Source organism: Schistocerca serialis, chromosome 5, assembly GCF_023864345.2.
Source record: "Schistocerca serialis cubense isolate TAMUIC-IGC-003099 chromosome 5, iqSchSeri2.2, whole genome shotgun sequence".
Classification (NCBI taxonomy): Eukaryota; Metazoa; Arthropoda; class Insecta; order Orthoptera; family Acrididae; genus Schistocerca; species Schistocerca serialis.
The window spans coordinates 571,985,927-572,562,642 of NC_064642.1; the positions used below are offsets into that span (position 1 = coordinate 571,985,927).

At 39.1% G+C, this 576,716-nt stretch overlaps 1 protein-coding gene across 1 annotated transcript; it reads left to right on the plus strand.

Moving 5' to 3' along the window:
* The first annotated feature begins 2,541 nt into the window (after positions 1 to 2,541).
* On the plus strand, positions 2,542 to 485,374 carry LOC126482097 (dynein axonemal heavy chain 7-like). The gene is made up of 25 exons (XM_050106073.1): positions 2,542 to 2,763; positions 3,132 to 3,326; positions 22,894 to 23,012; positions 56,706 to 56,883; positions 92,280 to 92,508; positions 102,689 to 102,846; positions 111,096 to 111,323; positions 138,264 to 138,480; positions 154,909 to 155,044; positions 182,213 to 182,392; positions 222,334 to 222,551; positions 222,707 to 222,896; positions 255,935 to 256,094; positions 259,881 to 260,086; positions 284,810 to 284,950; positions 300,800 to 300,951; positions 301,087 to 301,238; positions 311,288 to 311,509; positions 336,792 to 336,971; positions 359,681 to 359,959; positions 384,382 to 384,618; positions 408,562 to 408,747; positions 432,944 to 433,258; positions 453,008 to 453,237; positions 485,113 to 485,374. Exons 1-25 carry the CDS (start codon positions 2,542 to 2,544, stop codon positions 485,372 to 485,374), a joined length of 4,992 nt encoding a protein of 1,663 aa, XP_049962030.1.
* The last annotated feature ends 91,342 nt before the right edge of the window (positions 485,375 to 576,716 follow it).

Sequence of the window (576,716 nt, forward strand, 5' to 3'; positions counted from 1 at the left end):
TTGGTTTCAGTGTCTGAGTCAGCAAGTGGATGTGTAGTCTGCACCGGTGAGCAGCACTGACACCGGCGTCATTGGATGTAAGGCTGGTTACAGTGTCGGCATCAGTTGCGATGTATGTGATAGCTGTGTACTCTCCACACCGCATCTTCTTGGTCAAAGTATTCTTGGTGTAACTCTTCTTAGTCTAAAATGTTGAGGTCTACTCTACATTCCTTTGACATTATTACTTTCTTAGGTCTTTTACTGTGTTGCATCCACAACTTTCTTCCATTTGGTTCCATGGTCTCAATCCAATTACTCAAAACAGTTTTCTTATCTTGTTATGTCTGGTTGCTATGGCAACCCAAAATATCTTCCTCCCATTTCCGTCTTAAACTTCCCATTTTCTTCAATTCCTGTTACTTAGGTCACCACATTCTAATGTTTTGATGACACGAGGAGTGGTGCAAAATGGGATTGCATTCACAATTCACACCCCTCTCTCATCAGTTGACTTATGTAACGGGTCTAGCTGATCCTCTTCTCTGGATAATCAGCTACATCGATCTCCCAAAAGCTTCTTCTCCGAAGGCTATTGCTGGTTATAGGAATTTAAAAGACTGTACTTTTGAAATAATTGGGTACTCATAAAAAACTTTCAGTTCAATAATTGTATATTTTCACTTCAACAGGAAACCATTTTACCATTTCTTGTATAAACACTTAAACTCTTAATTATTAACATGTCTTGAATCTAGTGAGTCCCAAACGTGAAGTAAGTGAAAGTCTCTATTCAATTCATGTTCATCTGTCTCTTTAACAATTATCACAGTACCATAAACCATGGAATATTACACAAACACTCCTTGTCCTTTTAATACAGCTTCCAAGGCATGAGCGGCAAACACTTGACGGTGCCACTCATCTGATGCAGCTCCTGTCCTATGACAAACGTCAATCCTGTGCACAGAGACATGTGTTGCACAGTAAATAGGCACTCTCACACTTATCTTTAAAACATCGCATGTTCAAGGTGGCAGATGGTTGAGCGGTTCCAGAATTTACGTGGAAATTCTTGAATCACTACAAGTCCTGGATTCATGTATGCATCAAAATAAAACCAGGATTTAGAAAGCACGTTTCAGAATCAATCACTGTTGTCAAATAGGTATTTTATGAATATTGGTAATTATAACTGTATTACTTCTGCTTGTTATTTATTCTGAAAAGATTGTAACAAATTGTAAATCCAAATTCTGTAACTTGTGCATTTATTCACAGACTTTACAACTTTTAATGATCAGCTTTGTTCCATCTTTGTCATAAATAATTCATCTATAGCAACTAAAGTACACCTTGTATTGAGCTGAACTAGGGACTGCACTGTGCCTTCACATAGAATTTCACCACTACCAATGTGGGGACCATTATCGAAGCTGACTCCTGGCATATTATCATCAACTATCTGATGTTGCTTATGAGAGACTTGTCAGTATCATCACTGGATTTCCAGCTACTGGATTCCAATACAGTGCAGTGACACACAGCATCAAGCTCAAGCAGGTGGCAGAAAGCAAATGCAATGAGACCCTCAAAAATTTTCCAACCACAACATGATCACCATGTGCCTTGGGAGAGGAATCTCTCAATACTGTGGATTATACTCATATGAAAATGACTGATAGCCCATCAGTTTCATGCCATCCTAGGTGTTTATTTCCTGGTCATCTTGCTACAAAGCAGAATGTAACTGTATGCTCAAGGAAGGTATTATCTGCCCTTACAGCAATTTTTGCTAATCATCCCTCCATCTAGTACCAAAGAAATGAACTTGTGGTGCCCACATGATGATTCTCATAGAAGGGCAATTCTGGATAGATATCCATATCCATGTTAAAGAGATTATAACTATGCTGCACATGCTGCAACTTCTGTAAACAGTCGTAATTATCACACTAAATGTATTCAGGTGTCTTCATGATACTTGAGTCATGCAAGGCTGCTTGGACTTGGCAAAGTTTTATTGACTTTGTGTAGCAATGTTTGTAATTCTGTTTTGCACATTCTAAAACCTCTATTCTGTTTAAAACCATAAAAAGTGCCAAATTTTAATTACAGTGTTGTCAGAATGAGATTTTCACTCTGCAGCGGTACTGGCAGAAGTAAAGCAGTGAGTACCGGGTGTGAGTCGTGCTTCGGTAGCTCAGTTGGTAGAGCACTTGCCCGCGAAAGGCAAAGGTCCCGAGTTCGAGTCTTGGTCGGGCACACAGTTTTAATCTGCCAGGAAGTTTCATAACATTGTTGTCAGTTATTCCAAATATTTATGCAGTTGAGAGAGAGAGAGAGAGAGAGAGAGAGAGAGAGAGAGAGAGAGAGAGAGAGAGAGAGGGAGGGGGGGGGGGGGGTGTCAGTGACATGAAGTACAGAGAGAGAGAGAGAGGGGGGGAGGGGGGCGAGGGGGGGGGGGTGTCAGTGATAAGTAGTTTGCACTTACTTGATGTCTTTAATTGTTATAGGTTCTTCTTTGGGTTGATACAATCATTGTAGGATAGTACTTCCTTCATGCTAGAGCTGCAAAGAGGTTTATCCATACATCAAATAAGTAATACTATAGACCAGGAACGTATTTTCTCTTCAAAATTATTTCATTCCCTATTTTGCAATTTTCACAAATTAACACACTTCTTGGCAAGAACTATTAACTTCCAACTGTTTTATGCTAAATTGCAACACATGCTCCAAGTGAACAAGAACAGAGATATAATAGTTTTATTACAAACATATGTGTGTTTGGTTGTATAATCAATATCCTTGACCAAAAAATTGCAGTTCATTAGCATTTCATAAAAGCAAAAAGAAATATAGTTTTATATTGATTTTATCTTTTTGAACAAGTACGGAAAACAGTAAGTATGATTGTAATTCTAAACCTAAATACTTCACTAATGAACACATCTGTCCAGTAAATACAATAATAATTTTATTTCTGATAAAATAGCTAATTTTATGTCAGTATTATGCTTCATCAATTGTCATTACCTCAAAATTCAAAAAATATACAACTTGCAATTTCGATCTCTGTGGAACATGTTCTAAATGGATAAATTCTCTGGTACTTGCCAAAAAACAGCATACTGGTATTCAAATTTCAGATGGTACGCAGTGCAGCACAAGGAGGTATAAGCAGTGTTGAGATCAGTTTGGTTGAAGCTTTCCAGTTTTTTATCAGCCGATGCAAACTGAAACTGCATGTTATGTTGTCTTTTAATCACACATTCAGTGAATATCGTAGGCGTCTACACTCATATACTAACCTAGTAACTTGTTGTGACTGCATATGGTTTGAGGTAAGTCATCTGTGAGTACATATAATGAAAGTTGGCTCCTCTCTCTGTGTTTTACTTCAACAGCTTTAATCTGTAAATTTATAATACATAAAAAGTTTTCTTTACTTTAGTATTTATGCTTTAGCTGCTTGGTAAGTACTGTGGATTAATAGCATTTCCATACTCAGCTTGGCTCCATAAACAGTTTAATGTGTGGTGATTAAGTGTTCTGAAAATAAACTCATTAGATAAGAGTGACAGTAGTTATATGAAAACAGAGTATTAGCAATTTTGAAACAGGAAAATTTATGAAAAGTAAGTCAGTCAGTGAATGCTTGATAAGACGGTACTTATCTTGAGTTCTTTGATTTTCCTTTATGTTCTTCTGTCAGCACTATAATGAACATTATAACTTAACTCCATCCAAACAGGCCATGGAAGGCCCAACGGGACCGACCAGCCGTTGTGTCATCCTCATCCCACAGGCATCACTGCATGTAGATAGGGAGGGGCAGGTGGTCAGCACACCACTCTCTCAGCTGTATGTCAGTTTATGAGAACGATAATGAACATTATGTGAGTAACAAATACTGTAAGATACCTTTGAAAGTGCAGACTTACATTATGATTTAATATACTCTGTGTGGAAGTTCAGAAAATAAGTATAAGTCCAGCAGAAGTGCAGAGAGACATTGATCTCAGCTACTTCTGTTTGAAAATTTCTAATACTCTGTTTCCACTCTTATCTAATGAGTTTATTTTCACAACACCTTTAGTATTAGCAGAATAGCTAAATATGAAACTGACATGTATTTATTGAGATAAAACAAATTCCACTGGCTGATAAGAAATAACTGGCTGCATTTGATCTCAGTGATTTCCATGATGCAAATAAACTCATTAGTAGTTGATAAAAATGGAGAAAAATGCTCTGTTTAACTGCAGTGTATACAAGAGAGGTAATAACGTGAAAAATCTTTATCATTATTTTATCATTGCTAAGGAAACATGTACCATACACAGAAGATGCTATGAAGTTGCTATATAGGTCCATGCTCAGTTACATATTCTGATGGAAATAATGCATAAATTTAATCTGTGCCTTCCTTTAAAAAAATTAAAATAAAATATTCAGTATGATTATGATAGATGAATATCCTTGTTATAACTAGGACCACAAGGAAACATATGGCCATAAAGGATATACAATTTATTGGTTCATGGAATGACATCAACAAGAATACAGTGAGAGTGGTTTACACATCTTGAACACTTTAATCAACTGGGGCTCTGGTTGCCTGCACATGAATTTGTAAAGAAGCTATGCATGTCATGTGCCACTAGTGTAGTGCCACAAGTGAATGGCAGACCTTGTGAGGGAGGTAGGTACTGAGGTGCCCCTGCAACCATCTTGGGTAGTTTTGGGTGCACCGCTTAAATGTCAGCACATGTTATGCTTGCTGTAGGACCAGACTTACTTCTGGTATGGGTGTTATGTGTGGTATTCAGTGAATTACTACATTCCTCCTTCCCTGCAGGGGGAAAAACCAGGCATCACCATCTATGGTGCTGTGACTGAAGAAATGTCCTTGGCATCCATGGCAGTGCTAGAGGCTTCAGCCAAAAGGGCAAGATGTTTCCAATCCACACAGGCCAGCATGTACAGTCAAAAGTAAAGGTTGAATAGCTCTGAGCACTATGGGACTTAATATCTGAGGTCATCAGTTCCCTAGAACTTAGAACTACTTAAACCTAACTAACCTAAGGACATCACACACAGCCATTCCCGAGGCAGAATTTGAACCTGCGACCGTAGCAGTCACACAGTTCCGAACCGAAGCACCTAGAACTGCTCAGCCACCGCGGCCGGCAAAAGTAAGTGGAATGAGGGTATCTCCGCTAGCTGTGGAGCCTGGCTGACTGGTGGACATGATGGTGTCAGGAGGGTGGAATCCATCTGGATGTCAAAGTCCACAACAGGGGGCACTGGTGAGGGCAACATCAATGGCAGACTGGAGAGGAGAGGCTCTGGTGATGGAGACCTGGCTTCTGTCACTGCTGTCCATGGCACCTGCTCAACACAGTGGTATGTGTTGGCACTGGCCACAGTAAGCTAACCCAGTGTGGTGAGCAGGCCTGCTCTCCCTTCAGAGAGCACAGGTCTGCCAAAGGATGAGGCACAGGCCCATAGTGTGAAGAACGGGCCCTGCACCCATCCTGGCATGCAACTGTTTCTTGTGACATGCCACAAGCCATTCTCTCTCTCTCTTGTGGCATGCTGCAAGCCAATCACCAATGAGATCCAAAGGGACTGTGCTGACTGTTGGTGACAGGCTGAAAAAAACCGTGAGAGCACTGTCCAACTGTTCTGGCTCAGACTTGTGTGCTGAGCGTGATTGTCATCAAAACCAGTGCCTCTGGGGATGTCAGCTGGCAACAAGAGTCTGAGCAATATCCACAGCTGAGGTCTGTGCAGGAGCTTGGTATGACTCTTGATCTAAACTGGCATTAGTTGGTAAGAGCCTAAAAAATTGTGAGTGACTCCTCACCCAGGAAACCTTCTATGTCTTTGCACATTTGCATCAGACAAGGTTCAGAAAAGGTATTCTACGTTGCTGTTTGACTGTGGATGGAAGGGAGGCACTGTGTGTATAAAAGTCTTTGAGAGATTGTACCGTGAACTGAGGAACAGAGTCCAAATCCAGGGTGCAAGGCAAGCTTCTATGGAGAATATCTTTGATGTGGCTTGACAGACCTGTCTGCTGTCACAGATGGACAGTCAATGACACTAGAAAAATTCGAAAAAGCATCAACTGCCAGTAACCAGAAACACTCAAAAAGGACCAGCAAAATCAATTGGAGTCTTTCCCAAGGTTGTCTAGGGACCTGCCATTGTGAAAAAAGAGTGCATAGCGCCAACTGATGACCTGAGCTCTTGCAGCAAACCATGTCAATGACTTCCACCTCCCAATCAATGCCCAGCCACAACACACGGTGGCATGCCAACTGTTTTGTGCATGAGATCCCCTAGAATGGTAATGTAATAAGTGAAGGACCTCGTGCCACAGAACTGCTGGAACCATGACTCAGGGAGTAAACCCTTCCATCAACAGGGGAATAAGGCCATCCGAGATGGGGGGACAATGGTGCAATGAATAAAATTCTGAAGTGGGACTGATGCCTGGCCCGACTGTCCGCCGGGCCACCCAAGATGTATCGTACGTATGACCTGCCAGAGCACCACATCCACTGTCACAATTGAGGTAATTAGGGAATTGGTGACAGGGAGACCAGCCACCATGTTTCTTGTCTTTGTATCCAGTTGAAAACAAAGCAGTTCATCCTGGTCAAACAAGGGATCAGGGTCCATGGTAAGTCAGGACAGAGCATCTACAATTGCATGTTGTGATGTGGCATGAAGGTGGATCTCATAATTGTATTCAGTCACCGAGAGAGCCCAATGCTAAAGATAATGAGTGGTGTTGTCTGATAACCACCCTCACCCCATACTGGAACAAACCTGTGTCCAGGACCAGATATTTGCAGGATTAAATGTTGCAAGACTTGGCACAGAGTGAAGACTGTCCTTAAGCTGAATAAAAGCATGCTCACAGGCTACAGACCAAACCAAAGGCTTAATTTCTGATGCAAGGGGCGGGGAATAGCTGCCAACCTGGAAATAAACTTGTGATAGTGTTCCACTTTGCAAAGGCCTGATGTTCCATAATTTCATGCAAGCGAATCATAAGTAAGCAATGAATTAAACTTATAGGTAAACATTTCCAGTTGGTATAAATATAATATAAGTGTTGTTACATTAGTGGAAGTGTTAGTGAAGTGTTAAAGAAGATTAAACAGGGTAAGAAGTTTATTTCCCTTCTCGCACCTATAGCACGGATTTTAGGCTTAATTTTGTGCACACATATCGTAAGTAAACAGTGACTTAAACTTATATGTAATCACCAGTTATTTTATTCAGTACTCTTTCAATTTTTTATATCTCTGCCTGAATAGTTTTTAGGGCCCTTTGTTTATGTTTTAGTCAGTGCTTAAATCAGTTTATACGATTTCTGTTTTTACCATAAGTGAGAAGTGTGTGACATGCCATATGATCATTAGTTCTGGGGTGTGGTGTGATGGGTGCTGTAGTTTCTTTCATTGGGGTGAATGTAGTGGTGTGGGAAATGAAGACATAAATGAGGCTCACCAGTGGTATTGTAGGATCTGCAGTAGAGTGCAACACGTAATAGGGGGAACAGGCAAAGGAGAGCATCAGACAGCTTTGTCATAAATCTTGAAAATAGATTTGACCTGTTGCCTCAGTCAGAATCGGATGAGCCTCATGTAGCTGAAGCTGTAGAAAGGGCACAACAAGCTTTCAAGGACTTGAAAAAGGCAGGGAAACTTGTAAAGAGAAAGAAAGTTCTGTTGTTTGGTAGTTCCCATGGTAGAGGTGTTGGCCAACTACTGCAGGAAAATCTAGGTCCAGAGTACCAGGTCACAAACTTTTTCAAGCCTAGTGCAGATCTGGGTCAGATAACAGAAGATGTAGGTTCTTTATGCAAGGATTTCCCAAAGGAGGATGCCATGGTAATAGTGGGTGGTCCGGGAAATAGCATTGACAGAGACCCTGAATATTCCATAGAGAGTGACCTGGTGGAGGCAGCGTCAGCAACAAAGCATACGGGTGTGGGATTTGTGTCTGTGTTGAGACACCATGATTGGCCTCATTTGAACTCTTCCATTGGGAGGGTGAACTTGGAGTTGGAGTGGCTGCTTAGGACGGATATAGGGTCCCATATAGATTTGATTCCTGCGGATGCTATCGACAGGTGGGACTGCACTAGGTATGGCCTTCACCTCAATAGGAAAGGGATGGGTTGATTGCAGAAAACTTAAGGGGGGACACTGTCACAAGTGGTAAAATACCAGTGGTCACAGGTGTCAGAGGGATGCCTTTTTTAGGATAGGGAAGGGGGAAAGAAAATGAGTTTTAAGAGAGATTGGCAGACACACTCAGTTTGAGAAAACAGATGAACAGGAGACAGATTTTAGCGTACAGCCTCCATTTAAACAATGTTTAACAGAAAGTAATCAGAAACTGTCAGTTCATCTTTGCCAAAGCAGTTATAATCCCATTACTATGCAGTATCAGTTATCTTTATTACACCAGAACATTCCGGGACTCAGAAATAAAGTTGATGAACTACTCATTTGTATTGATGAAATGAATTCATCTAACCAAATTGATATAATCTGCCTCTCTGAACATCAAGTGACCACTGGTATAGATATGATAGACATTTCAGGATTTAAGCTAGCTTCCTACTTCTGCAGAGTAGATATGGATGGAGGAGGAGTTGCTACATTTATTAAAAACTGCCATAAAGTCAAGATCATTGACATTAATAAATTCTGTTTATAGCAGCATCTAGAAGCATGTGCAACAGAAGTAGAGTTCCGTAACAGATCCTATATAATAGTAACTATTTACCAAGCACCTGCAGGAAATTATAATCTCTTCATAAATCATCTAGAAGCTCTTTTGGGTTATTTAACAGGAAGAAACAAAGAAATTTTGATTGCTGGTGACTTTAATACAGATTTTCTAATGCAGTCTTCCAGTAAACATTTACTACAGTTAGTAATGTTGTCTTTCAATCTAACTCTCACTGTAAACTTTCCAACTAGGATCACTAAATCCTCATGGACAGCCATTGATAACATTTTTATAGACAAATCAAGGGAACAAAATCATATCATAAAACCTGTAATAAATGGACTATCAGATCATGACAAGCAGCTCCTTGTTTTGGATGTAAATTCTAAGCAGATTATCAAGACAGCTAAATCTGAGTACAGGAGAGTAGTCAATCAACCAAAACTTGAGTGTTTTAGAAAACTACTCAAAGATCTGAACTAGAAAGATGTTTATGGTGCTCATGGCATGAATGAAAAATATAACACATTCATGAACAATGTCAGTACCATGTTTGAAAGCTGTTTTCCTCTAAAAGTTACTCAAATTAAACAGAAGTCTATAATAAAACCATGGATTACACAAGGAATAAAGATTTCCTGTAAGACAAAAAGGAAAATGTATCTGTCAACCAAGATTAGGTCCAATGCTGATGATTTAGCTAAAAACAAGGAATACTGTAAAATATTAAAAAAAGTAATCAGGCATCTAAACAAATGCACTACGAGAAGAAGATAGCAATGCCAGGGAACAAAATAAAAACAATATGGGATATAGTGAAAGAGGAGACTGGTACAACCAGAAAGGAACAGGAGCAAAAAGCATTAAGGGTAGATGACACATTAGTAATCGATGGGCATAGTGTGGCAAATCTATTTAACAAGTACTTTATATCCGTTACTGATAGAATGGGATTTTCAGGATCAGTAAATAATGCCTTTGAATGTCTGAAACTAGCCTTTACAAATAGCTTCAGGTACATGAATATGTCACTCACTTCACCAAAAGAAGTAACTTCCATAATAAAATCTTTAAAAACAAAGCATTCTAGTGGTTATGATGAAATATCAACAAAGTTAATTAAGGCATGTTCTTGTGAGTTTAGTACAATTCTAAGTTACTTGTGTAACCATTCAATTACAACTGGGATATTTCCTGACTGGCTAAAATATGCAGATGTTAAGCATCTATTCAAGAAAGGGGATAAAGAGATACCATCAAACTACAGACCGATTTCACTTTTGCCAGCATTCTGAAAAATTTTAGAAACAGTAATGTACAGGCAGTTTCTCAACCATCTGACCACAAATAACATATTATCAAGAACACAGTTTGGATTTCTGAAGGGTTCTGATATCGAGAAGGCTATTTACACCTACAGTGAAAATGTACTTTATACATTAAATAACAAATTACAAGCAGCAGGTATTTCCTGTGATTTGTCAAAGGCATTTGATTGTGTGAACCACATCCTTTTAAATAAATTAGAATTCTATGGTGTCATGGGTAGTGCTGCAAAATGGTTCAAGTCATACCTCGCTAACAGGAAACAAAGGGTGTCAGTGCAAGGGACTAGTGAATTAAGTCATCAGTCATCATCAGAATGGGAAGAATTTACATGTGGTGTTCCACAAGGATCCATCTTAGGGCCATTGCTTTTTCTTGTGTACATTAATGATATCTCATCAGTTACACTGCCAGAAGCAGAGTTCATTTTGTTTGCAGATGACACAAGTATTGCAATAAATAATACATCGAGTGTAGTTCTAGGCAGATCTGCTAATGATATTTTCATGGATATTAATAAATGGTTTAAAGCCAACTCAATGACATTAAACTTCAAAAAGACTCACTATATGCAATTCAGAATCTGTAAGAGGTTTCCACCCAGCATATGCATAAAGTATGAAGAAGAGCAGATAGAAGAGGTTGACAGTCTTAAATTCCTGGGATTACAACTTGATAATAAATTCAGTTGGAAGGAGCACACCACAGAACTGCAGAAATGCCTTAACAAATCTGTATTTGCAATTCGAGTGTTAGCTGACATAGGCAACATAAAAATGAAAAAGCTTGCATACTTTGCCTACTTTCATTCCATAATGTCATATGGTATAATATTTTGGGGTAACTCTTCAAGTCAAACAAAAGTTTACAGAGTTTAAAAGCGTGTAATATGTATTATTTGTGGAGTAAATTCACAGACGTCCTGTAGAAACCTCTTCAAAGAACTGGGTACACTAACTACTGCCTCTCAGTATATTTACTCCTTAATGAAATTTGTCCTAAACAATATATCTCTTTTTTCCAACAAACAGCTCCGTTCATACATACAATACCAGTAACAAAAATTATCTGCACAAGGACTTAAAAGCACTTACTTTAGTTCAAAAAGGAGTCCACTACTCAGGAACACTCATCTTCAATAATTTGCCAGCAAACATAAAAAAATTAGTTACAAATAAAAATCAGTTTAAAAGGAGCCTGAATGACTTACAAGTGGCCAACTCCTTCTACTCCATTGACGTATTTTTTAATAGAAACAAATGATTTATTGTGTATATTCATACCATTAGTATTGTTATTTCAGCAAAAAAAAAAAAAACTAAAAAAAGTGAGACTTTGTGAGATTCTATTTGAGGCTTGTGGCCTGCAGAGAGGCTCATGGCCTGTAGATCAGTAAACAAAAAATGGAGATTAAATAGGTGATCCTCCCATGGTAACACCTGTTATGACAATATCATCAGGATAGTTCATGCAGTGTGGGGCATACATTGCAACCTGTTCTAAAAATCAGTGAAAGATGCCAAGTACACTAGTGACAAACATTAGCCAATGTTACTGGTAGAGGCTGAAACATATGTTAGCCACAAGCAACTCATCAAATGTAATATGAAGCCTAATCTGAAGATAACAGCAAACATTGTGAAGAAACAGTATGAACATCGATACCCATTGATTTCTGCAATTACCGCTGGTCGTGTACAAATCGAGATACCACTCCTATGTGATATTTCCATTCAACATTTATGGTAAGAGGCCCACCACTTGGGGTAGGTTGCCCACTCAGACTGCACTAGAAAATCATGGCACAAAGGAGTAGTGTCTGTTCCTGCTGCCAATGACCCTTTTGTTCAGGTCAGCCCAGTTGGCTTGTATTTACTGTGGCCACCTCCTTTTCCACAGCATGTTCAGCTCCAAGAGTGAGAGCTGCACATGGTCAAAAAAACAGAAACAGCACTCCAAGCCTCTAATTAGCAGCTCATGGCAGGGGAGACCTGAAAACACTGTGCATTGTTAAAAACCTCTTCTAATGTACAGTCCTCAAACTGAAAGGCATGTGTGCACCTCCTTGTTTGCAGGCAAACAAATGATTGCATCTCTGATCATGTTGTCCACAAAAGACTTCTGAGACTTAGACATGACAAATGGAAACTTTTGACTGAGGTTGTGAACCTTGCCCACACAGGCTTGATACAATTGCTGTGACTCTTTATGACTTTGGTTGAATTCAGGACGCACAGTGGCCATATGTGTATGCTTTTGGTGGACATCAAATGTCACATATCATTGAAAGAAAGTGATGCTGATTCTAGCAGAGGAGCTGACATGCACATTTAGTGATACAGAAGGGGGTATCTGTCATAGGAAAAGAGCTTTATGAACACACTTAGAATGCCACAAAATGTTGGCAAAGCTGCTGTCTGGGGGTGGGGCGGGGTGGAACAGCAACTGATGGCTGAGCCTGGATCAGCGTAGCCAACAGCGATTTCAACATGCCCATATGCACCTGCTGTAGTTGCAGAAGTAATTGGAGTAAAGCCTCTATGGGTGAGTTAAACTGCAGAAAAATCACAAAATTCCAAACATATAAAAATTTGACCCTCGACATCACCACTTGTGTTCTAACTAGGATCAGAATGTTTCTTATGGCCATAAAAGAGATGAAATTTATTGGGACATGGAGTGACATCAATAAAAATACAATAAAATAGTTTACATATCTCAAACACATTTAACAAATGAGTGCTGGAGGTCCATGTATGCCCTTATGAAGGTGCTATCCACGTCGAATGTCACTGATGTAGAGCTGTATATGCATGGTGGACCTGGTGATGGTAGTCAGTGTTTGGGCTCCCCCTGGCAGCCACCTCAGGCAATTGTGGAGGCCCCATTTGAATGCTGACATATACTATGCTTGCCGTAATGGCCTGACAGTAACCGGTGGGTTCCTGCAGTGCTGTCAGTTGTCTCTAACAGCCCCGGTCTTAGAAAAACAAATAAAATTCAGTATTGATTCAGTGCTATTAGTTGTAGCCAGCTGTGCTCTACAATCTGAGATTACTTCTTGTTAAAGTGATGAGGTATGGAAAACATAATTATTTTTAAATATTCTACTTCTTCATGATCTTGTCTCATTAATGATATATTAATATAATGGAAGGAAACATTCCACGTGGGAAAAATTATATATAAAAACAAAGATGAGGTGACTTACCGAACAAAAGCGCTGGCAGGTCGATAGACACACAAACAAACACAAACATACACACAAAATTCAAGCTTTCACAACAAACTGTTGCCTCATCAGGAAAGAGGAAAGGAGAGGGGAAGACGAAAGGAAGTGGGTTTTAAGGGAGAGGGTAAGGAGTCATTCCAATCCCGGGAGCGGAAAGACTTACCTTAGGGGGAAAAAAGGACAGGTATACACTCGCACACACGCACATATCCATCCACACATACAGACACAAGCAGACATATTTAAAGAGCTTGTCTGTATGTGTGGATGGATATGTGCGTGTGTGCGAGTGTATACCTGTCCTTTTTTCCCCCTAAGGTAAGTCTTTCCGCTCCCGGGATTGGAATGACTCCTTACCCTCTCCCTTAAAACCCACTTCCTTTCGTCTTCCCCTCTCCTTTCCTCTTTCCTGATGAGGCAACAGTTTGTTGCGAAAGCTTGAATTTTGTGTGTATGTTTGTGTTTGTTTGTGTGTCTATCGACCTGCCAGCGCTTTTGTTCGGTAAGTCACCTCATCTTTGTTTTTATATATAATGATATATTAATTTTGCTATTTTCTTTTTATTTAATTTAGACAGGATTTTGCCTTTCCAGAATACTTGGTGGTGTGTAATACAGTGCATGCAGAGATATGAGTTTATATATTTGTTATTAACACCCAGATCAGATGCCCATGAAATTGTTTAAGGCCATTTGCAACTCATAGCCTGAAAATACTAGGTTCACATAGGTTCTTGGCACTTTTTCTTGTGGGAGGGAGATTGGAGGAGTACTTTTTATCTTGTGTCAAAGTTTTCATGTATTAATATTAGATTTTCTACACCTTTTAGCAGTGTTGTCTGTCCTGGTTGCTATACTGCCCACAGATAAACTTTGCCTCTGCATAGCTCTGGGGTATATAATGAACTAATTTGTTCAGAATTTGTATCCAAAATCAGTGCCCTAATATTTTACATACACCTCAATAAAGGACTGAACAAATTATATTCAAAATATACAGTCAGTGCTTAAGCTTTTTATAGTGCTCTCTTTTTTTCAGCTCTGGCAAATAGCTGCAAGTTTCAAATATAATCAATTATGCCAAGCACTTGACTTTACCTACACTGAATGAAAGGTCTGTTTGTACATTAAACTGTCCAACTCTTGAACTGAAGAGCAAAGCAACTCTTAAGCATCACTTTACTTGATGGGTTAGACTCATCCTGTACTTTCTACAAGGTACATTTTGTATCTTCTGTTTGGCAATAACTTATATTATTTCCTCTTACTTCAAGCACAGTTTCAAATGAGCAGAGATTAGTTTTAATTTAGGTAATCTTCCTGAGATTGATCTGGAAACTGATTCTTGATTCTTCACTTACACTCAAATCACCTAAAAGCCACAATTGGAAAATGTTTCTTTCTTTTTGACTATTATGACAAAGCATCAACAGCAGCTACCATGTTAATGTCAACATATTTCTACAATTTTATTCTTCACACATAATGTTCATCTTCAAGCCCTTTATAAATCATTTGTAGACATAACTTTCATATACAGTAACTAGAATAATACAATACATTGATCTTTACATAACCAGATCTCAACATGAACTGATCTTTCTGTTTTTACAATGTACAATAAAAGACATCATATTTTATTCTCACACTTACTCTTTGTTTTTAAAAACCTTGCTTACTAAGCAGGTAAAGTACAATTTTTTTGTATCTTCTCCTTTCATTAGCCTTTGGCTAGTGGACAAATGTTAACTGTGATATCAGGTACTAGCAACATTGCAGCAATAGGTGAAGACTGATGTCAACTATGTGTTACTTGCCACACCATACATGAAACAGAGAAAACCACACTAACAAATATTACTAATCTATCTTATTATAACACCATGCAGTCATCATTTTTTGGTATTCACGGCCTACATTTCTCCCCATGAATCTTCGCTGTGGAAAACTTCAAATATGGTACCTATATGATCACACTACACTATCTAAATGTCAATAGTTCTTGTAAATGTGGTTCATGGGTCATTTTCCCTCATGTACCCCTTCCATGAGTGAACAAGCAAATCAAAATTTGAGACTTTGACAAGCACTTAGCCATTCTATGTGGAATTTACTTTTTAATCCTTATTATAGGTATTGGAAGATTCTCCTTTGACACTTTTTGTGTTGTTTTTCTACATACATTAAAAGAAAAAATTTCAATGCCAAGAAGAAGTTTTACAACTTAAACAAAAGTTGTTATGTGTGTTTATACATATGAAGTATGATGTCTTTCATATGTACTGCCAGTTGCATAAAAGTGGTGCTAGTAGCGCCACTATGAGGATGCAAATCAGGTTTGCTTTAAATACATGATAATGGTCATGTGCATTAGTTACCTTTGAGATTGGGTGTGGTGAGTTACTTACTCCTTGGCACTACAGCCTGTGTAGGGCTGTGGTCTCCAGGACAATGTCCAACCACTCTTCTTTGGTGGCTGCCTTGTCTCTCCAAATTCTTCTGAAGACCTCCTCCAAAATGTCTAGCCATCTGGTCATTGGTCTGCCCCTTATAAATTCTTCACCTGCTTTTCTCTTGAAAACTTTCTTGACTGTGCTGCTTTGCCATTTTTTCTGCATGTCCCAGCCAATGTAGTCTATTACTGTTTATTTCTGTCATGATTTCTGGTTTGCTATACAACTCTTTAATCTCCTTATTATTTCTGGCTCATAGATTTTCCTAGGTATCTTCCTTTCACATCTCTGCAACAACTCCTCATCATTTTGTGTCATTGTTATAGTATAATAAAATAATGGAATAGATGATAATAAAATGCGTGGCTTTTTAAAATGTATTGAATTAATGAGATTAATTTTTCGGCGTGAATGACAAGCACAATAAGCTGAGCTATGCCTGGAAATAAGTCCGTATTAGTTCATATTATTTTGCAGGGCGGAGTAGTTTCTTTCTCCGCTGTAGATTTGTGCTTACCATTCTTTATAATACTACGTTTGGTCGCCGCGTTCATCTTTGAAGTCTTGACCGTGTTCCTATTAAGCTTATCAGATCTTCGTAATTTTCCAAAGTACACAGGTGGGCTTCAGTTATTGTAATTATTGTACTATTTGAAATAACAACTCACACGACCTTTCTGTTAATAAAACAATACTGTATTTTTCTAAACGGTGCACATATGAAATCCACACTCCTCACTTATTCATAGCGACCCCAAAATGGCGGTCTACAATTACTCGCTAAAAAATTGACGTGCTTCTCACTCTTTCACTAGCTGAGCGCGAATCCCTCCTTCCTCCTACCGGTACCAGAAAAAATCCTCTGTTTATTAACAACTGAAAGTCAAAAAATACATGACGGTAGGCATAGGCTCTATGATGGGCTACCGCTTCATCTTGTCTCTTTGCCTTTAAGGAAGATGAAAACATAAAGGAAATGCAAAAGGTTTATCACATTGTCCAAGTCTCCAAACCACACATCACCAGAGGTCTCAGTACTGCATGATACACAGTCAACTACAGATTCCTACTAAGGCTTCTTTCTTTAAGTAGTTTAATCAGTGCAAAGTAACTCCTATTTCCAGCTGCAATCCTTGCGTGTATTTCTTCTCTCATATCATTATTCTCAGGTATCAGTGACACAAGATATTTAAAGCTCTTACAATGTTCATATTCTTTGTCATTTAAAGTCATGCTTTGCTTCTTTTTCCTTCATGATACCTTTGCCTAGTTGTTAACATGTACTTGGTCCTTGTCTGATTAATTGTCAGCTCAATCTCTGCTCCACATCTTTCTAATTTTTCAAGTTTTTCTTCCAGGTCCTGTTTCTTCCTGGATAACAAATCAATTTAATCTGCATATGCAAGATCCTGCATCACTTGGGGTGTATTTTTCCTTCTTTTCCTGCTGTTTATTTTGTAAGATTTGTGGTGTGTCTTATACCAACAATAGTGGGAAGTTGTGTCCCTGGCCAATATAACAGGGCAATATTTTGCCGACACCAATACACCACCAGATGAAAGTAGTATTACCTTTATCCTCTCTTCTCAGAGTAGTTTTTTGGTGTCCTGGATCCTTCCATGTCCCCTCCCTGTTTATCCAGCTGCTGTGAAAGTTCTTGGAATGCTTCCACAAATTCTCTCTATTGCCCTACTAAATAAATAGCCACACTTCTCACAATCAGGGGATATTTTGCCAACATTTTCACTTTACTTTTCACAACACAACTAACAATTGCTACGGTAATACCTCTCTCTTGTACATTCAAACATCCATTGATGTATATTGTAGGACCTAAGAGAAAAACCAGAAAAACAACTACCACTCTTCAATTGTTCATTATGCCCTTGTTGGTGCATCATTTAGTCCATGGCTCCTGGTTTCAGACACTTGGTGCACCATGGCACAAATGGCTCCTGGATGACCAGTGGTTGCAATACCATTTTTACTGGTTTCCTTCTCGTCGGCTCCACCACTGCTCCACATTCACTGCATACAAGAAAGGAAAACACACTGTTTCTCTTTCTCGCTAGATTTATCCTTATTCAGTTTACTCATGAGCATCTCTTGATGACGGCTTTTCAATGGTGTGCTGGGATGTTTACAAATATCCTGAAACACTACACACTCTGTTCAACAATGTTCCCCCAGGATTTCCGCTTTCTGTCTTTCACATTACCCTCTCCAAAATGACATTAAACAGAATATTGGAGAGCACATCACTCTGGCACAGTCCTTGGTTAACTTCAAATACCTTTGATAAAGTGCCCTCTATCTTTACATTGCATACTGTTCTTCTCAAAGCCATTTGAACCAGTCATGTCAGTTTGTTGGGTACTCCTGCCTTTTGAATTGCCTTCCAGAGTTGATCCCTTTTGGTATTATCATAAGCTTGTTTGAAATCAATAAACAGCTAGTAAACATCAATGTTATACTCAAACATTTTTCAAAGATCTATCTAATAATAAAAATCTTATCTGTAATGGATGTTACTTCTGAAACCACACTGGTAGTCTCCTAATACTCTTCTACATATGTTCCGAGTTGCCCAGTCTTGATTTTGGCTAATACCTTATATACTATACAGAGTACTGCAATTCCTCAATAATTTGCACAGTCAGCTTTACTGTCTTTTTTATTTATAGGGCAGAGTATTGTTGTATGCCTTTGTTCTGGGATATTTTCTTTCCACCATATTTCCACTATAATCTGATGCAAAACCGTTATTACTTTTTCTGTACCCAATTTTTCCATTTACGCTGTAATATTGTCTTCTCCTGGAGATTTATTGTTTTTAAAAGTCTTGATACTAGCTTTAACTTCTTCCAACATAGGTTCTTTGATGGATTCCTGGTACTCTTCTTTTCTGTTTACTTCCTGCTCCAACCCTTTTACATACCACCATGACCCGCACCTTCATTTTCCAATTCCGTATTCACTAAAATACTCCACCCATCTGTCTAAAATGTGATCTTTTCCTCCAATCAGATTTCCCTCCTTATCTTTACAGAAAACTGCTCTGGGTTGGAATCACTGTCATATAGAATTTTCTTTTTTTCTCAGCAGTCTTTCACTATTTCAATTCATCAATCCACCATTTTTCAAATTCTCTCTTTTTTCTCCTACATTCCTTATCTGTTCCTTTCTCTTCTCCTGCTGTTCCTCTACAGTTATTCTTGTTCTCCTCTGCAGCATTCTTTTTCTGTGCCTCATTCCTTTCTTATATCGTCTTCCTACGATCTTCATGAAACAAGCCCTGGGTTCTCAGTTGCTTCTTTCTACCCAGTATGGTTTCAGCTGTCTCATGTATTATACCTTTGACCACTTCCCATCGTTCTTCAATCCCCTCTCCTGCCTGATCTTCAGATTCATTAAATCCATTTGTCAAAATAGTTTTACACTGTTGTGCTGTATTTTCATCATTTTTTAACTTGGCATCATCAAACTTTGGCACACCAGGTTTCTTGTTCTGCCTGTAATTGGCTATCCTCTGTTTGTATTTGATTCTTACTAAGTAGTGATCACTGTCTCCATCTGCACCATGACAATGATCCACTTCTAATTTATCTAACGTGTGTCATCTATCTATGAGTAAGGGATCAATCTAATTTTTTTGTGATCCCATGTGGGGAGCATCATGTAACTTTCCTTAGATCCTTCCTTTGCATCCATGTGCTTTTAATAATCATGTTATTGGCAAAGTCAATTAGTGTGGTACCACTATCATTAGAAGATTCATGCTGACTTTCTTTACCAGCTGCTTTCCTGTATGGAATTTCTCTTCGTACTTGAGCATTGACTTGAAGTGGGCTTTCATTCATAGTACAAAGATTCTTTCAGCAACAGGCTTAAAGTTCAATATGGCTGCCTTATGAACATTATCAACCAGTGCCTCCATATCCTCTGCTTCCACCGCTGTAGAACAACTTGTGTGTCCCAGGTGCTAATATTCCACTTACTTTCCATCCGAGCTCTTGTTCTGCCATCATCAACACATTATATTTCTTCATTTCCTTTTTCAGGTTCTGTAGTCCTCCAGTCTTGTTCACTGTACTCACATTCCATCTTGCTAAATACCTATTCATATGCTGTTTCCATTGCCAAGGTTGTTTATCCATTACATCCACTTCCTTTGTCCTGTGGTTCGGTAACAAGCTCCTTTTTCTGGGGTAAGGCTGTTAGCGCCACACCTAACCGTCCTCCTTCATCCAGGCTTGAGACTGGCATTGGGATTTCGGTGGTATCCCCTAGTGGCAGAGATGGATGTGGTAAGTTACTGTTAGTCAAGAATGCTTTTAATACAACAAAGATGCTAATATCAGCACCTCGATGAAGTTGAATGAGATCATGTAATAGGGCTTTGAGAAGCTGGATGTTCTTTCTGTGATATCGCAGAAAGACTTGACAGGAATGTAGGCACTGCACAAGAGTGCTGACAGCAGTGGTCATAGGAACTTATGGTCATAAGATGATTGGGCTCTGTGTGGCCACATGGCGCTACTTGGAGGGAGTATGGAATGTTCAGCATATGGTGCTGGCACATTGTACTGCATCTGCAACATCAATTTGAGCAATAATTGGCACCACAGTGATGCCACGAACTGTTACAAATTGGTAACTTCAAGGACAGCTCAGAGCCAGACACAATGTAGAATGTATTCCTCTGGCCCTAAAACATTGTCATTTGTGACTTCTGTAGCATCAAGTAAGAATTCAGTGTAAGTCAGGATGGAGGTCTGTTATGTTTTCTGATGAAAGCTGGTTCTGCCTCGGTCCCAGTGATGGCCGTGTGTTAGTTAGAAGGAGGCCAGCTGAGGGCCTGATACCAACCTGTCTGTGTGACAACAGACACACTGGTCCCACACCTGGAGTTATGGTCTGTAGTGTGATTTTATAAGAAAGCAGGAGTGCTCTCATGGTTGTCCCATGCACCCTGACTGCAAATATGTACACCAGTCATGTGATTCAACCTGTTGTGCTACCCTCATGAACAGCATTCCAAGAGGTGTTTCCCAACAGGGTAATGCTCACCCACAAACCACTGCTGTAATTCAACATGTAACATTCAGTACAGAATGTCGACATGTTGCCTTGGCCTGCTCGATCACCAGATCTGTCTCCAATTGAGCACATATGTGACATCATTGGATGATGACTCCACCATCATCCACAACCAGCATTAACTGTCCCTGTAGTGACCGACCAAGTGCAACAGGCATAGAACTCCATCACACAAACTGACTTCTGGCACTTGTACAACACAATACATTCACTTTTGCATGCTTTCATTTAACGTTCTGCCACTTATATGTGCACATTATCCCGAAGTCAAAAAGTTCACAAGCATAAGTCATAATTGAACTCGGAAGGATGTTCTCGTAAGACTTACCAACTGTGTAATATCTCTGCAACATTTGAATCACATTAACTTCAGTCCATTTTGTTTGTAAGCCTTTCTCACAGTATTTATGAAAATACAATCAACACATGTGTTATATTACATGTGTACATATTTACATTTTGTTTGTAAGCCTTTCTCACAATATTTATGAAAATACAATAAACACATGTGTTATATTACATGAGTACATATTTACATATTCATACACCTCATCCCCTAGCCTCTTTTCAGAAGCATAGGAATATTAATCACAGTCCCATGTGAGCCCAAGGTGAAAAGTAATTGACTTGTGAAAGAGATGGCACTACTGTCAATGAAATTTTGTTTTGGTGGTTTTAATAGGTATTGCTCAAAATAAATTGTATATAATCTTGATCTACACAATAGCTTTGCTTATGTGACCGTTCAAAATAATTTTGGGATGTATGTTTCATCCAAATGCATAAATTATATAGACAAATATTTCCAAGGATTATCACCAAACTAGCTGACAAACCTGGCATTACCTGAGCATTCCTTTTTACAATTTTCTACTAGAAATGGAAACAAGGAAATGAACTGTGTTTGTAGTGAAGTATCAAAAAAAGTTCATTTCCATCTATTTATGAAAACACTTTTGAAGTTATGAGCAGGTGTACAAAGAGATATGCATAATCTACAAACATATAATTACAGTATACAAGTGAAGAAACATTAATCTGGACAGTTTTCTGTATGCTGGGCACAGTTGCTTCATGTGTCTAAAACATGATTTTGTAATCCCTACGGCAGTGCCTCTCCATAGTTCTACAGATGGCTACTGCTTTTACCTACAGTCATTTGTACTTTGCAGCTGAAAGCTGTCAAAAGAGCTGCCAGGTGTCAGGGATTCCCTTAATTTGACTCAACTGTGTGAGTGTCTTAGTAGTAAATTATATGTGTATTAATACTTCGTGCATGATATGGCAATGTTTATGACATCATATCGCTTGAACTATGTGTCACACATTGATGTATTTGTGTAGGTACATTCAATGGCATATGAGGATACTCTCTGTGTAATATGTCACAAATAGAGATATTAGCACAGGGTTAATAAATTTGAATACCAAGTACCATATGCCAGTTTTTCACACATCTCAGTGTTTATGAAGTCACATGTCCTGATCTGTGTGTCATACAATGATATAATTTTGTAGCTGCATTCAGTTGCATATGTCAATACTGTCTGCAAAATGTGCTGTGAATGGAGTTAATAGAAAAGAAGTAATAAATTTAAATGCCATGCACAATGCGACAGGTTTTCATCCATCTCATTGTTTATGATACCATATCTCTTGAATTGTGTGTGGTACTATGTTATAATTTTGTATGTCCATTTTGTGGCATACATGGATACTGTCTGCATAATTTATTGTGGATACAGTTTGTAGTGCAGAGGTTATACATCTAAACATCATGCATGGTGCAACAGTTTTTCAATGTTGACTAATGAGGCATTTCATCCTTCATTTTCAGCATTTTAGAAATGGGCTACTGAATTCAGACATGGCACTATTTGTTTTGAATGTGGTTCTTATACCCATACACATACACTGAATATGTGGAATTTGTAGTTTGTTCATTAAATGGAACTTTTCATGTACTCTTATCCATATATATTGTATTTTTCATCACATAAACTCTTTGACTAACATCTCATTTTCATCTCTTCATAGCCATGGACTGATGATGCTTTAGAAAAAGTAGCACAACGGTATCTGAGCGATGCACATGTGAGTGATCAAACAAAGACAGCTGCAGTGGATGTATGTAAATATTTTCATCTCACAGCTGGGTATGCCTGAATACTCTATATTGCTACATTTTGCGACTATATTATATTTAGTCATTTACCCATTTTTAATGATTAATATGATGTAACTGTCCACTAAAAATAACTCATAGAATATTAGAAATTAATTTTATCCTTTTAAAGCTATGGAAAAAAGATAATATTTATTGTGTATGTTGGTAGGATCATCTGCATCTACATCTACATGGCTACTCTGCAAGTGACACTTAAATGCCTGACAGAGGTTTCATCAAACCATCTTCACAATAATTCTCTATTATTCCACTCTTGAACATCATATGGAAAAAATGAACAGTTTTCCATTTGAGCTCTTTATATTCATACAAGTGGTTCTCTTTTCTCCAAAGGTCTCTTTAATTTTCCAGTAGGCTTTATGTATCTTACCCCTAGTGGTATATGCCTCTAAATTCTTACATTTGTCCCGGAACCACCCCTGCTTAGACATATTGCACTTCCTGTTGATCTCATTTTTGAGACGTTTGTATTCCTTTTTGCCTACTTCAGTTATTGCATTTTTATATATGCTTCTTTCAAATTCAAAATCACTTCTGTTTCCCAAGAATTTCTACTAGCCCTCATCTTTTTACCTACTTGCTGCCTTCACTATTTCATCTCTCAGAGCTACCCATTCTTCTTCTACTGCATTTCTTTCCCCCATTCTCATCGATTATTCCTTAATGCTCTCTTTGAAACTCTCTACAACCTCTAGTTCTTTCAGTTTATCCTGGTCCCATCTCCTTAAACTCCAACCTTTTTGCAGTTTCTTCAGTTTTAATCTACAGTTCATAAGCAATAGATTGTGGTCAGAGTCCGCATCTGGCCCCGGAAATGTCTTAAAATTTGAAACCTGGCTCCTAAATCTCTGCCTTACTATTACATAATCTATCTGAAACCTTCCAGTGTCTCAAAGCCACTTCCGTGTATACAATCTTCTTTCATGATTCTTAAGCCAAGAGTTAGCTATGATTAAGTTATGTTCTTTCAGAATTCTACCAGGCTGCTTCCTCTTTCATTCCTTACCCCCATTCCATATTCACCTAATACTTTTCCTTCTCTTCTGTTTCCTACTATTGAATTCCAGTCCCCCATGACTATTAAATTTTTGTCTCCCTTCACTATCGGAATAATTTCTTTTATCTCATCATACATTTCTTCAATCTCTTCATCATCTGCAGAACTAGTTGGTGTATACACTTCTACTACCATGGTAGCTGTGGGGTTCGGTCTGTCTTTGCTACAATAATGCATTCACTATGATGTTCTCAGTAGCTTACCCGCACTCCTATTTTTTATTCATTATTAATCCTACTCCTGTATTACCTCTATTTGATTTTGTATTCCTATCCCTGTATTCACCTGACCAGAAGGCATGTTCCTCTTGCCACTGAACTTCACTAATTCCCATTATATCTAGCTGTAACATATCCATTTCCCTTTTTAAATTTTCTAACCTACCTGCCCGATTAAGGGATCTGGCATTCCAGGCTCCGACCCATAAAAAGCTAGTTTTTTTCTCCTGATAACAACATCCTCCTGAGTAGTCCCTGCCTGGTGATCTGAATGGGGGACTATTTTACATCTGGAATAGTTTACCCAAGAGCGCACTATCATCATTTAACCATAAAGTAAAGCTGCATGCTCTCAGGAAAAGTTATGGCCGTAGTTTCCCCTTTCTTTCAGCTGTTTGCAGTACCAGCACAGAAAGGCCATTTTGGTTTATGTCACAAGGCCAGATCAGTCAATTATCTAGACTACTGCCCCTGCAAATACCGAAGAGTCTGTTGCCCCTCTTCAGGAACCACATGTTTGTCTGACCTCTCAATAGGTACCCCTCTGTTGTGGTTGCACCTATGGTAAGGCAATCTGTATCACTGAGGCACACAAGCTTCCCCACCAGTGGCAAGGTCCGTGGTTCATGGGAGGAAACCATAACTCATAAACATCAAAATATTAATTATTAAAACTTTTTATTCAGGAGGAGGAAACACTGTGCAAGCACATGCTTTTGTTCTAGTGTCCCTCACATTGATATGTAATACACTACTGGCCATTAAAATTGCTACACCATGAAGATGACGTGGTACAGACCCAAAATTTAAACAACAGGAAGAAGATGCTGTGATGTGCAAATGATTAGCTTTTCAAAGCATTGACACAAGGTTGGCGCCAGTGGCGACACCTACAACGTGCTGACATGAGGAGCATTTCCAGCTGATTTCTCATACACAAACAGCAGTTGAATGGCATTGCCTGGTGAAAGATTGATGTGATGCCTCGTGTAAGGAGGAGAAATGCATACCATCACGTTTCCGACTTTGATATAGGTTGGATTGTAGCCTATCGTGATTGTGGTTTATCGTATCGTGACATTGCTGCTCGTGTTGGTCAAGATCCAATGAGTGTTATCAGAATATAGAATCTGTGGGTTCAGGAGGGTAATATGGAATGCCATGCTGGATCCCAACGGCCTTGTATCACTAGCAGTCGAGATGACAGGCATCTTATCCGCATGGCTGTAATGGATCATGCAGCCACGTCTCAATCCCTGAGTCAACAGATGGAGACATCTGCAAGACAACAACCATCTGCATGAACAGTTCGACGACATTTGCAGCAGCATGGACTATTAGCTCGAAATCCATGGCTGTGGTTACCCTTGATGCTGCATCAGACAGTAGTGCCTGCGATGGTGTACTCAACGATGAACCTGGGCGCACAAATGTCAAAACGTCATTTTTTCAGATGAATCCAGGTTCTGTTTACAGCATCATGATGGTCGCATCTGTGTTTGGCGACATCACGGCGAACGCACATTGGAAGCATGTATTCGTCATCGCCATACTGGCGTATCACCCAACGTGATGGTATGGGGTGCCATTGGTTACACATCTCAGTCACCTCTTGTTCGCATTGACGTCACTTTGAACAGTGGACATTACATTTCAGATGTGTTACGACCCGTGGCTCTACCCTTCATTTGATCCCTGCGAAACCCTACATTTCAGCAGGATAATGCACGACCCCATGTTGCAGGTCCTGTATGGGCCTTTCTGGATACAGAAAGTGTTTGACTGCTGCCCTGGCCAGCACATTCTCCAGATCTCTCACCAATTGAAAACATCTGGTCAATGGGGGCCGAGCAACTGACTTGTTACAATACGCCAGTCACTACTCTTGATGAACTGTGGTATCGTGTTGAAGCTGCATGGGCAACTGTACCTGTACACACCATCCAAGCTCTGTTTGACTCAATGCCCAGTCGTATCAAGGCCGTTATTACGGCCAGAGGTGGTTGTTTTGGGGACTAATTTCTCAGGATCTATGCACCCAAATTGCGTGAAAATGTAATCACATGTCAGTTCCAGTATAATATATTTGTTCAATGAAAACCTGTTTATCATCTGCATTTTTTCTTGGTGTGGCAATTTTAATGGCCAGTAGTGTATATTTCATATAATGACAAATCAGTGTTTTCAATGTGCAAATTATATGATTGATTATTAATCCATTTATATATGTCCCTACAAGTGATAAACTGATATGCAAATTTTTTTCAGTCAACACCTTTTCTGATCCAACATGTTACATTACTGTAGGGCAACAACTATCCTATAACATAGCTCATCCAAAGTAACCCTCCTTTCTAATTCCCTAAAATGTGTTGCGTAAATAGCATAGATTGTGTCTGTAATACAAGTATATCTTTAACATATCATGCTGAAAGTGTACTTATGATGGTTCGATAGTAGACTTGCAATATAAGCTTACAAGTGCACCAATGAGGCTATGTGCGTTCACCATAACAAATTTGAAAAACCACTGTAGTAAAATACCATAATACACAGCAAAATTCTCCAACCATCGTGGTCGCTGACCATGAACAGTGAACAACACATAAATATAAGAAAGTAGGAGTGAATGTATCTGACAACAACATAGACTAAATGGTTTCACAAACTGCTGGTGACTCACATCAGTCAGAGAATCCTCTAAGTATACTGTTCAGTATATTTTTGCATCAAATATGTGTGTGTACCACAAACACAAATATATCAAGTTTTGTCAAAAAGATATTTTCAATAACATAAGCGGCTATATACATTCAGCTAAATTAAAATCACTTTTTAGTAGTGTGTACAGCATAAACAATATAGAACCTTTCCATGTGGACATATTTGAGACATTTTATTGATAAGCTGTAATGACATCTTCATAATAATCTACTAGACACTCACCAGCTTGATGGATAGGACAACAGTGAAAAGTAGTATTTGTCATATTCATTCAGCACCACTAACTTCCTTATTCCTTTACCAGCAGCATAGAAATCATGTAAAATACCTTATAAAGGCAATATGTATCTATAAGGTAGTTTCAAGTGAAATATGTGTGCATTGGTTTAAAACACTATTCATCTCATTCTTTCTCATCTCAACTGAAGCACAAAATTATCCACAGTATTTTCATGAAGTATGTAACATAAATTTGCAGCAATATTCTCATCATAATAATACAGTACCTTGTAGAAAAGTAATTCTCACACAGTAATTATTTAAACATAGCAGCCCCCTTATCTCTTAATAAAATAAGTTAATATATCTTTCCATATCAACAAACAATGGAAAATCCAGGAGGGAATAATGACAGTATTATGAAAAGAATAGATTGCTACTCACTATGTAGTGGAGATGGTGAGTCACAGACAGGCACAACAAGGTAAGCTTTCAGCTAAAATACCTTCTTCTGAGTTAGACAAAACACACACACACTCACGTTAATGCAGCTCACACACACACGACAATTGTCTCACACATGACCATCAGAATCTGGCCTCAGCAGCCAGAGATATCTTGTTGTGCCTGTCTGCAACACAACATCTCCACTATATGGTGTGTAACAATCTATTCTTTTCATAATACTTCCATATCAACAGTAATTCATGTGATTTTTTCTTAAGATTGCTAGTACAACTGACATGATTTCAAACATAAAATTATGTATGCATAGCTGTGTGTCCATATCAAAACAACCCAGCACAGTTTATTTTTAAACAGTTCACACCTTCAACAAAATCTTCCAATTCCAAGCAAAATATGCCTCAAATAAGTAATATTACTTGTGACATAACTTTCAGTACATAGTTGTATAGCTGACAAACTCACAAAACACAAATAAAACAAACTTAATACTGAAAGCAAATAAAGTGTCAGTTGGCAGATTAAATGTAATTGGACAGATAAATAATGTACTAATGAAGCCACAGTAGGAAAAGACATATATAAAAGGTATTACAGTTTGCAAGCTTTCAGAGCCAGTGGCTCCTTCTGGCAGAAGGGTTGAGGAGGAAGGAAGAAGGATGAAGGATGAAGGAAGAGGACTGGTCAGGTATAGGGAAAGCAGTAGAGTTCCAAAAAGTTGCCCAGAACCTCAGGTCAGTGGAGGCTTACCAAGTAGGGTCTTACCATCCGGTAAGTCTCTGTTGAGCCAGGGTTCTGAGCTTTTTTCTTCCAAATATGCAAAATGACCATAATTTCACAGTGTTAGCAAAATGAAATCTGACACTCACAGGTCAGACATCAGCATCAAGGGTAGAGTAAAAGGATAGTTGAAGTCGTTGATACAGGCCTGCATCCCTAGAGATCATCACACTCTTAATGTGCAAAGAAAACACATTTCCCTTAGGGTATATTGAAATGTTGTAAAATAAAATTCTGTATCACACTTTATGTATTCAGAAAAGATTATGTAATAGATTTTTAACATTTCCAGTCCACATCATACGACAGTTCACTTTCTCTTTCCTTCTCTGTAGGCTTGTACTTGTACCACATTCCTTAACCCAAATATTCTTCGTGTTTTAGGATAAACTAATCTGTAAGCATTTGGATGAGGATTTGGTGTCACTCGAAATGGATCAATGTATATGTCAGAAAGATTTTTGATTCCTTTACTAATATCTCTAAATCTTTCATCAGTCTTCAAAAGAACAGGTTGTGTAACTTTTATTTTTTGGTCACGTGTCAGTTTTCTGAATTTATACTGTTTTTCCATGGTGGTCCTAGCAATTTCTTCCCTTTCCTGAACAGTTCAGCTTTTGCATTCAGGATAATCTATTTACTGAAAATGTTGACAGGGTTTTTGTTGTATATAATTTCATAAGGAGCAAATCCACTATCAGAATGCTGTAAACTGTTTAAAATATCTTCAAAATCCCTCACATAGTCTATCCATCCACAATGATTTTTGCTGCAATATGTTCTAAACAGTCTACCTGTCTTTCTCATGTACCTTTCTGTTGAGCTGCTACCCAGAAAATATGTAGAAGTTAGTATGTGTTTTACGTTTATCATCTCTTAGAAAGTTTTTCCATGCTTTGGAAGTGAATTGGCCCCATTCTCTGACAGTTTGTGTATGGTCAGAGCTGCAGATTTTTGCAGTAAGTTTTGTTACATTATGGAAAGCTGTTATGGAAGCCTGCAGTATAGTATCATAAAGCGACAGATGACTTGTGGCCTGCTGTATGCATCATAGCCACACCTGTCGCTGAAGCAGACCGTGAGAGTGCTCACTGTGGTGCATACTAAAATCACTTATTCACCTCACCTAAGAAACTAAATAACTTTGTTAAATATTATCTGTTTTATTCCAAATTTGGTGCATGACCTTTTGTTATTCATACAAACTTTGTGTCAAAATTTGATACTGCTACCTACAATAGTTTCAGAGTTATAAAAAACCCACAAAAAAGTACTTAAGCAACACTTAAGAAAGTAAATTCAAATAGGAACAATATCAGTATTTCGTTTGTTATTTGAAAACAATAATAGCACTCTCATTGTGCTGATTTATTTTACAAAGGTTTTCGGTTCTAAACTTTTGATAATTTTCTTTTGTAATGAAAACAACAGTTTAAAAGTGAATATTTGTATTTTGTGTTAGGGTGAGAGTAAATGAGAGTGAATGTGAGTGTGTATGTGGGACATAAGTCAAATTTCAATTCTATATTGTATTACACCTTACATAACTACCAAGTGTAATGCCACCAGGGTGTCATGAAAACTGTAAATCCCCCTAATTGGCGGATGACGTATGTCTGTGAGTGTTTGCTTTTTTAATAAGGCAGCCAGAAAGGTAATAAGAGGATAATCATTTCTAAAGTATATTTTAAGCATATTTTTCTCCTAGTTTTCATTTCATTTGGTTTGGTGGATCATTTTGTTAATATTTGCAGCATGAAATGACATAAATGCATCTGTGAATGTTGATTGGAGTAAAACAGTTTAAGTGTGAATATGATCTTAAAAGATTGATCTGATTGGTTGTGTGTTTTGATCAACCAATCAGAGTAAAGTCTTTCCCATGCATTTGAATGAGTTATATGCTCTGAAAGCAACAGCATTCAGACAATCTTGGAGTAGCTGCCGGACGAGAAGGTCATGTTAGACGTGTCTGTAAAAGTTATTTGTAAAATGAAGAAGTAACTGTTATTTTGTGTTCAGTTTATCTCACTGTGCAAGCAGATGCATTTACAGACAGTTCTGTGAAGTTTGGGAGATTTTGGAGTGTTTGTTGTAGAGAAAACCATGTGTGAAACTATCAGCCTTTGTGAATAATTCTGCGTGGCATGTTCTGTATGCATTTACAGAACACTTTTTGCTGCGCATCTTCCTTTGAAGAATCCACTGAAAAGGACTGAGTGTGAAACTCATTTCGTAGCAGAGTACTAACTGTATTAATCTCATAATATTTTGAGTTGGACTTAGTACAATTCTGGCTGTCTAGTGTGTGACATAAGCTGCATGAACTAGTAGTAGATGTGCTATTGACATAAATGTGGGCTTGTTGACACCATAACTAAAAGAGAATAAAAAACATTAGTATCGAGAAGTAGACATTCTCAATGAAGAAAGGAAGCATCCACTTTTGCCTGTTATTACTAGACATTTACAGGTTTATTTCGTTACATGAGTTACATGGGCTATGCAATTGTAAGTATGGATGATGGTTTTCTTCAACGCTGCTTTTACCATTTTCTACATAGTACCTACAAATGTAGAGCAACAGATGGTGAATGAACGCTGTACTGTGGTATGTGTACATTAATTTGCAGCTTGCTTCACTCAGTGCTAGTGAACTTTTTAACACTACTCTGCCGCATATGGCTTTGCATCTCCCTACATTCTGAAAATAGTCTTTACAAATTTTACAGACAACGTTCTTGCTTATAGCTTTTCTTAATAGGTAAAGTGTGAAGAATTTTGAGAACAGATGAACTATCACAAAAATATACTATACCAACTTGTAGATTTTGATAACTTACCAAAGGAATCCACCCACATTATTTCCATTTGTGTTTTTTGTGAAACATTTTCCATATAGCCTTGCATGCCTGATTACTTTCTTTTGTTCTATGACATTTGTTACAAGTTGATAACAGATTTCTAACTCTTCCTGTCATGTTAAAAATTATAAATTTCTGCATACATTTTAGTGCTTTATAATTGACCATAACTTTCATGTACATACCAAATAACTGTGTCAATAAATTCTTCTGGCTCCCATAAATTCCCCTTGTCACTATCTGGGCTATTTCTGAATAATGTGTCCCCTTGAAGGCTTTAAAGTATAATCTCATTTTCTCTTTTCCTTTATACCAATACAGCTTTCTACTAATTTCCAATTTGAATTGTTATTTTGATCTGCTGATATCCTTGTGAATCTCAGTTATCTTCTTCTCATCTCTAATTCCCTCATAAACCATAAAACATAATTTTAAAATTTTTATCACATTGTCCTCTATTACACTCATTCTCACCCCCCACCCCCACCACCACCAGCCCCTCCCTCACCCTCAATGCTAGTCCGAGCAACAAATGAGCTATCACATTTTCTTTATTTTTATGTATCTAATGGTGTAATTTAAGTGTTGCAGAAAAAGTGCTGACCATGTGATCCTGTTGTAGCATAGTTTGCACTACTGTAAGTAGCTCAGTGCTTTATGATCCAAATACACAACGGTTTCATATCCTAAGTTTTGTGTCCTAACGAATAACGCCTGAATCTGAAAAATGCCCACTGAATAGCCAATAGTTCCATTTCCATAACTGTGTAATTTTTTCATGTTTCTGTGAAATTCTACTTGCAAAAACAATTGAACAGTGCTCCTTTTTCCCATCGATGGATTGATCTTGGAATGAGTGAGCGGAATCCCACTAGCACTGCTATCACGAATTATGCAAAAGTCTACAGAAAGATCTGGTCTGTGTAATATTTTCTGTCACAGAGTTGTTCCTTTATCTCCTCAAAGGCTTGGTGAAAATTTCATCCCAAATCCAAATATTGTCTTTCCTATCGAGATATTCAAGCATAGCGTGTCTTTATATATTTTCTACAGATATTAGACTGTTAATACAAAAAATAAGTTTAACTCTTCCTTTATTTCTAGTATGAGGAAATTTTTCTATAACTAAGGTTTTCTCTTCACTTCCCACTTCTTTCGAACTTTTCCCGGATACAAATATATCAGCTACGTATACAGTTAGTTTATTTAACAGTTCCTTCCCCAGCACATAAGCCAAAACCCTAATAAATTCAATTACAGACACATTTAACCCATAAAATACTGTGCAATATTGGATACATCTCCCCTCATATAAAAAGAAATTGTGTGTTTCCTAGAATCAGGTTCAAGAGAAACTTCAGTAAAAACAGAAATAAGGTCAAGATTTGACGTATAGGGTATGTTTCCAAATTTATTTAGAATCTCATCTATGATCTCTGGATGGTCTGTTTTTCTCTGCAAATATTTATTTAAACATCTGGAATCAAGTACAATTCGCAATTCGCAACCCCCCCCCCCCCTCCCCCCTCCACAATACCTCGTCATTTTCTATAGTTTCCTCTCAATGTCAACTCTTTTGAACTTGGAATACAGTATGGCTTTATGAAAACTGTCTCATGAGGTTTCCTCACTCCTGTTGAAGTGACCTTCAGTTTCCTGATCATTGTGTCTGTTGTTTTGTCCCAAATTACAATATTCCCTATTGTCTCTCTCTCTCTCATGCTCTATTCCTTTTTTCTGTTTCTCTGTTTCTATTCCTGTCTGTGTCACTCCATTGATTATCCCTTCTATTTCCTCCAATATGATAGTCATTTCTGAAGTTAGGAGGCCTGTCTAAAAAGTAGCCAATCTTGACCAGAAAAAATATTTGGAATACCTGATTTGGTATGGACCCTAATCCTCTTCAAAGTAGGTCCCTTGTGCTTGCATACACTTAGCCCACCGATCCTTCCACTGCTGGAAACACCTCTGGAAGTCTGGTTTTGGAATGGTGTTCAACTCTGTCATCGTGTTCCACATTATCTCTTCTCTACTCTCAAAACGGGATGCTTTTAGTGGCATCTTCAATTTTGGAAACAACCAGAAGTCACAAGGCGACATGCAAATGGCTGTTTGGCCAAGAAATTTTGGATCAAGTGGGATGAATGTATGGGGGCATTACCGTGATGCAGTTGTCAGTTTTTTGCCGTCCACATGTCTGGTCTCCTGCACCGAAATGCATCACGGAGTCACCAGAGAACGTTTTCATAGTACTCCATTGTCACTTTTTGTCATTCTGGTGCAAATCCATGATGCACAATTCCACATACATCAAAGAAGACAGTCAGCATCACCTTGATTTTGTCACATTGATTTTGCTTTGCACCTACTGCACTTTCTTCAGCCTCGGAGACTCAGGATGCTTCCATTACGACATATGTCTTTTTGTTTCGGGGTCATACCAGTACACCCATGACTCATCTCCAGTTATCATGGTGTTCAGAAACCCAGTATCAGTGTTGGTGGTGTCCAAAATGTCCTGGGCAATGTCAAAACAAAGGTCTATTTGTTCCAGCATCAGTAACTTGGGCACAAATTTCACAGACACTTGGTACATGTTCAAATCATCATGCAAAATTGCACGTGCAGAATCTTTACTCACTCCATCCTCTTGGACAATCTCCTGCATGGTCAAACGATGATCTGCCATCATCAAATTTTGCACCCTCTCAACAACAGCTGCACTCCGAGCAGTTTGGGGCCTGCCAGAATGCTGGTCACTCTCCGCTGATGTGCTGCCATTTTTGAATCAGTTGAACCACTCCTTAATTTGTGTTATATCCATCACATTTTCTCCAAACACTTGCTGAATATTATGAATTGTTTTGCTTTGAGAATCACCAAGCTTTCAACAAAATTTGATGCAGTATCTTTGCTCAACATGCTCAGTCATCTTGAGAGAATCAGTAAACCTCACTCAGCAACTGACAGGCAGTGACTGACAGACTGGAAGGTGGGGACAAAATTCATGCATGCGCATAAAGGTCTCTTCCTTTACTGTGTACAGTGGCACCACACTATCGTCTCTATTTTGCATGGGAAAATCAAAGGTCAGATAATTTTTATACAGACCTCATTACACCACCTCTCCTCACACAGTTATTCTGATTAGTGCTGTGATTCCATCCATTTGCTTTATATCCATTATTCCTACTATGGTTACTGTCTTGATTTTCAATTCGTTTTAAGGCTCTATCAAGTCTGTCTACATATTTTAGGAATTCTGTTAGATATTCATCTGGACCATATGTTAAGTATCCATTGCACTCTACTCAGAAGTCTCCATTTGAAAGTGCCAATCTGAGAAAGTTCATCAAATGATTTGTTTAAATAAATTAATCTTCTAAGCAGTTTTTTACAAAATCTTTCTTGCTTTCTTGCCTCTCTCTATAAATTGTCCCATTTATAAATTCAATCTTTATTCTTACTTACTCTGTTTCTGACCAAAATTTATTTAAAAATTTCGCTCAGATTCATCGTAAGACATTTGAATGCTAATATTTCAGTCTACCTCTGACAGTGCTTCCCCACTGAAGAACTTCTTTACAAATTTGATTTTTAGTTTATCAGCCACTCCATTACAAAGGTGTCTCTACATTGGTGTGAAAAAACCAGAAGGGTGAATTTTAGTGTCACCTGGAAATTGCTTAATTGATATGTTACTCCACAAGCCTGCACTATTATTGCTAAAGCTTTTAGCTACAAAATTTTCCTGCAACTCAGGAAATTTCTTGTTCATATTCATTTCACTACTACATTCATCTGTATCGGTAGTTACAAGTTTTTGTACATTACTGATACTGTGTTGCTATAATGATCTTCTAATTTTTTGAATTTAAATTCTAAGTGTGACTTCCTGCTATTTACTGCATTTTTCAATACGTCACTACTATGTATTATGTTTTCCTGAACAACTCTGAAACTGTTTCGCACAAACAGTTTCTACATTGAGTTCTGTTTTTAGAGTACCAGCTTTGGTTTCCACAGACCCAACTCAAGCATCAATCTGTTTGTAATCTGATTCTACCTCATTTTTAAGCTTTGTGATCTCCTCTTTGGTTTTTGTGATTCTTGTCTTACTATTTCCCAATTGTACTTTGACATCCTTCTAAGTATTGTTTATTTCAGAAATTTGGCCACCTGAGGTATTAGTTATAGTAATATCAGTTTCAGCTAATAATCTTGACAACAGTTATATAACCTCAGTGTTTAAACCTACAAATCTGGTTCTGTGCTGTCTCTACATCTACATCTGCATCCATACTCCACAAGCCACCTGACAGTGTGTGGCAGAGGGTACTTTTAATACCTCTATCGGGTCTCCCTTATATTCCAGTCTCATATTGTTCATGGAAAGAAAGATTGTCGGTATGCCTCTGTGTGGGCTCTAATCTCTCTGATTTTATCCTCATGGTCTCTTTGTGAGATATATACAGGACGGAGCAATATACTGCATGACTCCTTGGTGAAGGTATGTTCTCGAAACTTCAAAGAAAGCCTGTTCCGAGCTATTGAGCATCTCTCCTGCAAAGTCTTCCACTGGAGTTTATCTATCATCTCCGTAACACTTTCGTGATTACTAAATGATCCTGTAACGAAGCCAGCTGCTCTCCATTGGATCTTCTCTATCTCTTCTATCAACCCTATCTGGTATGAATCCCACACTGTTGAGCAATATTCAAGCAGTGGGCGAACAAGTATACTGTAACCTACTTCCTTTGTTTTCGGATTGCATTTCCTTAGGATTCTTCCAATGAATATCAGTCTGGCATCTGCTTTACTGACGGTAAACTTTATATGATCATTGTAAATCACTCCTAAATATTAACAGAATCTTCCGTCGGTTCTTGGTAGAACAACATGATAATAAATGAAAAGCACCAGTTTGCTTTTTTTCTACAATATTACTTTTATTGCTAACATATCAACTAAGCTGGCTGAACATGAACGCAGCTGGAGGTTGCAGAATTCAGACTCTGCATTTGCTGAGCATGTACTGAGTGAGGGTCACAACTACCAACCAGTGTCCCATGTACTTCACTTAGCAAACAAAGGCCATAAACTCAACCTGCTGGAAGCCCTGGAAATTAACAAACATCTTGCTCACAGTCCAGATCTCATCCTAAATGACCAGACGCAACTCAGCACTTCCCCTCTCCTAAACTTCATATAATCATCTTTGTTGTTCATTACTTCCCACACTCTCTCTTCCTACATACTCCCATTTTCCTGTGTTCATTAAGTTGTTTTATTTGTTGCAGTTGTCTTTGTATTCTACATAGGCTGTAGTTTCAATAGTTAAGGGTTTCCTTTTAACTTGTACTTGTATTACTGTCCATAGTTAACTCCCCTTGTAGTTGTCTCACCAAATACTGTTCATATTTTACTTTGCTCATTTATTTAATGAAAACTGGTACACAGCCACTGCTTTGATTATAATGTCAATCTTAAAATGCAGTACCACCACACTCTCAAACTGTAGGTTCCCTCAAACACCTCCATTTTCCTGCATTTATTAATTTCTGTTTATCTTATTGATATTGCTTAAGTTCCTTATGTATTCTGTATTTACATTGAGAACTGTCTCTTCTTTTTTAATTGGTTGTGTATCACTCTCCATGTTTCATACCTCTTGATGCAGCCTTGTCTAGTACTAATTTTATTTTATTTTATTAGTTTTGTTTATTAATAGAAACTGTTATATGGGCATGCTATTCCTATTTTGTGCTAAAGGTTTTCCTGTCAATTCCATTGTCATTTATGTACTGTTCAGTTTTTACTATTTCATTGCAAAGATGTTACTTACTGTATGTTTCTACTTCAATCTAGATGTGTTACTTCTCTTCCAATGTGTCTGCTAACATTTAACTTCTTTGGTGATAATACTCAGTAAATGTCTGAAGATGGCCTTGTAAGCCGAAAACCGGTTAGCAATAAAAGTAATATTGTAGAACAAAAGCAAACTGGTGCTTTTCATTTATCACGCCTAAATAGTTTTAGGGCCACCATTGGGAAGCTGTTTTGTATCTTAGTAAATCAACATCTCACTGTTTACTTTGATTTTGCCTTTTTATTGTTGTTGATGTTGTTGTTTAGCACAAACAGTTACATATATTACCTTTAGTACCATTTACATATCATTCACCAGCCGTGGCTTGACAGACAACATCAAGGTTACGATAATATTACTACAACAAAATTAATAAATATTGCACTTTAAACTACAACTCTAAATTGGCTACTATAAAACATAAATTACAATATACATTACAATAATAATAAAATCATGTAATAAAAAGCACAGACGCTACTGTTTTCACTGGTGCTGAGTTGCAGCTCGGGTAGACAATCTTCTACCAGCAAAGAAGTATTCTATACTGTACAAATGTGGCTCTTGTAGTATACACAATATTTAACTCCAAATTTTTTGATTGGTAATGACTGAATATCCTTATTAGAGCATTAAATAGTTTTAGGGCCACCATTGGGAAGCTGTTTTGTATCTTAGTAAATCGACATCTTGGCCTGTCTACGCTGTTGTTATAAAGACTTCTGTGGTGATGAAGTTCATTTCTCTTTCTGTAGGTCTCATGATTTGTTTTTGTGTGAACAAGCCAATTGGTTATGTATTGGCTGAAAACTGTCAGAACACTTAATCTGGAAATTAATGGTTTGCAATGGTCATTTTTTTTGCTTGAGGTAATGATCCTCATTGCTTTCTTTCGCAAAAAAAGCATGTCCTTGTAGCCTATAGAATGACCTCACAGAAACAGCCCATAGCTGATGTGGCTGTGGAACATTGCATAGTACACTGTGAGCAGGTAGTGTTGTGATACAACACTTTTTAACTTCCTCAAGATGTACAGAAGTCATGAGAGTTTGGAACATTGATGTTTACTGTGCTGTTGCCAGGTTAACTTGATATCAGCAAGAAAGCCCAGTAGCTTAATAGCTGCTGTGTCATCCAGTGCTCCAGTATCACTTACAGTGCATGTTATCCTCCATGTTTTGTCTTCAATGATTTTCGTCCTGTATATAATTAACCAGGCCTTGGTCTCAACAAACAAGACTTCTGCTTGTTCTTTATTTAAAGATGGGGTCCAGTAAGAAATCACAAGTGTGTTAGCCTGAAAATATAAACATAAAGTGTGAAAAATTGTAATATGCAAAAGATTCCATGTCTATTGTGATCCAAAATTTACTGTGTGTAATAGTGTCACTTAAGAAGCGAAAGAAAATGGTCCCTGTGCAGGAAGTGTGTGATGTTTCTCAGAATGAAAATACAGCCATTGGAGGTAAAAATACGCCATGCTGGAAGCTGGAAGCAGTAGGTGTAGCTTAGGTGTAGCTGATATTGAACATCTAAAAGAATGTATCGTAAATATGGAATCAGCAATTAATTCTTTAAAGAGACTTCAAAAGGAAAATACTGAACTTATAAACGAATTTTTTTTCTAAAGATAACTTCACACATTTTGTTAACTGTGTAACCAATGAAAGCTGGACGGATGTGAGATCAGAATCAAGTGCAAATAATGCATATAATACCTTTTCTTCTATATTCATGTCATAATTTGAAATGAGTGTCCCTAAGAAGTTAGTGAGGTCCAAGTCTTCAGAACAAAAAGAACACAAACCTTGGATAACTACAGGCATTAGGATTTCCAGTGTAACCGTGAAAAGACTGAACCAAGAAATTAAAACTTGCTCAGATCCACAGTTTGTAGAATATGTGAAAACATACAGAAAAATATACCAAAAGGCAATAGCACAGGCAAAGTTGCTATATAATGACAATTTAGTCAGTAACTCAGACAGCAAACCACAAACTATATGGGACATTGTGAGGAATGAAACTACTACCTTGGGAGAAGAGGAAGAAATAATACTCAAAAGCAGTGAAATTTGCAATATAGAAAAGAAAGAAATGGCAACCTTTATTAATAACTATTTTTTAAATGTACCACATTACAAAACAAAAAATAATACATGCTCCAAGGGTTGCCTGCAGCATGAATATTCCTTCAACAAATGAACAGGAAATAATTAGAGTGATTAGAAGCTTAAAACGAAAAATGGCAGCAGGTGTTGATAAAGTACCAGTTTCAATCATAAAAAGGACTGCAGTGCAGATTGCAAAACCTTTAGCACATATTGCAAATTTATCCTTTAGTGAAGGTGTGTTCCCTCAGCAACTGAAGATCTGAAAAGTGAGGCCACTGTTAAAAAATGGAGACAGACATAAAATAGAAAACTACCCTCCCATTTCATTTCTTCCTGCTTCTTCCAATATATTAGAGAAACTGATGAAATTGAGAGTCACTAGTTATCTAGACAATAATAAACTGTGGAGTAGTAATCAACATGGTTTTCGTGCAAAACAAAGCACAGAAACTGCAGTCATAGACTACACCCAAGAAATAATTAAAAATTTGGAGAAAAACAAAAGCATAGTAGGAATCAATTTAGATCTGTCTAAAGCTTTCGATATGGTATACCATGAAATCCTCCTTGATAAGCTGGAAGCAGTAGGTATTAGAGGAAGAGTTGAAATGTGGTTTGAGTCATATCTCAAAAACAGATCTCAGATTGTAGAGCTCATCACTGTGAAATAAAATCAAAAAATAAGGTTAGTTTCAGAAGCAAAAGAAGTTATTTTAGGAGTACCCCAGCGCAGCATCATAGGGTCACTACTCCTTCTCATATGTGTCAATGATTTACAGTTACAATATGATACAGCCAAAATTTTACTACATGCAGATGACACAAGTCTGATAGTGAGTGGCTTTAAAAACTCGTTATAGTCAACTACTGATAAAATCCTAAAAAGTATGAGACTTGATTCAGTGTAAATAAACTTACACTCAATGCAAAGAAAACAAATTACATACAATTTGGTAAAATGATTCAGGATGAAAACATTAATCTAGAACTGGATGACAGACTAATAGAGAGAGTGCATTTCACAAAAGTGTTAGGGATGCATATAGATGAAGCTGTGAATTGGAAACACCATGTAAAATTTCTTACACACAGACTTAACTCAGCCTGCTTTGCACTGAGAGTTATTGCAAAAGTTTGCACTCTAGAAGGCATCAGAATGGCGTACTTTGGATACTTTCATTCTGTTGCCTCATTTGGAATAGTGTTCTGGGCCAGCTCAAAATCTAATGAAAGACATTTTTATTTTACAAAAATGGGCTGTTCGAATAATTACCCACAGTCTGACACAAGCTCACTGAAGACCTCTTTTCAAAAAGTTACGAATACTTACTCTGCCATCAGTCTATATACTTAAATGTGTACTCTTAACCAAAGCTAATCTAAGCAATCTCCACACAAATGCCGACTGTCACAACTAAAACACAAGGAACAAGAATGATCTGCACATAGAACAAGTAAGAAGAACACGAACTCAGAAGCATGTAAGTCACATGGGCATTAAGCTCTATAATGCACTGCCTCAGTACATTAAAGATTTAAAGGACAATACAAATTTTAAATTGGAACTTAGAAAATTTTTAAATGATAAATGTTGCTACTCAATAAATGAATATCTTGAAGACCAAGAAAATGACTTTACAAACTAACCTCCAGAATTTTCTATCTTCGTTTGTTTCAGATTTTATTATACTTTACCATCTATAGTACTAGTTATATATTGCTACTGAGAAACAAATTACTATAAACAATTTATGTGGAAAGAAACTGTAAGTTTGCTGTCATTTATTATAGACAATTTCATTTTGTACATTCTATATTTTAATTTCTGTGTATGAAATATCCAATTGTAGACAATTGCATTTTGTGTATTCTACATGGTTAATTTCTAGTCCAATATCATTTGTACAGTGACACAGATGCTACATAAATAAAATAAAATAAAATAAAATAAGTACCTTGAAATACATTCTCCCCTTTTTGAGAACAAAGTTGTGTCATGTGCAAACTGCAATATGTGCCTATAGGAGTCTTGTGTTCTTAGCAAAAAATAAAAAGAACAGGGCTCTATTAACGGTTCCCTGTGGCACACTGTGTCTGACATCATTTCACCTTACTTGGCTCCTTGCGCTGATACAGTCTGTTGTGTGTTATTTAGGTAGCATTCAAGAGTTTGTAGGACAGTTCCCCCAACGCCATATGATTTTAGCTTGATGAGCAGGGCCTTACATGGGATTCAATCAGATGGCTTACTAAGGTCACAGAATACCAGTGCTATAGACTCCTTGTCTTCAGAACCCCGACTTATATTTGTAACTAAGACAATTACTGCCATTCTGATTAATTTGCCCTTCTGAAAGCTATGCTGTGTATCATAAAAGATGTTATTTCCGTCAAAATAATTAAATAACTGATCTTTCATTGTCGACTCCATCCTTTCATTGTCGACTCCATCGCCCTAGCTATCACTGGTATTATAGATATAGGCCTGTAGTTTAACACTTCATGTGGATTACCTTTTCTGTAAACTGTGCATGCTACTTTCAAGAAGTCTGGAAATTCTCTGGCATGGAGGCATTTATTATTGCTACTGACAGTGGTTGAGCAATTTCACAGATTATAGTTTTTAATATATTACAGGACATGTTGTATACACTCTCTTCTACATTACCAGGCTGCATTCATTTCCATATCTAACAGCAGCAACTCCAGGATCTGTTCTGAAATCAGGAATTTCACTTAGTGTGCTTTCCACAATGTTTATAAAATATTCATTAAATTCATTTGGACTGCAATAATTACAGCAAGAGTTGGGTTTTTACCTATTAATCGGATCTCATACTACCTTGCAAGGATTGTGAGCTTCTTCAATAAATCTGGCATTGCTTTCTTCCTTTTCTTTCTCCACTTCAGTATAGTCTATCGTTAATGCCAATATATTCAGTGGGTTCAACTTTATCATTTAATAGTTGTACAATCAATTTTATTTTAGCTGATCTAGAGGTATACCAGCTCTTTAATTTGACATTTTTCTGTGTGTGTTTTGATTTGACATTTGACTACCTCTTGGGTTTTAGTGAAAAATTTTCATGAAATTTGGCTTTAAGACACTGGAATGGGAGCTGAATGAATGTATCATTTGGTGCCAACTCTTTATACATTTGATACCAATTTGTAGAAGACACTGCAGTTTTGAAATCATCTACATTTTTCTTTGTGATGACTCTACTTTTGATGACATAATTTGAATGCCAGCTGGAAATTTGTTGAGTATTTATTGCATTTTTCTGTAACTTCATGATTACTGTACTGTGATCTGCAAGCATAGAGTCAATTACACTTACTTAATAGTTCTATATAAAAACAAAGATGAGGTGACTTACCGAACAGAAGCGCTGGCAGGTCGATAAACACACAAACAAACACAAACATACACACAAAATTCAAGCTTTCGCAACAAACTGTTGCCTCATCAGGAAAGAGGGAAGGAGAGGGGAAGACGAAAGGAAGTGGGTTTTAAGGGAGAGGGTAAGGAGTCATTCCAATCCCGGGAGCGGAAAGACTTACCTTAGGGGGAAAAAAGGACAGGTATACACTCGCACACACGCACATATCCATCCACACATACAGACACAAGCAGACATATTTCAAATATGTCTGCTTGTGTCTGTTTGTGTTTGTTTGTGTGTCTATCGACCTGCCAGCACTTTTGTTCGGTAAGTCACCTCATCTTTGTTTTTATATATAATTTTTCCCACGTGGAATGTTTCCTTCCATTATATTACTTTATAGTTCCATCTATTTAGGTTTGTGACAACTGTATCAAGACAGACATCTGCTCTTTTTGGCAGATAACTTGCCACAAATAGTCCATAGCTACTTACTAAGTTGATGAAAGCTCTCTCTTTGTCACTGTCTTTTCTGGTATGGATGTTGAACTCTCTGCATAAGGCAATTTTTATTCCTACATGCACTAGATGACACAGACAAGTTTCCAGTTTGCCGATGAAATTTTTAAAATTGCCACTTGGGAAATGGTACACAGAAACAACAATTAAGTTAGCATCTGATAGCCCCAAACCAGCCAGTTCTAGCTCCTGTCCAAACAGAAGTTATTTACACCTATGTCCTTGACAATGAGCTCACAATTAGTGTATACAGACACACCACCATGTGTAGAAGTTTCTCCACCCCATGCATTCACCATTTCTGGATATACAGTATGCCTCTTAGTATTATATTTCTGTTTGGGCTACCAAGTATTCTCATATACATAATATATCAGGTCTCACTTCCTCAGCAAACAATGATAATGTATCAAGTTTTGTTCTAAGCACTGCACATTTGCACCAGCTAATGTTCAACAGCAGTAGTACATGAAAACAAATAAGTACTGGTGCAGCTGATACCATCATTTCCTACCACTTCCTTACCTTTTTCCCCTCCAACTTGAGTTTACATAAAATCTAGGACCCTTCCCTGTTTATCAGCAACACAGATTGCACAAAGGGTTAAAAAAAAGTCAGTGTACACAACAAGAACTAAAAATATTTCTGTTATCTAGGAATGATGCTCATGCTCTTAAGTGATGAAAAAGATATAAACCATTAGATCTTGTGTTAGGATGACACTAAGTAATTTAATGAATATATACCATATGTTGTAAATCACTACTTTGTTCTAAAGTCCTCTCCCCACTACCACATCAACAAAAAATTAATAAAACAGTTTAATTTTAGCAGTAACATTTCTTCTTCTGAACTACCAGAGAAGTAAATGCATATCAGTAATTGTTGGGGAGGCAGCACTGTGTGTAAAACTTTTATTGTTGATTGTTGCATAAGGTAAAAGATAATAACAATACTCAGCTGGATTATTCAATGAAATTTGTGTCTCTGCTCATTGTCTATTATATTTTGGGGTATGATCCTTGAAGAGGTCCAGATTTTAAATGTTTTAGAGAAGATATTGATTTGTAGATAGAAACTCATTGTAATTATTTCCCACTTTAATGTATTCAACAATTATTTTTATATGACTATCCTCTCTCCATTGCTCCCTCAACACAATTTACGCTAAACTAAACAAAGATATCTCAGCTCTTTGGTGCTTCATACTAATGACACATTTTCTCTGTAAACTTGAGTTAACATTTATAGATACAAAATAATTACATATTTTTGGACATAATCTTGGAATGGAAATTTGGGGGGGGGGGGGGGGGGCAAATCATGAAATGCTGCATTATCTGTCAACAACATAGGTAAAAACAGATTGCTACTTACCATAAAAAAAGATGCATTAAGTTGCAGATAGGAACAATTAAAAGACACTTACGTAAAGCTTTTGGCCAGAGCCCCTATCAGTAAAAGAGAGAGATAGATCATGTACAGATGACTACCAATTCCAGCGTTTTGGGTCAGAATGGAACTATCATGTGGGGTGCAGGCAGCAACCTGGAGGGGACAGGGAATGGGAAGGAATAGACCACTCTGTGGTGGATGGAAAGACCACCTTGTGGCACAGCAAGCAGATGAACATAACATTCTGTATTTCAATGGCTGCTTAACTGCCCAAGCCATCTGGATCTTTCCATCCACCACCATCTTTTCTGAACTGCACAGATGGGAGTTATCTTTACAACAAATTCTCTGTTCCCATAATTATACCAGCCTCAACCTATGGTAACATGCTGTACCCACTCCTTCTATCCAACAGTTTCCACCCCCTCTGTCCTATCACCTCCTCCCCATTCTTGTCTCCCACCCTGTTTATTTGCCACCCTCTGCCAATGCATCCACCAGTCTTTCCCTGCTCCTCTCCATTGCACACTCCAAGAGACAACATTCATCTCTCTCCACACTACTAGCCCTTCCCTTTCCCTGCCCTCTCCCAATTGTTGTTTGCATCCCATGTGATATTCGCATTGTGGCCCAAGGTGCTGGGTTTGGTGGTCATGTGTACATCAGTTGTACTTGTTTGTGTGTATGAATGGTGTACCTCTCTCTTTTACTGATAAGGGCTGTGGCCGAAACCTTAATGTAAGTGTCTTAATTGTGCCAGTCTGCAACTTACAGTGTCTTCTTTATGACAAGTAGCAATCAGAATAGTGAGAATACTGTAATTCCTTCCCTAGATTGTTGTGCAGATGACAAAATGGTAGATATCAAAATAGATGACAGAGGGATAGAAAAACAATTAAAATCGGTCAAAAGAGGAAAGGCTGGTGGACCTGATGGGATACATACCAGTTCGATTTTACGAGTATGTGAAGGAACTTGCCCCCCTTCTTGCAGCAGTGTACCGTAGGTTTCTAGAAGAGTGTAGTGTTGAAAAAGGTTGGAAAAGGGCACAGGTCATCCCGTTTTCAAGAAGGGACATTGAACAGATGTGCAGAACTATAGCCCTATATCTCTAACGTCGATCAGTTGTAGAATTTTGGAACAAGTATTATGTTCAAGTATAATGACTTTTCTGGAGACTAGAAATCTATTCTGTATGAATCATCATAGGTTTCAAAAAAGATGATCCTGTGAAACCCAGCTCACACTATTCATCCACAAGACTCAGAGGGCCATAAACACAGGTTCCCAGGTAGATGCCAAGTTTCTTGATTTTCGCAACGCATTTGATACAGTTCCCCAAAGTCGTTTAATGAACAAAGTAGGAGAATATGGACTATCAGACCAATTATGAGATTGGATTGAAGAGTTCCTAGATAACAGAACACAGCATGTCATTCTCAATGGAAAGAAGTCTTCCAAAGTAAGAGTGATTTCAGGTGTGCTGCATTTACTTCTCTGGTAGTTCAGAAGAAGAAATGTTACTGCTAAAATTAAACTGTGCTACAGGGGAGTGTCTTAGGACTGTTGATATTCACAATATATATAAATGACCTTGTGAATAACATCGGAAGTTCACTGAGGCTTTTTGCAGATGATGTTGTAGTATATCGAGAGGGTGTAACAATGGAAAAATGTACTGAAATGCAGGAGGAACTGCAATGAATTGACGCATGATGCAGGGAATGACAATTGATTCTCAATGTACACAAGTGTAATGCGCCGCGAATACACAGAAAGAAAGATCCTTTATCATTTAGCTACAATATAGCAGGTCAGAAACTGGAAGCAGTTAATTCCATAAATTATCTGGGAGTAGGCATTAGGAGTGATTTAAAATGGAATGACCATATAAAATTAATCGTCAGTAATGCAGATGCCAGACTGAGACTCATTGGAAGAATCCTAAGGAAATGCAGTCTGAAAACAAAGGAAGTAGGTTGCAGTACACTTGTTCGCCCACTGCTTGAATACTGCTCACCAGTGTGGGATCCGTACCAAATAGGGTTGATAGAAGAGATAGAGAAGATCTAATGGAGAGCAGTGCACTCTGTTACACGATCATTTAGTAATTGTTAAAGCGTTATGGATATGATAGATAAACTCCAGTGGAAGACTCTGCAAGAGAGACGCTCAGTAGCTTGGTACGGGCTTTTGTTGAAGTTTTGAGAACATACCTTCACCAAGGAGTCATGCAGTATATTGCTCCGTCCTGCGTATATCTCACAAAGAGGCCATGAGGATAAAATCAGAGAGATTAGAGCCCACACAGAGGTATACTGACAATCTTTCTTTCCACGAACAATGTTGTTGTTGTTGTTGTTGTTGAGGTCTTCAGACCTGAGACTGGTTTGATGCAGCTCTCCATGCTACTCTAATCTGTGCAAGCTTCTTTATCTCACAGTACCTACTGCAATCTTCATCCTTCTGAATCAGCCTAGTGTATTCATCTCTTGGTCTCCCTCTATGATTTTTACCCTCCACAGTGCCCTCCAATACTAAACTGGTGATCCCCTTTATTCCTCAGAACATGTCCTACCAACCGATCCTTTCTTCTAGTCAAGTTGTGCTACAAACTTCTCTTCTCCCCAATTTTATTCAATACCTCCTCATTAGTTATGTGATCTACCCATCTAATCTTCAGCATTCTTCTGTAGCACCACATTTCGAAAGCTTCTATTCTCTTCTTGTCCAAACTATTTATCGTGCATGCCACTAACAATAAGAGACTGTAATAAAAGGGAGGACCGATAGAGGTACTCAAGGTACCCTCCGCTACACACCATCAGGTGGCTTGTGGTGTATGGATGTAGATGTAGATGTAGAATCTGTCTTTTCCTACATTGTTGATATTCCTACCTGGAGTTTCCATTGTTTAAATTACCTGTCAGTTACAACTGAATGAAATAAATGAAATTCATAGGATAATTAATGCTCTTAAAAGTCAAAAATAAAATAGATCACTAAAATAGTACAGATAATATGAAAAGAGAGTCAAATCCCAAATAAATATTCCCACACAATCTACTGATCCCAAAGACTCCCTTTTTGAACCCATATTTGTAATTTACTGAAACACACAGTCGAAAATCGAGTGAACCATAGATTTCATTAATCAGGATGTGTATTGTAATCTGTTACTGAACAGATGGCCCAGTAGTACAGATTTGTTATAGTGTCCACAGTATGAATACAACATACACTGCACATCAGCTTAGTTCATCATCATTAGCATATTTTTCATTGAGATTAATGTGCAAAATTATGAGAATATATGAAAATACAAATTAGCTATCTAAAACATTGCTTGAAATTCTCAAACTAGCTGAAGGAAGTATATCCACCAGACAGCATTCATCTCTCTCCCCACTACCATCCCTTCCCCTTCCCCACCCTCTCCAGAGAGGGTATTCAGAAATGTCCCTTCTGGAAACTGAGAGATGGAATCACTTGTGAGTAACGGAAAGTTGCATATTTTGGCCTCTTTCATCCACACCTTTCCAACGGCTTACTGCTATGGGAACATCCATAGTAGATCAGTAAAATTCTAAAAATTAAAAAAAAGTAAGCAGAATAATGAGAAAAGTTAAACCGAAGGACTACTGCCATCCTCTCTTTATAAGTCTCCAGGTAGTAATTGTTGTTTATCTTTGCATCTACACAGTCTTGCTTTATCTTAAAAGCAACTTAAATGAGTTCAAAACCAGAGAGACTATACATTCTCACAATACCAGGGGAAAACTGGACCTTGATATACTGAGATACAGACTCACAATGAAGAACAGCACACCAAAAACAGTACAGGTGAATGCACATCATGTAAACAAAACGTCAAACTGGCAAGAGGCATCCACAATGGTTGCGTGTTGGGGAAAGGTGATAATCAAAAAAATAACAGCCACTTTTAATAATCTGGTGTAGGGGAAATACTTCCTGTGATATCAAGCACAGGTCTCCCATGAGGCAGAAAGAGAGTGGGCTTCTGAGGTGTAGGCACTGTCCAAGAGGATAGAAGACATGGATTTGCAGTCATGAATGAAAGGTGCATGGTGGTGAGGGTAGGCAAGGGAAGTGATGAACGGTGCATTGTTACTAGAGGTGTAGGGAGGGAGAGGGGAGAGACGACAAGAGGGGAGTGTGGAGCAGGTATTAACGGTGATTGACAGTGGACAGGACGACACCTTTTATGTACAGGAAATAACGGATATTAACTTTTATGAACACTGGCATGAGTTAATACAGGCATACTCAAAAACTGGAGTAAACCAGCACAGTAACATCAATTTTAAACAGCAGACAAAATAAATAAGGTAACATACTGCATCTGTGATTTGAGTGATTTATGTTGACTCAGCTCCTTGTTGAATTTCAGTGAACAGAATACTCAGAATACGCTCGCCATCCATCTAAGGAATCTGCTATCTGTATAAAAGTGTCACGATGGAAAAATTACTATGCAACAAAACTTTGGTATGAAAACAACTGAGATGTGTAAAAGGATACAGTGACTTAGATCCCACATGAAATAACATTAACTGAACTAATCAAGTAGGGGTAGAGTACATACACAAGACAGTGTAACCTCCCACGGGTTAGTGAGTTGTTAAAAATGGTTTAAATACCTAAGAATATCTTGCCTTCGGTGTCCCTCATCAACTGTATAGATGAGCTAAAACATGCTTGTTCAATAAATACAGGATACCATAATGGATTTCACTACAATGATGTAGGCCACAACTGAAGTAAAGTAAGTACATAGATTTATTAACTTCAAAATGTGTATTTTATGAGCTCATGATCAGTCTTTGGTGTAATAAGCCTTGTTGTTAATACCATGGCTAACCGATGGTAGTACATACTACACTGGTGATATTAAATAGTACAGATGCAGTAATTTGATAGAAATGCATGTTTGAGGACCATTACATTGTTCAACACTAATACTCAACAAAGTACGAAGATAAAGTCACATATCATTCTGCCTTTTGTGATATGTTTAACGCTCCGAAATAATCCATCACTGCACTGTTCTAATATGCTGTTTTAGACTATGTCCAACCCAAGAGTTGCTTTATTGTAAATCCAAACCTGAATCATGCAACAAGAATTTATCTCAACTATATGCACAGATCTGTCCTCTAGTGGGTCCAACACTCATCTGCTTAACAATAGTTGAGGCCAAGTATGTATACTCTTCCTACAATGTACAGCTGGTTATAATAAAGCAAAACATAATTTATAATATGAAATAGTTTAACAACATTATAAAACACTCTAAAATATTCCCTACTTTGCTAGAACCAGTTTAAGACATTTTCTAAACACATAAAAATCACATTAATATTTAAATTGCAGACATAAGCATTCTAACTATACTAAATGAGCAATTATCTAAATTTTGTTAATTATACTCAAGATTTAATTCCTATCATTTACAGGTGATGAGAATGAAATATATTATTCTTTTATCTAAACATTTTCCATATATTAATTTCCTGAACCTGATTTTGATTGTTTATGGTACAAAGGGTATTGCAACTACTATTGTTTGGTATTGCTATTATTCTTCTAAAAGACTTTTTCCTATTATCGAAAAGTAATTGAATTTAATTACAGCTGGAGATATAAGAGAATTGATCTTGTATTACATAATGCCATGGTGGTAACCATAAGCCAGGAATGTTACAATAGAAAAGTTTTATAGAGAAGCTCAGCAGAGAAACAGTCAGTTCAGCAAATAATAAAAATTAGAAATGTCAGTTTGTTGTGTTGGCAGAAGAGCCAACACCGTGTTACTAGAGGAGGCCGAAATACATGCATTTTAGCTCACGCAGGCTGGCCTGAGGAGGGAAGTACTATACTGACGTGAGGTCTGGAACATGGCAAGGAATTAGAATTCAGAAAGCGGACGTAGCCAGTTTGATACTTAATCCACCAATGATGAATGTCGGCCTTGACGGTACATGATTCACAATATCAATATTAACTGAATGTGGTGCCTTGCCAGGTCGTAGCAATTGACGCAGCTGAAGGCCATGCCAAACTGTCGTCTCGGCAAATGAGAGCACATGTAGACAGTGAACCATCACCAGCAAAGTTGGCTGTACAACTGGGGTGAGTGCTAGGGAGTCTCTCTAGACTAGACCTGCCGTGTGGCGGCGCTCAGTCCGCAATCACTGATAGTGGCAACATGCAGGTTCGACGTATAGTAATGGACCACAGCCGATTTAAAGGCTCTCCCGCAAATCAGCAGATGGTTGTGGTATAAGGCCTCTGCGCGCCACGGGAAGGACCCCATGTTGACATATGCGACGAGGTGGGGAGCCTAACAACAGGCAAGGCTATGCCACCTGCACCCTGCCATTCGGACCACGGGGAGCTAGGAAACACCTGAAAACCTGCTCCAAGGTGCATGCCAACATTCGGTGTATGCACCCTTAGAGAGACAGGAGGGGCCGAAGGCTCAACCTCCATCGGGCCTGGGCATCCGATGGGCGAAGACGACATATGGTCTGGAGTGGGCAAGAGTTCCATGTCAAAGGACAACTGGTCTGTATATGTGTGGATGGATATTTGTGTGTGTGCGAGTGTATACCTGTCCCGTTTTCCCCCTAAGGTAAGTCTTTCCGCTCCCGGGATTGGAATGACTCCTTACCCTCTCCCTTAAAACCCACATCCTTTCATCTTTCTCTCTCCTTCCCTCTTTCCTGATGAAGCAACCGTTGGTTGCGAAAGCTTGAATTTTGTGTGTATGTTTGTGTTTGTGTGTCTATCAACCTACCAGCGCTTTTGTTTGGTAAGTCACATCATCTTTGTTTTTAGATATATTTTTCCCACGTGGAATGTTTCCCTCTATTATATTTATATATACTTATGTATATATGCGATACGAAATCACCATAGCTATCGTAAGTATAAATATATTTGCCTATATATATGTGCGATGTAGAAGCATCACAATAAATCACAATGTGTGCATATTTCCCGTTGTACACATACCTTCCACCTACAACACTTGACGGTTCATACCTCTAGACAGGTTTCTAGTTAGTAGTTTCATTGTTTGCATACTCATATATCTTTGTGTGTATGATTATGTGTGTTTGTGCAGCCCCATTCTTTGGCCTTCTTATCTGGAGATAAGTTGTAGGTTATTGGAAATCACAGAGAATATGAAGGACTTCTGCGATAGAAGTAGATGAATATGGAAAGAGGGAAAAAATAGGCAGGTACTCAAAAGAGAAGTAAGAAACGAAAAAGAAAAGAAATGGTTGTTAAGATCAAAGAAGAGAAAGAAGATAGTCCCAAAGACAGGAAACCCTTCCCACCAACCTTCCTCGGGATCCCTACCTCGCCAGTACTTGAGTGAGAAGCCAGAGGAGGTATGGTGTTAAATCGTCTCCTACAGAACAGACATTCCCACCTTCACCCTTGAGGTTCCCGAAGAAAATCTTAGCAATGCCTATGGAACGTCAAATAGTGAAGAATCAGTCACACTTTTATGCATGGGTTGTTTGAAAGGTGTGGTGTGTGTTCTGTGTTATAAATGATTTATATGTTGGTGTGAGTCACGTTTTAATCTACAAAACCCACCCCTTCCAAAATTATAAAAACACTCCGATTTACAGCACATTTCGTAAAAGGTATAAAATATTCTATACCAAATAGAAAATTATACACTACAATAAAATTGTTGTCTAGTTAGTCAATTTAAATTATGTTTTACACACACATAAAATCCTCTATTCAGTTTATGTCATCTTGACATCACTCTGTTTCAACAGTAACATCATATTATACTTTCCACTAATGTAAAATTCTATTTGTTTCATTTCTTGTCTAGAGATCACTGTTCATTCGTGATTCTCTTAAGTTTTCTACTTGACCATCATATCTGGTTTCCTACGTACTAAAATTATAGTATAGTTTAAGATTTTAGGAATAGATTATAGATTAGTTTAAGATTTGGAGAGAATTCGGTGCAGGAAGAAACACCAAAAACAGCTTGGGATCTGACAGTTGTCACTCCGCCCATTAAGTCAAAATGTTAATGTCCCTGATTCTATAGACTGATTTACACTCTCTTTCAAAGTATTCATTTCCTGTCTTACATTATTGTATTTAACATTACACACATTTTCATAAGATTCTAACTTTTCGTTAAGATCGGGTTCTTTATTATTATATCTGACATTGCATTCATTCTCCAAAGTAACTATGCCTTCACATTGATTACTAGATTCTTTGCTTTGAGCATCTATTTTGATGGGCAACAAACCTATACTTGTCTTTTGAATATATAAAGTTTCATTCTGAGCCTTTAATTTAGAATTCATTTAGTTTATTAAGTCTACATTTTTAACATGTCACCCCGAGCATCCAATTTAGAATTTATTGAGTTTACCAAGTCTAGGTCTTTCTTGAATTTATCACCTAATATTTTACTCAAGGTCACGAAGCATTCATCTAAATCTTTCCTAAAAGTATTAAAAAGCTCATTCTGGTCTTTGAATTGAGCATCTGGTTCCTTTCTTAAAGAAGCATTTTGAGCATTTGAATCTGTCCTCTGGTCATCTAATCGAGAATGTACTAAACCTATTTCTTTTCGTAGAGTTTCTGAATCTGCGTTCTGTGCATAAAGTTTTTCACTTAAAGTTGCACTTATTTCATTTCTCAGAGAAGCACCCTGGTCATTTATTTTATCATTTAATTGTAAACTCTGAGCTTCTAGTTTGGCATCTAAATTGCAATTAGTTCCTTTCTTAAAAAAGTATTTTGAGCAATTAGTTCCTTTCTTAAAGCCACTGAATCTGCACTTTGGGCTTTGATTAAATTTACTGCTTCAGACCAGTCAGGCACCTCCTTATTCACTTTCATTGCCATGGCTGGTTCTGAAGTTTCCCCAATTCTCTGTGTACTATCCATATTTCTCCTAATTTTTGATCTAGTAATCATAAAAAAAACTCAACACTGAATATAGTAACTATACTAACAGTATATAATTCGACTATTTCTTTAATTTTATACTCAAACAAATATTGTTTTTCGCTCACCCAGCATAGAGTTCTAGCTGCGTTGGTGAGTGGATGCATTAATCATCGCCGGTGAACAGCACTGTCACTGACGATGTCGAATGTCGGTTTCAGCATTGGCATCGGTGAGTGTATGTGGAATCAGCACCGGTGAACGAGGACTGGTGCCAACATCGTTGGACTTAGGCTGTTTTCCATGTCTGCATCACCGCGATGTGGGTGAGAGCCACTTACTCCCCACACCGGATCATCTTTGATGAATTAATCTCATCATATTTCTTCTTAGTCTAATACATTGGAATCTTCTCTCTCTTCTTTTAACATTATATCTTCCTTATGTCTTCTCTTTTATTTTGTTTATTAACTTTCACCATTTGAACTTTTGAGGCAGAATTCAGTTCCGTGAAACAGTTCTCTTGGCTTGTTATACTTGGTTGCTGTGAGAACACGTCATATCTTCTGTTTCTATTTCCTCTCAAAATTCCCAATTTTTTCAAGTCCTTTCCACCAGTCACCACATTCTAACGATGTGTGACAATTAGATGTGTGGAGTAAATATACAAACTTTATGTTTTCACCAATTAACGATGTATTGGATTATGCAGAATAACATTTTCGCATTTCACATGTAAATATCTCTGTCTTCACGTATTTCACTCATATTTCGATCTTTAGAAACGCATTAAATTTGCATTCATAAGGGAATTGGTTTAAGAACCACTCATAACTTATTAACATGTCTCCACAAATAACAAATTCATTCTTTTTCACATAAGTATTAGAGTACTTGCAAGTCAACTGATTCGTCTAGCATTAGACTCAATTAAATACATTTACAATAGCGTAGTTTTTAAAAAAATGTAATTTATGAACATGCCTTGCTTCTAGCAAGTCCAACACATGAAGTATAATTAACAATGTTTCAACTGTTCTTCTTTTTTCTCATTACAATAGTCAATGATATAAAACACCATAAGATACATAAACACTCCCTCTTCTTCCAATACAGCTTCCGTGGCGCGAGCGGCAAACATTTGTCGATGCCGTTCGACCATCGCATCTGCCTTGTGCTCTTGACTCCTTTCCAGCCTGTGCACACAAACATGTGTCACACAGTATGTATGTTCTCTCACACTTATTTTTAAAAAATTCGTGTGTTCGAGTGGTAGAAGGATGAGTGGTTCTAAGAATTTACACGGAAATTCTCGAAGCACTACAACTGGAGTAGGTGGTGGTGAGTGGATGTATGGAACAGTTCATGCATCTGGGACTATTACAGTGGCATGAGCCATGAGGCTAGGGGTTGGGAGCAGGGGTTGTGTAAGGATGGACGAGTATATTGTGTAGGTTCAGTTTACAGTGGAATACCTTTCTGGGATGGGTGGGAAGGATAGTGGGCAGGACATTTCTCATTTCAGGGCATGAAAGATATAGTCAAAACTCTGGCAGAGAATGTAATTCAGTCGCTCCAGTACAGGATAGTAGTGAGTTACGAGGGGAATGCTCTGTGGCTGGACAGTGGGTCTTTGGAAAGTGGTGGGAGACTGGAGAGAGAATGCACAGGAGATTTGCTTTTGTACAAGGTTGGGAGGATAATTATGGTCTGTGAAGGCTTCAGTGAGACCCTGGGTATATTTCAAGAGAAACCATTCATCACTGCAGACGTGATGACCATGGGTGGCTAGGCTGTAGTTATATTCCATTATGGATTTTCCATTGTTTGATTCTAGTTTGTTTTGTGGTAGTTTTTTTTTTAAATGAGTTTTTTTTTTTATAAATAACAATGGACGTTCACAGTAAATTCTTATGCATTTGTTAATATCTTTCATTCTTTGTGGAGAAATTCCTGTGAGTAATATTTCTCTCGTTTGTAGAAATTGTGTGCCAGACTGGCACTTTAACTTTGAATTCCTGCCTTCTGCAGGCAGAATACTACCAGTTATACTATCCATGCACTCCTTATGAATATCTCCTCAAAAGTTCTTCTCCTTAATTTCTCTTCTTTTCTTGCAGACTTCACCAACTCTCTCAGGTAATGTTAATGGATTAATATTTCTGGGACAAATAATGTAATAGGAAGAAAATTATCTTAAATAAGCAACAAACCTGAGATGTTGTTGATTTAAACTCTCTGCTATTGGATACCTTTCAAGGATGCTAATTTGGCAGTATGGTAGGAGAGCCTCAATGACCGGCAGAAACTTTGAGGTGGTTTTGTGAGGAGTATATGGTTAGTGAAACTGGTGGTGTGCAACCCCTGGAAGGAAGAAGTTGGCTCCAAATTTTGTTTACGGATGTGATATGAAGTATTTTTCTTGCTGCTTTAGATTTTCATTAGTTCTTTTCAAAAAACACTTATAAATCTATAAGATGTGGCAAATGTAAGGTAGTTCAATTTGAACAGGTATTTTATTTAATGATTATGACTGGCAGTAACACCATTGGAACTTAATAATCAGTGGTTCAACTTAAAGTGTTTCTTACTTTTTTATGTGTTTATGTAACCCTTTTCTTAACAGGTCCCATGTTTATGTATGTGATATGAAATATTTTTCTTACTGTCTTAGATTTTCCTTACTTCGTTTCAAATAACACGTATAAATCTGTAAGATGTGGCAAATGTAAGGTAGTTCAGTTTGAACAGGTATTTTCTTTAAATGAATATGATTGACAGTAACATCATTGGCATTGAATAATCAGTTAATTTAATGTATTACTTATTATACACTTAGGATTTGTGTGATGTTGATTACAAAGTAAATTGTATAGTGGATTTCATTACTCTACTGATCTTCAGAAATATAATATTGAAATCATGTTTGCATTAATGAATTTTGCGTGAAATTAGAATTTGGTGATTGTCACACAGTTGTTTAAAGTATTTAATGCTTTTTTCTTGGACTGTTATCCATTTTCAAATTTTATATCTCATGCGTAATGTATTGTAATCTCATATATGCTTAATAACCTTATTTTCCAGACCTGTTCAGGATAATTTCTATAGAGCAGTGGGTCTCCAGACATACATTTCAGTATCAAATTTTGTTTTACTTACAAAGTCATTTACATATACTGTCAATACTAAGAAAGAAGAAACAGAGGAGGTCAGGGACCATTACTTGTCAGGTCTTGGAAAACTCCATTATGCAGATAAGGAGGTCAGTATTATTATGGTCACAGATAATATTATATTCATGTCTCTTCCATAATGCGATTCATGTATGTACTCTGAAAAGAGATGAAATGCGTGCATGTTAAAAATAGAGGAAAAATATAAACTGTCAGTTTGTCACATAAATATATGTAGTAGTTTGCAAAATCTAAATCCTCACACAATTATGCTGGAAACTTTAGTTGTAATTTTCTCGTTCAAATACAGGTACTCACACCTTAGTAAATTTCACTATCAAGTTTCTCAAATAGGTTTAATATTTTGAACATTTAGTTTGTTGTAAATGGTTTGTTTCAATACAGAAAGATATTTGCCCCTCCCTTTCATCTAGTTGCCCAGCCACCTATATACAAAAAAATGCCATTTTTAGAAAATCTTGTTTATACATTTATGCATTTCTCCTTTCTGGCTCACTTTCATTCATTTGTTATAACTGTTAATTTTGACTTAACTTTTAATTTATTTGTCCTTGATCATAATGACTACACTATAATGCACACCATGGTAAATAACATTGCCATAAATATGTATAAATGCTACAAAAGGAAGAAAGCAAGAGAAATTAAAGTTTAAAGTACTACTGAGAAGAAAGTCATTAATGATGGACTAAGTTGTAAGCATAGTGAGATACAAGTAAATTTTTCACATTTTCTCTGTGTCATTAAAATGTTTAGTAACTGGGTAATACTAGCTCTTAACAGTCTGGTATAAAGTTTTTTTTTTACCTAAAACAGACTGCAGCTTCATTAAATTTGTGGGTCCCTGAAGTTTCTGTATGGCTTTGATTCATATTTTAGTTGGTTTTAGTCATACTTCGCAGAAAATGTGCCATAATTTTTATGTGTGCTGTGAGTAATGCCATATGGACATAGGTGGGCAGCTGAATTAAAATGCACTCATCACTGCCATTGATGAATGTATTATTGAAAGCACACACATGCAATATACAGCATGGCACTACTGTCACACTACATTCTTCTTACAGAGATGTTTTTTTCAGGCCATAATCTCACTGCCCCAAAGAAGCAATTACAGAGAAGAGAAGCCTATGCTAGAAACCCTTAGATTCTGAGTGGTCTGGAAATGGCACTGAATTCGAATGATGGTCACCGCATTAAGTAAACCTAATTACAACACTTCCCCCCAGTGGGCATCATAAGAGAATAACTAATCCAGTCCACATTGCAGAAATACATTATTAAACATTAGAACACAAATGAGACAAAATTTAACAGTAGGTAGTCCAGCATCAAGTAATACTTCTTTTAATCCTAACATGTCTCTGAATCTCTCAGTTTTAATACCGCTATGACCTTTAGTTAAAATGTCTGCAGTGTTGTTATTGTTTGATACATAATTAAAGTCTGCCTGAATTTATGATAGAACACACTGAAATTTTTGGTTCTTTCTGATACATCCTTTTTCTTGGTAGTGTCAGTATCACCGGTGTTGTCGGCACTGACCTGCAGGAGAAGTCCACCAAATTCAGAAGAGTTGATCTCATTTGAAAAACTTCAAACCATTCCACTTCCTTGCATGTCTTGAACATTGCAATGCATTCAGCTTTTAGTGTGGAGGTGGCTGCAATGGGTTGCCTTTTACATTTCCAGTTGATTGCTGCTCCACCTAATGATATTGTGTACTCTGTTATAGATTTAATGTCAGATGGGTCATTTGCCCAGTCAGAACCACTGAATGCACTAGGATCAGAACAACTGGCATCGAAACATAAGCTCAAACCTTTAGTTTGATGGAGGAAAGAAACACTCTTTTTACTCTGTCCCAATGAGAAACTCTTGGTTTAGAGTAAATTAATAATAATGTCAGTGTACAGATCACCATGTGGTGATCCTGAAATTTTTAGAAATAAGTTAGAGGCATTGCTCAAAATATTACATCATAAAAAATCAACAATAATTATAAGTGGAGATTTTAATGTCAACTTAATGACTGAAGGTGCATCCAAAGATCAGTTCCTGAATGTTTTACATAGCTTCAATTTGTATCCACATATAACTAACCCTACAAGAATAACAAACTCTTCAAAAAGTCTCATAGATAATATCTTCACATATATAGATGCCATAGATATAGATGTAATAAATGTTGACCTAGGAATATCCTTAAATTTCCCATAGCTCCTGTGACCAAAAATAGCTCATACCAAATGTACAAAAGAACCTTCTCCACAAATAGTTGCAGTCACTTCATAAATACACTGACTAACCAATCATGGGCAGAAGTACTGTTACAAACTAGCACAAACACTGCATATAATGTTTTATCTTCCCTGTTTATGTTGAATTTTGAAATGTGTTTTCCTAAGAAACTTGTCAAAACAAACACATATGGGCATACACATGCTAACTCCTGGTTCACAACAGGTATTAGAAATTCCTCCAGGACCATGAAAATGCTTAACTATAGACTGAAGAAGTTGGGCTGACCCCAAGTTTAAAGAATATGTAACAAATTACAAAAAAATATATAGAAAAGTAATTACAAAAGCAAAATTACTAAGTAATTATAAATTAATAAGAAAATCAGGCGATAAATCAAAAACTATTTGGGAAATTGTGAAAAGGGAAACAGGTAAGGGCCTCAAGGATGAGGAAATAGTACTCAAAAATAGTGAAAATATTGAATTAAAAGATGAAACTCTGGCAAATTACATTAATAATTACTTTTTAAGTGTACCAGTGTCATTAAGTAAAAACTTTACTAAACATGAGAAATTAACAGCCCCAAAAGTAGACAGTAGTATGTTGTTAACTCCCACAAATGATAATGAAATATTAAAAGTGATAAAGAGTCTGAAATCAAAAATGTCTGCAGGTGTGGATGAAGTGCCTGTGTCAATAATAAAAAAAGTTGCCCAACAAATTATAAAGCCCCTGGTACATATTGCCAATTTGTCTTTCAGCGAAGGTGTGTTTCCTGAGAGGTTGAAAATCTCTAAGGTTAGACCTCTGTTTAAAAAAGGAGATCCATACAGGGTAGAAAATTATAGACCAATATCCCTGCTCCAATCATTTTCAAAAATTCTAGAGAAATTAATGAAAATCAGACTCATTAATTACATAGATGCTCACAAACTTCTAAACTGCAATGAACATGGCTTTCGCTCGAGCCACAGCACAGAATCAACTATCCATGCCTGTACCAAAGAGATTGTCAGGAGTCTCAACACTAAAAAATGTGTAGTGGGAATTAACTTAGATTTATCTAAGGCTTTTGATACAGTAAATCACAAAATTCTGTTAAACAAGAGGGAGGAAATAGGTGTAAGGGGAGTTGTGAAGCAGTGGTTTGAACCTTACCTTCAAGATAGAACTCAGGTGGTAGAAATCATCGCAGAACATAAAAATCAGAAAATCAAGTGGGTCTCAGATGCAAAGAAATTGGAAATAGGTGTCCCACAGGGCAGTGTTCTTGGTCCCTTATTATTCTTGCTTTATGTAAATGACATAAAATATCCTAATATTTCTACCAAAATAATGTTGTTCACAGATGACACTAGCATAATTATAAGTGGTGATAAAAAATCATTAACCACCACAACTGATATAGTCATGAAATATATTCAACATTGGTTTAATGCTAATGAGTTAACACTTAAACTAAGTAAAACAAATTATATACAGTATGGCAAAGCAACTCAAGATATGGACCTCCAGTTAAAACTAATGGATAAGAAGATAGAGAGTGTACAATCCACAAAGTTTTCGGGCATGCACATTGATCAAAACTTAAGCTGGAAAAACCATCTCAAGAACTTATCCCACAGACTCAATTCAGCATGTTTTGCATTGAGGATATTATCTAGAGTATGCAGCACAGACTGTACTAGACTAGTGTATTTTGCTTACTTTCAGTCCATCATGTCTTACGGCATAGTGTTCTGGGGTAAAACTAAATCAAGCTTAACAGATATCTTCAAATTTCAGAAAAGAGCTATACGAATCATAACACATAACTCTCCAAGAACTCAATGTAGGCCCCTTTTGAAAGAACTGCAAATATTCACAATACCATCACTGTATATTTTTAAAAGCATTCTGTGTACAAGAGCACATATGAAAAATCTATGTACAAATGAGGACTGCCGTAATTATAATACTAGAACTCATAAGAATTTTTTATGTAGAAAGGGTAAGGACAACACAAACCCAAAAGCATGTAAGTTATTTTGGAATAAAACTCTACAATGTTCTGCCAGTGTACATGAAGGCAATAATAGATGAAGTAAAATTTAAGACTGAGCTTAAAAATTACCTTTTAAGCAAAACTTTCTATGACGTAGATGAGTACTTTGATTGTGTGTAAATTTATTGCCAAAAATTTTAATTTATATGTCTAAATTTGTACTTTTAAAAAATGCCTTGAAAGTGATGTTCCATTATTATGTCTGTAGTACTTGTACTAGTATGATAACTTTGTTGTGAGAATTCCTACATCATGTAAATGATATACAGGAAGATAATGAAATGAAATGAAATAGAATTGAACTGACTCAACCTTCCTGCAGTAAAGGAAATATGAGGTCGAGTACATGTGGATATATACAACAAAGAACCCATTGTATTTTGCTACAATTTTTGCACCATTCTCATCTTCACCAAAATGGTTCTCCTTACATGGAGTATCTATGCCCTTGAAGTTATGCATTTTAAACACTTGCAGTGTCTGCTGAATGACTGTAGATAGTTTGGTTTAATTTCACTTGCCCTTGTGATTGCTCAATCTTAAGTCCTAAAATTAACAACATCTCATCCATTTCTATAACACTTATGTGATATTTCAAAACATTCTAGAATTTTTCAATCCTCTCTTCCTCACCTATTACAACAATGTGCCTCCCAATGATCACTTGATGAGAGAAGAGTATACAAGGATCCTTTCCACATTGTTCCAAACCTAACTTTTTCATCACAAAACAGATAAAAATCGTTCCAGTCCTTTCCTGCATGGTGAAGCCCATACAAACTCTTACTAAATAAACACACTATAATCCTCACACTAAACAATTTTGGTTGCTCCATGAAAATGGTGCCACTTACTGAGATAAGGAGTTTCTACATCAGTGTATTTGGTTTTCCATTGCCCAAGTACTGTATTTGCTATCAGAATCCTCAATCTACATTGTCTCATTACTCGGGTGTAGCTTTCCCAGTAATCAACTCCAAATATTTGGATAAAACCCAAAGCTACTAATCTTACTTCATATTTAGTAATCTCACCTTCTCTGTTTCTCTTTGCAGCAAACACCCAATTACTTCCTCTGACATGATCAGCTTTTGATCTGTCAACAAGTTGCCATATATTGTAAAGTTTTAGGCTACTCATCACCAGCTCCATGGCTGTACACCATTTGTCCCTGTGAATTGAGGCTTGAGTCTCTTCTAATGATGTTTGATCAGATGGTTTCACATTACAAATGGTTTAAATCATTTCTTCAGCTTTGCCAGACTTGAACATGGTCATAATCCTACTTCACTATTTGGATTCAGAATCATATCCATCATCTTCTCCAACCGTGAATTGGTTGCCATCTCCTTGGTCAGCTGTTGACTCAATCACATTGTCTGCTACCATTTCTGCACTCCTTGGCTGTATGTTGTTGCTGTCTGTTGATAGATCAGGAAAGCTCAACTTCACCATATAGACATTGTCTGCTGTCACTTCATTGCTGTGTGGATCAGCTGTTGCCATCTCTTTCATGATTACTTCCTCTGGAAACACATTCTTATGCCCGTTCCCCATGTTTGTCAATGTCAATGTGCTTGTCCAGACTCTGCGGTCAGACACTTTGAGCGTTATAAGGCCAATTTTAATATGTCCTTTCTGCTTCCAGATTTCATACATGATTTTTCCACCAAGGAATCTTGTTGGGCATCTATTCTGTGTGTAGCATGCCAACATCATAGCCTTTCCCCATAAATTGTTATCAAACCACCTTGGAATAATAGACCACCTTGGAATAGTAGACACCACACAATGGATATAAGGGTTTGATTCAGGTGGTCTGTTTCTCCATTGGATGCGGGAGAGTAAACCATGCTTTTCCAATGTAATATGTCCTTTTTCTTGAACAACTGTTCAAATTTTCTGTTGATGCACTCAGTCCCCTTGTACAATAGGAAACTTTGCAGTTTTCTCTCTTTCTCACACAGTGCACATGCTGTAAACTCTAAAAATGAAACAAACACATCACTTTTCAGCTTTAGCAATTTCACTGCTGAATATCTTGAGTGATCATCCAGATAACTAGCATACTAATGTGCTCCATCTAAGGAGGACTGCCTAATATAGCCCACATCCCTATATACCAATTCTAGAACATCTTCAGTAGTAGTATCGCTTGGTTTGAAAGGCTGTCTTTTCAGTTTTCCTTGCGCACATGCTTCACATTTTACTTCATACTTAGTGACTTCTCATACTTTGGGTAATACTTCTCTGTGTCCAAGTCTTTGGTGCCACAAAATTTGTGACCGTCTGGCTGCTGCTTCATTTCCCACTTGTAGATGTGTTTTGTTGTTGTGGGGCATCACCGTACTGTTATTCTCTGTGTAATATTCACCGTGCAGTAAACAGACATAACTGCCTGATGATCTTCCTCTCAACACTTCCTTCTCACCAATACATGCATTAACATCACCATTTTTAATCTAATGTACATTCATTTCTTGTCCATTTGTTTAACAGACAATAAGTTCCCATCCAGTTCTTTCATCAGAGGCACTTCTGTTAGGTGGATTGTTTACCCCAAATGACTATTCTGCTTTCAAGACAACACTTCCCTTTCCATGGAAATGTGGGCATTCCTTGGCAACATGATCTGCTTCACCACAAGAGAAACATCTGTTTCTGCTGGCTGTGTTCTTCTCATCTTTTTGGTTTTGTTTATGATTTTTATAGTGGCTTGAGCCAGACTTGTGTTGGTTATGACCTCCACCATGTACTGCATGTGCTGTGGCTTCTTCTCAGCTCTTAGCAGCCTTCGAGTCTGGTTCCAGCCTCTTCTCTTCTAATTCTAGTCTGTTGATGACAAAGTCTATGGTCAATCTGTCTTCATCTCTTTCTAAACTTCTAATGAGGCCTTTATACTTCTCTAAAAGCAGTTCTAGAAGCATGAAGCATGCAACTGTTTTGTCATCAAAGGTAAAGCTCCTATGCTTCACTAATCTATTGGCAGCCAGTATCATTGTTACATAGTCATCCATAGTCATAATCAACTTCTTTCTTCATATTTGCTAAGTCCCCCATCTTGGATATAGTGTCAAGTAGGCTGTTGTTGCAGGGTATTTTGTCCAGTTTGTCCCATGCTTCCTTCACTAGTTTTAGAGTGCCAGTCATGTCTAGGTAGCAGTCTTCAACTAACATTAGAATGATGGATAAGGCCTTCTCATTTTTGTTCTTTTTCTCCATGTTTAATCGATTTTAACATGTTTAAAATCCAGGTTCTACGGTAACCCATGCCTCACTATGTTGTATCAGTGAAAGAAAATTAATTTACCATGTGAAATAATTATTACTGTGCAGGCAACCAATCTTCACAGATAGTTCCATCATTGTGAATTGTTTCCTTCATCATCAGCTAGGACAGAATGTCAGCCCCATTGTCATCATCAGTTCTTGTACCTCGTGTCTTTGAATTAAAATGCATGCATTGTCACTGTTGGTAAATGTATTACAGAAAACACACACATACAATATACAGAATGGCATTACCATCACACTACATTCTTCTCACAGAGATGTTTTTTTTCATGCCATACTTGCACTGCACCAAAGAAGCGCATACAGAGAAGAGAAGCATACACTAGAAACCTTTTGTTTCTGTGTGCTGTGGAAACGGCACTGAATTCAAGTGATGGTCACCACATTAAGCAAACCTAACTACAAAAAAATGTGTTCTGCATCTGGTTGAAACAGGAAACTGTGGTTATCTAATTTGCATTTTGGCTACTTCAGTTGCACTACATTAAATAACTCATCATGTTACTGCAAATTTTTATTTTGAAATTGCTGCATATGTGCAGTGCCCCACATGGTTTCTTATGATAACCAGAGGGTACTGCTTGCTGTGTCTGTGGCATCTGTTAAGCCACATGTGCCCCTCGGGCTGTGCTAAATGATGAGAACCTCGGTGAGCATTCATTGCTGGGTATGGACATGGAAAACATGGGTTTCCTGAGCTGCAGATTGGGTAGTGCCATCCATACTCTATCTGTAAACTCTGGGGATGCTTCAATGATCACCAGGCAGTTTGGAAATGGAAAGCAGTGTGTGACAGGGCACAAACCTTTATAAAGAAGCTTCATTCTCAAGGTATGCTGTGCACTGATGACATGCATGGCTGCTGAGAGGTGTATCAGTCTGCAGATGGCATCTTCCGGGGAACTTGCCACATTTAAGTTGCATGAGACTTGCTGAGGCAAGCAGGGCTCTGGGTGGATCTATGTGTCTCTAGCTGCTCATGGAAACACCATGGAAAATCAGTTTACTAACTCCATCCCAACATGATTGATGTAGCATCTGGGAGTATTCACTCTAACCCATTAAAATGATTGAATGAGGCTAGTCTTGAAAATTAGATTGTGTTTAGTAACAGAGCTCAAGGAGTCATAAAACAGAATGTGTTCCTAATGAGCAAGAGGATGGAGGGGGCATTTGAAATAGTGTCCCTTTCTACATTCATAGAGGATTGGAAGTGCTTGTTGGTAACTTAAACTCTATTAAATGGTTACAAAATGGCTATTTCCCACTTGTGATTGACAGGGAAAAGCAGGTGGAACAGGTTAGGAAGTCACAAAAACTGGTTTAATGTGACATGATGGTTAGTTGCAGAACTACATCAAATCAAGCTAAGGTGTGGTCACATGTTGTGATTTTATGGAAATAGACACCTCAGAACTCAAACAAGAATGGGCATCATAGGGGATAGTAAATTTGGAACAAAGGATGCAAAGGAATAATAGAGAGATTGAGAAGACTGCTATCTTCATTGTGGCCTTCAATTTCCTGATGCTATCTGAACATATCATGGCAAGGTTTCTCCAACTTAGAGTTAGGCTCTATATACTTAACCAGATAAGGTGTTTCAGATGCCAGCAATTTGACCAAACAATGCTGAGTTGCAGAGGTGAAGTGACTGGTGGGAAATGTGGAAAGGCAGCCATTGACACAGTCACTGACTGTTTATCTCCAGTGATATGCATCAACCACTCTTGGAGTCACCTAGTCTGTAGCTGAGACTGCCCAATTTTTGCTGAGGGATGAAAAATTCAGGAAGTAAATGTGACCAAGCAGATCCCTTACATGGAAATTGAAAAAAAAATAAGGTGATGAAATCCCCTGCCCTTGTTACATTTTTTGCTTCTTTGGTAAATAAACTAGCCAAGAGCTAGATGCTTTAGCACAGACCGCCTTGAGTGAACTGCTATTCGCTACCAGCACCTTTGGTTGCATCTGTACAAGGCAAAACAAAGAGAGTAAAGGTGTAATAATACTGGCAGCAATGATACAGGAGAAAGGCAACACTTCCACGGTGAACTTAGAGAAGGCACCCAAAAATCAGAGTGCCTCTCAACTGTTTCAATCACCATCACCCACTAAGGGGAAAGGGAAGGAAAAGGGTCATGACATTTAGGTCAAATGCTGTTTTGGACACCATCAGACTTCATTCTGACATGTCTGGCTGATAAGGAGGACATCATGGAGTTAGGTTCCTCATCAACAGACCCTGACAGCCCCTCCATTCCCCTTGCTCTACAAGTGCCTCACTGTTGTTGTTGTGGTCTTCAGTCCTGAGACTGGTTTGATGCAGCTCTCCATGCTACTCAATCCTGTGCAAACTTCTTCATTTCCCAGTACCTACTGCAACCTACATCCCTCTGAATCTGCTTGGTGTATTCATCTCTTGGTCTCCCTCTACGATTTTTACCCTCCACACTGCCCTTCAATACTAAATTGGTGATCCCTTGATGCCTCAGAACATGTCCTACCAACCGATCCCTTCTTCTAGTCAAGTTGTGCCACAAACTTCTCTTCTCCCCAGTCCTATCCAACACCTCCTCATTAGTTATGTGATCCCCCCATCTAATCTTCAGCATTCTTCTGTAACACCACATTTTGAAAGATTCTATTCTCTTCTTGTCTAAACTATTTATCGTCCATGTTTCACTTTCATACATGGCTACACTCCATACAAATACTTTCACAAACGACTTCCTGACACTTAAATCTATACTTGATGTTAACAAATTTCTCTTCTTCAGAAATGCTTTCCTTCCCATTTGCAGTCTACATTTTATACCCTCTCTGCTTCGACCATCATCAGTTATTTTGCTCCCCAAATAGCAAAGCTCCTTTACTACTTTAAGTGTCTCATTTCCTAATCTAATAACCTCAGCATCACCCGACTTAATTCGACTACGTTCCATTATCCTCGTTTTGCTTTTGTTGATGTTCATCTTATATCCTCCATTCAAGACACTATCCATTCCATTCAACTGCTCTTCCAAGTCCTTTGCTGTCTCTGACAGAATTACAATGTCATCGGCGAACCTCAATGTTTTTATTTCTTCTCCATCGATTTTAAAAACCTACTCCGAATTTTTCTTTTGTTTCCTTCAGTGCTTGCTCAATATACAGATTGAATAACATTGAGGAGAGGCTACAACCTTGTCCCACTCCTTTCCCAACCACTGCTTCCCTTTCATGCCACTCAACTCCTATAACTGCCATTTGGTTTCTCTACAAATTGTAAATAGCCTTTCGCTCCCTATATTTAACCCCTGCCTCCTTCAGAATTTGAAAGAGAGTATTTCAGTCAACATTGTCAAAAGCCTTCTCTAAGTCTACAAATGCTAGAAACGTAGGTTTGCCTTTCCTTAATCCAGCTTCTATGACAAGTCATAGGGTCAGTATTGCCTCACATGTTCCAATATTTCTACGAAATCCAAACTGATCTTCCCCTAGGTCAGCTTCTACTAGTTTTTCCATTCGTCTGTAAAGAATTTGTATTAGTATTTTGCAGCTGTGACTTATTAAACTGATAGTTCGGTAATTTTCACATCTGTCAACACCTTCTTTCTTTGGGATTCGAATTATTATATTCTTCTTGAAGTCTGAGGCTATTTCGCCTGTTTCATACATCTTGCTAACCAGGTGGTAGAGTTTTGTCAGGACTGGCTCTCCCAAGGCCATCAGTAGATCTAATGGAACGTTGTCTACTCCCAAGGCCTTGTTTCGACTCAGGTCTTTCAGTGCTCTGTCAAACCCTTCACGCAGTATCATATCTCCCATTTCATCTTCATTTACATCCTCTTCCATTTCCATAATATTGTCCCCAAGTACATCACCCTTGTATAGACCCTCTATATACTCCTTCCACCTTTCTGCTTTCCCTTCTTTCCTTAGAACTGGGTTTTGATCTGAGCTCTTAATATTCATACAAGTGGTCCTCTTTTCTCCAAAGGTCTCTTTAATTTTCCAGTAGGCAGTATCTATCTCACCCCTAGTGAGATAAGCCTCTACAATCTTATATTTATCCTCTAGCCATCCCTGCTTAGCCATTTTGCACTTCCTGTCGATCTCATTTTTGAGATGTTTGTATTCCTTTTTGCCGGCTTCATTTACTGCATTTTTATATTTTCTCCTTTCATCCACTAAATTCAGTATTTCTTCTGTTACCCAAGGATTTCTACTAGCCCTCGTCTTTTTACGTACTTGAACCTCTGCTGCCTTCACTACTTCGTCCCTCAAAGCTACCCATTCTTCTTCTACTGTATTTCTTTCCCCCATTCCTGTCAATTGTTGCCTTATGCTCTCCCTGAAACTCTGTACAACCTCTGGTTTAGTCAGTTTATCCAGGTCCCATCTCCTTAAATTCCCACCTTTTTGCAGTTTTTTTCAGTTTTAATCTACAGTTCATAACCAGTAGATTGTGGTCAGAGTCCACATCTGCCCCTGGAAATGTCTTACAATTTAAAACCTGGTTCCTAAATCTCTGTCTTACCATTATATAATCTATCTGAAATCTGTCAGTATCTCCAGGCTTCTTCCATGCATACAACCTTCTTTTATGATTCTTGAACCAAGTGTTAGCTATGATTAAGTTGTGCTCTCTGCAAAATTCTACCAGGCGGCTTCCTCTTTCATTTCTTAGCCCCAATCCATATTCACCTACTACATTTCCTTCTCTTCCTTTTCCTGCTACCGAATTCCAGTCACCCATGACTATTAAATTTTTGTGTCCCTTCACTATCTGAATAATTTCTTTTATTTCGTCATATATTTCTTCAATTTCTTCATCATCTGCAGAGCTAGTTGACATATAAACTTGTACTACTGTAGTAGGTGTGGGTTTTGTGTCTATCTTGGCCACAATAATGTGTTCACTATGCTGTTTGTAGTAGCTTACCCGAATTCCTATTTTTTTATTCATTATTAAACCTACTCCTGCATTACCCCTATTTGACTTTGTATTTATAACCCTGTATTCGCCTGACCAAAAGTCTTGTTCCTCCTGCCACTGAACTTCACTAATTCCCACTATATCTAACTTTAACCTATCCATTTCCCTTTTTAAATTTTCTAACCTACCTGCCCGATTAAGGGATCTGACATTCCACGCTCCGATCCGTAGAACGCCAGTTTTCTTTCTCCTGATAATGACGTCCTCTTGAGTAGTCCCCGCCCGGAGATCCAAATGGGGTTCTATTTTACCTCCGGAATATTTTACCCAAGAGGACGCCATCATCATTAACCATACAGTAAAGCTGCAGGCCCTTGGGAAAAATGACGGCTGTAGTTTCCCCTTGCTTTCAACCGTTCGCAGTACCAGCACAGCAAGGCTGTGTGCCTCACTATCTTGGTGAAAAGATAAGTGTAAATTAAAACTGTCCCTCTAAAATGGCTCCCATAGTCCAGTAGCATATGAATGGATACTGGATGCACATGGAGAAATTTAGAATTCTCTTACAGAGTAGACCTATCTACCCACGTCTTCAAGAGACACATTTTAAAACTACTGATATACCTGTACTTGGATTCTGTCACCTCCACAGGAGAGACTTACTTATAAAAGGGGAAAGGTGGAGTAAGATACATTCCATTCCTCACCTGTGTCCTTAACCACAAGGCTACAAGTGGTTACTTTTGGGATAATGGCCTAAGTTAATGTCACAGTATACTCTGTGTACCTCCTATCCCATGATCCTGTTACAGTGAGATCCCAACACAGCTCATTGCTGAACTGCCCCATACCTTTGTCCTTTTAGGAGTCATTAATGTGCATAATGCACTATGGGGATCCAACACAACTTTCTCCAGGACTCAGATATCTCAGGGACTCTACAGAAGCTGCAGACATTATATTGATGAACATTGTACAAGATACGCATTTCAGCACCCCAGTGAGTTTGTATAGAGCAAGAGACGGCTCATTCCGCATGCTTGCCCTTGCAGACACTGCTCATTGCGAACTGGATGATGATCTTCATGGCAACAACCACTTGCCATCTGGGCCTGTCTGCCAGATGGAGCAGGTCATGAAAGGAAGCAACTGAGATTGGTCATCAGAAACAACAACAAGTATAACAAGTTAGCTGTTTCCAAACATTGTGAAGGCATTCAGGACTGAGTCGATCAAATTACAGTAATGATTCACCAAACTGCTGATGCATCCAACTCCAGATCATCAGCAACACCAAGAAGCAGGTTGTCTCTTGGAGGAATGAATGGTGAGTGTTGTTCTGCAGTCAAGGAAATGAGGGTGGCTTTATGAAGATTAAATCGGTGGCCTTCAGATATGAATCTTGCAACCACTCAAATTATGAAGGAGAAGGTTAGGAAAATAAAACATAAAAGTAAGCAGAGGTCTTTGCATGAGTTCCTGAACTCCATTAATATGTCCAGACCTGCAAGCAAAATATGGTAAATCACTTCAAGGATTTCCAGGCAGAACTCACAACCACCAGCAGCAGCTGTACAATGGCAGGAGTGACTCCTTCCATCACTGAGAGACGTTGCTCAGGCAATGGCTGAATTGTATAACACCATTACAGATGATTCAAGCCAGAATCCGGCTTTGTGACATTATCGGGAGGCACGAGGAGGCTTTGTTTTGATTTCTGTTCTATCAGTATGGAGGCATACAACCTGACTTCCTCACTCAGGAATTGGATTGTGCATTGTCAGTAGCTCATGTTACTGTGCCTGTTCACAATCTGATAATGTGCAGCATGTTGAAACAGTTGAAGGAGGTCATCTCTTTGATGTAATTTGAATGACAGGTGACTTTCCCAACTCATGGAAAGAATCTATTATAATCCTGATTTTAAAACCAGGGAAGGATCAGACTAACACCAGTAGTTATCATGGCATCAGTCTCACAAGCTGGGTAAGAAATACACTGGAGCATGTGATCAACTGGCACATTGTGTGGGCTCTTGAAACTAAGTCACTCCTGGTGTGAGTTCAGGAGGTGTTGCTCCACACTAGATAACCTGATCTGACTCAAAGCAGTGATTCAACAAGCTTTCCTTCATAAGCAATACTTTTTGGTGTATTCTTTGATTTGGAAAAGATCTACAATACTAACTGGAGCCATAACATTTTGTTAAGCTCTACAAGTGTGGTTTCCTTGACTACATTGTTAAGAATTGCCTGTCTGACCAACTTAAGCAGGAGACATGTCATTCAATGGAGTGTTTTAAGTGTAATAGTGTTTGCAACTGTGATCAACAATATTATGTCGATAGGAAGGTGCCCTGTGCAATGTTCCTTGTTCATGGGTGACTTCTCCATCTTCTGTGCCATCTCCAACCTTGCAACAGCTACTCAGCAATTGAACTTGACGATAAGTTTACTGTAGAAATGGTCAAATACTCCAGATTTTAAATTCTGATTGTAGGAAACTGTGTGTCTTGATTTTACTTTACAGTGCACTTGTTTTAAATCTAGGAGATACTGTTCTCAGTTTTAAGAAGATGGTGTAGTATCTGAGTCTCACTTTCAATGAGAGGCTAATGTGGCTGCCCCACCATAAAGAACTGAAGATAAGATGCCTCAAGGCTTTGACCATCAATAAATGCACTAGTTACATATCTCACAAACCCTCAATGCTCATCTGCTCCATCTCTATAATGCTTATGGGTAACCCCAGGTTGAATGTGGATGCCTTCATACTTCAAACTACTGGATGCAGTTCACTATGTGGGTTCATGTGGTCCACAGGGGCTTATCACATGAATACAGTTGGTAGTTATTGTGCTAAGGCTGATGAGCCTCCAATTCCCAATGTGACCCTCTTGCTATTGGTCAGATGTACCCAGAACATCAGGTGGTGCAAGAAGCACAGAATGCTCCTCTTCTTTTGCAAAGTCAGGAAAAGGAAATGACTCTCTGTTTGCTTCCAAGGCTCATAGGGAGACAGGGATATGAAACTGCTGATGCTGGTGCCAAGGAGGCTACCTTTCTTCCAACCCTGCTCAGTGTTCAGTCTCTCTGGAGGCTCGTATCACATACGTGACCCAGAAGACCATGTGTCAGTGGGAGGCTCAGTGGCTGGTAGTGAGGAATAATAAGCTGTGTTCAGTAAAATCTTCAGTGTGACTATGGTTACTTCCTTCTCACCATGATGACCTGAAGGAGTTGCTCTTGTAAGCCATAATTTTATTTGAAGACCTGAGGGCAGATTTGGCTCTCCCACAAGACCTGTTCTCTATTTGATAATGAAGTGAGTGGGTCTTGTGTTTAAGATTTTGTAAGATTTCCATATTTACCTCAAAATATTGGATGTGACAACTAATGTGTCACAGAGGCACTCAGTAACACATCATTTCTAAGTATTCAAGCAGCCACAGTCATCTGTCCCCTTTTTAACTATGTCTGTGCTGGTGTTTTATCTAGTTATTCTACTATGTTCTGTGTGACTTTTATTGAAAGTCTTTTATGAGGATCATCAAAGCAAGGTTACTTTTTCCATTCATGTGTGTGGATACAGCTTGGTTTTCTGATTTTTTGTTAATTCAAACCAATTTTTTACCAAGGTCATTCCCACTCAATTCAAGCCAGGGCACTGATGACCTTGGTGTTAAGTGCCCTGGCCTACAAATCATTATCATTATCATTGTTACAACAGCTATTTGCATAAACCATTGCCTGGAAGAAACAGATATGTATAAAGATACAGTTTATCAATAAATATTAGAAAGAAAAGAATGAGATGAGTCCTGCAGAAATGAGGGGTAGTTGAGGCCTGTAGAAGTATGTAAGTTGAGTATTTCCCCTACATATATTAGCAGATAATGGAGATTCTATAGCTTAAAGAGTTACGTTCCTATAAACATTCTTATACATGGGAAACATCACAGTCCGAATCTTTAAAGCTATGCTTATGGGATTCTTTCTACAAACATTGTTTTGTAGTGGCAGCACCATTTAGGATAGGGAAAGTTAGTTTTGTGTGATATTTGGAGCACGAGTTACAGCCTGGTGCAGGCCAGATTGCAGTAAGATAGACATACCAGCTGCTGCGAAGGCAAATAGAGGCCACGAGGTGTAGAACTGCAGGAGAGCGCGCACACAGCAGTTTCGATGGCACAAGTCACAGGCAGAAGAGGGCCACTGGCCAACCTAAGTGTTATGCATACATGACATGAAGTGGTGCATTAGCAAAACAGGAGCACGCAGTTGAGTATAAATAGATGTTGCTTTCTATCGAGATTCATTCAAGTGTGGCAGCTCTGCTGGACAGGAGCACATGTCACACCACCAAGTTACTCGCAGCAACAGATGGGGCACAAGCATCTCAGTCCACAGTGGGTTGTTGGTTCGACCCTCTGAGGCTGATGCGGGGTTTGCAGCCAGCCAACAGCGAGCCGCTCTTTGGCTCACTACCGCAGGCAGTCGTCTTGGGTCCCGGCACATGACAGAGACTTCTGAGGCGAGGGCCACAGATACGGATGCTGGATAGTGGGCACTTGTTGGTTACCGTGATCTCAGCCACGCCGGCAAGAAGAAGGATGCAGCTGGCCACCTGCACCACGCACCGACCAGTGTTGAGTCAGCAGGGACATAGACCGCTGAGTCAACCGCGGCGAACTGACACTGACGCACTCCACCGGTGTAAAAGGCTGGCTCAACACAGCGCATAGCGCTGGGTTGCTGGGGCAGTGGCCTCAGAATAACAAAACCCTGTGATGCAGACTGAGGCAAACGGAGAATTGTAGTGGAAACAAATAAATCGTTTGAAAAGCTCAGGCAAATTTTAATACGGCACCTCCTGGCACCCAGCCACTACATTTGGTGCCTTCATGCCACATTTGGCGTCTGATACCACAACATTTGGTGTCAGAATAGCAGACATTGTCTGTCCAATACGAGATTCGAGCCCATCACCTGCAGTACAGTCACAAGATGTGGTGCACGCTGACAATTTTTTTTTTCCGAGTATGGATCCTGGCAAGCCAGATTTTAGATGTATTGCGTGGGCATAGTATTTTTTGTTGTCAGAGTATGTGTTAGTGTGTTTGGGGCAGTAAGATTTACTTTCCTTCATGGCATTTGATTACTTTTGTATTGGTTTATGATTATAGAGAGCTGTAGGAAGTTGGATTATTCTTGTCCTTAGTCCCAAAACAAAACGACTAACTGAGAACGAAAGCAACACAATGGCAGAGTCAATGATGCAAGGTGTGTCGGAAGCAGAAGCGTTGCGGATTTTGATGGAAAAGATAGCACAATTGACAGCAGACAATATGGAGTTGAGAAGTGAATTAGCATCTAGAAGTGAGTGGGAAACAACATCTGATCAGAATGAGAATTTCACTCTGCAGCGGAGTGTGCACTGATACGAAACTTCCTGGCAGATTAAAACTGTGTACTGGACTGAGACTCGAACTCGGGACCTTTGCCTTTCGTGGGCAAGTGCTCTACCAACTGAGCTACCCAAGCACAACTCACGCCCCATCCTCACAGCTTTACTTCTGCCAGTACCTCGTCTCCCACCTTCCAAACTTTACAGAAGCTCTCCTGCCAACCATGCAGAACTAGCACTCCTGAAAGAAAGGATATTGCGGAGACATGACTTAGCCACAGCCTGGGGGTGTTTCCAGAATGAGATATTCACTCTGCAGCGGAGTGTGCGCTGATATGAAACTTCCTGGCAGATTAAAACTGTGTACTGGACCGAGACTCGAACTCGGGACCATTACCTTTCGCGGGCAAGTGCTCTACCAACTGAGCTACCCAAGCATGACTCATGCCCCGTCCTCACAGCTTTACTTCTGCCAGTACCTTGTCTCCTACCTTCCAAACTTTACAGAAGCTCTCCTGCCAACCATGCAGAACTAGCACTGCTGAAAGAAAGGATCTCTGCTGTTCGTGATCTATATAAATGACCTGGGTGACAATCTGAACAGTTCTCTTAGGTTGTTTGCAGATGATGCTGTAATATACCGTCTAGTAAGACCAGTATCAGTTGCAAAGTGATTTAGTAAAGATTGCTGTATGGTGTGGCAGCTGGAAGTTGACGCCAAATAACGAAAAGTGTGAGGTGATCCACATGAGTTCCAAAGGAAATCCATTGGAATTCGATTACTCAATAAATAGTACAATTCTCAAGGCTGTTCAATTCAACTAAGTACCTGGGTGTTAAAATTACAAACAACTTCAGTTGGAAAGACCACATAGATAATATAGTGGGGAAGGCAAGCCAAAGGTTGTGTTTCATTGGCAGGATACTTAGAAGATGCAACAAGTCCACTAAAGAGACAGCTTACACTACACTCGCCCATTCTCTGTTAGAATATTGCTGCTCGGTGTGGGATCCTCACCAGGTGGGATTGATGGAGGACATCGAAAGAGTGCAAAAAAGGGCAGCTCATTTTGTATAACCACGTAATAGGGGAGAGAGTGTGGCAGATATGATACACGAGTTGGGATGGAAGTCATTAAAGAAAAGACATTTTTCATCGCGGTGAGATCTGTTTACGAAGTTTCAGTCACCAACTTTCTCTTCCGAATGGAAAATATTTTGTTGAGCCCAACCTACGTAGGTAGGAATGATCATCAAAATAAAATAAGAGAAATCAGAGCTCGAACGGAAAGGTTTAGGTTTTCGTTTTTCCTGCGCGCTGTTTGGGAGTGGAATGGTAGAGAGATAGTATGATTGTGGTTTGATGAACCCTCTGCCAAGCACTTAAATGTGAATTGCAGAGTAATCATGTAGATGTAGATGTAGGAGACGAGCTACTGGCAGAAATAAAGCTGTGAGGACGGGGCGCGAGTTGTGCTTGGGTAGCTCAGTTGGTAGAGCACTTGCCCGCTAAAGGCAAAGGTCCCGAGTTCGAGTCTCAGCCCAGTACACAGTTTTAATCTGCCAGGAAGTTTCATATCAGCGCACACTCCGCTGCAGAATGAAAATCTCATTCTGGAAACATCCCCCAGGCTGTGGCAAAGCCATGTCTCCACAATATCCTTTCTTTCAGGAGTGCTAGTTCTGAATGGTTGGCAGGAGAGCTTCTATAAAGTTTGGAAGGTGGGAGATGATGTACTGGCAGAAGTAAAGCTGCAAGGATGGGGCGTGAGTCATGCTTGGGCTGTAACCCTTCTTTCCATCAGTCCCTGTACCAGTTCCAAACTGAACAATCCATTGCCCTCACCCACCTAATCCTTCACCTACACATCAACTCAGCCAATGAACACACCCATCAACTCCTATCCTTAATAAAAGTCCTGAGTCTTTCCTCTCCCACATCCACACTGGCAGTTCAGAGCATCCCCCTACAGGCCAACCGCAAATTAGAACAGCATACCACCCTCCACCTCAAAAAACTATCCAATCTCCTGGTTTCCCACCTCCGGAAAGGCAACTCACTCACCTTTCACAACCTTTCCAGCAAACCTCAACCTCCTCTCATTGCACACAGACACAGTCTCTCCCATCTACTCAATCTCCCACTTCCAGCTCCACTCCCCCCAAAACCTCAAAATTCCAATCAACACAATCTGGAACCACAACACCCTAATTCAGTAGTTAACCTTTCCTCCAAACCTCTTTCCCAATCTGAAACCTCTGTCCTATCCAAAGGCCTCACCTTCAGCCCCACTCCCAGATTCAACCGAACAGCCCTTGTCAAAGATTTACTGTCCTACACCCGTACTCTCTACTGGAAATATCACTTTGCCATGAAGAAAAATAATCCTAATCCTACTCCTAATGATCCAACACCCCAAGACACTATCCAAATTGAACCCTGCCTGGAACAGTTCCGTCCTCCGTCACAGCTGCAAAACCTTTCACCTGACTCCATCAGCCTCCTGACCTCACCAACAACCTGCACTCCTACCTTCTACCTTCTTCCTAAAATTCACAAACCCAATCATCCCGGCCGTCCCATTGTAGCTGGTTACCAGTCTCCCATCCTTCATCAAAGACACCAACCACTTTCTCGAATGCCATGAATCCTTACCAAATCTGTTACCTCTGGAAACCATCCTTGTAACCATTGATGCCACTTCCTTATACACAAATATTCCGCACGTCCAGGGCCTTGCTGCGATGGAGCATTTCCTTTCACGCCGATCACCTGCCACCCTACCTAAAACCTCTTTCCTCATTACCTTAGCCAGCTTCATCCTGACCCACAACTTCTTCACTTTTGAAGGCCAGACATACCAACAATTAAAGGGAACAGCCATGGGTACCAGGATGGCCCCCTCGTACACCAACCTATTCATGGGTCGCTTAGAGGAATCCTTCTTGGTTACCCAGGCCTGCCAACCCATAGTTTGGTACAGATTTATTGATGACATTTTCATGATCTAGACTCACAGTGAAGAAGAACTCCAGAATTTCCTCTCCAACCTCAACTCCTTTGGTTCCATCAGATTCACCTGGTCCTACTCCAAATCCCATGCCACTTTCCTTGACATTGGCCTCCACCTGTCCAATGGCCAGCTTCACACATCTGTCCACATCAAACCCATCAACAAGCAACAGTACCTCCATTATGACAGCTGCCACCCATTCCACATCAAACGGTCCCTTCCCTACAGCCTAGGTCTCCATGGCAAACGAATCAGCTCCAGTCCAGAATCCCTGAACCATTACACCAACAACCTGAAAACAGCTTTCACATCCCGCAACTACCCTCCCAACCTGGTACAGAAGCAAATAACCAGAGCCACTTCCTCATCTCATCAAACCCAGAACCTCCCACAGAAGAACCACAAAAGTGCCCCACTTGTGACAGGATACTTTCCGGGACTGGATCAGACTCTGAATGTGGCTCTCCAGCAGGGATATGACTTCCTCAAATCCTGCCCTGAAATGAGATCCATCCTTCATGAAATCCTCGCCACTCCACCAAGAGTGTCTTTCCGCCATCCAACTAACCTTCGTAACCTCTTAGTTAATCCCTATGAAATCCCCAAACCACCTTCCCTACCCTCTGGCTCCTACCCTTGTAACTGCCCCCTGTGTTAAACCTGTCCCATGCACCCTCCCGCCACCACCTACTCCAGTCCTGTAACCCGGAAGGTGTACACGATCAAAGGCAGAGCCACATGTGAAAGCACCCACGTGATTTACCAACTGACCTGCCTACACTGTGAAGCTTTCTATGTGGGAATCACCAGCAACAAACTGTCCATTCTCATGAATGGACACAGGCAGACAGTGTTTGTTGGTAATGAGGATCACCCTGTGGCTAAACATGCCTTGGTGCACGGCCAGCACATCTTGGCACAGTGTTACACCGTCCGGGTTATCTGGATACTTCCCACTAACACCAACCTGTCAGAACTCTGGAGATGGGAACTTGCCCTTCAGCATATCCTCTCTTCTTGTTATCCACCAGGCCTCAATCTCCGCTAATTTCTAATTTCAATTTGCTGCCGCTCATACCTCACCTGTCTTTCAACAACATCTTTGCCTCTGTACTTCCGCCTCGACTGACATCTCTGCCCAAACTCTTTACCTTTACAAATGTCTGCTTGTGTCTGTGTATGTGCGGATGGATATGTGTGTGTGTGCGAGTGTATACCTGTCCTTTTTTTCCTCCTAAGGTAAGTCTTTCCGCTCCCAGGATTGGAATGACTCCTTACCCTCCCCCTTTAAACCCACATCCTTTCGTCTTTCCCTCTCCTTCCCTCTTTCCTGACGAAGCAACCGTGGGTTGTGAAAGCTTGAATTTTGTGTGTATGTTTGTGTTTGTTTGTGTGTCTATCGACCTGCCAGCACTTTCGTTTTTATATATTAGGAAGCAGTAGTTAGTATCCCTAGTTCCCTAAACAGGCTTCTGCAGGATGTTCTTGAATTCACACCACATATAACTCTTACTGCACGTTTTTGTGCCCAGAAAACTTTAGCTTGGCTTGATGAATTACCCCAAAAAATAATCCCATATGACATTATGGAATGAAAGTAAGCATAGTATGCCAGCTTTTTGCTTTTTATATCCCCTATGTCTGACAAAATTCGCATTGCAAACAGAGATTTGTTAAGACGCTTCAGCAGTTCTGTGGTGTGCTCCTCCCAGTTGAATTTATCATCAAGCTGTAATCCCAAGAATTTAACACTGTCCACTTCTTCTATCTTCTTGTCATCGTATATACTCATGGGACACCCCTTACAAGTTGTGAACTGCATGTAGTTTGTTTTTTTTTCAAAGTTTAGTGACAAAGAGTTGGCTAGGAACCAGTGATTAATATCCACAAATATTTTATTAGCTGATCTTTCTATGACTACGATTGATTTGCTATTTATTGCAATGTTTGTATCATCGGCAAACAAAACGAACTTGGCATCTGGTAATGTTACTGATGAAAGGTCATTGTTATACACAAGAGGTGGCTCAAGAGGATCGTCCAAAAACTGCTTTCTCTACACCTGGAGGCCATTACCAGTTCATTAGAATACCATTCAGTTTTGAAAACACTCCGGCAACATTTCAGAGGTTGCTAGACAGTGTCTTGAGGGGTCTGAAACAATGGCAGTGTCTTATCTATTTGGATGACATTATAGTGTTTTCAAGTAGTATGGAGCAACATATACAGCGGTTAAGGGAAGTCTATATGAGGTTAAGACCAGCTCATTTGACATTGAGGCTGGAGAAGTGTCATTTCTCATTAGAAGAAGTAAAATATTTTGGTCATATTATCAGTAAGGTTGGAGTGCCAACAGATCTGAGGTTGGTACAGGCTGTAGGGGATTTTCGGGTACCAAAAACAATTAAGGAAGTGCAGTCATTCATTGGACTTTGCAATTTCTGTTGAAAGTTTGTGAAGGGTTTTGCTGATTTATCACAGCCGTTGACGCAATTGTTCTGGATGGGAGTGAGATTTGAGTGGACAGAAGAGTGTCAGAAAGTGTTTGACAAACTGAAAGAAGTTTTAACATCAAGCACGGTTCTTGTGTTTCCAGATTTTGAAAAGGAGTTTATACTAGCATTCCATGCTTCAAATCAAGCATTAGGGTGTGTTCTTAGTCAGGAAATTCATGGGAAAGAGAACATTCTGCAGCCTATGCACCTAGGCAGTTGAATGCAGCGGAGAGGAATTGCTCAACAAAAGAGAGGGAGATGCTTAGCATAATCTATGGAATCACTTATTTTAAATGTTATTTATATGGGAGAAGATTTCAGATCATGAAAGATCATGCTGCGTTGAAGTGGTTGTTGGGTTTGAAGGATCCGTCCACTAGACTTGCTAGATTTGCTGTGAGGCTTATTGAATTTGACTACAAGGTGGTGCACAAGCCTGGGAAGAAGCACGGTAATGCGGATGCACTAAGTAGGAAGGTGGCAAAAGTAGAAGTCATCAGTTATGACCTAGCGGTATGGCAATAATTACAGGATGCTGACAACAGTTGTAAATTGTATCAGACACAGCCACCGTTTAACGTGTACAGTGGTCTTCTGTGCAGGGAAATGAAGCTAGGGCCAAGAGTGGTAGTGCCAGCGAAGTTGAGGGATGAGGTTTTAAACGAAGCACATGATCACATGTTATCTGGTCATGGAGGGTGTAGAGAGACGAATAGGAGAGTGGCAGAGAGGTATTGGTGGAGAGGTAGGAAAGGAGATGTGGATCAGTATGTGAAGAATTGTATACCATGTGCACAGAGAGCAGATTTGAGTTGGAAACAGATACAGCTATAACGATTACCAGAAGCGACATGTTCATTTTCTTTGCTTGCCATACAAATACTGGTTTCTCCATATGAAGTAGTGTATGCAGGAAAAATGCCATCGCTGTTCGATTTAGTGAAGCTACAGAAAGAAAGGACTGGTGAATCTGTACGTCAGAGAACAATTCGGGATGTTTGGAAGTGGGTACAAAAGGTGAATACAAAGGCTTTGGAAAGGCAGGAAGATGCAGTAAAGTGGAAAGGAAGTTTACCACAGTATAAAAGGGGCAATGGGTAATGCTGTCCAGCCCCTATACACAAATATGGAAAATGAATAAGTCCCTCACGAGGTATCAAGGGCCATACCAAGTTGTTGAAACCACATCTCCTGTTAATGTTAAGCTTCACCTGCCAACTAGATCGACAATAATACACATTGGGCGGTTACGGCCATTTGAGGGTTGCCTGGATGTGATACCAGACATGTCAGAGGAAGGAAAGAGGAAGAAAGAGAGAGTGAAGAGAGGTGCTAAGCGGCTAAGCGCAGAGAAAACCAGGAAGATAAGGGTACAGCATGAAGTACCATATGCTTTGCGATCTAGAAAGTAGTAGAGTATTTGTAGCTTTCTTTCTCTTTGTTTTCATGTCACGTATCATTGGGTTAGCATAGAGTAATTGGACATTGTATTTTATATGTGTTTTTGAGTATTGGTAGCCTGCAAGGGGCAGCAGTCATTTTGATGAGGGAGGTAGGGTGATGGTGATCCCTGTCCTCAGGTCACTGAAAAGTGAAGTGTAGCATCTGACGTATGCGGAGTGCTGTTGTAAAAAAAAATTGAACGCAGTTCTGGAGAAATAGATGCATTGGAGTAAATTATATGGCAAAGCCTTAATAAGTGTGTGTTGAACGATGATTCCTGTTTAAATTTTTGGTTATTTTCAGTGCTGGGTCAGGAAAGACATGTTCATTTCACTAGTTCATATAATGTAAATTTAAGGATGAAAGTAGTCACACAATCGGTGTTGAGTTTGGTTCAAAAATAGTTAATGTTGGAGGAAAATCTGTGAAGCTACAAATATTGGACACATGCACTGTGCAGTTATTTTTAGCCAGAGGGGAAAGGAATAGATGTCCAAGGGAAATCGTGGAGCCAAAATTGAGCGTGCAACTGGTCGGGATGCATTGGATCTTCTCCACCTACGAGAATGGTAGTAGTAGCAAGCTGTTTTGAGCAGGGGGTATTTGCAGAAGCGAATTGTATAGAGCTCAAGGTGAGCTAAATTTTAAAAATTGTTCAAATGGCTCTGAGCACTATGGGACTTAACATCTGAGGTCATCAGTCCCCTAGAACTTAGAACTACTTAAACCTAACTAATCTAAGGACATCACACACATCCATGCCCGAGGCAGGATTTGAACCTGCGTCCATAGCGGTCTCGCGGTTCTGGACTGATGCGCCTAGAACCACTTGGCCACACTGGCCGGCAGTGAAATTTTAATCAATGGAACTAAGTGTAACATAATAGGATCAATGTTCCATCAGCCAGCGTCAATTTCAGGAGTCACGCAATTGAATGTTACACAGCTACAGCTGTACTGACCAGAAGCTACTTTAGAGTTTTTGCCAAAGCAGAATCTGACCTTTTTAAATCAAACTCTGGAGCCAGGTCTGTTGAGATCCATAAATCAGTTCATTTTAGAGCAGGAGTGGTGCATATCAGCCAAATAGCTTGTTCAACATGTCGCTCAGAATAGGGAAAGGCAACAGCAAATAATGATCATTTTGAGCACATCTGTCCCAAGTGACATCGCAGCCTTAACTTTGTTATGTGTTGTTTTCTTTCTGATCACGTGGAGAGCCAATTCCCGGAGGGATCTGAGGGTAGTCCAAGTCTCCATGGATTGGATACCAACGGCATGAGATGAGTAGGTAAGGGGTTGATCGAGCAGTGGTCATCCAAAATGGAGTTTTTACGTGCTTTGAAGCACTAGACCACATCTAAATTTTCTAATACTAAGTAAGTGTGTCATAAGTGACATTCAAAACCAGTTTAAGAGTTAGTTAAAGATGACCTGAGGACCGTGTCTATCTGAAGAGGGGAATAATGTAGTGGCACCAGCGTTTAGGATAGGCAAAGTTAGTTTTGTGCGATATTTGGAGCTCAAGTTGAAGCCTTGTGCAGGCTGGATTGCAGTAAATTATGTATACCAGCTGTTGTGAAGAAAAAAGGAGGCCACAGGGCATGGAACTGCCAGAGAGGGGCCACACAGAAGTTTCCACGGCGCAAGTCACAGGCAGAAGAGGGCCACTGCCCAACCTAAGTGTTATGCATACATGACCTGAAGTGGTGCGTTAGCGAAACAGGGGCATGCAGCCGAGTATAAATAGTGTTGTTTTCTAACAAGATTCATTCTAGTGTGGCAGCTCTGGACGGCAGTGCGTGTCACATTGGTTCGACCCTCTGAGGCCAATGCGGGGTGCGCAGCCAGCCAGCGGTGGGTCACTCTTTGGCTCACTACTGCAGGCAGTCGTCTCGGCTCCTGACACATGTGAGAGACTTCTGAGGTGAGGGCTGCAGATACGGACGCCGGATGGTGGGCACTTGTTGGTCACCACATTCTCAGTCGTGCCAGCGAGAAGGAGGATGCAGCTGGCTGCCTTCAGCTCACACCGAGCGGCACTGAGTTGGCAGGGATGCAGACCGCTGAGTCAACCACGGCATCCTGACAACGATGCACTCTGCTGGCATACAAGGCCGGCTCAACACAGCACATTGCATTGGGTCACTGGGGCAGTGGCCTCAGCGTTGCAGGTCCCTGTGACACAGACCGAGGTGAACGGAGCATTGTAGTGGAAACAAATAAATCATTTGTAAAGCTCGGCCGAGTTTTAATACAGCACCTCCTGCATCCATGCACTACATTTGGTGTCTTCATGCCACATTTGGTGTCTGATACCACAACAGTTTGCAGAGCACTGTGCAAGCAAGTGTATTGTGGAAAGTAATTGCCATTGTACTATATGTCAGAAACTTTCTTCCCATTCCAGTTTCATATGAAGCTTGCAAAGAATAACTGCTTAAATACCTTCAGGTACATTTTAATTAGTCTAATTTTGTCTTTACAGTCTCTGTAGGTGCTTTCTTATGTAGGGGACTAATGTATATTCTTCAATTAATAGTGATTATAGGAAAGGAAGATGTGAAAGCTTACAGAGGAATTCTGACATCCTCTCTACAGCACAGTCATTAGAGATGGAGCAGAAGCTCAGATTATGGAAGGATGGAGAGGGAAATTGGCATGCAATTTTTGAAAGTTACCATGTTACCAATTTCCTGGAGTGACTTAGAATTCTGGTTCTTGAAATTTTATAAGTAGCCTTTTGCTGGATACTTGGCATTTGTCTTCTGATGTATGCCAATTCAGGCTTTTTATCATTTCTATAATGCTCTTTCATGATTCAGACAAACATGCTGTCCTTCTTTGAATATGTAAAATAACCCAAGTAGCTCTGTTTGGTGTGGCTCCCACAGACAGCTTGATCAAGGGTTTTGTAAGCTGTCTCTTTTGTAGGCTAACTGCATTTTCCCTGTACTCTTCCAATGAACCAAAATTTTGCACTTGCTTTACCTACATTCAGTCTTTGTGATTGTTATATTTCATTTGCATGCAAATTATTAAACTGAGGTTTTGGGGTTACTATTAACATAAAATGAACACCAAGAGTCCCAGTACAACTCCCTGGGACACTCCTGATGATACTTTGCTCCTGTGGTGACCCTCCAGGCCACAAAAAACAAGCTACATTCTCCTCACCAACAGATTCTGAATTCAGTCATCAATATTGTTCAATATTCAATATGGTCTTACTTTTGTTGATAACTGTTGATGTGGTACCAAGTCAAATACTTTTTTGGAAATCAAGAAATACTGCATCCACCTGAGTGCCTTCATCCCTAATTATCAGGATATAATGTGACAAAATTTGAATTTTGTTTTGCATCACTGATATTTTTGGACTCCAAGTTGGTTGACAGGTAGCAAATCATTCAGTTGGAGTAACTTCACTATGTCTGAATTTAGAACACGTTCTAGGATTCTACAACAATTGAACATCAATGATCCTTTTAAATGACTTTTATGGGACATTGGCAAATTCTTCGAAGTCTGTGATGTGTGTCATGTACAGTAATGATTTTCAACTTCTTTTTTCCATACATTCAATTTCTCATCAACCTTTATTAATTATAGTAGCAATAACACATTACTACATAATCCATAGTGTTTCTTATTGCAGATGTTTAAATCATCACATTTTCATAAGCTGGCTGGTTAACTTAGCAGACAATTAGTGTTACTATTCCACATCTCTTTCCTCAAAAAGATGTTCACTAAATACCTCAAATGTTATTGCTTCTTCATCACACAGAAAAACCATTTTGTCCACGTTTCATGAATAATCTCCAGTACATGTCAAGATAGAAAAACCTCTAAGTATAACTTCATTATCAAATTTTTCAAAATACATATTACTTCTTACAAACAATCCCTAAACTATCATCATTGTTATTTTTGCATCATCAGTATCATTACTATCCTCATTATTCACCAGTAGTCCTGTCAGTATACATCATAATTTCATTTCATAATAATCCTCATTAGATCTTAACAGTTCACTGTGTTTCATCATATTTCTCATATAATTGCTATAGCATAAAAGTAGTATAAATATCCATTACATTATAACTACACCAAAGATGCCACATTTTTCTGCTTTACTGCCAGTTTACCTAACCACATGTTATACCTTTAAAGTATCTGCTCCCATTCTACGCGAAATTTATTTTATTTCTCTGTGGTGACTCTCAACCACAATAACATGAGCTCTGTTGTTTGAATTATATTCTATATGGCCAGTGGTATATGCTTCACTTCCTTTCATGGGTTTTCACATTTTTGTTCGTGATGTTATTGTCTATCATGAATAAATGTGTTCAAGGATTAAGCAGGTGTTGGTGATTTATGACTCCTTCATCACATGTCTAAGGGACTGGAATTGCCGCATTGGTGACCCCAGACTCATTTTATCTCTCAGATTTTTATTTCAGTGACTCTTTACTGCATAGTGCTGCATCTTATGAACAATAAGCCTACTGCCATTGAACTCATCACCTCCAGTATTCTTGCACCACATTCCTCCTTCAGACAGTGAAGCTCAAGTGTTTTACTCTCTACAAACTGCTGGTCAAATGGGACAAGGAGGCTTTCCTCTTCATGTGACACAACTGAGCTCTCTAATCTGACATAAACCCAGTGCTTATCTTCCAGGCTTATGTCACATCACACTGACCTCAGCACCACTCAAGTTCCACAACCTGCTGCTCATGAGTGTTTTAGACAGGGTCTCATTACTCAGTGTGAAACAAGTGTGTTTCATACTTCACCACTGACTTTCAGTGGCTATGAAACAGTGAACTGTTTTACTGAACATACCACACAAGAGACTGTGCATCCTCTGATCATGTATTCTACACATATTCTGCTGTTACCGACTATCACAGTCACAACTGTTCCATCTGTAATGGTCGACTGCACTCCCACACCTCCCACATTGCAGTATCCACCCACCCACCCACCCACCCCACACACACACACACACACACACACACACACACACACACACACACAGCAGCAGCAGCGGCAGCAGCAGCAGCAGCCTCAGCATCACATTACTCAGTGGGTTAACTCCACCCGTACACACTCCTGGTCACATCTGGCAACATTGGTTGTCCCTGCCACACCAGCCAACTGTGTTGATGCATCTAGTGTATTGTGTTCTGCATGTGGTCAACACCTTGCCAGTTCCGCATCGCTCATCATGCAGCTTTCATGCGTTCCAACTTAGCTTTCTCTCAAACAATAGGTGCTGATGGGCTGGTTTCTAAAATTTCTCCCCTGTCAAAATAAACCCTCAAACCTGCTTCACCCTAGCTAACAATATCTGTTCAGCCTTCATGGTATTGTGGATGGTGACTGGTCCTCCATCTGCCTCATCAGCCATCTTCGCGAACAGACAGACTCGATCAGTGATTTTTTTCTGTGACTGTTCACACACCACAAGTACTCTGTTTCAAAAACCACAATCATTGAGTGTTTATCACATTCTGCATCCGAGGTATTATATAACATCATTCATGGAGAGAACTTGGGATCACGGACCCTGACCCACTTCTGGTAACACATAACATGCATTGGTCAATGTAGAATTCATGCTGGACATTGCTCTATGGACTTTATGGCTTGTCAAACTTCTGCACAAGCTACAAATTTCAATTACTATCTCATGCCTCAGATACATTGGAGGATTACCTGTGCCTCACTGACCCAGCTTATGGCATTTTCAGCACTGGCATCCACTCTCCAACATGGGTGCCAATGAGGATGATAGGGTTGATACCAGTGACTGTATTTCAGATGGCAGGCAAAGGCCGTGCAATAATGAGTGCTCAACTTCAAAATGACATGAAGCCATCTGGCAGCAGCCTCTGTACACTACATGCACTGAGCACACAACGCCACTGCCTTTGGATGAAGTTTATTCTGACTGCATAGCAACATCCACTCAAATGCCAACAGATGGCATGCAAGCAGCATGGAATACATCACACCCTGTGTACCATTGTGCTGGTTTCACACCATGTTTGGTGATGCAACAAAAAGCTGCTGACCTCCATGCACATTCCCAAACTCTTCCTGTGGACAGGTTTATGTGCACTGGCCCATGCCCATTCCTTATTGTGCTCCAACAAGCAAGAGTCAGAGTATGCAATGTTTGTGCCACTCAATCATCTACATGTAGCAGACTGCACCTCAGACTGTAAATATCTGATTGATACTGCTGTAGAGGCCAGCATCATTCCTATCGCATTGGCCCCAGTTCCACACATCCCTGACCAACCTGACTTTCCATGCCATGAATGACTCAACCTTCAGGTTGCTACAGACATTCAAATGCATCTCAAGCTTGGTCTCATTTTACATGGACCTTCCACATTGCAGATATTGACAAAGCCATGTTAGACATTGATTTCCTTAAACATTTTGGATTTCTCATAACATTTAGGATGTAGCATTACTACACCATGGTTTTGGCTTCCTGATCCCAGGCCCATTCAGCCCTTCTTGCTCCTCTTCCCCCCTTAAAGTACACCCTCCTCAGCTGTCTTTCTGAACGCTTCTCTCTAATGGCTAAACTTAGCACTGTATTGGTCGAGCTTACACTTAAGTGCTCTGCTTCTCACACTTTATGAGCCCTCAATGACACTCTTCACCAATAGTTCAATTCAGTGTCCCCAAAACTGGCATGTGCTCATTTGACATTACATTAGATGTCCAATGCAGATTCAGTATACACAGATGATGCTTCATCAGCCACTCTCCACGCCTGCAGTGCCACCTTCTGCTCAAGTGTCTCAGGTCAGTGTCATTTTGCCTCCCAATTTTTCTGTATAGCGCAATCTGCCTTTTTGAACAGACAGTGTCGTTAATCAAGTGGACCCATATGACACCCTGGTAGCTAGTACTACTAATGGTACTAGTCACAAGATCAATATTACATTTGACACAAGGCTTGACACCTCAACGCAAAGATCTTCCCCATACTGAGGCTATAGGCAGTGAGCTGTTATATGCAGACATCATTCACCAATTAGATAGTAATTTGTCATTCCCCATTCACTTTGTTCAAAAGAAAGATGGATTATTGCGTGTCTGGCGGGATTACAGAGTCCTCAACACCCACACTATGATTGACAATAATCCAATCCCTCTATTCAACACTACTCTCAACTGCTTATTGGTGCACAAGTGTTTATCATGCTTTATTACTGGAGGGCCTATCAACAAATACCTATGTTCAAAGGTGACATTCCTACCACTGTCATAATCACCCTTTTGGAATGCTTGAATACCATCTCATTTTGTGTGGCCTCGAAAACACTACTCCGACATGTCAATAGTTTATTAATTCAATACTGTTTAACTTCCATTTGCATATGTATACCTGGATGACATTCTAATATTTTCATCCATTGTTCAGGAACCCTAACAGCACCTCACTGAAGTCATTCATGGACACACTTTGTAACAATGTTGTCGAAATCACATGTGGTAAATCCCAGTGCAGTATCAACAGTGTGACTTTCCTTGGCCATACCATATCAGCTGTAGTTATCTGATAAACACCCAGCCTCACTGAATTTATTCATAACCTCCCTCTACCCATGGACTATGATGAGCTGCATAGATTCCTAATCATTATTAACTTCTACTGTTGACATTTGCCCATGCTGCCTCCATATGAAATCCTCTCACCGACACTCTGATTGGAAAAAAAACACCTTTAGTGTGAGAAAAAAGCCATGGATAGATAAAATGCTTCAAGCTTTTGACAACTTTAAGTCTGCACTCACTTGAGCCGTACACTATCTGATCCGATACCCAATGCCCGCATCTCAAAAACCACCAAATGAGAGATACATCCATGGGTGTGGTGCTGCAACAGTAGGTCAGTGACACCACTGAACCTCTGAGATTCTCTTTCTAGAAACTCTCACACACCTAGTGTAAATGATCAATATTCGAATATGAATTCCTTTTTTGTAGGAAGTGGTCAAATACTTCTGTGAGGATATCAAGGCGTGTGAGTTCACCATCTGTACCAATCACAATCTACTTGCTGACACCATTTGCAGTTCTGGCAAGGAAAAACAACCCTACTCCCCATCCCACCCCCCCCCCCCACCCCCCCCCCCCACCCCCCACTCCCTCTTGTGCCACCTGCACCACACGGACCTAATCTGCCAGTATTCAATGAATTCTATATATGTGGCTCTGACAGTGTGGTTGCTGATTATCTGTCCAGGGTGACCATTATGACATCCCCTACCGCCATGGATGAATTGGCAAGCCTACAAACCAATGACACCAAGTTGGCAGACATGCTCAAAGCCATGAATTGCTCATTGACTCTCAAACCTCACCTCCTATCTGTTCCTCCCACTTCTATTGTGTATGACATCTTGACTGGTATCTTTATTCCAGTAGCACCCCCACCTCTTTGACAGGCAGTGTTTGCTTCACTTCACAACCTAGTCCACTGCGGCATCAAAGCCACTACCAAATTGGTCACTGAACAATTCCTCTGTCTGGGGGTCAATAGTGACTGCTGCAAATGGAAGCATGCTTGTTTCCCTTGCAAGCAGAGTAAAGTCAGCATCCATATACTACGCCCCCTAGGAACATTTGCGAATCCAAAAGGATGCCTGCATCAAATACCCATCAATATCATTGGCCCACTGCCTCTCTCTGATGGCTGATGGTATACTTTCACTAGACGACTGAGTTACGAGGTGGGTCAAAGCTAACCAACTAACTGATATCACAGCTAACACAATCACCCATGCTTTTGTCAATGGAGGACCAACTGAAGTAAGAATTCTAGTTGCTCCTCCATTACTACTGACCAGGGCCACCAATTTGAGTCCTCGTTGTTTACCAAACTTTGTGAACTCTATAGTGTTGACAAAATTCCACACCACGGCCTATCACCTACAGAGCATGGCCTCACAGAGCATTGGTGACATGTTACCGACAAATCCAATGCTGTACTAAAATGAGCATACTCAGTTGAAAATGGTCATAATGTCCTGAAATTGGTCATACTTCTTAAAAATATCTATCTTTAATTACAGTCAAGATCAACAATCTTTAAAAGTATAATTGATCATTATAATTTCTAATATTTGTCAATCTAAAACTCACTTGTAAGGCATTTGCAAAAGTCATCTTACTGATGACTCCATGAACAAAAAGTAAAACAAAATTTGCTTATTGTAGCTTATTTTCCAGTTGGACTTTACAGGACAAAACATATTTGGTACTGACCGTAATCTTTAAACATACATTTTTTCTGTTAGCAGGTCATAAATTTTATCTGATCAGAATATTACTCCAAAATAGTAGATAGACTTACACATCTTATTGAGGGAAAATAACTGAATATGTTCACTAGAAACAAAACCAGCCTCCGTTTGTCACCATGTTTTGCATTCAGTGGCTGAATTGCAGACCTATTTCACTAATGTCAATTTACAGTAGGGTTTTGAAACATATTCTGTGTTTGAACATAATGAATTATCTCAAAGAAAATGATTTATTGACTAATAGTCGGCATGGATTTAGGAAAAATTTTTCTTGTGAAGCACAACTAGCTCTCTATTCTCATGATGTAACGAGTGCTATTGACACGGGTTGTCAAATTGATTCCATATTTTCAGATTTCCAGAAGGCTTTTTGACACTGTTCCTCACAAGGGTCTTCTAATCAAACTGTGTGCCTATAGGGTATCATTTCAATTGTGCAACTGTTTTCATGAGTTCTTGATCCATACATCATAGTTCATAGTAATTGACAAAAAGTCATTGAGTAAAATGGAAGTAATATCTGGCATTCCCCAAGGAAGTGTTATAGGCCCTCTGCAGTTCCTGATCTACATAAAAGACATAGGAGACTACATAAAAGACATAGGAGACAATCTGAACAGCCCACTTAGATTGTTTGCAGAGGATGCTGTCATTTACTGTCTTTTAAAGTCATCAAACAGTTAAAACCAAATGCAAAATGATTTAGACAAGAAATCTGTACAGTGCAAAAAGTGACAATTGACCTGAAATAATGTAAAGTGTAAAGTTATCCCCTTGAATACTAAAAGAAATCCGTTAAATTTCAGTTACTTGACAAAGCAAACAAATCTAAAGGTCATAAAAATACAACAAAATACTTGGGGATCACAGTTACAAATAACTTCACTTGGAAAATATTCTGTTGGCTCCTACCTGCATAACGAGAATGGTCATCATGATAAAATAAGAAAAATCAGAGCTTGCATAGAAAGATTTAAGTGCTTGTTTTTCCTGTGCACTGTTTGAGAGTGAAACCACAGAGAAATAGTTCAAAGGTGGTTCAATGAACCCTCTGCCATGCACATAATTGTGAATTGTAGAGTAATCATGTAGATGTAGATGTAAGATTCCTCCACAGACAACTTCATAACTCGATTTATTTCATGATTTGTGAATTGTTTCAGTGATGGAATGTTTATCTCGTCTCATTATTTGACTACTTAAAATTGGTTTTGAATATTATGAAATGTTCAAATATAAATTTGCTTTTAACTTCATAGGTCCAAAAGCTGTTAGATAATCTCATGGACTTGCGTTCACAACTAGCTGACACCACAAAAAAATTGGAACAAACGAAGCTAAACATTATTTATACACAAAAGCAACATGCTGCTCAAACCAAGAAAGTTGAAAAGCAACGAGATATTACTGAGAAACAGAGAGAAGTTACCAAAGGGCTGCAAGATAATTGTGATGAAATAATGAGTGAAGCAACACCATTTCTTGAAGGTATTTTATCATCATGAATGTGATAATACAGTCGCTAAATAAATAAATGAAATAAATAAATAAATCAGATTTCAAATTTTAAAGGATTTATCTCACTTTCATTGCTATTTAATTTTTATTTTGGGTAAATGTTCCAAATGTCCTTTAGCACATGTAGATGCACTCATCTGCAAAGAGTCAAAATATGTTTCTACATGTTTACATCTTTTTCATTTACATTATGTTATTTACATACAAATGTCTTGTATTACATTGATTCACACAGAAAGCTTTTATGATTACACACAAAGATAAAAAGCTATTTAGTGATAAATGTATTTGCAGATTTAATAATTGTAAAACTAAAATATTGCTTAAAGATGTAGCTTGCTTTATCAAGTAAGAAAGAGTAGAATTTTTTGTTGTAAAATATAAACTAAATGTGTGATATAATGTAAGGAATGTTCGAATGAAAGGTACTAAATGTCATAACAACTTAACCAGCTGAAATTTGCATATGCCACTTTGGGATAATATAATGAGACATCTAGTGACACAACTGTAGCATAATCACTTCCCACAAAAAACTTTCCCTCAGCAGGCAAGGTAAACCTCACCAATTTTTTTGTTGTCTGAGATCTGATACTCAACAAATTCCTTGAGCATAGGAAACTCATTAACAGTGAGATGTACTGTGAGACACACTGTAGCCTAGAGTCCATCAAGAGCAAATGGCCTGGGATGCTCATGGAGGGAGTTAGTCTGTTGCACCAAACATGCATCCACATTACTTTAAGGTCACACTTGGCTGCACTGTAACTGAGCTTAGCAGTGTTTTCCGATTCCAGTTGGTTGAAAATATGTACATATAGGCCATACAAATCACATTTCGTAGGATAGCAATGAATTATGTGTAAATCATTTATTCCTGGTAGTTAATTTTAAAAGAAGGTAAAAAACTGCAACTACTTCCACTACTACAAAGCTACACTAAAGCCTCTAACCAATTACCCAGTCTGCAGTAATCTACTACAAACACTATAGAAGTTGTTCTCTCTTTGATCATTTACTTTGGTACATTTAGCCCATAGATGGTTGAATAGTAGAGAGGACTGGAATAGTGGTGAGTTCAGAGCCAGAGTCTACCAGGAAATGTTAGCTGCATGCTGGTCTTGTAAACAGAGCCAGCGACTGCTGATGGCAGACAATGGGACCAAACTCATTTGGCTCACACTGGTTGTTCTGCAATGCACTTTAGCAGCGTTGTGACCTCTGATGCCTAGTGAAGGTTATGGATGATGTTTGGGTATATGGAAGGAGAACGCACATATGTGCGGCTGTGCCAAGGTGTCCATGGAACCAACAGTTGTGTGCAGTCTGTTGGCCACTGTACATACTCTGAGAGGTAGGCAGTGCATGGGGGTTTGTTGTCAGCTGGTTGTGATGTGTCTGGCTGCTAGAGGGCAGTGCCCCTGTTGGCCACTGCCAGCTAAAATTGGATTCATCAACTGAATGTTCAGAATGGTAGCACACGTTGCTGTAGGAGGACTAAGGCATTGCTTTGTGCTCATATACTAGTACTGAGCTCATGTTCTCTGGATATAAAACACTCATGTTCTTTTGTCAAAGAAAACTCAATCAGGTCTGTGGAAGGTTGCATTGAATGTTGCTACGGGGCACTATCCTGTGCAAAATTACTGTTGGGAAGTTGTTTCTAGTGACTGACACTCACTTTTTTGTACTTGAGTGATTTCATAGAGTTTTGTGTACTATTCAATTGTGGGAAATGTGGTCAAAATTGGCAAAATGCCCCAATAGCTTCTGATGCAGTTCAGTATCCATTGTCTCATTGATAAACTGTGTGGTGTGTTTTATGGGACAAACAAACTTGTCAAGGGTCACATGTAGCAGTGAGTACAGATGATACTGAAGTACAGAAGCCATAAATTGTTTATCAGCTGTTCTACACAGATTATAAACATAGCATGAGATACAAAAGTAACAGTGGACTAGACGGCAAAGACTATTCTTTCCAAAGAGGCACACTTGATCGTGTGTGTCAATACTGGTGGTCAGATTATATTAGATTAGATCCTGTTTCTGTTCCATTGACCCAAAAATGAGATGATTCTTGTGGATGTGGAACATGTCAGAAAATATAACATAAAAAACATAAAACACTACCCTGATCATTTGTCAGGAGATTGTCAAAATAGGTGAATACACCACAGTAAGCTGGAACTGCTAATATTTACTGGATAAATACAGTGTCAGAACAAAACATAGTTATGCACTTTTAGTAAATTTATCATACATAAAATACCTAATCTTGACTGTTGTGACCAAGAACTGTCAAAACTGTAATCTAACAGATACTTTTACTTAAGCTGTCTAACAGTCCCTGTTAAGATATTCATCTATAGAGTAGCAGGAGTTGCCTATCCATCTTGAACTCTGTTTAAACCATGCTTTATCAGAAACCAACTTCTTAATGGTTGCTGGAAATTTATTGAAAATGTGTGTTCTTGAATACTGGACCATTTTTTGGACCAAGGTAAATTATTTTAAGTCCTTATGAAGATAGTTCTTTTTCCTAGTGTTGATACTATGTATTGAGCTATTGGTTGGAAACAGAGACACATTACTTGCAAAAATTTCATTAAGGAATAAATATACTGAGAAACAATGTTTAGACTACAAAGTTCCTTGAACAGGTTTCAACAAAATGTTCTTGAATTTATACCCCAAATGATTCTTATTACACCCTTTTGCATGCTAAAAACTTTTGCTTCATTTGATGAGTTATCCCAGAATATGATCCTGTGTGTCATAATAGAACAAAAGTAAGCAAAATATGCAAGTTTTTTAATATTTGTATCTCCTACATATGACATCATTCTCACTGCAAATACAGACTTGTTTAGGTGCTTCAGCAATTCTGTGGTTTACCCTTCCCAGCTGAATTTATTGTCGAGTTGTAATCCCAGAAATTTAACTCTGTCAATCTCTTCGATCTGCATGTCTTCATATGTTATACACATGCTGGAAGGAAATCTCTTACAGGTTCTTAACTGCATATAGTGGGTCTTTTCAAAGTTTACTGACGGTTAATTAGCTTTAAACAATTTATTAATGTCACTGAAAATTTGATTAACAGTCATTTCTAAATCTGTACTTGACTTGCTTATTACTACACTGTTTGCATCATCTGCAAACAAAACAAACTTAGCTTCTGGTGATGTAACAGATGAGAGGTCACTAATGTACACAAGAAAGAGCAATGGACCCAACATGGAACAGAACATTAAGGAACACCACATGTGATTAGCACCACACCCACACGTGATTAACTCCCAGTCAGATGAAGACTGACTCCTTCCCAACCCCCCCCCCCCTTCCCCCCCCCTTCCCCCCCCCCCCCCTCGTGTATTTCGCAACACCCTTTTTTCTGGTTAGTTACGTAGGACTCAAGCCATTTTGCAGCACTGCCACTGACATCATAATTTCACTGAGCTACTTTTCATTACTGTAGAGTTTAGAAGCGTTGGGATGTCTACTTTGTTTACTGAGTACACAAGAGTAAAAATACAAAGTACATGGCAGTAGACAGACAAATATAATAAATAGTCATCTGCTATGATATATCAACAAAAAATATTCATACATTTTGATTTCCATTGCCTTCCAAATTTCATTATGCAGCTGCACACAAAATATTCCATTTTCATACAATTCCATAAACTGTCCAGTATGGCACAAACCTGGTCGTCCATGGCTGTGTGTGGATGAATTATTGTGCCAGAAAACACCCAGAAAGGATGAATATTTTGAATTATTATTTTCTTTTAACATGGGTGCACAGCTACTACAAATCTTTTAAATGATGTCATCTTGCTTTCAGCTGTAAGTGTTTTCTTTTATGATTGCAATTTTTGTGTAAGCCATTTTCAAACCCCCAAAAACAAATTATACAATGTAATGACAATAATGTAAACTGGAATTAATAGTATGAGCAACCAATTCTGTGTTTGTTGACTTCATATACGAGGGTAGGAACTTAAATAGTGGCAACTATTTATTCACAACCAATACAAAAGAGTTACATGTTTGCACCTGTTACTGTCCTTCAAAGTAGTCACCAGCATTGTGTAGAACCCGTTGCCAGGGATGTGGAAGGCATAGTATACCATTAGCAAAGCTTTTTCTGTTGATGGTGCGAATGGAGCCATCTAATGCGTATCGAATCTCTGGAACAGTTCTGAAGGAAATGGCCTGAAGTGGGTCCTTCATCTTTGGAATCAAATCATAGTGACAAGGACTTAAGTCTGGGGAGTATGGTGGATGGTACAGTACTTCCCAGTCCAATCGACTGAACAGAGCACCCACAGCTTGCGCTGTATGCGGCCGTGCATTGTCATGCAAAATGATGGGAGGGTTGTGCAGAAAGTGTCCCTGCTTCTTTCACAAAGCTGGTCGAAGGTGATGTTCCAAAAATGAACAGTAATACTGTGCACTGATGGCCTGCCATGGAGGAATGTAATGTGTTAGGATAATGCCATCACAGTTGTACATGAGAATCACCATAACTTCAGACCGCTACTTTCACACCATCAACATAACAGGCTCTGATAATGGTATACTACACCTTACACATCACTGGCAATGGGTTCTACACAATCTAGGTGACTACTTTGAAGGACAGTAACAGGTGCAAACATGTAACTCTTTTGTAATGGTTGTGAACAAATAGTTGCCACTATTTAAGTTCCAACCCTTGTACTTTCAAGATTTTGAATTATAAGATTATGTTAGGCAGAGATTACAATATAACATGCTCACCAGAGAACGACAAATCAGTGATATTTGTCAATATTCCATTTCATGTACTGCAGTGGATTGGATATATTATGATAGGCTGACACTACAAGTATGCATTTACAGAACATCAGACTTCAAGAAGAATATAATAATTCCAATCCCAAAGAAAGCAGGTGTTGACAGATGTGAAAATTACCGAACAATCAGTTTAATAAGCCACAGCTGCAAAATACTAACACGAATTCTTTACAGACGAATGGAAAAACTAGTAGAAGCCAACCTCGGGGAAGATCAGTTTGGATTCCGTAGAAACACTGGAACACGTGAGGCAATACTGACCTTACGACTTATCTTAGAAGAAAGATTAAGGAAAGGCAAACCTACTTTTCTAGCATTTGTAGACTTAGAGAAAGCTTTTGACAATGTTGACTGGAATACTCTCTTTCAAATTCTGAAGGTGGCAGGGGTAAAATACAGGGAGCGAAAGGCTATTTACAATTTGTACAGAAACCAGATGGCAGTTATAAGAGTCGAGGGACATGAAAGGGAAGCAGTGGTTGGGAAGGGAGTAAGACAGGGTTGTAGCCTCTCCCCGATGTTGTTCAATCTGTATATTGAGCAAGCAGTAAAGGAAACAAAAGAAAAATTCGGGGTAGGTATTAAAATTCATGGAGAAGAAATAAAAACTTTGAGGTTCGCCGATGACATTGTAATTCTGTCAGAGACAGCAAAGGACTTGGAAGAGCAGTTGAATGGAATGGACAGTGTCTTGAAAGGAGGATATAAGATGAACATCAACAAAAGCAAAACAAGGATAATGGAATGTAGTCTAATTAAGTCGGGTGATGCTGAGGGAATTAGATTAGGAAATGAGGCACTTAAAGTAGTAAAGGAGTTTTGCTATTTGGGGAGCAAAATAACTGATGATGGTCGAAGTAGAGAGGATATAAAATGTAGGCTGGCAATGGCAAGGAAAGCGTTTCTGAAGAAGAGAAATTTGTTAACATCCAGTATTGATTTAAGTGTCAGGAAGTCATTTCTGAAAGTATTTGTATGGAGTGTAGCCATGTATGGAAGTGAAACATGGACGATAAATAGTTTGGACAAGAAGAGAATAGAAGCTTTCGAAATGTGGTGCTACAGAAGAATGCTGAAGATTAGATGGGTAGATCACATAACTAAGAGGAAGTATTGAATGGGATTGGGGAGAAGAGAAGTTTGTGGCACAACTTGACCAGAAGAAGGGATCGGTTGGTAGGACATGTTCTGAGGCATCAAGGGATCACCAATTTAGTATTGGAGGGCAGCGTGGAGGGTAAAAATCGTAGAGGGAGACCAAGAGATGAATACACTAAGCAGATTCAGAAGGATGTAGGTTGCAATAGGTACTGGGAGATGAAAAAGCTTGCACAGGATAGAGTAGCATGGAGAGCTGCATCAAACCAGTCTCAGGACTGAAGACCACAACAACAACAACATAGAGTAAGTGTCTAAAACAATCAACAAAATTTTTGTTTTTGAGGTCTATTCATTCATTATGTATTGTGGTTGTTCATTGAAGAAGCTATAAATTTCAATTTCTTCTGGAATCTCCATTAGTCTGCCTTTCCATACTCTATGTAAATGTAAATTCTAGATGCAGCTGGTATTATGATTGCAGTTTCATAGATTTGCACTAAATGAAGATTTGCAGTTCTCATTTATTTTTGTTTGCTGTCTGAACTGGATGGAGAAATCAGTTTGCCCCACATCAAAATTGTCACATTCATCACATTTTTTAATTTATTTTGTTTTTTATTTATTTTTTTTATTTTTAGACTCCTGGTTGTGTAAATGGTTTTGTTTTGTGGGAGATGTGTCTGACTAATACCCCTACTTCATTGTTTATGCGGAACCCGATTTGTACATTAGTTTTACAGAAATTATCAGCTGTTCTGTCTGATATGGCACCATGTTAAGGTAAAGCAATGCATTTCTTTTTTTCTGACTGTATTTCTTTTTTTTCTGATTCTGCTTTTGTTGTTAGTGTTATTTCTTTATCTGTATTGTTACTTTTGTTGTGTCATTTTGTAGCATACATTTTGTCTGCCATAGTAGTATCACATAATGTAACTGGGCAGATAAAATATCTACTCACCAAGCGGCACCTGTTATACCTATTATTTCTTGCTGCATGTTTCAGTATACATAACTGCTTGGTAATTTTGTTTTCTTCTAATGGCTGTTTAATGATTCTATTGGTCATGCCATGAGAAAAGGCTTTCTTATGCATTTCTGAGTGGTAAATAATGCTGTCGCTTATGACATCAGTCCAGGTTCTATTCCAAAGCATTCCAAATTTGTGGCTGTCGTTATCATTTCTTATCACCAAATTTAAAAAATTAATGTTCCATAGTGAAAACAATTTTTGGATGTACATTTTTAAATTGTGAAAGTATGCTTTCGATTTCAGCAACTGTGTTATTAAAGAGAACCACAGTATCATCTACATACCTCTTCTAATATTAAATCTTACTAGTCATATAAACATTTTTTTCGAAGAAATGTTTTTGTATGTGATTTACAAAAAATGAGATCAAGTGCAGCAACTCAACAATTTCATCAGTGTCAGCTATTCCAGTTTTTTGTGTTTGAGGTCATCCTTTTTTAAAGTGTCAATGGTTTCAATTATCAGCACGTTAGGGAATAGAGTGACTAGATCACAGGAGACAAATTTTGTTTCTATAGGTATAGGTACAGCTTTAGTCTGGGTAGCTACATCAGTGGCATTTTTAACTGTGTAGTCTGTTTCAAATCTGTAATATTTTTTTAATTTTTTATTAGACTGTTAAGTTTCTTACTAATTCTCTATTCAGGACTATTAACTATCTCGATGGAGACAAATCTGAGACTGACAGAATGAAACATCACAGGAAATACTCCAGAAATATGTTACATAGGCCAAAGTAGGCCACTCAGTTAACCCAGACCCAATGCTACGTAATGTAGGTAGATGCGTTAGCTACTAATGACATAGCACTCAGCTTGGCATGTGGCAAGCATGTCAGAAGTAGCCAGATGATCAATGAATTAACCTGATGACTATACTGTTTACAAACTGACTGTCTCTTACCACAGACTCATTTATTAGTACTCTCTGAGCTGTACTACAGACTGACTCATACAACTGATGGATAAATATTGGCCTGGACATTGGTTAAGTGGTAGCTTAAATAATTTATGGTGATAAATGCTCCAGTTGACTTAATTAAACACTATTATTATAAAATACATCAGTGTCAGATGATTGCAATAATTTTCTATTTAATTACAATGTTCTAAGCATCCCATCCCTATTCATTCAAGAAACAATCCTATTCACCAGGGAATACCTCTCAAGAACAGGCAAATTAATCCAAAACAATGATATACACGCTCATTATACCAGAGAGCAATCTAATATCCATAAAATTTTTTCAAGGACATCATCATACCAAAAATACATAACTCATCTGGGCATCGTATTACACAATAAAATTCCAGAACAAATAAAAACTGCTCCAGATCCAATATTTAAAAATAAACTAAAGGCATTTCTGACAAAGCACTATTTCTATTCAGTACAAGAATTCCTGGAAATGAAAAATTATAAAGTTCCTTTGTAAATACTGTGACTAGAGTAAAACATTCTGTAGGCAAAATAATAACCTAATTTCTACTATACACAACTATGTTTCAGTTTCACTTCCCCAAATTTTTTAACTCGCTTTTTGAATGTACAAGTACACATTCTATTAGTATTAAAACTTAATTGTCTGTGAAATCTCAATGTTAATTTCATGTTTAATGTAGTTTTTAAATGACATTGTCCTTCTCTTGTGTTTCCAGTTGACATTTTCACTATTCTGTAATCTCAGTGATTATTTGTGTAAATTTAAAGTAGCACTACATTGCCTACATGTTTCTGTTGTGTTTCCAGTTGACATTTTCACTATTTTGTAATCTCAGTGATTATTTGTGTAAATTTAAAGTAGCACTACATTGCCTATATGTTTCTTAGTTCCCCATGTAAATTGTTTGTATTCTCTGTATGTGAAGTTACTATATTCATCAATGAACAATTTTGTGTACATTTTTTTTAAATGGCAGTCCATTGCCTATTTTTTTCTCCAAACTACATATTTGTTAAGAAAAATGACTTGTCCTATATCATGTGTACTTTGTACAATATGTGATCCACAGGATAAATAAATAAATACAAATACAAATACAAATACAAATTTGACATCAGATTTACATTCTACTTAATTACTTCAAAACATCTAGTTTTACAAATTTTTGCTACAAACCATACCAAGACCTTGCAATTTCTATGAAAAACAGGGCAAACAGTATTTCCTGATATCATTCATCATTAATATAATATCAATAATTCTTTTTAATGATTTATGACTAATGAACATCAAAAGACAATTAACCCAACTCATCTACTTTCACAACACATATTAGTGAAGCTGACAAAATTTTCAGTTATGAAATTTGAATTATGCAACTATCATTAAATTATTACTTTTACTCTTAAAATAGATTCATAAAGTTATAATATTCCTATTTAGGGTAATCTCATCAATAACACAAATTTACAAATTAAGAGTATGGTCCTAATATAGTTTCTTTTGGGTTAGTGTTATATTTAATTCCATTCACACACTGTACCCTTAAGAGTTGTTAGATAGTCTTAACAAAACAGCAAACATAAATTTGAGAAGAGTTTATGTAATGTGGGCATAGGTAAGGGAAGATAGGTCCATAAATTTCTACTCAAAGTGTCATAAAAAGAAGAATGGAGAGGGACATATCATGAAAAGAAAACACAAGGTTGGGAACAGCATCCTACTCCACCTCAGAGACCCCTTCTCTGTGAGGAGCTATTGTACAAATAACAGAATATCACACATGCTTATTGCTGTCACAATGTGGAGCAACATAAAGATATTTTGCTCTGATAGAATGACACTCTATAGGGCTAGTATGTCCTGTCTAAATAACTCTTATACAAATAATCTTTACAGCTTTTCAGATAATTCACTTTGTTCTAAAAAAGTGACAATATCTTTTATAATGTATCTAACAAAATACTAACCATTAAATAACCAGAACAGCCAATATAGTGGAGATGAAACTTAATTTGGAAAACAGGTAAGAAATATGTTCTATGATTTCAAACACGCAAATGAACAGAAGTATATTTAATTTTCTAGCTGTCATAATGATGGCAGCATATATATTTTTGGCTACCATATTTTATATGGAAGATATTGCCTGCTGAAGATAATTTTGTGCAACTGCTTCCTTACTTCTATGTATGTTTGTGCAGTTGTTACTAACCCTATATTGTTTCCAGATGCAAATGAAAAATTGAATGCACTAAAACCATCTGACATGACAAATCTGAAAGGAATGAAGCAACCCCCAGATGGAGTAAGAGTGGTCATGACTGCAGTTTGTCTATTGAAAGATGTGAAACCTGACAGAATTACTGATCCAGCTTCTGGAAAGAAAGTATGTCACTGCAAAAATCTATTAAGATTATGACTTTTCTTGCTATTTCTACTTACACTATTATTGTGCACATATTACTCATTGAAACCATAATAATCTGATTTTTATATTTTTAGTAATTAGTTTATCAACAAAAATAAGCAGCTTTTGAAAACATAATGTAATTGGATTAATAAAAAAACCTACTCACCAAGTGGCAGCTGGAGAACACACATATGAAGATATTAAAATTTGTAAGTTTCTGGAGCCAGTGGATTCTTGTTCTGGCAGAAGGTGTGAAGGGAAAGGAAGAGGGGAGAAGGAAAATGACTGGTGAAGTGTAGGAAATGAGGAGAGATGGAAAAGTTGCCCAGAACCTCATGTCACATGAGACTTACCAGACAGGACAAGAAGGAACGACTGATTGTTGGAGACTGCACCATGTGAGATGGAAGATAGGGTAATATGCAAGACAGAGTTTACTGTCAAAATATCATACATGATTTAATAGGAGCAGAAAGCCAAGTGCAATGCATGTGATAGAGGTGGCAGGAGGGGAACTGACAGGTCAAAAATTGAAAGGTATAGAAAACCAGAAGTGAGTGAAGATAGGTATAGTTAATGTGAATAAATGCTGATACTGAAGAAATTAATGTAAATTAAGGCAAGATGAGTGGAAAGAACCAAGGACATGCTGTAATTTAGTTCCATCTGCATAGTTCTGAAAACTGGTGTTTGTGGGAAGAATCCTGATGGCACATGTTGTGAAATAGGCACCAAGATCACAACTGTCATGTTGTAGAGAATGTTCTGAACAGGATATTGCCTGCTGCCACTATGCACCCTCCACCTACGGCCATTCATCCTAATAGATAACTTTTTTGTGTTCATGTGTTTACATAACAGCTATATGTACCATGTATTGTTGCACAGGTGGATCTTCTTTCGACAGTAAATGTTTTGCCTCTTATAGGACTGGTACAGGTGCTGGTAGGACGGTACACAGGGTATATCTTATAGCAGGGACAGTCACAGCAGTAGGAGCCATAGGGTAGGGAAATGGGTGTAAAGATGCACAGGGTCTGAAAACAATAATGCAGAGATTGGGATGGCAACAAGGCTGGTATAGGTGGTGGTAGAAGGGTGCACAGGGTAAATCTTACAGCAGGGACAGTCACAGGGATAGGAGCCATAGGGTAGGGAAATAGGTGTAGAAGGTGCACAGGGTCTGACAACAATAATGCAGAGAGTGAGATAGCAATGACAAGCTATTCTAGGTGTGTTGGGCATAGTGTAGAATAGAGTGGACCTCACTTCAGGGCATGATTTTAGTAAGTCTTAGCCTTGTAACATAGTTTTTATTTATTTGTTATTCTTTCAATGAAATTGCTATTTATTCAGCTCTTTGATGTGTTGTAAAATCATAGAAGTTAGTTTGCTGTTATAACAATTGTTACACATAGGCTTACTGTCATTGTCATGCAGGACTGGTAGTACAATGTGCCACAGTTTTACTGGGTCTCACTATGATTTCCATTTGTTATATTGACTATTTACAGACTGTGTAAAATGATTGCTACTGTTAATTTCAAAATGCAATTATCTTGCTCTGAGGCTGGGGGATTGAGCGTACCCTAAATTCTTATAATAAAAATCTCACAATAGTGAAGAAAGAAGGGTGATATAAGATTCAGGGTTGTTGTAAATGATTAGAATCTAAATAAGAGTTATTGAGATAGAACATGTCTAACCAGTAGATATGAAGGATCTGCTAAACTCTCTGTGGGCCATTACCTCAGCTCCATGGGCGTCATGCCTGGATACTGTCAACCAGAAGTTCACTGAAAATTATGCCTGGACATTTCTGTCTTGTTTGAAGACAAATATTAAAATTACTTTGTACTGCCTCTAGGTACAAATATATCTGTAACTGTGTTTATAAAAGTGTTGATCACAGTACTAAGGAAACAAGTGTTATAAAGTGTTTCACAATATAGGGATATTGCATTAAAGTTCCTTAAAATTTGGAAGTATACTGCCAATTGTTACTCAATGTTTATTCAAACTGCAGAAAAAGGGACACAAATTGATGAAACCTCTATTTGGAGGCAATGAGATTAAATTCCTTGCTCCTTATATTAAATTCATCGAAATCTGTCCAAATACTACTTTTCTGGGGGTGATTAATAAATTATACTGATTCCAGGGTAAAAAGGAGCTGAACTCTTTTATAAGATAGGTGCTTTGAGTATTGTTGCTGTTATGCATGTGCAGCACCATGCTGTTCTCCATGCATCATCATAGTCATGTTTCAGCAAGCCAATGTACCATTTCCAGAGAGGTATAATAATAATAATAATAGTAATAATAATAACCGTACAGTTAAAAGGAAGTCACGCTTGATCAAGGTCTGCATCACTTTCCATTTTTAACCAGACATAATGTCTGAGAAAGGAATGAAATAATAATGATAATAACAACAACAACAACAACACTTGACTTGTGACATAGTTTGTGAGGTGAAGTGTACAACTCCAACTCCATTTTGCTTTATTTTTCTCCTCAGGTTTATAGAAATCTCAATTCTGATATCTTGATTGTACAGAATATTTTAACTGGATAAATAAAAAATAAAAAATAAACTACTCACCAAGTGCTGGCAGGAGAACACACGTATAAACGTACTGAAATCTGCAAGCTTTAAGAGCCACTGGCTCTTCTGGCAGAAGGGTTGAACGATAAGAGAGAGGGATGAAGGAAAAGAACTGGTGAGGAAATGGGAACAGAATCTGAAAATTCTTCCGGAACATCAGGTCAGGGGAGACTTACCAGGTGGGATGAGAAGGAAAGACTAAAAAGACTAATTGTTTAGGAGTTAATGCTTCTGCCAGGAGAAGGAGCCACTGGCTCTCAAAGCTTGCAAATTTCAATATCTTTATATGTGTTTTCTGCTGCCGCCACTTGCTGAGTAGATTTTTTTGTCTATACATTTACATCATATTTTCAAATACTGATTATATTCATTGATTGTATAGAATAATATGATATGCATTGACTAAACTGTATGTATGTATGCTTTATACAATTTGCCATAATTCAAGTTAAAACATTAAGAGAAAATTGCTAACATTGCTTCCAACATTTTGCACTAAGTGATTACTAAAAATATAAGCAAATGATTGCATATTTAGAAATGAATAAGTGCAAGTAAACTATTAAAAACTGAATGAAAGATAATGTATTCTGTTTTTTTTTTCTTTTTTACAATTTTGCAATATTGCAAGTACAGGGCTATTACAAATGATTGAAGCGATTTCATAAATTCACTGTAGCTCCATTCATTGACATATGGTCACGACACACTACAGATACATAGAAAAACTCATAAAGTTTCGTTCGGCTGAAGCCGCACTTCAGGTTTCTGCCGCCAGAGCGCTCGAGAGCGCATGAGACAAAATGGCGACAGGAGCCGAGAAAGCGTATGTCGTGCTTGAAATGCACTCACATCAGTCAGTCATAACAGTGCAACAACACTTCAGGACGAAGTTCAACAGAGATTCACCAACTGCTAACTCCATTCGGCGATGGTATGCACAGTTTAAAGCTTCTGGATGCCTCTGTAAGGGGAAATCAACGGGTCAGCCTGCAGTGAGCGAAGAAACGGTTGAACGCGTGCGGACAAGTTTCACGCATAGCCCGCGGAAGTCGACGAATAAAGCAAGCAGGGAGCTAAACGTACCACAGCCGACGGTTTGGAAAATCTTACGGAAAAGGCTAAAGCAGAAGCCTTACCGTTTGCAATTACTACAAGCCCTAACACCCGATGACAAAGTCAAACGCTTTGAATTTTCGGTGCGGTTGCAACAGCTCATGGAAGAGGATGCGTTCAGTGCGAAACTTGTTTTCAGTGATGAAGCAACATTTTTTCTTAATGGTGAAGTGAACAGACACAATGTACGAATCTGGGCGGTAGAGAATCCTCACGCATTTGTGCAGCAAATTCGCAATTCACCAAAAGTTAATGTGGTTTGTGCAATCTCACGGTTTAAAGTTTACAGCCCCTTTTTCTTCTGTGAAAAAAACGTTACAGGACACGTGTATCTGGACATGCTGGAAAATTGGCTCATGTCACAACTGGAGACCGACAGCGCCGACTTCATCTTTCAACAGGATGGCGCACCACCACACTTCCATCGTGATGTTCGGCATTTCTTAAACAGGAGATTGGAAAACCGATGGATCGGTCGTGGTGGAGATCATGATCAGCAATTCATATAATGGCCTCCACGCTCTCCCGACTTAACCCCATGTGATTTCTTTCTGTGGGGTTATGTGAAAGATTCAGTGTTTACACCTCCTCTACCAAGAAACGTGCCAGAACTGCGAGCTCGCATCAAAGATGCTTTCGAACTCATTGATGGGGACATGCTGCGCCGAGTGTGGGAGGAACTTGATTATCGGCTTGATGTCTGGCGAATCACTAAAGGGGCACATATCAAACATTTGTGAATGCCTAAAAAAACTTCTTGAGTTTTTGTATGTGTGTGCAAAGCATTGTGAAAATATCTCAAATAATAATGTTATTGTAGAGCTGTGAAATCGCTTCAGTCATTTGTAATAACCCTGTATTTGTTGCTAAAGATGCACAACAGCCATGTTTTGTAAATAAGAAAAGAAAAACCCATGTGTGTAATATTCACAGCTATCATTCTGTTACAAAAAAGAAAACATGAAAGTTTACTTCTCTATATGTATAGCAAACAACTCAGAGAAAAAATACAATTATTCTGTATACAGAAGAATAGATATTTTTGCAACAAGGAAAACTGCTTGCTCTTTAAAACTGCTCTGCACATTGTTAGCAAAGTTTTCTAGTGCATTCAAGACACACTGGACTTTTACACAGAAAACAAATATCAGATGTCTTCCTCTTCTTATGAAGTTCACACAAGGAGCAAGTTACCCTCTTTTCAAGCATTTCTTCTACTGTGTAAGCAACCACCTCTTCTGACACCGCCAGTAATCTTTGAATACATGTCCAGAGTTCACAATTTATTTTCATCTCATTGAGTCTTCTTTCTAGTTAAGATATGATGAGAGCTTTGACCAAGTTCTTCATGTAATCAAATCTGTTCATCTGTTGGTTATGTTTGAATGAGAAATATGCTACATAGGAACTGACAGCATTGATGTTCAGGATTTGGTAAAAATTGCCATTGGCCATTGCCTGGCATACTGACCACTATCATATTTGGTGCATTTTTCATGCAGAGAATTTACTCCCCTCTTGGTGAGGTTATCAAATTCTGTCATCACTGCCTTGTTCTTTTTTGCCATATACAAACCAAGAGTCTTATCTTTTGTAAATCCAGATAGACAGGAACCAAATTCTCTGATTTTACTGGGGAGGAATTCACTGGGGATCTCTCTCTTGTTTTTCCCCATTGTTGCAACATAAGTCAGCCCTTTGGCTATCATTATGTTCCTTGTATTATTGTTCCTTGTATAGGTTTCAGTAAGCATATTAAAGATTGTGTTGGTTCTGAGAACTTTTGTTCTTCTTCTGAAAGCATACCCCCATCTGAATTTTTGCCTGCATACATTCAGGAAATATACATTTCTAACACAGAGCATCAGTTTTATGCCATATTTTATGTGTTTCTAAGGCATGTATAATTTGAACTTGCAGCAATCATGGAAGCCTATGAGCTTCTCATCAACACAAGATGAGGTACAAACTATGTATGCAGCTTTGCAGTTATACACTAACTTCAAAAACAATTCTGAAATTGCAGCTGTAGGATCTGTTTTCTTTCTCTTACTTCTGGTAGTAGCAGTTTCAAAGTGTACCATTGAAAGAAGTATATTGATCTGATGTTGCTCATAACACACAAAAATATCTCTACCAGAATGCTCATGATTCTAATTGAATGCTGCAGAATACAATAAAAAACCCAGCAAAGCGCAGAGCTCTGTTATGTCTATGTCATGTATATCAGTATGGAAATTTATATTTTTGTCTTTGAGTTTCCATTTTCATGTCAGTCCAGGCTACTATTTCTTGTAGCATTTCTCCTGGGTGAAAGGGGGGGGGGGTGAAAAGTTCCATACTACCTCAGATTCAGTTGAATGTTCTGGTGTTCATGCTTGATCTTTTATACCAGGTGACTGAAAAACAGTATTGTGTTTTTGTGTCCTGCTTCCTTTAACAAAAGGCACTCAAGACCATGTGAACCTGTTTTTTCTTTTCCTTTTTTTCTTATTTTTCACATACCTCTAGGCAGAAGTTTTCCTCACTTGCATGATGTAGCCACAATTGAATTACAGACTCAAAGTCTGTATCATTTGGATGAATACAGCTTTGCATTGGCTTACCTCCACTTGATGTAATGTAGCTTGTGAGGTGCTTCACACAAATTGCATATGCTAATAATAATACAGCATTCTCTCAGTAACAGCTGGGAATGAACTCAGACATCAGCAATGCTCAAGGACATTAGTGCATTAGATAGACGGACGTGGTGGACAGCAAATGTAAAACAAGGTGCCAAAATAAAATTTTAGAGTTACTAATTGGTAAGGGAGACTGTATCTCACAAATAAAGTGATGATAATAAAAGTAATGTTTTTTTGTAATACTGATGGCATTTGGATGTACATGGGAGCATACTTGTTTCTCTGGTTTCAAACCACAGAACATTTGCATGTAGTACTGTTCATAATTACACATGCAATAAAACAAAAGGAGAATATGAAATGAGGAGATCCAATTTATGTAAGATCATACAGTGTTTGCTATCAAATCATTTGACAAAAGAGAAGTGTAGCTTTTGGCTTCCTATTACATGACAATTAGTAGTACATTTAAATTACACAAGCAGTACATTTACAACTACCCAAGCAGCTGATTACTCTGACGTGCTCCTAAGCTTAATTGGATGAGTGCATCGGACAGTGAAATGATACAGAAAGCTCACTTTTTTTTGTCTCAGATTATGTATTTTTTGTCGTCATTATTCTCTCCATAGGACGTTAACAGAATGTAGTAGACTTACATCTGTCTGTAGATGGGGACCACCAATCAGAAGAAGGCATTGTAATGATAAGGATTCTTAACTGTATTCTGGGAAAAGTTTTCAAATATTGATGTAGACTGTTAATACATTCCTCTATTTGCTGCCACATAAATGGAAGCCATTATTGTAGCCTCATGTTAATGGTCTGTGGTGCTCTAAACATCATCATACTGTTTGTGTTAGTACTTCACTTGCTGCAAAAAAGCTCATTTTCTGACCCAAAATACATTATGTGTTATGCATAGCTGAGTGAACAATATATCTGTCCTCTCATATGCTAGTTGTGTGGGCTACCAAAATCCTGTGTGTGACACTGAATATGGCCCTTTTGAACCTATCAGTTTCATACCCATTTAATAGTCTTGGGATCCTGATAAATGCAAGCAGTTATATCACAGAACAATAAACCACAGCTTCAACAGCTGATGATACTGCTGCTGTTGAATTTTGACATCTGCTGGTAGATATTTATTCTTTTGCAGGCAGTATAACATTGTCTTCTCACAAGTATCCAACATTCAGTTTCAATTTCTGAATGGGAAAACTACTGTATAATCTTTCCTTATATGCAGAATGTAAATGGTGTTGCTCCAAACTACATCATGCAGTTGTGCTAAAATGTCAATGGTTTGCATATCCAAACATGTAGTACACTTCATACCAATTTGTTCTTTGGTTCATGCTGCCTTCACAGTCTTGCTATTTTAATGGCCAGCAGTGTAGTAAATTAATGAAAACAGGTAATAATTCTATGTGGCCACTTCACTAATGCATGTATCAAATGAGCAAATATATTGCCTAGTACTATTTTAAATCTTCAAAACAAAAGAAAACTACAATCAGTATACCCATATACTCTCTTCAGTATTACGATTCCTTGCATAGCAAAAATTCATATAATTAAAAAAGTTCTATTGAATTTTAAGTGAAATACTTCATGTATTATCTTACTTTGTCTTTTTATAAAAATAACAATTTGTTCCTGAATGGAATAAATTAATCTAGAGAAACTTTTTATGTAAATTAACTGTAAGAATGCTGTGACATATACAGAAAAATTAATTTTGAATACTGGTATGGAAAAAGTTAAGAACTTTGTTGAAAAGTGCAGTTAGTCTCATGTTTCCTTTTTTTTAAATATCCGAACATTTCATTATGCAACTTTCACTTTCACTGAATCTTTTTATTTTGCAGTCAAATGACTACTGGGGACCAGCTAAAAAGCTTCTTGCAGATTTTCGCTTTCTGTTCAACCTTAAAACATTTGACAAAGACAACATACCTCCTGCCATTATGAAGAAAGTTCGAGCTGAAATAAAAAAACCAGAGTTTAATGCTCAAGCTATAGGAAAAGCATCAAAGGCTGCTGAAGCAATATGTCTGTGGGTGACTGCAATGGACGTATATGAGCGTGTTTCCAAGGTAATAATTACAATTTTTAATATATCGTAAGAGCTGTTATTGAGCAGTTTATGTTAGGAAAAATATGCATGTAATTTGCTCCATTGTATTATTTCAGTTTATTATTATAGTGCCATATTTCCAGCAACATCAACCACCTGAAAAATAAACAACTTTCATAATTTTGTAAAAGGTTACCTAGGGTTCTGCTATTTGCTGATGTTCATTGCAGATTATTTTTGTGTTCGAGGTATTACACAAGCAGTTTAAAATGCAGCAAAAGGTGATCTTGTTACTCAGCGACAATAATTCTGTACTAAAGGAGAAATAAGGAACGTTTTAGTGACAGTCAAATATTACCCCATTAATGTTTCTCTTTAAATTATATCCACATTTAACCCCTTAACTTAACAATTTTTTTCTTCAAATTATGTTCAAAAATAATATTTTTTATTAAATAAAAGCCTCCTATAATGAATGACATTACATATAGACCTATAAAGATGGCTTATAATGCTGAAAATAATGAGTTACAAAATTTTGAAAATCACCAATAATAAAATCTCAAGTATACTCTTGTACTGGACTTTGACTATAATAACCTGAGACTTGAACTCATTTATTAGTTTTGGTGTAGCTATGAGGTCTAAAAATGTATTTCACAATGGTTTCCTGTGAATATAAATCTTGGAGCAGTTGGCTGGAGCACAGTGGATGTATTAATCTTGTACCACTGGTGAGCACTTGTCACTGAAATGACGAACTACCATCACTTTCAGTCTCCAATGAATGTACATAACATTCTTCTTCACTTTCTGAGCTGCTAAATTCATTATAAAACTCAGGATCACTATCGTAATCCTTTGAAAGCATTGCCTAAACAACAATATAAAAGAGATTTCAGTTTGAAATTAACAGAATGTAGAGTGAATTGACAAACTGTGCAACACCCACTGCCCAAACTCTTTGTCTTTAAATATGTCTGCTTGTGTCTGTATATGTGTGGATGGATATGTGTGTGTGTGCGAGTGTATATCCGTCCTTTTTTCCCCCTAAGGTAAGTCTTTCCGCTCCCGGGATTGGAATGACTCCTTACCCTCTCCCTTAAAACCCACATCCATCCCTCTTTCCTGACGAGGCAACCGTTGGTTGCGAAAGCTAGAATTTTGTGTGTATGTTTGTGTTTGTTTGTGTGTCTATCGACGTGCACTTTCGTTTGGCAAGTCACATCATCTTTGTTTTATATATATATATATATTCATTATGTGTGTAAAAATACTGTGTGAGTATTATAGTCCTACCATGCCTAGACCTGCAGATGATAAGTTTTGATATGTAACAAACATATGATAATAACCAATACTGGTATTAAATCTGTAGTGTTTGGCACCACTAGGCTCAGTATTGACAGTCTCAATGATTTTTTACCTCTAGCCCCTAGGGTTTTGGGGGACAGTAAAGACAGTGACACAACTATGTTATGCCTGCAGCAATTTTTTCCAAGCTTGGCAGACATATCATTATCTACTCGGAGAAATTTAAAAAGGCAGCAAGACACCCCTAGCACACTTATGGCTGGGGATTGAGGTGAAGAGATGTGATATAAAAGCATAACTCAAGAAAACCAGTGATACCTATGGTTGAGGATGGAAAATAAGATCGTTGAGACCAAAATATAACTCAGGACAACCTGAAACAATTTCATCCAAACTCAGTGTATACATGATAAATGATTTGTATAAAAGTACTGTGGGAGTAATACAGATACCCTGCTACTTTTAGGGTCGGAGGTGGGCATGAGAAAGGATGACATGTAAAAATCTTTGAAAGTGATCTGTTGATAATTCTTCCCTGTATTTATTTGACTTGAAATACTGTAAGTATACTGAAGTGAATCTGTTTGTTACTTGTGTCATTTATTGCATCAGCCAGATTATGAAATATTGACTTTATTACAAATGTAAAAAGTTTTTGTTCCATTTTGACACTTAAATAGTTGAACTATTTGTGCCCAGCTGTTTTCATACTTCTTATCCAGGCAAAATTACAGGTTTCCACAGGATTAAGATAAAACAGTGGAAAGTCCTGAAACAATAGACAAGTAATGTCACTACGGAAAAACTATCTCAAGAGAAAGAGAAAATAACAAACCCAAGTTGCAAGTATCTTCAACGACTATTTTATGACTGTAAGTGGAGAATTAATCAGTAAGGTTACTCCAACTTACCAAAATGCAACAGTGCCATCATTTAAGATCAACAGCCTGCCACCTTACTGTGTCTGTATCCAACAACTGCAGAAGAAATCTAGACTGTTATAAAAATCTTAAAAATGAAACAGTCTTTGAGAGTAGATGGTATACATGATAAAGTAATAAAAAGAATAGTGAAATGATTGAAAGCCACTAACACATTTATGCAATAGTTGACTGGCTTCAGGGGCTTTACCTTCTTGTCAAGATATTACAACATTGAAACCAATGTACAAAAAAGGAAATGCAGAAGAAGTTGGCAATGACAGACCAGTAGTCCTATTGTCTGGATTCTCAAAAATTTTAGAGAAGGTCTTCCACGAAAGACTTATAGGCTATATCCAGGCTATATGCAAAAACACCAACTCCTGTCAACAGTACAACATGAGTTTAAAAAGAACCAATCAATCAATACTACTATCTATGAATTCATAATGAAATTTGTGAGAAAATGGACAGTGCTGAATATATTACTGTTTTATGCCATGACTTGTCAAATGCATTCAGTATTATGGATCCTGAGGCACTAGTACATAACTTAAATCGACTTGGCATCAGAGGCACATCTAGTGACCAGATCAGGACATAACTTTGTGGATGTGAACAAACAGTGGAAATACATCACACTGAATGCAACTATATTACAAACCATTCATCAGATTACCAACTGATGAAATATGTGTTCCTCAAGTATCTGTACTGGGACCAGTGCTGCTGCTTCTGTATGTAATTGACATACATTGTCAAAATACTTACAACAAAATTTCTCATCAATTCAAAAATAGAAAACATAACAAAGATAACGGACAGTATAGCAGAGTAATTCACACACAATAAAGCCATTACAAATGATGGAAAAATGAAGCACTCAACTTCCATAATGTCAAGGCAAAGGTCGTATAAACTATAAATATCCAGTTGTCAGACAGAGCTGTAAATGGAGTTGACCTGAAAAAGTTTCTCAGGCTCTCAGCCTGGGATAATGTCAGGTGGATAATGCATATCAACAAACTCATCAAAAAACTGAGTAAATCTTGGTATGTGATGAGGATCCTAGAAAGGTGCTGAAAAAAAGACTGCCTAAAATGTGAGTACTATGCAAATATTCAGTCATAATTATAGAAGGTAATGTCTTCAAGCCACTCTTCAAAAAAATGCAAATCCCTCCACTTCCATGCCTGCATATACACTGATAGGAAAAAAATTTCAGCACCAAAAAGTAATTCATCTAGAGTAATGAAATGTTGGTAATATAGTTGTCTACATAATATATGTAAGTAACAAAAGATCCAAGATGGAATAATGACAGCTGGACCGTAGAGATGCTAAAGACTCTCCCCAACATAATGTTTTTCACTTCAGTGACTTGTTTCAAAGCCTGTGCCACCTGGATCCTTCGTACCAACACCACCTTTTCTGAACTTTGCAGGTGGGAACCCTTCCTGCAATATGTTATACATTCCTGTAACTCTCTTGGCCTCAAGTTTCTCTAGTCACTGTCCTTCAGCCACCTATCCCTTTCCGTGTTTCCACTCCAGTGCTACAGAGCCTTCCGTTCTTCAACGCACCCACAGTCTTTTTATTTCTCTCCTTTTCCATCCCCCACCCCACCCATTTAACCTCCTGACAGTACCTAGCTGCCCTCCCCTTTCCCCACCCCATATCTGTATTCTCCCATAAGGAACACTACTGTCCCTCACCCGTAACCTGCCATCCCTCCCCCTACTTGCCCCAAGCTCCTCCTTACCTTCGTCACCCAGATTACTTCTCCATCACTTACTATTGCTCACAGTCTGGCCTTGGCAGCCAGAGACAGTGGTCCTGTATCTGTGAGTATGCATTTGTATGAATGTGTGTTTATGTTGTGTAATTCAGAAGAAGGCCTTTTGGCTGACAATGTACATGCCTAGCAGTCTTCTTGTTGTGCCTGTGTGCAAATTAGTATCTCCACTATATGGTGAGCAGCAATCTATCCTCTTCATTATATAACATACTTGAGAGATTAACATTGCAAGATCACAGATTAATGTAAGCATGAGATAAGTCATTGAAAATGTGAAATGCTGGTACATTAATAACCAGTGTAAATTGTGTTGTGCAGGTGCCAGATGTCAGTTTGTGGGGTGGAGTTTCATGCCTGTTGCACCAGGTTGGTCAATACAGGGATGGTTAATGCTGTTTGTGAATGATGCTGGAGTTGTCACCTGATGAAGTGCCATTATATACTCTATAGGAGACAGATCTGGTGATTGAGCAGGCCAGGCAATATGTTGACTTTCTGTAGAATGTGTTGGGTTATAACAGCAGTATGTGGGCAAGTATTATCCTCTTGTAAAACACACCCTGGGATGCTGCTTATAAATGGCAGCACAACATGTCAAATCACCAGATTAATATGCAAATTTGAAGTTAGGGTGCTTGGGATAACAACAAGAGTGCTCTTTCTGTTATATGAAATTGCAACTCAGACAATAACTCCAGGTATAGGTACAGTGTGTCTAGCACATGGTAGTAGGGTTACTGGCCTCCAACTGGCCTCCTCATAACCAACACACAGCTATCACTGACACTGACGCAGAACAAGCTGTCGTTAGATATCCCAACAGACTTCCTCTCTGTACTCCTATGAACTTTCACTTGACACCACTGAACTCACAAATGGCAGTGGTTTGGGTCAGTGGTATGCATGCAACTGGGCATCTGGCTTGGAGATGTCCTTGAAGTAACTGATTTTTAACAGTTCTTTTTGCACTGTGGTTTGCTGCTGCAGATGCAGTACAATGTGCCAGAACCATATGCCAAACATGATGATCTTCCCTTTTCTTACTGCCACATGGCCATCCAGAGCCTGGTCTTCTTGTGACCATATATACTCTTGACCACTGTTGCCAACAATCATGAACAGTAGCTACATTCCTGCCAAGTCTTTCTGCAGTATTGCAGAAGAAACATCTATCTTCTCATACTCAGTAAGATCTTGATAATAGCATCATTGTCACCTGAAAGGCAATCATGACTAATATCGACTCACTTCAAAATCTTAATAGCTGTCATACTTCAGGTGTATAAACTCATCTACCAACTTTCATTTATGACACACAACACCTTCTTAGAATTGCAGATTTTTCCTTCACTGTATATGAAACAGTAGTACTGATAAACAAGTATGTGATAGAAAATAACACTCTCTTCCTGAAGAATGAATATGTTCACACCCAAACTACAGGGAAAAAAAGTGGCTTCCATATGCATAAAATGAACACTAGGCTGTGCCAAAATAGAGTTCTTCATCCTGGAAAACGGATATTTAGAAAATTACCAAATAACATAAAGGCAATAAGCAGCATTCTAGGGTTCAAAGCTGCAGTGAAGGCATTTGTAATTGACCATTACTGTGATAGCCTGATAGAGTTCATTGATAAATAATAGTGGACCAGTAATCTCTATTGTAATTGCAAGTAATCAATGATGATGTTTTACAATAAGAGGAACAGCGTTGTGTTAAATTGTGTCCAACATCTTACTGTATCCACAAGTTATCATGTACAAATAAATAGTTATATAAACTGCATAGCAAAATTTGGTGCACATAAAGATGAAACATACATATAATATCTGTGAAAATCTCTCTCTCTCTCTCTCTCTCTCTCTCTCTCTCTCTGTGTGTGTGTGTGTGTGTGTGTGTGTGTGTGTGTGTGTGTGTGTGTGAAGTAAATGTTACATACCCATAAGAGGGCAAACCTGTGGGCAGAAAGCTAGTTTATTTATAAAACTCAAACAACTCATATGATCTATGTTGCTCTCTCATACTGTAACCACACAGTAGTTCTCAGATTCTTTACCATAATTTATATCTATAACCTTAGTATCGCACTGTAAAAATCATATTTATGTAGTCAAATTTCACACAATGCTCAGTTATGGATCAAAGTAAGGGTTGAGACTTGTTTGATTACTAACTTCAGGTTCTCTGCCCAATGTATTTATACTACAGCTTATGACACACATTTGTTCCTGTAGTGAGCACTCCAGGGTGATAGGTACTGTATTTTGTACTACTTTCACACAGTGCCTTGGCAGCACAGATTAGTTTCAGATTTACAAAATACAACATAACTGAATTAGACAACTATAAATAAAACTGATTAGTGGCATTATGGAACCTTGCAACAGCCACACAATATTCATTCACTTACATATCTTTTGTAACATATTAACCCATTAGCGCCAGAATTAATTTTTTCGTGATTTTTTTAAAAAAAATTGCGTTATTATGTCTGTAAAAGGCATAAATTTACACAACAGAGTTGTTTTGACAAAAGTCACTACCTCCATTAGTGAGATATTTGTGTTGCCATATGGCAACGCCAAGCGCTTTCACTACCTAAATTTATATGGATTACAACTTCAACTAAAACAGTAGGTTATTTAAAAATATATTATTACATACACAAGTTTTGTGCAAATTTATTATTCAGTCTTCATCATACAACTGATACTTTATAACACAGTACAATTAATAATCAAAAATCAAACCTTGAGCTCAGCATTAATTTACATGAAATGGAATAAAACAGTAAGTACACAATCCCACATTACACTTTGAACACATTGTTCTCACAATAGATTCACAGTCCTTGTGTGCACACCTTTTCTTCTTCTTTCCTTCTGTGTGCTGGACGAGGTGGTCAATCTTATCAAACCTAAATGAATCTGATATGCGGTTGTCGCAATATGCTCTTGATGCAGATGGTCTCCCTGCTCCTTTTGGTAAAGCTTGGTGTCTTTGCAAGTACACTGTTGCTGCTTCTCTCTTGAAATCAAGCTGAGAAATAGTTTGGTTTCTTGCTTTATTATACAAAATCCAACTGTTTTGTATGGTGACATCTAACATCAATGTAAAGAGACCCCGGTACCATTTCTTGCTTCTTAGTGCAATGCAATAGCATGCTAGATTCTGATCCATCTGATCAGTACCTCACATATATGTATTATATTTGGCTACCAGTTTTGGTCTGGGAATCCTTTGCTTTTTTAGTTGCGAGAATCTCTTGACTTGGCCGACTTCTTGTGTACCACATGAAGAAGTGATCATTGTGACAACTGATTTATCCAGCCACCGCACATACAATAATCCATCATTCTTCTCTATTCGGATCTGGGGGCTCAACAAACACATCACCTTCAATATCATCATTATAAAGAGTCTCCAGTGCCTCAGCAAGCAAGAAACCTGTTCTAAAACAAAAAAGAAAAAATTCGTCCTTTTACTGAGTACAACGACCTAGCATTGCCATATGGCAACATAATGAACGTAATTTATTTCACAGCAACCAGTAACCTCCAAAGAATATATATTTGAGTATTTAAAGCACAACCATACTAAAAAGCCAAATTATGTATTGTAAGTTACTGTATAAAACATACTTACTCGAACTTATACTCCATTTTTCTTCGTCATTCAGCAAACAGTGACTTCCAACACTGCTTATGCCGCAGAATTTAAATGTATTGTTAAAACTGTTGCACTGTAGTAATCTTTACAGTCTTGTGGAATGGAATCCAGTGCTGCCAACACTCTTGCTTCGTTGATGTCGTGGAATCAACGATTTTAAAAAAGTGTTACAAACGTTGCCATATGGCAACGCACGGCGCTAATGGGTAAAGTCTTAGTCAACTATGTATGGATCTATACATTAATATTTGTGTCTCATTTTACATGACATTATTTTTAATTTTAAACTCATCACATAACGTAGCCATATCTATGATAAAATAGTAATGCTTAGGAGTAATCATCAATATGCACTGAGGATAAAGTAAAGTCTTACCTTTTTTTCCTTATAACATGATATGGTGTGTGCTGTGATTAATATTTATAGAACAATATACTTGCCATACAACAGCAGATAATATGTGTAGTCTATAGTCTCCATGAACCATGGACCTTGCCGTTGGTGGGGAGGCTTACGTGCCTCAGCGATACAGATGGCCTTACCGTAGGTGCAACCACAACGGAGGGGTATCTGTTGAGAGGCCAGACAAACGTGTGGTTCCTGAAGAGGGCAGCAGCCTTTTCAGTAGTTGCAGGGGCAACAGTCTGGATGATTGACTGATCTGGCCTTGTAACACTAACCAAAACGGTCTTGCTGTGCTGGTACTGCGAACGGCTAAAAGCAAGGGGAAACTACAGCCGTAATTTTTCCCAAGGGCATGCAGCTTTACTGTATGGATAAATGATGGTGGCATCCTCTTGGGTTAAATATTCTGGAGGTAAAATAGTCCCCCATTCGGGTCTCCGGGCGGGGACTACTCAGGAGGACGTCGTTATCAGGAGAAAGAAAACTTGCACTCTGCGGATCAGTGTGTGGAATGTCAGATCCCTTAATCGGGCTGGTAGGTTAGAAAACGTAAAAAGGGAAATGGATAGGTAAAAGTTAGATATAGTGGGAATTAGTGAAGTTCGGTGGCAGGAGGAACACGACTTTTGGTCAGGTGAATACAGGCTTATAAATTCAAAGTCAAATAGGGGTAATGCAGGAGTAGGTTTAATAATGAATAAAAAAATAGGAGTGCAGGTAAGCTACTACAACAGCATAGTGAACGCATTATTGTGGCCAAGATAGAAATGAAGCCCATGCCTACTACAGTAGTACAAGTTTATATGCCAACTAGCTCTGCAGATGATGAAGAAATTGATGAAATGTTTGATGAGATAAAAGAAATTATTCAGGTAGTGAAGGGAGACGAAAATTTAATAGTGATGGGTGACTGGAATTTGAGAGTAGGAAAAGGGAGAGAAGGAAACATAGTAGGTGAATATGGACTGGGAGAGAGAAATGAAAGAGGAAGCCGTCTGGTAGAATTTTGCACAGAGCATAACTTAATCATAGCTAACACTTGGTTCAGGAGTCATAAAAGAAGGTTGTACACATGGAAGAATCCTGGAATTACTAGAAGGTATCAGATAGATTATATAATGGTAAGGCAGAGATTTAGGAACCAGGTATTAAATTGTAAGACATTTCCAGGGGCAGATGTGGACTCTGACCACAATCTATTGGTTATGAACTGTAGATTAAAACTGAAGAAACTGCAAAAAGGTGGGAATTTAAGGAGATGGGACCTGGATAAACTGACTAAACCAGAGGTTGTACAGAGTTTCAGGGAGAGCATAAGGGAACAATTGACAGGAATGGGGGAAAGAAATACAGTAGAAGATGAATGGGTAGCTCTCAGGGATGAAGTAGTGAAGGCAGCAGAGGCTCAAGTAGGTAAAAAGACGAGGTCTAGTAGAAATCCTTGGGTAACAGAAGAAATATTGAATTTAATTGATGAAAGGAGGAAATATAAAAGTGCAGTAAATGAAGCAGGTAAAAAGGAATACAAACCTCTCAAAAATGTGATTGACAGGAAGTGCAAAATTGCTAATCAGGGATGGCTAGAGGACAAATGTAAGGATGTAGAGGTTTATCTCACTAGGGGCAAGATAGATACTGCCTACAGAAAAATTAAAGAGACCTTTGGAGAAAAGAGAACCACTTGCATGAACATCAAGGGCTCAGATGGAAACCCAGTTCTAAGCAAAGAAGGGAAAGCAGAAAGGTGGAAGGAGTATATTGAGGGTCTATACAAGGGCGATGTACTTGAGGATAATATTCTGGAAATAGAAGAGAATGTAAATGAAGATGAAATGGGAGATACGATACTGCGTGAAGAGTTTGACCAAGCACTGAAAGACCTGAGTCGAAACAAAGCCCCAGGATTAGACAACATTCCATTAGAACTACTGATGGCCTTGGGAGAGCAAGTCCTAACAAAACTCTACCATCTGGTGAGCAAGATGTATGAGACAGGCAAATTACCATCAGACTTCAAGAAGAATATAATAATTCCAATCCCAAACAAAGCAGGTGTTGACAGATGTGAAAATTACCGAACAATCAGTTTAATAAGCCACAGCTGCAAAATACTAACATGAATTCTTTACAGACGAATGGAAAAACTGGTAGAAGCTGACCTCGGGGAAGATCAGTTTGGATTCCGTAGAAATATTGGAACACGTGAGGCAATACTGACCTTACGACTTATCTTAGAAGAGTCCGCCCCAGTAGCTGAGTGGTCAGCGTGACGGATTGCCGTCCTCTGGGCCCGGGTTCGATTCCCGGCTGGGTCGGAGATTTTCTCCGCTCAGGGACTGGGTGTTGTGTTGTGTTCATCATCATTTCATCCCCATCCGGCGTGCAGGTCGCCCAATGTGGCGCCGACTGTAATAAGACCTGCGATATGGCGGCCGGACCTGCCCCGCGAGGGGCCTCCCGGCCAATGACGCCAAACGCTCATTTCCATCTTAGAAGAAAGATCAAGGAAAGACAAACCTACATTTCTAGCATTTGTAGACTTAGAGAAAGCTTTTGACAGTGCAGAGTGGAATACTCTCTTTCAAATTCTAAACGTGGCAGGGGTAAAATACAGGGAGTGAAAGGCTATTTACAATTTGTACAGAAACCAGATGGCAGTTATAAGAGTCGAGGGACATGAGAGGGAAGCAACGGTTGGGAAGGGAGTGAGACAGGGTTGTAGCCTCTCCCCGATGTTATACAATCTGTATATTGAGCAAGCAGTAAAGGAAACAAAAGAAAAATTCGGAGTAGGTATTAAAATCCAGGGAGGAGAAGTAAAAACTTTGAGGTTCTCGATGACATTGTAATTCTGTCAGAGACGGCAAAGGACTTGGAAGAGCAGTTGAACGGAATGGAGAGTGTCTTGAAAGGAGGATATAAGATGAACATCAACAAAAGCAAAACGAGGATAATGGAATGCAGTCGAATTAAGTCGAGTGATGCTGAGGGAATTCGATTAGGAAATGAGACACTTAAAGTAGTAAAGGAGTTTTGCTGTTTGGGGAGCAAAATAACTGATGATGGTCAAAGTAAAGAGGATATAAAATGTAGACTGGCAATAGCAAGGAAAGCGTTTCTGTAGAAGAAAAATTTGTTAACATCGAATTTATATACAAGTGTCAGGAAGTCGTTTCTGAAAGTATTTGTATGGAGTGTAGCCTTGTATGGAAGTGAAAGATGGATGATAAATAGTTTGGACAAGAAGAGAATAGAAGCTTTTGAAATGTTGTGCTACAGAAGAATGCTGAAGATTAGATGGGTAGATCACATAACTTATGAGGAGGTATTGAATAGAATTGGGGAGAAGAGGTGTTTGTGGCACAGCTTGACAAGAAGAAGGGTCCGGTTGATAAGACATGATCTGAGGCATCAAGGGATCACAATTTTAGCATTGGAAGGCAGCGTGGAGGGTAAAAATCATATATGGAGACCAAGAGATGAATACACTAAGCAGATTCAGAAGGATGTAGTTTGCAGTAAATACTTGGAGATGAAGAAGCTTGCATAGGATAGAGTAGCATGGAGAGCTGCATCAAATTTTTTATTTATTTTATTTATTTATTTATTGTTCCGTGGGACCACATTTAGGAGAAGTCTCCATGGTCATGGAACGAGTCAATACATGAAATTATAACACGATTGTAGAAACAGATAAAATGAAATATAAGAAACATATTCAGGCGACAAGTCGTTAGTTTAAATAAAGAAAATCAAAAAATGTACACTGGAATTTGCTTAATTTTGTATCTCTTCCAGGAGCTCCTCGACAGAATAGAAGGAGTGAACCATGAGGAAACTCTTCAGTTTAGACTTAAAAGTGTTTGGGCTACTGCTAAGATTTTTGAGTTCTTGTGGTAGCTTATTGAAAATGGATGCAGCAGAATACTGCACTCCTTTCTGCACAAGAGTCAAGGAAGTGCATTCCACATGCAGATTTGATTTCTGCCGAGTATTAACTGAGTGAAAGCTGCTAACTCTTGGGAATAAGCTAATATTGCTAACAACAAACGACATCAAAGAAAATACATACTGTGAGGGCAATGTCAAAATTCCCAGACTATTGAATAGGGGTCGACAAGAGGTTTTCGAACTTACACCATACATAGCTCGAACAGCCCGTTTTTGAGCCAAAAATACCCTTTTTGAATCAGAAGAATTACCCCAAAAAATAATACCATATGACATAAGCGTATGAAAATATGCGAAGTATACTACTTTTCGTGTTGAAATGTCACTTATTTCAGATACTGTTCTAATGGTAAATAAAGCGGCATTTAGTTTCTGAACAAGATCCTGAACATGGGCTTTCCACAACAGCTTACTATCTATCTGTACGCCTAGGAACTTGAACTGTTCCGTCTCGCTTATAACATGCCCATCCTGTCTGATTAAAATGTCAGTTCTTGTTGAATTGTGGGTTAGAAACTGTAAAAACTGAGTCTTACTGTGATTTAGCATCAAATTATTTTCCACAAGCCACGAACTTATATCATGAACTACATTATTTGATAATGTTTCAATATTACACACAAGATCCTTCACTACCAAGGTGGTGTCATCAGCAAACAGAAATATTTTTGAATCATCTGTAATACTAGAAGGCATATCATTTACATAAATAAGGAACAGCAGTGGCCCCAGCACCGACCCTTGGGGAACGCCCCATTTAACAGTGCCCCATTGGGACTGAACATCATTACCACTCTCAATATTGCGGAGGATTACCTTCTGCTTTCTGTTCTTAAAGTAGGAGGCGAACCAATTGTAAGCTACTCCCCTTACTCCATAATGTTCCAACTTCTGCAGTAATATTTTGTGGTCAACACAGTCAAAAGCCTTCGTTAAATCAAAGAAAACACCTAACGTTCGCAACCTTTTATTTAATCCGTCCAAAACCTCACAGAGAAAAGAGACTATAGCATTTTCAGTTGTTAAACCGTTTCTAAAACCAAACTGTACATTTGACAGCAAATTATGTGAATTTAAATGCTGCAGTAACCTTGTATATACAACCCTCTCAATAACTTTAGCAAACACTGATGGCATAGAAATAGGTCTATAATTGTCAACATTATCCCTGTCTCCCTTTTTATAAAGTGGCTTCACTACCGAGTACTTTAATCGGTCAGGAAACCGACCACTCCTAAAGGAAAAGTTACAGATATGGCTAAGTACTGAGCTAACATACGTGGAACAATACTTCAGTATTCTGCTAGATACCCCGTCATATCCATGAGAGTTCTTGGTCTTTAGTGATTTAATTATTAACTCAATCTCCCTCTTGTCAGTATCATGGAGGAGCATTTCAGGTAACAGTCTCGGAACACTTTTTTCTAAGAGCGCTATATGATTCCCTGTTGGGACTAGGTTTCTATTTAGTTCACCTGCTATATTCAGAAAGTGGTTATTAAGTACTGTACATATATGCGACTTATCAGTAACACGGACATCCCCACTACGCACTGATTCTATATTCTCGACCTGTCTCTGCAGACCAGCCACTTCCTTTACGACTGACCATATGGTTTTAATTTTATCCTGAGACTTAGCTATTCTATCTGCATACCACATACTTTTTGCCTTCCTAATAACTTTTTTAAGCACCTTACAATACTGTTTGTAATGGGCTGCTGCATTTAGATTTTGACTGATTCTAACGTTTTGATATAATTGCCACTTTGTTCTACAAGATATTCTTATCCCTTTAGTCAGCCACCCAGGCTGCCTGTTTGTGCTAGCACCCTGTTTTGAACGTTCTAACGGAAAGCAACTTTCAAAGAGCACGAGAAAGGTCTTGAGGAAAGCATTATATTTATCGTCTACTGTATCAGCACTATAAACATCTTGCCACTCTTGTTCCTTGATAAGGTTTACAAAAGTCTGTACAGCAACTGGATCAGCTTTCCTAAAACGTTGGTAACTATATTTAACATGTGTTGCAGCACAAAAAACTTTTAGACTTAAAATTTGTGCATCATGATCTGAAAGGCCATTCACCTTTTTGCTAACAGAATGCCCTTCTAATAATGACGAATGAACAAAAATATTGTCTATGGTTGTTCTACTGTTCCCTTGCACTCTCGTTGGAAAGAATACGGTTTGCATAAGATTATATGAATTAAGGAGGTCTACCAGCATCCTTTTCCTTGCACAATCACTTATACAATTAATATTGAAGTCACCACATATAACTAACTTTTTGTATTTCCTATAAAGTGAACCAAGAACCTCCTCTAGCTTTAGCAAAAATGTTGTGAAATCGGAGTCTGGGGATCTATAAATAACAACAGTAAGAAGTTTAGCTCCACTAAATTTAACCACACCTGCACAACATTCAAACACCTTTTCAGTGCAGTACTTTGAAACATCAATTGACTCAAATGGGATACCGTTTTTCACATACATGGCTACTCCCCCACACCGCGAAGAGCTCCTAGAAAAGCTGCCAGCCAACCTGTATCCTGGTAAAGGAAGCCTCTGAATTATCTCCTTATTTAAGAAGTGTTCAGATATACCAATAATTTCAGTGTCAACATCTATAAGCATCAGTCTTAGGACTGAAAACAACAACAACAACAACATTGATACAGACCTGAATTATTTTAACTTTTGAGAAAGAAATAGAAAGCTTTTAATAAACTCTCTAAATTCATGTTGTGTAACTCTGTTTTTAAAAAGTAGTCAAAATGAACTTTTGTTCCTTTACACAGTTGTTTATTGAAAGAGTAAGTGTTTATCAGTGGGAGGCCATGCAATAAAGAGAAATATTTTAATGAATATTCTATTAGTAAATATGGATTTGATACAAGAAGATTGCAGAACAAGCACAAAAGCCCGGAAAGTGCAATATGCACATTTATTTATATATAAAAACCGACTTAACAAATTTTCCCTTGTGTGAAACGGTTTTCACAAGATCATGTGTCAAATTAAAGTTCAATATTCACATATTTGACTGTTTGTATTGCTTCTTTTGCATAATTTTTCATTGATTGCATTAGTACTCGTTTGCGTTGTGATATTTTGTGAAATTTTGAAAATTCGCGAGTGCCACAATAAACTGCTAATGTAATCTTCAATTGTAGGCTTAAACTAGAGTGTGCTCTTTTAAGAAATTTAAGTAGAGTAGGACTATCTGCATTCAAAAAATCTTTCTCTAATTTCATTGTACAATTTCATGAGAAATAGGTTAGCTTCAGAATTTTAAGATGCTTACAAAACTATATTTTTGTAAATTAGTGATACAATTGGTTTGGATGTATAATTTAATTTTCAACAAATCAGCATTTTTGGTTCACAGTTCAGCCAAAGTAGAGATCACCCCTCAATTTCATTGTATATCAACCTAATAAACATGTGTTTTTGAGAATTTTCAGAAGCTACCAGTACCATTGTCCTTTGTATAATCTATGATCCGTCTGTAACGAATCATGGTTTGTGATTTAGTGACTGCGTCAGATTTTCTAAATAACATTTTGTGTTACATTTAGTTTTCCCTCAGGCAGAGAAGCCCTATATATTTCTTCATTTATTGTAAATTAATTCAGCTTTTGAGTTTGCTAACAACTATAATTAACATCAAAATGTTTTAGGAAACTAGTAATTTTTAATATAGGTTTTTGTGTTGCCTTAATAGAAATCTATTTTTGTATATCTGCTTCAATTCTTGTAGGGAATTAGCAACTTTTTAGCTCTACAGATTAAAAGATAATCAGCAGGTTTAACTTAAAGTCCTTTGTTGAGTGCCATGTAATACATTTGACCAACCGAAATACTGCCCCACTGTAAATGCTGTTGTCAAACATGAGATGAGTTGGTCAACTTTCATAAGCAGCTGGAAATTGCCATGATTGCTGTCAAATGATTGACAGCTGCTGCGAATTTTTGTGTTGGAAGAGCTCCCAAGAGTGATGTACCTGTGATACCTGTATCAGAGGTATCTCAAGTACTATCCTCTCCTATGGATCCTGTCTCCCTGCAGAAAGTACATGACCTGTCATTATCCATCCACTTGTCTGTGAGTGGTATATCAGTGGTAGATCTAAGCATCCTGTACAGGGTGGACAGGAACAAGGGAGGACTCAGAGTGTTGTACCAATCCCCCTAACCAGCAAGTTTGAGGTGCTGTATTTCACTGAAACTGAAACTGACCCATGGGACACACTTCACCTGGGGACCTGTTTTTTCCAGTATGAGCAGGAGGCAAATGTAAAAGGATAGGGGTCTAGTAATCACCTGCAGTTCAAATATACCCTTAGGGAAATGGCAATAAGAAACAGGAAAAGACACCAAGTGCACTCAGTGTGTATGCCTGGGAGCCTCATTCAACATGTTGAAAAGGCTATTCCAGAAGCCATTGGGGGGACAGGTTGCAACCAACTGCATATTGTGGCACATCTTGGAACAAATGATACCTGTCATCTGAGGGGAGGGGGGTCAGGGGGGGGTTGGGGGGGGGGGGGAATCGGGGGGGGGGGGGAGTCATTCCAGTGAGTGGCACAGAATGTTGATAAGACCAGCCTTGTGTATGGAGTTTCAACAAAGCTCACAATTTGCATCATTGTCTCCAGAACTGATCGTGACTCTTTGGTACTGACTTGAGTGGAAGAACTGAACCAGAGACTTTGAAAGTTCTGTGACAAGCTAAGCTGCAACTTCCTGGGCTTGTGCCAAATTTGGCATCACCCCCAAAGGCCTCACACTTAAAGTTCCCATCTCTGGCTGCAACCCTTCTTTCCATCAGTCCCTATACCAGTTCCAAACCAAACAATCCATTGCCCTCACCCACCTAATCTTTCACCTACACATCCACTCAGCCAATCAACACGCCCATCAACTCCTATCCTTTATAAAAATCCTCAATCTTTCCTCTCCCACATCCACACCTGTTGTTCAGAGCATCCTCCTACAGGCCAACCGCAAATTAGAGCAGCATGCCACCCTCCACCTTAAAAAACTATCCAATCTCCTGGTTTCCCACCTCCGGAAAGGCAACTCACTCACCCTTCACAACCTTTCCAGCAAACCTCAACCTCCTCTCATTGCACACAAACCCAGTCTCTCCCATCTACTCAATCTCCCACTTCCAGCTCCACTCCCTCCAAAACCTCAAAATTCCAATCAACGCAATCTGGAACCACAACACCCCAATTCAGTAGTTAACCTTTCCTCCAAACCTCTCTCCCAATCCGAAACCTCTGTCCTATCCAAAGGCCTCACCTTCAGCCCCACTCCCAGATTTAACCAAACAGCCCTCGTCAAAGATTTACTGTCCTACACCCGTACTCTCTGCTGGAAATATCACTTTGCCACGAAGAAAAATGATCCTAATCCTACTCCTAATGATCCAACTCCCCAAGACACTATCCAAATTGAACCATGCCTGGAACAGTTCCGTCCTCCGTCACAGCGGGACCCACCTCCTCTTCCTCAAAATCACCCTCTCCTAACCTTCCAGGAATTTCTGACTTCCAGCCTTGCCTCTCAATCCTTCTTAAAAAACCTTAATCCTACTCCCAACATCACCACTGCTGAAGCCCAGGCTATCCGTGATCTGAAGGCTGACCGATCCATCGTCATTCTTCCGGCGGACAAGGGTTCCACAACTGTGGTACTTGATCGTCGGGAGTATGTGGCTGAGGGACTGCGTCAGCTTTCAGACAACACTACTTACAAAGTTTGCCAAGGCAATCCCATTCCTGATGTCCAGGCGGAACTTCAAGGAATCCTCAGAACCTTAGGCCCCCTACAAAACCTTTCACCCGACTCCATCAACCTCCTGACCCCACCAACACCCCGCACCCCTACCTTCTACCTTCTTCCCAAAATTCACAAACCCAATCATCCCGGCCGTCCCATTGTAGCTGGTTACCAAGCCCCCACCGAACGCATCTCTGCCTACGTAGATCAACACCTTCAACCCATTACATGCAGTCTCCCATCCTTCATCAAAGACACCAACCACTTTCTCAAACGCCTGGAATCCCTACCCAGTCTGTTACCCCCGGAAACCATCCTTGTAACCATTGATGCCACTTCCTTATACACAAATATTCCGCATGTCCAGGGCCTCGCTGCGATGGAGCACTTCCTTTCACGCCGATCACCTGCCGCCCTACCTAAAACCTCTTTCCTCATTACCTTAGCCAGCTTCATCCTGACCCACAACTTCTTCACTTTTGAAGGCCAGACATACCAACAATTAAAGGGAACAGCCATGGGTACCAGGATGGCCCCCTCGTATGCCAACCTATTCATGGGTCGCTTAGAGGAAGCCTTCCTGGTTACCCAGGCCTGCCAACCCGAAGTTTGGTACAGATTTATTGATGACATTTTCGTGATCTGGACTCACAGTGAAGAAGAACTCCAGAATTTCCTCTCCAACCTCAACTCCTTTGGTTCCATCAGATTCACCTGGTCCTACTCCAAATCCCATGCCACTTTCCTTGACGTTGACCTCCACCTGTCCAATGGCCAGCTTCACACGTCCGTCCACATTAAACCCACCAACAAGCAACAGTACCTCCATTATGACAGCTGCCACCCATTCCACATCAAACGGTCCCTTCCCTACAGCCTAAGTCTTCGTGGCAAACGAATCTGCTCCAGTCCGGAATCCTTGAACCATTACACCAACAACCTGAAAACAGCTTTTGCATCCCGTAACTACCCTCCCGACCTGGTACAGAAGCAAATAACCAGAGCCACATCCTCATCTCCTCAAACCCGGAACCTTCCACAGAAGAACCCCAAAAGTGCCCCACTTGTGACAGGATACTTTCCGGGACTGGATCAGATTCTGAATGTGGCTCTCCAGCAGGGATACGACTTCCTCAAATCCTGCCCTGAAATGAGATCCATCCTTCATGAAATCCTCCCCACTCCACCAAGAGTGTCTTTCCGCCGTCCACCTAACCTTCGCAACCTCTTAGTTCATCCCTATGAAATCCCCAAACCACCTTCCCTACCCTCTGGCTCCTACCCCTGTAACCGCCCCCGGTGTAAAACCTGTCCCATGCACCCTCCCACCACCACCTATTCCAGTCCTGTAACCCGGAAGGTGTACACGATCAAAGGCAGAGCCACGTGTGAAAGCACCCACGTGATTTACCAACTGACCTGCCTACACTGTGAAGCGTTCTATGTGGGAATGACCAGCAACAAACTGTCCATTCGCATGAATGGACACAGGCAGACAGTGTTTGTTGGTAATGAGGATCACCCTGTGGCTAAACATGCCTTGGTGCACGGCCAGCACATCTTGGCACAGTGTTACACCGTCCGGGTTATCTGGATACTTCCCACTAACACCAACCTGTCAGAACTCCGGAGATGGGAACTTGCCCTTCAGCATATCCTTTCTTCTCGCTATCCGCCAGGCCTCAATCTCCGCTAATTTCTAATTTCAATTTGCCGCCGCTCATACCTCACCTGTCTTTCAACTTCATCTTTGCCTCTGTACATCCGCCCCGACTGACATCTCTGCCCAAACTCTTTGCCTTTACAAATGTCTGCTTGTGTCTGTGTATGTGTGGATGGATATGTGTGTGTGTGCGAGTGTATACCTGTCCTTTTTTCCCCCTAAGGTAAGTCTTTCCGCTCCCGGGATTGGAATGACTCCTTACCCTCTCCCTTAAAACCCATATCCTTTTGTCTTTCCTTCTCCTTCCCTCTTTCCTGACGAGGCAACCATTGGTTGCGAAAGCTAGAATTTTGTGTGTATGTTTGTGTTTGTTTGTGTGTCTATCGACCTGCCAGCGCTTTTGTTTGGTAAGTTTCATCATCTTTCTTTTTATATATATATATATATATATATATATATATATATATATATATATATATATATATATATATATATATATATATATATATATATATATATATAATGGAAGGAAACATTCCACGTGGGAAAAATTATATATAAAAAAAATAATATGTCTGCTTGTGTCTGTATGTGTGGATGGATATGTGCGTGTGTGCGAGTGTATACCTGTCCTTTTTTCCCCCTAAGGTAAGTCTTTCCGCTCCCGGGAATGGAATGACTCCTTACCCTCTCCCTTAAAACCCACTTCCTTTCGTCTTCCCCTCTCCTTCCCTCTTTCCTGATGAGGCAACAGTTTGTTGCGAAAGCTTGAATTTTGTGTGTATGTTTGTGTTTGTTTGTGTGTCTGTCGACCTGCCACACTTTCATTTGGTAAGTCACATCAACTTTATGTATATATATATAAAAAACAAGCATATATATATATATATATATATATATATATATATATATATATATATAGAGGGAAACATTCAACGCGGGAAAAATATATTTAAAAACAAAGATGATGTGACTTACCATACGAAAGCGCTGGCAGGTCGATAGAAACACAAACAGACAAATACATACACACAAAATTCAAGCTTTCGCAACAAACTGTTGCCTCATCAGGAAAGAGGGAAGGAGAGGGAAAGACGAAAGGAAGTGGGTTTTAAGGTAGAGGGCAAGGAGTCATTCCAATCCCGGGAGCGGAAAGACTTACCTTAGGGGGAAAAAAGGACGGGTATACACTTGCACACACACACACATCCATCCACACATATACAGACACAAGCAGACATATTTAAAGACAAAGAGTTTGGGCAGAGATGTCAGTCGAGGCAGAAGTGCAGAGGCAAAGATGTTGTTGAATGACAGGTGAGGTATGAGTGGCGGCCACTTGAAATTAGCGGAGATTGAGGCCTGGTGGATAACGGGAAGAGAGGGTATATTGAAGAGCAAGTTCCCATCTCCGGAGTTCGGATAGGTTGGTGTTAGTGGGAAGTATCCAGATAACCCGGACGGTGTAACACTGTGCCAAGATGTGCTGGCCGTGCACCAAGGCATGTTTAGCCACAGGGTGATCCTTATTACCAACAAACACTGTCTGCTTGTGTCCATTCATGCGAATGGACAGTTTGTTGCTGGTCATTCCCACATAGAATGCGTCACAGTGTAGGCAGGTCAGTTGGTAGATCACGTGGGTGCTTTCACACGTGGCTCTGCCTTTGATTGTGTACACCTTCCGGGTTACAGGACTGGAGTAGGTGGTGGTGGGAGGGTGCATGGGAGAGGTTTTACACCGGGGGCGGTTACAAGGATAGGAGCCAGAGGGTAGGGAAGGTGGTTTGGGGATTTCATAGGGATGAACTAAGAGGTTACGGAGGTTAGGTGGACGGCGGAAAGACACTTTTGGTGGAGTGGGGAGGATTTCATGGAGGATGGATCTCATTTCAGGGCAGGATTTGAGGAAGTCGTATCCCTGCTGGAGAGCCACATTCAGAATCTGATCCAGTCCCGGAAAGTATCATGTCACAAGTGGGGAACTTTTGTGGTTCTTCTGTGGGAGGTTCTGGGTTTGAGAGAATGAGGAAGTGGCTCTGGTTATTTGCTTCTGTACCAGGTCGGGAGGGTAGTTGCGGGATGCGAAAGCTGTTGTCAGGTTGTTGGTGTAATGCTTCAGGGATTCCAGATTGGAGCAGATTCGTTTGCCACGAAGACCTAGGCTGTAGGGAAGGGACCGTTTGATGTGGAATGGGTGGCAGATGTCGTAATGGAGGTACTGTTGCTTGTTGGTGGGTTTGATGTGGACGGACATGTGAAGCTGGCCATTGGACAGGTGGAGGTCAACATCAAGGAAAGTGGCATGGGATTTGGAGTAGGACCAGGTGAATCTGATGGAACCAAAGGAGTTGAGGTTGGAGAGGAAGTTCTGGAGTTCTTCTTCACTGTGAGTCCAGATCATGAAGATGTCATCAATAAATCTGTACCAAACTTTGGGTTGGCAGGCCTGGGTAACCAAAAAGGCTTCCTCTAAGTGACCCATGAATAGGTTGGCGTACGAAGGGGCCATCCTGGTACCCATGGCTGTTCCCTTTAATTGTTGGTATGTCTGGCCTTCAAAAGTGAAGAAGTTGTGGGTCAGGATGAAGCTGCCTAAATTAATGAGGAAAGAGGTTTTAGGTAGGGTGGCAGGTGATCGGCGTGAAAGGAAGTGCTCCATTGCAGCGAGGCACTGGACGTGCGGGATATTTGTGTATAAGGAAGTGGCATCAATGGTTACAAGGATGGTTTCTGGGGGTAACGGATTGGGTAAGGATTCCAGGCGTTGTGGTGCCAGATTGTGTTGATTGGCACCACAACACCCTAATTCAGTAGTTAACCTTTCCTCCAAACCTCTCTCCCAATCCGAAACCTCTGTCCTATCCAAAGGCCTCACCTTCAGCCCCACTCCCAGAGTCAACCAAACAGCCCTCGTCAAAGATTTGCTGTCCTACACTCGTACTCTCTGCTGGAAGTATCACTTTGCCACGAAGAAAAATGATCCTAATTCTACCCCTAATGATCCAACTCCCCAAGACACTATCCAAATTAAACCCTGCCTGGAACAGCGGGACCCACCTCCTCTTCCTCAAAATCACCCTCTCCAAACCTTCCAGGAATTTCTGACTTCCAGCCTTGCCTCTCAATCCTTCTTAAAAACCTCAATCCTACTCCCAACATCACCACTGCTGAAGCCCAGGCTATCCGTGATCTGAAGGCTGACCGGTCCATTGTCATTCTTCCGGCGGACAAGGGTTCCACGACCGTGGTACTTGATTGTCGGGAGTATGTGGTGGAGGGACTGCGTCAGGTTTCAGACAACACCACATACAAAGTTTGCCAAGGTAATCCCATTCCTGATGTCCAGGCGGAGCTTCAAGGAATCCTCAGAACCTTAGGCCCCCTACAAAACCTTTCACCTGACTCCATCAACCTCCTGACCCCACCGACACCCCGCACCCCTACCTTCTACCTTCTTCCTAAAATTCACAAACCCAATCATCCCGGCCGGCCCATTGTAGCTGGTTACCAAGCCCCCACAGAACGAATCTCTGCCTACTACCCTCCCGACCCGGTACAGAAGCAAATATCCAGAGCCACTTCCTCATCCTCCCAAACCCAGAACCTCCCACAGAAGAACCACAAAAGTGCCCCACTTGTGACAGGATACTTTCCGGGACTGGATCAGATTCTGAATGTGGCTCTCCAGCAGGGATACGACTTCCTCAAATCCTGCCCTGAAATGAGATCCATCCTTCATGAAATTCTCCCCACTCCACCAAGAGTGTCTTTCCGCCATCCACCTAACCTTCGTACCCTCTTAGTTCATCCCTATGAAATCCCCAAACCACCTTCCCTACCCTCTGGCTCCTATCCTTGTAACCGCCCCCGGTGTAAAACCTCTCCCATGCACCCTCCCACCACCACCTACTCCAGTCCTGTAATCCGGAAGGTGTACACAATCAAAGGCAGAGCCACGTATGAAAGCACCCACGTGATCTACCAACTGACCTGCCTACACTGTGACGCATTCTATGTGGGAATGACCAGCAACAAACTGTCCATTCGCATGAATGGACACAGGCAGACAGTGTTTGTTGGTAATGAGGATCACCCTGTGGCTAAACATGCCTTGGTGCACGGCCAGCACATCTTGGCACAGTGTTACACCGTCCGGGTTATCTGGATACTTCCCACTAACACCAACCTATCCGAACTCCGGAGATGGGAACTTGCTCTTCAATATACCCTCTCTTCCTGTTATCCACCAGGCCTCAATCTCCGCTAATTTCAAGTTGCCGCCACTCATACCTCACCTGTCATTCAACAACATCTTTGCCTCTGCACTTCTGCCTCGACTGACATCTCTGCCCAAACTCTTTGTCTTTAAATATGTCTGCTTGTGTCTGTATATGTGTGGATGGATGTGTGTGTGTGTGCAAGTGTATACCCGTCCTTTTTTCCCCCTAAGGTAAGTCTTTCCGCTCCCGGGATTGGAATGACTCCTTGCCCTCTACCTTAAAACCCACTTCCTTTCGTCTTTCCCTCTCCTTCCCTCTTTCCTGATGAGGCAACAGTTTGTTGCGAAAGCTTGAATTTTGTGTGTATGTTTGTGTTTGTTTGTGTGTCTGTCAACCTGCCAGCACTTTCATTTGGTAAGTCACATCATCTTTGTTTTTAGATATATTTTTCCTACGTGGAATGTGACTTACCATACGAAAGCGCTGGCAGGTCGATAGAAACACAAACAGACACATACATACACACAAAATTCAAGCTTTTGCAACAAACTGTTGCCTCATCAGAAAAGAGTGAAGGAGAGGGAAAGATGAAAGGAAGTGGGTTTTAAGGGAGAGGGCAAGGAGTCATTCCAATCCCGGGAGCGGAAAGACTTACTTTAGGGGGATATATATATATATATATATATATATATATATATATATATATATATATATATATATATATATATATATATATATATATATATATATATAGGCATAAAATCAGTAATGTTGTATCTCAATGAGGAATTTGAGACTTACGGCACAGGTCTCAAGCATGTAGAGTAACTCTGTCTCAAGCTTAAAAGAATAGTTTCCCACTCACTGGATAGATATATACCATGAAGAACAGATCATAAGGGGAGGGAACCTCCATGACATAGAGTCAATGTAAAGAAACTTCTAAAGAAACAGAGATTACTGCACAATAGGTGTAAAACAAGGTGCAGGGTTATAGATTGAGTGATGCTGAATAGAACATGTTTGGCTGTCAAGAGGCGATGCATGATGCCTTCAGTGACTGTCAAAGCAGAATGTTGACAATTGACATTTCACAAAATGCAAAGAAATTCTGGTCATGTGTAAAGGCTGTCAGTGGTACCAAAGTGCCGGCCGAAGTGGCCGCGCGGTTCTGGCGCTGCAGTCTGGAACCGCGAGACCGCTACGGTCGCAGGTTCGAATCCTGCCTCGGGCATGGATGTATGTGATGTCCTTAGGTTAGTTAGGTTTAACTAGTTCTAAGTTCTAGGTGACTAATGACCTCAGTAGTTGAGTCCCATAGTGCTCAGAGCCATTTGAACCATTTGGTACCAAAGTTGGTGTCCAGTCCTTAGTGAATGAGACAGGAATGGAAAGCCGAAATGCTTAACTCCATTTTCAAATGTTGCTTTACAAAGGAAAATCCAGGAGAATAGCCCCAATTTAATCCTCATACCACTGAAGAGGTGAATCAAATAAGTATTATTGTCAGTGGTGTTGAGGTACAGCTGAAATCATTAAAATTGAACAAAGCTCCAGTCCCCAATGGTTTCCTTGTCAGATTCTGTACTGGATTTGTGGCTGAGTTAGCCCTTCTTCTCATTTTAATCTATTTTAGACTATTCAAACAAAAAACTGTGTCCACTTCTTGGAAAAAGTCACTGGTCACACCTGTCTACAAGAAGAGTAGTAGAAGTGATCCTCAATACTACTGTCCCATATCTGTTCAATATCTTTGACTACCGTCCAATATCTTTGACATCAATTGTTGCAGAATTATAGTGCATATTGTGAGTTCAAATATTAACAAGGTATCTTGAACTGGATGGCCTCATCGATGCCAACTAACATGGTTTTCAGAAACATCAATTATGTGAAATCCAACTGCACTTTTCTCACATAATGTACTGAAAGCTTTGGATCAAGGCAACCAGTTAGATGCAGTGTTTCTTGATTTCTGAAAAGCATTTGACTCAGTATCACACTTACACTATTTATCAAAGTACAATCATATGGAGCAACAAGTGAAATTTGCGACTGCATTTAAGACTTTTTGATAGGGAGGACACAGCACATTGTCTTGGATGGAGAGTCATCATCAGATATATAAGTAGCTTTGGATGTGCCCCATGGAAGTGTGTTGAGACCCTTGTTGTTCATGTTGTATATTAATGGCCTTGCAGGCGATATTAATAGCAAAATCATGCTTTTTGCAGGTGATGCCATATCTATAATGAGGTACTATTTGAGAGAAGCTGATAAATATTCAGTCTGATCTTGATAAGATTTCGATATGGTGTAGAGATTGGCAACTTGCTCTAAATGTTCAGAAATGTAAAATTTCACACTTCGCAAAATGAAAAAAACATAATATCCTATGATTATAATATCAGTGAGTCACACTGTTGGAATTAACCAACTCATACAAATACCTGGGTGTAACACTTGTAGAGATATAAAAGGAATGATCACATAGGTTCAGTCATGGGTAGAGCAGGTGGTAGACTTAAGTTTAGTGGTATAATACTGGATATGTGCAATCAGTCTACAAAAGAGAGTGCTTACAAATCACTTGTGTGACCCATCCAAGAATATTGCTCAAGTGTCTTGGACTCATACCAAATAGGAGTAACAGGGATTATTGAACGTATACAGAGAAGAGCAGCACAAATGGTCACAGATTTCTTTAATCCATGGAGAGTGTCACAAAGCTACTGAAGGAACTGAAATTGCAGACTCTTGAAGAAAGGCATAAACTATCCTGAGAAAATCTGTTAACAAAATTGAAGAACCAGCTTTAAACAATTACTCTAGGGGTATACTACAATGCCCTATGTGTCACTCACACAGGTATCATGAGGATAATGTTAGAATAATTACTGCATGCACAGAGGCATTCAAAAGTCATTCTTCCTGTGCTCCATATGTGAATGGAACAAGAAGAAACTCTAATAATTGGTAAAATGCGATGTACCCTCTGCCATGCACCCTACATTGGTTTCCAGAATATGGCTGTAGATATACAAGTAGATGTAAAGTCAGGAAAATAATAGTTTTTATGTTAATCTGAACTAAGATTTTGGATGTTGCTTCTAGATTGTTAGTTTATCGCTGCTTTATATCTGTCCATTAGAAAATGGGACAGGAACCACTGGTCTCTGAACAGATTGAGTTTCACTGTTGATCTTTCATTGTCTGTTTTAGGTATTAGAACCAAAAAAAGTAGTATTAGCGGAAGCTGAAGCAGTCCTACAAGAATTCAGCACTGTTTTATCTAGTGAAGAAGAGAAGCAGAAGGACCTTGAAGCCAAATTATTAGAACTGAACAGAGTGCGTGAGGAAACTGCTGATCATAAAGCTGACCTTGAAGCTAGAGAAGCTGAGGCAGACAGCAAGTGGCAGCGAGCTGACAGACTTATTCGTAAGGATTTATATAAAATTGTACCACTTTAAAGACAAAATTATTTACTAACAGTTAAATGTAACATTATAAAGTCATAGCAAACATAGACCATTACTTTACATCAATGAGAAAACAAGAATTGTGTCAAATATTGCAAAAAGAAATGAAAACATCTACAACTAAGATAGAGGAGAGTTTGATACTCTTTCTTCTCATTCTGGAAAATGAAGTGCTTCCTTTTTTTTGTCACTGTGTCTCCAGTTTTTCTCAAGCCTTCCTTCTTACTTACAGCTTTGTCGCATTCACATTGGTAGGTTTGAAAATTCTAAACACTTGACAGATACATGATAAAGACATAATCATTAAATTTGGTTTCATTTTTTATTGCAAACTGCCGTAATATGCAACCATTACAAGTGGCAAAAAGATATCTGTCATCATAATTAAAGTGATACTCAGTGATGTAAGACACCGAACATCATGTGAATAAATTGGATAATGGGTTTAAGTAATTCCAGGATTAAATAAATTTTCATGGTCGTTTAGATATTAAAAAAAGACAATAACAACAGTAATTGAAGAGAAAGACTCATGGCATGCACCAGTAATTGTATCATATGATTCTACAGTTTTCCTTGTGTATTTTCTGGCAAACAACAGTTGTGCAGCAACAGAATGAGTTTTTATCAACAAGTATGCTGACTGACTAATAACAGAAGTCTCCTTTTATTCCTGCAGACCCTACTTGCCCATCTCCACTATTCCTTCTGCACAACCACCATAGGGCCAGACATTCCATGTTCAATTCATGTTGTGGTGCCATACTTGCCACAGTGTCATTCCATCTAGCTTCTCCAGAGTTACTTTCCATCCTCTTCTTTGACCATTGCTTTATCATTCTCATATTCTGGCTTAGGTCTGGATTTAGGGAGATGGTAACCTGAGTGATCATTAATAAAGTAAAATTTTAATTTCACAGATTCTTTCATGATGGAATCACAGAAGTTGAAGTCTTGTGTCAGTGCCTTCATTTGATCAAAAATCATGGAATGACTTGTTTTCAAGTTGGTTGTTCTAGATATGTGTTCTATTTTGTGTTATTCTGTCAGTTTGACTTGTGGAAGACTGTTCCCATTAGCAAGAGATCTGATACAACCTGAATTTGTGGAGACCTAAATCATCTTTTACACTGCCCAACAGTGTCTTGGTGGAATATGCATCACACCTAATGATTCTTCATAATGAGACAGATCCTCCACAAAAGTGTGCAAGTGTATGAAAGTAAAGCAATCTTAAACATAGCAATGTGGAATGGCTCCACATGCTCTGATATCATACTTAGTATGTATACTTTTGTCTTTTCTATTTTCATTTACTTGCCTCATACGTATACCATATATGCATAAAATATGTAAATTCTTTGTTAAGCTGTTATTTTCCTAAACTTTAGTGTTATGAACATAATTTACATGCAGCCGATGATAACATAAATACATCATGTAGAAATATTTTGTCTAAGGAAATATTCAAAATTGAAGACTAGTAAAACACATGCACTTGAAAGTTTAAGATCACTAACAATTATTAGCTCTATGACTGACATAGCTCATTTGAAATCTCTACGTCTATAACATGTAAAGAAATGTTTCCTTTTTTTCTAAGCTTTGTAATTCAGGAAATAGTACTATTAAATATGTTGTTGCATTATCATTCTAATTTGAAAGTACAACCTTTCAGAATCAATTTCATGAAGTTTTTCTCTATCCAAAGAAGTATAATTTTAGTAGAAATAAATTTCACTTACAGAAATATTTCAGAAATAAAAATTTAGTTTTATGCAAATTCTTTGGTGAACTTTAATGAAGAGAAAAGTATGTGCTAGGAAATCTGTTGTGACTTGCCTATCATTCAAAGTGCCGCCGCTCAATTACGCACGTCCTCTACATGCGACGCTGTCTGCCAGCCATGCAGCAGCTGTGCTACCTAAGCGGCCAGCCAGCCAGTGGCCGCTAGACTTGGACTCAGTGCTCATTCAAATGTTACCGTGTTCACATGTCTTGCTTTGTCAACTTGCTCATTGACTTATATGTGTTGTGTCGTTTCGAAATATACGTGTTCAACTTGACGTTATAACAAAATCCATTCCACGAAGAGTGAACCTAATATTAATGCTTTTTCACAAATATGTAAGCAATAATTAATTGAAATAACTTGATTGTTAGTTGTTTAAGTTCACTGCTTCTGATTCTGGTCTTTTGTGTGTTTTTGAAAAGATAAAAGAAATACAGTAGAAGACAAATGAGTTGATTTGACACATGAACCAATGAAGGTAGTAGAGGATCAGATAGGTAAAAAGACAAGGCCTAGTGGAAATCCTTGGATAATGCAAGAGGTATTGAATTTAATTGATGAAAGGCAGAAATTTAAGAATGTAGTAAATAAAGCAGGTGGAAGGGAATAAAAAGATTTAAAAAATTTATTGACAGAAAATGGAGAATCGCTGAGCAGGAATGGCTGGAGGACAAATTTAATGATATACAAGCTTATTTCACTGGGGGAAGATAAATACTGCCTACAGGAAAACAAGAGGCCTTTGGGGAAAGGACAAGCAGCTGCATGAATATCAAGAGCTCAGATGGTAAATCAGTCCTAAGCAAAGAAGGGAAAGGTGGAAGAAGGAGTATATGTAGAGTGCCTATACAAGGGAGATGAACTTGAATGCAATATTGTAGAAGGGAAAGTGGACATAGGTGAATATGAGATGGGAGATACGATACTGCAGGAAGAATTTCACAAAGCTTATAAAGATCTAAGTCGAAACAAGACCCTTGGAGGTAGATGATATCCCGTAAGAACTACTGGTAGTCTTGGGATAGCCAGAGCCATGAAAAAATCCTTCAATCTTGGATGGGGGATGTACGAGAGAGGTGAAATAACCCTCAGACTTCAAGAGGAATGTAGTAGTTCCAATTCAAAAAAATGTGTTGCAGAAAGGTGTGAAAATTACAAAACTATCAGTTTAATAAGTCATGGTTGCAAAATACCAACACGAATTCCTTACAAATGAATGGAAAACTAGTAGAAGTGGTCCTCATGGAAGATCAGTTTGGACTTGTAATGGTTAATAAAAAAGAAAAAGAGAAGAAAAGAAAAGGTTGAAAATGTGGGAAGAAATGGTGAATAAAAAGGGGGTTTTAAAATCATTAATAGGGAAAGAATGAAATGCAAAACAGACTTCGTATTACAGAAAAGTTATCGGACTTCGTGATTCAGAAAAGCTATTGTTGTGGTGGTCCTTGTGGCGTTTCTGAGCAAAAGTCAAACCAATTTCCACAAAAAAAAAAAAAAAAAAAAAAAAAAAAAAAAACAGAGAATAACAAAACGGGATTAACATGGAGAAATGGCGTAGATAAGAGTTCATCCTTTACCATGTTAACATGTCTTCTTTTGTGCGGCGTCCAGGTCTTCAAAAATCTCCTACTTCGTATCTCGTTTCTGCGTGAAAAGTAGTAGGTGCTCCGAAATCTTGCAATCGTCCAGGAATCACTAATTTATACAAATCAAAATCGTCTTGAGATTAAATGCAATGTATTTTATGTTGCTGCTTCCATCCTCTGAATTTCATACAAATTTCCACAATATGTCTGCACATCAATAAGTTGTTTTTCATCTTAATCAGACCAACACTAGCTAATAAGTTTTTACGTCTGCATTAAGCTTCCGCTCTCGAGAGACAAAAGACGGATAAAAAACAAAAAGGGTTACATTTTTAGTACTTTCCTTTTCTTATATATTTTCTCTGCCGTCGAGCGCTCATACAGCTGCGACGGTATAATTTATATCTGAGGGAACGAGTGTAGTGTGGCGAAATTCAAAGTCCTGCTACAGGCTCCATGGAAGTGTAGGAACACACGAGGCAATAGTGACCCTATGACTTATCTTACATGTTAGTTTAAGGAAAGACAAAACTATTTTTATAGCAGGGGTAAAATACAGGGAACAAATGGCTATTTATAACTTGTAAAGAACCCAGATGGTAGTTATAAGAGTTGAGGTGCATGAAAGGGAGGTGATAGTTGAAAAGGGAGTAAGACAGGGCTGTAGTCTACCCCCAATGTTATCCAATATGTGCACTGAACAAGCAGTAAATGAAACCAAAGAAAAATTTGGAATTCGAATTAAAACTCAGGGAGAAGAAATAAAAATGTTGAGATTTGCTGATGACATTGTAATTCTGTCAGAGACAGCAAAGGACTTAGAAGTGCATTTGAAGAGAATGGGCAGTGTCTTGGAAGGAGGGTATAAGATGAACATCAACAAAAGCAAAACAGGGATAATGGAACACGGTCAAATTAAATCAGGTAGGAAGGGAATCAGATTAGGAAATGAGACACTTAAGGTAGTAGATGAGTTTTGCTATTTGGGCAACAAAATAACTGATGATGGCTGAAGTAGAGAGGACATAAAATATAGACTGGTAATAGCAAGAAATCCATTTCTGAAGAAGAAAAATTTCTTAACTCAAATATATATTTAAGTATTAGGATGTCCTTTCTGAAAGTATTTGTACGGAGTGTAGCCACGTATGGAAGTGAAACAAGGATGATAAACAGGTTAGATAAAATGAGAATAGAAGCTTTTGTAATGTGGTGCTACAGAAGAATCCTGACGATTAGATGGGTCGATCATGTAACTAATGAGGAAGCACTGAATAATACTGAAGTTAGACTCAATGTAGTGTTTAGACTGCTGACACTTTATGTAAAACTAAGAATGAAACTTAGTATCGACAAAATAATCATCATAAATTTGACCAATGTTGATAATTGTGCTTCTCTTAAAAATGTTTCTTATTTTAAATCCTGACATGCCCCCTATACACCAAATCAAATGATTTGAAAATTGTATGTTCTAGATGAATAAATCACATTTCACAATAAATGTGCTTTAATTGGAATCTAATCTCAGCAAAGCTGTCTTTATTATTTAAAATTATTTAAGCAGCTCTCAGTTCATCTGCTAAACAAGAAGTGAAAATGACATTCAAAGCAAAGTAACATCAGTAGTCTTAAGGCTTGCTCATGGCTTTTTGCCTCCTCAAGCCCTGTGTCTTGCACTTGCAAGTACAGATTTGAGTCTGTGATAAATTTCCTGATTGATTTAACAGATGTTACTTAGACGTGTTCCATACACATGATTTCACTGACATGGAAAGAGGGCCAGTCATGGTTACCCCATCTGTTCTGCTCATTATAGTTTCTGTCTGAGAAAAAATAGGCACAAAGACATGTCTAAATAGACCCATTGTCTTGTCAATGAATTTTTCACTGATCAGCTTTAGGTTTCATTTAGGGACACCTTCATAAAGAATGAAATGTCACTGCAGCTGACAAGAATTTGAATTGGCTTTGCCACTGTACAAAGACTCTGTGTGTCAAATGTGGTATTCACATTTGCCAAGACATCTTTCAAAAATTGTGTTTCAGGCACCTAGCAAAATCATATATTGGTGTTCTAGTGTTGCTGACAATGGGAGAAGAAATTTCAGGCAAACTTCATAGCATATGCAAATTCTTTGTTGTCTCTTTCAGAAAGTCACATCCTTGGAGAAGTCATCATCTTCTCATTGAGTTTTTCATAAGATCCCTCTGTAGTCTTCTGTCTACATGGTTGGCCAGGAAGTGTTTCATCTTTTTGATATAGTGTCTTTTGAAAGCAAGTAAGGTGTTTTTTTATTTTATTTATTTATTTTTCGTCTGCTTGCAATATCACACAGTCTTTTCTTAGTTAAGATGTTGCATGGCTGCCTTCTCTTTTCCTGAAGTGTAGTTTTTTGACAGTTGTGTGTACATGTTCTCCAGTCAACATCTTTGACTGATTCCAAGGTTCCACTACACTGATGAGAGTGTAAGTAGGTGCTGCCTTTGGCACTGGAGAAGAGTTAAGATCCTTGTTGGTTAGGTTGATGAGCATCCTGCTTGGTTCTCTCAGCTGTGTAGTGTTCAGAGAACAGGAGAATTTTGGAATTTGTCCCTCTGTGACCTTATTCTTGTTAAATTCTTCTTTGGACCATGTGATGCTATCTTTTCATTTCCAGGTCCTTGGACTGAATCTTTTGACCAACCTGAATGGGCATTGATCATTTCCCTGGAATTTCTGTCATTCTCATTGCAAGTATAATGTATCCTCTCTCTCACCAGTACCTTACACATCCTCAGCTTGTTCCACCCTGCTTCTGCCGTGTCAATGTGGCATGTTGTCTTTGCAATGTGGCATGTTGTCACAAATTGTTCATCAAAGTACCTTACAAGAAAGAATAGGGCACTAAAAGATCATCCTTTCATGAAGTGGGAATTATAAGTTTCCTCACGTTGTGTATGCATCTTCCCTATAGAGATAATTTGAAGCAGGTTTGTTGGCAAATGGAAATACCACTTTCACAACTCTTGGAGCTTTGTACAACTGTTCATTCAGTTCAAAGTATGTGAACCAAAATTCTTCTTGGCTTCAGAATGATTTCATTCAGTCTGTGAAGATGATCAGCTAATACATCAATGGCAAGAGAATGGACTTATTTAGGCTTGTTAACTTCCTTACTGCCACCTACTTTCTCTTTGTTGGAGACTAATTTGAATGAAGGACGGGATAACCAAGTCTAGCTCCCTTTCAAACCTAGAAGTGTTCCCTCTGTCTGAAATAGTGCATTTATGTTCAGACTGTGAACATTATTGATTTCAAATTCTGTACTGCTGCTTCTGGAATATTCAGACAAGCCATGTAGTTATTATTAATATAGACCTCTTCACCACTGCAATTGTTCTTGTGCTGGAATCTGGAAGATTTAATCAATTCTCATATTCTGCTAAAGTATAGAAAATATTCCTTCTGACAGCTCTTATATTATGTCTTTTGTTACAGTTGATGGTATAAGGGAACACCGCATCTACAGTGTATGTTCATACATTCATGCTTAAGTTACTTGAACTCTTACCTGATAGTCCTAAAGACAATTATATAAAAACCTGATAAATAGAACAGAACTGTCATATGTTCTCCAAAATAAGCACCATTGTTAAGGCTCCCTCATTATTCTATGGCGCATCCTGCTTCTCTGATCTGAGACATCATAGCATGGAATAACTGCAAATCCAGCAACTACTGCAATATGTAGCAAAACACCATTATCATGCCAACTTGGAGATATGCAAAAACCATCTAATCCAGTGTACATGCACAAACAATGATGGAACTCCAAATAGTTTGCAATTCTAAACTAATTATATAATTTAAAAAAATACTTTCACTGTGATTATCATCATTCATCAGCTAGGTAGATTTGCCTCATCAAAAGTGATACGTTTTGCAACATACCACTTTCATCAGATGAATGATGTCATTACAACGCCATTAAATAAATAAATATAAAATATTTGTAGTTACAAACACTCTTTAGCATTTTAAGATTACAGCTTGGACAACTCATCTCTTTTTATCTTATTGATTTTAATCTGCAAGAAATGAAAGTAATCAGCATAAAGCCTTTGTACGAAGTACCAGCTTGTGTATACATTGTTTCCATTTTTCTATATGCCTGGACTGACCCTGAAGAGTGCTAGTAAGACAGTTTCACTTCTAGTTTATACTCAAGTTATATCATTATATTGGGATAAACATTCATTGCTTAATGAAATGGCTCTGAGCACTATGGGACTTAACATTCATTGCTTAAACACACCCATTGTGTACAAGTAAATTTCATTTTTTATTATCAGTTTCACACTGACTAACTTCACCCAAAGCTAGTTGTATGAGAACAATAGCTCTGTCAGTATTGTGAAAATAGGTTTAAGTATCTGGATAAGAGAAGGGTTCGACAACGGGTGAAAAGAAGTAAAATAGACAAGGTGGTCCTGGCAGAGAAGAAAGACAGATAAAGAAAGACTAGGAATGTTAGAACTGAAGATGTAAAGATGACAGACCCCCAAAAGACAGATACCCATCCCCCAAACTCCCTACTCCCTGGATCCCTCCCTGAGAGATACATCACTGGTGGCCCAGAGGACGTTGATGTTTGCTAATCCACCAAAACAGACACCACCTGCTTCACATCCACAGTCCCAATAAACTGGTTCTCACAACTTACTATTGGCATCCTATGGTGAGAGTAGCAACACCGATAGTAACCAGTTATTGACTAAAGTACCAAAGAAACTTGTGAGCTCACTTCTTATTTGGTCTACTCTTCATTTAAGTTAGGTAAGGTAGGTAAATGATTATCACGTTCATATTAACTTAAGCCCTAAGCAATCTGTGCAAACCCAACCATGGAACATATTGCATTGCAAATAGTACAAATTCCCCTTGCTCAAAATTCACCCATTCGAGAGGCATACAAAACCTATAAAAAATATACTACAGTACCCTTGCATGACATACATACAAATTGAGTCTTTAGATATACCCAATGTTTTTTTAAATGTTAATCATATTTCTCAACAAACATTTCATGTTTTACCACTGCATATAAATGTATTCTTTGTGGCACTACCATCAAGCAAGATTAGTTGCAAATTTGGAACAAGTAAGAATGTTTTGTTGACATGCATACTATATTTTCTTACTCCATGCTATCTGCATTATGAATAGCACACAAAACTGAGACTCATATCACTATTTTTCCTTTATTAAATCAATATATAAATTATACCACTACAAGTCAGGTAGTACCCCCATGTCACAGCTTTGGAGTAAACCCCAAAACCAACACTACTCAACCTCCATAGAATCTCTCAATGACACCTCCTTCCACAGAAGGCCACCTCCTAACCACCATTAAATTTCCACAGATACACTGATCAGCTAGAAAACTATAATCACCAACCTATTATTGACATAAACCCACTCAAGTGATAGGAGCATCACCTGGCGATGAATGACTGCTAGTCAGACACACACTTGGTGCATGTCATATCAATGAGCATGCTGTTCATGCGTAGAATGGGGTAGGTGCATAATCAATCTGAGTTTGACTGAGAGCAGATTCTGATGGTCCAGAGGCTTGGCACAAGCATTCCAGAAACTGCACAACTTGTCAGCTGTTCAAGGAGTGCTGTGGTGAGTGTCCTCAACATGTGGGAAAACCAAAATGAAATCACATCCAGACAATGTGGGGTTGGGTGGCAACTGCTTATTACAAATATTAGATGTTGTAGGCTGGGCAGACTATTAAGAAGAGACAGGTGGCCAACTGTGGTGAACTAACATTAAACTTTAATGCTGGCAAGAGTACAAGTATGTCTGACCACACAGTGCACCAAACACTCCTAACAATGGGCCTCCACAACTGGCAACCCATGCTTGTACCAACATCATGACATCAGCAAGTGTGACTGAAATGGGCACATGACCACTGGCACTATATGTTGGTGCAGTGGCAGAGCATTGCATGGGTTGATGAATCCTGATACCTTTTTCATCATGCCAATGGGATGGCATGAATCTATCATCTTCCAGGAGAACAGGTTCTTGAACCTGCACTGCTGAATGGGGACAAGCTGCTGGTGGCTCCATTGTGCTTTGGGGAACATTCATATGAGCATCCATGGGTCCATTGGAGCAAGCAACACACCATGATGGCCAAGGAGTAACGTACACTGGTTGCAGCCAGTGTACATCTCTTCATGACAGTCATGTTTCCCAACGGAAGTGGCATTTTTTAACAAGGTAATGTACCATGTTATAAGGCCTGGATTGTGATGGAGTGGTTCAAGTAACACAGTCATGAGCTCCAGCTAATGTGCTGGGCCTCCAACGCACCAGATTTGAACCCAATTGAAAATATCTGGGATGTGACTGGACGTGGTGTCAGAGCTCACTGCCCTCCTCCCTCGAGTTTACGGGAATTAGGTGACTTGTGTATGCAGACGTGGTGCCAAGTCCCTTCAGCAACCTACCAAGGCCCCATTGCTTCTATGCAATGATGCATCACCACCAAAGGTAGACATACAGGCTTTACACAAGAGGTCATAATGTTCTGTCCGATAGTGTATAGTGTAGCTATATCAATCTCAGTTTCATTTCATTCAAGTGTCGGTCCTCCTATCTTTGGTGTGTCTACCCTATTCCTTACACAATTTACGTATAAGGGCAGAGTATCCTGCTTATTATTACTACTCTCTTCTCATATGTTTTGAGGTAAATTACTCCTACTTCATCTAGAATCCTTGCCCAAATTCTGAGCTTCCTCCAGGTGATGTCTCACAAGTATACTACTGCACATTTTATTTGATGTGACCATATGATAATTTTTATTTATTGCAAACATTTTGTGTTCCTCGGCTCTGAATTTCCCTACGTGGATCTCATTGGAATCTTGCTGTGATGTTAGAATGTAATTCAGTTACTTTATAAGTATACCTTTCATCTTTCCATTTTCTTTTCCTTTTCAAAATGACATTGCTAATATCTAGCATCTACAATTCTGGTTCTCAATTAAAGAAATGAATTAAATAAAACAAATAAAATAAAATAAAGTTCTAGATGATGTACCTTTCTCTTGTTTTGTAGTAACCTCAACATTCTATAAGTTTATTATGTAATCTTCTCAGTTAAGCCAGATTGTTACTGTAAGTGCATCTTATAAGTCCTTATACGCATATCATTACTGCCTAGTTCAAAATACACTCTTATTATCATCACATTAGTGTATGCATTACCAGAACACTTACTCATATTCTAATAGATGCAAATATGATAACAAGATAAACACAAAAAAATTCTAATCTGAAAATATTAACTATCTTTGGCAAATTAAAAAGGTGAGCTCTGTATAGAGCAGTATGTTTAGTCATAGAAAGAAACTGGGGAACTGTTCCTCTGTAATCTTACCCTACAATAAGTACAAATTGACCTTCATTGCCATTTCTTATGTTGTATTTGTGTACATAATGGCAAGAAACATCTGAGAGAATCTGTCCAGAGCCTACAATCTTTCTGTTCACATGTTTATTGAAATAAGCATTGTGTCATCTATTTATGCTGCAATTAATTACAAGAACTTCAGTGAGTATTGAATAATTGCTCAGTTGTAAATAACATAATTTTCTCTACAGTTATCTAAATATTACTCAGAAAATATTTATTTGTACATATTACACAAATAAATTCACAGTCAGTATAAAATAGCAACTTGTATTTGTGTACATGTTGTTCATGTAAGTACATTTTCTTTATACAACAACAGACCCAATGTCATTTATTTGAGCATCTTCAAACATACTTCCAAGCTGAGACATAGTAGCTCTGAATAACTGCCAAGCTAGCAGTTGTCACAGTGCATAACACAACTCCTATTGTCATCCCAACTATGAGACACTTGGCAGCCATCCATCTAAGGATACACGCACAGACAACAGTTCGCAGATCTGAGCTAATAAGCTAATAATGAAAAAAAACACTTCCACTTCAGCTATCATCATTTGTCTCATAGGTAGACATTCGGTATGTTACACCACAACCTGTATACAGAACACCACAAAGGAGCTGCCATGATATCTGCTACTTGAAAGCCAACTGTATTCTCTTTCTATGTAGACAACACATTTGTAATTTAGCCACATAAGAAAGACAAACTATAAGAAATCATACAATGTCTAAATTCAGGAGTTTTCTACATACCTTTGTAACGGTAGTGGAAGTGGAATGAGTCTGCTTTTTTGGGATGTACTGGTTAGGAGAAAAGTAGATGACACACTGGGGTATAGTGTTCACTGTAAAACATGTGTTCTGAACATATATCTGCCTTTGGATAGTGATCATCCAAGCAGAGAAATGGTGTTCTGCAGAACACTCATGATGTACCACAGGCTGAAAACTTTAACAGCTGAATTAGAATGTCATATTTACCCCAGTCAGAAAATTCAGATTTATCTTATACTCACAGATTAAACTATTCCTGCTGAGGTCAATATTTTTATGTGGTTTAGAAGGGGATATACAAGTAGTCCTACATTTATAGGGGTAGTCTGACATTTACTGGGGTCTTCTTAGATTTAGAGATGAAATTTTGGCTGTTGAAGTCACATGCAGATTTATTTGAAGAATTTGGAAGGGCAGGCCTCAGCAAATGACATTCACATTCCAAGAGGCTCATGATTTCCCAATAAGCTGAAGCACTCGATACAATATCGACATTGCTCAAACAATCACATGACATTCACTAGTGCAAGAGATACTTGAGAAACTGTGAGCTATACATCACAACAGTCTAGTGCTCTGATTAAAATTCGACAATTTGTGATACACAGGAGGAAATACATTAAATTCTATCATCTTACAAAAATTTGTTGTATTTGAACAGGTTTGCAATACATATTCTCATACATGTATGGATACTGTTTACAAAAGTTAATGCCCCTTCTTAAGTAAAAGTAACATTCAAAAGCAGAAATGTTGTCCTTCAAAACCATTACTTGATTCAGATCACAGGCCAATATTTTATTTGGTTATGAGAGACTGTAATGATTTATAAGTGGATTTCACAAGAGAAATTAGGTCATTGTTCATATGTTAGGGTAAAAACACTACCAGTTGTAGAATATGATGGTGACATTCAGTTGAAACAAGAAGGAAAATTAATACAGAATGCAGTGTCTAACAAAGGAAATAAATTATATTAAACTGTCTGTAATTGCTTTCATGAGACTAAATTATAGCAGCAAGACGTTCATGGAGATAGCACTGACACTTGTCACTAGATCACAGTACAGGCAAAAATTCAAGAATGGGACTGAATCATAATTGCAATCTTTCGTTTATATATTAGCTGGTGTTGTTACATATGACCTACCTGCCAAAAGCTATTGCAGTCTATTTTTAACAGTTGCGCAAGCTCAGCATTATATAATGGTTGGACGGGGAACAGTGACACCAGCTTCGCTGACAGCAATAATGATTGCAGAGATGGCAGCAATGAGCAAACAGCAAATTTCATAATGTTGCCAACCATGGGAATCTATACCGCACACTTTGGCTCTTTATGAACGTCCACCACATTTAAACTGCAGCTCGACTAAATCCATTAGTAGTTGGAATCAAACTGACTTCAATGTTAGACAAATATTCAACAATAGTATTCATTTCTGGAGGAGACAGTAAAAGTCTACAGAATGGCCAGTAGTGCGCTTTCCTGTTTCTTGCTTCAATGTTGTCAGCAGTCACCATGCTGTATGATGAGTATGAAAGGCAGTAGGTCAGCTGATTCTATACAGTGAGTGACGGGTAGGATTCATGTTTGGAAGCAAGAGACATTGTGACAATCACATGTCAGTACAGAAGTTAAATCCAACATGTATTCTCAGGTCCCATCATAATGATAATCTCAGAAATAGCAAAATTTTTGGGAGAAACAGCCAAATATTTGTGATAACGAAGATATAAATTTCAATGTTGTGCTGTTATGAAGATTATGATGACAATGGTTAAAAAAAATAATGATACCACAGACTACAGCATCAGTACGGAAAAAAAGTAGAAAAGAAAATGGCCTAAAAATTAATGTAAACCATTTCTTTTTGTTTATTTTGTTTCTCCTAGTATTATCAAAATGTAGACAATCAATAAATGCCACAAGTTAGAATAAACATAATGTTAACTTTTTGGCAGATACTTTATGTCAATGAAATGGTTTGTAATTTTGATTAATCAGAACAGGTTAAAAACAAATTTTTCTCATCTGAAATTGGTATTCTGCTAAAATGGTTAAACAGTGCAGCAAATTTGTCTTGATCCCAGACACGTTCTTGTGAGAAAACAGAAAGTCAAAGAGGAAATGTTTCCATTCCATATGCTGTCACTCAGTCAATATGGATCTGTCACATTATGAGAAGCATGAAGTGCAACTCATATTCTGCCCCCTACCAAAATTAAATTGCTCTTAGGCAGTATAAAAGATGATTTAGTCCTCCACAAGTGTGGAGTGTACTATTGCCTCTGCCATAGTGATTTGTTGTAAGTGGACGAAAGAGTCAGATCCCTGGATGAATGAATCTCTGAACACCAATATCATATATGTATAGGACAACTGGGGTAGGTCAGTGGTCCCTGAGTACTGCCTAGAAACAGGACACTCCATGAAATTCAACCAAAGCTGCTGAAACAGTCCTCCAACTTCCAGGAATCCACCATAAAATATTCCATTCAAGTTAATATAGCCTGCGACCTTTCACTCTATTTGCTTCAGACTGTGGAGATGTAGCCCAGAGTATGAGAATGAAGAAGCAAATGGGCAGAGTACCATTGTGGATGCCAGATGGGAAGACACTGAGCGAAATAGGGCACTAAGTTGCGAACTGAAAGAGTGGTCTTCCAATGTACTTGTAGAAGGAGTGGGTGGCAACTGTAGGTGTAAAAGGAAGGTACCAGTCATATATTGTACAAGAGTCTTCATTTATTAAAACTCAGTGGGTACAGCCCATGCAGGATACAGTGACTGATGTGAGTGAACAATTTTCATCCAAAGTGCTGGGCGAGTTCAATCATTTGGTCAGAAGGGGAAGCCAACAGTATCTGATACCTTTCAGCCAGTCAGCGATGATAGAATTGACGTACACACCCTACAATCTTTCCCAAACAATTTTATAAAAACTATTCAGTAAAAAAAAAAGTCATTTTTGCTTTACTTATAGCTTTATATTTCAGGTTCATAATGGCATTCCCATCATTTTGTTATTGTTATATTTATGTGGAAGTAAGACACAGTGGGAAATTCAAAAAAGTTTGCAATGAAAAATAGAGGTCACTATGATTTTGTGTTTGGTGCATAATGCATAATATGTTGCAGCATATGAATTTTAGGTAACATATTGAATTTTTCTTTAGACTTGGCTGGAGGTCTATATCTGTCACCAAAGTCAAGAAAACTGATATGATGTAGCATCCTCATTTGTTATCATGCCATACCAACGATATAGCCAGTGTTAAATACCCACATCCTCATATTTCGTAAATGGTTTCTGATATCAAAATGAGATTTTGGCAAATAATAGCATGCAAACAGGAGACCATTTTGTGATACAGTTATAATGCAAAACTTCATTATCCACCATGTTATTCCACTAAATACAGACTTTTTTGATGAAAGAATGCAGTTTTTAAGGGCCACCAATAGCTGGTGAAATGAGAAATGCTATGGTTTTTGGAATAACATAAATGCAGACATTATATGTTTATTTTGTACTGGGAATGTGCTTTTTTGTAAGCTACTGACCTTACTTTTCCTCAGTTCCTCACTTAATAAACTTAATAAACCACTTTTTCAGAATTATTTTGCAACTGCATCTGCACAACACATTAATGATGTAAGACTGTGTAAACTCTGCTGTGTTTTGGTAAAAGAAGCAAATTTTGACATGCAACCAGGAAAATGTGTAGGTTTTACTCAAAATTTGCCTCTCATGATGCTTCTCTGAAAGGTACAAATTGTTAACAAGCCAGCGAAATTGTTTTTAGATACTAATCAAAACAGAGGTGACAGTAGGTGGTTTTCAATGGTCGCCATGCAAGTGTAGGCATGGAGGGTCCCCATTTAATATTTACAGAAATTGTGAGTGTAGGCTTCACTTTAGAATGGCACTTCCCCTCCAGTGCTTAGCATTTCCCCTACAGTGCCTGCCCATATCTCCCACTTCTACTGCTCTCCCCACACGTGCCTTGCCATCTGAGCATCAAGCAGCCACAACATTCTGCATGCACTATACTAAAGGATAACAGAAAGTACAACATATTAAGCTGTGTAGCCCATCCCTGATATGTTTATTTTCAGCAGAGTAGTTTAATGCATGTGATTAGTTCAAAAAGTGACCATACCAGTTTAACCCAATGACGTAGTGACTGAGTATTTCCTAATGATATTTCTTTCCCAAAAAAAGTGACAAAATCAAGTACTGCATCTGAAGTTATAGAGCAGTTTGTTTCTGACAAATGGATACAATGCCTTAATTACATTTAAGTAAAGTGGGACAGAAACTGTATACTGGTTTGCTTCACTAAGATATATTTTTACCAAAAACAGATCTAAGATATTACTTACAGACATTATTGGGAAATTGGAGAGATACCCTGCAAAGTGTTATTGTACAAGCTTCTCATTGAAATATATGTTGTAAAGCCTATCAATTTAAACAGTGTACATGGATACATTCTAAGTGTAGTGCATTAGAAGATATTAATGTAAATTTTCATTAGTCCACAAATTTTCTTTGGCTTTTTTTTTTTTTTTTTTTTTTTTTTTTTTTTTTTTTTTTTTTTTTTTTTTTTTTTTCAAAATGATCCATGTATTCAGCTTTTTCTGGATTTCCAATGTCAACAGTTACTTAAAAAGAGAGCAATACAGATGAAATTTATGTTTTTTCAGAATATAATTATAAACATTGTAATTTTCATTGCTAGGAAGCCTTGAAGGAGAGAGAATTCATTGGACAGAAGCGTCTGACTCATTGCAGCTCGCACTTGATAACCTGCCTGGCAATGTTTTAGTATCTTGTGGAGTTATGGCATACCTTTCACCTTTCACATCAGTGTACAGGTACCAAATGTAAAATTTTAATTGTTTCAAGACAAACACATCAATATGCTAACATTTTGAGAGAGTTGAAATTCCCTAAGACATACACAGGGAAGCTGGCTGGGGTGGCTGAGCGGTTCTAGGCACTACAGTCTGGAACCGCATGACCGCTACGGTTGCAGGTTCGAATCCTGCGTCAGGCATGGATGTGTGTGATGTCCTTAGGTTAGTTAGCTTTAAGTAGTTCTAAGTTCTAGGGGACTGATGACCTTAGAAGTTAAGTCCCATAGTGCTCAGAGCCATTTGAACCATTTGAACATACACAGGGCATGTAGTCACATAGTGGTAACTAGTTTACTTGCATCTATAACTTTGTGGTTTGCTTTCTGCTACGAATTTCTTACATATTAAAGATGGTTCCCTTGGCCTTTCCAAGTCTGGTTTCCTCACATTAAGTGGCAAAAGTTTTGCACATATGAGGCAACACTACACAGTGTTGAACTGAATAGCAGTATGATAATAATACATGTATGTTCTTTAGATATAGTTTTATTCATGTTCTAGCTGGTTAGTTATTTGTTTTGCAGATGCTGCTGGTTAGTTATTTGTTTGTAGGTTTACCATTGTGACAAAGTAGACAACTTTTTAACAGCTGTTGATCACACCTTAGCATGTTAGGCTAATAATAATATATAATACGCTTCCTGGAAAATTTTAAAGAACCAAACTGCACCCGCACACGACATGTGTACCAGCTTAGTGCATCTTGACATGTAGCAGGTATGCATATGTTAAAAAATGACAGAAGGTACATTCTGTCTGTAGAACAACACATTATCATGTAACATATAATGTTGTAAAACCCTTTTGTTCTGATTCTGTGTAATGAGTAGCTTTACTTTTCTCAATCTAAGACCACCATCCTCCAGTACTTCCATGTTTCTACACATATCTGAGAAATACTATTTATAATTACTGTCCTTCATTAGTAATATTCTATAATCTGATGTAGGCTGTAATAAATATATGAATTCTGATATACCTTGTAGTAAACAGGACAAAGTATGTGCTTTGACATTGTCCTCTCCATTAAAATGTACAATTTCAAAATGATATTTCTGTAGATAAATTGTCCAGAGAGACTGTTGAATATACATGGTGAATCACTAACTATTGCCACCAAAAATAACCCCAAAAGTATGACAGAAACTGAAAAGTTTGTCGGACAAAAGTTGTATGAGACAACGTGGGTCATAATATGACATTAGTTTTTTATTGTTAGGTAGGTTTACTTCAGAGATAGAAATGTCAACTTAGCCTTTTTAAAAGGGATGCTATAGTTGGGCACTTATTTTCTGATATCAGCTATCGAGATGAATCCAATGATGTGTAACAGTAAGGTCTTTGAAGGTCAATGAAGGTCACAAAGGTGGCATGAAACCCCATTTACAGAAGGTGTTAGAGTGATGACCATTGGTATCGATGCAGTGCTGCAATCTTCTTATCATGGATTGTGTGGTATTCCTTATCACATCAGCACTTATCGAAGCACATACTCTGACAATTCTCTCTCGCCTATCTTCAGGTGTTGTTGGAACATCTTTATAAACAATGTCTTTTACGCATCCCTACAAGAAAAAATCCAGAGGTGTCAAGTCTGGCGAATGAGCAGCCACAACACATCTCCTCCTTGTCCAATCCAATGATTTGGGAATTGTCTCTGCAATTCATTTCAAATGTGCCAGACACCCATCATGTTGATATCGCATTCCGTTCCTTGTTCCTAAATGTATTTCTTCCAAAACAGACCTAATGTTTCTTGCAGGAATGTGGAGTACTTCCTACCATTAAGATTTTCTTTAATGAAATAGGGACCTATAATACGTTCCTCCAGAATCCCACATGACACATTCACAGACCACAGTTTTTGGTGTGCAACTTGCCACAGCCAACATAGATTTTCAATTGCCCAATAATGCATGCTATGCAAATTAACATTTCCATGGTTCATGAATGCAGCCTCATCAGTAAATAAAATCAAATTAATAAATGTGTCATCCCTCTGAATCTGAAGTTGAGGCAATCGGCAGAATTCAATGTGATGCATACAATCCATACAAGTTATTTCTTGGTGGAGACTCATATGGTAAGGATGATATTTATGGCGATGCAGAAAATGAACAACACTACTCTGGCTCATGCCAGATTCCCTTGCAATTTGATGTGAACTAACACAAGCCTCTCAAACCACAGTGGAAAGAGTACCAATTTCCATTTCCTCATTAGTAACTGTCCTTTGCTGGATATGTTTCTGATGCATTAAAGATCCAGTTGTTCTCAATTTATCATACGCATATTTAAATGTATGATGTGTAGGGTCAGTACTTTGAGGATATCTTTCAATGTATAAGTCTCTAGCTCTCACTGACTTTCGTTGGCATTCTCCATAAATGAGTAGCATATCAACTTGTTGTCTGAAGGAATACATCATTTACATTTGCTTGATTTGACGATACTAGTTTTACTGTTACTATTAGCATTATAATGTGAAACCATTGAATGGTGTTTACATGTCAATGGCACGTTAGATGGATACTCCGTATTCAGTGAATATTTACTATTTTCACAATATGTGAGAGAGAATTGTCAGAGCATGTGCTTTGATAAGTGACGTTGTGATAAGGAATACCACTCAATCCATGATAAGAAGATAGCAACACAGCATTGATACCAATGGTCATCACTTCAAACACCTTCTGTAAATGGATATTCATGCCACTTTTGTGACATTCGTTGACCTTCAAAGACCTTACTGTTACACATCATTGGATTTGTCTTGATAGCAGCTATCAGAAAATAAGCACCAAACTATAGTATCCCATTTTTTAAAAAAAATAAAGGTGACCTTCATATTTTTGGTGAGACCCAACCTAGCAACAAAAACCAATGTCATATTATGGCTCCTATTTTCCCATACAACATTTGTCCTACTAACTTTTCAGTTACTATTGTACCTTTGAAGTTGATGGGAATAGTTAGTGACTCACCTTGTATAAAAACTTACAGGTCAGGATGAAACTTAATACTTGCTGGCTGCAGTAAACTTTCACATGTTTTCCATAACATAACAACACTTTCTGAGCGAGATCTACTGGCAGAACTTATTACCCATATTTCATGTTCGTCTTCCTTTCCATGGATTTGGAAAAGAAACACCCCCAACCCAGAAAATGACTCATACCTTGAAATGTAAAAATCCTTTGTCATTTTGGGAAGATGTAGAATTTCAGAGTGTACAAGTGCATGTTTAATTTCCTCAAAATCTTCCTGACAATCTTGTGTGCAAATGCACTGGGCATTCTTCTTTAACAGATTTAACAGCCTTGCTATTTTGTAGCAGATCTGGCAAGAAATGTCGAAAAGAAAGCATAACCCCAGGAAAGCCTTTAATTATTTTCTTGTCCTAGGAACAGTAAAATTCTTTATGGCACTTACATTCTCTGGGTCTGGAGCTATACCGGTAAATGTAATAATATGATCTAAAAATTTAATCTTTTCTTTGAAAAATTTTGATTTTTGGAACATGGTACGGACACTTCCAGATAGAAATTTCTGTAGTGTCTGCTTTAGTAATTCAATGTGCCCCTACCAAGTAGGGGTAGCTATCAAAATATCAACCACATATACTATCACCTATCTAACAGATCAGCTGCTGATACTGTGTCCAAGGCTGTAATAAAATTAGAGCGCATTTTCAAGGCAACTGACAGTAAGCAAAATTGGTAGCTTCTGCAGCCAAGTATAAATGTAATATATAGCCTTGATTCATGCAGCAGGGGTACTTGCCAGTGTGAACATTCAGCTCAGAGCTCAAAAGAAATTGATTCCATGAAATTTTTGCAACCACTCTTAAAGATTTTCTGTTCTTGTGCATACCAGAACATTATTTGAATAACTATTCTCGCATTTAACGTAAGGCAGATATTTCCACCCAGTTTTGCTACTGCCTCCAATTGACTATACTAAGGAGAAACAGATGTCCTGACAATCTTCCACTCAAACATCCACATTATCTCTTGTTTGACTGCCTCTCCTTTTTGGCCACAGAATGGAGCATGAGTTTCACAACAGATCTCATGTCATTTCAGCACTAGGTGATACTGATAAGTACTAATTACTCCATTTTTTCTATCAAAAACTTGCACATATATTAACAGTAACTTTCTAATTCAGCCTGTTGCAGAGAGCCAATACTTTTTGCTATCGTCAACTCCCTGAGACTTAACGTTGTTTCCCCCTTTTGCATCCACTTAATCCTTTTCACGAATTTTCACATGTATTTCTGTGTATTTTTGCAACCCTAGCCAGATCCCAGTCCCACATACAGTTCCTGTATTGTTGTTTGGCTCATAGAATCCCCCATAATGGCCTTACCATTAAATTACCTATCTCTCGCTGCCACCCCTCCTTCCACAATGATCTCTATCTGTTCAGGTTCTGCCAATTCTTAGCCCTCACCAACATAGTCCTGCAAAACCATGTCAACCAAGCCCAAGCCTCCTTGTGGTACCTTCTCCTGCTACAAAATCCCAAATTCCAGGAACCCATAACACACATTGAAACTCTTGCCCTGCAGGTACTTAAGCAACATGCACAATGCCACCTCAAAAAGCTCTCCTTCCTGCTCACTTCCTACTCCTGCTTGGAGCACCACTGTCCACCAGCTCTACAATAACCTCCAAAACTCCCCCATGTCCCCTCATAACTGAGAAACCTTGTCTCACAGACCTACTTCATTTACTCCATCCTACAAAACTCCCTCCCACCACCACATAGAATCCAAAACCTAAACAGACTTGAAACACAGTCATTAACCTTTCCTTCAGAAGTCTTTGCCCCACAGAGATATCAGTCCTTTCCAAAGGCCTCACCTTTAGCCCCACTCCCAAATTCAATCATGCAGGACTTGTTAAAGACGTTCTCTCTTTCTCCCAGTCCCTACAGTGGAAACCCTTTTTTGCCATGCACCCTACCAATCAGACTCAACCAGAGATCAACATGAACCTTGCCTAACACAGTTAACTCCTCTATCCAACTATGATCCACTCCCACTGCCCCCAAATCACCCCCTGTTAACTTTCCAGAATTTCTTAACCTCAGACCTTGCCTCACCATCATTCGCCAAATCTCTCAACATGCAAACTAACCTTACGTCTGCAGAACGAACTGCAGTCCACTATCTAAAAATTAATCCCAACCTTATAATCCTACCTATTGACAAAGTCTCCACCACTGTTGTTTTGAACCACAAGGATTACCTACCAGAAGAACTCCACCAACTGTCAGATACTCCCACCTACAAACATTGCCCCAGTGACCCCGTTCCAGAAATCCAGCAGGATTTCCAGTCACTACTCAAATCCTTAGGCCTATCCCATAACCTCTCCCCGGACTCCATCTCTCTACTCACCCCTACCATTCCCCACATTCCTACCTTCTAAATCCTTCCTCAAATCCATAAACCTAACCAGCCAGGATGCACCATTGTGGCCAGTACTGTGCCCCCACTGAGAGAATCTCTGCTCTCGTAGACCAGCACCTTCTACCTATTACCCACAACCTACCCTTCTATGTAAAAGATACCAACCATTTCCTCCTCCAACTCTTGACAGTTCATGTCTCTTTACCACATGGTGCCCTGCTCATTACTGTTGATGCCACCTCCTCTACACAAACATTCGTAATGCCCATGACCTTACCGTTATTGAACACAACCTTTCCTGACAACCAACAGATTCCAAACCAACAACCTCCTTCCTAGTCACCATGACCAACTATATCCTCACCCACAAGTACTACTTCTTTGAAGGCATTACCTACAAACAAATCCAGGTTACAGCTGTGGGCCAACCTATTCATGGTCCATATAGAGGAATCGTTTCAAAAAACCCAGAATCCTAAACCCCTCACCTGTTTCAGATTCACTGCTGACATCTTTGCTATCTGGATTGAAGGTGAGGACACCCTATCCACGTTCCTCCCAAACCTCAACTACTTCTCCCCCATATGCTTCACCCGGTCCTACTCAACGCAACAAGCCACCTTACCAGATGTTGTTCTCCACCTCAAAAGATAGCTACATCACTACCTCCATCCATATCAAACATACTAACCAGGAGCAATACCTCCACTTCAACAGCTGCCACCTGTTCCATACCAGGAAGTCCCTTCTGTACAGCCTTGCCACCTGTGGTCGTCACATCTGCAGAGATGAACAGTTCCTCTCAAAACATACTGAGGGTCTCACTGAAGCCTACGCTGACTGTAATTATCCTCCCAACCTTGTACAAAAATAAATCTCCTGTGCCTTATCTTTCCAGTCTCCTACCACCTCCCAAAGTCCCACCGTCCAGCCATAGAGGAGCATTCCCCTCATAACCCAGTACCACCTAGGATTGGAGCAACTGAATTTCATTCTCCGCCAGGGTTTCAATTACCTCTCATCTTGTCCTGAAATGAGAAATGTCCTGCCGACTATCCTTCCCACCCTTCCCACAGTGGTATTCCACTGTCCACCGAACCTACACAATATACTCATCCATCCTTACACAACACCTGCTCCAAACCCCCTACCTCATGGCTCATACCCCTGTAAGAGACCTAGGTGCAAGACAGGTCCCACACATCCTCCCATCACCATCTATTCCAGTCCAGTCACTAACATCACCTATTCCATCAAAGGCAGGGCCATCTGTGAAACCAGCCTTGTGATCTACAAGCTAAGCTGCAACCATTGCACTGCATTCTATGTAGGCATGACAACCAACAAGCTGTCTGTCTGCATGAATGGCCACTGACAAACTGTGGCCAAGAAACAAGTGGGTGGACCACACTGTTGCTGAACACGTGGCCAAACATGATATCCTTCATTTCAATGACTGCTTCACAGCCTGAGCCGTATGGATCCTTCCCACCAACACCAGCTTTTCTGAATTGCACAGGTGGGAACTTTCACTACAATACATCCTAAGTTCCTGTAATCCTCCTAACCTCAATCATCGTTAGTCACTGTCCTCACCAATCCAGCCCCTTCCCTGTTCCCATTCCAGTACTACACAGCCATCATTCCAATTTCACACCCAGTCTTTTTAATTCTCTCCTTTTCCTTTTCCACTACTTCGCTGCCCCCCCCCCCCCCCCCCCCCCACCGCCACCACCACCACCACTCCCCTGCCCACCGTCTAACCCTCCGTCCACCATCCCCCACCATACTATCCCTCCTCCTCCCCATCCCAGCCTCCTCCTTACCCCCCTCCAGTTGCCACTCCCATCATGCACTGGTGCTGCTGCTCGCATTGTAGTTTCAGTTTCCTGGGACTGCAGTCGTGTGTGAGAGTTGCATTTGTGTCAGAGCGTTTGAGAGTCTTTTCGTTGTGCCTATCTGCATCTCAGCATCTCCACTATACGTGACTAGCAACTTTCCTTTTTACAATATTGTTACAAGTGAAGTGAAATAATACAAAATTATGTGAACATTTTATATATAATACCAATACTTATTTCCTATGATCAATTGATTGCAGACAATATTACAACTTTCATTTTACTGGTATAAGTTCAAGTGAATGCTTAAAATAGCAGATTGAATGGACGTACACATTGTTGTCCCAGTGCTGCAAAGAAATAACAAGATTTACATTTTGTCATTATGATTTAAATTAAGATGCACAATTTTTATCTTCCCCACATGAGTAAATTCAAGTGGATATTTAATAGTGTAGAATAAATGGTAGTACATATTTTAACCTATGATATAAATAAATGTACATTTATCACTATAATTTATGTTAGAAGTTAACAGTTTTGTGCTCGTGACATAAGTAAAGATTTTCTTTCCTCTATTTTTACTCAGAAGGATGCGTTATTACTCTAGGAATTCATTTCTTATTATAATTAGTTTGTTCCCTGTGGAATGTTTTTAGTTTCCTTTTGAATACCTACATGTTATCAACTTCCTTTCTTGTGCTGATGGGAAGCTTGTTATATACTTTTATTCCTGGCTCAGTTACTTCCCAATGGACTTTTGTTAGAGATGCAGGGCCTTGGTGAAAATTTTTCTCCTGTTTTGTGTTACACTTGTGAATGTCACAGATTTTCTGGAATAGCTCCTTGTTGCCGGCTACAAACATCATCAGTAGTGCCAAAGAAACTGATAAAATCATTTGTATTCAAATACAGAGATATGTAAACAGGCAGAATGTCACTGCAGTCAGCAATGCCTATAGAAGACAATAAGTGTCTAACACAGTAGTTAGATCAGTTACTGATGCTACAAGGGCAGGTTATCAAGATTTAAGTGAGTTTGAATGTGGTGCTATAATCGGCACACAAGTGATGGGATACAACATATCTGAGGTAGCAATGAAGTGGGGATTTTCCCATATGGCCATTTCATGAGTGAGTGAACTGTGAATATCAGGAATCCGGTAAAACATCAAATCTCTGACATTGCTACGTATGGAAAAAAATCCTGCAAGAATGGGACCAATGATACCTGAAGAAAATTCTTCAGTGTGACAGAAGTGCAACCCTTCTGCAAATTTATGCAGATTTCAGTGTTGGTCCATCAACAAGCATCAGTGTGTGAACCATTCATTGAAATATCACTGATATCAGCTTTCAGAGCCGAAGGCCCACTCATGTACTCTTGATGACTGCACAACACACAGCTTTAGGCCTCACCTGTGCTCACCAACACCAAAATTGGATTGTTGATGACTGAAAACATGTTCCCTGGTTCGACAAATCTTCTTTCAAGTTGTATCAAGCAGATGGACATGTATGAGTATGCAGACAATCTCATGAATCCGAGGACCCTGCATGTCGACAGGGGACTGTTCAAGTTGGTGGAGGCTCTATAATGGGGTGGGAAACGTGCAGTTGGAGTGATATGGGACCCCTGATATGTCTAGATATGACTCTGACAAGTGACATATATGTAAGCATCCTGTCCGATCACCTGCATCCATTCGTGTTCATCGTGCATTCAGATGGACTTGGGCAACACCTCACATGTCCAGAATTGCTACAGACTGGTTCCAGGAACACTCTTCTAAGTTTAAACACTTCCGCTGTCTACCAAACTCCCCAGACGTGAACATTATTGAGCATATCTGGGATGCCTTGCAACATGCTGTTCAGAAGAGATCTCCAGCCTCTTGTACCCTTTTGGATTTATGGACAGCTCTGCAGGATTCACTATGTCAGTTGCCTCCAGTACTACTTCAGACATCAGTCGAGTCCATATCACATCATGTTGTGGCACTTCTGCATGCTCACAGGGGCCTTACACAATATTAGACAGCTGTACAAGTTTCTTTGGCTCTTCAGTGTATACTGATTTGTAACAGTAAATATCCTGAGAGTTTTAAAGAGACCTCTGCAGGTTGTTCTGTTAGAGACCCCACATATCAACTTCACTGCTCGTTTTTGTAGTTTGAAGACTTTTCTGACCCCTGTAGCAATTCCCCAGAAGATAATACCATAGGAGATTACAGAATGGAAAAATATGACAAAAGCAATATTTCTCTGTTAACAAGGTGAGAAGTAGCTCTCTGGGCAAAACATGCTATGCTAAGTTTTCCGACCAGCTGATCAATTTGCTCTGTCCATCTTAGCTTCCTGTCTATCTGGATTCCTAGGAATTTTGTATGTTTTGTTTCATAAATATTTTGGTTTTTTCAGGAACTTGGCCTGTTTTATTTACTGTCTGAAACTGTGTAATGTTAGGTTATGAAAAATTTGGGATTAGGCTATGTGTTGTGAACTATTTGTGTGCTTTATAAGTGACTTTCAAGGCTGTATTCTGCATTTCAGAGTTGGGACCCTTGATCAGAGTACTTGTATCATCCACAAACATGACTATTTTTGCTCTGTCATTCATTGTAACTGGTAGATCATTAATGTAGATTAGGAAAATCAGTGGCCCAATGCTCAAGCCCTGGGGGACTTCTTATTTTAAATTTCTCCAGTCTGAGTTTACTGTTAAACCTGCTCCATTAAGATAACTCTTCGCTTCCTACTGTGTAGATAAAATTGTAGCCACATCAATGATTTACCATAGAGTGGAAGCATTTTTGGCAATGTGTGATGATCTACACAGTCAAAAACTTTAGCAAGGTCACAAAAGATCCCCATTGGATACCTCCTGAGATTTAAATCACCTAGAGTTTCGTCAGTTAGGCTAAATATAGCTCTCTGTATGGGAAATTCCTTATGAAAGCCAACTGTGTAGATGTCAGTACGCCATTTTGTGTCATATGGCCATAAATCCTGTTATAAACTACTCTCTTGAATGCCTTTGAGAACACAGGCAGCAAAGAGATGGGCTGATAATTGGATGGTACATTTATTGCTCCACTTTTGCAGATTGGCATGACTATTGCGTGTATCAGTCTGTTTCAAAATGTCCCAGTTTTAATTGACTGGTTACATAAATAGCATAATATGTGACTGACTAAGTCTGCACATGATTTTAGAATCCTATTTGATGGTCCATCATATCCAGAGGGTCCAGAGCTTTTAGGTAATTTTATGTTTTTTTTCCATTTCTTTGCAAGTTGTGATTTTGAAATGAAGTGCTGTATTTGGCGTGATTTGTATGTGATTTAGTAGCTCTATGGCTTTTGTGGAGTCTGTTTACTATGGTTCCCTGTCTAATCAGCTACAGTGAGACTGCAACTTTTTGATTACTCTTGTCGGATGACTATCAGAGTACTGTGGAGTCCCTGCTTGTTCAGATTTTATGTTCCTATTTGTCTCATTTTTATGATGTTCCATATGGTTCCCACTTTACTGTTTCACCTTCTGATTTTTTATGCATCATGCAGTTGTTTGGCCTTCCTTGTTACACATGTTAGAATTTTACAGGATTTTTTGTAATGTAGTTTCAGTTCTAGGTTTGTACCAGCTCTTTATACTATTCTTTTTAGCATATGATATTTTGATGTCAGCTATTATCTACTCTTTCCTTCCATAACAGATTTATTTCATTTTCATCTTTCTTTGGAGCAAGCAGGCTTCAAAATGTTTGAGAAGTAAGTCCAGGAATGAATTGAATTTATCATTCGTTGTAACTGTCTGGTGCACTTCCTCCCATTGTTCTTGGTGTAAACTGTTTCTAAACAAGCTAGTAAATTCTGTATTTATTATTCTAATATGTTTGACCTGGGTGTGTTCATTTACTGTTTTTCTAATGCTGAGTTTTAAGGATGTCACTTGAGCATTGTAATCAGACAGATCATTTATTAAATGGCCTCTGTTTTTACAATAATGTAATGTGTGGGGTCTAGGAATAGATTATCAATCAAGGTCTTGCTGTGCCCATATTTTCTTGTTGGGCATGAAAACATCAGGAATAGCTTGAAAATTGAGAACAATGATTCTGGTTGTTTATGAAAGAAAATTGATATTAAAATTGTCACACGCTATAATCTGACTGTATTCCTATGAAGTTTTGTAAGAACTAATTCTAGCTGTGAGAGGAACATTTAAATGTTTCCCACAGGTGCCCTGTAAACTGCAGTTAATTATGAGGAACTGAGTTCCTGTTTCCAGTTTGGCAGCACAGCATTCAAAATGTTCAATACAATCTATGTTTTGTGATCTAAGAGTATTGGGCACATAAATTGCCACCACACCTTGCCTTAAATTGGTCCTGCAGTAATGAGAAACAGTTCTATAACTATTTAAATGTATTTGATTGGTTTCTGTAGTTTCCAGGTGATGTTCAGTTAGGCAGAGCACATCACCAACAGTTTCATCAGTGTCAGCTGTTTTTTGAAGGGAAAGCAGTAGTTGCTCTTCTTTATTTAAAAGGCTTCTTATATTTTAGTGAAATATTTTTAAGCTATTCAGGTAATCTGTTGTACTTCTGTCAGGTTAATTGATGTTAGATTTGACATGAGCTAAATTATTGTTAAAGTGTACAACATTTACACTGTAGCTTATCAAAGTAATTTTTTTAGTAACTTTTATTCCAATTTCATTTATGCTTGCAACATGAAAAGAAAAAAACACAGCCTTGTAATAAAGAGCATAAAATAAATCTTCATAGTTAAAATAGGTAATGATATTGAATGAAAGTCCTGTCACAGGTGGCCACTGTAATCTTGTTTTTCCTACCAAAATATTTCTGTTAAGTCCTTTTGAAACTTATGCTCGCTTTAAGCTAAGCTCAAGCAGTAGCAAATCACAGAAGCAAGCAGTGTCAGTTTTTGTATAATTGCATAAATGGGTTTCAGATGTATTTTCCTGATCTAACTATAACACTGGATCTCCAGATTTAGAACTAGATTATTTCTGAAGAAGTAGGCCACAAAATGAGTGATTACAGATTAGAGAATCTGTCCCCACAAGAAAAAAGATCTATAAATTGCAAGATTATTATAGAGAAAAAAGTTACACTTATCAGATATCAGACATCATAGTTAATAAGATTCAAGTATTAAATTAAGAATGCTAAACCACAAATACAGTTTTTAACTACTGACTTACTACAGTGCTTCACCATACCTCTAAATTGCATCAACTGATTACTGGCCAAATCAGTTGTAAATTCTGAATAAATGAAATGACACTTATACTATGCTAAGAAATGAGATGTTAGAGCCAATGAAATTAATTATTATGTGGGAGGTGGGGTACCAGCTGGGTGATAGGAGAATAGAGAGCCAGTGTAGAGATATGATTTCCACATTGTTTATTAGCGAAACATACGCATAACACTTGTGAGTGTTACAGGCATACAGGGCTTACATACTAATGCCAAGCGCCTCACAGGGCAGCGATCCTCATTTACAGAGTCAGAGATGTTATGACACCACAGATTCCCCCCTGCCCCCCTCTCCCTCACCCCTGTAGGGCAGAGCATATGAGGAGAGCTTGAAGTGGGGTGTTGTCTGTTTGAAGTCTGAAGTGATGTAGACGGCTGTGTGAGGGTGGATGCAATGTAATCAGTAAGGTGCACTGGGGGGTGGGGGGTAGGGACACCCAAAGTGCAGCATTATTGGTGCAACTACTAAAGGGTTGCCGCAGGTAGCATTAGTAGATAAGTAGTAGTCTTTGTGGCACCTTCAATTGTTGATGACTCAGTGGTGGCATTTGAAGAAGGATGCATGGTGCAGCATTGTCTTGCATTGTTGCATCCACAGGAGGCATTGCAGGACTCCTAGTGGTATAAGCCAGGGCAGTGATGGTGAGTGTACCATCTGCTGAAAAACAGGAGGTGAGTCTTGCCTTGTCAGCTTGGACAGAAGTGATGTGCACAAACTGTGTGTACCAGTTCTTGCACCTGACCACCTGACCATGTAGGTAGGAGTAATCATGAGGTCAGTAACACATAACATGATGGATATGTCGTCAAGCAGAAAATCATGGAGCTTCACATGCACTTGGAAACTGAGTAGTGGAGTGGGAAGTGTCTTTTGTGACAGGTTCACTAAAGTCCACCGGTTTAAGCCAGTTCACTGACACTGTTGTTTATTTTCCAGAAATTATGGTATCAAAATTGTTTGTATCATGTTTGATGCTCGGTATGGCAGTATGGCCCTGTAAATGGCAGTTGTGGAGCAGGTTTCACTGTGTCTGTATGTAGCATCACATGAGAACTTTTGGCCGCTCTTTATAAATAAAAATTTATTGTGTCATATGATTGGGGGGGGGGGGGGGGGTGGAGGGGTGGCACACAAATGATTTATATATAAGTGTGCTCGTAGGCAACTAATTCTAGTAAGTCCTGCTTTGAGGGATCATTTCATCCACTACAAATTCAGTGCATAAGGGGCTCACCGTATAACATTTCACCAAACATTGCATCTAGGTCATCTTTATGTGACACATGAACATCCAGGAGAACCCATTCAAGGGCAGCCACCCACAACTTTGAGTAACACATGAGGGCAGCTTTCATAGACCAATACCAACATTCCACAAGGCCATTGGATTGCGGATGGTGGGTGGTTTTGTGGAGCTGGTGGCATCCAAATGGGTAGCATAAGTTATTGAATAGTTAGGATTCAAACTGCCCACCCTAGTTTGATGTGAAGGACGCTGAGCAGTCAGATATGGCAATGGAACTGTTAATGAAAGTTTTCTGCTACTGTCTCTGCTGATATGTTGAAAATGAGCATGGCCTCCTCCCGTTGTGTCACGTGATCCATCATTGACAGAATGCAACGGTATCCATGGAACTCAGAGAGTGGCCCTACAATGCCAATGTGGATGTGCTAGAAACACAAATTGGGAATTTACCTACTCATATGGAATGAAAGTCTTGATCCGTGTGCCACAATATTTTTTAATGTTAGGCCAGACAAACTTTTTCAAGATGAGATGTATGGCAGGGCACATGCCCAGATGTGCAAGGTTGTGGCTAACATCAAAAATTGTCCTGCAATATGACTCTGGGATGCCTGATCAGAATCGGCCATCAAAACATCATACCAAACTTGTTTGGTAGTGCCAGGTAGCTTGTACTTTTACAATTGGAGTCTGACATCTGGTTTGTTAAACAAGCTGTGGAGATCAGCAGCTGTCACTCGACGATCTGCATTTCTGTTGTTGGCAACTCTGATGTAATGCACATCAGTAGTGAACTGTGCTATGAAATATAGGTGGTGGAATCTCATAGGTGCAGAATCCACCAATGGATTGCAGAACGTGTCCACCAATAGGCAATGGTCTCCCCTCAACATCATCTTGAAAGTGAAGAGCTGCTTCATACATGGCTAGTAGTTCAAGGTCAAATGTGGACAATTTTTTCTGGGTGTTGGTAAGTTTGCATGAGAAAAACCTGAGCAGCTGAGTGACTCCACCAACCTCTCGCTGTAAAGCAGCCCTCAACATGTTACTGCTAGCATCAGACATGACAATTATTTTGTCAAAGGCTGCCTGCATTTGCAGTTCCCATTTGAGGCCTCATTTAGTAGATCCATTCTTGCTGCTCAGTGCCTGGTGAGTGCTAGCCAAGTCTCAGTAGTGTGTGGCAATTTGTTGCTGTATAAATTTGGGACTGAAAAACCTATGCAGCTCTTGGGAGTTACTGGAAGGTGGGAGGAGACTTATCTGGACAGTTTTCTCTGGACTGAGGTGTACCCCAGATGTGTCAATGTTGTGTCTGACAAAGATCATATGGGGTTGCCAAAGTTGGCACTTGTCACTGTTCATGATGATCCTGTGAAAGGGCAGCTTACCAAGAATAATATGTAGGTGGTCATCATGGTCTTGCTCATTTTGCAAAAAGATTATGAAGTCATCTAGATAGGCATAACAAAAAGCCAAATTGAACAGTACACTATAATTCAATCTTTTCCATGTGTGTGCTATGTTGTTTAGTCTGTAGAGCTTGTGCAGGAACGCAAAGAGACTGATTGATGTGATTATCACAGTTTTGCATATATCTGTGTCTACCATCAGAATTTGCAGGTATATTGGTTTGCAATGACACAGAAAATTTTTGCCCTGGCCAACACATGGGAAAAATCATGCAAGTTCAGAACAGGGTAGCTGTTGATGATTGTACAGGTGTTGCATTAGTGGTACTCGCCGCATAGGCACCAAGTACCATTCTTTTCAGGAACTTGTTTAATTGGGGATGCCCAAGCACTGTCTGATGGCCTGACCATGCCAGCTCACAAAAGTTTGTCCACCACATCTTTAATTGCTTTAACTTTTTGGGGAGCTAGATGATGGGAGCAATGATGGACAGGGGGCATGGTGTGGTTGTAATGTGGTGGACTGTACCATCCCACATGACACAGATTGTATGTTGTCTAACGAGGGAGTGTGGAGCAAGTGCAGGAAGCAGGGCACAATGTGATTCACAGTCGCTGTTAACATCACATGGAATTGTCTCAAGATTATACTTAAGTAAGGGGTTGTGACACTTCACTAATCTGAGAAGTGTCTGTAGTAGCAGAGCCACAGTAGTTATCAGTGTTGAGGTGATGAAGGTCATTGAAATGCTATTGGGCTGCATCTAGTGATGTGGTTGGCATCCATGTTCTGTATTTGTAATTGTTCATTGGTGAGGCATGTGACACCATTGTCATGATTTAATTATGGGTACTTGGCTGCCTTTAAGTGTTACAGGTTGAGAAGTGCTTTGCTTTGTAACCTCACATCAAAAGGTGTGTTGAGCAGCAGCAGTGCAACTGAGGGCATTGCAGTGCAAGAAAGTAGTGTATCACTGACCATACCATGGATCGACTGCTGGCCTACCTGTCGTAATCGGTGGGCACGATTTAAATACACCCATAGTTAGTAGTGCTTGAGGAATTCAGCTCACAGGATATGTTCAGCTGCGTCTGCTGCTAGAAATGCCCGAGGTATTTGTGTATCTATGCCAAGGCCAAGCATGGTGTACACAGTTCCAGCAAGTGCAGCTACACTGTCTTTGGCTGTGAACAGTTGCAGCAGCAATGGCAACATGTAGCAGGCATGAGAGCAAGTGGTAGAGTGCTCACATTGGCTCTGGTATTAGTGAGGAAATATGTGTGCAGGTGCCTGTCAAGGATGAATAGCCAGGGACTACCTGCCCATTAAAACACTGCATCAGTGCTGTTTTGTTGTGATGTGCAGAGGCATCTTGTTAATTAAGAGTGGCCTGGTAAGGGTATGTCAGGTTGCCGTACTACTTTGAATTGGTACAGGGTTGTTTGCAGCACTGTGCATCATGCCCAAATCTGGTGTAAACCAGCAGTAACGTTGCTGTGAGTTGGGTGTGGAAGCAGGCAATGCACTTTGTCAGTCTGGCTTTTGTTCTTACACAGAGCCAGGATGTTGGTCAGCTGGGAGGGTGTCAACCTCAGCTATTGCAGTAGGTGACTGTTGCACTTGGGGTAGTAGAAGCAGAGGGCTGTGGTCCTGGTTCAGGTCAGTCCAGCCCTCATTAGGTGGTCTGCAGGTGCACAGAATGTTGAGGCAGTTTGAATAGAATCATCCAAAGTCAGTTTGCATGCAGGTGTACTGTGCACCAGCTGCAGCAAAGCACTGTTGGTTTTTGATTAGAATGTGGTTTGTAATTGTGCCTGAATTCTGTCAGCAACTCAAAGTTTAAAATCCAGTGGTGCCTCCTCATATGACAGCATCACTGTGAAAGTGTCCATAGCACAAGATCAGGCAAGACCTTTGGTCAATTAGAACTTGCATGTGGTCCCAGATTGAAGACAGCATACTGTTGTCTAAAGTGGTCTTAGCTGATGACGATGAGTCTGTTTTGGTACTGGGTGGTGAATTGGGACCAATTTGATTTAGTTATTTTTTTTCTTACAATTTGTATAAATAATAGTAAACATATTCTCAGAGTCCACAGTCTGTTTTGGTGCTGGGTGCTGAATTGGGGTAACACAATTTAGTTTTTTTTTTTTTTTTTTTCTTCTTACAAGTTGTATAAATGAGGGTAAGTCTTTGAAGATACGTGGGGAGGCCAGCAGACCAAATGGCTGCTGTTGTTATGTTCACCTGTAACACTTTCAATTCTCATTAATGTCTAAAGTTATCACTTCACCTAGTTTCTTCTTAATAGCAGTACTGCTATTGTTCACCTGTTACACTACCAGTTCTCATTAATGTCTTGTGCAGTAATGTCTGTGGAAGTTATTCCTTTACTTCATTTATTCATAACAGCGGCACCTCCAGAATCTTCTTCTGAGGCCTTCCTCTTACTAGATAAATAAATTTCTTTTCCCACATCGCATTGATAAGGCATTGTCTTTGTGATATAAAATTTTGGGGGCAGGAATCATAATGGTTGTAGGTTTTTCCTTCTACTCTAAACTTTAAAATAAACACTATACTAAATAATTTTCGATACAAGTTAACACTTTTTTCTTCACACAAAAGACAGAGCATCTCCACAGAACATCCTACCATGGAAACATCCGTAACAAGAGAGGTGACTAATAAAAGAAAATTGTTAACAAATATTAAAAAGTTGAAATTACTGAGATAAAATCGAGTCATGTAGTATAATTTTGTTAGCCTTATCTTTCTATTAATCTTAGTCTTTAAGGTATCCCATTAGGTACACTACAACTGTCCCCCTACTGTATACTGGCATTGAGGACTGTATACAGTAGTGATGCAACTTTTTTGGTTGTTTAGGATTTCTTTTATTCACTGCTCAGAGCAGACATTACATTACAATTTCTGTATTGGGTCCTTGGCCTAGCGAGGTTCAATAGCCTTCATTGTTTGGCCAGACTTAATAAGTTTTTTATTTATGTATATTGATTATTTAAGTTCAGTCTCCACTCCACATGGTTAGCGCATAACCGTCACACAGTGTTGGAGTAAATTAGTATGTTCACATAGCATCGCGATCTCGTCTGCCTCTCATTCCTACTGGAGCTGCAACTAGGGAGCCATATAAGTTTCCTTTTACTAGTTCATAGAATACAATGAACCCTGCATCACTCCAGAGTTTGAAGAAGCCACTTCACACAATTGACACCACGATGACGGTCCTCATTTTTCTCTGATGTCACAATGAAGGAATCATATCAGTTCACATCTACTTGTTCGTAGACTATGTCAAACCCTACATCACTGCAAAATCCAAAGAAGCCACTTTGTGCAGTTGACACTGCAATGAATGTCTGTTGAGGATAAGGTAAATTTGTTACCTCCATTTCTTTCATCACTTCCATCCTATTGCCATTTTCTGCACTGTTGTGCTGCTATAGAAGGTTTATAATTGTTTTATCCTTGCTATAGGCACGCACTATATTCATGGTAGAAAACTGCACTTATCCCTTTTTGCACTTAACACGGTTCAGGTATGTCTTTCTAATATACATAAAATATTACATAGAATTACAAGGTTATATACAGCAATCATATGTTTTGTATTAGAAGATAACTTCATTCTCCTGAATATACTTGAGCTAACACATGTGAATTATTTGCAGTTTTAAAACAGAGGAAAATTAGCCTTATTTTCATTTGTTGAAATTGTGTGAACAATATATTAAGTGTGAGACAGAGACAAAGTGCATCATGTGGAATATAATAGACCTCTCTGGTGCTATTGTACACTCTGTGTTTTATGTATATAATATAGTTTTTCTATGTTGCTGTGTTTGATATATTTTACCTGAAAGTGTAAATATAGTTACTAGTGTAGCGGCACCACCGTTTAGGATAGGGAAAGTTAGTTTTCTGCGATATTCTGAGCACAAGTTACAGCCAGGTGTGAGCCGGATTGCAGTAAGTTACGCTGACCAGCGGTTGCGAAATGGAATGGAGGCCACAGGGGCCATCAAACCGCTGAAAAGCATAAATGCAGTGGTATGCATGTTGCAAGCTGTAGGCAGAAGGGGCCCACTGGAGCAACCAGGATGTGGGGCGTACATGACTCAGAGCGATGCATTAGTGAAAGAGAGCCACGAAGCCGAGTATAAATAGGTGTGGTTTTATAACGAGATTCATTGAAGTGTGGCAGTTCTCCTGGACAGCAGGGCATGTCACACTACTGGCAACACACGGCAACAGATGGGGCGACAGCGTCCCAGTCCACGGCAGGTCATTGGTTCAACCCTCTGAGGCCGTAGATGGCCAGAGCGGACCAATCTTCGGCTCACTACCAAAGGTAGTTGTCTTGTCTCCCAACATGCGCTGGAGACTTACAGGGCGAGGGCTGCAGGTTCGGACACCGGAATGGGAGCGGTCATTGCCGCCGCATTCCCAGCTACACCAGCCGAGGAAGAAGTAGCAGCTCCCAGTGGAGCAGTGCGGAGTCAATGGGGATGGTGGCCACTGATTCAGCTGCTAGCACAGCCATCCTGTCATAATTGGAACTCTGCAGCTGGCATACAAGGCTGGCCCGACACAGTGCATTGCACAGGCCGCTGGGGTGCTACTCAGCAATGTGGGGCTTTTGACATGGACCGAGGTCAATGAAGCTCTCTAGTGAAAAAAATAAATCATTTGAAAAGCTCGGATGAGTTTTAATACGGCACCTCCTGGCACCCATCCATAATATTTGGTGTCAATACGCTGCATTTGGCATCTGATGCTGCAACACTAGACTAAATGTCTTTTACTCACTATTATTTATTCAACTGTGTCGACGCTAATCGGTTATGGGCCCAGCAATGCATTTGGAATAACTGTATACATAATATAATAGTGAGAAGCTATTGACAAAGTTCCATGTAGCGCACTTGCGTGAAGTATGAGTTATCCTTACAAGATGAACACAACTCTTTTGTATTATTCTTCGGTATTAATCTTTACATCAGGAAATATCAGAGTTACCATTAAAATGAGCAAGGTACAAATTCTGCAGATTGAAGGATTTATGGATCGCAAGAATTATTCAATGTGGAAATTTGCAGCAAAAGTGTATTTACGTTTGGATGACCTATGGGATGTGGTAGATGGAACAATGAAATCCACAAATCAGAATTATTCAAGTAAGGATAGGAAAGCAAAATTATATTTGGTATTACTAGTTGACCCAGTGAATTATGTTCACGTTGAAAAGCTGTAACAGTGAAAGAAGTCTGGGCTAAATTATGATGTACATTTAAGGATGGAAGTCTTACAAGGAAAATAGGATTATTATGTGAGTTAATTACTATTCAGCTGGACAAATGCAAGAGTGTAGACAAATACGTCAACAAAATAATAGCCATGCCAAACCAATTGAGAAACATTGGGTTTGAGATCACTGATGAATGGATAGGGACCCTACTGTTGGCAGGACTTCCCCAAAGGTATGATTATGGGGCTGGAAAGCTCAGAGAGACCAATCACTGGTGACAGTGTTAAAACTAAAATCCTACAGGATGTAAAGAGTACTTCAAGCTGTCATGTATTGGAGAAGGAAACTGCATCTGCTCTTTATTCAAAAAACAAAAGGAAGAAATCAGTGAGGGGCTACAGATCTCAGAGGAAGGGGCATATTGCATCTCAGTGCAGAGAAAAAGCAAACCCAAGGTCAGACATGCAGCAAAAGAGGTGTGTTGCTGATAGCCCAGAGAGAGGGACCAATAAGGTAAGGCACTCTCATGTTTCTATTCTTTTGGAGATGTGGGTAATCGTCAACTAGAATGGATTGTAGACTCAGGTGCATCGGTGCTTATTGTTCTTTATGATGTTAAAGATAAGACTCATATCGGAATATCTACTGTTGATGGCAGCAAGCTCCAGTGTCATTTGGCTGGGAAACCAGACCTATGTAAGTGTAACTGGTGAACCCAACATGGTTAGAGCACATGATGTTCATTATGTAAAAAATGTTGAGACTAACCTACTGTCTGAAGGGGAAATTGTCAAGAAGGGAAATACAGTCATTTTTTATATGCATGGAGCAAGAGTAATGAATAAAAATGGTGAAGTTATAGCTACAGCAAGTAACGAAAGGGTATTTTAAAGTTGGATACAATTGACAGTAAACATAGAAATGTTAGTCATTCAGTATACTCAGCAGAAGGTTTTTTATCACACCGCAGACTTGGACACTTACATAGAGTACGTTTTTAATAAGGGTTATGGCAAGGGAATACAGAATTATAGTGTATCCAAGGACCCTTGTGAGATATGCATAAAAGGAAAACAAGTGAGGCCATGTTTTAAGATTATTAAAAGTAAATCTATAGAGGTGTTAGAGTTAACCCACACAGATGTATGTGGCTTGATGGAGTGCAAATCCATAAGTGGGAGTTGTTATTTTCTTACATTTTTGATCATTATTCACAATATACTCATATTTATTTTCTTAGCTCCAAAGACCAAGTGAGTGACACTTTTGAGGAATATTGTAATGTGGTCGAAAGATAGACACGAAAGAAGATTTAGGTCATCAGGTCTGATAGTGGGAGAGAATATGTTAACCAGAAATTGAAGACGCTTCTGGCTTAATGATGAGCCAGCAACAGCAGAAGAAGCAATGAGTGGCCCGAACTCTCAAAAATGGAAAGAAGCAATGGAGAGGGAATTGAAATCTGTATCTCAGAACGAAACCTTTGAATTGTTAAATATGCTGGCAGATCAGAAACCATTATGGGCAAGATGGGTATTCACTTTGAAGAGCCCTGAAAATTCATCACCAAGATATAAAGCATAACTTAAGGCTAGTTGCCAAAACAAGGGGTAGATTACAAAGAATCTTTTTCAGCTGTACTCAAGTTTGCCTCATTGAGATATCTTTTAGCCTTGGCAGCAAAACAAAATTTAACAATTCATCATATGGATGTAAAAACAGCATATTTAATTGAGAAATTAGAGGAGGAGATATATGTCATTTTACCAAGAGAAGCCATGAAAATCGTATCAGAAAGGGAAAATATTTGGCATTTGCGAAAAGGTATTTATGGGCTTAGAATGGACATTGCTGTAATCAATGTCTACGTAAAACACTAATAAATATGAATATGAAGCAAACTACAGTACCAGTATATGCTACAAAATGGGAAGAGAAGGGATAATAATAATGGCAATATGGGTGAACAACTTCTTTATCCTGACTAAAAACGAAAGCTAAAAGGGAATTTTTAAGAAACAGCTGCAAACCAAGTTTAAGGTGCATGATTTGGGAGAAGTTACACATTATTTTGGTATGCAGATCACAAAGGATGAAGAGAGACAAGAATTGAGTATAAATCGATCATCATATACAGAAAAAATCTTAAAGAAATTTGGCATGAGTGATTGTAAACCCATAACGTCTCCAATGGAAGTAGGAGCAAAGTTAAATATAAATGAGACAGATGTGGAATGTGATAAGAATGTTCCATATTTAGAAGCAGTAGGGAGTCTGTTATATTTGTCTCAAATGTCACAACCTGATATTGCTTTTGCTACCAATTCAGTGAGCAGATATTGCAGAGACCCAAAGGAAAAGCACTGGAAATCCGTGAAACGGATAATCTGATATCTAAGAGGAACTTTGAACCACAAATTAAGATACCCTAGAGAAGGTAATGCAAAACTAGAAGGCTACAGCTATGTGGACTGGGGGAGTGAATTGGAAGATAGGCACTCTAATGCTGGTCCTATCAAAAGCAAAAAACTTGCATTGAGTACCATAGAGGCCGAGTATATGGTGCTGTTACACCACGCAGGAAGTATTGTGGCTAAGAACATTAATACGTAAAATAGAACCCAGTTTAATAATGGAACCTATAATGATATTCTGTGGCAATCAAGGAGCAATTAACCTAACTAAAAATGATGTCGCAGGTGCTAGGACAACAAATATTGATATAAGGCACCATTTTATTTGGAACCACATAGAGTGACAGAACATCGCCATGGACTACCCTTGCACAGAACACATGTTGGCTGACCTCCTGACAAAACCCTTGGACCAAGAGAAGTTTGAAAAGATTGTGGGGCTATTTGGTTTATCTTGTGAAGGCAAGCCCCAAAATACATGTTCAACAGGGGTGTTGGAATTGTGTGAAGAATATATTTCATGTGAGACAGCAACAAAGTGCATCATGTGGAATATAATAGACCTCTCTGGTGCTCTGTCGACTCTAATAGTCTTCAGCTCCTGTACCTTCTTTCCTTGAAGGTATACAGTGCAGTTGTAATGCAGACTGGTTGATCCTCAGAGTAATTGCCACACTTCGAGGAGACAAGCAAATTACTTTGTCACAGCCAACCTTATCTTATTTCCTGCAAGTAGCCTCTCTCTAATATGGTTGAGTAGTGTGACCAAAGTTTTAGTTAATTTATCAGGGATGGTGTGTAAGACCATGCATTTAGCAAACATGTTGTGTGCTCTGGGAGTGCTTTTTTATTAAATGTAACAATAAATAATGCTTTTGTTTCATTAGATGTAAGAACAAATAAGGTTTCGTAAGAGTTCACCATCCACTATTTTCATTATATTTTTGAAGATCAAGTGTACCTTTCTGTACATACTCACATTTTCTATTCCTTCATAGGTATGGCCATGATGTCTCTCCATGACGTGATCCTTTACTAGAGTTCAGAGTGTATTGCTAGGGGGAAGTATATGTCTATGCACAATGTCCTATTTTTCGTACACTTTACAAATTTTTTAGTTCCAGAAATCCTCTCTAGAAACTTCTGGATATAAAAAGATGAAACTTGTTCAAAAGTATCTTCTTGTCTTTTCATGGTTAAAAACATATACTGACAGCAGAATGTGCTCAGTTACTTATTTGTGAAGTATGAATTACAATACTTTTCTCTAGATGTTTAGTGACAAGAGCTCACTTGTTGAGTTGGATCTCCCTGTCCCCAGCTCAGGAACCCTAGGTTTGCCAGACCCTTTTCAAGCCAAATATTGTCCTCCATGAGGTACTTGCTGTTTAACAAAACCCACCACATATATGTAGCTTATCAGATGCCACAAATGTAGTGCAAATTATCACATATTTCATTATTGGTTTTCCCCTAATACTCTCCTGTCATGTGTGTCATCAAGGGTGGCATTTCTCCTGAATTCTTGGTTACCCACATTTTCTCCAACCCTTGTCCACTTTCAGTTTCACAGAAAGAAAGCATTAGTACCATTTTTCATTTCTATTTGTGTATACCTGCTAACATTTGTTGAGTTAAAATCTATTCTCTAATCTGTGTAGCCTGAACCTCATATTACCAAAACAGACACACTATGAGAGTTCAGTAAATATAAGTGTTCCTACTAAGCTGCACATCAGCACTGAAGCACTCGTCAAACTTCTGACTAGATGAAATCTTCTTAACTCTTGATTCAACTACAATGTCTACTAAATTAGTGTGCTGACAACTTGGAAATACAATCAGACTTTATTACATACATCAGACAAGAGATTAGCATGCACCTTTTTGTTAAACTGACATCCAGTTAACATTATGGCATTCAACCAGCTAAAGAAAATTCTGTTACATTTAGATTCAATGTACATATTGACATTATCATTGCACACTATGTTAGAGTCATTGATATTCCTTGGAGCTGTGCATGACGCAACAGTCTTTTTGCTGTATTTGTAATGATGTCAAGCACAGTACTACAGTTCTTGTCACTGCATGAAGTCCATAAGGAATACCTCATGAAAATAAATAGTACAAGCATGATAGAAAGCACTCATTAATAAACCTTCATACACATTATAGTTCTAACTTTCCAAATGACTTTTGTACTCTACTTTACCAAACTGCACAATTATGTATTCTTGCTCATTTATATATCAAATCAGTATAGGATTTTCATATGAATCAAATGGCTCTTTGAAATTCTTACTAATAAAATAGTGGAAAACCTCATACCCCTTCAGAAATACACACACAGATACTGTGTATATATTGCATTCTATTCTCATAGTTACCCTGCCAGACAGGTTCAGAAAACTGTTACCATTTCTGTATCAGCTATCTTAATAAATTGTGCATCACATACAAAACAAAAGAACTTTCCAACATTATACAATGTTACACTGGGGTTAACATACCAATCCACTTCTCTGATATGGGTGTATTATGTTGTGACAACAAATGAAACATGTCCTGCTCAGTGTTCTTGCAACATTACGTACACTGGGTTATCCTCACAATTTATGATAGGTCCTGGCAGAACTAAAATCATTTCTCAGTGCATTTCTTTGCTGTATAATGTGTACAGCATTGTGAAACTTCATTTATGCATGGAACAATGTCTATGGTAGCTTAATGCATTTTGATATACTGTGGTTCCTTTCATCTGGGTGACTAGTTCACCAATTCATTGGATAATTCTGTTCCTGCATATTAACTTCCAGTCACACAAATTAAACATGTATGCATTTTCAATGAAATTACTAATAAATTCTATTTGTGTAAATACATATCAAATAGCATATCATAGTTATTTTCAATCCATCATTAGGTATGGTATAGTTTTCTATGGAAACTCAAATAATGTATCTTGTAAAGTGAAGATGCAGAAGAAAATTGTCACTCACATGCTGCTCTGGTCACCCATTATTTTATAAATTTCATATCCTAACTCTTCCTTCCCAATATGTTTGTGAAAATATAAACTTCATATACAGCAGGAAAAAATTATGTGGAGAATCGTTTTAGCCAATTGAACAATACAAGAAACAAAAAGAATTCACAAATCAATTTCTCACTTCGCAATGGAGTGTATTCTGGTTGAAACTTCCTGACATATTAAAATTGTCTGCTGGGTCAGTACTCAAACCCAGGACCTTTGCCTTTATCGGGCCAGTGCTCTGGAGTATACTGATCCTGATGAGTGATCAGAGACACTTTAAAAGGCTAATTTTTTATTAACAAAACCAAAACTCAGTTATAATGTCCTAGGATGAATATCCACACAGCTACATACAACAGAAATACCTCTCCAGTGACATTGTCTATGAAGTGCCTATACGATGACTCCTGGTTAGTGATAGTAGGCTGGTGTTGCCAGCATGTGAGGGCTGACTTGCTGCTGGCAGAGACGAGGACACAATGGGCCAGGTCTGCTGGCATGGAGTGCTGAGATGAGACTGCTGCTAGTGCCAACTAGTAGCACTGGCCATGAAAGGCTGATGCACCCAGATAGAACAGCTGCTATTGCAGATTTGAGGTGTAGGTTGTAACTGATTTTGCACAGTCTGGCAGTGGCCTAAATAGCTGGGAGCAGATTAATATCTGCATGGTAGTGTGAGGGCATGTGACCTGGTGTAGCAAAATAGCACATTGCCAACAGCACTCTTTGCTGCTACAGACATGCTGCCTGTTGGCAGGGTCATCTAGTATTCAATTTTTTATTGTATATATGTATACAAAAAAACTGTATTATTATTAGAAGACCATTATTAGCATTAGTTGTTCTGTGTTTATGGTGTTGCTGCGCCTGAATCAACTGACCTTAGATTATGCATGTTGTGAGACTAATAGATCACAATTCTTAAAAGGATATAGTTGTAATAGTATTTGCTTCTTTTGTGGTTTATCTGGTGCCATTTGGTTATTAGAAGATTACAATACTTGCTACGCTGTTAGGGGAAGGATTAATGTATAAAATATAAGATATATTACCCATAAATGAGCCAATAACACCAGCTGCCATTGTGTATACCTTCTGCAACTCTTTAATTATGTGTGAAGTTAAGAATTTATAGCTTGCACAATTGTAATTAGTAACAAGCTGTCCTTTTTTTTCATTCTTTATTTTTCCAGGACTAAATGCATTGAAGACTGGCATGCATACATTGTTAGAAGTGGCATCCCAAGTTCAACTGTCTATGATTTTGTTCAAGCCCTAGGGCTCGATCTAAAAACCCGTTCATGGATAATTGCTGGGCTTCCTCGAGACCATTTTACACTTGAAAGTGCAGTTATTGTTGATAATTCGCAAAGGTAAAGCAAAATATAGCAGCAAAACTGTTTGACCCTCTACCCTCATTTATTATTGCTGTTCATAATACAACAAAGCTATATATATTTACCGGTTTGAAAGTTCTCTATTTATTCTTCTCATGAAAACTGAATCATTTGCAATTATACAATCTCCATCATAGATAGTTTATGTACAAGGTACATTTAAATGCCAATTACAATTGTAATAACCATGTCTGTTGCTAAGGATATGTTTAGTATTAATTTCATCCAGATTCAGTGATGCAGCTTTGAAAAAATGAAATCGAGAGCTGGTGTAATACATAACGATTAATGCGCGCACTCTAAATGAAACATTATGTACGAAATGTCTAGGTATCCAGCTGAATTATCAGATAAACATAAACTGTCAAAGAAGATCAGTTAGGCATCTTTTGCCCATAGAAATTCACTTAACTGTACTATCAGTTATGCTAGGTTATTTTGCATAATGGCAATACTGTTCACCTAAGAATTATTTTGGGGGGCAGAGGAAGTAAAATAATGAAAATACTTATTGAGCAAAAGTGGATATAAAGAAAATTGTGTAAATAAGATTTCTCTATGTGTTACAGATGCCTTGTTATATATGTTGCATGCACTTCCTAGCCCATTTTCTCTTGAAGGTTATTTGTTGCTCTATATAAAAATCAATTTCAGGTTAGTTATAATTAAAGAATCATAGTAAAAACAAAAGTTAAATTGTGCAGGAATTCTGTGTTCTGGTGAATTGACCTTCAAGAAATTGCCATTGGACATATTCAAGTTATTTGAGGAGAGTGGAATGTACTGTATCACATTTTTGTTTCTGTAACATGGAAATGGTATATTTATGAACTTGAATCCCTATTCAAAATAAAATTTTTGTCCGTAACACTGTTCTTCAGACTATGCAAAGGGAATTTAGAAACATTCCATATATTCACTAGTGGAAAACAAAATATGGACACAATGAAACAATGGTGTTTCAGGAATGAAGTTTTATGCATGTATTTTACCAGTTAACAGCGTATGTGATCTTAATCACATTATTATACTTTGACTAACATATCTTTTCTTCTTGTTGCAATTGTTCGTGGTAACTTGTAGTACTACAGATAAAACATGACAATTTTTCACCTTGTACAACATGTGGTTTGGGGAGCATACATTTATTGATAACACTGAAAATATTTAGTGAATGTCTTCCTGAGTCAAAATTATTTATTAGGTATTATGTGCAATCAGCAGTGACATAGGATTAACCCTTGGGGCATTAAAATGCAGTACATAATAAGACCATTTTTATTAAAAAAATCTTTAATGATAATTTCACCACAAAAAAAATTCAACTGTGAAAATTATTGAGTTGTGAGACAGAATTACTGGTCATTTTGTACCTTCAGGTGCCCAAAAAATTTAGCACTTTCAATAGCTGCATAAGAAAGTAAAAAATATTAGCCACTATCCTAGCTTTTGGAAATATTAGTTTCTTCCTTGGTGAGGAGAGAGGGAGAGATTGAGGAAGGTTAAAAAGGAACAGAAGGTCACTCACATGGGATGCGAGGGACGCATTTCTTAATCTGACTTTATCTCCCACAGTGTCTTCATCATCTCTGGACTGAAGTTGGCACACTGCTTGTCAATGTACTACCTTTGATCTCCTACTTTTTTCTTTTTTTCCTTTTTGAATCTCCTCCTTCAGCTTGGTATATTCTCCCACACATCACTACTGTGTCCCTCACATCACCAATCTCAATAACCTCACCTTCTTTTTTAACCTTGCTGAACCAACTGCTCTCTCCTCCCCAAGGAATAATTCTAAAAGTAGTATTAAATACATTGTGTCCTGAAGATAAGTACCAGTCAGTAATTCTGTGTAATAAATTAAATGATAATTGGATAAATAAAAATATCAAATAACATTTTATTGTGGCATGTTTATTGGGATATAGTCTGTTGTATGCCTCACTTCAAAAAATTTTAGTGGCTGGGACCAAGAAGAGTTTATTAATTTATTGTACAATATTCTAAGTGGATGCACAGTGTAAGAACCTCCTATTCTTAACAGCCTATATTTTGGTACTCCAAATTTGTATTAGATCTAATAATCTCCCTCCCTCCCCCCCCCCTCTCTCTCTCTCTCTCTGTCTCTCTCTCCCTCATATGCTCTTCCATCTATTCCCTTCGTTCTCTCCCTTCCTCCTTCTCTTTCTCTTTCTAGCACCAATATTGATAATGAAAGGAGAACGTCTTCTTTTTATATATTCCAAAACACCTCACTTCAAGAGAATCACTGTCTATCTTATATGTTAATGTTACTTTACATGGTGCATTACTTAAGATACTTTTCACATTCATGGTTGATGTGTTCCTTGCTTTTAAGTTTAGAAGTGACATGGATACCTAAGGGCTGTAAACGTATTATGTCCCTAATCCTTTGCAGATCCACCAGGATGTCTTATGGTTGATGTCATTGAACTCTATAATAGGTAACCAGCTGAAAGCAGAGTCATAAGATTCTTCTCTTGTCTGTATCAGACCTAAAATGGCTAAATTAGTGCTTAGCAACCAAGGTGCATGGCCTGCATACCATATCACTGGGGGCAGGGTTTTCTGATTAGATTAGATTAGATTAGATTTACTTTCATTCCAATTGATCCGTAGTGAGGAGGTCCTCCAGGATGTGGAACATGTCAGAAAAACAACAATACATGACAAATATTTAAACTAAAACAAATAAGCTAATGTACCATTCCACAGGTCCCAAGTGGAATGATCGTCATTTTTTAATGAACACTAAGAGTCATTTTACAAATACTATTGCACTGAATTTAAAATAAAAAAGTTTTTTATTTATTTATAAGGTAAGAAACATGTAATACAACTACTGTAATACTTATTTACAATGAACACATTACTGCACTGAAATGGTGCAGAAGTTAGATTATACTTACACACACACACACACACACACACACACACACACACACACACACACACAAATTTTCAGTGAACACATTACTGCACTGAAATTGTGCAGAAGATATGTTGTACTTATATACAAATCAGTTGGTTTTCCTCAGAAATTCATCAATGGAGTAGAAGGAGTTGGCCACCAATAAATCCTTTAGGCTTCTCTTAAACTGAATTTCATTGGTTGTTAAGCTTTTTATGGCTGCTGGCAAGTTATTGAAAATGTGTGTTCCTGAATAATGCACACCTTTTTGTACAAGACTAAGTGACTTTAAATCCTTGTGAAGATTATTCTTATTTCTAGTATTGATTCCATGAATTGAGCTATTGGTTTGAAAAAGTGATATATTTTTAATGACAAATTTCATTAAGGAATAAATATATTGGGAAGCTGTAGTTAGTATCCCTAGTTCCCTAAACAGGCTTCTGCAGGATGTTCTTGAGTTCACACCACATATAATTCTTACTGCACGTTTTTGTGCCCAGAAAACTTTAGCTTGGCTTGATGAATTACCCCAGAAAATAATCCCATATGACATTATGGAATGAAAGTAAGCATAGTATGCCAGCTTTTTCATTTTTATATCCCCTATGTCTGACAAAATTCGCATTGCAAACAGAGATTTGTTAAGACGCTTCAGCAGTTCTGTGGTGTGCTCCTCCCAGTTGAATTTATTATCAAGCTGTAATCCCAAGAATTTAACACCGTCCACTTCTTCTATCTTCTTGTCATCATATGTTAGACATATACTCTTGGGACACCCCTTACAAGTTCTGAACTGCATGTAGTGTGTTTTTTCAAAGTTTAGTGACAAAGAATTGGCTAGGAACCAGTGATTAATGTCTACAAATATTTTATTGGCTGATCTTTCAAAGACTACACTTGATTTGCTATTTATTGCAATGTTTGTATCATCAGCAAACAAAACAAACTTGGCATCTGGTAATGTTACTGATGAAAGGTCATTGATATACACAAGAAAAAGTAAGGGCCCCAAAATGGAACCTTGTGGGACCCCACATGTAATTAGTTCCCAGTTGGATGATGCCTGATAGCTTGATACATGTCTCTTTCCTAATAACACCCTTTGTTTCCTGCCAGAGATATAAGATTTGAACCATTTTGCAGCATTTCCTGTTACACTATAATATTCTAGTTTACTTAAAAGGATATTGTGATTTACACAGTCAAATGCCTTTGACAGATCACAAAATATACCAGTTGCCTGCAATTTTTTGTGTAATGAATTAATTACATTTTCACTGTAAGTGTAGATAGCCTTCTCAATATCAGAACCTTTTAGAAATCCAAACTGTGACTTTGACAGTATGTTATTTGAGATAAGATGGTTATAAAGACGACTGTACATTACTTTTTCGAAAATTTTTGAGAATGCTGGCAGCAGTGAAATTGGACGGAAATTTGATGCTATTTCTTTATCTCCCTTCTTAAACAGTGGCTTAACTTCAGCATATTTCAGCCATTCGGGAAATATTCCACTGATAAACGACTGGTTACACAGATAGCTTAATATGTTACTTAGCTCAGAATCACATTCTTTAATTAACTTTGTTGATATTTCATCATACCCACTAGATGTTTTTGATTTTAAAGATTTTATGATGGACATTATTTCTGTTGGGGTAGTGAGGGTCAAATTCATATTATGGAAGTTACTTGAAATGTCTGGTCTAAGGTAATCCATAGCAGCATCTACCGAACCTGACAACCCCATCTTTTCAGTAACAGTTATAAAATGTTTGTTAAAAAGTTCTGCAACACTATACACATCTGTCACCAATGCATCATTTACTCTTAATGCTATTTGTTCCTCTTCATGTCTGGTTCTACCGGTCTCCTCCTTCACTATATCCCATATTGTCTTTATTTTGTTATCTGATATGACTATCTTTTCCTTGTAATATATTTGCTTTGACATCCGTATTACAGTCTTTAATATTTTGCAGTATTTCTTATAATGTGCTATAGCATCAACATTGGAAATGTTTCGGATTGACAGATACAGTTTTCTTTTTGTTTTACAAGATACCCCTATTCCTCGAGTAATCCATGGCTTCTTTGTAGACTTTGCTCTAACCTTGGTAAGTTTTGGGGGAAAGCAGTGTTCAAATAAGGTAAGCACTTTATTAGCAAAAATGTTATATTTTTCATTCATGCCATGAGCACTGTAAACATCAGTCCAGTGAATGTCTCTGAGGAGTGTCCTAAAATAATCAATTTTTGGCTTGCTGATTACCCTCTTGAGCTCAGATTTAACAGATTTTATATCTTGTTCAGTATTAACATTTAACAGAAGGAACTGCATGTCATGGTCTGAGAGGCCATTGACTATTGGTTTTGTAATATAATTTTGTTCATTTGACTTTTCTATAAAGATATTATCAATGGCTGTTTGTGAGCAAGTGGTTATCCTAGTGGGGAACTTTACTGTGGGAATTAAGTTGAATGATAGTGTTACTAACTCAAATAGGTTCTTATTGGGAGAGTCTTTAAGGAAATCTACATTGAAATCACCAGCAACCACTATTTCTTTGTTTTTGGTTGTTAAATGGGCCAGTACAGCTTCAAGGTGGTTTACAAACAGATTAAAGTTACCTGCAGGTGCTCGATATACACTTAATATTATGAAAGATTTTTTGTGAAATTCTAATTCTGTTGCACATGCTTCCATATGCTGTTCTAGGCAAAATTTATGAATGTGTATGTTCTTAAATTTATGACAGTTCCTGATGAATGTGGCAACTCCTCCTTTCTCCATTTCTGATCTACAATAGTGAGATGCTAACCTAAACCCTGTAACACTTAAAAGTTCTATACCAGTGGTCACATGATGTTCAGAGAGGCAGATTATGTCAGCTGGGTTTGAAGACTCTAATTCATCTATGCAGATAGTTAATTCATTAATTTTATTTCTCAGTCCTCGAATATTTTGATGCAATAAAGATAGCTGACATTTCACATTGACTGACTTAAAATTGGATGGAGTTAAAATATCTGCTGACAGTTGAAAATTCTTAACCAATGGCTGTTTATGTTGATGTAATAAGCTGGAATTATGTTTTTTGATTTCTTTCTCAAACTGAAGGTTTGTCTCAGTTCTAACCTCTCTTAAAATTTGTTTTCTTTCTGTCCTCCCTACCCTAAAAAAGGGTCTTTTCTGAATCCTATAACCACTGGTATTTTACCACTCATGACAGTGCCTCCCCCCTTTAACTTTCCTGCTATTTCCCCAGCCAATTTACCCTTCCCCTTCCTGTTGAGGTGAAGGCCATGCCTAGTATAATCCCACCTACTGACAGGAAACATGAACCACACCAATGTGTGACCCCGCACCCGACATGAGCAGCCGTTCCAGCTCCAAATTAACTCTCTTGACAGAAGAGTTCAAATGAGGTCGGTCATGGCGCCCAAGAACAGATACAAACTCAACACTGGTATGCCTCGATGCTGATGCAATCTTCGCCAGGTCACACTCTATGCTGTACCCAGGATCTCTGTCAATACTGTTACCTGCCCCACCCACTATAACCACGGTGTCTTCCTTAGTGAAATCTTTGCAAAGTGATCCTAAATCCTCTGTCACCTGCTCCAGACCAGCACTAGGTTTAAAAAAATTGGTGACCTGGTATTCTGATCCTAGTTCATCCTGCAAGAGTTGGCCAACACCTCTTCCATGGGAACTACCTAACAACAACACTTTCTTTCTCTTTACTGATTTCCCTACATTCTTACTTTTCAATTTGCTGCTGAAAGTTTGTTGTGCCCTGTCTACACCTGTAACTGCTTGAGGCTCACCAGCTTCTAACTGAAGCAACAGGTCAAATCTATTTTCCACATTCACCATAAAGCTGTCAGACAAAGTTCTAGGCCTGTTCCTCCTGTTGCCTGTTGCCACTTCCCACCTCTCTTTACCCTTCTCCCTCCTTAACCTGTCAAGATCTCCCCTGGCCTTGTCTAACTCAGCCTGAAGGGCAGCAATTTTCCACTCCTGTTCCAGTATCTTCCTATCTCTACTACAAATCCTACAAAACCACTGATGAGTCTCATTTACTTCCCCTATTCCCACGCCACTACAGTCACCCACATGGAAAAAACTACAGCACCCATCACACCAAAGCCCCGACCTAACAATTCTACGGCAAGTCAAGCACTTTTCACTCATGATAAACGTAATAATTTATTAAGAATAAGTCAGTTAAATTACAGATAAACACGAAAATATGGTTACACAAATTTGGCCTATACGCAACTGTGTGTAAACAAAAACAAAAGTGCAAAGTTTCTGAAACAACAAGTTAAACTTTACGCTACTTTCCGGAAATGCTAGTTAAATAATGAAGAGGTACGCTAAGTTAAATTGCTGGAGAGAGCAAGGAACAACTAAACGAAATTCTATAGATTTGCTGCAGCAGAACGTAAACAGAAAATACGACTGTACGGTCTTTTCGCGTTTTCTGCTATATTACGTAATGAGAAATGAAACCTTTAATGGTACACTTAAACGGCACACTAATACACTTATTTACCACGTAATCAGTACTAATCTATGTGTTTTATAATCTAAAATAACTTATCTTTACGAGAACACCAAACCTCGCGCTAGTCGCTTGGCTGCAGGGCTGCCAACCTGAAAGGGCAGTAGGTATGAAAGGAAGTCTCAAGGAGATTTTGAGAGTAATGTGCTGAGCAAGAGAATCATAAAACCTATCTCTCACTAATACAGAGATGCTTGTTACTTGTTTTTGGCCTTTACATAGAGTCACTTTTATTATACCAACACAGTGAATGCAAAGAATTTCTAGAACATACTAGGTGAGTCTAAAATGACTTTATCACTTTGGAATGATACAGAAATGTATTGAGATATCTTACAGAGCCAGTAGATGTGTAATTTTATAGCAAATGACCTCATGTTTGATTGATGTAGTGAATCAGTACCCCATTCCACCTCCAGGAGTGCCAGCATAGTGCACAGTTAAGATGGCTACTTTGGCTGGTGCAGAGTGTGCTTGCTGTGTATTTTGGTTTCATGAAACAAACTCTGCAGCAACTACTTAGAGTAAATTTCACACCAAATACACTAAAGAACCCCCAAGCAGGTCTGCAGGTTGTTCACTATGACAAGATAAATCACCAGACTGCCTATGTATTGATGGCTATGTCACACATGTTAGAGATAGCTTTACCCAGTGAAGATAACCAAGAGTGGATGGTTTACTACCACCAAGATAGTGCATCACCTCACTTCCTCACAGAAGTTGCAGGTTTCCTTGATAACTGTTTCACAGGTCAGTGGATTGGCTGTGAAGAGCTAGACACATGGCTGTCTCACACCCCTGACTTGACACCATTGGATTTCTTTCTCTGGGGTTTCATTAAAGACCATGTGTATGTTCCTCCCCTACCAAACAGTTTATCTGACCTTAAAAATTGAATCTACTCTGACATTACACAAGTTAAACCCAGTTAGCTGCAACAAGAGATATAGGTCTATAGTTCTGCACATCTGTTTGCCATCCCTTCTTGAAAACAGGGATGACCTGTGCCCTTTTCACAGTTCAGTCTGCGACAGCTCATCTGAAGATGACTGGCAGGTGCCCAGTTGAAATATCGTGCGAAGTATTGAACGACGACCGGCTGCAAGCCCGAAATTTATTTGAACAACTACAGTGCATGTGAATCTTCAGGTTTTCGCGGCGCAAAGACTGCTCCATTAAATTTCGGGAATGCAGCCGCATAAATTCTGCTTCTTCTTCTAATATTTCGGCTGTATATCTTTCAGCCATCTTTAGAGAGAGCCGTACGACTGACGCTCCAGCGCTCGCTCCATCCTTTTAAACTCGCGGACCGCGCCACTGCGCATGCGGCCACAGATGAACAAGGCGCCAGTGATGTTGATCGGCGGCAAAGACGTAACATATGCATGAGTTACGTCTGTAGCTGCGCATTCGATCCATGCTGGGAGATCGATGTATTACTGGGAGCTGAACTGTAGCGACGTCTTTGTAAGTTCAATATTGAAAGTGCCGGATTCCATGATTTATCTAATGTGAAACCGCTGTCTCTATTAATTAAATTCTTTGCCAAGCGGATTTCAATGGCCTCTTTTACTACGGAGTCCCAGAAAGATGAAACAGAAGTCAGAATTTCGACATTTTCATATACCATAGAGTGACCAGAATCATGGAATCCGGCACTTTCAATATTGAACTTACAAAGACGTCGCTACAGTTCAGCTCCCAGTAATACATCGATCTCCCAGCATGGATCGAATGCGCAGCTACAGACGTAACTCATGCATATGTTACGTCTTTGCTGCCGGTCAACATCACTGGCGCCTTGTTCATCTGTGGCCGCATGCGCAGTGGCGCGGTCCGCGAGTTTAAAAGGATGGAGCGAGCGCTGGAGCATCAGTCGTACGGCTCTCTCTGAAGATGGCTGAAAGATATACAGCCGAAATATTAGAAGAAGAAGCAGAATTTATGCGGCTGCATTCCCGAAATTTAATGGAGCAACTACAGTGCAATCTTCCTCTGTGAAACAGTCTTTTTCCAAAGCTGTGCATTCAGCAGGTAAATGTTAGTTTCTAAGTGAATGACATTTTGTACAGTGCTGAAACTACTAGCATGAGTTTCTCAACAAAGAGCTTTATCTTGCTACCATTTTTGAAGTTGGTGGATTTGAGAATTTTTGCATGTTAGTAAACTGCTTTTAGTTTCCTGACCATCCCCACCCTCTTGTTTCCTATTATTGAACTTAGTGATGTTTGGAGGAAGTTAGTAATTTGGGCAGCTGGTCTTATTTTCACAGCCTTTGCCACACTGAGATAGTGACACACTGCAGTGAGTGACAGGGGCAGTCAAATTTTGATAACCACTTCTGTTAATAATAAAAACACTCATCTTGTTTCTTACTCTTCCTTGTTGTATGCTGATGCCTTGTTGCTCTCTTCCTTTCTGTGGTTCATCTTTCTATAATTGTCTAGAGGATGATCGGGCTACTGCTTCAATAACAATGTGAAATCTGGTGAACTTTCTGCAGAATTACACATATATTTTCAGTCCTTTCACATCATAATACAAATCAATAAAAAACACATGACGCATTCTCCATCCATGCGCTTCTGACTTGTACAATCAACTTTCCAAAAAGAATAGAAATTTCCTTCTTACGACATGTAGCAAAGAAATCACTATCACACATGGATCTATTTATGCAAAATAATCTTTTGGACATACATTTCATAAAAAAATACAATTAATTGACTTTCTTTTTTAAGGAATCCATAATCATCATTGTAATTATATTAAGTATTTATAGACATTGACCGTTAAACATTTTTGCTTATCTTTGGAGTAGTTGATTTTTTATTTTTATGTCTTCACCGCAATATTGTTCACTTCATATGGTCCAACATTGGGTAATACATTTATCTCACTATAACCAGTTTTATTACAGTTTCTATATTTTAGATGTGGATTTATAGCACTTATATGAGCAAGTCTGTAGCGCATCTAGTACTTCAGTGCACAAATGTCACACCACAATACCAAAGGTTACTGATTCGAAACAGGTCGATCCTTCAAATCTTTTCCACATCTGGCAGTGCTCTGGAATTGTGAAAAACGTTGAGTATCAGCAAGGTTTGTTCCCATATTGAACTGTATGTCTCTGTGGCATGAATATGTAGATGTAGATGTAGAATTTAGAGATGTGTATTTTAGTCGTTTTGGAGGAAAAATGTATACACATGGTGTACTACCTAAGTTCCCAAAATTTGTATGACCAGCACTTATAAATAGTAATACAACCAAATTCCACTAGGAGCAGTGTAATATATATTTCATGCGTCAGTATATCTACTGGCTTTAATCTGAGAGGACATATTTATTGTTGGCTGGCAGTTTTCTCTTGCAAAGTTTGCTTGTGTTAGTGATTTTGAGTACAGAGTCCCTGCATCAACTTCTGTTTTAAATTTGGCAAGAAACAGCCACAGAAATACTCAAAATGTTGGGTGCAAGCATTTGTTAATAACGCTTTGGGACAGACACAAACATAGGGCTGATTTAAATGTTTTAAAAATGACCGGATATCTGTTGGTGATGATGAACATTCAGGATTACCATCTGCCTGCATTACACCTGAAAATGTCAGTGTTGTTGGAATTTGGTTGTGATAGCTCTTCGACAGACTATCCACAACATTTGGTGATGCTCTAAAGTGGCTGATGGAGATGTGAAAAGGAAACATTCACAGAAGCGGCACAGGAATAACTGGGCCGTTCATCACAACAATGTGAGGCCACATATAGCTTTCATCACAAGCATTTTTGGTAAAAACACTGTATTCATCCAATATGGCTCTGTAAAATTTCTTTCTATTTCCCAAGTTGCATATGAAGATGAAGGGATGAATATATGACTTGGTAGAGGAGATCCGAGAAGAATGGGCTTGTAATGGAACTGATCTCTGCTCTATCTCTCTCCCTTATTGTAGTGTATGATACTTAAATTTAAAAAAAAAAAAAAAAAAACAGTTGCATACATGTTTGCAATAGTGCTGCAAGTAAGTGGTCAAAAATTACAAGTTCTGGTTTGCCAGTAGGTGTAAAATAAACAGTGTACACAATGTGTAACAGTAGCATTACATATATAGTAGAATCCTGTTAATCCAGACTAACTGAGACCAGACCTTGTTCGGATTAATGATTTGTTCAGATTAGCTCAAATTATGGTGATGAGTTTCTAGAATGAAGTACACCAAGCAGACGAGTAGGTACACCATGGTAACAAATGGGAACAAGTGTGTCACTCCCTGCTCTTGTTGTGCGTTGTTGAGGACTTTGTAGGGTCTGAGGTCAGTACAATGCCAGTTGGTTCACAAAGCACCTGGTTATGTTAGTTATTGATCGCTGGCATGCTTAACAGTTGCATTGTATTCATTCAGGTGTACTGGTGTGTGTATTTTTGACATGAGTTAACGGAAACATACAACATTAACTCTCAAAGAAAAACTGAATGGTTTGAAGCAGATAGACAGTGGTGAGAATGTATCTAAACTGACAATGGAACTGGGTGTTGGAAAAGCAACCATTTGCGCTTGGGAGAAGAACCAAGTGAAACTTGAACTGTCCTTTGGAATGTCTTCGGGAAAACCACTTGAAATTTGGCAGACTTTGAAACAGTACCAGTATGATAAAGTGGATAAAGCTCTTTTCCTTTGGTTTGTGCAGGAAAGAGAAAGGGTAAGTCCTTTGAGTGGAGCACTGGTTCAGGAGAAGGCTGTTTACCTGAACAAGTTAATGAATGGTGATGAGTCTTTTAGTGGGAGTACCGGTTGGCTAGACAGATTCAAAAAATGTAATGGCATCCATCAGGTAACAATTACTGGAGAGAAGCCTTCTTCTGACCGTGATGCAGCAAAGGAATACTTGGATGAGTTTGAAAAAATTATAAGATAGGGGAATTATTCTTCCCAACAAATCTATAATGCTGACGAGACTGACCATAATTTTAGGGCATTTGCCAACAAAAAGCCTGACATCAAAAGCAGAAGACCATGCTCCTGATTTTAAAATGTGCAAAGATCGTGTGACTTTATTAGCGTGCAGCAACACTGCTGGTAATCAAAAGCTGCCTTTAATGCTGATCGGCAAATCTGCTAGGCCCAGAGCTTTTAAAAAATGCAACATGAAGTCCCTGCCCATATATTATTGCAACCAGTGAAAAGCATGGATGGATGGTCCTCTTGATTGATAATGCACCATCTCACCCCAGTACTGAGGAATTATGTGATGGAGAAATTGTGGCGAAGTTTTTGCCTCCAAATGTTACACCACTCCTACAGCCAATGGACCAGGTTGTACTGCAAACATTAAAACTGATTTACAGAAAACAATTTTTAAGAATGCTGATCCAAGATGATAGTGGACAAAATAAAAAGGACCAATGTGGAGGATGTTGCTTATGGCCACAGAGGCATGGCAGAATATTTCAGGAAATACTCTGAGAAAATCCTGGAGAAAACTGTGGACATCTTTTGAATTTCAGGACAACCTAGTTGAAAATGAAGAGGAAAATCTATTACAAATGATACAGACAATCCCTAGATGTGAAGAAGTCAGTGAAGGATATGTAGGTGAGTGGATGGCAGCGGATGGGGCATGTGTGGAGAACCTTACTGACACTGACTTAGTTGCTGCTGTGACACAAGACCAGGAAGAAGTGGGCTGCTGTGACAGAAGTGACAATGAGCCTGAAAGTGACAAAGGAGAGCTGATGCTACACAGTGGCACAGCAGAAGCCTTGACCTCGTGCTACATATATTTGTAGCAACAGCCCACTGCTACACCTGTTGATTTGATGTTTATGAGGTGATGGACCAACTATGTGTCATATAACAGGCTGTCTTCATTATGCAAAAAACAATGGCTGAGGTTTTGTCATCTAAAAAGTAGGGATAAAATGTCTGCTGTATTTTAGTAAGTTTGACAGCTTTTCTTTCATTGTTATGCATTGTTTAAACCTAATGTTTTCTTACCAGTTTTTCTAATACATGTTTACTGTACTGTGTAAATTAAAATAGTGTGTATGTAGAGCAATTTTCTGCACAGTTTTCCATACTTAGAGTAACCATTTTTCATGGTGGATTAACCAAACATTTGGATTACCGGGGTTCAGATTAGCAAGACGCTGCTGTAGGTATGGATGGTGTGACAGTAAAATTAATATTGAATTTGTATTTGAAGTGGAATTTATTAATTAAAAGGCTCAAGAAACCACCTAAAAATTGTATAGTACTGAAAAGAAAGTGATGTACATTGTCTCCACAAGTGAACAAATTTTCTTGTCTTACCTAATTTGTAATGTGGAGTTTGAGTTTTATTGATTGTGATATAGATAAGGTTAGAATATTTATTACACAATGCACTGAAGAGTTTTTCTGAGAAAGAACTATGATTTAATATCATCTTGTCTTGGCACTGATTAGTGATTTTGGACCTTTGGATATTCAATGATTTTCTGTTTTATTTAACTGTACTGTGTAGTTTTCAAATGAGTGGATGTAGTTGGCTATATACAAAGGTTGATACTGTTCTGGAGTAGCCTAATTTGCAGAACTGTGATCATTATTGGAAAGACAGGGAGTTGGTTAGCTTGCTCTGCACTGGCCTGCTGCTGTAAGTTAGTAATAAATGAAACAGTACAAAAATTATTTGCGATGATGCTGGAAGCAGTTATATAGACATGTTTTTCATGAGTAATAATTATTTGAAGTCATTCCACATATATTGTGAAGTATTTGTCAGTCACTGTAGAGCAAAAACTTTATGAGAAATCAGTAGGCTCTTGTTCCAATTTGTGTCAGGGAGTTGATGTAGAAAATAATTATGAAGTTGCTGAAATATAATGATGAAGTGTGAATGCTATGTGACTGTTATGATGTTTCTATAAAATGAGTTTATTTCTGTTGGAGTTTTGTGGTGAACTGTAAGGCAAGGAGAACATGTTGTGAGAAGAGAGGAGTAATGGAAATGTATTAGTGTTTATGATGTCGATGATATGATGATTATAATGGTAATTATTATGTTGATGTACAGCGAAGAAATGTGATTTTGATTGAGCAAGCAATTGAATAAGGACTTTGTGTCATGAATAAATAGGAGCTGTCTTTCGGCATCAATCCTAAATGCATAAGGCTAGAAAATTAAACAGCATGGTCTAGAGGCACTGCATAGCAGGTACATCACGGCAGTTAACTTCAAAAATGGCAACCACAAAAATTTTGAAATGTAAAATTTGGCACACACTTATCCACCTGGTGACAGATCATAGATGGAGTGGAACACATTGCAACCCACCCCACTACATTCCAGGCTTAATCGTGCGATGATTGTTAAAACTTTATTTATTTTCTGTAGTTGTGTTCTGATTAAATTGTTCTAGTGGAGACAGTCTATTAGTCCAGAAAAGACAAAGGATATGAATGGAACTGAGGAGAAGTGAGATATCATATGATGATGCTTCAAATACAAATTTTTGATTGAGTTCGTGAATTAATGGAGTGGAGAAAGGACATGCAAAAATTCATTTGTAGAAAATAAACAATCATCAGCCTTCTTTGTAATGATATGAATATAAATTAAAACTGTGCTTTATATAAGATATATATGATGATTAACAGGATAGAATTTCTCAATACTTTGTTTTACAAACAGATACAGACATTTCAGTTAATTTTTTAAAGCTGTTTCCTATTCTAGTCCAAACATGCTGTGACAAAGCTCCACCCATACTTCTTACAAGTGATACTTTGGGGATGTTTGTAATGGAACATAACCGTACAACATTGAATAAAAGCTATGATTCTGACAATAATATAGTATGTGATACTAGGCTGCAAAGTTTATGCAAATTTATGTCAATGAAAGGGCTTGTATTGTAACATTACTGGCTTACTCTATTGATGAAATTAAGTCGACGTCAGATGTATCAAGACCAGTTAAGATTAACTGCAATGAATTTATAAAGACAATAAAGTACAAATTGTAAATATGCCAAAAGCAATGTAAACGAAAGTCTAATTTATCATTCACAAAATTTGTAGATGCGATAGTCATAGTAATTATGATACAGCTAACTATAAAATCATAGGATTTATGTTATGAACAAAAGCCATTTTTTATTTATAAAACTATTAACAAAAATAATTAAAACATTTTTATGAATACATATTTCACAATGTTGCAATGATCTGTGAAGCCAAATTCCATAACCAGTTTTGTAAAAGAATGGAAATCTTAAATGTAAACTCAGAGACATAAGATTGAAACAGTGGGCAAAACAATTTTGTTTTTGTTGGAAGCAATGGCAATACCTGTGATACAACAGTATTATCACATCATTTTTTGGGTACAAAACCCATGTCAGTCTTTGTCAGTTTGTGATGCAATAAACACATTTTAAAAGATTTTTGATAGTTTTGAATTCATCATTTCTTTGATTTACTTGACACAAAGCGCCTGACATATGTGGATGCAGGTATTATTTCAGTGCAAGAAATACAAAAAATCTGTGTTACACACCTCATTAGAGATTGTTAATAATCAAAGAGTTAAGTAGCCATATAAACTGGTTATGTTTTAGGTTCCATACATGATTCTTCAAATTGTGAGACACCTATCATCATAACTGATTTATAAATTTTGGCAAGATGTCGTTCCCCATTGTCCTGGACATCAACTCTTTGATGAAATTAGCTGGGGTGTAGATATTTGTGCCATATACCATTTCCATAATAGATGCACCAGTGTTAGACTTGTAAGCAATGGAAAAGGCAATGGTAGGCCCTATGTCCAAGTGCCCCACATGACAAATTATAGCGGCCTTCAAGTTCCTGTGCCATGTCTCCACAATTTCTTTGCTTGGTGGGTAATAGCTAATAGTTTTATGGTGCTCCATCCCACACATCTTTGTTAACTGGTGTAATAGAATTTACTCAGATCATCTTCCCCTGTCAGTTGTGACATGTATCAGGCAACCAAAACATGCTACCTATGGCCTCAAAAAGGTCTCTGGTTTCTTTTTGACTGAAATATCAGTGATAGGAATGGCCTCTGCTCAATGTGTAAACTGATAAACAACTGTAAAGAGAAAGCAGAGCTCCTGTGATGGCAGTATTGGCACCACCAAATCAACATGTACATGTGCAAATTCTTCACAACTGTCATGGAATCTTCCCAAATGAAGGTGGATGTAAAACCCCACTTAACGTCTTTGGAAGGCCAAACATTCCCATGCCCATGTTTTGCAATCTTTGATTATAACAAGCCACACAAAACAGTATTCCACTATACGTGCCCTGTTTTTAGTACCCAGATGTGCTAGAGCACAAATACTATGAAATGTCTTCCTGCAGTAGGTCACCGTGATAAGTGTCAGTGTCTTCCTGTAGAGATGTCACACCAAATTTTCCGACTAGAATTAAGAATACATACTTGCACTAGATGCAGGCCAGTCATCTCAGCAGAGAGGAAATCTTGCAACTGCATTTTGTTGCCGTGTACAATAACTTAACTCATTAAAATCAGTGCTTTGTGAATCATTACTTTTGCATGAAAGGAAGTGGGTACCAAAGTTCTCCTCTTCTGATACATGCTGTATGACAGTTCTATTTGTTAGTAATGACTTGGAGAACTGTGCTCACTGCAAACCTTAAAAACAAATGTTAGGAGCTTGTGGATGGTGAATGTAGTGAAATCCTTTGCCCCCAATAACCCCTAAATACACACATTCTCTCTCTCTCTCTCTCTCTCTCTCTCTCTCTCTTTGCAATACAGTTTCCAGTAGGGAAAAAATGCAAGGGGTTGAAATCAGAATTAATGAATTGTTGCAAGACTGTGCCTATTGGTGTGTGATTGATGCATACCACAATAGCTAAAGGTGGTGAGAGAACAGGGTGAGCTAAAAGTGTCACCTGGACTACACTTTTTCTTTCACTGCCTTGAAACACTGTTGCATTTCTGATGACAAAACAGTAACGGGCTTACTTTCGGCATTGATACCTGTGAGTGCTGCTGTGAGAGGTTCTGGTAGTTCTGCTGTCCTGGTAGCTGTTGATGGTAAAAATTTCTGATTCTCAAGAATGGTAATTCTTGGTATGTAATAAGAAGTGACACTTGCTTTATAGCCTGCATGTTTTCTACTAATGGAGGTATTCCTGATGCTGTAAGCAAATATCCCAAAAAGGCTACTTAGTTTTGCCCTAGCAGGGACGTCTCTTAACTGATGGTTGCATGACAGCCACAGTGTCATTGAAAGACCTGTCTCAAATACTCTGCATGTTTGCTTGCCGTTTCAGAAAAAATCAGTATATCATCAGTGTAAGCAAAACATAATTGAAGACTAAAAATTCAGAAGGGGCTAAGTACTATTTTTGTCAAAAACAAGATTTTGCTGTCAATAGGAGGTATGTCTCAAGGTCATTGCCTGACAAGAGGTGCTATGTCCGTATGTGCTCCTGTTAGCTTTCTAGGGCCACTCGTACATGGCATTCAACCTATTCTGCTGTTTGACAGTTAACATTTGTTAGTGCAGAAGGCTGAGGTTATGATGCATTGTGAGTCTGAATACTGTGATGGTCCAAAAGCAGTGAAGAGACAATGTGAAAATGTTAGTAAGAGAGTGGTGGAAAAGAAAAGAAGTATGTCTGGTTTATCATACAAAACAGGAAAAGGGAAAGAAAGACCTCACAAGCAACAGCCAAGCATGCAGGTATAGTATCAGTACATCAAACGGTAATGCAGCACAGGAAGAGTATCTATGTGAGACTCTTATGATTGAAAACAAATAATATAGTTTTCTAATATTATAATGTGTCACAATATTTACATTTAAGTTACCTGTAAATGTGTTATTATTGTCACTCGTTGTCAGAAGAACATATGACAGACTTCTTTGCTACACTCTACCTCCAAGAAGAGCAGACACAACATACATTCTTAATGGGACTCATAGATGTTATCCAGTAGGACATCAGCAAAGTAGAAAGTACACCCATCCAGCATACATCAACTGTGGCAACTCGAGCCAGATTGCATTCTGGAGCTGGCCGTCTTGTGCGCATGAGGTGTGCTTGCTTGTGTGTATGAATGGTGTGTGTTTCTCTTTTGCTGATGAAGGCTGTGACTGAAAGCTTTATGTAAGTGTCTTTTAATTGTGCCTGTCTGCAACTTAACATGTCTTCTTTACAGTTAGTAGCAATCTATTTCTTCCTAGATTGTTGAGTTTATGTTAATTCAGACTGGAACCTGCAAGTGACTTGCACATCACCTAAAGCAGAGAGGTTGGCATTGTTGTGTCAGATGCTAGACTTATTATACGCCAGAGGTATTGTGACGTGGTTTTGTGTGTGATCTCTTCATGATATAATAAATGGAGAATGTGTTCTTCTACTCATCTGGAAACCATTGATTCAATGCTTACTTGCATCTCTCATAATAGTTAGAAGTTGGTGGAGAAACAGTGATATCTTCCATTGTAGATGTAAGGTTTGAACTAGTTAGCTGACTACGTATATAAACTTCGAAGTTGGTGGAGCGACAATGATATCTTTCACCATAGATGTAAGGTAACTGACCACATAGATGCACTTGTTTTATCATGCATTATTCCTCTACACAAAAAATTTGCTTCGACTTCTATGAAAAAAGGTTTTGGGTCCTGTGGCTGAAGTGGTGGTAAGCAGAGTGCCTCTCACCAGATCGAATGTGTGTCTCATCTGCCACTGATATGGACTGTCTCGGGTGAAATTTCGATCAGGGAGATTTATATTACACTGTTTCCTCCTTCCTGTTTCAGTTGTCTGTAAATTCTCATTTTTATTCTCAGCTTAATTTATACGTGTGTACTCTATGTCCATAAAACTGATATAATATTGTGTTCATAAAATCAGTATCACCACTGAAGTTACTGTTTATGTATTGCATTTTGAAGTGTTACATGCCATTTAGGAAAACAACACTTCACACTCTTTGTGTAGCGCAAGGAAAGATGGTCATGACAGAATAATATTAAGTAGGGAGTAAGTCGTAGAACATCAAAGGTGCATGGGTGTTTGTTTTTGTATATGCACACATTAAACGGGACGTGTGGAATATGATAAAACAGCAAAGGGTAGCAACAAATAAATGACTTTACCTGCTGTGGGTGGGGTCTTTCACTTTTTGGCATCATGGCTTGGTGGTGGCTTGATTACCAAAGAGCAACCACTCTCTCCAAAAATGAAAACAAAAGATAAGATGGTTTTGTGACTAACGAAATTTATTGTAATCTTGATGGTCATGTTGAGCCTTTGAGGTGTATGTCTTATAAAAAAGTTGTGTTCCACTCACATTCACAAGTTACTCTAATGATCTGTCCACCCATTCAAGGAAATACATATTTGTAAAAGGAAAGTAGTGGACATGCTTTTTCATTATATGAGTAGAAGTTTTTTTCTTTTGCTCCATCAACAGGTGCAGAATGTGAAGAAGTCAAGCCTTTCCTTGGCTACACAAGGGATTTCAGAGACAATGAAAAGCAGGACCTCTACTTAAAAAGAATCAATTACAGTGACTGGATTAAAATAAAAAGGTAAATTCATCAGATGATACATCAGGTGACAGATCTCATGTAGTGTTCTAACTCAGCTTCAGCTACAAGGAGCAATCCAGGATCTACATAAAACCCTAAACCAACATGAAAAACACTTCAGTTGGCTCCCAGTGTATAGCACACAGAGCATTGGACCAAAAGGAAGAAAATACAGCACTATAAATTTGCAAAATTTGAAATTGAATGAGTGATGAATTATGTTGTTGCAAAGAGTAACAAAGATTAAATGAAAGGGGAAACTATAAGTTAATGGACATAACTATGTTGTCTAAACTCAGTAACAATCTGTTAAGAAGAAATCAAAAGGAAGTATTGGAACAATTCACAAAACCTGGTGACAAATCATACTTACACAACTGTGGTACAAGTATTACGCAAATTCAGTTAAATTTACATGTCAAGTAAACAACATCAACATGCAAAAAAAAGAATGTTTTAACTATGTCAGCGTAATTTCTTGGTGAGTTTGGAGGAGAAGAATTTTTTGGTGGGTTTTGAGAAGAGGATTTCAAACCCTAACATGAGCAGGGATGCAGTAGTAACTGAGAAATGATGCAGGAGTGCTGCTACAACACAGTGAAGTCTACCTAGCACTTTGTTCGAGGCATCGGCTGTGCTGGGTCGTGCAAATCACCATGATAAACTGCCACATACACACAGTTGCATCAGCTACGCAATGAGAGAATGCAGTTCATCAGAAAGGGTGAGTCGTTCAGAAAATACAAAAGTCCTCATAGAAAACTTTTTTTTCGGCTAGACAGTGACACAGTTTTTCAGTGTTTTCACATTTAAGAAAATGGTGCAGTAACAGAGGGTACATAATAGCGAATATTTGCACTATATGCCAGTCATTACTGGAAGAACAGCTGTGGAGGCTCCAGAATGGTTGAAAGATTTTTGCAACAAATGTGTGATGAAATGAATTCCAATTTCAGGGAATTAGCAGACAAAGTAGATTATAATTATAAGGAATTATCTGAAATTTAGATTAAATACTAAGGAATTATATCACAAACTAGATTCTAGTATTAAGGAACTATCTAAAAAAGCAGAGTCTAAAAGTGATGAACAGTCTATCAAGGTGTAAAATACAAAAGAAGAACCAAAATTAGAGATAACAGAACATGTCAAACAGGAAATAGAAGCTAAATTAACTAACATTGCAAGTACTTTGACTTAGTTGCATCAGGAGTTGAAGAATGAGATTAATAACCAATGTGATTTAGTTCACCAGGAAGCAAAAGACCAATTTAAAGAATTAGATGGTAAAATTAACAGAGTAGGTCTGTTTACCATTAGTGGGTTCAACCAGGTTAAACAGCATATCTCAGAGACAAATGAGCATGTAACTGCTTTAGAACAATTCAAATAATTTTGAGAAATGGTTGACACACCTGAAACAATATCAAGTTTGGAGGAACAATTACATGAATTTGTAAACTCTACCATACAAGAGAAAGTAGAATCGCTTAATTTTTTTTTTTTCTAAGGGACAGTGCTGAAGAACACAAAAAAGAATTAACAAGACTATGGGAGGCTACTATGAGTACTAAGCAGGGAATTCATAGGAAGGCAGGTGTAAATAACAGTGGATTATCAAGTAGTTTATTAGAGGAGTTAGAATTGGGAAGTAACATGAATTTATCAAAGCACTTTCTATAATTCAAACTTGATGGAGAAGTTCAACTCCCCCCCAATTAAGTATATTTTCTAGATCTTTACCAAAAACCTGAGAGAACAGAGAAAAGATAGATTTTGCCTTGAGTTATTTGATAGGTGATGCAGCAAAGTGGGGTACTACTCATTCTGATGACTTTTCCTCTTGGGAGGATTTTAAGCAAAAGTTTAAGAGAAAATATTGGTCTACTAATGCACAAGAGAAATTCTATAATAACTCTTGGGGAAGGTTCAAGTAATATATAGAATGGCACTTGACTTGCTCTAAATATTTAGATAAGTCAATAGAGGGGATCCATTTAGTCAAAATATTGTTATGTAGGTTACCGCATTATGTTCAGAAGGAGGTGGGATACAGACGCCGGACAGTGGTCAATGATTTATTAACTTTTGTTGCGGATTAGATTCACTGAACAAAGAAAAATGAACATATGCCAGGGGTTAACAGGGGAAGTAATAGTGTGGATAATAAATTATTGCCAAACAAGTTCATTAAGAAACAAAATACTTATCTTTACCAACTACAAAGAGGAAACAAAAATGGGAATAAACCTATGAGTGGGCAAAACATTTCATACCCCCAGGAGTGTCAAAACAGCAATATACCTTCACTAGTATTTGTGCCTAAAGTATTAGCTAGTAGTGAGAACACAGGGAAATCAAAGAGGAACAGAGCATACAGTGATCGCAAAGCAGTACTGTATAATAGTTACTGAAAGTGGAGAACGTCCTGGAAAAGGTGCCAACATCTAGGATGTAATTGTGCCAACTATCGACCAAGTCACATGTAAGATCTTGGTTTTGCGAAGCTCTTTGCAGCAGTCTGTAGCTGTGCGCGAAAGATTACATACATGGACAGAGAATCACGAATATACACTCCTGGAAATGGAAAAAAGAACACATTGACACCGGTGTGTCAGACCCACCATACTTGCTCCGGACACTGCGAGAGGGCTGTACAAGCAATGATCACACGCACGGCACAGCGGACACACCAGGAACCGCGGTGTTGGCCGTCGAATGGCGCTAGCTGCGCAGCATTTGTGCACCGCCGCCGTCAGTGTCAGCCAGTTTGCCGTGGCATACGGAGCTCCATCGCAGTCTTTAACACTGGTAGCATGCCGCGACAGCGTGGACGTGAACCGTATGTGCAGTTGACGGACTTTGAGCGAGGGCGTATAGTGGGTATGCGGGAGGCCGGGTGGACGTTCCGCCGAATTGCTCAACACGTGGGGCGTGAGGTCTCCACAGTACATCGATGTTGTCGCCAGTGGTCGGCGGAATGTGCACGTGCCCGTCGACCTGGGACCGGACCGCAGCGACGCACGGATGCACGCCAAGACCGTAGGATCCTACGCAGTGCCGTAGGGGACCGCACCGCCACTTCCCAGCAAATTAGGGACACTGTTGCTCCTGGGGTATCGGCGAGGACCATTCGCAACCGTCTCCATGAAGCTGGGCTACGGTCCCGCACACCGTTAGGCCGTCTTCCGCTCACGCCCCAACATCGTGCATCCCGCCTCCAGTGGTGTCGCGACAGGCGTGAATGGAGGGACGAATGGAGACGTGTCGTCTTCAGCGATGAGAGTCGCTTCTGCCTTGGTGCCAATGATGGTCGTATGCGTGTTTGCGCCGTGCAGGTGAGCGCCACAATCAGGACTGCATACGACCGAGGCACACAGGGCCAACACCCGGCATCATGGTGTGGGGAGCGATCTCCTACACTGGCCGTACACCACTGGTGATCGTCGAGGGGACACTGAATAGTGCACGGTACATCCAAACCGTCATCGAACCCATCGTTCTACCATTCCTAGACCGGCAAGGGAACTTGCTGTTCCAACAGGACAATGCACGTCCGCATGTATCCCGTGCCACCCAACGTGCTCTGGAAGGTGTAAGTCAACTACCCTGGCCAGCAAGATCTCCGGATCTGTCCCCCATTGAGCATGTTTGGGACTGGATGAAGCGTCGTCTCACGCGGTCTGCACGTCCAGCACGAACGCTGGTCCAACTGAGGCGCCAGGTGGAAATGGCATGGCAAGCCGTTCCACAGGACTACATCCAGCATCTCTACGATCGTCTCCATGGGAGAATAGCAGCCTGCATTGCTGCGAAAGGTGGATATATACTGCACTAGTGCCGACATTGTGCATGCTCTGTTGCCTGTGTCTATGTGCCTGTGGTTCTGTCAGTGTGATCATGTGATGTATCTGACCCCAGGAATGTGTCAATAAAGTTTCCCCTTCCTGGGACAATGAATTCACGGTGTTCTTATTTCAATTTCCAGGAGTGTATCTACTGTATATGTGTGCTTCTTAATAATAAAATAGTGTTCATTACATGTGATATAATGTGCATCATTGGATTCGGCAGTCCTACAACACTAAAACGCATATAATGAACAGCTATTAGGCCCATGCATAGAAAAGTAGTTTCCTTTACCCATAACATACCAACAAGACAATGGTTATTAGAAGGAGGAGAAACAGAAAAGGGGAGTTTTCAACCAAAACCCATAGTAACTGGGGAATTTATGGAAACTTTGTAGATATTTATATTGATTCAGATAGTAAAGTATCATTAGTTTCACAAGAACTAGGATGTACTATGTAAACCAAATCTGTATTTACAATATTACTGGTTACAGGAGTCTATTTAGTAGGCATTACTGGAATCAAAGGTAAGCCTGTGAAGCATGAACTGAGAATATCTATTACAATAGGAGAACATGAATTTTGGCAAACTTTATTAATAATGTCAAATATAAATTTACCTGTGTTACTCAGCATGAATTGGTTGTTAAGGATAAAGTGGTTGTAACCTTTGACGCCAAGACTTTATTTTGTATTTTCAATTGAAGCAATGATGAAGTACCATTTAAGTTAGATGCTGAGATAAATCAACCCTTATCTTAAACAAGAAAATACATTTAATTTCAACTGCTCAGTTAGGTTTGCAAGATAAAATGGCAAATGATGTACTGACTAGTGAAAGGTTGATATTTAAGAAAGCTGATGAATCGCCCTTGATAACTACATAACAAAAGCAAGAGTTATGTAACATTAAGAAGAAATATATTCACCTTTATGGGTTCAAAATGGTTATTGGCAGATCAAGTTACACAATGACTTTAAAAAATATACGACAGTTTTATTAGATGGAAAATCTTAACCAATTTAGTGTATTACCATCTGGGCTGAATAGTTCAGTGCTGGTTTTCATATGGCTGCTTGATGAAGCATTAAGTAAAGAACTGTTACAAGAACTAATTATTTATGTAGATGCCATTTTGTTAGTGTAAAAACTTGGGAAGACCATTGACATTTACTCATGAAAACTTTGCAGAGATTGAATGAAAAGAGGGATATCTACAAAATTGTCGAAATCACATTTTGGAAAGGAGGAATTAAAATTTTTGGGACATTTAGTTGGGGTTAGGGGCATAACACCAGACCCAGACAGATTAAGAGCTATACAGAATTGTCTGGAACCTCAAAATCTAAAATGACTGCTTTCTTTTTAGGATTAGTGGGATTCTACAATTGACATGTTCAGGGGAGAGTATCGAAAGATCCATGGTTAGTACATCTTTTAAAGCAATGGTCTGTTTGGTCATAGGATGAGGGTGCAGCAGAAGCATTTACAAATATGAAACAGGCACTGGTAGATGCCCCTATTCTCAATCATCCTGTAATGAACGAGCCATTTTAAGCTAGCTGTAGATGCCTCAGAGTATGGAATTACAGCAGAATTATTCCAAGGGAAGTGGAATGCCAAAGTGGGGGAACACAAAATGATAGTCTTTGCTAGTAGAAGTTTAACAAAGCATGAAATGAATACACAGCTACAGAGAAATAACTATAGCAATTGTGTGGAGTATTAAGAAATTCCAGGTCCAACATGGGGATCACTGATTATTATCTATTTGAACTATCAGGTATTGTCATTTTTGATGGAAAACAGGTATTGCATCAAAGACTCATGTGTTCAGATGTGTTTTTAAAAGAATATAATGTACAAATTAACAGTATAAAAGGACCACAGAGTATAGTTCCCAAAGCATTATCATGATTACCAGTAGGTATGAGTGTTATAAAAAAGTATCATTACCTCAGTTAGAAAATTCTGAATGAATGATAAATAGACATGTGATTTTGAACAGCACCATCATATCACTCAAGATAGAGGTGATGTATTCCAGTCGTGTAGAAACAGATCTTATATGGTCAAGATGTGGGCAAACCATGATTTCTATTAAGTGATAATGGCCCAAATATTTGGACAAAGGGCACAACGATTCCACAGGTTAGTGGCAGTACCCCTACAGCGTCTATTCCACATGTTAGTGGCGGCAGATCTATGAAACTCAGAAGTGGATCTCTGAGTTTAACCAGACTGAATTCTCAGTTTCAGCCACAAGCCTAGAACAAATAAATCAACATGGTTACAGCATCTTCAAAGACAAATTACCCCAGTGGGTCAAATCCCACTGTTGAAAAACTGCAAGTGGTCTTTTCAGATTCTGGGGAGATGACAGAAGTGTGCATGGAGTACCGCAAAACCCTGTAATGACAAAATCAAACCAAAATCGAGAATTTGGCTAATGACATTTTATTTAAATTCTCTCTTAAAAATGGCAAAACTAAAAAACATCCTGGACAAATCCAGAGAACATAAAATAGATTTATCTCATTTCAGGAATTATGATATACATATGAAAAGCCTTTTGATTGAGGAGGCTACAGGATATACAAAGGAAAACCTGAAAATGAGCTTTGGCAAATTGTCCACAATTTGGAACTGGATTTGTAGTAGATACATCAATACTTGATTCAGTCACAACTTTCAAATCTTACTTGGGTCAGCTCTCCACAATGACAATAAAATCAACTAATAAGATATACACTCTAATCAATGAACATGCACCAACTAACATCACTAACAAAAACAAAGTAGAAGAATTCTGGAAACAATTAGATAATATTCTCCAAAAAATCCCAAATAACCCATGTCAAAATCCTTATGGGCGATTGCAATGCACAAACTGGTAAAGAAAAGAAATGTTCATACCAGGTAGGTAAATGGTCAGGGCATACACAGGCCAACCGGAATGGCATGCAACTCATTGAAATCTGCAAAAACCATTATCTATTTTTCAAATCAACATTTTTCAAGAAAAGAGGCTTGAAAACCAAAACATGGATCTCACCTAATCCATTACTAGGCAAATATCAGTTGGATCATGTAATTATCTTCCACATAAATACAGTAGAAATCATGAAACTTAAAGTTCTTAATGGACTAGACCTAGATTCTTACCATTACCCAACAAAATTCTCCCTAGATGTCATTCCAGAAAAAAGAAAATTCACTAAGAAAGCTCCACACCGTAAATATGATGTACAGAAGATAAATGGTAATGAACAATTTACAAAAGAACACCAAATTTAAAACCACAAAATTTGCAACAATTGCAAGTAGGACTTTTAAAAGCAGCTGAAACTGTAGCACTGCAAACAAGAACACATATACAACCATGGTGGACAGATGAGTGTGACGAACTGATAAATCTCAGACAATAGGCGTGGCAAAATTGGTTGTGCAACAAGAATCAAAACACCCTGGAAGATCTCAAAGATATCAGGTAAACAGTCACAAAAGCAATATGAACAGTACATAAACAAAATGAAAAGAAAAATTGCAAAACATAGAAAATGATTTCAAGAAAAACAATTCCCAAAATTTCTACAGAGTATTCAAACAAAAATTAACAAACTCTTCTCCATCACTCCATTCAAAAATGAACATGGGGAAATTGCCCAAACCAACACCGAAAACTGTGAAATTCTTGCAACACAGTTTTCTAAATTACTGAATTGTGGAAAGCCTGCAGAAAAATTTGAGTTCCGTCATACACAACAAAACCCAGACTCAAAGCCACCAAGTTTACAGGAGATTAAAGAGATAATTCAGTCACTGAAAAATAACAAAGCATGATGAGAAGACCAAATCATCACAGAATTATGGACAAATGCAGGAGAAAATCTTATTGCAAAACTCAAAGAAATTATACATGAAATCTGGAAAGCTGAAAAAATCCCCACAGATTGGAAGACAGCAATCATATATCATCTGTATAAAAAAGGAATCTCTTTATTGTCAATAACATACAAAATTCTGTCTAAAGCCCTACCAAACCAAGCAGAAGCTCAGCTGGATTCAAAACTAGGCGAATACCAAGGTGGATTCAGAAGATGTTGATCATGTGTAGAACAAATCCTTAACTTGAAAAACTCAATGAAATATCTGCATAGTACTTCAAACAAAAGTTATGTCATCACATTTGTCAACTTTAAAAAACCAAATGACGGTACAGACCGAGATTTCCTTTTTGAAGTGTTAGCAGAATTTGGAATAGATCAAAAGACAACTAACATCATAAAAGAAACACTCACAGAGACCAAATTCAAAGTAAAATTTATGGGAGAATTGAGCACAGACTTTGAAATAGACACAGGAGTGTGACAAGGAGATGGACTGTTCCCAGTGCTCTTCAATTGTGCTCTTGAAAAAGTTGTTTGAGGATGGAGAAAAGCAGGTGCACCATCACACAGACTGGGACCAAAATGCAAGGGCATAGAATTAGCCTGTTTAGCATTTGCTGACTACATGGCACTGATCACCCAAGACATTAGCAATGTACAGAAACAGCTAGAATTATTACAAGAGCAGGCAGCAAAAATAGGATTCCAAATTTCATTTGAAAAAACAAAATTTATGACTGACATCAAAGATGCGCCTTCCGATCTTAAAATTGGTAATAACTACATTTCTCGAGTAAAATAATTTAAATATTTAGGTGAATGGAATGCAGAAAATTGTAATGAAAAGAAATCTGTCAGATCAAGAGTCCATAAAATGGAGATAGCATTTCAGTTAACAAAAAACTTTTACAACAAAAAGAGTCTCTCGTGGAACTGCAAAATATGACACTACACAACAGTAACTAAACCCGAAGCCCTCTATCCATCTGAGACACTAAACCTTCAACACAGAACACTAAAAGGGGGATTAGAAGTGAAAGAACATAAAATAATAAGGAAAATTGTAGGACCAAGAACTAAAGGTGGTGTGCATTATCCAAAACCCAATGCAGAAATATATAAAAATATCTCCAAAATAACAGACACAATGTGCATGAGAAGAATCCAATTAATGGGGCATTTAGAAAGAATGGACTCAAACAGGTTAAGGCATAAAGTCCATATATTTTTAAAGAACAAAACTACAAGACCGAATTAGTACAAACAGACGGAAAAAGACATGAGAGAATTAGGGTCTCCAAATCTACATGACAGAAATGAAATCAGAAAAACCACAAACACACGGGGTTTTGAGGAAGAAGAGAGAAAAACTAACCGACTTATGTGGTCTACCCAACAAAAGCTAGTCCATTTGTTGCTTATGAAGGAATACTGGGCGAAAAGGAAGGCCAGCAAATGTTGATTACACATGGTCCTAAGTGATGCATCTGCAAAGAAGAAGAAGAAGAAGAATGGCCCAAAATTTATTATGAATAACTTTAGGAAATTCTTTGCTTGGGAAGGGCTAAGACGCATAACTATATCCAAGTATAGTCCATAAACTAATACTCGTGAATGTGTCATGAAGGAATTGGATGACTGTGGAAAATGTATTGTTCTATGAGGTATGCTACCTGGACACAATTAGTGTTGGGATTTCAAGTGATCCTTAGTGAACTATGACATATATCAACAGGATTAAATCCTGTAGAAATAATGGATAAAACTTGTATAGGAGAGCCTTTGTTAAATTGTTAACATGGCTAAATTTACTGGTTAGTGACTTGGAAAAGTTGCAAGAGAAGGTACAAGAGAATTTAATTACATAGGCACAAGAAAGAGTCAGAGCATTCAATGATAAAGCTATTATACCAAACTTTCAAATAAATGATTTGGTATTAGTGCATGATTTTCAATATAGCTTGAATGGAAAGAAGGAAATGATCAAATTTTTTCAGCATTACAGTGGACCTTTCAAAATTCAGAATATATTGCATCCAGAAGCAGCATACATAATAGGCCCTTATACAGGGTAAGATAAAGGATTACAAAATATACATATGATTAAAAGATTTAAGGCTCCAGGAGAGTTCACGCCCTTTAGACTTCAGTGTACTGATGATCACCAGCTGTCCAAGTTAAATTGTTTCTATATCTCTATCTTAGTTTTCTTGGTGAGAATTTCTATCTTCTTCAACTGTTCTATTATCTTTTATTAATATTATACCGTCTACTGGCACTTCCAAAAATACATAAACAAATTTGACTGCAACACCTGTATGCTTGGTGTCTAATGTTTATTCAATAATAATAGTACTGGTATGTTTACGAAGATAGCTATGAGCTTCATTAATAAACTTAACTATAGATTAACATTTCAAGGAAAATTTTGAAGACGTACACTGTACATGTAGAACATGAAAAGCCAAGAATAAGAACATTTGTAGCTTTATTATCATAGATAGTAATAGAATGTAGAGGAAGTTACAGCACTGTCACTTGCAGAGAAATGCTTGAACTCACAAGGTCTTTGCATAAACTATGAGGATAATAATAAATTAAATATTCTGGAATCAACAAAAAAAAGAAGCTGTTAGTTTTGAACATTTTTTTAGACATGAAGAATAGAATAGTTGGGTGGGTATTTGAATCTTATTAGGGTAGATTAATCAGGGGTAGTTATATCACCTCTGTCAAGTCTTGACCAATGATAGACTAACCACAGAAACTATACTGACCATTGATGATGGCTTACGTGAATATAGTTGCCTTTTCCATTGCATTGCATAAGATTTCTTAGGATCAGTTTACCGGATGTCTGCAATTGTGAAGTCCATTCTGTAGGGGATGCCAAACAACCTTTTTGTCTGGTTCCACAGTGTGGTACCGTAGCAGATGGGTTCCCTTGGGTGGGACAGTAAGGGAATCCATCTATGGGGTACTTCTTCTTTTCTTCTTCTATCCTAACATATTTGTTTCTCCATTTCATTTTCTTACTTTTCCACTAGGAGTACCAAATGTATCTTCCCTCTGTCCATATGCAAAGTTCCTACCACAACATCTCTTCTTTTTACAGAGTAGATACTAGAATTTACAAGCTGCAACAGTGGGATTGCACTGGCAGCTATTTCATGTATGACGACAACACTAGCCCAACAAGGGCTTTATTTTTATATATATATATATGGTTATAATAGAGGGAAACATTCCACGTAGGAAAAATATATCTAAAAACAAAGATGATGTGACTTACCAAATGAAAGTGCTGGCAGGTCGACAGACACACAAACAAACACAAACATACACACAAAATTCAAGCTTTTGCAACAAACTGTTGCCTCATCAGGAAAGAGGGAAGGAGAGGGAAAGACGAAAGGATGTTGGTTTTAAGGGAGAGGGTAAGGAGTCATTCCAATCCCGGGAGCGGAAAGACTTACCTTAGGGGGAAAAAAGGATGGGTATACACTCGCACACACACACATATCCATCCACACATATACAGACACAAGCAGACATATTTAAAGACAAAGAGTTTGGGCAGAGATGTCAGTCGAGGCAGAAGTGCAGAGGCAAAGATGTTGTTGAATGACAGGTGAGGTATGAGTGGCGGCAACTTGAAATTAGCGGAGATTGAGGCCTGGTGGATAACGGGAAGAGAGGATATATTGAAGAGCAAGTTCCCATCTCCGGAGTTCGGATAGGTTGGTGTTAGAGGGAAGTATCCAGATAACCCGGACGGTGTAACACTGTGCCAAGATGTGCTGGCCGTGCACCAAGGCATGTTTAGCCACAGGGTGATCTTCATTACCAACAAACACTGTCTGCCTGTGTCCATTCATGTGAATGGACAGTTTGTTGCTGGTCATTCCCACATAGAATGCATCACAGTGCAGGCAGGTCAGTTGGTAGATCACGTGGGTGCTTTCACACGTGGCACTGCCTTTGATCGTGTACACCTTCCGGGTTACAGGACTGGAGTAGGTGGTGGTGGGAGGGTGCATGGGACAGGTTTTACACCGGGGGCGGTTACAAGGGTAGGAGCCAGAGGGTAGGGAAGGTGGTTTGGGGATTTCATAGGGATGAACTAAGAGGTTACGGAGGTTAGGTGGACGGTGGAAAGACACTCTTGGTGGAGTGGGGAGGATTTCATGGAGGATGGATCTCATTTCATGGCAGGATTTGAGGAAGTTGTATCCCCGCTGGAGAGCCACATTCAGAATCTGATCCAGTCCCGGAAAGTATCCTGTCACAAGAGGGGCACTTTTGTGGTTCTTCTGTGGGAGGTTCTGGGTTTGAGAGGATGAGGAAGTGGCTCTGGTTATTTGCTTCTGTACCAGGTCGGGAGGGTAGTTGCAGGATGCGAAAGCTGTTGTCAGGTTGTTGGTGTAATGCTTCAGGGATTCCGGACTGGAGCAGATTCGTTTGCCACGAAGACCTAGGCTGTAGGGAAGGGACCGTTTGATGTGGAATGGGTGGCAGCTGTCATAATGGAGGTACTGTTGCTTGTTGGTGGGTTTGATGTGGACGGACGTGTGAAGCTGGCCATTGGACAGGTGGAGGTCAACATCAAGGAAAGTGGCATGGGATTTGGAGTAGGACCAGGTGAATCTGATGGAACCAAAGGAGTTGAGGCTGGAGAGGAAATTCTGGAGTTCTTCTTCACTGTGAGTCCAGATCATGAAGATGTCATCAATAAATCTGTACCAAACTTTGGGTTGGCAGGCCTGGGTAACCAAGAAGGCTTCCTCTAAGCGACCCATGAATAGGTTGGCGTACGAAGGGGCCATCCTGGTACCCATGGCTGTTCCCTTTAATCGTTGGTATGCCTGGCCTTCAAAAGTGAAGAAGTTGTGGGTCAGGATGAAACTGGCTAAGGTAATGAGGAAAGAGGTTTTAGGTAGGGTGGCAGGTGATCGGGGTGAAAGGAAGTGCTCCATCGCAGCGAGGCCCTGGACGTGCGGGATATTTGTGTATAAGGAAGTGGCATCAATGGTTACAAGGATGGTTTCTGGGGGTAACGGATTGGGTAAGGATTCCAGGCGTTCGAGAAAGTGGTTGGTGTCTTTGATGAAGGATGGGAGACTGCATGTAATGGGTTGAAGGTGTTGATCTACGTAGGCAGAGATACGTTCTGTGGGGGCTTGGTAACCAGCTACAATGGGGCGGCCGGGATGATTGGGTTTGTGAATTTTAGGAAGAAGGTAGAAGGTAGGGGTGCGGGGTGTCGGTGGGGTCAGGAGGTTGATGGAGTCAGGTGAAAGGTTTTGTAGGGGGCCTAAGGTTCTGAGGATTCCTTGAAGCTCCGACTGGACATCAGGAATGGGATTACCTTGGCAAACTTTGTATGTGGATGTCCAGTCGGAGCTTCAAGGAATCCTCAGAACCTTAGGCCCCCTACAAAACCTTTCACCTGACTCCATCAACCTCCTGACCCCACCGACACCCCGCACCCCTACCTTCTACCTTCTTCCTAAAATTCACAAACCCAATCATCCCGGCCGCCCCATTGTAGCTGGTTACCAAGCCCCCACAGAACGTATCTCTGCCTACGTAGATCAACACCTTCAACCCATTACATGCAGTCTCCCATCCTTCATCAAAGACACCAACCACTTTCTCGAACGCCTGGAATCCTTACCCAATCCGTTACCCCCAGAAACCATCCTTGTAACCATTGATGCCACTTCCTTATACACAAATATCCCGCACGTCCAGGGCCTCGCTGCGATGGAGCACTTCCTTTCACCCCGATCACCTGCCACCCTACCTAAAACCTCTTTCCTCATTACCTTAGCCAGTTTCATCCTGACCCACAACTTCTTCACTTTTGAAGGCCAGGCATACCAACGATTAAAGGGAACAGCCATGGGTACCAGGATGGCCCCTTCGTACGCCAACCTATTCATGGGTCGCTTAGAGGAAGCCTTCTTGGTTACCCAGGCCTGCCAACCCAAAGTTTGGTACAGATTTATTGATGACATCTTCATGATCTGGACTCACAGTGAAGAAGAACTCCAGAATTTCCTCTCCAGCCTCAACTCCTTTGGTTCCATCAGATTCACCTGGTCCTACTCCAAATCCCATGCCACTTTCCTTGATGTTGACCTCCACCTGTCCAATGGCCAGCTTCACACGTCCGTCCACATCAAACCCACCAACAAGCAACAGTACCTCCATTATGACAGCTGCCACCCATTCCACATCAAACGGTCCCTTCCCTACAGCCTAGGTCTTCGTGGCAAACGAATCTGCTCCAGTCCGGAATCCCTGAAGCATTACACCAACAACCTGACAACAGCTTTCGCATCCTGCAACTACCCTCCCGACCTGGTACAGAAGCAAATAACCAGAGCCACTTCCTCATCCTCTCAAACCCAGAACCTCCCACAGAAGAACCACAAAAGTGCCCCTCTTGTGACAGGATACTTTCCGGGACTGGATCAGATTCTGAATGTGGCTCTCCAGCAGGGATACGACTTCCTCAAATCCTGCCCTGAAATGAGATCCATCCTCCATGAAATCCTCCCCACTCCACCAAGAGTGTCTTTCCGCCGTCCACCTAACCTCCGTAACCTCTTAGTTCATCCCTATGGAATCCCCAAACCACCTTCCCTACCCTCTGGCTCCTACCCTTGTAACCGCCCCCGGTGTAAAACCTGTCCTATGCACCCTCCCACCACCACCTACTCCAGTCCTGTAACCCGGATGGTGTACACGATCAAAGGCAGAGCCACGTGTGAAAGCACCCACGTGATCTACCAACTGACCTGCCTGCACTGTGATGCATTCTATGTGGGAATGACCAGCAACAAACTGTCCATTCGCATGAATGGACACAGGCAGACAGTGTTTGTTGGTAATGAGGATCACCCTGTAGCTAAACATGCCTTGGTGCACGGCCAGCACATCTTGGCACAGTGTTACACCATCCGGGTTATCTGGATACTTCCCTCTAACACCAACCTATCCGAACTCCGGAGATGGGAACTTGCTCTTCAATATATCCTCTCTTCCCGTTATCCACCAGGCCTCAATCTCCGCTAATTTCAAGTTGCCGCCACTCATACCTCACCAGTCATTCAACAACATCTTTGCCTCTGCACTTCTGCCTCGACTGACATCTCTGCCCAAACTCTTTGCTTTAAATACGTCTGCTTGTGTCTGTATATGTGTGGATGGATATGTGTGTGTGTGCGAGTGTATACCCGTCCTTTTTTCCCCCTAAGGTAAGTCTTTCCACTCCCGGAATTGGAATGACTCCTTACCCTCTCCCTTAAAACCCACATCCTTTCGTCTTTCCCTCTCCTTCCCTCTTTCCTGATGAGGCAACAGTTTGTTGCGAAAGCTTGAATTGTGTGTGTATGTTTGTGTTTGTTTGTGTGTCTGTCGACCTGCCAGCACTTTCATTTGGTAAGTCACATATATATGTGTGAGTGTGTGTGTGTGTGTGTGTGTGTGTGTGTGTGTGTGTGGATGGATATGTGTGTGTGTGTGTGTGTGTGTGCGAGTGTATACCCGTCCTATTTTCCCCCTAAGGTAAGTCTTTCCACTCCCGGGATTGGAATGACTCCTTACCCTCTCCCTTAAAACCCACTTCCTTTCGTCTTTCCCTCTCCTTCCCTCTTTCCTGATGAGGCAACAGTTTGTTGTGAAAGCTTGAATTTTGTGTGTATGTTTGTGTTTGTTTGTGTGTCTATCGATGTGCCAGCACTTTCGTTTGGTAAGTCACATCATCTTTGTTTTTATGGTTATAATAGAGGGAAACATTCCATGTAAGAAAAATATATCTAAAAACAAAGATGATGTGACTTACCAAATGAAAGTGCTGGCAGGTCGACAGACACGCAAACAAACACAAACATACACACACAATTCAAGCTTTCGCAACAAACTGTTGCCTCATCAGGAAAGAGGGAAGGAGAGGGAAAGACGAAAGGAAGTGGGTTTTAAGGGAGAGGGTAAGGAGTCATTCCAATCCCGGGAGCGGAGAGACTTACCTTAGGGGGAAAAAAGGACGGGTATACACTCGCACACACACACCTATCTCCATCCACACATATACAGACACAAGCAGACATATTTAAAGACCAATGTCTGCTTGTGTCTGTATATGTGTGGATGGAGATATGTGTGTGTGTGCGAGTGTATACCCGTCCTTTTTTCCCCCTAAGGTAAGTCTTTCCGCTCCCGGGATTGGAATGACTCCTTAGCCTCTCCCTTAAAACCCACTTCCTTTCGTCTTTCCCTCTCCTTCCCTCTTTCCTGATGAGGCAACAGTTTGTTGCGAAAGCTTGAATTGTGTGTGTATGTTTGTGTTTGTTTGTGTGTCTGTCGACCTGCCAGCACTTTCATTTGGTAAGTCACATCATCTTTGTTTTTAGATACATCTTTGTTTTTATTTATATATATATATATATATATATATATATATATATATATATATATATATATATATATATATATATATATATATATATATATATATAAGAGTCCAGGTAGGAGATGGAAGGCAAGACAAACTGATGGCACGCTAACATACATAGCCAAATAAGAAGCAAGTGCTTAAGAGTTAACGAAAGAACAAGAAAGTTTGATAACTAGTATTCAACAAGGAGTATGTACATCAGGAATAAATTTTAATAACAAGAGATGAAATGTTAATGTTATCCTAATTTATTCAGAAGAAAAACATTGACTAAATTCTTTTGTATTATCTAAATCTAGTAAATATAAGACAGTAAGTAGAAGCAAGATACATAATTACGAGTAGTTTGTGTACATAGTGATGTTATATATCTTATAAACAAGAGTAAGGGAGAAAAAAGTTAGAAGAGAGGAACTAAGATATTTAGACAGAGAGCAATCAGGTAATGTCAGCAGAAAGCAACAGATATGGGAGAAACATATCATTTACAGTGAGAAAAAATAGAAAAAGAGGCCAAGTAACTGTGTTTTCAGATGAAGTTATGATGGGTCATACCCAAATAGTGGAGAAGGTGTAGGAGAGGAAGAGGCTGGTGATCTGTAGGAGGAATGGTCTGTACCTTCATCAGGTGAATCCATGGGAGACATGACCTGTACCATTTATGTAAGCAGGAAGTAGGTATGGCTAAATGGACCCATAGAAGGGATGGTCTATAAATTGGGTCAAGTGAGTCCATGGAGGTATAAGGGTACTCTCACATGTATAATGGTGTAGAGGTTTGACACAATGACTAACCTTAGATGGAGTGTAAGCGAGTGAATACAAAGTATGAAGCTGTATGACTGGTTGTTACATTATGGAAATTTTCTCTGAACAAGTTGTATAATCAAGTAGACTTACCTGATACTAGAGACAAAAATGGTTGGAGCAGGAATGTTGCATGCTTGTTCACTAAAGCCTGTACTGAAATTTGACTCTAGAGACCAGACAAGCAACTCCTTAGATAATAATAATGTGAGAAAGTGTAAAAGGTATCTAACTGTGTAAATATACAAGAGTAAACAAGAAACCCTTGAGTATACTGGCATGAATGCAATATGTTGTTAAATAAATAAACATAAAAACCATAAGTAAGTTGCCATGATATACATTCATATATTAAAGTGATATCTTTGCTATGTAGAAAGGCTGATACACAAAGTAGATTAACACCGTTCAGCACAATTTACCTAAATTGAAACAATGAAGTAGAAAAGACTTGAATTTAAAAATAAAATTTGATTCCTGTTTAAAGAAGGAAATCATATCAAGTGTTTTAAAGTAATTTATTTGTTTATAGTTGTATGTTAATGAGATTTTTTGAGAAAGAGGTCCCAACATCTTTCCTAGAAGTGGGGGAATATAAAGCATTAACACGCAATTTAGGCAAAAAGCATTTCACACTCCTTGTGTAGTACAAGGAAAGATGATTGTGACAGAATAATGTTAAGAAGGGGGTAAGTTGTGGAACATATACTGTGTACAGGCGTTTCATTTCATATGTGCAGACATTAAATGGGAGGTGTGGCTGGAATGCCAGCCTGAGGTGCTGGAGTTAGTGGTCATGTGTGCATGAGGTGTGCTTGCTTGTTTGTGTGAATGGTATGTGTCTCTCTTTTACTGATGAAGGTTGTGGCCGAAAGCTTTATGTAAGTGTCTTTCAATTGTGCCTGTCTGTGACTTGATGTGTCTTCTTTATGGTAAGTAGCAATCTGCCTTTTCCTACATTACAGACAATAAATTGGGTACCACCAAAATGTGAGAATGACAAAAGATTCACTAACATTGAACACAAAGTATCCCTAAATGCTGTTAATTACTGGATTAGGATTGAATCCACGCCTTGCTGGATGAAAGAGTGCAAAACACTAATGGAGGTATGTAAGAAGATCAGCAATGATGAGACTATGGAACAACTGATAACTCATATGAATAAGGAGTGCAGAAGCACATGAAAAAAGGCAATGGAAAGTTTAGAGTTTATGCATTCCATCAAGAAGAGCTGGTGGATGCTTTGGAAATTAGGCAGTGCCACAGCTCCTGACATGCCATCTCTGGGCTTGAGTCCATCTGAAATCGTGGCTGTTCTGAAACAGACCTCCAAAATCCAACTAAATATAGCTGAAAGGATGAGATTTTCAAACACTTGAACAATATATTGCTCACATAATACAGCCAGTTTGGGAACTGTGAAAGAAGTGGAAGCAGAAGAGATTATCGAGGCCCTGAAACTAATGAAGACAGAAAAAGCAGCTGGGCCTGATGAGATACTACCAGGATTCTTCAAGGAACTGGGATTTTAGGAAGAAGGTGATTTGCCAAACGCTGCAGATGCATCAGATGGTGCACAGTCCCTAAGACATGGAAAGAAGCAAAAGTTATTGTGGTGCTCAAACCTAAAAAAAACAGAGACAACCCAAAGACGCTCAGACTGATATCCCTGATATATATCTCCTATAAATTAGTTGAAAGAATATTACTGACTAGATTAACTCTGTACATCAAAAGCAATCTTTCAACATACCAAGTGGGTTTTCAGATAGATGAAAAGTGCACTTGTAGCTAAAGTGAATATCCAACTGAAGCAGACAATGGTGATAATCTCTGAAACATTCAGGGCCTTTCCCACATGCCAGGCTTCCTGTTCTAGCAAACATAGAACTACCCAAAATTAGGTGATCACAGTTAGCCACAAGAGCATACAGGAAACCTTTAAACAACCCAGAACTTCCTATGCACCAAGACCTAGGACCTACAAACAGACTTACATCCAGGCCACTTTTATGTAAATTCAACAAAGAACTAGAAGGCTTTGGCTCAAAGATAGCTTTGAAAGAACTATGAGTTTTAAGTGAACAGAAGAACCAAAATTTGGTGGGATGGATTCAATATCCCAAAGAAATTGTCAACAACATTGAACCCTTTCAGAACAAGTGTTGGTATATGCAAAGAGCTGACGAACATATGATGATTATCAGATGGTCCTGAATGTGAGTGTGGTGAAATCCAATCAATGGACCATTTATTTGTGTGTGAATTGCAAGGCTGTGAGGGTGAACTGAAGGACATAAGCAAACACTGTAACTCGGCCATACAGTGGCTCAAGAATATTTGTGATGCAGCAGAATATAATGAGAACATATATAAGGAGTATCGTAATTCAGTATAGAGCTGTAAGAAATTTTAGTTAATATATTATGTGATGATTGCCTTTGTAAATCCTGACTGAGTAAATAAACATAGGGTGAAGCAGCTCAAATTTTAGGAAAATGCTGCTTGTTCACGCAAAGGCAAAGCATAATAATAGAAGTATACTAAGGGCAATGGTTTTCTGTTAAAACAATACCAGTCTTTGCAAATAATCTGTTATGCAAGAAGCAGAAATGATTCTCCAGTAATTTACAGCTGATATATTTCCTATACAGTTTTTGCCAAGAACAAAATAACATATGACTGTGTACCTCACATGACCATTCATAATTATATGAATGTATATTGGTATGATGTCTACACCCAGCTAGGAAAGAGTGATTTTAAATGGTGTGTATTTTTTTTTTTTTTTGCAGGTGGTCAATTATGGTGGATCCTCAAAGTCAAGGTAACAAATGGATCAAAAATGTTGAAAAGAAAAATGGTCTTGAAGTAGTAAAGTTCACAGATGCCACTTATGTGGGTACTATTGAAAACTGCATAATGTTTGGACGACCAGCACTTCTTGAAAACATTGGAGAAACTCTTGAACCACCCTTAGATCCTGTGCTCCTGAAAAGGATATATTTAAAGGGTCAGAGATTACCTAATATACTCTTAAATTTATCAAAACAATCTTTAAGATGCAACATTTTTTACTTATGATTAAAATCATTTTCATTTGTAAATAATCTACCATCTTAAATGTATATAATTTTTTCAATTGAAATATTTCTTCCAATGTTCCAGATGGATCACTCAAAATAATGCTCAGTAAGGAGGTTGAATATAATACAAAGTTCAGATTTTACATAACTACAAAGTTGCAAAAGCCGCGCTATTCATTCCATGACTACAACAAAATAACACTTGTGAACTTTTACCTCCCAATAGAGGGTCTACAGGAGCAGCTTCTAACAATAGTGGTGAAAAGTGAAAGGTTTGTTCATGACAATTAATTTTAATATGAACTTTTTTACAGGTTCTGTGCAGTTATATGCTGAAAATATTTAGAAATTTTATTATATTCTGTTTTGCAAGCACAGAATCATCATATAAATTTTTGTTGATCAGGTATTCAGTTACAAAGAAATCTCTCATTTGTCTGTACGTTTTTTAATGTTGTTTTTGTTGCTGTTATTGTGGCCTTCTATCAGAAATCTGGTTTCATTACTTGATGTAAATACTGAATAATTGATGCCAGCCTTTCTGCAACTTCTTCAAATACAGGCATTTGACTGTTTACAAAATTGACGTTGTATGATTTTTTTCTATACGAAATTGATTTTATATGATTTTTTCTATTGATGTCCATAGGAGTGAAATCTCACTTTGATGGTGAGCCACAGTTTTTATTTATTTTATTTTTATTTTTATTTCTTTTCATGTATAGTCATCAAATGACAGCTGTTGCAAATGTCACATTGTTTCAGAGGTACAGTACATATTGCATTTGTGTAAGAAGGTTTGATAAATAACATAATTAACTATAAAGCTTAATACATAATATATACAGCTTAGAATTATTTAAATGAACACAGACAGTTATTTACAAGAAAAGTTTTTAATGTTGCTTTAAATGGATCCCTAGGGATTATCTTATTGATTCTGGCAGTTTCTTGTAGCGTACCGTACCACTGATATATGCACTGTGGTAGGTTACTTTTTTTTTTTTTCTTTGTCTGAAGTAATTGTTCTTATCTGTTGTGTTGTGATTATGTACATCATAGCAATTGGGTATGTCATCCTGATGGCTTTCGAAACAGTGATAAATCTATATACAGGGTGGTAGGTGTGTAAGTGCAGATATTTTTATTGGTAACTGAGAACAATAAGATGTTCTTAGGTTAGTTAGTATCTCCAAGTACACATGGAAAGAACAATACTGAATTTCTCCTGGGCAGCAGGTCAGGTGGTGAAATGTGGATGTGTGGACACAAAATAGTTAGTGTATACTGATAGATATTGTCGTTTTAGTGGTGCAGTTACGACCATTCAGAATGCATCAAATAGTAAATTATGAGATGTGTTCACAGGAAGACTGTTAGACGTAGAGAAAAAGCAACTAATGCACTGAAGTGGGTGCATATTGAGGTATTAATGGTCAGAATATCTGCACTTACATCCCCAACATCTTACATAAGCAATGAGTATACAGTCAGATATTTATTTTTGATAATGGCATCATGACAGGTTTCCCTGTATCCCAGACCATATATCAGCCTAACAGCTCTATTTTGTAGCACCAATATTATGTTCAAGTGCACATCAGTGACACACACAACCACAGCTTTATCCCATAACTTATAAATGGGAAAATGCTCCCACAGTACATGGTTTTCAGTGTTTTATTACATACAGTTTTGACAGATGGCTGAGCAAATACAGTGTACTCATTATTTTCCTGAATACATTGTTAACATGGTTTTCCCACTGAAGACTGCCATCCAAGTGCAAATGAAGGAATTTACAGTCTTCATTGTCTGTATATGATATTCCATAAATATCTTACACATCTGTGGCATGAGTTGCTTGCTTTGAACTTCATGCAATTATGTGATACTATATTCACTTTTTGTCTGAAAAATGGCCGACAAAATTCAGGTGTATCTTGTACTCGAAATTAATATAAAACTGTCCAGTGTTTGATTTGAAATTCCCACCAGTCTTAAAAATGGTCATTTATTGAATACCACAGGAAACCTTGTATCTCGCAACATTGGATTCAACTGGCAGCAGCAGTGCACAGACGCAATGAACGTGAGTTTGCGTGATATTGAATCTCAGTTTGAAAAAATTTGTACTTGTCTCTATTACACTAGAGTCCTGCCTGGAAAAGTACAGTAAATAAGACATGCAAATTCTGCAAATGTTTGTCAGGGGTGTGACCTGATACAACTATGTCATCCAGATAATTTCAGAAACCAGAGACAGTGGCACACAACTACTGCAAGTAAGACTGAAAAACAGCAGGAGCCGAAGCACAACCAAACAGAAGCCAGCAAAACTTGAACAATCCAAGGTGGGTGTTGATAAAAAAATAGCGCTGCGACTGTTCAGCGAGCGGAATCTGAAAGTATGAGTCCCACAAGTCAATTGTTGAAAAGAATTTTCCCACACCAAGCTTATCAAAACTGTCTTCAGGACACAGTAAGGGAAACATAGCTACCACTGTCCAGGGATTTACTGGAGACTTAAAGTCAGCACAAATACGGAGACGACCATTTGGTTTCTTCACACACACTACAGACAAAGCCCGTGGCAAAGTAGAAACAGGTTCAATGACACCACTGTCTTGCAAATGCTTAAGTTATGCAGCTATGGCATCGCACAGTGCATGTGGTACTGGGCATGCACGTCAGAAAATAGGCAAGGCATTGTCTTTAATTACAACATGTGGTGCAAAGCCTGTGGCATAACCAAGACCATCAGGAAAGAGTTCAGCAAAATCATCGCATAATACGGCAACACTGTCTGCATGGTCACTAGCGTTGAAGCAAAGTACATTGTCCTGAATTGCGAGACCAAAATGTTCAAATGTGTCCATGCCAAAAATGTTCGTAGCATCACTAGAGTGGATCACATGGAAAGACACTGTATGGGTCGTTGCACCATACATAGCTAGCAAACTACATGCACCAAGCACTGAGATTTCCTGTCCAGTAAATGCAGTCAGTGTGGAATGTGAACTACAAAGTGGGGGAAAACCAAGCAAGTCATATATTTATTTGTTCAGTAAGGAAACTGATGCACCAGTGTCCAGCTGCATGCGAGCAGAACGTTCACAAATGTTAAAAGTCACAAAACGTTTTCTCGCATTGCGCTGAATGCGAGAGGAAGTGTCTGGCAAAACTTGATTCCCACAACAAGCTGTAGAAGCACGTGAAGCAGAAGGCTTTGAATAAATGGCGTTAACGTCCATAGGCTGATGTGAATCATGAGCACAGCAGTTTCTGTTGCAGTGATGCCCATGCGAGTCACACGAATGGGAGACAAGTTGTGAAGTAGAGTTTCTCTTACTGCACACAGCTTGCACATGTCCCTTCTTATTACAAAAATAATACTGTGCTTGACAGGATGGGCAACTGTCCCGTGGGTGGGCACAAAAGCAGTTCAGACATGATTTCCTATTCTTAGAGGCTGCCAGGATTGAAACTTGTTTACTTGCGTGCGAGTGGCATGGCGTGGCGTGCTGTGTTGGGACCAGGCAGGAGTGCAGTGTTGTGCCACACTAACAGTACAAACACCCAGGGTCACGTTGAATGTGGAAGTAGCCATGTCTAATGTATCTTGTCTGTCTAGCAAGTCCACAACTTCCTGCAAAGACGGGTTTTTAAATTTTAGGATTTGTTCGCGGATGCGGTGATCCACCACATTCTGCGCAATAGTGTCTTTAATCATGATATCCGCGTATGAGCTGCCACATGAGCAATTACAGTCACAATCAGATGTTAGTCCCTGAAGGTCCACTAACCATGATTTATTGGACTGAGTAGGGCCACGCCAGAGAATTTGTAGCATGCCACTACCACATTGACACTATCACAGAAGTGGAAATTCAAAGCATCAATCACATCGTCATAAGTTTTAGTTTCTGGGCAGGTGGTGGTAAACAATTTCACGAGCACATGGTATAACACAACCCCCTTGTTGGCAATGAAGAAGGCAAGCTGCCCTGTACCTGGTATGTTGTATGCTACGAAGTGTGCCTCAAGCTGGGCAATGTATTCTGGCCAGCGTTCAATGTCTGGATTGAAGGCACGAAATGGTGGCACCATCAGTGATTGCGTTCGACAGGCGATGGCATCAGAGGTGCCGCAGTAACTGCAGTTTGTAGTGTGACCAGTCCATTTATGTATACAAGCAGCTGCGTCATTTGCTGAGCCTGAAAACATACAAGATGGGCAGTGAAGCCTGTTCCTGTGATGAAGCCATGGCTTACACAAATGAAAGTCTTATAGCGAATGGGGGAAGCGTGCAGATACAGTCACACTGTCACACGGGGATATAACAAAAAAAACTAAAGCAGTACTGAGCAAAAAAACATAGGTAAGAGAGGAAAAAAAATGTTTAGTCCCTGCTCATCACCACTGTTTTGTATCCCACCTGGTAGGCAGCGTGTGCGTCTGCTCCTGTAAACTGAAGGGTAGGCCAAATGTAGGAAGCAAGTAGGAGCAGGTGATGTGAAAATCTCAGTACTTCAGTGTGAATTTAAATCACCTACAGGTATCAACACTAATAGCTACTAGTAGTTGGACAAACTATAATTGAAGTAACTGAAGTAACAAAGTCTGTAATGGCTAGCCCCCTATGAAGTAGAAACAATGTTGCTAGGTTGTCTCCTCAGAATCAAATGGGCTGAATCCAGAGTGGCTCTTGTAGAGCTACACAGCACCTGCTAGAGGGCACTGTCGTCGGTGTTGGTGTGGTATTGCCAACCTATCAGAGCGCACCTATGTTGTGGCATCGTAGCTGTCGATACCACATCCCATGTGTTGAAAAATATATTGTATCCTTCTCGTTGTCACCATAAAACAATAGAGAGGTATCATCAGCATAATTAATTATATGAGAATTATAAGGATTTATTGTATCATTTAGATACACAAGAAAAAAACACTGTCCCAATTTTGACCCCTGCATCACACTTGCATTACTGTTTCAGTCATAGACTCAATGTTGATTTTCCTTGCCCCATTATGATAATTTACATAAAGAGACAGAACTTCAAGAGATGTGTGTGTGTGTGTGTGTGTGTGTGTGTGTGGGTGTGTGTGTGTGGGTGGGCGTGTGTGTGTGTGTGTGTGTGTGTGTGTGTGTGGTATTGCATGCCCTCAGTTTTTGCAAGAGAAGTGCATGGCTCACCAGGTCCTTTTGTGACATCTAGAAATATGCTTACAGTATGCTTTCCTTGATCTAGATAGCTATAGACTTGGTGCAAAATTTCTGTTACAGCTGTTTTGGTGCTGTGATCTTTTTGAAATCCATGTTGAGTTTCTGCTAGGAGACTGTTTTTAGTAAAAAAGAAGGCCCTAAGCTGTGCCAGCATCACTGATTCAAAAATCTAACTAAATGTAGGAATCAGAGATAATTTCCTGTTGTCTGATGCTTCCTCCTATGATACTTTTTTATGTATTGTTCTGACAATACTCCTTTTTAATGCATTGGTGCTACCATTGATGAGATCTGTAATTGGTTTGATCACAACATTTGCACATTTTTTTTAATTGCTGTGCTAGATAAACCATCCCAACCACTTGAATGTTTGTTTTTTAGCCATCGAATAATTTTGCTTATCTTTTGTTCTTATACTCCTATAAATTCAAAACCTTTATCTGTTGTGTAGCATTGTATTGGGATGTTGAGTAGATCTGCATCTGAAATTATTATGCCAGTTGGGGAGATAAAATGTTTGTTAAGAATGTTAGCAACGATTTTTTGGTCTTGTATTAGTTAACATTCATGTCTGATATTTACTGCTTCCTCATTCGTGTGTTTATGGCATTTGTTAATGAGATTCTAGGAGGCATGGCTTACATTTACAGACTGTGTTGTTGCCCCACTGTGGACTTGTTTCCTAATGATTTAGAAGTTCTGATTTGAAACTTTGTTTAGTACTGATATATTTTTCTTTGGAAACATGCAGCCCAGATGATTTGTGCAGCATATAGAAATCATGGATATTCTCTCCAAGCTTGACTAATTTAGCTGGTGATTTGTAACTTAACTTTTTTCCCACTTATTGATAACTGTTTTTGTTTTAATTTGACAACAAGTGTTAAAATACTTCAACTGAATGGAGTAGAATTCATATCATTTATTGTTTGATCCTTTTAACTGGTAGACATTGTCACAATTTTCTCTAGCTAGTGTCTTTTTGAATCTGGTTATGATCATGGTGCTTCAGCTTCATTTCTGCTGAATTATTTTTGCAATTTCTTGAATATTCACATTTAAATAATCAATTGGCTGGAAATAATGATCAGGGAATTGGAATCCTACGTTACAGAACTTAATACAATCTTTATCAGATTTGCTAATTATTGAATAGTCTATCCTACTGGCAATTAAATCTATTATTCTGGTGTCTGAAGTTATCACATTCAATAAATTCAATAAATCCAATAATTTTAAATCGCTAATATTACAATAATTTGTGTCGATATTTAAATCACCCAGTATTGTGTGCTTTTTGCATCGGACTTGACAAGTTGTATTGTTGAGGAAATCATCCAACTCTCCATATGGTGGGCAATAGACACCTACAACTCTGTGTTTCACAGTGCTGTTCCTGAAGCCTTAATAATGTGTCACAGTCCCAGTTAATTCAAGCAGCCAAACTCTGCGGTACCGTTCAAGAAATAGCAGTTATTTTGCTTTATTATGTTGATTAACATAAAGAACTACCTTAGCTCCTACCTGATGCATGCAGTATATAATTACAAGGTAATAGATTCTAATTTAATGTATCTGGTTTCATCATGCTTTATGTCATGTTCTGTTACCACTAGAACATCTGGATTATATTCAGCCATGAAAGTCTGAAACGCGCAATTTATTTCTTAAATATTACATTATATCTATAAATGAATCCAATGTAATGGTCTTTTCTGTTCATTTTTGCACCATTTGTTACAGCAGGAAGATTTGTTTTCATTGAATACAGACAAAGTTTGAGTCTTAGTAACATTTGTATTAAAATATTTGTTTGGTGCAAGAGCAGCTTCTTTTAGTACATATATTTGTTGCTCTGCTGTAGACACTGGGGGCTCATTTTGTATGCACATGAGATATGTTTCGCCTTGCTTGGATTGTTTTTCTCTCTTGTAACTCACAATAAAAAATGCAGTAGCTCTTTACTGTTGCATATAGTATTCTTCTGATATGTGTGGTGATGTTGTTTTAGCTACTGGTTCTGATAACACTGTTGTTATTGGTGATGCTAATGCTTCTGCTGCTGTTCCTCTAGTCTGGGACACTTCACTATGCTTGATATGAATATGGTTTAAGCTTTGTGAAACTTCTGGAGCTTGTAAAAATTGTTCTTTAATTACCTCTGCTTTTTGGTCCAAACCAATTCATACTTTGCATCTTACTGATGACTATTTTTTTTTAATTCACTTAGTAACTAGCATCTGACTGATGACTTTGTTTGCAATTTGACTAAAACACTTAGTAAACTACATTTGTTTGCTACTTATCCTATTTCATATATTGTTCCTTGAAATACAATTACATATTTTATAGGCTGATAACTCATTTCCTTGTGTATTTAAACATCGTCCATGAACTGTGTGGAATATTCATTGGTTATGTCTATAACATCAACATTCAAGTCAGTACATATTCAGTGGTACACATGTTTGCAACACTAATTTCATGGTTCACACGTGCCCAGGATGGTAAATCATAACAATGCAGGACAGTCGCAATTAGTACATTTGTGTGGATAAAATTATTTAAACATTTCCTCATTTTTGTGCTAGCTTTGTATATTTTGTTTCCGTAGATGTCATTTGATCCTATACTTTTCCATTGGCACTGTATAAATTTCATGGGCATGAATATTACTTAAAACATTGATCCCTTTCTTTTTCTTCTTTTTTTTAACATTTTCTAAGTTCTTTCAGTTTCCAACTACAGAAAATCTTTTTTAATGGAGTTTCCTTGAGTGTGCAGATGCTCATGACATATAGGTGTGTGCGATTATTTTCAGAATTTTGATCACATTTCATGGTGAAGTATTTTCTTTACTTGATATAGTTGCAGTGAGCAACAGCATGTTTACTTTTTGGAATTTATTTACTAACTTTTTGACTTTCTCCAATACATTCTCTGAATCCACAACAGAAAGCACATGAAAAGAATGTTTATGACCAAAGTTTTATTGTGATTCTTCAGGCTTTCCTGGCAGATATGTTGTATATAGTCTTTACGGGTTTGCCGCCAGATCAAGTTGTGCAAATTCCACAATATTTCCTCGGAGCAACTGTTTGACATCTTCAGGTGGTTCAACCCTGCTGGTGGCTAGGTACGACCAAAGGTATCTGCAGATCAATGCTCTATTTCTAGAACAGCTCGTGAAGAATGTGGAGGTGAGGAAATCATGCATGCACAATCATTTGCAAATAGAAGGTGCCATACTCAAATGCCCTCTGCCAAAAATCGCAGAGCAGCTCTCCTGCACATTCACTGTATGCTGTATTTATTAACAGTGTGGCCAGATGTTACTCACTAAGATCTGTACTAGTCCAATGTTATGATAGGTCTGTGTCAAAAAATTTTGAATTTTGCGGCATCATTTCATACCAGCCAATGCAGGGTTCCAGGCTGTGGTCAGTTGAAATTCCACATCCCTGTTGATGAGATTATCAGCTGTATGGATATGTATTGCTTAATGATGCAATCCAAGAAAGATGATGCCAGGGATAAAACTTACTTCTTTTCATAAATCATGTGATGATGACCTGTATTCAGACAGTGTACTGCAATTGCCAACTTTTCCGGTTGACAAGGCGTGCATGACACTGATGTCCATCACAGCACTCTTGTATTGTGCAAAATATCTGGCCTGAAAATTCTTAGACTGCAATCGTTGGATCACTTAGTAAGTTTCAATATTGTGTCTTTATTTATAAAGGTGCCCTTGCAGGACTCTTTAGAGCTCATTAGCAACAAGTTTGGGGAGGGTATAGTAGTATTATTTAAAAATGTGCTTAATTCAACATACTTCTTATTTCATGACCAATATTTTGAACAAGAGGATGGTGTTTCCATGGGATGGCCTCTGTCTCCTGTGGTGGCCAATTATTTTATGGAGAACTTTGAAGAAAAAGCACTACAGTCAGTCACTCTCAAACCTCTTGTTTTCTGCGGTATGTGGATGATACATTTGTGGTATGGCCACATGGACTTGATATTCTACCTACATTTCTTCAGCATCTGAATTCACTCCATCCAAATATTAACTTCACAATGGAAATGGAAAAATATGGTATTTTACGTTTTCTTCGTGTTTTGGCATGAATGAAAGCAGATGGAACCTTGGGACGCAGTGTCTTCTGAAAGAGAGTGCATACAGATCTATATCTGCAGGCCACAAGCTGCTATCATCCTGCACAATGCATAGGACATTAAGTATGTTAGTTCATAGAGCATATGTGGTACCTGATGCTGAAAGCCTGTTGAGTGAAACACATTTGAAGACAGTGATCCGACAAAATGGTTATTCTGAGAGACACATCTGTAATGCATTCAGGACCAAGCGAGTTCAATCTATGGAGCAGAATGAAGATACAAAGACACTCACCATTGTGGCCTTTTTGCCATATTTTGGTGCCACATCATCAAGAATCTGAAGAGTCCTCAAAAGATATCGGATTAAGTATGTGTTTCAACCACCTGAAAAACTGAGAAACTTGTTGGGTTCAATTAAGGATTATCTCGGTCTGAGGAAATGTGGTGTGTACAAGATTCCTTGTCAGTGTGGGACAGTGTATATAGGCCAGACATGTCACACAGTAGAAGAATACTGCAATGAACATTAGCATCATACACGCCTTCGCCAACCGGAAAGTCAGCAATTGTGGAACACTGTCTGAATGTAGGACATTGCATGATTTATGAAAAAATGGAAGTTTTATCCCTGGCATCATCTTTCTGGGATTGCATAATTAAGGAAGCAATACATATATGTACAGCCATTAATCTCATGAACAGGGATGTGGGATTTCAACTGTGTGCAGCCAGGAACCCTGGATCGGCTGCTATTAAATCACAATGCAAAAATCAAAATTTTTTGACACAGACCCAACACAGCATTGGCCTAGTATGGTTTTTAGTGAGTAACTTTTAGCCACACTGTTAAGAAACACAGCATACAGTGCACACACAGGAGAGCCGCTCTGCGATTTTCGGCAGAGGGCCTTAGAGTATGGCATCTTCTATCTGCAAATCACAGTGCACGTGTGATTTCCGCACCTGTGTGTTCTTCTCACGCGTGTTCTAGAAACAGGGAGTTTATGTGCAGATAGCATCAGTTGTACCTAGCCACCATCAAGGCTGAAACATCTGAAAATGTCGGACAGTTGCTCCAAGGAAATATTGTAGAATTTGCACAACAAGATCTGGCAGAAAACTAGTGAAGACTGTTTACAATGTTTCAGTGTTTTTATTTTTTTCTGAGTACAGTTTCCTTTCAACTATTTTTCTCTTCCCTGAGACTGTATACCAGCGTCTCTGTGTAGTGCCCCTGTAGTTAAACAATTCTAACAATTTTCATTGACTAACCTAGAGATTCAACCTATTTCTGTTTATCCTGTCTGTATCACTGTAATTCAAACTGATCAACTCAATAATAATGATTACTCTGACACCAAAAGCTTACACTTAACAGGAAACTCTTTATTCAATGAAGGAAGGAGGCTGATTGAATTGTACCCAGAGTGAGAGTATAGAACATAAAAAAGCATGGAACATAAAAGACACAGAAACAAACATTGAACATGGAGAAGGCTCAAGCACATGCAAAAGAACCAGTCCCCCTGGTAGCCAGGCACAGAACTCTTTGACAGCTGTGATTCACTTATTACATGCAAAAACACAGCACCTCTGGTGGCTGGTGTGGAATTACGTTGACGGCCACGATTCAGCTGTTATACCATGAGACACTACATGTACATGGACAATACACTTCACTTCTCAGCTCTGTTGCATATCAGCTGTCATTCTGGGCACTATATCAGCTCCCTCAGTATTCAGGAAATGAACGGGAAAGTGGATACAACATCTGGAGGTGGTTCTCTGTGTTGGTGGACTTTCTACAGGCATCTGTGGTGATGGTGGTTCTTGTGGCTGGGTGTCTTGTTGAGGCTGGTTCTGTTGCCTCCATTGGATAGCAAATGGTGCTGCGTCTTGAAAAATATATACAGGCTTGATTCTGTTCAGAGAAATGGTTTCTGAGTAGCTGTTCACCAGTATGTCCATCAGGTATGTAGTTCTCCATAATACACCAATGTACATAGGTCATAATGGTGGTTTTATGCCTTGAGTGTGGAGCTTGACATGTGAGCAGTGATCCATTTCTTGATGTACATAACAAAGCGGTATGCCATGATATAATGGTTCTGTGCGACATGGTACTGCAGGTGACATAACAAATTCAGCTGGTCTTGTGAGGAAGTTTGCAGTGTATCAGCATTGATGAATTCCCCAGGCAGATGTAATATCTGTCTGTAGACTAATTCCACAACTAAAGAATCAATGCTGGCTTATAAGTTGTTTGTAGGCCAAGCAGAACCACTGGAAGAGCTGAAGACCATGTGTTTTCATGGCACATGAGTGCCGCCTTGGAGGAACGATGCCATTGTTTGACAATGCCATTGCTAGCGGAATGGTAACTGGTGGTCTCATGGTGGACATACCCAGAAAACTTGGAAAACTGCACAAACAGATCCAACTGAAACTGCCATCCACATTCAGTATTGATATGTTGAGGCAACCCACACCTTGCTAACCACCCTGATGCAAAAGTGGAGGTTAACATTTTGGCAGCAATATTATTAATTGGCATTGCCTCTGGCCAGCAGGTAAGATGATAAATCATTGCGAAAAGGTCGTGTTGACTGTTTGATGGAGAAAGCAGTCCCACAACATCTTGATGTACATGGTTGAAACATACAGCTTTATCTGGGAATTCACCAACTGGGGCATATACATGGTGAGACACTTTACACCTTTGGCACTGCAAACATGCCATCATCCTTTCTTGACAGTGCTTTTCCATGTCTGGCCACACAAAACATTGAAAGTCAGAAAGTGGGACATACTCCTGGATGGCACAGGTTATGGATGCTATGGAAAGCTTGTCTTCTGACCGCTGATGGAAGAACCAGGCAAGGTCTTCCATGAGAGGCATCACAGTGGAGCTTGACACCTTCTCCCAGAATGTCTATGAGATGCAATTGTACTGCTAACATAGCCTTATCAATGAATGTTCAGAGATCCTCGTCTTGTTGTGCTTGGCCAGTGCAGAAAAGTCAATAGGACTCATCATGCTGCTGATGCATGAAAGAAGATGACTGCTATGTTACCGATTCCTGAAATGTGTTTTATGTCAGTAGGGAGCTGGGCTATGAGCTCTAGATAGTTGAACTGGTGGTAATGTTCTGCTTGAATTCTAAAGTCAACAGTTAATGATCCATGGATATTGTGAATACTTTGATTCCGACTTGAAGGTGGAAGTATTTCACTGCTTCATATGCTGCCAGGAGCTCACAGTCATAGGAGCTCCACTTTCTCGGAGTTGGTGAAAGCTTTTGTGAAAAGTATGCCAATGGTTGCTATGAACTGTCTGATCACTGCTGCAGTGCCATGCCGATAGCCATCTGGCTTACATCCACTAGCGGTTCTAGGCGCTACAGTCTGGAACCGCGTGACCGCTACGGTCGCAGGTTCGAATCCTGCCTTGGGCATGGATGTGTGTGATGTCCTTAGGTTAGTTAGGTTTAAGTAGTTCTAAGTTCTAGGGGACTGATGGCCTCAGAAATTAAGTCCCATAGTGCTCATAGCCATTTTGTACATCCATTAGTAATGCAAGAGATGCATCAAGCTTAGGTTGAGCTACATGCTCTGTTTCAGTCTTGCTTGGTTTCACTTCCTTGAATGTGGGGTGCATAGTCTCAGACTTCTGCGCTGGGGAGTTGCCTTTCATCTTAGGCCCAGTCAGTGATGTCGTCAATGGTTCCTGCAATTCTGTTGTGTGAGGCAGGTGATGAAGATAAAAATTCACCATACCAAGGAACTGACACAATTTCTTCATTGTGGTTGGCCTAGGTAACTGTAAAATTGTGTCAACCTTCTCTATCAGAAGTAGAAAACTCACAGTAGAGTTTCTATATCACAAGAAGGTCACTTCAGATTGTCTAAAATCACACATAGCATGTTCAATGTGACTCTGCAATGCTCCAAAAGCTAGAACATCTCCAGTGAGTGTTGTCAATGTTATTCCTCAGTCTCCACAAACATGAGCACGTCATCCAGGTAGGCAAAACAGGATGAGAGACCTCGAAGAACAGAATCAATGAATCTTTTCCATTTCGACGCTGTGTTTTGTGATCTGAAGATCATATACATACTCTCAAACAGGCCAAACAAGCCATAGTCATGGTCTTTTGAATGTCCTCTTTAGCCACAGGTATCTAAGTATAGGTTTTAGCACAGACTAAGACAATGAACATAGTCACACCATGCAATGCAAAATTTTAGTCCCCTTGTAATGGTGCAGGATATTGGTCTGGCACTCTACTTGCATTTAGTGCATGATAGTCTCCCCATGGGTGCTAGGCCCAACCTATCTTCAGCACCAAGTTTAAGGTAGAAGGCTGTGGACTGTTTGACAGTCTGATAATGCCCTCTCACATCATGGTGTTGAATTCAGCTTTTGCAATTGAAAGATGGTCTGGTGTTAAACGTGTGGGTCAGTATGACACTGGTGGACCATCCATCACATTGATGTGTTACACTATATTGCACAGAAATTGTTTATATGCACTGGGTGGCCTGGTTAAATGGGAAAACTGTTTTAACAACAAAGTGTATTCACACTCAGGTGTTTGCATGAGCTTTACAGTGTGGATGGTTGCACTGTGGTAAAAGCCATTGACAGTAAAACCAGTAATTCTGTCCACCAATTAGGCCTTTTCCTTGTCCAGAAAGAGGTTGTAATGTGCCAGGAGATTTGCACAGATGATCATTTCCTTGACATCTGCAACCATGAAATCCCATGAGAACAGACAATGTGGACCTAAATTCAGCTCCATTTGCTGGGTTTAGTCACATAGTAATAAGTGATATACAGAAGGCAGTTGTTGGTCCACAGCAACACATCAAAGAACAGTGACAGGATACTGAAGTCCAAACCAGTGTCTATGAGGAATTTCAGGCCGAAACCCCTGTTGCTGATGACCAGGCCTTGTATAGTGAGGGCAGTCAGTTGCACCTACGATTAACTGCTGCTATCATTTGGGTGGAAGCACAGTAACATACATTTTTGTACATTCTTGACAAATCTGCAGTGGAACTGAGACATATGCTGCTCACCTTGCACAGATACAGCACTGCTTGAAGACTGGCTCTCTGAACATCTACAGTAACATGCGCTGTTGTTTCTGGTGCCACCTTGCAACACAGTGTGATAACATGTATGCATAACATATTTACTTTTGCTGCAAGCGAGTCATAATTGGCATGTGTGACCTTAGCTTAGGCTGTTGTACTGCTGCTTTGTTCCATGACCACGTTAGTCTGGGCAGGTGTGATAGCTTCCTGTACATAGTCTGCCAATTCCACTATGGCTTCCAGTGGCATGTTAGTTTGTGATGCTGCTTTTGCCTAAATTTGTTGTGGTAATTACTGCTCCACAGTGTATGCAAAGTTATCTGGTACAATGATAGTGTCCACTTCACTGTACACATGCCTGAGGTATTGTGATGGCTTGCAATCAATATGTCTGCTTATATAAGAACGTGGTGAATTTTATCTTCCTGCAAAGCTGAAACTCCCATATTAGTTCTACCTTGAGTTTCTCATAGGAATTGGCCACTTGGAATACAGTAATGATGCCTTGCATCTCGGCTGTGAAATAGTGGTCCAAATGTCTTACAATGAGTGCGAACTTTGTGGTGTTGGCCATAGTTCCAGTGTAAACTTGGTTCCACCTGCATGAACAATAAGATGGGGTTATTGGGACAAAATGGTGGCAAATAGACCATTATTTATTTATTTATTTATTTATTTTATCCATCTTTCAGCACTAACATGCAATTGATGTCGTCAGAAGAGTTACAGCTATTTGTACATTATGTTTTACATACCAAAATATTACATAGTAAAAATATAGCAATGTTGTAAACTATTGGCTTACAACAGCCTCTACACCTAGATCCATACATAACAGTAAGCCATAATTTATCAGCATTAACATGCAATCAATGTTGTCAGAAGTATTATAGCCATTTGTACATTATGTTTCATATAACAAAAATATTACATGGAGAAAAAAAAAAGACAGTGTTGTACCCTATTAGCTTATAGCTAGCTGCTTCTACATCCATAACTATACATAACAGTAAGCCTTAGTTTATCAATAAATTAGATCATCTTTACAACTATTCTGAAATCCTTCTACACTATAGAAAGTATTTTTCTTCATCCACAATTTCGTTTTAGTTTTGAAAATATCCATTGGAACCAATTGAGCCTGTACGGGATAAGTGTTGAATAATTTTATGCCTGTGTATTCATAGCTAGATTGGGTTTTCTTAAGCCTGGTTGTGGGTATATCAATCATATTTGTTTGTCGAGTATTGTGTTGATGAACTGATTTCCTTATAGTGTAGTGGTTTAAGTTTTCTTTTATGTTTAATAGGCAACAATATATGTAAAGAGATGGGACTGTGAGAATTTTTAAGTCTCTAAAATAAGGTCTACATGAGGTCTTGTTGTCAGTGATTCTGTAAAAACGTGTAATTGCTTTCTTCTGCCAAGTGAAAATTTTTTTGGCTCCTGGAGAGTTACCCCATAAAAGAATGCCATATTGTAGATGGCAATGAAAGAAGGCATAGTATGACTGAAGCAATAAATCTTGTGTAACACGTGTGTAGTTTGGCTAGTAGGTAGATAACTCGTGATAGCTTTCGACATACATAATCTGTATGTGTGTCCCAAGTTAATTTTGAGTCTATGTGTATTCCTAGTAGTTTAGCAGATGATAATTCCATGTTACTGTTTGATAAACTGAAGATTATCTTGACAGTCTTTTCATGGTTCATAGATAAGTCATTAGCTTTAAACCAGATATTAGATATTTTGAGACACTCTTCACTTTCCTCCATCAATACGTTTATATCCTTTCCAGAATTAGCTAATGTTGTGTCTTCAGCATAAAGGATAGATTTACAGGGTAAGTTATTCGGAAAGTCATTTACAAACAATATAAATAGTAAAGGGCCAAGCACTGAGCCCTGAGGAACACCTCGTTTTATACTTAAAGTCTGTGACTGTTGGTCATTATGCTTTACTATTTGTTTTCTATTGCTGAGGTATGATTCAATTAGTGAAAGTTCCAAGTGTTTGATTCCATAGCAACACAGTTTATCTAATAATAATTTGTGGTTCACTGAGTCGAAAGCCTTACTCAAGTCAATTAGAATGGCTTCAGTAGATAATTCTGACTCAAATGCGCTTAGTACAAAAGAGATAAGGTTTTCAACTGCTTTGACTGTTGATAAGTTTGACCTGAATCCATACTGAGAATCATTTAATATATTATTGTCTGATAGGTGTGTGCATATTTGCTGCAGTATGCAATGTTCTATTATTTTTGAGAGAATAGGCACAAGTGAAATCGGTCTATAATTATTGATACAGGACTTGTCACCCTTTTTGTATAATGGTATGACAACTGTTTTTTTGAGACATTCTGGAAAGTGTCCACTCGAGAGCATCCAGTTTATCAGTATGCAAAGAGGAGATGTTATGAGATCTACAACTTTTTTAATTACATAGTTTGACAGGCCATACACATCTTCAGATCTAGAGTATCCTAATTTAGAGGTTGCTTTAATTATATCAGTTACTTGTACTTCTCTCCATTTACAAGCTGACACTATGTTTGCAATGTTTTGTTGAAAATTTCTGCCAGATATGGGGTGAGAAATAGGTGTATGTGTTGAATTGGAATTCTGGTTGCTGTGGGTTGGAAGGCTAAGATTGGCAGAGTTGACAAAAAAGTGATTGAAATCATCAGCAGTGACGTTAGCAGCATTTGTGTTGCCTTTGTAGTTTATATCCATACCTAGCTCTGCTTTTATTACTTTCCATGCAGCCTTACATTTATTGTGTGATTTTTTAATGAAATCACCATTTGCCTTACACTTGGCTATTTTAATTTCAGATCTATATTTTCTTTTCAGGTTTTTGTAAGTTTCTTTATCTACTGCTCCCTTTTTGACCTTATCGTGACAAGTAATTACCAATAGTCTCAGTTTTTGTAATTGGGTTGAAAACCACTTCTGTAAAGTTGAGTGGCTAGGTTTCCTAACTTTTTGGTTTTTTAACCAGTGGACAGCATGTGTGGAAGATTTCAGAAATGATTTTGAGGAATGTGCTGAAGGCTTCATCAACATTTCTGGAGGAATGTATAACAGTATTCCAATCTATAGACTTAAGTTCTTTGCTATACTTGCTAATATTTGTATCTGTAGATAGTCTGACACACTGAGTTTGTTCCTCGTCTTCTTTTGGTTTTTTAGTTATTAGTTTCACCCATATACCTCTATGGTCTGACAGGTAATCGACATTAAATAAGCCTAGCTCAAAATCACATTTGTATACATTTGTTATTAGATTGTCAAGACAGGAGGAGTGCCTTGTAGAACTTTCATTGGCACAACCGAGATTATAGGATCTTAACATGTTTACTAAATTGACATTTCTGTCTGTCATTTTCCTAATGTCTATGTTTAGATCCCCAAAGATTAAAATTTTGTATTTAGTATATTTTTGTATACTGATCACAAGTTTTTCTAAACGTTCTATAAATTGTTCTACATTACTTTCAGGAGTGTGATATAAAGACACAGTTATGAGCTGTATACTAGGTATAATAGAAGCAGCTGCTTCAAAAACACCTTTAATGCATAGGTCACTAACTTCAAGAACAGAAAACTTTAAGTCTAGATCATTGCTAATATACACTCCTGGAAATGGAAAAAAGAACACATTGACACCGGTGTGTCAGACCCACCATACTTGCTCCGGACACTGCGAGAGGGCTGTGCAAGCAATGATCACACGCACGGCACAGCGGACACACCAGGAACCGCGGTGTTGGCCGTCGAAAGGCGCTAGCTGCGCAGCATTTGTGCACCGCCGCCGTCAGTGTCAGCCAGTTTACCGTGGCATACGGAGCTCCATCGCAGTCTTTAACACTGGTAGCATGCCGCGGCAGTGTGGACGTGAACCGTATGTGCAGTTGACGGAATTTGAGCGAGGGCGTATAGTGGGCATGCGGGAGGCCGGGTGGACGTACCGCCGAATTGCTCAACACGTGGGGCGTGAGGTCTCCACAGTACATCGATGTTGTCGCCAGTGGTCGGCGGAAGGTGCACGTGCCCGTCGACCTGGGACCGGACCGCAGCGACGCACGGATGCACGCCAAGACCGTAGGATCCTACGCAGTGTCGTAGGGGACCGCACCGCCACTTCCCAGCAAATTAGGGACACTGTTGCTCCTGGGGTATCGGCGAGGACCATTCGCAACCGTCTCCATGAAGCTGGGCTACGGTCCCGCACACCGTTAGGCCGTCTTCCGCTCACGCCCCAACATCGTGCAGCCCGCCTCCAGTGGTGTCGCGACAGGCGTGAATGGAGGGACGAATGGAGACGTGTCGTCTTCAGCGATGAGAGTCGCTTCTGCCTTGGTGCCAATGATGGTCGTATGCGTGTTTGGCGCCGTGCAGGTGAGCGCCACAATCAGGACTGCATACGACCGAGGCACACAGGGCCAACACCCGGCATCATGGTGTGGGGAGCGATCTCCTACACTGGCCGTACACCACTGGTGATCGTCGAGGGGACACTGAATAGTGCACGGTACATCCAAACCGTCATCGAACCCATCGTTCTACCATTCCTAGACCGGCAAGGGAACTTGCTGTTCCAACAGGACAATGCACGTCCGCATGTATCCCGTGTCACCCAACGTGCTCTAGAAGGTGTAAGTCAACTACCCTGGCCAGCAAGATCTCCGGATCTGTCCCCCATTGAGCATGTTTGGGACTGGATGAAGCGTCGTCTCACGCGGTCTGCATGTCCAGCACGAACGCTGGTCCAACTGAGGCGCCAGGCGGAAATGGCATGGCAAGCCGTTCCACAGGACTACATCCAGCATCTCTATGATCGTCTCCATGGGAGAATAGCAGCCTGCATTGCTGCGAAAGGTGGATATACACTGTACTAGTGCCGACATTGTGCATGCTCTGTTGCCTGTGTCTATGTGCCTGTGGTTCTGTCAGTGTGATCATGTGATGTATCTGACCTCAGGAATGTGTCAATAAAGTTTCCCCTTCCTGGGACAATGAATTCATGGTGTTCTTATTTCAATTTCCAGGAGTGTATATGGATGAACCCCCATAGGATTCACTGGGTCTGCAGAAGTATGTAGCTAATCTGAAACCTGAGGGTACATACAATTTTATATCCTCTTCCATTAACCAATGTTCGTTTGTACATAAAATCATTCTTTTGTTACTTTTTAATAGTATACCAAGCTCATCAGCTTTATTTTTCAGAGACCTGACATTTAAGTGCAGAAATAAGATAGAGTTACTGTCACAGGAGGGGAGGAGTACAGTATTATGGGGCAATGGAGAACATTTAATTGTTTTTTCAGCCCTGGAATCTATGTTAGGTGGCGGTTGGACTTCCTTGGAATAAACCATAAAAAATCTTCATTTCTGTTTGGTAATTTTTTGGGTCTGTTTGAAACACGGTTGGAAGTTTGTTTCACTTTACTGTCCACAAGTCTTATAGGAACATGTTTTCCCTAATCATTTGGTATCACTTCATCACGAGACAAAGATGATACTTTACTTACTGTGACTGGTCTATTCTTTTCTGCTACTCTTGAAGGTGATGGAGGAGGAGCTGGTACTGTTTCTGCTGTTGGTGAAGTTGGTTTAGTTGCTGCTGGTGGAGGAGTTGTTTCTGCTATTACTGGTAAAGGAGTTGGTTCTGCTACTGCTGGTGTGGGAGATGGTGCTGCTGCTATAGGAACTGGTTCTACTGCTGGAGGAGTTGCTTCTGCTGTTGCTGATGGTGTTTCTTCTGCAATTGCTGGTGAAGTAGTTTGTGCTGCTACTGCTGGTGAGGGAGATGGTGTTACTGCTGTAGGAGCTGGTTCTAATGCTGGAGGAGTTACTTCTGCTGTTACTGAACGTGGTTCTTCTGACGCTGCTGTTGATTCTACTTCTGTTAGTATTGCTTCTTTAGGTACTTCTGCTGCATTTTCTGTTACTGTATCTGATTCTGCATTAGTCACTCCTAGAGATACTTTCTGTGATGATGATACAGGTACCACTGATGAAGTTGTTGGTAAGTATTGCAGTCTCTGAATAATTCCCATTAGCTTTAATGTAACAAGTTGCTTTCCAAGGCCATTTAAGTGCAGCCCGTGAGTAGTGTGGAATCTGCGTCCAATGGTATTAATATTAACAACAGAAACATTTCTATATTGTTTGCATATACTGGAAAAAAGTTCATTGGCGGCACTAATTTCCTTGTTTACACACGACCAGGACATCAAGTCGTACCTTTGTGGTATATGTATGAGGATAACGTTTGTATGACTTAGTTCAGATAAATACTTGTTTAATTCGCAGCAGGCTTTAGATGTATCATTTTGATAAATCTCATTAGATCCACCAAAGAGGACAACAAAATCTTTCGAGGACAGCTTTTTTATTTCTTCAGAAAAAACTAGTTTTCTTATTTCTGAGAGGGGCACCCCAGGCTTTACAAAGCTCATCAATTTCACGTTTGAGGCTTTATTTATGCGTGAGACAATACCGCGGCTGTGGCTATTGCCTAAAATGTAAAGTTTTGGAACATGGTCGGGAGTTTTAGACTGATGTTTTCTTTTGCACTCACAACAGGTTACACCACTGTTTGCATTTTTCCTGCACTTTCTACAAACATAAACAACAGAACTGTTATTAACAAAAGTTACAGTATCTTGAGGTAAAACGCTAAGCCTCTTTGCTTCTTTTTCATACTGTTCATGTTCGTGATGTTTTATAACTGAAAACTCTTCCAGTAGAGCACTGATAACTTCATCTTTGGTGTTTCTCATATTAGGTTTTTGGCCTAAGTCGCCTTTGAAACAGCTATTGCAGAACCATAGTTTCCTTTTAGGACTGACATTATTAACACGCGAATAATGAAAAACCGTTTTACAATTTAAGCATATTATACCTTTTACAACATGTTTCTTGCAATGGCATGTTGTATCAGAGTTCACCATTTCCCACGAATGAGTTGAAGTACTTGCTGAGATGCCTGATTATAACATTTTCCTGTTACCAGGTTTTTTTTGGCGTCTACTTTTGTGATAATATAACATGGCATACATGTACTGTCATAATACACACAGAATTTGTTGCATATCAAACACTTTTCCTAGTTATTTTTTGACTTTTGTACGGAACTAACATACTCCCGATCTACACTAGGCGCCATCTTTGTCTTGTCTTAGTCTCAGTGCAGTGTGTTCTTCAGACATTTCCTGAGCCCAATAGAAGAAAATATCTATAGTTCAGTTCCTTCAGCTCAAGGGTCACATCAGGGTTATCACGTGTCATGTTCAGTGTAATTTAAACTGATTAACTTAATAATACTGATTAATCTGATGCCAAAGAATTACACTTAACAACAAACTCTTTACTCAATGAGAGCAGGAAGCTATTTGAACTGTAATCCAGAGTGACATTATAGAACATATAAAACATAATGGAACAGGAAAAACACAGGAATAAACATCACATATGGAGAAGGTACAAGCACACACAAGAAAAATCAGTGCCCCTGGCATCCGAGTGTGGAACTCACAGCTGTGACTCACTTATAACATGTGAAAACACAGCGTCTCTGTCAACCAATGTGGAACTACATTGACAGCTGTGATTCAGCTGTCATTCCATGACACTGTATGTACAAACACTACCCAAACACTTCACTTATCTGCACTATTGTGTAACAGCTGTCATGTTAGATACTGTAATCCCTACTAGTTATAATATGTAGAGGCTCCATTCCTAACTGTTTCCAACTAATGATACTGTCATTGAGATTATTCATAAGACGCTGACAAATCTACAGCCTCACAATGGTTAATGCTAAAAAACACAAGGCCCTACTTTGTGAGAATCCTACCAGCCAAAATGCCTCTTGAATATTCAGGGTAAGTCCAAGAAACACTTGATTGTGTGTGGCCACTTGTCTGCAGACAGCTAACTCAACTGAATTTCAATCAATATGGCTTCTGGAAGAGAAGATCTATTGAGGACACAATAATTCAGTCATGATGACTTCTTAAAAATCTGATTTACATGACAGAAGTAATGATTGACACTCAGGGAGCTTTTGATAATTTGTGATGGTCCTCCATTTTAACCAGGTTCAATATGTTGAAAGTTCTGTGATATCTTTATTTGAGTTTACAAGATTACTGCAAAAACTGTGGGTCAAATAAATCTGTGACCAGATGTGCTGCTTTTCTTTGCACAGGTTCAATATTTCTGACATTCCTATTCGATGTAGATCACTCATAGTTGCACAAGAGTGTAAGGTATCTCACGCAGATGTTTTGTGAGCAGTCTCCATCATAGACTGGTTGCAGTTTCATAGTATCCTACGAATGAACCAAAGACTGTCACCTGTTTTACTTATAACTGTGCATATGTGACTATTCCATTTCATATCCCTACCAATTGTCACACACAGGTGTTTGTATGAGTCAGCTGATTCCAATTGTGAGTTGTTGATACTGTAGTCACAGATTACAAAGTTGTTCTTTTATGTTTTGTAAAGAGCACATTTTTATGTTCCAGAACACCTCAAGCAAATTGCCAATCTTTCTGCCCTTTACAATTTTATCAACAAAAGATTGAATATCTTTGCATCTGTTTTCAGGCAGTAATTAGTAACTCATTATCTGCTAAAATCCTGAGACTGCTGTTAATATTATCTACTATGTCAGTAATATACAACATGAATAAGGATCCTACCACAGTTCCCTAGGGCACACCTGAACTTATTTCCACTCCTTTGAACAACTTTCCATCCAAAGTTATATGCTGCATCCTGCCTACCAATGAATAGTTAACCTTATCATAAATTTTGTTTGATATGCTGTACATTTATACTTTAGTCAGGAAACATTACTGTGACACTGAGTCAAATCATGTTTGGGAGTCAAGAAATATTGTATCTACATGATATGTTTGACCCATAGCTTACAGGATGTCATGTGGCATTAATTTTTACATTACTGTTCACTTCATAATCCATGCTGGTTGGTGTGGAAGATGTTACTTGTTTGAGATACCTCATTACATTTGAGTAGAGGAAATGTTCTAAGATTCTACAAAAGATGGATGCCAAACTTTTTTTTTTTTTTTTTTTCGCTATCAGACACAGATTTTTTTCCTTTGAAGGAGGGACCTTTAGTATAGAAGGGTTAAAACAGAGGATGACAAAATCATAAATTCTATATAGCTTTTGACATGAATGCCACTAGCCCCCGGAGCTTTGTTCAGTTTTATCAGTTTCAGCTGTTTCTCCACACCAATAAAACTAATCTCAATATCACAAACCTTTCTATTCATACAAATTAAACTGGGACAGTACTCCTTGAAGTGTTAAAAAAGAAGAAGGCTTCAAATGATGGAACTGAACCAATAACTTCATGAATGATCTGTCGACCTGATGTTGTTGGTAAGCACTTTTACCTTACTTAAGATTTATGATCGCCTTCTCATGTTTTGTTGATGCAGTCTTCCTGCTATGCAGTGCCACCATTTGTACCAGGGGACTTCTTCACTGCCACCAGTTGAGGGCTATAAGAGAACTTACACTATATAAGCTAGCTATGAGATCACAGAACCACTTCTGAAGAACTCTTCTGTTTTTTGCTTCTAATATGCAACATTTACAAAGTAAGGTAACAAATCTGTTATTAACTCATGTCTGAACAGCATCCTAGTATCAAACAAAACTCGCAGTAGATTAGTACAGAGTTCGATTGACATGTTTGCAAAGGCTCTTCAACTGTTTTCTACAGGAAGTTACATTGTCAGCAGAGGTGCTTGTTCTGTACATTTTCAAAACACTGCCAAGGGCCAACAAGAAAGTATAAAATTTACCTCCACAGCACATGGAGACTCTTGACAGCATTGCACCTTGCCTATGTTCTATGCTAATGCTTCTCCAATCATCACTGCACAGACCAGAAGCAAAGTGCGCACACACTGGAAAATTCCATATTCATTAACTACCTTAACAATGTTTTTACATGAACATCTTGCAACTGATTGCGATGATGAGGTAGACCAACATGATACACTACAGATCCTCCACTAAGATGAAAGATATTTAAAATAACTTACTTAACTTATTACAATCTGTGTATAACCTTGAACTTTTAATAAATTATTATCATTACTAAAATTAATATCTCCTGAAAATTGATTCAGTGTTTTTTCTTCACACAGCAGAACCTATAAGATTAAACATCTGAAGCCATTCGTTTTAAGTTTGTGATTGCTAGGTTTAACAACAGTTTCATTTCCCTTTTGGTTTGTGTCTTAAGTACTGCACCCACACCTTATCCTAAGGTCAAATACTGTTTATATACATTATTGTCTTTGTGATGTGGGTGTCCCTTACCTTACCCCTTTACATAAAAGAAATGGTATGGATCTTTCCTCCAATGGATTCACCTGAGGAAGGATTAGACCATCCATTCTCTAGGTTATTCCATCCCTTTTTCTCCCCCATACCTATACAAAACTGGGCCCACCCCATCTTAAAAATGTGAAATTGCTTGCACAGCCTATAACTCTCATTTCTATAACTTTCAGTGAAGACGGTTTTCCATATCCTTCATCCTGCTATTCCATAAAGACTTTTCCCAACTTCTTCATAATGTTCTTATGTGCATTGTCAAATGCTGTTCACATCTGGTTCACTTAATGTTATTAGATTATTATGTTTTTTCCATCACTGAAATGGTCACATTACACTCTGATGGAAACTAGGTGAACAAATGCCAGCTACAAGAAACATACTCTTTTACTATTATTGTTATTACAGTATACAGAACTTTTGTATCTTATTAGCTCTTAAATTTTTCTTTCATGTGTTAAAAAACATATTATATTCATAATTGTTTAATAGCTGTTTAATGTAATGTTAGCATGTCAAAATTTTCACCTCTCCAGACCCCACTAACATAAACTTGAGCTCACAACATCATCAATGAATATTTAGCTTCACTATGAAATGTATGTATATACTTGATGTATTAAAATACTTCTTTGCTTAATGATTTCAGTACATGTATAACATCTTACAGTACCTTACTTCTCTTATGAAAGATATACATAACCAAATGTGTTTTCATAATAGAGAACAAAAGGTAGAAAATCCCATGCACAAAATGTACAAAAGCACTTTTCTTTCACTTGAATAAAGTTTATAATCATTATTCACTAAGATATGTTATTTTATGCTCAAAATAATAGGTTTTCCCTGTTATTTCCTTGCTAAGAGATAGTACAATAAGAGGGATGTAAATTATAAATAATAGGATAATTGAGGAGGAAAAAACTGCTCCATGGAAAACTAAATATGAAGCAATATTACGCAGAACCTTGCTGCTGCAAAGGTAGCAAATTCCCCCGAGGGTTTAAATTTCTTTATGGTATCAACATTTTACAATCCTTTCTCTTGCCTACTACTTTCATCAGTTGTAATATTCAGTTTTAAAAAAGCAACTAAATTTTGTATGTGTTACTGCCACATGTCTTTGTAGTATATGTTCAGCTTTAAGCATATGCTCTGTTGCTGTACCAGCAATTATATTTAATGTTTGACATTCTGCTACAGCAGACAAAAATAGATGAACACATTATAACATAATTATAGCATGTAAATATGTAAACTCCTTCCAATAAATTCTTTTCATTTCCAAACCAATAAAATAGAAAAACAGATTTTATGGCTACCATCACCTCAGGTAAGTAATCAATTAAATATAATAATATAACTGAAACAAATAAAAGTCCTTTGTCCAGCACTGTGACTTGTAATGTGGGGCATGCCTCATGATAATAATATTTTGGTGCCCTCTTAACTAACTATTTTTCTTCCTTCTGGATCAGGAGTGGAAATCCATCATAAATCTTTCCTGTCTATCTTTCCATTAATTCTGTGATTTTTCTTAGGACATGCCACGCATCTATGTAACATAGGATGACTGATAGAGTGCATGGCTCACAAATAATAAATTTTCATCCTTCAATGAATGATAAGTCAACACCTTATTTAATATGTAATTATTTTGTAAAGCTTCTCTCAAATAATCTATAAAGTACACATAAATATTATTGTCAAACTTAAATAACAAACACATATTAATATTACCACATGCACTCACACAATCTTCAGATGTGATATTTTCATAGTTCAAATCTTCAATATCACAATCTTTATACCTTAAAGATAGGTTTCCTCTCATCATAAACTTTAGTAAGCTTATTAGGAGACGACATTTCTCTTTTAAACACTACCTCTAATTGACTAACTATCTTAAACTTATTTCTGCATTTAGAACTCCAGTCTACCTCTTCTGGATGTGTGTAATTAAGAATAAAGTTAATTTTAGTTGTATCTGCCCAACCTTTTGATAATACGCTAGCCTACCTCTTCTGGTTGTATGTGTTCAACAATAAAGTTAAATTTAATTGTATCTGTCCAACCTGCTGATAACACTTCCTTAAATTGCATCAGAAATGTCTTGGGATATATAGAATCATCTGATTTGAGCTTTATAAATTCCTTATTGAGTGCTCCAATACTGTAAAAAGAATTGGTGATTGCACTAGTAAACTCAGCTTACCCTTGTACCTTGGGTCTTTTACAGCTCATCTAATTAATCGCACAGCAAGCTGCCTTTCTCTGCTGACATGTGGTGCATGGGAAAAGTGATTTAGATGTGGCCCACTGCATACTCATTGTGTAGTCAGCTGGTCAGTCGCTGCACTGCAAAGTGGAGACACTCTGCTGTTGTGGCGACCAACTGCTGTAGAGTCACTCTCCAAGATTGCTGCTGCACTCATAAACTTTGAACCAGCACACTGAAATCTTCTATTTCATTGGCTTAATGTTTCTTGACTAATCTGTCAATAGCTATTTGAACATGTAACAACATTTCTACACCTCAAAGATTTAGCATATTGTCTGTCCAATGCTGATGTCCTAATACAGCAATGCTAATGTGGGTCGTGTCCATATAGTTCTTGGATGAGGCACTAAGGATGCCTTGGAGGGTTGGATGCAATATGTAAGTACATATACTCTGAATGATTTGTGTTGTACTCCACCAAATGAAATTCTGATTGTGAGACCACTTGCATCCCCATATAACCATAGCTGTGAACTCTCAATGTTGTCCGACTGGAGAGCAACAGGTCAGTGTCCTGCAGAAGAATGCTAGAAAATTGTGCCAGTGCCATATGTCACCCATGGTCTAGGGATAGTGTCTTTGATTAGTAATCAAAACATCATAAGTCCTAGGTTCAAACTCAACCGCTGCCTAAATTCTGGATAAAAGTCATCATTATTGGTAATGAAAGACTTCTGGCATAAGAAGTCACTCTTATTCTGCCAACAGTATTGTTGAAGAGGGATCAGCAGCAGACAGAGGTTCAGGCCACTCTCTTGCCCTTGTGGTTGGAAACTGCCCTTGAAAGGTGGAAAAATCAGTAATGATCAAGGGCATGAGGATGCAGAAGGCAAGGAAATCACTGCATTAAAGACATATAATGTATATCCACAGAAATGGGCTTCTATAAAAAGGGTAATCACTGAAACTGGAAAGAAAAACGTAGATACTAGAAAGATAAGAGTTAATAAATCATAGATAACACAAGAAATACTTCAGTTGATAGACAAAAGAAGGAAGTACAAAAATGTTCAGGGAAATTCAGGTGTACAGGAATATAAATCATTAGAACTGGAAACATTAGGAAGTGAACATAGGCTAAAGTGAAATGGCACATGAAAAATTAGAAGAAACCAAAAAGAAACGTTTATCATAAGGACTGACTCAGCATAAAGTCAAAACAACCTTGGGTGAAATTAAAAGCTTGAGCAGTAACATGAAGAGTGCAATGGAAATTCCACTGATAAATGCAGAGGAGATAGTGAACAGGTGGAAGGAGTACAGTGAAAGCCTCTATCAGGGGGAAAACTTACTGATGACGTGACAGAAAAAGAAACAGGAGCCAGCAGGGAAGAGATAGGGGACCCAATATTACAATCAGAATTTAAAAGAGCTTTGGAAGACTCATGATCAAATAAGGCAGAACAGATAGATAACATTCCATTGAGAATTTATAAAATCATGGGGAAGTGGTAACAAAGTGACTATTCATGTTTGTGTGTAGAATGTATGAGATTGGCAGTATATCACCAGACTTCAGGAAAAATATCATCTACACTGTTCCAAAGATTTCGAGAGCTGACAAGTGCAAGAATTATTGCACAATCAGCTTAACAGCTCATGAAACCAAGCTGCTGAGAAAAATAATATACAGAAGAAGGGAAAAGAAAATTGAGGTCTGTTATATAATGATTGGTTCGGCTTTAGGAAAGATAAAGGCACCAGAGAGGCATTTCTGACATTGCAGTATATAATGGAAACAAGACTGAAGAAAAATCAAGACACATTCATAGGATTTGTCAAATTTGAAAAAGCATTTGGCAATGTAAAATGATGCAAGATGTTCAAAATTCTGAGAAAAATATGTATAAGAATATGTACAAGAACCAAAAATGGAACAATAAGAGTGGATAACCAAGAACAAAGTGCTCAGACTAAGTAGGGTGTAAGAAGGAGATGTAATCTTTCAACCCTACTGTACAGTCTGCAGCGACTGAAATAAAAGAGAAGTTCTAGAGGGGAATTAAAATTCAAAGTGAAAGGATATATGATAAGATTTGCTGATGACATTGCTATCCTCTGTGAAAGTGACAGAGAATTACAGGATTTGTTGAATGGAGTGAAATGAGAACAGGGAGAAACTTGACATCAAAATTGGTGAGCATGAAGTAGCGAAGTTAAGGAATTCTGCTACCTAGGCAGTAAAGTAACCCATTGTAGATGGAGCAAGGAGGATGTAAAAAGCAGACTGTAACAGGCAAAAACTGGGTCCTTGGCCAAGAGAAGTGTATTAATATGAAAGATAGATTTTAATTTAAGGAAGAAATTTCTGAGAATGTATGTTCGGAGCACAGCGTTGTATGCTAGTGAAACATGGACTGTGTTAAAACTGGAATGGGAAAAATTGAAGCATTTGAGATGTGGTGTTATAAAAGAATATTGAAAATTAGATGGCCTGATAAAGTAAGGAATGAAGAGGGTTTCCACAGAATTGGCAAAGAAATGAATATATGGAAAATACTGACAAGAAGAAGGGAAAGAATGATAGGACTTGTGTTAAGGAGGAAATAACTTCCATGGTAGTAGAGGGAGTTGTAGGGGGTAAAAACTGTAGAGGAAGACAGATTGGAATGCATCCAGAAAATAATTGAGAATGACGGCTGCAAGTGCTATTCTGAGATGGGAGGAAAAAGTCCAGTGAATGTGGTCTCACCAGATACTGCAGCAGTTGCTACAGGCTTGATATGCTGTTGTAAAGTTTGCAAGCACATAGGAGGGCAAGACTTATGGTACACTACTGTGTGGTTGTTGGCTGGAACAAATAGTTCCAGCTGAGGATACCATATTTCTCTTCCCTACAGAAGAGATAGAGGAGCTATCTAGTTGCATAGTCAGCAGCTATGATGTAGGCAACAGCTCAGGATACAGCATCCCCCCTTCCTCAAGGGAGAGTTGATAGCTTCATTGGGAAGCAGAGAACCTGAAAAACAAGGACCTAGCAGGGTCACCATTGAGGAAAGGCTGGCCTTGCCATTAAAGATAGTCAGGCCTGCTGGGGTCATGCTTGCAGTGAAACTTTTTCATTCAGAGAATAGTAGTGCTGGGGATATGCATCAGAAGAACTGTGGGAGTGCCTGAAGAGAAGAGGGAGTCAGTTTTTGTTGCTAAAATTCTTCACGATGCAACTGTCTTGGTTTACATAATTCCTGCCTATAAGGAGAAACACTTTTTTGATGAGCTGTTCCTCTGTCTTTACTATACAGGGTGATTCAAAAAGAATACCACAACTTTGAAAATGTGTATTTAATGAAAGAAACATAATATAACCTTCTGTTATACATCATTACAACGAGTATTTAAAAAGGTTTTTTTTCACTCAAAAACAAGTTCAGAGATGTTCAATATGGCCCCCTCCAGACACTCGAGCAATATCAACCCGATACTCCAACTCGTTCCACACTCTCTGTAGCATATCAGGCGTAACAGTTTGGATAGCTGCTGTTATTTCTCGTTTCAAATCATCAATGGTGGCTGGGAGAGGTGGCCGAAACACCATATCCTTAACATACACCCATAAGAAAAAATCGCAGGGGGTAAGATCAGGGCTTCTTGGAGGCCAGTGATGAAGTGCTCTGTCACAGGCTGCCTGGCGTCCGATCCATCGCCTCGGGTAGTTGACGTTCAGGTAGTTACGGACAGATAAGTGCCAATGTGGTGGCGCTCCATCCTGCTGAAATATGAATTGTTGTGCTTCTTGTTCGAGCTGAGGGAACAGCCAATTTTCTAACATCTCCAGATACAACAACTGAATGATGATTTGAAACGAGAAATAACAGCAGCTATCCAAACTGTTACGCCTGATATGCCACAGAGAGTGTGGAACGAGTTGGAGTATCGGGTTGATATTGCTCGAGTGTCTGGAGGGGGCCATATTGAACATCTCTGAACTTGTTTTTGAGTGAAAAAAACTGAACAACTGTCGTCGATTCACTTCTGCCGTACTCAATAACACAAAAAGCTTTCTGTTGAGCAGTCGCCATCTTAGCATCAACTGACGCTGACGCCTAGTCAACAGCGCCTCAAGCAAACAAATGTACAACTAAATGAAACTTTATAGCTCCCTTAATTCGCCGACAGATAGTGCTTAGCTCTGTCTTTTGTCGTTGCAGAGTTTTAAATTCCTAAAGTTGTGGTATTCTTTTTAAATCACCCTGTATTTCACAACTCATCAGTTAAGGTAATTTTGTCAGAGTGTGGATCCTTGCAGTATTAGCCACTCCGAAATTGTATTCTACAACATTCATGAATATTATAGAATATTCAAAAACATTAATTAACAGTCTGTTATATTCTTGGAAGCTCAGGAAAACTGTAGAATAATCTCAGGTTTTTTCCTTGAAAATTAATTGATGCAAAAGAGATAGAGAAGGTCCTGGTAACCATCACAATGTTATGGTGATTACTTCAGACATTCATATCTCCACATTCACAACAGTTCCAACAACACAACCACCATAGTGCATAACTGTTGAACCAAGAGTAGGAACAGATACTAATACCAGCGATTGGCAGTGAGTAGTTTTGGGAGGTATAGTCAACTTCATCCACAAACACTTTAATGTTTATATGTATATATGGATGCTGACCATTCTTTATCACAGTAAAAATTATTGTAACACTAAGGTAATGTTCTCTATACACAAACCAAATGATATGTATATGTATGTAATGAGATAAATAAACCTCAACTCATATTTCACAATTCACCTGAAATTAATTGAGGTGCAGAGAACCTTAAGTGTCTAAAGGACACCATTGTTGATTTGAAATATGTATTTGTGCTCCTGTCACCTGTTGGTCTTATGGTGAGCCAGGTAGGCCTACATTGGGTATACAAACATTCATGAAAAGCTGTCCCATCAATTTCTTCAATATTCACCTCAGTAATTGGGCTGAGGATTGTGTACTTTAGGCCCTTATGGTTCTCAGCACCTCACTTAAGCCCTGCATATCCCATTATCAAATTCACCATGGAAAAGAAGCAAAAACCTCTTCAGTGCATTTAGATTAAACACAGAGGTGATGGATTACATGTGACTAATATGTACAGGACGCTTATGGCCACACACACACACACACACACACACACACACACACACACACACACACACACACACACTTACATATCTACATGGGTGTTGTTCCCATGATGACACCCAGTAAAACAGTGTACTCGTTATCTTGGAGTACAGAGCTCACATTCTTTGAACCAGGAAAATAACCAATAGCAATTACTATACCTGAAAGGAACTATAAAGAAATGGCTGCAGTTACTAATAGACGAAATGGGACATAGAAGCAACCAACAAAAGAAATGCAGTATACTTCCATCTGGTCATATCATAGCCAAATATCCTGGAAAACTGTTTTCATTTTGAAGAAAAACAACATTAAGTATGTCAAAACAGGGACAGTTCTGAGGGCAGTTAATAATGACTTCAAAGCTTCAAATAATGGCTGTATCAAGCATTCCACTTTGTATAGCAAAAATTTGTTATATGGATGACATGAATGATGCAATGTTTGGTAAGAAGGTCTATACTAGAACAGACATCAAAACCCCAAAAAACAGCTCTCACAGACTACATTTGATGTGCAAATAGACAATAATATACAAGGACAAAGTCATCATAGAAATCCATATGAACAAGAATTTATAAATTATCACTACAGGAGTAACATTAAAAACGTGCTGAACCTTGTGTTGAAATTACTACAGACTTACATCACTGAGCCCAACTCCTGGAGAGCATGATTACCTTTTCGAATGACAGTTCATGCTTTACAGGTATGGACCATGAACAAAATCTCCACAATGTAGCACCAACACTAGAACAGAATATCCCCTCTCCATCACTTGTAGGAAGGAGGTATATCAGTGGTAGGTAATACACCACCACCTCAGTGTGTCAGAAAATCTATTGATGGAGTCATAGCCTTTTTTCTGAAACACTTAGTAACTTCAACACTTAATACCTAGTAACATAACTGATTATCTTTTTTTCACCAAGAAAAACTGCTTCCACAAAGCCTTAATCATATTTTCCAGCTGGATAAACCCATGTTATACTGTTTTTGTCATATTCAGTATGAATTACATTCTCAGCTGTATGTTTCCATTGTTTTTTCATTGACAGACCTGACATGGAAGATCAGAGACAAAATCTATTACAACAGAGTGCCACACATGTCAAGAGACTTGAAGATATAGAACAGAATATATTTGAAACATTGGCAGAGTCAACAGGCAACATTTTAGAAGATGATTATGCAATAAATGTGCTTAATTCCTCCAAGGTAAAGGCTTTTGGTGTCAGTTTTCTAGGATTTGTACAATACCACATTTAAATTACATAGAATTTCTAAATAACTGATTTAGCACTCTTGTAAAAATGATGGAACAACTAACACAGACTATGTAGATTGCAGTGTGTTACCTTAGATCTGCTTAAACATTTATCTTCTATACTTATAACATTTATAATCAAATACTTATTTTACAGCTTCAATCAGCCATCCTCAATAAATAATTAAATAGCTGTGCAGTTTTGGCAAAGCATGCTTTTCAGTAGGGTGTAATGGTCAATAAGGTGGTTTAATATGTTTTGTTTTGATATCCATCTTGCAGAAACATTACATTTAGGAAAGAGAAATTATTAGTGTGTCAATCTGCCCCTTGTGGTGGCCTTTTTTGCAGCAGTTGTATATAGAGTACAGCAGTTTAAAAGAACTTTAATTATTTATTTTTCTTTGCACCCAGCCACATTTTGCCTTATTTAAAAGCCATGTTCTGTGGGTGACCTCAACATTACAAGATTTTTGTTTGCACATATACTTACAATTCATCAGATCAGCTTCTAATTCATTATTTGTAAGCCAAACAGCTTTCTATCATGTGGAAAACTGGTTGCAATGTTGCAGTTTTCCTTGTGGTCACTCTGTTTTTGAAACATTGTACTGTAACTGTCATTTTCAAACGTAACACTATAACTGCCATTTATGTGCTTGAGTGTCATTTGGTTTTGTAAGAGTTGCCAACTTTCTCAGTATTTGCTTTCAGTTATGTTTTATTTTGCTGTATGTGCATTGATGTAATTGTGTGTGTGTGTGTGTGTGTGTGTGTGTGTGTGTGTGTGTGTGTGTGTGTGTGTGTAATTTTTTATTTTTGTTAGCTTATTTATTGGTTTTACTATTTCGTACTATTTTTATTTAATTTTTTACTCATTTGTATACTAAGGAGAGGGATGAGATTTGTGATATCTGTTGGGATTTCTGCCTGTTGTGTGATCAGCATTATAAACAGTGAATGGCCATTTAAATTCACTTGGTCATTTAGTGGTATCTTTTTTTTCAGCCTTTCTTTTTTGTGATAATTTTTGTGTAATGTTAGGGAATGTCTCTCATCATTTCTTCTGAGTACTAGCCATCCCCAGCAATTCATTGCTGTGTCTTAGTCTGGTTAACTGAAAACAGAAGAAAACAGTAAGCACATGTTTCAAACATGTATGGGAATTGGATATACATCCTAATCTCCTCCCCCTATCTCTGTCCATTACCTCCTCCACCTCCTATAAAAGGCACCCCCAGGCCCGAAACACAAGTAATTTTTATTATTTAAATTTTACAAACAGTCTGCCTATTCTTTCCATTGCCTTTCAGCTGATGGAGAATTGAGCATCTCATGTCGGATTAGTCTTAAGCATCATCACCGAAGCCACCTTGCCCATCAGACCACGTCACCAGATAACCTACCAAAGAGACTGAAGTTTGTCAGAGCTGTGACTTGAAAACTATCTTTCTCTCATGTTCCAATCCACCATCAGGGGCAGACACTAAACTGCTTAGTTCCTTCCTCTTTGAATTTCCTCTTCACTTTCAAGATGGCTCTGGATCTTCTCGACTTATCTTCTTTCATCCTGCTGGCAATCGTCACCATGAGCAAATAAACCAATATGGTTTCTTTTTATAAACCTGAGCTCTTTGTATTAATTATAAGCTCAGACCACTTTGCAATCCTGTCTACATCTCTAAAGGAGTATACAAACTGGTGTCAGAATTCGGATGCTGAATTCACCCTCTTTTAGGCTTTGAGATGTCCCACACACATTATTAAGCGATGAGTAGATGTGTAAAACAGTTGTGTGGGGCCATACAGCTGCAAGCTGGACCTTGCCTTTCACCTCAGCTGCCTTTGCACAAGGCTGTGTCATGGATATGGGCTGTGCTATTTGTCAGTCAACAAGTGTAAGTCACCAGCTTCGCTTGTAGGGGGTGTTTGTTTCAATGTGTTTAAAGTGGTGCTCACCACTGTATCCCAGGGATAGCTGCAGACAGACCCTGACATCTCAACAAGGCTTTGGCTACTCTGGGTGGAGAATGAAGATCTGCAGATGTATCTCAATGAAGCATAAGTAAATGCAGTCTCACATTACAGCATTTCTGTAAATTCTGTAGAAGGGCTCAGAAATACCAAGGCATTCAATGTCCTTCCAAAAGGGCTAGTGGACATAAGAGGAGATAAGCATAGCCTTAGCATTATAGAAACCACCTTTCCACTCTATGCCAAATTTCTGGAGAGGATTTAGAGCACTTTGCTGACAGAATCAGAGCTGTGTCATGTCATCCAATATACTATGGGAAAGCAATGAAAGGAATGAATTACTAATCAGCAAAGTTTAAACTCCCTGTGTAGATGTATTTTTTCATGGGATTGACTCACTGGTAGGTGCTGAGGTAAAGGGAGCTTTACCAAGGACAATGTCATACAGCTCACATGTCTACGGGAGCAGTCTTGGCAAATCGTCCCTTCTTCCACCAGGGTAAACCCAACCATGTAAAATAAAAGGGGGCAGTGTCACATAATAATACATATTATAACTGTGATACCGGCTGCTGAAACATGTGTAGTGGGAAATTTCACAAAGAATCTTCCAACGAGAGAGAGAAGTGACTTAGCAAAAATAAGCACGGAGACAAATCATTCACAATGAAACAGCTCTACTTTAATCCATGTAAGATTTGATTGTGTTTTCATAGAGAAATTAAAAAATTGATATTAAAAACAAAAAATAACATTTGAATAACACAGTGTCAAAATGGAAGCAGTAAATATAGTAAGACTCTTGAGTAGTGAATGTGGATTCTGGTGATGTGATGATCTAAAAACAAAAGAAGTGAATTTTATAACAATTATCAATGAATTAACATTTTAAATTATGTGATAAATAAGTTTAATGAGTATGATTTAAATTTTAAATACAAATGGCTGTTTGTGACCAAATGTGGTTGGCCATGGATGGCATTTTGACTAGGAAAATGATCACATGACAAGTGCAAGTACAAGAAGATTCAGTGCTTGGATCTCCACTGTTTTTAGTTTACAGAAATGTCTTACCCAGTATTATAACTTATGAAGAGTGCTGAACCAAAAATCATTTAACACTATACAAGAATTTTAAACATGTGATAAAAGTTATCTTTTTTATTAAATTTGCTGCAATTGCAACTGTCAATACTATCTGTGGACTTTCAGTGTGATTATTGAGGACTTTCAGTGTGTTAATTGATCTGTGTGTGTTGCATGATCTGTGTGTGTTGACTAGCAGTGTACTCTATACCCATGCGCGCGCGCGCACACACACACACACACACACACACACACACACACACACACACACACACCACACTTAGTTCTGTAACTGTTACATCATATCTCTCACTCACACTCCCCCCACCCCCCCCCCCCCCACCCTCCCCCCGCCCCACTCTCTCTCTCTTTTATGTCTTACAGTGCTTTCCATACCCCATTCTTAGCCTTTTGGTATTTGTCTTCATCTCTCTGCAACACGTCCTGTTTCAATCGAAAATTAGTTGCTGTAGTATCACCATTCTACCGTTGTATATTATTTTTTTTTTTTTTTTTTTTTTTTTACAGGGCACAGGGCAGTGCGTGTGTGTGGGGGTGCATGGGGGGAGGAGGGGGGGCTTTAGTCTATTATATATGACCCCATCATTTATCTACTAGTGAGTTGTAACTTTTTTCATCTTTATTTGTAATTCCTATTTTAATTCAATTTGCTTCAGATCACAGCCCGTGACATTAATGTGAAGGAAGCAGCTGTCCAACAAGCAAATGATGAGATAGAGGAATTCAGACAAAATTATCAGACTGTGGCAAGACATTCAGCCATTCTTTATTACTGTATAACTGATCTTCGTGCTATTAACTATATGTACCAATACTCCCTGGACTGGTTCCTGAACTTGTATACATCCTCTTGTACCAAAAAGTAAGTTATCTTATGCAGCTCATCTTCAACATGACAAGTAATGAGCAACAATGCCAAAATTTCACCTTCAGCAACAGGCTTTTTAAAAATCTCCTAATGTATATTTCTACTAATCATTGGGTACTTAGGATGATGATCAAGTGATTTACCAATAAAGCCGTGATCAAAATAAAAAACTTGACAACATGTAGATGTTATTAATACATTAACACATAACTGACCTTTATTCACATTAAATATAGAAATATGAACTGTGAACAGTACGTATTTGACTGTCCCTGACAGATGCGTTATCATATGAAGTTCTGTTTTGTGTAAGAATCTGGATCGACTGTTTGAAAATAAAACATCCTGCATAGAAAACTGTTTAAATTACTGATCAGTGAATTGGAATGCACTGGCTTACTGATCGATAAACAAAATTAATAATTGTCTGAGGACTATGAAAAGAATTACAAAATTGACCCAAATTTTCAAGCAACTTTGCAATATGAGTCTACTTATCAGTATGGTATTGTACCCTCTCTGATGTGGATGCATGCTTTGATTCAGTTGGGAGGAGTATCATAAACCCATTGTATCCTCTTGTGAGGCAAACTGGCTCAAAATTGGTCCTCGATATCCTGGATAGTGGCAATGGGATGGAGGGGACATCTGAGATGGTTCCAGACATTTTCTCTTAGGAATAGATCTGGGTATCTTGCTGGACATGGGTGTTCCTGAACGTCACATACGCAGTCCATAGAGACAAATGCCATGTGTGGACAAGCATTGTCTTGTTGAAAAATGTCACCACACTGCCGCCTGAAAGGTAACACGCGAGGATGCAGGCTATCAACGACATACTATTGTGCCATCAGAGTTCTCTCAACCTCTACCAGCCATGACCTAAAGTCCTACTTGATGGCTCCCCACACCAAGACAGCAGAAGTAACATCACTGTGGCTCTTCAAAACATTGGAAGAATAGGACCTCTCCCCAGGTCACAGCCATACTCATTGATGATGGTCATTTAGGGTAGTGCAAGACTGCAATTCATCACTGAACACAATGCGATGCTATTCTTCAGCAGTCGACACTTCCTGGTCATGGCATTGTGGTGTTTATGGCAACCTACCAATGGTTCAGTAATTCCTAAATCTGGCTGCTATTTAGTTTCTGACCATCTGACCAATGGTGCAAAACGATATAGAAAATACCAGAGAGTTGATTACTTGTCTTTGTATTGCAGGTGGAGATATAAGGAGTTACAATTCCTGCACATGTGGTGGTCAGATGTGCTCAGTCAGAAATATGATTATGTATATGCCTCCCCTAAAGTTCCCATGCAGAGTAACATTGTGCCACTGTTACATCTGAATGCCCTACAAATCTGCACATTGCACAATATGCTGTCTGTCAAACGGAGACTCTGCACTGAGGCTCCTTACTCACTCTGTAATATGATGATATCACTGTCTTACATGGCTACATGTCATTTCCATGTTCTCCACAGAGATCATTCAACATCTGATGCTGTTCATGCCCATTATCTAACATAACAGGCCTGGACAAAACATTAAACATGAACAACCCTAATGCACTCTGGCAGCCATTCTACCTGTCACAAGAATTGTATCTTTAAAAATTTACATACCCACCAATGTAACATGTACAAAGTTACATTAACATCTGACCATGTCTTCTCAGTACTTCAGTCTCTTTGTCAGGCAATGTATATGAGAAATATATTGAAAAAGGATGATAAGAAGGAAGAGGCAAATATGTTAATGGAAGTTAAGTCCTACAGTGCATCATGATGTAAGGATGTAGTGATAAGTAAGTTCCCATCTTCAGAGTTCAGGGATACTAGAATTGTTTGAGATAATCTAGATACCATGTGTCATGTAGCAGGCATGCAGATCTCTTGGGCTGACAGTTATTCTAAGCACATTTCTGTGCTCAGGCATTTTAATACTGGTTATTGCTATATAAAACACTGTGCAGTGACCAGAAGGTAGTTGATAAATAGCATGTGTGGTTTCATATGTTGCTTTGCCTTAGGTATTGTAAGACAATCCCATTGTGGGGCTAGAGCAGTGTTGGTGCATGGGTCAGGTTTCACAGTGAGGACAAGTGGAGTGGTAGAAGCCTTGGAGTAAAGAGAATGGTTTGAGAATGTCACATTGTTTGACTAGAATGTTACAAAGTTTAGGAGGATGACAGAAGATGACAGTGTGTGATGTGGGGAGGATACCAGGGAGAGAGAGACTAATTTACTTGGAAGAGTAATATGGTGAGGTATTTAAGGGTTGGATGATACTTGCTGTATACAAGATGTGTAGGATTATTTGGGACATATAAGCCTGGAAGAGGTCTTAAGCTGGCATGCCAGTGATGCAAGGGCTGTAGAAAAGGAAAAAAAAAACTGATATGGAAGGAGTGGCAGCTGTCAGAGTGCTGATATCATAGCATTTGGTTGGTTTTATACTGTCTGAGGTTTGGATGTGGTATTCAGTGAGACAGAGGTCAACATCAAGGAATGAAGCTGTGGATTTGGAAAAGGACAAGGTAAATTTGGGTTGGAAAGAGGATTTAAGCTATTACCAGACATGGAGGAGTTCTTCTCCATGAGTCCAGACCACAAAGATGTCACTGATAAATATGTCTTACTTTCTGGGTATTGTGCTGTGTCTCCTCCACCAAGCCCACAGAAAAGTCAGTATAAGACACGACTATCCTGTTTCTTACAGCAGACTTCCAGATTGGTTCACAGATCTAGCTCCCAAAGGGAAGTAGTTATGGGAAAGAATAAATCTAGGTAGGGTAACATTAAATGAACAAGATCAGTGATGGTCAGTATAGATATTATCTTTAACCCTGTACTGGAGTGGTAGTCACCCTTTCCCTGCAGCCCACTAGTGGGTAGTAGGTGATTGGGGATTAAAGATATTATAATTAGATTTTCATAAAATTGTGATAAAATATTTGTTGAGTTATTATTGTTAGTGTATATGCATTAATTTGTTGCAACTCAGGTTCTTAGATTTTATAAAGTAAAATTACTTCCCTACATTATAAATCACCATTGCTGAGTGTGATGTGGCCACCTTGCTGAGGATTAATGGTGTTGATGGAATATAATTCACAGTAAATGTGTTTACAAAATATTAATTTTGTAGACAGTAGCTGAAATAAATGTTCCTGAAATTTGGTGGATGTGACTCAGTTTGTTCAAAATAACAACTGTTGACCAGAAATTATCTTCATTCCATTGCTTCACAGCAGATGATGTTTCTTGAATGAAAACATGGCAGAGAACACCACAGTTCTCAAAAGACATGAAAAACAGTTATTGTTTCAGGTGTACAATTTATTTCATCACAGAATACTCTGAAGAACTTACATCATACTGGGCCTCCCACACAATTTCTCATGTGTCTCATATGCTCTTGCTAACAATTGATGTATTGTTGTGTATAGTAAATTCACTAATTACAATTATGGAAGTTGCTGATAATTACAAACATGTTATCATCCAGTGTTTACAATTGGAAAGCATGAATGTGATACATGCTTTTCATTAGTTTAAAAACCATCAGTCTCTTCTCACTGCCAAAAGCACATACAAGTAGTTAATAATATTTACCCATTATAGATTATTTACATTCAAATACATATTTTCTTTCCACACAGAACGTATCAGTATAAGTTTCATTTTTTTCTCTATGACGGAGCATCTCAAGTATAATATCACATCTCTCTCTCCAATATGCAACAAATCATCAGTAGAAAGTGATTTGACTTGAATGATTCCAGTTTGTGTCAGTGAACATGTAATAAACAGAAGTTGCTTTAATTTATATAACAACATAAAAAGTCTAATATCAGTTTTATATGTAAGGTAAGTAATGCACATCAGTGGTGGTCATACCAATTGTGCTAGTGGATATTACAGATGTAAATAATAATTCTGCATTCAACAAATCTCATATACCTAGCTGCAGTAAAACTTCCATGTACTGATACAGTAGTTTTGAAGAATACCATATTCATTTCATAAATTTCCAATTCAAGCATATACATATACACATAACACTCTAACACTTCTTACATTTAAACTTTTGGTATTGTTGTCTACTGCTAAATGTGGTGATGTGAACTGCATCTGATCTTGGTGATATTGCTGCATAGTTACATAGCCAATAAAAGCTAAAGCTTCAAACATAGCACCAAAAGTAGGCCTATTCTTCTCCCCCTTCTTGCAAACATAATTCAAATAGTATGGGTGATAAAACAGCAGAGCATACATTTCCTATCTCAGTGTTCCTGTATCAGAAAAGTACAATAAAAAGTACAGAATAGTGCGAAGACATGAGTGATCAACTCTGTATCACGGAAAGAGTCAACACTACTGTGTTATACATCTGGTTTTGCATCACAGTGTCTTTCTCCTAATGTAAAAATATCTCACCACAGCAAAATCAATACCCTTCTCCTCAATACTATGAATAGGCAGTAACATAGTTGATGAAAGCAAATATGTATATACATGTTTGTGATATATCAGTCCACTGAAATCACTAGTAAGTGCAGAATATGTAATGATAAACATAATGTGAAAATGTCTATATCAGTTTCATTTTCCTACTCTCTTATCATGAAACATACAATGAACATAACATAACTATAATCTGTCATCTATGTTTAGGACATAGATTGCAATTTGCAAAACAGAAGCGTGTCCTTCCTTCTAACTGTGTAAAAATCAGGAATCATTGTGAAGGCAGGCAGTAGCATGAAACCTACACTCTATATCTAGACAAAAGAAATGTAAATCAATATGTACTTCAGACTAGGCCAAATGTCAACATTAGCAGTGTTGTATCATAATCCATTAGGAAATCAGGTACAGTTTTGACATGATAAGAGATTCCTACAGTGGTTAAATTTTAATTTCTCTTCCACATAACAGTAAGTATCTCAAATTATAGCAGAGTAATTCACAATTTCACTATCAGTGTGTGTTAATACTATAAGCCATAATTCATATTGTAAAGCATTTCCAGTTCTCATCATCTATGACAGTACAAGAGCTGAATGCAACAACACTCTGAACAAATAAACAAAGCATCACCTCCTCCTTCACATAATCAAAGTACCATAGTGTGGTGTATTCATAATCATCAGTATATCATTGTGCTTGACATAGCTAAATAAAACTTTCAGCCGTAAGTAACTGTGTGATCAAGGTATATACGTAGAATCCACTCCATAGGCATTGAACTTTAAGTAGTTAAATTTGTGAGTAAGTAGTTGTCTTGAGTATCTAATATGAAGAGTTTTGAAAAAACATGGCTTAACAAGACAAAACAATAAGTCTCCATTTGTGGTTACTAGTCCATGTGTGTGTGTGTGTGTGTGTGTGTGTGTGTAACCAAAATCATCTCTTCGTAAAACAGTAGAATTACTCCTAATATAAGTGTTACAAGATCAGTATTTGTGTGTAGGAAAAACCAAGTACATCCTCATAATCAAAGTTCCATCTTCTATCAAATAGTGCCTATCTAAAGATCACTGTGTCTAAATCAAATAGTCACATGTATATACATACATGTGTAAGACAGAGGTAAAGGATAGTCTAAGAAAGTATGTGACATCAGAAATGTGTTACTGTGGAAGTAAGAGTCACATTGCTGTGACCATTGTGTCTGCCAAATGCATGATGCATAAATGAATGTTCACCCCCTGAGGGAATTTACTAATTTTCCATTTCTTCATCAACTGTAGTAGTTTCCTTTCTACTGCTTTTCTTTTATAAATTGGCTTGTATTGATTACAGCTCCTTTGCACTATCCTCCACTTTGCATTTTTGGTATCGCCCTTTCAACTGCGTTTCTTTTATAAGGGCTAACGAAAAATGGCTCTTCAGGTTTCAACTTTAGTTTACACTGATAATTCTTCACTATACCTTGTCTCTTATCAGAAACATCCCTGTATTACCATAAAAAATTCTCTAGTTCCTCTTCAACCTCCATACTCAAAGCTTCAGCTTCCCCTCTCTTTTTTGATACACATTAGACTGTAAGAATCATGAGTTATTTCCCCAACATAAAATTCTTCATCTTCCACATAGTATCTTCTATCATCAAATTCCTCTACCATCTAATCTGGTTGCTATTACTATTATTTATCATCACAGTCTGTCTCTCCTGAATTTCTCATCTTAAGATCAATAAATGATCATTTCATATCGTACCAATTAAAATCCAGTTCATTCTCATTACTAAACTTTAATTCATTTCCTCAGTCACTTAACATCCCTGCACAAAAGAAACATAATTTATTTTGAAAAACAATATCATACTTGTCCGATGATCACTTTACTACTCACTCCAGTTTAATCTTGACTCCAGTCACATGAACCTCAGCAAAATTCTCCCTATCTTTTTTCCTATTTCTCAGGTTTTTTGATATCCCACAAATAGGACTTCCAGTGTCAAGCAGGCAATCACTCCTCCAATTATCAGTCTGAACAAAAATATTTGGACTCCTCTGTATGTCACAATTACCAATGTTTTCATCTTCATTCAATAAATCCTCTTCTATCTCTTTGAAATCCATATGTTTTTCTTTCTCTAGAGGTTCTCCATTTTCCACAGGTTGTAAGATTTCCAAAACTACACTGTAATCCACTGGCACCTCAGTATGCTCAAAATTCACCCACCTCTCATTGTGTATGTCCTGACAAATCCCCTTCAAAACATCATGCATTTGATTGTCATTATTAATTCTAGAATGAAATGTTTTTTCACTCTACAGCGGAGTATGCGCTGATATGAAACTTCCTGGCAGATTAAAACTATGTGCCGGACCGAGACTCACACTCGGGACCTTGCCTTTCGAGGGCAAGTGCTCTACCAACTGAGCTACCCAAGCACGACTCACGCCCTGGCCTCACAGCTTTACTTCTGCCAGTACCTTGTCTCCTACCTTCCAAACTTTACAGAAGCTCTTCTGCAAACCTGCAGAACTAGGACCCGTGCAAGAAAGGATATTGCAGAGACATGGCTTAACCACAGCCTGGGGGATGTTTCTAGAATTAAATTTTCACCCTAAAGTGGAGTGTGCACTGATATGAAGCTTACTGCTGGCATTAATTCACATTAAAAAACTTGTTCCTCTTAAGTTGCGCCTGAATAGCTACTTCATGACAAATATTTTCTTTCCCTTCAGTTTTTTTCTTCTAAGTAATCTTGCATTGAATCTAGGTTATTATTTACATCCTGCACATCACTTTTAAGACTATAAATTTTGTCTAACATTTCACCTAATTATTGATAAAATTTGTCAATTTTTTAAGTTAAATTTATGTTAAAATTTGTGCATTCCTTGATTCAACTCTGTCAATATTTTTATGATTATCTTGCAATCCTCATCAGTCATCTGATGAACTCTGAACTCTTTTGTTGCTGTCTAGTGAACAGTAACATATACACTTTTATCTTTCATTCCTCCATCATTGGTTGCTCTTCCATTTTGTCACTTCTGCCAGTTCATTGGTGTTTCCATGTGACAATGCTATATTTACTAGGGGACTCCAAAGTGGTTCCACATTGACTAATGCAGCTCACATACAGTGTCAATCTCCTCAGTTTTCTCTTGGCCACAGGGGTTCCTTCCAATATGACAGAAGCATTTTTAGTTTTAGTATTTTATTCATTTTCAGCAACTGTATTTATTGAAATACTCGGCAACCATCTGAACAAAAGAAATTTTATTTCCTCTAGTAGTTTCAGACACCTAGTACCCTTCTTCAGAAGGCTTATCAGCAATACATTCCTTATTAAAATTGAAGTGGTTGGAAGATGTGTGTGTCTTCAATTTGTTTTTCCTGTACAGGTAAATAGTTCTTTGTGTCTGGCTTGACACTAGGTTCAGTATTTTAACATCAAGCCAGAAGCAAAGTGTTACAGTGTAAAGTCAAGTACTGGCACTTCAGTTGGAAACGATAGAGAAAAGATGGCTGTGAGAAGATGTCAGCCAACCGCACGCTGACCAACCCCTCACCAGGACAACAACATGACAGCAGCAGCCCCTACAAGAAGATGACATAAGCATCACAACTGACTGGCGCTGCCCATGTTGAATAGCAGTTTGAAGACTGGTGACTTGGATAGGAGTGTCAACCCTAGTTACTTCGCTAGTACACTCTATGTAACACTGACTTCGAATAGTTTATACTGAAGAAAATTCATTATTTTGTATGTCACCCTCTGCTTGTGACACATCTGTGTAATTACAAAGTTACATATTGTCTCTTTTCTTATTGTAGTGAAACTCCTTAATATGAATTGTTTGATTTGATTGTCTAGCAAACAGAGTACATAGAATTCCTAGACTCCACATATCTGATGACAAGCATAGAGACATAACATGAAGAACCATCCATTTGTACAAGAAAATCAAACTGGGCACTTGCAAGAACTCCAGCCTCATTACTTTTAATTAGGAATGTATTGCCAATAAGCCTTATGAAGAAGGGCACTAGGTGCCTAAAACTGGCAAAGTAAGCAAAATTTCTTTTGTGGTACTGGTTGCTGGTTATTTCAGTAAGGTTTCCACTGGCTGATAGATAAAATGCCACCTTCCTAGAATTGTCCTTGTATGCTGTCTGCACGTCATTCAATTGAATCTTGATTCTGTTATTGGTATCCTGTGCAGTGTTATCACAACTGTGCCACTTTGTTTAACATATTAAAAACTTGCTCCCTCAAAGTTTTAAATCTGAATTAACATTGATTTGACTGTCAATATATTTCAATGATTCACTCTTATTTCTTACATAAACCGTTCACTACCACTGACTTTTAACATTGGTTGTGAGTTCTTTTACTGTGTGCTTCATGTGATCTGATCTTCACCTTGGGTACCATGTATAAAAAGATTACTTACTTGGTTATAGAAATGGTCTTCAGTGGTAGCACCATTAATTCATAGCCTCTTGCTGAAAATGGTTCTGATTGCTTAATTACATTGAGGAATAATGAACATGGTACCATGTTTTTGTTTTCACTTATTAGCATTTTTTTATTAGTATCTACCTTGTGATGACCAGTTTTTCCTAACTGACATTACTTTCATTATTATTTAACCAGTAAATCTCATATGATCTGATAAGTCCACTTTCCTTCAAGACAATGTTATCCATAAACTAAGCTTAGCAACTTTACAACTTGACATTAACAAGAAATGCCACAGTCCAGTGACAGCCTTTTTACCAGTTGGTGACTGGTGTCTCTCTTTAAATCACTTGTGTATAATACAGCTTTAGGAAACACTGAGTTCACAGATAACATTGTCTGTACCAGTATTCACTTACAGCAATTCATGAGATAAACATTATTTCCTTTAATAAAAATTCACTAAAAAGTCTCCAAGCAATAAGGAATTTTAGCATATAGAAAGCCAGTTAGTCACCATACAAATGTTAACAGGATGATTTCACATCACAGATCTCTATGCGTAATAGTGTACAATAACATGGAAATTTTAGTCAATTGGATTGTAGCCATGAACTTTTACCAGTACTCATATGAATTACACAGAGAGGTTCCAATGAGGTAACTAAGCATGGACTAAAGGTTATCATTCAGAATGAGGCATATAAAGACGGGCTTAGTGATATTTTGTGAATTTGGTAACTACATTTTAGTTTTTAATACTGACTAATAAGGATTTCATGCCACATATGATGTTTATGTCCTGAAAGAACTTGCATTTCAGATGCTGGGTGGTGCTCAAAATAGCTTGGTTGCATTTGATGGTTTCATTCTAGAGTGGACAATGCCCTAGTATAAACTGGATATAACTTCTGCAACATGGTTAATGGAAAATGACCACCAATACAGGAATGCCTCAGCTGGTGTACCATTGGAGACAGCACTGAATAGAACATGTGCAGTTGTTCCAACTGAGTCATGTGTATAAAGGGCTTGGAGAAAATGAAGTGAGTTAAACATTTGTTGCCAGAATATGGTGTGCATAATATTGAACACCAGGGTTGCCCCTCACTTCCAGCACTCAAACTGAAAATGCACGTTGGAAAATGTGGACTAGTGATTGGGGAGTTAACAGTGAAGTTGTTGCAACAGTGGTGGCATGATTGTCACTTGTGAGGTTTCCCATATTAAGCCAATGAGTGGAGCACACTGCACTGAACAATGAAAGAACAGTGTAAAATTGATTATAGTGAAATTTATATCAATCAGCAAAATGAACCTTATTGTTGAAGTGAAGTAAATGAAATTTTTTTTTTCCAATGTCAAAAGCTAGGCAATTTCTTTATAATACAATATATCGCTAGAGTATTATTGTTTGTCCCCCCTCTGTAACATATTATATAAATAATAACTTCACTTTCATACCTCATTCTGTTGAGACCTTTCTCTTGCTATTGTCTTCATTGAAGTCAATATGAAAGTTGAAATAGTTGAAGAATTGTACCACTCAGCATGTAATATTTATCTGGGGAGTGTAGTTACCAGTAAAGGAACTGATGACCTTCAGCAAGATGATTTTGTTGACCTGACTGCATGTTCCAAACACAGTTCAGATTATAAATATTTATTAAAGATAATTGATATATACTCCCAATATGCATGGGTCACTGCTGTTAAGAGTACAACTGGTGCTGAGTTTGCATGTGCTTTTAGAAAAATACACAGAGGAAGTAATAGGATTCCAATTCATTAACAGACTTAGGTGAGGAATTTTACAGTAGGTTTTTCAAAAAGCTTATCGAGAAACATGAAATTAATTACTATTTATTATTTTCGACCTTGAAAGCTATATCTTTGGAGCAATTTGGTAGAGGTGTTAAGGAAAATGTTTTTAAACATTTCAAACAATGGAAAATCCAAGATGGAATGTAACAATACCAGAGAAGTAAAGTTGCTACTCACCATATAGCGGAGATGCTGAGTTGCGATAGGCACAATAAAAAGATTCACGCAACTAAAGCTTTCGACACACACACACACACACACACACACACACACACACACACACACACACACACACACAAACATAAACACAACTTGCACACACATCTGGGGTCTCAGAGAGCTGAGACCACACTGCAAACAGTAGCACCAGTGCATGATGGGAGTCGTGACTGGGTGGGGGTATTGGAGGAGGCTGGGGCAGGGAGGGGGAGGGATAGTATGGTGGGAGTGGCGGACAGTCAAGTGTTGCAGTTTAGATGGAGGGCAGGAGAGGGGGGAGAGGGTAAGTAGCAGAAAGGAGAGAAATAAAAGAAATTAAAAGACTGGGTGTGGCAGTGAAATGACAGCCGTGTAGTGCTGGAATGGGAACAGGGAGGGGGATGGATGGGTGAGGACAGTGACTAATGAAGGTTGAGGCCAGGAGGATCACACGAACATAGGATGTATTGCAGGGAAAGTTCCCACCTGTGCAATTCAGAAAAGCTGGTGTAGGTGGGAAGGACCCATATGGCAAAGGCTGTGAAGCAGTCATTAAGATGAGGGATACCATGTTTGGCAGCGTGTTCAGCAACAGGGTGGTCCACTTGTTTCTTGGCCACAGTTTGTAGGTGGCCGTTCATGCTGACAGACAGCTTGTTGGTTGTCATGCTTACATAGAATGCAGCACAGAGGTTGCAGCTTAGCTTGTAAATCACATGACTCGTTTCACTGGTAGCCCTGCCTTTGATGGGATAGGTGATGTTACTGACCAGACTGGAGTAGATGGTGGTAGGAGGATGTATGGGACAGGTCTTCCATCTAGGTCTATTACAGGGGTATGAGCCATGAGGTAAGGGATTGGGGTTGTGTAAGGATGGATGAGTATATTATGTAGGTTCGGTGGACGGCGGAATACCAAGGTAGGAGGGGTGGGCAGCTGTCGAAGTGGAGGTATTGCTGGTGGTTAGTAGGTTTGATATGGACTCCCTCCCACCACCACACAGAACCCAGAACCTAAACAGACCTGCAACACAGTTATGAACCTCTCCTCCAGAAGCCTTAGTCCCACAGAAATATCAGTCCTTTCCAAAGGCCCAGCTTTTGCCCCACTCCCAAATTCAACAATGCCTGACAAGTTAAAGACCTTTTCTCCTTCTCCCGGTCTCTACAGTGGAAACACTTTTTCGCTACCATCTCGACCAGTCAGACTCAACCAACGATCAATATTGAACCTTGCCTAACTCAGTTCACTCCTCCATCCAACCGTGATCCACCCCCACTGCCTCCAAACCGCCCCCTGTTAACTTTACAGAATTTCTTAACCTCGAACCTTGCCTCAACATCGTTCCCCAAATCCCTCAACATGTAAACTAACCTTACATCCACAGAAAGAACTGCAGTCCACCATCTAAAAACTGATCCCGACCTTATAATCCTACCTGCTGACAAAGGCTCCACCACCGTTGTTTTGAACCGCAAGCATTACGTGGCAGAAGGACTCTGTCAGCTGTCAGATACTTCCACCTACAAACCATGCCACAGTGATTCCATACCAGTAATCCAGCAGGATCTCGAGTCACTGCTCAAATGCTTAGGCCCATCCCAGAACCTCTCCCCAGAGTCCATCTCTCTACTTACTCCTACCACTCCCTGCACTCCCACCTTCTACATGCTTCCTAAAGTCCATAAACCCAACCACCCAGGACACCCCATTGTGACTGGTTACTGTGCCCCACTGAGAGAATCTCTGTTCTCGTAGACCAATACCTTCAACCTATTACCCGGAACCTATCCTCGTATATAAAAGATACCAACCATTTCTTCGATCGACTCTCCACAGTTCCTGTCCCTTTATCACACGGTGCCCTGCTCGTCACTATTAATGCCACCTCCCTGTACACTAACATTCCTAATGCCCATGGCCTTACTGCTGTCGAACACTATCTTTCCAGATGCCCTATGGATTCCAAACCAACAACCTCCTTTCTAGTCTCCATGACCAACTATATCCTCACCCACAATTACTTCTCCTTTGAAGGCATTACCTACAAACAAATCTGCAGTATGGCTATGGGCACCCGCATGGCACCATCCTATGCTAACCTATTCATGGGCCATCTAGAGGAATCCTTCCTAAAAACCCAGAATCCTAAACCCCTCACCTGGTTCAGATTCATTGATGACATCTTTGCTATCTGGATTGAAGGTGAGAACACCTTATTCACATTTCTCTAGAACCTCAACAACTTCTCCCCCATTTGCTTCACTTGGTCCTACTCAACCCAACAAGCCACCTTCCTAGATGTTGGCCTTCACCTCAGAGATGGCTACATCAGTACCTCTGTCCATATCAAACCTACTAACCACCAGCAATACCACCACTTCGACAGCTGCCACCCATTCCATACCAAGAAGTCCCTTCCGTTCAGCCTAGCCACCCATGATCATCGCATCTGCAGTGATGAGCATTCCCTCTCAAAATATACTGAGGGTCTCACTGAACCCTTCACTGACCATAATTATCCTCCCATCCTTGTACAAAAACAAATTTCTCGTGCCTTATCTTTCCAGTCTCCCACCACCTCCCAAAGTCCCATAGTCTAGCCACAGAGGAGCATTCCCCTCATAACTCAGTACCATCCAAGGCTGGAGCAACTGATTTACATTCTCCGCCAGGGTTTTGAATACCTCTTGTCATGCCCTGAAATGAGAAATGTCCTGCCCACTATCTTTCCCACCCCTCCTACCTTGGTATTCCACCATCCACCGAAACTACACAATATACTCATCCATCCTTACACAACCCCCAATCCCTTACTTCATGGCTCATACCCCTGTAATCGACATAGATGCAAGACCTATCCCATGTGTTTATGTGAGGTGTGTGTGTGTGTGTGTGTGTGTGTGTGTGTGTGTGTGTGTGTGTGTGTGTGTGTGTGTCTACTGCTCACGAAGGCCTTTATGGCCCAAAGCTTTAATTGTGTGAAACTTTTTATCGTGACTATCGCGACTCAGCACCTCTACTATATGGTGAGTAGCAACTTTCCTTCTCTGGTATTGTTTAAACATTTCACTGCACAAGATTCTGTCAAATAGAATTATAAGGTCCATATCTAGGAATTTATAGAGTCTAGTTGGATTTAAGTGTAATGCATAATGCCTTCCGTTTATGGTAGTCAATGGCTGCAACTTGTTGTTTGCTCTGCTAGGACAATTATTTCTTATTTCATCTGTACTACAGTGTATAATATCTAAAAGTTTCCATGTGGAGGTATGGCTGCAGTATATATGTGATGCAGCATGGCTCCGATGCAGGCATATGAGTATATAAGCACTGGCACATAGACAGGGGATTAGTGTGGCATTTGTGTCTTTCTGATGTATCTGTGGTGAATGTAGAAATGTGAACTACAGCAATGTTACTACCAAATGCATCCAAATAGTGCCAACATCTTCTTATTCTTTTTTGGCTGATGAGGGATAAACACTGGTAGACATCCATCACATAATGAATAATATGTATGGGGCAGCATGTCTGTCAAAAACCACCATTGTGTAATGGTGAGCAACAAGGGATGCTGCTGCTTTTTGATAACATGTGACCCCATATGTAGTTGTAGATGTAAATGCACTTTTGAAACCAATGTCTATTGGTGGTGCATGCTGTCTTCAAAAGGAAATCCAATGCATCTGGCTACAGTTGTTTACTAGTCTTTGTAAAGTTAGCTGATAGTGTCAACAAGTCATAAATGAAGTGTGCCAGAGCAAATTTCCTGGGGTTTAATTCCATTTGGATTCCAATTTTTGTGTGTTTCTTTTTTAATAGTGTTCCAAACTGATTTTACTTAGTTCTTGTAGATACCTGTCCATTGTCCTTCCCATTTTTCAGTTTCACTCTTGTTCATTTAGACGGAAAATAGACCTGTAATGTGAGAATGTATTTAAAAAATAATGAAATGTTTCGTTTACACTGTCTACTTTATAAATCTCTACCCAGAACTCTACTCACAGTTTCTCTACAGGTTTACTTTAATGGAGTTATTTTTTGTGATTCTATGATTCAGTTATTTTCTCCTTATATTTGTACCTAATTGGTCAGTGTATTTTATAATTAAAGTTTGATTATTGTGGTCACATAAACTATAGGATATATGTTTTACATTTAAATAACTAAAGGTTATAGGATCTAAAAACAAACTGACTGCAGCTGTTCCAACATGTCCTTCATCCCATTTAGGGAATTTTACTCTGGCAAGTAATCCTTAGCTGGGCATCAACAACTCTTATGTGTTATAAGTTAGTGCTGTGTGGCAGAAGAAAACGCAGAAGTTACCATAGCCTTATCACACTTTCTCTATCTGTTGTATGTAGCTTAAGATGTTTGCTACTGCTGACATACAGACTGTCAGTACTATAAACTTGTATAATGAATGACCCACAATTGTAGCACAGAATGCAGAGGCTTGTTCAAAACAATATCCATCTGCCTAGTGGGTATTTGAATTATCTCTGTTTCTTGCGTATATAACCTATTCCCACCTTCTTGTTACTTGTTCTCAAGTACTATGAGATTGGTTGCATCTTTCGAGATGAATTTATTTAGTTCCAAAGATTTCTATTGGATGTCCTGAGATGTACAGCACATCTGCTGCTGTTCTATCTCATACATCATTTTCCTTTACGTATGTGCAAAATTCACCCTCTTTATTAATGAATGTCCTGATGCTTTGAAGGAAGACACTTAAGGCCAGTCATATAAACAACACTTACTGCAGATCAGTGCTGATCTTTGTGCAAAAACTGAACCCACCACAAATTCTTTCCCCACACAAATTCTGTGTGTTGTTTAGCACAACCATGAATCAATTGTATGAGATTCAGTGTTGATCCAAGTTAGCATGAAAACACTTGTTAACACCACTAAATCAGTTACTGAAATTATTATCACTCTTTGATGGCAGATATTACATGTACATTGTAGATTCAAAGCTTTTATTATTGATGCTTCAGTTCGTAAATAAGCAAAACCAGTCTGAAACTTCTTGAAGAAACTTCTGTATAGCTGAAACAGATTGAAATAATCAGTTTCTAAGGCTTTTTTAGGCTAAGTCTTAAGAGTGGTGATAATCTGAGGTGTAATAATTTTCCACACAGTCTGAGTTTAAAGGGAGATGCTAAGCTATCGAAATGTAGCAACAAACCAAGAAATACCAGTGGCAGTAAACTCTGTGTGGTCCACCAAAGCATCAATGGTCTCAGAAGCAAAGTAGAGCTTCTAAATCTTGAAATTAATGACATTGAATCTGTAAACCATGCACAAGTAATATATCTTACAGAACACCATGTGAAAAGACAAATGGAACTGAAATGCCTGAAATTGATGCATATTCATTAGCAGCTAGATATTGTAGAACTATAATGGAGAAAGGAAGGACTGAAATCTATGTTGAAACTAATGTAAAATATAAATCCCTAGATGTAAATACTTGCAGTGTAGATGCTCACTTCAAAATCTGTGGAACAGGAATTTATGCAAATAATAAGTCAGTTGTAATTCTGGCAGTTTACAGGGCTCCCACAGGGAAAATTTGTATCTTTCTAAACCATATGAAACAACTTTTGAACCAAATATATTCAAAACACAAGGATTTAATTATTTTGCGTGATTTTAATATTAACTTCTTAACTACAAATAACAGCAGAAGAGAACCAGAGAACCTGATGGAATCATTTTACCTAATTTCAGTAGTTAACTTTCCCACTAGAGTAACTAGTACTTGTAATAGCCTTACTGACTATATATTCCTGGACAGATAAAGAAGCAGCAGCATTATTGTAAGTCAAATTCTCAATGGTCTGTCAGATCATGATGGTCAGCTGCTTACAGAAAATGATATCAAACTGTATGAGAAGCTAAAACACTCCTTTGAAACTGCCAGGCCAGTCAATAATGATAACTTAGAAATCTTCAACCATCTCTTACAGCAGATTGACTGGACCCTGTATTTATGGAGAGGAATATTAATGAAAAACTTAGTCTGTTCTCTAATGAGTTTATGTCATTGTTTGAAGCTGTATTTCCAGAAATAATCTTAAGAAACAATCTTCAGGCTGCAAAATGGAAACCCTGGATTACTAGAGATCAGATTTTCCTGTAGAACAAAAAGAAATTTATATGAATCCATAACACTATCTAATGTTCCCATCAAAAAGGGGAACTATAGAGTGTATTGTAATATTTTAAAAAGGTTAATAAAATAATCCAAAACTATGTACATAATGTCTGGAATTGATAACTCAAATAATAAATCAAAAACCATCTGGCAAGCTATAAAAAGGGAGAGTGGTTAAAATGTAGAGTACATCACTGACAGAATTAATTCAGGATGGAAATACTGTAAAAAATACTGATGAAGTTACTGATGTCTTCAATAAACATTTTTTAAGAGCTGCTGAAAAAACTGACTGTGAAGGCTCAGTGAGAGATGTGATAGACCTTTTGCATAAAGCTAACAATGCTAGAGGCAGATAATCCCCATAACAATTAGTGAGATTAATAAGACAATCAGAGAGATGATGTCAAAAAACTCTTGTGGGGTTGATAATATTTTAACTAAGATACTCAAGCACTGTCATGGCTATATAAATGCAGTCTTGTGTCACATTTTTAACAAAGCCCTAAAACAAGGTATTGTTCCACTTCGATTAAAATATGCCTGTGTGTAACCAATTTTCAAGAAGGGTGAAAAAACTGATGTAACAAACTACCGCCTAGTATGCCAGCTAACAAGTTTTTCAAAGGTCCTTGAGAAACCAGTATTCAGGAGAATTGTTAATCACCTGAACAGCCGTAACGTTCTCAGTCAATGTCAGTTTGGTATCAGGCAAGGCCTATCAATTGATGATGCTATATTCCCTTTCACTGATCAAATTCTTGAATCTATTAACAGAACATTGGCACCAATTGGAGTCCTATGTGACCTATCTGAGGCTTTTGACTGTGTCAACCATGAAATTCTGCTAAATAAAGCAAATTACTATGGGTTAAATGGAGTAATGGGGACATGGATTAAATCCTACCTTACAGATAGAGAGACGTCTACAGACATTAAAGTAACCTCTGGTGTGCCACAGGAGAGTGTTATGGGACCATTGCTTTTCACAATATATATAAATGACCTAGTAGATAGTGTCGGAATTTCCATGCAGCTTTTCGCGGATGATGCTGTAGTATACGGAGAAGTTGCAGCACTAGAAAATTGTAGCGAAATGCAGGAAGATCTGCAGCGGATAGGCACTTGGTGCAGGGAGTGGCAATTGACCCTCAACACAGACAAATGTAACATATTGCGAATACATAGAAAGAAGGATCCTTTATTGTATGATTATATGATTGCGGAACAAACACTGGTAGCAGTTACTTCTGTAAAATATCTGGGAGTATGCATACAGAACAATTTGAAGTGGAATGATCATATAAAATTAATTGTTGGTAAGGTGGGTACCAGGTTGAGATTCATTGGGAGAGTCCTTAGAAAATGTAGTCCATCAACAAAGGAGGTGGCTTACAATACACTCGTTCGACCTATACTTGAGTATTGCTCATCAGTGTGGGATCCGTACCAGGTCGGGTTGACGGAGGAGATAGAGAACATCCAAAGAAGAGCAGCGTGTTTCGTCACAGGGTTATTTGGAAAGCGTGATAGCGTTACGGAGATGTTTAGCAAACTAAAGTGGCAGACTCTGCAAGAGAGGCACTCTTCATCGCAGTGTAGCTTGCTGTCCAGGTTTCGAGAGTGTGCGTTTCTGGATGAGGTATTGAATATATTGTTTCCCCTTACTTATACCTCCCGAGGAGATCACGAATGTAAAATTATAGAGATTTGAGCATGCGCGGAGGCTTTTCGGCAGTCGTTCTTCCCGCGAACCATACGCAACTGGAACTGGAAAGGGAGGTAATGACAGTGGCACCTAAAGTGCCCTCCACCACACGCCGTTGGATGGCTTGCAGAGTATAAATGTAGATGTAGATAGGATATAAAGGGTAATAATTACTGACAGTAATAGAATCCCAGCTTTATCCAAGTGGGATACAGTCAACACTGGAGTGCCTCAAGGCTCACTACTTTGACTCTTACTGTTTCTTATATTTATAAATGACCTCCCACACTGCACCTCTTATATTTATAAATGACCTCCCACACTGCACCACACCAGTGAGCAAGTTCACCCTATTTGCTGATGATACTTCTCTTCTGGATGATAAAGCAACAGGGAACAACCGGGTAACATCTGCAAACAATCCATTTGATGACATTCTGAAATGGTTTAACTGTAGTGGACTCTCTCTGAATATAAAAAAACTCATTATGTAGAGTTTCATATGCCACATAAAAAACTGGGTGATATAAATACAGAATGTAATGGACAACAAATGAAGCAAGTCAACTGAGCTGAGTTCCTGGGTGTGTACATAGATTGCAAACTAAATTGGTCCAACAATATCCTTGATCTAGGAAAATGCTACATTCTGCAACATCTGCCTTACGCAGAATTGCATCAACCGCACATAAGGATGCCATAAGAGCTGCTTATTACAGGTATTTCCATGCACTTTTGTCTTGCAGAATCATATTTGGGGCAACCAGCCCTTGGCAAAAAAAAGTTTTTATTGCCCAGAAGAGAGCTATATGCATCATGAGTGGTGTGGAACCAAGCATTCATGCTGGAATCTGTTTAGGAATCTACAGGTATTTACAATTGTATCTCAGTACATATACTCCCTTGTATGTTTCATTAATAAAAACCACTCACTCTTCAAAACCAATATTGAATATCATGATCACAACACAAGGTCAAAATAGGACTTTTCATAACAATCAGTAAAACTATACCCTTGTACAAAAGGGGTAAATTATACAGGCATCAAAATTTACAATGTTCTACCCAGTGTCATCAAAAGTCTAGCTTCTGAAAACCAAAGCTCAAGAGCAAACTGAAGGAATACCTAATAAAAAGTCATTCTATTCAATTAATGAATTTTTAGTGCACAGGAGCAAGTTTTTATTGTACAACTGAGTTAGCCATTCAATGTAAGCATAAATGTAAACTATTTGTTGCTGTTGTGTTATATTGTTGCTCAAATACTTTCATGTTGATAATTTGAAAGTGTACACATAAGTACTACTTCTGATGTACGTAATATGTTTTTATTTTCTCTAGCATTCCATGTTGTTACTATGAGTCTTGTTAGAAATAACCATATTGTGTGCTTCTCTATAGTTAACATTGTAAAAATACTGACGCGTTCCATATTGTTGCAACTCCATTGTGATCAGGGTAAACGGAACTTGCAATAAGATAAAATAAAAAATAAAGAGCCCTGTTAAGAAATGATAAAGAAACAGTATAAGTCTCAACACTTGAAACCAGAATGCTGCTCACCACAAAATGCTAGGAAAACAGCATGTGGTGTATTCAAACGATGTGGTTTGAAAATGTAGTGCTGATGATGTATTTATCTTTATAACCATTGTACTAGAACATACAATGTTCTTCAGCTGGCATTGGCCATTAGGTGGCATGACTGTGATCACAAACTGTGAATAATGGTAGTGTTATGTCAGGTTATTAGAATTTGCTGAGTTTGATGAGAACATAAACATTACAGATCATTCTATGTGGATTTTGGTGGCTTTCTGGATGGAAGTTTCAATAGTTTGCATCTTTTAAAGTCATTGTTAATATGTGATGAAGAAAGTATTGATGCTGAGAGTGGCAGTGGTATACATTTGCATTGACTACTCATGCATTCCTCAGATCTCTTAACAGACTTAACCATCCAGATACTGGGCAACTGCAGTTTAATGTGGACTCAGAAACATTACGCAACTTAGTGGTTTTCACATTCGAGAGGGTGCGTTTCTGGATGAGGTATCAAATATATTGCTTCCCCCTACTTATATCTCCTGAGGAGATCACAAATGTAAAATTAGAGAGATTTGAGCATGGACGGAGGCTTTCCGGCAGTCGTTCTTCCCGCGAACCATACGCAACTGGAACCGGAAAGGAAGGTAATGACAGTGGCACGTAAAGTGCCCTCCGCCACACGCCACATAGCCAAAGTAAAAAAAAAAGTAATAAGGGGAAAAAATTCCTTAACTGACCTACATTTGAACCCCAGACCTCCAAAGCATTAGCCTCATATGACATCACTAGGACAAAGGGAGAGAACTACTTCTAGCATTTTCCTTGTTGACTTGCAAGTGCTTACTTTTTCTATTCATCAACACATTGGAAATCTGTCATTGCAATATAAGGACGTCTATAGTAGTTAAAAATTTAATATGAATTGTATAGTTAATGCAGTTCAAACCTAGAGAGCTTTTTTGTGAGATATATGCAGTCATTATTGGCAGTTGACAAACCTGATATACTTCACTTTTCACTACAAGTAGCTCAAATTTACTTTTCAAGTTGCAGACAGGCATGATTAAAAGACACTCTCATTTGGCTTTCAGCCACAGCAGCCTTCGTTGATAGAAAGAGACACACACACACACACACAACATTCACACACACACACACACGCACGCACGCACGCACGCACACACACACACACACACACACACACACACACACACACACACACACACGAGCAAGCACACCTCATGCACACATGACTGCCAACTCCAGCATCTCAGGCAATTGTGTGTGGATGAAATGCGCGTGCACGCGCAAATCTCTTTAATGATGAAGGCTGTGGCCAAAAGAGTATGTATATGAATGTCTTCTACTTGTGCCTGTTTGCAACTTGATGTGTCTTCTTTACAGTAAGCAGCAATCTATCTTTTCCTACATTGTTGCTATTCCTACCTGGAGTTTCCATTGCTTGGTCAATTTTATCTTTCTTACTCTGCTGCTAAGTCTCTGTGAAGTACCTTTAAATTTTTTCACATTAGTTATGAATTATTTCCAAGAATTCTTATGGGAGTAATTATTATCTGCACTCAATACTTAGAGTGCCAATTATTCTCCTTAACCAAACCATACAGGTTGAAAAATATTGTTTCAAACTGCAACATTTTTGGAATATTAGAAATCACCCATTGTTTTGTTGTGTCACGAGATTGCAAACTAATGACTGAAATTAAACTTGTCATGATCTGTTAAAAATATTAAAGGTTGATCTAAGTTCACTGCAAAATAATCAGAGATTAATATTTCCCCACTGCAGATTTCCAAGTTCAGCTTTATCTCAGTTCATTGTTTGTGATAATCTCAAGTCAACCACTTTGTCCAGTTGGCCATAAGTGTTTTTTATATAAAATCCACTGATCTGTCCAAGTTGCAATAGTTTAGTTTGTTTGTAGTTTTGTTTTTGCTTTAACCATATTTTACTATTCTTACCTTCAGATTTATTTACGCTAAACAAAACTGTAAAGAACACAATGTAAATTAGTGAGACAGGCTGGATTTTGCTTCTGGCATTAAGCTTTGGCCAGAACCATTCAGTTGCAAACCACGCTCCTTATGATGTGACAGAGTGAGGGGTTATCTTCACTCCCACCTATGTGTAAACAGCCCTCTCCACTGCTTTATTTTCCTAATACTACATTAACTTATTCCACAGTGCACTTCATCCAGGGATTATCATAAACCTCAAAAAGTGATGCAGTCTTCCAATTAACATGAGGAACATTCTCAGCAATCTACCTAATGTCATTGACATTTGCGTAATTAAGGTTACAGACTGAACTTTTGCCTGCATCATTTCTATCATTAGATGATCTATAATTCTAAGATACTTTCCCAAAGGTATTGAACCACTGTTGACCATACGATGGTACATCACTGGAGATAACAATTTCTACCTGCTTGTATTTTTATTATACAAGAGTGAGCAGTCATATAAGAGATGTAATATGGAACCATTTTGTATCAATACTACAAAAAATATTGTTATCATTATATGTAAAATTTCAGTGTAATTTTAACAATATTATAAAAGGATAGTTGCTACTCACCATATGGCAGAGATACTGAGTCACACATAGGCATAACATAAAGGGCATTCACAAAAAAAAAAGGTTTCGGCCAACAAGGTCTTTGGCCTTTGTCAAAAATGGACAAATGGACAACAGACACGCACACACAGACAGACAGACAGACAGACACACACACACACACACACACACACACACACACACACACACACACGCAAATCATGCAAATACAGCTCACACACACATGACTGCAGTCTCTGGCAGCTGAAGCCTGCTGTATTTGTATGAGTGTTTGTGTGTGTGTCTGTTCTCTATTTTTGACAAAGGCCTTGTTGGTGAAAGCTTATTTTTTGACAATTGTTTGTTGTATCCATCTGTGACTCAGCATCTCCACTACATGGTGAATAGCAACTATCCTTTTCATAATGTTGCTACATTCTAGCCTGGATTTTTCGGTATAATTTTATTTTCATTTTCATTTAATTTTCTTCTTCTCAATGCCAGTTAATTTGTGTACATAACAACAACTTATTTCTGTCTTAATTTCAATGCCATTACATTAACTCCATAAATGATGCATGCTGAATGGAGAAACTTATTATATATTATCCGATGCTTGATATCTTATTTAAAAATACTTGGAATTATCAAATTGACTCAGACCATCATATTATGTACATGTTTCTGTTCTAATAACTATTTCTGTATAGCTACGTGGTGTCTGTTCTGTCAGAAACGTTGGACAAGACAGACACCACTGCTGATACAGCAGCCATAAAGAAACTATATTATTATAAATCAGGACTTATGCTGCCGATGGGCATTGGAATAAATCAATGGTGAAGGTTGAAAATTTGTGCCAGACTGGGACTCAAACTCTGATGCTCTGGTTTTCTAGATCAGTTGCCTTAACTGTCTCATCCATCCCGACGTGCTTCCCCTGCAACCCAAATTCTCAACCTGTCAAGCACAAGCTGTTCCCCCCTCCCCTCAACCCCCCCCCCCCCCCACACACACACACACCAATCAATTAGCCCCAGTACTCGTAGCATTCACCAAGTCCCACTGGGGTTCGTAAGATGTGGTGCATCCACACTGAAAGTACCCAGGGCTGTTCTCACTTTATGTCTGTTCTGTGGTACCATTCTAGAGAAGTGGAGCATCCAAAATTGAGTCCTGGTCCATTACAAATTTTCAACCTTCAACATTGGTTTATTCCAATGTCTGTAGGTGGATGAATCCTGATTTCTCATAATGTCATTGTATTTCTGGTACTTAAACATTTGAATTGTATGACCTTTTACAGTTTGTGTTTTAGTAGTAATTATCTCTTGTTATATTATTTCAAGTTGTTCACTGATGTATAAGCATTTAACTCAGTATATACTTGTATTCTTTCTTCTTATTTTTCTTCTTCTTCTTCTTATACTTGCTATCTAATTACATCATGGTGTTGTTATTGGTTTGCATGGATGCACTGCTTGTAACCATTGTAGGTGAGAGCACTTGAATGTACTCATTGCCTGTTATTAATCTTTACCTTGTTTATAACATGACATCATTTTATTTATATGTAATATATGTAAAAAAATTTAGTCATGGGCATATTAGCATTATAATTGAGCTAATGTACAAATATGAAATAGATTATATTGAAAATGATGACCATTTAATTCTACTTTTATATCTTGTGATAGATTTATTTTTACAGTTACTGTTATTTTATGACAATTATTGTTGTTGTCTGCCTTCAGCTTAGGTTCAATGAGCATAGAGGAACGTCTGAAGCTGCTTACCGACACATTCACTATCAGTCTTTATCAGCAAGTATCTCAGTCTCTCTTTGAAAGAGATAAGTTGACATTTTCTTTCATTCTCTGCAGCAGAATCTTGATGTAAGTAAAAACGAAAGTTCCATATTTACCCAATGTAAGCAGTACAAGTAAGAACTAAATGTCACATGATACATATCTTTAAATGATTTATCATTGCATTGTACCTAAAGATGACTGCAGAGAGAGAGCACAGAAAATAAATTATGAATGGTAATTGTGTAAATTTCTTAAACTGGGATGTTAGAATAACTGTCTTTAAGAGGCATTACAACTATAACTTAAGACTGTAGAACACACTTGAAATGCACCATGGATGTTAATAAAAGATGAAGCATTTGCAGATAACTGTCTTAATCTATTTAATTCTGCTCCTGTTAAATGATGAATGTACTTTCTCATGTGATGATACAATATGTGTAACCTTTTTTGAAACTGGGACATAGTTTCATGTTTTTGTTTACTCATGTATGGATATATTCTGCAAAGTGAGTTGCCATTCTCATTTGAATGAATATGTATGGCCACAGGACCATGCACAAGACACAGTTCCTCCGCATTTGACCATTATGTAACGTGCTGCTATTTTGAACAAGTGCTACAGAGAAACTGTTCAAGATAATGAAACAATTTAAATGTCAAACTGAGGAGGAGAAAAAATGAAGATTTTGTTTCTTACCTTAACTGGTTTTTATGTGATCTTTATTTGTTGCCCTGCACACATCAAAATGGTACTCAATTCCATGCCATATTTTTTGTAGCTCTGATGTTAGTCATGATGGCTGTCCAAATTTTCTCCCAGAAATGCCTCAAATTTCATTTTTTTCTGTATAGACAATGTTCTTTACAAAGCCCCAGAAAAAGAGGTCCAAAGAGGTAAGAAGAGGACTTATGGGAGGCCAGGGGACAGGTGCATCCCTGCCTACATAACCATTTGAAAATCTGTTGTTAGTGTGTTGTGAAATTTGAGATGGTAATGTGGTTGAGTTCCATCTTGCACAAAAAGGACATGTTGACCAGTTTCTTGTACAATTTCTGTGATTGGAGAAGACATATAAATAATATATACCAAAGTTCTCTGGCTCGTGAGAGTCCAGACTTTCCATTGCCTTTGTATGGTTTCCATTCATCTCTCTTTTTAATTTCCACTGTCTTCTCTCTCTTTCTCTCCCATTGACACTGTCTCCTCTATTCACCACAACTGTCTCTCTGCTACTGCACAAGAAAATGTGAATATGTTAGCATGCCAAAATTTTTGATGAGGAAGGTGGCAGCTGGTTCCCCACTTTTTTTGTAAGAGTCTTTTAAAGATGAATATATTTGCATTTTTTGTGCTCTGACAGGAGTAATTTTTGTCTGGTGTCCTTTTTTATATACTTCAACATGTTTAAATACTTTAATTGGATGGATAAAAACTTTATGCACTAAGTGCCACCAGAACACACATGTAAAAGGAGGTTATAGTTAGGCAAGCTTTTGGACCCAGTGGTAAGTACCCCACCAGCTTATTCCAAAACCAGATTTTCTGGGCCATCACATCCAATCCTGCTACTGCTGTTCTCTCCAAAAAACAACTTCAGAGCACACCACTGGTCACTCAGTATTATCCTGTGGCATTCGAGGCAAACGTATTTGTTCTGATGCAGACACTTTACAGCAACGTACTACCATTATCACCTCAGCCTTCACTGGGTGTAATTACCCCACCAGCCTAGTCCAAAAGCAGATTTTCTGTGCCATCGCATCCAATCCTGCTACTGCTGACCTCTCCAAAAAACAACTTTAGAGCACACCACTGGTCACTCAATATTATCTGGTCTTGAATGAATTAATCAGGTAATGTGACAAGGCCATACTTCCAAAAAACATGTCCTGAAATGAGATCCATCCTGTATGATATTTTGACCACCACACCTAGAATAATATTTCGCCGCCCCCCTGATCTCCGCAATATTCTTGTCGGACCGTATACTCCTTCGACATGAAGCTCCCTACTCTATGACAATCCCCACTGCAGGACTTGCCATATATACCCTCGTACCACCACCTATACGAGCCCTGTAACTGACAAAACATATACTATCAAAGGGAGAGCCACCTGTGAAATGATACATCATATACCAGCTTTTAAGTAAGCACTGTTTGGCCTTTTACATCAGCATGACCACGATCAAATTATCAGTTATGAGTGGGCATAGGCAGAGGGTGTATACTACCAACACACACTATCCTATTTTAGATCATGCACTACAACATAACAGTCATGACCTTGGCACTTGTTTCACCGCATGTGCCATCTGGATTCTTCCCCCAGACACCAGTTTCTCAGAACTCTGCAGGTGGCAATTAGTGCAACAATATGTCCTTCATTCACATCACACAACTGGCTTTAATTTATGCTGACTTCTTCTGTCTAAACATTTCTTCACAGTAACAACTCCTTTCTTCACTTCGTTTAGTTTTCTACATCTTTCATTTTCTTAACTGTCTATTTTTTTACCTCCCCCCCCCCCCCCCACCTCCCACCACTGTTACATAGAATGCACTTAGCTCTTAACTCTTATTAACTTGTGCATGATGTTTAAGCAGTAACCTCTGTGTTGCATATTACCCTGTCTTCTGCCTTTAAGGTCTCAGGTTTTCAAATCTCATCTGGTGCAGTTCCTAACAGTCTGTCTTTCCTTCTCATCCCATCTGGTAAGTCTCCTCTGACCCATGGTTCACTGTAACTCTCCCAAAATCTACCCCTTTTCGTAGACCTCTCTAGTCAGTTTCGTTTACCCTGGTTGCTTCACCTTCAGACCTTTTGCATGAAGAAGGAGCCACTGGCTCCAAAAGCTTACCGCTTCTTTTATGTGTGTGTTCTGCCACCAGTTAGTGAGTAGATTTTTTTAACTCCCCAGTTATACTATTTTGTTAAAAATTGATTGATCTCATTGCTACATTTAAAAACTTTGACACTACAAGCAACAAATAACCCATAATATAAGGTTAACACAAAATTGTCTCCCTTACAACACATGTTCATTTTACACTATTTTATAAGTAAAAATGAAGAATATTTTTAGGCTATACCTACAGTATAAAAAAAATTTGCTGTGTTTGATTTGCAGGTGTAAAGAATTTCATCTACAAAAATATTTTTTGTATGGCCCTTACACTGACAAATGGCACCATTGAGTAATTTCCAGATCAAGACGTACTGTAAAGGTGTGAAATTCCCATTATACACTTCATAAAGTTCTATTGGTGAAAAAATGATGACTAAAATCGTAATTTGGTGACCACAGAACCCTTGCAGTGACGCCAGAACCCTTACCATGTGTTCACTATGGCAGTTAAAACTACATTTACACCTCAGACCAGATATTATGTGCACTTTTCATGTGTGCAAGTAAAGTTACATTGAACCTCTGGCCCTCAGTAATGCTTAATGATAAAAAAGTTTCAGGGTTCCCCAAGAACATCACCTTATGAACATATGGTAAAAATGTTGATGATTTGCATTGAACAGAAATTATAGAAGTGGCCATCCCCTCAGTTGGTACTTTTGGTATCCAATAATCATGGTTTTTTGGGTTTTCTCAAGAATCACTTATGAACAAATGGTACTTTCATAAGCCATCTAAGGCCCACCATAGACCACACCTAATACAAAAGAACCAACTGAAACGCTCAATTTGTATGGGCTGGAGGAAGCATGTACTGTTTCAATTTTAACCTTGTACTACAGGATAGCTCCAGTATCCCCATTCTTGCAATAGGTATACAAATGGTCATTAAGCCAAGAGCTATCCAAATCACTTACCCATTTATCTCTGTGCTCAACAGACCTCAAAATATAGGCACCTGAAAAATCACATTATTGCATACGGCTTTTTGAAACACAGTGGTACTGTGCTCTGTCCTACATGGTCCAATCTTCCACTTTTAATGATTGCTCACCTGATATCAAGCCTTCATAAAAGGTTGAAGCTTGTTGATGATATTTCTCTTCCAAATGTGGAAATACCTGATGAATAATGTGAAGTAATGTACACCACCCTCCACCTTTCATTTTTACTTACAGTTAGGTGTTACCTAAGGCTGCAGTCCCATATCAGTAGTTTTGTTATGGTGAGTGATGGTGAGTAACTAAGGTATTGTGCAGTCAATACCTCACATATCTGCCATGTTGGGTAAGCATAGCTCATGATTCATGGTGCCACCACCAACCATCCCCCCCCCCTCCCCCCCCCCCTCCCCCACCAGCCACTCCTAGCTGAATTAATACACGATGATGCAGCACATCACAGCCAAGCAGAGCAGTGCAGAAGGACATGGGGAGAAGTGAGCTGAGCTATTGAAGTAGCTATATATTATACAAGGTGTACATTATGCAAAATGTTGAATAATTATTTAACATGGTTTTGTTCACTGATGGAAAAACAGATTCCATTCCCTACTTCTCCTCACGTTTCTTCTTTTTACTTTCTAGAGAAGCTTATGTTCTTCCTCATGGTTCAAATCTTCTCCATATACATTTCATCCAAATCGGTTCAGGGCTTTAGTCATGAAGACATAACAGACAGAGTTACTTTCGCCTTTAATAGTATTGTTGTGGAATTACGGATTAAAAATGTAGAAGATTGTATAAGAATTGTATTTATTATGTTGAACTGTGTTATGTGGAATATATCAACCAATAAAAGAATTTTCGCAAATGTGATGAAGTTTAAAAGTTAAGGAGTAAATAGCTTTTTCAAAATGTAAAAAAATTTTCCCTAATTCACATAATATTCCTGAAATCAGTAACTATTTTGCACTACTCCTTGTATACAGTAAGCTATGCTCTTCCTAGAATTCAGGTTATCACCATACAAAATTTCTGCAAAATTGGTTCAGTAGTTTAATCCTGAAAAAGACAAGAGTTACTTTCACATTGAAGTATTATTATAGAGCAATAATCTTTGTCTGATTATCAACTTTGTCCCAACCAATAGTCTAAACGTATAAACCATGTGAAAAGTCACAGTCATAGACAATATGTATTGAATAGTTATCTTCTAGTATATGTGGAGTCAAACTAGTTGGACACAAAATGTACATTTTTCATGGCTAACATTTTAATTGTTTGAGACACATTAACTGACTAGTAGCGACACATAGATGTTGCCACTTTGACTACTTACTTATAATGTGGTGTTTTATGTTCTGGTAGCTAAGAGGGATTACATGCTGTTGAAGAAATGAATGCCAACTGGTGACTGAATATATACTTTAATCAAAACCAAGTACATAATGTTTACTTAATTACTGTAATCCTCCAACTGACTGTACCTTTTGCTGTAACACCCATTTACAGATGCGCGTAATACTAGAAAACAAAATTTGTTATCGCATGTTTAATACAGGGTGACGCAGAATAACGGGAATGTTTGAAATGACTAGGGGCAACCATGGCCAGGTGGCAGCACTGTGGTTCGTGACAGTTAGTGAGTAAACAGTCTGCCATTTCAGTAATCATGGATCAGTGGAATGGACAACAGTGTGCATCAGCCATAAAAATGTTTTATAAAAACAACGATAGTTTGGTAGTGGCACAGAGGGAGTTTTGACATTTTTATAAATTAGGATGTCATTTTGCCGTTACTTTGAAACATGCGATAAAATGTTGGATTAATAAATTTGAAGAGACTGCATCTGCCCTCAAGAAGCAACCAACAGGACTACCAAAAAGTGTGCATTCTCCAGTAAACATTGATGTTATACGTGAGTCTGTCTTATGGAACCCACAGCATTCATTCAATTCATAAGCAAGCAGCAGTGGTTGGAATGTCCCAGGAGAGTGTTTGCAGAATTCTTCATCTTGATTTAAAATTTCATCCATAGAAACTACAGATGGTGCAACAATTTCTTTTGTTCATCACTTCTAGTTTTATTGGATTATGGAAATGTTCCTCTTTTTCTGTGTTACCCTGTATCATCTTAAAAGATAGCGAAACTGGAGTAAACAAAATTACAATGGACAAAAAATCAAGTCTGTTTAACTATTAGCTGTATAATTAAAAAAAAAAAGGAAAAATTATAGGTACTACTTTTTGAAAATAGCTTCTTTATGTGGCGATTCCCAAAGACGCCAAAAAGTTATGAGGAAGTAATGCAACTGTGGTGAATGGAAGCAGTAATCCAGAATGGCGGCAGGGAAAGGGGTGGGACAGCAGCATACATGGGGAGGGAGAGAAGTGAGTGCTGTCTGATGGAGCGTGCAGGGCCTTGATGGTGGTAAGACAAGGCTGCTAGGTGCAGTGTCAGAATGCTGTGGAGGATGGGAGGGGGGGAAGGGGGTGGGATATGGAGCAGTAAAAGAGAGGAGCAGAGAAGGGTAAAGACCAAAGGTTGCATTATCAGCAAGAAGCACACAATGAGGGTGAGGGGATATTAATTGGAAGGTGGTGATTTGACAGAGTGGATGGAAACTGTTTGGTGGAGGGTTTAGTGTGAGTTAGTAGGTTAACACTGGTTGAGTCCAGGATGATTTTGGGAGCAGATAACATATTGTAAGGCTAACTGCCATCTTTGCAGATCAGAAAAGATGGTGGTGTAGGAGAGGATCCAGATTGTGAAGCAGCTATTGAAATCAAGCATGTTATGTTTAGTTGCATGTTGGAACACATCATGGTCCACTCTGCTCTTGGCCACAATTTGGCAATGGCCATTCATCCTAGTGGACAGTTGGTTGGCAGTCATACTAATGCAAAAGCTGTGCAATGATTGCAGCAGAGCAGGTACATGACATGACTGCTTTCACATGTGGCCAACCTTTTATGGGATAGGATAAGCCTGTGATAGGACTGGAATAGGAAATGCCAGATTGATAGATTGGGTAGGTCTTGTACCTGGGTCTTCCACATGGATATTACCCCTGTGGCAAGGGTTTGGATTTGGGAGTGGCATAGGGATGGACTATAATGATGTGGAGGTTGGGTGGATGACAGAACAAACTTTAAGAGGGATGGGAAGGATCTCCAATAGGATGTCACTTATTTCAAGACCTGATGATACATAATCAAAGCCCTGTGATGGATGCTGTTCAGTTGTTCAAGGTACTACATGATGAATGCAGTGCTCCATTGTTCCTGATTCCTGGTAATAATGAGAAGATTGGGGATGTGTGGGGATATGGTACATGCAACATGTTTCCGGACTAGGCCTGGAGTCAGGTGCTTGTCTACAAAGGCCTTTGTGAGACCTACAGCTTACTGGGGAAGGAAGGTCTTGTCACCACAGATATGCCATCCCCAGGTGGCCAGGCTGTACGGGAGGGATTTTTTGGTCTGGAAGGGATGGCAGCTGTTAAAATGCAGGTGCTGTAGGTGGTTGTTGGGTTTAGTGTGGGCAGAGGTGTTGGTGGAACCATCAGACAGAAGGAGGTCAATGTCCAGGAATGTGGCATGCTGGCTTAAGGACGACCAGGTGAGGCAGATGGGAGAGGTGTTGAGTTTGTGAAGGAATGAAGATAGGTTTCTTGGCCTTGAATCCAGATCATGAAGATATTGTTGAAGTACCTGAACCAGAACATGCATTTGAGGTTTTGTGAGGCTAGGAAGGATTTTCTCTAGATGACCTGTAAACAGGGTGGTATAGAAGGGTGCCATGTGGATGCCCATGACTATGCTGTGGATTTGTTTGTATACCTTCCCTTCAAAGGAGAAGTAGTTCTGTGTTAGGATAATGTTAATAAGGTGTAAGGTGTATGAAGAACATTGGGAGAGAGAGTGTTCAATAGTGACAAGGCCATGGGCATGAGGGATGATGTAGTATATGAAAGTGGCATCAACAATTACAAGTACAAATCCAGAAGGTAAAGGGGTGGGGATGGTGGCGAATTGATGAAGGAAGTGTTTGGTGTTTTTGAATTTTCCCCAATGCCATCTTTGCCACAATGTACTCCAGCTCCATCTTTCTGTGCCACTTCACAAAGGTATCCATTCCCAGATAATGTTACTGTAAATCTCTACTACATGCAACATGTCAATGAAATTTAATCACTTGCACTCCAGCACCTGGAAGAGCATTCCAGGTACTGCCTCCATAAGTTATCCTGCCTGCTGACACCATACTGCTATCTTGGGGAATCATTATCCAATCCCTATCCCACTCCAATCCCCCATCCTACTCCTCATCAAGCCCTCTATCCTGTTATTAACGTTCCCAACAATATCCTCAACCCCAGGGAAGTTTCAGTGCTATTGAAAGACGTCACCTTCAGCTCTAAACTCAAATCTAATCATGTTAGATTTGTAAAAGATGTACTCTCATTCTTCTGATCCCTACAATGGAAAGACTTCTTTGCCACAAAACCCATCAAACCAAAGTTAACCTAATCCAAACATTGAACCTCCCACCCTCAGTTTATACCATGATCCAATTGTGATACTTCCCCCTCACATGTAACCAACCTCTTGGTCACATCCCAGGAATTCCTTACCTCCAACTAGTTCTCACCATCCTTCCCTAGGTTCCTTCTTGAGGACACCAAACTTTCAGCAGAAGAATGGACAGTCATACACAGTCCCTAAACAGATCCTGACCTAATCATCCTACCTGCAGACAAAGGTTCCACCACTTTCATTATGAATCATAGTGACTACCTGGAGGAAGCACTCTGCCAATTGTCTTACACCTCTAAACTCTGCTAGAGTGATCCAATCCCAGAAGTCCAACATAACCTCCAGTCCCTGCTTAGAATCTGAAGAGCTTCCTAGAACCTCTCCCCCAAATCCATTTCGTTCCTTACTCCTGTGACATCCCACAGACCCACCTTCTGTATGCTCTCCAAAATTCACAAACCCAACAATCTTGAGCACCCCATTGAAGCTGGTTATTGTGCTCCCACTGAAAGAATTTTGACCCTCATTGACAAATCCTCCAATCAATGTGCCTGAATTCTAACCTCCCATGCCAAAGATATCCTTCACCAACCCTCTACTGTCCCCACCCCTTTACCTTCTTGATCACTACACATCACTGTTGATGCCACTTTCCTATACACTAACATCCATCATGTCACTTGTCTTGTCACTATTGAACACTGCCTCTCCTGAAGTCCTTCACACTCCAAACCCACTACTTCATTCCTCAAAATCCTACTAACTTTATATCCTCACACACAACTCCTTTGAAGGGAAGGTTTACAAATAAATCCATGACACAGATGTGGACATCCACATGGCACCCTCCTACACCATCCTGATTATGGGTCTTCTAGAAGAAACCTTTCTAGCCCCAATACCCCAAACCCATAGTCTGGTTCAGGTTCATTGATGATATCTTCACAATCTGGACTCAGGAACAAGACATCCTATCATCATTCCTTCATAAAATCAACAACTCTCCATCTGCCTCACCTGGTACTCCTTAACCCAGCATGACACATTCCTGCATGATCCAAACCACAAACAGATCTTCCATGCATTTACCCACACACAATCAACCCTTGAGCCACACCCAAGTTCCAGCTACAAAGGAGTACCCTCTATGTCAACCAGTACCACCCTTTACTGAAACAACTGAACCCTGTCCTTCATCAGGATTTCAATTATCTATTGTCACCCCTGAAATGAGGGATGGCCTACCCAAGACCCTTCCCATCCCTCCTAAAGTTATGTTCAATCACCCACCCAACCACCACAACATCCTACTCCGTCACTAGGCCATTCCCAATCCCAGCCCCTTGCCACAGGGATTGTATCGCTGTAGAGGACCCAAGTACAAGACCACTCCCTGTCGAAGAGACCCAGGTACAAGACCTGCCCAATCCACCCAATTAAGACTGTGTTGTTCGCCTGCTTTATTTCTTCTTTGATAGCCCTTGGTATCGATGTACTGCATTGTTATACTGGCTGAAAAATGAAGGGTGGAAGTTTAACACTGACTACTGTAAATGATGTAGCTGACAGTTGCACAATTGTGTTTCACAGTTCTTTACTTTCACTGTTCACAATCCCCCAACATTACACAATTATATGGCCTGTTCACTATTGGTAAATGTTGATAAGCCTCATTAACAGGTTCCAGGTAACATCAGCATACTGCTACAATAGTTTACTGTTGAACATCTATGAGCAGTAAAAAACCTAACCACACAGTTCTTGCAGAATAATATGGTACATTTAACACTATTTTTCAAAATAATTAAACAGGCATTGTTATTAATCATTCTAACACAGGGCCTATTTTTGTTACACTTATTCCACTGTTAAGTTGATGCATTGTTGTTAATCTAACCAATACATGTTTCACATCTGAAAATCGGCTGTGGACTGACTGTCTCGGGACCAAAAATTGGACCTTTATATATCCAAACGATAATAGCACTGCAACTATACATTGTTTGAAGTTTAAGTTACAGAAATTACAGTTAGAACATAACTCATTCAAATAACTGAATACATCAAAAAATTCCTTTTTTTTAACTGTTAGGCCGAATTTTTTGTTTAAATAATGAACTTAACAGATATAGTTATACAGACAATAATGTTTACAAACCTGGTAATTATTTTGGAATTAATTAAGGGCTGGCTTTGCTAATATGTTTTTGAATAGAGCCAAATAAATACTGTAAGAATCCTAGTAGTTCTTCTAAATGTTTATAATTAGTACAGAATGTATATTTGTTTATAAGTTGAAAACAGAATCTTAGTCACGAAACAATTACTGATTTCACCATATAATGATCTGTAGCAAAAGATATTAATTAGGAATGGTCAAAATAAATTAGGAAATTAGTTACATACACAAAACTAAGCACAAAATTAACCTGGTGCTATATTCCTTAAGACTGAGAGCTAACCTTTCCCTTTTATGGACATTCAGATTATATTCATGCATGTTAATGGTAATTAGGGAACAATGAAAGTAAAATGAATTTAAGGAGGTAGATGGCAAAACAAGAGAGGAAGTAAAGAGATCCCAGTTTGTCACAACTTCCTATTCCCATCCTATCACACGCTTATCCTGTCCCCATAAGAGGCCAGACCATCTGCAAAAGCAACTGTGTCATAGAGCAGCTCTGCTTCCGTCATTGCACTTTTTTGTGTTGGTATGACTATGAAACAGCTGTCCACCAGAATGAATGGCCACTGACAAATGGTGGCCAAGAGCAAAGTAGACCACCCTGTGGCCCAACACGCAGCTGAACATAATGAGCTTGATTTCAATGGCTACATCACAAACCAGGCCACCTGGGTCGTCACCTCCACCACCAGCTTTTCTGAACTAATTTCGAGATGGCACAGAGTAAAATTGTAACATATTCAAAGCTCACAAAAACTGATATAAATACGAGACTATTATGTGCGAAATGTGTAAAAAATGGTGGCGATAAGAACAGTCTGTGCTACTCGTGTGCTGTAAAAGTAAATAACTGTAAAGGTATGTTTACACGATTAAAAACGAAGAACTGTGTTTTGATGCTACAAGGCAATCACAAACTCGTTACGGACTCAACATCGAAAGACGAAATAATTAAAGTGTTGCAAAAGGATAGAAACGTTCTGCTAGTGAGAATCAGTGAGTTAGAACAAGAACTAAGCAAATATGTAAGCAGTGAAAAGTGGAGTACCGTAAAAAGTGCGTCGAACATACACAATTTTAAATTGTAACTAAAAATGCACTCGTGTTATAATGTATCTGTAACGCCAACGATATCCAGAAGAAGTGTGTCTAAACAAGTAAGTGCACCTTCAGATATAGAAACTGTTCTGATGTCAGCTGGTAAAGAGCCAATGCAATGTGTAAGTGTAACTGAAGGCAGTGTTTACATGGCAATCAGTGAAAATGAAACTGTAATGAATGATACCAATAGTGTTCCAGAAGATAAAGCACTTGAACATATGAAACAAAGTTACAAGTTAAGGAATGCAGTACAGAATCTGAAAGCCAAGGCTGGTACTGCAGAAACATTCTGGAGACAAAACTATACACAAAATATGACAGTCAAAGGTTTATTAAACCAAATGCTCCTCTCCGTGAAGTTTTTAATCGAATTGACAAATTAGCGGAAGACTTGAATGCGAGTGATACTCTTATCTTAATGGCTGGGTCGAACAATACTAAAGACTCCTACAACAACATTGTGGAAAGCATTGATAACGTGTTACCAAGTGTTCTCCAACTCAGTAACAAGACAAATATCATTTTGCATCCAATTCCCCAAAGATTCGACAAAGAATATATAAACAAAAAAATTGACATGGTTAATTATCATTTAGTCCAAACAGTGAACTGTTCAAAATTTTGCAACAAAAGTAGAATATCCATAAACTTTGAAATGGAAAGACTGTCTCATGATAAATTCACATGTCACAGATTCCACTTGAACAGACACGGGAAGGAGCAAGTATGCAATAGACTGTCTTCATTAATTAAAATTAAGAATTGTACAAACCAGATGCATGTATCTCTGAATCAACCAGTCTACCTGAAGAAATCAGTGTTTCACCAAAATAAATACAATGTGAAAACCAGTGCAATACAAGTGCCTAAAATGAAACAAATGCTACTTGACAAGTGGATTACCATTAGAAGCACCACAGCACATGAAAGGTAGGGCCCAGAATCCAGGGAACCAGCTAGCAAGAAGACACAACCCACACCTCAAATCAAGGAGGATCTTTTACAGCTAACAATACTAGATGTAAAAAAAAAGGTAAGTGGTCAACTAGCCAACTGCCAACTAGCAATTCTCTAATCAGCTGTGTATATAGGTCACCAGATGGCGATAAAAAAGTTTTTTATAATCATATGGAGGAGCTGTTAGAGGACTTCAACACCCTTAAAAAAATATTATCATATGTGGAGATTTTAATGTTGATTTCTCCAAAGCCAGTAAATTTAAAGATGAAATCAAAGACTTACTAAAGTCCTTTAACCTAAAACCAACTATAACCAACCCAACTCGTATAACCACTACTTCTGCAACAACCATAGATCAGGTGTTTGTAAACACAGATAAACATATCTGTAACACACAGACTGCAAACACCGGTTTTAGTGATCACAATGCCCAAATACTAACAATCGCTATTCCAGGAAACACGAAAGCCCAGAAAACTAGAACTATTGTGAGGAAGTTTAATAATGAAAACATAGATTACTTTTGTTCTCTCTTGAGAAGAGAAATCTGGGCTGATGTTTACAGTTCAAGCAGCACAGATGACAAGTTTGACAAATTTATGGCCACATACAAACATTTTTTTGAAATAGCCTTTCCTAAACAAACGTCACTTATAAATTCTGTCCACAAACCAAATAAATGGATCACAACAGGAATAAAAATATCATGCCAGAATAAAAGGAACTTATATTAATACTCAAAGCAAACCACAAATCCTGTCTTTATCAACTACTTTAAACAATATAAACAAATACTTAGACAAGTTATAACAAAAGCAAAGAAAATGGAAAATGACAAACAAATAAAAAATTCCAGGAATAAGACTAAAGCAACCTGGAGTATCATAAAAAGAGAAACAGGTACTACATCATTAGCCCACAAAAATATAGAACTTCATGAAAACAACAATAAAATAATCAACCCCACAGTAGTGGCTAATAAATTTAACAACTACTTTTTAATGTAGCACACCACCTGATTACCAAACATTACAACTCACAACCTGACAGCAATACACTCCAGTCAGATACAAAAATTCTTACAAGAACCCTATTCATGTCTCCAACAACACCTGAGGAATTATCTGTCATTATAAAAAGGTTACCCAATAAGTATTCAGCAGGTACTGATGAAATACCAGTGTAACATCTATTGTAGAACCATTAACGGATATTTTCAATTCATCTTTCATGAGTGGTATATTCCCCAAAAAATCTGAAAATGGCAAAAGTGACACCTCTGTACAAGAAAGGGGACAAACATGAAGCTGCAAATTATAGATCTGTATCAGTATTGTCAGGCTTTGGTAAAATTCTAGAAAACCAATTTTTTAGAAGGCTAAATAAAGAAAACATAATAAGTGATGAGCGACACGTATTCAGAACTGGCAGATCAACACAGTCAGCTATGAAATTCTAACTGCAGTAGATAATAAGCAACATATGTCTGGCATATTTCTTGACCTTAGTAAAGCATTCGATGTAATTAATCATAATACTCTGTTGCTGAAGCTAGGTAATTATGGAATACGAGGCCTGCCAAACAAGTGGATACATTCCTACCTTCATGACAGTCAGCTGATCACTCAGATAAAATACAAAGACATAAAAACACAAAAAATTTGTAATTTTTACAGTAATGCACAAAACATTGGATATGGAGTTCCTCAAGGGTCAGTTCTTGGGCCAATTCTTTTCATTCTTTATGTTAATGATTTGTCAGAAAAAATAACTAAAGGGACAACAGTACTTTTTGCAGATGACACAAATATCCTAATCAAATCAAGTGATGAGGAAAGCCTACAATAAACAGCTACAGGTATAATACAAAATTTGCCACAATGGTTCAGAACAAACAAGCTAATAATAAATAGTGAAAAAACAGCGACAGTCAATTTCCACAATTCACAGAAACTACATCCTGCAAGACCAATTTTTAAAATTGATGGAAAAACTGTCTCATCAGTGAGCAACACAAAATTTTTAGGTATACATATTCAGCAAAACCTAAAATGGGAGACACATCTTAACCATGTAAATAAAAAGCTAAACACACTTACGTAAGCAGTAAGAATCCTTGCACAAAATACAAGCCGTGCGTCTGTGATCACAATGTACCATGGCAGTATTCAGTCACTGCTGATGTACGGCATTATCTTTTGGGGGAACTCCGTAGGTACAAACAAAACATTTAGACTTCAGAAAAAGATTGTTAGAATAATAAACCATGCTAAGTACAGAGACCCCTGTACACAAATATTTAAAAATCTCAGTATACTGCCTCTTCCTTGCTTATATATGCATGAAATATTAAATTTCACAAAAGGAAGTATTTTAAAAGATGGAAATATCTTCAAGCATAACTGTGATTACCACCCTCACGATACTAGGCAGAAGCATTATTTGCATGTCAATACAGTAAGTACAAACATTTGTAAGAGAGGAGTGTATCATACTGGCATAATGCTGTACAATCACATGCCATCCTATTTGAAACAGATGCAAAATTTACAAAAGTTTAAAGTGAAACTGAAAGAGTACTTGCTTGACCACTGCTTCTATTCTGTTTCTGAGTTTTTAGAGTACCAGAAAAGTGTAGTGTAATTGCTCAAATATTCTTAATAAGTCTACATTTTATTTTATTATATTAAATTGTCATCAATATTCAACATGTATTGAATAATTTTTAATTATTTATCCTTTCAAAATAACAATATGTATGATGTTGTATATACTGTACCAACCTGACTTGTCCTACATTGTTTGTGCAAAATATGTATCTAAACACGATTTACAGGACCAATAAAGGAATACAGATACAAACACAAATACAAATCATTATAGCAAATTCTCCTCTCCCAAAATTGTCCTCTACCCAATAGTTTCCAACCCCTTTGTCCTACCACCTCTTCCCGATTCTTGTCCCCTCATCCTCATTGTGCGCCACTCTCTGCCAATGCACCCGCCTGTGTTTGCTGATATGAAACTAAACTTTGATTCCAAATGTGTCACAAGATGATCAGTGTCCCTCTTTACACTATCTTGTTGGTTACCCAGAAATATTATTGAGCTGTCATTTCACAGTGAAAGCACGTAAATTAAGCTTTCTGTAATTTTCATTTTCATGAAAATGTTCATGATTGTTTTGTGTTGTATTTAATCTTGTGCCCTATATTTAAATATTTTACCAGAAGTAGTTGGGGTAGGTCTGATTATATATGATACTACTTACTTAATGTTGTTGCATCACTACAGAGCACAAGATGAACTACCAAGGGAGGAATTCATGTTTCTTGTCATGAGCATTGTTGATGTTGAAAGTTTAGAGCCTAACCCTGCTCCTGAGTGGCTAAGAAATGAGGCATGGAGTATGCTCTGCCAGATAGAAGTATTGCCCGCTTTCAGTGGTGAGTGAAATTGCAGTGGCTCAAGTAAAATAACTCTCTTAGAAAGTTAACTTAAATATCATAGCATCAGACATTCAAAATGCAACATGTATGACCTATTTGCTTAAAATGAATTACATTTACATCTTTGTTCAGGTTTCAAAGAACATTTCAAGAAGCAAATAAGTGGGTGGAAGCAGTATTCTACTGATGTGGATGCCTCATTGGCTAAGTTGCCTTCTCCTTGGGCACAGCGTCTCTCTCAGTTTGAAGCACTGATCCTTATTCGGATATTCCATCCAGATAAGGTATCTGGTAAAGATAACTTCAATGACAGAACAGTCAATGCATGCACATGTGTGTGCACATGCACACTTACACAGACTCATACACACACAAATAACCGAATCACTTGTCATAAAGCACTTTAGATGATTAACAACTGGCTATCCAAGTATTGTTTCTTCATTTTATTGCTGTCACTCTCCTGAACTTATCTGGTAGATATGAGGGTAAGTAAAGATATTATTACCTAAATATGGATGTAATTAAAATGGAAATCACTATTTATTAATGTGTAGAAGCCACAGGTCACTTTGAGTTGTGAGATATGAAGGGATTTGTAGCATGCATTGCTCCTGGCTCCTGGCTAGTGAAACTGCTTCATCTGTTCAAGACACTGAGTCTGCACATCCTTGATATGATGCCAGAGATTGATGATGCCAGTTGATGACAATCCTCAGATCAAGCAGTTGTGCATTTTTAAGAAGTGATTTATTTACTCTCACCTGATAACTGATTGCATCACAGATGTCTTTAATGAGGTTTATAGGTGTTGAATTTTGTGAACATACCATCAAAAGAAATGCCCTATCGTTATTTTCAAACCACTATCATACCATTATGGCATGTTGACAGTGACAGATTGGTAGTAACAATGTTGAGGTTGTCCATTGCACTTTTGCTATGAATTAAGAGGTTGTATTCCCTTCATATATATTGGACAAGGTTAATTTTATTAATCTCAATTAGACTGATAGCCACATGCTACTTTGTAGCAACACTAAATACCTAGTAGTGCCCTTTACTTTCCTATTTCTCTTGATGTTTTTATGATTTAATTCTTGATATTCCACTAAATTACACTACAATTGCAAGCTCATTTTTCCAAGTGCAAAGAGAATGGAAGCTATTTTCTGTAACTTTCTAAAATTTTCCATCAAAATTGTTCATAATTGCTAAACAAACAATTGTCCTGTTATATGTCAATAACAATCACTTCTCAAAGATATTATTCTTCATTAGTCTTTGTATAATTACAAATGCTATTAACTCTGCTTATTACTTGATATCAGTCACAACAGTATAGTTATTTCCTTTTCATCTGGTTATGCTCTACAAATATGATTGTGTGGGTATAAAGTAAAGTCTGACTATACCTACGGTCAATAATATTCAGTTCAGTATTTGCACATGTTACTGTTTCACACTGATAAGAAATAATGTGCATGATACCATTTATATTTCACACATGTTTAATGTACACACATTGAGATCAGATACAGGAGTATAACAATTTCAGTATACATTCATTTAATTTTACTCAATGGCATTATCAGTGGGGTTCATGAGAACATTCTCTTCTATTTACCCCTGGAATTGGCCAGCCTGTGCTGCCCCTTTCCACACTAATGGATGATACTGGACCACTCTGTCAGAAACTTGTGCACTGAACATGAACAAACCAAAGGGACACCTTGCTTTAAGACAACAATTCACAATACAACATTATATTTTTAGAATTAAATATTTTCAGATTACCTGATGTTGCATAGGTGGGAGAAGATTACTATTTTAGTGAACAAATTTGAAACATTACACTATGTCTTTGGAAACTATCACAGAGTTAACAGTCATTCATATGGATGTCTCATGCAGCAGTATAATGCACTCATGAATGGTGTATATTCGTTATATCGTTTGCAAGTAACACTGCATGACATAATCACAGAAATCAACAAAACCAATGTGGAATGTACAACAAATGTATCTGTTAGGACAGTGTGGCAAAATTTGGTGTTAATGGGCTATGGCAGTAGATGAGTGCCTTTGCTAACAGCATGACACCACCTGCAGTGTCTCTCCTGAACTATGACCATATCAGTTGGACCTTAGACTACTGGAGAACCATGACCTAGTCAGACGACTCCCAATGTCAGTTTGTAAGAGCTGATGGTAGGATTCACGTGTGGCACAGACCCATGATACCATGGACCCAAGTTGTCAACAAGACACTGTGCAAGATGGTGTTGACTCCATATGGTGTGGGACATGTTTATGTGGAATGGACTGGGTCCTCTGAGGTTTTGGCAATCTGAGACCATTTGAAGCCATTCATGGATGTCATATTACCAAACAACAATGGATTTTTTATGGATGACAATGCACCATGTCACTGGGCCACATTTGTTCATGATTGGTTTGAAAATTGAGCAGACAGTTTGGCCACCCAGATCACCCAACATGAATCTCATCAAACATTTATGGAACATAATTGAGAAGTCAGTTCATGCACAAAGTCCTGCACTGGCAACTCTTTTACAATTGTGGATGGCTATAGAGACATGACTTCCAATGACTTGCTGAGTCACTGCTGTATCAAGTTGCTGCATTACTCTGGGCAAAAGGAAGTCTGACATATTAGGAGGTATCCCATTTCTTTTGTCACCTCAGTGTGTGCATCCTTACAAGGTCATCAACACAATGTAATATGGAGAATGTTTATCTGACCAACTAACTCACTTGCATTGTCCCTCCCTAGCATTCACTTCAGATACAATCATAAGTGAAAATAATCTTGACTCAAAAAACAAACATATCCAGGTCACTGACAACAAAGACTCAGTTTAACAATTCCAAAAACATGCAATGGCATGGTATTCTTACTTGCCATTGTACGTTATTATCAGTAATGTAGTCTTGATGACAAACCACTATTTCTTACGTAATAAATTTTGCCAATTATATCCTGACTCCAAATTAGTCCTTTTTCAAAGACAAAACCTACAAACAAATCTGCAGCATTGCCATGAGCTCTTATATAGCCCTTCTACAGTAACATGGTATTCACAAAATTAGAGGAATCCTTTGTATCTATTCAACATCAAAAACTTCTTGTCTGATTTAAATTCATGGATAACTTCTTCATGACTGGAGAGGTGGCAATGATACCTCTGATCTTTCCTTCAGAATCCTCTCATTCCAATTAGCTACATTCCTAAATGTTGATCTGCACCTTTTAGGTGGATCTACAAAAATCGATATTGAAAGCACTAACCACCAATGATACCCATGTTTTGATTGATATCACCTCCCTCCTTTACAACCTTGGAATAATAGATTTTGTAGAAGACAGTCTGCTCATAGTGACAATGAAGTCTATTCACAATGAAAGATTTGTATCAAACAATGGAAAATCCAAGATGGAATGTAACAATACCAGAGAAGGAAAGTTGCTACTCACCATATAGTGGAGATGCTGAGTCGAGATAGGCACAACAAAAACATTCACACAATTATACCTTTCGGCCATTAAGGCCTTTGTCAGCAGTAGACACACATACACACATGCACACACTCATGCAAATGCAACTTGCACATATGTCTGCAGTCTCAGAGAGCTGAAACTACACTGCAAGCAGCAGCACCAGTGCATGATGGGAGTCGTAACTGGGTGGGGGTAAGGAGGAGGCTGGGGCAGGCAGGGGGAGGCATAGTATGGTGGGAGTGGTGGACAATGAAGTATTGCAGTTTAGACAGAGGGCAGAAGAGAAGGTGCGGAGGGGGGAGGGGGTAAGTAGTGGAAAGGAGAGAAATGAAGAGAAATTAAAAGACTGGATGTGGCGGTGAAATGACAGCTGTGTAGTGCTGGAATGGGAACAAGGAGAGGGCTGGATGGGTGAGGACAGTGACTAACGAAGGTTGAGGCCAGGAGGGTTACGGGAACATAGGATGTATTGCAGGGAAAATTCCCACCTGTGCAATTCAGAAAAGCTGGTGTTAGTGGGAAGGATCCACATAGTACAGGGCATGTAGCAGTCATTGAGATGAGGGATATCATATTTGGCAGCGTGTTCAGCAACAGAGTGGTCCACTCGTTTTCGGGCCACAGTTTGTCGGTGGCCGTTCATGCGGACAGCAGCTTGTTGACAAAAACAAATCTCTCGTGCCTTATCTTTCCCCAAGTCCCACAGTCTGGCCACAGAGGAGCATTCCCCTTGTAACTCAGTACCCTCCGGGACTGGAGCAACTGAATCACATTCCCTGCCAGGGTTTTGATTAACTCTCGTTGTGCCCTGAAATGACAAATGTCCTACACACTATCCTTCCCACCTCTCCTACCGTGGTATTCCGCCATTCACTGAACCTACACAGTATACTTGTCCATCCTTGCACAACCCATGCTCCCAATCCCTTACCTCATGGTTCATACCCCTGTAATAAACATAGATGCAAGACCTGCCCCATACATCCTCCTACCACCACCTACTCCAGTCCGGTCACTAACGTCACCTATCCCACCAAAGGCAGGGCTACCAATGAAACCAGTCATATGATTTATAAGCTAAGCTGCAACCTCTGTGCTGCATTCTATGTAAGCATGACAACCAACAAGCTGCCTGTCCACATGAATGGCCACCTACAAACTGTGGCCAAGAAACAAGTGGACCATCCTGTTGCTGAACACGCTGCCAAACATGATATCCCTTATCTCAATGACTGATTCACACCCTGTGCCTTATTGATCCTTCCCACCAACACAAGCTTTTCTGAATTGCACAGGTGTGAACTTTCCCTGCAATACATCCTATGTTCCCATAAACCACCTGGCCTCAACCTTCATTAGTCACTGTCCTCATCCATCCAGCCCCCTCCCTGTTTCCATTCCAGCACTACACAGCTGTCATTTTACCACCACATCTAGTCTTTTAATTTCTTTTCATTTCTCTCCTATCCGCTACTTACCCTCTCCCCCCTCCACACCTTCTCTTCTTCCCTCTGTCTAAACTGCAACACTTCATTGTCCACCACTCCCACCACACTATCCCTCCCCCTCCCCATCCCAGCCTCCTCCTTACCCCCACCGACTCACGACTCCCATCATGCACTGGTGCTGCTGCTCGCAGTGTGGTCTCAGCTCTGAGACTGCAGATGTGTGTGCAAGTTGTGTTTATGTGTGTGTGTGTGTGTGTGTGTGTGTGTGTGTGTGTGTGTTTGTGTGTGTATGTATGTGTATGTGTGTCAACTGCTGACAAAGGCCTTAATGGCCGAAAGCTATAATTGTGTGAAGCTCTTTGTTGTGCCTATCTCAACTCAGCATCTCTGCTATATGGTGAGTAGTAACTTTCCTTCTCTGGTATTGTTGAAAGATATGTATGCAAGATGTGACTAGCAATAATGCAAACTAACCTAAGTCCATATTCCCAAACTAGTTAAATCCAAGCCATATCAGAGTTCCATGTATTACAAATAGAATGCACCAGAATCACCCCACAACCTATATGGTACAGCACTCCAATGCTTGCACCATCATTCCTCAGCTTGGCCGTGGGCCAGCTTATGTGCCAGAGCCTGGTATAATCCCATAAAAGAGTGTGCTTGAGGAATAGTGACATCTGAGTAGTGGTGCCATAGAGTTTGATAATAATGTTGCATCAGCAACTGGGTTTCCATGGTACTGTGAATGGCATTACCAAGTCCACTCCCCATCCCAAACAGAAAGTGCCAGGGAAGACGACACAGGCAGTGCATGGTCCACAGGAGTTGTCACAAGGAACAGCAGCATCTTGGTATCCATGTGGACTGCTGTGGGAGGCCAAGGCAGGATGAAGCTTGATGTAATATGCTCAAACTGCCACAGGACTAGATGGTCTGCCAAGGCTGTAGAAGTAGGTGGCTGCTGACTGGGATGGTGAAGGGGAAGCTGCTTTCAATGTCACTGCAGAGGTCTGTGGAGAAAGGCCATGGTGTATAACATGGATCTGTGGCATACAGTGATCAAAAACAGGAGTGGGGGGGGGGGGGGGGGGGGGAAGGAAGTTGGGGGGGGGGGGCAACCTGCAACCTGTAACCTGTAAGAGACTGGTGTTGATGATGACATGCAGTGGTAGTGGGCATAGCACATCAAAGAGGGTGTTTTGAGGATGGTCATGAAGCTGCTACACCAGTCTTCATAAATTTGGGATGACCCTGTAACTTTCTAGAAAACTACAGGGGAATGAGGTGAAGTGTTGGACATCGTTTCCTTGCAGATCTGAGTTCTGAAGGTGCAGATAAAGCTTTCCACATAACTGTTGGAGGCCATGTGAGAAGTGCAGTGCATAGGGGTTGAATCCTATTATAGGCACAAAACTGTTTGAGTCATTGCAGTTAAATCCTGTCTCATTATGAGAACCCAAGGTGTTTGTTGCCTTCAAGGGCAAAGACTTTTTCCAAGACCATAATCAAAATGGCTCTGAGCACTATGGGACTTAACATCTTAGGTCATCAGTCCCCTAGAACTTAGAACTACTTAAACCTAACTAACCTAAGGACATCACACAACACCCAGCCATCACGAGGCAGAGAAAATCCCTGACCCCGCCGGGAATCGAACCCGGAAACCCGAGACCATAATCGTAGGAGCAATAGGGACATGAGACACAGTGAACACAATAGGGAAATAAGAATGGGAATCAGTCATGACCAACCACGTGGAGCCCGAAAGTGTTCAACCAACATGAAAGTGTGGATACAGTTCTGTAGCATCTGGGCAAGGAGAGAACCATCGGGGAGGTGCAACAAGGAGGGGTCTAACAGGCATAATTTTGGTCAACCATGTCTGTGATGGAGTCAATATTTAGCCAGAACACATACTGTGTTACCAAAATTTTCATTCCCAATGAGCACATAGGTTTTGCAGCATTTTCCACCAAAGAGAAGGAGATATTATGATCCAACAATGGTTCTTGTCCAAGACCCACAACAGAACCCCTTGATTTAGATGTAGTTGATGCTACCATTGCCAGAAGAGAGAAATTTGGTCCCAGGAGGCATGTCTGGCCACCCATGTTGTGCAAAGCCAACAAGGTGACATGATGATGGATTCTTGGGGGTGATGGCTACAACGTTGTGTGATGTTAAGGGAAAGGTGGAAACAGCTCAATCCCAATAGTAATTGAGGTGGAAAGCACTAATTCATGTTGAAGGCTGGGTCAGGCCCATGGGAACTCAGGGCAGTTTGTCCACATTTGCGTGTAATGTTGCTATTAAAAAGTGGACAGAATAGTGAGTATTAGAGAAGTACAGTATCCAGTGCTGGAGGCAATGCGTGATCCATTCTTATAAGTAATGCTTGGGCCAAGAAATGGTGAGCAATAGGTGATGATCTGGATCTAAAGGAATAATTTAAATTTTTGAACTGTATAAATGACAATTAGGGCCTACTGTTCTATTGGAGAATAGGATTTCTGAGAAGCAGATATGATCTTAAAAATGTATTTGATAGGGAACTCAGTTTATAGAGAAGTAAGAGTACTTGATTCAAAAAATGAAAAATACAGAAGATGTATTTTGTTTGTTCCTTTCACACTCCATCCCTTCTTCCAACGTATTCTACAAAATATTTACTCTTTATAGTAAACAGTTATACAAAATAACACAGCTAGCAGAAAAGTGAAATAACAGCAAAAAATATGATCATAAGTAGGCAACATAACTAAATTTTAGAGGAAACAGAGAGCATTACTAAACTCTGGTTAGTAACTTATAAAGACAACTTTAATACACATTTTCCAGTTGAAGCAATATTTCAGCACAGGTAGGACATTTTTTCAGCCAAAACCAGTCCACTCAGCACTTTCTTTATACAGTTGTGTAAACCCAGAGCTTGTTAAAGCACTGCAAAACCTCTGCAAACCCCACACAAATGTGTGCTGTTGCTGCTCCTATTTCATCCAGATCATGTTTAGTATTATACTCTAAGTTGGTGGCCAGGCTCCTCTCATGCTCTTTGTACTATAAGTACATAATAGTTTTCATCAAAATCTCTGGACAAAGCCCCTATGTTCTCTCTCATCTAGAAAACTTTGGCATTATTTTTCCTGACTCTTATAGCGTATTCTACATCTACTTTTCTGTAGCATTTGACCTATACCCATCCCATAGCTGCAAGCTATATGCAGAATTCTTTTGTTTTTACTTGACCTAGTCTCATTGATGCTTTTCTTTTATTTCCAGGAACAAGTTATACTTATTGATAATTGGAATTTGAAATGTGATTTCTGAGGTTTTCTTCTTTTGCTTGTAACTTGTCACATTTTCCCGGTTCTTTCTCCTGTCAACCAGTTTAATTCAAAGTATGCCATTTCTAATTCTGTTTGAAGAGCACAGATCTTTCTTACCAATTCAATGATTCTCTTGTCTCAACAACATAATCTACAACTCCATGGAAGTGCCATATCTGCTACTTTAAAGGACTCCCTGCTATAATCACCCTAATGAAATATCAGCTCACAGTGCTGACACATTTCTCACAGAATGACTAACCTGCAGCAACATTCACATTTATCACACAGGACCCAAAAGTTAAAAACCTAAATACCCTAACATACTTACACTATAATAAAGTAAGAACTAATTAATATGTATATTGCAGTGAGTTGCAGAGCTAACTTTCTGGGAAGTAGGCATACTTAAACTCAAGAACATTCACTGAACAGAAGTTCTGATTGCGTAACACACAAAATGGATGAATAGTAAAAAGCATGATATATTTTAATAACAATCTTAAAGAGACACTACCAGGAAAATATGAAAAGATCTGTAATGTGTCCAAAGTAACATGTACCACTTCACACAGTTGGTGCTGATGTCAGAGCACTTAGAGTGTAGTTTGAATGGTGCATGCCGATGTTGCAGGCACATAACATCCAAAGGAAATTATGTGAGTGGAGCAGGGACGTGAGGAATAATTCTAGTATGGTATGGGCTGTTATGGAAAAAGAAGTTGCCATAAGTTCCTTTGACAAAGGGCAGACTGATACCACCCATGACCAGGAACGTCTCATAAATGACAATGCTGATCAGCTGTTTCAGTGCTACTGCTGTGAGGACTACAGAAAGTCATTGAAGCACAGTAAAACCACTAATAGGCAACACGGATTTTGATGTGCATTCTTAATCATAGAATGTGAAGATCAGATTGTTGACCACTCTGTAAAGCAGGATAAGTAGTCAGGTCTGATGATAGAGTACATTGCTGGAGTAGGCACAAATCTTTCAGCACACTTTGCAACCTGTTCACCCATGTTGATCCAGTGACATCATTAGTAACAATTGCTGTGGTCACAGTATCATAGAATTGGAATTGTGGAACAGTGGAAAAGTGACCTGTTCAGATAAACCACTTCTCTTGTTGCACCAGGTCACAGCTGCTTGAAGCATGCACCACAATACAAACACAGGGCTGGGGGACAGTGCGGAGGGGGGGGGGGGGGGGGGGGGGGGGGGGGGGGTTGCCTGATCTTCCATCAGACATGTTATAGTAATTGGAGGCACCATAAAAGTTGTAGACAGTGGGAACATTATTGTCCATGTCATTATTGTGGACCACTTGCACCCCCTACATGCTTTATCTCTTTCTTGATAGTAATGATAGTAATGACATCTCCCAACATATTGCTATAAGGAACATGATAGTGAGCCAAATTTGACTGATCTGAACCCACTGGGGTACATCTGAGATGCTGTTGTGTATCAGCTCTGCACCCACAAACCATTGCTCTATAAATTATTGATTTATGTGACCTATCTATGAACATGTGATGCTTCTTACCTCCATACCTCCATACCTACATATATTTAAATCTACACCACACAGAATTGCTGCTGTACTGCATTCCAGAGGTGAAGCAACACATTATTAAGCATGTAGTCATAATGTTTTTGGCTCCTCAGTGAATATAAATAGCTGTTATATATCTTTTATGTTTTCTCATCATTATATAATATGTTCAATACTTTACAAGTTCTTACATATGACTTGAACATACATTTTAATTATCATTACATATATTTTAATGATTCATAGTTGCAGACTCACTTGATACTGTTGGGTTAATTTTTAACAAGAGCAAAAAGCTGCTGATTTTGTATTCACACATACAAATACCATTTTTCATCTATTTAATTATATTATGTAATTGTATATTATTATAGCATGACTCATTTTACACCCCAACATTTAATTTGTTCTCTGGCTCCATTAGTCCATTAGTATAAATGACAACAATTTAAACATTTATTTTTTCTGTTGCAGTTATTATATTTTGTGAGAGACTTCATACAGTCTAAAATGGGGATGAAGTTTGTGAAACCACCACATTTTGATATAGAAAAAGCTTATGAGGATTCTGATGTGATGTGTCCTCTTATATTTATCTCAGAACCACAGTATAATCCTATTACAGATTTATATAGATTTGCTCAGCGCAAAGAATATGGATCCAAATTTATCCCAATATCACTTGGAGAAGGACAGGTATGTCCTTCACATAGATATTATTACAGTATGGGTGGTAACAATTTAATTTCTGTGCAAGTTATCTCAGAACACATATCTTGAGGATTATTGATTTAGAGCCTTAGTAATTATCAACTGTACTGGCAGAATAATTTTCTGTAACTTACTACAGTTAGTCACAATTTTTAGAATTATTAATCTCATTAATTTATTAGTGACATATTTGAGCTACCAGTAGTCATCATCATGCATTGGGCATACTGATCACTTAAACATTATTTCAGCTGGTATTACTATTAACTAAATTATTGTTAATTTCTTGTGATTCCAGGTTCTTCATTAGGTTGAGAACAAACAGTCTATGTACAGAAAATGAAAGTACATACTGTGTATTTCTTGCAAAAACACATATTTTCACATAAATATTTTTCATGATATTACACTGGTGATTTACAGCTGTGGAGATCAAGCATCATCCCCCCGTTTTGTAGCATTTTAAGCATTGTTTTTGGTCATGGTTTTACTTAACACAATGTTAGTAAAGTGAAGCTAACACACACACTGCACTTGCATACAAAGTCTTTGTCTGCAATTAATATGTTATATTTGCACAGATCATCAGGATACTCTGTGTACACAAGATGGCCAATATACTAACACCAGCTCTGAAAAGTTTTTGGTATCTTTGAGTGTTGACCAATGGAATTTTCTAAAAATTATGTAAAATAATGATTACAAATTTCTTATTTGGTTGCATAAAAGAGTAAGGATTGCAATTTATTTTATGACATATTGGCACTATCTGAACTTTTTCCTTCGTGTTGCAAGTTTTGAATATGAAACTGATTATTAAGTTGTGTACTAGGACTTTAAAAAAACAGTTATACATTTATCTGAAAAATACTATGTAATGTTGGTGAATAACTAACACAACCACAAGTAATTATAAATGCTTTTATTTTACAGTGATAACTAGTTTCAGGCATTCATACCCCTCTTCAGATGGCTAATGTTTCAAGTTACATGTGTTGTCTATAGCAGTATTGTAGTGATTTGGGATTTTCTGTGTAAATTCTAGAACCACTCATCCTTCTACTGTCTCAAACACATGATATTCTAGATATGAGTGTGGGATGGTAAAATCCTACCTACTGTGTGTCACATGTCTGTGTGAGAAGGTTTCAAATCAGTTGCGAGAAGAAGGTATACGTGCTTGTTGAACAGCACCAAGAAGTACCTGTCAGACAATCCATAGACGGGTTAGTGAGTGTGTAATGAAGAACCATGGAGTTTACATGCCACTCTGTGTTTATTGTGTCACTGACTATTGCTAATTATAACAAGAACAATTGAAAAAGAACTATTGTAGACTCTTGACTTAGCCTTGTTAGAGGCAAGACGTATTTTCTGATTTGTTTTAAGAAATTCATGGTAGTCAAGCCAACTTTCTTTTAACTGTAACTCATTTTGTTTCTAATGTTCAACGGTACAAGGTACTTACCGAAAGTTACATTCGTATCATGATTTTGGACAACGGGGCGAAGTTACATTCGTATCATGATTTTGGACAACGGGGCGAATTCGGACAGTATGACTTATTTGCTTTTTGTTACTGCATAGAAACAAAGAGTTACTTATTTTAACATCTGTGCACCAGTTATTTTAAGCACAAGATTGCATTTATCACTTTTCACAACTTTTATTTTGCGTCAGTTGTTTCCCTAGGTGAATAATTGACGAACAGTCTCAGTGTTAAAAATCCATGCATTACCGTAAAGTGGAAACTTTCTATTGTTGCGCTGAGTGGGAAGTTATTGTAACCATAATTGTTGATGTGCTCAGTAGGAAATAGCATTGAGACAATTTCTGAACAAGTTTGTTGAGTTTCTCATGCAAGGTTATAAAATAACGACGGTTTTTGTAAAACTGTGTACTGTGTGGGGTGATTTCGGATAATGCCAAGAACGTATAAGAGCAGGAGAGGTGCTACAGTATGGTGTAATTATGACCTGTAACTTTTAGATAAAGCTGTTTGTGATATTCAGAGTGGTAAATAATTGTACAGAAAAGCATATGATTTGTATGGTATACTTAAATCAACCCTACAAAATAAAGTGCAGGAAGCACATCCGAAAAAAATGGAAGGACAGCCAGTGCTTAATAAAGAAGAAGAAGAAATGTTGAAGCAAGGTATCTTGAGGGCTGCACATTGGGGATTTCCCTTCACTAAATTTGATATTAGATATTTAGTTAAAGGCTACCTTGATAAATATAGCCGAAAAGAGAAGAAATTTCATAATAATTTGCCAGGAGAAGAATGGGTGCATTTATTCCTCAAATGACAGTCAGAAGATCTTTCCATTTGCTCAAGTGAAAATATTAAATGGCTTGTGCAGAAGTAAACAGAGATACTGTTTATTTAAATTCTTGCAAAACAAATACTTATCTGTAATATATAAAATTCATTATATCATTCCATATCACTTATTCGTAACAAAGGGCTGCCTTAAAATGTGTAAAATATCACCAAAATCAAATAAAAAGCATGTAGAATTTTTTTAAAAGGCAGTAACCGTCCGAATTCGCCCTCTATATACTGTAACTTTGGACAGAGATTTAAAAAACACGTGTCCGAAATCACCCCAATCCATGGGGTAACTTTGGACACTTTATTTAACTCTCTCGGATAAATATACCTACACATACACTTTCTGGTTCTGGGACATTTTATTTGCTACACATATACACTACCATTTCCATAACAATCAATTTAATCTAATAATTTATATGGAAGTTACAATCAAAATAACGACAAAACCATCCGAAATCACCCCATTTGATGGTATGTTGAAAGTGTAAATTATATTGTGCATGAAAGTTAAATACATTGTTGATTGATGAAAAGAAAAGTTTGTATGTCTACTTTCACACTTTACGTCGGCAAAACACACTTTTGTGAAAGGATTGAAAAACAGGAATTTTCATTCAAAAATGAGAAAAGAATCTGTTGTGTGTTGCCATAGCATTCAAATATAATACAACAAGGAATTTACTCTGAGATGTTGGAAAATGTTCAAGTATCTAATGGAGCAAACTTTCAATGGAAAATGGTGAAGACATGAAAAATTCACGATTAAAACATCAAAGAAGATTTCATCGTATTTGTCTAAGAAGAAATACGCATAGAACACTTCAACCAAGAAGATCCAGTGTGGGGAGTATACAGCTTTCACACATGTTGCCGGGACGCAGACACGGAAACCAACGTACATCTGATACCGCTGGCACCAGCTACTGTTCACCAGTGCTGACCTGCCTCTACATCGGCTCACCTATGCTATGAGAATCCTACACCGGGAGAGCATGAAACAAAACTTCATTACTTTAGCACGAAGTGGAACAAGATACCGTTGAGTGAAATTTATTTGTGTAGTTATCATATTTAAAGTTAGTTTTAAATGTTTACAAGAGCTAAAGCATACAAGAGCGTAGAAAATATACAACATGTTGGAGAAACTCAAGACCCAGCTATGGCCATGAAAATTAGCAAATAAGTGCCTGACTGGGCTAAGTTGATAAATTTCATCAAAGCTCAGAGTGCAACTCTAAGTAAAGAACCAGGTTTGGTAAATTCTCAATTAAATGCTCAGAGGGAGAATCTAAATATTCAAACGACTAATTTAGGTTTGTTAAACACCAAAGTCAACTCTCAAAGCAAGGAATTTAGTAATCTATGCAAAGACATGGGTCCTTTGAAGATTGAATTTGATGCTATAAGTACTAAAGTAGAGATTTTAAAAATAGATTTAAAGAACGAGTTGACCAATTCTTTAACCACACATATAAATCATATGTTTACTGACCTTAGTCAGAAACAGAATGAGTCTCTTAAAGAGTCACTGAACAGGTTAGAACTTAACATTAAGAACAAATATAGTAATGTAGAATCCGAACTGACTGAAAAGTTAGGATCTTTTGAAAATTGTACAATATTAAGTATAATGATGTAAGACATGGGTTGTATACTTTGCAAGAGAGTGTAGATAAGCAGAATGAGTTAATACCAGTCATTCAGTTGCAAATTACAGGTGTAAATACACAAGTAGATAATGTAGAAGGAAATTTCAAAGAGAAAATAGGTAACTCTGATATTATAAATGAAATTAGTTTGGAGGAACAATTTGGGGAAATTATAGATCGAAAAGTTACTGACAGAATAACATCCGGGACGTATCACCTATTCCTTCTTCTGAACCTAATGATACCAGCGGATGACCTGTGGAAAGAGATTAAGCTTATCCAAGTTAAAGTAGAAAAAAAGGTATCTTCACCTAACGTTGTATTAACTAGTGAAGCTGTGACGGATTTACAATGGGAAGCTAATTCAGGGTTATCCAGACAATTCAATAAGTTTCAGCCGGATGGGGAGATACATCCGACCCATTTCTTAAAAAGATTTAACCAAGCTTTGCCAAAAAATTGGGAAGATTCCAAGACTATTGAATTTACGGTGGGGTACCATCTAGGCGGTACAGTAAATATTGAGAATTTTACTTCTTTGGAATGTAACAATTCATGTTGAATGTTACTTAACTTAAGTTTCTTCTGCCTGGTTCATTGATGAATGAATGGGAAATTTAGTATGTGTATTACTTAATTTAGTATATGTACATAATTTTATCAATGACAAGCAAACATATCATATGTCTGCTTGTGTCTGTATATGTGCGGATGGATATGTGTGTGTGCGCGCGAGTGTGTACCTGTCCTTTTTTCCCCCTAAGGTAAGTCTTTCCACTCCCAGGATTGGAATGACTCCTTACCCTCTCCCTTAAAACCCACATCCTTTCGTCTTTCCCTCTCCTTCCCTCTTTCCTGATGAAGCAACCGTTGGTTGCGAAAGTTTGAATTTTGTGTTTGTGTTTGTTTGTGTGTCTATCAACATACCAACGCTTTCGTTTCGTAAGTTACATCATATTTGTTTTTAGATATATTTTTCCCACATGGAATGTTTCCCTCTATTATAAAAACAAATAAGGTGTAACTTACCAAACGAAAGTTTTGGTATGTTGATAGAGACAATAAAAACAATAAAAAACACACACACAAATTTCAAACTTTCGCAAACCCAAGGTTGCTTCATCAGGAAAGAGGGAGGGAGAGGGAAAGACAAAAGGATGTGGGTTTTAAGGGAGAGGGTAAGGAGCCATTCCAATCCCGGGAGCAGAAAGACTTATCTTAGGGGGAAAAGAGGACACGTATACACTCGCACACACACACACACATATACATCCGCACATATCTAAAAACAAAGAAGCTGTAACTTACCAAATGAAAGCATTGGTATGGTGTGTATATGTGCGGATGGATATGTGTGTGTGTGCGCGAGTGTATACCTGTCCTTTTTTCCCCCTAAGGTAAGTCTTTACGCTCCCAGGATTGGAATGACTCCTTACCCTCTCCCTTAAAACCCACATCCTTTTGTCTTTCCCTCTCCTTCCCTCTTTCCTGATGAAGCAACCTCGGGTTGCGAAAGCTTGAAATTTGTGTGTGTGTTTTTTATTGTTTATATTGTCTCTATCAACATACCAACGCTTTCGTTTGGTAAGTTACAGCTTCTTTGTTTTTAGGTTTTTATATATATTTTTCCCATGTGGAATGTTTCCCTCTATTGTATATAAGGCCTTAGGAAGCACTGAATTGTCTGACAAGTATCCGGATGCACACAAAAAAAGGTGTTATCCGACATTTCATATGAGTCCTGGTGGAAGCTGTACCGTTATTGGAAGACTTTCAAAAGAAATTTAAAGAATATTACTGGTCTTCCAGTGCACAAGAAAAGTTAATATCAAATCCAATGGACCCCGGCAGAGTCACCTATACCCCAGGGACGTTAACAGTCTGAGTTAACGGGTGGAGTAATGACTGTTGGATCCCGAGTTGTTTTTGGTGATTTTTCCAAATAGTTTCCTGGACCAAATTCGTTTATGATATAGAACTATCCAGTAATTTTATTAAAAAGCTGGATATGACCATAATATAGAGACAGACTTGAGAGAATCACAGGAAAAAGTGATATCTATATGAAATAAACTAAATAGAGTATTGTATTTGTGGAAAATGTAATTGTGACTAATTGAACAATTGTTATATCGAAGTGTATAGCTTTTCTATTTTGTATAGAGTATTTTATACCTTTTATGAGATGTGAAGGGTTTGTATAAATTTTGAAAGGACTGGGTATTGTAGCTAAAAGCTTGATTTACAAGAACAGATAAATCATGACTAACACAAAACACACATCAAACCTTTCAAGCAACCCTCACAAACAAGTGTGCCTGATTCTTCTTCATTTTCCATTTCTATAGGGTTGCTTGGATTTCCTTCAGGGACCTTTAATGGTGAAGGAGGGATAAGTCCGTTCTGTAGGAGCCGATTTAACACCAAACCTCCTCCAGCATCTCGCTCAACTACCTGACGGGTAATGATCCTGGAGAAGGGGGTCGGAAGGGTTTTTCTGTCTTTGGGGCTATCTTCTTTCTCTTCTTTGATCCTAGCAACCACATCTATTTTTTCCTTTCTTACTTCTCATCATGAGAATCTGTCTATTTTTTCCCTCTTTCCATATTCATAAACCTCTACCACTTAAGTCCTCCTTTATTTCTGTGGTTACTAATAACCTACATCTTATCTTTAGAGAAGAAGGCCGAAGAATAAGACTACATGAACTCACATCCACATATACTCAAATATACACTTCCAGGCAAACATTAAATTATATAAGACAAAGCCTGTCACAATGTGAGAACTGCCAGGTGCTGTAGGTTAAAAGGTGTGTACATGGGAATTATGCCCACATATATGGGGAGTTATGACAGTTCTACATCAGATATACATAAGGAAAGGTGCCCATACATAACGAACAACTATAAAATAGTAACGAGTAATGGATAAATAAGAAAAAGGCATGAACAATGTGATTTGAAGGATAGGGGGACGTAAGTCATGTATATAGACATAATATCTACTGAGAGTATAGAAGGAGGACTCTAGGGAGTGAATGATATATTAAAGAATGAATGTGAAGTTTAAAATAGTTTTATAGCTTCACCAGAAGATACTTAATTATGGTATACATAGAAATGTATATTAGAGTAAAGAACCGTGAGGCCTACTCAGAAAGGATGGAGGGGGAGGTACCTGGCATTCACTAAGTATAAATGACAGGCGTGCCTATGAGGAGATAGGATGATCTGTGGCCTAAAAAATAGAGATGTTTTGTAAGAAGCATACCTATCAGAATGGAAAGAGGAAGTACTCTCATAAGGACAACCCACAAGTAAGGAATAGGTGCTGATCCTAGGAGAAGGGGACAGTACGGTGACAAAAGTCACAAATTTTATAGGAATTATTCCAGAAAGTATAAATTCTATGAATGACTAACATTATTATGTTTCATGAAAGTAAATGGGTGTCAAAAGAACACTTTATTTTCACCCAGAGTTCCTCCGATCTACAACTAATGAAAATAGTACATACTAGGAAAAAGGTAGTACAAAAGATAAGAATAGAAAATAGATTACTCATGTGTCATAAACACCTGAAGTTTTCGATTGAAAAAGAAAATAAAGGAAAGAAAAAGCATCCTCACAATTCCTAAATATTAGTAAAGCTGACTAAAACCATGAGTAAATGCTCATGTATTAATAACAAAGTAAAGTAAGAAAAGAGTAGAGAAAAAGTAAGCATAAGATAGTTCCAGAGAGGAAGAGAACTGTTATGGAAAGGAGAGATATGTATGTAAAAAATGTAAACTGTTAACATATGAAATGCTATTATGAGTGATATTACTTGCATAAAGATTATGTATAACATAATGCGTGTTCGATCTGAAGGGGGAAAGGGGGGAGAGGGATATGTAGTGATTTGAGAATTTCTGTGTAAATTCTAGAACTACTCAACCTTCTACCATCTCAAACTCACAATATTCTGGATATGAGTGTGGGATGGTAAACTCCTACCTATTGTGCGTCACATGTCTGTGTGTGAAGGTTTAAAATCAGTCGCGGGAAGAAGGTACATGTGGCAGTCGAACGGCACCGACAAGTATCTGTCAGACAATCCATAGATGGGTTAGTGAGTGTGTAAAGAAGAACCATGGAGTTTACATGCCACTCTATGCTTATTTTGTCATTGCCTATTGTTAATTACAACAAGAACAGTTGAAAAAATACTATTGTAGACTCTTGACTCAGCCTTGTTAGAGGTAAGAGGTATTTTCAGACTCTTTTTCTGAAAGTCATGGTGTCTAAGCAGACATTCTTTTGAATGTAAAACAATATGTTTCTAACATATGACTGTACGAGAGACTTGCTGGAAGTTACATGTTTTGTTGAAAGTGAGAAATTGTTATTGTGCTTGAAAGTCAAATACATCGCTGATTGACAAAACATAAAGTTTGTATGGCTACTTATTTCACAAGTAGAAAGAGGCTTGAAAGTTCCTGTTCCTAGAGTTATTCGATGGAGAAGAAGTCAAGAGAGTTTCTAGCAGCCAGCTATCCAGTAAAGAAGAGTGGCTGCAAACCCCAAGTAAATCATCTCATTAAGAAGTGGACGTGGTTTGGGGAAATAACTCATTATTACCCAGACCCACACTCACACTTTAAGACATCAGAGTGTTAGAGTATGTCATCAGCTACATATTTGAATATTTACTGACACTTTTATGTTGTTTTCATAGAAAAAAACATACTTTTATAACAACTTTGATTTAGATATTAGATGATACAGTAGTGTACACCTACATACTATGTTCCAGTGAATAGTGGTTCATCTTACTATGGACCCTACACTCCTCCAGAGCAATGTACAAGTTCTTGTGGTGTAAAAAGCAGTCGTATTTCACACAAACTACTGTGATGTGTAAAATATCCTTCAAAATATTCATTATGTCAGTCTGGGGTTCACACATGTGTTTTACAGAAATTTTTAATTCATTTGTGGCTGTTTGTGTTACTCATCAACATTCATTAGTGGCTGCTCTGTTCACATGATCCAACATGGATAAAATGACAGTATGTATTATGCTGACTGTTAGACGCATTTTATACCTTGGTAACATTGGCTGTCAGAGGAGTCTCAGTTTAGCAGTAGATCATGCCCTGGAATGAGGTCCATTCTGTCTGATATTGTGTCCACCACACCAAGAATGGCTTCTCATCCCCCCCCCTTCTCCTACACAATCACCGTAATATCCTGCTGATCAGTGCAGTCCCCAACAATTGGTCTTTCCTTCTCATCCCATCTGGTAAGTTTCTTCTGACCCAGGATTCTGGCAACTTTTCCATAGCTCTCCCCATTTTTTAAGCCTTGTTATTCCTCTTCCTTCACACCTCTTCCTTCTCCTTTGGCTCTTCTGCCAGAAGATGGAGCCAATGGCTGCTAAAACTTGCACATTTCCTTAACTTTTCTATATTTGTTTGTTTTTTCTTGCTGCCACTTGATGGGTAGATTATTTATCTATCCCATTATATTCTCAAAAATTGATTATTTTTGTTGACATTTTAGTGCTTAAGAATTGTTTGTTGAAAGAATAAAAAGATGTTAATCTTCTTTTAAAACCAATATACACACAGGCAAAGATTTCAACTTTACAAAATATAAACAGTTCAAAGATCACATCACGATCCTATCCAGGTCCTTGATTCCCATTACCTACCAATTCTTATAACATTATTTGAATTTTTTAATTCAATTGCTGCATGGTTTAACTGAAATTCTTGCACCTGAACTTAAATTTATGTGAATCTCATTCATTCCTTTGTAGATAAATGATCAAGATAGTCAAACAAAAATTTCTCTTCCTGTTTACCACTATCTGTCATTTTCTTATTGAATTTAAAATTTTGGCATTTGAACATAATAAATATTTTATTCATTATGCCAATTTAGATTTATGTAGATCATCTTCCAAATGACTTCCAAATGAATCCTTACCCTCTCCCTTAAAACCCACATCATTTCGTCTTTCCCTCTCCTACCCTCTTTCCTGATGAAGCAACTGTGGGTTGCGAAAGCTTGAATTTTGTTTGTGTGTTTGTGTTTATTAGTGTCTCTATCAACATACCAACACTTTCGATGGTAAATTTTATCATCTTTGTTTTTAGATATATTTTTCCCACGTGGAATGTTTCCCTACGAAAGTGCTGGCAAGTTGATGACAAACACAAACATACACACAAAATTCAAGTTTTCGCAACCAACGGTTGCTTCATCAGGAAAGAGGGAAGGAGAGGGAAAGACGAAAGGATGTGGGTTTTAAGGGAGAGGGTAAGGAGTCATTCCAATCCTGGGAGTGGAAAGACTTACCTTAGGGGGGAAAAAAGGACAGGTATACACTCGCACACACACACATATATCCATCCACACATACTTAGTCACAAGCAGACATTTGTAAACGCAAAGAGTTTGGCCAGAGATGTCAGTTGAGGCGGAAGTACAGAGGCAAAGCTGTTGTTGAAAGACAGGTGAGGTATGAGCGGCGGTAACTTGAAATTAGAAATTAGCGGAGGTTGAGGCCTGGCAGATAACGAGAAGAGAGGATATACTGAAGGGCAAGTTCCCATCTCCGGAGTTCTGACAGGTTGGTGTTAGTGGGAAGTATCCAGATAAACCAGATGGTGTAACACTGTGCCAAGATGTGCTGGCCGTGCACCAAGGCATGTTTAGCCACAGGGTGATCCTCATTACCAACAAACACTGTCTGCCTGTGTCCATTCATGCGAATGGACAGTTTCTTGCTGGTCATTCCCACATAGAAAGCTTCACCGTGTAGGCAGGTCAGTTGGTAAATCACGTGGGTGCTTTCACACGTGGCTCTGCCTTCGATCGTGTACATCTTCTGGGTTACAGGACTGGAGTAGATGGTGGTGGGAGGGTGCATGGGACAGGCTTTACACCTGGGGCGGTTACAAGGGTAGGAGCCAGAGGATAGGGAAGGTGGTTTGGGGATTTCATAGAGATGAACTAAGAGGTTACGAAGGTTAGGTGGATGGCGGAAAAACACTCTTGGTGGAGTGGGGAGGATTTCATGAAGGATGGATCTCATTTCAGGGCAGAATTTGAGGAAGTCGTATCCCTGCTGGAGAGCCACATTCAGAGTCTGATCCGGTCCCAGAAAGTATCCTGTCACAAGTGGGGCACTTTTGGGGTTCTTCTGTGGGTGGTTCTGGGTTTGAGAGGATGAGGAAGTGGCTCTGGTTATTTGCTTCTGTACCAGGTCGGGAGGGTAGTTGCGCGATGCGAAAGCTGTTTTCAGGTTGTTGGTATAATGGTTCAGGGATTCCGGACTGGAGCAGATTCGTTTGCCACGAAGACCTAGGCTGTAAGGAAGGGACCGTTTGATGTGGAATGGGTGGCAGCTGTCATAATGGAGGTACTGTTGCTTGTTGGTGGGTTTGATGTGGACAGACGTGTGGAGCTGGCCATTGGACAGATGGAGGTCAATGTTAAGGAAAGTGGCATGGGATTTGGAGTAGGACCAAGTGAATCTGATGGAACCAAAGGAGTTGAGGTTGGAGAGGAAATTCTGGAGATCTTCTTCACTGTGAGTCCAGATCATGAAGATGTCATCAATAAATCTGTACCAAACTTTGGGTTCGCAGGCTTGGGTAACCTAGAAGGCTTTCTCTATGCGACCCATGAATAGGTTGGCGTACGAGGGGGCCATCCTGATACCCATGGCTGTTCCCTTTAATTGTTGGTATTTCTGGCCTTCGAAAGTGAAGTAGTTGTGAGTCAGGATGAAGCTGGCTAAGGTGATGAGGAAAGAGGTTTTAGGTAGGGTGGCAGGTGATCGGCGTGAAAGGAAGTGCTCCATTGCAGCGAGGCCCTGGACGTGCAGAATATTTGTGTATAAGGAAGTGGCATCAATGGTTACAAGGATGGTTTCTGGGGGTAACAGATTGGGTAAGGATTCCAGGCGTTCGAGAAAGTGGTTGGTGTCTTTGATGAAGGATGGGAGACTGCATGTAATGGGTTGAAGGTGTTGATCTACGTAGGCAGAGATACGTTCTGTGGGGGCTTGGTTACCAGATACAATGGGGCGGCCGGGATGATTGGGTTTGGAAATTTTAGGAAGAAGGTAGAAGGTAGGGGTGCGGGGTGTCGGTGGGGTCAGGAGGCTGATGGAGTCAGGTGAAAGGTTTTGTAGGGGGCCTAAGGTTCTGAGGATTCCTTGAAGCTCTGCCTGGACATCAGGAATGGGATTACCTTGGCGAACTTTGTATGTAGTGTTGTCTGAAAGCTGACGCAGTCCCTCAGCCACATACTCCCAACGATCAAGTACCACGGTCGTGGAACCCTTGTCCGCCAGAAGAATGACGATGGATCAGTCAGCCTTCATATCACGGATAGCCTGGGCTTCAGCAGTGGTGATGTTGGGAGTAGGATTAAGGTTTTTTAAGAAGGATTGAGAGGCAAGGCTGGAAGTCAGAAATTCCTGGAAGGCTTGGAGAGGGTGATTTTGAGGAAGAGTATGTGGGTCCCGCTGTGACGGAGGACGGAACTGTTCCAGGCAGGGTTCAATTTGGATAGTGTCTTGGGGAGTTGGGTCATTAGGAGTAGGATTAGGATCATTTTTCTTCATGGCAAAGTGATATTTCCAGCAGATAGTACGAGTGTAGGACAGTAAATCTTTGACGACGGCTGTTTCGTTGAATCTGGGAGTGGGGCTGAAGGTGAGGCCTTTGGATAGGACAGAGGTTTCGGATTGGGAGAGAGGTTTGGAGGAAAGGTTAACTACTGAATTAGGGTGTTGTGGTTCCAGATTGTGTTGATTGGAATTTTGAGGTTTTGGAGGGAGTGGAGCTGGAAGTAGGAGATTGAGTAGATGGGAGAGACTGGGTTTGTGTGCAATGAGAGGAGGTTGAGGTTTGCTGGAAAGGTTGTGAACGGTGAGTGAGTTGCCTTTCCGGAGGTGGGAAACCAGGAGATTGGATAGTTTTTTGAGGTGAAGGGTGGCATGCTGTTCTAATTTGCAGTTGGCCTGTAGGAGGATGTTGTGAACAGCCGGTGTGGATGTGGGAGAGGAAAGATTGAGGACTTTTATTAAGGATAGGAGTTGAAGGGTGTGTTCATTGGCTGAGTTGATGTGTAGGTGAAGGATTAGGTGAGTGAGGGCAATGGATTGTTCAGTTTGGAACTGGTATAGGGACTGATGGAATGTATTGCGAATACATAGAAAGAAGGATCCTTTATTGTATGATTATATGATAGCGGAACAAAGACTGGTAGCAGTTACTTCTGTAAAATATCTGGGAGTATGCGTGCGGAATGATTTGAAGTAGAATGATCATATAAAATTAATTGTTGGTAAGGCGGGTACCAGGTTGAGATTCATTGGGAGAGTCCTTAGAAAATGTAGTCCATCAACAAAGGAGGTGGCTTACAAAACACTCGTTCGACCTATACTTGAGTATTGCTCATCAGTGTGGGATCCGTACCAGATCGGGTTGACGGAGGAAATAGAGAAGATCCAAAGAAGAGTGGCGCGTTTTGTCACAGGGTTATTTGGTAACCGTGATAGCGTTACGGAGATGTTTAACAAACACAAGTGGCAGACTCTGCAAGAGAGGCGCTCTGCATCCCGGTGTAGCTTGCTCGCCAGGTTTCGAGAGGGTGCGTTTCTGGATGAGGTATCGAATATATTGCTTCCCCCTCCTATACCTCCCGAGGAGATCACGAATGTAAAATTAGAGAGATTAGAGCGCGCATGGAGGCTTTCAGACAGTCGTTCTTCCCGCGAACCATACGCGACTGGAACAGGAAAGGGAGGTAATGACAGTGGCACGTAAAGTGCCCTCCGACACACACCATTGGGTGGCTTGCGGAGTATAAATGTAGATGTAGATGTAGATGAAGGAATAGAGCATGCTTGCTCTTTGTACTGAACATACAGCTCCTCAGGCACGCGCTGCAAACATTTGTCCACACCGATCGACTGTCCCTATTGCCATATTCTCCCGATACATGTCCATCCTGCACACACAGATAACAGCGGCAAGGTAGACACATCTCCATTCTCTCACCCTTGTACTTAAGATACTGGGTGTTTGAGACTGTGAAAAGCCAAATGTCTCTAGAATTTACACTAAAATTCTTGAGGTACTACATATCCCTCTCCTTAGCTTGAACACACGATATTTTATACATATTCATTATGTACAATTACACAAGATAATTTCTTAACTTTTAACAATGCCTCTCTTTCTACTAATAACCATGCATATTTTATCACAATTATAATACATGACCCTTTCAATCCATATTGGAGTTATCTCTGTTTTCTATTCCTCTTACAATCATAAATTACTGGTGTACATAACTCATGAATACTCTGCTGCTTTGTTCTTACGTCCTGTACTACTTTTTCTAAGTATGTACTTATTCATTATCCATTGTGATCTGGAGGAACTCTGGGTAGAATAAAAGTGTTCCCTTCTTGGATATTTGTAAACTCAAAACTTAATGAGGCTATTTATGCATAGAGTTCAAACTTACCAGACTCATCCCTTTAAAAGTGCGACTTCTGTCATGATACTGCCCTTTTTCCCTTTAGGAACAGTACCCATATCTTACATGGCTTGGTCCTAGGGGTACCCTTTCTCCTTCTGTTTTGGTAGGTATGCCCCTTTCTTATTCCTATCTCCCTATGGTACAGGTCAATCCCCTTCTTGGTGCCCCTGTCCACGTAGTATAGGTCAGCTTTTAACAGGTCTGCCTATCCACCCTTTTTCTCATACACTAAATGTCGAGTGTGCCCTCCATATCCTTCTTGAGTAGGCCTCCTGGTTCATTGCCCTAGCCTACAGCTTTATGTATACTATACTTAAATATTCTCTGGTAAAATTACTCTACTTTACACCTTAACTCCATTTTCCAATACTCCATCTAACACCCTAGAGGACCCCCTCATCGAGCATGATTGGTACCTTGTCATATCACAGTATCAAGTACCTAAAAAAAGGCAAATTAAGAGTCTTTTTATACATTTTCTATTTTTGGTACTTAGAAAAAACATTGACATATTCATTATTGAAAAAATATTGAGCTTAAAACTTTTTCAATTTAGCCATCATTGTTATTGTTAAATTTTTGATTATTGCTCAAAATCTTTGTCTTCAAATCTGGGTGTTTAGTATAACAAACTCCTTAAAAAAATAAAAATTGAGTATGAACTGAAAATGGCAGGAAAAAATTAAAACTGAGTGTATTGATTTTTCAAGTATACTACACTTGAGATTGCATTTACAAGTAATCAGAGTTATATTTTCTAATTTTTCTGGTAAGCTTAACACTGATCTTGGATGGGTTAGGTTCAAGGGACGCTGATGATTTAGATTGAATGGACACTGACAACTTCGGTTCGTGAGTCACTGACTTACTTGCTTGATCATCAAAAGCATTACCTTCCTCTTCATCTGTAGGCCTTTCTCATTTTAACGAACCACTTTTTAACCAACAGTCCATTTTTAACTACGCAAATTGTAGCTTCTGTGAAAAACTATGCTTTGCAAACACTACTGTTTTAATACAGAATATTGAATATGTAAACAACACGGTCTGTGAAAGCACTGGCAATAAATTAACAATGGCCAATTGTCATCTGAAATGCGAATTTCTGTGTAAAGTGACTGTCAGTTGTCAGCTGCAAAGAGGCAGCGAGTGCAGTCTAATGGCATACAGCAGAACTATTTGCATCTATCTAATTCTAGTTTTGTGCTAGAGTGTGCTAGTCTCAGTTGGCTCTAGGAAGACGCTAGACGCAGAAAGCATTCACTAAAGTTCTGATCATGAAGGAAGTAGCCAAAAAAATATCTGTTATCATACGAAATATATTTAATATATTTTTTATTCTAATAGCATCTTGTGGACTCCTCTGGCATAGTGTGCGGACCCCTGGAGGTCCGCGAACCACCTGTTGGGAACCACTGCCCTAGAGTCCTCTTTCACCCTTCCCTTTCACCACATAAACAGATATCATGCACACACATAGTAGATGCTATGTCTACCTGTATTTACCAACTCCCATTAGCTACTATGCCTTTTCTCCAAGGACTTGCACGGCACATGTAAATATATATTTGAGAGCTGCAAAAAAAAAGATGCACAACCGTCACATTTCAACAATGTAATATGTGCATCGACTCAGATGTACATATATCTTTATTCCTCTACATCCCTTGACAATTCTGGCACCACTTTAGGTTCCTAATTTGTAATTCTCCTGTTTGTGTTTAAGTATCTTTGCATGAATGTAGATGTGTGTTCATGTATCCTGATTCTTCAGCCTACTTATACAAGTTGAAGGTTATTAGAAGCCACAGAAAAAAGAAGGACTTCAGTGGTAGAAGTATGTACATATGGAAAGAGGGAAAGATAGACTGGTACTGAGATGAGAAGTAAGAAAGGAAAAAGTGGAGATGGTTGCTAAGATCGAAGACGTGAAAGAAGATAGCCCCCAAAGACAGGAAACCCTTCCCACCCCCCTTCCCCAGGATCCCTACTTCGCTGGTACTTGAGAGAGAAGCCAGAGGAGGTATGATGTTAAATGTCTCCTACAGAATAGACATTCTCACCTTCACTTTTGAAGCCCCCGAAGAAAAATCTTAGCAACACCTATGGAATGCCAAATGGTGAAGAATCAGTTACACTTGTCTGTGAGGGTTGTCTGAAAGGTGGGGTGTGTGATTAGTGTTAGTCATGTTTGTACTTGCACTACCCACCCCTTCCCAAAAGTGATACAAACCCTCCCATTTACATTACATCTCACAAAAGGTATAAAATATTCTCTAAAAATACAAAATTATACACAACAATCAAATAGTGGTTTAGCTAATCACTTTACTAATATTATACACACATAAAATATTCTTTTCAGTTTCTGACATCTATATATTGTTTTGTTTGAATAGTACCCTGATATTACCTTTATAATAGTACTATATTCTATTTGACTCATTTCATGTCTAGAGATCAGTGTTCGATTCTCTTAAATTGGTCCCAATCTTGTAGTCATATCTGGTTTCCTAACTACTAACATTATAGGAGAGTTTAAGAATTCAAGAACAGATTACAGAATAGTTTAAGAATTGAAGGGAATTCAGTGCAGGAAAACTAATCCTGGAAGGAACACCAAAAACAACTCGGGAGCCGGCGGTCGTCACTCCGCCCATTAACACAGAATGTTTACGTACCTGGGGGGAACATGTGACTCTGCCCTAATCCCATGGATATGACATTAACCTCACTTGATTGCTTACGGACCAATACTTCTCGTTAAATTTTATGTGAAAGCACCCCCCCGCCCAACAAAACAATTACCATTCTACTAGGAAGCACTACATTAAGTAAAGTTATTTTATGTTCTAATCTGTTCTGGACAGGTCTGAATTCTCTCCATGAGTTGTCTAGTTGTCTATAACCTTGTTAGTGTCATTGGGTTTGTAAAAAGAAACAGTTGCAACATTTCTGGAGGTTGTACTCCCAGTAATTTCTCGATCTATAATTAGCTCAAAAGGTTCTGCCAGACTTCTTACATTTATGTCAAGGTTGACTATTTTTTCTTTGAAATTTTTTTCTACATTATTTACTCGCAAACTGGCATCTTGTGTAGTAACAGCTCATATACTAATGATTGAATAATCAATATTAATTCCTTAGGTCGAACTGTGCTCTCTTTCAAAATATCCATTTCCTGTCTTACAGAATGAGATTTAAGATTACATACATTTTCACAAAATTTTAATTTTTCACTAAATTCAGATTCTACATTATTACATTTATCCTCAATATCAAATGCTAGTTTTTTAGCTAAATTCTGAAATCGCTCATCCAGTCTCTGGTTAAATTAAGTAAATAGTTGATTAACATGAGTATTCAAAGAACTAGTGATTTCTGTCTTTAAATCTAACTTCAGATCTTCTACCTTATTATTTAAAGAGTCAAATTCAGTCTTTAATAAAACTATATTTGCTGCTTGACTGTCAAGGTTTCACTTTGATTACTTAAAATTTCACTCTGAGCATCTAATATTTTACTTCAAGCCAGTCAGGCCCTTCTTTAGCAATTCTCATAGCCATGGCTGGTTCTGATGCCTCTCCAACTTGTTGTATACTGTCCATGCTTCTTTAGGCCGTAGCTCTTGTGAGCATCTAATACTAATTTCAATTATACCAATTACACAGTTAAAGTCCCCCCCCCCCCCCCCCCTTGTATTTTGTAACATGTCTTACTAGAAGAATAAAGTTTTTATTTCACGCTCACCCAGCGTACAATTCTCACTGCGTGGGTGAGCGAATGTGTAATTAGCGCCGGTGGATATCACTGGTGCCGGCAGCATTGAACATGGGTTTCTGTGACATCAGCAAGCAGACACAGAGTCAGCACTGGTGAGCAGCAGCTGGTGCAGTCGGTGTCGGTGACTGCTAACTGCGTCAGCATCAGTGCAATGTAAATGTGTGAAGACTGCTTACTCTCCACACCCGATCTTCTTAGTCGAAAAATTGAGGTTTTCTCTCCAGTTTTCTTCACTATTACTTTCCCAAGTCTTTTACTGGAATGCACCCGCAACTTTCTTCCACTGGTTTATTGGACTCAATACAACTATTGGAAACAGTTCTGGTAACTTGTTATGTCCGGTAGCTATAGCAACTTATAATATCTTCTTCTCTTTTCTGTCGTAAAATTCCCATTTTCTTCAGGTCCTGTCACTTAGGTAACCATGTTCTAATGGTCTTCGAACAACAAGAGACTGTGTGATACTGGGGTGAAAGACTCACACGTTTCTCGGAGTTGACTCACGTATTGTGTGCAGCCAATCTTCTTCTCGGGTCAGATGGCTGCATCAATCTTCACAAACTCTTCTTCTCTGAAGACTCTAGCTGGTTAAGGGAATTTCAAAATAGACTTCTTTTCTACACTTGAAATGATTCTGTACTCTCAGGGTACTTTTGTTCAACTCTGTTACATTTTCATCTCCACAATAAAACAACTTCACAAATTTCACATAAGCATTAAACTCTCATGAGTCAGCCCTGTCTTGGGTCCATTAGAAACTAACACATACAATTATAATGTGTCTGGTTTAATAACCACTATAAAACCAGTTCTTGCTGCTAGCAAGTCCATCACCCGAAAGTCAAATGTAAAAGTCTTTTTTTCAATACATAATTCATTTGTTCACAACAATACAGCTGTTACACCATCAAGGAATAGAGCATGCTTGCTCTTGGTACTGGACATACAGCTTCTCAGGCGCATGCTGCAAACACTTGTCCGTGCCGATCGACCATCACTATTGCCGTATTCTCCCAACACACCTCCATCTTGCACACACAGAAACTGGTGGCAAGGTAGACACATATCCATTCTCTCACCCTCATACATTAAGATACTGGGTGTTTGAGACAGTGGAAAGCCAAGTGTCTCTAGAATTTACACTGAAATTCTTGAGGCACTACACTTATGCCATCATCAGATATAAACTGACGTCTTTCAAGGTTTACTGATTTTTTTTTCCGGCAGTGTATATATAATACATATGTATGTATGTAGGATACAAAGGGGAAATGTTGGTGCCAAAAATCTCAAAAATTTCATGACCGATTTACTTCAGGTTTTTACTTGTCAAAAAAATACAGGTTTTCTGTTAAAACCAACTGCAAAAAAGAAAATGCTGTGCCATGCTCTGCTGTAAATATATGCAGTTCTGTTTTCTTTCTCACAATAAATTATAACTACAAAAGCAGTTGCATTTAAATAAATAGAAAAACTGATCAGTCCTTCTGTTACTCCTTTATTACTCACCTGAGAGACTTATATTAAAGACACTTGATATCCTTAACATGCAATATAATGTTCAAGTTGAGTGATTGTCAACCACATTTTTCTGATGTAGATACATATACAAACATTCATAAGCTATACTTAGTAGAAATACCAACTGCAAACCACCCTTACTGTCTCTTCACATTCAGTGAACGTCACTGTTAGAGAACGGAATTTTACAGTTTTAAAAATTAAAGTATCTCAAACCTAAATTCCAGGGTTTAAATTTGCACATAAACAATGCAGTCAATAGGACAAAAAGAAAGTATGCAAAACTGACATTCTCTGATGGGATCCACTTTTTCTTTTACACCACTCAGAGCACATTTGATGTTAATTAACACTGTAAGTATTATATTGGAGAAACAAGGTTCACAACACCATTGCCCTTGAAGTTTTTCCTCTGGATGATATGATACTCTCATTCATCAGCAGAATTGTGATCAGTGGCTATTGCTAAATTGTTGTCTTTTTTATCTAATTCTTCATCTATATGAGTGATGTCTGTCTTTATTCAGCAACTACTAACTTCATCAAACTTAGGATCATTAAGATTGACACATTTCTACAAATACATTTTGTGCTACTAAGAAAACAGGTACAGAGTTCACAAAACATGGTCTAAGAGATCCCAACATGTGTCAGCAACGCAAGTTGGCAACATATGAAGAATGCTATAGTGAGCCGCCAACAAAATGTTATGTAGTTTGTGATTTAAGGAGGGTAGTTTGAGTATAGAAACACTCCACCAAAATTTACATTAGAGAGTGAGATCAGAAATTCACTTGCAGTCTGAGAGACCACATCTCATAACTTGAGGGTTGAACCATTGTGGGTCTTCCTCATCCCTTAAGACCTTGCACAGAACATATTTGTCTAAGGCGTATTGCATGATGCTTTTGAATTTGTTTCCATTTGTGCTTCAAATCTTCATCCTCAGCATAGAAATTTCGTGTTGATGACAGTCACTCTGCAATTCAACGTCATTTGGCAAAATATAGCTTAGTGGCATAGCTACCAGAGCATCATCTGTGTCTACCCTTTAACAGGGAATGCTCACAGCCATAAAGCTCAGTATGGTGCAGTCATGTGAAGCAAGCCGGTAACCATGCCATGGAGACATGCTCATGTTTCCTACAGCCAACTGAGAAAGTTTGAAAGGGTTCAAATTGTGACCTTCTGAGTGGCAGGATATCCTTTTCAGAATTGCCACACAAGTTGGACATGCTGCATCAGTTGTGCAACAATGCTAGTATCAGTGGTTGCATGAACATTCTCACACTCGTAGATGAGTTTCCGGAGTACACACAGAATAGATGCCCAGCAGGATCATCATATTGTAAGGGCAGTAGTGGCAGATGGTACCGCTACCACAGCACAGATAAGAGGATGATGTGTCAGCATGTGTCAACCTTCTTAAATTGGTTCTCAAACAAAATAAAATGTGCAATTAATGCTGTGTACATGAAAATAAACCCATTTGGAGAGTCAGGCATATTAGAGCACTCACTTCTGGGACATGGGGAGGTGTGCTAGCCCCACATCACACCTGCTTTGCAGAGTAACGGTATGGGCTAGTATGCTGACCAGTCTGGATGTGGTTTGTAGAGGGTTTTCCACATCATTCTAGGTAAATACTAGGCTGGTTTTCACATTGCACCTCAGTTACACTATATGCTTACAGTTTGAAAACTGTGCCACATTTGCCCATGCAGTACACACTAGCAGTAGACAGAAGGGGTACAAGGATTCTCCTCCATGGGAAGCTAGCTGAAGCTTTAAATTGTCTTTGTGAGTAGCAGCTCCATTGTAGTAATAATGTGTATACAACATTTGTTGGTTTGCAATGAAACTGGAAAGAAGGAAGATTAGTGTTTAATATCTCATCAGCAATGAGGTTGTTGGAGATGGAGAACAAGTTCAGATTAGGGAAGGATGGGGGAGGAGATCATCGGTGCCCTTTCAAAGGAACCATCCCAGCATTTGCTTTGAGTAGTGTAGGGAAATCATGGAAAATTTGAATCTGGATGGCTGGATGGGGATTTGAACCATTGTCCTGCCAAATACAAGGCCAGTGTGCTAACCACATTGCTCTGTGTGACGTTCGAGAAGCCTGAAACAAGACCTGATTCAGCACTCGCTGGATAAATGGCACTGCAAAGGAAGCACATAAAAATAAAAAAAATGTTTCTGTACCTATGTCCTAATCAGTAACTGTGCTATATAGTGAGTGGTTCCAAAGTTTTTATTCCACTCATGTTTTTCAAGTGTCATATTAAACTGGAAGTTGGGGACAAAAAACATGTGATCTCCAATGTCTTAGGTTCTTTTAGTATATGTAATGGTTAACTGCAAAAAAAGAATTCATTGGTGATACTAATATTCTAATAAAGGATCTGAAAACAATCATTACAGACCATAAAATGTTACCTTTATGCAAAAGAAATCAGTTTACTTCCTTTATTATGTAGCTATTGGTGATAGTATATTACTGCATGGCTATCTTCAATCTTGAACTGATTGCCTGTAATGTGTTATACCACTCTATTGGAAAATAAGTTTATTTATTATTTTTGAAACAAAAGAAAAAACACTGAATCTGCAAAGTTGTCTACTTATTAAATATGTTGAGTAACTTTGGTTGTTTTTAAATTAGGACCCACTTAAGTCCACATATGTCTGCATTGTGATCACATATATACAACTATGGTTGGTTCACCACGAAACTCATTAACAACGAGGTTGAGCAGCCAGAAACACTGGTAATGTGTGCGTCAGCTGCATTTGTATGACAGTGTGTATGTGTGTGTGTATGTTGTCTAGTTCAGGAGAAGGCCTTTTGGTTGAAAGCTTACTTGTTTGACAATATTTTTTGTTGTGACTGTGACTCAACACCTCCTCTATATGGTGAATAGCAATCTACCCTTTTTATAATATTATCATTATTCCATCCTGAATTTTCCAATTTAAATCATTTTTACATATTGTTTTCCACGAGACCGATAAAATATGTTATTTTTGCCTTCTGGTGGAGTGCAATAACATGCCTGTAGTAAGTAGAACCCCTAACCCACATAATAAATGTATCCTTTACAAATGGAGTTTTCCTTGACCTACTGAAGACTTCTAAAATTACCCCACTTCACAAAAAGGGCCCTAAAAATGATGTAGCCAATTACAGGCCCTTAGCGCAACTCAGCTCATTCTCAAAAACATTTGAAAAATTATTTTACACCAGACTGGAAGACTTTACTAATAAACTATCCTTATTAACAAAACACCAGCATGGTTTTAGAAAGCAGACGACAGCTACCACAGTTATTTATGAGTATCTCAACAAAACCTTAAAAGCACTGTACAATAAGGAAATCACTACTGGAATCTTTTTAGATTCATCCAAAGCCTTTGATGTAACTAACCATACCATACTTCTTAAGAAGTTAGCAAATAAAGGTATAAGAGGAATTGCAAACAAATGGTTAGAATCTTACCTGTCAAACAGATTTAAAAAAGTTGAAATAAATTTTGAAAAAAAGAATACAACCACCCATCAATCTACTGTCCACTCCTCTGACACAATGCCTATTAGATATGGTGTGCCACAAGACTCAATCCTGGGACCCATACTGTTTCTGCTATACATTGATGACATAAGCACGAAGCTTGCTACAGGACATACCACACTATTTGCCGATAACACTAGTATACTGATAAAAGGTACTGATACAGAGGACCACAACCAAAAAATTAAACCGCTTATGTCGTCACTCTGCAAATGGTTCAACGAGAACAAACTGATTATAAATATACAGATAACAATATACATCAACTTCAGACTCTCATCCCAAAAACAAGAAATGCCCAATCGGATTCTAAATAACCAAGAGCTTATGTGTGTGGACTCGGTCAAGTTTCTTGGCATATGGCTTGAAGAAAATCTTAAGTGGGAGACTCACACAAATTATATCTTAAAAAAACTATCAACTGTTTGTTACATTTTAAGGACACTCAAAAAATCAGTCACAAAATCTGTTCTCATACATGTATATTATGCTTACTTCCACTCTACATTACAGTATGTAATCATATTTTGGGGGAACTCACCTGGAGGTAGATATATTTTCAAAATGCAAAAAAAGGCAATACGCATAATATGTAACCTAAGACATAACGAATCATGCAGACAACATTTCAAAACAAATGGCATTATGACACTGCCCTCTGCTTACATTTATAATATTGTCTCATTTGTCAAGTCATACCTGTTAAACAATGACTGCACATTAAAATTCAATGGAGATATTCATAACTGTGCAACAAGGCAGCAATCTGACCAACATATGATTCAGTCCAGAACTACCTGCTACCATAAAAGTGTTTTAAATGTTGGGATAGAAATGTATAATAATTTACCAAATGAAATCAAAGCAACAAAGAACCCAAGAGCCATCACAAACAAATTTTAAAAAAATATCTCTTGGACCATTGCTATTATGCAGTTGATCATTTTTTTGAAAGGGGTTAAAATTAGGTCTGAAAATTATGTACTGTGCATGTCTATGAAATATACTGGATTATAGGAAATAGGAAACCACGAATCACCAAAATGGTAAGATAAATTAAAATTATACTTTATTGGATGATACCTCTCTAAACTCTTTGTACATATGGATTTTGGAACCCTGCATCCCTGATATCATGTAATATAAGACAATCTACCATGAAACATGATACAATGAATTTTCCTTTGACAGATGTGTGCAGTATTCACTGTTAGATAAACAACAACAGTTCACCATGACTTGAAAATTAGTTATTTTTCAGCAATTTTTGCTAATTCAGTGTGCTGAGCAAGATATATGTTTATGCCCATAGTAAAAAGATGGTATAGCTGCCCATAGAGATACAGATGAATAAAATGATAATTATGTTTCTGTACTATGGAGTCTCTTCTTTCAGTCCACTTCTCAGAAGAGTCTACTTCATTGAGAGAGCATCACCATTTGTACTTCATTAAACAGGGTCAATTTATTTTTAGTGTTCTCATTTGTTTTATTAATACACCATTGAATAAAGACGCGTTTCAAATGCTTTCACCCATTTAGTGTCATATTGTAGCATACTAAACAACCTTATTAGATCTTTATTTAATATCTCATAGCATGGAGGTGGTTGCAAAGTGAAGATTTGCCATGTGTTTTCAGCAGAATATCTTTAAATGTAGTACTGATGGTGCAGGTGTGTGAATCACATAACTATGAATCACTTTAAAAAAATAAACTATTTCTCTCTCTCTCTCCTTCATGAATGGTATGTCCATAGCTACTGAAAGCTTCATCAATTACTTTAATTATCAGGATAAGTTCATTAGATTTACTGCGGAAGATAAAGATAACTGTCTTTTGTTCCAGGGTGAAATTGCTCAGAATACAATACGAGCAGCACAAGCTGATGGCAGCTGGGTCTGCTTACAAAATTGCCATCTTGCATGCTCCTGGATGCCAACACTGCAGAGGATATGGGAAACAATAGACAACAACAATTCTAGTCCTGGATTTAGGCTGTGGCTCACAACTGAACCTTCAGAGGGGGTAACTATTTTTCATTTATACATTCATGATTTATGGACGTCAATTATGTAGAGAATGTAAGGGATTTCTGACTGTAGTTCCACAAAGGAAATTTTTACATTGCTATTATAGATGCTGGTAAAGCACTTAATTTGAAATAGAAACTGTAGGTATAACTATTATGTGAATAATATCAAATAATCATTTTACATCATAAAAAAATTGGGGGAGGGGGGGAGGCGGGTGAACTCTATTGGCTTAAAATGTACTACGGACCAATCCACTGTATAACTACGTAATTATACAAATAGTGGTTCACATAATTTTCTTCCTCTTCTTCTTATTCTAGTACCTAGCCATTCCAGATCTTTATGACCATACTTTTGCTTGCTTGGAAAAGTTCTTCACTTTTGTGTGAATTCCATGTTCTTAAGTTTCTGAGCAAAGATGTTATTCTTCTTCCTTGTCCTCTTTTACCCAGTATTTTTCCTTGAAGAATGTTCTGCAGCAGTTTATTATATTTGTTTCCATTCAATGGTCAAGATATTGTTGTTTTCTGCATTTTTCTGTGTATAGGGCTTCCTTTTATTTCTTCCGTTTTCGTAGAGTGCCAGTGTTATGTGTATTTCATGTGTCCATGGCACTCCTACCATTCTCCTGTGCAGCCACATATCAAACGCCTCAACTTGTTTGCCCATAATCTCTGTCAAAGTTCAGGTCTCAGATTCATAGAAAAGTATGGAAAATATGTTTTAACACAGAACTCTTAATTTTGTTTTGACAGAGAGGTGATGGCACTTTGCAGCTATGGTTTCCTCAATGGGAAAATTAATATCTTGCAAATGATCCCATTGTTTGTTAATGTTACTACCCAGATATGTATATAATGTTTCACTTGTTTTGATTTCTCAAACATAGAGCTCAGTACTTTCGCTGATTCAGGATACAAGATGATGAAGACTATTTAAGCTGCCAGCAAATATTACAGTATCACCATTGTAGCAGATATTGTTCAGCTTCACTCAGTTCAAGATGACTCCTTCTTTGACATTTTCAAGGACTTCTTTTAAGGTCAAAATAAAGATTACATATCAGTGATGATAAAATACAGCAGTGTCTCACTCCTCGGCATATCTCTAATGTGTCAGGTTTCTCATTTTCTACTTTCACAGAAACATATTGATTTCAATATAGATTAATTACGATCCAGAGGTCTTTGTCACCCACCATACTTTTTTAGTACCGCAACGATCTTGTAATGTTATACTGTATCAAAAACTTTTTGATAGCCAATAAAACAACCATAGGCATATCAGTTCATGTCTTTACACTGCTGGAATAAGATTTGAAAGTATATTAGAGACTCATGAGTAGTGAAATCACTTAAGCCAAACTGTGTAGGTTGTTCTTCACAAATTTTGTAAACAGTGTTACAAAAATACAAGGGCTATCCACAAAGTACATTACGTTTTGGAATTAAAAATAAATAAAGTATTGAAATTTTTTTTTATTATATACAGATGAAAGCCACACTTAAATACTACTTTTCTACATAGTTGCCATTTAAATTAAGGCACTTATCGTAGCGATGGATGAGCTTGGAAATTCCTTCGTCGTAAAATTCGGCCGCCTTCGCCTTCAATCACGTGGCAACTGTCTTTTGGGACAGAAAAGGTGTGATTTTTGTGGATTTCCTGGAAAGAAGCACTACAATAAACTCTCAAAGGTATTGCCAAACTCTGCACAACCTCAGAAGAGCAATACAAAACAAGCACAGTGGAAAGTTGGGCTCCAAGATCTTGCCGATTCACGACAACGATCGGGCCCACACGGCAAATGCCACTCGTGAAGTTCTCGAATCTTTTAAGTGGGAGGTGTTTCCTCATCCGCCGTACAGTGCCGACCTGGCACCGAGCGACTTCCACTTATTCCCAGCAATGAAGAAGTGGTTGGCTATGCAGCGTTTTGATGACGACGCACAGCTTCAAGAAGAGGTAACCACGTGGTTGAAGGCGCAGGCGGCCGAATTTTACGACGAAAGAATTTCCAAGCTCGTCCATCGCTATGATAAGTGCCTTAATTTAAATGGCAACTATGTAGAAAAGTAGTATTTGAGTGTGGCTTTCATCTGTATATAATTAAAAAAAATTTCAATACTTTATTTATTTCTAATTCCAAAACGTAATTTACTTTGTGGATAATCCTCGTAGTTTCAGATCACTCATCAGACTTATTCTTTTGAAATCACTATTTTTTCAGCTCCTCCTGCTTTTTAACATGATTACAGCCTCTCACTGATGTCATTTTTGAGGAATAGTAACCTAATTATAAATTTTATTGAAAAGTTTTGTCAAGAATTCTACCTATTCTTCATAGAACAATTAAAGGGACTGAGAATGCATCCTATCTGGTCCTTCTGTTTTCCCATCAAGAATTTATCCAGATTACTCAGGTGGCATTGATAACTTTTTTATTTTAAGGCTGAATATCTGTACTAAGGATTTTAATTGTTTAACCAGTTTAATGAGTAACAAAGTTAATTTTTGGTTGCTGTAAATTTCATCAATATTGCAAACAAATAGAGCAAGGCAGTTGGAAAATAATGCTACTGATTGTTTCATTAACCCAATGGCATGTGTGTTGCAATTATGAATAGGTAATGGACCATATCTTGGATAATAATGACAAGAGGACAGTGACACAACTTAACTACAATATTATGGCCACAATAACATAAATGTATCATAAATGTATCGTTACACTTAAATAAAACTTGCGCTGGAACTGCTTTTTACATGTCTAGCTGATTTTCCTCACAAGTTATTGACTTTTTGATTATAATGGTTTGGGACAATGAGGTCTTCACTAATCCAATGGAGTTCCGTATACATCTCTCAGGATTGTGCACATGGCATAAGGTAATTGATATCTACATCTACATATATACTGTGCAAACTACTCTGAAGTGCATAGTATAGGACACTTCCAAATTTACCAGTTAGTACTGTAGGTCCTCATACATTCTATTTATGTATGGAGTCCAGGAAAAATGGCTGCTTAAATGCATTTTGTGAACTGTAATCAGCCTAATCTTGTCTTCATGATCTCTCAAGAGCAATATGTTAGGGGCTATAGTATATGCCTTTATTCTTTGCTTAAAAATGTTTCTTGAAACTTTGTGAGGAGGTTTTCAAGAATAATTGGTGCCTGTCTTCAAGCATTAGCCAGCTGAGGTTTATCAGCATCTCTGTAATATTCTCCTATTCATCAGACAAACCTTTGACCATTTGTATTAGTATTCTTTGTATACATTCAATATACCCAATTAGTCTTATTTGGTATGTGTCCCACACATGTCAGAAGTTTTCTAGAAAGGGTTTCACATATGTTGTATGAGTAATCTCTTTTGTATTTGAATTATATTTTCCATGTATCCCACCAGTATTGAAAAATGTGCCACCTGCTTTACTACAACTGAGCCTGTGTGATCACTCTAATTTGTATCCCAAAAAAATGCTATACCCAGGTATTTGTATGAGTTGAGCAAACCCAATTGCGACTCATTGTTTCTCCAGGCATAGAATACAATTTTTTTTCATATCTTGAATTGCACAGTTTTACCTTTATGAATGTTTGAATCACTGAAATCACTGAAATCTTACTGAAATCTAAATGAATATTTGTGCAACTTTTATCAGACAGTATCTCATCGTTGACAACTGCATATCTGCAAAAGTCTGTATTTACTATTAATATTGCCTGTTTGGTTATTAACTGTAAACACCCAGTGACAAGGCAGTGATGGTGTTAGGATGTCAATACAGGAACAGGCTAGACTGTCACTTCTCGGGCATGAGTGAGCTGTGGCTTGGTGGGAGATGGCCTGCTCTGCAGTTAAAGCTGCTGATAAAACTGTAGCGGGACTTTGAATTTCGCCCCCGCGCTGCACTCGTTCCCTCAGACATGAATTGTGCCGTCGCAGCAGTATGAGCGCTCGACAGCAGAGAAAATACTAAAATTGTAACTCTTTGTTTTTCTATCCATTTCATTATTGTCTCTCGAGAGCGGAAGCTTAATGCAGACGTTATCTGATTAAAACGAAAAAACTTATTAATGTGTAGTTATTGTGGAAGTTGTTATGAAATTCAGAGGATGAAGAGAAGCAACTAAAATAAATTGGATTTAATATCAAGATGGTTTTGGATACATTAGAAATCCCTGGACAATGAAACTTATTGCAAGATTTCGGAGCAGACTTTTCACGCAGAAATGAAGGAGATTTTTGAAGACCTGGACGCCACACGAAAGAAGACATGTTAACCTGGTAAAGGATGAACTGTTATCTACACCATTTCACCCTGTTAGTTACATTTGTTATTATCTGTCTTTTTTCAAATAATTCTTGTAGTGGAAATTGGTTTGACTTTTGCTCAGAAACGCCACAAGGACCACCCCAGCAATAGCCTTTCCGAATCACGAAGTCCGATATCTTTTCTGTAATACGAAGTCCGATTTGCATTTCTTTCTTTCTTTCCCTTCTTTCACGGTCATTAACGATTTTTTTTAAAAAAAAAAAAAAAAAAAAAAAAAAAAAAAAAAAAAAAAAAAAAAAACTTTTCACTTACGATTTCTTCCCACATTTTCAACCTTTTTTTTCTTTTTCTTTTATTCTCTCTTTCTTTTTTTATTAACCACTACAACTGGCTCCCGTGACAGGACGCAATTTTCGGATGTGTCGTTTTTGAGCAAATTTGAAACTTTAATTTGTATTTTTTCCCAACAGAGAATAAACAAAAATCCTGAAGTTTAAAGGGTAATGAAAACAGCAACTTTATTGTACCTAAGCAAATGATTATACAACAATATTGTAAAGAATTTTTGTAACTAATTCAATCTATTTTCTTTTCATGGCATATATTGATGCAAAACTGTTATTTTGAGACCTTTTGGTGATTATCCGATGGAGATGTATTAAGAAAATCCATATTTTGAGGAATACAATTTACGCATAAGTGTTTGACCAGCCGCTGCAGGACAGAAAATTTAATGGTGAGTCACACAATTATGTTTCATTCAAACATTCAATAGCCAACTGCAGAATCCATTTTTCCTGTTCCACACATCCTGTAGTTTTCTTTTAGATTTTTCCAAAATTATCTATCTCTATTGTAGTTTGTGGTAATTATAGTATTGTTGTAGCATATGAAGATCGTGAATTTGACCGCCAAACAGTCATTTGTTATGAAAAATTTTGTCCGCCCTGCTGCATCTTTCTCAACCATTGTTTGCAATAGAGCTATCATTTACATTGACGAGAAAATATTTCATCCTAAATTTGAGTCAAATCTTTATTAATCAGACTTATATTATTCCCTTTTTGACTTACGATTATACATGCTATTACAATGGAACGCGGTAAGGTAGAGATAGTTTCGGCAGATGAGTTAAGTGAAGTAGATTCATCTTTCAACCAACATGAAAGTCCGCGTTTCCCTCCATGGACGAGTTCACAGATCAATGCAATGATTTTGCCTCAAACTCGCAACATTTGTGATAATACACAGATGGCAACTTTAAATGATGAAATGTGGAATGGGCGCGAGACTAGATCGTCAGCGCCATTGTTAACATCAATGTCAGAACCGAATATGAGACAAATTCAGCAATGTGACACAAATCGAAAACAAGAAACTGACAAACTGGACCGACTATTAGAGTTACTTGCAGACATGAAACTAGACATTAGTCAGAAAATTTATGCAAAACTGGACGCACTTGGTCAGGACTTTAAACAAAGGCTAGATAAAAGCGACAAAAAATTTGACATATTAAACCGTACTATGACCGAAAATTTTGAACGAACGACAAAACAGATGGCAGAATTAAATAACATCACTCAACAGCTCAGCCAGCGATTTGAGACATTGTCCGACCGAGTCACTACACAGGAAGAAACTTTGGTTACATTCACACATGTAACAAAAAAACAATATCACCCGATGTGAGAATCAGATAACTCAAATAGTTAATGTGCAGCAGGAAGTGAACACCCGTGTGGAAGAGTTAGCTCAGGCCCACACTTCAGCTAGCTCCACCCAAGCAAAGCGGACTGAAGAAGTGGGAAATATTACCCAACAGCTCACAATATTAGTTCTTGAACAAACCCACCTCAAAGAAAAGATAGAAAAATTAGAAGACCGAGCGGACCTCGCGTCACTAAACAACGACACCAACATGGCCGAAAGAATTGTACATGAATGTAAATTGTGTGACGACTATCTGGACAAAAAACTTGAAACAATTACATGGGAAATACTTTCAAAAACAAAGACACATGTTAAAGACGAGACAAAACACATAGAAGACGAAGTGACAAAATTACAAGACAATGTTGTGCCGTGTTTGGCGATTGGTGCAAACGCATCGTCAGGGAATGACAAAACAGCTAAAACCATGGCTAATGACACAGACAGAACACCTATTGTGGAATCACCTATTACAAGTCAAAATTACAATGTGCCGCTTTCTTTTACACCAAACGAGCAATATTACGGTGCGACACCTAGAGTAGCAAGTGACACAAACCACATCAATAGTGCTATACCAACCGGCATGGCCGATGACACGTTTGTAAGGCATGGGTATTTCCAGACATTTTCCAGTGAGGACAAGCACAAAGTCCACCCTATTGTGTTTATTAGCTCATTTGACAGTGTTTTTCCACGTAGTTGGTCAGAAGTCGATAAAATCAGATACGTCACCAATCTCATGAGAGGACGAGCAGCTAAGTGGGGTGCCGCTATGAAGCGGCAGTGCCTTATGTTTGAAAAGTTCGAACAAGCCTTCTTGGACGAATTCTGGTCAGAGAATGAGCAACAGAGTCTAAGGAGAGAAGTGTGCAACCCCGAGGCCTATGACCCTAAAAAAGAGACATTAAGACATTACTTTGAGAGGTACCTAGACAAGACACTGTACTGGACCAAACCAGCCGACTTGTCAGCGATAATTGACACTTTAAAGAGCCACTTACCCCTTCCATAGGGAGACAGATTAATAGGAGTACCAGAGAATGACGTCAAGACTTTCTTAAACTTCTTAGATCAAATGGACGTAGTTTACAGAGGCGATTCACGCCATTCAAATTTTACTCATATTGGTAACCAAAATCAGTACCCACCCCAAAGGAACTGAAGTGACGGTGGTTGGTGGAACCATCCCTCCGCTCCGCGACACAGTACGATGCCTGCGCGCAAAACATATTCAAGTGGAAACGTGTATGATGGTAGGAACAACCGCAGAAATTTGTGGAATAATAATAACAAAAATAATTATCACCCATATCAAAATGGTAACTACATGCAAAATGAAAATCACAGACAGTACAACAACAACCGCAATGGGAGACATGGGAATAACCAGTACAACCCGGGCTACTTTGACAAGAACATGCCATATAACAGACATAATTACCATCAAAACAATAACAATCCCAACAATCACCGACCGAATATGTGGAACACACAACATTTACGCATGACAAATCATAACCCTCCACGGAATCCGCCGCCGCTCCCCAGTACAGTCATGCACTCCCCGTCACGAAGTAGCAATAACAATTGTGGCGCACCATCAGCTGACGCGTGGGCGCCAACCGGCCGGAGTGTAAACATAGTGGAGCTGGTCAATGAACCCGGCCAAACACAGCAGACGACGGAAAACAGTCGACGACCGAGCTAAGCGCACGTGCTTCGGTCGTGAGGTGTTGTAAGAGCGCAACGGCTGAGACGGTTTGTTTCCTCAGGTACGATGACAAAATGACAACAGAACAGGAATTAGCCAACGAGATAAACATTAAATCAGACAGTTATGTTAAAGAATTCATACAAGCTACGGCATGGGTTAAGTTTAACGATTACGATATACAAATTTTATTCGATACTGGTGCTGCTGCAAGTGTGATGTCAACCACATTCTATAAGGAATTGAAACAAATTATAAACATACCTACATTACCTGTACAGAATTGCCACGTGGTTAGTGCCACAGGTGCTAAATCTAAGAACATACACATGCAAGCCCTTGTTAACTTCACATTTTCCAATACACAGTTCAAGTGTAATTTTCTGATTGTAGAAAAGCTTATCGTATACTGCATCCTAGGGATGGATTTCTTGAATGAACACAAAGAAATCATAGATTTAAGTAACGGCATATGTCAATTATCTGTAGGAGAACAACTAATTAATGTTGAACTTAATAAGACGATTGAACCACGACCAAAACATTACGAAGTAAGTCAATTTCAATTGGTATATCCTACCATAGTTAGTGTATGTAATTTAACACCTGAAGATTCAGACTACCGGGAGACTGAGCAAGATTTATTGTATCAGAAATGTGTCGAATCTGACTAACGAAACAACAGCAAGAAGAATTGTACAAATTATTATGTGATTATGCACAAGTTTTCAGTGAGAGGCCTGGTGTAATCAGAGGTTATAGCTACAAAATGGATGTTAAGCCACAAAAGACTTATTGTAGGACACATTATAATATTCCATGGGCGAAGAAACCTGCAGTTTTACGTGAAATCGAGTGTATGTTGACCTGGGGTGTCATAGAAAAATCACATTCCCCTTATTGCAGTCCTATCCTGGCGGTAGGCAAGCAAGATGGCAATGTCAGATTGGTGCTAGACGCACGTGAAATCAACAAAATTATTATACCTGTTAACACAAGACCCGTCAACTTGGACGAACAGTTGCTAAAGTTTTATAATGTACAATACCTAACTAATATTGACCTCCGCTTATCGTACTGGCAGGTGTCCCTTCACAATGACAGTCGTAAATACACTGCTTTCCTTTGTGAAGGACGCAGTTATCAGTTTTGTGTGTTGCATTTTGGTTTGCGCGTAAGCGCGGGCGTGTTCATCGACGCGCTTGACGCCGTTCTCGGCCTGTGTTTGTTGTCACGCATCACGGCGTACATCGACGATATTGTCGTGGCAACAAATACGTGGGAGGAACATACTGATCTGTTACAGCAAATTTTATTTAAATTTTCACAAGCTGGAGTCACAGTAAATCTTTCAAAGTCCAAAGTAGGAAGGCGTGAAATCGAGTTTTTAGGCCATATTGTCTCGCTGGAAGGCATTCGTCCCAATTCTAAGAAGATTGATGCTATTCGTAATTTCCCTCCTCCACAAAACCGCAAACAGTTGAAAGCATTCTTAGGATTATCTTCTTTCTTTTGGAAGTTTGTTTCAAAACGGCTTCTGAACAGCTCTCACCTGCTAACTCTACTGAAAAAGAACGCAATTTGGAGATGGACAGAGTTTTGCCAAGCTGATTTTAAGGCTATTAAAGATGCATTGGCAAACGCACCCCTCCTCTGCCACCCTGACATGACGTCAGATTTTTGCCTAGTCACGGATTCGTCATCGTACGGCCTTGGAGCTTTTCTATTTCGAATTCAGTCCGAATCAATACGATCTGTCATCAAACCGATAAGTTTTGCGAGCCGCACGCTCACTGAGTGCGAGAGGCCGTACTCGGTGACGGAACGGGAGGCTCTTGCCATTATTTGGGCATTCCATAAGTTTCGCTACTTTCTTTGGGGTAAACATACTTGCATATACACAGACAACCAAGCCCTTTCTTTCTTGCTATCATGCAAACTGCTTCATTCACGGCTCACCCGGTGGTGCCTTTCACTCCAAGAATACAGCTTCGAAATTATTTACATTAAAGGTAAATCAAACATAGTAGCCGATGCCCTGTCCCGTTTACCCCAAGGCATACAGGATTTTTTGGAACTTTCCGAGCAAACATCAGACTTTAACATCTTACTTATGTATGATGGTACAGACGCCCCATACTACCGCAATATGTGCAAGAACTTTGCTTCACTTCAGGACAGCGACCCCAGGTGGTCAAATATCAAAAAGAAATTATGTACAGGTCCTTCTTCACATTTACAAAAATATTACACAATACACAAAAATGTACTTTTTCACAGGCGTACCCCAGACTCGCACCATTGGTGTGTTTGTCTACCTGACGAGCATGTTGACGATTTTATTCTGTTCACACACAAAACTTGAGGACACTACGGAGTCACCAAATGCACTGATAAAATAGTATAGTACTGTTATTTTCCCAATCTGCGTCGGAGAGTGTTGCAAATTGTTCGTAAATGTATCATCTGCCAAAAAGCAAAATTTTCCAACCGATCATCTTTGAATGAATTACATCCTATTGTACCAACCCGACCTTTGGAGTTAGTATCGTTGGATATCGCCGGACCTTATCCCAGAGCTTGTGGACGTGTGAAATACATCATTGCTGTATTTGATGTCTTCTCAAAATACTTAAAATTGTATGCTATCCGCACTGTCAATGCATCTGCTATTGCTAGACGTTTGATTAACAGTTACTTTACAAGATTTGGCAAACCCCACAGCATTATCATGGATAACGTACCCTATTTTACGGGAAGAAAATGGAAATCTTTTGTTGCCGCACATAACATCAAACATATTCTTACATCAGCATTTCACCCGGAAGGGAACCCCGTAGAAAGGATTTTTAGAGAGTTTGGTCAATTCATGAGAATACATTCACCTCGCAAACACACAAAGTGGATCGAATTTTTAGCACCCTTTGAGCAGATAGTAAACAATTTGCCTCATGCCTCAACAGGATACCCACCACAGGAATTATTATTAAACAAACCTGAACAGAACAAGTGGGCTATGCCCATTCCAAAGCTAACAGCATCCGCAACACCTACACCTTTGGAAGAGAAAGTAAGACAGGCATACACTACGTTGTGCAATAAAGCCAAGATCAGGAAAGAGAAGTATGACAAACATGTTACAAATACACAAACCTATCAGGTTGATGACCTTGTTCTGTTGCGTTCACATCCCAAGTCTACAAAATTAAAACAACTCAACAGAAAATGGCTGCTATTATATTCAGGTCCTTTCAGAATAGCAAGCATACCTCACCCAGGTTGTTACTCCCTAGAATACCCGTTATCTCACAAGCCGAGGGGGCTGCATCCCCACAGACATTTGAAACCCTTTGTGCACTAAAACAAAATAATATAATGATAACTAAGTTGAACATGAGCAAGTTGCTGTGAAAACGAGATCATAAATATTTGTATTGAATACACGAACATTAAGCTATACAGCCCAAGAACACAAACATTCATTTATGGAAATTATATACTGCAGTTACACTTGTACACATAATTATGAAGGGGATGTAAACCCAGGTGAGTACACTTACTGAATGAGGAAAGATATTCATATAGGAATGAGATCTACACAGGTTACATTTGATGTTAATTGTAAATTATTAGGTGAATCAACAATTAGTTAGTTATTTCAAGGCACTCTAATGACAGGAGATAATAGCTATTGAGATCAGTAATGACATAGGTATGTAGCAGAATGAATGAGGATGTAAGAATGAATGATCAGTATGAATGAGTTGATATTTAGGTTAATATAAGAAGGTAAGTTACTGTTGATGGAGACAAGAGATTATTTGAGGAAGATGATATTGGAGTTTTATGAGAATGGAAGTGCCAGATGGCCCCACGTATGTGATATATTAATGTTTGATGAGGAATATGTTTAATGTATAAGAATATATATATATATAGATCTAAAAACAAAGATGATGTGACTTACCAAACGAAAGCGCTGGCACGTCGATAGACACACAAACAAACACAAACATACACACAAAATTCAAGCTTTGACAACAAACTGTTGCCTCATCAGGAAAGAGGGAAGGAGAGGGAAAGACGAAAGGATGTGGGTTTTAAGGGAGAGGGTAAGGAGTCATTCCAATCCCGGGAGTGGAAAGACTTACCTTAGGGGGAAAAAAGGACGGGTATACACTCGCACACACACACATATCCATCCACACATACACAGACACAAGCAGACATATTTAAATACCGTGGTTTGTGTGTCTATTGACGTGCCAGCGCTTTCGTTTGGTAAGTCACATCATCTTTGTTTTTAGATATATTTTTCCCACATGGAATGTTTCCCTCTATTAATTCATATCATTAAAGAATATATATATTCTTTAATGATATATATATATATATATATATATATATATATATATATATATATATATATATATATATATATATATATATATATATATATATATATATATATATATATATATATATAAAAAAATAGAGGGAAACATTCCACGTGGGAAAAATATATCTAAAAAGAAAGATGATGAAACTTACCAAACAAAAGCGCTGGCAGGTCGATAGACACACAAACAAACACCAACATACACACAAAATTCTAGCTTTCGCAACCAATGGTTGCCTCGTCAGGAAAGAGGGAAGGAGAAGGAAAGACAAAAGGATATGGGTTTTAAGGGAGAGGGTAAGGAGTCATTCCAATCCCGGGAGCGGAAAGACTTACCTTAGGGGGAAAAAAGGACAGGTATACACTCGCACACACACACATATCCATCCACACATACACAGACACAAGCAGACATTTTCTCTGTGTCTGCTTGTGTCTGTGTATGTGTGGATGGATATGTGTGTGTGTGCGAGTGTATACCTGTCCTTTTTTCCCCCTAAGGTAAGTCTTTCCGCTCCCGGGATTGGAATGACTCCTTACCCTCTCCCTTAAAACCCATATCCTTTTGTCTTTCCTTCTCCTTCCCTCTTTCCTGACGAGGCAACCATTGGTTGCGAAAGCTAGAATTTTGTGTGTATGTTGGTGTTTGTTTGTGTGTCTATCGATCTGCCAGCGCTTTTGTTTGGTAAGTTTCATCATCTTTCTTTTTATATATATATATATGTCAATGTCTGCTTGTCTCTGTGTATGTGTGGATGGATATGTGTGTGTGTGCGAGTGTATACCTGTCCTTTTTTCCCCCTAAGGTAAGTCTTTCCGCTCCCGGGATTGGAATGACTCCTTACCCTCTCCCTTAAAACCCATATCCTTTTGTCTTTCCTTCTCCTTCCCTCTTTCCTGACGAGGCAACCATTGGTTGCGAAAGCTAGAATTTTGTGTGTATGTTTGTGTTTGTTTGTGTGTCTATCGACCTGCCAGCGCTTTTGTTTGGTAAGTTTCATCATCTTTCTTTTTATATATATATATATATATATATATATATATATATATATATATATATATATATATAGCAAATGAAAGTGCTGGCAGGTCGACAGACACACAAACAAACACAAACATACACACAAATTTCAAGCTTTCGCAACAAACTGTTGCCTCATCAGGAAAGAGGGAAGGAGAGGGAAAGACGAAAGGAAGTGGGTTTTAAGGGAGAGGGTAAGGAGTCATTCCAATCCCGGGAGCGGAAAGACTTACCTTAGGGGGAAAAAAGGACGGGTATACACTCGCACACACACACATATCCATCCACACATATACAGACACAAGTGCTGCTTGTGTCTGTATATGTGTGGATGGATATGTGTGTGTGTGCGAGTGTATACCCGTCCTTTTTTCCCCCTAAGGTAAGTCTTTCCGCTCCCGGGATTGGAATGACTCCTTACCCTCTCCCTTAAAACCCACTTCCTTTCGTCTTTCCCTCTCCTTCCCTCTTTCCTGATGAGGCAACAGTTTGTTGCGAAAGCTTGAATTTTGTGTGTATGTTTGTGTTTGTTTGTGTGTCTGTCGACCTGCCAGCACTTTCATTTGGTAAGTCACATCATCTTTGTTTTTAGATATATATTTCCTACGTGGAATGTTTCCCTCTATTATAACTATATATATATATATATATATATATATATATATATATATATATATATATATATATATATATATATTTTACAATGAATATGTGAGTAAGGAATGAGTGAGAATGTTTTGGTAATATTGTGCTACATAGAGAAGTGAGTAAACAGTCTACATCTTTAAGATTACGTAAGAATTTCAGTTTGTTGAAAGAAAACATTTGTGATGAGTTAGAACACGTGAGTACAAGACGTTAAATGTGAATCTATTTTCAGTGCTCTTGAAAATGAACGAATGCAAGAAAAGCAGAGTGAACATAATGATGATTACAGCTGTTGCAAAAATTTTATAAGAATGTAACTTGGAAACACATTAGCTTTAATTTATTTCAGAAGTGTAACTTGGTAACCTTTTGTTAAGTTTTGTTAAGCCACTGTGTGGAAGAAAACATTTATTGTTCATGTTCAGACAGGAGAATGATATTTTAAGGAACTTAAGTTGAAATATAGTTTTTACACAGCCCTCATGTGAATACATTTGTGTATATGAAAGTGAAATTTAGTGCCATGTTAGCCTTTATTGTACTTACACATGACAGAAAACCCTGAGGAAGCAAAAGATGGGAGAGTTATTAAGGCCGTTTTTTGCAACTCGTACAACACCTCCACTTAAGCAAACAGATGACAAAATTACATCTGCTTTGAAGACAACATTTGACTTTTCAGGTAATGCAAGGTAAGTGCAAAGGAGCAGGGACCACCCGTGCAACTTATTTATGTTTTATAGAAAGAAATGATATATATACACAACATACATGATGTTTAACCTTCACTAAAGTAGAAGAAAGTTCATGGTTGAACTCTTGAGAGTAAATTTGATATGTTATCATATAATACACATTATGAGAGAGACAATCTCTGTGAGATATATTTTCCATTTGTATAGACAGTATCCACAAGAAGTGGAGATATCGAGGAAGTAACTGAGCAGATATGCGATTTACTCATGCAAGGATTTGTTAGGGTATAATACATTTAGTCATACGAACAGTCAGAACACAAAAAGAGAATCTGTCATGATGTTACACTACACAGACTTGACGTAAGGACACTTACATTTACCCATGATTTGGTAAATTGTAAGCACCTCCTTTCACACACCCCTTGAAGGTGATGCAAACGTTATAATGTATGGTGTTCTCTTTTTATGTAGTAGCTGTAGGATTTGGTAGTTTATAGGTAGTGAATAGTTTCTTCCAGTCTATCTTTCTTTCTTTCTCCATTATCCTACCACCTCCTGCAGCTGGGTGTTGTTTGTTTATCAATGTAAGAATATATTGTGTGACAGTAAACTTTCAGGTATGAATAAAAAGACATGAATATTGATGGCATTACAAGCCTGGTCAATGACTAGCCAAGATATGGAATCAAAAGAAAGAAATGAATAATAAATGAAGGAAAGCTCGTGCTTTAAATATTATGTCTGATATCCCTTGGCATGCCCAAACCTGAATAAAAAAAAGTAATACCCCAATAAAAGAAAGCGAATGGGACATAGTATAATTTTTTTAGTGTAAATATTTCACATGCATATTCTTGTAAATTTATATGTATTTGTATATGTGTTAAAACTTTGCATATTGTCAACACATTCTGAAATGTGACCACGAAGTGTAAGCTTTCATAATTAACGATGTAAACACGCTGGGACACAGTGAACTTTGTTAAAATGTATATATGGCAAAATAGTGTTGCAAACTGTGTTAAACTGTGAACGTTATAAACGACGAATTTTGTGTTATTTGTGAAATTTATGGTGCATAAACCAAATAACTGTTTGTAAATCGATATAAACTGCAATTTACTTCGACGATAATGAGGATTTTCACACTGCAAATGAACGTTTGTTGGCGAGTGTAAACAACGTGATGATACACCTACCTTTGCGAACATTGACGCTGTTGTTCCTGGCCGGCCTTCAAATGCTTTGGGGACAATAAACTCAGCACCTGTCGTAGGCAATGTGGAGGCTAAAAACTACATCGACCATATATGCCCCGGGAACAAGTCATGAAAACGCACAAGGACCTGGAGTGTTGTGTCGTAACAGAAGACATGGACATTGCTTCAGATCACGCACACGCTCAATCTTATGGTGTCACCGGACTTAACACGCCATTTATGCTGGAATAACACCTTGTAATGAACACTATGTGAAAGTGAATACTGTGCAAGATTGTCATAACACAGCGATTTTGAAACTGCCGCACGCGAAATTCAGTGATGCTCTTGCGCATGCGCAAAGACTACGTGCTGCCAGAGAGGGAGTGTCTCCCGACAGTACGCACTTGGCTGTTTTGACGTTTACTGACCGGAAGTTGGTCTCACGTGACGAGGCATCCTGTTCGAAGACGCCATTCATGTTGATGTATATTGTGCTGATAACCAATGTTTACACAGACACAGTAAAATTGGCTTCACTTCTATAAAGAGTGATAACACACTTAGTTCTAAGACACAGGCACTGCTTGCTATTATGGGAGTAACTTTCTGAGCAGTATGTGATCCGTTTACACTTAATTCTTCTTTGTGTTTGTCACAGAAAAGATTCTTCAGTCTTCACGGTTGCAACTGCATGAAAACCGTTCTCGCAGCCAAGTCACGTGACTTCCGGCAGCCAAACGTCAAAACAGCCAAGTGCATACTGTCGGGAGACACTCCCGGTAAGAATAAGGGGAGATGGCACTACGTATCCCAGCTGTACTACGTTTTGAAGCCATGAGGGCGTGGCTCACTGCCACGATACTCTGACCAAAACATTGCCAGTGTGCTATAGCGCTGCGTGTATTACAGTCGCTAATTGCACCATATACGCATGTAACATCATCAGATTGGTTGTTTCAAAGTTTTTGTTTAAAATAAAATCTCGTAAAGGCAAAATTCCGCATTTCTTCTGATTAAAAATAGTTTTTAATGTAATATTACGAATAACTAGCCTTCAATGTAAATGATACAATTTTGTTAATTCAGTAATAAACGTGTATCACAATCTAAATAATAGAAACTGAAAACTAAGTTAGCTATACCCTCCCTCCAAAGCCCCATAAATACATCTTGATTGTAATACATACTGGGACATTTCAGTTACGTTACACTACTGGGAAACACTGTTCATTACCACCAACATTTACTGAAATACAGTACATAGAATGGCAAATCTACACAGTGTCCTGTTTAGGCCTATACTTTACGCCAGTTAATGTAGTGTTAGCTTTTAATTTGGTACATGATGAAGACAAAGTGAGTTACTCAACACTTCGATTATCGATGATACATATGTATTATACTGAAACATGAACTTGAAAACTAAGAATTTAATTCTATGAATTAGCATACCTTTTGCAAATGTTTTGGGTGAGTAGGGAAAACTGATGGTACAGCATTTTCTCGGAGCCTTACTGTTGAAAGGGAAGTTCGGTCTATGTTCTCTTCTCCATTTAGAAGCACGCCAATTCTTCCTCCTCACGGCATTCTCCCACAGAGCTTTCCAACTTTTATTTTTAGGAAATCTAAAATCATACAGGAGGTAAACATGCTATAATACAATTACCGATGTAGCATACGTTCATTCACAATGAAGTTGTAAAATCACACTTAACGATACAACTTACACATTAAATGTTATTCCCTTCGAGTTCGCATCACAATCAGAACGATTCGTACATCCGAACACCACACAAGTCACCATAATAGCGCAAAATCCTTCCAAAAGCGAGCGACAAGCCTATGCACACAAGCTTACAGCAGCAATGTTTTGGTTGGATTGAGATGGCTACCCTCGGCTTCACATAGCTTCACAGCTGTGATGTCACGGCATCTCCCTCTATTCTTACCTCCATGGGGAAACCAACGCTGGAAGCGCACAACATTAACTGCGCTGGCAAGCAGCTAGCTCAAACACACACTATGTAAATATATGTATATTAATTTTGTAAAAGGGATCCAAACTGTAATAATTGTATTTAGTATATAGGTTTAGAAAGTAAGTGTTGGCAAAGATTATCCCCTATGGATGCACGTGGCCTTTCCAATGAAAATATGCATATATTGACTTTTAGGTTTGCTAGCCTGCCACGCTAAATGTTTTAGCGTGACAGTCGAGGGGGCGATGTAGCGGGACTTTGAATTTCGCCGCCGCGCTGCACTCGTTCCCTCAGACATGAATTGTGCCATCGCAGCAGTATGAGTGCTCGACGGCAGAGAAAATACTAAAATTGTAACTCTTTTTTGTTTTTCTATCCATTTCATTATTGTCTCTCGAGAGCGGAAGCTTAATGCAGACGTTATCTGATTAAAACGAAAAAACTGATTAATGTGCAGACATTGTGGAAGTTGTTATGAAATTCGGAGGATGGAGAGAATATATCAAGACGGTTTTGGATACATTAGAAATCCCTGGACAATGAAACTTATTGCAAGATTTCGGAGCAGACTTTTCACGCAGAAACGAAGGAGATTTTTGAAGACCTGGACGCCGCACGAAAGAAGATATGTTAACCTGGTAAAGGATGAACTGTTATCTACGCCATTTCCCCCTGTTAGTTACATTTGTTATTATCTGTCTTTTTTTAAATAAATCTTGTAGTGGAAATTGGTTTGACTTTTGCTCAGAAACGCCACAAGACCACCCCAGCAATAGCCTTTCCGAACCACGAAGTCCGATAGCTTTTCTGTAGTACGAAGTCAGATTTGCTTTTCATTCTTTCCCTTTTTCACGGTCATTTACGATTTTATAACCCCCTTTTTATTCACCATTTCTTCCCATATTTTCAACCTTTTTTTTTTCTTTTCTTCTCTCTTTTCCTTTTTTTTATTAATCACTACAAAACACTGTTGACAAACAAGCATTTATTGTTCCAAAGTACACTGTTTCTTCATTCATGGGTGTCAGCAATGGAGGCAAACAGCAGTGTGCTAGCCATGCTGGAATGTGCTGACACACACACATGCCCCACCCTCTCGGTTATTGCAATTGTGGGGGGCTTGTTCTCTCAGCACCATACTACTATGTGGCACATTGGACACAGCTGAGCTAGTATTGTCTGCATTGTCTGGTGTTATCAGTGCTGTGCAGTGAGTTATCAGAGCACTCTTGTTGACCTCGTAGCAAATACGCACCCACTTGTCCTGCTCAAAGTGTATGACTTTGGACTGGATCACACTGTGGCTTCTGAGATAGAGTAAGGCCCACGGCATTTGAGTATGTCTACAGGAATGGAAGGTAGGTGGCAGTTGTAGCACATCCCTCCATGTTGATGATTTTGCCCGCTCCATGGCCCCCAGTTAGGCTTCAATAAGGCCTAACGGTGAATGTTGCCCAAAGCTACACGTCAGTCTTCACTTGAATGCCAGCACTGTAGCTAGCAGTGACAAAGCCCTCTTGATAGGACTCACCATTCCATCAGAGTTCAGATGGCCTCCACAAATATGGGATGGACCAACACAGGTCCTACCCTCAGGTTGATCAGTTGCAAAATGAGTACAAGTAGATCAAGCCACTGGATAGGATTAATATTTGTACTGGAACTGACTCACCTGTGTTGCTATTGTAAGGTGAGTGATTTAACTTAGCATGTTTGTCTTGACTGATTGGCTCTCTGGATGCTTTGACTGTAGCTGAAAGATGTCTTAATTTCTCCTGTGAGAAGCAGTGTTGGACATATTCTGCAACATCAGTTCTGTGAATAATCATTCTGTGTCCATCTTATGGTTCATTACTTAACTCTGTGTTGCCAACACAATTGAAGCATCCAGCCTTACCTATGATGTCATTCTGCAGTATTGAGTTTCTGGATACCCAAGTCTTACAATGTCTAGCAATTACCTCCATCTTGTGGCCACATTACACACACATAAGCAGTCCTTCCTAGTTAGCTTTCCAATCAGTGGTTGTGTATTGCCCTGATTATGTTACCAATGGAACATTTCCATGCCTATGATTTTGGGGTTCTTCATAATATACAAGGCGAACAGCAAGGGTCTCAACAATGTCCCATGGGATACTCCCGAAGTTACTTCTACATTTTTTGATGAATTTCCACCCAAGATAACATACTATGTCCTCTCTACCAAGAAATCCTCAATCCAGTCACAAATTTCACTTGATATTGCATAGGACCATAGTTACATTAATACCATATGTGTGATACTGAGTCAATTTCATTTCATAAATCAAAATAACTCAAATTGGGTTTTGTATGGCCAGTGTTTTTAGTATCCATGCTCAGAGGTGTGGAGGAGGTTATTCTGTTCAAGATACCTCATTACATTTGAGCTCAAAATATTTTATGAGTTTTTGCAACAGACTGATCTGTAGGAGACTTAATGGTAATTTTGTGGATCACTTCTGCTGTACTGTTTGTAGACAGGTGGGACCTATGATTTCTTCAAACCATGGGCCACAGTTTTTGTTGAAAACATCAATGATACTTTATAGTTACAGGAGGGTCTAACTCAGCCCTGCAAATTCTGCATAGAATCTGAAAGGGATTCCATCAGTGACAGGATCTTTGTGCAACTTTATTGATTTTACCTGTTTCGCAATTCCACTGATATTAATATCTATATCATTCACCTGTAAATTACATTGTGGCAGTGCTCCAGGATTTTCCATTGTAAAGGAACATTTGAAAATGGAGCTCAGAATTTCTGATTTTGCTTTGCTCCCCCTTCCTCTCTCATCCATGACACTAAATTTAGTGCCACTAACAACCTATAGTTGTGACCAGAATTTTTTGCTTTTATTAGGGATCCTGAATTAGAGTCTGCTACATAATCATTGAAATATTGTCACATATTGCCCTCTTGACACCTAAACATGTTTCAGTCATCATCTCTATATCTATAGCCTTATATTCTGTTTTACACCTACTGGATCACACTGATTCACAATTTTTCCAGAGTGTCTTACCCTCAGTGGTGAGCACTATGGATCTATAGCCTCACATTCTGTTTTGCACCTACTACGCAGAAAGCAGTCTTTTGTTAGGAGTTTCTTCAAGTGATAGTATATCACGGATGCTCCCTCCTCTCATGAACTGTTCTACAATGTTGATATCTATCCAGCGCATGGTCACATTTTTTTAAAACCTGAGTCACAGTTCTTCTCCTTGCTCCTGTCCTGAGCCAAATGTTATAAGTTGCTCAATAAGATGTAAAATTACTGCCTCTTTATCGATTTTGCTGGACAAATTGCTAATCACTCTTGCTACAACAGCCTCATGGCCACTTAGATCAGTTTCAACAAGGAATTCATCAAAGTGGTCAGGTCTGTTTGTTGCTGTTAGATCCAACACATTTCTATCATAATTGGGTTATTATGTCTGAAACTCATGCCTGCTAGCACCTGGCTAACTGCTGTCCACAGACATGTCTAATCTTACATATTTATATCATTAAACAACTAAAAACATCTAGCCCCAATTTCAGGTTGGCTATCTATTGGCTTCCAAGTATTTCATATAATTATTGATTGAATTTAAAAAAATTAAATACCTTCATTATCTGCACATTAAGAGCTATAATCTTACATTAAAGGTTTTACACATTAAGTCAAATAATTAAGTTCGAAACTGTGTGTATGTCTTGAGGCAATGTAACTCATAGTGGGCAAATTACCCAGTCAGTATTTGAAAGTAAGAGCACATAGTGACTTGCATCAAACTTCACAAACGTTTTCAAAACTTTTTCTCACTAGCACCTCCCCCCCCCCCCCCCCTTGCCCCCAATACATGAAAAAGTTATAATAAAAGGAAAAATCAATGCAGTCAGACATTTGATATTGCTTTGTGCGTGGGAGTTCAGTTCTGTGAGGAATCCAGGTGGGGGGTGATAGTGGGTTCACTGGTATTAACTGATTTGCAATTATTCTAGAGCATCTTACCCTCCTCAGTGGTGAGCACTATGTATCTACATCCCACTTCTTCCGAATCAACAGGAAAGAGTATTGGAGTAAGTTTCATGTGGCCATTTTCTTCTGTTTCCAGTTAACTATGAACCACGTTTTTATTCTTTTTCCTGGCCTTACCTTGTATCTTAATGGGGTCAGCTTGTTAATCAAGATTTGGCAATGTTAGTTGTAGAGGGTGTCCAGATACTCTTCTCGTCATCACCCCTTTGGCCCCGGGATGGAATTTCTGTACCCCATCTGTTTGTGTCTAGAATTACCCCATATGAAAGTGTGAGAACATTGTCAAAATGTTTAACAGAGATGGGACATGGGTATCAGATGTGGGAAATTGCCTGAAACCACATCAACGCTGGCCAGCACACCAGCCCTCATTAATCTGCCCATCAGATTTGATCTGGGGCTGACATATCTTCCCAATTTTCAGAAACAGTATGCTAATGTATGTGGCTATCTGGGTGCATCTAACTATGAATCACAATACATTCCTAAAAACATTATTTCACAATTCTGTGTCCTGACAAGTCCCAGTGTATCAATTTATTTACAGTTTGTAGAGATTCAGAACACAGCATAAATTGAAAGTCAACATTAATTTTTACAACATTCATATAAAAGCATTATTTACACACAAAGATTACTATAAGATAAATCTACGAGAAAATATTGAGGTATATTCACAAAGATTGAGATAATTTATTTTGTTATTTTAGTTATTTGGAATGCATGTCATGCAATAGAACAAGTAATCAACAGTATCTCAAGTATTTTATTAACACACTGCAGAATTAGAAAATTTTTTGTTGCCTAAAAATCATTGTTTTGACTCTCACAAGATAAGTGCTTGCATATGATGTTCCGACTTGTTTCAGGGTTGCACCTGTAATAAATAAAACACTACTAGCATTTACATATACTTACACTGTAAAATAACTGATACTCTTTTCCAGTATTGTGCTAAATGCTTATTAATTATATAAACATGAAATATCTGTTTCAGTTCCCAGAATCTGTTTTGCAGAATGGAATTAAACTCACATTTGATCCTCCAGTGGGTGTTAAACGAAATCTTTATCACTTATATATGTCAGAAATGTTAAGAGACCCACATGTATTTGAGAGTTCTGGTGGTCGGTACAAAGAATTCAGCAGGTTGTTGTATGCGCTGTGCTTTTTTCATGTGGTATTGCAGGAGAGAAGCTCATATGGCCCTGTTGGCTGGACAAGTCCTCATGAGCATGATGACTCAGAATTATTTACATCAATACAAACTTTACAGGTAAGTCTAACTTCTTGTAAGATTAATTATGTACTAACCACAACCAACAGCGGGAATGCCTTGCGCTGCGGATCGGAGCCGCCATGCAGGGAAGCTGGCGGCGGTGGAGCACGCACTACCGGATAAACACAGGACAAGTCGGACGACAGACCAACGACAACTGACAGCAACCGACCATGACCGACTATGAGCGACACAACGAGGAAGAGATAAACAATGGAGGCTTGTGGAAACCACAACACCAAACACCAAACGTAAATCCACTCGGAACCAGAGCCAGGCAAATGACAACAACAAGCAACGACCAGAACGCAGTACCGCCGAGATAGAAATGAAATCCAGAGCGAGTACCAGACTGGCTCGACTAGGGCAGAGCAGGTCCCTATATACGAAACGTGAGGGAGCGGCTATTGGCTGCTGTCTGCATGTGGCTTAGCGGTCGCAACCTTGCTGCGCAAGAGCCGCTGCGCGGAATAGTCGCCGCAGAGGCGGAGCCCTCCATGGGCTGACCACGTCCATTTGTTCTGCCACGTGTTCGACTTCCGCGGCGGAAGGTACTAGAAATTAAATACAAACAAAATTACTATTATTGAATCACAAAAGATAAACTGAAAAATTGCCTCTTATTATGAAAGACAGGGTACCAAATACATATGGTTAGAAATATAGATTTTCCATGAATGACTGAAAAGTTACACAGATTTCTGTAATTAAAGGGTACTTTAAAGAGTCATGACTCTATTGAAGAGGGAAGCTTAAAAATAATATGCATGCCATTTTTCTCATAGACTGAGGATATTAATAACCAATAGTACTCCCAAATTAAATGTAAATATAGCGACGTAAAATCGTGGCTGGAGATAAAAAAATGGGAAAAGACATACTCTTTTTTTGCCTAACCTATGTCTCCTCTTCTTCTCATTGTAGCACGTGTACCCTACATCTTCAATTATATGTTGAATATATTCAATGATGTATACAGGGTGGTCCATTGATCATGACCTGGCCAAATATCTAACAAAATAAGTGTCAAACGAAAAAACTAAAAAGAGCGAAAATTGTCTAGCTTGAAGGGGGAAACCATATGGCGCTATGGTTGGCCCACAAGATGGCACTGCCCTAGGTCAAATGGATATCATCTTCTTGTTGTTGTTGTTGTTGTGGTCTTCAGTCCTGAGATTGGTTTGATGCAGCTCTCCATCCTAATTTATCCTGTGCAAGCTTCTTCATCTCCCAGTACCTACTGCAGCCTACATCCTTCTGAAACTGCTTAGTGTATTCATCTCTTGGTCTCCCTCTACGATTTTTACCCTCCACGCTGCCCTCCAATGCTAAATTTGGGATCCCTTGATGCCTCAGGACATGTCCTACCAACCGATCCCTTCTTCTAGTCGAGTTGTGACACAAACTTCTCTTTTCCCCAATCCTATTCAATACCTCCTCATTAGTTACGTGATCTACCCACCTAATCTTCAACATTCTTCTGTAGCACCACATTTAGAAAGCTTCTATTCTCTTCTTCTCCAAACTATTTACTGTCCATGTTTCACTTCCATACATGGCAACACTCCATACAAATACTTTCACAAACGACTTCCTGACACTTAAATCTATATCGATGTTAACAAATTTCTCTTCTTCAGAAATACTTTCCTTGCCATTGCCAGTCTACATTTTATATCCTCTCTACTTTGACCATCATGAGTTATTTTGCTCCCCAAATAGCAAAACTTACTACATGAAGCGTCTCAATTCTTAATCTAATTTCCGCAGCATAGCCCAATTTAATTCGACTACATTCCATTATCCTCGTTTTGCTTTTGTTGATGTTCATCTTATATCCTCCTTTCAAGACACTGTCCATTCCGTTCAACTGCTCTTCCAAGTCCTTTGCTGTCTCTGACAGAATTACAATGTCATCGGCGAACCTCAAAGTTTTTATTTCTTCTCCCTGGATTTTAATACCTACTCCAAATTTTTCTTTTGTTTCCTTTACTGCCTGCTCAATATACAGATTGAATAACATCAGGGAAAGGCTACAACCCTGTCTCACTCCCTTCCCAACCACTGCTTCCCTTTCATGTCCCTAGACTCTTATAACTGCCATCTGGTTTCTGTACAAATTGTAAATAACCTTTAACTCCCTGTATTTTACCCCTGCCACCTTTAGAATTTGAAAGAGAATATTCCAGTCAACATTGTCAAAAGCTTTCTCTAAGTCTACAAATGCTAGAAATGTAGGTTTGCCTTTCCTTAATCTTTCTTCTAACATAAGTCGTAAGGTCAGTATTGCCTCACGTGTTCCAACATTTCTACAGAAACCAAACTGATCTTCCCTGAGGTCGGCTTCTACCAGTTTTTCCATTCATCTGTAAAGAATTCACGTTAGTATTGTGCAGCTGTGACTTATTAAACTGATAGTTCGGTAATTTTCACATCTGTCAACTCCTGCTTTCTTTGGGATTGGAATTATTATATTCTTCTTGAAGTCTGAGGGTATTTCACCTGTCTCATACATCTTGCTCACCAGACGGTAGAGTTTTGTCAGGACTGGCTCTCCCAAGGCCATCAGTAGTTCTAATGGAATGTTGTCTAATTCCGGGGCCTTGTTTCGACTCAGGTCTTTCAGTGCTCTGTCAAACTCTTCATGCAGTATCGTATCTCCCATTTCATCTTCATCTACATCCTCTCCCATTTCCGTAATATTGTCCTCAAGTACATCGCCCTTGTATAGACCCTCTATATACTCCTTCCACCTTTCTGCTTTCCCCTCTTTGCTTAGAACTGGGTTTCCGTCAGAGCTCTTGATATTCATACAAGTGGCTCTCTTTTCTCCAAAGGTCTCTTTAATTTTCCTGTAGGCAGTATCTATCTTACCCCTAGTGATATAAGCCGCTACTTCCTTACATTTGTCCTCTAGCCATGCCTGCTTAGCCATTTTGCACTTCCTGTTGATCTCATTTTTGAGACGTTTGTATTCCTTTTTGCCTGCTTCATTTACTGCATTTTAGTATTTTCTCCTTTCATCAATTAAATTTAATATTTCTTCTGTTACCCAAGGATTTCTACTAGCCCTCGTCTTTTTACCTACTTGATCCTCTGCTGCCTTCACTACTTCATCCCTCAGAGCTAACCATTCTTCTTCTACTGTATTTCTTTCCCCCATTCCTGTCAATTGTTCCCTCATGCTCTCCCTGAAACTCTGTACAACCTCTGGTTTAGTCAGTTTATCCAGGTCCCATCTCCTTAAATTCCCACCTTTTTGCAGTTTCTTCAGTTTTAATCTACAGTTCATAACCAATAGATTGTGGTCAGAGTCCACATCTGCCCCTGGAAATGTCCTACAATTTAAAACCTGGTTCCTAAATCTCTGTCTTACCATTATATAATCTATCTGATACCTTTTAGTATCTCCAGGATTCTTCCATGTATACAACCTTCTTTTATGATTCTTGAATCAGGTGTTAGCTATGATTAAGTTATGCTCTGTGCAGAATTCTAACAGACGGCTTCCTCTTTCATTTCTTAGCGCCAATCCATATTCACCTACTACGTTTCCTTCTCTCCCTTTTCCTACTGTCGAATTCCAGTCACCCATGACTATTAAATTGTCGTCTCCCTTCACTACCTGAATAATTTCTTTTATCTCATACATTTCTTCAATTTCTTCATCATCTGCAGAGCTAGTTGGCATATAAACTTGTACTACTGTGGTAGGCATGGGCTTCGTGTCTATTTTGGCCACTATAATACATTCACTGTGCTGTTTGTAGTAGCTTACCTGCACTCCAATTTTTTTATTCATTATTAAACCCACTACTGCATTACCCCTATTTGATTTTGTATTTATAACCCTGTATTCACCTGACCAGAAGTCTTGCTCCTCCTGCCACCGAACTTCACTAATTCCCTATCTGACTTTAACCTATCCATTTCCCTTTTTAAATTTTCTAACCTACCTGCCCGATTAAGGGATCTGACATTCCACGCTCCGATCCGTAGAACGCCAGTTTTCTTTCTCCTGATAACGACGTCCTCTTGAGTAGTCCCCGCCCGGAGATCCAAATGGGGGACTATTTTACCTCCAGAATATTTTACCCAAGAGGACGCCATCATCATTTAACCATACAGTAAAGCTGCATGCCCTCGGGAAAAATATCACCTGTGTTTTTTTAAAATAGGAACCCCGATTTTTATTACATATTCATGTAGTACGTAAAGAAATATGAATGTTGTAGTTGTTCCACTTTTTTCGCTTTGTGATAGATGGCGCTGTAATAGTCACAAACATATGGCTCACAATTTTAGTTGAACAGTTGGTAACAGGTAGGTTTTTTAAATTAAAATACAGAACATAGGTAAATTTGAACATTTTATTTCGGTTGTTCCAATGTGATACATGTACCTTTGTGAACTTATCATTTCTGAGAATGCATGCTGTTACAGTGTGATTACCTGTAAATGCCACATTAATGCAATAAATGCTCAAAATTATGTCCGTCAACCTCAATGCATTTGGCAATATGTGTAATGACATTCCTCTCAGCAGCGAGTAGTTTGCCTTCCGTAATGTTCACACATGCATTGACAATGTGCTGACGCATGTTGTCAGGTGTTGTCGGTGGATCACGATAGCAAATATCCTTCAACTTTCCCCGCAGAAAGAAATCCGGGGATGTCAGATCCAGTGAACATGCGGGCCATGGTATGGTGCTTCGATAAGCAATCCACCTGCCATGAAATATGCTATTCAATTCCGCTTCAACCACATGCGAGTTATTTGCCGGACATCCATCATGTTGGAAGTACATCGCCTATCTGTCATGCAGTGAAACATCTTGTAGTAACATCAGTAGAATATTTCGTAGGAAATCAGCATACATTGCACCATTTAGATTTCCATCGATAAAATGGGGGCCAATTATCCTTCCTTCCATAATGCTGCACCATACATTAACCTGCAAAGGTCGCTGATGTTCCACTTGTTGCAGCCATCATGGATTTTCCGTTGCCCAATAGTGCATATTATGCTAGTTTACGTTACCGCTGTTGGTGAATGACGCTTCATCACTAAATAGAACACATGCAAAAAATCTGTCATTGTCCCGTAATTTCTCTTGTGCCTAGTGGCAGAACTCTACACGACATTCAAAGTCATCGCCATGCAATTTCTGGTGCATAGAAATATGGTACAGGTGCAATCGATGTTGATGTAGCATTCTCAACACTGATATTTTTGAGATTCCCGATTCTTGTGCAATTTGTCTGCTACTGATGTGCGGATTAGCTACAATGGCAGCTAAAACACCTATCTGGGCATCATCATTTATTGTAAGTCATGGTTAACATTTCACATGGTGCTGAACACTTCCTGTTTCCTAAAATAATGATGTCATCCAGGATACAGAGCAGCATACACAGCACATGCCAGTTGGGCATTTTGATCACAATAGCCATACAGCAACACGATATCAACCTTTTCCGCAATTGGTGAACGGTCCATTTTAACATGCATAATGTATCACGAAGCAAATACTGTCCACACTGGCGGAATGTTACATGATACATTTACTTATATGTTTGTGGCTATTACAGCGCCATCAATCACAAAGCGAAAAAAGTGGTCCAACCAAAACATTCATATTTCTTTACGTACTACATGAATATGTAATAAAAAATGGGGGTTCCTACTTAAAAAAAACGCAGGTGATATCCATTGGCCTATGGCAGTGGCATTTAGCGGGCCAAACATAGCGCCATCTGGTTTCCCCCTTCAAGCTAGAAGAGTTTCGTTCTTTGTAGTTTTTTCGTTTGATGCTTATTTCATGAGGTATTTGGCCTGGTCACTATCAATGGACCACCCTGTATATGAAGATTGAAGTAATGAACAAAAATTTGTACTAAAGGCAGGATTAGAACCCGGATCTCCTTCTCACTAGGCAGATGCACTAACCAATTCACCTCCCTGGCACAGTAGCATCACACAACTACATGGACTATCCTAGCATGCCTCCTTGCTCTATCCAACTTCCCATTCACACCTCAGCCCATTTGGTATTCCCCTTAAACTTCAACAGGATTGCAGAGGCTCTCGAGCTATATTGGAATAGCACCATGACATCAAACAAAATGGGGACACCTGGCTGAAACCCAGGCGTAGGTGCTTTAATCAATGAAACTATATAGTTCCAAGGATCTTTATAAGTCTCAAACATCTATGATGTGTATGTGCAGACTGGTGCAATGAATGAGAATTTGTACAAAGTCCAGGATTAGAACCCAGGTCTCCTGCTCACATGGGAGATGCACAGACCACTAAGCCACCCTGGTCAGTGGCTTTACACAACTACAATGGACTACCATAGCACATCTCCCTACTCAACCAAACTTCCCATTCATGCCTCAGCCCACTGGGTATTCCTCCTAAACTCGAACAGCATTGCAGAGGCTCTCCAATGGTTTAGGGGAAATATCAAATGGACAGAGGCATGAATGGGAACTTGGACTGAGGAGGGAGGCTTGACAGTGTAGTCCATCTAGTTGTGCAAAGCCATTGAGCCAGGGTGGCTTAGTGTTTAGTCCTCCTGCCTAGTCAGCAGAGGTAGGTTTGAATCCCATTTTCATTTGTCACTTCAGTCTGCATATATACATCATAGATGTTTGAGACTTTAAAGGGTCTCATGAACCTTATGGTTCCATTTTATTACAGCAACTATGCCTGGGTTTCAGACAGGATCCCCTATCTCATTAAACGCTGCAGTGATGTTCCAACACAGTTGAAGAGCCTCTGCAGTCCTATTCCAGTTTAGGTGGAATACTGAGTGAGCCAAGGTGTGAATGGGAATTTGGTTTGAGGAGGGGGGCGTGTTAGGGCAGTTTGTTTAGTTGTCAAAAGCGACTGAGCTAAGGTGGTGCAGTAGTTAACACATCTGCCTAATGAGCAGGAAACCCAGGTTCAAATACCAGCCTTGGTATAAATTTTCATTCATCGCATATATATTCCAAACTGTCTCTTCCCCCACAATTTTTACCCTCTCTGTAACTCCTTCCAGTTCTATTTTTTGATGTCCTAACATATGCCATATCACCCTCTCCCAGCTTCTTGTCATTCCACATGAACACTTCTCACTGATTTTTTGGAAAACTTCCTCATTTTTTATCTTATCATTTCCCACCTAATTTTTCAGTATGTGTGCTGAAGACTGAAGGTTCTTTCTTCAAGGCTCTAAACAATGTAAAGTACCTGAGGAGATACTGAGACTTAATGAAGGGTGTGTAAGGGCCTTCCAGCAAACTTCTGCAGCATACTCAAAACAACCTTGGCGTGATGTAGGCTGGTCCTCACATCAACAATGTTTCAGCTATGCCTGCAGAAGCCCTCACACATCCTCCATACATTCCTCATTGGAATTCCATGTTTTTGGAGGCCCAAATAAAGACATTAATGGCTGTCAATTTGCATCAGATGAAGAGATGCACACCTAAGTGCAATCTTCTTTCTCCTGACAGCTGCAAACATTTTTCCATGATGGCATTGACTATCTAAATGTATTAACAGTTACTGTGATTACTTTTGGAAAAGTAAACTGATCTCTTACTTTTCTCCATCTGTGTCATTTCCATTTGACTGCCCGTTATGTTACCACATACAACATTTTACCAGTGGTTCTGCTTATTCCCCTTACTTCAGAGCTTATTACAGATTGAATCCTTCTTACAATGCTGTACTTCTTTGTCCCTTCCAGCACTACATCACACAAATTAATTGTTAAAGACTTTGTACAAAGGTTAATTGTTTCACCCATCTTGATAGGAGAAGTTTGTGACAGTACATCATTGGCAGCTGTCTCCCCAGGCAGAAGAATGTCCCACTAAGTTCCACTGCACACTGAGAAAAATCAATTTTCACAACACATTTTCTCTTATGTTCTCATATAGTAAAGGCAGTCAAATGATAACTGAACACCCACCACTACAGGACATCCCATTCAAATGTAATCACCACATATGTTAGGACATTTATCTCACTTTGAGATAAGATGATCAATCATTCTTTCACAGTACACTGTTAGCTGCTGATGGATCCAAATCTGTACCCACTCTTGTATTTCCTTGTCCAACTTAAACTGATGTCTATGTATGTCTTTCTTCAAGTCACCGAAGATGTGAAAATTGCATCGAGAAAGACCTGGGCTGTAAGAGAATGTTGCATTGTATCCCAAACAAATCACTGGAGTGTAGCCTTTACCTGATTAGTAGTGTGGGAGTGGGCATTATCGTGAAACAGGATGATTAAATCCAACAGCCATTTTTAGGTATTCTGACTTCATGTTGCATCACATCTTCTGCTTTTTCAAAGCACTGTGCACTGATTATGGTTCCATGCTCAAGGAACTCAATGAGTAGAGGCACTTGCAGTGAAAGAAGAAGGTCATCAAGACCTTACTGGAACTTGTGTGCATAGCTTTGACTTTCTTTGGTGGGGGAAATGTGGAAAGTGTCTATCATTGGCTCTGCCATTTGACCTTAGGCTGTTGGAATGCTGGTGGACAAAATCATCCTGTTGCCAATAATGCCTGTCCCCAGACTGCCAATCAGACAGAAGCTGCACATTAGCAGTTTGGTTGGGAAACATTGCAACATCCTCCACACAGCTCAAATCTTTCACCATGTGATTTTCACATCTTTGACAACCTGAAGTAAGACATGTGCAGACGTCAGTTTCAGTTGGATGACAAAGAGGAAGAGAGGGTGCAGTTGTGAATCCGTCAATGCCTGATTGCGTTCTATGAAACAGGAATTGATCATCTCATCTTCCATCGGGATAAATGTCTTAACATGTGTGGTGATTAATTTTGAATGTAACCATTCCATGGTCCCGTTGTGGTGGGTGTTGGTTTTCATTTGACTGTGCCTCATATGTTGCAAGTATCATCAACTTTCTGCTAGCACACATTCCTGAAATGATTTATCCTTTTCAGACATCACTAGTCTTCCAAGCATTTTTCTTCTTTCTTGTCTTACCCCCTCTCCCTTTCAGAAGGAATGACATCATGACAGTTGGTGACAAATCTGTATCCATCAGGAATAAATGCACCTGTACCAATTTATTATCCACAATATTTGGAACATAATTAACATCATCAGAAATTTCCTGTGCATCCATCATAGTATCCACACGAAAATTTCTCTCTGCAACTACACTCTGCATAACACAAAAATCGTTCGTACATTTACTTTCTTGTAGATGCCAAACCAAGGTCACATGTGGCATGTATATAGTATCCATTATCCCTTAATGGGATAGGTACTACTGAACCTAAATCAGTACCACCCCTTTTGCTACTCACACTGTCATTTACTTTAGTATGGCACATACTTCATTTGGCACTACAGCTGATTCAGACTGTGAATATTTGCAAGATACTGAAGCTGATAATCCCACAATCTTCATAATCTTACTATCTCTGCATCAATTAAATTCACACTATTAACTTATTTCCTCTGACTTCCTGCTTCCACACAGATTTAATCTTTCAAGCCTCTGTACATGCTTAATATTTCTTATCCCTTGACCAACAAGTTATTCTTTGTGTCCAGTAAACTACTCGTCCCATTTTTTGTCTCATCTTTATGTAAGCAGGAACAGGTTCACTGCAAACAGGCCTGTTACATTCCATAGCATTCATCTGGTCGTGCATGTTTGTATTGTCTACTCAGTTAATTAAATTGCTAAATTCCACATCATTTTCTCAAGAGTAACTATCTGTGTTTCTGACTCAGACTTGGTGCATCATGTATCAAGTACACAAAAAACAAAGAATATCAAGAGAACAAAATACAACAGAAAATACATTTAAATGTAATACCACATAATACTTCTTATTAATTCCTCTTCTCATAATCACAACTTCACACACTTAATAACAAGCTATCATACTCCTGTTCACAACAGCAAAGAAAGCCTGTACCAAATACCATAAATTACCATACTTTTTTTCTTACAATCCTCAGCACACCACCTTAGTTTACTTTTGCAAACTTCGCACAAAAACACGATATAACTCTGGTAGAAAACCAGGTTATTTGCCATGACATTTGCTATAAATACAAGGTCAGTGCACTCACCTTACTGCATGTTGATGCTGTAAGTTGTGGCTCGCAAAACAGAGATGTTAGCAACCACTTCCCCCACTACTTATAGTGGTAAGAGAGTACAGCCACTATGGTGACAGGTGGGTCTAATAGGCAATGTGGTCAGGAAGTCTGCAATTCACCACCCATAGTGTGGCTGCAGGGGTGTGGTAGTGGCCATGGTGATCTATCATGGAAACAGAACTGGTTGCAAACTGATTGAATGCCTCTGTGTGTGTAGTAATTATTCTAATTTTATCCTCATGATCCTCATTTGAGCAATATGTAGGGGGTTGTAGTATATTCCTAGAGTAATCATTTAACACCAGTTCTTGAAAAATTTTTAATAGATTTTCTCAGGATAGTTTACATCTATCTTCAAGAGTGTTTCAGTTCAGTTCCTTCAGTATCTCTGTGACACTCTCCCATGGATTAAACAGTCTTGTGAACATTCATGCTACCCTTCTCTGTATATATTCAATATCACCTGTTAGCCCTATCTGGTATGGTTCCCACACACTTGAGCAATAGTCTAGAACCGGTCGCATGAGTGATTTGTAAGCAATCTCCTTTGTACATTTATTACACTTCCCCAGTATTCCACCAATAAATCAAAGTCTACCACCTGCTTTATCCATGACTGAACCTATGTGATTATTCCATTTAATATCCCTACAAAGTGTTACACCTAGGTATTTGTACAAGCTTGCCAATTCCAACAGTGAGTCATTGATGTTATAGTCATACAATACTACATTTTTTCAATTTGTGAAGTGCAAAATTTTACATTTCTGAGCATTTAGAACAAGTTGCCAATCTCTGCACCACTTTGAAATCTTATCAAGATCTGACTGAATATTTATGCAACTTCATTAAGATAGTACTTCATTATAGATAACTGCATTATCTGTAAAAAGCCTGATTTTATTATTAATATTATCTGCAAGGTCATTAATATACAACATCAACAGCAAGGGTCCCAACACATTATCCTGGGGAACATCTGAAGTTATTTCTAAATCTGATGATGACTTTCCATCAAAGATAACATGCTATGTCCTCCCTACCAAAAAGGCCTGAATCCAGTCTGACATTTCACTTAATACCTCTTATGATCACACTTTTGACAATAAGCTTAGGTGTGGTACTGAGTCAAATGCTTTTTGGAAATCAAGAAATACAGCATCCACCTCATTGCATTGATTCAACACTTTCAGTATGTCATGTGAGAAAAGTGCAAGTTGGGTTTCACATGATCGATGTTTCCAAAATCCATGCTGGTTGGCATTGAGGAGGTCATTCTGTTCAAGATATCTCATTATGTTTGAGCTCAAAATATGTTCTAAGATTCTACATCAAATTTCTGTCAAGGATACTGGACAGTAGTTTTGTGGATCACTTCTACTACCCTTCTTGTAGACAGGTATGATCTGTGCTTTTTTCCAAGAGCTGGGCACAGTTTTTTGTTTGATGGACCTACAGTAGATTATAGTTAGAAGAGGGGCTAACTCTGACACAAGTTCAATATAGATTCTCACAGGGATTCCATCAGGCCCTGGAGCTTTGCTCAATTTTAATGATTTCAGCTGCTTCTCGACACCACTGACACTAATAATTGTTTCATACCAAGTGAGGTGGCGCAGTGAGGTGGTTCCTTTGAAAGGGCACAGCCAACTTCTTTTCCCATCCTTCCCTGATCTGATGGGACTGATGACCTCGCTGTTTGGTCCCCTCCCCCAAACCAACCAGCTTATTTCACTTATCTTTTCAGTGGTACGAAGATTAAACTGGGGCAGTTCTCCTCAGTTTTCTTTTGTAAGGGAACATTTGGAAATGGAATTAAGCATTTGAGCTTTTGCTTTGCTACCCTCAATTTCTGTTCCTGTGTCATTCTCTGCAGACTGGACACTAACTTTGGTACCACTAACAGCCTTTACGTATGACCAGAATTTCTTTGTGTCATGTGAAGTGTGTCATGTGTGACAGTATTCTTCTACAGTAGTCATTAAAGGCCTCATGCATTGCTCTCTTGACAGCCCAAAACATTTCATTCAACATCTCTCTCTCTATAGCCTTACAAGTTATTTTACATCTGTTATGCAGTAATCTCTGTTTCTCTAGGAATTTCTTTACACTGACTGTATACCATGGAGGTTCCATCCCATTATGAACTGTTCTACTGGGTACATATCTATCCAGTACATGGTCAATTATTTTTTTAAGCTTTAGCCAGAGCTCCATGCTCCTGACCTGTGCTGAAAGTTTCAAGTTCCTCATTGAGATATGACACTACTGATTTTTTTTTTATCTAGTTTACTGAACATATATATTTTTCTGCTTGTTTTAGTTGTCCTTTGTACTTTGGTAATTATTGTTGCCACAACCATGACATGGTCACTGATACCAATTTCAATATGGACTTACTCAAAGAGGTCAGGTCTACTTGTTGCCATTAGATCCAATATATTTCCATCATGTAGAGTTACTAACTATATGTCCTAGGTTGTTTTCAGAGAAGGTATTTAGTAAAGTTTCACAGGATGTCTTGTCATGCTCACCACTAACAAAACTGTAATTTTACTAATTAATTGTTGGATGATTTAATTCTTCACCAATGATTCAGTATGATTGCAGAACTTATGTACAAATGAGCTGAGGTATTCTCTAAAGCTTTTTTTTTTTTCTTTTTTTTTCCGTCAGGATATGAGTCTGTTGGGTGATAGAAGGATGCAGTTATCGTTTTATGCCCACGCCCTGATACTGAGTCTTGCCCAAACAAACTCACAAGCAGCTTCTATGTCTAACTCATTGGAGTTTCTTGTCTATGCGACAAATACACCACATGCATTTTCCATTTGCCTCTCCATTCAATATACAGACAGCTAAATTTTCACAGAAAATCTCATTGCTATCAAGTTTAGGTTTCAGCCAGCTTTCTGTGCCTATTATTATGTGAGCTTTGGTCTTTTCATGAGTGCTTCAAACTCTGGCACTCTGTTGCAATGCTTTGGCAGTTTGCCATTAGGATTACTCTCACCTGTAGGAGGCATTTCTTTTGATCTTACACTGATACTTCTGCGTTTTCTGCAGCTGTTGTTATCTGGACTGGATGGAGAGTCACCTAATTCAAGAAAGCCTCATGTGCACCACACATAAGTCAGCTACCTGAGTATCAGCCTCTGATGTGTAATACATACCTGACCCATTTAGGGGGAACCTACAGTTCTCAAACCTATGGTGTAAGTCCAGGAAGTCATATTCTAGCTTGTCATAGAACCTTCAAAGTCTTTGGTTCAGTCCTTCCACTTGACTCAGAACCAAAGGGCCTTAATTAGTTCCAGGGACAATGCTGAAAATTGTGAGCTTCATTTAAACTCCATGTGCAAGGCTGGTTTTCTCAACCTCCTCTGCCAGTTGCTGGAGTGACCCAAGAATGACCTTGAAACCCAGGTGATAGGCTTCATTTGTTCCACCATGTGACATAATCTGCAGTTGGTTGTACCCTGTTGCCTCAATGGCTGCTGGAATAGCATCTTCAACATGTTGAATGAGGTGCACAGGCATATATACACTGAGTGCACCTGCTATCCTTTCCTGGCCCTTGCTGCCATCTACCTAAGGAGTACTATCATTCACCATGTGTTTGAACTGCCAATGATTAATAGACTTCAGTAGTGACAGAATTTGCCCACATATTGCCAAGGTTGTTTTGACTATATTACAGAAGTTTTTCTGGGAAGCCTTCACACACATTCTTCCACACAGTCTTGATCTCTCTCCATGAGACTTCCATATTTTTTGAGCTCTGACGAAAGACATTTGCAGCCATTTATTTGCTTCAGATGAAGAAATGCGTGACTGTGTACAGTCGTGATTCTGTAGGCAATCACATACGTGTTTCCAGGAAGACATTGGCTGTCATTGTCTCCTAGGGGAGTTAAATGAACTGTTGAAATAATAAACAGTTTATGGTCTTGTGAGCATAGTGTTACGGATTTGTTTTCTGGGAAAACATAAGGTGAACTTTTACATGTAGGACAAAGTTCCAGATGATCTACCAAAGCAGCTAGTTAAGAAACTACTGCATAAACAAGGAGAAACGCTGTCCATGAGAAATCAGTTGAGTTGGGACATTTCCTGTTTAAGGTCAGTTTATTAAGACATTTTGTCAAAAAGAAGAGTTTCCAATATTATTTTTAGTTTGTATAGTGGTTAGCAAGAGAGGGTGAATTGTTCAGAGCTGACACAGTTATGCTAATGCACATTTAGCTGCACCAGAAATTGTAAGTCCAGAAATGCACTTGGGTATCAATGTGTGTGGGTTAAGAAATGTTGTGGCAGTTCTGGAAAATTGAAGATTAATTCCTTAGAGTTTTGGCGCATGGCTTGATATTTCTATCATCTCCCCAATGGTGTACAGCAGTACCAGCATGGCTGCATTGGCTGTTCTCTCTCCATGTTGACTTATTCCCCAACAATTCCATTTAAAAATGCAAGTCTTCATCACATCAGGATGTGGAGATTAGGATGGTAGCTCGGTAGAAGAATGAAAACTTCTCATTTCCGCATATTCTAACTTTTAATTAATGCAATATTGGGATGGTGCAAGCAAACATGTCTTTATCACATCAGCTCAAAAGACTGACAGGCAGCAAGAACAATGAAAATTGAGATACCTAAAAAGATAGATAATATAGCTTTCAGTTTTCTGTCCGCTTCTCAGATATAATCATACCTCCCCATGATATCCTTGTTACACGAGGACAGGTGGAATAAGTCATTACAAATGTTTATTTATATGTGTAGGCCATTTAAATAATCTACACATTTGTTCTTTGTATTTGTTACATAATGTTTCATTATAGTCCATGTGTGAAAAATGAGGTAGATTCCGTGAGCTAATAGTAATGAAAAGGAATGCATTTCCATAGAGCAGATGTTCCAGAGCATAAAGCGATACCCTGAGGAACTATGCAGTAGAGTCATGACAATGAGTGTCTGAATTTCTGGTGTCATTGTGGTTCTGGTTTTACTTTATGTAATCTATATCTTTAAGCAGAAAACTACCTGATCAGTAAAGCTCCCAATGCACCAGTTGCCAGCAGACTGGACTGAATTAATATTAGGAACTTGTAATTAATTTAATAAACCGCCAGTGAACATTATGATTCATGCTGGATTAGGATAAGAGAATCAGAGTATATTTACATACATGTCAAACTCTGAAATATGTCATTAAGAATTTATCCAGAGATGTAAGCAGACATTGGTCTGATGGATGACTCCCAAAGGGGAGAGGAGGGTTGCACTATCATTCTGCCTGGTGAAGCAGATAACTCTTGTGACCAATTCAACAAAACAACAGCATAAGGAAAGTGTCACAATACATCTCTGCAATCAGCTGCACTGACACATGAACATGTATTCAGCAAACTTACTTCATGGAACTCGCCATCCCAGGGTCCTGAAAGGAGAAACTGTGACATTATTACAGTAGAACAGGACTATGGAGTTGCTAATATGATGGTTGGAGTAATGATAACACGGTTGCTCAATGGTCTACCCTCGTGCCTTAACTCAGAAGTCAAAACTGCTACCATTTCAAAAATTATTCTGGAACAAGACTAGCATAACACTGCCAAATTTATACTTTTAGTCTCAGTCATTGCTGTTATAGTCACTAGTGACTGGCAATCGATGCACAGCAGAGAATGGAGATGTGAAGCTGCCATGTGGGGAGCTGCTGCAGCTACTGTTAATTATGAACAGACAGAACAAACAAACAAGGAGGGAAGACAAACACTATGACTGACCAGGACACAAAACGAGGCAAACAAGCAAGAACTGAGCGTATAAACATAGCCATGCAGCCATGTAAATACCTGACCATGGGAAACATGATTGGCTGCAGACTTCACATGGTACAGGGAGTGGCGCACTCACTAGGTGAGGCTTGTTGCACAGGCAAGCACCGGAGCACAGAGACCCCTAGGGGGTATCCAGGTTGATACCCTCTGGCGTGCATTCAACTTCTGTGCCTTTCAACACCAGAATTGCCAGTGAGGGGAGCTCACCACTAGTCATCAAAACTAGATGACTCAGAAAGCTGCTGCCACCAGATGCTATCTTCACTAGCCATAGGCTATTACCTGCACAAAGTCTGGATGCTGCTGACTTGGTGCCTTCCTGCTGGTAGCCCCACCACTGGATGACTAACATCTACTGCTGGCCACTTTCCTTGTGGTCCATGGCTCGTGCCTGGACCCTTTAGCTGCCCAGCCATTACCACTCAAGTGAGAAAGTGGATGGACATGGACATGGACATCCACCAAGCCACAGTTGAGACCAGCTCACTTCACCATAAGAGGAAGGCCTTGGTCACAACGGGCAGTGGCCACCTTTCCAGTGCTGTCTTTGCTCCTCTAACTTTTAGCGCCAGTTGGAGAACAATTTTTCACATAACAAATTTATCATTTGGTGTCCCTCCTTCCCCTTTTCCCTCATGTACTTTCTCTCATGACAGTTAGCACTACTAACTGTGACGTGCACTGTAAACAAATCTTGCACTTGAGTACACCTCTCAGCTTGATGCTCCTAGCAGCTGTTGCTAATTGTGTTACATCTTGTAAGGGAATCTTACAGTTGTGGCACCTCCAGAATCTCTCTTATCTCTTCACCTCAGGTATTGGCTTGTGTCATTTGTGCCTTAAAACAGTCCTGGTAGCTTGTTTGAATTGAGGGATTTTTCTTAACTAGTACTGTTTCCATGGTGAGTCTCCACCTGTCACCTGTGACCACACTACTACAGCCATGCCAAGGGTGGTGAATTAGGCATCCTGGCCTAACATGAGAATAGCAAGTTCCTTATTTAGCTTTCTCTGTGTGTTTTTGTTAATTCTTAAATTGCTTGCTTGTTTTTCCACTTCAGGGGGGTAGTCTCATATTTTAGTAACTGTTTAAAATTCTTTTGTTCATTATTTCAGACATTTTGTGACTATCAGACCTATCTGTGGGAGCTCTACAGAGTGAAAACCTGACCATTTACCTAATATGAAAGTGAATCTCTTACTCTCTTACAACTTTCAAATTTTAAAGTCTCTCAGTTAAAAGATGAAAACCGTCATTTTGAAGAAACAATAATACAAACTAATATTACTTTGATTTGTTATTTTTTGGCACATGCCCAAATTCATCCAGTCCTGTATTAACTGTTAAGCTCATTTCATTTCACACTCACTCAATAGTAATCGTTGGTGTATTGCATTTCCATATTAATTTACCAGATTATCACAGATCACAGAAGCCTTTTTCAATTTTGTACTGATAGGAATGTGGTCCACCATGGAAGTTACTGGTTAAAAGATACAATGCTGTTTCAACTACAGTTTTTGTAGATAATTCCACACACCTTTCCATGAATAAACCAAATGACTGAAAGACTTTCTTCCTATGAACTGAATCAGTGTTTTCTATTTATAATTATACTTTCTAGCAAAGTCTTCAGACAACTTATCCACATCACAGTTGTGCGTGATCACCACATGTGTAATCTCAGCAACATCTCTCTGCACAGTACCTCGGTATGTAACAAGTAATGCTTCGGCATTGTTGATATAAAAAGCAAGACAATGCCCCAGCTAGTGAAAAAGCATACACATCTTCAAAAATTCCACAAGCCGGTGATGAGCAAAGAATACAATATTACTACTTAATGACACCAAAGATAGCAGTATTCTTTACGTCTTCTCAATAGAATTTTTTCAAGAGCTCCAGAAAAAATTGTTTGAAAACCCAAAAAGAAACTAGGAATCACGAAAAAGTATGAATCAGCAACAAGATTCCCAGAGAAACAAATAACCTGTGACAGAGCAGGTGGATTCCTTTCAGTCATTAAATTTTTCTTCCCCCAAAATTATCATTATTTTTTTTCCAAATTTAGTTATGTTTTCAATACTGTGATTTATAAGGCATGTGCACAGAACCTTAAAAATTCCAAATATTGACCCAGGGCTTAGCCAACTGAATTTCAGTGTCTGTTAAATCTTTTTGGTTTTCAGGAGTTAATGAGTTAGCTAGTTTACCCAAAAACAGTGATAATTACAAAACATCACTAATTTAAGATTTCATTATCATTGTTTATATGTAACCATATACCTGATTAATAACTTATTAGTAAAGTAGATAACAAAGACATATAAATAAGGAAAGTATTCTTACAATCAATGACAAAAATATGTTGGCAACACTTACATACATTTAATCCAGAACAATTAAGATCCTTAGTAAAAAAAAAAACGCTGTTACTGAAATAGAATCTCATATTAAGCAAAGTAACCAGCATTTTAGTATTTGAAAATTCACATTCAAATGCATATTCTTCGACTATTCAGTTACTCAAAATCATAAACCTTAAATTGTAATTTATGAAAATCCAGGAAAGATCAGTAGCTATATTCAGTTCTAATTATTATAAACTTATAAAAGAGGCAAGTTGGGAGCCATTTTAAGTTAGTCTGTAATGACTATGAAAGGAGAAAGATCCATGTCTGCCAATATGGGGAAATATGTCACACATGATTTAGTGCAGATAACAAGATAGAAAATGTACCATGATTTACAAAAATTTAATGTGTGAGAGTTTAATAATTATGTTTTAAATTATTAATTGGACTGTGAATGCATAATTGTTATCATGGACTGCGTCAAACTTCAATAATGTTTATTTGTGACAATGGGATCAGAGTGTGAATTATGTTATTTCGAAATGATGAGTAGTGTGCACATTGTCTCCACACCACTGATTGATTGATTGATTTCTTTATTAATCCATGTAACAATTTACATTGTGTGGATTTCATCAGCAAAATCATATACAATACAATATACCTACAATTTATACACATAAAATTAATATTTACACACATTTTTAAACTATCTTACATTAGTTTTATATCCTTATGTAATTTTCTTATAGTATTGTACAATTCTGGATTTCATATTATAATTATTTCCTCAAGTATTAAAATGCAGGCTACTTTAATTACACTACATGTTTTAATTCAGATAGTCCGTTACTGCGTTATTTAATAAAAAAATTTAAGTTTTGTTTTGAACTGTCCAATTGTGTCAATATCTTTTATATTTTGGGGTAATTTATTACTTGTCTGTTAGATCTGAAAGGCAGGTAAGAGTGTAATTCTGTGACTGTATTAAATATCTGTTTGACACACTTCAACTTTTGTGAATAATTATGTTTATGTTAGGTTACTGCATCTGAACAATGGTATTATACGATGTCAACCAAGTGTAGTATGTGGCGATCCACTTATTTGTGCCAAATTGAAAGAAATGAAGCTTGAACTGGCCATAAACATTAATTCATTCAGCAATCCAAGTGCAATTAAAGTGTTTAAATTGTAATCCTGGTGTGAACCATATTATTTACAATAGCCTAGTTTCAACAAGCAACTTTTCAAACAGATTTGACAGAGGCACAGTTACTGAGGACATAATTGTGCAGGTAATGGCTAGGCTACAAACCAAATACTATCAGGCAACCCAGAAGTGGCTCCCTCCTGAGTCATACTGTAGTACAATTAAAATATCAGGCACACTTCACACTCTCTCAGTCCTACACCAAAAATTACAGTCATTTACACTATATTATTGTAGGTGATACATAGGCAATGAAAATACATAGAAATCAAATTGTTCAAATAACTACATAAAACAGCAGTAAAAATATATAAATTCCCTCAAACAGATGTCCTTGAATATCATGCTAAAACCGCTTAATGCAGTCCATTCAAATCTCTGAACTATACATATCATCCCAAATATGAACTTTTGCTAATAATAATAATAATTACTATTATTACTAATATTTTATTATTATCTTATATTACACCTATAGAAGTTATCTGCACAGGCTGCACAGGAAAAACACTTACATTACTAAATCATCGTCTCTTATACAAACTACAAACGATTGCATGATTTTTTTTTGTCTAGTTCAACACAGCTGAAATTGCTTTCTGATGGCGTAATGATGTGTGACTTTTACCTCCTTCAAACATATTTCCACAAATTTAGTAATTATGATACCTAAAAGTCCTCTATATGTGAACATTGTTCAATTTGTGCAAAAATAATCTTCCTTTCTTGTCAGTTACACATTTACTGTATCAAACATAATGTCATTAATCCAGTGAAAATCAAGTTAATTTACTCTGTTGACGCAGTGCCCCATTGGAGACTGTTAACAAAGGTCCTAGCATATGGATTAGGTCCCCAGATATGTGAGCAGCTTGATCACTTCTTAAGTGATAGAAGCCAGAACGTTGTCCTTGATGGTGAGCCTTCATCAGAGAGAGGAGCACACAAGGGAAGTGTAACAGGACCACTCTTGTTCTCCATATACATAAATTATCTGACAGACAAGTTGATCAGCAATCTGCAGCTGTTTGCTGATGATGCTGTGGTTTATAGAAACATGCCGTTGTTATGGTTGTAGCAGAATACAAGATGACTTATACCAAATTTCTAATTAGCATAATCAATGGAAACTTGCTAAATGAAGAAAAATATAAGTTAATGATATCAATATAATGGAAGGAAACATTCCACGTGGGAAAAATTATATATAAAAACAAAGATGAGGTGACTTACCGAAAAAAGCGCTGGCAGGTCGATAGACACACAAACAAACACAAACATACACACAAAATTCAAGCTTTCGCAACAAACTGTTGCCTCATCAGGAAAGAGGGAAGGAGAGGGGAAGACGAAAGGAAGTGGGTTTTAAGGGAGAGGGTAAGGAGTCATTCCAATCCCGGGAGCGGAAAGACTTACCTTAGGGGGAAAAAAGGACAGGTATACACTCGCACACACGCACATATCCATCCACACATACAGACACAAGCAGACATATTTAAAGGCCTTTAAATATGTCTGCTTGTGTCTGTATGTGTGGATGGATATGTGCGTGTGTGCGAGTGTATACCTGTCCTTTTTTCCCCCTAAGGTAAGTCTTTCCGCTCCCGGGATTGGAATGACTCCTTACCCTCTCCCTTAAAACCCACTTCCTTTCGTCTTCCCCTCTCCTTCCCTCTTTCCTGATGAGGCAACAGTTTGTTGCGAAAGCTTGAATTTTGTGTGTATGTTTGTGCTTGTTTGTGTGTCTATCGACCTGCCAGCGCTTTTGTTCGGTAAGTCACCTCATCTTTGTTTTTATATATAAAAATATAAGTTAAGGTAGATGAATAGGAAAAACAATCTCATAAGACAAATACAGCAACAGTAATGTGCAGCTTAGCACAGTCATATTGATTAAATATATAAGCATAATGCTGCAAATTGATATGAAATAGAACACATACATAAGGATGGTAATAGGGAAGGTGAATGTTTGACTCCAATTTCTTGGGAGAATTTCAGGAAAGTGTAGCTCGCCTATAGAGGAGACTGTGTATAGAACACTAGTTCAACCAATTCTTGAGTACTGCTTGAGTGTTTGGGATATCCATCACATCACATTAGAGGAACACACTTAAGCAGTTGAGATGCATGTAGCAAGATTTGTTATTGGTAAGGCTGATCAGTACATGAGTTTTACAGAGATGCTTCAAAATTCAAATGACAATACCTGGAGGGAAGACAAAGCCCTTTTCAAGAAACACTGTTGAGGTAATTTAGAGAATTGGCTTTTGAAGGTGATCGCAGAATAATTCTGTTGTCACCAACATACATTTGAAATGACCACAAAGGTAAGAGAAATTGGGACTCATGTGAAGTCATACACATAGTTGTCTTTCCCTTACTCTATTTGTGGGTGGAACAGTAAAGGAAATTACTAGTAATGGCAGAAGGTACACTCTCCATTGTACCATACGATGGCTTGTGGAGTATGTACATAGATGTAGATACAAATTACAGCTGGCCTCCCCACCCAGTGTAGGAGTCTATCATCCGAACCACTATATATCTTTGCCTCCCACCTTATTTGATCACAGGTATTCCAAACCTTTGTTAATCTCTTACTCAAATACTGGATTCCCTGTATCTTCCATATTGACTCCCATTTCTTCTTCTATCATGTCATCAGCCAATTCCTCTCCCTTATAGAGGCCTGTAATGTAATTTTTTCCACCTGTAAGCTCTCTCTGCTGTATTGAACACTGGAATTTATTTGATAATTTTAATGTTTATGACTTTGCTTTTAATTTCACCAAAGGTTTTTTTTTACTTTCCTATATGCCGAAATAGTTCTTTCAGTGACAATTTGTTTTTTTTTTTTTTTTTTTTTTCACACTTCTCCTACAACTGTTTCGCTTTGGCACTTACCCTACACTTCTTATTTATTTCGTCCCAAGTGTCTTGTTTGCTGTATTCCTGTGTTTTACTGAATGTTTTTGTATGCCCTTCTTTCATCAAACAATTGAAGGCATCCCCACAGCCTCCCATCAATCCATCTTGCATCTGTGTCATGTGCCTTCTAGCCCTGCATGCTTTTCCAGTAGCACTCTTTTCTCTCCCCACTCATACCCTGCTATCCTTTCCCCTTCCCTACTCTACATCATATTCCTGTTTTCATTCAACATAACAGTTGCTGTCTGGCCAGAGAGGTCAGAGATAGTGGTCATGTTGTGTCAGGTATGCCTGCTTGTATGAATAGGTGTGTGTTTTCCTTTCTTTACTGAGTAAGCCTTTAGTGGAAAGCATTTACAATGTGTTATAATGATAAACCTGATCTATATGTTACAAGGGGGTATGGGAGCGGGTGGGGAAAGTGAGTTGGATCCCTATGGGAGAGGTTGTGAAGGAGTCATTGAAATTCAGAGTGTTGCACTCAGCAATATGCTTTGCTCCGGATGGTCAACTTTACACTTGGCCAGATGTTGGCATTTAACTTGAGTGAATAGTTGATTGGTGCTTGTGCGCACATAAAAGGCTGTCAGAAGTTAAAGTAGAGTTGACATTTGACATTACTGCTCTCCTAAGAAGTAGGGTAGAATATGTGGATATGCCTGTGATGATACTGGAATAGGATGTGCTGGTGGGTGCCTAGGACAGCACTTGCACCTAGTTCTTCCATGATGATATAACACATACAACATAGTTTGAGAGTAATTGTAGTATAAGAATGAATCAGAATATTTTATTTATGTGGGTTACATAACATGATATAAAAAGATCTGGGAAGGGATTTTGGGAAATATATTCTGCATATCCTGACATCATGACAGGAGGTCAACACTTTGGTGGAATTTGTACTAAGTTCATGCTGAAGGTTGACAACAGTGTTCTGGGTTAATTTTTGTTCTGAGTTTTTTGGGATGTTCAGAAGCAGTTTTGAGGAAGTGACAGATGAAAGGGTCAATGAGACAAGGCCTTGACTTTGAAAGAAGAATCTTGGCTCTCATTGACCAAAACCTCTAACCCACATCAGGACACAAAGCATTTCCTTCACTGCCTCTCAGCCACACCCATTCAGTTACCACCTAAAACACTGCTCATCACTGTTGATGTCAGTTCCTTTTATGAAATCTTCACCCATGTTCATCTCCTTGGTGCTGTCAAACACTACCTCTTCCAGTGTCTTTCTTTATTTTTTTTCTTTCTTTACACACTTCATGAACCTTAACCTTACCCTTAACTATTTCTCCTTCAGGGAGAAGATATAAACATTCCAAATTTAATTTTCCTATTCTGAATATCATATTCTGTTTCTTTTTTTTTTTTTTTTTTTTTTTTTTTTTTTTTTTTTTTTTTCCAAGGAAAATGCTTTGCCCTCTGTTAGTCTGACAGTAGTCTAACCAAGTACATAGTGCAATATTTCTGTGATCTCATAGAATAGTAACAAATTTCATTGGATGAAAGAAGATAAAAACAATTTATGATGGAAAATTGTATTCAAAAAAACTAACAGCTTTGGAGGATTCTTGTGTTGTGAAATTATCTATAAACAAACACTTTCACGATATTTCTTGGGACATACATCCTAGATTACCAAATTTTTTCTTGTTTGTATCAAGTATTTAGTCATAATAAATAAGTAGACAATGTTAATTTATAAAACATAGAACTCATTAGCATGTTTATTAGTTAATGTTATTGTGTAGCTGAAGAAGTATCAAGCAATTATTGTTTTCTATTTTTTTGACTGGGCTTCAATGATTATAGCTGCCCTTGCATATTATTTTTTAAAGTCACAAACTGATATGTATACTCCATTTCCTATTAAAGATAATTAAATCATCAAGTGAACTGAAACTATATGATTTTTTCAGGCTTTCCTCAACACTGACAAGGAAGTATCATATGAAGCCATCCAATACACAATTGGTGAATGCATATATGGTGCTCAACTAACTGATGAGTGGGATCACCGAATATTAATAACAATTTTACATGACTTTATAAATGAAGAACTTGTTGTTTCTCAAAACTATATCTTTACAGAGATAAATAAGGTGTACAGTGTTCCATCAGACATCACACATTCAGCATGTTTGCAGAAGATTGAAGTAAGATAATTTATATAAACTGAATAAAAGGATTCTGAAGTGTTATTACAGTATGACAGAAACTAAGCTATATTCTAAGATTTTAATTTATAAGTATGCTGAACCAGAATTATCACCTTTAATTACAATGTCAAAGTTAATTCTTCTACTATGACACAAAACACAGCTCACATATACATGAAATAGTCACAGTTCACACTTAGCACAGTGCTGTAGTAATTATTACAATGGACAACAGGTTAGTGATTCATTTAAATCAGTTCAAAATGAGTTTCACTATGTCCAACAATCACTAGTTTCAATGAAAATATCATTCGACACTTTCTAATCAGAACACAGTTCTATTACAATATGTCTCAATATGACGTGATGTAATCGCTCAAAACTTGTCAAACATTAAAGTTCCTGAGTTCCACAGTTGTTGGTGCAAATATTTTTGCATGCAAAACATGCATAATTGTGGTGTTAGTCAACATGGTGAGCACACTCAACACAGGTGTACTCATGAGGTTTCAAACCACTAACTACAAATTTTGAGTGATGTCTGACTACTTATAGATGGGCAAAAAAATAAACTGTTATTCTGTAAACCACATAATATTTTGAAAATTTTTACCAGGCTGGATTTTACTGTTCAGAAATTAAAAAAAAAAATGCATGGACCCTATTACATCAATGTGAGTCCCCTTGTTTACATGTATGAATGCCACATTGCAAATTATAGTAAATTACATGTAATCATTAATTAGTGAATTCATTAATTAGTGCTGTACACCATATTGTACAGAAAAATTAAGGCAACAAAATCAAAACCATAATCCAACAGTAGTTATTGCAAAATCTGCAGTAGAAAATGGGACTGCTTGTGGACTTGAATACTTATTATCTCTTCATTTAATTAATTTCTGATGGTTTGAAGTACTTCACAAGAAAGTCAGAATGCTTAGCTTTCTGTTGGTGTGGGTCATTATAGGGAATTATGTTGATTAGCCCATTAAGTTTTGCAAGTATTGAAGTGTAATGCTAACTTTAATTAAATGTAACATTTAATTCACATGCTCTACAGCCAAACTAGTGGTATCAATGGAATCAGTACAGTGAGAAGCATAAACTGAGCAATAAATCTAAATGAGGGAGAGCTTAATTACAATTTTGAAATATAAATACATATGCCACATATAACCTATATAATGATATTGAAAGTAAAGTTGAAATGAAATAGAGACACCATGCTATCTCACAAGCTCTCTCCAGATAGTGCCCTAAAACCTCCCTGTGGTATATCTACTGTCTGTTGAAACAACTAGATATACAAAATTTTTGTGTGTTTGGAGGAGATAAGAAGAAACGCATGTTGTGTGACAAAAATGCCGTAAGTGCATCATTTCCCCACTAGGGATCCATGAAGGTATTGACAATTTTAGTGTGTTTAGAGGAGATAAGAAGAAACACATTTTGTGTGACAAAAATGCCATAAGTGCACCATTTCCCTACTAGGGGTCCATGAAGGTATTGACACTAGTGATGTTCAGAGACAGTGTTCACACTGTCATGTGGTTACTGCTTTTGTGTTGCTGAAAATGTCATGCTTTTACATTAATTTGGGAATGGTTTCTGCTTGCTAATTAGTGTGTAACATGCTCAAAACAATCCAGTTTTTCACAAATATTGGCTCTCAGCATCAACCAAACACGCAACTAGCTCTTCTGGAGTGTCTGTTGGTGTGTCACATAGTTCTCTTGATGACATTTAATAGGTTGCAGCTTTATATCTTTCATAGATATACTACAGGGAGGCTTTAGGGCACTATCTGGAGTCAGCTTGTGACATATCATGGTGTCTCTACCTCATCCCAACTTTACTTTCAATATCATTATATAGGTTATATGTGGCTTATGAATTTATATTTCAAAAGTGTAATTAAGCTCTCCCTCATTTAGATTTATTGCTCAGTTTATGCTTCTCACTGTACTGATTCCACTGATACCATTAGTTTGGCTATAGAGCATGTTAATTAAATGTTACAGTTAATTAAAGTTAGCACTACAGTTCAATACATGCAAACTAATCTCCCCAAACAAAATGAAATCCATAGGAGTGATGTCAGGAGGATGTGGTGACCATGGTACTGGCCAACCCCTTCCAACTCACCAACTGGGGTAGTATTGTCTAAATGTTCTCTGACATCAACAGCAAAGCATGGTGGGACCCCTACATGCTGGAACTAAATTATTGCCTGACTGCTAGAGGGACATTTTCCTACATTTCCAGTAGTACTTCACTGAGAAAAATATGATGGTTTCCTCCACCAAGCATGTAGGGAGAAGAAACACCCTAATCAGGTGGTGATGAACAATTCAAGCTCATGCAGCTATGGTAAAGCTCTGTTGACTGTACAAATCATGAGTTGTCTTAGACGTTTCCAGTTCCCAGACACGGCTATTGTGGCTGTTGAATATTCCTGCCATTCAGAAGTAAACAAAACACATGTTTAGGAGTCAGGAATTTTGACCAATAGTGTAGATACCATTGGCAGAATTCCACACTGTAGTGATAATTATTAGCTGATAGGTCTTGTACTTTCTGATACCTGAAAGGACACATGCCTGTCTTGTGTGGCATGTTCCACACATTGACACTGGAAGTATTTAGTTCCTTGGCAATGAGTCATGTGTTGTTGCAGGGGTTGCCCTCTGTTCATTGTAACACAGGTTTCTCATATTGCGCAGGCTGCATACTGTGATGTCTACCAATTTTCTGGCAGTATGATCTAAGGGATCCTGTTTCATGAAGATGACCATCAAGTCTTTGAAATGTGACTTGATTTTGAAACTTCCCCCCTCCAGGTATCATTTTGCATACAAGTGCCTTACAGCTTGACTGTTGTAACGTGTTTCCCTATGAATGAGATGTATGTCAACTCTCAGTCAGAGTGTAATCAGCCATCAAGAATGTGTAAATATTGGTAGACACATTCATGAAAACACAACGTAACATAAACAAAAATAATGTGAATGTTTTTCTAGGGACATTGCTAGCAGTAATGAAAAGTTACTCTTCTTAGCACTAAGATATGACTGAAAAGATTGGCAGAAGATGCTGCAAACATTCAAACTAATAAGAATTGGCCTGATAACATTTGTTTCCAAGTGCATCACTTTGTGGTAACAAGTATTTTGATATGTACCACAAGAAAGAAATGTCTTGGTTTATTATGTCTATGTTCTTGTTTTTTAATAAATTTAATCACACAGGTAACATATATCTACTCAAAATACGGTATTGTGGATTACCACTTTCTTCCACCAATCCCTCCTGCTGTGTTACAAATATGATTCTAATGTCAACATTTTGTATACAGTATAGGCAAACAACTGTAAATGTTGGTCTAAGGGAAATCCAGCGTCAAACCCTTCAAGGACTGCTAGTGGGAAAATGGAACAAAAGTGTTTACAGATTTGTCTACATAATATGTTTAAACACACACACACACACACACACACACACACGCACACACACACACACACACACACACACACAGATATTCTTTGTCTACTGAGTCCCCCATCCCCAAGACCCCTAGAAGCCTGTAAAATAAACTGTGAATACCCTGTATACAAAGGCCACCAGTACTACAAATTATTTCATGTTGTTTGATGATGATTGTTAAGATCAAAACACATTGAGAGTAAAGATTTATTTTATCAGCAGATCTTGGCATGTTCAAAAACATGAATTTCTGTAAGCAGCATAAGTTCCCAGTATCTTGATTTGCAAAGAATTTGGACAAGAGTAGCCTGGAATGGAACCTCATTCAGTGGTGTCAGGTTTATATCATTACATCTACATCTTGACAGATACTCCACAACTCACACTTAAATGCAGAGGGTTCATAAAATCACGTTCACAATAATTTTCTATTATTGCAATCTCAAACAGAGCATGAAAAAAAATGAACACTTCCATGCAAGCTCTGATTTCCTTTCTTTTGTTATGATGATCATTTTTTGCTATATAAGTTGGCCTCAACAACATATTTTTGCATTTGGAGGAGAAAGTTGGTAACTGTAGTTTCGTGAGAAGATTCCGCCCCAATGAAAAATGCATTTGTATCATGTCAGTGACACTCACTCCCCTATTTTGCTATAATGCTAAATGTGCTGCTCTCCTTTGTTCTTTCTCGAATTACTCCATTAATCCTATCTGGTAAGCAGTACTCCAAAACAGGATGGACACACGTAGTGTAAGTAGTTTCTTTAGTATATCTGTTACATTTTCTGATAGTTCTCCCAATAAAACTTAGTCTTTGGTTTGGGAAACCGCTTCCCCCACCACCTCCAGTAGCCACCGCGCCAGCCGCACCAAAGACACCAGGAGAGGAACAGTGGAGGGGGTAATGGCTAGTATACATAGGGCGCCGAGAGGAACAGCACAGCATTCATTAGGAACCACCTGAAGATGGCAGTGTGTACATCTGCCGAAATATTGTGGAGAAATTATGACACTACCTGGTGGGATACCCGAGAACTGTTCAAATTGATTTGTACATGATTTTCATATTTAATTGTTCTAGATGCCTTGCTGCCATAAATTTACAATGTTCATTCCATTTTTACACAACACCAGAAAACTTTTACATCTCTCCTTCCTTTGTTCCCACCACACACATGCAAGCCGACCACACCCTGTTACCAGTTCCAAAGTACATCAGTAGAGATATAGTCATATTAAGATCGAAAATAATTCACAAAAAAATGAAATTCACTCAACAGTACAATACAACAATTGCTGTTACTGTTGTGGTCTTCAGTCCAGAGACTGGTTTGATGCAGCCCTCCATGCTACTCTATCCTGTCCAAGCTTCTTCATCTCCCAGTACCTACTGCAACCTGCATCCTTCTGAATCTGCTTAGTGTATTTATCTCTACGATTTTTACCCTTCACGCTGCCCTCCAGTACGAAATTGGTGATTCCTTGATGCCTCAGAACATATCCTACCAACCGATCCCTTCTGCTAGTCAAGCTGTGCACAAACTCTTCTTTTCCCCAATTCTATTCAGTACCTCCTCATTAGTTATTGATGTACCCATCTAATCTTCAGCACTCTTCAGCTCTGGTACGTTCCCAACACAGCTACAACAATTTACAACTGTTATATCAATGGTTCCTGTCTCTACACTCTTCCTGTGTTTGACCTGTGCCCTTTGAGACTGAAGGCCATTTGTGTTTCCCCAAGACCCTCTAACCTAAAAAAACTGCTCAGTCCACACTACACAGCCCCTGCTACCCATGTGACCATCTGCATGTAGTGGACTCCTGACCTATTCAGTGGAACCCGAAACCCGACCACCATATGGTGCAACTCGAGGAATCTGCAGCCTACACGGTTGTCTGAGCTTCTGATTCAGACCCTCCACTCAGCTCTGTACCAAAGATCTGAAGTCAGTCCTGTTGATATGCTGCAGATGGTGAGCTCTGGTTTTATCTTGCAAGCAAGACTGGCAGTCTTTAGTACTTCTATTAGCCACTCAAAACTACAGAGAATTTCTTCCAGTCAATGCCAAGTATTCTAGAGACCAACTGAAACTTGCAATCCACTGTTGCAGGAAACTTCCTCACACTCTGTACAATGTCAGGAAGATCGCATATTTCAGGCATGCAGTCACACTGGATCATCAGGCAGATCCTGGTAGCTGAGAGGTCAGCGTGACAGAATGTCAATCCTAAGGGCCCAGGTTCGATTCCCAGCTGGATCAGAGATTTTCTCCACTCAGGGACTGGGTGTTGAGTCATTTCATCCCCATTGATGCACAAGTCGCTGAAGTGGCATCAAATCGAAAGACTTGCACCCGGCAAAAACTCTATCTGATGGGAGGCCCTAGTCACACAACATTTACATAATCAGGCAGATGGGTCAATCTTGTTTTGGGCTAGTATCATGTACACAAGTAATATGTCTTCACCATCAATGGTAATTTGAGGGTCATGCAATATAAGGACTAGATATTCACACTGATTGCACAGCTCTGCAGAACCATCTGACCTCTGATTCTGGCCTTCCACTCAGCTCTGTATCAGAGATGCGCAGTCTGTCCTGTTCACTATGCTGCAATATTTTTGCAATAGGTCTGTCTTTTAAGGTGATAATGCATGAGTACACTGCACCCACCTTGTGAACACATTCCTCCAGGAGCTAGATATCAACGGAATTGACTGGCCTGAACTATCTCCTGATGAAGTGTTCTAGAGACCAAACAAAACTTGTGAAACACTGTCACAGGAAACCTCCTCACACTCTTCCTGACATCAGGAAGAGCAGTGGAGGGTTGAGCAACAAAGTTTCAGTCACCTTATTGACAGTATGCCAAGAAGGATCCAAACATCTTACAGTGAAATCAGTGTAGCAACCTGATATTAAATGTTACACAGCAGCAAGAATTTATTTCACAGATGTTTAAAGTCATACACTTTCAAACATACTTTCATTATTTTGTTTTTTTTCTGTTTTGTTATTTCATAGTAAATGTACTTTTTTTAGTTTCAGAGCTATCTGTTTTATTGTCTGGTCCTCTTGAATCTAAGACAACATGTGTTCACAGATATGCAGGTGGTACAAAACTTTTTTTCAGCGGTTTATAGGCCCTTAGTAATAACAATAGTATAGTTTTCCTAGAAGGAGCCAAAGGACTAACTCTAGACACAAAATTTAAATTGGAATACGCATGTTGAGTAACTATCAAGTGATTAAGCTTCGAATTTTCAATGCTGATGATGCCACTAGCCTGTACATATGGAAACTTGCATACCACTATTATTTTATGTCTGTAATAATAAAGTAAGTCTGGTTCCCTAGCTATGTGCTCAGTATGTCTGTCTGCTAAGCAGAGGACCCAGGTTTAATTCCCAGAAGAACTAGGAATTTTTTCATGGACAGGAATGAGGTGCACTCAGCCTCATAGTGTTGACTGAGGAGCTGCTTGAGTGATAAGTAAAGATTCCAAGGTCTGGGAACCTAACAGTGGCCAGGAGCGTGGTGTGTGATCCCATGCCCCTACATACCCCATCAAAATGACTCCATTGGCAGAGGATAATATGATGGGCAGTTGGTGGTGAATGGCCTTACAGGACCAACAGAGGTTGCCTTAGTTTTTATAGTGAGATAATGCAATGTTAGCTAGGGCAGTCTAGTAAAATAACATTTATATTGTAGCTCCGTCTGCCTCCGTAGCGTAGCGGTAATGTTACCACCTACCACACAGGAGGGTTTGATTCCCAGTAGGGGGCTGGGTGTTGTGTGTCCTTCATCATCATTTTCATCATCCTTTACTCGCAAGTTGCCGATGTGGCATCACCTAAAAAGAACTTGCAATACAGAGGCTGAACTCCCCCGAATGGGGCCTCCTGGCCAACAATGTCATATAATCATTTCCATTTCCATTGTAACTCCAAAAAAAGTCATCCAGACCTGTGTTTCACATCCATGAGAATCATGTTAGCTGGTACTAATAATATGGAAAGTGAAGAGGTAATGGAAGAAGATGAGATGAGAAATGTAATGCAAGGAATACAATGAGGAATGATGCAAGGAGATGAGGAATGAGGAATGATGCATGAAGATGAGGAATGCAATGAAGAATGCAAGAATAATGTAACAGGACAATGAAAGATCTAATTTGAAATAAGGCACCTGGAGTAAATGACATTCCATGAGGCTTACTCATAACAATGTAAACTCCAGATTGGAATATCGACAATATAAGGAAAAGGTAGATCACTACTCACTCTAAAGATGAAACATTGAGTTGCACATGGGCACAATCAAAAGACAGTACATATTTAACTTCAGGCCAAAGGCTTCTTCAGAAAAGTAAACATACACACATTCATTCACAAAAGCAAGCACACCTCACACACACATGACTGCCATCTATGGCACCTTAGACTTGAATTAAGATGTCATGTAGAATGGAAGCAGCAATCTGGAGGGAGCCTAGAGCAAAGTAAATCATCCTGTGGCACAACATGGAGCTGTACATAACATGCTTTATTTCAATGACTGCTTCACAATCCAGATCATCCAGATTCTCCCCTCCACCACCAGCTTCTCTGAACTGCGCAAATGGGAGTTTCTTCCAACACATTATCCACTCCAAAAATTATCACAACCTCAGACTACAGTAACATACTGTCTCCACTCCCTCCAACCAACAGTTTCTCAGTCCTGTGTCCTATGACCTCCTCCCTATTCTCATCCCCTCATCCTCTGTGTGTGCTACTCTCTGCCAATGGCCCTACACTTCTTTACCCTTCTCCATTCATCTCCTTTTTCACCTTCCATTCCCTCCTCCCCCCATTCCACCTCCCTGCCCCACAGCATCCCAACTCTGCACCTGCTGACAGTCTAGTCCTTGCATGTTCCTCCAGGTAGTGCACTTTTCTCTCCTCACCCATACCCTGCTATCCCTTCCTCTTACTCATCCCCTGCAGATTGCTGCTTCCTTTCTATATGACAGTTTCATTCCTGTCCGAGTTGCCAGAAATGGTAGACATATGTGTGTGGTTGTGCTTGCCTGTGTGAATTAAGGCGTGTATATTTCCTTATTTAAAGAAAGCTTTAGCCAAAAGCTAAATTTTAAACTGTCTTTTCATTGTGCCTGTTTGCAACTCAACATGTCATCTTCATGGTGAATAGCAATCCATTTTTCTTTATATTATTTCATGAGGTTTGTCAAGGTCCTTGGGAGAACCAACCTCAACAGAAACGTTCTACCTGTATGTTGGATTTGTGAGACAAATGAAATACCCTCAGATGGCAGGAAGAATTTAACAGTTCCAGTAAAGTGAAAGCAAGTGTTTAGGCAGGTGTGAGTATGACTATACCACCAGTTTAATGGATAATTATTTCAAAATACCGACATGAATTAGTTGCAGAAGTCAGGAATAACTTAAAACGTCCATCTGGGGGAAGACTGGTTTGAGTTCCACAGAAATAATGAAGGAATTTAGGAATTTATGAAGCACTACTGACTCTACAACTTAACACAAAATATATTTTACAGAAAGCCAAACCCTCGCCTATAGCATTAAAAAAAAAAAAAAAAAGCGCCATACTGACTGGAGTAAACTCATTGATATTTTGAAGTTAAGGATAAAATACAGTGTGCACAAGGCTACATACATCTTCTACAGAAGCCAAAATACATAATACATGTTTAAGAGTTGATAGAGATTAAATGAAGACAGTACCTATGAAGGTAGAGAGACAGGATTGCAACATATTCCCCCTGTTCTTCAGTCTGTGCCTAAAGCAAGCATTAAAGTTAACCAAGCAGAAATTTGGAAAAGGCATTAATGTTCACGGAGAAGAAATAAAAGCTTTCAGTTTGCTAATGACATTATAATTCTGTTACATACAGGAAATGATTTGGAAGGTCAGTTGAATGGAATACGTTAAGTCTAGAAAAGAGGTTACAAGGTGAGCTTCAACAAAAGTGAAACATGGCTAATGTAATGTATTCAAATTAAATTCAGCAATACTGAGAGACTTAGATTGGAAACAGAGATGCTAAAAGCAGTAGATGACTTTTGTTATTTTAGGAATAAAACAACTAACAACAACCAAAATAAAGAGAGTGTATAATGTTAGCTTGAAATACCAAGAAAAGCTTTTCTGAAAAAGAAACCTTTTTAACATTATATATAAATAAATGATCAGAAAGTTTTTTTTTAAATTATTGTCTAGAATGAAATTTTGTACGGAACTAAATGTGGACAGTAAGCAGTACTGACAAGAAGACACAATAAGCTTTTGGAATATAATGCCACAGAAGAAAACTCAAGGTGAGATAGGTAGATAGAATAACTAATGAAGACATATGACATTGAGTTGTATAGAAAAATGCTTTATGGCATAGCTTTACTAAAAGAACAAGCAATCTGAGACATAAGAGAATAGTTAATTTGCCATTGTAGGTAAGATGCAGAGGAAGACCAACAATACACTACAGTAAGCAGGTTAAAGTGGATGTAGTTTGCAATAGTTATGTACAGGCAAAAAGCATTTCATAGGGTAATTCTCATGGTGAGCTGCATCAAACCAGTCTTTGAACTGAAGGCCAAAACAACAACTGCTCAGTGGAAGTGTTCATGAAGAACTGATAATTTAAGCAGTGTGTCACTGAATTTATTGTGCAAATACAACTGCTCATTCTCAGGAAAAAGTAGAATAATGCTCCATGTCATTAGTAAAAATTTTACATAAGCAAGTTATATTATTAAAGACAGTGTTATGAAAAAGATAGATTGCTACTCACCATGTAACACAGATGCTGAGTCACAGACAGGGACAAAAAAAGGCTGGCAAGCAAGTAAGCTTTCAACCAAAAAGGCCACCAACAGAATTAGACAGCACACACACACACACACACACACACACACACACACACACACACACACACACACACTTATGCAAATGCAACTCCCACACACACACATGACCACAGTCTCTAGCCACAGAGGCCTAACTGTGGGCAACAGCGCATTATGGGACAAGCGTCTAGATTGTAATGGTATGGAGGGGGGTGTGGTGGGAAGGGGATGGGACAGCAGAGTAGGGATGGGCAAAACAGTAAAGTGCTGCTTGTGGGAGCATACAGGGGCAAGGTTGGGAGGAGGTAGGGCAGCTAGGTGCAATCGACAGGTTAGACAGAAGGCAGAGAGGGATATGGGGGAGGGGGGAGCAGCAGAAAAGAAGACAAAATACTGTGGGTTCATTGGTGAAATAGAGGGCTGTGTAGTGCTGGAATGGGAATAGGGAAGGTGAAAGGTGGGTAAAGGACAAGACTAATGAAGGCTGAGGCCAGGAGCATTATGGGAATGTACACTATACTACAGGGAGAGTTCCCACCGGCACAATTCAGAAAGCTGGTGTTGGTGGGAAGAATCCAGATGGGACAGGCTGTGAAGCAGTCACTGAAACGAAGAATGTCATGTTGGGTAACATGCTCAGCAATTGGGTGGACCAGCTGTTTCATGGCCAAAGTTTGTCAGTGGCCATTCATGCGGACAGACAGCTTGTCGGTTGTCGTGCTTACGCAAGATGCAGCATAGTGATTGCAGCTTAGCTTGTAGATCACATGACTGGTTTCACAGGTAGACCTGCCTTTGATGGGATAGGTGATGCTTGTGACCAGAGGTGGGAGGATGTATGGGTCTAGTCTTGCATCTAGATCTGTTACAGGGATATAAGCCATGAGGCAAGCCATTGGGAGCAAGATTGGTGCAGGGATGGATGATGATATTGTGTAGGTTCATTGGGCAATGGAACACCACTGTGGGAGGGGTGGGAAGGATAGTGAGTAGGACATTCCTAATTTCAGGGTATGATGAGAGGTAGTCAGAACACTCATGGAGAATGTGATTCAGTTTCTCCAGTCCTATGTGGTACTGAGTCATGAGAGGAGTGTTCCCTTGTTGCCGAGAGTGTGACTTTGGAAGGTTGGGTGACTGGAGAGGTAAAGTGCAGGAGATCTATTTTTGAACAAGGTTGTGAGGGTAATTATGGTATGTGAAGCCTCTGTGAGAAACTGGGTATGTTTCAATGGGCACTGCTTGTCACTACAGATGAGACAGCCACAGGTGGCTAGGCTATATGTGAGGGACTTCTTGGTATCAAAGGGTAGCGGCTGTCAAAGTGGTGGTAATGGTGACGGTTGGAGGTTTGATACAAATGGACCTACTTATGTAAGCTTCTTTGCATGGAGCTCAATATCGAAGAAGGTGGTTTGTTGGGTTAAGGACAAGCAGGTGAAGTGAATCTGGGAGAAAGTGTTGAGGTTCTGGAGGAATGTGGATAGGCCAGCCTCATCCTTTATCCAGACCATGAAAATGTCATCAATGAATTTGAAGTTGGGATTCTGGGTGGTTAGAAAGGATTCCTCTTGATGGCCTATGAACAGGTTGGCATAAGACAGTGCCATGCAGGTGGCCATTGTCATACCCCAGATTTGCTTGTAGGTGGTGCCATCAAAGGAGAAGTGACTGTGGGTGAGGACATAGTTGGTCATAGTGGCTAGGAAGGAGGTTGTAGGTTTTGAATCTGCTAAATGTTGGAAAAGGTAGTGTTCAATAGCAGCAAGGATTTTGGCATTATGGATGTTAGTGTAAAGGAAGGTGGCATCAACAATGACAAGCAGAGGACCATATGGTAACAGAACAGGAACTGTGGATAGTCAGTGAGGGAAATGGTAGTTCTCTTTTACATAGGAGGGTAGGATGCAGGTAATAGGCTGAAGGTGTTGGCCTACAAAAGCAGAGATTCTCTCAGTGGGGGCACAGGTACCATCCACAATAGGGTATCACAGGCGGTTTGGTTTACAGATTTTGTTAAGCACATACAAGGTAGGAGTGGGGGGAGTGGTAGGGGTGGGGCGAGTTCATTGACTCCAGGTAGTGGTTCTAGGATGAGCCTAAGGATTTGAGGAGAAACTGGAGACCTACTGGATTCCTGGAATGGGGCAGAGTTTGTAGGCGGATGAATCTGACAGCTGGTGTAGTCCTGCGAGGTAATCTTTGCAGTTTTAACCACTGTGGCATAGCCTCAGTCAGCAGGGAGGATTATAATATTTGGGATCTGTTTTTAGTTGGTGGATTTCGGTTCTTTCTATAGATTTAAGGTTAACTTGCATGTTGAAGGATTTGGAGAATGATGGTGAGGCTAGGTTTGAGGTTAAGAGATTCTGGAAAGTTAACTGTGGGTGATATGGAGCAGTGGTGTTGGATCACGGTTGGTTGGAGGAGTGAACTCAGTCAGGCAGGGTTCAACATTGGTCTCTTGTTGAGTCTGACTGGTTCATGCAAGAAAGTGTTTCCATTGTAGGGGTCAGGAGAAGGAGAGAAGGTCTTTAACAAGTTTTGCATGATTGAATTTGGGAGTGGGCAAAACATGAAGTGTTTGGAAAAGACTGATACGTCTGTGGGGATAAGGCTTTTGAAGGAAAAGTTTGTGACTGTGCTTCAAGTCTGTTTAGGTTCTAGATTCAGTATGGTGGTGGGAGGGAATTTTTGAGGGTGGGGTAAGCGTAGTAAGTCTGCAAGGCAGCATTTGTTAGCTATGGGGGGATGTGGGGGAGGCTTGGAGGTTGTTGTAGAGGTGGTGCATAATGGTAGTTCAAGGTAGGAGTAGGAAATGAACATTGTGGACAATTTTTAGGTGGCATTGTGTATGCTGCTCTTTTTCCTGGAGGACATGAGTTTCAGTGTGTGGTATGGGATCCAGGAATTTGGGACTGCATAGCAGGAAATTTTAGTTATTGAGAGGAGGTGCTGCATGGAGATTAGGGCCTGAGGGCATGGCTTTGGTGAGGGTTAAGGACTGGAGGAATCTGAACAGATGGAGGTTATTGTGGAAGTAGGGGTTGCAGCTGGAGATGAGTAATTTGTTGGTAAAGCCATTTGGGAGATTCCATCAATGGAGGAACAGTATGTGTGACTGGATTCTGGCTGGGGATACAGAAACTTTTCTGGAAGCAGCAAGGATCAGTGGTGGAGGATTAGAATGTGTAAAATAAATAAATAATGTAGAAATAAGTGCGAAAAAATTCGCAAAAATACACACAAATACATGCAAAAAATCACAAAAAGAATGAAATGAATGAAGTATGGGGAAACAAAATGCAACATAAGGGAGCAGAACGATAGTGAAAGGCGAAAACCAACTGCAATCAATGTGAAAACACAAAGAGATCAAAGGAAAAAATAAATAAGAAGATTGTAATGTGGGTTGTAGGTCTGGGGGTCAATATGTGTGAAGAAGGGGGACAGCAGATATGACTATATTAGGTGAAGTTAGTATGTGCTAATTGGAATCAGAGAGAAGAAGGTGTGCAGGGTGGGGAGGAGTCAGTAGGCTGCAGTTCAAGTTGGTGTGGCACAGAAAGGTATGGAAAATAACACATGAACATACATAAGAGTGATGCAGGAAGGGTGATCAATTTGAAGATCTAGGATTAATGATATTGATGGGAGTAATGTGGATCATGAGGTGCTGCACCAATAATCAGCATGATCTTGTAGCCATCTGTTGTGCATGGCAGACTATGTTGATACAGTGTGGTTCATAAGTAGAGCATGCTGTGTGATTTGGAATGTGACAAGTGAAACACAGGAAAGCAGAGAAAAGAGGACAGACACTGATTACTGTAATGCATTAGAAAATAGTAACAAATGAAAACAGTACTGAGTTATGGGATGAAAGAGAAACCATTAGGCAACATCAAAGAATGGAAAATTCATGATGGAATAATGACAATACTATGAAAATAATATATTGCTACACACCATATAGCACAGATGCTGAGTCACAGATAGGCCCAACAAAAAGACTGTCAAACAAGTAAGCTTTGCGCCAAAAAGGTCTTCACTGGAACTAGACAAAATACACACACACTCATGCAAACACAACTCACACACACATGAGCACAGTCTATGGCTGCTGAGGCCAGAGTGCAAGTAGCAGTACATGATGGGGGAAGCAATCTTGCTGGTAAGGGTAAGGAGGAGGCTAGCGCAGGGATGGGGAGGGATAGCAGGGTTGGCGTGGGGAATAGTGAAGAGCTTGTGGGAACATACTGGGATGAGGTGTAGAGAGGGTAGTGTAGCTAAGTGCAGTCAAGAAGTCAGGCAGAGGGCAAAGTGGGGGGGGGGGGGGGGGGGGGGGGGGAGCAGAGGAAAATGAGAGAAGGAAAAATACTGTGGATGTTTTGGTGGACTAGCGGGCTGTGGTGGAATGAGAACAAGGAAGGGAACAGGTGAGTGAATGACAATGACTAACAAGGGTTGAGAGCAGTAGGGTTATGGGAACATAGGCTATAGTGCAGGGGGAGTTCCCACCAGCATAATTCAGAAATGCTGGTGTTGATAGGAAGCATCCAGATAGAACAGACTGTGAAGCAGTCATTAATATGAAGTATGTTATGTTGGGCAGTATACTCAGCTACTGGCTGACCCAACTATCCTTTAGCTACAGTTTTCAGTTGTCATTCATGCTTACAGACAGCTTGTGATCCACATAGGACGCAGCATATTGGTTGCAGCTTAGCTTGTAGATCACATGACTGGTTTCACAGGTAGCCCTGCCTTTGATGGGGGTAGGTAATGCTTGTGACCAGACTGGAGTAGGTGACAGTGGGAGGGTGTATGCAATAGGTCTTGCATCTAAATCTGTTACAGGGATACGATTTGTGAGGCAAGAGGCTGGGAATAGAGGTTGTGCAGGGATGGACTAGGATATTGCATAGCTTCAATGGCCAGCAGAATACCACTGAAGGAGGGGTGGGAAGGATAGTGGGTAGGACATTCTTCATTTCAGGGTGTGACGAGAGGTAGCCAAAACCCTGGCAAAGAATATTATTCTGTTGCTCCACTCCTGGGTACTACTGAGTCACAAGAGCAGTGTTCCTCTGTGGTGGGACTTTGGAGGTGGTGTGTGACTGGAAAGTAAGGCATGAGACATCTGTTTTTCTGCAGGCTTGGGAGGGTAATTACAGTCTGTGAAGGCCTCAGTGAGACCCTTGTTATATTTAGAGATGAATTGCTCATCACTACAGGTGTGATGGTCATGGGTGGTTAGGCTCTACGGAAGGAACTTCTTGGTATCGAATTGTTGGCATCTGTCTCGGTGGCATCTGTCAAAGTGGAGATATTACTGGTGGTTGATAGGTTTGATATGGATGGTGGTACTGATATAACTATCCTTAAGGTAGAGGTCAAAATTGAGGAAGGTGGCTTGTTGGGTTGAGGAGGACCAGGTGAAGCAAATGGGGGAGAATGTGTTGAGGTTCAGGAGGAATTTGGATAGGGTGTCCTCACCCTCGATCCAGATCAAGAAGATTTCATCAGAGAATCTGAAGTAGTTGAGGGGTTTGGGATTCAGGGTGGTTAGAAAGGAATTTTCTAGATTACCCACAAATAGGTTGGTATAGGATGGTGCCATGCAGGAACTGTAGAGAGTTGGTTGGAATCTTTTCTGTAGGAAAGTAGGTTGCTCCATGGCCAACAATATTCTCACCCACAATTACTTCTCCTTTTAAGGCATCATGTGCAATAAATCCGGGGTACAGCAATTTGCACCCACATGGCTCCAGTCTATGCCAACCTATCGTGGGCCATCTAGATAACAACCCCAAATCTCACACCTCTCACCTGCTTCATATTTGCTGATGACTTCCTCACCACCTCAAAAATTGTTACATTAGTACCTCCACTCAGATCATCAGCAATACCTCCAGTCTGACAGCTGCTACCCACTCCATACCAAGAAGTTCCTTCCATACAGCCAAGCTGCGCCTGGTCATCACGTCTGTAGTGATGAGCAATATGCCAAGAGTCTAACTGAGGCCTTCACAGACTGTAATTACCCCCCCCCCCAACCTTATAAAAAAAAACAGATCTCACTCACCACCACCCAAAGTCCCACCATCCAGCTACGGAGGAGCCACTGACACACCACGGCCAAGAAACAGCTAGACCACCTAGTTGCTGATCACGCTGCCCAATATGTTGTTCTTCTTTTCAGTGACTGCTTCACAGCCTGTGCTGTCTGGATCTTTCCTACCAACACCATCTTCTCTTAATTATGCCAGTCAGAACTCTCTCTGCATTATAGCATATGTTCCTCTAAATCTCTTGGCCTCAACCTTCATTAGTCACTGTTGTCCTTCACCCACCTATCCCCTTCCCTATTCCAGCACTACACTCTCCGTTTTCTGCTGCCCCCTTTCATCCCTGCCTTCTGCCTAACATCCCAACTGCACCTAGCTGCCCTACCTTCTCCCAACCTCAATTGTGTATGCTCCCACAAGCAGCACTTTACCGTTCCCATCCCTATCCTGCTATCCCTCCCCATCGTTGTCCTCCTTACCCCTAACATCCACATTGCTTCTCCCATCTTCCATAATGTGCATTCTGGCCTTGGCAGCCAGAGCCTGTGGTCATCTGTGCTATTGCGCGCACGTGCGCGCACGTGTGTGTGTGTGTGTGTGTGTGTGTGTGTGTGTGTGTGTGTGTGTTTGAGAGAGAAAGAGGGGGGGGGGGGGGGGGAGGGAGGGAGAAGTGCATTTGCATGACAGTTGGTGTTTGTTGTCTACTTCCGATGAAAATCCTTTTGGTTGAAAGCCTACTTGTTTGACAGTCTTTTTGTTGTGCATATCGACAACTCAACATCTCCACCATATCGTGAGTAGCAATCTATCCTTTTCATACTACTGTCATTATTCCATCCTGGATTTTTCCATCATATTGTTAATTTTAAATATATCTCCTGTACCCTAATCAGATGATTAACAAATATTAACAAGGAAAATAAATCACTGTTGTCTATCCTTATGCAACTCCATTGCTGCAGCCAGGTTACTGTTGTCAGAAAATGGAGTTATTACTGCAAGATCCAATATGCAAGCAAGTGAGAAAGGCTTTTAAATCATGTATTGTAAAGAAAACCAGGAACTACTGGTGCTGAATGCCCTAAACTCATAATCATTATCATCCAACAATGAGAAACTCTGCAGCACATTGCACAACAGCTATGGAAATTGACTGAAACCATAACTTCTGAAAGTATATGGATGTATTTTCGAGATTTGACTGTGTGGTGAGGAAAACCTGTGACAGATCAATAAGCCAAATTTAAGTCATCATTCAGAAGGAACTGATGTCTATCATTCTTGTACTTTCTTCTAAAGTTTAATCTGGGAGACAACATGGACTATGTCTGCATGAAGAAAAACCTCATGACCATGTACCTAAATGTTACAATTTGCAGGTTGGTATTTTGCTCACCAAACTAGCATTCATCAACAACCATAAGAAGTTACCTGCAATAATATGTTGATAAAGTCACACTGTCAAACAATATAAGAAAATTTTTGTCTGTGGGATAGCTTTTATAAATGAACAGAAATTTATTTGTAATATGTGTTTAGCTCTCTGAACTATCTGGATCTAATTGAAATACAATTTTTATTTAACTTTTAAATTAATTTACATTTTCCATTAAGTTTTGCTTATTAGATTTGGGAAACAAAAATGTACTAAAAAGACCTTTTAATCTTCCACTTGGGATCTGTTTCTTAATGAACATACATTCATTTGCCCATGAAGGGGCAATTTTTGATGCGAGGCATTTTCAGATGGGCATAAATGTCAAGTATCAAAGTGTTCATGACATTCTTTCCTGGCCCACATGCAGACAGCTTGTAATGGACATGGGGCTGTGAAACTAAAATTTTGAATCCTCATGAAATGAGAAAATATTTTGTTCTCATCAGTAACTAAAGGTAATAATACCAAGTGACAAGCAGTCATAAAGTATATAATCCCAAGAGAAGCTCACCCATCTTGTTATTTTTTTTTTATTTCAGTTACTGAATAGCATAAAATATTACTCTCATTTTGTAATGTCATTAAATTTTACTTTTATTTTGACATCACCATTACACATTTATCCACATGGGCAGTGAGAATGACATCCCAGTTATGACTGACATGTTTCTCCATCCACTTAAAAATTACTTATGTCAGGATTGGTCAGTCATGGATATATAAACAGATGTTCACCAATAAATATAGCTAAACAGTTTTACTGTTCACAGTTTTTCTACATGCAACTGGAAATGACAAATCATTCTGGGTTCTATTTGATTTGATTTGATTTTTATTGGTCCAGTTTTATCATACAGCACAAATTGTACAATTGATATTGGACATGTCAAAGATAAGTTATAATAATACATAGTATTAGCAAAATAGTAGTCAAATTAAAAATAGGGCCCATTCCAATTAATTTTGTTATGTATTCAGAAATTCTCTGGCAGAATAGAAACAGTGCTTTATTGTAAATGCCTTTAGTTTAGCTTTAAATATTGAATGACTAGAATTTTTTTATTTCCTCTGGTAGCTTATTGTGTAGTTTTACACCAATGTTAATTACGCTCCTCTGATTGATGGTTGTTCTGTGATATTTTTGATGTGTATTTGATTTCCCTCTGGTACTATAGTTGTGTACATTTTTGTTCTGTAGCAGTTTGCCTGTTTTCGGGAGGTAGTCCCTAGTGAACAAGATAGTTTCATAAATGATTAATCTTGGAACATTTAGAACACCAAGCTCATTAAAATGGGATTTACAGGGCTCCATGTTTTTAAAGCCACAAATTATTCTTAGAGCTCTTTTTTTGCATTCTAAAAACCTTTAGACTGTGAGTTGAGTATCCCCAGAAAACGATCCCATATCGGACTAGTGAGTGGAACTGTGCATAGTGTGCCTGCAGTACTGTTGCTTTGCTTGTTGTAGCCTTTAAAATTCTTAGGCCATAGCACACAGATGATAGTTTTCTAGACAAGTTATTTCTATGTGTGTCCCACTTTACGTCTTGCTGGACCCATAGACCTAAAAATTTTGTGACACATTTTGTAGGGGGTCATTTACTAATTGTGCTTGAATAGACATTTGATTAGTTGGAGGAATTAAATGAAAATCAACACACACAGTTTTTTCAGTATTTATAATGTGTTTGTTTTTTGTGAACCACTCAGAAAGTCTTTTCATTGAACTTTCTGCTGTGGACCGCAAAGTTTCTGGACTATATCCAGTGAGCAATATGCTGATGTCACCAGCAAACAAGATAGTTTTTAGAATGAGATTTTCACTCTGCAGTGGAGTGTGCATTGATACGAAACTTCCTGCCAGATTAAAACTGTATGCCGGACTGAGACTCAAACTCAGGACCTTTGCCTTTCATGGGCAAGTGCTCTGCCAACTGAGCTACCCAAGCACGACTCACAGAGCTTCTGTGAACCTTGGAAGGTAGGAGACGAGGTACTGGCAGAATTGAAGCTGTGAGGATGGGTCGTGAGTCATGCTTGGGTAGCTCAGTTGGTGAAGCACATGCCCACAAAAGGCAAAGGTCCCGAGTTTGAGTCTCGGTCTGGCACACAGTTTTAATCTGCCGGGAAGTTTCAGGATAGTTTTTGTGGGACTCATATATTCAACTAAGTCGTCTACATAAATCAAGAATAGTAGTGGACCTAAGATTGAGCCCTTTGGTACACCATCTTTTATTGGTAATTCACTAGAAAGAAAGGAGTTGTTTTATTCATTTTGCTGAATTCATAGTGAAGTGATACTTTCTGCCTGAAGTTTTTTAGGTATGAACACAACCATCCATTTGCTACACCTCTTACTCCTCATCTTTCTAATTTTTTGAGCAGAATGTTATGGTCCAGGACATCAAAGGCTTTTGATAGATCTAGAAAATACCTGCAGCTAATTTATGTTGATCAAGGGATTTTAAAGTGCAGTCTAAGAATTCGAAAATTGCTGTCTGTGTAGATTTAGACTTCCTAAAACCGTGTTGCTGTACTGTAAGATGGGCATATTTATTTATGATACTTAAAAGCCTCTCATAGAAGAGCAAACTGGTGCTTTTCATTTATTATACATAGAAGCAGTCAAGATCACTGAGTTGCTGGAGAAAATTGGGACTGGTCCTTGACAGTGTACTTGAATGAGGTCTTCAGCTAGTGAAGTGAAGTATTCATCGAATTTTTCCACAACTGAATTTGGGTCTGTGACTTTTGAGCCTTCTAGTGTTAATGATACATTCTTTTTCTTTTGAGCTGAACTACAAGTTTCTTTCTTTACAATTCTCCACATGGATCTCATTTTGTTAGATGAGTTTCTTATCAAATTGTCATTCCACATAATTTTTGCATCTTTGACTACTATGTCATAGATTCTTTTGTAGCCTATGAATAATATGTGAATTCTTGGGTTACTCCATATTTCTTACAACAGTACTACAGAAATCTGTTTCTCTCACTGGAAATTTTTATGCCTTTAGTTACCCATTGCTTATTATTGTTAGGCTTTACTGTTTTTACTACTTTTGGAAATGCTACATTAAAATAGTGAAGAAAGGGGCTCTGAAAACTCATGTACATGCTATCAACATTGTCCTGAGTGGCGATGCTTTCCCAGCTTTCCTTCGCCAGTAATAGATTAAAAATCTTCAGAAAAGGTTCTTTTTTGAGCTACTTTTTCAGAACTGCTACTACTTGTTGCCTTTCTATACACAGCAGCTGTGCCTCATGATCACTATAACCCACTCTCAGTACTCTGCTTGTGAATCTGTAATTTGCTTCTGAGATGAATATTTGGTCAATAATGGAATTTGTGCTTTCTGTTAATCTTGTTGGGCAGTCTATTGTGGGGATCATATTGAATGTGTTGGTCATATTTATCAAAGCATCTCTGGTGCTGCTGTCTTTTGAAAAATCAATATTGAAATCCCCACAAAGCACTATCTTCACATTTAGTGTACTGATCCTGTTCAGCAGAACCTCTAGTTTATTCATGAAGACTGGCAGGTTTCCACTTGGTGCTCTATAAATGTTAATATAAATGTTAATGACTATGAAATTAAGCTCTGGCAGTTCAGTAATGGAAAGTTCAAAGTCTTTTTCAATTAATTCAGTATAACTTTATTTGTTTTTTCAAAAAGATAGCAGAGCCACCATGTTTGGAAAAACTCTTGGCTAAAATGACTTGCTAATCTATATCCTGAGATTGAGGTTAATTTTACTGCATCATTTCGTAGCCAATGTTCAGTAATGCAAATTATGTCATTTAGAGCATACTGGAGTAGTGCTTCCAACATCGAAATTTTATTTGTTAGTGACTGAACGTTATGTTGTAGTATCGCAAAATCTGGGTATTTAGCAACTTTAGTTGAAACAGTTTCTGATTCTTTATCTAATGGCATTTCTAATACAGCACTTCTGTTTGCTGGTGGCAATCATCAAGTGAGTTAACTTCTGGAGCTTGTACAAATTTTGCTTCATCCACATCTGTCCTCTATGGTTTAAACCATTTCGTAATTTTTGTTTGGCTGACGACTTGATTGTTTGTTTCTCACCTAATCGGTTTAAACAACTTGGTAATTTGCGTTTGGCCAATGGCACAGTTTGTAACTTGTCTGAAGCACTGCTTAATCTCCATCTGTTTCTCACTTATTCTCTTTTTCTTCTCTCTTCTTCGAAATGTGAGTACATATTTTTTCAGCTAGTAATTTCTTTCATGGCATATTTAAATGAAGTCCATGGACTGTATGGAACCTTCGCTCCAATCTGTTTGTATCGACAGTATCGACATTCTTAAAGTTAGCGCATATTTCAGTGATACACTCGTTTGCAACATTAATTTCGCGGTTCACACACAACCAGGGTGGTAAATTGTGACGATGTGGGATGTTCACAATGAGTACATTTGTTTGGGTTAAATTATTTAAACATTTCTTCATTTCTGTAATAACCTTGTATGTCTCATTTCTATAGATGTCATTTGATCCTCCTATTAACACAGCAAAATTGTCTTTATTCAAACTAGCTACCCCAGTTGAAGTTGTTAGGTCCATTATTTCCCTCAATGGGGCCCCTGTCTTTAAGAAACCAGACGCATTGAAACTACATGTTCTCATCAACATTGCAGAAATTTCACTGCCGTCACTATCACGTAACACATAGATTGTTTTGGGCTTCTGGTGGATTTAAGGTTCTTCTTCTCACCTGACTAATGTTGTATTTTGCTGCACGTATACTAAATGTTCTTCAGTTTGCAGTTTTGCCGGAGATATGTTTTTTAACACAGTTCCCTTTGTTGCATTGAAGTCTGTGGCAGCATTGGTGTGTGCACTTACTTTCGGAGTATTTTGACTGTTTCACCTACTTACAACAAGCAACAGTTTGCCTACTTTGTTTTTCCAACTTTTCAACTCTTTCCAACGTATTCACTGAATCCACGGCAGAAAGCACTTCAAAAGAGTTTTTTTGCACTAAATTTTCACTGTCTTTCAGATCTTTTACCTGCTGAGTACAACTTCTTCAGTCATTATCTTCTATTTTCCCCGAGACCGAGTTCTCTTCCTTCATTAGCGTCTCACGTACGTTTTTCAGATTGTAGTTTACTTATTTCCACCATTTGAGTGGCGATTGTAAACTGTAGACTGGATATTCATTCATTCAGCTTCAGTATTTCACTCTTACAACTTGCACATGTTTTCCTTCCAATGTAATTAAAATGTGAATATAGTAGGTCTTTATATATGTCTGAATTTGCATGCTTCATCAAACGGTATGTAGAGACACCATCAGTTAAGTGCATTGTAAGTAGTAGGTAGAGCTAGTATGTTTGATGTTTAATAAACACAGCTATTCAACAGTTTTAAGTTTTATTTTGTAAGATATTGACATTTCCTCTATCACTCCCACTTCTGCAAAATTAATACTGTACTTGTCACTCCCCCCCCCCCCCCTTCCCGAGCGCGCATACACACACACACACACACACACACACACACACACACGGCCCTCCTGCAGCTCAGATTGTGAGTACAGTCTTGTTGTTATCTTAAGGTTTCCTTACAACTTCTCCATAATTATCAACCCATTTTCGATGAGTGTGGACGCCGATTTGACATTGAATTCTAGAAATATTTGATATTTGCAATCTGTCATCTATTTTTACAATGAATTTTTTGCATAATTAAACAACACCTTCTACTTCTTTTCTAGCTGTATATTTATTATTTATGTTCTCTACAACAAATCTTTTCATTTTCATAATTGCTCTGTACATCAATTAATCATTTGTTTGCTCTTGAAGCAAGTTGTATCTGTTTTATGTAATCATACAGTACGTTTATTTACTGTGCATAAGGAGAACTTATTTTTCTTTTTTAATTTTATTTTCTCAAACTGCTTATCTATATGTACTGACTAAGATGTTAAGGAAACTGGTTGTCATAGTTCATAAGACTGAGACTCCACTTATTAACTTATATATCTGTCATATGTGACACAAAAAAACTACTTAAACTTTTCTTTTACCTGTAGAGTTTGCCACAAGATACAGACGCTGAAATATATGGTATGCATCCTAATGTTGACGTAATTCAGAAAATAAATAATACAAGTTTGTTTATTGATGCCTTGTACCTCGTTCATGGGCCAGCTGTACCAACTAAAATATCAGACATTGAAGATGTTCTTATCGACACATGTACTATTTTGCTAGAACAGGTACGTAATTTAATCTTAAATATAATTCAAATTAATCAGTTGTGTGCTAATTATTTTATAAAATACTAGAAATACGAGGTGTGTCTGAAAAGTAAGTGCTGTTTTGTTCTACCATAACTGCAGTGCAAGTTTCACAGCTCTGCACATCTGCTCTCATCCCTCTGGTTCTTGCTAGTGACTGTCGATAATATCTAAGACACTCTCCGAGCCCACTTACCATGAAGTGTGTTCTGTAATATGATTTTTGAAAGCAAAGAATATTAAGTCATCTGAAATTCTTCATCAACTTGTAGAGATTTGTAATGAAAATGTAATGATTGATGGAGGGGTGAGAAAATGGGCGAGCCAATTCAGTACGGGTGAAGCAATATTGCATGGAGTAGGTAGCCTTCTGTTGTCAATGATAGTTTGATTGAGAAGTGAATGAGGAAATTCATGAAAACAGATGTTTCACAATAAGAAAGCTTTTTCATGAGTTTTTACAAATTTCAACAACTGCTTTGCCAGAGATTGTCACAAACTGCATTCCCATTGGGTTGCACAAATGCTTATGAATGTCCTCAAAATGAAGCGAATTGGCAGTGCTTTGATATTTCTTACCTGATACAGTGATGAGGGAGATGAATTGTTAAATGGAATTGTGAGTGGGGATGAACTTGAGTTTTTCATGTCATTCCAGAATGAAAACAACAGTCACTTGAGTGGAGATGCTCACATAGCTCCAAAACACAAAAATTCAAAATAACATATCAGCACAAAATCCCAGGTGCACTGTATTCTGGGACAAACTGGGCATTCTGCTTGTTGAGTTCCTTCCCAGATGTGGAAATGTCAGTGCTGTACAATACTGTGAAACACTGAGCAACCATCAACATGCAATTTAGAACAAAAGGTGTGAAATGCTGAATCAAGGCAATGTGTTGCTTCAAGACACTGCACATCCCCATTCTGTCAGTTTCACTCAAAAGCTTATTCAACAATTTGGTTGGGAGCAGTTTGATAACCCACCGTACAGCCGCAAACTCATACATTCTGACTACCAGTTGTTCTTGAACATGAAAAGTGATTTTACAGGAGGGCACTTTGACTGTGACAATGATGCAAAAAATGGTGTTCAACAGAGACTGTCTTCCCTGGCAGTATCTTTGTATGAAGAGGACATAGAAAAGTTGGTTGCCCAGTATGATAAATGTCAGAACAGTGGTGGAAACTATGTAGAAAAATACTCTGAGAAATGCTCTTCCTCGTAAAAACAAATTTTGCTTTGAAAAAAATGTTTTTAACAGTTATTTTCCAAAATGGTATTTACTTTATGGACATGCCTCATGTCCCTATATATTATAAAAATGGGTGTAGGTATATGTGCATGCATCTCTGTATGTTCCACATCTCCTCGTGAACCAATGGACCGATTTCAACCACACTTGGTACATGTACACCTTACTGTCAGGCATCAATTGTTGTGGTGGTAAGAACCACCTGATATCATACTTCAGGAGAAATGATGTCACAAACAATGAGATGCATGATATTTAAATTTATTACTTCTGTATTAGTAATTCTATTCACAATAAATTTTGTAGATAGTATCCACATATGCTGCTACATGCACCTACAAATTTACATTGTGATACTACACATAGTTCAGGAGAGATGATGTCATAAACACTGAGACACATGAAAAACTGCAACGCCATGCCTGATGTTTAAATATATTGCTTCTCTGCTACTAACTCTATTCACAATATATTTTGCAGGCACTTTCCACATAGTTTGATAAATGTACCTATACAAATATATTATTGTGCAAAGCAGAGCTCAAGAGATACATTGTCAGAAACGCAGAAATGTATGAAAAAATGTGGCAACCAGCATGCAGTTTTGATAAATTTATTCTTTACTACTATGACACCCCCATGAACCATGGACCTCGCCATTGGTGGGGAGGCTTGTGAGCCTCAGTGATACAGATGGCCGTACTGTAGGTGCAACCACAACAGAGGGGTATCTGTTGAGAGACCAGACAAACGTGTGGTTCCTGAAGAGGGGCAGCAGCCTTTTCAGTAGTTGCAGGGGCAACAGTCTGGATGATTGACTGATCTGGCCTTGTAACACTTACCAAAACAGCCTTGCTGTGCTGGTACTGTGAATGGCTGAAAGCAAGGGGAAACTACAGACGTAATTTTTCCCGAGGGCATGCAGCTTTACTGTATGGTTAAATGATGATAGCGTCCTCTTCGGTAAAACATTCCAGAGGTAAAATAGTCCCCCATTCGGATCTCCGGGTGGGGGCTACTCAAGAGGACATCGTTATCAGGAGAAAGAAAACTGGCGTTCTACGGATTGGAGTGTGGAATGTCAGATCTCTTAATTGGGCAGGTAGGTTAGAAAATTTAAAAAGGGAAATGGATAGGTTAAAGTTAGATATAGTAGGCATTAGTGACGTTCAGTGGCAGGAGGAACAAGACTTCTGGTCAGGTGAATACAGGGTTATAAATACAAAATTAAATAGGGGTAATGCAGGAGTATGTTTAATAATAAATTAAAAAAATAGGAGTGCGGGTAAGCCACTGCAAACAGCATAGTGAACACATTATTGTGGCCAAGGTAGACACGAAGCCCATGCCTACTACAGTAGTACAAGTTTATATGCCAACTAGCTCTGCAGATGATGAAGAAATTGATGAAATGTATGATGAGATAAAAGAAATTATTCAGGTAGTGAAGGGAATCGAAAATTTAATAGTCATGGATGACTGGAATTCGAGAGTAGGAAAAGGGAGAGAAGGAAACATAGTAGGTGAATATGGATTGGGGCTAAGAAATGAAAGAGGAAGCTGCCTGGTAGAGTTTTGCACAGAGCATAACTTAATCATAACTAACACTTGGTTCAAAAATCATGAAAGAAGGTTGTATACATGGAAGAATCCTGAAGATACTAGAAGGTATCAGATAGATTATATAATGGTAAGACAGTGATTTAGGAACCAGGTTTTAAATTGTAAGACATTTCCAGGGGCAGATGTGGACTCTGATCACAATCTATTGGTTATGAATTGTAGATTAAAACTGAAGAAACTGCAAAAAGGTGGGAATTTAAGGAGATGGGATCTGGATAAACAAAAGAACCACAGGTTGTACAGAGTTTCAGGGAGAGTATAAGGGAACAATTGACAGGAATAGGGGAAAGAAATACAGTAGAAGAAGAATGGGTAGCTCTGAGGGATGAAGTAGTGAAGGCAGCAGAGGATCAAGTAGGTAAAAAGACAAGGGCTAGTAGAAATCCTTGGGTAACAGAAGAAATATTGACTGTCTGCTTGTGTCTGTATGTGTGGATGGATATGTGCGTGTGTGCTAGTGTATACCTGTCCCTTTTTCCCCCTAAGGTAAGTCTTTCCGCTCCCGGGATTGGAATGACTCCTTACCCTCTCCCTTAAAACCCACTTCCTTTCGTCTTCCCCTCTCCTTCCCTCTTTCCTGATGAGGCAACAGTTTGTTGCGAAAGCTTGAATTTTGTGTGTATGTTTGTGTTTGTTTGTGTATCTATCGACCTGCCAGCGCTTTTGTTCGGTAAGTCACCTCATCTTTGTTTTTATATATAATTTTTCCCACGTGGAATGTTTCCTTCCATTATATAAAAAAAATGGGGCCCCCCGGGGTCCCAAGGTCGCGATGGCAGCGTCACTGTCCCGCCGAGATAATTTGTCCTTTTAGGACAATTATCTGAGCAAGCACCCACGCCAGCAAAAGGTTGCCCGATACGTGTTGATAACAGGATTTGTTTTAACCGGCTGTACCCGAATTTTAGTATATAAGGAGGATGATTAGGAGCACAGCACATCATGTCCTCTGAACCGATAATGTCGACATCTACGAGCAGCAGCAGCAACACCACATTTGTAAGTACATTTCTGAATAATGGAGACGCTATATAATTTGGCCAAAGTAGCAGTATGTGGTCAACTGAAAAATGCATTAGATGCTTTAAAATTAGAATTGCCATCTACTGTTGAAGATGATATACTGTTAACATATAGAGTATCTAAAATGAATTATATCCTTACCAATTATAGATTGCCAGAATGTTATATTTTTGGTAGTAGTATAAATGTTCCAATGATACCTGATATTGTAGCCGACACTATTCAAGCAGCTGGTAAAATTAAAAATGGTGTACCAATTCCATGGTCTACATTATGCTTAATGACACTTGCCAAATTTGGTAAATGCAATGTCTGGCAATCAAGATTTAAAATTAAAGTGTGTTTTTATGAAATAGAATACAAACACTTAATATTTCATATTTGTGAAAATTGTTTAACGTCAATGATGTGTAGATGGAGAACATCGAAACTGTCTGATATTATTGCAAACATGGAAATTCATTTAGTTACTAACAGACCACATTTTGTAAATGGGGTAGTTTGCCCACCGCATATAACTACATATGGCCATTGGTGTATGTTTTGCGTTAATACGCCATTATTCAGAAGTGTACGTTGTGGTGGAGCATTAGATGCTGTAAGTGATTCAGAGGAGGAAGATGTTGATTTCGCTGATATGCTGCTTGCAGACCTCTGATGGAGACCCTGGCCGACATCTTCCAAACGATCTTCACCCTTGCCACAATTTGGTGATGACCTTTCATCTTAATGGACAGTTGGTTGGTAGTTATACCAATATAAGAAGTTGTACCTCTGCTGGAATAGGATAACCCTATGGCAGGACCGGAACAGGAAGTGTTGGATGGCTGAATTGGGCAGGTCTTCCATGCAGATATGATTCCTGTGGCAAGGGGTTAGGACTGGGAGTGGCATAAGAATGGACCAGGATGTTGTGGAGATTGGGCTGGTGATAGAATAGCACTTTAGGTAGGGTGGGAAGGATCTTGGATAGAATGTCCCTCATTTCAAAGAACAATGATCAGTGATCAGAGCCAGTGTTTCATTTGTTCCAGTCTGGGGTGGTACTGGATGACGAAGAGATCACTCCTTTATGGCTGGATTTTGGGATTGGTTGGAGGTGTGTGGGGAAATGGCATGGAAGGTTTGTTTGTGGACTAGAGCTGGGGGTTAGCGCCTGTCTGTGAAAGTCTTGGTTAGACCCTCAGCGTACTAGGCAGGGGAGTTCTTTTTACTGTGGATATACTATCCATGGGTGGCCAGGCTGTATGTGAGGTGTTTTTTTGTTGTTGAAGGGATGGCATCTGTGAAAACGCAGGTGTTGTTGGTGGTTGGTGCATTTAATGTGGATAGAAGTGTGGATAGAGCCGTAAGAGAGAAGGATATCAACATCCAGTAGTTGCCATTCTGGGATGAGGAGGACCAGGTGAAGTAGATGTGAGAAAGGGTGTTGTGGTTATGAAGGAATGAAGATAGGGTGTTCTGACTATCCTCTAGACCTAGACCACAATCATATCTTCTGTGCCATTTCCCCTCACACCTTAATCCTGCCTCCACCTTCATGAACCAGCTACAAATGAGTATCCCCTTTATCACCCAGTACCACTCCAGACTGGAACAACTGGACCACATTCTTGTCGAGGCATTAATTATCTATCAGCAACTCCTAAAATGAGGAATATCCCACCCAAGATCGTTCCCACACCTCCTAAAGCGGTGTTCTGTAATGTACCCAACCTCCACTACATCTTAGTCCATCCCTAAGCCACTCCCAATCCTAACGCCTTGTTACAGGGGTCATATCTCTGTGGAAGACCCATGTGCAAGATCTGCCCAGTCCACCCACCCAGCACTTCCTATTCCAGCCCTGTCACTGGCTTATCCAACCCTATCAGAGGCTGGGCCACCTGTGAAAGCAGCCATGTCATGTACCAACTCTGCTGAAATCATTAAACAGCTTTTTATATTGGTATGACTACCAACCAGCTATCCACCAGGATAAGCAGTCACAGTCAAACTGTGGCCAAAAGCAAATTAGACTGCTCTGTAGTACAACATGTAGCTATTCTTGATTTGAAGGCTGTTTCCCTATCTGAGCCATCTAGTTCCTTTCTCCCACCACCGGCTTTTCTGAACTGCACATATAGGAGTTATCTGTACAACACATTCTCTATCCCCAAAATTATCCTGGCCTCAACCTACAGTAACCTACTGTCCTCACACTCTCCACACAGCAGTTCCCACCTCTTCTGTCCTATCATCTCTCCCTAATCTCATCCCATCATCTCTGTGTGCCGCCCTCTGACAATGCATCGCTCCCACCCCATGTCCCTGATGCAGAGCCTCACATCACTGCACCTGTTGGCAGTCTAGTCCCTGCATGATCCTCCAAACAGCACTCTTCCCTCCCCACACATGTACCCTGCTATCCTTTCCTCTCCCCCATACCCTCCAGACTGCAGTTTCTATGCAACATCTGCATTCTGCACTGAACTGCCAGAGACAGCAATCATGTGTGCGTGAGGTGTGCTTGGTTGCATGAATGAATGTGTGTGTGTGTTTCCTTTTGTGAAGAAGGCTTTGGCTGGAAGCTAACCTGTAAGACTATTTTTGTTGTGCCTGTCTGCAACTCCACATGTCATGTTTATGCTGAGTAGCTATCTATCTTTTCCTTATGCTGTTATATTTCAACTTGGAGATTCCCTTTCCTAGATTTTAAGACATTTTATAAATCTTAACAACATAAAAATATTGTGTCTGCTGATTTAACCTTCTTAGCATGAATTACGAGCTCCTGGTATTTGTTCTGTATTAGCATTGACTGCCTCCTCTCAGGGGCACCAACATATAGTTGTGTGTATTCATGTTCAAATTGGAAGTTAGATGTACAAATTCTAATGAGGGGGGACAATATTGTTGTCAACATTTAAAAGAGAAAGGGAGGACAGAGATGTGTCATATTCCTGATCATTAGTTTTTGTGCCAATTTCCTGTGTTAAAATTCAAACCTCTCTGAGTCATGGCATGTCACACTATTGATAGTAATCTATAAGTCAGGTAGTGTGTTTGGTTTTGTGGCCTCACGACACTATATGAGGTGACAGGCTATGTCCCAGCAATAGTTTTTAATCACAACTTCTCTCATCATTATCATCATCATCATCATCATGGCACAGTTATGCATTAGAAGAAGTAGTCAGCTACATTTTCCATAAGTCAAACTCACGATAAATGTTACTGTGTTGAATATATCAACATAACAAACATATAACAGTTATATACAACTAAAGGAGTAAAAATTAAAAATAATATTTACATGGCCACATTCTGGGCTAAGGTGTATGTACTTATTTATTAATTAAATGATTAATTATTGCTACTCAAGAAGTATTCTGTGGCATAGAAGGAGTTGCCAAGAAGAAGGATCTGCAAACTACAGTTGAAAAGACTTCTGCTGTATATCAGGTATTTTACCTCCATCAGTAGATTATCAAATGGTTTTGCAACTGCATATTTACACAATTTCTGTGCCAAACTTGCATTCATTACAGAATAATGCAGATCTTGTTTCCTTCTAGTGTTGTACTTGTGAATATCTCTGTTGGTCTCAAACTTAGATGAATTGTAGATAAATTACGTAAGTGGATATTCATAACTGCTTAAGAGGTGCCTGCAAAATATACATGTGTGAGCTCCACAGATAATTGTAATTCCTTTCTTCAGCTCAACAAATACTTTTCACCTAAGTGAGGATTTATCCAGAATTTTTCCCGCAAGACATCAGTGAATGAAAATAAGAAAATATTTTAACTTACTGACTTCTATGTACCAAAGTTGGCAATTATTCTTATGGCACAAGTGGCCAGACATAAATGTTTTACGTCTACCATATGGTTTTTCAAGCTTAAGTTTCCATCAGTGCCTATCCCCAAGAACGTCTATCCTGTTTATTATTTCTTGTTGGTATACTGAATTAATAGGAGGTAGGAGATTTTTGACAGTACAAAACTGGATGAAATTTTTCCAAAATTTAAAGCTAGTCCATTTGTGCAGAACCATTCAGTAACTTCCACAAAAACATAATTTACTATTTTCTCTGTTGATGCTTCTTTGCCTAGCTTCACAACAATGTTTGTCTTCCTGAAAACAGGATTAATACTGCCTTCTGATTCAAATAAAATGGCAGATCATTAACATAAACGAGAACAGTAGTGGACCAGTGATCAAATCCTGTGGGACACCCATTGTAATTTACCCAAATGCAGATGATATTGCACCCTCTTTTTATTACACAAATAGCCTAAAGTAACTTTGCGCATTCTATTTCTTAAATAAGAACTAAGCCAGGAATTTGATGAACTACTTATTCCATTAATACTTAACTTCTGTAATTCAATATTATGACTGACACAATCAAATGCCTTTGATAAGTCACAGTTTTGTGTTGTCTCATTGTGACTGTACGCTTGTACCACGGGAAGCAAGGAGGGGATGTTGTTTGGTAGCTGGTATCCTCTTTCTATAACACAACTGCATGCATATATTAACAGAGTTCATTATTGACTTAACACGAAGCTACTTAACTTAACATAGGCCAGGTGTTGTGGTACAAGCTCTTCCTACTAGTCCTCATTAGCCTCACAGCTGCTGAAGTACAACTTCTGCTATCCACACTACTCTGGTCACTATTTGCTGCCTGAGACTGAGACTCTGATTGCGACTGCGACTTCTGCATCCTGTCGGTGACTCACTGGGTGACTGACTGGGTCCTCCGGTCCATGATGTCAATCTAAATACTGGCAGTTGAGAGGGCTTTGGCAGCACATTGTTTGCAAGTCTGTCGTTGACCTCTCTCCTGATAGGTTCACCTGCTCCTGTGCATACTATTGGTCTTCTCGCAGTCTGGTGACAGCTTATGCCAGCACACACACAATATCTCAGCAGGTGATATGTTATCATTTATAGAGTTTATTCAGTGCTCAGTAAATGTATAAGTAACTGACTCAGTAGAACAGCCAGTTTGAAATCCAAACCTAGACTAGATAAGTATGTCATTACTATACAGTTATGAGACAGCCGTGGAGTACTTTATCTATGCAAAAAATTTAGAAAATTGTGTAGAAATGTCTAAGAACACTACACATTATGGGGTCACAACTGTTTAGTGTCTTATTGGAAATGTTACCCACTTCATTAGGATTTTCACATTTTCAATTCATGATGATATTTCTTATTTCAAATGAGGCTGTGAGATTAATTTCTATTTCACTAAATGGCCTCTGTATTGCTTCTTCTGTTCTCTTTTGCCTTTTCTCGTGAACTATTTGCACCAATTTTGCCCTCTATTTTTAAAAATTAATTATTAAAAATGTGAACTATGCATGAAACATCTTTCACAATGTCTCTATTCTCTTTAATAGAAATAATGTCATCTCCTGTGTCTTCTTTGCCTGTCTCTGTTTTAATGATATTCAATACTGATTTGTTTTGTTATCTGATCTGTCAGTTTCATATCTAATATACATACCCCAACTTTCCTTAATGTGTTACAGTTCTATCTACAATAAGAAAGTATTTCTGGGTCGTTCCTTGTTCTAGCTATTTTGTACAAGTCCTTTTTTGGTGTGAAGAGACTGATACCTATAGTGATCAAGGATTTTTAAATGAGTTGCCATTGTTACATTTAATTATCTTTTAGGAAAACTACTTTCAAAAATAGATAAATAATTACCTTGAATTTAGAGTTAGCATTATGTTAATTGTAACTGTAACTCCAGTCAGTACCTTTTTAAGTTTTGTTAAAATATTCAGTAGTTTCTCATTACTCAGCCTCACTGTTTTCTTAGAGTGCTTCCAAACTATACGTGGAACTAAGTTATGTAATGTGACTAACTGCCCCTTGTGATCTGACCATCTGTTTTCCATTATACAGGCATGTGTCTCTATTGCCTGCTGGTTGAATGAATGCAATATGTATAAGAGCACTAATATCTTGAGCAGCTCTGGTAGGAACATTTATAGCTGACACCAAATAATTATTCATTAAAGCACCTCTAAGTGGCTTTTCCTGTCACATTCCTTCAATAAATATACATTAAAATCACTAAAATTAAATAGATCTCTTCTGCTGTCTGCCAGACAGCACAATAATTCCTCAGTTAACAGCAACAAATATTACATCACCTATATTGTCTCATGAGCACATGCTTCTATATCCTGAACTTCACAGATTTTACTTATTTCTACATTTTTGTATTTATGTTCATTTTTCATAAATATGACAGTTCCTCACTTACCTGAATTCAGATATGGTGCTTTTTTATCAGTAGTATCAACAGTGTCTAGGAGACTTTCAACAGTGAGTATATATCTGTTTACTCCACAACAGTTAGTTCTGTGCTTTGTGTGTGTTCACTGTATATAGAGAGATGTATATTTTATTTACTCTGTCATTAAAAAAATTCTTTACATGGTAGTTGTTAATGGTTATTAAATAAAAAGAAGATTCTTATTCAGAAAGTAGACAACTAAAATGGAAGAGTGTGCAAACTGTGTGTACAATCGAGTTGGACAAACTGAGGTTAAAAGGCTATAGTGATTTGTCAACATTCTTCTGTATTTTTATAAACGAAATGAGTGTAGAAATTAAAATTAGCAGGTTCAAAGGTGACAGAAAAGGAGAAGATAAACTAATTTTTCCCGAGGGCATGCAGCTCGACTGTTTGGTTAAATAATGGCACCCTCTTAGGTAAAATATTTCAGAGGTGAAACAGTCCCCCATTCAGATCTCCAGATGGAGACTACTTAGGAGGATGCCACCATCAGGAAAAAAAATGGCACTCTGCACGTCAGAACATGGGATGTCGGATCCCTTAATCAGGCATGTAGGTTAGGAAATTTAAAAAGGGAAATAGATACATTGAAGTAGATATAGTGAGAATTAGTGAATTTTGGTGACAGGACTCCTTGTCAGTTGAATAAAAGGTTATAAGTACAAAATCAAGTAGGGATAATGCCAGAGTTGACCTAATTATGAATAAGAAAACAGGAATGCGGATCAGCTAGTATGAACAGTATTGTGAAAGTAATGTCATAGCCAAAATAGATGTGAAGCCATCACTCCCACAGCAGTACAAGTTTATATACCAATTAGCTCTACAGATGATGAATAGATTGAAAAAAAATGTATTGTGATGGTTATTCAGATAGTTAAGGGAGAGGAAAGTTTACTTGTGCTGGGGGAATGGAAATCAGTAGTAGGAAAAAGAAGCAAAAGAAAAGTAGTAGGTGAATATGGCATGAGGAAAATGACTGAAAGAGGATGCTGCCTGGTAGAAATTTGAACAGAGCATAATTCAATGATTGCTTACAATTGGATTAAGAATCTTGAAAGAAGGTTGTTTATGTGGAAGAGACATGGAGGTACTGAAAGTTTCAGACTGAGATTTTGGAACTAGATTTTAAACATCAGTTTGGGTTCTGAAGAAATGTTGGAACATGTGAACCAACACTGACTCCATGACTTATCTCAGAAGATAGGTTAAGCAAAGGCAAACCTACATTTGTAGCATTTGTAGACTTTTGACAAAGGAATTCTAAAGGTAGCAGAGGTAAAATACAGAGAGCAGAAGGCTATTTAGTACTTTTGTAGAAACTAGACTGCAGTTGTAAGAGTCAAGGGGCATGAAAGAGAAGCAGTGGTTGATAAGGGAGAGGGACAGGGTTGTAGCTTATCCCCAATGTTATTCAACCTGCACACTGAGCAAGCAGTAAAAGATACTAATTAAAAATTTGGAGAAAGAATTTAAGTTCTAGGAAAAGAAATAAAAACTTTGAGGTTTGCCAACAACATTGTAATTTTGTCAGACAGCATAGCACTTGGAAGAGCAGCTGAACAGAATCGATAGTGTCTTGAAAAGGGGACATAAGAAGTGCATCAACAAAAGCAAATTAATTTTAATTAATTCAGGTGATGTTGAGAAAATCAGATTAGGAAATAATACACTTAAAGTACTAGATACGTTTTGCTGTTTGGGCAGTAAAATAACTAATGATATAAAACATAGACTGGCAATGGCAGGAAAAGTGTTTCTGAAGATGAGAAATTTATTAATGTCGAATATAGATTTGAGCGTTAAGAAGTGTTTTCTGATGGTATTTGTATGGAGTGTGGCCTTGTACAATAGTGAAATGGACAATAAGCAATTCATACATGATGAGAATGAAAGCTTTTGAGATGTGTTACTACAGAGGAGTGCTGAAATTAGATGGGTAAGCACATAAATAATCAGAATGTACTGAACAGAATTGAGGAGAAAAGAAATTTGTAACACAACTTGACTAAAAGAGGGGATCAGTTGATAGTACACTTTCTGAGACATCAAGATATCATCAGTTTAGCACTGGAAGGAAAAATGGGAGATAAAAGTTGTGAGGGAGACCAAGAGATGAAAACAGATAGGAGGTTCAAAGGGATGCAGCTTGCAGTAGTTATTTAGCCATGAAGGCTTGCAAAGGACAGAGTAATATGGTTTTTGTACATGTACCAGAACAATTGAGAAACTCAAAGTAGAACTGTAAAGCAGAGTTTGCTACTGTGAAGTTGTATATAGAATATTGATTATTGATAAAGTTATCATTGCCATACATGTTGATATTGTGGAAGAGGATGATAGGTGTATTGATCTAAAGGCCTCTGATTCAGGGAGAAAAGATTTTAGTGATTATGAGTCCAAAGGCAGACAATGAATCTGTAAATAAGAAGATGGAAGAAAGGTATCAAACGGACATGGAGAAAGACAAAAATTCAAGCTGAGAAAGTGAACTAGACAACAAAGAGTGTCTGATAGTTTTAATGATTGTGTCATGAGTAACTTCATTTATAAAAACTTCTGCAGTGACAGTAGTCCAGAAACTTAACAGTAATGAGTGAAAAGTTTGGAAACAATCAATAGATAAAGAAATCTGATGCTTAAATAAAAATAAAATGTGAGAACTAATAATTAAACCACATTTTTGAAGTCAAGTAGGTTTTTAGGAAAAAATCAGATACCACATGTACAGCAAAATTATTTGTAAGGGGCTTTCAACAAAAAATTGTTTATTTATTTATGATGATATTTAGTCTCCAGTTGCTAAGATACCGACTAAGTGACTTTTGTTGTCATACTCTTGTCGAAAGGGCTTAAATGCAGAATTGAAATTTCTTGTAATTAGATATTGGATGGTGCAATCTGTTTGCTTTAGAGAAATTTTTAATTAGGCAAGATCACATTCAACATTAGACCAAATGGATGTACAGACTGCAGTTCTTAATGGAAAAGTTTCCCCAGAATTTTATGTGTAGCAACCTTGAGGATATTAGGATGACACCAGAAGAGTTTGTTAAATTATTTAAGGCTTGAGAGAAAGCGCTCAAGCACCATACAATTGCTTGGATGAGTTTTTAAGATCTCTGTGTTTTAAAAGAAGTAAATGTGATTGTTGTCTGTATGTATTAATAACTGCAAATTATGGAATATTCTGGGAGGAATAATATCTGTGAATTATGTGATATATATAACCATGTTTGTTGATGATTGCTAATTTATGATAAAGGTAAAGAGAAAATGCAAGACATCAATATACATTATCCAAATTATTTCTAATAAAATACTTAGGTGAAGTAAAGAATTATCTCAAGATAACTATTGACTATAATTAAGCAAAGAACTTAAAGACTCATAATCAGAAAAGATACATTAAATCTCTATTCTATGAAATATCAAACTGAACATTCAAAGTTGTACAGTACACTAATACAAGTTAGTTTGAAATTAGAACCAACTGGTTCTAGCCATTAGCCTGTCTGACAAACTTAAAGAAATATTTCAAATGTGCCAAAAAAAGTGTAAAGTAATCCCTATACACAAAAAAGACCCAGGAAATTACAGACCTACTACTATTACATCTGTACTCTCTAAAATAGTAGAAACCATAATAAAAGACAGAGCATTAAATTTTATGCAAACATGCAACATTCTCAACGATGAACAATATGGGTTCAGAAAGAGTAAATCTACCAAAACAGCAGTAGCTGAATTCATAACACTTGTAACAAAAGCACTTGATGGACAGAAGAAAGCCTGCTGTATGTTCCTGGACATATCTAAAGCATTTGACTGTATACACCATGACATCCTACTAGAAAGGCTTCATTGTTACGGTATAAGGGAGAAAATAATAGATATCATTAAATCATTTTTGGAAAATAGAAAGCAGGGTGTAGAAATAAAGCCAAAAATGAAAAATAATATTACACGTGTCTTTTCACATTTTGAAATTGTGAAATATGGGTTCCTCAACAATCCATCCTTGGTCCACTCCTTTTCATTCTGTACGTCAGTGATATGACCAAAACAGTAGATAATAGTGTACTCATGTGTGTAGATGACACTTCACATGTTACCAGTTCTACAACAGATGACCTGCAAGAGAAGACTTCACTGAATATGAAAAGTTGAAACAATTATTTCAGGGAAAACAATCTTTTTGTAAAAGGTAACAAAACAACATAGATGCAGGCACATGCAAACAAAAAACACACCTTGGACAACATTACTGTCAGATTTGGAGACCTAGAACTAAAGAAGACAGACAGCTATAAATTTCTAGCTGTAACATTGGATAGTTATATGACATGGGAAAATCACATAAATAATATTTGCAGCAAAACAGGTGCAAATAAATTTCTGATGAGAAAAATGTCAAAGCCAGTAAATAGACACACTCTACAAACAATGTACTATTGACTAGTCCATTTACACCTCTCATATGGCAACCTGGTTTGGAGAAATGCTGCAAATGTGCGCACACAAAGAGTATTAAGATAACAAAAGAGAGCCATATGATGCAGTGCAAAAGTATTACCTAGAGAATCCTGCAGAAATAAATTCAAGGAGGTAAAAATATTCACTTTAGCATCCTGTATATGTGTATGAAACAATTATCTACTTAAAATCTAAATGCACTGCATTGCTAAATGGAGAATATCATGAACGTAATACAAGAAGAAGAAATGACTATCATATAGAAGGAAGAGGGCTAAAAATAACAGATAAAGAACCTGTAAATGCTGGATGCATCCTATACAACAGTTTACTGCAATGTATCAAGATGATATAAAGTATGTCTCTTTTTAAAAGAAAATTAAAAAGAAATCTGATCAATATTTGCCCTCACAGTGTTAAAGAATATCTTGAAATAAAAAAATTAAATAGTGTGTCAGTATACATTGCAAAGGGAAACTGCAACAAATGTAAAACTGTTTATAGAATCAGTTCCAGTATGTAAGATGTATGAAATAATATTTTTGTCAAAACTCCAATGTTATTGTCCTCTACTTTCTCTCTGTTTTTCTCGGCAGTGCTGAGTGAAGACCAAGAAATTACAGAGAAATGAACTATATTATCATTGGTGCCTTTTATAATGTACTTTTAATGACTTTTTTGTGAAAATTCTATAAAATATATGTATATTTGCTATCTTTTTGTAACAAGCAAATGTATGAAACAGTCAGACTATAAACACAATCATACATAAATTAATATATATCGTATTTTTGCTATGTATATGTAAGCTTTATGTAAACATGACATGCCCAATATCATTGCAAGAGCTGATCCACTGACAAATAAAGAACAAGAACCTATTGTCCCTGTAGCTGCTGGCCTACACACTTTGCATGACTACTATCTAGCACCAGGACTCTTCTTTTACTGTTATTTTTTTTTTATTTCACCTGATTTATCTGTAATTTTCTTAGCACTGTTCTTTTGCACCCTACCGTTCTTTACATTTGAATAAGGTTCTACCTTCTGTAATTGAGGTACCAAGCGATATCTGTTGCTTACCTGAATTCTGAATTTGCTAACAAAATATTCCCATGTCTGCCTTTTGCTTGCTACCTTCTCTAGCACACTATCTCTTGTTGCCCCTTTCAGCTGTTGTAATTCAGTTTTTGTGATTTTAACTTCGCCTGGAGAGCACAAATTTTCATCTCTTGTTCCACGATATTCCAGTTTTTCTACATAATCTACAATTCAATCAAAGAGCCCCACCAATCATCCCACTGTATTCTCAATTGCAGTTGCACCAGTGAATGCATAATCTACAATTTTTGCAAACCACTCCCTGTCTAACTAAGTTTTTGCAACATCCACACTTATCACACATCATTGATTGATTTTAAAGCTAGATACAATAAAACAGATGGGAAAGAAATGTTTGTTACTTTTTCATACAATTATCGTGCGTAAACATAGGCCTTGAATAAGGCCTTTATTAGAAAGAATCAAATAGTGATAGGGGAAGAGGCTGGGGACAGTTCTGCTCACTCCTTGTTTCATTTTATAGATATTAAATCAACAGGACTGCTCTTCAGACACACAACTCTAATGTTCACTTTTTACAGTTAGGTGAACATTACTGTATCACAACAACCTTCTTGACAAGGCTGCAACACAAGGTGATATGGGGCTTGAAATGGCACTGAAAACTACCGAGAAGGCTTACAGTTTTTTACATATGCCAGTTGAGAATATACGAAGCCCCAAATGGAACAAGCTTGGTCCAAAGCTGATGGGCACCACAACTTTAAGATTTCTATATAAGACATGTCACAATTAGTAGCATCTGCCTGTGATGCCAAGCTAAGGGGGGCACCAGGGACACCCAAGTGCAAGATTTGTATACGATATGTATCACAAGCAGTAGCAAAAACTGATACACATGAAAGTGTATGAGGAAAAGGGGGGGGATGAGTGAGCCAAATGATAAGTCACTTGTGTGGAAAAGTGTTCTCAAACCAGCCCTGACACAACTACACCTAAATAAGACTTGAAGTGTTAGTTTGTTGTTTATAGATGATAAGATGATTAGTGAATTTGAGCCCACTGAACACCAAATGCAGTGATTCCTTTCAAAATGGTTAGATCTTTTTAGGATTAAGCCAAATTAGAAATACCCTTCCTTTACCATTGTTCCCTTGATGACTGAAATTAGTTTCATTGATAGTGAATGTCAGTGGGTGCATTAAATTCACAATGGTCATTCATGTAAAATCAGAGTCAAATGTACAACCTTAAACTGTACACACAAGTGATTTTTTCCTGTTACTAAATGTTGAAATACAGTAAGTCATTTTACATTGAAATGCGACATAGGCATTTATTAAAAGAAGAAGTGAGTTCTATTTCTTCATAATAGGTTGAAATTGCTTGTAGGCTCTAAGATTTCAACACAAGAATAATTGCAGCAGTGACGAAGTCATTTGAGCTGTGCTGATGCAGTCAACATAGACAGTTCTTTTACAAGTGCAGCGTAACAACAAATATGAATCTGAACAAAGATATGTTTTAAGGTGAACATTGCAGCAGGGTCATTCAATGTCAACTTACCTAGCCTTCCCTGCTCGACCATTTCAGATTTCATTGAAATTTTATGATGACATTTGCACATGGCCCCAATTAACATTGGTACTGTTTACGTTCATTGAAGCAATACTGATCTAGATATAGACAATTGCTTGACTTCATGCGTGACGTGCAGAGAAAGCATGAATATCTGGCGGCTTTGCGCTGTTATATTTCAGGCATTACTTTTTGAAAGAAATCAAATTTGTTCATCTTGTACAAATTTGTGCATTGTCATAAGAATAATAATGTTAAGAATTTTATGAATGATAATCAGCCAGACAATTTTAGGTGAAATCTCCCAAAAAAATCAGTGCCAGAAAAAATTTCAAAGTTTAGCCTCACATCTCAGGGACTAAAGGTATGACAAACGTGAAACTTGGCATTTAGTAACCTAACAATGCAATGTTGTCAAATTAAAGTTTCATTTATGTACCACTTTCCAAATACTGAATAAGTGCAAGATTTTGTAAAAAGGTAGAAAAAGCAAATAAATGTGTTCTAAAAATGCTCTAAACTGAGCTCATTAGAAAGACCTTCATGTGAACCACTAAACAAAGTGTATTTGACTAACCAACACAGGCTAACAATGCTGGATAATTTGACTCAAAGTTGGACATGAAAACTGCAGCATGAAAAAAAAGTATTGTAAACATTGGATACTTATATAGGAGAGTAAACTCTTGCTGAAAATTAAACTTAATATGCAATATCTCAGCAGCTCAACAATGTGGAACACAAAATTTTGTTCACCTGCAATTTTAATCAACAAATTCAAAGGCAATATGATGTTTTTTTTTGAAACAGCGAAAGCAGTGTTTATTTGAAACTTCTTTAACAAATACCATTTTCTATTAATGCTGCACTCAAAATTACATTTTAGCCCCCTCCCACCCAGAACAGTGGGTTTAATTCCCAACATAGGCTGACAATGCTACATAAACTTTGGTAAAATAGCCAGATAAATTGTGTTGTGAATAATGCTTTAACTTTGGCTTCTTATACCACGTTGATTGAAGGCGTGATAAACATGAAGCCTTACACACAACAACATAAGGTGTTCCAATATACGATATCATTCATTTATTGCTTTCTAAATTTCTACAAAATGAGTTCAATCCTGATTTCAATAAAAATTACAAAAAATAGAGTACATTCAGTTTACTTTTAGAAAATTTGTTTCCCATAATTTATTTCAGACTTACCGTAGTCAGAAAGAGCATGTTTTTAAGTATCCAGAAAATCACATTTGCGATCATATATGGTGCGCTAATACCATGACGACAGCCTACATTACAGCAACATGTTTTCTCAGTTTTGTTGCATGTTTTTTCTGTTTTTAATTTGACAAGTAATATCTCACTATATTGTAATGGTGCACGGTGACATTGGCACTGTAAGTTCAACAATGTGAATGGGCCACCCCATCACCACGGGGGTAATGCAATACCAGCCACAAGTAGTTGCTTCATCCAGGCTTCCAATCCTGTAATTTGGTTTCTTGATGTAGGTTTCAAATCCTTGTGGTGGTAGTCTTTGACTCTCAAATCTGTAGGGGTATCTTCATGGGTTGCAAGTACCAAGTAGTATCAATTTTTATTCTAATCTTCTCAACATTGCAGTTTACAGTTTTCAAAATTTCTGGGCCACTTTCTGCAGTTTGTTTTCTGGAAACTGATACTGTTGGCCACATCATAGTATCAAGGGAAAATAGCTTGGAATTGAAATGTTGTTCCGGCACACAACAATCATCTTATCTTTGAGGCCAATGAAATGAATGAGCTGAGCCTTGAGGATGCATAAATTTTATCAGAGTGTCACGTTGTTCTGTTGATGTGTTAATAATGTTGTTGATCCTCCATTCATTATCATGTATACAGGCAATGTAACAGCTAGGCAACAACTCTGCCAATTTCAGTCTTAGCATAGTTGTGCTAGATAATGTGGCAACAAAATTTATTTTGTTATTAGAAACTTTGCTGGTATGAACTGAGGTCAAGTCAAGAGGTATGATGATGATCTTTCATAGCAGCAACCATGCTGCTTTTGGCCACCTTATTTCTTGAATCTTTTGGCTTTCTTAGATTTCTTGTTTTCATACATTCGTTATTCAGTGCAGTCTATGTTTTGGTTGCAAAAGTTGAATAAATCTTTTGATGTCAATATTTGATTTGATGATGGCCTTTGTAGGCTTGTATGGGTAGGTAATCGCTTGGTAGTGCCACCAAGCACCAAAAATTTTCCAGTCTGTTTCAATGTTGACAAAACTCTTAAAATTTTTATATTGTTGAGCAGAGACATCACTCAAATAACATATTTCAGTTATCTTTGTTTTAGTCGACAAAAAGTAGATCAATTTTCGAATAAACATTTGTACAGATACCATATTATGTTGCAGCTGATCTGAAATGATGCAACAATGAACAGTTTGTGACATGTCCTTGTTGACATAATAAGTTACAATTGTGAAACCATGAGCAGCATCTTGAACAACTAGCTAACAGTTTTTAATAACCTAAATTTAATAAACCAAGTTACAGGATCGGGAACCTGGGTGAAGAAATCCCCTTGTGGCTGGTACTGCATGACCCTTATGGTGATGGGGTTACCAGCTCATATTCTTTAAAGTGACAATATCACCATGAGCCAACACCATTTAGTGAGATATTACTTGTCAATTTAAAAATATAAACCATGTGCAACGAAGCTCAGATGGTACAGCACTTGGAATCGCTTCACAGAAATGTAGACTGCCACACATATGACACCAGAAATAAAACCCAATTACAAATCATAGCTCATGACACAAAATTATATGCTAATGAAGGTAAGCATATGGGCATTAAAATATACAGCCACTCCCATCAAACTTTGAAACAAGCAAAGATCAGAAAATAATGAGAATTAAATTAAAAGGAAATATTACTAAGTCAGTGATTCTATTCTGAACATGAAGTTCTTGAAGCAAAATTTTAATTACTTTTAACAGGCTGGATTCAGTCTTAACTATAATGTATGGCATGTAATTTATATCCTTGTGAGCAATAGATGAACAAAATTTGGTATTATAATTATAATATATTCCCATCATTATGGAATATTCTTGATAATGATAACTACACAGAACATATGGATTATTTCTTAGTTATGTACATTTTCATTTGTTATTCGTTTGTATGTATTTCTACTTAGTAAGATAATTTGAGCTATTGTACCTTAAAGCTTTATGTTTTTGTCTATATCTCTTATACGTATTCTGCTGTGTGAAGTATGCACCACCAACGTCTCTCATCATACACCATCTGACCACAATTTTTAATTGACTTTCCTATATCATTCTGGTCGTATGTGAAGTATGTTAGCAGCAAGAAACAATCAATGCCTTCTCTGGATGACAGCAATGGAGATATTATCGAAGACAGTGCTGCCAAAGAAGAGTTACTAAACACAGCCTTCCGAAATGCCTTTACAAAAGAAGATGAAGTAAATATTCCAGAATTCGAATCGAGAACAGCTGCCAAAAGGAGTAACGTAAAAGTAAATATCCTCGGAGTAGTGAAGCAACTCAAATCATTTAATAAAAGCAAGTCTTCTGGTCCAGACTGTATACCAATTAGGTTCCTTTCTGAGTATGCTGATGCATTAGCTCCATAATTAACCATCATATACAACTGTTCGCTCGACAAAAGATTCATAGCCAAAGATTGGAAAGTTGCACTGTTCACACCAATATTCAAGAAAGGTAGTAGGAGTAATACACTAAATTACAGGCCCATATTGTTAACATCGATATGCAGCAGGATTTTAGAACATTATTATGTTCAAACATCATGAATTACATTGAAGGAAACAGTCTATTGACACGTAGTCAACATGGGTTTAGAAAACATCATTCCTGTGAAACACGACTAGCTCTTTATTCACATGAAGTGCTGAGTGTTATTGACAAGGTATTTCAGATCGATTCCGTATTCCTGGAGTTCCGGAAGGCTTTTGACACTGTATCACACAAGTGTCTCATAATAACACTGCGTGCTTATGGAATATCATCTCAGTTATGTGACTGGATTTGTGATATCCTATCAGAGAGGTCACAGTTCGTAGTAATTGATGGAAAGTCATTGAGTAAAACAGAAGTGAATTCTGGTGTTCCCCAAGGTAGTGTTATAGGCCCTTTGCTGTTCCTTATCTATATAAACAATTTTGGAGACAATCTGAGCAGCCGTCTTTGGTTGTTTGCAGATGACACTGTTGTTTATCAACTAATAAAGTCATCAGAAGATCAAAACGAACTGCAAAAGGATTTAGAAAAGATATCTGAATAGTCTGAAAAGTGGCAGTTGACACTAAATGGCAAAAAGTGTGAGGTCATCCACATGAGTACTAAAAGGAATTCATTAAACTCATTAAGAGCTCATTAAACTTTGGTTGCAAGATAAATCAGTCTAATCTAAAAGCCATAAATTCAAGTAAATACCTAGGTATTACAATTATGAACAACTTAAATTGGAAAGAACACAGAGAAAATGTTGTGGGGAAGGCTAACCAAAGATTGCGTTTTATTGGCAGGACACTTAGAAAATGTAACAGACTTACTAAGGAGACTGCCTACACTATGCTTGTCCGTCCTCTTTTAGAATACTGCTGTGCAGTGTGGGATCCTTACCAGATAGGACTGATGTAGTACATCGAAAAAGTTCAAAGAAAGGCAGCACATTACGTATTATTGTGAAATATGGGAGAGAGTGTCACAGAAATGATACAGAATTTGGGCTGGAAATTATTAAAAGAAATGCATTTTTTGTTGCGACAGAACCTTCTCACGAAATTCCAATCACTAACTTTCTCCTCCGAATGCGAAAATATTTTGTTGACACCAACCTACATTGGGAGGAATGATCACCACGATAAAATAAGGGAAATCAGAGCTCATACGAAAAGATATAGATGTTCATTCTTTCCATGCACTATACGAGATTGGAATAATAGGGAATTGTGAAGGTGGTTCGATGAACCCACTGCCAAGCGCTTAAATGTGATTTGCAGAGTATCCATGTAGATGTCGATGCTTCACTGTACAAATTGTATGATTTACAGGACTAAAAAAAAATCAACAGGTTGCTGCAATGTAGTCTTTTGCCATGGTACATAATTTTCAGCTATTGTTAGTGCACATCAGAAAATTGAACGAGATCTTGTGGATGCTTGGAAACATGCTCTTTCCAGTTGTCATTAGTTTGAAACTGATTATGGAAAACAAATTTTCCAAAAGCATATTGAATATAACTACTTTAAAAAAAAATCAAGTTTTAACTCATTCAGTAGAAATTTAGAAAGCAATATGTGAATGACATTTTATATTGGAAAACCTTTTGTTGCTCAGTTATTGTGCCCAAACCTTCATGTTCACCATGATATAAGAAGCTTTTAAAGCTTTAAAACTTTTTTTGCAACACAATATTTTTGGCTATTTTGCCTCAGTTTATGCAGCGTAGTCAGCCCATATTGTTAATTAAACACACTGTTCTGGGGGGAAGTGGGCTAAGACATGTTGTTTCGAATGAAGCTTTAATAGAAAACAGCATTTGTAAAAGAAGTAACGAATAAACCATATTTTCACAGTTTCACAAAAAAACATAATTTTTCCATCAAATTTGTAGATTATTGAAAAATAGCAGGTGAATGAAATTTTGTATTTCACATCCATGAGCTACCGAGATATTCCATATTAAGTTTCATGTTCAGCATGTGTTTACTGTCCGACATAAGAATCCAATGTTTACGACATTTTTTTCGTGTCACCGTTTGCATGCCAACTTTGATTACAGTTATCCAGCATACTTAGCCTGCATTGGATAATCAAATACACTTTATCTAGTGGTTCACACCAAGGTTTTTCTAATGAGCCCAGGTTGGAGAGTTTTATAGAAGATACTTTTTTGCAAACTCAGGTCGAAAATGTGAGATTTTTTACCTTTTTTGCTCATTGTTTCAACTAAATGACATTATACGACAATAATATTTAAGCAAACACTAAACTAATGACACAGGGGTCCTGCAAGAGAGGAGGCTGTATGTACTTTTTCCATTGTGTTGGTATGGACATCCTCCATGTTGTTATTGTTTTATTCCTTGCTAGGTAATGATGTAATTTCAAACAAAATGGAAAACAAAGTGTTTTTTTTTAATATTATTCAAGAAGATAAACTAGATAAACAAAAAAGTAATAATAACATGTTTGTGTGCCTTTTGCAACTCAAAGTTACTATACTTCCATTATTTTGAACAAAGCGTCAAATATGTTATGAAAAAATGGAGATCAGAATAATTGTATTTCTAAACCTGATTTTTTATCAAAACAGATTAAAGAGGACAGTGGGAGACTAAATACTGTTTCATTTATTACAGTATTTGTTATATTAGTGTGCAGAGAAACTAATGTTTCTGTTGCTTTTACCATGAGCTATGCTGGCTAAAAGAAATGTGTATCTCAAAGGTATTCTGCATGCAATTTATTTGCAAGATAAGAAAACATGTTAATCAACTTCATACCATTAGTGACATTATTTGCAGTTGTTTCAAGTTTCTTGAATTATACCACATTGCTATAGTAATAAAGAAGTTCCTCAATGAAAATTGTCATAGACCAAGCAAAAGATTAGACTCCCACATAAAATTATTAGTTTCAGAACCTATTTAATATTAGTATATTGAATGAATCATATACAGCCCTAGGCAAAAATCAACATACTTTTTTAGGTTATTCAAAAAAATTAATAGATTTTTTTATGTGCCATTAGCAGTGTAAAGGAACCCTAAAATTAATTATCAATTGTTTCACAGCTTCCAGAGAAAGAGTTTGATGAAAAAGCTGCAAGAAAAAAGTATCCACTCTCACAGAAGGAAAGCTTGAATAATGTTCTCATACTGGAAATTGATAAATATAACAAACTTCTCAAGACAATTAGAATGACGCTAGAAACAATAATCAGAACAATGAAAGGCCAAGAAATTATTATCTCCCCTGAAGTAGAAGACTCAGTATCTTCCATACTGAAAAACAAGATACCTGCCTCTTGGTGGAAGGTATCATATCCAAGTACCAAAATGCTGGGGGCTTATATTGCTGATTTCTCCAAAAGATTTCAATATATAATGGTAAGACTCATGATTTATTTCTCACTTAGCGTCTTCTGTTCTCAAACTCTGGAGGAAATGTATACATCTTTTACTTTACTGATGGTGCTGTAATTGTAAACAGTTGACATCACCATCCAAAAATAATTTGACATTTAAAGTAATAGACAATTTGTAAATAAAAATAAAGTGTTTGAGTTCCCACACAGATTCATGCTGGAGGTCTGCATGCTTTATGTGAATGCTGAGCATGTCTTTTTTCACAGCTTTATTTAGTTCTTAATAACAACAGTTCACTTGTTAGAAATTTATTTATTTTTAGTGTTTTAGCCATAGTACATCATTCAAACATCTGCCAAAAAACATTGCAGTTGTCAGGAAAGTACAAGCACTACTTGTAGATGACATATTAACACATACTCACATTCATTAACAACTCAGTTTACACTTTACATAACTTACAACAGGAGTCAACTCAGTTTAGACTGCCATTACAAGGACTAGTCTATGTCATTACATAATGCTAGGTGTCACAGCAGCAGTGATGATGAGATTTTGCTTTTAAAGTCAATGGATAAATTATTAATAGAGGAAGTATCAGAGACAAATGTAAAAACAATAGCAGTATATCCTTTTATGAAAAATTAAAAGTTACAGTTAAAAGTGTGCAAATAAGAGTACACCATTAAATCATGTGATTTAAGTGAGACCTGGTGGTAATAGGAGAAAAGAAAGACAGAAAATGTTTAGGTGGGCACAAACCAACACTGTCTCCTACAAATGAAAGCTAGTAGCATCAATGATTGACATTTCTATAATGAAACTGCATAGGAAAGACCCACTGAAAGTCAGTTATGTAATACACATGCACAAGATTGGGAAGAAGGAGTTAGGAAGCATCATGTATGGTGAATTAAAGTCTTTATTGACTTATAGTGCTACTGCACTAACTAAAATCCAGTGTAATGATTCAGTTTAAAAATATATGTATATAAAGACAAAGAAGCAGTGGAAAATATCCGTAATGTTTAACATGGCTTATAAAAGAGTGTTTATAGCAGGTTACATAAAGGAATGGAAATAACAAGCAGTTACCTCTGAAAGAATGCTAACAGTGTAAAGCTACAACTAAAGTACAGAGGTAAGATTGGCTGTGTATCTATTCAGTAATCCACCAACATATGTAAGATGAATGTCAGAGTGGGGGAAGAGGAGGCAAGGAGGGGGGCATAAGCCACTATGCCATTTCCCTGCACTTATCTATGGAATAGAAGTTCTCTCATAAGACCTATTGAACATTGTCTTTCTACATTGCTGCTTTGTTCCTAAGTTAATTTATTGTACAGTGACTTTGTCAGTGGAATGGCATCTAAGTGAATAAAGATATTTCTCCACATGCTTTGTACCCCACCCTTCTCCCTATTATTACGCATTTTTGCCTGTGCCTCTTCCTATCTTGACTAAAATTAACGAAATTTCACTTTAATCGTATATATGCGATGGTGTATTACCTAACAGATTAACGGTGGCTCTCTCCTCTGTACTTTAGTTACAGGTTAAAAATGTGAGTATTCTTTTAATTCATGTCATTTCCCTATGTTTATGTTCTCTCATAAGGCCTGTTAAACATTGTCAGGCTGGCACATAGTTTTAATCTTTCAGGAAGGCTCATATGAGTGCACGCTCTTTTACAAAGTGAAAAATTCATTCCGGAAACAATCCCTCCAGGTTATGGCTAATCCAGATCTCCTCAGAATTGTTTCTTTCAAGATTGATAGTCCCATGAGTTATGCGGGTGAAGTTTGGAAGGCAGGAGATGTACTGGAAGGATTTAAACTGTGAGCGCACATCACGAGATGCTCGAATAGCTCTGTCCACAGAGCAGTTACCTGTGGAAGCAAAGGTCTCAGGTTTGAGTCCCAGTCCAGCATACAGTTGTAATCTGCCAGGAAGTTTTGTATCAGCACACACTCCACTGAAGGATGAAAAATTCATTCTAAATTAGTGGGTTTCTCCATTGCTTCTTTGTTTTTTATAGAAAAGTTAATTTATTGTAATCTTTAAAATATTTTTAAGATGATTTATTGTAGTTTATTTTTGTTAGTGCAGTAGCACTGTAAAATAATAAGATAAATCTCCTCACACCTGATCCCTCCCCTCCCCTCTCCTCCCCTCCCCACCCCACCCTTGTACTGTTCTGGTGCGTGTGCATTGCCTAACAAACTTACAGCAGGCTTCGCCACAGTAGTTTAGTTAGAGATATGTCAGTGCTGTCTGTCACTGGCTTTCATAAAAAAAATTTGTAGTCTCCTATTTAGAGTGTAGAACTTATTTACTAACATTTGCTGAATACATTGAAACACAGGATAAATGACACATAGTTCCTAAAAGTTGCTGAGTGTGTAAACTATTTGGATTACAAATGAAAACAGTCAGGGTGGATTCAGTTTGAATGATGGTGGTGGTGGAGACTGATATGAATCATGTAACCAAATATGGAATGGTAACAAAGTTCACTGAAGTAGAACTCAGTAGCAGTACATGTACATCCCTATACTCAGATCACAAGCAGATCAGTCATAACATGAACAATCTAAAGAACAACTTGTGTAGTGCAGAGTCATCTTCAATACTCCAGTTGACCTTGGAAAAGAACACATAGTTGGTGAGCAGAAAAGAAAGCCTGTGTCCACTTGAACTTAAATCAGCTGGCTTTTGAGCTCATGTGACATGGTGGCTGGAGATGCTACTCACGAAAACTCCAACAGAGGTCAACATAATATTTAATGAGGCATGTCATTAGTATGGCATCACCTGTTGATATGCCTGGCAGTATTAAAACTAGTGTGTAGGAATGAACCTTACAAACGTAACTGCTTCTACTACTTTTGACTTAGAGACAAAAAAAATTTGCCATCTAAATACCATAATCTGTGGTTTTCATAAAATTTGGGGTGTAAATTGATGTGTAATCTACCTAAGCATTATTAGAGTTTGAACTGTGGAATTTATTATTCCATATGATGGCTGTGGTCATAGGAGCATGTGTTTTGGTGTCTGTATTGTTGTGTGCACGAATGTGCATACCATTGCTAGAAAAAGAGCTAGTGCTCAAAACCTCTGTTATGTATTTCTATGCCCCCTGCATTCATTCACTATAGGTGAATGGCTGCCTTTCCCTTACTTTATGTATGAACTTTAGTTTTATTTAACTAACAGTATAAGTGATTGGCTACTCAGTATGGCCCCCCACAAACCATGAACCTCACACATATCAGAAGAGTACGGTGCCTGCGGAGAGGCCAGAGCCAACTTAGCTATGGTAGCTTTACTGTATAGTTAAACAATGATGGCATTATCTTTGATAAAATATTCTAAAGGTAAAATACTCTTCCATTTGGATCTTCAGGTTGGGACTAGTTGGGACTATTTGCATAGGTAAATTAGTGAACATGTACAGTGAAACTGATTGTTTGAAGTTAGATGTAGTGGGAGATTACAGAGTTTGATGGCAGGAAGAACAAGTTTCAATATGAAATGAAACAAGGCTGTTGCAGGAGTAAGACTACCAATGAACTAGAAAACAGAAATGTAGGTGAACTTCTATCAAGGGTGGTTCATGCCAAACATCACCTCGTCCCTTTCTCCAGTGGACATGTTGCTCCATCCTCCGTTAAAACCCAGTGATATGTGCTGATGACATCTTTGCTATTGCTCTGCCTCACGCCAAAGTCAGTTTGTTGTGCAACACCTCCTTCCATGTCTTAATCAGACTAAGTGAGTTCTCAAGACTTACTAACAAGGGAACCTCCCCATCGCACCCCCCTCAGATTTAGTTATAAGTTGACACAGTGGATAGGCCTTGAGAAACTGAACACAGATCAATCGAGATAACAGGAAGAAGTTGTGTGGAACTATGAAAAAAATAAGTAAAATATACAAACTGAGTAGTCCATGCCAACATAGGCAACATCAAGGACAGTGGGAGTCTAGGAGCGCCGTGGTCCCATGGTTAGCGAGAGCAGCTACGGAACGAGAGGTCCTAGGCTCAAGTCTTCCCTCGAGTGAGAAGATTAAGTTTTTATTTTCAGTTTATGTGACAAACTCTTATGTTTTCATCACTTTTTTGGGAGTGATTATCGCATCCACAAGAAAACCTAAATCGGGCAAGGTAGAAGAATCTTTTTACCCATTCGCTAAGTGTACAAGTTAGTTGGGTCGACAACACATTCCTGTCATGTGACGCACATGCCGTCACCAGTGTCGTGTAGAATATATCAGACGTGTTTTCCTGTGGAGGAATCGGTTGACCTATGACCTTGTGATCAAATGTTTTCGGTTCCGATTGGAGAGGCACGTCCTTTCGTCTACTAATCGCACGGTTTTGCGGTGCGGTCGCAAAACACAGACACTAAACTTATTACAGTGAACAGAGACGTCAATGAACGAACGGACAGATCATAACTTTGCGAAAATAAAGAATGTAAAATTTTCAGTCGAAGGAAGACTTGAACCAAGGACCTCTCATTCCGCAGTTCCTCACGCTAACCACAGGACCACAGCACTCCTGCGCTTAGATTCTCCTTGATGTTGCCTGTGTTCCGCATGGACTACTCAGTTTGTATACTTTGCTTATTTTTTTCATAGTTCCACACAACTTCTTCCTGTTTTCTCGATTGATCTGTGTTCAGTTTTTCAAGGCCTATCCACTGTGCCAACTTATAACTAAATCTGAGGGGGGTGCGATGGGGAGGTTCCGTTGTAAGTAATGTAGCCACTATCATGATTGATGAAATCTTGATAGATTCTTTAATGACACAGTCTCAGACGTTTGATGTCTGTGTCAGAAACTTAGTATGGTTGTAATCTGTTCAATTTAATTCTGACAAGCAATATTCCATTACTTCCAATGTGGCAAGACATATATAGGTCAGACAGTGCTTACTGTTGAAGGTAGTTGCAAGAACACTGACACCATACCAGACTGCAGTAGCCTACTATCCTAACACATCGGCAGTTGCAGAACATTGTCTGTCACAATTACATGGAATGGGTTACAATAATACTAAGGTTCTGACACTTCTCAGACTGTGTCATTAAAGAAGCTATTGAGATTTGAGTAAGGAACCTTTGATCAGTCATGATAGTGGCTACATTGTTAGTAAGGGCTAGGAACCTGTGCTTAGTCCAATTAAAAAGATGAAGGAGATATCTCATATGAACTGACTTTGAGGGAAGGTAGAGCAGCAGCAGAAATGCCACTAGCTTGTGTCCCTGGGCAGGAACTGAGGATAGAGCACTGTGTTGCTGGGAGGAGGGGAGAGTGGCTGGTTGGTGGGAAGACAGGGGGAGGGGGGGAGGGGAGAGATGGGCCATGTCACAACAGGCCCTAAGCAGTCAGTTCATCAGTGCACCTGATGATGATATGATGGTGACATGGCTGATTGCCAAAATATAGTGGCTGTTAGATACAGCCATTCATCCATGAACTATCTCATCAACTTACTGAATAGTTTGTCATAGCCATGATAAAAAGTCTTGATCCACCACAATTACCCATATTTGTACGCCAAAAATGTCCACAGATGATGAAGAGATAGAAAGAAATGTACGATAAAATAAAAGAAATTATTTAATATATTAAGGAACATGAAAATTTAATCATGATAGCTGACTGAAATCCATTAGTAAGAAAAGGAAAAGAAGGAAAAAAGGAGGACATTGACTGATGAAAAGAAGCAAAAGGGGAAGCTGCACGAAATGTTTGTTTAAATTTCATGAAAGAAGATTGTGTTTTGGAAGAGATGTGTAGGCACATGAAGGTTTCAAACAGATTATATAATGGTAGGATACGGAAAAGACTTTAAACTGTAAAGCATTCCCAAGTGCAAATGTGGACTTTGACTAGAATTTATTCATTATGGATACAATTAAAACTGAAGAAACAGTGAAAAGGTAAGAAATTAAGGAAATGGAACATAGATAAATTGAAAGAACCATAGGCTAAAGTTTCCAAGGGATCATTAGAGAATGACTAATTGAAATGGGGAAGCAAATGAAGCAGAAGATGAATGGGTAGAGAAGAGGTAGCAAAGACAGTAGAAGAACAACTATCCATCAAAAAGAAATGAGATTGACAGAAAGTGCAAAATGGTGAAGCAAGAATGGTTGGAGGAGAATGCAATAATGGGAGACTGTTTTACCTTCAGAATATTTTTCCCAAGATTAATCCGTCATTGTTTAACCATACAGTAAAGCTACCATAGCTAAGTTGGATAATGTTATAAGGCCAGACTCTTGCCCCTTCAACTATCTACAATAGAACTATCCATATTTGTGAGATGTGCAGGCCACCCTATTACAGCATGGTTCCTGGTTTGTGGGAGGCTATACTCAATAGCCAAACACTTATTTTGTTAGTTAACATGCAAAATAATGGAAAGGCCACCACTCACCTATACTGGTTTGATGTATAGAGCACAGAAACATGTAACAGAAAACAGAAATACCAACAGCTTTTGAGCATTAACTACTTTTCTAGAAATAATATGAACATTCACACAATCACACAGACACCTGAATGCTCATTCCCCTGGCCACAACCATCATATGGAAGAAGGGAAAAACATTTATTTTCAGCTGCATGGAAGAAACACACATGACAGTAGGAATAATAGATGCTATACATAGAGAAATTAAAGAAACCCTTGAGAAAAGGGACACAGTTTTATGAATATCAAGTGCTAAGATGGCAAGCCAGCACTGAGCCAAGAAGAGAAAGCTGTAAGGTAGAAGGAACATATAGAAGACTATACAAAAGAAACAAACTTAAGAAAATATCATGGAAAGAAAAGAGGAAATGGCTGAATATGAGATAGGGATGCGAAACTATGAGAAGAAATTGATAGAGCACAGCAAGATGTATTTCACAACAAGCTGTCTTGAGTGTACATAGAATTATTAATGAGGATCCTTAGTATAATCAATTATGCCAAAACTGTTCCACATGATGTGTATCATACATGAGACAGATGAAATAACTTCATGATTCAAGAAGAGTATGAAACTCCAAATACCAAAGAAGGCATGTTCTGACAAGCATTAGTATTTTTGAACCATTAATTTAAACACGTAGTCCAGTCACATTATTTGACCACCACCTATGTTGGCATCAATGTGCAATAACCACTCACAGGCAGCAGGTGGCACCACTTGCAGTGGAAGGTATATACAGTGCATTGATGTGACAGGGAAAACATGCAGTCATTGCCATAATGCAGAAACAGAGAAATTTATCTGATGTCCAAAAGGGCATGGTCACTGGCTTTCAGGCCAAGTGTGGAAGCATTTTTGAAATGGCTACATCTCTAAATTGTTTGTGTGCTACTGTGATTAAAGTATACCTTGCCTGGGAAAATGGCATTATCCAAACCCAATGCCGATATAACTGTAATGCACCATGGACCACAGATGACTGGGATGAACAATGGCTGCAGAGATATGTACAGATGAACAGACAAGCAACTGACCACCCAGATGAACCAAGGGGCTGCCAACAGTGTCTCCTCAATAACTGTTCAGCAAACATTACTGCATATGGGCCTCTGTATGGGAGAAAACTACAGGAGAACTTGGGGCAGAAGTCAGAGCCTGGACCTAATACAAGACTGAGCCAGACAGCAGATTCTGGTCATTGAACTGCACTATCAGCTCCCGTGTCAGATCTCAAGAGCTGAAATCAGGGCACAAGCTATGGACATTGGCCACAGCCGGCCATTGCTCCTGCTTGATCAGCGTCTCTCAGAAGCACCAAGACTTTGGTGACATTGTCCTGTGTGTCAGTGCCCTGGGCCAGCCTTCAAGAAGGCACGCTGGCTGGACTGCCTTCTGCGTCATTGACGATTACGCCAAACCCTAGTCATTGCGTTGTTCCACATGGTTCAATGATGCCAACAAATGCAGCCCTTCCATGAATTCAGTGCCGGGAAGCAGCATTTAAATGCTGGCCAAGCTGAGTATGTCATGTTTGGCACATCAGGATGACATCTGGCGCCTGCTGTGTGTTTGCAGGGCATCCTTGCTGTGAACTCTGCCACCACCAGTCAGTGAAGAAGGGACCTCTGCCTGTCTGCCCAGCCAAGGCAGGCAACACAGCACCATTCGCCCATCCCTGCTCCTCACCATTGGTTGAGACTTCAGATCCGGCCACCAGCATTGCTGTGCCACTGGAACGATACGACCTTCCACATTAGAGACCACACAGGGCTGCATCTTGCCGCCTCAGCTTGCCTCAAATACTGGACATGCTAGCACAGTGCTCGGTCTCCCAAGCAGCAAATGCATGCTGCCTGCCATGCATCAGCGTCTGAAGCTACATATTCAGGATGTTATGATGGAATCTGAACAGTGCCAGGGAATGGAGCACCATCATAAGAGTGTCTGAATTGCATGAATTTGTAAAGAACTAATAAAGAGTTGTTGTATCTTTACCACGGCCTGCCTCTGCTGTTTCTACATCCCCCATCTTTGACAGGGAACACAACCCATGCCCAGAGAGCCAACCTCCTTTGCCTTTACACTGGTGTCAGAAGTGTCTCCTACCTTTACATTGGTGTCAGATGGACTGTTGAAGATGGACATGAAGTTTCAGAGGAAGCCACTCAGCCTGCAAGATCCAGGCAATCGCAGAGGGTGGGATTATTGGTAGTTGGGAGCTCCAATGTTAGGCGCGTTACGGGGCCCCGTAGGGACTTGGCTGACAAGAAGGATAAGGAACCCAATGTGCACTGCGTGTCATACTGGGTGGAGTCATTCCAAATGTGGAAAGGGTCCTCCTGGATGCCATGAAGAGCACAGGGTGCAGCCAACTGCAGGTGGTTGCTCACGTCGGTACCAGAGATTCTCTCTGGTTTCGAGGGGCCAACAGAAGTGGTAAAGGCTGCCAATCTTGCTTGCAAGATGAAAGCAGAGCTGACCATTTGCAGCAGTCGACAGGACCGATTGTGGACCTCTTGTATAGAGCCGAGTGGAGGGTCTGAATCAGAGGCTCGGACAGTTCTACAACCATGTAGGCTGCAGATTCCTCGACTAAGCCAAAGAGTGGTTGGGTTTCAGGTTCAGCTGAATAGGTCAGGTGTCCACTATATGCAGGAGGCAGCTACACAGGTAGCAGGGGCTGTGTGGCATGGACTGGGCGGTTTCTTAGGTTAGAGGGTCTCGGGAAAACACAAGAGGGGCTTAAGTCACAAAGGGTACAGGCTGAGCACAGGAAGAACGTAGATACAGGAACCATTGGTATAACAGTAGTAAAATGTCGTAGCTGTGTTGGGAGAGTACCAGAGCTCCAAGCACTAATGAAAAGCACTGATGCTCAAATCATTATAGGCACTGAAAGCTGGCTAAAGCTGGATATACCATAAGCTCAGCCAAAATTTTTGAGAAGAACCTAACTGTGTTCCGAAAGGATAGGCTAAACAGGGTTGGCGGTGGCGTGTTTGTTGCTGTCAGAAGTAGTTTATCTTGTCGCCAAATTGAAGTAGAAACTTCCTGTGAGTTAGTATGTGCAGAGGTCATTGTTGGCAACCAGAATAAAATAATAATTGGATCCTTTCATCGACTTTCCAATTCAGATGATTCAGTTGCTGAAATGTTCAAAGAAAACTTAAGTTTGATTTCAAACATGTACCCGACTCATAGAATAATAGTTGGTGGTGACTTTAATTTACCCTCGATATGTTGACGAAAATACATGTTTAATTCTGGAGGTATGCATAAAATATCATCTGAAATTGTGCTAAATGCATTCTCTGAAAATAATTTCAAGCAGTTAGTTCATGAGCCCACGCAAATAGTGAATGGTTGTAAAAACACACTTGACCTCTTAGCAACAAATAATCCTGAGTTAATAACAAGCATCAAAACCGATTCAGGGATTAGTGAACACAGAGTTGTCGTAGCGAGATTGAACATTGCAATCACCAAATCCTCGAAAAATAAGTGAAAAATACACCTATTCAAAAAAGCAGATAAAAATTCACTTGACGCCTCCCAGAGAGACAATCTCCAGTCATTTCAAATTAATAATATAAGTGTAGACAAAATGTGGCTTAAATTCAAAGAAATAGTATCAGCAGCAATTGAGAGCTTTATACCGAATAAATTAACAAACAACAGAGCTGATCCTCCTTGGTACACAAAATGGGTTAGAACACTGTTGTAGAAACAACGAAACAAATGAGCCAAATTCAAACAGATGCAAAATCCCCAAAATTTGCGATCTTTTACAGAAGCACAAAATATAGCACGGACTTCAATGTAAGATGCCTATAACAGTTTCCACAACAAACGTTTGTCTCAAAATCTGGCAGAAAATCCAAAGAGATTCTGGTCATATGTGAAGTATGTTAGTGGCAAGAAACAATCAATGCCTTCTCTGCACGATAGCAATGGAGATATTATCAAAGACAGTGTTGCCAAAGCAGAGTTACTAAACACAGCCTTCCAAAATGCCTACACAAAAGAAGACGAAGTAAATATTCCAGAACTCGAATTGACAACAGCTGCCAACATGAGTAACTTAGAAGTAAATATCCTTGCAGCGCGGGATTTACCGAGTGGTCTAGGCACTGCTGTCATGGACTGTGCGGATGGTCCCGGTGGAGGTTCGAGTCCTCCCTCGGGCACGGGTGTGTGTGTTTGTCCTTGGGATGATTTAGGTTAAGTAGTGTGTAAGGTTAAGGACTGATGGCCTTAGCAGTTAAGTCCCATAAGATTTCAGACAGATTTGAACATTTAGCCAGCTGGAGTGGCCGAGCGGTTCTAGGCACTTCAGTCTGGAACCGCACGACCGCTATGGTCACAGGTTCGAATCCTGCCTCAGGCATGGATGTGTGTGATGTCCTTAGGTTAGTTAGGTTTAAGTAGTTCTAAGTTCTAGGGCACTGATGATCTCAGAAGTTAAGTCCCATAGTGCTCAGAGCCAAATATCCCCGGAGTAGTGAAGCAACTTAAATCACTTAATAAAAGCAAGTCTTCTCGTCCAGACTGTATACCAATTAGGTTCCTTTCCAAGTATGCTGATGTAGAAGCTCCATACTTAACAATCATATACAACTCTTTGATCAATGAAAGATCCGTACCCAAAGACTGGAAAGTTGCACAGGTCACACCAATATTCAAGAAAGGTAGTAGGAGTAATACACTAAATTACAGGCCCAAATCATTAATGACAATATGCAGAAGGATTTTAGAACATATATTCTGTTCGAAAATTATGAATTACCTTGAAGAAAACAGTCTATTGACACACAGTCAACATGGGTTTAGAAAACATCGTTCCTGTGAAACACGACTAGCTCTTTATTCACATGAAGTGCTGAGTGTTATTGACAAGGTATTTCAGATCAATTCCATATTCCTGGAGTTTCCGAAGGCTTTTGACACTGTACCACACAAGCGTCTCATAGTGAAATTGCGTGCTTATGGAATATCATCTCAGTTATGTGACTGGATTTGTGATTTCCTATCAGAGAGGTCACAGTTCGTAGTAAATGATGAAAAGTCATTGAGTAAAACAGAAGTGAATTCTGGTGTTCCCCAAGGTAGCGTTATAGGCCCTTTGCTGTTCCTTATTTATATAAACAATTTTGGAGACAATCTGATCAGCTGTCTTCGGTTGTTTGCAGATGACGCTGTTGTTTATCAACTAATTAAGTCATCAGAAGATCAAAACGAACTGCAAAAGGATTTAGAAAAGATATCTGAATGGTGTGAAAAGTGGCAGTCGACCCTATATAGCAAAAAGTGTGAGGTCATCCACATGAGTACTAAAAGGAATTCATTAAACTTCGGTTACACGATAAATCAGTCTAATCTAGAAGCTGTAAATTCAACTAAATTCCTAGGTATTACAATTACAAACAATTTAATTTGGAAGGAACACAGAGAAAATGTTGTGGGGAAGGCTAACCAAAGATTGTGTTTTATTGACAGGACACTTAGAAAATATAACAGACCTACTAAGGAGACTGCCTACACTACACTTGTACGTCCTCTTTTAGAATACTGCTATGCGGTGTGGGATCCTTACCAGTTAGGACTGATGGAGTACATCGAAAAAGTTCAAAGAAAGGCAGCACATTACGTATTATTGTGAAATATAGGAGAGAATGTCACAGAAATGATACAGGATTTGGGCTGGAAATCATTAAAAGAAAGGCATTTTTCGTTGCGAAGGAATCTTCCCATGAAATTCCAATCACCAACCTTCTCCTCCGAATGCAAAAATATTTTGTTGACATCGACCTACATAGGGAGGAATGATCACCACAATAAAATAAGGGAAACCAGAGCTTGTACAGAAAGATATAGGTGTTTATTCTTTCCATGCGCTATATGAGATTGGAATAATAGAGAATTGTGAAGGTGGTTTGATGAACCCTCTGCCAGGCACTTAAATGTGATTTGCAGAGTATCCATGTAGATGTAGCTGTAGATGTAGATGAAGATGGACAACTTTAAAGACAGCAGTTAGTGCCATAGTTTATAGCAGCAGCTTTCTGAAGGGGACAGGGAAGTTGTCAGATGGAAGACAGAGATCGCAGGAAGGTGGGACAGCAAGAGATGTAAGTAGCGACACAAAACTTTTTACATTCGCTCATGGGATTCCCCACATCTTTTGGTTTGCCCTATCGCTACTTTTTTTCATAATATCGGAGCCAGATACCACTTTGGTGTTCAGTAAGGGACCGAGGGCTTAACCATTAACTCCAGTAATATGCACCCAGAGCAATTTACCAGGGCACTCCGCCAGGTGCACTGATCTACATCCCATAGTATATTGGGCTTGTCATAAAAAAGGGCATTATGCCATGCAGTGCAGAAACTGTGCCTGGCTGAGGTATGGAAAACTTTGGGTACCCCATAAACAACAGTGATTTTTTTAGGTTAAGCCAGAAGAGGCATAAGAATTATTGCTGTAAATATAGAATTATATAGAGTAAATATTTTATGATGAGGAAGGATGATGTATGCATGTATACTAGTATTTAGAGATAGGCATAATGTAAGACTCAAGTTCACGGCTAAGCCAGGAATATTAGGAGATGTAATCAGGAGAAAGTGATGCGCAAGGAAAACAGTTAGCTACGTAGTTCATTAAGATAGGATGAAGCCATGGTACCGTGCTGATGGATTAGGACCAGATTAAAGAGTCACAGTGGTATTATTTGGTTAGTTTTCATTGATTTCACATCATGCGTTTATTGTCTCAAAACTGCCGAAGTGCTGAGATACCACGCAGATGTGAGATGTTTCATTGGCCATGATGTTATCAGTTAAACTGCACCTGGCACCTCGAGAAGCAATGTTCATGAAGAAGTGACATTGTGGGACAATCTACCCAATGTTGGAAGAGATGTGCATATTAAGGAATTAAAGGGATTTTTTATTCTATGACACAGGTGAGGCTGATATAGTGCCTGAGGCTGGGAAAATGTTAAGTTTGTGTACAGCACAGATGCATCCGTTATACTACCTGTAGCTGGGTCAGTGGATTTGGAGAGCTCTTGAAGTGAGGCCACTGGATTACTTGTTTGTGGAGCTGTTGAGATTTTTTTGTGAAGTATTGGAGATGTAAGTTAGAATTAACTATAATGGGGTATCACGTACTTTTATTGATGTATTGTAAGGATGTAAGTTCAGAAAGATTCCCAGGCCATGATGTCCTGAAGCCACAACCAAAGCTATGTTGTCATAGATCTCCAACTATTATAAATAAATTTTTCCGAATAGCCAAAGTATAAGAATGTAGCACAAAAGGACAGTGTGCAAACCACAGAGTTCACACAGGCCAGTATTGCTAAGCAATATGGCAGTGCAAAAATCATTCTGTTTGCATAGGTCACTTTGTTCCACCTAGGTTAGATTTGATTATTTGCTGGGTCACAGTGATAAAGTAGCAGTATAATTAAAGGAAAGAGAATTGTACAGGTCTTCATGTATGTGTTTTTTTTATGTTTGTCCTGGATAATGGGTCTATTGTCTATGTACTTTGTACTATAGCTGAATGTAATGTAACTAATAAGCAAATGTGGGACATGTATATTTAATATGCAGAAAATAAAAAGTTTAGGACACCTCCCTGATTCCCATTATCCCCCCATGAGAGGAATGACATAGCTGTAGCTCCTAATAGGACTGAAGGTGAACTAAAGTAACCAGTGTGCAAATGAGAACACATCATCTCAGAGGTGATGAAACGGTGAAGATAGTGCTAGTGAAGACAGACAAGTAGTGTACCACAAGATACTGTTAGAGGAGAAGCAAATACAAATTGTAAAAGTGTAAATTATCTGGTTATTTTATTTCAGTAAAATTTCAACACACAGGGTAGGAGATCATAACAGGAGAAAATTATAGGAGAACTTGGAGCAGAAGTCAGAGCCCAGAACTGCAATGAGGCCACAGCCAGACAACAGATTCTAGTCACTGAACTGCATGATTGTCTGGCATAGTACCAGTCCACAAACACCAAAATCAGGCCATCACTCCTGCATTATCAGCATCCCTCAGCAGCAGCAAGACTTCTGTGACACTGTCCTGGGTGTCAACGCAATGCCCTGGGACAGCCCTCAAGAAGCCATGCTGCCTCGACTGACTTCCATGTCACTGATCATTATGCCAGACCCTAATCATTGTACCGTTCCAGATGATTCACTATGTCCCACAAATGCAACCTTCCCGTGACTTCAGCACCAGGAACCAGCATTCAAACACTGGTCCAACTGAGTACGTCACATTTGACACAGCAGGGCCATACTAGGCACCTGCTGTGTGTCAGCCAGGGATCCTCGCTGGGAATTCTGCCCCTAACGGTCCATGAAGGAGGGATCTGTGCCTATCTGCCCACCTGTGCTCCTCACCATCAGTTCAGACTTTGACTCCAGGCACTGCCAACACTATGCTGCTGGGATGACATCACCTTCTGCATTAGAGGAGACCAGGTTGATGGCCTTGACCGCAGAGCGGCCACATCTCACTGCCTCAGCTCACCTCAGATACTGAAGACACGTGTGCAGCACTCTGTCTCCCAAGTAGTGCATGCTTGACACCTGCCATGCGTCAACGTCTACAGCTGTGAGTCCAGAATATTGCAAGGGAACTCTGGACCATGCCAGAGAATGAAGCACCATCAGATGAGTGTATGAACTGTATGAATTAGTGAAGAACTAATAAACAGTTGTCGTATCTATACCAGGACCTGCCCGTGCTGCTGTCCACAGGCCTCATCTTCGACAGAGAATTCAGCCCACGCCCAGACAGCATACTACCTCTCTCGCCTTTACACCTCCTCAACAGGCATCTGGTTCATGCACCCATCCTGACTGCTGTTCATTGGCTGGAAATTTCAGATCAGTGCCGTGACTGGACATCCATAGGGTGGTGACAAATGGTCTCTTCAGATAAATCACGTTTTATGTTCCATCAGTCAGATGGCCATTGGCATGTAACATGTGAAAGAAACAATTGTCAGAAGAGACCTGGCCAGAGGATAGAGTGCCGTTGTCTGGGGAATGTTTTTGTTGCATTCCCTGGGTGATTTTATCATTCTGGAAGGCACACTGGATCAACACAAGAATGTATCTATCCTTGGGGACCAAATTCACCCCTCCTTGCAATTTGTTTTTTTGTGGCATGATGGTATCTGCTAGCAGGACAATGCAACATGTCACATAGCCTGCAGTGTATGTTTGCAGTTTCAAGAGCACCAGGTTGAGCTTACTGTGGTTCTCTGGCCAACAAACTTCTAGATTGAACCCAAATGAGAATATGTGGACCATCTCAGTTGGGCTGTGTACACCATAGATCCTCAACCAAGAAACAGCACAACTGGCCACAGCAATGGAATTAGCATGGCTCCACATCCCTGTCCGTACCATCCAGAACCTCTGTCTCTCTATTCTTGCTTGTCTCACAGTGATGCACACTGCAAAATGTGTTTTCATGCTTTTGACAGGTGGTCACATTAATATGACTGGACAGTGTACCAACATAAATCATTTATGGAAGAGTGGAAAATTGGTAGAAGCTGACCTGAGGGAAGATCAGTTAGGGTTCAGGACAAATGTATGAACACACAAGGCTGTACTAATACAGTGACGTATCTTAGAAGATTTGAAAGAAGCAAACCTATATTTATATCATTTGTAGAACCTGCATGTACATCCATTCTCCACATGTCATCGCACAGTATTTGGCGGTGGTACCCTGTACCAGTTTCCTGTCCCACTCAAAAATAGAGCGAGGGAAAAAAGACCGTCTAAATGCCTCAGCATTAGCCCTAATTTCTCATATCTTATCTTCATGATCCTTACATGGAACATTTGTTGGTGGCGGTAGAATTGTTCTGCTTCAAGTACTGGTTCTCCAAATTTTCTCAACAGTGTTCCTTGAAAAAATGTGACCTTCCCTCCATGGGTTCCCATTTGACTTCCCAAAGCATCTCCATAATAGTTGCATGTTTTTAAAAGCTGTCAGTAACAAGCTAGTAGCCTAGTGTTTAAATGTCTTCCTTTAATCCAACCTGGTGTGTATCCCAAACACTCAAGCAGTACTCAAGAACAGGTCACACTGGTGTCTTGTATGCTGTCTTCTTTGCAGATGAACCACACTTATCTAAAATACTCCCAATAAAGTGAAGCTGGCCATTTGCCTTCCACACCATAATCCTCACATGCTTGTTCCATTTCACATCACTTTGCAACATTATGCCCAGATATTTAAATGATGTGACTATGTCAAGCATGACACTAATAAAGCTGTATCAATATATTATGGGTTTGTTTTTCCTACTCACCTGCATTAACTTACATTTTTATACATTTAGAGCTAGCTGCCATTCATCAAACACTACAGGAAGATGAGTTGCAGAAAGAACTAGGTATTACTGAGCAAGCAGCAGCAGCTAACGGATACAGGACACAAGATGTTACACGTATGTTTAACAAGATCAAAAACAAATCTGCGGGCATCAGTAGCGATTCTAGGAAAATTAAAGTTAAGAAGAAGTTTGTCACCCTGACATACAAAGGGCGTGTGTCGGAAAGAATTGCTTAATGCTTTCCAAAAAACATCGCAGTGGCATTTCAGAACGAAGGGCAAATGGCACATAGATTAAGGCATAAACCAGCAATGACGAAACAAATGAAATACAATAATTCCGGAGTATATAAGATTAAATGTGCTGAATGTGACAGTTATTATATAGGACAAACAGGGTGAAATTTTGAAATTTGATACAGGGAACATTGCAGTCATAGCAATCGAACAGCATTTGGAACACATGTAAAAGAGAGTAGACATGAAGTGAGTAATATAAATGAACAAATGGAGGTGCTACATAAAGATGCAAAAAGTCTCTATCTCAACGTGCTTGAAGAGATTGAAAAATACGCACATCAAAGAAAAACCCCAGGCCTACTATTTAATGAGCAAAATGATTTTATGCACAGGAATTATGAGATTTTTAAAGACCTGTTTTAGGCTTACTCTTGAATGCAACAGCATGCCCCAGTAAGAAACAGCTACAGCGGAACGGTCCTCAGCGTACTGGCGGCGAGGTGAATTGGGCGCGGCGCAAGACGACTTGCCGTGGCGTTGTATACATTCTGACATGGGGAAATCCACTCCACCACCAATCAAAAACAAAGAAGAGCAAATGCACATTTTCGGAAGAATATCTACATTTTAATTATATTTTATGTTTCTTTATAAAGAAATTTTAATTTAATGTAAAAATTTTTCGTTTCATGGTCCACTCAAAAAGATTATTAATATGTTATTACCTTAAAAATTGTTTTATTAAAAAGAATATTCGCCATTAATATATACGGCGAAATAATAACAGATGCACAATTGTTATAGGTAGAGGGCACTTTTTACTGTTACCAATCAGTTTACTCTTAAATACTGCGATATAATGTTTTAACAGATTGAAATTTACTTTACTTATGACAGTGAACTGTGTGTTCTGTACGGACAAGTTACTCTGTAACTACATCATATGGTATGTTGGCATTTAATACGTTCCAAAATTTCTTTTTGTAAACTAAGATATTTTTATCACTAACTGTATCTCTCTTATTAATTACATTTTTAACATTGTCTAACAGATCTGAAGATGGACAGCTAGCCCGAAACCGGTAATTGAAAATAAAGAATAGCGATCGAAGACTGAAATGCCATATTTTACTCTTGTCTCTGATGAACGCTTGCTGTTGATGACAGCATACTGGGTTCTATTACTTAAGAAGTCTTTGAGACACTAACATATCTGAGAACCTATTCAGCGCGCACATACCTTCATTAACAGTCTACAGTGGTGCAGCATGCCAAATGCTTAGGGTTGGAAAACACTTTTGACAGTGTTGACTGGATACACTCTTCAAAATTATGAAGTTATATGGAGTAAATTACAGGTAACGAGTTGTTAACTTGTACAGAAACCAAACTGAATTTGTAACAGCTGAAAGACATGACAGAAAGGAAGCAACTGAGAATGGAATGAGATTTTAACTCATCCAATTTTTTTTTAATTTGATAGTAGAGAAAAATGTAATAGACACAAAGAAGACTTTTGGAAAAGAAAATTATTGGAGAAGAAATAAAAATTTTGACGTGTATGCTTATGAAACAGTAAGTCTGTTAGAAATGGAAAATGACGCAGAAAAACAGTTGAAAGGAAAAAGTGGTTATAAAATGAACATCAAAAAAAGCAGAACAGTGACAGTCGAAAGGAAAAAGTGGTTATAAAATGAACATCAAAAAAATCAGAACAGTGATACACAAGTGTAGTAAAATTACACTGAGTGATGCCGAGGGAAATAAATCAGTAACTGGAACACTAAAGTAATAGATAAGTTTTGCTATTTGGCCAGAAAAACAACTAACCATAGTCAGAGCAAAGAGGACATGAAATGCAACCTGACAATAGCAAGAAAAGCTTTTCTGAAAAAGAAAAATATATTAACATCTGATACAAACTAAACTATTAGAAAAACTGCTCTAATACTTTTGGAATGCACCCTTATATAGAAGTGAAACACAGATGATAAACAGTACAAACTGGAATACAACAGACAATTTTGAAATACAATACCACAGAGGAATGATAAGGACTATAAAGGTAGATTGGATAAAAAATGAGCATTGAATCAAATTGGGGGGGGGGGGGGGGGGGGGGGGGGGAAGGAAATTACAGCACTTCTTGACTAAAAGGTGTGGTAGTTTTGTAGGACACATCCTGAAGCACCAGGAAATAGTTAATTTGGTAATGACAGAATTTGTGGAGGGTAAAAGTTGTAGGAAGAGACAATAGCTTGACAACAGTAAGCAGATTCAAGTGCATGTAGGTTGCAATAGTTATGCAAAGATAAAGAGACTAGTACAGGAAAGACTTGTGTGAAGAGCTGCACCAAACAAGCTTTCAGGCCAAAGACCACAGGAACACATTGACTGTAACATATGACAGTGTTTTTTTTTACATATATGGTCCCTTAAACACAAACATATCAGTTTCACAACTATTAATTTTTATGCCATTTCAAACACCTGATGTTCTTTATCTATTTACACTTTTCCATACTGTACCTTCCTCAAGGTTCTCTTTCATGATGGGTACTATGTAATGTGATGAACAAATTAAGAAGAAGCATTTTCCATTGAAAATAAAATGTTATTTTAATAATTAATACTGACTGCGGTGTATTTCAGAAATGGTACAATGATGGGCCACCAAAAGTTTTCTGGATGTCAGCACTGTTTTCTACACATCGCTTTCTCACTACGCTGACATGGAATTATTCATGTAAAAATGACATTCCATTCAATAAGTTGTCAATTGATTGTTCACTTACACCACAGTCAGATGTAGATGAATCTCATTCTGATGGCGTCCGCATATCTGGCCTGTTTCTAGAAGGAGCAAAGTGGGACAGTGAGAAGTAAGGATAAAATTACTTTTCTTTCAAGTTTTGTCTTTTATATTTTTTGTGCTTTATATTAATTTATATTTCACACGCAGGTGCCACTATTATTAGCATATATACAGGGCTATTACAAATGATTGAAGCTTGTAATGTGGTCTACTGTTTCTATTTGTTGTTTGCAAAGTCTGCATTTATCTGTTGTGAGATTGGGATCTTTAATAATATGCTTGCTGTAATATCTGGTGTTTATTGTTTGATCCTGTATTGCAATCATGAATCCTTCCATCTCACTGTATATATTGCCTTTTCTTAGCCATGCGTTGGATGCGTCTTGATCGATGTGTGGCTGTGTTAGATGATATGGGTGCTTACCATGTAGTGTTTTCTTTTTCCAGTTTCCTTTCTTTGTATCTCTTGATGTTATGTGATCTAAAGGGTTGTAGAAGTGGTTATGAAATTGCAATGGAGTAGCCGATGTATTTATATGAGTGATTGCTTTGTGTATTTTGCTAGTTTCTGCTCGTTCCGTAAAGAATTTTCTTAAATTGTCTACCTGTCCATAATGTAGTCAATATAATAGAGGGAAACATTCCACGTGGGAAAAATTATATATAAAAACAAAGATGAGGTGACTTACCGAACGAAAGCGCTGGCAGGTCGATAGACACACAAGCAAACACAAACATACACACAAAATTCTAGCTTTTGCAACCAACGGTTGCCTCATCAGGAAAGAGGGAAGGAGAGGGAAAGATGAAAGGATGTGGGTTTTAAGGGAGAGGGTGAGGAGTCATTCCAATCCTGGGAGCGGAAAGACTTACCTTAGTGGGAAAAAAGGACAGGTATACACTCGCACACACACACACATATCCATCCACACATACAGACACGTATGTGTGGATGGATATGTGTGTGTGTGCGAGTGTATACCTGTCCTTTTTTCCCACTAAGGTAAGTCTTTCCGCTCCCGGGATTGGAATGACTCCTTACCCTCTCCCTTAAAACCCACATCCTTTCATCTTTCCCTCTCCTTCTCTCTTTCCTGATGAGGCAACCGTTGGTTGTGAAAGCTAGAATTTTGTGTGTATGTTTGTGTTTGCTTGTGTGTCTATCGACCTGTCAGCACTTTCGTTCGGTAAGTCACCTCATCTTTGTTTTTATATATAATTTGTCCATAATGTAGGTTTTTTATGTCGATAAATCCCCTTCCTCCTTCCTTTCTGCTTAATGTGAATCTTTCTGTTGCTGAATGTATGTGATGTATTCCATATTTGTGGCATTGTGATCGTGTAAGTGTATTGAGTGCTTCTAGGTCTGTGTTCCTCCATTTCACTACTCCAAATGAGTAGGTCAATATTGGTATAGCATAGGTATTTATAGCTTTTGTCTTGTTTCTTGCTGTCAATTCTGTTTTCAGTATTTTCGTTAGTCTTTGTCTATATTTTTCTTTTAGTTCTTCTTTAATATTTGTATTATCTATTCCTATTTTTTGTCTGTATCCTAGATATTTATAGGCATCTGTTTTTTCCATCGCTTCTATGCAGTCGCTGTGGTTATCCAATATGTAATCTTCTTGTTTAGTGTGTTTTCCCTTGACTATGCTATTTTTCTTACATTTGTCTGTTCAAAAGCCATATTTATATCATTGCTGAATATTTCTGTTATCTTTAGTAATTGGTTGAGTTGTTGATTTGTTGCTGCCAGTAGTTTTAAATCATCCATGTATACCGTCCGCCCCAGTAGCTGAGTGGTCAGCGTGACGGATTGCCGTCCTCTGGGCCCGGGTTCGATTCCCGGCTGGGTCGGAGATTTTCTCCGCTCAGGGACTGGGTGTTGTGTTGTGTTCATCATCATTTCATCCCCATCCGGCGTGCAGGTCGCCCAATGTGGCGCCGACTGTAATAAGACCTGCGATATGGCGGCCGGACCTACCCCGCGAGGGGCCTCCCGGCCAATGACGCCAAACGCTCATTTCATTTCATTTCATCCATGTATACCAAATGTGTGATTTTGTGTGGGTATGTTCCAGTAATATTGTATCCATAATTTGTATTATTTAGCATGTTGGATAGTGGGTTCAGAGCAAGGCAGAACCAGAAAGGACTTAATGAGTCTCCTTGGTATATTCCACGCTTAATCTGTATTGGCTGTGATGTGATATTATCTGAATTTGTTTGGATATTAAGTGTGCTTTTCCAATTTTTCATTAATATGTTTAGGAACTGTATTAATTTAGGATTTACTTTGTATATTTTCAATATCTGTAGTAACCATGAGTGGGGTACACTATCAAAAGCTTTTTGGTAATCAATGTATGCATAGTGCAGCGACCTTTGTTTTGTTTTAGCTTGATATGTCACCTCTGTATCTATTATCAGTTGCTCTTTACATCCTCGTGCTCCTTTGCAGCAGCCTTTTTGTTCTTCATTTATAATTTTGTTCTGTGTTGTATGTGTCATTAATTTCTGTGTAATGACTGAAGTTAATATATTGTAGATTGTTGGCAGGCATGTTATGGGGCGATATTTTGCTGGGTTTGCTGTGTCTGCTTGATCTTTAGGTTTCAGATAAGTTATTCCTTGTGTAAGTGTATCAGGGACTGTGTATGGGTCTGCAGTGTAATTGTTAAATAATTTAGTTAGATGTGAATGTGTTGAGGTGAACTTCTTTAGCCAGAAATTTGCTATTTTATCGTTTCCAGGGGCTTTCCAATTATGCGTAGAATTATTTGCTCGGGTGACTTCATGTTGCAAAATTATCACTTCAGGCATTTGTGGTATCATCTTGTATGAGTCTGTTTCTGCTTGTATCCACCGTGCATGTCTGTTATGTTGTACCGGGTTTGACCATATGTTGCTCCAGAAGTATTCCATGTCTGTTATGTTTGGTGGATTGTCTATTTTAATGTGTGTGTTATCTATTGTCTGGTAAAATTTGGTTTGTGTTGAATGTTTGGTTTTGTTCCCTTATATTATCACTTTTTTTGTATCTTCTAAGTCGTTTGGCCAATGCTTGTAATTTCTGCTTCTTTTCATCTAATTGCTCTATTGCTTCTTGTTGTGAGATTTTGCCTAACCTTTTTCATTTTTTGTCTGATATTTCATTTCTTATAAATTGTGGAAAAACTATTCTGTGCAAAGAAATTTTGGAAAAATTTGACAAACTACAAGGGCAGACACACATACCCATAACACTACCAGTGAAGGAAGAGGCAGGAAAGTCTCCACTGTGCCACATAAAAGAAAAAGAAACAACCCCATCACCAACAGAAGCAGACCCACAAACCTCACCATGCCCGATAGAGGAAAAAGAAGCAACATCATCAGCAACAGAAGAGGACCCACTACCCCCACCCCCAAAAGAGGAACAGATAACGCAAACAACAGGAAAAGAAGTAAGGTCATCAGAGACCCGACAGATAAGATATAGGAGGGGAGAAAGAAAAAAGAAACCTATCAGGGATCAGGACTTCCTATATAATGAAGCCGGAAACCGGCCAACCTACAAGAGGCTGTCATCGAAGGAAACTCAGGATTTTCACTGGCCCAAGACCAGCAATGCCACAACATAGCAGACAATATGAGAAGCACACCAGTACTAGAGTGTCAAAACCAGATGTACCCGGAGACGACAAAACCTGGAGAAAATGAAGGGAGAAAAAACATGAAGATAATGTTATGGAATGTAGAAGGATTGAAAAACACAGCATGCATAGCTCCAACAGACTTTCTCGAAGGTTATGACGTAGCAATATTCACAGAAACTTTTCTCACAGATCATTGGCAACACCCTAAATTCTATAGCATAAATATGCTGGCAAAGCAAGGAGAAAGGGGGCGACCCCAAGGGGGAATAAGAGTCCTACTGAAACTGTGGATAACACCAATTATAGCGACAATAGAACTAAATCACTCCATTCTAATAGAAGTAAAACACATCACAATATTAGCAACCTACTTCCAGCCAAGCGAATCGGCCATAGACATAATCAATGAACTGGGCCAACAAATAAGACGGAGTAAGAAAGACATCCCTTTACTTATCACAGGGGATTTAAACTGTCAGTTGAATGTACAGAATCACAAAACAAAATTAGTAATCGAATCACTACAAGAAGAAGGCCTCATCCTGCTAAACGACACAAATGTTCCTACGTACTTCTGCCATAATGGCAAAAGTACTATTGATATCGCCCTCATAAGAGGAAATAAAAAAGGGGACATAAGCCCACTTTGGAATGCACACCACACACCTATAAGAAAACACATCCCGATGAACATAGTCATACAAAGTGATTGGAAGACAAGAGAGAACCAAGAGAAGAGACTGCTCTCAAGGAGACTGGATCCAAGGAAAGTGGAAGAATACCACGACCAGATAGAACAAATTGAGTCCTTAATCGACAACTCAAAAGTAGAAGAGGCAGCACTTGAACTGTAGAAACTCTTAAAGCGAGCAACTACCCCCAGGAAAGTGAGAAGAGCTAAACCATGGTTCGATCAAGAGTGTTATCAGCAAAGAAAAGAAGTACTCCAAGCTTTACACCAACTAAAAACGGACACAGATAATCACTCACTACTACAAACATATGCTGAGAAAAGAAGACCCTACAAAACACTAACAAGGGAGAAGAGAAAGGCACACAGGGAAGAAGACTAGCTGAAGAAGCCAGGAGAGACCCATTCATTGCAATCCGCCCCCGAAAGCAGGCACAGCCACACTGTATAAGCATGGAAGAATGGACGAGACATTTCAAAGACATTCTCAACAAAGATGGTAGAGAAGGAGCACAGGTAGCAAGTCAAGAGCTCACACGGCAAGAGATGGCAGCCTGGTCCCCACTCACTCCAAATAAGGTCCGAAACATCATTGAATCAACAAAAAGGAAGGAAGCAGCCAGACCGGACATGCTTTACAATGAATACCTTAAAGACACAGCCCATCTGCTAGCACCAACCTGGACAAAACTTTATAACAAATGTATTGAAACAGCAAAAATCCCAGGCCAGTGGAGAAAATCAATAGTAAGGGTAATGTACAAAGGGAAGGACGACCCAAAGGACACAAACAAATACAGAGGAATAGCCTTGGAGAACAACCCTTTTAAGGTATTCACAAAACTAATCACAGGAAGAATAAGACACACTATGGAAGACCACCTCCCAGAATCTCAATTCGGGTTCAGGGAAAATGATCCACTATCACAGCAGTGGAGCTGCTTTTAAAAAACACATGGGAAACCATCGATAAGAAGCAAAAATATTATGCTGTATTCATAGACTTCACAAAGGCCTTTGACCTCCTCGACCGATCATTAGTAAAAAGGATGCTCAACGAAACCCTGGGAAGAGACAGCGTCTGGACGAGGATTATAAACTCCATAAATGAATGGAATGAGATAAGGATCTCGGACAACCTCGACCTGTCTGAACCAATAAGGCAAACAAACGGAGTACTCCAAGCAGACCCACTAAGCTCGCTCCTGTTCATTCTGGCAGCAAAGGACGTTATGGAAATCGCTAATGATGAAGATGTCGAAGCATATGCCTACGCGGACGACATCGTGATAGGCTCAAAAAACCTAAAGAAACTACGGGAGACTATAGAAGATGTGGAAAAATGGTGCAGAAAACACAAGTTTGTAATCAACACCGACAAAACGGAAATGATGGTATTCAGACCAGGCGGGCAAATCCCAAAAACGACAAGAATTGCACTACAAGGAAAGCAAATATCTATCACAAAAGATTACAAATATCTAGGGATAACACTCCAGCTGTCCGCAAAGTGCTTCACTAAACACACAACATAGAAAGCGACACAGGCCATCAGAGTGATAAACGAAATAAGTTCCATCAGAACACTAAATCTAGACACAGCTATGGCACTCTTCAAATCAAAAATAATACCGATACTGGCTTATGGGATAGGAATCATATGGATACACCTAAATGAAAAGAACTTAGAAACACTGGAAAGAATAAAAGCGACCTATATCAAAAGAGCATTAGGGGTAGCAAAAACCACAAAATCAAGCTTAGTCTACCGTCTCGCCCGAGAATCTTTCCTCATCGAGGATCTAAGGACAATGTTCTTGCTTCCCAACACATCAGCATCGGAGAACCTACTAAGATCACTACTCAAGAAAAGAGAGGAAGTACCAACGAAATTCTATGGATCCGGGGCCATGATCGAGCGCACTTGGACAGCAGCAAATTTTGAGATGAGACACGTACTTACAAGACTCGCAGTACACGGATTCCACCATGAAATTTTTGCAAATACAACATACCACGAACCGTCAAACCTTTGCAAGTGTACACTATGTGGACAGTCTTGTGAGAGATGCCATATAGAAACATGCAACAAGAGGACCAGATCAATTAGAGACTATGCAATAAATGGTTCAAATGATAATCTGTTATAATACCTGCACTGAATGTAATCTACTAAGAATTATGCAGACACTCAATACATCCTTGTAATTCACTCTCAAATGATTGTAATCTAATGTAAAACTATAATGGCTATTTTGCTGCAATAAATCATTTAATAAATTGTGTTAGCTGTCTGATGTATTTTCTCAGTTTTTCTATTCTGATCTGTAGCCTGTGTTGCCATGCTGGTTTTGTGGGTTTCTTCTGTGTGTTGGTTGGTTCTGATCTCTGCCTAGTGTGTATATTTAGTGTAGTGAGTGCTCCTACATAAACCAGTAGTTGTAACTCTTCCATAGTTGCATTTTCATTTATTTTGTTGTGTATGATTGTGTTGATAGTTGTTATTGTTGTTTCGACTTGTCGGTTATTTGGTAGTCTATGCAAGAATGGTCTAATGTCTGTATTTGTGTCTTTGTATTCTATTTATGTCAGCTGAAATTTTTCTTCTATATCTAACGTGTGTTCTATTTGTGCTTGTTCTGGTGGCTCTCTTAAGATTTCGTTTTCCTCTGATTCTTTAATTGATGCATGTTGTTCTTTGTTTGTTTGCTCTGGGATGTTTGAGTCCATTACTGTATTTTCTTCTTCATCTGATTGCACATTATTTTGTTCCAGTATTTGTTGTACTTGTTGTTTGATGTTTTCTAATTCTGACTGGGGTATCCTGTTATTTTTTATTATTACACGAATCTGATCAGCTAGTTGTTGTTCTGTTAAAAATTTTAATTCTGGGTATCTGGTAATAAATGTTGTGTATGTTTGTGATCTGTATCCAGTTGTGTTGGTTCCTAAGTTTGTTGCTTGGTAATAACAGAACACGAGGTGTCGGTTTACTTCATCTGACCTTTGTCTTTGTTTTCCTTCTAGAGTGGTTGCAGGAAGCACATCCTGCAAAACATATCGATTTGGATTTAAATCATTTGCCGTGTGGCTAGCAGTGTCGTTACCATTGTGGACGGGCATAGGGTTCAAGCATCATCCCCGACCATGACAGTGCTTGTCCGAGGCTTCATTAGTTCTGTCCTGAACCAACTAATCACACTAATAGAGGGGTTAGCCCTACTAGTGGTTTGTTCTTTTCGTCGCCTTTTATGACTGGCAGAACATACCAGAGGCCTATTCTTTTCCCGGGCCTACACGGGGTTTATTATTATTATTATTATTATTATTATTAACTTTATTGGTCACATCAGACCACTTGAATCATTCCATGTTCACTTTCTCTTTGAAGATTGGACTACTTGCTTCTTGCGCTCAGCCCAGTACTGATTCAGTTGTTCCGAACGCAATTTTCTTAACTCGTCTACAATCTCTACCAGTCTTCTGTGCCTCATTTCAGCTGAAAATTTATGACTCACAAGGAGAGTATTAATTTTATTTTTGTTCTCTATATCAGTAATTCTAAGTCCGACTGCTTCAAGATCTTGCTGAATTTCTTTGACTCACTGTCCTCCTGTCTTCTTTCCAAGACTTCTCATCATTAGTTGTTTTAAAATCCTATTGTCAGGCAGTTGTAAGACATGAAAGAAATATGAGATTCTTTTCTTCTTCATTGTTCTGGTGGTTGGTTCAATCTCACAATAGACAGTTTCATTAGCGAGGATTCTCCAGACTCCATCAATCTGGTATTATTTATTGATGCATGTTCTGATAATTCTTCATTCAGTTTTGAGGAGCTGATTGGTTCTTCTTTCATTTTTAATTTGGAACAGAGTTTCACAAGAATAAGTTGCTTCCGGGAGAGTTACAGTTTTGTAATGTTGGATCTTAGTGTCTATTGACAGCCATTTCTTATTATATGTTGACCAGGTTAGAAATTGTGCTTTTTTCGTTTTGATGGTTCTATTTATCCATGTTGCTTTCTCACCCAAGTTGTGCAAAATAAATTCTCCAAGGTATTTAAATTGTTGAACTATGTTAACTACTTGATCATTTATGAAGATTTTATCTATGCAAAGAGGTTTCATGTGCATGATTTCAGTTTTTTCAAATATTTGTAATCCTATTTTTGAAGCAATTTTTCTGGAAACTTGTGATCTGAGCATGAACTTCTTCCATGTTAAGAATATTGAACATATTTCTTTCTTTCTATAGTTTGATATTTTCGAAATTTTTGTTCATAAGATACATTTATTATTGTTGTTGTTATTGAATGTTTCAATAATCAATAACAACAACAGTAATACATTTATTATAATAATACATTTATTATTGTTAGTGTTATTGAATGTTTCAAAAGTCTGTAGTACAAGATATTTATTGATTTGAAGAATATAACATGACCCCCCTCCCCTTCAGAGGTTCGAGTCCTCCCTTGGGCATGGGTGTATGTGTTGCCTTCAGCATAAGTTAGTTTAAGCTAGATTAAGTAGTAGTGTGTAAGCCTAGGGACTGATGACCTCAGCAGTTTGGTCCCATAGTACCTTACCACCAAAAATATAACATGAAAGGTGGAACAATAATTACTTTTAGAAAAAGCTATTAACTCTTTGACTTTTGAATTGTATCATGTTTGCGAAAATGCTTTTATTGCTTACTATGTCCTACATAATATGATTAAATGAAATGAATTCAATGCTTATACAACCCTCAAAGTGTTAATCCTTACTTCCATATAAGCCTGTAACATTTTAGCTGCTGAGTGTCAGGCATATCTTATAGCTTCTGAGACACTTGAAGACTTGCAATATTGGTGTCATTTAAATTCTGTACCACAGAGAAACTTTATGTCTTTACATGTAGAATGTAGCAGGCTTTTAGTGAGACTGGATGTGATTATGACATGCAAACATATCCACTGGTAACAGTAACACTCAGGAGGGCAGGCGACATTGTTGCTTCTACAAATATTATAAAATTCCCACTGCACTGAGCTAGAAATTGTTTATTTTCTTTCTGCATTGAGTTAATATGTTTGATACTCCTTCACAATGAACTGGCTGGACAGATCTGGATGATCTTTGGGATGGTGGTAGCCTATACCCTGAATTAACACAGAGCCTACCTTTTAATTAAAAGAAAAAGCACTCTTCCTGTAGAACAGTCAATGTGACAACTGTTCCCATAGGCTGGATAATATGACTATTGACTATTGATACCACAAATTTGTATCAACCCAACAAACTTGCCTTTCCAGTTCAAATGTTCGCAGTTCCCTTTGAAAGTGGCCAACTGGATTGCTATAAATAAGAATCAAGCACAAACATTAAAAGTGGCATGCATTCATATGATGATATCATGTTTTTCACTCAGACAGTTCTACATTGACAGCTTGCATGTAGCATCAGCCAGAAATTTCTCCATAAATGCAGACAACAAGAAGTCTTGGAACATTGTCTACAGGGAGTGGATTTCTGGTTCACCATACACCAAGACAATTCTAATCCTTTCCAGTCTAGACATGTCACAGAAAGTCATGAAATTATGTACTCCCTTTCCTGGCACATTATGTAGTACTCTATTGTGTAAAGATTTTTTTCCTGAAGTGAGTTGTGAGGAACATGTCTTCTGTCAGCTTCTCCCATCGTCTCAAAATTGGTGACTTCCACACATACAATACACTATCCTCCCACCCCACACCCCCAACATATATCACAGTTTGCAGTGTCTTGTAGTTCGATATAAAAGATAACTTTTTTTGTGGCACATATGCATGGATAGTGAGTTGTAGGAGTAACATATTTTACCATATCTTGTTGCTTATTAGACAGTGACACTGTAGCACAATTTCATTACAATACACCCCCAAGAGTTTTGCTTGCATTACATGTCAATAAACTTCTAACAGCAGCATAATGAAACTCTCAAATGTTCTGTTTCGACTAAACAATGCAGGGTTTTTGTGAAGATGCACTCTCCAAATTTAAAACCTTCTTTTCAGATGGGAGTGTTTTGAAACCAATAAATCTTCTCTGTTAATGCTAAATTATACAAAGAGTAAAGTATATATACTTTTAAATTGTAAAGAAAATGAGAATTTCTCAAAAATATAATTCTTTTATGGCATTTCATTGGTGTAGCAAAACTTAAGTCAGTTACAGATAAATTCATATTTTATCACCTGTTTCTGGTGGACACATGAAAATTGTTGCTTCATTGCCAAGCAGACAGGAGAGCCCATCATTGGGTGACATTAATCACTTTATGGTCTGTTTTGTTGCATATCTCATAAAACACAGTAGTTGTTACACCATCAGAGTCCTGTTCAGTGTTTCATGTCCTAGACTCCATCACTTACACATTCTGATGCATATCAGACATTTCACTACTCAGACCATCACTACAAAAGATACTGTCAAATTGTTTTTCACATAAGTAATCATTCAGAATTTCATGTTAATTTATAATTGGTGTTGGAGAAGAGTATTTACAGATGACTAAGCATGTACAGCATTTTAAACAGAGGATGGGATTATTGATAGTTGGGAGCTCCAACATCGGGTGCGTTATGGGACCTCTTAGGGACATGGCTACCAAGAAGGGAAAGAAAACCAATGTGCACTCTGTGTGCATACCGGGTGGAGTCATTCCAGATGTGGAACGGGTCCTCCCGGATGCCATGAAGAGCACAGGGTGCAGCCAACTGCAGGTGGTTGCTCACCTTGGTACCAATGATGTGTGTCACTTTGGATCAGAAGAGATTCTCTCTGGTTTCGAGCGGCTAACAGAAATGGTAAAGGCAGCCAGTCTTGCTTGCAAGATGAAAGCAGAGCTGACCATTTGCAGCATAGTTGACAGGACTGATTGTGGACCTCCAGTACAGAGCCGAGTGGAGGGTCTGAATCAGAGGCTCAGACAGTTCTGCGACCGTGTAGGCTGCAGATTCCTCGACTTGCGCCAAAGAGTGGCTGGGTTTTGGGTTCCACTGAATTGGTCAGGTGTCCACTATATCCAGGAGATAGGCTACATGGGTAGCAGTAGCTGTGAAGTGTGGACTGGGTAGTTTTTTAGGTTATAGGGTCTCGGGAAAACACAAGAAGGGCTACAGTCACAAAGGATGCAGGCCGAACACAAGAAGAACGTAGGTACAGGAACTATCAGTATAACTGTTGTAAATTGTCGTAGCTGTATTGGGAAAGTACCAGAGCTAAAAGCGCTAATAGAACGTACTGATGCTCAAATCATTATAGGCTCTGAAAGCTGGCTAAAGCCAGAGATAAGCAAAGAACCTAAGAGTGTTCCAAAAGGATGGCTAAACATGGTTCGTAGTGGCATGTTTGTTGCTGTTAGAAGTAGTGTCATGAGATTGAGGTGGATAGTTCCTGTGCGTTAGTATGGGCAGAGGTCATTGCTGGCAACAAGAATAAAATAATAACTGGATCCTTTTACCAACCTCCCAATTCAAATGATACAGTAGCAAAGAAAACTTGAGTTTGATTTCAAACACATACCTGATTCATACAATTACAGTAGGTGGTGACTTTAATTTACTCTCGATATGTTGGTCAAAATACACGATTAATTCTGGAGGTACACATAAAACATCATCCAACATTGTGCTAAATGCATTCTATGAAAATTATTTCTAGCAGTTAGTTCATGACCCCACGTGAATTGCAAACAGTTGTAAAAACACACTTGACCTCTAAGCAACAAATAATCCTGAGTTAATAATGAGCAACAAAATGGATACAGGGATTAGTGAACACTGGGTTGTCGTAGCGAGATTGAATAGTGTAATCCACAAATCCTCCAAACTAAACAAAAAAATATACATACCTATTCAAAAAAGCAGCTAAAAATTCCCTTGACACCTTCCTGAGAAACAATCTGCACTTCTTCCAAGTTAATATTATAAGTGTAGACAAGAAGTGGCTTAAATTCAAAGAAACAGTATCAGCAGCAATTGAGAGATTTATACCAAATAAGTTAACAAACGACAGAGCTGATCCTCTGAGGTACCCAAAATGGGTCAAAACACTGTTGCAGAAACAACGAAAAAAACATGCCAAATTTAAACAGATGCAAAATCCCCAAGATTGGCAGTCTTTTACAGAAGCTCGAAATTTAGCTCAAACTTCAATGCGAGATGCTTATAACAGTTTCCACAACAAAACTTTGGCTCAAAACCTGGCAGAAAATCCAAAGAGATTATGTCATATGTAGAGTATGTTAGCGGCAAGAAACAATCAATGCCTTATGTGCGTCATAGCAATGGAGTGACTATCGAAGATAGTGCTGCCAAAGCAGAGTTACTAAACACAGCCTTCCAAAATTACCTTGAAGACAAAGGTTTATTGACACATAGTCAACGTGGGTTTAGCACAAAATATGGGAGAGAGTGTCACTGAAATTATACAGGATTTGGGATGGACATCATTAAAAGAAAGGTGTTTTGTGTTGCGACAGAATCTTCTCACGAAATTCCAATTACCAACTTTCTCTTCTGAATGCAAAAATATTTTGTTGACACCAACCTACATAGGGAGGAACGATCACCACATTAAAATAAGAGAAATCAGAGCTCACATGGAAAGAAATAGGTGTTTGTTCTTTCCACTCGCTATACAAGATTAGAATAACAGAGAACTGTGAAGGTGGTTTGATGAACCCTCTGCCAGGCACTTAAACGTGATTTGCAGAGTAGTCATGTAGATGTCGATGAAAAAGTTAATATATCAAAGGTTCAAAACACGTATGTTGTACACAAATTATATCATGAATTCAAGTGCAAAAAATATTCGCAATTTACGAAAATTACTGCTTCTATAAAAACATAAAAGACAATGTGTGTCATACAAAGTTATGCATAATTCTCCATTCCCCATATAGACCATGCACACAGGTGTTAACACCCGCTCATCTCCCTGTTCCCAACATCACAACTCTTTGTGTTGGCAGATGCAGCTTCACTAACTTTGTAAATTATTGCTTCATAAGTGTTTCTTATTTAAATAGTGTTGTAAACATAAATACTATTCACTTTAGCTTAACTGTCCAGTAAAAACTTATGGATAATATAACTGTTGGGTAATTACATGTGAAATCAACCAGTGGTCATTGCCCTTATGTCACAGATTTTTCTGAAAATTTGGTGTAAGAATGTACATAATGAGTTAGGGATAAAATATTTTTTCTGGAATTTTTTGACCAAAATTGTAATTAGGAGGCCATTTTGAAATGTGGGCCCCTTCTGCGAACTGGCATTGAGAAACGAAGTGCCTTGTAAGTTTGTAACCACTGTAACCTTTATATTTATGAATCAATTTTATTCAATTTGGTGTCATTGGAAAGTAAAAGTATAGAGCTATAATATAAAAAATATTAAAGTGCTGTGTCTAAGCAACAAATGTTTGAAAATTTGTGATTAACGTATTTTCTTTTGCAAATTTCAGGATTTTTTTTTTTTTCAGCAGAATCACAAGTTTCACCATCTGCATTTTTGTTTCAAATAATTCCTACTGCCGTACTTTTCAACATAAAGAAATAAGAAGGGCGTTTGTCCTCTATCATTAGATCTTATACTTTTTCAGTAATGCTGTAATAATTAATTGCTTCAGATAGCTAATCAACAATACATGAAACAACAATGAAAAATTCAGTCTAGCAGCAACACTCACATGCAACAAAGGCTGTGTGTGTTATGTTTTTGTGTGTCTGTGCACTTTATATATCTGAAGGACTTTTCTTGTCTTGATTTTGTGCTTCTTACATAAGCAGTCATTCTGCCTGGTAAGTTATTTGATAGTACAGTCAAACCCCTCAATATGATAATGTTCTGGAAATAGAGCCCCTCAATATGAGATAGTGAAAAGGAACGATTGAAATTAAAAAGAGAAAGAATTCATCCAACTATTCATAGTTGAGCACTAACGTATAACCAGGGAGACTTAATTTAACTTCCATAAGCACAACAGGTTGCATTTTTTCAACATATTACAGTGCCCTCTGAGGTGTATAGTTTTTATGAAGCGACGATAGACCACCCAATCATATTATAACCTAAAAACGGTTGTTGCAGTGTATGCTTTGTTTAATTATGGCTTGTTGTCAGATGTTTTAGTGAATTTTTTTTGTCAAATATTATACTGAGTGGAAAAAGATCACGTATTTTATTTAGCATTGTTTTTTTCACGTATTTTTTATATCAATTATCAATATTAATAATAATATATTCAATATAACAGAGGGAAACATTCCACGTGGGAAAAAATATATATAAAAACAAAGATGAGGTGACTTACCGAACGAAAGCGCTGGCAGGTCGATAGACACACAAACAAACACAAACATGCACACAAAATTCTAGCTTTCGCAACCAACGGTTGCCTCATCAGGAAAGAGGGAAGGAGAGGGAAAGACGAAAGGATGTGGGTTTTAAGGGAGAGGGTAAGGAGTCATTCCAATCCCAGGAGCGGGATTGGAAAGACTCCTTACCCTCTCCCTTAAAACCCACATCCTTTCGTCTTTCCCTCTCCTTCCCTCTTTCCTGATGAGGCAACCATTGGTTGCGAAAGCTAGAATTTTGTGTGTATGTTTGTGTTTGTTTGTGTGTCTATCGACCTGCCAGCGCTTTCGTTCAGTAAGTCACCTCATCTTTGTTTTTATATATAATAATATATTCATATAAATATTATTATTATTATTGTTTCATACAAAATTATATTATGATCGATGATAGTTCATTTAAAAATACATTAAATTAAAATTTACTCATATTTATAACTCCATTTTGAAGGTTTTTTTATAATCAGTTATTACTCTAAATGATTATTTAATCACTATATGATATCATCAATTTAATTATAAATTTAAAAAATCGAGATTTATATATTAATTTATTCATTAAACATAATTTATATACTTGAAATATGTATTACCTTCAAACCAAATAATTATTAATTATTTTTGTCACCGATTTTGTTATTGAGACTTGAAAGTTAATTTTTAGGTATTTCGTTTTAAAGGCTGTTAAGACATTATCAATACTACATTTTTAAGGTTATAAGTATTTTACATATTTTCACGGAATTGAAACAAAAAATATTTTCTTTATTTATGTAAAATTTATTACTTATACATGATAATTCAAATAAAAAAAATAAAAGAAATTATAATAAACATAATTCAATTCCACAATCAAAGCATTTATGTATTATGAATCTTACTATGCTTCTATAGTAGCTTCTGATTGACTGTCATAAAATATGTCACACTATCAAGGTGAGGGGTTCTAGAATATCATATTGAGGGTTTTACATATCGAGGGGTTCCATATTGTGGGGTCTGACTGTAATACAAAGTTGTTGCATAATGTGAATATTAGAGATCACTTAATGAAGTGGTCATTAACTCTTTCTCATTTACCCCTTACAGATTCTTCATACTACATTCTTGACTAATTAGAGAACAAGAAAAAGTTCCAAACCATCCAGTTCTTTTCTTCAACATACACAGTTGATTAAAAATCACAATGGAAAACAAATGTTCTTAAGGTTTTGTGTGAGCAGTTGTGTGTCAGAAGAAAAGTAATAGCAGTGAAGAGCTTGATTTAATAGATATGCCAAGCCTGAATCATGCTGACGTTGAATTATTGAAGCTAAGAAGCACTTGTGAGAATATTGAGAATGTTTGTTCTTGTCACAAAAGGCTCTATTTGTGAGCATTTGAAGACAGACAAAGAATTTGCTGTGACCCTTTTAAGAAGCATGGTAAAAAGACTGCTAAGAAATCTTGGAAACCTATTTCTTTAACCATGGCAAGGAAAGAGAAAACCCTTGGACTTATCCCAGGTACCAAGCTGTACATAACATGCCATAAGAACATTTTATCTTGTATGGGGGACAACCTTCCAGGGATGGATGATTGTGAAGTTGAAGATCAACAATATACACCAGATCCATGTACAGCTCTTCAAAAACTTAATGAAAGTTGTGAATTACTTGAAATTTCAATTTAAGGTTACCAAGAGAGCATAAGACAGGCATCCAGAACACATTCCATCAAAGCCTCATCGCTTAGCTTTAAAATTCAGCAAACAGCATCAGAAATGCTACATGTTCCAGTGAAAAATGTGTCTGAAGAAACTGGCAGTGCTGAATGTACAGGCTGTAATATTTTAATGCAGAAACTTAAAGAGAAATTCAGCAGAAATTCTGTTAAAGAAAAACTACAAATACTTACCTTAGCACCAGCTTCATGGAGTGAAGAAAAAATCCAAATGTTTTTTAACACTACCGAATACATGGTAAAGAAATCGAGGGTATTGCCAAAAGAAGATGGTATTTTGTCAAAAGGGAGTTATAAAGTGGGAAGCAGATAGGTAAGGATGTGGAAAAACATGTCCAGAATTTTTACTGTGAAGATGATATAAGTCGCATTTCTGCTAATAAAAAAGACTGTCTGTCAATTCATAAAATGGCAAAAGAGTGTACAAGACGAAAAGACTAATATGTAAAATTAGATCTGAAAGATGTATACTTAGCTTTCAGAGAAAAATACCCTGGGGATAAAATTGGTTTTACTAAATTTTGTGAACTTAGGCCAAAATAATGTGTTACTGTAAACAGTCATGGAATGCATAATGTATGTGTATGCACATATCACCAAAACATAAAACTGTTACTCCATGCTGCACATATGAAAGAACCATACACTGAACTTCTACAGAAACTTGTGTGCAATCTGCAAAATGAGGAGTGCATGCTGCATCGCTGTTCTCGGTGTCCTGACGAATATGAACTGCGCAATTTTTTAATGGAGCTGGAGTCCTTACAAGACTGTGGAAGTGGAAATGTTGTATTCAAACAATGGATGCAAACTGATCAACCTACACTGGAGACATTAATGAAGACGACCAATGAATTTGTTGGGTATCTCATGCAAAAACTTCAAAACTTAACACTATATCATTATGTATCAAAATCTCAGAGTCACTACTTGAAATCAAGCAAAGAAACCCTCCCTGATACTACATGGATCATCATAGTGGATTTTGCAGAGAACTATACCTGTTTGCTTCAGGATGCTGCACAAGGATTTCACTGGCAGAACATTCAAGTCACCCTTCATCCTTTTGTGGTGTACTTTAAAACAGATGATTGCATTAAGTCAATGTCATTGTATTGTAAAAGTGACTGTTTGCAGCATGATACAAACACATTCTATGTTTTCCAGAAAACTGCTCTCACGTATGTATTGGAACAATTACCACACATCCAGAATGTTATGTACTTCAGCGATGGCAGTTCTGCACAATATAAAAACTTTAAGAACTTTTTAAATTTGTGCCATCACAAGCAAGATCATGGAGTAACTGCAGAATGGAGTTTTTTTGCTACTAGTCATGGCAAAAATGCATGTGATGGAGTTGGTGGTACTATTAAATGTTTAGCGACAAGAGCAAGTTTACAGTGTCCATATGGCAGTCACATTTTAAGTACAAAAGCTCTGTTTACATTTGCCAAAACTCATGTTCCAGGAATAGAAACATTTTATGTTACAACAGAGGAGATAACAAAGTTCACAAAAATTTTACAAAAACAATATGACACTGGTGCTACCATCCCTGGGACAAGAGTGAATCACTTTTTCAAACCACTGAATGAAAACAAGTTGCTGATAAAGTTTGTTTCATCATCTATTAAATTCATTCAAGTCCCTCTAGGAATTCAAAACACTGCCTCTAACACAATTAAAGAAGACACATTTTTATCAGCTATCTGTGATAACCAGAGGTGGCTTGGAAAAATTCTAAAGATAAGTGAAGAACACAGAGATGCAAAAGTCAAGTTCATGATTCCAAGTGACCCTTCCTCAAGTTATTCATGGCCACTTCACACTGATGTTTGCTGGATACCTTATGAACACATTTTAATGACTTTGCCTGCTCCTAGTGCAAGCACAAGTACTGGTCGTTTATATACTTTTGAATCAGACATAATATAGTCCATTGAAAACTTATTTGAAAGAATGAGTGCTTTTTAGAATTTTATGAATATGTTTTATGAGAACTGATCATCATTTGTGACCACTAGGTAAGAGTCATAAAATGAAACATGTATATTATTATTTAAGTTCTTTCTGTTTTAAATGATTAAACAGAACAAACACCCTTCTGATTTTTTTAATGTTGAAATGTATGACAATAGGAATTAGGAATTCTATGAGACAAAATTTAAAATGGTGAAACTTGTGATTTTGATGAAAAAAATTCATGAAGTTTGTAAAAAAAAAATGAAAAATTACTTTAATTACAGATTTGCACATATTTATATGCATAGTTGCAGAATTTTTTAGTTTAGTTATATAGGTGGTCCTTTTATCTTTCTAATGACACCAAATTGAATAAAATTGATTTATAAATAAGGGAGTTATAGTAGTTAAAAATTTTCAACCTACCTTTCATACTGACGCCAAAGGAGAAAATGCTAGACATTTCAAAATGGCCCCCTGACTACAGTTTTGATCTAAAAAAATCCGAAAAAAATTATTTTATCACTTTCTATTTATGTACTTTCTTACACCAAATTTTCACAAATATCTGTGACAAGATGGCAACGAGATTTCTTTATTTTGGGTGATTTTAAATGAAATGAGCCTGTTACTAAATTCGATTTGGCTATGGGTTCTTAACTGTTTACATTTCTTGACAACTATTACTTACTTCAATCATTACCATTTCTCCACAAAAATTACAAATAAAAAATATTTCCATAAACTTCAATATATTTGAAGAAATTCATGTCGCCCCTATAAGGTGCTTTATTGATCACTAGTTTCATTAGAAAGTACTATTACTATTATTACTAGTGTAAAAATAAATTATAAAGAAACGTCTTGGTAGTACAAGTTAACCTGTAAAATGCCATATCCATATTAACAGTTGTCTTTGTCAAAATTTGCATCAAAACTTCCTGTACCAGTGCTCAGCATCACATATCAGCACAGGTCTGTCACAACTGTACAATGTACCTTCTGTACTGCTGTCATATTTGCCACATCACATATCAGCACAGGTCTGTCACAGATTTATGTTGTGCATCAATAGGTCTAACATATGCAAAAAGCAGTGCTTTTGCATCTGATGCATCACACTTTTTGATGTTCAGCTGTTCTGATGGGACTGTATTAATAGAACTGCTATACTGGTATGACATGATATGGAAATAATATGAACTTTTTACTCTGATGATTGTTATCAGCCCAAATTGATAGTGATAATACAGGAAAATGTAGATATACGCATGGCATGCATTCCATAAAATACACATGAGAGTATTTTATTGGAAAGCAGTTAATCATAAAGAGCAGATTTGTGATAACAAGGTAACATTCATTGCATTTGTAGATTTTTGGAAGGCTTTTGATAATGTGAAACGTGATGAAATGGGTTTTTATTTGTCATTGTAATGTCAACTAGATGGACAGATGGGCAATCCAGTCTCTTTAACTGAAGCAGTCCGGCATAGTCAGCAATGAGGCAATGCGACACGAAGCCAGATTCAGGAAGTATGTAAAGCAGGTTTGTTCACTGCCATCACTGATATTTGAATTTGTATATCATGAACCATGGACCTTGCCCTTTGTGGGGAGGCTTGCGTGCCTCAGCAATACAGATGGCCGTACCGTAGGTGCAACCACAACGAAGGGGTATCTGTTGAGAGGCCAGACAAACATGTGGTTCCTGAAGAGGGGCAGCAGCCTTTTCAGTAGTTGCAGGGGCAACAGTCTGGATGATTGACTGATCTGGCCTTGAAACATTAACCAAAACAGCCTTACTGTACTGGTACTGCGAAAGGCTGAAAGCAAGGGGAAACTACAGCCGTAATTTTTCCCGAGGACATGCAGCTTTACTGTATGATTAAATGATGATGATGGCATCCTCTTGGGTAAAATATTCCGGAGGTAAAATAGTCCCCCATTCGGATCTCCGGGCGGGGATTACTCAAGAGGACGTCGTTATCATGAGAAAGAAAACTGGCATTCTACGGATCGGAGCATGGAATGTCAGATCCCTTAATCAGGCAGGTAGGTTAGCAAAATTTAAAAAGGGAAATGGATAGGTTAAAGTTAGATATAGTGGGAATGAGTGAAGTTCGGTGGCAGGAGGAACAAGACTTTTGGTCAGGTGATTACAGGGTTATAAATACAAAATCAAATAGGGGTAATGCAGGAGTAGGTTTAATAATGAATAAGAAAATAGGAGTGCGCATTAGCTACTACAAACAGCATAGTGAACGCATTATTGTGGCCAAGATAGACACAAAGCCCATGCCTACTACAGTAGTACAAGTTTATATGCCAACTAGCTCTGCAGATGATGAAGAAATTGATGAAATGTATGACGAGATAAAAGAAATTATTCAGGTAGTGAAGGGAGACGAAAATTTAATAGTGATGGGTGACTGGAATTCGTCAGTAGGAAAAGGGAGAGAAAGAAACATAGTAGGTGAATATGGACTGGGGGGAAGAAATGAAAGAGGAAGCCGCCTTGTAGAATTTTGCACAGAGCATAACTTAATCATAGCTAACACTTGGTTCAAGAATCATGAAAGAAGGTTGTATACCTGGAAGAATCCTGGAGATACTAATAGGTATCAGATAGATTATATAATGGTAAGACAGAGATTTAGGAACCATGTTGTAAATTGTAAGACATTTCCAGGGGCAGATGTGGATTCTGACCACAATCTATTGGTTATGAACTGCAGATTGAAACTGAAGGAAGTGCAAAAAGGTGGGAATTTAAGGAGATGGGACCTGGATAAACTGAAAGAACCAGAGGTTGTAGAGAGTTTCAGGGAGAGCATAAGGGAACAATTGACAGGAATGGGGGAAAGAAATACAGTAGAAGAAGAATGGGTAGCTCTGAAGGATGAAGTAGTGAAGGCAGCAGAGGATCAAGTACGTAAAAAGACGAGGGCTAGTAGAAATCCTTGGGTAACAGAAGAAATATTGAATTTAATTGATGAGAGGAGAAAATATAAAAATGCAGTAAATGAAGCAGGCAAAAGGGAATACAAACGTCTCAAAAATGAGATCGACAGAAAGTGCAAAATGGCTAAGCAGGGATGGCTAGAGGACAAATGTAAGGTTGTAGAGGCTTATCTCACTAGGGGTAAGATAGATACTGCCTACAGGAAAATTAAAGAGACCTTTGGAGAGAAGAGAACCACTTGTATGAATATCAAGAACTCAGATGGCAACCCAGTTCTAAGCAAAGAAGGGAAGGCAGAAAGGTAATGGAAATGAAATGAGCGTTTGGCGTCATTGGCCGGGAGGCCCCTCGCGGGGCAGGTCCGGCCGCCATATCGCAGGTCTTATTACATTCGGCGCCACATTGGGCGACCTGCACGCCGGATGGGGATGAAATGATGATGAACACAACACAACACCCAGTCCCTGAGCGGAGAAAATCTCCGACCCAGCCGGGAATCGAACCCGGGCCCAGAGGACGGCAATCCGTCACGCTGACCACTCAGCTACTGGGGCGGACAGGCAGAAAGGTGAAAGGAGTATATAGAGGGTCTATACAAGGGCGATGTACTTGAGGACAGTATTATGGAAATGGAAGAGGATGTAGATGAAGATGAAATGGGAGATAAGATACTGCATGAAGAGTTTGACAGAGCACTGAAAGACCTGAGTCGAAACAAGGCCCCGGGAGTAGACGACATTCCATTAGAACTACTGATGGCCTTGGGAGAGCCAGTCATGACAAAACTCTACCATCTGGTGTGCAAGATGTATGAGACAGGCGAAATACCCACAGACTTCAAGAAGAATATAATAATTCCAATCCCAAAGAAAGCAGGTGTTGACAGATGTGAAAATTACAGAACTATCAGTTTCATAAGTCACAGCTGCAAAATACTAACGCGAATTCTTTACAGACGAATGGAAAAACTGGTAGAAGTGGACCTCGGGGAGGATCAGTTTGGATTCCGTAGAAATGTTGGAACACATGAGGCAATACTAACCTTACGACTTATCTTAGAAGAAGGATTAAGAAAAGGCAAACCTACGTTTCTAGCATTTGTAGACTTAGAGAAAGCTTTTGACAACGTTAACTGGAATACTCTCTTTCAAATTCTGAAGATGGCAGGGGTAAAATACAGGGAGCGAAAGGCTATTTACAATTTGTACAGAAACAAGATGGCAGTTATAAGAGTCGAGGGGCATGAAAGGGAAGCAGTGGTTGGGAAAGGAGTGAGACAGGGTTGTAACCTCTCCCCGATGTTATTCAATCTGTATATTGAGCAAGCAGTAAAGGAAACAAAAGAAAAATTTGGAGTAGGTATTAAAATTCATGGAGAAGAAGTAAAAACTTTGAGGTTCGCCGATGACATTGTAATTCTGTCAGAGACAGCAAAGGACTTGGAAGAGCAGTTGAACGGAATGGACAGTGTCTTGAAAGGAGGATATAAGATGAACATCAACAAAAGCAAAACGAGGATAATGGAATGTAGTCAAATTAAATCGGGTGATGCTGAGGGGATTAGATTAGGAAATGAGACACTTAAAGTAGTAAAGGAGTTTTGCTATTTAGGGAGTAAAATAACTGATGATGGTCGAAGTAGAGAGGATATAAAATGTAGACTGGCAATGGCAAGGAAATCGTTTCTGAATGTTAACATCGAGTATAGATTTAAGTGTCAGGAAGTCGTTTCTGAAAGTATTTGTATGGAGTGTAGCCATGTATGGAAGTGAAACATGGACGATAACCAGTTTGGACAAAAGAGAATAGAAGCTTTCGAAATGTGGTGCTACAGAAGAATGCTGAAGATAAGGTGGGTAGATCACGTAACTAATGAGGAGGTATTGAATAGGATTGGGGAGAAGAGAAGTTTGTGGCACAACTTGACTAGAAGAAGAGATCGGTTGGTAGGACATGTTTTGAGGCATCAAGGGATCACAAATTTAGCATTGGAGGGCAGCGTGGAGGGTAAAAATCATAGAGGGAGACCAAGAGATCAATACACTAAGCAGATTCAGAAGGATGTAGGTTGCAGTAGGTACTGGGAGTTGAAGAAGCTTGCACAGGATAGAGTAGCATGGAGAGCTGCATCAAACCAGTCTCAGGACTGAAGACCACAACAACAACAACAACAACATATCAAAGTAGCAATGAGAGGAGGAAAGAACTCTCCATATGCTATTATTTTATTCCTTTAGATCACATATTTGTTTTTCTCTGTCTTCTGCTTTCCATTGTATACGTAATCCATACATCTTGTGTTCACCAAAATTTCCAAGTAATTATTAATGTAGTATTTTACAAAATCTTATTATTCACATTATATTTTACCAACTGCTAATACCAAGTGCATAATTTGCCATGAAATATATCTTTTTTCTAAATAAATCTGTAATTGAAAATGTTCCCATGCCAAGTGGTCATGAAAATGTTATGAGATAGTAACTGTTTATTCACAGAAAGACCCAGCTTACTGGATAGCCTTAATTTCACTTTTTTCAGTAATCAGCTTACTTTCTTTTAAAAGTCATTAAGTAAGAAATTATTCATAACCAAAAACTCTTTTGTTATTTGAGCCTTTAAGCTTTTTTTATACTGAGATCTGATGTCATACTTTTGTTGCCCTAATTTTTCTGAATCAGATAGTACTTTTGGTTTTTCAAATGAGCCAGTAATTGAGTGAATAAAACAGATAAATTATAAACCTGAGGATTTTACATGAAACACGATCCACCGAGAAGCTATACAGTGCATCAGTCAACTAGTACCTTGGACATTAATACTTCTATATATATCTAGCATACAGTTAAACAGAACAGGTTGGCACCACTATCAACTTTGGGTGTTTCAAAATGAGTTGAGGTTTGTAGCATTTATTACATTCATCTTAAAGTTATACATAATACATCAAATCAAAGAGCAACTCAAATAGTTTTCCTTAGAAGTGTTCAATGTGACCACGATTCATCACACAGCACACATTGAGTCGACAGGTGAGTTTTTCCCAAATCTTGATCAGTGTGTCTGGTATAATTGTCATAACAACTGCTTACATACTTTTTCTTAAGTCGAGTTGATCAACTGGTAGTGGAGGCATATAAACATGATCCTTTAGGAACCCCCAAAGGTAACGATCACATAGCATCAAATCAGGGAAATATGGAGGCCATGTGAAACAGGCTCCGTTGTCTGGCCCTTGTGGCCTATCCATTGGTCAGGTACAATGTAATTTAACTAATCATGTACTGAGTATCATTTCAGTGATACCATCTCTGGGGGATTTGCTGACTCTCAGATGCACACTTTATGTGTTTTCACATTTTCACATAGGCAAAATGTCAATTCATCGCATCAAAAAATTTGGAACATAAACCATAGTCTGTAGGCTTTATAGCTTGTAACAGTAAGCATCTCCCTAAAAATCTCCACACAGATGTCACTGGAACTACTAATTCACTATCTTTCCAATCATTTTGAAAACCTGATATATTGCTATAAAATAAAATATAATTGATGTGCATCTTCATATTTTCACAGTGCAAAGATTGTTCCACAAAATTTCAGGCATGCAGTTGCATAAAATCGAATTTAGGTGGCTGCATGCCCAAAATTATAAAATATAATTACTGCTTTCAAAAATTATTCATATGTCTATCTTTATATACCACCTCTGGAGAATTAGTTGGCAGACCATAGGCAGAATTCTTTCAAATAATATTTGCTTTAGTCACATCTCGTGTGGCCTAACACCACTGTCTAAATGTTATTGCAAGTGGTAACTTACTTGGTGTAATAGTTTTCACATGAAGGAAAGTAGACCGGTTAGAACTCAGTAATCCCTTATAAACAATTAAGAACATGAAGAGGTCTGCCAGAACTAGCCATCATCAGAATGTGCTTTAAAGTTACATAAAGGTGGAGAAATATCCAGCTTAAAATAATGGAGTTGCGTCTATTACTGAACTGAGAGATCAACAATTGAAATAATGAGATTTTCACTCTGCAGCAGTGTGTGAGCAGATATGAAACTTCTTGGCAGATTAAAACTGTGTGCCAGATTGAGACTCGAACTCAGGACCTTTGCCTTTTGCGGGCAAGTGCTCTACCACTAATAATAATGGTGAGTGGCTAGGGCCTCCTGTTGGGTAGACCGTGCGGCTGGTGCAAGTCTTGCGATTTGACGCCACTTCGGTGACTTGCGCATCGATGGGGATGAAATGATGATGATTAGGACAACACAACACCCAGTCTCTGAGCGGAGAAAATCTCCGACCCAGCCGGGAATCAAACCCAAGCCCTTAGGGTTGACAGTCTGTCGCACTGACCACTCAGCTACCGGGGGAGGACGCTCTACCACTGAGCTACCCAACCACGACTCACACCCCGTCCTCACAGCTTTACTTCTGCCAGATCCCGATTTCAAGTCTCGGTCCGGCACACAGTTTTAATCAGCCAGGAAGTTTCATATCAGCGCACACTCCACCGTAGAGTGAAAATCTCATTCTGGAAACATCCCCTAGGCTGTGGCTAAGCCATGCCTCCGCAATATCCTTTCTTTCACGAGTGCTAGTCCTGCGAGTTTCGCAGGAGAGTTTTGTAAAATTTGGAAGGTAGGAGACAAGGTACTGGCAGAAGTAAAACTGTGAGGATGGGGCGAGAGTTGTGCTTGGGTAGCTCAGTTGGTGGAGCACTTGCCCGTGAAAGGCAAAGGTCCTGAGTTCGAGTCTTAGTCTGGCACATGGTTTTAATCTACCAGGAAGTTTCAATTAAAATAATGTCAGGCTATGAGATTTCAATTGTGTGAGCACTGCAGTGGATTTACTTTTTACCATTTTTGGTGAGGTGGTATGATCTTACACCAATGACTACTCTTTTATCTCTTAGTTATCATAGGAAACCCATGCCTTATCATTGTTTATGATTCTGTGCAGTAGATCTTCTCCTTCCACACTGCAATAAAGAAAATTTTTAAAAAAATTAAAAAAGCAGAAAATCACTCACCCATTAAGTATTGTGGTCTTCTGCAAGTAGTTTGGAACCAAATGAGTACAGAACTAATGGTACTATAATCTATAATTGTTCAGTCATGATTTCATGCAAAACATTGAAAAAATTCTGTAGAAAATTATTGAACAATCAAGATGTCATGAAACCTTGCAATCTACCCCTCCCTCACATCATTTGTTGATTGTCACTCACTTCATAATTAACTCTTTTAATAAGCTTCAAGAGGAGTAAGATTTACAATAAACTTTTTACTTATATTCTTTTCTCATAGTTGGCTCTAGTTCTTCACATCTAGGAGTTGATCTTCAAGCTGAAATTCTTTGATATTATAGGTTCTCATGGTTCCAATTGAGATGATAACTTTTGAAAGATTTGCCTGAGAAGTAATTTCTGTTTCTGTCATTTTCATTCTTTCACTTTTTTCTATATCACACTGTAGTTACAATTTCCACTTCAAAATCGAAAATTACATTGTTATTACCAAACATAAAAAACTTGTCCGATCACATCAGAGGCATGCCCACTACTACTCCATTCTGTGGTACTAACAATATTCCCAAGAGTTTACAAATTTTCTTGACAAATGACTTTCTGTTAATGTATACCATTATTTTACAAATGAATTCAGAAGTAAAAATAATAAATATCATCTGAATGCATAATTAATAATATGAATTTTAAGTGTGCCAGAATTTCGTAATTTCAAATGTTTCTAAAAGAAAAGTAATTTTAACTGTTAATACAGAGCTAGTACATAAGAAAAGTAATTTTAACTGCTAATACAGGGCTAGTACATATTGACTGCAACAACAAAAATAAAGTAATTTCTTCTTATGGATTATAGCCTGAAATATACCACATTGTGTACAAAACATATGATATTCTTTTAGTTAAATAGCTGAGAGAATATTAACCTAATTAAAAAGGTAAAAAGTATTTTTTGTATTGCCTACTTCTGTTGAGGAAAAGTAATGCTAGAGGACGGTGGCCCCTTTACAACATCACTTTTTTTAATCTTTTTGTGAATTTTCTGTAACAATTCATTGCTGACTGCAAACAAATGGCATCTGTGCATGAAATTGCAACAAACATAAAAGCAGGAATTTCTTCAAATGCAAATGAATGCAGTGGGGAGAGTCAATGATGTTTACAGAAACAAATTATTGAATGCCTTCAAAAACTTGAAGGTATTACTGGATACTAATCAGAACAAAACAATGGTCGTCATTGATATACTGCATAAACATGACCTCACAAATGATTCACATGTGAATAAGGAAAGAAATCAAAAATTACAGCAACAAAAAAAACACCATCAATATCAGAAACAAAACCAACGTCATCAGTTGATACAGCGCAGCCATCACCGGCAGCAGAAAAACCATCATCAGCTGAAGCAAAACAATCCTATTCAGATGTGGCAGGAACTACAGAAGCAGCAATATCATCTCAATCAACAGCAGAACCACCACTATCAGTGACAACAAAAGAGCCACTGTCACCATTGGCAGCAGCATCAACATCGCCAGAATCAGGACCATTATCACAAGAACAAGCAACAGGGGAAGAAGCAACAACAACAGAAGATCCAACAATATTAACAGAAGAAACAACAGCAGAAGAATCAACAGGAACCACTCATCCACATAACAAGAGAAAAATTTCAACACCATGTCATCTTAATGATTTTTTGGTAGTAACTGGGATGAATGAATCAGTAAGATAAGTAACCTACAAAAAGTTGTGCCAGGCCAGCTTAGAACAGATAATTTTGATGACTTCACATCTAGAATAGCAAATAATAATACTATCATGCATTTAAATTTGAAAGCTTATCAAATAATCTGGTCATTAAGCTTCATGACTTAGAAATATTTCTAGAGAGAACAAAGTGGTCTGTAAAGATTATTTGCTTATGTGAACATTGGCTTAGCAATGTAAATGTATATTTATTGAAGAAACTTATAGTTTATGAAATAGCAGCTAGCTTCTGTAGAGACAATGGGTATGGTGGCTCATAATTCTGATTCGTTCATAAGCAAAATAACAAATCAGACAAAATTTCAACAATGGTCATCATTGAAATACTGCATAGACATGACCTCACAAATGATTCACATGTGAATAAGGAAAGAAACCAAAAATGGTCTGGTTACTCAATCTCCTGCAGTGTTCTGAAAATTTACTTCACCAACTCAAAACTGAAAAGTTATGTTAAAAAATTGTTGTTCGTGCTGATTTTAATACAGAGATAGAAAAAAATTTCAAATTTCCCTTTAATATGAAGAAGCTGATGTCCACACACGGTTTTATTCTAACCTTTGTGAAAATGACAAGGATAACTGCTTCATCTGCATCGTACGTAGATAACATTGCTAGCAGCTTAAATTACAAACCAACAGAAAAATGTGGAGTAAAGTTAGGGGTATCAGTCCACAGGGCTCAATTAGTGCCATTACCTTGTGTTAGCCCAAAGCATACAAACAGGAACATCAGAAATTTTAGACAAGAGGATATAGAAATGTTTCTCAATAAAATCAGCCTCATCTCATAGCTCAGTCCTCAATAAATGAAAATTTCAATAACTTTGTGGAGGCGTTCTTCATGGTGTTCAATGAATGCTTTCCTTTTATAACTATAAAAACTGACCCACCTGAGAAGGGTTTATGGGTAACAAGGTGTATTCAGATTTCAAGCATGAGGAAAAGAGAACTCCATGTGGAGGCAAAAGTCATTCAAGACCCAGAATTCTTAAACTGTGTAGGACAGTATAAAAAAATCTTCGATGAAGTAGTCAGACAAGCCAAAAAAACTGGCAAATAATAACTAAATTTCAACTCTAAAAAAATCCAAGGCAATATGGTCCATTGTAAACAATGAAATAGGTATCAAAAAAGGCAGACAACCAAAACTTGAACTAGTAGCTACAGGTGACACTGTTTTGGACCCTACACAGATCTGTGAAGCTTTTAATGGCTACTTCAGAAATCCATGTAAAACCGAGGAACTTTCACCTCCAAACATGTATACTGTTTCTAATTTATGTAACTTCACTGAATTCAGATTCAGTCATATATCCTATTCTGAAGTAACTGATATCATAAAGTCCTTGAAGAATTTAAATTCTGTAGGCTGGGATGAAATTCGTACAAAAATAATAAAGGCAGTCACCCATAGTATTGTATATCAGTCACTTATAATCAGTCAATCTTTTGAGGAAGAACGTTTTTCTGACAGACTGAAGTCTGCTGAAATATGACTCATTTATAAAAAAAAGGCAAACAAAATGAAGTGGATAATTATTGATCAATCTCACTGTTATCAATATTTTCCAAAATATTTGAGAAAGTAGCATGTAACCAGATAGTTGACAGTAATAATCTGCATAATATTATCCAGAACAATTGGCATTGTTTCCAAGGAGGACACTGCACTGAACAAGCCACCAATGAACTTACTACAAAAATTAGTAGTAGTTTAGATAATAAAATTAATGTATCGGGCATCTTTTGTGGCCTAATTAAAGCCTTCCACACAGTACACTGCAAACTACTACTTTGAAAGCTACAAGCATATGGCTTTAGTGGAAACTCACTGAGTTGGACCTCATCTTACCTATTGAACAGGAAGCAAAGAGTATCAATAGAACAAAATGGGAAGAAGTTCTTTTCAAGTTGTAGAAAAATAGAACAAAATGTGCCACATGGATTCATTCTTGGGCCAATACTGTTTTTGGATTGGAAAATGACATGCTGACTAACATGAATTCAGACATGATGCTTTGTGCAGATGACTCAACAGAAATTGTATATTTGCAAGAAAAGTGAAAATTTAATCAGCCATCTTCGGCAGATTCTTGCACTGAAATTGAGAATTGGGTAAGAAATAATGATCTGAAACTAAATCTAACAAAGATGCAAATCATTCACATTACCACAAAACAAGCTGTAGAAGATATACTTGAAATACCATCACAAACTGTATCAAATTTCTAGGTGTAATGCTGAACAAGAATTTGTCATGGTCAGACCATGTAGATGCCATGTGTTGCCATCCAAGTAGTCTAATATTTCCAATGAATGTTATAAGTAGTACAGAATCAAAAAAATTGTACATCACACATATTTTGTATCTGTGATTAGATATGGCATAATTTTTTTGGGATCAGAGAAAACAAACATACAGAGTGTCTTTAGGCTACAGCAAAAATCATTAGAGCCATGGCAGATGCAGAAAAAGACAATCATGCAGACCTCTGTTCAAAGCCCTTGACCTTGTGATTGTTCCTGGTCTCCATATCTATGAGACAATTAAGTTACCTAAACAAAACCCACAACTTTTTGAGACTAACTTGGTTAAGTATAATTACGAAACAAGAAACAAATCTCAGTATAAGCTAACAACTCATCAGCCAAAACTGCTGGAGAAGATGCCTTATTATATGGGAATGAGGATGGGAAATAACATGTGTGAAAAATTTTAAAATTGTGAACCAGAAGAATTTCGACTTCCTTCAAAAAAATACCTAGCAAGTAAATATTATTACAGTGTAGAAGAATTTATGACTGATTGTCACAAATAACTATGCCTGATGTACAATTTTATTCTGTTTCATGCTAAAGAAGTACTCTAAGTAAATATTTATTTTTAATTTGCAACATGAACATATTAAATCATTTTGTTGCAGGTACACACATACAGTTTTCAGCCACAGCCTTCATCAGCAAAAGAGGCACACAGATGCACCGTTCACACACACACACACACACACACACACACACACACACACACACACACACACACACACACACACACACAAGAAAGCACAAAGCTATATATGAGTGTCTTTTAATGCAACTGCAACTTGACATGTGTTCTTTACGGTAAGTAGCAATCTGTCTTCTTCTATATTGTTGGCATTCCTACATGGAGTTTCCATTCAATCATTGCATGTACTTAAATTTACAAAACAGCTGTAAATTATTCTGTATACTTATAATTAAAAAGCAGCTTCAAACTAACAACTCACCTATGTCCCAATCATTTGACTATATATGACATGTTATGAGACAATAAAGTTTCTTTTCTATTCTGTTCTCAGTCACCATTGTAAATATTCATCCTTCAACTCTTAAACAGTCTCACCTCAACACACAATCCCATCAGACATGCATTTGGTCTATCTTCCGCACAAAAATGTCATGATGAATGTCAACAACATGAAGGTTGTTTCCCCATAAAAAAAATTACAGGATTCTTAATTGCACCACTCATATTTAAGGAGTATTCTAGGCAAATGTGAAGCAATGTGGGTTACTTGCAGTCACGGCTCTATGCAAACTGCCCTATGCACAAGACAGTATAGTACCTGTTCTGCTCCCTAGAAAACAGTGGTTATTGTCTGGATATCACTCATCACAACTTGTCTGTGAACAGCACATAATGAATTACTAATGTGTGTTATGAATAAAATAAATTATAAACTCTGATTATCTTGAGGGCCTCATGTCCTTTCATCTTTTATTTCAGAAATTCTCTTGAAGAACAAGACATGAATGTTATTTGGCAAAAGTTGCCTGACATATTTCTTTATCCAAAGCAATCCTCCAGAATAAAAGAAGAAGGAAAATATAGATGTCCTTGCTACAAAACATCAGCTAGATTTTCTCCACAGGCATCAGGAAAAGAAACAATTAACTATGTTATGTCATTGTTACTCCCTACCAAAGAGAAGCCAGCAAAACATTGGATAGAGAGGGGTGTAGCAATTGTTTTCCAGGAAGAAGCCTAATAACCTTAGTACCATATTCATTTACGTTATAAGATAGATGTATCATACTGACTATAAATAAAAATTGTTCTCATTGTATGTTTGTGTACTGTCTTTCTCCACATTTAAGGAGCTCAATCATTAATTGTTGCACGATTTCAGTTTCTTGTCTTTTACAATTATACTGTTTAATTTATGGTAACTATTATGAACAAGTGTTGTAGCTTATGCTTAGAAATACCATTTCTTTTAACTAACAAAAATATGTAATATTGAGAGTAAAGGTTCCAATTAAAAACATTTAAATGAATCACACATTCAAAATAACTGACATGTTTTTATTGTATCTTAAAAATTAACAGCTATTAAGCTTATACTACACATTCGATCCTATGGCAAATTTGGGTAATATCTTTTTATATTTGCAGATAGCAATGAAAAAAGTAAAAACGACTAGCAGTGAAATTTCCTGGCAGATTAAAACTGAATGGTGAACCAAGACTTGAACTTGGGACCTTTGCCTTTCATGGGAGCATTTGCTGTGAAAGGCAAAGGTCCCAAGTTCAAGTGTCAGTCTGGCCACAAAGTTTCACATCAGTGCACAGTCCACTGCAGAGCGAAAATTTCATTCCAGAAACAATTTCATTCCAGGCTTTGGCTAAGCCACGTTTCCGCAATGTCCTTGCTTCAAGGAGTGCTGGTCTTAAAAGTTTTGCAGATCAGCTTCTGCAAAGTTAGGAAGATAGGAGATGAGGTACTGGAGGAAGTAAAGGTGTGAGGACAGATTGTAAGTCACACTTTAGCAGCACAGATGGTGAAGCACTTGGTCGCAAAAGGCAAAGGTCCCAAGTTTGAGTCTCGGTCCAGCACAAAATATTAACCTCCCATGAAGGTCCTTATCAGCACACACTCTGCTGGAAAGAGAAAATTTCATTCTGAAAGACTAATAATACTGAAAGCAAGAGCTCTGTTCTGGCGCTATTTCACAGCTCTTTGTTGTTCCTATCTGGACAGAATATGCATGACATATGTGATTTGATCTTTCCAGAAGGCACATCATAATGCTGCAGGGGATTCATATGTTCTCTCACATAATTTTCTGTGCCATTACATCATATTCATATTAGTAAAGGCCTAACTGGTTTTATGATTCATGGCCCCACCTGCAGGTTGTCTATCTAATGGCTTCCAAGGGAAACAAAAATTTTATTTTCAGTATTTCATATAATTACTGACTGATTTTAAAAATTTAAATGCTGCCACAATCTACTCATCAATAGGTATAATGTTCTGTTAAGGATTTAATGTAATAAAATAAATATTACAGTTAGAAACAGTATACCTGGGCGGTGTAAATCAAGACACGCGAATACCCAGGCTGTGTCTGAGAATGAGAGCACTTACTGACTTGCAACAAACTTTGCATGTAATGTCAAGCCTTTACAAAATGTCTTTTCACTAATGTTCCTAACAAAATGATGAAAAGAACAAAGTTTTTCACTTACTACATTTTTGTTGTTCATGCAGTAAAACTGCAGCATCAAGCTTGAAATTTTAATTTATTTCTTCTTTAGTACTGACTTCATTCATAATTCATCTTGCAGACAGCATCCTTGTAAACAACTGAATATATGTGCAAAATTATATTAATGTATGACACATAGTTCAGGATATATGACATCATAAATATTGAGACACATGGAAACTACCTTTCGCTTAAAATAGAGAACAAATAACCCAGACTATACCCATCATGTATGTAATAATTAGAGCACTTAGTGACTTCCAACAAACTTTAAACATAATTTGAAACCTTTTCTAAACTTCTCTCACCTATATGATAATGTCAAATATTTAAGACATTAACTCATTTTTTAAATTAAATAGAAGCTTGAAGCTGTTTTATCCATGGAAGTTTGATTTGTTATACAGTCAGCACCTTACAGGTATACTCTATGACAGTTGTATTTCCAGCTGGTTTGAAATTTCTGTGAGTACTGTCATTCAAAATTAGTGAGTGCTAAGCTGATTCTCAGCACAATGTGTACTTTCAAAGACAAACAACTTTTTTTCTTTGGGTGTGGCTCACTGTTAATGAAATATTACCAAATCGACAGCAACCACGGACATACATTTTGAACACCTTCTGAGATGCATTTGGAGGATTTTTCAACCTCAGCAAAGTCAGAGATTGCATTTAAGTAGTGCAGTGGAGAAGCTCAAAAGAATCGTGGAATGGGTCTCATTAGATCTTAGCCATTATGAGCCCATTTGGAACAGCTGTCACCACTTTTTCAAAGATACCAGTACCTAAACAAGGCTAAATATCTAGATGAACCAATACAAGAAGAGCTTTTCTAGGAAGCCATGATCCAAATTTTCAAAGTATAAATAGGACTGATGATGGAGAACATTGTCATACAGCTTTTGTACGCAATACACGTCAAATAAAAATGAAAGACATTACAGATTCACCAAGATGGAAGCCCTCTCTATGATATGATGTTTTAAGAAATTAAATTATGTGTTAGCAAGACAAGAACCTGATGTTTTCACACTGTGCTTTTTCCATTCTTCTTAAGGGAGTATTATTGCACAGACAGCTTCACAGTGGGCGTTATTGTTGTAGGAGTTTTATTCCAAAATAAAATGCATTAAACATATGGAGAAATGTGAATCTGAATGATAAGTAGTAGTGTATTGTAAATAGGCTTCTGTTGTTATAGATGTACCAAATTAATTTATTTGAAAAATACCATGTAATCTAGTAAACATTAAGGTATCACTAGAAGATTAACAACAGCTATTCAGCTACACCTTTTTTTCGATCCTTCTAGTCCAACAACTCAGCACAGACTGAGATTTTTACTGCCAATTGTTTCCTGGGAGGGCTGGGGGGAGGGGAGGAGGAGGAGTGAGAGACATTGGAGATTTCCCAGAGGGAGTGGGGGAAGGTACCCCATAATGGGCGGAAGATTTCCAGAGTGGGTAATTGATTGATCAACTTAATTAGTTAATTAGATAATTTGATATTGGACCTTTACCCCGTTACCTAGTACTACGTCATTTGTTCTGTCTCTTAGTGTACAATACTGTTTTACTGAAAAGAGTTATTTAATAATATGAAACGTTAGTACTACATTGTTCATTCTTTAGTCTATCACAGTCACTACATACACCAAACACACACTGTTTCCTGATGTTATACTATACACACTGTCAGCTGATGTCAGGACCATAGTGACGATGTGTGGTTTCCATTTTGTATGCTGTAACCTTCCATTTGCTAGTCTGAAAAACTGAGTCAGAATCCTGCTGTAACAAGTAAGATACTGCGCTCAGAAAGAGAATCAGGTATTTGTATTATACATTGCACAGCTTTGGGGCTATGTTTTTCCAGAAAAGGAAAAAAGAATGAAAAACATAATTCAGAAGTGTTGTGTGAAATGAAAGATGTTTTGCTCTCACTGTTAGCATGTGTGTTACATTTTTTACTAAACTCCTATTCTACATTATTTAAGTAATCCTCCAATGTGTAGAAAGTGTTGCTTAACACATGTATTTAAATGTCTTTTTAAATAATTTTGTTTTAGTAATCTCATTAATCTTCTTGGACAATTTATTGTACATTTTTATATTTTGTTTGCTGTGTATGCATGATTTCAGCGCACACATTGGTACTTCATATATGACTATTTACTTTTTATTTTTTAGGTTTTGTACAGTTTTACTGACTAGAGGATCGGTGGTAACAGTGTTGTACTTAATGCACAACTATTTACAGATGAAATGTTGGTTTTTGGAAATTTCTGTTGTAATTTCTCTGCGACACTTGAAAAATGCTCATTTGTAATGTTTGCTGGATGATGTGGAACATTTATTACTTTAACCCTCTCCCTTACCTGTACGTTATCATATCTTTGTGTCTCCCCACTTCCTTTTTAATGGCTTCCCACACTGATTTGCTTTATTTCTGTGCAGTCCATATTATTTTGTCATCAAATTACTTTTTGCAATAATCAGCAGTTTACTAAAAATGTTTTTGTGTCTACAACAGAAATTTAAGAACTCTTGCTCATTGTGATTCTTTTTATGGAAATGAGACAGTTAAGGTGTTTTTCCATAACTGATTTTACTGTTGTTATTTGGCAGGAGTGGTCTGATAGTCAAAGATCTTTTACAGGTGCATCACACTTTCCCTTGTCTAAGTTTGTGCCCACATAGTCGATTACTGATTCAGTCATTGCATTGGTTTGGTGCATAAGTTCATTCGGAAGTTCCTTGAAGGTTGTTCGATAGGGAGCGGAAAAGGTGAAAAAACATGTGGACACAAGATGAGGTGAATAAGATAGGTGTAGAATGACTTCCCAATCCAAGTCCAGTATAGTGTTTTTTGTCAGTCTAGTAGAAGAACGCGGATGGGTGTTATCACGGAGCAGCATCATTTCACGCAGTCTTCCTGGTCGTTGTTCTTGGACTGCGTCTGCAAGACGTTTCAATTGTTGACAACAAATGTCAGCAGTGATGATAACACTTGGGAAAGCATTTGGTAATGCACCACACAGTCACTGTTCCACCAGACGCATAACATTATCTTTCTTGAATGCGCACAGGTCTTTTTACAGGGAACTGCTACTTTGTTCGGACTTAACCATTGCTTTATTTGCCTTGTGTTCATAAAGACACTATTTCTCATCACCAGTAAAAATTTAAGATAGGATGGTTGGTATTGTTCATGAGACAATTCATAACAAGCAAGCAGAGCTGCACATATGGAAAGCCGCTGATTTTTGTGATTTTGGCTTAGAACATGCAGTGCCCATACACTTAATTTTTAAAAATTTTCCATTGCATGTAAATGTCGCACAGGGCCCGAATGATCACAGTTCATCACATTTGCCATTTCTCAAGTACACTAACATGGTGCATTGGGATTAATGTGTTTAAATCAGTGGCTCCCAACCTTTCTGAGACCATTACCCCTGAGTGCAGTCAAATATTAACTAGTACCCCGACCTCTCCCTCCACTATCATCAGCACCTAACTAAATCTTGAATGAAAAAGAATTTTTTTGAACAACTTCTTTTTTAAAATGATGAAAGGTAAATGATATTTAGTTTTTGTTGGAGTTTTCTTAAAGCACAAGCTAATGACTGTGAGACAACTGATAAGGCAAATTTCTAAAAAAAAAAAAAAAAAAAAAAATGAAAGGATGATGCAATTCTCAGACCGTTGCAAGTGTTACCTAAAACTACTTCTCAGAAAAGAAAGCTAACTGTCCACAGTGAGGGTAGATACCTGTTACAAAACATGCTTCCTCTACACCCTAGCGACACTAGGTTCACCCACACCCTGCAGCGTAATTCAATATCAACGAAATTAAAATATGTGCACTAAACAGGATGTTTCACAGTGAATATACGGGTTTTAAATCTTTGTAGCTTTTATTGCATTCAAATTACAATTGTAAATAGTACATCAAGTGAAAGAGCAACTCGAACGTTTTGTTTGTATACTTGTGCACAAGAGTGACTGAAGAACGTGTTGAATGGCTGAGTGTGTTTCATTTGTAGCTACAGGAAATCATTTCGGAATGCTAGTCGTGAATTAGTAATTTCAATTCTAAATCCTACAGATCCTACGGGTTACGAGCCAACTGTACAAACGAAATGTTGCTGTGTGAGGATGAAGATTCTCTGGGCCGTGCTGTCCTCACAGTGATGTATCAACATTTCACCTAAGTGGAAATGTGTCAAAAAATAATGTTTGCTGGGGGTCAGCAAATCCTCTTGAGATAGTACAGTTGCAAAGACACTCCAAAATTGAATGTTTTTTGTGCCATACTCTGGCAGAAAGTTCATGGGACTTTATTTTTCAGCGAAGCAACTGTAACTTGAAACACTACAACTACGGTTCTTTCCTCAATTGGAAGAAGCTCAACAAAGGAGCTTTAATTTGGCAGCAATATGGTGTGCTACCTCACTGGCATAAATAAGTATGTAATTGTATCTGATCACTGAATTGGCCACAAGAAGTTGGATGAGAGAACTCGTTTTGTGTGACCTCCATGTTCACACACGATCTGACGCCGTGTGATCTTTACATTTGCGGGTTCGTAAAGAATCAAGTGTATGTGCTTCGGCTACCAAACTGATCTTCCTGACTTTAGAAACAGCGCTGTTGCAACATTACTACAGATGCGCTGATCAAGGGTTCACAAGCACTTGCCTATCGACTCAATGGGTGATGAATGGTGCTCAGATTGAACACTGGGGTAAGAAAAATTGTTTGAGTTGCTCTTTCATTTGAATGCTATAACGAGTTAAAACCTGTCTATTCATTTTGAAACACCCTGTACTTAGGCCTAATGTTCGTAAAATCACTTGATTACCGGACATCTTTCTTCCGAACTGGCAGAAATTGGAGGACTTCATGCTGCCAATGCTTCGTGTCTGACCACTGCTACTACTACTAACTAATTTTAATAATACTAATAAAAACAGTGTCGGGCCTACAGCAGTGTAGTAGTCATTTCACAGTTACTGTTGTGCTGTGAATTAGTTTGTTTCTTGAAGCGAATTAATTAATGAAGCAATTTCGATTTTGTTGTGGGAACTACCTACAGTTTGGAGAAAATGCATTTTCACGATACTTTCAAGCATATGTGATGTATATGATCAATTTTACTGTCGTAGATGCGTGGTACCAAGTATGTTTGTAGTTGGTGGGCTATGTGAGAAAGATTTTCATATACTGATTTAACTAGTTCTACCCCCACAACATTTTCATGAGTTGATGCTAGTATTTGAAGAAATGTAGTTATTGGCAACTTATGTAACCAGCAGAACAATCTTACGGAACAGTGATAATATAGTAATGTTTTAAAAACAATGCAGTTTCGTGACTGAAACACAGTTCCACCCTTTTGTTTTTAGCGCTCAGAATTATTGTATTTTACCCTGAGGGGGTAATTACCCGCAGGTTGGGAATCAGTGGTTTAAATGATCTTCATCCAACCCCAAAGGCCTTCCTGAATGTGGAGTATCACGAATGCCAAAACAATCGGCCTTAAAACTAGAAAACCGTTTTCCTGCTGTGCTCTGTGCAATGGCATTATCCCATACACAGCGTAAACGTTTCCGGTTGCCACCTCTGCTGTCACCGCTCTGTTGAATTCAAATAGAAGAGTATGCCGGAAACGTTCCGATTTCTCCACTTGGCAGTCTATTCTCTAGCGTCCACAGTACCGCTCACTATCTCAAAATGACAATATCTAAAGTCAAACAGCAACAGTGAACTATAAATACAAAATGACAATTGGTAATTAAACCCATTGCAAACGTAACACCAGCTTGAAAAACAAAAACATTGTGAACTTATGCACCAACTTAATACACACATCAAAAAAAGTTCTGCATCACCCCAGTTCCAAGAACTCCTGAAGATAGATGCTGATTGTGGATATTGTATCACAGACACAGTCCCTTCGACTGTTCAAGAGCTGTCACTAAACCCGCCAAAAAATGTAAACAACCATGCATGAGCAGCGCCTATTAGATGGAGGGGGTTTGACTCTGACAGTCGATCAGTTCCAGTCATTCCACCAGGAAGGAGGTACACGGTTCGTGTTGTCTGTAGTTCAACAACGCCTAGACGGTCAATACCGCGGTTCGATCTCGTCCACATTGTTACTTTGCGCCAGGAAGTGCTCTCGACAAGGGAAGTGTCGAGGCATCTCAGAGTGAACTAAAGCGATGTTGTTCGGACATGGAGGCGAACCAGAGAGACAGGAACTGTCGATGACATGCTTCGCTCAGGCCGCCCAAGGGCTACTACTGCAGTGGATGACCGCTACCTACGGAGTATGGATCGGAGGAACCATGACAGCAACGCCACTATGTTGAATAATGGTTTTTGTGCAGCCACAGGACGTTGTGTTATGACTCAATCTGTGTGCAACACGCTGCATGATGCGCAACTTCACTCCCGACGTCCATGGCGATTCCCATCTTTGCAACCACGACACCATGCAGTGCGGTACAAATGGGCTCAACAACATGCCATATGGACTGCTCAGGATTGTCATCAAGTTCTCTTCACCGATGAATGTGACATATGCGTGCAACCAGACAATTGTTGGAGACGTATTTGGAGACAACCCAGTAAGGCTGAACGCCGTAGACACACTGTCCAGCGAGTGCAGCAAGGTGAAAGTTCCCTGCTGTTTTGGGTTGGCATTATGTGGGGCCACCGCACGCCACCGGTGGTCGTGGAAGGCGCCGTAATGGCTGTATGATACGTGAATGTCATCCTCCGATCGATAGTGCAACCATATCGGCAGCATATTAGCGAGGCATTCGTCTTCATGGACGACTTCGCGCCCCCATTGTGCACATCTTGTGAATGGCTTCCTTCAGGATAATGACATCACTCGACTAGAGTGGTCAGCATGATCTCCAGATATGAACCCTATCGAACATGCCTGGGACAAATTGAAAAGGGCTCTTTATGGACTACATGACCCATCAACCACACTGAGGGATCTACGCAAAATCGCCATTGAGGAGTGGGTTAATATGTAATATGAGCTTGTGTATAGTATGCCATGACGAATACAGGAATGCATCAATGCAAGAGGGCGTGCTACTGGGCATTAAAGGTGCCAGTGTTTACATAAATCTGGATCACCACCTCTGAAGGTCTTGCTGTATGGTGGTAAAACATGCAATGTGTGGTTTTCATGAGCAATAAAAAGGTCGGAAATGGTGTTTATGTTGATCTCTATTCCAATTTTCTGTACAGGTTCCAGAACTCTCGGAACTGACGTGATGCAAACTTTTTTTGATGTGTGTAGTAAAATCCTCACAGGATACGAGGATGCGGTGGCAATGCACAGTGATCAGTTTTCGTCCAAACCGGTGGCCTTCGGTCGATTAGCGACATACTGCAATGACTCAATCGAAGCACACGCCCTGTAATCTTTGAAACGATTTTACAGAAACTACTAGTTTTAAAAAAATTCATTTTTGCATTACTTATAGCTTTGTATGTCAGTATGATGAAGGCGTACCCATCATTTCGTTAATGGTCATAGTTATTGTGGTATTTGCAATTAAGTAAGACACTACGTGAAATTCGAAAAAGTTTTCAATGATTATGTAAGAAATTTAACTAACCTATTGAATTTTTCTTTAGACTTGGGTGAAGTCACCCTGTCACCACAAAATTGGTCTTATGTAGCTCCTGTGTGCCAGCAATAAAACCAGAATGAAATATCCATTGCATTCCTCATATTTCATAAACAGTTTGAGATACCAGAACGAGATTTTGACAAATGATAGTATGCAAAGAGGAGAGTATTTACCATATGGTTATTATGCAAAACTTCATTATCTACTGTATTGTTCCACTAACTACAAACATTTTCGACAAAATAATATAATTTCTAAGGGTCATCGATAGCTGGTGAAACAAGAAATGCTGTTGGTTTTCGACAAACGCAAGTGAAGACATCACACTTTAATTTTTGTTCTGAGAATGAGCTTTTTCATAAACTATTGATCTTGCTTGTTCTCAGTTCCATCGTTTCTGAATTCTCTTTAAATGCCGTACTAATCAAAGCACCGGTGACAGTGGATGGTCACCTTGCAAGTGCGGCCGTGGAGAATCCACTTAATATTTACAAAAAGTGTGAGCATAGGCTTCAGTTTAGAACGGCACTTCCGCTCCAGCACTAGGCGTTTCCCCTACGGTGCGCTGACCGCCTGCCTGCAACCCTAATCAGTTCTATTCTCCCCATATTTGGCCTGCTGACAGAGCATCTACTGAGCACGTTATTCTGCGTACACTCTAACCCTTATTAACTAACAGGATATTTCAAAACTCTCAAGGATTTTTATGAGGGTGCTACCACACTGAAGAGCCAAAGAAACTGGTACACCTGCCTAATATCGTGTAGGGCAACCACGAGCACGCAGAAGTGACGCTACAATCCTTGGCATGAACTCGATTAATGTCTGAAGTAGTGCTGGAGGTAACTGACACCATGAATCCTGCAGGGCTGTCCATAAATCCGTAAGAGTACGAGGGGACGGAGATGTCTTCTGAACAGCAGGCAACCAGATACGCTCAGTAATGTTCATATCTGGGAAGCCTTGTGGACAGTGGAAGTGTTTAAACCCAGAAGAGTGTTCCTGGAGCTACTCTGTAGCAATTCCGGACATGTCAGGTGTCGCATTGTTCTGCTGGAATTGCACAAGTCCGTCGGAATGCACAGTGGATATGTATGAATGCAGGTGATCAGCCAGGATACTTACGTACCGTGTCACCGTCAGAGTCGTATCTAGGCATATCAGGAGTCCCATATCACTCCAACTGCACACGCCCCACGTCATTACAGAGCCTCCATCAGCTTGAACAGTCCCCTGCTGATATGCAGGGTCCATAGATACGTGAGGTTGTCTCCATACCTGTACACATTCATCCACTTGATACAATTTGAACGAGACTCATCCGAGCAGACGACATGTTTCCAGTCATCAACAGCCCAATGTTGCTGCTGACACCGAGCGAGGTGGCGCAGTGGTCAGCACACTGGACTCGCATTCGGGAGGACGACGGTTCAATCCCGCGTCCGGCCATCCTGATTTAGGTTTTCCGTGATTTCCCTAAATCGCTTCAGGCAAATGCCGGGATGGTTCCTTAGAAAGAGCACGGCCGATTTCCTTCCCCATCCTTCCCTAAACCGAGCTTGTGCTCCGTCTCTAATGACCTCGTTGTCGACGGGATGTTAAACAGTAATCTCTTCCTCTTCTTCTCTCGGTGCTGACGGGCTCAGGCGAGGCATAAAGCTTTGTGTCGTGCAGAGATCAAGGGTACATGAGTGGACCTTTGGCGCCGAAAGCCCATATGGATAATGTTTCGTTGAATGGTTCAGACACTGACACTTGTCCGAGCACTGAAATCTGCAGCAATTTGCGAAAGGGTTGCACTTCTGTCACGCTGAACGATTCTCTTAAGTCGCCGTTGGTCCCGTTCTTGCAGGATCTTTTTCCGGGCGCAGCGATGTCGAATATCTGATGTTTTACCGGATTGCTGATATTCACGGTACACTCGTGAAATGGTCGTATGGGAAAATATCACTTCATCGCTGCCTCAGAGATGCTGCGTCCAATCGGTCGTGCGCCGACTATAACTCCAGGTTCAAACTCATTTAAATCTTGATAACCTGCCATTGTAACAGCAGTAACCGATCTAACAACTACGCCAAACACTTGTTGTCTTATATATGCGTTACCGACCTCAGAGCCGTATTCTGCCTGTCGCATATCTTTGTATTTGAATACGCATGTCTATACCAGTTCCTTTGGCACTTCAGTGTAGTTTCATTTATGACATTCTTGTTTTTGTTTATGTCTCCACACAAAATCAGGTTGACTTTTGTACTTGAGACTTTATCTAGAACGTCTGTTACTTTAATCTATTGAAAAAATTATCCACATTACCATTGAGTTATGTTCGCTTTGATCGTCTGTTGATATGTCAGTTCCCCACTCCTGAACAGCAAGAATAGTACTCAGACAATGGGTGCCTTCATTCTGATATATAATGTAATCCAAAATAGTAATAAGCCAAAACCAGAAGTACATTCTGCGTTGCTGGGTGAGAGAGTTGTTTCGCCAACATATACAAAGCGGAAATAGATTAATGCAGTACATATTATTTGACACAGTGAATGACACTATTAGTAACTTTACCCAAATGACATTATCTGATTTCAAACTCTTAACTTCAGTGATGGAAACACTCTTAAAGAATATGGATACCCCATTTAGATTTGGCACCTGCATATCTTCACTATGTAATACTTTTCCATGAGTCCTCTTACATACTTTTATTGTGATATTGAACGTTTGTTTGCATTACACAGCATTTCTTCGCACTTCTACAACTGTATCAGAGCTACACACACCATGTTCATCTTGCTGTGGAAAAAATGTTATAGCACTCGTCTACACTACACGAACAGAGTACATTGAACGTCTGTTGGTTTGCTTATCGATGAATTGTTCCAAATACTTTCCATTTCAGCGATATCTGTGAAAGAAATTGCACCAACAGTGTGCACCAAGTAATGTATTATGTTATGGAGAAACAAGTTATTTTGCTATAAAAACAGGTTTTTCATTAAAGGTTTTTGGAACAGATGCCTTTCTAATCTCCTGGGTTCCTATTCTGATGTATATTTTCTGAGATAATATTATTTTTCAACGACATTAAATCCATTTTGATTTTTGTCGATTAAAGCGCTAACTAACACGCACCGAAAGAAATGTTAAATATAAAAGTAACGTATTTTTTCCCGAAGATTTCGAATCCGCAATAAAAATTTGTCGTTCCTGTTTAAGATTTAAACATGAATCCCTCCCGCCCCCTGGGGGTGGGGCAGGGGAATCAAGTTTGATGTCACTGAATATCGTCCTTCCAGATGAACAACTTTTAATACAACCTTTCTTTAATCTGATTTGTAGTTTTCCAGATATTTCCAAAAATATTTCTAAATGCCTCGCCCTGTTCGACTCTGGACAGTCCTGAAAGGGCATGTATCTCCGATAATGTTGAAGCCACTGAGAACAACAGGGTGGGAAAGTAGTATTAACACAGTCGTCTCTCTTAAGTATGACATAGGCGAGGTCTGTGATGCACTAGCTGAAACACCGAAGACGAAAATATGGACAGAATGCACATGGGGCTGGCAGTTTGGCGAACCTTATCCGTGATTTCACGTTCCTTTATGCAGTGGTGATACGGTATGATGTATTACTCCATATTACTGTTGTCAGCAGAAAGCTACAAAATATTACCACATACATATCGAAAGGTATGGATTTATTGGAAAAGACAACAGTGTTTCACAATGTGCACAGAGAATCTCAATTTCCAAGATTATCTAATAAATGCAAAGGCACTGAAAACCCAACTCGATATGTAGAAAACTCGACCATAGTTGGTACAAGGCATTTACAAAAGAGAATGAAGAAGAAGCGATTCAAGTATGTGGGAGACGTTGCAAGATCCAGAAATGCAGTACAAAATAATTTTTACTTTAAAATACTGGGGGCTATAATAATGCGTGCACTGCATAGTCGATGTCTTCTTCGTTTTCTTTGGCCAAACCAATGGCAGGAACCAGTGAATCGTAGGATGCTTGAGAATCGGAATTGGTCAAGAACTTTTTTAAACGAATTAGACCCTTCAATTTTGCGAGTTTAAGGGGCAGTTTCCCATTGTGAAGTTCTCTCACTAATTTTGGGTCACTTTGGTTGTTAGGCATTCTTAATATCTTGTTTTCTGTGTCTTGATTCCCAACAAAGACTGCTTTCAAATAGCTTCCAAAGTCGTTTGCCTTGTGAAACACGAATCTTGCTTCCTTTAGTCAACTCTTAAAATTGTAATTGGTAGTGTAGCCATAGGGCAGCTTGTAACATAAACCCCAAATAAAAACTCTGTCCAAGTTCCAAATTTGACGTCTACGGCACAGTTGATGTCAGTGAAAGGTGATGATTTGATCCTGCTATTTCTGATGACGTCCCTCAAGCCATCAGATGCCTTGGTGTAAGATTTTGCATTGACAGAACTCATATCCTTGTCTCCCTCCATGTAAGACGGGCCTCTTATAAGGAAAACCACTTTTACAGTTGCAGATCGTTTCAGCGTATGAATTGTCCAGTGCAGAAAATGCGTAACTGTGAAATTCTTATTCTGGCCCAGGCATGCGTCACAAAAAAAGGAAGGACGTGTTTTACTCTTGGGCTGAGAATATTTTCAAAGAAGTGTTTAAGCATCCAGCAAAAGTCATCTGCCCCCTTCAGCACGACCCTTTCATTCTACATGTAAAATACTGAGGTAGAGTCTGACAAGACGTGTGTATTAAAAAAGATATGAACTTTAATTGACGAAGATAGTATACGTAAAATGTGGTTATATTAGAAGCAGGCAGTAATTGCCTCAATTTCTTTAAGTTTTCTGGATTGTTTACGACAGTTTCTTGATTGAATAAAACTTCGCGCGTCTCACCAAATATTCTTTTCTTTCCTTCTCCCTTATAAATAGATCCCGTGCTAATGATGCTTCGGCTTCTTTGCCATTAGTCTTAGTACTTTTTCTTCTAACACTGATATATCACAACAACTACACGTGTCTTTTCGAGGTTATCCAAAAGAAATATTGCACTTTCCATAAAAAACTTGACGCGAAGTTGTCAAAATAACAGTATAATCTCCTTTGTATATTTTGTATGGTTTGGCTTTATCTAACCCTTCAGGTAAGTACATCCTTGATGTATCCCTTAAAGGATAGTGAGTTATGCGTGGTGGGGAGCAAATGGGACCTTGATCTCTGAAAACGCAAAGAGGGGGAAAGGGGGAGGGCAGCTCTTGAAATTTTAGTACGTGGCAGGAAGATACTTACATGTTGAGTGATAAGACATGATTCAGATCAAGTGTCACTACTGTGTCGTTCGGTTGCTGCACGTTTCTAGCACCCCTATTACACTTCACACATTTTCCTTTTATGACTCGTATCTGTAATACAAGTAATACACGAATTATTTTGTATTCTTCTGTGTAGAAACAAAGTAATATCTGCATCTAGTGGTAATTCCAACCAAACAAAAGGTGCCTTGACGATTATTGCCTTCCCAGTAACCTCTCTGCATTTCTGTGGAATGCTAGCACTGGGTACTGCAACTCACACTGTCTTCGTTGTTGGCAGGGACTTCGCGATTCTGAAACGACTCCACAAGGATTTCTCCCTGTGTTCGTCTCCCTCCCACTAGTAACATTGATCACCTCTATGCCTGGAAATCTTTTAAGGGGTCCACACTACGTGCCGACCAAGCTCTGGAGTCGAATGAATACGAGCGTTGTCTGTTTCCTAAAGGCGATAAATTAGGGCGTCTGCACCCAAGTCTATAGCCAGGTCAGCCCCTTTTCACTAACACTCAGGAGAGCCTGAGCTTTTGTTTGGGGCACGTGTTCCGTCCAGGGTTTGGAGCGACAGTTGTGAGGAGCGACATTTGTGGGGAGACCAGGCCGAACAGGTAGCAGGCGGTCTACAGGGACACCAAACAGGTGGTGCACCGCAGTTCAGTTCTGCTGTGGACACAAAAAACGTAGCGCACTGCAGTTCAGTACTGCTGTTGTAAAGATGGAATTCACTACGACAACGAAAGGGAAGCCTCTACTGATATAACGGTTACCAGTATATAGTGGAATATACGAACAATGAAGGTATAAGTTATTGGCGGTACGTAAACAAGAACTGTAAAGGAGACTATCCACCAGAACCAACTTTGTTTTAGGCGAAGGCAGCCACACATGTATTCCGGACTTCGCAGCTAATGAAGTGCGAAACCACGTGGCAAACACCAAAAGGCGTGCAAAAGAAATGGACAGTTCAGTTTCCTCTGTTTACGCCTAAGAAGTAGGGCCGCTGTTCAATCAAGGATACGACACCGTCACATCACTGCCGTCACACAGGAGTGCAAAACGATCGCTGCAACGCAACAGGCAAAAAAGCGTGGGATCTACACAAGATCCGACCGATGCTGCAGGAATATTTCTGCAAGAACATCATTTGCTAATGAATGATGGGAGCAAATTTTTACTTGCAGATGACGACAGAGGACCAAATGATAGGACATTGGTTCAAAAATGGTTCAAATGGCTCTGAGCACTATGCGACTTAACTTCTGAGGTCATCAGTCGCCTAGAACTTAGAACTAATTAAACCTAACTAACCTAAGGACATCACACACATCCATGCCCGAGGCAGGATTCGAACCTGCGACCGTAGCGGTCGCTCGGCTCCAGACTGTAGCGCCTAGAACCGCACGGCCACACCGGCCGGCTAGGATATTGGTGTTCGCCAGCGAAAGGGGAAAATCCTGTTTAACAGACTGCAATTCGTTCTTTGTCGATGGAACGTTCAAAAGCTCCAGCCAGCAGTTTGGACAGTTATTTGTTGTTCATGCCGATATTTCTAGTTCTGAGGAGGAAACAAACACAGTTCCAACCGTGTACGCCTTGCTACCAATAAAAAGCGAGAAACGTACGATCGCTTTTTCACAGCTGTTAAAAGCAACGTACCTGGATGGAATCCTACAGCTGTCATGATGGATTTTCAAGCTGTAATCATCCAATCAGTAACACATTTGTTTCCTGATGCTAATATTAATGGCTGCAACTACCATTTCAATCAGTGCTTGTGGAGGCATGTGCAGAATTGCGGCCTTGTTGCTGCCTACAAGGAAAACGAAGAAATTCGTTTTCAGATAAGATTGTGTTCCGCTTTGGCTCACATTCCCCGGGACATGTTAGACGATGGGTGGCTATGCATTCAGGAGAGCACGCCAGATAATGAAAAACTGCAGGATTTTTACGACTATTTTGTTGAACAATGGCTCGATAATGAAGACATGCCAAGGGATATATGGAACTGCGCAGGAAGGCGTCACCGCACCAACTATGCTTCAGAAGGATGCAATAGGAGGATAAATACATTAATTTCGAAGGTTGATCCAAATTTTTACTCCTTAGTAAAAATTCTCAGAGAGGACGAGAATATCATGGGTACCAATTTGAACGACTAGTTTTAAATCTAAGTCCGCAATTAAGACAGATGAGATAGTTTCTAAGGCCCTTACAAGACTCCAAGTTGACGGCAATATAAAATCATTTCTTACTTGCGTGGCCTATGCACAGAAATTGCAATGAAAAGGAAATGACTGAAGCTACAGCAACACTCGATCGCTCTATTGTAAAAATTGTAAATAAGTAATCATCCTGTAAATGTTGGAAATAAATATAATGGGAGACGAAGAGAGACTACTTCCTCGTGGTGTTCCCTGGAAACAACGCAAAGTCAGCTAAATGTCTCTTGCAAATGAAGTCTGAAAAGTCATAGCTTTTCTAACAATCGCAATCAGCATTTTTGTGTAGAGAATTTTAGAAACAATGTCTGTTTGAGTGGACGATGAATACATCTTGTTTCAATACATAAATTGCATTCCTTAACGGTAATTGCTAGCAGGATACACATTAGACCTCAGTACACTTCTCTGCGTGGTGCGGGAAAATTGAGCTTTATTTCGACATAATTAAAGAAAAAAGTTTCTACCGACAACCAAATTCTTTAGTTGGCCCCTCTTAATATAAGGTAAAAGTTTGCCACTCCTATCATACCAAATTTTGGGTGAGGGGTTGAAAGATGGAAAACATTTTCGGTTTTTATAGTTTCTGTAAAATACATCGCTAAGTATGAGGTTGAGGGAAAGCTATGCCCTGTGTAAGATTAATCAGAACAAAAATTCCAATGAAAAAAGTCTTAAGCATAACTGTGCTGCCACTAATGGTTGACATCGTGTGGGCAAAATCGGCTGCAATTTCTAATTTGACTAAGGCCACTCTTCCTTGCCCAAACAAATTGTGAAATAATGTAACCTGGCTGCACTGGAGGAGTGTGAATGTCCCTCGGGAGCTGCCCAGGCTGGCACAAGCCAAGCGCTCAGTCACACCAAGCGGCAGTAGGTAGTGGCCGAGCAGGGGGGAGAATTTTAAGACCGTGTGGTTCATAAGCAAAGGAGACCATATACAGGGTGTTACAAAAATGTACGGCCAAACTTTCTGGAAACATTCCTCACACACAAAGAAAGAAAATATGTTATGTGGACATGTGTCTGGAAACGCTTACTTTCCATGTCAGAGATCATTTTATTACTTCTCATCAAATCATATTAATCATGGAATGGAAACACACAGCAACAGAACGTACCAGCGTGATTTCAAACACTTTGTTACAGGAAATGTTCAAAATGTCCTCCGTTACCGAGGATTCATGAATCCACCCTCCGTCGCATGGAATCTCTGATGCACTGATGCAGCCCTGGAGAATGGCGTATTGTATCACAGCTGTCCACAATACGGGCACGAAGAGTCTTTACATTTGGTACCGGGGTTGCGTAGACAAGAGCTTTCAAATGCCCCCATAAATGAAAGTCAAGAGGGTTGAGGTCAGGAGAGCGTAGAGGCCATGGAATTGGTCCGCCTCTACCAGTCCATCGGTCACCGAATCTGTTGTTGAGAAGCGTACGAACACTTCGACTGAAATGTGCAGGAGCTCCATCGTGCATGAACCACATGTTGTGTCGTACTTGTAAAGGCACATGTTCTAGCAGCACAGGTAGAGTATTCCGTATGAAATCATGATAACGTGCTCCATTGAGCGTAGGTGGAAGAGCATGGGACCCAATCAAGACATCACCAACAATGCCTGCCCATACGTTCACAGAAAATCTGTGTTGATGACGTGATTGCACAATTGCGTCCGGATTCTCAGCCCACACATGTTGATTGTGAAAATTTACAATTTGATCACGTTGGAATGAAGCCTCACTCATAAAGAGAACATTTGCACTGAAATAAGGACTGACACATTGTCGGATGAACCATTCGCAGAAGTGTACCCGTGGAGGCCAATCAGCTGCTAATACTGCCTGCACACGCTGTACATGGTACGGAAACTGGTTCTCCCGTAGCACTCTCCATACAGTGCCGTGGTCAACGTTACCTTGTACAGCAGCAACTTCTCTGACGCTGACATTAGGGTTATCGTCAACTGCACGAAGAATTCCACCGTCCATTGCAGGTGTCCTCGTCGTTCTAGGTCTTCCCCAGTCGCGAGTCATAGGCTGGAATGTTCCGTGCTCCCTAAGGCGCCGATCAATTGCTTCGAACGTCTTCAAGTCGGGACACCTTCGCTCTGGAAATCTGTCTCGATACAATCGTACCGCGCCACGGCTATTGCCCCGCGCTAATCCATACATCAAATGGGCATCTGCCAACTCCGCATTTGCAAATATTGCACTGACTGCAAAACCACGTTCGTGATGAACACTAACCTGTTGATGCTACGTACTGATGTGCTTGATGCTAGTACTGTAGAGCAATGAGTCGCATGTCAACAGAAGCACCGAAGTCAACATTACCTTCGTTCAACTGGGCCAACTGGCGGTGAATCGAGGAGGTACAGTACATACTGACGAAACCAAAATGAGCTCTAACATGAAAATTAAGCGTTTCCGGACACATGTCCACATAAAATCTTTTCTTTATTTGTGTGTGAGGAATGTTTCCTGAAAGTTTGGCCGTACCTTTTTGTAACACCCTGTATAGGACGAGCGCAGCCTCGAATCCAACCGAAACCAGGTAGGTAAGCAGGTAACAGGACCGAATCCTCTCAAACTCACACGTTGTATGTTCTATTACAGACAATAATATAATTATCTCTGCCATGTTCCTTATCTCCTTCCCCTACCCCTCCCATGTTTTAAACAAAAAATATTGATTCACTTATGCACGCTTTGCGCGGGACCTTGAGCGGGACTTACTCGCTGGCGCTGTGCCGGCTGGACTTTATCTCAATAAGATAAAACATAAAACTTTTAAACATACATGTTACGATACACGGGAAAATTTTTTACATGTTCTACTGTAACTTCATATGCTTTCCTTTACCTTCTTGGAGTATTCATAACGTTTAGAACTGCTACCTGTTTCAAACGGGAGGATTCGGTCCCATAGTTTTTCGACCCTTGCGGGCTTGGGAAGATTCGGTACCATTTTTCAGACCGCTGGAGGATTCGGGGCTGCACCCTATAGGAAACAAGACCCATTGTTGAGTACTGGGCTCGAATGGAGGCATACAGACAGTCGATTCTCCCTCGTTCTATTTGCGAGTGGAACAGGAAAGAAAATGACTAGTAGTGGTACAGGGTACCCTCCGCCATGCACCATACGGTGGCTTGTGGAGTATGTATGTAAATGTAGATGCACCTTTCCAGCAGCGTAGGACTGCGGAGTACCTCGTTCCTCTAATGTTCCTGTTTCGTACTTATTGGTGCTTTCATCGATTATTAATTGGAGTGTTTTTCCATCAAACCCCTTTATTTATACCACATGCTGGTTGGCCTTCTACAGAGCTGATATATTATACACTACTGGCCATTAAAATCGCTACACCAAGAAGAAAAGCAGATGATAAACGGGTATTCATTGCCGCGCGGGATTAGCCGAGCGGTCTGGGGCGCTGCAGTCATGGACGGTGCGGCTGATCCCGGCGGAGGTTCGAGTCCTCCCTCGGGCATGGGTGTGTGTGTTCGTCCTTAGGATAATTTAGTTTAAGTAGTGTGTAAGCTTAGGGACTGATGACCTTAGCAGTTAAGTCCCATAAGATTTCACACACATTTGAACATTTTTTTTTTTTTTTTTTTTTTTTTTTTTGTATTCATTGTACAAATATATTATACTAGAACTGACATGTGATTACATTTTCACGCAATTTGGGGGCATAGATCCTGAGAAATCAGTACCCAGCACAACCACCTCTGGCCGTAATAACGGCCTTGATACACCTGGGCATTGAGTCAAACAGAGCTTGGATGGCGTGTACAGGTACAGCGCTCCATGCAGCTTCAACACGATACCACAGTTCATCAAGAGTAGCGACTGGCGTATTGTGATGAGCCAGTTGCTCGGCCACCATTGACCAGACGTTTTCAGTTGGTGAGAGATCTGGAGAATGTGCTGGCCAGGGCAGCAGTCGAACATTTTCTGTATCCAGAAAGGCCAGTACAGGACCTGCAACAAGCGGTCGTGCATTATCCTGCTGAAATGTAGTGTTTCGCAGGGATCGAATGAAGGGTAGAGCCACGGGTCGTAACACATCTGAAATGTAACGTCCACTGTTCAAAGTGCCTTCATTGCGAACAAGAGGTGACCGAGACGTGTAACCAATGGCGCCCCATACCATCACGCTGGGTGATACGCCAGTATGGCGATGACGAATACACGCTTCCAACGTGCGTTCACCGCTATGTCGCCAAACATGGATGCGACCATAATGATGCTGTAAAGAGAACCTGGATTTATCCGAAAAAATGACGTTTTGCCATTCGTGCACCCAGGTTCGTCGTTGAGTACACCATCGCAGGCGCTCCTGTCTGTGATGCAGCGTCAAGGGTAACTGCAGCCATGGTCTCCGAGCTGATAGTCCATGCTGCTGTAAACGTCGTCGAACTGTTCGTGCAGATGGTTGTTGTCTTGCAAACGTCCCCATCTGTTGATTCAGGGATCGAGACGTGGATGCACGATCCGTTCAAGCCATGTGGATAATATGCTTGTCATCTCGACTGCTAGTGATACGAGGCCGTTGGGATCCAGCACGGCGTTCCGTATTACCCTCCCGAACCCACCGTTTCCGTATTCTGCTAACAGTCATTGGATCTCGACCAACGCGAGCAGCAGTGTCGCGATATGATAAACCGCAATCGCGATGGGCTACAATCCTACCTTTATCAAAGTCGAAAACGTGATGGTTCGCATTTCTCCTCCTTACACGAGGTATCACAACAACGTTTCACCAGGCAACGCCGGTCAACTGCTGTTTGTGTATGAGAAATCGGTTGGAAACTTTCCTCATGTCAGCACGTTGTAGGTGTCGCCACCTTGTGTGAATGCTCTGAAAAGCTAATCATTTGCGTATCGCAGCATCATCTTGCTGTCGGTTAAATTTCGCGTCTGTAGCACGTCATCTTCGTGGTGTAGCAATTGTAATGGCCAGTACTGCACATTGTTACCAAAAACTTAAGGATGATAGTGACTTTTGCGTGATGTGTCAGTGTCAGGTAACACAACTGGATGAAACTTGGACCATACATAGAAAGAACTGCAACAGTACAGGACGGAATGTAACTGAAACAAATACGCAATGAGATCAGAAATGGCACTTTTATTCAAAGACAATAATTGCACTGAAGCCAACGTGATTTAGAATGAACTCTTGGATATTACAAAAGACAATACATGGTTCTTAAAATAATGTGTGATCGCCACAGACGGCAGTGCATCCTCTGCAAGGTGCTGGCTACAAGGTTGGCAGGGAGTTCTTGTGGTAGGGCGTTCCATTCCTCCGCCAGTTACGTTGATAACTGCTGGATGGTCTCTGGTGCACGTGGGCCTGCTGCAGTATGTGTCCACAACGCAATCACATAAGTGCTCGATGAGATTTAAGCCGGCAGAGCAAGCAAGCCAGTCCGTTCGCTGGGTATCCTCCTATTCCAAGGGCTCCTCCACCCACACAGTTCGATACAGTCACACACTGTAATTCATAAAAGTGAAGACAGGGCTGTTGACCGGTGAGTGTACCGCATTCTACGATTTGCAGGTCAGTACGCTCAAGCAACATTATGCCTCCATACTCCGTAACACCTGGGGCACCAAAACGACCATGGTTGACAGTGTTCCTAGGTATATTACGTGTTCACACCTCCTGCCGTATGAGAATATGAAATGCGCCCAGGGACGTTGTCGACCGTGATAGTTTTGGTGGTCCAGGTGTTACGGTGTGAGAAGGCATAATGTTGCTTGGGCACGTGCAAATCTTTGAGCATGACACACTCACCTACCAGCGTTATTGCGGACTGTACTGTTTCCCTTGTGCATCTTTTCAGAGGTACATTCAGCCTCGGCTTCGCTTTTATGGATGACAATACCCGATCGCACTGAACAGTGCAGGTGGGGGAGCTTTTGAAACGATAGGCTATTCGGTGGATGAACTGCCCTGCCCGTTCCCCCGACTTAAATCCTATCGAACACGTATGAGATGCGTTGGACAGACGTACTGCAGCACGACCACATGCACCAACGATCATCCAGCACTTGGCAGCCGCGCAGGTGGAGGAATGAAATGTCCTGTCACAAGAACCATGGCAGCCAACGAGAGAGCATCTTGCAGAGAACCTACTGTCGCCCGTTGTGATCACTCAACCTATTAAGGACCATGTTCAGTTCGTTTTGATGTTCAGGGGACCTTCATAAATTACACTGACTTCAGTCCAATTATTGTCTTTCAGTATAAGTGTCATTTCCGTTCGTCTCATTGAGTATTCGTTTCAGTTACCTTCTGTACTATTCTGCAGCAGTTATTTCCATGCGCATTTCAAGTTCCAACGATCTATGTTAGTTGGCGGTGACATACCAAGGACGTTCAAAAAGTTTTGCACAGTCGTCTCTATTTTTTTTTAATTTTTGCAGGAGGAGAATGAAATTTCTTTGTGAACATACTTGGAACATTTAGCTATACATTGAGCCTACTCAGTGTAGCCTCCATCAGCTGTGACGCATCTGGTCCAACGTTTTTTCCATGATGTAAATGCACTTTGGTAAAATTCTGGAGATTGACTTTCACACTATCGCTAGACACAGGAAAAAAAAGTTCAAATGTGTGTGAAATCTTATGGGACTTAACTGCTAAGGTCATCAGTCCCTAAGCTTACACACTACTTAACCTAAAGTATCCTAAGGACAAACACACACACCCATGCCCGAGGGAGGACTCGAACCTCTGCCGGGACCAGCCGCACAGTCCAGACTGCAGCGCACTAGACCGCTCGGCAGGAAATAAGGTCTTTCTCACTATCAGACGTTTTACCGCATAGGTAGGCCTTCAGACGACCAAGGAGATAAAAATCAGACGGAGGCAAGTGCGGATTGTAGGGACGATGAGGAACAATTTTCCAACTCATTTTCCTGATTTTCTCCTGCGTCGTGAGGGCTGCATGGGGTTTGGCATTGTCGCGGTGTATTCTGATGAGCTGAGCCTCAAGCTGTGGTCTGTGGGTCTTAATGGCATGTCGCAGCTTGTCCAAAGACAAACAGTAGCGGTCCCGGTTAACTGTGGAGCCAGGTTCCAAAAAGTCAATGGTCTCCTTATTCACATCACTCACTGCCGTCGATCGCCTACCGCATCGTCGATTGTCCAGTAGAGAGAAATCACCTTCTTTAAACCTCTGAAACCACCACTGGATACTGCTGCGATCCACTGTGTCCTCCCCATAAACAGGGAACAACTTCCTGTGAATCAAAGTGGCAGAGTCATAGCCGTTCTTGAAGAGGAATTCCATCACCGACCGTTGTCGCAACCCGACATCTACTTCACGGTCCATTATGGCTCACCTGCAAATAAAGGAAAATACTTTTATATACCAACTTATAGCTAAATGTATGTTCACAAAAAAATTCTTTCTCCTCCTGCAAAAAAATAAAAAACTAGAGACGACTGTGCAAAATTTTTTGAACAACCTTTGTATCATACGAGAGTTTCTTTCTTAAGTTTTGCCCGCCACTCTGCTGTCACTCTTACAACACTGCTGATATCACAAAAAACTAAACGCCTCCAGCACGGTAATCAGACATTGCTATGCATTTCTATAAATAACTTATTGAAACTTGAGTTCTCTCTCTAGACACACATAAAGTACTAACTGCAACCACAATCCATATTTTACTTAAACATGCATCCAGAGCAAAGAAGTGGGCGCTTAATAGACCCCAGATTTCCATGTGAATGCATGTTGCATGTATCTTTTGGTCATGTGAGGAGTAAATACATACTTCGAAGATTTCATCAATATAACTACATGAATTTAGTTATTTATAATGCATATTACATCTTTTTTCCAGTCTCAGTGCACATATCGCAATAACTTCCCTGAAAGAACTTTTTGCCGGCCGCGGTGGTCTAGCGGTTCTAGGCGCTCAGTCCGGAACCGCGCGACTGCTACGGTAGCAGGTTCGAATCCTGCCTCGGGCATGGATGTGTGTCATGTCCTTAGGTTAGTTAGGTTTAAGTAGTTCTAAGTTCTAGGGGACTGATGACCACAGATGTTAAGTCCCATAGTGCTCAGAGCCATTTGAACCATTTGAAGAACTTTTTACTGATGTTTTTTTCTTACGAATTTCGCCAAAAGTGCTGAACATGAGTAATTTCGCGAATTTTGTTGCAGCCTCACTTCTTAGTGAGTTGAAGCGTCACGGTTTGGGTCGCTAGATGTCAGTAGACGTCAACATACAGGGTGGTCATAAAGTGTCGATCCATTTCTACGAAATAAAGGATGCATTGGCATAATGCTCATTTGTGTTTATTGTCAATCTGGGTATACATTTTTATCACACTTCAGCATGACGTCAGTCGGATTCGAAGCATTGTTGCAGGGCAGACCTGAATACATTATGAAGCATATTTTGTGAAACAGCCTACGTACACGTTCCATTCGAACACTAAGATCACGGAGATCCTTTATCTCTGTTCTGTATACCCAAGGATATCAAATTAGATGAAAGTGATGGCTAGTCTTGTTGAACCTACGTCTATCAATCTGTTGGCGAATCTTCGATTTAGGGGCTCCCTTACTTGAGAGCAAACTTAGGATGCCCCATATTGTTCGAAGGCAAAAGCGTCAGCATTGCCTTCTTGTTGAAGCTGTGGTTCCAGGAACTGCGTGAGTGACATCGTGAACTGGCTCCTTATTCCATATGTGGCAGTTACCTATGTTAACCTTTCCTCAGATATCAAATGTAGCTGCATAAGTAAAAAAAAAAGTGATCCACAAATTGTTCGCTGTGTGCTGTTTCTTTCAAATCGTTACACACATCTTGGCGAGCTGCGTAATCTTTGTGGTATAATTTGTGAAGCACCTGAATGTGGTTCGCTTTTTTGTATAGCATAATGTGTGTAACTTTCGAAGTTGTTGATTTTGGCATATCTAACTCGTTGTTTAGACGTCGAGGTGATGCATTCGCGCTTCTTTCGATTGCCTCTGATTCACTGAACGGATTGTTGTGTTACAGGAGGTCTCCCAGAGCGAGATTCGTCGGTAACATTTCCAGTTTCTTGGAACTTATTGATAAATTTGCTCTTTTTGGTTCTGTCTAGTGAAATTTCTGAGTGTACACCTGTCGCACCTCCAGATAAGATAAACCGTGTAATCGCGCACAAACGATAGCCACGAGTTGTTCTATCGTCAGCATTCACCTTGATTGTCCTGGAAAAAGCAATCGGCCAACGTTACCATACAAATTGATTATACTTATGTATTACGTAAATCTGTCAATTATTTCTTAGAAATGGATCGAGACTTTACGAGCTTCCTGTACTTCGTGCAAGTAAATATAAATAAAATAGGGTCCTATTGCTGGTAGGCGATGCTGACCTGCATATGAAATACAAACGTTTGGTTTCTACGACTCCACTAATTAAGTCATACACTATGCTGACTCTTTTTCCTACTGAAGGCATTTTTGAAAGCACCTGTCCATGTTATCACATCTAACTTTACTGTTAGATTTAGCTTTGAACTACCACCTATTTTAAGAAGATGGGGTACCTGGGTAAATGTTGCCATCTTTCACTGTGGTCATTGGTAAGACAGCGCAAACTCCCGCAAATGTATTGAGGTTAACATCTGTTTGCTGCATCCTTTTGAAAATCAGCAAGTTACTGCCGCGTAATTGTTTTTCTTCCGCCTTTGGGCAGCAGACGCTTTCGAAGCCACTAAAGCAGCTTGCTGAAGTGGCATTCACGAAAACAGATTCGAAGAAAACCCCGATTTATATCAAATCAAATTCTGCGCATTTGCCTGCAGCAATGACGAGGTTGGAAGGCAAATGTAACTTCTGGAATCTATGATAATTAGTGAGGTGGTTAAAAAATCTATGCTATCTTCCTATGGAGGGATGTTGCAGCAAAAAATAAGATGAACCAAATTATCGGATATAATCCTGATTCTGAGTTTATGAAGCTGACAAAAACATTTTGTGGTAAAATTATAAAAGACTTTTAACTTGAGCTGACTTGGGGCGAAATTTATTTACTTAAGTATGTACTTTTCACTTCTCGGGATGCAGAAATGTCAATTTCGAGGTAAAAAAGGGTTTTGTCCGATAAACGCAAGAGCCAAAGTGAAGAAAATTAGGAGAGTCGACTGTTGTGTTTTTCTTTAGAAGAAAAAAGGTGTAATTATAAAACTGATTTTGATACCGCGTAGCCGGCCGAGGTGGCCGAGCGGTTCTAGTCGCTACAGTCTGGAACCGTGCGACCGCTATGGTCGCAGATTCGAATCCTGCCTCGGGCATGGGTATGTGTGATGTCCTTCGGTTAGTTAGGTTTAAGTAGTTCTAAGTTCTAGGGGACAGATGACCTCAGAAGTTAAGTCCCATAGTGCTCAGAGCCTTTTTTTATACCGCGTATTTGTATTGTTCTGGTACCGCATTGTGCGTGTTTAATGATATGATACTGTATATACATGTATATGCATGTTTTACAACTTGGTAGTGCATGAAAATCCGCGGTCTGGTCATTATCCTGTGTTGTCTGTGAACCTGTACGACTATATGAACAAGGCAAACTTGATACATTCCCTCGGTTTCAAGGGAACAGATAACAATATATAAAGGATACTCTGTTAATGTTGTATATTAACGACCTTGCAGACAATATTAATAGTAAAAATCAGGCTTTTTGCAGATGATGTAGTATCTGAGAGAAGCTGAATAAATATTCAACCACATCTTGATAAGATTTCAACGTGGTGCAGAGATTGATTGGAAACTTGCTTTAAATGTTCAGAAATGTAAAACTTTGCGCTTCACAAAACGAAGTAACGTAGTATCCTATGACTGCAATATCAGTGAGTCATTGTTGGAATTGGCCAACTCTTACATACTGGGTGTAACACTTTGTAGGACTATGAAATTGAATGATCACATAAGTTCAGTCAAGGATAATGCAGTTGGTAGACTTCTGTTTATTGGTTGAATGATGGGGAAGTGCAATCAGTCCACTAAAGAGATTGCTTACAAATTACTCGCGTGACCCATACTAGAATAATGCTCTTAAGTGTTTGGCACTCATACCAAATACCACTAACAGGCGCTAATGAACGTATACAGACAAGGGCAGCACGAATAGCCACAGGTTTATTTAATCCGTGGGAGAGTGTCACCGAGCTACTGAAGGAACTGAACTGGCAGACTCTTGAAGACAGATGTATACTATCACGAGAAGGTCTATTAACGAAGTTTCAAGAACCGGTTTTAAGTGATTACTCTAAGGCTGAAACAGGGGTCGTGGGGATAAGATTAGAACAATTACTGCACGCACAGAGACCTTCGAACAATCATTCTTCACGCACTCTGTACGTGAATGGAACAGGAAGAAACCCTAATAACTGGTAAAGCGGTACGAAACTTCTGCCATGCACCTCACGATGGTTTGCAGGGTACAGATAGAGATGTACAGGTGATTATAATTAAAGTTAAACCTTCAAAACGCTGTAGCAATAACACCACTGGTCAGAATGACGTCAAATTGCAACGGAATATTATCGGAGAAGGGGGAAAACTTACGGCAGAAGAAAAAAATAGTCTGAAAATTGAGCAAGAGATGGCGCTACATGTGTCAGAATATGTAAATGAAAACGACTGTCATGCGCTTTTCGTCCTATCGCGTCTGCGACGTTCGCCATGACTGTCTCAATGCAGGACCCCGCTCTGCATGTAAACAAGAATGATGACTGTGCACACGTCGCTCTGCAGAAGTTCCGGACACTGAAGGTTTTGAAAAAAGGGGTTGGTCCAACGGCTGCCGCGGGTCTGGAGAAAATGATTCGTAAATTCGAAAAGACGGGTTATTTTGGTGTGCAACTTGGTAAAGGGATGAAACGAGTTGATTCGATGTCAATGGAGGCAGTGGCCACAGCAATGAAGGAGGAGACGAGTGTTGGTGTGCAGGCGTGTAGTTAACGGAGAATTTCCCGAACATTGCGCATACCCGTGAGCACGGTGCGTAAAATCCTACGAGACATCCTTCTTTGCTATCCATTCAAAACTACCCATGTGCACGAGTTGCTTCCTGTTGACCTCCCAGCATGAAAGACCTTTGCTTTGGAATTTCTTGCTCGCATGGAAGTGGACAGTGATTGGTCGTGGATGATTTTGTGGACAGACGAAGCCCACTTCCATCTGTCAGGATATGTCAATACACAGAACTGTGGAATATGGGCTACGGAAAATCCACACGCAAATCAACCAGTACCACTCCATCCTGATAAGGTCACAGAGTGGTGCGGGTTTATGGCATAATTTATCATACGGCCATATTTCTTCGAAGAGACAGGTGCTTCCCCTTCTGTTACCTGTACCGTCACTGGTAAGCGATATGAGTGCCTTTTGCACGTCATTCCAGATCTCCAACAGCGTGGATGTGTGGATGGGATCATTTTTATGCAAGACGGCGCACCTCCGCACATTGCTGACTCAGTTAAGCAGCTGCTGAAGCGCCATTTCGGAAACTAGAATTTCAGTCGCCATTTCCCTACGGTCTGGCCGTCCCAATCACCTGATCCTAATCCGTGTGACCTCTGGCTGTGGGGCTATCTGAAAGATGTTGTGTTTTGTGTTCCGATGGCAAACTTAGCTGCATTGAAGGCACGCATTGTCACAACACATTCTGAACGTGACCCCAGAAACACTTTGATCAGTTGTGGAACATGCTGTTTCTCGATTTCAGCTTGTTGCAGAAACCGGTGGACGGCTTATTGAACATGTTCTGTGCCAGTTACACGGAAATTAATAATTCGATTTTATTTTGATTGATACTTTTTATGCGGTTTTTTGCCTCAGGACAACTAAAAACAGATTTTTCCCATCTGATGTGATATGTCATAGCCATGGCGGAAGGGCTTACATAACTAACAGTATCACACCTGTATACCCATGCACATTGAGTCAAACGTACACCTTAGGCATTGTTGTACGATGAGAAATAAAATTAATGAATTAACTATCTGCATAGATGAATTAGAGTCTTCAAACCCAGCTGACATAATCTGCCTCTCTGAACATCATGTGACCACTGGTATAGAACTTTTAAGTGTTACAGGGTTTAGGTTAGCATCTCACTATTGTAGATCAGAAATGGAGAAAGGAGGAGTTGCCACATTCATCAGGAACTGTCATAAATTTAAGAACATAGACATTCATAAATTTTGCCTAGAACAGCATATGGAAGCATGTGCAACAGAATTAGTTTTTCACAAAAAATCTTTCATAATATTAAGTGTATATCGAGCACCTGCAGGTAACTTTAATCTGTTTGTAAACCACCTTGAAGCTGTACTGGCCCATTTAACAACCAAAAACAAAGAAATAGTGGTTGCTGGTGATTTCAATGTAGATTTCCTTAAAGACTCTCCCAATAAGAACCTATTTGAGTTAGTAACACTATCATTCAACTTAATTCCCACAGTAAAGTTCCCCACTAGGATAACCACTTGCTCACAAACAGCCATTGATAATATCTTTATAGAAAAGTCAAATGAACAAAATTATATTACAAAACCAATAGTCAATGGCCTCTCAGACCATGACATGCAGTTCCTTCTGTTAAATGTTAATACTGAACAGGATATAAAATCTGTTAAATCTGAGCTCAAGAGGGTAATCAGTAAGCCAAAAATTGATTATTTTAGGACACTCCTCAGAGACATTCACTGGACTGATGTTTACAGTGCTCATGGCATGAATGAAAAATATAACATTTTTGCTAATAAAGTGCTTACCTTATTTGAACACTGCTTTCCCCCAAAACTTACCAAGGTTAGAGCAAAGTCTACAAAGAAGCCATGGATTACTCGAGGAATAGGGGTATCTTGTAAAACAAAAAGAAAACTGTATCTGTCAATCCGAAACATTTCCAATGTTGATGCTATAGCACATTATAAGAAATACTGCAAAATATTAAAGACTGTAATACAGATGTCAAAGCAAATATATTACAAGGAAAAGATAGTCATATCAGATAACAAAATAAAGACAATATGGGATATAGTGAAGGAGGAGACCGGTAGAACCAGACATGAAGAGGAACAAATAGCATTAAGAGTAAATGATGCATTGGTGACAGATGTGTATAGTGTTGCAGAACTTTTTAACAAACATTTTATAACTGTTACTGAAAAGATGGGGTTGTCAGGTTCGGTAGATGCTGCTATGGATTACCTTAGACCAGACATTTCAAGTAACTTCCATAATATGAATTTGACCCTCACTACCCCAACAGAAATAATGTCCATCATAAAATCTTTAAAATCAAAAACATCTAGTGGGTATGATGAAATATCAACAAAGTTAATTAAAGAATGTGATTCTGAGCTAAGTAACATATTAAGCTATCTGTGTAACCAGTCGTTTATCAGTGGAATATTTCCCGAATGGCTGAAATATGCTGAAGTTAAGCCACTGTTTAAGAAGGGAGATAAAGAAATAGCATCAAATTTCCGTCCAATTTCACTGTTGCCAGCATTCTCAAAAATTTTCGAAAAAGTAATGTACAGTCGTCTTTATAACCATCTTATCTCAAATAACATACTGTCAAAGTCACAGTTTGGATTTCTAAAAGGTTCTGATATTGAGAAGGCTATCTACACTTACAGTGAAAATGTACTTAATTCATTAGACAAAAAATTGCAGGCAACTGGTATATTTTGTGATCTGTCAAAGGCATTTGACTGTGTAAATCACAATATCCTTTTAAGTAAACTAGAATATTATAGTGTAACAGGAAATGCTGCAAAATGGTTCAAATCTTATATTTCTGGCAGGAAACAAAGGGTGTTATTAGGAAAGAGACATGTATCAAGCTATCAGGCATCATCCAACTGGGAACTAATTACATGTGGGGTCCCACAAGGTTCCATTTTGGGGCCCTTACTTTTTCTTGTGTATATCAATGACCTTTCATCAGTAACATTACCAGATGCCAAGTTTGTTTTGTTTGCTGATGATACAAACATTGCAATAAATAGCAAATCAAGTGTAGTCTTAGAAAGATCAGCCAATAAAATATTTGTAGACATTAATCACTGGTTCCTAGCCAATTCTTTGTCACTAAACTTTGAAAAAACACACTACATGCAGTTCAGAACTTGTAAGGGGTGTCCCAAGAGTATATGTCTAACATATGATGACAAGAAGATAGAAGAAGTGGACGGTGTTAAATTCTTGGGATTACAGCTTGATAATAAATTCAACTGGGAGGAGCACACCACAGAACTGCTGAAGCGTCTTAACAAATCTCTGTTTGCAATGCGAATTTTGTCAGACATAGGGGATATAAAAATGAAAAAGCTGGCATACTATGCTTACTTTCATTCCATAATGTCATATGGGATTATTTTCTGGGGTAATTCATCAAGCCAAGCTAAAGTTTTCCGGGCACAAAAACGTGCAGTAAGAATTATATGTGGTGTGAACTCAAGAACATCCTGCAGAAGCCTGTTTAGGGAACTAGGGATACTAACTACAGCTTCCCAATATATTTATTCCTTAATGAAATTTGTCATTAAAAATATATCACTTTTTCAAACCAACAGCTCAATTCATGGAATCAATACTAGAAATAAGAATAATCTTCACAAGGATTTAAAGTCACTTAGTCTTGTACAAAAAGGTGTGCATTATTCAGGAACACACATTTTCAATAACTTGCCAGCAGCCATAAAAAGCTTAACAACCAATGAAATTCAGTTTAAGAGAAGCCTAAAGGATTTATTGGTGGCCAACTCCTTCTACTCCATTGATGAATTTCTGAGGAAAACCAACTGATTTGTATATAAGTACAACATAACTTCTGCACAATTTCAGTGCAGTAATGTGTTCACTGAAAATTTGTGTGTGTGTGTGTGTGTGTGTGTGTGTGTGTGTGTGTGTGTAAGTATAATCTAACTTCTGCACCATTTCAGTGCAGTAATGTGTTCATTGTAAATAAGTATTACAGTAGTTGTATTACATGTTTCTTACCTTATAAATAAATATAAAACTTTTTTATTTTAAATTCAGTGCAATAGTATTTGTAAAATGACTCTTAGTGTTCATTAAAAAATGACGATCATTCCACTTGGGACCTGTGGAATGGTACATTAGCTTATTTGTTTTAGTTTAAATATTTGTCATGTATTGTTGTTTTTCTGACATGTTCCACATCCTGGAGGACCTCCTCACTACGGATCAATTGGAATGAAAGTAAATCTAATCTAATCTAATCTAATTCATTTGTCATTTGTAGTCGACCACAGTTAAATTATGATGCTTACAGCGCCATCTATTGCTACATTTTGTAACTATTTATTTTTCTTCTGCCATACGTTTTCCCCCTTCTCCGATAATATTCCATTGCAATTTGACGTCATTCTGACCAGTGATCTGAAAGTTTAAATTTAATTATAATCACCCTGTAGATGCTATACGAGAAGCTGGAATGGGGTTGCACAGTGCCGATTCGAGAACATTCCACAGAAGCTACTTACCATATGGCGCTCTCCCCGTCCCTGCTTTCCCACAGTACATTTTTACTCATTCAGCAGTTTTCGCTGCTAATTGTGATACTCATGGTATACAAATGTTGCACTTGGGTGCCCCTCTGAGCTTGGCGCCCCAAGCAACCACTACTAATCGCGATAGAACTGTATAGGGATCTTAAAGTCGACAGTCGTGGTGGCTGTAGCACCTCTCTGAGCTTCGCGCCTTAAGCAGCGGCTTATGTCGCTTCTTCCTTAACCCTAGGATGCATGGTGCAGAAAACACACATGTACGCCATGTATCCATCACCTACCACACTTCAAATATGAATGTATCAGACTGCGCAGAGGCAAATACTGTGCCACGACAAGACCAAAGATTGTTAAGAGTAATATAACATGCTCTCTCTGCATGCACATCGATGACGTACAAATATTGTAAGACATGTATATTTCTATTGTCTATTGTGAAACCACAATTTATGAATGGTATTTATATTTTATTAATAGGATTAAGTAGGAATAATTAATATTTGTCATGTTGGAAATAATTGTGGTAGCAGGGAATGTCTGCACCAAAGTATTGTTGGCAGGAGAGACCGCACATTGATATAATTTTAAAAAGGGCGGGAGAGACCGCGTATGGATACATTTTAAGAAAAGAGCGGGAAAGACCCCGCACTGATACATTTTGTAATGGTAGCAGAAAGCATTGTTGGCGGGAAAGACCGCACTTCAGTGTTCGTAGGAAGTCAGTAGTAAGCGAGAAGTGAAGCGAGTCAGTAGCAGGTCTGAAGCGAGAGGTTGAGAGGAGCGGTGTGCCTGCCAGCCACCAGCTATGATTTTCAAGAAATTATAAACGAATGTAGAGAGACATCAGCTAACTATTATCATAAGAGGAACTAATATTATTGAGGTTTTTTTTTTTTTTTTTTTTTTTTTTTTTTTTTTTTTTTTTTTTTTTTTGAGAAACTCAAGACTACTGAAGCTAGTTGTAAGCTGGGCCTCCAGGCCCTGCGCTAATTTAAAATTTTCCTCTTTTCATATAATCATTCTTTGGTGTTAAATTTATTTCTGTCAAATTTATTGTCATATTGAAAGATTCCTAAAATACAGTAACAGGATCTGATGGGCCTGATTAACATTTTATTAATTTTTTTAAAAAAACTCTAAGAGTGAATTTTTATTAGTTACATCCATTTACATAAAACATACACAAATAATTTTATTAATTCACTTATAAGTTGCTATTTACATTTTATAACATTTATTACAACCAATTTCTTCAATTAGAACATACTCATTATTAACAATATTATGTATATATGCAATATTTTGATAAAAAGTTATTATTCATTGTTCATATAAAATTGCATTTTTCTTAGTTTTCAACATGTGACAAACAAGAAGCACAAAGAACACCACTATGTTCCTTACAAATGTTGGTTTTACACTTAATGCATGTCATAGCACTTTTCCTCTGTTTATTATATGGACAATAATTGCATCTTCTTCTTCTTCCTGAAACAGGTAGTTGGTTCAGCAATATGACATCTTTTTGAACACCACATCTTTGCATGGCATCAACGATTTTCTTTGGAAGATTAGGGATCTGAATACGAAGTTCCACTAGTGGTCTTACCATTTCCTCTGCTAAATTCCTTAGGAACAAACACCTTTTATCACTTCTTCCACTATGGTATGTCAGATGTTGGGCGGAAAATAATATTTTACTGTTCATTGCTGTGACGTCCATCATATTCATCCATAATGCAAATAGCCATCTTCTTGTTTGTCTCTTGCAAGTGTAATAACGAATTTCCTGGTCCATTTGATCTACTCCATCCATCGTAGAGTTATAGAACTTTATTATATATGGTTTCTTTTTTGCATGAGTTTCATCAATGTTTCTGTCATGATGCATTGTGCTAATCAGAACTACAGACCCTTTCTTTTTGGGAACATAACTCACCATTGTAATGTCACCTCTAAATGCAAACAAAGAGGAATAAATCACTCTTGAGGCAGATGGTTTCATCTCATTAGGAATTTCTGATTTATTTTGTTTGATTGTTCCCACCACTGTAATTTGCTTCTGAAGCATCTCTTCTGCCAGCTGCACACTAGCAAAGAAGTTGTCAACAGTAATATTTTTTTATGACTTCAATGCTTTTAGCAAGATCTTTCACCACATTCAATCCAAGATTTTTCTAAATAGGTTCATGGGCTTCCTTCCCGTGTAAACAATTCCGTCTAAAGTATATTCAGATGTAGCATCACATAACCAAAATATTTTTATGCCATACTTGGCTGGTTTAGAGGGAATATACTGGGTGAAGCTGCATCTTCCACGGAATGGAACTAGCTGGTCGTCAACTGTGAGCCAATCATTGGGAATCATTCTATTTCTACACTTGTCAAGAAATAATACCCATACATAGCGAACAGCTGCAAGTTAGTCGTCTGCAGATCGAGCTTCACGGGTACGCCTGTCATGAAATCTAATCATTCTCCTTATATCCTCGAATTTATTTACTGACATGGTGGCCTTATATGTAGGATTTGCCTTTTCATCCAAGAATAATTCTCTAATAGGGACATCCCAACTCTTCTCAACACCAGAAAGCAGTAAAAGACCAAGAAAACCCTCCATTTCAGCAAGCGAAACGTTTTTCCACGTTTTACCACGTAAAGCAGCCACTCTTCTGCCTTCAATATTTGTGCAGTTGATGATTTCCTCTAGTATTTCCTCGGAGATGAAATAGTCTCAGGCATCCCTAGGTTTACAGGTTTGCAAACCATGGGCTGGACCAGGTGCCTTCTTTACGATATTATGGACAGGCGTACGAGAAGTTGCAGGAGGATCTAATTTCCAAATCGTTCCATTCCGACTAATGTATGTGTGGTCTTCTATACCTTTTTGTGGTGGTTCTTCATTTTCAGACTCTGATGGAGTAATATTATCGTAAGGACTGTCATCTGCCTCAATATTCACATCTGCAGGTTCATTGGCTGATTCTTCACTACTTGCATCTTCAAAATATTTCCTTTCTCGCAAGAATCATCTTCTTCAAACCACTGAGCCACAACACTTTCAAAATAAGCTGCATTTGCACGTGCTGGCTCTCTTGCTTTGCGTGTCGAAGCCGTAGAAAAAGGCGTGTATCTCGAACAGCAGCTTGTGCAGCACTAAACGAGTGATACTCGTAACAATATGGGCCTTGCAGCAACAAACAAATTACCGTAACAATTAGGCTGACAAGAGCAGCACAGGATAACAATAGTATGCAGTAATAAAACATTTGATAGCAAAAAGATCAATAATACACCGACATCGCCAATATGTGAAAGTAGTGCGTATTATTTTTTAGTTATACTATTACTACTACAGCTACTGCTGCTGTTGGCACTCCTGTTGCTGGAAATACCACTACAGTTACTGTTGAATTAATAACTGCTCCCAAACAAATGTTGAAGACAATATAGGCTAAAGAACATTTATAAATGTGTGAGGGCTTCTGAAGCCCTGCTTATGCATTCACGGTGTATGGGTAAACGTATTGAATTACACAAAAAATTTAAAAAGGTATCTCGTTCAGACCTGATATGGGGAATGTTACAGTGTTAGTGAAAGAGTACTGGAAAGGTCCGCAGCTCGTGGTCGTGCGGTAGCGTTCTCGCTTCCCGCGCCCGGGATCCCGAGTTCGATTCCCGGCGGGGTCAGGGATTTTCTCTGCCTCGTGATGACTGGGTGTTGTGCGATGTCCTTAGGTTAGTTAGGTTTAAGTAGTTCTAAGTTCTAGGGGACTGATGACCATAGCTGTTAAGTCCCATAGTGCTCAGAGCCATTTGAACCATTTGAAGTACTGGAAAGCAGTTTGAAATTAAACAAAAAATTACAGAATTTAAAAAAGAAATGAAAACATACAAGGGCCTCGGAGGCCCTGTATATGCATCCTAGGGCTAAACCGGCTCTGGGGTTACATACACAACTGTGAACAAAATGGTATGCGAGAGCAAAGGCATTGTTTCGGGAAGGTTGTATGCGAGAATTCGTTACGTAAATAGGCTAACATTGAAGCTATCTTTGTGAAGACTTTGGAGAATGTTTATTAGTAAATGGGTAAGACTGCTTGCATTAACCCACGACCACTAAGTGTTAGAATAATTTCTATAGAAATGACTTTCGGGAAAGCAATTGGGATTAATAGATCCTAGTGAAGCAGCCCTGCTTAAGGTGTAGGTTCGACAGGAACGCGGCGCGCCTGCCAGAACGTTAAAACTAATTCTTAAGACTTTTCCGAAGATACGTTGACATCTTGAGGTGTCCAGTTCCTGCCAGATTTCAGCGTAGTTCTTGCACGAAATTTCGACAACGTGACTCGTTATCTTCAACAGATGTTAGCTCAGACCGTCTCAGGCAGCACCTGATAAGATACGATTCACATTGTCGAAACATCGTGCAAGAACGAAACCGACAGATACCCGACACATCAATATCTTAATGTTAAAAATGTTAAAACTGTCATGTAGGTTAACGTAAGTATGGTATGAAACGTACATACGTCTAGATCTTCATTTTCTCAGTACATATTCACACCAACAACATACAAAACACAGTCCACTACGATTACGCTTCATTTTTTCCTCCTTTTTTTATCCTGTGTGAAGATTTAGCATCGATTGTCCAAAAGCAGATGACAGAATTAAGACAACGTAGGGCACCCCATTATAGCCTTTGATTGTGTCCTAGAAAAACTCTGTGCTGATTTACCGCGACCACAAGAATTAACTTTTTTTTGTCAAAGACAGTTTAATGGAATTCTCCAAAGTTGATCAGGTTCAGGTGTGGAAAATATGCTTCACTGAATCATGCAGTGAACATACGATGCTCTGTATTTCTTACTACACGACTACAATTACACACCAGCGTACAGACCCAGTACACCAAACTCTCGTTACATTTATTGTCGTTCTCCTTCCTATTCAATGCCAAACCGCTACCTACGGCATTTTAAGACTGTAGTTTTCCTGCCCATTAACGAAAAAATTCCTACAGAGACGATAAAATTTTCAGAAGTGACTCGTTTTGTTTGACGTCTGTGAATTGGCCTTCAGCTAATTCAAGGTGACCGCTTACGTCAGCGACAGAGGAATAGCGCGTGGCCGCTGCACTGTACGAGTAGGTAGGGGGGGGGGGGGGGGAGCGGATTTTAATTGCTTATCTTCCAGTGCTCACTACTCATGGACGTGTATAACTAGTATCGATCAGCTGCTATGGTACAAATTTCAAATGGAAGTAATGCGCATTATGGAGACGGCCATCCTCAAATACGGTCCATATTTGTAGCAAAGAATGTGAAATTAAACTAAGTGTACTGTAATACAGTGCAATGAGTAGAAGAAAAACAACATTCAAAAAACTTACAGACATAGATGATTATAAGTCTGCAGTCTTTCGTGGCCGTTGTCACTAAAGATAAAATCTTCCGCGCTCTTAGGCCGCGTCATTTTTCCTTCTAAAATAATCGACATTTCGACCCTCTAGCAATAGCGGACACCGATACATCCTGAAGAAGATCCCAGCAGAGGGGTAGAAACGTCGATTATTTTAGAAGGAGATATGACACGGCCTAACAACTAGAAGATTTTATCATTTGTGATTGTGCCGCATACTGCATAATGCTTTTAAATGTAACTACTATTACGAATCAATTAGTCGTTCGCTCACACTTATAACACGATAACACAACAACATTGCGCCAGGTAATTACAGTATCACCACTTTTAGGTTGTTGAGGTTGGCGGCAATCTGACGCAAAGAACTATCGGCACGAAGTGTTTGAATGGTGCGGACTTTTAACAATTAATACTTCTTGGGACGGCGGCCAACTTACCGCGTCCTTACTACAACTAGTCTGTTGGGGACCCATAATAAGCTAATTTATATAGCTGATCTATTAGTAATAATATCGATACATATACGAGCCGAGGTGCTGCCCCAAAATGTCAGTAGTGGCTCTTGAGGAAAGACGTTTCACAACTACTGCTTTAGGGATTTACCGATACCAAGCATTTTCCTGGTCCAACCAGGGATGGCGCACCCGTGGGCATGAATAGCCAACTCGCACAGGGAACTACTGACACTTGTCATATACTATTTTACAAAAGAGATCAGCCTTAAGCACGAGGGGCGTACAATAAGTAATGCAACACTTCTTTTTTCTCGGGCAATTTTGGTGGAAAAAATGTTACATTTTTGAGGGACATAATGGAATGTTCCCGCTTCAGCCGATACAGTTTCAGGAAGTTCTGATAGGTGGTACACTATACGTAGCCTTCAAAACAAAACAAAAATGTTCAAATGTGTGTGAAATCTTATGGGACTTAACTGCTAAGGTCATCAGTCCCTAAGCTTACACACTACTTAACCTAAATCATCCTAAGGACAAACACACACACCCATGCCCGAGGGAGGACTATAACCTCCGCCGGGACCAGCCGCACAGTCCATGACCGCAGCGCCCAAGACCGCTCGCCTCATGCCATGCGGCCTTCAAAATAGCCTCTGTAGCTGAGGTGCGTTCAAAACAGAGCTGTCATTGAGTTTCTTTTGGTGAAAAACCAGAGCATAGCAGATATTCTTAGGCTCTTGCAGAATGTCTACGGAGACCTGGCAATGAACAAAAGCACTGCGAGCCGTTGGACGAGGCATCTGTCTTCGCAACAAGGTCGCGCAAACCTGTTCGATCTCCCGCGTGCTGGCCAGCCGCACAGAGCTATGACACCTGCATTGTTGGACACTGTTGGAACGTACGGACACACTCATTCGAGATGACTGACGGATCACAATCCGACACCCCACTGCACAACTGGACGTCTCTGTTGGTAGCCCTGGAACACGTCCACCAGTTGGGGTACTCACAGGTGTGTGCCTGCTGGGTTCCTAGCCGCCTAACACATGACCACAAAGAGCAACGAAGGACCATCTGCGCGGAATTGCTTGCGCGTTACGAGGCTGATCGTGGCAATATTTTGTGGTACAGCGTCACAGGTGATGAAACATGGGTTCATCAGTTCGAATCGGAGACAAAACTGCAATCGATGGAATGGCGCCACACCACCTTTCCTCGGAAGGAAAAGTTCAAAGCCACACCCCAGCTGGTAATGTCATGGCGACGGTCTTCTCCGACTCTGAACGGTTATTCTGTTTGAAATGGCTCTGAGCACTATGGGACTCAACTGCTGAGGTCATTAGTCCCCTAGAACTTAGAACTAGTTAAACCGAACTAACCTAAGGACATCACACACATCCATGCCCGAGGCAGGATTCGAACCTGCGACCGTAGCGGTCTCGCGGTTCCAGACTGCAGCGCCAGAACCGCGCGGCCACTTCGGCCGGCTATTCTGTTTGATATCTTCCCTCAAGCTGCAACGATCAACTCTGAAGTGTATTGTGCTGCCCTCAGGAAAATCAAGAAACGACTTCAGTATGTTCGTCGTCAGAAAAATGCAAACGAATTGACGAATGACAGCACAAAAGCCACAGTAATCTGCACACCAGAGAGGAGCTCACAAAACTTCACTGTACTCTTTCTTACCCACCCACGTACAGCACGGATCTCGCACGTTCCGACTTCCATTTGTTTGGTCCAATGAAAGATTAAGTCCACGAGAAACACATGGATTATAGGGAGCTTAGTGATGCAGCAAGACGTTGGCTCCAACGTCTCCTAGTAGAATGGTAAATGCAGGCATATATGCTCAGTAAGGTGGCTTAAGTCCGCGCAATGAACGAAGATGTGAAAATTAGAGATTTGTAGCCAAAAGAGTGAGGAATAACATTGGTCATTGGAATCCTGAATAAAACCAACCTGCTTTCAGAAAAAAAAGTGTTACAGTATTTATTGAACTCCCCTCGTATAATACACTTGCACACGAACCACACAAACAACACACTATAATGCAGTATATCTCATCAGTGGTCTCCTTTTTTTACTGTACGCAACATGCACGGCGTCTTGATTCTTACTTGTCTAACCACCTTGTTCAGCAAGCTACTTATGACCACTAATCCTTATACCGGCTCGTTATAATTAAACTCTCGTTACCTGAGCCAGTGTAGACGGAAAACTCTTTACCGTGAAGGTATTCAGCTCTATAAGAATGATGTTCAGACTGAGCACTGCAGGATTTGCGTCATTGGTAGTGGTAATGGCATGACTTGCCGTTCGGTGCAAATAGTGGTACAGCGACGGAGACATGAAACACAAGTAACAGGCAGTCAACATAGGTCTGAAGAAGGTGAGCAGGGCTACACTCGTAAAGCTATTTTATCAAAACAACAGCAATAGTGCTGCTGCTCTTTGGGAGTGTCGACGCAGTAAAGGAATACCAAGAGGTCCCCTTTCCGCAACGGGGCTGAAGAACATGATTCGGAAGTTCGAATCAACTGGCGATTTGGAATTTCTTCTTTGAGAGGCCTACGGCCAATTGCGCCACAAATTGTTGAAGAAGTTACCGTTACCGTGGCTGAGAATGCTGGACGCAATGTGCGGTCTTCAATCAGTATACGACGTATCTCACGATAGCTGAACATTCGGGGGAAAATTGCTGCAAGCAACTGTGAAATGTTATCTCTTGTGCGGTTTTAGGCTGTCGTGGATGTAGATGGTCGACACATGGAACAACATTTGTCATCTGGAATGTAAACATGGTATGCAATTAACAAATGTTACCCTCTCATGTGGAAATTAAAATGTGCTTCTTTCGTTATTTCTCTTCTGCATGTCCTTACAGATGTTTGCATAAAGTTTCATTGTCCTATGCTCACTTGTTATTCATGGTGGGCCTCTCAAGTAGCGAAAGTTTAATTATAACCCCCCTGAACAATCGTTTCAAAGGATAAGAGGTACGCAGAGCCCTCTCTTGACTCCTACACGCTCTAAAGGCGTTAAAACCAGTGAACCGTGCTCACTCCCAACTATGCGTTTTCATGAACTTCGCTGTCTGTGTTTGGTTTCCCGACCTTGTTGCGATTACGTCGTGGTTCTTCTTCCTTCTATGTGTGGCAGCAGTGATGTGTATCGATATTTGCGCCGTCTACCATCTTTGGTTTGGTACAATTAGTTTCCGGCTAGGGGGTCTGCAGGCTGTCGGTCGGTTGTTGCGGACGAGGGAAGTTATTTCCGCGCGGTGCAGGCGGCTGTGGCCGCTGGCAGCCCCTGCGCAATGTCAGAGCGTATGTGGAGCTGTCCGATCGCTACGAGTTTCGTGGTTCACTGACCCAGGACGTCGAAGTTGAGTAGTGGTTTCAACTACCCAAGCCACATCCATTCATGTTGTGGTGATTCGTTTCGGTGGTTTGCTGTTGGGAAGGTTTTCCTGTGAGCAACACGAGTGTTTCTACTGCTGAAATTTAGCCGCCATGTGGTGCAATTAACTATTTTGGTTGATTACAATAGGAGTGCACCCGCGGAATTTTCTGAAGTGTGTCGGTTACGTGCCCTGGCCACTAGCGTAATTTCAGCCAGCGTCCTTTCCTCACCCGTTGTCGCTGTCCAACATGGTGTGTAATTTTGACAGCTAATACATACTCCATTGTGGATTATCACGTTTGTAACCTTTTCTGTTGGAGTTCTCATGCACTGATTGACGGGAAGCAAGTCGTTGTGTCGGTCGGTCCGTGGCTGTCCCCTGGTTGGGTTCCGACGTATCAAGTGTAGTTGGGCTCACCACCTGTCTCGCCTAAGTGAACGAGGGTAGACCGACCTCCCTGGAGGCTTCTGAGTGCCACCAGTGTTTAATTATCTGTTTTCAGCTACTTAAAATTTAAGGCTTATGACTATTTTTTTTCTTAAAAATTATGCAAAATTAATTCTTAAATTTATCTTTCAAGCTTAAACATTGCGGCCTTCTGCCTTTAAAGATTGTGGTAATATATTTTTAAATTTTGAAACTTAATTGTGGCCTTCATCGATTGGTATTGCACCTTGCATAAGTTTGTTCTATCTGCTTTGCCTTGAGGCTTTCCACTTAGCCGTGATGTTTTTTAATTTATTTGCCTCCTTAATTGCATTTTTATCTTGTTGATTTTTAAGATCTCTTGTTTTTAAACATTCTGGCCTTCTTCTTTTAAAAGTCTATGGTAATACATTCTGAAATTTTGAAATTTAATAGTGGCCTTCAGCCATTTGTAGTTCACCTTGCATATGTTTGTTGTGTCTACTTTGCTGTGATGTTTTTGTAATTATTTTATTGCTGTCTTAATTGGATTTTTATCTTGTTGATTTGTTAAGCTTTCTTGTTTGGAGGCCTTCAGCCGTGAAAGAGTAGCATTCGGTAAAGGTCCGGCTATGTGCCGCTTTGGTTGTAAAAGTTATTTTATTACAATTAGAAGGTGAAACTGACCTCAACCTATTTGGCCCTTTCCACACTCCTATTACCTGTTCTGCCCATCAGGTTTAGCGGATGCATCATTCAGGAACAAAATACCGACTCTTATTAACAACAGCTGGATGTACTATACAAAACACGCTAGCGTAATCGATCTAATGATAAAAGCTCTGTTCGAGCCACCTCAGGCCCATTCTGCGATGGGATAATTGGTGTTGTTGCCTTTGACATATTATCGTACTTGTGACCTGTGTACTGACTGCTAACATTTAATAGTCCTCCGAGCTCCCACAAAGCCACTCACCAGAATACTCTGATGCCGTTGTGTAAGGAGTTAAATGTGCTTGGCTGCTCGTTGTATGATGTAGGGGGTCACCTCACGCCGCCTTGTTGAGCTCCATCCTCTGTGTCTCCCAGTGCCACTAAATTGTTAGGCAACAAGGATTGCTGTTAGGCAACAAGGATTTCCTGAACTCCCTACGGCCTGTTCGAGGAGATAGATTTTTTTCAGCAAACAGTTTCTTTTCTCCCAAACTTGATAAGGGATGTTTGCAGTAACCAACTGCTTCTTACATGTCCTCACGAATCCTGTACATGTGCCAATGCCGCTCCATCAAAGACGCTTCTAATATGCATCTGAATCGAGCATATTGGTGTAAAACGTCAGTAACTGTAACTGCGAACGTTCATACAGACTTGCCTGTTGTGATAAAAGCATGGGATTTTCTATTCGAACCACTATATGGTCAGCAGAGTTATATCTACGTACACAGGTTACAAAATTATATGGCCAGACTTCCATAAAACGTTCCTCACGCTCAGAGGAATTAAAAAGTGTTGTATGGACATGGGTCCAGAAACGCTTTATTTCCACGTTAGAGCTTATTTCCTACTTGCCTTCACAACTGTATTAATCACGGGAAACACAAAGAAACAGTACGCACCAGCTTTACATGAAACGCTTTCTCCAATGAAATGTTCAAAGCACCCTCTTGGTTACATCTGGTTAGAATGTACAGTAGGCCGAAATTCTTAGGTTCACCGCCAGTTTTGTTTGTTCCAATTGAGCGAAGGTAATGTTGACATGTGACTCACTTCATTGCTTGTGTTCACATCCTAGTAACAACAGCTTCTCCACGATATACACGGGTGCTGCCGAGGGGCGAGGAAAGGTGAGGGGAGGGCAGAGTCGGCCGCTTGCAGCGGTGCTGGTACCACAGAGCATAGAAGGATATCCTTCTATGCTCTGTGGCTGCTACCAACTACCCGCCTTTTGTGCTTGACACGAAATCGCAGGCGGCACTCGCGGAAATATTGCCCGCTTAAGTGACACTTCTATCGGATTGGAAATCACTTAATTTTCTGACATATTCGTACTTGAGTTTTACATACAACTTAATGTATTATTTATTTACCGCAAACAATAAAAAATAAAAGTAGATGAATGTACAACTTACGAGACAATCAAGCAAAAGTGAAAAACTGATTTTTGGAATCTATTTGCACATTGAATTTATTAAACACAGCTGGTGTAACCTGAAAAAGAGAAAGACACACTCTGTTAATCTCGCAACAGAGTGTGTCTTTCTCTTTTTCAGGTTACACCAGCTAGGACCAATCAACATGAGTGGTAATAAATCTTTCTCTCTTTTACAGGAACCGCAGGAATGACAAATTTTGTCTAAACTGCACCACCTCGAGCCAAGGATAGGCTCGTCTTTTCAGCGTCAGCACAGCAGTAATGTTTTAAATTGTAATGAACTGTACCTCAAAGAATTGTCTAAATGTTGTTCACAAAATATCACTGTATTTGTGTTTGATTAAAGATCATCATCGTCATACCTCGAGGGCGTGGTATTGATGATAGCTTCATCGATGGCCATCTCCATTATTCCATCTCGTGTCCGATACTCCTGCTCCAGGTACTGCGTTTACCTGCAGTAACCTTGCCAGTCCTGTGCAGTCACTAAAGAAAAGCGGCATTAACGAGAGTGTGCAATCTGCCATCCGATATGTCACCAATGACGTTGTTCTCCCTGAAATTGTGTTTTTATTTTGGCCCATGCCTGTTCTATTGGATTTAGATCACAGTTGTTGGGCGGTAAATGGACTATTTTGTGGCCGCTGCTCGCGGTGATTTTACCCATGATGTACGTAACTTTCACGGCTGGTTTGTTTTCTTGTCCAGACAACAGTTCAGTCTTCCTCGCTGAGTAGTTGCAGTTTATTTGCCTGTTTTGCAATCACTCTAACATCGTAATCCCAAACTCATTTTTATTAGGCGTTCTGTCGAACTTCCTGCTAGGGAAGGCGCATTATCCATACAAGCACAGAACTGGGTGGCAGTTTCGTTAACTGCAAGAAATTCGGAAGTTAGTGAAAACAATACTTGAGCGGAACTTCCTGACAAACTAAAACTGTGTGCTAGACCGGGTTCCCAGCCTCGAGTCCCTGTCTGGTACACATTTTTAATTTGTCAGGAAGTTTCAAATCAGTGCACACTCCGCTGTAGTGGCAAAATTCGTTCTAGTTTCTTGTATCTTGCTGCAAGTACCTGCTGAATTTCTTATATTGAAGTTTTGCTCAGACCTACAGAAGTTGTGTGTGTTCAGTACCGATGCGAAAATGTCAGTGTCGAAAATGACAATGTTGCAAACACAGATGGGCGGAAACAAATATACCATTGGAACCCTCAAACACATGTAACTGTCACCACCAGTCAAGCAAGTGCGAAATGAGTTTACCAATCAATTTGTTTCATCAGAAGCGGAAGCAGAATAGCAGTATAGACGTCTTTAAATTTTATTTGATTTTTTAATGTTACCGTAAACATAAATGCATTACATTTATGATACAGTAAATATTGCTTGCAAAAATCTGAGTATTTAAAAGACAATCTCGTGGTGAGGTACCACGCCGCAATTTTGTTTCCTGTTATAGAATATTTGAGTATACAATAGACAAGGAATTTGCGTGTGACATCCTCAATGTTTTTAATCTCAGTGAAATGGTTTGATTTTAGTTAACTGAATAGAGTTTCTTGGTAACATTAATATGTACTCCTCCAACTTTATTTCTGTTTTGTATTTTTATAATTCGTCACGATTTTTATTCGTTAATAATAATGCAACAACAGTTAAGACTATTTTGGTTTTTAAGAATAACTGCACTTCTGCAACAACTACTTGCAGAAACTTCCTGAAATAAACTTACTCCAGTAACCTGAACAAGTAAACCCGAGTACGATTTTGTTCTAATGCAAACACGTCAGCAAGTGCTTACGGAAATGACTTGTTACAACACAAGCCTTTCGTAATACTTCGCGTCTAGTGGCAGCTTGGCGTTGTCACACAAATGAATATCTTTCAAGTGATGTCGATTTTCTCTGCTTCTAGCAGCACTAGCGCTATTGTCATGTCATCAGATTGAAAATTTGCTGTCAGCTCGTATAATCTGTCGAGAATCCTCACAAAACTGTGCATTCACGTCGTCCACGACGATGTTCTGTCAACATATGGGATGACAGTTTTTTTTATTGTTTAGTAGGGCCTCATTTCCCTCCACCAAGGCAATGGAGAAACTTACTATGCTTTCTCAGAGAATACTCTACCTTTTCTGCTACAACATGTGCCTTTACGAATGCGACGAAACATGATACACGATGGAGCAGCTCCTCATTTCGGTGTTCATGTTAGTAGGTTTTGTAAAGTGTTTCATACTGTACTGATGGGTTCTATTCCTGTATCTTTCCCGCCATTAATGTATGGAAGAGTTGTATAAACTGAGCTCTAACACGGAAATAAAGCATTTCCGGATCCACGTCCGTATAATATATTTCATTCATCAACGTGTGAGGAATGTTTCCTGAAAGTTTGGTCATACATTTTTTATACCCTGTGTAAAATCCTCAAGTAAGTCAGATATGTTGAACGTGCTATATCTTACTTTTAGTGTTTCCCATTTTATTAGTATACCAAGTGACTTTATGCTTACTAAATACTCGTTGTCTTCTGGAAACTTTGAAAAGATCACTGTCACTGAGCGTTTGAATTTAACTTGACTGTATGCACTTGCGTCCTTAACTGCTCTAACTTCTCTGTGATGTCTACACATTTTTGACATACACAGTTCTGAGTATAGGGTGATGCCAGTCGGAGGCATAGCCCTTAGATTAGTGCAAAAGCTGTACAGTTTGTTCCACTTGGCTAGGATAGTCATCTTAAAGCTTAAGTATTGTCAGGAAACTGACTGACACCCATGGCAAACAGGGATGTGTGTGAGTGATCTTTCCATGGCACTGTTTGATATGCTGCTGAGGTGGTGATACCATCATTGACGTTACTGCCGATATCGATATGTGGTGGGCTCTGGCACTACTGAGCTAATTTAGAGTCCACCCCTGTTTATTTCTTCCCTTCTGCTGTGCTAATGAAGATATCCTTTAATGGTTCAAATGGCTCTGAGCACTATGGGACTAAACATCTATGGTCATCAGTCCCCTAGAACTTAGAACTACTTAAACCTAACTAACCGAAGGACATCACACAACACCCAGCCATCACGAGGCAGAGAAAGTCCCTGACCCCGCCGGGAATCGAACCCGGGAACCCGGGCGTGGGAAGCGAGAACGCTACCGCACGACCACGAGATGCGGGCAGATATCCTTTATTTCTTCTTCTGATTGAGGGGTTTACTCGTATATAGAATCCTGCCTGTGCTGGAGTAAGCTGTCGCCAGCACACTGGGTGGCAAAGACGTAGCAATAAGATCGATTGTAGGCGCTGGATCAAGTGCGCCCATCAGGAGAGAGGCCAAAGACAGACTCACAAGCAACAGACCGCCAACGCCCCCTCGAACACAAGTACGAGGGCGGTTCAGAAAGTAACCTCCGATTGGTCACAGTGCGGGTTGTGGGGGGAGTAGCGACGCCATCTGTGCGTTCACGCACTCAACATGTCAGTCGGCATCGAGCCGTGGTCGAGTGAACGTCGTACCTGCGCTAGGTTAGTTTTTGTGGCGGTTTGAAATGTGTGCTGCAATAGAAAACCCCGCCAAATGTGAAGTGCGTGCTGTCATAAGGTTTTTTACAGCCAAAGGATATTCTGCAGCAGCTATTCATCGTGAGCTTTGTGCCGTGTATGGAACAAGAGTTATGAGTGAAGGAGTTGTCCGTGAATGGGTACGTTTATTTAAAAGTGGACGAGAAAACGTTCATGATGAAGAGAGGAGTGCTAGACCATCATTGGTGACTGACGAACTCGTTCAGACAGTTGATGCAAAAGTTCGTGAAAATCGACGTTTCTCCATGTCGGAGTTGTCTACTGGTTTTCCACAGATTTCTAAGACTCTCTTGTACGAGATAGTGACAGCAAGATTGTGTTACCGTAAGTTCTGTGCACGATGGGTGCCCAAAATTCTTACCGACCACCACAAAACTCAAAGAATGGCCTCTGCATTAGACTTTCTGTCACGTTATGAGGACGAAGGAGAACCATTGTTAAACAGAATCATGACCGGTGACGAAACCTGGATTAAGTACGTGAACCCTGAGACAAAAGAACAATCAAAGATGTGGGCACATTCAAATTCGCCTACCAAACCAAGAAAAGCCTCGCAAGATTTTTCTGCCAGAAAATTGATGGCAACGGTGTTTTGGGATGCCAAAGGGGTGTTGTTGGTTGAATTCATGGAACGTGGTACGACCATTAATCAAGACGTGTACTGTGAAACAATAAAAAAGTTACGACGGGCTATACACAACAAACGCCGTGGTATGCTGACTTCCGGTATCGTTTTTTTGCACGATAACGCCCGTCCTCACTCTGCTCGCAGAACAACGGCCCTTCTTGAGCCCTTCAAGTGGGACGTTATCAACCATCCACCTTACAGCCCAGACCTGGCGCCAAGTGATTATCACCTCTTCATGCATTTGAAGAAATGGCTCGGGTCACAGCGGTTTGATGACGACGAAGAGCTCAAAGATGCGGTCACAGGCTGGCTCCAGGCACAAGCGGGTGATTTTTATGCAGAAGGAATTTCAAAGCTTGTGAAGAGATACGATAAGTGCCTCAATCGCTATGGAGACTATGTAGAAAAATAGTGCAAAGATGTAGTTGTAAGATGTATATATTAAAATATTTTTATTTAACTTGGTGTATTTTTTTTAAATCAACCGGAGGTTACTTTCTGAACGGCCCTCGTATTTAGATTGCCGTCACGGACCGGAGGGCAAGTCTCAGTCAGTCTCAGTCACTAGTGCAGTCGCTCAGTCACTAGCTCAGTCGCTGATGCACAAACTCGCACTCCAGTTTGGCGCCTGTCATTCATCGAGTAGCGGAACATGTACTTCATCAGCAGTGAGGCTAATGTGGACTAATATTGAAGAGCCTGTACCACAACACATGGGTGCTGTTAAAACTAAGCAGCAGCTATCTGTTTAAGTAAATAAAGAACCCCTTGTGCAGTTGTGTTGTAGAAAGAGGATACCGGCCACCAAACAACATCGTCTCCCTTGAGTCCTATGGTACAAGACTCATCAGTGGTGACGAGAATACAACAGTGGCGACGAGGATAATTCAGTGGCGATCGAAATTAAACAAGCTGGCTGAAGACTTGCTTGCTTGTGTTTTAACTTGCAGGGGTGCTCATTTCTATTTGCTCAATTGTTTTTGTGTTCTTGCATGTATTCCAGGAGGGGAGCCGCAGAATTAATCAAATTACTTTTTTCAGAGGCTTTGCTTGCTTTTTTGCTGTAACGTATTTGTGTAAACCATGGTTACCCCACCCCCTCCACCCACGGTCTCCGCGCCTCAGCCGCAGACAGCCAATGTGATGGATCTAACGCAAGTTTTTCAGTTTCAGAACCGACAAACTGCTGCCCTACTAACGACGGTACAACTACTACTAGCTGCACAAGCTGCATCGGCCGCAGAACAGACAAACTGACCAGCCCTGCAATTGCCGCCGACCAGCGTACCACTGTTTCGGCAATTTAATGGCACGGAAGAGGAATGGCTTGAATACCTGCCACAGTTCCAAGCACATTGTCCAGTTCATCATGTTCAAGTTAATACAAAAACTATTGCCAACTGCGTCTCCCGATGCTATAACGAAGCTATGATGAAGTAATCGCTGAATGAACTCAGTACTATGATCAGCAAGTTCAAGTAGCTGCAGCCTGATATTAGTTTTTTCACTTGCAAAAAAATCCGGAACAGACTTACCGTCAGTGGTACACAGAATTAACGGGCATAGCTAGGAAGTGTAAATTTAAGTGTAGCTGTGGCAACTTTTACAGTGATTTAATGATAAGGGACGCAATAACATTCAAAGCCCAGATAGTAGAATACGGGAACAGATCATAAAGTACTCTGATCCATCACTTCCTCAAGTATTGCAAATCTTAGATCAATATGATTCGGGTGCCATAGCGTTTGACCAAGCCCGATTTGTCGGATCGAGTCGCCCCTTGGTCGCGACTGCCCCAAGCAGCCACAACGAGCGCGTATACAGCTGCGCGGACAGCCACGTAGACAGATAAACAGGCCTGTGAATTTAGTGAAGTATTGACCTAGGTGTTTTGCTCGCCATAAAAGATTGCTCATCACGTAACACAATGTGTTACACGTCTGGAAAAAACGTCGATGTCCAAATATTTTGTTTGCTACGGCACAAAAACGCCGATTTTGCCCTCCCCCAGAAAAAAACTGGCTTGTGCACATGCAGTGAACGCTGTGTTTTCAAAACCTACAACAGGTTCTGACAAAAGTAATATTAAGGTTGTGCCTCCGTCTCGCCCTAGTGCTGTGCAACGATGTTCTAAAAACCATTTGTTTCATTACGAACTTCTGGCCATCGTGTGAACTTTCACTTAGACGCAGGTGCATCAGTCACTTTGCTTAATCTTGCCACATACCAGCAGTCAGGCTCACCACACCTTTGTAATCTAGTAAGCACCTCACTGCTTACAACGGACAGGATATTCCAGTACTTGAACAGTGTAGTTTGCCTGCCACTAGGACATTGAATTCTACTGTGTTGAAATCAAGAGACAGTGAGAATATATTCGGTTTAGATGCCTTTGATTCGTTTGTGCTTAGCATCCAAGACAATGTACTTGCAGTATCGGCGTTTGATCCTGAATTATTTTCAGAAGGAATGGGAAAAGCTAATGACTTTGTAGCGCCTGTTACATTGAAAGACAATGCACAGCCTAAGTTTTTCCTGGCCCGCTACATCCCAATTGCTTTAAGAGACAAAGTAGCCAGTGAATTGAAAGAATTGCAAATGGTTCAAATGGCTCTGAGCACTATGGGACTCAACTGCTGATGTCATTAGTCCCCTAGAACTTAGAACTAGTTAAACCTAACTAACCTAAGGACATCACAAACATCCATGCCCGAGGCAGGATTCGAACCTGCGACCGTAGCGGTCTTGCGGTTCCAGACTGCAGCGCCTTTAACCACACGGCCACTTCGGCCGGCAAAGAATTGCAAGATAATGGTGTAATTGTTCCTGTTCAAGCTGGTCAATTTGCAGTCTTCTTGTTTTGTTGCCTGAGCCTTCTCGTCGCATTCGCATTTGTGTTGACTTCAAGCCTACAGTCAACCCACAGACAGTAGCTGACACTTATCCGTTACCTCGCCCTGAGGAACTCACGTACAGGATTGGTGCAAGACGTTACTTTTCTACGATAGATTTGCGTGATGCCTACTTGCAAATTCCATTGGATGAAGCAAGATGACATACTACAATCGGTTCATACCGAATGCCGCTCACATCGCGACACCGTTGCATCGCTTGCGTTGCAAAAATGTACCTTTTGTGTGGACTAAAGGCTGTCAAGACGCATTTCAGAAACTCAAAAACGCCTTGCTCAGTAACAAATGTTACTGAGTAGTTTTGCAAGTCGTCGCTTCTTCTTACGGAATCGGCGCTGCGCTTTCACGCATAATTGGTGCTCAAGACAGACCTATTGCTTTGGCCCGCCGGGCGCAATTCTTGGATGAGCCTGGTTTATGGCAACTGAGGGGGCTGGGAAAGAGGCGTGATCCAGGAGCTCATTGGCTCTTTCATGTACTTAATTGCAGGTCGCGATGGTTTGCAGCACCGCCACCAGAACCAAATTCGCGCGTGTCATTTGCCCCGTGTTTCTGCTGGTTTTCTTCCCGCAAATTCACGGCTTCAGGGGACCGCGCGGCCTTCATAGCCGCCCTCTGGTGGCACCAGGGCACCCCAGGAGAACCAAATGGACGAGGCGCCCTCGCCCCTCCCTCCCCCCTCCCCCTCCTGTGCTCGCTAACCCGATAGACTTGGACCCGACATCGTCGTCGCCATCGCCGTTGCCGTCACCGCCTTCGCCCCAACACACGCCCTCAGGCCTGGACGTGTGCCCTGGCAGCATTTTCCGGAGGAAGTTCCTCGTGTCCCGCAAGCCAGATGGCGGGGTACGGTCGGGAGTACGCTGTCCTCCACAGTCACGGCTCCCAGCTCACCTCTGCGTGCAGCATTCTGCAGAGATGTAGCAAGAAGAATCAAGCGCGCCTATCAGGAGAGAGGCCAAAGACAGACTCACAAGCAACACACCGCCAACGCCCTCTCGACCTCAAGTGTTTAGACTGTCGCCATGGACCGGAGAGTTCGGTCTCAGTCAGTCTCAGTCACCAGCGCAGTCGCTCAGTCACTAGCTCAGTCAGTGACGATCAAATTCGCACTCCAGTTTGGTGTCTGTCATTCATCGAGTAGCGGAACATGTACTTCAGCAGTGAGGCTAAGGTGGACTAATATTGAAGAGCCTGTACCACAGCACATGGAAGCTGCTAAACTTAAGCAGCAGCTATCTGTTTAAGTAAATAAAGAACTCTGTTAATGTGTGCAGTTGTGTTGTAGACAGAGGATAACGGACACTAAACAACATCGTCTCCCTTGATTCCTATGGTACAAGACACAACATTGGCGACGAGAATACAACACTGCCAGCAGTACCTGTTTTTTTGTATCACCTTTGCACCCATGAATAATCATGGGCATTGCACCTCCCTTGTTTCAGTGTCTGATTAGCATTCATCTCCTGTGGTCTTTCCATCGAGTGTGACCTTTCTATTCCTACATAATAAAGTAAGTGATCATTACTGTCAACTTGTTGCTGAATGACATATACGCTATGTGTTCAAAAGTATCCGGACACCCCCAAAAACATGTGTGTTTAATATCAGCGAACTCAGTAGTCATTAGACATCATGAGATAGCATAAAGAGGCGCTCCGCGGACCTCACGGACTTCGAACGTGGTCGGGTGATTGCGTGTCACTTGTGTCATAAGTCTGTACGCAAGATTTCCAGACTCCTAAACATCCCTAGGTCCACTGTTTCCGGTGTGATAATGAAGTGGAAACGTGAATGGATATGTACAGCACAAAAGCGTACAGGCCGACCTCGTCTATTGACTGACAGAAACTGCCGACAGTTGAAGAGAGTCGTAATGTATAGTAGGCAGACATCTACCCAGGCCATCACACAGGAATTCGAAACTGCATCATGATCCACACAAGTACTATGACAGTTAGGTGAGAGATGAGAAAACTTGGGTTTCATGGTCGAGCGGCTTCTCATAAGCCACATATCACGCCGGTAAATACCAAACGACGCCTCGCTTGGTATAAAGAGCGTGAACATTAGACGACTGAACAGTGAAAAAACGTTTGTGGAGTGACGAATGACGATACACAATGTGGCAATCCAGTGGCTGGGTGTGGGTACGGTGAATGCCTGGTGAATGCCTGGTGAATGTCATCTGTCAGCGTGTGTAGTGCCAACAGTAAAATTCTGAGGCGATGGTGTTATGGTGTGGGCGTGTTTTTCATAGAGGGGGCTTGTTTTGCGAGGCACTATCACAGCGCCGGCCGTGGTAGCCGAGCGCTTCTAGGCGCTTCAGTTCGGAACCGCGCGACTGCTACGGTCGCAGGTTCGAATCCTGCTTCGGGCATGGATGTGTGTGATGTCCTTAGGTTAGTTAGATTTAAGTAGTTCTAAGTTCTAGGGGACTGACGACCTCAGTTGTTAAGTCCCATAGTGCTCAGAGCCATTTTTTAACTATCACAGCATAGGCCTAAATTGATGTTTTAAGCCCCTTCTTGCTTCCCACTGTTGAAGAGAAATTTGGGGATGGCGACTGCATCTTTCAACACGCTCGAGCACCTACTCATAGTGCACGGCTTGTGGCGTAGTGGTTACTCGACAATAGCATCTCTACAACGGACTGGCCTGCACAGAGTCCTGACCTGAACCCTATATTTTGGGACGCCGACTTCGTGCCAGGCCACACCGACCGACATCGATACCTCTCCTCAGTGTAGCGCTCCGTGAAGAATGGGCTGCCATTCCCCAAGAAACCCTCCAGCACCTGAATGAATGTATGCCTGCGAGAGTTGAAGCTGTCATCAAGGCTAAGGGTGGGCCAACACCATACTGGATTCCAGCGTTACCGGTGGAAGGCTCCACGAACTTTTAAGTCATTTTCAGCCAGGTGTTCGGATACTTTTGATCACATAGTTTATCAAAGACGCTGATTCTCCTTTGGGCTGAGACGCTTGAGTACACATTCAATACGTTGTGCATCCTCCTCGGCATTTGCCCCTGCACGTGTTTTGAGTTTTCACCCCAGTTCATGATTTAAGAGCAGGCTTAGCGTATCCCGTCTTGCAGGAAACTATTACGTACGTCTGTTCCATTCCCTAATTTTGGATGGGTAACAGACACCCATTTTCTACTGCTACTAGGAGCCAGTATGGCTAAAAGTTGCCCATGCTGCAGCCCACCCATCCCTCTCTCGTGAACCCGTGTCTCAACTGGGTGCAGAGCAGACAGCCCTACTAGTGCACAATAAATTGGATTGCCTGGGAGACAATTGGCTAGACTGGTGTTCATGCTTTCCAGCCTTATACAGAATATCCCTTCAAGTTTATTCACAAAATCCTTCACGTGTTGACTTAAATTGTACAATTCCCTTTGGCATGAGCCTAGAGTAGAACTGTTTTGCACTATCCTTCATCTAAGTTGTGTCGAGGCGCTGGTTTCGTATTTCCCTTGTTTCTTTCCCAACCTGTGCTGCTGAAATTAAGCCTTACGCTGTAAGCATATCAGGTTACGTGCACAGATTCTGGGTTCTCATGAGAACCGGAATTTAGTGCTGATGACCTATGCACATCTATTCCTGCTTTACTGAAACCAACAGAAATCGAATGCCCCAATGCTCAGCAAAAGCGAGCTAGGCTGTGCTTATCGGCAACTTGAAATCGACACCATCACCTCTTACCACCTCACCCCTCTACCCCCATCGTTTGCTATGAGCCATAAATGGTTTATTGAATCAGCTGAATGCTGATGAGTCTTTGCCAATGTGAGTGTACTGCTGTCAAGTTATCTCCTCATCTACATCTAGCAGTTTATGCCGTTAACATCTTATATCTCCTCTCATTTCCCATGTGAATTGTCTGAACTACAAAACCTTCAGCATTCTAGTTTTGTCGACGTATAACGTTATAGGTTAGCTCTGATCCTACTGTGGTATTATCATGCCAACCCTTAAATTACCGGCCCACGTGGGACTCAATTTCAACGTAAAACTGGACCTATTTCTTGTATATCTGCCGGAGCAACTCTGAGAAACCCCCTGCATGCCTAAAGTTACCCACACCCAGAAAACTAATTGTGAACTGCCACACCTTTAGAATCCAAGCTATAAATTTTAAAGCACAACTTCAATATGTAACGCTATTTTTGAGGTCCTAGCTGTCGATCCTAAAGTGGAGATTTACACAACGAGTATTTTAATATGAATGGAAGGTGTCTAACAAACAGTGTTGAGTTAGCCCATTACTTTATTCAACAAACATTTTCATATCGAACTCATTATGAAAGACTTTGGGATGATTTACAAACTCTATAAATATAAATTCTACTTAGCGGATTTCTATTGATTCGCAGGTTTGCTTGACTAAAAGATAAAAGTATGCCCTCCTAATTACTGTATCTATGTGAACATGAAACTCGAAGTTCATTAACCCCAAACGAAAGCAGTGACTGTAAACTTACTGGTTAATCAAGAAGCTGAAACATTCTGTACAGCAATAGTGGACCCGAGACATGCGATCGCACAGATGACTGCAAGTGAGGACCAAGGAATGTCCTATCACGCGGATGCTGTTACTTACGCACACTGTAATTAATCACAGACAGCCGTGATGGATGCAGCTGTCGTGCGAACTGCCATACAGAAGCCATGGCTTCTACGAGAAGAAGGGGCGCTCCCGCAACCGGCTCATCCGTGGACTGGGCCAACAGCCTCATCAAAGGCCAACCACGCGTTGGCCTGACCTGCTGGTCGATTAAGTTTTACTAATCTCGCAACAGAGTGTGTCTTTCTCTTTTTCAGGTTACACCAGCTAGGGCCAATCAACAAGAGTGGTAATACATCTTTCTCGCTCTTACAGGAACCGCAGGAATGACAAATTTTGTCTAAACTGCAGCCAAGGACAGGCTGGTCATTCCAGCGTCAGCGTCAACAGAAGCCATGGCAGCATTGCTGGCGCCGCAAATCTAGACGCCGTTTGTTTCCTAGGATGCACACTGATCTCTGTCTCCAACATACGTACTGATATGCACAAGCTGAGCACAGCTTTACGTCTCTTCTGGTCTGCTCTCCTACACATGTAACCATCGACCACAATTTTTCACTGATTCCTTCGCCTTGCTATCAGTTCCCGCGAGCGCTGCAACAGCGAAAATCGCGTACACTCTGGCCCAGTAGTGTACATCCTCCCAGGACACAAAATCCCGCTAAGACAATGTGTGTGGTACAATGCCAATCACATGACAAAACGCTTCCGGACTTCTAAAAACCGGCCGTATCAGGTCCGTCTTAGCCACGCGTCAGAGGTCTTCTGAACCTGGATAGCAGCTAACGAGGCTAGGCCATTATTTTCTCAAAGCTGTGTTTCTTTAGGAAAGCGAGCGATGATCATCTACCAAAAATTCTCAGTAAAACATGAGGAAGCGGTGCTCTCCTGCTGCTAGCACGGCGTTCTAGCCACAGTTTAGCCGCTGGGCGGTGCCCAGGTTTAAATACGAGCAAAACAGCGAGCAACACTCTGACACACCCCTCGCGTCCCAACTTTTCACAAAAACGGATACCTGAGGCTCCACGCTGTGTTGTCGGCAAAGGACTGTATTTTCCAAGGCATCCTCCGTTCAATTTGTCTCAAATTCAATGCACTGTGCTTTTCCACGCACCCAAAAATCATCCAGAAAATAAGCCATCCCAGCAGCATGTTAAATGAAGGAAAATGAACATAGAAAGAGAGCAGTATCTCTGCTCACTGTCATTCGACATAAATGGTTCAAATGGCTCTAAGCACTATGGGACTTAACATCTGGGGTCATCAGTCCCCTAGACTTACAACTACTTAAACCTAACTAACCTAAGGACATCACACACATCCATGCCCGAGGCAGCATTCGAACCTGCAACCGTACTAGCTGCACGGTTCCGGACTGAAGCGCCTAGAAAGGCTCGGCCACAGCGGCCGACTCATTCGATATACTTGATATAAAAACATTACCCAAGGAATCCGCACCGTTGTCTCCCTCTAATCGCCTGTCAACCCCGTATTGAAGGAAAAAGACATGCGAAATAGCTTGCCGCATTACAACCTTTCGAGCTCATTGGTCATTACCACTGAATCTTACGAATGACCGTCTGCTACGGTCACTCAACCAACTCACAGCTCATGAGAGGGGACAAGTGAATGTGGATCTTGCTACCACTCACATAAATAATTGGCATCATGAACAGGTATATGATGACTACGACATTACCCAGTTTCATCCCAACCCCTCTAGCTCTGCTTCTCATTATACTAGACTTGTGGCTTTTGTATTTAAAAAAAGAAAGAGTTGCTGTAAGCGACTCGGTAAGTGGCATAAAAAAATTTTGCCTGAGTCACAACCACCAGGCGACTAACACGAGTGAAAACTAATGAAAATAAGTTGCTGTATCATCTGGCTCACGTCCGCCCCGGTAGCTGAGTGGTCAGCGTGACAGACTGTCAATCCTAAGGGCCCGGGTTCGATTCCCGGCTGGGTCGGAGATTTTCTCCGCTCAGGGACTGGGTGTTGTGTTGTCCTAATCATCATCATTTCATCCCCATCGACGCACAGGTCGCCGAAGTGGCGTCAAATCGAAAGACCTGCACCAGGCGAACGGTCTACCCGACGGGAGGCCCTAGCCACACGACATTTCCATTTATCTGGCTCACGTATGTGAGCAGACTGGCAGGTCTCACCTAGTAAAAGCAATCACCTCCCCGCTGTATTCTACCACGCCCTTAAGGTTTGTGCTTGGTTATAAAATTTACGTATGTATACATTTGTTTTGTGCGTATAATTTATGGACAGATTACAGAATGTTCATAATGTTGCTAGATTCGTGAGTGCTCTTCTCCAAGAGACAACTCTAGGAATTAAGACGAATTTTATAGTCTACCTACCCACGTAGTTTGTGTATTTTTAAGAGACTTGAACACATTGTGGGTATATAGGGTGTACGGAAATTCCCATTATAAACTTCCAGGACTTGAGGAGGTGACAGAGTACATAATATTTTGAACAGAGACCCATTCAATAATGATTTCAATTCAAATGTTTAAGTCATCCACTTCCGCTTGACCAATTGAATTAGGCGTGATGCAGCGCAAGTATTAGGTAACAATTAGAAAGGAAACATAATGGAACATCCATTTATCACCTAAGCACATTTGCGCAAGGAGCATGTCCGTGTATTCCGAAAACGTGTATCCAGACTTGTTTACTGTATCGGACTGCGTGTTTAGTTAATTTGGAAAAGTAACCAAAAACATTTTAAAAAATAAGCGGTTACAATGCCTTCTGCACATGCTTCTTAAAATCTAGGATTAGGAGCTTAGTATTTTTGCACTTTTTTTAAAGTCTTCATTAGTAGGCCGGCCGGGGTGGCCGAGCGGTTCTAGGCGCTACAGTCTGGAACCGCGCGACCGCTACGGTCGCAGGTTCGAATCCTGTCACGGGCATGGATGTGTGTGATGTCCTTAGGTTAGTTAGGTTTAAGTAGTTCTAAGTTCTAGGGGACTGATGACTTCAGAAGTCAAGTCCCATAGTGTTCAGGCTATTTGAACCTTCATTAGTAAATCGATTTCCGAGATACCAGGAGTGAATAGTGACCATTCGGCCTCATAACAAACTTCAATATTCTCATTTGGATTCGCATAAAACACTGCTTACATATTGGGCATTACGTAAGTGTTGCTGGGCGGGGTAGCCGCGCGGTCTTGGGCGTCTTGTCGCGGTCCTCGCGGCTCCCCCCGGAGGTTCGAGTCCTCCCTCGGGCATGGGTGTGTGTGTCGTCTTTAGCGGAAGTTAGTTTAAGTAGTGTGTAAGCTTAGGAACCGATGACCTCAGTAGTTTGGTCCCATAAGACCTCACCACAAATTTCCAAAATTTACATAAGTGTTGGGTTCTCAAAAGCAATGAAACGTGACACAATGCTCTCGACATTCTCTTCAGACTGGATTCGAGATTAGTCGGCTTGAGCCATGTTTCAGCAGGTTCCAACTAATGAATTTTGCGGGAAAGCCAAGCTTCTACTGTAATAGTAATCTTCAGGCTGTACTAGTTACAAGGCTTACCTCATTATACCCCATCCTTTGGGTATAACTTGGGTAGAACTGTAAACTCAAACCTTTCGCACTCTTCAGTGAAGCTCCACATCATCATTAAATTACTTTTTAATCTAGTAAAAAGGCTCCCCTACATTATACCCTTCTCTCGCTTAAAACGTCTTCCTCAGCCCAACCAGGACTGGGATGCACATTTATAGCAGCTGAAAAAGCACTTTACTGCCTTTCGAGTCTCTGATTGCGCTCTCCAGTGGTTTGTGTTCCTGTGTTCCTGTCTTGGCCGTCATCGTTTTCCTTTCTGAAGAATTGGCTCCCCCTCAATTCCACTTGCACTATATCACCAATTACTTGCTGCATGTATTCCAATCTCTGTCTTCTTCTACTGTTTTTACCCTCTACTGCTCCCTGTAGTACTATGGAGGTTATTCGCTGATGGCTTAACAGATGTCCCATAATCCTGTCTCTTCTTCTTATCAATGTTTTCCTCGCCGATTTTGCGGAGAACCTCCTCATTCCTTACCTTATCAGTCCACCTAGTTTTCAATATTCTTCTGTAGCACCACATCTCAAATGCTTCGATTCTCTTATGTACTGATTTTCCTGCAGACCATATCTCACTACCACACATCGCTACCAAACAATGCTGTGCTTCAAACGTACATTCTCAGAAATTTCTTCCTCACATTAAAGCCGATGTTTGATACCAGTAGATTTGTCTTGGCCAGGAATGCCATTTTTCCAGTGATGGTAGTAGGTTTCCTTAACTTCATCTACTTCGTGATCAACAATTCTAATGTTAAGTTTCTCGCTGTTCTCACTCCTGCTACTTCTCATTACTTTCGTATTTCTTCGAGTTACTCTCAATCTACATCCTATACCCATTAGACAGTTAATTCCGTTCCCTTTCACTGAGTACAACAATGTCACCAGCGAATTTTATCATTGATATCCTTTCATCCCGAGTTTGAATGCCACTCTTTAATCTGTCTTTTATTTCCGTCGTTGCTTCTAAGATGTCCAGATTGAACAGTAGGTGCGAAAGACTACATCCCTGTCTTACACCTTTTTTAATCCGAGCAATTTGATCTTGGTCTTCCAGTCTTATTGCTGCCTCTTACTTCTTGTACATACTGTATATTACCTGTCTTTTCCTGTAGCTTACCTCTACTTTTCTCATAATTTGGACAACTTGCACCATTTTACATTATCGAACACTTTTTCCAGGTCGATAAATCCTATGACTATGTCTTGATTTATTTTCAGTCTTGCTCCCATTACCCTCAGAACTGCCTCTCTGGTGCCTTTACCTTTTTTAAAGCCTAAAGCCAAACTGATCGTCATCTAACAGATCCTTAATTTTCTTTTACGTTCTTCTGTATATTAATCTTGTCAGGAACTTAATTGTATGAACTTTGAAGCTGGTAGTGCGACAACGCTCACACTTGTAGGAAATATGCGGGTGATGTTTTTTTCGAAAGTCTGATGGTATATCACCAGTCTCAAATATTCTACATACCAACTTAAATATTCGTTTTGTTGCCACTTCCTCTAATGATTTTAAAAATTCCGATGGAATATCATCTATCCCTTTTGCCTCATTCCAACTTAAGTCGTCTAAAACACTTTTAAATTCTGATTATAATACTGGATCCCCTATCTCTTGCCGGTCGACTCCTGTTTCTTCCGTTATTTTTCATAGCGATACCATGTGGTCGCATCGCGAATCGAATTTCATCAGTATCACAAGCAGTCTGGTCAGTCATATCGCTTATGAGTAACCGATTTACAAGGACTGAGTCGGCATTGCTATCACTTTTGTTAACTCAGCATGCAAGGGGTCATATGCTATCTCTTTCATACTAGAAGTGATGGTCCCATTAACTCCCGATCCAAAAGTATGCATGGTGGCCCCCCAGGATGGACAACCCTTCCAGCAGTGTAACATGGAGAGAATGAGGACAGAGTACATCACTTGTGGTGTCGTCGATGATTTATCGAATTTCTACACCTCTCCCCCTCTCCTGTCTGAAAAAGGCCAATCGCCCTATGAATAAAAGGTCGAAAAATTCAAATTTTGGAGTTAAATTCGCCATGGGATGTCCTGGCCCGGTTAAGTTATCGCTGGTATCATCAATAACATCATAGATGAGTCATTGGATTTCCCCGCTTCTCCCCCATCTGACAAAGGCCAATTGCCTTATGTATAAAATCGTGGGAAATTCAAAACACAGAGTTTTTCTCAAGTATAAATTAGTCGCAAATTCAAAAATCCAAGATGGCGCATTGTCATGCTCCGAAAAATAAGTCACATGTGCTAAGAGTAGAATCCCCTGGGATACTGGTGTCAACCTGCTACGACGTCGGAATCCAAGATGGCGATCCAACGTGGTGTCCAGAGCATACTGGCGAAGCTCAATGATATCGAAATCCAAGATGATAGGACAGTGGGTAGTAACTTGTCTGTATATACCTGTAGGGCTGTTTTTAGCAGTTTGGTCACTGTCTTATTCCATCCTGTCTGCCCTAAGTCAAACAATTCCGCCCCCCAGCACTTATACAGTTGTTTATATTTGGGCAAAACTTTAGTCACAGAGCTTCCATCGTAAGTTAAAGTTCAAACTGTATATTTTGTAGTAGGAATAACTGCATCTTTATTTAAACAAACACCTGGCGAGGGAAATGGCTTCACCTCACTGCCCTCCCCCCTGACCATACTGGCCCACAGTAGCTGACAGGGTGCGAAGACCCTGAATTGGATCGCTGAGGTCGCTGTGCTGCGTAAGGCATCCAAGGCCGACAGCTGGGATTTTGCCCGCCATCCAAGGTGACAGCTCTATGACTTGAATAGTAGGGCAGTGCTGGTATGGGTGGAGAATGTGCTGACACCAGCGTCAGCACTTTCTTACCTGTGGTGAAATATTACAACTGAGTCAGTTGTCCATGTCATAGTCCACTGAAAACAGCATCAGCACATCCTTATCTAATAAAAAAAATGTTCAAATGTGTGTGAAATCTTATGGGACTTGACTGCTAAGATCATCACTCCCTAAGCTTACACACTACTTAAACTAAATTATCCTAAGGACAAACATACACACCAATGCCGGAGGGAGGACTCGAACCTCCGCCGGTTCAGCCGCACAGTCCATGACTGCAGCGCCTAAGACCGCTCGGCTAATCCCGCGCGGCCTTATCTAACAGGCCATACTGGGAACTCCATGCCAAGGCCAAGGTGGAGAGGAGAGGGAATGGGAGAGATGGGGAGCGGCTGGGAATCCTGTATAATATAATGTCATGTGACTAGGGCCTCCCGTCGGGTAGACCGTTCGCCTGGTGCAAGTCTTTCGATTTGACGCCACTTCGGCGACTTGCGCGTCGATGGGGATGAAATTATGATGATTAGGACAACACAACACCCAGTCCCTGAGCGGAGAAAATCTCCGACCCAGCCGGCAATCGAATCCGGGCCCTTAGGATTGACAGTCCGTCGCGCTGACCACTACCGGGGGCGGACGGAATCCTGTCATATCACCACTACCTTATCTCCACGACCATTCCAGGAAATCATGACATGCCAAAGACATGGAGGAGGAGAGGAGAAGGGAAGGCCCCACCCATGCCGCCGCCACCCCCCCCCCCCCCTTCCGGGACCCACCTGTTCAGCAGCCAAATAAGAGAAAGTATCCAAACTGCCTAAAACACCTAAAATTTTGTCAAATATGTTTCGATTAATTTGTTTAAGATCTGGATCACCAGTCACATTGGTAAATTTCATTTGAAGCTGTATATCACTCACCATGGATTATTGAAACAAGTAGACAGCAGATTTCAGGTACCAATGCCACCTCACGAATGGTAACAGACAGATTTGTGTGGCCACATGTAAAGTGTGATTGTCAGTGGCATGCGTAGCTTGCCTGTCAGCTACGGTGGGGCGCCATGTCCATACTCCCATTGGTACATTGAAGGGGTCTATGCAGCATTTTTCTCATATACTACACATATCAAAAAATGTTTGCATCACCTCAGTTCCGAGAGTTCCGGAACGAGTACAGGAAATTGGAATAGAGATCAACATAAACATCATTTCTGCCCTTTTTATTGTTCTCCGAAGAGGCTGAGCGGTTCTAGGCGCTACAGTCTAGAACCAGGCGACCGCTACGGTCGCAGGTTCGAATCCTGCCTCGGGCATGTATGTGTGTTCTGTCCTTAGGTTAGTTAGGTTTAAGTAGTTCTAAGTTCTAGGGGACTGATGACCTCAGAAGTTAAGTCCCATAATGCTCAGAGCCATTTGAACCATTTTGCCCTTTTTATTGCTCATGAAAACCATACATTGCGTGTTGTACCACCATAGAGAGACCTTCAGAGGTGGTGGTGCAGATTTCTGTACACACCGGTACCTCTAATGCCCAGTAGCATGTCCTCTTGCATTGATGCATTCCTGTATTCGTCATGGCGTACTATCTACAAGTTCATCAAGGCACTGTTGGTTCAGATTGTCCCACTCCTCAACGACGATTCGGTCTAGATCCCTCAGAGTGGTTGATGGGTCACGTCATCCATAAACAGCCCTTTTCAATCTATCCCAGGCATGTTCAATAAGGTTCATGTCTGGAGAATATGCTGGCCACTAGTCGACCGATATAGTAAGGTTGTAACAAAATCTTTAATAATTTTCCGTACACGAAAAAATTGATTGAGAGAGTAACTTGTCCTCTCTCAATGTGTCATAAATTCTCGTGGTTGACAGCCTAACCTTTAGTGGTACTGGGGTTGTGCACACTATACAATCCTCACCATAATGCATCAGTGGCTGAATTCGTGTTCGGCGAGCTTATCAGGCTTCATCGGGATTTTTTGGACAGATACAGGCTTACTCTTCTCGGGATCCCTCCAACCTAATCCAACAAATCAAAGATTGTTTAACCAGTTTTTCGCCCTATATCTGTTTCACGCCAATTGGATCCTTCTGTTTTTATTCACAAAGATTTGACGTCATGCTAGCCTCCTTGTATGAATCCACATTGTATGAATCCACATCCAATATTGAACTTTATTATCCATACTGTGACTATCTCATTTGTTAAGTAAACCTCTTCAATTTTCTACTGAGCATGTCAAACTGGCTCAGACAATGCAGAGCACCGACTCCACTGCCGTCTCCCGACGCCACTGTTGCCGCCTCCAACAGTCGTCCAGCTGGCGCTGTCACCTGACATGTCTTCTTCGCTTATACCTACGTCGTCTGATGCAGGTACCAGCAAGGACAGTGGGGCAGTGGGGGTAGTTGCCCGTAGTGAGGATTCATATATTTTACGAATGTGAAAAAAATACCCATTAACCACAGGACCCAAAACTGGAGCATCACCACTAAAATGAGTGCGAGGAAATGTGTGCCAGTGCTTAGCAATAAAATCTTCCAACATCTGATGAAACAGGTGGAGTCTGCATTTTGATCTTTTCCTTTAGTTTCAAAAACAAATTTAAAAAGTCAATAAACGAAAATTGAAATTTCAAAAATGGTCATTTGTTTGGTGCAATATCGATACAAAATATTGTAATTTTTGTTTCAGAACCCATACCTAGTACAAGTTGACAATAATTAGTAACGCGACAATGATTAGTAAATGAACAATCAATTTATTTTCAACATGTACGAATGCATTCTTGAGTGTGTTGTGTGATGTCCTTAGGTTAGTTAGGTTTAAGTAGTTCTAAGTTCTAGGGGACTGATGACCATAGCTGTTAAGTCCCATAGTGCTCAGAGCCATTTTTTTTTTTTTTTGCATTCTTGAGCAACATTGTTGACTTTTTACCATAGGCACACGCATCATTCATTATTAACAACATTAAACGAATGAATAGTTCTGTCTTAAATGCACCTTAAACACAAACGTGATGGGCTTTAGGTACAAACATGTAAAAAAGGAAGTCATGCTTAAAAGTGACATCATCATTGAAGAATTAAAATAATATGGTATGATACATGAATGATGAAAAATGCAACGTTAAATTCACATTTCTATAGCCAGAATTTTCGCGATTTTAGTACCTGTGAACGGTTTTTAGCGCATAAGGAAAGATTACATGTCAACAAATTCCGGACATCACTAACGTGTTATAATAAAATGAAATGATCGACTAAGCGACTACATGTGTATGATGACGAGACGCAAACTTATAAAAAAGAGGACAAAGAGCTTCAAAAAGGAGGGCAAAGTTAGAAAAAAAAGAACAGATGGAAACATACGCTCAAGCTAATAAACGAATTAATTAATAGACATAACATACAATCTTTGACTTTTATTGGTACTTCTCTGAAGATCAAATTTTCTGTAGAAGTGTAGACTTGCTTAGCAGATAGTTGTAAAAAGATACATAGGAAAATTATTTTAAATTGTACTGGGCCATCAACATACCTTTAAAAGATTTAAGATTCAACCTATTCCTATCATCTGTCCACTATGTTGTAGTGAGCGAAAATACTCTTTCGGCATTTGCATTGTGCCCTGATCTACCGAAAAAATATTCGGCAAGTTTTAACAGTCCTGAATGACAATGACGGATTTACTTGCACAGAAATTCTTGGCCCATTTTTTATTAGAAAACAGCCTAGTAAATTCAGGATCATTACTTTATGTCTCAGAAACTGCCTAAAATTACAGAATTGGTCAAAATATTTTACATCTTCAATTTCAGAAGCTTTACATTTATTTTGTAAACGCAAAAGCCTTTTTTCAACGTCACTGTAGTTATCTTTTTTAAGAGACATCCATTTGAAACAGGGAAGTCCTCAAATATACAGAGCCTTCGCTTTACGTATTCATGGCGATGCCGCATAAAAAGTTTACCCACTTTCTCAAAGCCTTCTTCAGTCGCAATTTCCGGCTTCTGTATAACCTTTAGGAAAATGAATTTTTAGGAAAATGAATTTTTTCATTGAATCTGTCCTCAGGCACCTTACATTCAGAATCTAAAATGTCAATCACTTCACGCACACAATTGTCCTTTTCTAATTTCAGAATATTTGAATTGAGCACAGACATCAATGAATGCAAAAGCCATAAGCAGGCTTCACTTAACCTATTCTCAAAAAACTGAAACAAAACCTTTGGTGGCTTGCTTTCCGACAGAAAGTAAGATTTCAGACCAGGTTATATTTCCAGTATCCTTCCAACGGCTGGGAAAAGATACAGCCACCTAGTTTTCACACGAGATAGGACTTGTTTGTAATTTACCTCAACAAATTCATAGAACTGTTCCGTTCTATCCTTGCAAATAGAAGACTAATTATGAATTTTCACAATGAAATACTTTACCTCGAATTTTGCTCATTCGGTAACTGAATAACAAAGAAACCATGAATCAAAACCACGATAATAAGGAAATCTCTCGACCCATTTCTTACCTTTATTGGCCACTGAGACGTAAATTCTAGCTCCACATGTTTTATATTCTGCTTCGAATTCAGTTCTCCCTTTCTTGAAGGCAGAATATTTGTAATAAGGAACATCTGAGAATGTACACTTGCAGTTAGGCACTGCGAATTTTATAAAACTCACTCCGTTACAGTAAACAACAAATCACACTCATACATCAGTACTGAGTACATGACATGAAACCTACAGTGAAGAGCCAAAGAAACTGGTACACCTGCCTAATATCGTGTAGGGTCTCCGTGAGCACACGGAAGTGTCGCAACACGACGTGTACTCGACTAATGTATGAAGTAGTGCTGGAGGGAATTGACGCCATGAATCCTGCAGGATTGTCCATAAATCCGTATGAGTACGAGCGGGTGGAGATTTCTTCTGAACAGCACGTTGCAAGGCATCCCAGACATGCTCAATAATGTTCATGTCTGGGGAGTTTGGTGGCCAGCGAGAGTGTTTAAACTTAGACAAGTGTTCCTGGAGCCACTCTACACCAATTCTGGACGTGTGGGCTGTCGTACAGTACTGCTGGAATTGCCCAATTCTGTCGGAATGCACAATGGGCATGAATGGATGCAGCTGATGCTTACGAACGTGTTACCTGTCAGAGTCGTATCTAGACGTACCAGGGGTCCCATATCACTCCAGCTGCACACGCCCCCCTGCATTACAGAGCCTCCACCAGCTTGAACAGTCCCCCACTGACATGCAGGGTCCATGGATTCATGAGATTGTCTCCATACCTAGACACGTCCATACACTAGATACAATTTGAAACGAGACTCGTCCGACCAGGCAACATGTTTCTAGTCATGAAGAGTCTCCAACGTCAGTGTTGACGGGCCCAGGCGAGGCGTAAAGCTTTGTGTCGTGCAGTCATCAAATGCACACGAGTGGGGCTTCGGCTCCGAAAGCCCATATCGATTATGTTTCGTTGAAATGTTCACACGCTGACACTTCTTAATGGCCCAGCATTGAAATCTGCAACAATTTGCACTTCTGCACGTTGAACGATTCTCTTCAGTCGTCGTTGGTCCCGTTCTTGCAGGATCAGATTTTATGTATTACCGAATTACCGATATTCACGGTACACTCGTGAAACGATCGCACGGGGAAATCCCCTCTTTATCGTCGCTCATGCGCTGACTATACACCACGTTTAAACTCACTTGAATCTTGGTAACCTGCCATTGTAGAAGCAATAATCGATCTTTCTCTGTTCATTACCTCTTACAAGGTTGGGTTATAGCTAGAGCTTAGCCCATTTCAGCCATAGGTGGTTTAGTACTATTGGGACTCCATTTATTTATATTATTTGGGAAAAACTAATATTTCTTGTTTTACTTAAAATATTGATTATCCAATTCAATAACAATAATTCTTCAATAATATCTTATGTCTTCTATTCCTATCCGTTATTACTTTCTTCCTTTTTCCTACTTAATCTGCTTCTTTCTCTTTTCTTCTTGTTTCTGAGGGTAAATGATGTTATCTCCCGGCATTCGCCTTATGGGTAGGGAAAACCCCTCAAAAACTCCATCTGGGATAATGTACCTTATATAATGTTTTAATTTATATCGTGTTTTTCTCTAGCATCTCACTTTCTTTATTTAATTTTTATTATAGAACTGACACTTACACTTCAGCTATCATTAACTAAATGGCTAGTATTATTAGAAGGTCCAAGTGGAATTGTTCTGTCAGATTTTTCATTAGTCTCCCTAATACGATGTGCAATAATGTGTGATGGAAATTTATAATGGTAGCGTGGAAAATTAAAATGCATAAATTCTTCTTTTAATGTTTTGGTTGTTAACGTATCCGAGTGGAGTCTATTCATTCCTATATTACTTACAAGCTCAATAAGTCGGCGCTGTAGCAGTAATATATTTGTTGAATTTGTTGAATTGATTTGAGTATGGAGACTTGACCTGGTAACAATTCGTAGGATTCTTCTTTCTGTACTTAAAACTCTTTCTGTTTTCTGTTTCCTTGCAATCCATACTGGTGCCCCATATTCCAAGACTGGTCTTATAAACTTTTTATAAGTATAAATTAATGTACTATTGGGTGCAACTGCGCCAGACACTTGTTGTCTTATATAGGCTTTGCGAACTGCAGCACTGTATTCTGCGTGTTTACATACCTGTACCTCTGTAGTTGAAAACGCATGCCTATACCAGTTTCTTTGGCGCTTCAGTGTATAATGCCAAACGAAAACAATGAGAATCCGGAACTGAAAATACCGATCGAAATTTTTAAATAATCGATATTTGCACTTGTTAATTGATCGATCCACCAGCAGTAGTGAAAAAGTCGATAAAAGCGACGATCCTCCTAACATCTGTAGATAAGGTATATAAGAAAAGAGCAATACAACGGGAATATTTGAAAATATAAATTTATTACGGTCGACTTAGCGAAAAAGGAGGACAGTGTAAAAACCCTGCAGGGCACCGGACGAAAAGATAAAAATGAGGACATATCTGGCCACCCTATACATGTGTACATGCGGTCCCATTAAGAATGACAAGCATGATGACAGTTCCTCCTGGAAATGTTGCATTCCTAGAGAACGAAAAAGTCACCAGCAAGTTCCCACGTCAATGACTGCACACATCTTCATAAACCTCAAATGGCTATTGCCAGTTGTTATTTAATTCAATATCGAACCCCAAGCAAATTCGTTAACTATTCAGGCACTGATCGATATAGTATGCCAGTGTTGATTAGTGGCTGATGTTTAGTGAGATAATGGTGGCTTGGATGAAAGAGCCAGGATTTTTTTGGAATCATCAGTCCTCTGCATCGTTTGATGCGACCCATCACGGTCTCCTCCTGCACCAATCTGTTCATTTCAGAGTAACACTTCACCTTACCACGTCAGTGATTATTGAATGTATTCCAATCTTTGTCTTCCCCTACAGTTTTTAACCTCTACAGTTTCCTCTAGTACCATGGATGTTATTCCCTGCTGTCTTAAACACACGTTCTGTCATCCTGTCAGTTCTTCTTGTCAGTGTTTTCCATACGTTCTTTTATTCACCAGTTCTGCGGCGAACCACCTCATTCAATATCTCAATAGACAACCTAATTTTCAACACTCTTCAGTGGCACAACTGAAGCGCTTCGATTCTCTTCTATTCTGGTTCCCCTACTGTCCATGGTTCACTACCATACAGTGTTGTGCACCAAACGTACGTTCTCAGAAATTTCATCCTCTAATTATATTTGATACAAATTTATATTTCTCCTTACCACGAATGCCCTCGCTGCCTATGCTTGTCTTCTTTTTATGTCCTCCTTGCTTCGTCTGCCATGAGTTATTTTGCTTCCAAGTTAGCAGAATTCCATAACTTCGTCTACTTCGTGATCATCAACTTTGATGTTAAGTTTCTCACTATTCTCATTTCTTAAACTTTTCGTTACTTTTGTCTTTTTCCAGTATACTCTCATTCCATAGTCTGTGCTCATTAGAACGCTCATTCCATTCAACAGATCCTGTAATTGTTCTTCACTTTCACTGTGAATAGTATATTATCGTCGAATCTTAACACTGACATCTATTCACCCTGGATTTTAATCCCACTTTCGTACCTTTCTTTTATTTCCGCATTGCTCCTTCGATGTATACATTGAACGATAGAGGCAAAATAATATGAGCACTTAGTTCTTGGACTTCCAATCTCGTTGTTCCCTCTTGGTCCTTGTAAATATTACAGTTTTCCAGCCTTTTCCTATAGGCTACTTCTATTCTCCTCAGAATTTCGAGCATCTTATACTGTTTTACAATGTCGAACACTTTTTCCAGGTCGACAAATGCTATGAATGGGTCCTGATTATTCTACAGTGTTCCTCCCATTATCTAGCGCAAAGAGGGAACTGCCTCTATGGTGCCTCTACGTTTCATAAAGCGAAACTGATTGTCATCTATCAGATCCTCAGTGTTCTTTTCCGTCCTTCTGTATACCATTCTTGCCAGCAGATTGAATGCACGAGCTATTAAGCTGATTGTGCTGTAGGTCTCTCACTCATCTGCTCCTGTTATCCTCGGAAATGTGAAGATGATATTTTTCCGAAAGTCTGATGGTACACCCACAATCTAGCACATAGTTGGTTCAAATGGCTCTGAGCGCTATGGGACTTAACTTTTGAGGTCATCAGTCCCCTAGAACTTAGAACTGCTTAAACGTAACTAACCTAAGGACAACACACACATCCATGCCCGAGGCAGGATTCGAACCTGCGACCATAGCAGACGCGCGGTTCCAGAGTGTAGCGCCTAAACATAGTGCTCAGAGCATTTGTTGCGCCTAGAACCGCTCGGCCACCCCGGCCGGCTAGCACATAGTGCAACTAGATCCAGTTGTGAGGGAACTGACTGGTGTCAGGCAATTGTGGATGTATGTAAAGTCTGCCGTCAGTAACACAAATCCTGTAACGAGCTTACCGCTAACAATGTCATAACAGTAGCCAGTGTCTGCACTCAACAATGCCCCTTCAGATTCGAAGAAAATACCGCCAGTCATTCTAGCAGACCGCCGCTTGGCTGGCAGGTCAGTTTAATTATGAAACTGTAAAGAGTTCAGTTGTTCAATGTTTAGATTGTGATTTATATTTATGTGTTAATTAAAATGAATAACAGTCAAAGAAGATTAAGTGGTTCTCAATACCGAAAATTCGCGAAAGACAAAGCAATAAAGAAAGAGGAAATTCTGCGAAAGAGTGCAAAAATCGATGTTCTATTTAAAAATCTAACACAGCTAGACAGTTCCAGCTCGAGCTCGAGTCCGTAGACAACAGAGTGTGATAATTTGGTGTCAATAGTATCGAAAACAGTGCAGCGTGTGGTTTATCTGAGTCAAGCGTTTCCGAGATTAGGAAGAATAATAAAGGTGGCGAAATAATTTCACTGGAACCAAATGACGCATATAAAGCGAATGATGATATTGATGCAGTTCGTGATGATCCTGCGCACAGGACGATAAACGAATTTCTTCGCGATCGTATCACCAAACAAGGTCATGAGGCACAGACTATGGACAGTGATTTCAGTGATTCATGCAGGCAGTACACTGACTTTCCGAGGTACTAAAATAAAGTATGACGAGAAACGAACAACAAAGACTATTTTTAGCATAATCTCAAATCAAATGTAGTGTATTTTGTATTCCTCGTTTATAGTTTTGTGGAATATAACACTTATCAAACCTTGTGAAGGATTTAATGCTTGGAAAAACAGTCATTCCTGATTAACTGTCCATGAAAATTCAGCTGCACATAGGAAATGTGTATTAACTTTAAAAGCTAAAGGACAAATCACGGAGAGAATCGTTTAGAAACTAACATTTCAGAGTATGACAGAAGTAAAATATTGAAGGAACGTTTTAAAACGAATTGTTACTGTGGTCAAGAACATTTCCATATAGGACCAGCCTTTCAGACGTCACATCTGTGGGTCCGGGTCAACACAGACTTTGAGATGGCAGTAAAGGTAATAGCAAATTCGATCTTTTCGTAGTTAAACATGTAGAACATTATGGAAACAAAAGGAAAAGGGAGCACATCATACCTTTCTTTTCAAATGTTTAACGAGTATATATCAGTTCTGGCAGAAACTGTGATGAACATACAGGGTGGAGAAACATTTTGACTCTGGACAGCTGGTACCAGTAGGAACTAAAATTACTAACGTTGTGTTGGTCGACAACATACAGTTTTTAAACTACGGAAACTTGGCGCACTCCAATTGGGCGCGGGATTGCCCTAATGCTAGATGCTCTGGACAACGCATGACCGCGAATGCTTTGCCTGCCGGAGATCGCGATGTATCCAAGGCGGGGCCCGCACGCTCGGTGGTAGCGTGCCAGCCTTCCACTCTGGGAGCCTGGGGGCGAATCCGCCGGGTCCCGACACATCCATTGTAGTTTCATAATAAGACATAACGAGAACAAACCTGTCAACAGTTGTTGGTTCGCGTACAGAAAGTATTTTACAAATTGTGTCAGCCCTGAAAAGGGCCATTTTTGTAGCTAGGACATTGTTTACTTAAATCAAGTGCTCGAACTGGTGACCCTATGACGCGACACAAACTTGAAAATGTCGAATGGTCTTTTGCCGAACTCTCTCAAACATTCCTGGCATTGTCCTGATTTGATTGGCGGCATGTTGAATGCGATCCATTAATTCTTCTTCGTTTCCAGGTAGTTCGCGTCCTGGTGGGTGAACTAGAACCTTGAAAAACCCCACAGGAAAAAGTCTGGTGGCGTGAGATCCGGTGATCGCGAGGGCCATGTCGTACAAGCACCTGCGCCAATTACCAGGCCGTCGAAGGGTTAATTTAAATATCTGCGCACAGGACGATTGTTATGTACGGGCGTCCCATCATGCTGCAACCACATGCAAGCCATATGTCCAGGGAAACATCTTCCAGTAGACAGGGTAGAGTTTCTTGCAAAAAGTGGAGGTAATTTGCCACAGTAAGTCGAGGGAGTAGACGAACATGTCCAATCGGATGGTCACCCACAATGCCTACCCAAATGTTGAACGAAATTCATTCCTGATGTCCGTAGACGTACATGACGTGAGGATTTCCCATTGCCCAGTAATGAACGTTTTGAGTGTTGTGAAGGCCATTCCGAGCCGGCCGGTGTGGCCGTGCAGTTTAAACGCTTCAGTCTGGAACCGCGTGACCGCTACGGTCGCAGGTTCGAATCCTGCCTCGGGCATGGATGTGTGTGATGTCCTTAGGTTAGTTAGGTTTAATTAGTTCTAAGTTCTAGGCGACTGATGACCTCAGAAGTTAAGTCGCATAGTGCTCAGAACCATTTGAACCATTTGAAGGCCATTCTGATGGAAGGTGCACTCGTCGGTAAACAACACAATGGCGGGAAGTCGGGATCTTGTGCAACACGTCACAGAAACCACCGGCAAAACCCTAGCCTGTGTTCATAGTCTGCCACAGGATTTAGGTCTTGGACAGGGTGGAAACTAAATGGATGCTGACTGTCATCCCTCGAAACCCCCCAGACTGACCGATGAGTGACCCCCATGTCATGTTCAACTGCTCCAGTACTTGTTGTAAGTGCTTCCTCGAAGCTCTCGAGAACAGTCTCTTCAAATGCAGCATCCCATCGCGTTCGAAATCTTCCAGCATCACCATCACCTGTTTCGCCAAGTCGCCGGTGAATTGCTGTAAACGTTTGCAGGTGTGGGTTGCGTCTTGCTGGGTACCGTTCCTCATACAACCATCGAGCTTCATTCGCATTACCATAGGGTAGTCCGTAAACAAAAACCATACCTCGTTGTTCTTCAAATGAATACTGTGCTGCCATGCTTACTGTATCACTACATCACAGGTGACGTGTGTGCTCTGAAGCGAAGCTTACCTGTGGTTGCCACTGACGTGAGGTGGAGACAAAGAGCAAGACCTATTTGACACGCGTGCATATCACTTTGGGGCAGTGACAGGGCGAGGGACTTTTGCAGTAGCAGATCCAGGATTTTCTTTTGGTAGGGGCTTGACCCAACTGAGCATAGGCTTATTCAAGGTAAACATTAATATACTAGAAAGCACACATAGTTTTATTTTGCTCATTGAACGTGTAGCAATTCTCCTCGGATAACGCTTTGCAGATTCTTCAATGGCTTCGACAGGTTGTAGGCTGCCAGATATATCTCAGTGAATATACATGGCAGCCAAACCATTCAACCTGTCATCCGTCATTATCGTACAACGGTATGACTTTATCAGTTTAAGTGAAGAGACACTGGTAATGTAGCGAGAATTTGTAAAAGAATTTTTATATTAGGGAAAAATTAATTTGTCTCTTGATGTCTCTCTGCTGATGTTTGGGGGGAGGGGGATATTCCCTGTCTCTCCAGAGCTCCTTCCAAAGAGTTATTTCTCCCGGTGAGGAGAGAGGACGAGGCAAGTCGCTGCTGTAAACACGTGCAGCTGCCACTAAAGGGTTCAGATTTTCTGTTTTTACGATGGCACCTGGTATGAGGGTGAACAGGTCGAGAATTGATGAATGCTCTGCTCTCGAAAAGCGACCCCTCAACTGTCCCAATACCAAATCGATGAAAGGAAGGAATATATTCAATCTGAAACAAAACACGCCATGACATAATTCTTGAACTTGAAAGAACAGAATAGAACGAAATGCTGCATCAAGCAAAATGAGTATGTATGTATTAAAGGTTTATTTTACCTGATGTATTCCTTAGCATCAGGTGCTTTGAAGCTTCTTTATTTAAATGTGTGTGTCTGTACTTAAATTGCTGAATGACTGAGAAGACGAAACTTTTATGTTATTTGAGTCTGAAACAGATGAGTAAAACTGAACGTATTGAGCCTACTTTCTCTTTACTTTTTCGTATCATGTCAGCACTGACCCACAATATTCTAGCGCAACCCAATCTGACTGCTCAAAACAAATTACAACCAGACTTCAAATAATTAATACAAAAGAATGTCCCTGAATAAGAAGCAATCCTGACAATAACCTATACATTTCATTAAGCACTTATCTCACAAAAATCTTCATTATGCGAACTACTGCAATACAGCAAGCGTCAGTACTTCCAGCTAAATACAAGATTTTAACTACTGAAGCCACTAACTACTAACAAGCATGTGGTTAGAAAAGGAAAGATTTTGTTGCAAACCAAATAATGATACAATGAAGGCTTTCACGACCGGATGGTACTGTTGTTGGTAATTATTCCGGGTTATATGGCCGTGGTCGATGGAATTCTTCTATTCCTAACGTTTCGTCCAATACTACGTTGGACATCCTCAGAGGTATGGCTGGCCCTGCAGGACTCAGCAGGACCAGCATTACCTCTGAGGATGTCCAACGTAGTATTGGACGAAACGTTAGGAATAGAAGAATTCCATGGACCATGGCCATATAACCCGGAAGAATTACCAACAACAAACCAAATAATGTAGTTTTTTCCTTAATAATGTGACATCCAGTTCAAACACGAATATAAATCGTCATTGACATTCAGTACAAAGATATATAATCATGAATAATATTCAATATCCAAGTCAGATACATCCAGATCGTTAGCCTACGCTAACACTTCAGACCTCTACCCTCCATCAATGCTAACTTCTCACATTTAACATCCATCACTGTTTGCTGTTCACCTCCAACTGCCCAACCAAGGTTACTAAATAATAAGGTTGGGCAGTAAGCGCTCTGCTCTGCCATTGGCTGGTCTAGTGACGTCAGCATGGAAGCAAGCGCTCACAAGCAGACGACACGGCATGCGCATTTACGTCAAGTTTTTGGCGGAAGATTTTGTTTATACCAGAATTGAGATGTCTAAACTGCTTTTCTGCTGCTAAAATATTACAGTTAAAACTGATGAGTTATGTTCTTTCGCAGCTTATGCCTTACACATCGGTAAAATATCAGATCACAACCACACTGACACACACTTGAAATTCGAAACCTCGGCTCAAATAAATCAGAAACTATTCATTTAATCGCATTGAAATGAATTTACTTAAGAGCTTGAAGTTGCACACACTAGTTTGTAAGAACAGCATTCCTTCTTTCCAACACCGCTATAGTATTCATCAAAGTAACTTTATCTGTGTCTGAAAAAAAACTGTCATCTGTACATGTGCTCTTATTATAATGTTTCTTATTTGGTGACAGCTTTTCCTGAGTTACCAGAGATCTCTAGTGTAGTTCTCGTTTCTTATACCGTTTGGTTCTGTCTTCTGTTGCAGGTGACACATTGACAGTCGTACTACTGCACGGCAAATTGCGCGAAGGAACTGCATCTAGCTTGAGCATTCTTTTTTGGGGCAAATTAAGCAATTTAGACTGTAAATCCCTTAAGTAATCTGTTTCTGCAAAATGGCGAGAGCATATTTGTGCATGCGCAACATCTACACTGTCTCTCCTACAAAATTTCGACAACCATAGTTTTTGTAATGTTTCATTACGTCAGTTCCCTTTGTGCTCTGGTTGTAGGAAAAACAACCCGTAACAGCACAGCCGGGCATTGTAAAAAATTAATTTTCTCACGCACTTGTAGATTCTTCAATAAGAATTTCACAGGACGAACCATAAACAATAGAGCTGGCAAACACAATGTTGATCCCGCTGTCCACTGTCGCTAACTATTTCAGTTCCGAATCAAATATCAATTACAGCAAAAACCGTAACACTCCCGAATTCCAAATGTTTCCGCTGTTGACTGAGCAGCTCAGAAGAAAGAACTCAATCAAAATACTCCTTCAAACACAACACAACACAACAACAAAAACAATCACACACAATTCGAACTGTGTACTGTTTAGCACAGCTGCTTCCACCGTGACGTTATGCGCACAACTGAGAAAACACGTTGCTTTCTGCGCATCGCTTTCTGCGCCCCCATGTGCCCAGCACTACTGGTGATTAACTTCCAACGATTCCAACCAGCCACAGAGTCTCTTACAAAGAAAGCGCAGTCAGAGATCCAATGCAAAGCGCTACACAGCGCTGCCAACACAGAAGCAGCCCACTTACAGCTTCTATATTTGAGCGATGAGCAGAACGTTTGGCGATTCTGGGTGCCTGCACTGGGATGTCCAAAAGTTCTGCAATATGACACGCCTCTTGGAAAATTTCTTCATATTTCGCTTCTCTGTACCGTTCCAGTGTTCTTATTACACTGTCCACCATCTCATAGCAAAGATTGAGATCTAATGCAACAGCCTGAAGTTGCCGTGAAAGTGAAACAGTAATTTCAAACACAGCGGCGGTTACTGTCAAAGTCATATCGTTGAATAGAAGCCAGATAACTTGCACTTTCCGATGACAGGGAAGTTCTGTCCATTTCTTCGAGGAATTGTACCACAGAGCCAAAGTGCTCTTTGAATTGTAGAAGTGCATCAGGCCTTTCAAGCCAGGGTATATTACTAACAAGGGAAGGCCTCAGACACGGCCAACCGATTCGGCTCAAATTTGGCAGGTCGCTTGTGTACAACCTAAAACGAAGGACTCTAAGATATTTTGGGTCAACACCCCCGCAATTTTGAGAAAATCACCCCTAAAGGTTAAGACGAGCAATCGACTCAATATTGGAGGGATTGATAGATAATTGTAAATAGAGCATTTTTCATCATCAGGTATGGGGTCCGCAGACGCAAACTTTTCCAGAAATCGAGAAAAGAAACATTTACAACCGCCGCTTCTGTACCCACATGGTAAACGCTTTTCGCCGTGCCGACAGCGCTGATAGCGCAACGGCCAAGGTCAACTGGCTGGGAATCGGAAAACCCGGGTTCGGATATCGAAGAAACCTAGCGAATGTTATTCTTTTCGTTTGTATCTTTCCATATCTCAATTGATAGGGATATCCAACCGCTCGACGCTTGTTTACAGCGAGGCACGGGACAGAATGCATGCGGGGAGAGTTATGTTGTCCCGGTTGCCTCTTCGTCATATCATAGTTGGAAACCTGGAAGAGTGAGGGTGTCCAGCACGAGCCTTATAGAAGTCAATCGGAAAGAGTTGTTTTCCGTCATTAGGCTGCCGCGAACCTCGCGGATACATGTAGTGATTCTTCCATCGTTAACGCGCCGAATGAAATATGTTTTGTGAATAAAGACAGTGTTCTTCCGCAAGTAACATATGACGGGTACTGTATGTAGTTTGTAGTAATTAGCTCGTCTGTTTGTGCCGTAGTAACTAGTTATTGTTTGCTGTATCATATCTTTCAGGTGCATAATCTGAACAATGGAGGATGTACACCCTTCAACTAGTACTGTGATATATCGTTGGGAGCCTGTCACAGACGATGGAAAGCGGGAATTTACCGACGCTGTGTTTTGGTTTGTAAAAGTGTTGCAAGACAGATGCATTATCGATGCACTACCGAAGCAGGCAGTCCTGTTTCTCGGCGTTCCAGATTGATAGGAGCGGCTATCGTCGAGCGATTTTTGGAGCTGACGAACGAAATGACTTTTGTTGATACTGAAGTACTATACCATGAAGACGAAGCAGAAGATGATTCCGTGGAAGATACCCGACTAGTGAATTGCAAAATGGTCATAACACTTTGGAAATCTCCAAGTCACTGGAAATATATGCTTCCCCTGTTCCCGAAGAGTATTACGAACTGGTTACTAAACGATTGAACTACGGCGCTATACCCCTAGCGCTAGCCAGGATTCATCCAAATTGGTACTTACAAACACTGCAAAAGAATGGAGCAACAACAGCCCCGAAAAGGAAGAAGGGCTTGAAACTGTGGGAAAGTAATATGGTTAAAGGAGGGACAAGATACGACAAGTAACAGGCGGTAAATAAGTGGACATACGACCGATTTGTCGAATTTCGTTGTCGTGACGAGAATGTAACAACGAGAATACTTCAGGAGTGGGCTGCAGGTGCAGCGCTTCAATATACGGCCAACAAGGATTTTACGTTTTCTGCATCAATATTTTGGGCAAGAAATTTCAAATTTGAGTATAAAATTCGTCAACGGCACGTCACTAAATACGTCTCTCATAAGGAGGTACAAAATATAGAAGATATACAGAAAGTGGCGGCTCTTTTCAGCACGCAAACGGTGTCAGTTATGACCGGTTTTAATCGTGATTACGTGATCAACACCGATCAAACAGGATGCGAGTATCGGGTGAACATTCGACGCACGTTATCGCATAAGGGAGAAACACGAACCCTTGTCGCAGTTGGTAGTAAAAACAAACTAACACATTCGTACACAGCGCAATATGCCATCACAGCCTCTGGAAAAGTGTTGCCTAAGGTTTTCCTGTGTTTACAAGAAATGAATGTTACATTTGGTCCTCGGCTTATACAAGAGGTGAATCGTTTAACTGACTCGTTGAAAAATGTTTACATTACCTGCTCCAAATTCGGGAAACTGACGAATGCGATTTACAGCATATTTCTTGAGAATGTTTTAAAACCATACGTTTCTGATAAGTTTTGTCTAATACTGGATTCCTGGAGTGGACAAATTAATACTACAATATATGACACAATGTTTATAGATGGCGAGGGTCAGCCGACGTGCACAGTAAAAGCAATACCGCCAAACTGCACACCTGTGTGCCAGCCGTGTGATGTTTATTTCCATCGCCAGGTGAAAAACTTTATTTCCTGGCTTTAGAATTGCAGTGAGCTTCTGGAAACCCAGCGGGAATTGCACAACTGCACGGATGCAATAACTATTCTCAGCATAATTCATAACCAACTTTTAGCACCGATTTTTCAGGCAGTGATATCCTATACGTGGTACGCATCAAAATTAATTCCCGAAAAAGACATATTTTTAATTGTAAACCAAGTTTGTTTTCCGCCGACTTTTCGGAAGGAACAGTGTAGCTGTCGAAAGATTGGATTCATTAAATGTTCTTGGTGCCGTGAGTATGTTTCGACAAGTACCATCTATCCAGTTGCTCGAAGGAAAGTGAGGACACGTAACAGTGTCTGGAAGAGCCATTGTAAAGTGACCTGGAGTAATATTTTAGTTGTTTACTATCCCAAGAGGTTTGAGAAATTTATTTGCCTACCTTATTATTACCATTCCTTATTGATTTACTTACCTTATTAACCCTGCTATCCTTATCAATTGAGATATGGAAAAATACAAACTAAAAGAAGAACATCCGCTAGGTTTCTTCGAGATTCGAACCCGGGTTCTCGGATTCCCAGCTAGTCACCTTGGGCGTTGCGCCAATTTTTTTTTTTTAAATCTTATTTTCTTCGCTTTCGTTTGGTGCATCTGCTCGGGGCGGACGTCGTAAGACATCCGTTAAAGTACGTTGTTGATCGATTAACTCAGTTTTTTTTTTTTTATTATTACAGCGGGCTGCTAACCCTTTGACCGAACACGCTGAGCTACCTTGCCGGCGTCTTATTTTGTTCGTTATAGTTCATTGCAATTGTTCGTAGCGGACGTCCCCTGACGCCCGTGGAAGTTCATTATTGAGCCATTCACTCAAGTTTTTTTTCATTACAGAGGGTTGCTAAACCTCTGGCCGAACACGCTGAGCTACCGTGCCGGCAGCTATCGGTGTTGTCGGCGTCAAGCGTTTACTATGTGGATACAGAACTTGCAACTGTAAAAGTTTCTTACCTCGATTTCTGGAAAAGTACGCGTTTTCGGACCCCATACCTGATGATGAAAAATGCTCTATTTACAATTATCTATAGATCCCGACAATTTTCAGTCAATTGTTCCCCATAACCTTTAGGGGCGATTTTCTCAAAAACACGGGAGTGTTGACCCAAAATATCTTATAGAGTCCTTCGTTTTAGGTTGTACACAAGTGACCCGCCAAATTTGAGCCGAATCGGTTGGCTGTGTCTGAGGCCTTCCTCTTGTAAGACTTTGTAACTTAACTCTTTTTGCCTGTGGGTGTTTTTGAAGGATAGTTCGTTTGATGAGTTCCAATCTTTTTGCTGACTCACGCACAAAACTGGTAACACGACTTATAACTCCCATCATATTGCGAATAGTAGGCAAGCTGCAGGCCATCACGATAGCTAGGTTTAGTTTATATGCTGCACAATGCAATATAAGTCCTTATTGGTTGGAGCTGCTTTATTCGGGACTGTATACCATTGAACTTTCCAGACATATTGGCACCCCCATCATAGCATTGAACTCTCGAATTATTAATTTGCAGGCCGACTTGATTTAATTCTTGAACGATTTGATCGCTTAATGCAGCACCAGTCATGTCAGTTGCAGATAAGCCGGCCGGTGTGACCGTGCGGTTCTAGGCGCTTCAGTCTGGAACCGCGTGATCGCTACGGTCGCACGTTCGAATCCTGCCTCGGGCATGGATGTGTGTGCTGTCCTTAGGTTAGTTAGGTTTAAGTAGTTCTAAGTTTTAGGGGACTGATGACCTCAGATGTTAAGTCCCGTAGTGCTCAGAGCCATTTGAGTTGCAGATAGAAAACATATGAAGTCTTCGTGTACTGAGCTTTTTTGTAAATTCAGATACCTGATAGTACAGTGAGTTGTTCTGTACCACTGGCATCCGTTGTTTCGTCGCCAAGGACAGCATAATATTCTGCTTCTTTGACTTTGTCGAGTACCTTTTTCATACTGATAGAATCGCAACAATCAGTCAGCTGATTCTGAGTTGTTTTGCTCAGATACGTAGCATTTTTTGGCGCCGCTCTAAATGTTTTGGAGAGACGAACCACCTGAGTCAATGCAAAATTTTGAAAGTGCTCGAAATTTTCTCAGTGTACCATCATCTAGGTGGCCTCTTAACGGTATGTTTTCTCGACGACACAATATGATCGTCTTTACTGTGGGAATCAGCCGCTCTCTGTTTGATTTAATCATTTTCAGTTTCTCAATTTCGATTAAATTATTTACAGCTTTTTCAGGGTTTTCATATGAACTTCTGAAATGTGTGCTTTTTAAAACTTCCATTTTGTGATAATCTGTAGCAGAATTGTTTCTGAAGATTTCTAGTGCTTTTTTGCGTTTGCAAAGTGGACGAGTGAGTAAAGATCTTAGAGCCACAGAATGCTTGCCCCCACTATCTGGACCAGAAAACATCACGCAAGGCAAACAATATGTACCGTTCTGTTGTTGGCCATAGACTAGCCAAGAACATTCCTTTAACCAATGAGAACGGAAGTTTTCTTTTTTGTCCACCCTCTGTGTGCTTCGCATATCATAATTACGAGGCTGTTCTGACGACTCCGAAATATCAAAAGGATTTTCAGCGCAAGTAATCGATATACTAGCCACTCCCACTGAGACTGGTTCCGATTCTGTAACAACAGCAAACAAAAACTACAACTTCTACGCGAATCAGAGAATCATACGTAAGCAAATCAACAACTTACCAACAACTACAGTAACTCTTCGGAACTACGGTATATTACAGGGTTATTTAAAAAGCCCAATAATCATTTAAGGGTTCAAAATAAAACTCATTAATATGGAGCTTTTCTTTTATTATGGGACAAACTTTAAATCAGCTAGTCCCTGTAAAAGTTACGTACAAACCAAAAGGTATGAAACAACTGATTTTTTCAGATTTTTAAGTTGGTCCTACAGTAAAAGTTGTTCTTATTGATGAGTACTTTAATCCATTAAAAGACTATTTACCGATTTTTGGTAAATAACGCGGTATAAAAGTATGAAATTCACAGCAACACCGGCATGCACCCGAAGAAAGCTAGATTAAAAAGAATTCAAAACCGAACAAATCCGATGACTGATATTACATTACATCATTTATGCTAAATATTACTTCACGCTGTCTCTTGTAGGGCAGGCAGAGAGGATCGAGTGCTCAGAACATTTTTGTTGCCAACAATGAAATGAGATTTCCACTAAAAGAATTTATTCAAAACCACTACACTTTTTATCGTGCCTTTAACAAAACTATTAGATTGTTATTTTTTACGCACTGAGTATGCTGAGTAACCAAAAGTATGAAACAATTCAATTTATCCCTTTGCTTAAAGCTAGAACAATATTATGAAATGGGGCACAGCAAACTTACCTAAGGGAAAATAAGGAGATCGGGGTTATCAATGTCTTCCTCGACAGAAGGTTCAACACCAGAGGCAGAGATATTAGCGGATAAAGTATATTCAGATGCTTTACAGTTCCTATCAGGTCACATGAAATTGAATGAAACCACAAACAGATGTTATTTGATGGTCTATTAAGATGATTAGTTTATTTGCGTTAAAGCAACATCTTCAGGTGTAAGTGGTGTCACATATTTTAGCACACGGAGACACCCCAACGTTCGTAGTCAGGGAACCCAGTCCCACGAGGAGAGGAAGTGCTCAACGAATGAAAATCGGCTAAACATTGGGGCGAATAGTACAGGGGATGCGGCAACTGTAGTCAGTAGTCGTAAGGGTAAAGCACTAGTGGATTCTCTGACTACGAACGTTGGGAGCATCTCCATGTGCTAATTTATGTGACACCACTTACACCCGAATACGCTGCTTTAATGCAGCGAAACCGGTCGGGTCAATAACAGCTATCTGCGATTTCATTCAGTTTCAAGTCACCATGAATTTCAACGGATGTGGCTGCCCATGTTAAAAAGTTATTAAGTTCCTACCTGCGTCAGCACTTCTGTTGGCAATTCATTATTGTGGCAACACTGTTTTTTTTTCCTTCCGATTACTGCTCGAATCGACAAATGCGAATTCATCATTTCAGATTTCATTTTATTTCTTGCTTTAGTTTTAATAATGTTTATCTGGCTAAAAAGTCTTTCCACTTCCGCATTCGACCCATGGTAAAATTAGCCGTGACAGGGCAAAAGTTGTCAATTCGTGAAATGGGTTGACATCATTTGCATCTCTGTGTTGAAGCACTTCACACCAGAAATTAACAGCGTCTGTTTCGGACTATTTGACATGAGCTAAATTTTTTGATTGAATAACAGTTTTTGTTATTGTGCCAGGATCAATATTACACGATTCAAGGAGAGAAATCAATGACTCTTTACGACACGAAGAGCTTTGGACACTGAAAGAAGTGAAATTCTCCTCAACATTTCATTGTTGTCTGGAAGTCGTTGCAACAACTGATTTATTAATTGCTACACTAAGTGGATGCATCTCAGACATAGGACATGTTCTTGTTCTGGGTATAATTAAGATTTTCTCAGTTCATTAATCTTATGTTCGAACTAATATCCTAGATATATTTTGGAACCTAAGTGGTTTTCAAAGTGTAAATTCAATTTGCGTAGGATATGTAGGGACAAAAACCTTTTTATTAATGATTCTGTTATCACTACGTGGTTATTTAACAGCTTACACGGATCCTCTGTGTTGGGTTCAAAATGTTATTAACCAGATACATATGTGAAAGAATGGTCTTGGAAAATATTTAAATACACCCACCTGGATTCATCAGAAAACACTGACTAAAGCAGTTGTGCAGTGTAACAGTTGTCTTTGATTCGCGTTTTCACAATGTGCGTTGTAAGCTCGAACCGCTGGTCTGTAGTTCTTGTTACCGCAGAGTCTATGGACAACCATCGCATAACACATGCGCGTGGAATTAAAAGGGGTCAGTCTGATAAATATCACTATTCAACTGTTGGCGAGTTGAAGAATGCAAAGACCAATTATACGTTTCCCTAGCTAAGAAGTCCAGATTTCCTGGAGAGTCTCACTTGCAGCATAAGTAGCAAATTGAACTGAATGGCTTATACATTTTATAACAATCAAATCCAGAATTACATTTTTCAAAATTTGATTGAGACCATTGTGAATGCCTACAATTTCATTCGTGTTGTCTGTGCCCATACCCTGCAGCTTGTTTAGATCTAATTTCAATTCTTGAGGCGTGTCTTTAATTGCTGCTACACCAGACTGAACATTGTAATGTTCGAGATCGGCTAATTTTAAACACGTTGAAATGATCGCATTGGCTGCACCATTGTAATATCGTTATTCCTAAAAATTTGGTCACGCTAATGTCTGTTCATTCATTAATAATAATGATATACATGCTATCACCGATATCTGGCTGCAAATTTTCCACAAAATACCGCCTTATTACATGTTTTATAGCTGCACTACATTTTGCTCTACGTATTTTAAGTTTTCTGGCAATATTACTGTCTGTGAATTTACTCTGGCACAAATCAGTTAAGTGATGACATGACATGATAGGACAAGGGGTGGAAACAAATAATGGAAGGGAACCCTCAGCTTGATTCACTTCTGAACACTCACGGTTTTGAAAGGTATTTTTGTTTGTTGACAATGGTGCCGCCGCTGTTACTGTGGCTTATTATTGTAGCAGAACACGCTAACAGAATATTACGGAAAAATTTACACGATGCTTTTGTGTCAGCGACTTGAATTCTTTCTAGCCAGTCTGCAAATTTACTGTCGCGTAGCGACTGTGCACGAAATGTTTGGGTTTGCTGTCCCTTTACTTTACATATATTTAGCACTAAAACAACAGCAAGTGATTTAAAAAACACTACATTACCACTGGCACTACAGATATGCACTGTGCATGCAATTGCAGATTTATTAATACTGGAGCGCATAAGAAAACGGGTGCATAACAATACGGCCACAAAACAACACGGAAATGAAGACAAAATACTGTGTGTTGTAAATGTTTAGGTGATATAAATTTAAGAGCTACTAAACGTTAGCAAATTAAATAGTGCTGTTTGCTGTATGTGGAATGGATCAAGTGATTTTAAAAAATAATTTTACCAGAAACCAATCAAACCTTTTTAAAATCAGCCATAATTGATACCAGCCAGCAGATGCAAAATCTGCACAATAGACAGGTACTAAAAATCACCAAATTTAGTGAGAAAAATCACTAACTTCGCAATACTGATCCAGAATCTAGTCAACAGCACCCACACCACAGTGGCCGAAAGATCAACGAAGTCAAGCCAATAAAAAGTCACAAACTCGACCAATCGTGTTTGTTCAAAATGGCTCTGAGCACTATGGGACTCAACTGCTGAGGTCATTAGTCCCCTATAACTTAGAACTAGTTAAACCTAACTAACCTAAGGACATCACAAACATCCATGTCCGAGGCAGGATTCGAACCTGCGACCGTAGCGGTCTCGCGGTTCCAGACTGCAGCGCCTTTAACCGCACGGCCACTTCGGCCGGCAATCGTGTTTGTACGAATTTCATTAAGTACATACAAAATAATCAGAAAGATGTACCTGCTCAACGTTGAGTCGACAATGATAAAGCCACCGACGTTGTTTCCAGGTAATACTGGTTCATTTTCGCTCGCTTCTACCTATTCTTTCTTCCTTTTCAGTAAAAAAACAAAAAAAACGATCTCCTTGTCTTCATTTCGATGTCACTTTTTTGAAAATCTTACAAATACAAACAAAAGAACACCTTGATTACAATTAAAATTCAGTTGAACAGCGCATTCTATTGTGCTTGATTCGACAAACCATACAACAATGCCCTATGTGTACAGTAGCGCGGCGCACCCACTCGCAAACCGCGCACTCGTATCGGGTGGGCCGGTGGTTTTGGGAGAGGTGTGTGTATGTAGCTGCGTGCCCGCCCGGTTGGCAGTGCGGTCTAACGCACGGTTTTCCGGGCGGGAAGGAGCGCCTGGTCCCCGGCACGAACCCGCCCGGCGGATTAGTGTCGAGGTCCGGTGAGCTGGCCAGTCTGTGCATGGTTTTTAGGCGGTTTTTCATCTGCCTTGGCGAATGCGCGCTGGTTCCCCTTATTCCGCCTCAATCGGCGATTGCTGCGCAAACAAATTCTCCACGTACGCGTACACCACCGTTACTCTACCACGCAAACATAGGGGTTACACTCGCCTGGTGTGAGACGTTCCCTGTGGAGGGGGGGGGGGGGGGGGCACCGGGGACCGAACCGCACAATAACCCTGGGTTCGGTGTGGGGCGGCGGAGGGGTGAAGTGGACTGCGATAGTCGTCGTGGGGTTGCGGACCACTGCGGCTGCGGCGGGGACGGAGCCTGTCCGTCGTTTCTAATTCCCCGGTTAACATCACATAACATAACATGTAGCTACGTTTCGAATGGGTGGCACGCGTTTTAAAAACTAGTCACATAAGAACCTTCTTACAGAAAGGTAAAATTTGAAAATATACTACACCTACTTAAAACGGATTACGTAATAAGTGATGAAAATTGTACTGTAGGTAGTATAGTACTAAGACAGTAGGATAATATCCAATTTAATTCGAGATTTGTCACCGGTGGACCCAGATGCTTTGGGAGTGGGGGGGGGGGGCTTGAGCCTCTTCCCCCCCCCCCCCCCCTAAACTGCTACTGCTACCGTATGCATGAACCGACAACCATAGCGCTGCCCGTCAATCGACGAACGGTGACAGGGCAATCCCATGTCCAATCGGAGCGCGTGGCGGTTTTGATTCCTACTGGCATCAGCTAACCAGGGTTAAAATTTCGTGACACAATTTTTCTCCAACCTGTATTGTAGAGGAAGTGAAGGAGACTAAATATTTTTCTACCACATTAGGCTCCACCCCCGATGTTACACATGTGAATCAGCTGTCTTTTGTGATAAGGTATTTATCAAAAGATGGACTTCCTGTTGACAAATTTATCTGTTTTGCCCCAGGGCGCAGATCGGATGAATTAGTTGATTCGCTAGTAAATTTATTAAGTAAATCTAATTTGGATATTCACTTATGTGGGGGTCAGTCATATGACAGTGCAAGCCATATGGCTAGTTCTCTGGTCTTCAAGTTCGAATTAAACAAATCAATCCTCTTTCTGTGTATATTACGTGTGCAGCTCACGCTCTTAACTTAGTAGGATCATTTGCAATAGAGTGTTGTGCTCAAGCGACTCTTCACTTTTCCCGTTTGTTGCGACAAATAGCACTTTCTTTTCTGCTTCGATGAGCCGTTGGAATATTTTGCAGTCAAAATTAAATACACTCATGTTAAAAAAAAAAAAGCCCACCTTGAACGACCAGAGATGGGACGTTCATATTCACAGGACATGTACATTAGTATGTTCTGCAGAAATGATTAACATTTCAGTCACCTCGGATCAGACTATGTCCTGTTGTCTAGTAGGCACAGAGTCCGCCCTGGGCCTGACATCTTGTTCCATGTGTGATGGCATCAAAGCATACAAGCCGCGAATGGTGTCCTATGGTACAGCCATCCATACTGCTGCATTCACCCTGATCCAAAGTTCAACTTTGGTGATTGGCACTGGGTCACGCACTACACCTGTCGTTTCACCATATCCTATACATTTTAGATTTTTCGATTGGCGACAAGTCCGATGATCTGGCGGGCCAGGGCAAAAGGCTGACATCCTGTGACACCAAGAAGGCATGTGTTCATGCAGCAACATATAGTCTTGCATTGTCTTGCTGAAAGATTGCGTCTATAATGTTGTGCAGAAAAGGTACGGCTACGGGTCCCAGGGTGTCATTCACGCAGGTCACACTGGTCAGTGCTCTGTGATTCCTAGCCATACGCAATAGCATCCCACACCATATGGCTTTGAGTTGGCGCTGTGTGTCTTTGCGAATGCCGCCACTGTGATGCCGCTCCCCCTGTCTGCGACGAACCAAAATGCGGCCATAATTTTCAGACAAACAGAACCTGGATTCGTCCGAAAACGTTATCTGATACCATTCCTATCCCCAGTGACGTCGTTCTATACACCATTGCCGTCTAGCGTGTTTCTGCACATTCGTCAAAGGTAGGCGGAGAAATGGACGACACGCAGGTAACCCATGCCGTAATAAACGGCGATGGACTGTCACTCCTGATAGTGTACGATGTGTTACACTGTTCCACTACAGTTGCACCAGGTCCTGGGTGGACGCAGACCAGTCCTGCAATGCCATTCGGTTGAGGTGTTGATCTTTTCATGGAATGGTATGGGTGGTGCGGTGCAACTTGACCAATCTCATCGTGTTCTACAGCCTTCCGTAAGCCATTCTGCAGACACGCTCTGCACTGCCAAAACAGGCGTCCCCCATGAACAGTAATTTCCCAGATGGCTACATCACATTCTCTCATGGCAATAATGCGCCATCTTCCAGATTCACTGATCTGACTGTACGGTTCGCACATGATGTCTGTTGGAGTCACCCAGACACGTTACCTTCGGTTTGTTGCAACGAGAGTGGCAGGCACATTTCACCTACAGGTGGTGTTGAGGCGCGATATCGATGTTCACCTTGAACCTTCGGGCCGACATGGTTCAAATGCTAATCATTTCTACACAACATACTAGTGTACATGTCCTGTGAGTATTAACGTCATATCTCCAGTCGTTCAAGGTCTCCTGTTTTTTCTGAACATGAGTGTAGTTCAATTTCATCTCAAAAGGCTTCACTAACATGCGAGACGACTAGAATACCGAGCAATTACAGTCTGAGAACTGCGATAATGACAACTTTTTGATCCGTGACATTGAAAAATTTAATGTTATAAATAAACTCTTGGAAGAGAGGAAGATTTTCGGGTGGATACATTTCTGGTTGTTATAGACAGGCTGATATCTAAATTAGAGAAAAGAAAGAAACTCGTTGGAAGAGTTTTATAATAGCTTTGAGTTCCTAAATAACTTTTCTGGACGAAACAACAATGAACTATTGAAATGTGCTAGAGCACTGCAACACCAGTACAAAGACGACTTGGAAGCATTTTCGAGTGGTGAGATTATTTGTTTTAAAGCATACGTGAAGAGGAACTAAATAATTAAAAGATCCTCCCTAAGTACCTTGTACAGAGTGTTGCGTGGAAACCACGTTCAAGAACTGTTTCCTAATGTGGAGATTGCATTAGGAATATTTTTGTCAACCTCTGCAACGAATTGTTCGGCAGAGCGCTCTTCCTCATTCCTCAAAAGACTCAATAAATTACTTGTGGTCATTCATGTCGCAGGATCGAGCCAAAATTTGTCTCGCAGTCCTCTCCATGAATTCTGACGTAACACAGCAACGAGATTATGAAGATGTGATTGACGAATTTGCTACAGAGAAAGCATGCCATAAACAGCTTTGCCTGATATGAGTGTAGTGAGTCCAACATGCATTTATTTATATATTGTTATTA

Excerpts from the sequence above, each read along its gene's own strand:
- LOC126482097 (XM_050106073.1), top strand. The coding sequence starts at position 2,542 with ATGCTAGAGCTGCAAAGAGGTTTATCCATACATCAAATAAGTAATACT. Across the intron at positions 222,897-255,934 it reads ATAGTGGTGAAAAGTGAAAG|ACCTGACATGGAAGATCAGA; the intron begins GTTTGTTCATGA and ends TTTCATTGACAG. Across the intron at positions 311,510-336,791 it reads TATCACTTGGAGAAGGACAG|GGTGAAATTGCTCAGAATAC; the intron begins GTATGTCCTTCA and ends CTTTTGTTCCAG.